The 576,716-nt window shown below is 37.2% G+C and overlaps 4 protein-coding genes across 4 annotated transcripts; 2 read left to right on the top strand and 2 right to left on the bottom strand.

The window, feature by feature from the left end:
* Positions 1-103,379: 103,379 nt before the first annotated feature.
* On the bottom strand, positions 103,380-106,385 carry SOCS6 (suppressor of cytokine signaling 6). Its single transcript, XM_050892802.1, has 2 exons — positions 106,336-106,385; positions 103,380-105,336 (listed from the first exon to the last, which is right to left on the bottom strand). The coding sequence occupies exon 2, from the start codon at positions 105,209-105,211 to the stop codon at positions 103,607-103,609; it is 1,605 nt and encodes a 534-aa protein (XP_050748759.1). The 5' UTR covers positions 105,212-105,336; positions 106,336-106,385; the 3' UTR covers positions 103,380-103,606.
* A 58,671-nt stretch (positions 106,386-165,056) lies between these two features.
* Positions 165,057-255,992, top strand: RTTN (rotatin). Its single transcript, XM_050892355.1, is given in 50 exon segments — positions 165,057-165,113; positions 165,913-166,100; positions 166,765-166,963; positions 168,769-168,858; positions 170,004-170,082; positions 171,446-171,560; positions 172,079-172,229; positions 173,180-173,345; positions 175,858-176,039; positions 179,612-179,727; positions 182,769-182,939; positions 184,302-184,514; positions 185,754-185,866; positions 187,033-187,070; positions 187,073-187,158; positions 189,125-189,250; positions 191,349-191,465; positions 193,287-193,426; positions 193,667-193,838; positions 194,933-195,032; positions 196,756-196,844; positions 199,563-199,680; positions 199,955-200,051; positions 200,859-200,927; positions 201,292-201,480; positions 202,572-202,811; positions 205,842-205,986; positions 208,322-208,476; positions 209,688-209,907; positions 211,729-211,857; positions 214,190-214,297; positions 214,941-215,099; positions 216,317-216,388; positions 219,850-220,042; positions 222,296-222,378; positions 228,914-229,025; positions 229,759-229,957; positions 231,035-231,125; positions 232,157-232,310; positions 232,465-232,602; positions 233,551-233,762; positions 238,823-238,928; positions 242,484-242,578; positions 246,260-246,337; positions 247,802-247,928; positions 249,712-249,911; positions 250,744-251,011; positions 252,295-252,398; positions 252,758-252,827; positions 255,537-255,992. Coding segments are annotated over 50 exon segments (6,696 nt in total). The 5' UTR covers positions 165,057-165,082; the 3' UTR covers positions 255,620-255,992.
* A 20,473-nt stretch (positions 255,993-276,465) lies between these two features.
* Positions 276,466-315,914, top strand: CD226 (CD226 molecule). Its single transcript, XM_050890871.1, has 8 exons — positions 276,466-276,511; positions 276,802-277,134; positions 285,479-285,481; positions 293,127-293,459; positions 301,496-301,607; positions 302,456-302,516; positions 303,762-303,911; positions 315,750-315,914. The coding sequence occupies exons 1-8, from the start codon at positions 276,466-276,468 to the stop codon at positions 315,912-315,914; spliced, it is 1,203 nt and encodes a 400-aa protein (XP_050746828.1).
* A 189-nt stretch (positions 315,915-316,103) lies between these two features.
* DOK6 (docking protein 6) lies at positions 316,104-575,212 on the bottom strand. The gene is made up of 8 exons (XM_050891718.1): positions 575,147-575,212; positions 475,417-475,524; positions 448,872-448,986; positions 422,946-423,065; positions 413,052-413,241; positions 382,373-382,511; positions 359,718-359,835; positions 316,104-316,437 (listed from the first exon to the last, which is right to left on the bottom strand). Exons 1-8 carry the CDS (start codon positions 575,210-575,212, stop codon positions 316,298-316,300), a joined length of 996 nt encoding a protein of 331 aa, XP_050747675.1. The 3' UTR covers positions 316,104-316,297.
* Positions 575,213-576,716: the final 1,504 nt, after the last annotated feature.

Genomic DNA, 576,716 nt, shown 5'->3' with positions numbered 1-576,716 from the left:
AGGTATGTATGTTTTACATCCATTAAGACATACTAAAACACAGAGAAGAGTGAGGAACTTGGGCCAAAAGTAGCATAGTAATGCTGGATTTCTGGAGATTCCTGGTTTCAGGTAACTGTATTCATGTCTTCCTTCCTGCTCCAAACTAAACAAGCCCAATTTATTTGATCTCTCTTTGTACATCACATTTCTTAGAGCTCTGACCATTCTCACTGGCTGAACAGGACAAAGCACTACAGCTCAGGCATTGCCAGTGTTTCCTGGAGCAGAGGATTATGCATTCCAGGGAGGTGTTTTCCCTTCTCTGCAACAGTATCATATTGACTCAGGCTCTAGATTGCCATCCAGTATAGCCTCCCTACCCTTTTCTGAAGAACAGATTCCTAACGTGCTGCTGCCTTTCCTCATAACATTCGGGGATGGCATAACTCTTCAGTAGCTGTCTAGGGAACCGGAGGCAGGAGACACTGATGCTACAGCGGTACCTTGACTTCTCAGCATAAAAATTCAGGTTATTAATCTTACCTGATTAGGTCCATTCCTATTAGGAAAATTCTTCATTTTCCACTACCAGAGCATGACAACTATCACAGAATCATAGAATGACAGAATCATAGAATGGTTTGGGTTGGAAGGGACCTTAAAGATCATCTAGTTCCAACCCCTCTGCCATGGGCAAGACCTTCCACTAGATCAGGTTGCTCAAAGCCCCATCCAACCTGGCCTTGAACACTTCCAGGGAGGGGGCATCCACAACTTCTCTGGGCAACCTGTTCCAGTGCCTCACCACCTTCACAGTGAAGAACTTCTTCCTTACATCTAATCTAAATCTACCCTCTTTCAGTTTAAAACCATTACCCCTTGTCCTATCACTACACTCCATGTTAAAAAGTCCCTCCCCATCTTTCCTGTAGGCCCCCTGTAAGTACTGGAAGGCTGCTATAAGGTTTCCCTGCAGCCTTCTCTTCTCCAGGCTAAACAACCTCAAATCTTTCAGCCTGTCTTCATAGGAGAGGTGCTCCAGCCCCCGATCATCTTTGTAGCCGTCCTCTGGACCCGCTCCAACAGGTCCATGTCCTTCTTATGTTGGGGGCCCCAGAGCTGGACACTGTACTCCAGGTGGAGTCTCATGAGAGCGGAGTAGAAGGGGAGAATCACCTCCCTCAACCTGCTGGTCATGCCAGGATAAGGCTGGCTTTCTGGGCTGTGAGCGTACATTGCTGGCTCATGTTGAGCTTCTTGTCAACCAACACCCCCAAGTCCTTCTCCACAAGGCTGCTCTCAATCTGTTGTCTGCCCAGCCTGTATTTGTGCTTGGGATTGCCCCAACCCATGTGCAGGACCTTACACCTGGCCTTGTTGAACTTCATGAGGTTCACATGGGCCCACCTCTCAAGCCTGTCAAGGTCCCTCTGGATGGCATCCCTTCCCTCCAGCGTGTCGATTGCACCACACAGCTTGGTGTTGTCGGCAAACTTGCTGAGGGTGCACTCAATCTCACTGTACATGTCACCGACAAAGATGTTAAACAGAGCTGGTGCCAGTACCATCCCCTGAGGAACGCCACTTGTCACTGGTCTCCACTCGGACATTGAGCCTTTGACCCCAACTCTTTGAGTGCAACAGTCCAGCCAATTCTTTACCCACCGAGTGGTCCATCTGTCAAATCCACGTCTCCCCAGTTTAGAGACAAGGATGTTGTGTGGGACAGTGTCAAATGCTTTGCACAAGTCCAGGTAGACGATGTCCATTGCTCTTCCCTTACCCACCAATGCTGTAACCCCATCATAGAAGGCCACCAAAGTTGTCAGGCACAATTTGCCCTTAGTGAAGCCATGTTGGCTGTCACTAATCACCTCCTTATTTTCCATGTGCCTTAGCATAGTTTCCAGGAGGATTCACTCCATGATCTTGGCGGGCACAGAGGCGAGACTGAGTGGCCTGTAGTTCCCCAGGTCTTCCTTTTTTCCCTTTTTAAAAATGGGGGTTATGTTTCCCCTTTTTTGAGTCAGTGGGAACTTCCCCGGACTGCCACAACTTCTCAAATATGATGGGTAGTGGCTTAGCCACTTCATCTGCCAGTTCCCTCAGGACCCACGGATGCATCTCATCAGGTCCCATGGACTTGTGCACCTTCAGGTTCATTAGATGGCCTTGAACCTGATCTTCTCCTACAGTGGGTGGTTCTTCATTCTCCCAGTCCCTGCCTTTACCTATCCATTATGGTTGAAGTATAGACAGTATTCATGTTTGTTTATTTATTTTCAGTTCAACATGTAAAGCTATCTTACTCAAAGCAAGTGTCAATGACAAATAGAATAAAATTCCTAGATCTTGCCTACGCCATCAATAGCACCTGCAATCACTATGAATTTTCAAGACCATTGTGACTGCAATAAGATCCTTAGATCATATTCACTGTTATTTTCATAGACAGAAATAGAACTGAAATAAGAAATAACTGGAAATATTAAAAGGGATTTTGGAAAAACATGAAGAAATAATGAAAACTGAATAGCTTTGGTGATGAGAAACTGGTTTATAAATTTAGGGAACAAAGTTCTCTACATACTTTTGCTACGGACTTCTTAAATATTAAGTATCTTTACTCAAAATACATTGCTCTCAGTCATCCCTGTGTAAATTCCAGTATGATATAATATGATTTATACTAATTATAAGCATAAAAACACAGCTTCAGTGAAGAGAATCAGAATCATTTTTGCAATATACAGAATGACACTGCAAACAGCAATATTTCAGTAAATTTTAAATAGAGACAAAAATAATTTCGGATGTAAAGATAAAGACATAAAGCAGAAGTCTGGAATGTAAGAATTTTTTTTTTTTTGACAAATTGGTGTAATCACATCACTCATCATTAGAAAGTTGTCAGTTGCAGGTCTTTCAATTTCAAAATTAATTTTTCATTCATTGCTGCAAGTGAATGCAAAGTGAATATATCTGACCATATGCTGCAGGTTCATAATCACTGGCAAAAGCAAGTGTCTGTCAAGCTCTATTACCAGAAAACCTACCTTTTCACTAAGCAAGTAATTGCCTGCAAACATTGTATTTTAATCACTCTAAGGCAAATTTCTCAGGAATTCCTTCTCTTAGCCTCAGGAAATCCTGGTGACAGCTCACATATTCAGTTGTCACGATCTGTAAGTGGCCCTCAGTTGTAGCTATTTCTCTCAATCAGCTCTGCAAATGGAAAACGCCTGGTACACGAGGTCATTCCAATCCTGTATCTGGACACTAATCAGTCTGGCCCATGAACTCCGAAGATGGCTGAGACATCATAAAAATAAACCAATGTTTATGATGCCTATTCGGTCGGGGCGGGGGGGGGAGGGGCAGGAAGCAAGAATTTAGGACAGGAGTTTTACAGAAAAAGAAAAAATATGCCATAAGAGTATTGAAAATCTGGACTCACTGTCTGTGTTTAGCCTTTGAAGGCAGGACATAGCCTTTATTTCAGGACCATGAAAGTCTTTTAAGTTGCCGGTGGGAAGATTTCCTGCTAAGTGAGGCTTAGAAGCAACACAGTAACAATACTGTTACACAAACCACAGGTAAAATCACTATTCATTCACTGTCCACATACAGAAAATAGGAAGGGTTCACTTGTTCAATCGATATATACCCTGGTTATTTTCAAACTCTAAAAGCATTGTTTTAGCTCAAAGTAATGACATTGCGTAGAAATGCACACAATGGATTAGCTAATGAATAAACCAGGACTAAGATAAAACACATAAAATGACAGACAAAATGGCATTTCTAACTCCATGCTGTACCCAGGAATTAAAAATTCAAATTACTATAAATTTTTAAAGTGCAGACTTTTCAAAAGGAAAACAATAAACATAAAATGGGGCAAGGTGATATTCTGAAGAAAAAACATCTATGTAAAAATATATAATTTTAGTTTCTCTATATTAACAAATTTTTCACATTAATAAATCTCTGAAATTTAAATAGGAATTTTTGATGCTTATTTGTGAACATGTAGTTATTTAAGTATGTATATCATTATGACAAATGGGCAGAAAGACTGGAGACCATCAGCAATATCCACAGCTGTCCAGACACAAAAGAAACAGCATGTTCCCTTTGTAGCAGTGCCAGGTAGCTGGAACAGACCCTGAATACATAATTTCAGCAGAGGAATTAGAACCGCTCTGTGTAAAGCTACTGTTCATCATTTAGAGATGTCAAAATAACCTTTTCACATATAAAAATTGAAAGAAATGAATGCCTTATTTCCATATAAGAAACAAAGATGACATAAAATTAAACTATTTTCACGACAGTAAAAAAATTACATAAATATGAATCAAGATTAAATTGACTATAAGTACAAAAATGTGATAGTACAAATAGTCAATAACCGTTACATTTTGAAGTTGCAATGCGATTGCGTCTTCATTACTGTCTTTTACAATATATTAAAATTTATGTTAAAACATCAGTACTTTTTATTGTTTTTACTCTTATCTCATCTGAACCTCTCTATACTTGGACTGTAGATGTTGCAAAAACTCTGTCTAAGAACAACTCCAGATTGCTGTACTTTAGTTTCACTTCAGTGCATTTTGATTTGATAGATACTTCTGGTATAGCTATTATATCTGAGAACAAAAAATATTTTACATTATTTACTCTTCCTTATATATAATTATAGCAATCCAAATACATTACTGAATAACATGACTGGTTATTTTAGTTTGATTGAAATGCTATGGACAAATCCTGTCTTTAGATATGCAGCCAGAGATTTTCACATCACCAGAAGACACATATTCATACCCAAGGCAGAATCTTGCTGTTCTTCTTACAATAATGTCAAATTTTTTCACCAAGTCTTCCAAAAAATTATTTTACATGAATACAGTCACGTTTTAAATATTAAAGTAAACTAAAATTCCTATAAAGATCTTTCTTTTTCATATGTAAGAATTAAAATGTAAAATGACTCTCACCTGTGGAACTTTAAGTAACAGATTGTGTTGTCATGCAATTTCCAGAGTACAGCTCATGTATTTGTCCTATACTCTTAAAAAAACTAGAATTTAGGTGTGTTAGGCTGGAACAGAATGGTTAACAAATTTTTAATACAATTCCACAAGGAAAAGCAGAAAGGTTAGAATTGCATTTTTCACTTTTTTTTTTTTTTTTTTTTTTTTTTTTTTAATAATAGTAACAGCAAAGCTGAAAACAGGCCTGTATTCTCTAAGGAGATATCTCTGTAAGTATAAAAGTAATGGTTGACTGCTTTTTTAACTTTTCTTTTTTCTTTGGGGGCAGGGAGGGTTTCAGTTTATATTTCCAGAATCCTTAGTGTTTGACTCTGTCCTTTCTGAAATACAAATGGATTGTATAGCTTACACCAGTGAAAATTTGCTAGAATATTTTTTAAATTTATTTTGGATTCCTACTCTCTTCTTGAAATCTCTAGTGTTTGAGTTAATCTTATTTAACTCTTTCCTACTCATTTTTACTTCAAAAATATCAGGAATGTCATGTTAGCTTTTAACTAGCTTATACAAAGGTCTTTAGCTAAGAGTCAGCAAAATGGATCATCTAGTCTCCTACTTTCTTTAAAAGAGAAAGAAATAAGAACTTCAAAATCAAAATCTTTCTCTAAGAGTTAACTCAGTAAGTGCTATCAGAAAATAAGTAAAACTTTTCCCAGAAATTTAAATTTCAGATGTCCTTTTCCAAAGGATGAATTGGAAGAAAGAATTATCTCATTTCACAATTGATTTTAACAGTACAGGCTCAACCTTGGTGCTCTTTTCTGTGCCTTTTTAAGATCTGGTATATGTTTTTTAAGAAAAGGGAAACAAATAGCATACAATTTTCAAGATGAAGCCCCGCTGAGTACCTACACTCAGACAGGCTTTCTGCTTTGTTTCCTATTGCTTTCTGAACCACTCTAACTTGTTTTTACTTTTATAACCATTCTTGAGCCAGTGCTTATATGAAACTGTACATAATAACACCAGGATCTCTTTGCAGAGGAAAAATAGCAAGATCACCATTGCATGCATAAAGGTAGAATTGGAGGTGGGGGGAGGTTTCCCCTATCTGTATTATTTTACCTTTATATATGTTGACTTTTATATTCCATACTACCACCCAGTCATTTAGTTGTAGAATACTTCTGTAATCCTTCATAGTCAGCTTTACTGAATACGAATATGAATGCCATACTGAATAGCTTAGTATCATCAATAAATTGTGTCACATACCTGTTTAGATTTTTTTTCACTTTATTTATGAATACGTACATATTCTTTTGTAAATATAGGTTGATGGGGTGTAGCTCAGGAAATGGCTACAAAATTTGTGAAACTATGTCACACAGATCCAGAAAAAAAAAGGGGGTTAATCTATTCTATTTGTCCAGTCTGAGGTGACTCTTAACTTTATACTATAAGTTTTTATAGTATGTGTGATCATAGACATTTTTGAAAAATCCTCAGTCTATGAAGAAAGAATATATATCATTTGGATTGCTTAAAATATTTTTGGCCTTAATAGTGTCTGACATTCTGCAGACTACTTATAAAATAAATGCCTTGACTTGTAAAGAAATAATAAAAAATATAAAGTTTTATGTTTTAAACAATGCTTTAGAACATAAAAGTCAGCAGAAAAGGAATGAAAAAAAGTCTAGGCTCATTAGATTTCTAGGTGACATTATGAAATGAGACAGAAGGAAATCTCCCTTTTTCTGCCTTTCCCTGCTTTATGTATGTCTACAGAAACCTGATTAAAAACTATGACTTCTGGCTGCTGGGTTTTATTTTTTTTAATCTCATCAACTTCCTTTTATTTTCTTTTTTTTTTTTTTAAATAATGAGCATCACAGAGCAGTTGAACATAGGAAAGTGAATAAAACACCCAAGTCTTCTCTTTTTGCAGGCTGAACATCTCGAGTAAAGAACACCAATATTTCAAGTCTTCAACAGCCAACATGAACTAGTTACTGTTTGTTTCTCCCATTTTCCTGCTTATAAAGAAAAGTAAATTGTAGCCTGTGGAATAAAGGAATGATCTATAAACATGACCTTTTCCTGGTTGCCAGGAGGACTTTTCAAAAAATGAGTGACAGTAATAGTAAGTATTTAGATCTCTGGATGGGTAAGCAATGGACCATATCTGTGCAGGTGTGACTGATGGAGTTAGCAAGTCCTGTAACTTTACACCACTTTATTGTTTTACTAAGCACTGCATTCAACTCCTGGCATAAATGAACGTGTCTCTCAGGGAAAGTGATTGAAGCTAATTTTTGCTGACCGCAGTATTCAATCTGGTTTGAAGGTCTGAAAGCTCAACTGTTTACTTAATAGCTCATTAGCCACTTAGTCAAAATAAGCCAGTTGGACAAAGACATATTGTTTAAGCTGATCAGCCAGCTCATTGTGGCTGAAATGGATTAGAGAACAACTCAGCTGGTAGTCTAGACTGCATGGATATCTCCAGTGAGAAGATCATTAAGATAAGTGCCTTGTAACTTCTTCAGCTTTGAAAACCCCTCCACCCATGAAGAGGGCTTGTGAACACATCCTTACAGACTGTGTAGACTGTGATAGGTCAGCATATAGAAATACTCCATCACAAAATCTACACGCATATCTTTTTCCTGTGAAGTTTGTGAGAAACTTTTCACTATTTCTTTGCTATTTTTTGAATATTACTCACTAGAATCTCAGTTGAAATAGGTTAAGGCATTTTCTGTAGAAAAATCAGCAGGACTTACTGGAATTACTGCTCCAGTTTAATTTTGGCCAAAGAAAACAAACAGCTGGCCTAGTGATGTCCTTCATTGTTAGAGGCAGTAAAAATGATTTACTGTAAAAGTTTTTCCATCAGAAAAAAAAAATTTTTTTTAGGTTCATTTTCATGTTGAAAACAGATTTTCAATACTACCATGATTTTTCAAAATGATGTTTTGAAACAGATGTGTAAGTGAAAAGATCACTTTCCTAGCTCCCGAAATGTTGCTCATGTCAGCACAGGAAGGGTTGTTGATGCTTACAAGCATGCTACTGTATACTGATAAGTGTCATTATTGACACATGTCAACATTTGGAAAAATTTTAAATTTTTGAATTTAAAAATATTGGAATTTATTGAATTAGTCAACAGATATTTCCTAAGTCTAGTTTTTGTTCATAGGATTGCTCTCTCCAGCTGTGTAAGGGAGTAAGATTTACCATCTTTTAAACCGCTCAGAAGTATGTAGCACCACTTTCTGAAGTGCCTGTCCTATAGAAGAATCCTGGCTGTGGCACAAGGGAACAACAGGATGCTGTGGATGGGGAACAATGGGTGACCATTACAAGGGAGCTCCCCCACCAGCCTCCCAGTGCTGCCTCCTTTATTGCCTAGCTGTGACAGTACTACCTCTGTGGGGCCTGACGTCTATCCAGCCATAAAAGCCAACTTTGCAGAGTCCCAACGGTTCCTGGAAGACGAGACAAGATCCAGTGTGTAGAAAGTGCAGGGGGCCTGAAGCACTCATGCAGGCCAAATTCAACTTGCAGCTTCTGAGAGCAACAGCTTGCTGGACAGAGTTCTTTGCCAATGGATTTACCAGATATAAATACTTCTTGAAACTGAAGAGGCTGGCCATCTTTCCTCACATCATTTGTATTGTTAACCTTGAGAAAGTGTCAAGAAGATTGTGGATCTGGGGAGACTTTTGTTTGAAAGCTTCATAGGTGCAAGGGAATTATGTTGGTAAAGCTCTGAGACGGTACCAGGAATATCTGCCTGAGAAGATGAACTATGATTTTCTTACATTCTTATACTGTTATTATTTGCAAAGCCATGCCAATGATTAATTTTGTTGAACTGTATATTCTTACTGAAACAGAATTTTTATTTCCCAAGTGCTGAAAGATGACTTAAAACAAAAGAAAAACCCTTGTCTTAAGAGACATCTTTACAGCCCAGTATTTTATTTGGAAGCTCCCATCCTAAAAATAACCATAAATTGAGTATTCTGACTTCTCAACTCTCATGAGCAAAAAGGTTCACCAAGTCTGATGGGCTTTAGACATTATTAGTGACATGCACAGACTGAAGAGAAGGGTCTCCTTTCAACGAAGCCATTAACGCCCTATTTTGTGTACATGAATCTTCTGTGGTGTTTTAGTTTCTCCCTCCTCTTGTGGGCAACTGCAGGAAACAAACTGCTAGGATTCATCATACAATCAATATTCACTACATTAAAACCTCAGCATATCTCAATATAGATGCTGAACATTTAATCTCTGTCACTAGCCCAGTGTGCTTCTTGAGTACACAGAAGAGATTTCAATAAATATTTTATGGATCTCTTCAAAGGCTTATCTCTCACTTTTGCCATCTTGTGTTTTATGACCCCCCTCCTTTTATCAAAGGGTACAATAGTCATATGGACAATGACTACCATATTTTTGAGGATATTTTTTGAGGTTCTGTAGCTTGACACTAACCCCTTAACAAGGTTCCTTTTATTTTAATTTTCTTTTTCCTGAAAAAAAAGCATTCAGAAGTTTTCAATTGAAAGCTCTCTGGTTTTAGGCTTTATTTTTGCTTGCTCTTAACTACCATTAACACCTCTCTGAACTATCCCTCTAATAGTTTTATTATTCAAGACTTGCCTTTTCACATCTTTTTTAAAGCTGCAGTAGTGATTGTAGTGGGAATTAACATACCACTTTAAGAATGATTCTGTTAAATTCCTCATTAAATTCTTGTTTTATTTGAACAACTCCAGGAGAGACTCAATAAACTGAATTTGTCTAGAGGTTCTACTAGGGTTTTCCCTTTATTTTTCACAACAATTACCTTCCCACACTTTGCTCTGAGACAGATGAAACAAATGAATAAATAAATTAACTCTTCCCCCACCAGCACCTTCATGAACTTAGAAATCATGTGCCTCACAAAAAACAAACTTCCCTGAGTACTAATGAGCATATGATTAAGAGTTTATTGCTGCATTGCACAGATTTTACCTTTTTATTTTAAACAACTTACACTACAGTTAGTAAACTTGCATCTGAAGAACACATGGGCAAGCCTAGTGAAGTGGGGGTTTAGTGCTGTTTTGAAAATGTATCATTCATTATTGTTCCTATCATTCATTTCTTGGTTGTCAATAAAAAGTGTCTGTTCCACTATGTTGCAAGTGTTACACTTTTTAAAGAAGGCAAAGCAAAAGAAACACATGCAAACACAACCACTTATGCACCAAACATCCAGTTAGAGACCTGAATAGGATATTACTGCAATGATTGAGTAAATTTTTGCAGTGATTTCTTTTTCCTGCTCCTACGTTACTTCTCCTCAGCTTTATTTGCAGAATACTCAGAAATTCTGCCCTGTCCACTTCAGCCGAGCTCTCTTGATTCAATAGTTTATCTATTAGGTCCTGGATTCTGATTAAGTTTCTGTATATTTCCCCTATCATTTGTACCTCATTCTCTTTTTCTTTTTTTTTCCCCCCAAGGTTAGTTTGTTTGTACCTACAGGTCTCTAATATCCCAGAGTAAAATAAAAGTCACAACGAACAGCTCCATCCAGTGGTTCTCTTTGTGACTGTATTTCCATTATTTTATTTTTTTTTCCTACAACACCAATTTTCCCTTCATAATTAGGAGAAGCAATTGCAAACTACTTGAAGCCCAAACAGGGTATTTTATTTTAAGCTGCATGGTGTGGCAAATACTGTACACAGCCATAGAAAAGGCACTTCACGATATAGATTTTCTTCTTTTAACTTGGAAAGTTAGCAGCAAAGGTACTTTAACTTTACTTTGTTTTTGAGTCTAAAGGATTTTTTTTTAATCTAAAGGAAAGCAATATCTACTTCGTTAGAAAAAAGTAGGCAATATTTTTATTGCCATAGCCAATTATGTGTGCCTGTGTAACCTTTTTCAGCTATTATATTCTTCATATCTTTCTGCAGTAACGTTACCAATGCAATTCAGAAAAAGCTTCAAAGCGTCTTGGAAGTGTTAGAAAGGGAGACAGCTGGCATTGCTTAGAGACTAATCTGAAATGACCAGATTTCTAATTTATAAAACTAGGACAGCACATGTCAGGGAAACGTCAGCAGAGGCTTTGGGAAGATATGAAGATATGAATCTAGCCACCTCTAGCCACGTCCTTTTGTCAGGTGCATTGTTGTTTACTGAGAAATTCAAAGGCTTGAGGAGAGGACTTGTAGAACAACTAATTTAAAATGAAGGCATAATACAGGCTTTTTGAAAACTTTTGCATATCAATCCATTTGAAAGCTTTTACATATCAAATCTGTCGTTCTAGATATTTTCTTTTGTGAATGATACGTAACTGCGAGGAATTAAATGTATGCAAACAGACATGCACATTGCTCTGAGGTTGAGGCTGCTTACTTATTGCTAGGCCCTTTTCTTTTCAGGTTAAATATGTTTAAACATTCTTTTCTGTAAGTTTGACATCAGAAATATGGACAAAATTACGGAGGTCTTAGTTTGCAACAATTACTTTGTGAAATTATCTGCCCAGTAATGTTTTAGTTGTTGAAGAACTGGATTTTGACTGCTGAAATATTGCCTAAGGCTGTGAACTTATGCATCTTCACAAACTCTTAAATTGCTCTCAAGTTGCTGTGTATACCATTTCTCTTTGTCCTCAAGTTTTATACCTACTGCTATAGATTCATATGCATTTATTTCTTCTCTTTAACAAAAAGCACTTGAATATCAAACTGTTCTGATAATCACTCTTGGATTGCCACAGAATAAATGGCATTCCTTCAATGATAAACCAGGCATAGCTATTCATTATGCTTAGGGTTAAATATGATCTTAATAAAAATAAACCTGATTATTCTAAACTATTTTTGATCAATTTTTTTTCTGCAGGATAGCAAGCAAAATTAGAGAAGCAAGTACAAAACTGTATATTTACAAATTTCTTCCTCTGAGTAACAAGTGAAATTCCATTATTAAAAAGAAATACTGTGCTGTTTCATCTTATTTCCATATTTTTAATATTCTGTTAATATTGAAAGTAATATTCATTCACTCAGTATAAGATACCAAAGTCTGTTGGATAGAAATAGAACTTAAAGCGTTAGATTACTGTACCATCAGAACTGATAATGACATAATACATTGTTATTCCAACACAAACACTGGGCTGAAATAAAACAAAAACGGAAAGACCTGTAGGTAGTCCAGCTATGGGTGATAAATTCTCCAAAGAACAGTGCACCACACCATTGAAGATGGATGAGGTAGACTGGGATCTGATATTTAATATTTATTTTTGTTGTAATCATTTGCCAGTTTGAGAAGTTCCCTTGCCACAATTTATTTCCTTTTCTGCACCACATTGTACACAGTACCAAAACAGCTGTTGTGCAACGAGTCATGAAGTGAATGGGGAAAAATATAACTCAACTTAAAATGAGAAGGCAGTAGTATTTTCCAACAGAAGAGCAATGCAAATCCATGACAAAGCAATAAGTCTAAAGACAGCAGCTGGTAGACCTAATTACATCTTACACAAGTAAGGGAGTTTCCCTTGTTCTAGATCAGAATTTTCATCATTTAGGAGTAACAATATGTGATAAAGCCATATATACCTGTACAGAGTTAGTCAACAAACGACGCTAAGTATTTTGTCATCAAAAGAGCAAAATCTACAAAGTATTCATAACGTATATAATCAAACACATGTTAATAGACTTAACAACATTTCATGGCTTTATTTAAACATGAAAAAAATCCCACAGACTTCTGATTTTGTACTTATATATGCAGTACCTAAGAAATTTTTATGTCTGGACCTGTTCACATCTAAAAGGAGTGCGGGTTTATGTTTTAGAAAGCAGACAATATTGCTGTAGTCAGTTATGTGAGCCTATGTAATTTTTTCACCTTACTGGGCTAGAATCAGTAGGCCAAATAGGGATTCTGAGTTCTACATGAATGCAAAGCAGACTAGCAGTGTCAAAACAATGCTTGAGAGATATATGCCTGGACATGACTACATGCTGTCATAGTCACACCCATCACAGCAGCCAGGTTGATATGCCCCTTAGGAGGATTTAAGAAGCCAAACTTTCACCACAGTGCTATTTAGAAAATGAGTGGGATTGTTATGATAGCATACTGTAAAGAAATAAAATTTCTGGCCAGACAGTTTTTTGACCAGGGATTTGACTTTTGCTTCAGAATATTCATATCACCTGAATTACTCTAAGAAGTACAACTTATAGCTACTTAAAATCAAGGTCTATATTGAATTATATATACATATGTGAATTACATAATTTCCTCACATTTTATTTGAGTGAAATTCCTATTTAAAAATAATAACTGATTTTAGCTTTGAGTCTTTGAACCATGAAAAGAAACTGAAAATAAGGAATCCCATTGCCTGGTCATAGATTTTTAGCAAGAAGAATTACATCTGCTGACCAAAAAATAGACCAACTATCATTATACTGAGGGTGTATTATTTTCCATGCTGACTGCCAGCCTGGGAATTATCAGCTGAATCATAACATATAATTTCCCAGAGCTGGTGCTTCAGGAAAAAGCCACACTTCAGTATAGTTACTTACTATAGAAAAAATGCCAATAACAAACAGCAGGAAATGAATACATTATATACACAACTTTCACTTGCAGATTTGGGAAAGGTGCAGGGAGAAAGGAGAACTATGAAGGAGCTCCCCTAGGTTTTGATGCATGTTAAAGTACATTGAAACAGGAGGAAATGTTCTTACTGCTCTATTAAGAAGAAAAGCTGTACCTGGTAAGACGAGTTTTAAAGAGTGGAGAAGCATTCCTTTTGACTTCTTCAGCTCCTACTTCTTTCAGACATAGACTCTGTAAGTGATGTGATGAAGATATTTACCCCAAAACCAAAACATCTCTGTCTCTGCCAACTACAATCTGGTGTACTACAGAGAATACTCTTCCTGATTCACTTCCAGGGAGTATTAATGTGGACTGACCACATTATAAGCATGTTACCGAGACCTGCTAACGAATTAACAGAGCTTCTCTTTTGCTTTCACAGCCACGGACTATTGATTTCTGCAGCAGTGAAATATATGAAGAAGTTAGTTTGTGCTATAAACAGATTTGGCTTGCTGGATTAAATTTTGTTCAATTGGTGTCAATTTTACAAATGAAGGATGTAAATTCTGTATAAATCCCCTATTCCTATATTTTCTTTGCTTTATAACTTGTTGCAATAAATCAGAGATGGAAATTATCAGAGAATTTTGCACAGCTTTTAAAAAAATAAAATATGGGTCAGTTCTAGGAATTCTTTAAACTTAACTTTAAAAGCCTAGTTTTTAGTGTTTCAGAGCACAAGCCAAACACTGGTAAAGAGTTTCTTTATTCAGAGACTTGGTAAAGAGTTTTGTTACTCAGAGAAACTGGGGTTTCTACATATTTCTACAGATTTGGCAATGCTTGTGTGGAAAACATTTTATAGTGTCTCTGGTTACCCTAAAATCCAGACAACTTTCCCTAAAAGTCTACTATATTCACAATTTTGCAGTTGTCTCCTTAAACTCTCTTTGCCTTGCAGCTAGTTGACCAGTTTGTCCTCTCTGGGAACTGGTCTCAAAGACTGCAAGTACAACAAATGGTAAATAAAATGATCAGGATTTCATAATGTTTCTGAGAGGTGAAGGGAATGGGATACAATTTATGATGCACAACGTATCTTCTAAATCAATATTAGAAAACCATTGTGCTTCAGCTTAAGACTGCAATGCCCTTTGCTTTCAAGCCTGCCTTTGCAATTGCCAGGCAGTCTGTTAGGTACTCACAGCCAAACCACAGAGATTTCATCTTGGGTCATTTCAGGTATTTTTGCAATAGCTCAGCTACCAGTGGTTCGAGTAAAAATCTTAAATTTATGGAGCAAATATTTCAATGATGCAAATAGATAGGGAGAAGCATGCCTCTCCATTAGACGTGTGATGTGGATGGACTTCCTACTTGTCCTTGTGTAGGTTTTTATCTAGTGCCTCTCCAATGCTTTTATGCTTTTAGTAAAATGAGTCACTGCTCCATTTCCCAGATAAAGGAGACTACCAAATTTGTTAATGGTATTGATAGAGCTGAGCAAACAATCTAAAAAATATGACACACAGAAACACTTTGATAAGACATAAAGTCATTTCACTGAGATTCAAAAGACAGCCATTCTGTCCATCTCAAATACTCTAAAACTTCTAAATACTTACGTAGCTGGAAACTTTTAGACCTAAAAAGTCTGTTCAAAAATATTTCTTTTACATGATGCTATTTCTCTTGATTATATATCAATCCTTATAGTTCTAACAGTAGTTCATATTTCTCTTCATTAAACTTTTTAATGATTCACTTCAGGGAACAAAAACATTTTCATATGCCTTAGGTGACCAACTGTACAGTAAAACGCTTGTTTGGGAAATTATTTTTCCACGTTTTTTGTGAATGCATGCCAGTTGGGTATAATATTGCCCTGTGGAAAATTTTTGTGTAATGGAAGTGATGAAGCAGATATGTTGGTGATGAAGTAAAACAGGATTTTGCAGAATATAAGAGAATATAATAACCTTTTGCATTGTTTATATATAAAACCTACACGCTATATAACAGAAACAGAAGAGAAACAGAGTACCTCAAATGCACATGATGTTACCATTTAAAGACCTTTTCCATAAAGGAAAGCAGGACTGATTCACAAAGCAGAGAAAATCCATATCCAGTATTACTCACTGGAAATAATTTGACCAGTTCTGTCTCATGGCTTCCCCAGGTACTCCATAAGCTGAATAGGTGTCAAAGTAATAAACTATTCAAATCTAATACTTCATACCCCGAGGCGACATAAACACAGTTGAGACGAAGCTGCAGAGACTTGGACAACCATTACCCATATAGCACTGGACTCCATTCACCTGCATTATCAATACAGTATCTCCTCCTTAGCACTACATACAAAAAGAAGAATTGCCTTTCTCCCTCCAGTTCATGATTTGGAATAGTAATAATAATGTTTTTAACATAGAAATATAATTTTTCTCTTAGTCTTTTCTTATTCCATGTTACTTGATGGTTTTATAACATGGAGGTTTATTAACAATAGTAGCTTATTTTGGAAAAATAAAAGTGACTTATGCCCTTCTAGCTATTGTGATAGTTTCACCGAGAAGCTTATTCAAAATTGAGTCCCCAGTTTTATACATAAAATAAAGAAACTGATCAAATACATGGCCATTGACTTCACAAACAGCACTTCCTCTTTGAAATTATAATCATAAATGGAATAAACTGATAAATCTCTAGAAAAAAATCCTTTTGAAAATAATTGAAACAAAAATGTCTCAGATACATAATGACTAAGAAATACAAATAATCTAGAAAAGTATGAGAAAAAGCGCACATTTTGTAATGAGGTAGTACATGAATATTGTTCCTCACATGCAATTCATGAAGTTAGGCACTTCAGGCAGAGGCATTAATCCATAGAAAGCAGTCTGCAGCCAGTAATTAACTCATTGAGGTATCAAATAGTAATGTTAATATTCAAAGAAGAGGAGAGAGAAGTAATATAATACCTCACCAAATCATGTGATGCCCTAGCATCAAATCATAACAAATTTGGGTCTTCTTATAAACAGAAAGAGAAAGGAAAGAAGAGGTTAATCCGTCTTGAGAGGATACAAGTCCCCTAGGCATCTGCATTGCGTGACTCTGGACAGCTGGAGGTGAAAAGATGTACTCTTCTCTAAGGGTTTCTACCAATGACGCAGGGTGTGAAGGCTCAATACTGTACCTTACAAGCTAAGAGCTTAGTGTGGGTAAGGAAAATCCTCATACTTAGTATAACTGTAATAACTTATACTGGCTTTTTAATCTATTTTTGTACCTTTGCTCCATTATTGCAAAACATGTGCTTTCATATAAACTTATTTTTTAGCACTAGTGGTAGAACTAACTCTGTAAATGGAACCAGAAGTATTTTGTTCACAATGTACAACAAGACTTAAAACCAGGACGTTGATAAGCAGCACCGATCACCCTATTTACCAAAATGTACCAGAGCCTCTCTGACCAACCATGTGAATTGATTTAGAAACTGGAAATGTGAGTCTGTGCAGAATGAGTGAGCTCCAGCGGCCAGCGTTTACACAGAAAACTGTCCAACATTCAGTAAATAGTGGGATAAGCATTCAACCTGGCAATTAGTAAATACCAATAATTAACAATTAACAATTATTAGTATTAACCTGTTAAAATTTTAATGTTGAAAAATAATGTCTCTTTACATCATGGTCTTTTATAAGGATCTGCCACCATAAATACAAGTTTGCCTACAAGTCATTTGCAATGTCTTGATTGAAACAGAGTATTGTTTCAACTTTTGTATTATATTTCAGTAAAGATTCAATGTTTCTAAATAGAGCTTCAGGAAGTAGTTTTGTTCCGTAAAAGAGTTTTTTGATCGTCCTTTCAGCTCATTCACAATAAAATTTAATTCTAAAAATGCATAATTTCTGTTCTGTGGGAAATTCTCTACTGTCTGTTCAACATTTGACTTGCTTGCTCTACAATTTCTGGGGGCTAAACCCTATGTTCAAGCTGACTTCTTGATGTCAGTTGCTCCACAGTCACTCCAAAATATCTTAATAAAGAGATTTTGCAATATTGTGATACAAATATTTGCATCTCTTTTACTTTAAAATTAGGAATCTGAGCTGGCTGCTACAAAAGAAAGTCTACTGAGGTTTGGACACAAGTAATTTGTTTAAAAAGAGCAGTATTTAAAATTAACTTCTCAGATTTAGGAATAAAATCATAAAGACCTTTAAACTGAAGTAGTCAAGTAGGAGGCAAAACCATGCCATGGTAATCTGGTGTCTGAAACTGCAGCCTACCCTTAAGTTAGATCTTGACTATCAACGCCCTAGTTCATCCTTCTTCTCACACTCCTTTTGAAAGTTTTTTCCATTGTCTCTTTTAGTCTCCAGCTAAGTGAAAAAAATATTTCTGTGTTCATGTCAGTGTGGCAATGAGCTCTATGCAATCTTTCTGTTTTAAGTATTAAAAATTTCAAATGGTGTCTAAGCAAGCAAGAAGGCATATTGTGCTGCTCTTTTTATTACACAAAAAATATGGACAAATCATTCAATTGTAAAGTTAAAAAACCCTGCAGCCTCCAGATTCTGAAATAGCACTTCATTCTTCAGACACTAAAACTGTTTCTCTCTGAAAAGCCTTTTGTGACACAAACACGCAGAAAGCCTTCTGGGTTTTTTATTATCTCATAGGGCCATGTGTGCTTTTGCAGAGGCCCCACGCCTGCTGCAGCAGCACCACCATAAATAAACAACACGCTGCCGTGCTGGAAAGGATGAGTCCTTTCAACAGACCTCCACAGAGAAATGCGTCTCGGGGCTGCCCGCTGCTTGCAAAAGTAGAGCATGATGAGCAGCAGGAGCGGGGCAGGCATGGACAGTCCCTCAGGTGAATGCTGGCTGGGAAATGTTTTTAATTTATCCAGTTCCCCAAGAGATCGTCCTGAGGATATTAGACTTCTGCGGGCCGATGGCCTTGGGCACTTTCCCTCTTCTCTGCCCCCTCCCCTCAGATGCACACGTACGATGCTGTTGACGGGTATATCTCTAGAAAGTGTTTGAAAATTAGGTGGAGCCAAACCTGTGTTACAGGCAGTCTACAGAAAATCACGAGTGAAGGCTATCATCGGAGGTAGGGGGGTGACCTTTTAGCTGCATCAGACCTTACGGAAGGCTCACAAAGGTATAACGTACACTGTTTGTGTAAGGATTTCTGGTATCTTTTCATCGCTAAACACTGAGCATCTTCTGCTTGCTTGAACAACAAATGGATTTTTGTCTTGTCAGGTGGCAAGACTCATGCTTGTTTAGACCAGAAGAGCCCTGACGTGCTGTCATACACAGCGGCTGTATCTCCACACTATCGATGAGAAGGGGCCTTATGAAGTACCTGCATCCGCAGAGGTGACATTTGCAGTCTTCAGTGTGCCGTAAGAGCAGCTAATGGAGGGCATCTGGCTGCTCTGCTGCTTAGTCAATAGCAAACAGGATTCAGACACGCCGATGCTTCACTCAAACTGTGCCAACTCAGGCTCTGAAAGGTACCATGTCAGCTAACACAGGAAATCCTGGGCTTCTGCGATACTGAATAAATTCTGGTCATCTTCAGCAGTGAGTCAGTCTGTAAAAGATTTTCACTAGCCCCACAGATATAGCTATTTGTGAGCACATTACAGGGCCCCTGAGTAGCCTGGTGACATGAGTTCTGTCCATGTAGGGCACAGCTGGTGTCCCTGAAGCTACACATAGCAGTTCCTGCAGCCTCTCTCTCATATGAAAGTGTCTCTGTGGTCTGATGTGGTGAATCCCAAAGTCGTGTCAAATACCTTTTACTAAAATCATTTAGCAATTTTCTGTGCATAAACAAAATATTTGGTTGATATTCTGTATAAATGTCTAAGAATCTTCCCTTTCTAGAGAGTTGATATGCTTTGCAGACCTCAGGTATTCAAGAAACTAGTATTTGATACAATCTTTCTGAGAGGGCTGTCTGTCTTACCTCTAGGATACCAGTCCTACCTTCAGCCCCATTTCTCTGAGACAAAGAGTATGGTTGCAATGCTACTGTATATGGTGAGAGCTGTATAAGAGATTGATTAAAAAAGTCAGAAATAGATCCATCCCAGCAAGTAAGCTATCACTGAGTAGAACTAAAAAGGGATAAGCCTCCTAGGCAATTAATCAACGAATGGCATTTGCAGCATTGCTGGACATCTTTCCAGAACTCACCAGCAATTGTTATTCAGCTAGAAACTTTCAAGAGCTATAATTTACTATAGAAAAACAAACCTTGTATTTTGTTTCTCTATATTCCAGATTTTTCATCTCCATTCAGTGGCCGACTTTCAAAATCTTGTCTGGCATATCAGACCTCTATTTTAAGTTAGTTGTACATGTCTTTCTATCTGGTAGTTCTTCTTTCAGCTATCAACTGGAAACAGTTGATGTCTGGTTATTGATAGTCAACTGCCTCTGCTACTGTCATTCTGACAGTGCTGTTCAGGTCTGACCATTCCTGATGAGAACAATGTAGGAATTCATTCAAATAAGCATGCCCACACAACAAGTAAGAAGTGCTATTTTCCACAGTATAAATTTCCTTCTTTAAACCTCATTGATAATAACAGAAGTTATGAGCAAAAAAAAAATAAAGCACCCCCTTTTTTCTTTCAAAACAGTAAAAAGATTTGTACATTCAAAACACAACAGTCCTCCTAATTTCCTTGAAACAAATACACGTTCAGATATCCTACCAAAAAATGAAGACAGTAGAAACACTATATTGAGTGATAAGTAATAGACCAATTACAGAGGCTGAAAGGAAATTTGAAGAACAAATAGCCAAAACACTATTTCATTGAGCAACTTAAAATTGGAAGAGAACTAAGGGAACCATTAAGAAGTCAGCATACCTTACATATAAACTAAATAGTATCTTACCAACAATTTCAGTTTAGTCAGTTAACTCAATAGTTCAGTAATAAGTATATATCAAAAAGGTGGTGCTGAAGAGTAAACTAAAAGGTAACAAGAAGGCTGTTTGACAATTCTAAAATATGTTTATGCTTGCTAGATCTACATGCTCACATTTTATCTTGTAACTAATGAGGAGAAGGTACTCTGAGGGAAAGCAGAAAAAGATAACCAAAACCAAAATACAATATAATAAAGGAGAAAAAGATAATGAGCAGCATACTTTTTTTTTCTTAGCAATTTGATCAAATTCTAGGACTCACAGATCTGTAAAAAGAGGCATGGAGCTAGCTGGATGGACCCTCTGACAGAACTGAGTCTAAAATACCTAGATCACTTTGAAAATCTTTGTTTTATGGTACCTTCAAAATTGGTCTGCTATCTGTTGTTGTCCCCTCAGAGGTGCAAAATATGACAAGTTCCTCTTAAAATATTATTCTTTTATTACATTTAAGATATGTGTAAAGTTTTAGTGAATTCCCTTGCCTGTTAAACATCTTTCCATTACACTGTGATTTGTTCTTAAAGATCTGACTAAAGAAAAATGTTTCTTCAACCTCCTCCAGGTTTTGCCAAGAACAAAATTGAGCTGGGTTTCTAAGGTCCTCTTTGAACTTGATTTCACTGCTGAAGAAAGGCTACAGTTAAATTAGGAACTTCAACAAGTTTCTAAAACTTATATAAAACCCTGTCTTATGGAATTCTTTCTCCGTGAAGTTTTAGTTTTTAAATGACATAGTATGTGCTATTTAAAGCTATTCTTCCTTTCTCTTGCAAAGTTTGTTATGCCAGCAAATTTGTCAATTTTTCATACCCTTTATTCCAGAAAAATCTCCAAATACTAGAGTGCTTTGGTGCTCTATGAATGAATTTTTGTGAATGCTTCATTTATTGTTCCAGATAAAATGGGTACTATTTAGTTAAGAACAGCACAAAAGATGCTTTGGTCATTTGAAATCAGAAATTGTGGAACATCTAACTTCTCCAGTGAAGAAATTCTTCCTCTTCCCCTGTGCCTTAGAATAATCAGTAATTGATGATGTCTACACAATTAATGACTCCATGAACATCACAAACTCTGTTTTTAGGCACAGCTGACATTTGTGGAATGCCACCAAGTGGAATGAACCCAAACAAAGACAAGAAGGTACAATTTTGAAATAGGTGGGATCTATCTTCTACTCTGGAAACGTGACTGTCTGAGCTTCAGTTGATTCTCTGACTTTCTGTGTAGCAGAAGTTATTTTGAGTTATTATCTCATAATTTTCACTAGCTTTCAAATCATTGTTATCAAGGGAATCCTTTCCAAAACACGTCAGCAGTGGTTCATATGTAAGTACTTCCTATTCATCAGGAAGCAGTCTGCAAGTGAAAAATCTAACTTCTTTGTTGTCTGTATCCTCTGTGGCAGGATCCAAAAGACTTGAATATTGAGCAGTACCTATGTTCTGAAAAGTTGATTCCAAGAGAGGAAACCTATGTTATATTTGACATATGATACTTGGGACTTGATCCCAAGCTTCCAACAACTCCACCAGCTACTGCTGTTTTCAGATGAGTATCTTGCAGCTGGGTATCTATTTAAATAATGAGATTTTCCTTTTTAATTTTCAGAAGCTTCTAAAATTTCTGAAAAAATTCTAAAAAAACTCTAAGATATTTTTCCAAGCTTTTTCTCACCTTCAATTCTGGACAAGACAGTGATAAATATACAGGCTTAGAGTTTTGTTTCTCAAAATTTTGTTCAGCTTCCAGTTTAAATCAGTCAATGATATTGTCCTATTGAATAAAGCTTGTGGCCAATGTCACTACCCATGTTGGTAAAGGACACTCTGGAGTAGATTACAGGTGAGGCGTGATGTATAGCAGCGCCTGGTGTAAATTGTTTGTGGGTTTTATTTAATCTCTAGGTGTTTTTGCTTTGGGATGAAAATAAGCAAGAAGGAAGCAGCAGAACTCCAAGAAGGAGGGAGGGATACAAGTTGAGATTGGAGAAGAGATCAAGGAACAGCATCCAGTGGGAGGAGGCGGGGAGAAGATGTGGCAGAATCAAGCTTCATTCCAAAAAGGTTCAGAAACACTGGCTCAGAGATACATCACAAATCCTGACATAATAAGGTATTTGGACAAAGACCTCAAATATCTGTTCAGAAGTTTGTACATGGGACTATTACAAAATAAATACTGATAAAATAATCCCTACTTTGCAGGAAAAATTAGAATTACAGATTGCTTTATGGCCTGGAGCATGAGTTTGTATGACTTCTACCCAGGTTTTTATATTGCTCCTCTTCTATGACTGTAACTGTCTATAGTAAAGTCCAATTGCAATGTAAGAGATTTGTTTGCCTTTAGCATCTGTTCTACACACTCTACTGGGAATCCTGAAGTGAAAAATTAATTAATATTTTCTCCTTTTCCATTGGCTATGTCCTCTATGAATAAATAATGCTGGCCATTTATTAAATATTTGTTGTCTCATGATTTCTTGTACCTCACATAATTAAAAAATGTCTAACTATAGTACTAATGTTATGTGAAATCTTAACATCAGTCTTCACCTTTGCTTCTCTGTTCCATTGCCTAGTCTCAACAGTCCTCTTCTTATCTGATGTTTAACACTTTTCTAAGCTTCATTTTGACCACAGATTATTTATGTTTTTCCCTTGATGCATTAATATTTGTCTTTTTAAATCTTCTCTCTTTATTTTCGAGTACCATTTTCAATCTCTCAACCACATGCTTACTTAGCATTGTGGCCATTTTCTTTTTTGTGTGTGTTGTTTTTCCTCTTACCACTGCCTCCAGCTCCTCTTGTGTAGGTTAACAGTTCTTCTTTTGATATTTACTATCTTTGTTTTCCCTTCTGTGTGACTATCCCCAACTTTAACGTCATATTTAAGCAGATTAGGGTCTCCCATACCTACGTCAAATTATTATTTCCTGTTTCAGCATTACTAAGGCTGATTTTGTGTTAATATTAAACTAAGAACTGCTCATTTCTGTAGCTTGGATTATTTCTGGTAAAATTGTTTGTACTTTATTATATTCATTACATTCACAGGATAATTTTGAGTCAGTCTTTACACATAAGGGATCACAGTTTATGCCTAACAGTTTTATCTCGTTACAACAATCTTGCTACAATAGAAAGCTATAGCTTTGTAGGTAATTTTATGGCATCATAATCTCAGGTTAACTTTTCTACATGTGTCATGAACTCGTCCTTCTTCAAATCCAAGCTACAAACTAATAAGGCAGGACAGGGGAGAAGTGATGATGGTCTTTTCTGCAGCCACCTAAAGTGCGAGGACAGTGTCAAGGATCAGCCTGCTTTCTTCAGCTGCACTGTGTCACACACCGAGGCTGAAGTAACAGCCAGAGTGAGAGTCTGCCCGCCTGGAAGACCCTTCTCCTTTGGGTGCAGGATGGCCCTCACAGAATGCCACAGCATTGTCCCCCAGTTCCATTAGCTAGTCCTGAGAGAGCTTGAGACAGCTCTGACGTACAAAGTACAGTTTGATTAGCCATAAAGTACCTTGCACATAACAGCTACCCACAACACCCAAAAACAGCTCTGTAATTTTGCACAACCTGCATTGGCACCATCCCTCATGAATAAACATTTAGTCATCTCTTCTCACTCCAGATGAGCTGAAATTCCAGGTTAGATTATAACAACATTTTTATAAGATGTAATCTTATAAGATGTAATCATTTTTATAAGATGTAATCTGTGTAATCTTTTTGATTGTGAAGCCGCTGCAGTGACAAGAAATTTGATAGACCATCAACAAAGATGCATGCACTAATTGAGCTGAAATCCATGGAAGGCATAACTAGCTGACCCCTTTGCAAAGTCAAGGCACATACAAAGCTTGTGAGGGCTTTGTAGGACTTATCAGAAGGTTTTGTTATATTTATTCCCTGAGGTGGCTTTGGGGAGAGGGGGGAGGAGGGCTCTTTTGCTTCACAGGAAAAAACTCTCTTCTATCACCGAAAGGGAGAATGAAGTATTCAGGGAACAAAGAGCCTTCCAAATATTTTCAAATGGATGTGATTTTCTGGGTTTCATCGTTATATTATTAAGGGGTAACAAATTGACCCTACAGATTCCATTCTCCCACACATTTTTCTGTTCCAGAGGTTACCTGTGCTCATGTTTATAGTTTCCACTTTTAAACTCTAATCCTTCTTTCACATTCCTGTTAGTTCTTCCAAGGTTTCATGCCACTGTTTACAATTTCTTGTTTAACATATTTGAGGTTTAAGCCATAGCAGTCTCCAGGCAAGGGCAGTGCTGAGCAGGCAGCATAACAATGAGGTTTAACTGCTCTTGAATAAAAATAAATCATCACAATTAGGAGGAAGATCTATGTGGCAAAGCATCATGCAGTTCAATAGCAAGGGTCTGCCAGGTACTGTAGCTCTTCTGCTGCAAAACTCCTAATTAGTTTGTTTTCTCCTATAGAATATTTGTTTGGGCTGTATCCACCCTGATCAGAATACAAAATTTTCCCTTTCAACACACTTCTCAAGGGAGTTGTTAGGTCATCTCACTATGTATCTTCTGAGTTACTGGGGGAAGGAGGCTGGATTTAAGCTTTTTGATTTTTTACAAAAACTTTGGTGGGATTCTAGCCGCTGCTTGCTGAAATGGTATTTGTAAATCTCTGTTACAAGCCCAGATGGAGCATTCAAGGTTATGCTAATTTCAGTCCATGGCTCTGTTCGTGTGACAAGCCAGGCTGTAAAATTCAAGTATTGGCTAAGGTCTAAAATGCAAATATTTATGTCAAGTTTTTCAATTGCCAAGCAATAGGTACTGTACAGTTACAAGTCTTCTAAAGGTGGTTATGTGATTGAGAAAATAACTTTCAGGAAGTATCATCTCTACATATGTATTCAGACTCCTAATTAACCTATGTGAGAATGGAGAGGTCTGAGCAACGCATTTATGACTTCTCAAGTATGTATACCAGTAAAGAGCCACAAATCCTCATTGCTATGATGCTGAAAACATTCCAATAAAATCATGGATGTATTTGGTCTCAGTGTGTTAAGACTTGCTGTTGCTATGATTAGTAAAAATCCTATACACCAAAAAAGCAAGGAGGGGCAAGAAAGAATAATGTGTATTCTTTTGGGCATCAGGCAACTGATTCCATACAAGCAATAAAGACAGATTTTTTTTTCATATTTCTACATACATAAACACACACACATATGTAAGCAATGAAGACATCTGGGGAGACTATTTCTCCCCACATGGCTTTTTCCCCTCAGTTATGCACATATTTGAAATGCCACTAAAGTTGACAGAAGGGCTCCTACCATCTTCAGCGAATACTGAGTCAAGCCCAGAATTACCTGCACAAACATCATTAGCTTAAACAGCTCACAGAATGGCAGCACTGAAATCCCAAGCCCCAGGCTGCTCTAACTCATTTGCTCAATCAGTATCTACTCCTCTTTGACTTTATCAGGTGAACATTTAACAGATATTTCTTTGGGAACTGTGTGCTAAATGTGAAATGTGAAACATACCTGGAGGCTCACAAAAACTCAGTCTAACAACCTGGGGGTTTTATTATTTCACTTTTTTTTTTTTCCCCCAAGGCAGAACAGTGCAAATCATTGAGCATTCCACCTTTGCAGAACAGCATCGTGACCCATCACTTAAAAGAGAAATCTGAAAGTTTCATTGCAGTCTTTGTACTGGTACATAAACTTTATTAAATGGGAAGAGGCCAAGTAAAACAAAACCAACAAAATCTGACTACCATTTCACACTCCAGTGCAATTGTAAATGATGGTTATATGTGCGGTGCAGAAGTATATACAGTCTCTAACCTTTGCCATTAGGGCCATAAACCTTTTCTAGTTATAATGACAAATGCCTCAGAGACTGTTCCATTTGAGACAAACACTAGCTACAAGGTGATTTGAGCCATCTCTTATTTATGCCTTTTATAGATTTTCTTCAGATTGGAATGGCATGATTAGAAAGCTCTCCTACTAGTAATAGGCAAGCAAACAGGTTGACAAAAATAAAAGCGGCTTAAGAATAGCCACTTAACTTGCAGCTATGAGCTGATCAAATACTGCAAAGACCAGTGTCATTTCAATATTTGCAGGGAAAGAGAAAGAGAGAGAGGGAGGGAGAGAAAAAGCATTTCAATTCATCCTATCTGTTTAAAACAACAACATTATATCGTCAGCTTTGCAGAAAGCAATTTTTTTGCTGTTCCATAGTCTGCATTAAAATCTATTGGACCAACTCTCAGTAAAGCAAGCATCAAGTGAAGCCAATGGAGTGTCACCTTGCAGGAGTAGATATAGATCCATATTTCAAAGTTTATCTTTGTAACTCTTGCAGCAACACAATCAGTTTCCCTCTGAAATTCACCCATTCTCTTTTTAAGCACAAAGGCATGCTTGCCAGGTGTCCCTGCAGAACAGAAGACCACTTTAGCCGAGATAACTCACTGAGCTCTAAAACTGCGTGTCCTTTTCTCACAGTAACCCATGTTTTTTACTCATCCTAACAAAATTGGACTTGACTGGACCAGTTATTCTTGTTATAGTATTATCTCTATTACAACAACAACGCAAATTAAAAAAAAAAATAATAAAAGGGAAGTCATCTACTCACTTTTATCACACTGTTGTAGCTGAGGTTGTGTTATACTTATTTTTAGTTACCCAAAAGACATGTATTGGCTGCCTAACAGTGCTAACAAAATGACTTACATTATGCTTCGTAAGGATTCACCGTATTCCCTCATAAAGCCCACTATATTTCATCAGCAGATGGAAGTAGACTAGAATGTCTTTTCAGTTTTAATTTCTTTCAAGTGCTTAAGCTTTCACAATGAATAAATCACAAAAAAGTCCAAAATTTAGCTTTTTATGTAAATTATATATGAATTCCCATCTCATATCTGTATAGCATGCAATATACTGATTTACTACAGGAAAGCATAGGAAAGGTTTATACTTGTACAGCTCTTTTGAAAGAATCTGAGGCCGATGTAAAATAATGGTTAATTAAGTTGGCTATTAATTTCAAGAACACACTTTCTATTCCCAGAACTTCAACTATAGTTCTGGCCAAAAGCCTGTATTCTCAATTTGCTATTAATCAATCCCCAATTGGTCTCACTGTAATGACCCTCCTGAGAGGTCTGGACAGGGAACCCCTGGTAACAAATTGCAGATTTCTACCTCCAGAGCTAAATTAGTAACTTGGTTAGATGTAGCAGCCGAAGTCTGTTATCCCTTCTGGAACTATGAGCTCCCCCGTGGTTTCTAGAGAGGGATGTGACAGCTGAGAGTTTTATTACTTTAATGGATTTTTTATTTGAATTTTGATCATTCAGAAAGATTCCTCCTCTTAATCACCCAGGCTGTTTTACATTTTTTTCATTTTCTTCTCCTGTTGCACACTTTTTATTAGGGCTGTTTTTCCCACAAAAAGATAAGAGGAAGGGAGTTCCTGCATCAGTCTTTTTTAAGGTGACCCCATGCCCTAGCATCTTCACAAAATATAAATTAGCAAACTAAGCCAGGCTGTGACTTATCAAAGTTCAGAGATAATTCAGCTCATGTTGGATAAGGAATTGGCTGGATGATCACACTCAAAGAGTTGCAATCAACAGCTTGATATCCAAGTGGAGACCAGTGATGAGTGGTTTTCCTCAGGGGTCGGTATTGGGACTGGTGCTGTTTAACATCTTTGTTGGTGACATGTACAGTGGGATTGAGTGCACCCTCAGCAAGTTTGCCGACAACACCAAGCTGTGTGGTGCGGTCAGCACGCTGGAGAGAAGGGATACCATCCAGGGGGACCTTGACAGTCTTGAGAGGTGGGCCCATGCAAACCTCATGAAGTTCAACAAGGCCAAGTGCAAGGTCATGCACACGGGTCAGGGCAACCCTCAGGATCAATACAGGCTGGGGGATGGAGGGATTGACAGCAGCCCTGCCGAGAAGGACTTGGGGGTACTGGTGGATGAAAAACTGGACATGACCCAGCAATGTGCGCTCGCAGCCCAGAAAGCCAATCACATCCTGGGCTGCATCAAAAGAAGTGTGACCACCAGGTCGAGGGAGGTGATTCTCCCCCTTTACTCCGCTCTTGTGAGACTCCACCTGGAGTACTGTGTCCAGCTCTAGGGCCCCAAGTGTAAGAAAGATGTGGACCTGCTCAAGCAGGTCCAGAGGAGGGCCACAAAGATGATCAGAGGGCTGGAGCACCTCTCCTATGAGAATAGGCTGAAAGAGTTGAGGTGGTTTAGCCTGGAGAAGAGAAGGCTGCAGGGAGACCTTACAGCAGCCTTCCAGTACTTAAAGGGGGCCTACAGGAAAGATGGGGAGGGGCCCTTTATCACAGAGTGTAGTGATAGGACAAAGGGTAACGGTTTTAAACTGAAAGAGGGTAGATTTAGATTGGATGTAAGGAAGAAATTCTTTACTGTGAGGGTGGTGAGGCACTGCAACAGGTTGCCCAGAGAAGTTGTGGATGCCCCCTCCCTGGAAGTGTTCAAGGCCAGGTTGGATGGGGCTTTGAGCAACGTGGCCTAGTGGAAGGTATCCCTGCCCGTGGCAGAGGGGTTGGAACTAGATGATCTTTAAGGTCCCTTCCAACCCAAACCATTCTATGATTCTATCATTCTAATTCAGGCAGTGAAATCACAGCGATAGAGTGTCAAATGTTTTCTTCTGCACTATAAAGGAAAACATTCTCTTTGAACTCAGCAAGGACTTTGTAGGACGGGAGGATTATTTGAACCAATTTTCAGCACACTCTTCTCAAACTGTTCTGCGTGTTGGAGGAACACTGCAGATCCCTTGGATGTAAATTGCAAATTGTTTCCCCCAGTCAGATAAAGGACACACACAAGGTTCTCCTTGTATTTATGTGTCTAGTGGTACCTGAGTCCATGGCAAACACTTAGTCAATAAGAGCAAACATCAATAGCAATAAAAAAGGCTTGTCTTTCCTTTTCCTGCAAAGTCAATGGAATCTGTCTCATGTGATTTACTTGCCCATTTTTGCAGGTAAAATGGTCCCAGGACTGGAACAATTCTGTTTGATAGGCACATTTTACAACTATTTAAATGGCTGCCAATATCATCATCCATCTTCTGCCATCAAAAGTGTTGTCTTGCTAATGTTTTCTTGTTTATCACATTCGAATTATCTACATGTAATGCACAGAGGGGCTTTGTTGCTATCACCTTAATTTCTGTACTTCAGAAATTGCATGGCAATTTAGATGCCATTAAAACCAGCCCAGTATTGCTACATATTTCTAATATCAACCAGTAAGGATAAACAATCTTCAAGATCCACTTTATCTGCAACACCCTTTTATGTTTGCCATTTATTCGTTACAGAACTGGTTTCTATAACTTAGCTTTATTCACTTTAAGAAAGGATGACTGTCTGGTAACACTATATAATTAACCAAATATCAGATGCCATTTCCCAGCTTCAAATTTCAGTTTGACTCTTGAAGGAGAGAAACAGAAGAGAATGAAGGACAATTAGAGCTATTCAGTTTCTGTTTGATTTGTCAAAAAAGACCAAGGGTGTTATTCTGTGTCATCTTAGCCTGGCCCTTGTCCCTGATGACCACTATACCTTAACATGTTTGAATATCTCAAAAATAATTCACAAAAGGGAATTTGTTAAGTACAACCTTGCAGAACTAAATGGACTTTAGTAGTATTTGTGTGTCATATCCTAAGCATTTAGCAAACATTTCATCAGGCTTCTGAGTAGTTCCCTGTGTTAAATTAAAAGCTGTGTGATATATTTTGAAAAGAAAGCATTAGAAAGGCCCGAAACAACGCACCAAAAATGGAAAAGAAAGACAGGAAGGCCAGTGAAAACAATAAAGCATTAAAAGAGACGTTGATATAGGAAGAACAGAAGGGGAGAAATGAGATATGTAGAAGAACTCAAAAATAACTGTGTAATAGAAAAGACTCAATGCAAGTATAAAAATGATGACTCACAAACTAACAATGTGATTGCTACATTTATTATATTAATTGTATTGAATTTTGGATGCATGTGGAAACACAGACAAATTTTGTAGGTGCACATGGCAATAACACCACAGCAAAATTTTGTTCCAAAATACTTTTTAAAAAATCTGTTATATTACATTAAATGTTATGCCTTTTTAAGTAAGGAGATGAAGGTAAAGTTCTCAAAGTCTATGTTAATCTACCTTTCCTGTTTCATAACAAACAGATCGCATGTCACACGCAGTCTGACATCAATGAAAATTTTTCACTTCCATCATCCTTGCTAATACAATTGTTCAAGGCTTTTCAAAGGACTGCCTTCACCTTCTGGAATGAGTGTCATCATGATTTTCTTAAGATATCCCACGACCTTCATTATACACAGGAACCCGATCAAGTCAGGAATTTTCTTCGACCTGTGCAGCTGTAATGCTTAATTTCCTGCAACAGATCTCAAATAGTTGTATCTGGTTTATCCATAGAACTGGAAATAAATTCTGATATATTTTACAGACATGAGATCAAAGCCAATGGTATGGCTCATGATTTCTTAACCTGTCCCAACTACAAAGTAAAATGACTTCACTTAAGCTACTGTGAAAATGATTGTCCAGTATTCTATCCAGGACATAGACAGGATTTTACGCTCACTTTACAGTGGGAGAAATAAAGACAGTAAAATTACTGATATAAGATACAGAGAGAATATCAAGTCATGAATAGACTGCAGTAAAGCTTAAAATCATTCAAAAATTAGTCTGCCAGTAAACAAAAATACTTTTGTGAGCTTATTGCCAGATACTGCAAACTCCTTGTAACTGTGAATTTAACTGATGCTCCTTTCCAATGTCAATAGATGCTATGAATGTTTGACAGTGTCCCAAAAAGAGCTCTGAAGAGTCTCAGAGAGCATGACTAAGTCTTGAACTTCAGAGGATGACACATTAAAGCAAGAAGCTCAACCCTAGTAAGCGGTCTTACAATATTTTACTGGTTAAAGATTTTTTTTCATGAAGAAAAGGATTAGAACTTCTTGTTTAAAACAAAAGCTGACATTGTGCTTTATAGTTATATATCCCCAAGGACAGGGGAACAACTGTACTAGCCAACTGCACAGCCCAAATAAGCTGAGTGTGTTGATGTGGACTGCACCTGCACTCGTATATTGTGAAAAAATAGGACTCTAGTTCCTGTCTACAGAGGAAAAAAACATTTCTTCACCAAGGTCCTGGCTTATTAATGTGTTTAGTTAAGTCTATGCCTGTTCACTTAAAGCTGTATAAGTACACCAAAACCAGTAGCAATAATGGACCCACACTTCAATACCCTACGAAATTTGGGCGTATCTATCATGTAACCAGACAATTTTTACAGGTTTTAATTATAAAAGAATTTTATTTTTCTAATTGTTAGTATTGTTCATTAGCCTCATCCTTGATCTAATTCAATATATCGGTAATTAGTAACAATAAAAATTACATGCTTGCTTCTCAAAAATAGAATGCAGAATGTATAGTCTATAGTATATATATGTGTATATACTCTTGTCCAGCAAAAAAATTATTAGAAGCAATATGATATTTAGTATCAATGATAATCTTAAAAAGTAATTCTTCTTTGGAAAATTGTATATCTTTGTACAGTCTTCTCCGTCTCGGTTTTATGCGCTGCAGAAAAGTGTGTCCAGATAACACAATACCAGCAATATAACAATTTTGCTTGAAACAGTAGTGCTTTAACTTTAAAACATGTCTGGATACACAGTAGGTCTCAAAAATATACTGTGCAATTACAATTACAATTGCAATTATAGTTTTACTGACAGTAAGCTGCAACCTTTAATGTGATACTATCTGTTGATGTGTCTGTGTGTCCTGGTTTCAGCTGGGACAGAGTTAAATTTCTTCCTAGTAACTGGTATAGTGTTATGTTTTGGATTTAGTATGAGAATAATGTTGATAACACACTGATGTTTTCAGTTCTTGCTAAGTAGTGTTTATACTAAGTCAAGGATTTTTCAGCTTCTCACGGCCAGCCAGCAAGAAGGCTGGAGAGGCACAAGAAGTTGGGAGGGGACACCACCAGGACAGCTGACCCAAACTGGCCAAAGGAACATTCCATACCATATGACGTCATGCCTGGTATATGAACTGAGGGGCGTTGGCCAAGAGGGGCAGATCACTGCTCAGGAACTGACTGGGCATCGGTCAGTGAGTGGTGAGCAATTGCATTGTGCACCACTTGTTTTGTATATTCTAACTCTTTTAGTATTATTATTGTCATTTTTTTATTATTATTATTATCATTATCATTATTTTTCTTCCTTTCTGTCCTATTAAACTGTCTATCTCAACCCACGAGTTGGGTTTTTTTTTCCAATTCTCTCCCCCATCCCACTGGGTGGAGGGAGTGAGCAAGCAGCTGTGTGGTGCTTAGTTGCCGGCTGGGGTTAAATCACGACACTGTGACAGATTTAATGTGTTGGTAGATACAACTTTCACCACCTTCATGCCAGCTTTGCATGTCAAATCTGGAAAGCAGTCAGTTGCAGTTCTTAGTTTATTGTTGCATGTGAGCTGTTCTTTAGACTTTACTCACTGTATACTAAAAATGCACAGGCTGGCAGACATTTTCAAAACATGTACACAAAGGATTTGATTGGAAACTGCATTCTGACACAGTTCAGTGTGTTTTCTTCTCCTTTTTCTCTGAACTAGTTCATAGTCTAAAATAAATTGAAATGTCAATACCTTGTATGACATTTACCTTGGTCTAGCAGGGGATCAAGAATAAAATAATAAATGGATTTTCTCCCAGTTCAGCCAGACTCTACTCAATCAAGCTCTTTTTTTTTTTCCCCAAGAAATTTTAGAAAAATTCAGATTTTACTTATTGTTTGTAAGTGCTCTTTGTAGTTTTTCCCTCTGTTCCCTGGATCAAGAAGCAGTAGCTGCAGACACATTGGTGTTGCAGTATTTCTGGAAGCATCTGTACCAAATCATCTCTCCTATAAGGAAGGGCTGAAAGACCTAAGACTGTTCACCCTGGATAACAGAAGGCTCAGGGGGGATCTTACCAATGCGTAGAAATACCTGAAGGGACGGTGCAAAGAAGACGGAGCCAGGCTCTTCTCAGTGGTGCCCAGCGACAGGACTGAAAAAAAGGAGGTTCCCCCTGAACATCAGGAAACACTTTTTCACTGTGAAGGTGACTGAGAACTGGCACAGCTTGGCCAGGGAGGTTGTGAAGTGGCCATCCTTGGAGATATTCAAAAGCCGTCTGGACATGGTCCTGGGCAACTGGCTCTAGGCAGCCCTGCTTGAGCAGGGGGGTTGGACCAGGTGACCTCCAGAGGTCCCTTCCAACCTCAATGATCATGTGATTCTGTGATTCTGTGAAATCTGTCAAGATGGGCTCTTTTTCATGAGACGTCCAAGCCAACACAACAAACGTTTTATAGAATATGTGCCTATAGACCTAAATGAGCTTGTTTGTGTGTGTGCAAGACAGAGAAGAGGGAAAAAATAAACTCACTGGTTTTAAGTCACAATGGAAAAATATCAATCAATCAGTAACTCCAGTAATTAGAATAATATCTTTTTATAAATATTATTAAAATATTTTTCAGCATTCAGAATTTTTTTTTTCCTGGCTATTAGTAATAAAGAGGCATCAGCTGATACTAGGAATGACATTTTGTGACTTTCAAGGACAAAATAAAGTTGCACTTATAGAAGAATGAATAGCAATAGAAAAAAAGTGCAAGCACTAAGATTGCCTACTGTTCAGTTATTCAAGCTCTAGAAATGTTCTAGACATCCTTGATGAAACTGCATTTAAAACTTCACACATCTGAAAAACATTTTTTTTTAATTACCAGGATGCTAATTCATTATTATAGCATCCTACTAATGGTAGAGTATATGTCCTCCATTTATCGAAACCCTTTGTTAATAATTCCTATGAAGTGCTACATTTCAAGAATGCTGATGACCAGTGAGATAATGTGTTTATTTAAAATTATTTAATTTATTTACTTAAATTGAAACTATGTAAGTCCCCAGAAAGGCAACCCTGTCTAACCAAAAGCTTGTAGCTGCAAGGCGACACTGGGCACACCATCCAGTTACATTGAACATCTCTTCCTCCTCAGTACACATTTGGAGAACTTATTCTACAGGTTAGGGCAAACTAAGCACGTAAGGATGGTTTCAGAGGGTGTCCCGTGGGCCAAAGTTGATAAATAGTGAATTACTTTACCTGGTAATATTTCATTCCTGATCTGTACTGTCTGTAATCCTCTCCTGGTAAATGTGGAGCTTTTACACTCCCTAGGCAATCTGTCTGCTGCTAAGCCCTCTGAACTTACATTTTTCTTGACAAAAGGCAAGCAAATCTGTGTGAGTAAAAGCACATATTCCCACCTCTGTCAGGTAAGACTACAAAACACTTTAGCAGGTCCACAGAAGTTTCCAGGAGATTTCATTTTTAAAACCAATTAAGAGGTTTGGACTCGGGGGGGTGGGGAAAGCAGTGGAGCAAGCAAGAAGCAAATAATAGCTTTTAGATGTGTATCAGCATTACAAAAGTATACGGCTGCAAGGTTATGGTATGTATTAGGCTATCCTAGGAATAAAAATGATATGCCTTAAAGATATATTTGCAATAGCGCATTCTACTAAATAATTTTTAATTTTGTTAATATCTGTAGTCACTACTATAATAGAGTGTATTTTTCTTGTTACTCAGTGGTTGGCTTTTTTTACTCTTCCTCCTATTCTAATCCAATATATCTTGCTATAGATAGGGTAAATAGAGCTAATAGTCTCCAGTCTGAAATCAGAGGAGGTTTTCAAATGAGCTGTATGCTCACACAGCCTTGAAAATTGGAAAACGAAGTTACTGTCAGTATGCAGTGCCCTCTAGTGATCAGCTCAGTGAAACTGTAGAAATAATACACTTTTTCATACTGAACATTTCTTGATATTTAGCAAAAAAAAAAGAGAGAGACAGAGAGAAAAGAAAAAATGGTGGTGGTAATGATGATTTACAGGAGTCAGCAATTCTGCTTTTAGCCACCACATCATTCCATGCAGAGCTGCTGAAACTTTTTTTCCCAAGCATTTGAAAAATATAGCAGACAAACCCAGAGAAATTAGAGAGCTCAGACCATGTACCAGAAAACAGTAATGACAAAACACCTCTGGTAACATCAGCCACTAGCCTATAACATCAAACCTGTGTTTCTCCTGTCCTTAAAGAAGCATTAATACAAGAAGGAAGCACTGAAAACATAAAACGTAATGCTTATTAGTACCAATTTTGTATATTTTTTTATATATTAGTACAAAATACAAATTGTCTATAGTTATCCAAAACCTGCCAAAATATTGCTTTGTTATGTCCTAATAATCATTATTCTTGATAAATCTGTTTAACAGCCACAATAGGTGACAGAAACATTCTCAATTCTCATGTTTATTATAACAAGAAAAGGATTTTTACTAAGAAATAATACATGGGATATGCTATTATAGGGGAAAGTTAGCAGGAAAAAGCTTTGTACAGTGATCTGAATCAGCAGGGCAAGGCTATTTTCAGGGAGGGATAGGAGAGGCAAGGGCAAAGTGCTTGGTGGCTGCTGCCAGGCAGCTGGTCACGGCATTGCTTGGGTTTTGTGGTTCCTCACAAGCTCTTCTTTGGCCTTACTTTGCTGTGCATCAGAGAAAACAGATTCAGTCACAGCTCTGGATCATCTGGACAGCCCCGCAACTTAAAAATGCATAAATGCACAAAAGGGCCATTTATTTCAAACTAATATATCCATTTAAATCAAATCCTGGTAAGACTCTACTTACAGGGCAGCTGCAGATTCCCTGAGTGGGATGGAGAGGGTGTACTCAGGACACATCACATCCTCAGCTGTGGAAGGACCTCTTGAAATCAGTCGCAATTAGGGACTTCTTTAAACAAGATCAAGCAAAAAAGACAAGACCACTCCAGTTTTCAAGAATCTGACACTAACCATGCTCTTCCTTTTACTCTGGTGAGAGGAGCTTATTTCTGGTCCAGCTATATTTAGATCTACTTTGCTCGGTAACATCAGTGATGAACTCTGAAGGGATTCAGCTCCAATAACCACACTGTCTGCCTGCCTTGATGCTGACGTGAGCAAAACAGCAAACAAATGGAAAATATACTCAGGTTTTCAAAGGGAGTAGGATCTCTCTGCCACAGGAAGAAAAAAAAAAAAGAAAAACAAAACCTGAAGTAATTCATCCTCCACTGGCTGCACAGAATTAAAAAAAAATAAAAACAAACTGAACAGCCTGCCTGAAAAGCTCCACTAAGTCCCTGTTCTGCATGTTTTGCTGGTCCACACTGTTTCCTCTGCTATCTCTGCTTTTACTACACACACTTTGCCCTTAATTACTAGCTCAAAGAAGTAAAGAAATATAAATTAGGCACTCATTTTAGGAGAGAGAAAGGAAACAGAGCTATATAGGATATCCCAGAGCTATGCGAAGCCTCTTTTGAAAAGCCCTGCTGTCAGTTACCACAGGCAGTATTTGTCACCCTAGTGCAATGGTGATCCAGTAGTCCTAGCAGAATTCAGGCACCTGCTCATCTCCATTAAGACAAGCAGTTTTGGTATGTAAGTGAGGCAAAACCCGTGAGTTTTGCCCATTGCTACACCCACAGAGGTCACCAGCACTTTTTTAATTGCATTGATCTGAAGACTGCTGCTTCATGCAGAGTATAAGGTAGGCTAACCACAATCTTCCTAGAGGCTGTGTGGAGTGAAATACCAGTAGCACCAAAATCAGACACAATTCATAGTTGTTTTCAATAGTAAAGTTTTATAGAACAGATAAAATGCCTGTTTGAAAAAGTAAATTTCTCCATCATTCCTCACTTTGTTGTCACATTTATTACACATATAAACCAGCACAGTATCCTCAAAAAACACAAATTCTACATGGTATCATGTTGTATCAACTGTTGAATAATTTAGAGTAAGAGTATATATGAAGGCTTATAATAAGGACAAGTTTATGAAACTTAGTATTTACGCTGCTGTTACAGGACAAAGAGGAAATGTCACAGTTACAACTGCTTAACTGTAATAGAAAATGCGTCCAAGCAATCCATCTGGATAATATGTTTATCCTTTTAAAATATACATACCAGATTCTACTAATATTTTACAATATTTTCTTTAGTATGACATATTTTTAAAGATAAAAGTAATACATTATGTGAATTAACAAACTTGTGAAGTCCCGTATATCATAATTCCCAAAACTGAAGACACATTCTGAAATCACTCCATTTACTTTGCTTTCTCGAATATATTTTTAGTTTTATTTAAATTTAAAGATGAGAAGTCTAGCTCTTCAAATATGACTCATAATTTTGGTACACTTTGCACCATTCTTGCTCATTCATGCATCTTTTCAGTCATCTTAAAATTTTCATACTTAAGCTGAGTGTAAATGCAAGTCCAGTCCCGTTACATTTATTATGAGTAAGTACTTGTAATCTTTGTTGTGTGATTTTTCCTTATACTACTGCTTTCTCTAGGAAGATGCTTAATGAGGAAGTTCCTCTTGCAGTTTCCTCTGGAGACTTTTGGAGCTGAGTATGGTGAATTTATTCACTGAGTGACAAAAAAAAGTAATACATTGCACAGCATGAAAGAGATACTAAACTCTTAAAAGACTATTCAGCTTATAACTAAAGCTATAAAGCTTTAGTTTATAAGTGTTAGTGTTGATTGCCACAACTACTCATGAGGTACAGATGTCCACTTCCCTTGCATGGCCTTGAAGGTGTCAGCCGTAATAGTGAATACTCTTTATCTCCTGAGATGGATTTCATCAGCTACACAGATTTGCTAACTATGGTTTGCTTAAGAACTGAGCATTCTCCAAAAACGATTGACAGCAACCCAGGAAGTCATCAAGAGATCAGATGCAAACCCCATAGGTCGCAAGAAGCTGATGGGAAGCCGGAAAAACTATCAAAGGCATCTCCGTATTCCCCTAACCACTAGAAATGTTGTCTGTGCAATCTGTATTATACATATATGTTCACAATGAATGTAAAGAAACATGTTCCTTTTCATTGACCTTTTCAAAACTGGTATTCGCCCCAGTGATATATGCTCTAGCAAAGAAAGAACACTGTAAAAGGACATTTCTTCACCCTTAACAGGTCCTGCTAATGAAGATGATCAAGCATGGGCCTTATAGATAATTTCTATCTGAAGAAAGTTACATACTTGGTGATATTTCCTGACAAAACTGTCTGCTTCTCTCTGTTAGTCAACGAACTGCCAGAAAAGGAGATGCTTATATTAATTACAGCTTTCAATCTGCACTGAAAACATATGTACGTGACTGAGCTCTGAGACTGTGTGGAAGATCTTGAAAGATTCTTGATAAGGCGATTTACGGAGTTTCAGTCCCCACTTCTTGCCACTGCTCCACCACAAGAACTCACATCCTCTGCTGTGGAGTCAGCTGAAGCAAGTGTGTTCTTGCATGCTCTGACATGGGGCCAATTTGTGTTTAAACTTATCAGTGCTATGAGGATGATTTTTGCTTGTTTCTGCCTTATGTTATAGCAAAACAGAGTAGAACACTTTGGAATTTTTTTTTTAATCCAATGCCAAACAAGTTCAAAATCTGACAAGCAATTATTTTTAGGGGAAAGAAGTAAACAAAGAAACAAGAATGTGTCATGCTTTGTTATACATCTTTAAAGACATTAATTTGCAATATAATATGTGATTTAAAATCTTGCTCTGACGAAACCATTTTTTATTCCCACTACTGGCTTAACTCCTGCATAACTGGCTACTTTGCACAGGCTACCTCTCATGTCTGAACAAAAATTCAATCTCAGATCTGAAAAGTCCTCTGGAAGAAATGTTTAATAACTCAGTAATATTTCAAGGGGAAAAAAAAATTATTTTAAAAATTCAGCATATTTGAAGAGAAAATATCATCAAAGTTTCCAAATCAGAACTGATTATTTTCTGTATCAGCGCAGCTGCACAGGCATACAGTGGATTCCAGGGGTCTAGTGCATGAGGTGGAATCTTGACCCTGTTCAAAGTACTGTCCTTTCCAAGCAGATAGACCATATATTGTATTTCACCCATCACAGAAAAGAGTTAAGATACATAAAAATGGAGATTTTTTTTTCCACATCTGTGTATTAGAAGACTGTACAGAATAAATATGTTATTTAATGTGACTGTCATTTCTCTGGGCTGAAGTATACAACGGTATGCTCTGTGTGATATTGTCAATAAAACCAGATATTTCTATCATTAGTAAAACAAAGACTCTTTAAACACAGAAGTGTGAACAGACTGGCTGAGGGTACCCTAGAAATGAGAGAGAATGATCATTCTAATAGTGTTGAGCATGGTGAGCATGCTTGGAGTAGTCAAATTTTCACAGAAACCTCTGCCATGCCACTAGGCAGTCAGAAGCAAAATGTGTCATCTACCGCTTCTGGTTTTTCTCACTGTTTCCAAAAACTAACAGAAACCTAGCCAAAATGATGAATTGTCTAAACTGAAAAGAGTTTAAATGTAACAAAACAATTGCAGCCTGAGGCTGCACAGTGTGTGAAGGGGAAGGAACATATGATATATATACATAATCAGGCTTGGGCGGCTTCCCATCAATAAGCCAAATCTATTGTCACTTTGCCATGGATATGTCAAGAGTACGGCATCTTCAGACATCTTTAGCCCATGCAAACAGAAGAGATAATGTACAATAAACCTAACAGATTATGCCTTGTTAGTTACAGTTACACCTGAATCCCAGGGATGATCCCAGCAGGACTGCACTCCTGCATGCAGTCTGGTGTAACAGTTACCGTACAGCAAGGGCTCAAGTTCTTTCTTCTCCCTCTCTCCACACTTGGAATGCCACTTTAGAAAGCTTTGTTCAGAGGGATTTTTTTTTTTTTTCTGCTAGGAAAAAAAAGACAACAACAGATAAGAGAGAATTATAGTATGAGAGAGAAAAAGAATTATGGTCAATTCAAAATCACTCATCTTAAGGCAGCTGGTTATTTTCTTTTAAAATGCTCTTTTTCCTACTACAGAAAAAATTCTGACCAGGCTAATTCTGTAAAAGAGTTATAATTCTGGTCTATTGCACTGGGTACTTGGTGTCAGTATAGTTGTACTGGATAAATTATCAGAGATCTGTGACTTTCCAAACAGAAATACAGCAAATAATACCATTTGCTTTCTGCTTCCTTTTTCCTCAGCTGTGAAAATTACATTTTCGTGGGACATTACTGGTCAAATTCTGAAGTCAACATTATTTCTAAGGTACTGATAAGTATAATTCAGTCCGGTGGGTTTCCACATAGGAGATGGGTGGTGTGCTATATTTTTAGACATAAAATATGTGTGGGAGAAAAGATAAAATTAAATAGACTAGATCATTTGACACAAAATTAGTTCTACGTAGCAATGATTTATGAGACCACCTGCTGTTCCATTTCAAAGATGTGTCAATCAGAAGTTGCAGAAATGTTATTGCTGATAGAGAATCACCTGTACTTTTGGCACATCACAGCATACTTCTCTACTGACTGGATCACAGCCCATGTACACATTCATATGAAGAAAGACCTCTTAGTTCTGACAACTGTTTTGATAAGCCTTTTCTCATGATAATGGGGAAAAAATGTTTCCATCATTCCCGTTAAGAGAAGTATCTTGGTTTAGATGCTGGATCAGGTAGTAGTTTGATTCATTCAAATGTCTTTTTATCTCCAAATCAATTTCAAGTCAATACAGTGATTAAAAGCTTTCGCTACATACTCTCTTTTTCCAGGAAAGAAATTTTATTCCTTCCTGTTAGAAAAGTAGCTCCTTTCAGAATCTTCAGAAGCAACCTGGGGAGAAAATAATACAACACATTTTTTCTTTCACAGCTTGCTTAGGTATTTTAGATGTGATACTCAAGTGTTGCTTACGACTGTGACTTCTTTCAATGCGTAGTGTTCCATACCACCATTGCTATTTAAATTATATCTCATTTGCTGCTGATTCGGACACTTGCACTGATGATTCAGACATTCATCTGAACATCCTTCAGGAGGCAGAAAATCACAAGTGAGCACAGTCATACAGAATAGGGTTACAAATACATCAATCAGAGAAGCACACAAAGGTGGGTCACTGCCTGTCACACTCGTAGCAGCATATAATGGCACAGAGGCAATGGTGCTTAAAATCATTTTAAGCACTACAGCTAATGGGATTTGTCATAATATGTTTCGTCAGAAATCTCAGAACATGATGCTGCTGTGTTGACTGCATTTTAACCACTAAAGCCAAATGTCAGCCCTTCGTCTGCAACTAAAGCAATGACTACAACACCACTGGTGAGCCAGTTTCAACCAGCTGATCATAGGGAGCAAATTTTAGTGTTCATTGAACATAATCTCACTAGTTATTTTTAGCCATTCCTTCAACACTCACTATGCTACTAATTCTGATGTGTGTGTTTGTTATTTTCAACAGCCTGATGATATATGTAAAAGTCGAGTATTCACTGAGGTACTTAGTACTTAGTTGGCTCTGATATTTGAAACAGCATTTATATTAATAAACTCAATCTTCCAAATGCTAATTCATTATGGTTTTTTTAATCACAGGTTTTCTTCATGACTAACCCATTTTATTTCCTGCTAATTTTGATTATTCATTTTGTATTATGTTATTTTTACTTCACTGAAAGAATACCAGAGACTTTGTACAGATTTCTTGTCTTCTCAGGCATTGTAGCACCTGTCTCTGTGAGGAAAAACTGTGATGAGGCAAATAAAAATACTCACACTTAGCACTGAGTCTGAAGTTTTAAACTTCTCACAGAGGATTTAAATCATTATCAGTCTACAGTGAGAAGCATTTACAATGAAGTGAGAGAAGAAGAAAATGCAGTCTGAAGTGCTGAAAAATAGGTCACCTTCATTAGACAACATAAAGGACCTATGATGGAAAATAGTTTTCTGAGAGCTCAGACGACTGTTGTAAAAGAGATGACACCAGAAGGAAAGAGAGAACGCCTGAAACCCAGCAACATGCAATCCGTCCTGCAGAACAGGTGGAAGGGACATTGCTTTTTCCCTTCCATGTGTTCCATCTTATACGTGGTCCGAGGCTGGTACCACTATTTAAGCACGGCCAAAACATAACTCTAAACTGCACAGTAGTTTCATTACAAAGTTATATCTTTCAGGCTGTATTATTAAAGGAAATATGAATATTTGTATCATTTTCAGGTGGAGGAAAAATAGATACTTCTCAATCTTATATCCATTTTTTCCTTCTTAAAAGCAGTAATTATTTTCCAAGTAATTTGGAAGGATTTCTGCTTCATTTTCAGATTGTGTTAACTGAGTGCCTTTTCCTTTGCTTTATAAGCAAAACATTGAAGGCCAAATGCCAATTTCCATCTTGCTTCCACCACATGCATTAACACAGGCAAAATTCAATTCCTTTATAGCCTAGAATATCTGGATCACTCAGGAATATGTGAAATGTCTACCTCACCAAACTATTTAATTGAAAGTTAACAATCTAATAAGCAAAGGTTTTTCCACTAATAACTTTTACTGTACTGACTGGATAACGTTTTGGAGAAATGTATGCAATAAAGTTAGCAATGCTTATTCTAAACAACTGAAATTGTTATGTGCTTGATGTCTGAGACATATCTAATCTTTTTTACTACACAATGCATAGTTACCTCTACTTTGTTCAGTTACAATGTCTCCTTTAATCTACTTATTTTGGCACTAGGATATGCTAAGTGTCTGTTCTTTAATTGCTTTGCCATAAATAATTCAATTAATTTAACAAATCTATGATTTCCATATGACTATCTAAAGTTCTTATAGGAAATATTGTAAGTTGGCACCATAAAAAGTAGGCATTCCTAAGATTAAGCAAGTATTACAACAAATACAAAGCTGGACCACAGCCAGTCTTTAGAACGGTACTGTAACCTGATGCATATTGTGATAAGTTCTGCCTAAGCCCACCTACCAATAAATAACTTTTTTATTTTCTAATAACAGTTAATTTTAGACCTCTACTGATACATTTTGCCTACTTCAGGGAAGGCTGCAGAAGTCGGGAGTCTCCCTGGGTTCAGAGCAGTTGTTCCCAGGTGGGCTGAGGGAACACTGGCGTGAACGTAAAGGCTCACAGCAGCACTCAAAACTCAGCTGCTCCCCCATCGCATCTCTGCAGGTTTCTGTGCTGTGGCTAACAGAATAGGGCTGCAAGATTTGCAAGCATGTAATTGTGCAATAATAGTTACAAAACAAAGTTTAGCTAAGGAGGAAGAAAGAGGCCAATAAAGCTAGTCAGGGCTTTGAAAATTCATTTTCTATGAATATTTCCTCACTGAGATTTTATGCCATTTTGAAGTCTTACTGACCCTGAAAAAGGCCTACCCTTTGAGAAAATGCTTTGGATCCGTCTACTGATTATCAAGTACAAAGCTACTTGTATGTGCTTTATCATTTAGTTAGCAAAGATTTTTTACACTACCACTATAACTGCAAAGAAAGGTTTCTGTTGGTGATTTTTAGCTAAAGGACAGTTGTATATCCTGACATCTTAAAAATATGGATCAAATTTGTTGTCTTGAAACCTTGAATCTTTTGAACTCTGTATTCAATATGTATTCCCAAGAGCTTGGCTTGACATGTACCACCAGTCAAATCACTGATAAAGTTCTTGATGCTATTTAATAAGGAAACTAGACTTTATGAAATGCTTAATGTTTTATGGAATCTTTTCAACAGGATCCTTTCACTAAACTGATATTAAGCATTATCCATCTGGGGTCAGCTCTGTAAAATGTGCTTATTATTGGAATGGAAGAAAGGAGCAAACCTAAACAACATTTTGCATATCATCATCCGTAATTAACATTTTAAAATTCCTGCAAAGGTATTGATGCAAAGGCAACCTAAACTGTATGAACACAGGAAGAAGCAAAAATAAGGATAAGAAGAGAGAAACTAGTAAGGTAGAAAAGATAATTTAGCTGAAGGAATACAGGATAGATGTTCAACAGTACCCCCAGTTTTTTAATTATGCAATGAGATAGATGAGGGTATATTCAAGGTCAGGTTGGACAGGGCTCTGAGCAACCTGATCTAGTTGAAGATGTCCTTGCTTATTGCAGGGGGGTTGGAATTAGACGACCTTTAAAGGTCCCTTCCAACCCAAACCATACTACGATTCTATGATTCTATATAAAGTTGTATGATGGATAGACAACAATGTGGACCAACCCCATTACGAATCTGATAAAGAAGGAGGGTATTATCTTACCCAGATATGAAATGAAAGTCAAAAATTTCTCTTCTTTGATACTTTCTGCTGTGTTGTATTTGGGGATTTTTTTTTTATAATTGATAATTTTAACAGATCAGAGACCAGTCAATTAAAATTATTAAAATAGGTCTTGTGGGTCAGGTTCCCTGTAAATGTTTAATTAAGGTCTCTTTTCCCACACCTCTTTTTTCCTGTAATGCTGAAGGCCATTCCTGGGTCCCTCATTAGTGCACTTCCTGAGTGATAATCATTAGGTATTCTTTTCCATTTTGAGATTTTATTGATATCTTGAAATAAGAATAGAGACTTTTTGTATAAATTAGTTATCAAGGTGTGTGTTGGTTTCAGGGGAAAGGAGCTAATGCAAAAATGCTGAGGTCCACTGCAAGATTTTTTGTAAAAACTAAAAAACTGCAGGGGTGCGAAGGCCGGGGCGGGGGGGTCATCTGTACCACTGAGACATAACAGACTGACATTACACACATATTTGGTACTCCAGGCCTGATGAGCTTCTCAGCTTACCCCTGCTGTGTTCAAAAGGGGACACAAATGGGTCTCAGCTGGGCTATGTGACAATCACTGAACAGTCTCAACTCTCAGTTATTAAAGTGTCCCAAATAAAACGGGTGTCGTCTCACTGTTGCGTATAACCAGCCTTTTTCGGCATTAAGCCAACCAGATTACTTTAATTTATAGATAATACAACCAACCTGGAAAGGCAGTTGGCCCATGTAAATAACTTTATAATGTTATTCAGGTCCACACTGAGAGGTACAGAGAGGAACTCACCCCTTCCTTTCTCTTTGATTGCACCAATAGGAAAATTTCAGTAGTACCAAGAAACCAATCCTAGATTTCAGATAAAGAAAAGCTGATAGTAGTGGAAGTATAGCCTCCTGCTGTTAGCAGTATGGGGAAATCAAGGATTTGCTGGAGGAGAGGAAGCTTGCTTTAAAAATACACAGCTGAGACCGTGATGATTTAACGGTTCAGGAGACTGAAGTTAACATTTTTGTTCCTTGTGAAACTACAGAAAAACTGAAGTTGTAAGAGATCAGGTTCAACAAAAACACCCTAGAAAGCTGAAGAGGCCACCTTCTGGAAGTGCCATTTCTTTTCCCATGTCTACACAGCACAAGAACCGTGCAGAGATACTGAGCTGTGTGAGAAACACGATATTTTAGCATTATCATAGCATAGCTCCTTGAAAACAGCGGCTTTTCTCCTTGGACCCAAATAGTTCTGCACAAGTTACTGAAGTTAAGTCTGCACACCATTAGGTATTTGTTAACCCTCATTGCTGCTGCTGGCACTATTAATGCCACAATTCCGTTAGTGACTGGTGCGTTTCCTTCCATAAGCTTATATTCACAATTAAATGGGAAACATCCATTAATTTTTCACAAGGAACTAAAAAGGATAATTGGATTTTATTAAAGTAAATCACTGACAGCTTTTAATGCAAATGCATGGGTAACATCAAAGACACTGAAGAACTGCTGAAAGAAATAACAATAAAACAGTAGATCAGTCTCACAAGTTTTAACTGGCAACTTTTCCCCAGCCAGAGGGCCTGTTCTATTAAAACATGGCAAGTACTTAGCAGCAGAAAAAGAATAAAGAGAATTTTCAAGAGGTGATTGCCAGATCAACACGACAAGAAGTTACTGAGTTTGATAAAGAAATGAGACATCAAGGGTGGAGCAATTACAAAGTTCCCTGTTCTCCATAATTATCAAAGAGGACAAAATGTGCTACAGAGGGATACAAACCAGGGTAGCTTGCAGGCAGAGGAGTGCTGTGGCTGCAGTTTAGAGCTCAGATCCTCACATTACGCCCAGAGTAAGATATCGTAATATCCCATACGATGAACAAAAAGTCTACAAAAAAATGAAAGGAAGGATAAAGGAGGTAAAACATCAGAAAGCTGCAGGTGAAGAGCAAGCCACCAGAGAGATATTAAACATTTGTGATGACGAGCTCATCATATGAGATTCACAAATATAAGTCAATGCCAGCTGACATTTATTGGTATTTACATGCTTTACTGAGCTTTCTGATCTCAGACTCCAAAAGCTGATTCTTTCACACACTTTACGTCTTTCATCTTTTCTTATTTTTTTCTTGTCTCCATTTCTCCTCTCTAATGATTCCCATTCTACCCAGTAGCCAATCCATTCTATAAAGCTGCATTTAAAAAATAAGTATAGATAAGTACTTAAAAAAGAAAAAAAAGACATGTACAGGGAAACTATTAATGATCAGAAGAACTTTACAAAAAATATAACTAGAAATAGGAAGACATTAACTAAAATTACTAGGAAAAATTTTTAAATACTGGAAATATATACACCATTAAATGAACATTTATGGCTATTGTATTCACTCTTGCCTTTCTTCAAACTAGGCAAAGGGTTTGTGCTGACACAGAGCTTCATAAAGATACTGACTCTGTTTACTACATCTGTATTTTAACTCTCTTAAACTAAAAGAGTGGAGAGAATTATTTTGTCACTGGTATGTTAATGCATTAAACTCCTACTATTCTACAGAATTAGATACCAGAAAATTTTCCAAGACTTCAGAGGATAGACTTCACATCTGGTTTTCTATTTCTTGAAGATGATACAATCCTGACAGACTCACCGTCGAAGTCATAGTAGTTTAACACCCTGTAAAACAACAGAAGATGTGCTTTGACATTATACAGATATACATATATGACATTCTCTAGAAACATTCACAGTTTAGGATTGAAAACAGTAATTGAAAGATGGAAAAGACTAAAGAAACTTGTTTATGTATGTGGTCTGTATTTTTACCAAACTTTTTTGCCTTTCCTTCACAACTACCATGAGTATTGCAGTTGAATAAGAGCTGAAGGAGGGTTGGCAGTGAGCACACGGTTCATGTAAAGACAGAAAGGATGTCAAAGACAGTAGTACAGCGATTTGTAAACGGAATGAGTAAGGAGGAACCAGCTTGTCCAAAGCAACTTGGGCCTAGATGCCACTGGAAAAAAAATCCTGATATAAACTCTCCCTTCAGAAATGTGACATTATCGTGATGAATAAAATCAGCAAAACAGGGTTTAAGCAGGGTCAATTCCAGCATTGGCAAGTAAGCAAGAAAGGGCCTATAAGGCATCACTATGGGGAAAAAAAACAGACCCCTTTCTGGGAAATCAGCATGCTGGGGTGCCTCTCTGACATGCCTGTACGCAAATGCACAAAACACGGGGAATAAACATGATGAGTTAAAGATCTGCATGCAGTTGCACAGTTGCAGCCTTACTGGGGAGGAGGCCATAATGCAAGATCACAGCGCTGGATTTCAGGAGAGCAGATTTTGGCCTCTTCAAAGACCTGCTGGGTAGAGTCTGATGGGATAAGGCCCTGGAGGGAAGAGAGGCCCAAGAAAGCTGGTTAATATCCAATGATCACTGCCTCCAAGCTCAAAAGCAGTCCATCCCATTGAGCAGGAAGTCAGGTAAAAATGCCAGGAGGCCTGCATGGATGAACAAGGAGGTCCTGGCAAAACTCAAACACAGAAAGGAAGCCTACAGAGGGTGGAAATAGGAACAAGTAACTTGGGAGGAATATAGAGACACTGCCCAAGCATGCAGAGACACAGTTAAGAAAGCCAAAATCCAACCTGGAATTGAATCTGGTGAGGGATGTCAAAGGCAACGGGGGCTTCTATAAGTATATAGGTGACAAAAGGAAGACTAGGAAAAATGTGGGCTTGCTGATGAATGGGGCAGGGGTCCCAGTGACACAGGACATGGAAAAGGCTGAGGTCCTGAGTAGCTTCTTCACTTCAGTCTTTACTAGCAAGACTGGCCTTCAGGAATCCCAGGTCCCAGAGACCAGGGAGAAAGTCTGGAGCAAGGAAGACATACCTTTGGTGGAAGAGGATCAGGTCAGGGAATACATAAACAAACTGGACATACATAAGTCTATGGGCCCTGATGGGATGCACCCACAAGTGCATCCTGGCTGATGTCATTGCAAGGCCACTAGATGATCTTTGAACAATCATGGTGATTGAGAAAGGTGCCTGAGGACTGGAAGAAAGCAAATGGCACTGCTATCTTCAAGAAAGACAAGAAGGTAGACCCAGAGAACCTTGAACCTCACCTTGATCCCTTGGAAGGTGATGGAGCAAGTAATCCTGGAAATCATTTCCAGGCACATGAACAACAAGAAGGTCAACAGGAGTAGTCAGTATGGATCCATCAATGGGAAGTCGTGCTTGACCAACCCACTGATCACTTTCTATGATGAAATGACTGGCTTGGTAGATAGGGGAGAGCAGTGGATATCGTGTACTTTAACTTCAGAAAGACTTTTGACACTGTCTCCCATAAGATTCTCATAGAGGAGTTGACAAGGTGTGCACTGGATGGGTCTCCCGTAAGTTTCTCATAGAGAAGTTGATGAGATGTGCACTGGATGGGCAGACAGTGAGACGGATGGAAAACCAGCTAAATGGTCAGGCCCAGAGTGAGGGTGGTTGGTGATCAGTGGCACAAAGTCTAGTTGGAGGGCAGCACCTACCAGTGTGCCCCATGGGTCAATATCGGGTCCAATCCTGTTCAATTAATGATCTAAAGGATGGGGCAGAGTGTACCCTCAGCAACAAACACGAAGGTTTGCATTAGGACTAGCAAGCCTTACAGGAAGTACAGATTAGATAGTAGACAAAGAGGGGGACTGAAAACTGGCTGAGCTGTTGGGCTCAAAGGGTTGGGATCTGAAGCACAAAATCCACCTGGCAGCCAGTTACTAGTGGTGTACCCCAGGGGTTGATACTGGGCCAATACTGTTTAACTGCTTCACTAATGACCTGGATGATGGGGCAGAATGTACCCGCAGCAACTGCACAGACGATAAAAAACTGGGAGGAGTGGCTGATAAACCAGAGAGTCATGTAGTCATTCAGAGGGACCTCAGCAGGGTGGCAAAATGGGATGACAGGAAACTCATGAAGTTCAACAAAGGGAAACACCAAGTCCTGCACCTGGGTAGGAATAACCTCATGCACCAGGACAGGTTGGGGGCTGACCAGCTGCAAAGCAGCTTTGCAGAGAAGTAGCAGTGGGTCCTTCCTGACCGTGAGCTGACCATGAGCACCTTTCAGCAAAGAAGGCCAGAAATGTCCTTAGCTCCATTAGGAAAAGCTTTGCCAGCCAGTCAAGGGAGGTAATCTTTCCTCTCTACTCAGCACTGATGAGACCACATCGGGAGTGCCAGGTCCAGTTCTGGGCCCCCCAGTCCAAGAGAGACATGGACACACTGAAGAGAGTCCAGCAAAGGGCCGCAAAGATGATTAAGAGAAGGCTCCAGCGTTCTTATCCATGTGTGTGTATATCTATATCTGATGGGAGGGAATGAAGAAGAGGAAGTCAGACTCTTCTTGGTGGTGCCCAGTGACAGGGCAAATGTCAATGGACACAAATTGAAATACAGGAAATTCCATTTAAATGTAAGAAAAAGCTTTTTCACCATGAGGGTTTTGGAACACTGGCACAGGTTGGTCAGAGAGGTTGTGGAGTCTCCATCCTTGGAGATACTCAAAACCCAACCAGACACAGCCCTTAGCAACTAGCTCTAGTTAATCCTGCTTTGAGCAGGAACATTGGACTAGACCATACCCAAAAATCCGTTCCAAACTCAGTGATTCTGTGATTCAAAGTATAAATACCGTGTATTAGTTTTGAGAACTAGAAAATTTTCTAGTGACTTAAGAGGAAGCACCAAGAGATGAAGGTGACTTCTACATTGCTGTTACTTACATAATACTCATATAACACTTGCTTTGATAAATTATTTTAAATCTTGGGATTACTTATTTATATTGTGTTGCAACTACTTTCATTTTAGCCCACCAATACTGATTTCCAGTTCTCATTTTGTTTTGAACTTCAAAAGCAGAGAACTTTCTGCTTATTTCAGACCTGCTCAGATAAGTATATACCAACATTACCAGGGAACTTGACGAAAATAAAGAAATAGTCCTGTGGCTAAAAAAACATTGTGTGTTTTTTCCAACAAAACCCCTTATAAGCTTGCCCTGCAGTTAAACTGCTATAGCAAACAGTAATAGTCCATTCACATCTATTATAAGAGGAGTATCACCTGCAGTTTTATTGACTGTCAGAAAACAGGTCCCATTTTGTGAAACAATAAAAATCAAATGTAGTGTAAAATCTCCCAAGGTTGTAGCCTGTAACCTTATAACATCAGAAATTACAGCAGTAAGCCTTTTTTTTTTTCACTTCACACTCCAAACCAGAGATAATATTCCAGAGCAGGGAGTGCTGCACCCATTGACGTATTACCATGCAGACACACAGCAAAGGTATCAGAAAATACCTCCAATTTTTTTCTTTTCTTAGAGCTGTACACCTCTATCCAACACAGAAAGGCACAGCCTGTTAGTCTAACACAGGTAAATTCTAAGGACTAAATGAAATATAAAGCATTAACAACACAATATAATTTTGGCATGTAATCATGCGTTTCCTAGTCTTTAATGTTTCACTACTCAGGTTCACCTGAAAAATTATGTAAACAAAGTGAAAGAACATATGGGAAGTGTAACCAATTCCTTCAACTATAAGTTCATTGTATTGGATTTGCATGGCAAGGTTTTGGTAGCAGGGGTGGCTTCTGTGAAAAGCTGCTAGAATTTTCCTCTGTAACCCATAGAGCCAATGCCAGCCGGCTCCAAGATGAACCCGCTGCTGGCCAAGGCTGAGCCCATCAGTGATGGTGGCAGTGCCTGTGTGATAGCATATTTAAGAAGGGGAAAAAGTTGCTGCACCATGGCAACAGCAGCCAGAGAGAGGAGTGAGAATATGTGAGAGAAACAACTCTGCAGACACCAAGGTCAGTGAAGAAGGAGGGGGAGGAGGTGCTCCAGGCGCCGGAGCAGAGATTCCCCTGCAGCCTGCGGTGAAGACCATGGTGAGGCAGGCTGTCCCCCTGCAGCCCATGGAGGTCCACGGTGGAGCAGATATCCGCTTGCAGCCCGTGGAGGACCCCACACTGGAGCAGGTGGATGCCCGAAGGAGGCTGTGACCCCGTGGGAAGCCCGCGCTGGAGCAGGCTCCTGGCAGGACCTGTGGACCTGTGGAGAGAGAGGAGCCCATGCTGGAGGAGGTTTGCTGGCAGGACTTGTGACCCTGCAGGGGACCCACGCTGGAGCAGTCTGTTCCTGAAGGACTGCATCCCGTGGAAGGGACCCATGCTGGAGCAGTTCATGAAGAACTGCAGCCCATGGGAAGGACTCACATTGGAGAAGTTCATAGAGGGCTGTCTCCCTTGGGAGGGACCCCACGCTGGAGCAGGGGAAGAGTGTAAAGAGTCCTCCCCCTGAGGAGGAAGGAGCGGCAGAGACAACGTGTGATGAACTGACCCAAAACCCCTATTCCCTGTCCCCCTGTGCTGCTCTGGGGGGAGGAGGTAGAGAAAATCAGGAGTGAAGTTAAGCCCAGGAAGAAGGGAGGGGTGGGGGCAAGGTGTTTTAAGATTTGGTTTTATTTCTATTACCCTACTCTGATTTTGATTGGTAATAAATTAAATTAATTTTCTCCAAGACGAGTCTGTTTTGCCCATGACGGTAATTGGTGAGTGATCTTTCCCTGTCCTTAGCTTGACCCATGAGCCTTTCATTATATTTTCTCTCCCCTGTCCAGCTGAGGAGGGGGAGTGATAGAGCGGCTTTGGTGGGCACCTGGCATCCAGCCAGGGTCAACCCACCACATTCATACAAGGCCATATGTGATTTTCACATACAGAATGTATGAAGGGGTCCTGGGGAAGAGTGAAGGTAAAGTATCCTTGCTACTTTGCCCTCCTTCAGCATCACTGATAAGGTTCAGATTGGGCAATGGGACGCAGCTCCATTATCCTGGATCTTGATCATTCTTCTGTGGATAAGAAGTCATGAGCCAGTTTTCAGAGGCAAAATATTTGATAGGAGGGCAGTGACTTTGAGCTGTGCCTCAAAGCATGTCCACTGCAGGAAATACAAGAATAAAAGCTATGGTCTTAGAAAAGAGATAGCTTGTTCCAGACCCATGTGGACCAGGTCCTTTCCCTCAGCACCTGAAAAAGGGGTTGGCCATGGGTTATGCAGGGTACTCCGTACGCTGGGTACCCTATATCCAGTTTCAGTGGCTGCATCATTCTTCACTTATTTGTCAGAGGCCAAACTCAAATATTTGAATTGTGACCATGCTTCCATCTTCAGGAGTGTTTTCCTGCAGTGTCTGCATTAGGACAACTTTAAAAATGCCCCATCCACCTTTGCCTTCAAACACTGAAGGGAAATCCACGTGGGTAGGCTGGATGGAGCCAGGCACTCCTGTCAGTCTTTGTAGGTAGCCTGACTCAGTTGCCTAATGGGAATATTTGAAAGTACATTTCAGTGTTTAAAGATAAGAAACTGTAGAATAAATCTTAGGCTGTACCAATACACAAGCATGTCAAGCAAAATACATTTGCCAGCATTTTCTGTTGAAGACATTTTCACCTGAAAAACAAAGGATTCTGAAAGATTTTCAAAAATAGCCTGTACTCAGACACCTAAGTGGGCTAATATTTCATCCAAAGTACTCAGTAGCTCCATTCATTTCAACTCTCAATTTCACATGCATGCTCAGTTAAAGTTAAGTTAGATAAAAGTTCACTAAAATTTGAAAGAGATAAAACATGCAGTAATGCACATTGTTAGATTTTTTTGTGGTATCACACATAGCCATGCTTTAAGGAACTTTACAAAATAGGAAATTGCATGTACCATGTAAGAAGGAAAGTTACATTTAAAAACAATGGACTGTATTTACATTGCTGATCTATTGCTTTGTGTTTTAAAAGAGACTGAGCGCCTTATCTGTAAAGGAAGGATTATTTTAAAAAGGAATGCCAACTCAGAATCAAATATTTAACAAATAGTGGAATGTCAGTGTCAGTCTAACTTCAGGTACACGTATAAATTTGGAACAGGCTTCACAGACTTCACACTGCTGATTGCAAGATTGAAATTTGTACCTGAAAACATACACACAAAAAATTCCTAGGCTTCTGTAAGCAAGCTTTCGGTTTCCATCAGTCCTGACACACACAGGGGAAGAAACTACAGAGGAACAAAAATTCAGACTACCCACCTGCTCCCCACCTGCCTGTCTTCAGTGTCTGTTCTGGAACAACAATAAGCCTACATTTCCCTCACTTATACTCAATACAGTGTTGGACTCTTAATCAGAAAACTTTAGGATGCAGTAAAAGTTTGGATCTGAATGAACAATTTAAATATGGATCAACCATTTAAACATGTAGCTAGGATCACTTAGATAGTCCAAAGATGCCCATCAGAAGCCCTTGTACTTTTCAGAGCAGGCACGTTCCACTGCGGCTCTCTTGTTAAGCCCCAGTAAGAGTTGCAAGGGACCTCAACCAGGCAACCAAATAAAAATAACTTGACATTGAAGATACAGTCACTTGATTCAAGCTGTGGGTAAAGCAGGCCATCCAATTTCAGGTCTGTCCAATTACCAGTTTGGGTTTTCTTTTCTAGCCCAGCATGAGTTCAGATTTGAGTCTTAGTCGAGTAAATAGCTGCCTCAAACAGCAGCTGAACAAGGTATCTTCATTAAAACTTAGCTACAGATAGTTTGAATTCTTGGGCAAGAAAAAAAAGGAAGAGGGGAAAGTAAATGAGGAGCTCAGACTAAGAGCTTCCTTTCATCTAGGCAATGTAATGCAAATCTTTTCTATTGTGCATTTTAAGATGTAAATTGGATTCAAGCTGATGTCCACCTGTCTTGAACCAGCAGGGATCTCTTCATGCCTTTATCAAAGCATCTCTCTGCCAATTACTGGCTGCTGTGACAGTTGGAGATTTTTCGTGTGTATGCAGACTATTACAAATACAAACTCATTAAAATTAGCTCTTTCACCTTCTGATTCCAAGAAAAACTGTCACTGTGAGAAATATCAGGGATCAAGTGATCTGTATCATCTAATTACATCCTAAAAGATCTAGACACTTATGTTTAAGAGAAAGAAGTCTTATTTTCTTGGTATTTTCCATTTTCAAAAATTTACTATTTTTAAGAGGAGAAACCATTATGTTAATACAGAAAGATACTTATATTGTTTGCTCACTGCAGACAGACAGATAGCTCTCTATTCATTAAAGTAAATTTTATTTAATAGCAGCAAGCTGAGATTTCCTGATTCATTTAAGTAAATTCTCTGCCACTCCATAGAAAAATAGACATTCGTTAGAATAAGTTTACAGAGCTCATATACCGGAATCACTGAATCATTAAAAAGAGACAAGTTCAGATCAAGTTGTTACAATCCCCCAGTTGTTTAAAAAACCAAACTTTCATTTCAATGATCACAAAACAGATATGACTAATTTTTTTAACGGTGAGAAGGAAAAAAGAAAACAGATTTTTTTTGTGGGCTTAAGGAATTTTGCAGTGGTTTGGCTTTAGAAGTTGTACTTTATTTTTCATTTCTTCACAGGTTAAATTATTCCATTGCAAAATTTTGGTATGAGGATCATTTGTGACCATTCTTTTGCTAATGTTCTGTATTTGAAATGGATACTGTAGATATGTTCAACTACTAAGGACAGGCACATATATCACAACTGTGGCTACCAAGCCATAGCATAGCTATATTTATGATAAATATCAGCTGTGACCTTAGGTTTTTTGCTCACTAGCGATGAACCCATTGCCTGATATATTGATTTGCTATGGATTATATGTACATTTTTGAAGTGCCTAACACAACTGCAAAAATACCAGAAAGACCACAGGTCACAGCCACCCTTGTGTACTCTTTCAGGGGAAAATATGTGCCTGAAAACTGTTGACAGTGTTAAGGGAAGCCAAGGGAGTTGTTGGTACTTGGAAGCACAGGAGGTGGAGAGGGAGACCTTTCAAGGCCTAGAATGCCTCACTCTGGGTCTACACCATGATGTAGACATACATGTTTATTTAAGGAGAGAACTGATCTAGAAAACCTCCTCAGAAAACACAGGACTTCCCCTACATTTCATTTGGCCTTGCAATTCAAGCAGTGCAATATAATACCACCAAAATATTTGGAAACAGCAGGCAACACACAAAACATACTTGTCAGAAAAGCATGCCACAGAATGTGGAGTGGTCTTTTTTCCCTCTTTATACATGGGTTGCTCACATCTGTGGCCTCTTCTTTTTGGTTTGGGGTTTAGGATTTGGGGTTTTGGTTTCAGGATGTGTTTTTCTTTTTTGGGGGGAGGGGGCACACTTTTCTCTCTCAAACATACAAAATGGCTATCAGATCACTAGGAATCACTTATCAATATTGTAGATAAATTTTTTGTTAAGATGACGAGAAAAATGTCCCAAGATGACACTGCCAAGAATATCTGGCACATTTCAGGTTCCAGCCACAGCTTGGCCCCCACCATATGTTCCCTTGTCATAGCGTCTGTACCTCACTCCTCAGAGCATTTCCATAGTTTCTCTCTCACCATGGACTTCCACTGGATCATGAAATAAAGGGTTCACTGCAAAACGTTAAGCCTGATGGGAGGAAGCCTCGGTGGCTCAGGAAGAGCCACTGGTAGATGTGCCTCTCCATAGAGGAGCAGTACCACCCGCAGGGCTGGCATGGCTGGAGCTGGGAACCAGGCTCAGGAGAGTCAAAGGGAGTGACAGACCACAGCGAGGGAGCGAGCAAACAGGAAAGGAAACAGACGTGAACCAGGAACCACCACTTGTCCATCTCTAAGGAGATGGACAGCCTAGTTTCTTGGACCGTAATCTGAGCAACTACCGCATCAACTGCAGCGTGCTCATCTGGAGGCCATACCCAGGTCAGGATTGTACTGTAAATGAACTCATCCACTGCGTGACAGGGACTTACTGGAAGCCATCATAACATGGACAGATACACAGTGTCTTATACAGTAGAAGTTAGATAATCTGAAAGTTGTTAAGATGCAAAACAGGCATTTTTCCTCATGTACCACATTTGTTCTCAGATTCATGACCTCTCCTTGAAAAATATTAGCTAAAGATAAGGAAATGAAATCTAACTGAACTAAGCCTTTCCTTCTACACTAACAAAATAGTTACACAGCTCATTTGCAGTTATATACTGTACTATCTGCATTAGACATTCCCCAATGTCCATATATTATTTTTAGTTACATAAACTGTAGTAGTTATGTCTTCTTTCACTGTGTCACTCAGACAAAATGGAAAAGTAAACACTAATCCTCTATAAAAGGGAGATCAAATTAAAAAGTTTAATTTGAAGACAGGAGAGAGATACGAAAAATTAAAGAACACTCACAAACACCTTCAGTATAAGGAAGTCATTTGAAACCAGCTTCCAGAAAGGCTGAGTGGGAAGCTCTAGGGCAGAATATTGGAGATCAAAGAAAGTTCTCCTGAGTACCATCACACAGTGCTCCAGATCCAGCAAAGGACTGAGATATATATTAGATACAGTAGAGGAACTGTAAATTTTAACCAAAGACCAAGCTTACATAAAGCAGAGAGAAATCATTAAAAACCTCGTTTGAAAGGCAGGCATCAGCACAGGAAAATCAAATTCTTTTTCTCATCTGAAACATCCTTATGTTCTCGCAGAGCAGATTAAAATTCTATCCACCTCTCCTGACTTTGTATTTCAGAGTTCACTTTCTCTAAGCTTTGCAATGTGGTAACATACCGTTATTTTCAAAGCAGAGAAATATTATGGAAGAATTTTCCAAAACAAGCTAGATCTCTACAGTAGAATAAAAAAATCCAGACAAAAAAAAAAACCAAACCTCTAAAGCCTTTAAATATATATCTGTATATGTGTGTCTGCAGTGTACATGTATGAATATATATATAAATATACCTACATACATACAAATACATACATATGTATATATATACAGATATACGCAGGTATCATTATATAGATATAGATACAGATACGGCCATAAATATAGATATGTGTGTGCATACACATATTATAAAACAAAGAGAAGAATTAAATATTTCATCAGTATATTCTGCACCTTGCAGAAACTGAAACTGCAAAACATCTTCATGTAGGAACTGAAGTCACACACTGATAAGGCACAGCTTGAGAGAGGGGGCTCAGCTAGGACAAGAGCCGACACACATAAGTGCTCCTCACAGCAACTGGTTGCATTCATGCTGCTGCCACCAGAGCAAGCTGATCAGCTGTATGTAACAGATACTAGAAAGATTTTTTTAAAATTGAATTCTACAAAAGAATGAAAAATGGCAGCTGCAGAATCTTTTCTAGTAACTCAGCTGAGATGCTCTGCCTCGTCTTGTGCCTTTTCTGCTAGTGTGCAGAAAATACAGGTCAAAATTTTCTCACTTTGAGAGATCTTTTTACTCTTTTGAGAGTTAGAAATTGCCAGGCCATTTTAAAACACCAGTCTGTTTATTCTGGTTTCTTTTAATTTTCATTTCTTCTTCTTTCACGGCAGCTAGTCCTAAGGGATTTGGAGGAATATGCACATCCTTCTAAAGGGTAATTATGCTGCCATGAGGTGACTATGTGACTGTTTTACATCCTGCAGTATAGACAGTCTTATTCTATGTACATTTTTAGCTTAGTTTTCACAACAAGGATGTTAGATTTGCTATTTACTGCTACAAACTATGGAGATTTTGGACCCAATGGTAGTTTGGAGCACTTAAAGCACTTGCCAAGAACAAAGGGAGGATCACAGAGGGAGCAAGAATTACGGTCCATAAATGCTGTAAATGTTCTGAGCGAAGTTTACTGATGGTTAGACAGGATTTCCCCCTTGTAAGTAGCACTATGGCTACCGAGCAACCTAATTGCCACCAGGAACAAAACAACATTCCTCATCACTACCCACTGCTCTTGCGAGCACAAAGTAAACTTGAAATGAAGGTCAAATCATCAATAGTCTTGCCAAGTCAAATTTGTGCAATGGCTGCAAAGCAGCTTGAGCCAAGGCATTTTAGGAATGTCTGAAGATCACTATTGGAGCAAGCAGAATATTCATTTTTCACTCTTCTTTTATAATCCCAAGGATCGCAGCAGAAGTCCTCAGAAAGCCCTTCATTAGTTGTACTCCTGACAGGCAGAATAAGCTTGGACTTTAAGAGCCTAAAAAATCCTGCACAGAAGAATCAAAGTTCTTTATTTTAATCTTTTCTGACATTTTGCCTGATAAAAGGTTGTTAAAGAAACGAATTATTTTAAGGTCAGTCACTGTTGCTTCTTACCTTTCTTCTAAAGCTTTCAATAATATACTAGCGTTTTTTTATTTATCCCACTTACTCAAGCACACTACCAAATTTATCCATTCAAGAGGGGGTTTTTTTTCTATATGTTTTGAGAAGCATATATTGCTGGACTAATGCTGACACTTAACTATAAAACCTGTATACAGAAAGCCATGCAGTAGTAGGATGGAGTGGAAAAGGGGTGTAGTGTCCAAATGGTTAAGGCACTGGGTTTTTAACGTGACAGCTGAAAAATACACAGAAAACTGCGGTTTACTTTTCTCAAAAGAGTGAAGGTCTGAGTCAGCCATGAAAGAATCTGAGGATCTGGCATTAGGGAGCCTCATGTTTTTGAAATCATAGGATTAGACCACTGTGGTACACCTCTGAGCAGAAAAGGGATAAAATACTGAAGTGACCCTTCCAACCACCAGCATAACATCTTTGCCTAGAAAAGGAAAACATATCAACCCATTGAATAAAATTTCTCTGAACAAAAATGAAAAATAATTTTAAAAGAAAAAAAGGCAATCATAGATTCTTACATAATTTGGGGTAGAAGGGTCCTCCTGAGGTTTCCTGGTCCCTCCCTCAGCTGAAACAGGGCCAAACTCAGAGTTAAACTGAGATGCTCAGGGTCTTGGTAATAAACTGCCTTTCTCAATTGCAACAAATTGCAGTAGGTGCAGACAAGATTATTGTGAATGATCATATGCTCCTATGATCAGATTCCTGAACGAATCTCTCACGCTGAAAGCATTTTTGATTGGGATCGATTTGGCAGTACATTGGCTACATAGCAGAACTACAGAAAACAGGCAACAGGATTTCTATATTTCATATTGCTGTAGCACCTATTGATCTTTTTCAGGGGACATCCCAAGCACAAACATAGTATAAAAACTTAATTCCTGTCCCACAGAGCCTAGCATCTGCATATAAGACAAGACACAGCAGATCAATGTGGACAGATTAGGAAACAACAGTGAGACATTATTGGCCAGCATGACAGGCAAGAATCACAGCACACTGGGAGCTTGACCTGTTGTCAATTTTTTTGTAGACATCAATGCATCTTAAGCTTGTTACAAGAGATTTGAGGGAGGACAATGCTCTGTGCAGGTTTACGAAGTGTCCCTCTGACAGGTATCCCAGCAAGGTTTTTCTTTCAAGGACTCCATAAATCTTTGAAGAATATAATCTCTTTCTCTCTCAACATAATTTCCAGTTATTAAAAAAAAAAAATTAATAATAATCAAGACCAGTAGTGATGTAGAGCTTACTCCAGAATCTGGCTTCTTTACCTAAGAGTATACTCAGAGCCTCTTACATTTTCTCTACTGTCCAAAACACCTTATGAAAATTACCTCTTTGATAGATCTTTCTTATTTCAGTGCATATTTGTCCAAACTGTAACAAAAAGGGCCTCCCTCTATCAGCTGGTTTGTAGTCAGGACTGGCTCAGGAGGAGAGTAGGTAAGTGTTGATGGGGTCATCACAAATTCAGAAGTTTTGAGACAGTTTGTCTTTTTATAATTCATAAGTCACATGTGAATAGCTCAGTTTCATGAGAATCAAATTAGCACTAACTGGAAAGGAGGAAAATTAACAGTTCTTAATTTTGTTCTAGCAATGACTGGTAGTCATACCTTTGAGATTTTAGAGGAGTTTTCAGTAGGAGTTATGCTCAGTAACACTGCAGTTTTTGAAAGGACCCCTCTAGAAGACCTGTGGTTAATGATTCATGTTTGACTCATCTTGTATCTTGATTTTCAGAGTACTGAGACAGTGAAATCAGAAGGATCTGTGGGCAGTGTGCTCTTCTGAAAATTAAACTACCTGGCTGAGAGTCCTATAAGAACAAGGAATTTGTTGCAGAACCTACATCACCGCAGCTGAGGGACTTTCTCAGCATTCCCGGTTGCTGTATTTTGCCTGGCTCAAATGTAGCATAAAAGCTACATATACAAACCAGATGAGAGATGTAGCAACCTACAGCAGAGGTCATATCTAGAAAAACAAGGGGATAAGACCCCAGAGTAACAAGTGATTTTCTCAAGTAGTAAATCTAAATATAACCCATAGCATGCTCTTGGGGGGGAAAAAAAGTTAAACCTTTATAAGACACAGGAAGTAAAATTTATGCTCTATTCATAAACAACAAAACCTCTCCCGAGGTATTGTGTTCAGTTTAAGTACAATACTACAATAAAAATATAAACCAATTGAAAGGAGTCTAACAGCAATGTCTAGAAAGCATTTGTTATAAGAAAAAAAAAGAATAAATTGAAATCGTTCACATTTGTAGAAGGAAACACAAAGCAAGTTTACGGCAACAGTCTTCAATTCTTAATGAAGTAACTGCAAAGAAAGCGGATGAACTACTCTCCATATCTGGGATGGACAGAACAAGAACAAGTACATTTCCGTTGCAAGTAAGGAAAGAAAAGAATGGCATAGCTTTTTAAAGTTAAGAATAATAATATTCTTAGTATAATATACTTAGAAAGTAGTTAGCGATGGCAAACTGGATTTTCTGCCACTGAAGTTCAAGAACAGTTTAGACATGTCAGAAATCGGTTAGCTGTAGTTGATCCTGCCTAAGAGTAGTCAGATGGATTAGAAGACTCTTTAAGGTCACCTCAAGCCTTAGAATCCTGTGATTTTGATCATTATTTTGAGTTAGTTTCAGGCATAAATTTTTGGTTACCAAAAGTTACTGTCCTACATCTGACCTACCTTCCAATTAAAATTGATCTTTGAGTAGTACAAAGATATTTTCCACTTTCAATCATACATCTCAGCATGACCACAATTTTACCTTTAAGAAACATCATATCATGCTGAATTCTACATTTAGTTCCTGTCCTACTTTCAAAGTTGGTACAATGCTTGTTCTTTACAGTTTTCTATTTCTGCAGGTTAAGGTTACATTGATTTAAATTCAAAATTTGAGGTTGGAGCTCTTTCATTACAGAACTAAAACCCATTGGTTTACCAGCTTGATTTCCTATGTTTCCTGGTTGAGAGTTCTTAATTTGTATTTTCCTGCAGTAACAGTATTATTTTAAAATATTCAACAAGGATTTTAACAAACTGCAATCATTACTTACTAAAAGGCACTTTGTACATGACTCTGTCCATCCCATTACTAGAGGAGCCCTTCTGTTGAAAGAAATACTACTACTGATACAAACATTGCTCTTGATTATTTTTCTACTTTATGCTTGTTGTGGTTTAACCCCAGCTGGCAACTAAAGTACCACGCAGCCGCTCTCTCACTCCCCCCGCATCAGGATGGGGGAGAGAAATGGAAGAGTAAAAGTGAGAAAACTTGTGGGTTGAGATAAAGACAGTTTGATAAGTAAAGCAAAAGCCATGCAAGTAAAGCAAAGCAAAACAAGGAATTCATTCACCACTTCCCATCGGCAGGCAGGTGTTCAGCCATCTCCAGGAAAGCAGGGCTCCATCACACGTAATGGTTACTTGGGAAGACAAACGCCATCTCTCCAAATGTCCTTCTCTTCCTTCTTCTTCCCCCAGCTTTAGATGCTGACCATGACATCCTATGGTATGGAGTATCCCTTTGGTCAGTTGGGGTCAGCTGTCCCAGCTGTGTCCCCTCCCAACTTCCTGTGCACCCCCAGCCTCCTTGCTGGTGGGGTGGTGTGAGAAGCAGAAAAGGCCTTGACTCTGTGTAAGCACTGCTCAGCAGTAACTAAAACATCCCTGAATTATCATCAACACTGTTTCCAGCACAAATCCAAAACATAGCCCCATACTAGCTACTATGAAGAAAATTAACTCTGTCCCAGCCAAAACCAGCACAATGCTAAAAATGATTTTAGAATGTTTTATGGAGTTGAGAACTTGAAGAAACTGAGAGTTTGCTTAGACTAAAAGTGACTGCATAGTTCCATTGCAATATCAGGGAACCATATGGCCGCTCCACAGGCCCTATTTATCGCAAGTCACAACATCCCTGGTACCTTCTGATAAAATGAGGGCCTTTGAAATTACATCACATTACAGGAAGAGAGAAGAGAATTGAGTCTTTAAAGTTCCCTGTAGTAGCAAGTCACAACTACAAGTTCAAGTCCTACAGTTTTTGTCACTAAGTCAACTAATGTGAAATTTCTGGAGCAAACCAGTTAGTTCTTGTGCAGAGACACAGTTTGTGCTGGTGTCACCCAGATGATGGTTGTTTTAAAAGTTCTTTGTGCCTGGAGCCATGACTTCAACATGTGTTTTATTTGGGGTCAAGGAAAGAAACTAAACTTGTTGACAAAAGAAGCTGTGGTTATTTCAGTTATTTGGCAATTCAACAAATAGTTTCAGTTGAATACATTTTTTAGGGTTCCATTTAAGCTTGGTGAAACTCATCTTTCTGGCTGAAAGATACAGCCTCTGAATCACTCTTTACACAGGGGAACCCCCAGCTGAAATCTCATCTCTACTAGAGCGAGTTAAACTACATGAGAGGGAAATGCAGAGATGTTCATGTTATGAAGCACTCTGAAATAAAACGTTCTCAGTTCCTGTTGTTGACTTTCTTTCACTGTTTTCACACAAATGGGATTTTTAACTTTGCAGGAAATTAGACCCTTGAGAGGTCCACTTAATTAGAAGGCATAAAAGTGATTGAATTATGCTATGATTTCTTTGTTAGGAGAAAGCTTTAGTTAATTGAGAAATGGGGAAGAAATATAATAACATCTTTAACATCAATGTATAGACCTAGAACTGGTTTAAAATCAGGTATTTTTAATAAGCCACCTGGTTCAGTTGCAATACAAGGGTAACTGATTACTGTTAATGTAGAACTGGCATAATTTTAAATAATTTATAAGGCAAACAAACTTGATATGCTAATATAGTAAACTTTTTAGAATTAATTTGAGAAATTCTGGGGATATTAATATGTAAGTAAAATAAGAGACAAAGGTAGGTATTGGTGCTTCTTTGGAACCTTTTTCCAGGGACAAGCTTTAAACATTTCTCTGCCATTTGCCAGCCATGTAAGCAAGAGTTTTAATGATCTGTACTCTTACAGCTCTGTATGGTATCTGAGATTATGCCTAGGACAAAACATAAAACAATGCCTAGGACATGAGGGCAGCAAAATGAAATTCTTAGATTTGTATGGAATACTTTGCATGAAATAAATAAAAGGGTCATTTCAGCAAGATAAAGTAATTGTAAATCCAATTCAAAGCAATCTAAACTAAACCAATGTTTGGGCTTTGTTTTTCTTTATTTCCTGTTTGGCAACCAGATGGAGAAACGTGTTATTTGCACAGGCCAATCTGGTGACAGTAACTCTCTGTAGTCACACCACAGCAAAATTCAAATTAAAATTCCAGTTCTGTTCTAGCATGTCCACAATTCTTCTTTGCACCACAGTGCATGAAGTAGTCCAGCTAAACAGTACAGCATGGGAAAATGAAGGTATTCCTGATAAGGAATAATGCAGATCTTTTTTTTCTTTTACACAGCTGCCTGTGAATGATCAGCTAAAGTCTAGCTGCCACTTGGCTATGGCAAACTGAAACACCAGATAATGCTTAGAAGTGGGATGTACTCCTTCACCATACCACTAGCTGAGTTTCTAATCACTTCCATTTTCCTCCTAAATTCAGATGTTTTGGAAAAATAATCCAGAAATAACTTTTTTTTCCACTTTAGGCTCACATTTTATCTCTTCTGCCCTACCTTTGATAGCTTTTTATTCTTCTTCTGTCTGAGTGTCTCATGCTTAATTCTGATATAAACAGCATTCAGCTATTTTCAATTTAGTTCTTAGTTTTTTTTTAATCTACACTGCTAGACAAAATTTAGAGTCTTGTAGATAATTTCAATTCAAAAGAGAAATTAGTGTTAGATATTGAATGCAACAGCATTTGGATTCCTCCCCCCACCCCGCACCTCAGAAACTTACAATAGCCTGCCTTCTTAAACATAGCAGACATCAGTCTAGAAGAGATTGTTTTCTTGCTCACAGCTATGAGCTTCTTTTAGCCACTATCAATCAAAAGTAATCAAGAGTGATAACTGACATATTTTGGGATGCCCTTCTGTCTTAGTGTTTTCATGTGCTGCTTTTCCCAACTTGGCCCACTTTCCTAGCAACACCTGTCAAAGCCACATTGTCAAGAGTTCTCTATTCCTCAGCAACTTATTTCCCTTTCATTTTCGGGAATGTGAGAAGGAAGTACTCGATGGACTATTATAGTTATATTAAATGAAGATCAGTACTTAAACCCCCAAGCTCAGCACCATTAAAAAGTAAACTAGCTGTGGGAAACTGACTCTCTGTGATAACAGTTCCCATGTTTATCGCACAGTTTGGGTGCATCAGCCCAGCACATCTGATCCCCTCTCCCAAAAGAGAGAGATCCTTACCACCGACGGAGGAGTCCAAGCAGCACCTGAAATACCAGGGCCAGTTCAACTGCTTATGTTGGTGCCCTGATTGCCAATACCACCCTGGGCATCCAGTGAAGGGTGCCACCCAGCCATTGCACCACCACCCCTACACGGAGCAAGTGGACTGCACTGATTGCCCAGTGAATTCTTCTGGGAAGCAAAGTACACCCAGCACTGGTAGAATAAACTATTAATTGTTTCGAAGAAGAAGAACTATGAACCAAACCCCTGGCCAAAATACAGTCACCAAAGCACCACCCTACGATGGACTCTCATATAATGACCAAAAGTATACCCTCTTCGCTGACGGTTCCTGCAGACTCCAAAGAGGACAGAGGCTGTGGAAAGCAGCATTGCAGAGTCCCCTCACTTGCTGCATAGCTAAATTGAGTCTAAGAGAAGTGCCCAGTCAGTTTGCAGAAGCCAGAGCTATGTCTACAGCACATGTCTATACCTATTCCTGAATGGTAACCACAAGGCTGTGTGGGAATGGATAAAACTATATCCATTTGATATGAAAATAGCATTAGGATAAACACATCAGGACAGTTGAGGTATGGCAACAGGTAGCTCATCAGATACAATGAAGACCCATGCAAGTTCATCATGTGAATGCACGCATCCCAAACAACAGAGCTGCAGGAGAACAGCAGAACACAGGGCTGGTTGGTGTGCCAAGGGGAACAGTGCAGTCCTGGCTGCAACTGGACACTTAGACTGGGAGCATAACAGAGAACTCGGTTTAGTTCATCTATATATGATGTGTGGTGCCAACATGTGCTGACCACCTGCAAATTGCCAGAAAATGACTGTGGGAAGAATTTGCATTGTGGTGGAGGTATAATGATACATGTATAACAACCTATGGGCAAGCACTAAATGGCTAGCAGTGTCTTCTGCTGAAGCCCAAATGTTGACCCTAGTATGCTGTACTTGACCCTAGCACATCCAGCACTGAAACTGGTACGGGTGTTACAGGTAAATGGCAATGCAAAGAACTGATCTGTATGAACAGCTATAGGACTGTGTATGGATGAAGGGATGGGTTGTTTGGCAGCTGGCATGGCTGTGTCTGGCTGGCAGCAGTGCGAGGATGTGAATCCCAGTTAGCCCTGCTGTACAGGGGTGCAGCCCCATTACTGGAACTGCAAAGCACCTCACATGTAATCAGCCACCCCCGTGCCCCAAGCAGCCATGGCCATGGCCACAGGCAGATGCGGGACGTAGAGGGGATTTGAACAGGCAATCCCAGTTGGGTATTGCCAGTAACCGATGGGGTCAGGGTTGCTTATGGTACATGAGGGGTATGTGGGGAGAGATCCCAGTGTTAGGTGAGGCAAGAGTCTATTTGGGTATGTGGGGAGGATCCTGAGAGGGAATCAGAGAGACACCCAGGGCCTCCTCCTGGACTGTGCATCGTGTGGCTGCAACTGCTGCACTGACCTGCCTGACTCTTCTTCTGCTCTGCACCATCTCTCCCAAAACTAAGGCAAGTCATAATATTGCATTTATCTGTGATTAAGACATTTTGGTATCCAAATCAATTTAACCTATTTACTGTCATTTGTTCTTAAACAGTGACAAGCATGTAAATAAAGTCTCTGGTGAAAGACAGCATGGATTTTGTGCAGGGAAGCCCTGACTAGTTGGCTTTCTGGAGTTCTTTGAGTGTATCAATAGCCATGTGGATACAAGAAATCCAGCAGACATACTTCATACGGATTTTTATAAAACTTTTTATTATTAAAGAAAATAGTTGCCACAGGACTGGAGGGGAAAAAAATTTCTTTCACGCTTAAACAATATGAATCAAAACACAAGGCTTAATGAACACTTTTCAGGATCAAGAAGAGTCAGCAGCCGTGTCCCCCAGGGACTGATGCTGGTTACAGCTTCATTCAGCTTCTTTATCTATGATCGAAGAAACGACCATACTGTGAAATCTGGGAGCCTGCAGCCAATTCCACTCTTCCAGGTGGTCAAAAGTCAAGTCATTGGCCAGAAATGCCAAAAAGTCTTGACAAACTTTGTAAGTGGGTAAAAAGGTGGCAGATGAGCTAGCACAGAAGGCTACGGTTAGGGGAAACTACCCTAAAGCTTGCGTATGCAGTGCTGAACTCATAAAAGTGCAGTTATAATTAAGAAGGATTTTAGAGTCTTCGCTTGCCGTTCTCTGAGATCATTGTGCAGCAGTAGCCCAAAAAAGCCAATAAAATGTTGGACATCAAAAGAAAGGTGTTGAGAGCAGGACAGAAGTCATCACTGTGCCATTTTAAGAAACTTTGGCATGCCTGCATTGGGAGTGCCATGCCCAATTTGGTCTCTGCATGTGAGGAAGGAGACAGAGCTAGAGGAGGTGCAGAGAAGGGCAACTAGATGATCGAGGGGCTAGAGAGATGCCTTATGAGGAGAGATGAGAAAGGTTGGGATTCTTCAGTATGGGGCTGAAGAGGCCTTAGAATCATGAAGGCCATGGAAAAGCTGAGCGTAGAACTGTTGTTCACTAAATCCTGCAATTAGAGAACTAGGTAGCGCTTGTTGAAACACTAGTAGGAAACTGACTGAAAACAAACAAAACACTTCTTCAGCCAGTGGGTATTAAACTTATGGAAGACAGGAGACAGAGGAAGGAGATAGTATCATCACACACAAAAACGGGTAGACAGATTCATGGACCACAAGACCATACTAAAAAGAGAGGTCAGGGATGTATCTTCTAACATTCCTAATACAATGATTGGGGGTGCTGGGACAGTAAAAGGGGAGGAACGCTAAAAGTGACAAACAAACTGAATGTCCCTTGTGCTATGCAAAGTAAAAGAAATATGAAATATAGCCAGTCTTTTAGGGTCTTAAAGGTAGATCGCAAAGTATTAATCAACCAACAGATAAGACACTTGTCAAAAGTTGTAATACAAATTCCTTCTTCTCATCCCATCCCTTTTCTTCATCAACTTTCTAGTGGCATCTGTCTCCATTTTGACACTGGTTATATGTACCCTGAAATGCCTTCTTGACTGCTTTAGGGCTGGTAGTTTTTGATCTACTACTAATAAAAAGGGAAATAAAAGCTCTTTAGAAGATATTCAAATAAATGACAACAGCACACAATAAGGTTATCAATCCATCTTAACTCAGAAGAGTAAAATAGATGTCAGTAGAATGAGTTGGCATTTGCTCAACTCCAACTTGTCAGGAAGTGTTTAAGTAAGTGCACCACATCATACTGAAGCTGACAAAACCTGAAGATTTTGTCCCCAGAGGAGATATCAGCAAAGAAGTAACGGGAGCTATTCAGAGTCCCATACACAGAGTCAGAAACACAGCCTTTGCAAATTCAGTCTCTTCTACACTAGTCTAGAAACTCTTATATACACCAGCTTCATTTCAACTGTGCCCATCACCTTAGTAATGTTTAAAATAGTTTGCTTAGAGTAGAGGAGGAAAGCACATGGAATGAGGTGAGAAACGCAGAACTTTGAGACTATAAAGAGACCCCGGGGTACACCCTTGTTGACACTGGCCTGCTGTTTCGAGCTTTACCATATGGTAGGCACAGAGACTTCACAGGACACCCGACTGGGTAGTCCTTCCCGTACAGGCCTCTAGCTCTCTGTGGGAAGTCTACAAAACAGTCACATACATGAAAATCGGATGTGTCGGGGAACACACGAGGCCCACCGCTACTCTGGTACCCATCAAAGCTGGTACACATAACCACAGGTCTTTTGGTGGAGAGGAGAAGAGAGATGGTTGGTTGCAGAGACCCTGCCAAACTGTAACATGGCATACACAGTAGCAATAGAGACCGAGTATTGTAACTTCATTTTCATTTCCCCCAATTAATAGAATCATTTTCTTTTTTCTGACATCTTCCTTTGGTCATATGAAAGAAACAGAGATTCATACTAACTGTTTTTGATTTTGGACTGTCTAAATTAAGTTGCAGGTTTAAGCATTTACTGTCTGTTTTCAACACTCAAATCCACTTTGATTAAAAATTAACTAGGTTTAGCAGAGAAGCCTGAATATCAGTGAAAAATGGTGGAATTCAGCCTCCTGAGTCATTCAAGTCTTTTTTTAAATGCTTTTATGTGTTGTCTAACAAATTAAGATTAAATTATCAATTGTTTTAGACATCACTGTCTAAAATGTTTAATTATGCTAAAATTTAAATGAAGTAAAATGTAAATGTGCAGCAGCACAAACTCAACATACCTTTGAAAAAGTTCATGTTTGACACAGATTTTCAGTTTAACTTATTTTTGTATTTAACTTTCTGCTGCAATGTCATGAAAACAAATAATAATGGTAAGGGGTTCATGTCTGAGAACCAAAAACAAGGCTGTTTTAAAATTCCCATCTTTATATTTTAATTTCCCTACCAACATTCATTAAGCAAACCAGATACATGATTCAAGAAATGGGGCTTTTGTCCGTTTCCTCATTTTTTTCACCTCTAAAATAATTTTGAAAATTTAACAGACAAGACCTGTAAAGATTTTTTTTTTTCCACAGACTGTATCTTTTTTAAGGCATCACCAGTTTCTTGATCTTCTAATCCATGTAAGCAAATCTAACAAATTACTTCTTCTGTATGTCTGATAAGAAAATAATAATAAATATCTCCGCTAGGGGATGCTGATAGTAAACCAACAGAACTTTTTTACCTGATGCCAGTGTCTTCATCTTACTATTTTCTGTGTAAAAACTTCAGTTTCAGATTAGAACTTTATCCCAAAAGACAACAGGCCAGAGCTATTTGGTCAAATTTGGTCAGTGAAGTCCTGAAGAAAAATTATTAAAATATTCTATACATTTACATTTAGGAGAACAAGGATGGTATGTAAGTAACAGCCCAGAAGTTTCTTAAGTGCTGGTATAATATAATGCATTTAGCACTGTTTCTTATAAATTCAGATTTACATTTACACAGTTATCTGAAAAAAAAAGGTCTTCTATTAGTTCTAGGATCTTGGTGAGTGGGATGTACAGAGGAGGAAGAAAAATGCAGAAATGGTTTGGGGGGAAAATGAAAAATTGAGTTTTATTTCTCCTGGCAATTTTAGTTTTGGAAACTCTTTAATACTAAAATTAGGTCAAAACCTAAATAATCGATGTAACTGAGGGAGATAAAGTTAAGATATTGTTTTACTGTTAACATGAAAACTCATCCACAAGAATCAAGATGTAAAATGAATATTAAAAATCTAAATAATTTCTGTTTAATCACCAGTGTGGTTTTACAGCCTGTACATTTGTGTTGAGCTCAGGAAAGGACAAATATTTCAAAAGGCTATTCCTTGATGAAAGGGACTGAGAGGTTTTTTCCAGTTTTACCATTAAGATATTTTTCTTGGCGTTCAAAAAAAAAAAAAAATCACCTATATCCCATTTATCTTAAAGCATTAGAGTCATTTATCTCTGCTGCTACAATGTTGTTTTCACTTGGAATTTATAGCATTTGGAGCCAGGTCCTGAGAAGTGCTGACTTGATACTGGAACCAGCAAGTCCTCACGATTTGTCCAATTTACATGTTTCCATGGCCTCTTAAAAAGAGGAGAGAAAACAATTTTAAACTTCTAATTGTAAATTAATGCTTTCACCTAGCAAACATGAAAACTGTCCATTGAAATTGAATGAGCATCGTATGGTACAGTGAAAGCAGAGCTCACAGCTGACCTGTGGATTAGCTCTCCTGCCTAGTACCAGTGTGCAGAAGGAAGCAACAGTGTGGTGAGACATAGCCAAAAATAAGATTATTAACAAACAAAAGCGCTTCAAAATTATGCAAGACACAGCAGCTAGCCAAAGTTCAAATTATATACAAGCCCTTCCAGAGACAGTAAAGACAGCACTGTAGTGGTTTAGGATTTACAGCTTTGTACCACACTGGGCATGTCATCTACTCTGTTTCACTTGATACACCGTCTGCTGAAATGGGAGTAATACTTTCTTGGGGAAAGCAGAGAGAGGCAGGTAGGATTTATTAATAACTGGCATGAGGGTTATATGAATACATATGATCTGAATTATTTGGGTGTGTGGAAACAGACTAGTTTGGCTGCTCTGGTCATTTTTATTATGATTTGATAGCAGTAGACGGAAATCACTAAGAATTATTATTAAAATATTAAAGTTATTTCTCTTCCCTGCTGCAATACAGTTTGGATGTGACGTTTATATTCTATAGGTCAGATCCTGGGGGGTACAGTCACACACTTGCAAATATCTCATATCTGGCCACTTTACTGTATGTAGAAAGAGTCCAGTTCCGTAAGTCTTGTGAAGCTAAAGTCCCTGTTGGGAGTTCCTTGGCAGTTGCTTTTAAGGATGAAAGGCATGCAAGTTAGATTGGGCTAGTCTTTCTCTCTTGTACGTTTGTAACTTCCTATGGAAAGAGAACTTAAGGCTCTAGAGCTGTATCTAAAATACTGCACGTTTCTAAAGCTACCATTCCATCCTGATGTTTGTATCATATTCTTATATATGTGTCATACTCATATAGATTTGCATCAGACTGGTTCTCTTGACTAAAATCAATTTAACTGATGGAATTAACAGCCCAGAGAAATCAGCAGTGGTTGAGAAGTTGCTGTTCATAAACTTAGTCATCATTTCAGGCTGCTCAAAACAAAGCTACAAAATTTTGATGTCAGCTAGCAGGATGGGAAATAGTAATGAATCTGATATTCTTATATGCAGAAGGATACAGAATATACATATACACATACTCATACTCTTATTTATATGTGTGCATCGAAACTAAACATATAGCCTGTAAATAAGATGTTGTATTGATGAGCATCAACACCTGAATTTCTCATAATACTGATAACAGAACAGTATAATGATACCTTATGTACCTTTTCACAGCTGAAGTGTGTGGAAAAAAAGGTCTTTCACTTTCCTTCCTCTCCTCTTCCAACCTGCCCTTTCCATTCTGCCCCCATTAGGGAGGTATTACAAGGGCTACAAACTGTCTCCATTACCGCTTTAGGTTTTGGGACCTCTTACACCGGCACAGTCCCTTCCATTGCCCAGTTCCATACTGGGATTTGCAGGCTCCCAGTAGCCCCACACGTGCTGTAGTTCTGCTCCACCCTGCTCCAGGGTTTTCTCAGGAAGGCATAAGAGTGCGTTGGCAAAAGAGGAGGCAAAGGGGGATACAGCCCCACAACTCCCTCCTCCGCACTGCTGCTCCAGCAGCAATCAGGGGTGAGGAAGAGGGAAGAAGGGGATGCTGGACAGAAGCAAAAGCATACAGGGTTTTGCAATGCTGTGTGGAGTAGTACTGATAAAGTCAACATTAATAATGCTGGCATCTCTTTAGTATAATCTGCATTGGGAACAGTGAAACTACATACTGAGCACCAATAGAATAAAATAGTTGTATACATCCACACATGAGGAAATCCAGAAATTCAAATCACCCTTTTTTCTCATTCCAATACATTTCCAGGTATAAAATTTATGCTCTGTGCACTTCTGTACCACTCTTGGGAAGGTATAGGGGACAACTGCAAAATGAAACAAGAAAGTATACTCTCCATATGTAGTAGGCCTGATCATAACCATCTTTTCTTTTGCTTCATCCCATAAACAAATGAGATTCCAAACAGATCCTTTTAGCATAATTCTGTTTGTTAATACGTACATAAGCCTCCTAAGGGAGGATGTAACTCACCATCTCTTCAGGCTGCTTCCCTTAGCCTATCAGTTTTTCCCACTTACATCTCAGTTCAATCTCAGACAGGCAAGTCTCAATTTATTCAATATTCTGTTAGTTCTTTGATCTTTTTTAATTTGTAGGATGAGATAGAAGCATAAGTGATATTATTTCTGTAATTTATTCAAAAGTAAAATAAAACAGAACCCTTATTCTAGATACATACCAATTTATTGTACAGTTGTATTAAATTAAATAGTAAGTAACATCATTTAGTTTCCAGGACGCATATCTATATGAATGTATCCGATTCTTTCTTCTAGGGCTGGATATATCCGTAACAGTGATACGGGAGTGACATGGCAACATGTATAATTCTCCTTACCTGGTGAGTAACACATACAGTTCAGGCCATGCTAAGTAAAAAAATCATATTGACTTCAGCCTGTTTGTTAGAACCTTCCATCGCCAAAGCAGGGTGAATACAATTTTCAGGAGAAAGACTTATTCCCTCCTTCTTTGTAAACTAAAATACGGCCAGAAATGAGCTGCTTGATCTCCACCAATAAACTCTATCACAGGTGCAGCCAGATCACTGAAAATACTTCCAAACCACAACATCATCCTGTTCCAGCCCACCTGAATTATCCATTACTGCCTTAGAGGGACATAGCAGAAAGGCCTCTTGAGAAAAGTAAGTCAGTAAACCTGAAAGAGAAACATCTATTTAAAAAAAAAAAAAAACACAAAAATACCAAACAAAAAAACCAAACAAAAAACAACCAACCAACCAACCAAACCCAAAACCACCAAAACCAGCCCAAAAGAGAATCTCGACTGGGACCTCAGCTGTGAGCAATGTGGTATAGGTGGCCACGTTCAGGTTCATACACATAGGCCGTTTCCCCAGTCATGCCTGCACACCACAGACCCCTCCAGATTCTGAAACTGAATTCCTTCTCATGAAAACAAGCAGTCAAGATGTCTGTGTAGCCCCAGTCTCAGAAGGACTTTTAGATCCTTCTGATTAGGACCAGCTCTTGTAGTTAGTCTTAATGAGTGGGGAGCAGAATCCTTGACTGTCTGCCAGAACAAGAAAATTAAGATATATCATGAGAAGTTTTCACTTGAAATTATTAATGTGAGCTTAATTAAACAATTAAGGAAAATTTTAGGGACAAAGTTTCAAAATAAAGAGTAGAAAAGAACTAAAGATGGGAAGGTCACATGTGTGAAACCCAAAGATCCTAACAGAAATGAAGGAAAAATGAAACAGTGGGAAAATTTGTACCGGTAATAGCTGCCAGACCTTGCAAACACATGGAATTTCACAACAAAATCACTACATCTGACCTAGAAGGTAGCCTCTTTTGCTTGAACTACTATTCATACATGATGGTCTAGTAAGAAGAGCTCTTTGATTTTTGAATCAAAGAACTCTTACCTTGACTGTCTGACAGCTTCAGGATACTACACCTAAATTATACCTATTCCAATGCAACTTTCATCCTTCTCCAATTTGCTAAATTTACCCCAAATTCAGGTATCTTATTAAACCATCACATCTGGAGATTTAAGTGAATAAAAACCACTTGCAGTATGTGAATAGTTTTATTCCTCGTGGCTTTACCTTGCCAGAGGCAGCGAGGCACAGTTCTATAAAGAGTGTTCTCAAGTGTGAAATAATGTCCTCAGCCACCAGTTCAGGCTGCATCTAAGCAGCAGAGATGCAGCTTAGTTTTAGTACCCCAGTTTAGTACCCCAGTACTTAGTTTAGTATCCCAGAGTTTTAGTACCATGGCTAAACTGCTGAAAACAGACTAGATGCTCATCCACACAGAAACTTTTTGAAACTGAAAATTAAGAAAAAATGCAACTAAGAATAAAAAAGGCATAAATTGCTTTCTGATTAAATGCTTTTGAAGTTAATGGAGAATTTTTCCCAACAGCCAGGAACTGGAAATATCATCCCAAGTCTTTTCTTGGCCCTTATTCTTGCTAGCTCTTTATAGAGAGTGACAAGAAAATATAGAAGTATTTCCAATAATGAATTTAACTTCCTTTTGTTAATATAGTTTCTGTAAGCAGTTAATATCCTTGAACATATTCATTTAATTAAATGTATTTATTACTTTAATTTACTCAACAGAAGCTGGCAAGAATTATTTCATTTAATCTCTAGGCTGCACACCCACACACACTTTGCTGCAAGAATTTTACATTTAATGTCTGAAACCTGAGATCTTTTTAATTGCAGAGGGTCATGAATATTGTTTCTCCCCTTTAACTGGCTCCCGTCATCAAAGAAGTGTTGAGGGAAGCAGCTGGGACTGGGAATCTCTCAGGAAAAGAAAAGCAGTACTAGAGAATTGTAGTAAATTTACATCTCTGAGTGGTTTGGGGGTAATAAAGACCTTCCTAGGAAGCTGAATCCACTTTAAGTTTGCATGCATACAGAGCTGCATCCAGAATTAGATTTTTGAAATGGATTTTTAGATGTCACAGTCATGAAAAGTTTTGACTTCTACTGTTTAAAGGCTCTGGCACGGGAACTGTTTCACTATTCTGATCATTTCTTGCACAGATACTGTAAAGTCTGTCATTCACTGAAACATGAATTTTCTTTGTGTTCCTAAATATCATCTTTAGTCACTTAGAAAGTGAATCAATGTTGTTTCACTTTGCAGTTTGCATATATATTTTGAGATTTTTTTGCCATTGTTTATTAAAACTTTCTATAATGTGAGTGTTTATGTTCATTAATTAATTAGACTCTGCCCATACCATGGCATTTTAACAGCCTGTTTTGCAAAGCTGTGATGTTGCATTATTGCCTGATATTTCTAGCAGTTGTAGAAAACTCACATGAATCCTCACATAATTTTTAAATATACTTGCTAAAATCCTTAATTTATTTGTAATTTAGAGGACTGGCTTGCGGCTGACAATAAGACAGGGCACGTACCTGCAAATGCCTAATAAATATCCTTATGGCTCCCAGAGGAAGATCCTTTATCAATGAACCTTAAGAAAGAACATTCAAAGGGCACTGACGGTGACCTAGGGTGGACCTCACCAGGCTGCACTCTGGTCACTGCGTGAGCAGAGCTGCTCCTGGGAGGCTGTGGAGTAACCTTGACAGAGAAGTGAAAATATAAGCAGCAGTTTTTCTTCTCCCATGGGAAGTCACAATGGCAAATCAGACCAAAGTGCCTAAAAAGAGTCCATAGGACTGCTGCTTCTTATGTGAGAAACTTAGGCAATGAAGGGGTTACCATGTCATATTTTTTCCCAATTGCTATAAACGTGGCTGGCTAAGGATTCAGGAAATATTTGCTATAGTTCTATGCCAGCACCTGATTGTGAAAGTCTGATTAGATTGAATTGCTGAATGTATTGTCTGGTTTGCATAATAGAACAAAGAAAGGACACACCCTTCTCCTAATCCTATACACGGTTCTGAGGCAGTGATGCATTTCCACACTGAACAGATTTTCATTTTTTCTACTTTCATTTTCTACCCTTATTGGGTGTAAATATAGGTTGTACTTAAAAAGTGTGTCACCACATTAAGTATGACTCTTGCTTTAGCGCTATTTTCTTCTAGCCAGTCCTAGGGTTATCTACCCCCAAGCTAGCATGTTTTTACACATCAATGCGCAATTTTCCACAACGTGGTATTTGTTAACTTGTATTAACAAACAGTGTAAAACATTATTCTCCCAGCCTGGACAAGCCCACAGCAATAGTCCAAGAACACCTAACTAAACCTCAGCCTGGTTTTATTTTACTGTGACAATACTAAATATAGCTCAATAAGAGATTTGAATTTTGCCAAGTATGGGGAAGTCAGAAATAAACTGTGAAACATTCAAAAGACTTTACTTTCCCACTGGTTGCTTTCAGCCTCTCATTCTCTCTTGCATGAGCACAGTTGGAACATGTTTTCACAGATGGGTTTTCTATTTGGATTCAGATACCTGTGAATATACTGCACCAGTATTACAGACACACCTCTCATGCCCTGGGGAGTTGGGCTACAGATTAAAAATGGTGCTCTTTGGGACACAAACCTATCAGCTATTTGATGAATATACTGAGCCGGTTAGTCCATCTTGTTGTAGTTCTGCTGCTAAGTGCAATGCTACCTCAGTGGAGCTGCTACTTTTGTCCCTCTCATTTGTTTAATGTTTCTTGCTTCCTGTCTCGTAAAGGCAGAGCTGTGTCTACTGTGATAACACAGATCAAACATTTTTGAAACAATGAAGAAACCTAAATGTGTAATGATTTATTTTCAATACACGTGATTCATAATCAGAACATTAGGAAGTGGCAGGTACAAGTGTTAAACTGTAAGATTTGAAGTGTACTCTTTATGTATGTTGAACACAAATGACAAATGAAGCTGGGAAGCTGCAGCATCCTGGAGTAAGTACCACAGAGCCAGTCATTTATAGAAGACAGCAGCAAAAAGCATGAATGGGTGGAGACAGGAAAAAAATCCACTGATGTGAACAGAAGAATGATGTGCTTTGGGGCACTGAGGTCATTTTATCAGTTCAACAGCACAGAATCAAACCAGCGTGAGAAACCTTTCAGGAAAGTTGTCATAACTGTAAAAATAGAGGCTCCTGTAATGAAGACTGATATAGTCCAAATTACATCAGGAAGGAGGAAAGCAAATATCATCTGCCATCAGTCAGCTCTACAATAGAATCAATAATTATTTTTTTCAAATTTTTTTTTTTTTTATGGACTGCAATTTAAAACAACCACAGAGGGGATGAGATCCTTAAGGATAATGTAGCTGTACTCTATGGTCATAATTGCTCAGTTACCATATAATACTCATTTTTAAGGTCCAAACCAATAACTTTTAGGATAAGCAGCTTCTAACATCCTGTTGCAAAGCTTGTAAGGGTACATTAGTGTTCATGAGATCAGATTACACAAACCTGGGAGGAATCACAGAATCATTTAGGTTGGAAGGGACCTCTGAAAGTCATCTAGTTCAACTCCCTGCTCAAAATAGATCCACTTAAAGCAGGTTGCTCATGTTCTTGTCTAGCTGAGTTTTCAATCTAAAAAAATGGAGATTCCACAGACACTTTGGGCAACTTGTTCCAGTGTTTGACCACCTCATGATTAAAAATAAATAAATAAATTTCTTACAACTAGAAGACATTTCTTATGTACGAACTTGTGCCTCTCATCTTATAACCATGCATCTCCAAGAGGAGTCTCACTCCATCTTCTCTACAGTCTCCCACTAGGTAGCTCTGGACAGCAATAAGAGCTCCCGCTCAGCATTTTCTTCTCAAAGCTTTCAGCTCAAAGCTGGATTTGTTCAAGCCCAGTCCTCTCAGCTTTTCCTCATACATCTTGTGTTCCAGCCCCTTGAGCATCTCACTGGTGAGCCCAAAATGGGATGCAGTTCTACAGAACTGATTTCACAAGTGCCCGACACTGGGAAAGAGCCACATAATTTGATTTGCTGGCTACAGTCATGCTAATACAGCCCAGGATGCAGCTGGCCTTCAGTTTGAAGACATGCTGCTGGCTGATGGTTGATTTGTTGTTCATCACGATTCCCAGGGCCTTTTCTCCAAAGCTGTATTCCAGCTAGTCAGCCCCAAACTGCATCTGTGCATGGGGTTATTCCATCCCACATGTAGGACTCCGCACCTGACTATGTTTGACTTCATGTAGTACCTGCAAGCCCATTTCTCCAGCCTAGCAAGATCCTTCTGAACAGCAGCCCTGCCCACTATTATCTGCTGAGAGCACAGCAAATGTCCTATCTCTGTCTCATCATTCAGTTCATTAAGACCATATTACACAGAATCAGCCTTAGAACTGACCCCCAAAGGACATGGCTAGCAAGCAGCTGCCAGATGGACTTTGTCCCATCGATCCTTCTGAGACCAGAATGACATGCTTAAATGAAAAAATGGACAATTATGGCTCTTTCACTGCCTGTGACTTGTGAGAGTATATGATCGCATTGATGGTTTGTAACACTGACAGCAGCAGGCTGTCCCAGGGCAGGAGCTGCTGGACAGCCCAAGTCCCCCGCTGTGGGAGGGAATGAATCAGCCAAGAATGACAAGACGCACACTAGTCATTCATATGATGCCACACTATTAATTCAACAAAACTAGCCACAGTTGAAGCAATGAAGCTTTCTGCAAGCCATTATCATCTCCCAGCTGAGACTCACTTCTGAGATATATTGCATAACGCAGCCCTGGTAGTAGAAAGGGTGGTCGCCTCAGACCGTGCTAGCAGCACTGTCATTTCAGTGGGATTCTGTGGGAGCACTGGTGCAGCAACACTGACCGCAGGAAAAGGGTTACATCAGTAACTGAGATAGATAGATACAATGCTATGAATACCCACATCATAAGGGAATACACAGTGAAAACAACCATGTTTTATACCAAATGGTCTTACAAGACCCTGGACAGAGGCCACCCAAGGAGGAGCTAGACGATGCCTAGGTGTAACAGTTCCTTATTTATGGTAAAGTCTTGCACTTTACTTCAGAGCCATGCTTGTACATTGTAATACACTTACTCTGTCTCAATAACGAAACACTGGATGGGCTGTAGGACCAAATCATTCATTGTATGAAGGAGGGAGGATTGTTTTGTTACAACAGACCCACAAAACAGGAAATCTGGATTCTGTTCCCAGTTTTACAGCAGACTTCCTATGTAACATTAACCAAGCCTCTTTTGAGCCATATACTCTGTTAAAACCTATCTAAAAATGCTATCGTAACTTTACTGAGAATTTCAGAAAGTGAATTAATAATAGAAAATAGGATTACTTCTTTCACTGCATGTTCCGCATTTATTAAATACTATTTATTCTTATTAATGAACACTTAAAAGTCTAATGGTATTTGCAAGGGTTTTGAGATATTGGGCGAAAAGTGCAAAGTGTCACCATTGTTTCTTAGTCGAGTACTGTGTCACTTCTTTCATAGGGTATTTAGATCCAGGCATTGACAAATCTCCAAACCAACTTCCTCCACACCCTAGCTCTTCCCCTAACGATGCAGGGCTTACAGTGCTCCCATCAACTAGGCGGATCCTCTCACCAATAGTACGAGTGAAGCCATCCAACGTTTCACTTTGAAAAAGGAAATGCATTTTCCTGAATATGTGCCAGATTCCACTCCACCCCTAACTCTCTGCACTGCTTAGTTACACATAGTTTAATGGCATGAAAGCTGCAGAATTAGTGATCCGTTACTACTCTATCACTGCATTTTCAGTGACTATGACTCACTTTATTGCATTATAAATGAAAGTATGACTGAGAAAGGGTGCAGTAGTGAACCATGTACATAAATGAGCCCATGAATCCTAGGAGATTCTAAAACTTTCTTTTGCACCTTAAAAATAGAGAACCAATATCTGAAATGTGCTCTAAATATCAAGTATTTAAAATAATGTGTCAAAGAAACGTAGAAAACATATTCTATATATCTGTATATTAAAAGAGAGATAGGTTATCTATGATAACAGCTTTGTAAGCTCTACAACACTAAATTAGCAGGTACAGCAAATAAGATGAAGACCATTATATCCAAGGTAGTCCCTGTAAATGGCATACAGCAATGAAGTACTTACAAGAGATCCATGATAACATATAGTAAATATGAGAGATCTAGCTACATCAGTTATAATTCCTCTATGTTAGTAGCCTTCAAAACAAAACTCACAAGAATAAATCTGGAGGAGTCATCCAAAGAAATTGGAAGAATATGTGGTAAAGGAAGTTACCACCATTTCTGAATTGTGTTCTTGATAACCTAACATCTTAGCTAGAAGCTTTCTGAAAATATCAGTTACTTGTACAACGAGAGTAACCATCAATGATGAATATTATTGATGACTACATTTCATTTCACATCAATCCAAAATGCCTATTCATCCTCATTATTTCAGAATGATTGAAAATAGAATACTTCTCTAAACATTTCATTGAAGGTGTTACCCTATTTTCAAAATAGTACTAAACTAAATTTCAAAATGAGATGGTGAAAAATTTCATTTGCAGAAGTGACAAAAAATATTTTTCTATTCTGAATTTCTTCCCCTCTGCCACAGTGTTTTTCAGATAAAACTACATGCTTGATTCAGAATTCCTGAAAATACAGCCAGAACTCTTGTACCATCTGGTTTTTGCCCTTCTGCTGAGGTATCATCCTTTATGCAAATTTGTCAGCAAAGATGGTGTTAAGACAAATGCTGAAAAATACAAGAGCTAACTTTTCAGAGACAATAATCCTTAAAAGATTTAGTAATAAGTGTAAAATTTAAGTAAAAACAGGTAGGTTGGATTTGAGCTCTCCATATAAATATAAAAGCGCTAGTATGGCAATACTCATCAGGTGCACTATTGTGAGGTTCCACTGACTCAATATTAGGCATATTATGTTGTGAGCTGTGTATTTCCTCATATAAGTAAGGTTTCTAAAGAATAATTGCAGGGTAAGAAAATAACAGAGTGATAGAATAACATTTTTAGTAAAATAACCTTTGACTAAGTTCACACCAAAAGGTTAACTGTGTTTGTATCTTAGATATATTTTAAATTACAAAAATAAATTCCAGGTTTTCCTACCAATCGCTCATGATTTCAGGAAATTTGCTATTGACTGGAAACTATTATCTCTAGGGTTTATCACCAGATACATAAGTATCTCTTAATGCTACATGATTTCAGCAGGAACTGTGTAACATGCTTCACAGAAGCAATTAATAAGTGATTAATTTTGTAATTTGAGACTTAAGCTCAGTAATCCATAACACAATAGGATCTAAAAGAAGGCACCTGAAAATGAATTCTTTGCTTAGAGGGCACCTGAAATTATTGCATTGTTCAGCATCATTTTTTGTCGAAGAAAGACTAGGAGGTTCCATTTGAATTTTGCTGAGCACTTAGTTGTTAATTTTCATGCACAGAAGTTTTGCTCATAACTTTAAGACTCTAAAAGTGTCCTAAAACTTGGAGTTTTCAAGTGGTTTAACTTTCTTTAAGCTCCTGGACAAGATCCTGCTTTCAGTTATGTGGGCATGGATACAACGAAACTTCATTGATTCTCTCTCATTCAGAAGATACCAGGCTACTAGTACCTGTTTGGGTTTCCTCAGATGTGACCTCTTCTTCTGTCCCTATGGAATTTGAGGACCCTGGACATTCTTCCAGGATTTTTTTTGGCATCCAGTAATGCCATCATGTCACATGTTCAAAAAATCATAGAATGTCTCTTAGATCCACCCTGCTACAGTGAAAATCTGACCATGTTTATACCTTTGGAAGCAGACATTCTCAGTGACCCAGGTTAAAGTTAACACAAATCTGCTCAAGACTGAAAGTAGTAAAATTTTATCTACATGGCAGTGGGCTGCGTGGACTTTGCACAGACCCCATATTTTCTAAACTTCATTTACATAGGTTTGTATCATCTGTGCTTTTCTCTTGGGCACCAAAATCCTCCATTACCCAGAAAACTGAGAGTTAATTACAATTGGTTCTCAAAGGAAATTTGGTTTTCAAGCTCACAGGCACACCAGTGGCAGAGCACTGCCTTCATCTCCCAGAGCCTTCATCTCCTCTGACCCTTGCATCCCAGGGATCCTAACTAAGCATCAACTTTTTCATCCCAAAGTGATCTATAAATTTAACCTCAATGCTGCAAATTTTTGCACTTTTAGACCATTTCACAACTCTTATTATATTTAAGGAAATTCACAGCTGTGGTACCACGTGTCCCTCATAGCACAAACAAGTCCTGAGTGATCCCAAGATCCAGCTACCACAGGTATGGAGGCAACTCTGAAAGTAACTGAAAGCAGTAAAAGTCACTTTGCAGAGTACTGAATATCACAGCAGTTACTAATACAAAGATAAATCATGTGGTTTGCTATAACTGCAGGACTTCTGCCACATAAAAACATTTGCTGTTCTTCTCATGTCACCAATAACAGGAGACATGTACATGACAGCACTTACCGCTCTGGTTGAGGGGACAGGTAAGCAGAGGGAAAGGGAAGAAAGAGGAGACATATCTCCCAAAAAATGTAGCTATGGAAGCAATGCTTGAAAGAGCTAGAACTACAACACTCTTCTTTCTGAGAATTTATTATCTTTGCTTAGAAAAAAAATAGTAGCAGCAAACAAAACTAAAATAACTCACAGCCAACTACTTTCCTTCTAGTTTTGCAGTTCTCTTACCCTTCCATATTCCCTGTGAATAAAAGCTATATAAAACCCCCAAGAAACACTAATCACAGTCTTTGATGGATGCAGTAATGAATTATAAAGAATAATTATGAAGCAGTCTAGATTTGAATGTTTTATGCACACAATCACAGCAGAATACCAACAAGGTCATTATTAAGGTCCTATTTCATCTGATGTTTTCATTAAGGACTTCAGAGGGAGAGAGCAACCCATACACACTTAGGGTTAGCTAAAGGCCCACTTAGGAAAAATTCTGGGAAAAGTGATCCAAACAGTAAAAACAACATTTCTTTCAAAGAAGGAGTAAGAATCGATTCTGCTAAGCAAATATAAGAGTTACCAAAACCTTCTGTGCCCCTTTCCTGATTTGAACGTCATCAAGGCAAACAGCTGCTGCCCTACCTTCATACCCCTCCTTAAAAGACTGTCCCAAAGGCTGCCTGTGCAACTCCTGCAGTTCTCAAACAGCTGTCATTATTTTGTATGGTAAGTACATAACTTTCTCAGATATCTTCTTTTCTTTGCATGGGACATACCCGCTCTTGGAAACACTGTCAGGATTCAACAAACATTAAGAATCTCAGCAAAACTTGTCTTTTCTGAAATGTAAGCACTGACAAATCATATTGTTTCAGCAAAACTAAATTGTTAAACCCAGAGATGCCTTGTTGTAAAAGGACTTTACACCTTCTAAAGGTATTATTTAATTTCAGTAATAGTTTAGATACCAGAGATACCAATTTCTCTAGGGTTTAGTGATTGGATAGTGGCCTAATATATGAGACAGGTATCCACATCGCAGTGATTAAAAATGATCAAAAATGAAAAATCTCTCTACAAAACAGTGACAGATCAAATCAGTATCCTAGATATCAGGAGAGAAAAAACACTTGCATGTCATCTTAAAGGCATTCAATAGATTTTAAGTGTGTTTGACTGACATGGGAGCAAACACTTCAGAACCCCCCCAATTATCACAAAACTACATTTTCACTTGTTGGTTCTTTAACTGAGATGTAACATAAAGTGGATTTTTTTTATGGCTGCATCATACAAGACATAACTGGAAAATTAAGGCATTTGTCTTCAATAATGACAAAACAGCTCTTATTTGTCTACACAGGTAAATAAGTATATACAATTCACTTGAGTTTCACCGCCAGTCACCAGTAAATGGCCCAGCCACAGTAAATGGCCAGTAGGTACTGCAATGTTGCTTTCATTGTGGACCTAGCTCAGTCTACTATAGACAGTCTTTATACTTGTCTACATTATAATCCACTTCATAATCTTCTTCATCTTATTGCCACGAATCTTATTGCTATTGAAATTTCAGTATATTCAGAATATATATTCAGTATCTATAATTTCAGTATATACAGAAAAAGTATATCTTTGTATACTTCATTAAGCTATAATAATATTCTTTTCTTATAAAGAATAGGGTCAACTTACTTACCTTCTTTCTGTTTGTTTCTCCCAGACTTTTGGTATTTGTATACAGTCACATTAGGAACACATGTCACGTTTTCCTCTAAAATTTATAAGGACAATCTAAGAATAAACAGAAGTTTACATTGCATCTTTGCCAAATCTTTTCCATATGATGCCAATAAATAGTCAGAATATCAGTCCCATACTTTGTTGTGCCAGCATCCAGAGAAGTTAATTATTAAGGGAGGAAGGATAAAGGAGGCAGGGTTAATCTTCTCTTTGATATAAAGGAAGTTTTATTCTGATTTTTCATTGTACTTAGCAAGCAAGGCATTGTCTTGTTCAGCCACTTAATGCCAGGACTGGTCCCAATTACCCTTCACAAAGCTTTAGGTGTGTCCCCTAAGCCTGTTATTCTACTTCTATGCACAGTGTATGAAGAACTTACATATTTCATTAAAAAATTAACAAATACCTCTTAGCTGTCACTTCAGCTGACTTCCTGTCTTATGATACTCCTCTGCCTTTCACAGCCCATGCCAGTGGAGTACCTCAAATGTTTTTTCTAAGATATGTTTGTGAACTTTCAAAAAAAAAAAAAAATTCTTTTTCCCCAGAGAGCACTGGTTGTGTTATTGGTCTGTCAGCAGCTACTTGCTTGCTTCCCATGATCATCAGGGCAGGAGCAGTAGCCACAGGCAGAGTAGCTCCAAAAATCAACAAACAGTCAAGCCGATGGTTAGGATCTGGTTTGGCTGGTTTTAAACTGAGAGCGAAGAACTGAGTTGAGATTTAAATCAGAATTAGTAATAAAAAATGTGGAAGATCAAAGGGGGATGGGAATAGACTCAAATATCTGGGGACCGCTATCATAGCTTTCATTCTAGTGTGTATTGAAAAGTATCAGGTCAGCTGATAACAAGAAAATATATTCTAATCTTATTATTGTTGCTGAATATTGAAGTGGGAATAAACTACGTAAGCTGGTCTCAACCTTCCCATTTTGTGTCATCTTAATATGTCAAAGACAGAAGAATTAAAGGCTTGTCCCTGAATAAATTACCTCTTCTACACATACAGAAATGCTGTATAGGTTACTGTCTCTCATTTTCTCTTCCAACCATTCTTCACCACAATTACAAATCTATGGCCAATTGTCAAATGGCATCCTCCATGAGTAATTAAGTTTAACTATCAGGGAAGCTAACATTCCCAGAAATAAAATGTTTGATGAGGTGTTTCCCTCTATTTCACATTCAAATAGCCTGTTATAAATTGATGATACCACAGCTGACTTTTCCTTCAAATGCCAAAGCCTTTCCTATGTAATAGCATGTGAATTCTAAGTAGAAAGACATTATCCTTTATGAACTGTTTCACTGCAACACCATAAATCACTCTTCTAAACGATTTCTCTGTGTTACATGAGCAAAATGCTGAACTTATCAATCCCTCTTGCTTTATGAGTCTCGGGACAGCACAAAGGCGTGAAAGCTGAAACAGTATATGTTAATCCTTCTGAAAACTCAAGACTCAGCTAATGTAAAGAAGCAAGTATGCCTGACATTGCTCATTTGAAAGCCACAAAGTGAGTAAGTCAAACAGGGAAGGTATTGCTGTCACATTCTCACAAGGAAACATAACAAATGGCAATCTACTGGGTGTATATCAGCAAAATCTGATAATGCTAGTAAATACATCTGTCCTGGAGCCCTCAGCACAGCAAAGACATGGACCTGTTGGAGCGGGTCCAGAGGAGGGCCACAAAAATGATCAGAGGGATGGAACACCTCTCCTATGAGGAAAGGCTGAGAGAGTTGGGGTTGTTCAGCCTGGAGAAGAGAAGACTCCAAGGAGACCTGATTGCGGCCTTTCAATACTTAATGGGTGCCTAAAAGAAAGATGGGGACAGACTTTTTAGCAGTGCCTGTTGCGATAGGACAAGGCGTAATGGTTTTAAACTAAAAGAGGGTAGATTCACACTAGATATAAGGAAGAAATTTTTTACAATGAGGATGGTGAAACACTGGAACAGGTTGCCCAGAGAGGTGGTAGGTGCCCCAACCCTGGAAACATTGAAGGTCAGGTTGGACGAGGCTCTGAGCAACCTGATCTAGTTGAAGATGTCCCTGCTCATTGCAGGGGGGTTGGACTAGATGACCTTTAGAGGTTCCTTCCAACCCAAACTATTCTATGATTCTGTGATCTTCTTTAATATATTTAAATGGATAGTCTCATTTTGCTCTTTCTACTAACTGGTAATTGTACACTACTGTCAGGCTCTACAGTATTTGCAAAAGATTATTAAATCAAGATTTTTTTAATGTTAAAATTATAGCAGTATTACTAAAATTGAAGTGAATAGCCCATAAATTCCTTACTATAGTAAAATTATGATGATACAAATATTCATTCAGCTGACAATAACCTTTTATAGTGACTAACCTCAAGGCTTTGGGTCAAAATATGGTTTCAGAGGTGAAAGAAGGAGATGGATACCCCACAACAGCACCTTTGCCTCACTGGAGAATCTTGTCTGAACCTCTTGCTGGGGTTTCACGGACACCCCTGGGATATTAGCTACACCAAAACCAAGTGTCAGTAGCAGAAACCAGACTTAGCCAGCAACTGTTAATGGCTAGCATACTTTTAAAATTGATTTTAAATATGTCCCTACCTTCCTCCACAGAGCACCCAAGTTTGGGTGAAAGGTTTTGCTTTTAAAAGATAGTATCTTTAAAGACCTAAGGTGTGGAATCAGCATTTGGCTGACTGCCAATCAGCTTCACAAAGCAGTCCCACTGGCATGTACATCAGTGCTAGATGAATATGACATTTTCACACTTCTAATTTCTAAGATTGAAAGAAACATGATCCCAGCACCACTTGCCTCAAAGAAATAGAAGACAGAGTTGACTTTTAGTCTGATTGTGTTTCGTTAAGTTTAATATAATAAATAAATAGATAAATAAATAAAGCAATGCCATGTTGTTGAACAGAGATTTCTCTTGGTACACTACAAAGGCTGAATATAGCACTCCACAGCCACATAAATGACTGGCATCCTTGGGAGGGCAGTAGTTTTGTATGAATAGTTTAATTCCAAATTGGAAGAGTGATTCCATGTATCTACCGATCAATAGTGATCTGATAATCTGTTAAAGTACCTGCTCATATGATACTGCCTCCTTTGCCGCCAGAGCTATTCCAGCTGCTAAATTACAGAATAAAATAGACTGTATTGTGAAATTTGAAAAAATATTCAATGATATTCTAATGCCTCCAAAGGCAACATGCTTTTGATTTCAATGCAAGTAGAAGGTGAATTCTTTCCATATTGCTTTCCAAGAACACACAAAATTTACAACGTGGTGAAGTAATCAATTCAGCTACAAAGCAATCTGTTTATCAGACAATTTCTAAACCATAGTCTCATTTACTGTCTGTACCATGACAAACTTTGAAACCTCTAGTAAGGTTTCAGTAAGACAAGACTGTCTCAGACTTTCTTGGTTTTAGGCTACTTCTTATTTTTTCTCTTCAACAACCAGGAAAAGTTAAAATGATAGACATAATTTTCATACTTTAAAATACACAAATTAGTGCATTGTTCATTGCTTTTATTTTCACCTCCAGATCACCACTAAAATAATTATCAAGCTATTTAGAGAAATCAGAGTTGACAGAACCTAAGAGACAAGTAAGCCTAGCAATATGAAGGAAAGGGTAATTTGATATTTAAAGTTCTTAGTAAATCCAAGTTCCCTAAAACAAGTCAATATCTACTAGCCCAGGAACATTATTTAAAAAAAAAAACCCTCACAACACAGACATAAGTAGTTTCTTATACCTTTTGACAAATTAGCACTTCTGTTTGGTTGGCAAAACCATTTGGCTTGATTAATTTCCTAGAAATATCTCCATTACAGTTTGATGTTCATGGCTGAACAAATTTCTCCCTTGAGTAGAATATACAGAAGAACTACTATCAACATCCACAGAAGCGTAATTGCTCCCAAAATCTTGACTAACAACAGTCTCTGAACTCTGCAGTGCCTCATCAATGTTTGGCAGCTTATATTGGCTTGCTAAAGTAATGTAGTTTTTAGTAAGAACATTCGTCATGATATGAATTGCTCCGGATTTTCTAGCCAGAAAGGTCAAGTGGAACTGCTTGTCTATATTTATGGTTCAAATTCATTTTAATGGTATTTATATAATGCAAGAGAATAAGAGTATGCTTTGGTCACAGATCATGAATTCATTAATACTTTTTTTTTTCTTAAAGTTAAAACATGAAACACAGGCCCAGAAGATACTATTGGCTAATTTAGTTTACAAGGAAAACCAGAAAAAGTTCCACTCATTTACAGAGTTCCGGGAATCATCTTTTAAGCAATGTGCATTTCATATCATTTAGCCAAAACATCGACTCTGGTAGTAAGATACGAGGCTTCCATCTCCAAATGCAGTTTCTTGCCCTGAGTCTACTTAACACAAGAGAGATCCTTTGGAGCTCAGAACAAAACAAAAATGAAACAAGTCCTTTCATTTAATTCCAAGTAACTCTCCATTAACACATGCAATGCAGAAATGCACTCTATTTTACTGTTCCATATTGTGCTTTCAAGCTATTTATTAATATACATATGTGATTACAGAAATTTCCATGCAAATTAAACATTTGTCTACATGTTACCATGGTGCTTGTGATGTCGTGAGAGTAATTCACAAGTGCGTTCACAAAGCCTTAAATGCTCCTTTGAACTGTCTGAACTTCAGTGTCCTCTCTCACTCAGTCATACGTATCTGCACAACCATACATGCACAGAAATGGACAGATGGATTATATGTTCAGATAAATAACTCCGTGGGATTATTCCTTTGAGTAGGTTAACTATCCTGAGTAGGTTAGGTGATCTCTTTGGAGTCTGCATCCAGTCTATTGCTTGCTTCACCCCCTCCCCTCAAATTACTCACCTCAAAGTTTAGTGCTTTGTGTAAAATTTATTTTCCTTTCCCATTTGTTTTATCCAGTGATCTTCCATTCTTGTCCAGTTGTTCTGCCAAGTTTACTGAGGCTCAGAGAAATTAAATAACCGGTGCAAGATCACATACGTCTCAGCCAAAATTAGCATCAAGAATTAAAAACAGATATATAAGTGCATACAAAATAGGGAGAAAAAGGTGAAGCCTCATCACTTTGAGGGTTGTTGGGGTTTTTTTGCCACAGATAAGCTTAGGTAAATTTTGGTCCTATCAAGAAGAGGTTCTCTTCTCTCCTTCCGCCTAGTTGTATGGCACAATCAAGGATCTGCTATCTTTTCACACGAAAGAGCAAGGCTCATCACAGTTTTTCTCCTCTTGTACCACCTCTGAGGGACAGGAGGTAGAAACGGGCAATGCTGTATCCGATTTTTAAAAAGGGAAGGGTATAAGTAGCTGCTGGTAGCTACATTAAACCCTCAGCTATACAACAGAGACCCACTATTTGTCGTTATCTTTCTTGGAAGCTGAGAGAAAAACAGGACGCTAGTCCTTTAAAGTGAAGAAAATTAACTCCTTCTGTCCTGATTTTTAAACTTTCATGCTTTATGCCTGCAGATAATTGCATTTAAGAGAATTGTATGACATATAATAATAAGACAAAGGATTTTATGAGGTAATAAAATATTGTCTGTATTAATATTACTGTGTGCCTAAGAAGAGAACTAATAGATTTGAAAAAATGCAAGTAGGATCAGTGTGTGAGGCATGGAAAAGCTTCAAAAGGTGTTAAGATATAGTTCCAAAATAAACTATGCATTACTGTTAAGAATATATGAGGATATAATAATATACTATCTTACCACTAATGATAGATGAGATTTTAATAATACATAACCTCTATATATTATATGAAGGTTTTTAGTTCTTGTCATATTCCCAAGCTGCGTGCCAATTGCATCATGATTGTTTAAAGCATGTATGGTTTTAAGTCTAAGATTTGGAACTTGTAAAAGGTCTGCAGAGAAAAATTTTGTGTTCATCCTTTTTTTCTCTATTTCCCTAGCCTCCCAAAATAATTTGTTTTAAATGAAACGCTGACTATCACCTCCTATCAAAAGAATAAGCATCTGTTCCCAAGAGATCCCTAGAGAAGGCAAGAATTTCAGTTGATTGCCACATTTTCCCAGTATCTGCCCTCTCAAATTAGAATTTGAGATTTAAAAAAAAAAAAAAAAAAATCTTTCTTTTACTGTATAAAAGATACCTGATTTTTCTTCCTGTAATACTGTCAATAGGCTCAGTTCCAAATATGGAACATGTTCAATTTCAGCCTTGAAAGGGAACAGGTGATGGACAAGCATTTATGGTTCTACATGCATGAGGCCCCAAATTTTCTTATACCTCCCAGTGCTGCAGATCCTTCTAACACCCTTTTAGAGTTAGGAAATCAATCATTATGCACTTATGTCTTTTAATTACTTTCCACCATTTAAAAAAAATCTTTGGTCAAAATCCTTGGTGGTTTTCAGTTTCTCTCCTAGAGAAAAAAAACTTACAGTATTTGACGTGCCCTTCAGCATTAGAACTTTTGGAATAAAATACATCTTCCCTTTGTTCGTTATCAAAATCTATTTATATATTTCCACTGGGAAATATCTGAGACTCATCAAGCAATGAGAAAAAGCACTAATCCATTCATTAGCTGAGTATTTGATCTTTACCAAGACTATCCAGGACAGAAAAATTAGACTTCACTATTTTTCTCCTACAGCAGTGTAATTTTTAAGAGAAAAGTAAGCACCAAAAAAAAAAAAAAAAAGCTGTTTTCTGATAGGTCTTTGAAAACATAATCTCTGAAAAATCTCCAGAAGCAAGCTACAAAATGCCTCAAAGAAAAAATAGATATACAGGTGTCAAATTATGAAGCTTAGACATTATTTACATGGGTAGTACGATCAAACTAACTCATGCACACACACACACACACACACAAAAGGCAAAACCCCTGTAATGTAGTGTTGATAGTCATCTTTACCCAAGATGTTTCCAATCCCTCTAGTGTTTGTTCTCTTTTTCACTTGCATATAAAACCAGGATGAATTATTTTTTCCTCATTTCCCCCATTTTTTTCTTCATTTCCCCCTAGCTATTTCATCACCTCTACAACTTAAAACAAACCAACCAACCTACAATATAACAATTACAATATGACATGAAATAAATATGTCAGTAGGTTTCCAATCAGTTATAAGGATAAGCAGGTCAGATTTTCTTCTGATACAAACTGAGATTTCTATCATTTTCTGTGCAGCTAAATATGCTTATGGAAGCACTACTTTAGCAAGCAAAGGAGAAAGAACATAATTTCAGATTTGCTCTTGTTCTTCTTATGTGCTGAAATATTTATACTACACAGATTTTATGCTGGTTCAAATACAAAGCTCTCTCTTGGATATGATGTTTTTCAAAGCTTTCAGTGCTAGAATGAATCTGAAGCAGATCTTGAATTAATTTTAACACTGGCTTTGCACTAAAAAAAGTACAGAAGAGCTTCATGAAAAATCTGTTAGATGCTCCAGCTGGGAGCAATCCTTTGCTTTGCAAATGCCAAATTATTTACTGTTCTGTTTAATGTTTCCTTAAAAAAAAAGTAACACTTTCCACAACGATCAAGAATGTACTCATCCTTAAAATTCCTACTGACCCCAAAATATAGAAACAAGAATTGTTAGACAAGATTTCAAGATTTACAATTTCTCACCCAATGTAAAAATGTAAGCACAGATATAGAGTCAGACCAAAGACCCTCACAGCTCAGTATCATGTTTGTCCAGTTAGAACCCAATTCTGGAAAAGATGACCAGAACAGGAAAAGCATAAACAATCTGCCCTTCAGATGCCCTCCTTGCCATCCTGTGCCATCTTTGCATTTAGCAGAACTACAAGTATTTCTAACACATGAACTTACCATGTTCTTGCCCACACACATTCTTAGCACCTAAAACATCCTGTGAAAAGGAGCTTCACACCTCAGGATCGGCTGTATGAAGCACCTCCTCCTCTTCTTTCTTTTGAAACCGCTCCTCGTACTTTCACTTTTTCTCCCTAGATCTTGTTTTGGGAAAGACAATGAATCATTGATCCCAGTTCATGCTCAGTACATCAGCTACCTGAAATAATTTCATTGCCCCTGGCCAGCAACCTGCATGTTACTTCAACAGTGGGCTGGTTGTGGTGACTCTGAGTAGTTGCAGGTCATACTCGGGGCAGGTAAAACATGATTAGCAGCATCGGCTATAAATGGAAGTTCATTTCTCTGCCATATTATTCTTATTCTTGTTATGACAACTCCTGAGAACGTCTGTCTTAAATCATGAAATGCCTCAAGCACTAATACATACATGGAAGATTTCTACAGAGACGTCTAGAAACAAATACTTTATCATCTGCTCTCTCTAACTTTAGGATAACTTCCTTCAAGCTGTCAAGCAACAACCATTATCACATTGCTGAAACGAGACAAAGATTTAACCCAGAGGCCTTGCACGGAGCCCCTTCACAGAGCTGTATGAATCCTGAGGCAGCTGGCGGCACGTACGACACCAGCCACTGAACGATGTTCGTGTTGTTATTTCCTCCCTCTCTCCAATACGAAGAGATTATCTTTAAGTTTTATCTTTAAGAGTTTATCTTTAAGTCACATTGCAGGTTTTAATATGAATATCCCATACAGCAAGCATGTCAGCAATGCTGCAAGGGCAGCTGGGGAAAATGACACCAAAACGAGTGATTAAAGCTTCAGGAGAGATCGAGCTGTAAATGATCAGGCTGGGTAAAGCATGTGGGGGGGACAAGCATCAGAACTAAGAGTTACAGTGCTGAAGAGAACTACACACTCATACGTCCTGAGGTAGGTATGCATGTGAAGAAGTGTCAGCATTGTAAGGCATAATTATTGGTTTTTTGAAAGAAAATCATGATTTTTAAAACATTGTTACTATTCAGGTAGATTTCCTTACATTTAAAAACTATATTTTATGACAGAAAACAAAAATACATAACAATACAATCGCTTTTTTAAAAGCAAATTATAAACCCATTTTTTCAAGTTTTTTTTCTAGGAGCTCACAGCTATTATTTTTGTAACTATTTTGTTCCCTTGCATTGAATTGTACATCACACATTCTATACTACAAAATATTGACAGTTTTACAAGCACAATATCATTCCAATGACTGAACACACTACCTAAAATTTTAGAAAAGCAAATCTCTACAAAACTAAACATCAGTTTCCTAACTCAGCCTGTGCAAAATGTAACTTTCACATTTCTGGAGCAGCAGGGGTGACAACATTGGAAAAAACTCAGCCCCTACCTCCACAAAAAAACCCTCTTAGACCCCACCACAAGTTTAATTCTGGTATAATTAAATTTATATAAAGTAACCAAATAGCTTGGATATTAAGCAGGAGCCATAACTTATCTAAAAATCAGTCTCTGTTGAATAAAATTGTAACTGGTTCTTGGAAGGATAACTAATTCACTGCAAAGTTACTTGAAACAAGTGTTTATGTATGTTGCATGTCTTTCTCAAATTCATTAAAGATTATTTTTATATTTTCATATCACTTTTATATGATGGCGTCATTTGTTTCTGTATTAAACAACTACACCTAGAACAATTTTTTATCTTGAGCACTGATTTATTCGTACTTAATATATGCCACTGAACTAGATTAGCTATACATGAACAAATCTTCAGTGCTGATTATTTTGTTGCAGTTCTTTCACAAACCTTTTACATTCACAGTTGTGCATGGCAATCGTATAAAAGGAAGGATTTGGGATTTTGGTGTGGTTGGAGACAGGGATTAATAAATTTTCTTAAGACAGACATTTTTTGTCATTGAACTATGACATTAGCGATGATATTAGGAAGTTTCTACCTTGTGTCTCAGCAGTTCAGTAGGACAACATCAGTGAAAGTAATATTTAGTTCTTGTATCACATTACAGTTGGAAAGCCTTTTTATTATATTAGAATAAAGCAATATAATAAATTCATGTATTCTTGGATTTTTAGAGACAGAAAGTAATCTTTAATGATTATGGCAGCAAATACTGTTTCTGAAACAAAAGTCTTTCAGTCTAGCATTCTGCTTCTTGACTATCCATAGGAAACTGTCTGTTCTAGGATTCCATTTAAAATTAATTACACTTGAAAATTTATTGAGGTCAGTGTTCATTTGAAGATTTGACAGTGCCAATTTTTTTTTCTTTTTACATGTAAGGAAACGCTTTGCAAAATTAACAGGTTGAAGAAAAATAGAATTTACATAATTTTTTTCCCAAATACCACTGGTAATTGGAGAAAAGGTAATGATCTAATTATGAGAGGCTATGACTTTCATTCTAAGTATTAAATTATCTTCATAAGAAACTTGGATATACAGTAAATTAAGTACCAAAACATGATGGTGAGGTTATCTTCACTTTCAGCACTGCATTAACCCACACGAGTAAATGATTCTTTGATGAACACATCCTAACATCTAACTGGTGTGAAGATGTTAACGATGTCAATATCAAACTTCATGTAACAGCCTGTAATCAGACAAAAAAATTTCCCACTGAAAATGCACCGATAGAAACAATTTCCATCCTTCTATAATTTCTTTGATTTGGATTCATCCACTGAAACTGAAAAGATACGTGAAGAGAAAGAAAACATAAGGGGAAGTTAGAAAAGTTGAATTTGGTCATTGATTGTCACAGACGAGTGACAAAAAGGAGCAAGTCTGCTATGGACCTGCACTTTGGTACCTTTTACCTTCAAAACAGCCTAGAAAGACAGGAGTTTCTCAGAACATTGCCAACCAGCAGCATACTATCATTAGTGGCAAGATCTGAAAAAGATGTCAAAAGCTAAAAAGGAACTCCCATATGAGAGGCCGTATTGCCCATGGACTCTCTCAGCGCAGGCAGAAAACACACCAGGAGTGATACCTGCCGTGCCACCAACGCTGCACACCAACCCCTCTTTCACTTTCGGGAACAACATGAGTTACATTCTTCTGTCTGGGATTTGGGAATTTCCCTCACACCTTCTTCATTCAGCAGAGCTAAGCAGAAGTTTTCATCGTGACAAGGTACGACACCTCAACAGGAATGGTCTTCATTTTGCTGGTGTCCCCACCCTTTGGTGGTCCCATCCAGAAGTTAAAAAAATATAAAAAGATAACAGGATGAATTTCACAGACTTTTGATTTTTCCAATCTAAACATTTTCCAAACTTCACTCTACACTCATGAGAACTATAGAGTATCTTAGAAGTTGTTGCACAACAAAGGCTTGAAGCTGAGACTTTTAGAGGTTTCAGTATCATAAGACTGACTGAAAACACTACTCGTACAAAACAGTTCAGGTAACTTTTCCATTAGCTTGAAATGGGACTGTTTAAACCAGAAACAGTTTCGCTTCAGACAAGATCAGGTTTGAGGAAGGTTAGAACATTCACAAGTTTGTTTTATTTTCTTCTCGGAGTGATACACGGCAGACAACCAGGGAAGAAAGGTGCTCTGAAAGAAAATATAAAGTATGCTTTTCAGTGGAAACCTGAGTTTGTAGCAGTGGACACAGAAAACCTTTTGACAACTCAAACAAACTCCAACCAGAAACTGAACAAGCCAGCTGCTGTCTCCTGATGGAAGCAGAGGGCTGGGGCAGAGGAAAAGGGGGGGTGTTTTGTGGGAAAGCAACACTGCCAAATACCTCTTCAGCCCAGATACCCCCTTGGTTGATGTGATGTGGTCAAACAGAAGCACCCAGTGACAGTCTGAGAAATTCAAGCAGTGTTTCCCTTTCTTAGTTGAAAGGTGTATAACTGAAAAGACAACATATGTCATTAAGAAATAATGTTGATCACATGATGATAGATACCCTAGCTATTTCATGAAGAATTCTGGAAAATACATTTGAATTACTTCCTCCATCTATTTAAGCAATATTTCCTATTTAAATAGCTGGAACCAACAGGGGCTGCTTTTAAAAAACTGCCCTTCTTACTGGAGCAGGCTCAGCTGAGAAGAACGTGATGCCCCATCACAGAGCCATGAAAACTGGAACTGCAGCTAAAGTTTTCCGAATTAAAGTTAAGAAAATTAGACAGAAATTTTTAAGAACAGATGAAGACACAACACACATTTAACATCAGACACAGTTGCTCCTAAGTTTTACAAAACTTGCGTTACCTTTGCTACAGCTGCTCTTCCTTTCACTGTATGTTTACTCTTCCCTCAACACACAATTGCCCAAATGGCACTTAAGCCGTCAGTGTCAGGAGTGGGCCAGACTCCATCACACATCCTTCCTCCGTGTGCATCCAAACTTACTCATTCTCACCCATCAAGTGTGAAACAGGTCTCGTTTCGTTCCTTCCTCACTCTATGCAAGGAAACATTCCTCTCTTTTTTAAGCCTGTTTCGCGAGGGCTGGTGCCCTGCCTACCCCAGCCTGCAGCAGTACCAGCTTCAAAGTTCGCACTTGAAGAGATTCAGTAGTGTACTGACAGCACGTGGCAAGTTGGCCTAAGAGTTGCAGGCTTCTGTCTCAGGAGGCAGAACACCTCCGATTTCAGAGTCATTCCTCAAAAACAAATAAATAACCATTGTCTCCACCCCCTACAATATCCTATTCCTACTTTACATGGCTTTGACAGGAAAGAGTAGGTATTGCCAGAAAAGCCACATGTGCATACCAATGTCGCAAGGGATGCTAAAATGCTCGGCTGAACCTTAGCCTTTGAAAAGGGGAAAAAAAATGAAAAGCAGACTGCAAGCAAATTTTATGTGCTGGAAGGAAGTGACCGAGCATTGTTTCCATTTCTACTAGATCTTACAGCTTTGTAATCTTTGAGGTCTTGTCTTAACTGCAGAGGATGACTTAATTCACCCCACCACCACCAAGCCCTGCCTTGGTACAAGGGTTACGTTATCAGACATACAGCAAGCTTTCCGCATCTGGCACCATCTTAGCATTTCTCTTCCACCTCACAGCTATGAAGCTGATTGAATACGAGGTAGAAATAATTAGGATTACAGGCATCTTGACTATAAACATTTCAGCCCTGCCTGGATCATGCTAATTTTACAGGCGGCTGTAAAATTAACTCTTACTCACCTTTCACCACTTACCAAGGAAACATTTGAGGGTAAGTTTATTTTTCGCCAAATTTTCTGGAGTGAATAGAACAAACGTAGAGAAGAGCATCATGCAGACTTAGTAACAAAACCCCAGCAAGATCCCCCACGTACTGGGGGAACAACCACACACCATACTGAGCGTGCAATACTAGCCCCAGCAGTAGGATATAGGGGAAGGTAGTTTTCTCTTAAATGGCAAAAACTATGAATTATTTCTGGTTACTGTTTTACGACTTAAGTTACAGAATACATAGAAAAGTACGTATCAGCTGTGGACAATATGAACAATAATTACTTGCTACCAAGGCTGGGGTTTTTGTTTGTTTTTAAAAAAAAACAAAACCAGTTATAACCAAGACCTAAGGAGCTAGAGATACTTTCTTGAATTTGAATAGAGAGTCTGTAAGTCCCAACTACATGAAAACATGTGAACAATTGTGCATATCTTTTGTAACATAGAAATTGTTTATCCTTGATCTTCTGGTTTATTTGTGTGATTTCCCAGGGTTTAAAGTGCCACTCCCTTTTTAAAGTGAATCTAGGACAGCATCAAGTGAATATACGAAGATCAACACCATATGTAATTTTTTTGGAACTAAATAAGAACTATTTGCTTGCTTGGAAGCCAGGAGATGGTATATTACCTTTGACGTACATCTGGATGAAATGGAGACTTTTATGAATTCTGTAATTTTTTTAAGGAAAAAAAAATTTTTTTCAAAAACTTAGTTTACGGTATGTATAGAGACCTTTTAAAAATCATATTCTAGTTATGTTCTGGCAATTTTATTTCTTGCTTTGAAAAGCAGGAATTAATATAATCGGTATACATAAATATTTTGAAAAGTCAGCCAGCAAGGGTTAAAAAGAATATAGAACAGTTTAAATTGTAATCATTAAAATTTAAAGTCAGATGCCCAAATTTTATGATGTCTTTCAGTTTTTTGTTTTAGAACGTCATTAAAGTATAGAACACTCCACAAATCTTTTTGTGAATGAAATTTTTATTTACACACTGTATCCAGAAGCAGATACATAAATCCTTATACAATTATTTTTCAAAAATGTGCAAGAAATTACTATAATTTTGTTTACAAACCAAAACACATTAAAATCAATGGACTTTGGATAATTCACTCTGTGGCGTGCTTAGTAGAAATAGCGCACACCAGGTCTGAAACAGAGAAAAGTGTAAACTACAGCAATCTGGATTGCAAGTATTAACTTCATGGCACTCCATCATCACTATAAAAATTCTTTAACCCAACAGGTATTCATACAAAATTCTTTAAGAATTTTTCATTATCTGTGTAGAATTTAGAACACTTTCCAGATACAACAATGCCGTATTTCCCATATTATGAACTACCATCTAGCCCATTTTTTATTTATAAAGAATGCTTGTAATTTTTATTCTTTGCAGTCATAAAAAGATTTTAAGAAATTAAATTGGCAATCATTAATTTATCTATAGCTTAGCTCAGAATTTGAAAGTTCAGTAACAGAGAAACACTTCTCATCAGAATCATAGCCCATATATTGCTGGTATGCTGTTTTAAATTTATAATTCCAGTATTCACATAGATGAAATGCATCAAAACAAAAACTGCACAGATTTCACTTAGCCCAGCAGTCAATATTCACAGAAAGAAATTGGCTTTAACAAAATGCAAAGTCAGCTCATCTGAGAACAAAGAGTTTAATTAATAATTGCATTTCTGATCCTTCTGACAGAAAAACTTTTTGATAAAAAGATGGCATTCACTATGTCAACAGCAGGATAAGTGCTATATCCTTCAAATAGATCAAAGAATACAAATCACTTTCAGTTGTTTATAACACTGGCTTACAAAAAAAAAAAAAACAAAAACAAAAACAAAAAACCACCACAGAGGAAATTGTGCAAATTTATTTTTCTATTTCCAAATACAAGGTGTTGTTTTATTCTTCTAACTGGTAAAACAGACAATGTTATCAATAACATCAATCATTTCAGATGCTCAAAAAAGGAGTTTTATTTCAAAGTTTCATTTTCAAAAACATTTTTCCACAATTCAATTGCATAAAAAGCATACCTTTTGAACCCTTACACTGTTGTGCTGAATAAATAGCCATAATTCTACTCTATAAGGATCATAGTCAGTTAGCTTTTATTCCTAGTGTATCTACTTCCAAAGGTCCCCAAAATATCCTCAATCATTTTCCTTTTATTTGTCAAGGACACTTTGTTCCTCTAATTTTCATGAAGCAGAAGTCAACACAATTTTTGTGGTTACTCCGAGTACTTCTAAATTGTCTCATAACTAAATGTTACTGTGTTTCTTTTATATTAATCTTTATTATAAGAAATTGTAAGTATCTTTAATGTTTTCAGAGTAATTTTTCTGGGTTCCTTCTCCTGGCTGGCCAGTTACCTCAGTATGAAAAAATACTGCGAGGTTCTGATTAATGAAACCTGTAAAAATAAGTATTTGTGTCTACTTACTACTGATTTAAAGTATTTTGAGCTTAGTAGAAATATCACCACCATTTTTTATTTAGAAACAAAGTGCTATATGGTTCTCACATCCTAGGCCTCAACCACTTTACAGTGTTCCTTTTGTGGAAGCTTTGGGGGGGGGGGGGGGGAAATGACAAAAGTTAACTTGACCTGATTAAGTTCGCAGATGAAGAACCCAGCAAGGAAGGCAATTCAAAAAACTGGATAGCTGAACCAAAGTTTACAAAAAAAAAAAAAAAGCATCAACATGTATGAGTGAACAAACTGAAATTTATAAAGGCATGGGCAAGAAATCTAGCATGTGTGTTCCTGCACGTTTTTCAATTCAGCAGTAAGACCAGGATATTATAGCTTCAAATATTTAAGTTTCAATGCAATGACTGCTAAATTAATGCATGTGGCATAGTATAAACATAGGTTTAATGCATCCCATAGTGGTATTAAATGGCAAAGAAAATATTTAATATACTATAATCTTTCAAAGATTCTGTAGAATGCATAGGCCCTCTAGCTTGTATGGGGAAAGAATTTTTAAAGTGAAGAAAATGCCAGAGGTTTTCTTCCAAAAGTATGTGTCTGAAATCCATAAAAATTATTTTCTTTTTCCTCCCCACAGACAGAACCAGAACACTGTACCATACAATAGGTTATTGTGCCTTTTTGAATAAAGTTAGTGATCCTGATTCGGGGGGAGCTGGGCAGGGGGGAAGTCAATAGAGGAAAAAAAAGAAAACAGAATTCACACTTTCATACATATATCTCAATGGCAGAGCCAACAAATTACGCATATAGACTGCTCTAGATTTTTTTTTAAGTTTAAAACTTTATCAGACTAAAGAAGAAATCCTTATTCTCCCTCCCTTAAAAGCAAAGGCAGCCTTTATCTACCTTTGATCTTCTTTTTTTTATTTTTTAGTTAAACATTATGGTCAAAAAATAAATTAAAAAAATATAAGTTTTGTCTATCAATTCAGGCAACCCAAGATGTAGTGCTACTGCACCACCTTGCAGCAATACTGTATTCATTACTAAAGACTCATTTCAGGGGACAAAAAGGCTAGATTAAACAAGGAGAAGAAAATTACCTAAACAAGAAAGCTGTATCAAAGATGAACAGCCTTTTCTAAGCTGATGTTTACTGACTAGCAACTGCTACCAGAGATGGGGAAGATGACATTCTAAAATACAAAACAGGAGGGCAGAGGCAGGCAAAGCAAGCCTCCCTCCCAAGCTAGCTATGACCCCTTTAACAAATAACTCATAAAAGTGATAGAATCATGGGGGAAAAAAAAACTGAAACAAAACAGGAAAATGCCATGGATTAACCTTGCATGATGAAAATATTAGTGTAGAACCTGTACTCCCCACTGAAAGTCTTTTTTTTCCCTACAGAAGGTTAGAATAACTGTAAGCTTTTCAAATGCCAGAATCTTTGACAGATATCATAAACATTTACTTAATTGATTCAATATTTCATACGTCAAAACATATTTCATGACAGTAAACTGAAACATTTTCTGTGGTCAGTGTATATCCAAACCTCTTTTCCCCATAATTTGAAAGGCTATGAGAATAGAGCTTTAGAGATGCATTTTAAGCATCTTCCATCCAAAATGTTATCAGTCCTGTTCCTTCCTCCCCAAGGATATCCAAAAAAAGGGGAAAACGATCCAAAGGACATTAGTGTATTACTGCATTTCTGAAGTGAAAAAAATGCAGAAAATGGAAAATAAGATTTCAAGTAGCTTGAATATATATTGTAGAAATCATCCTATTAGAAGTTTTACCCCATCACTAAAATGGCTTATCAATTTATGTTCCCATAATAACAATTCCTACAGTCTTCCTACAAATCCAGGAAATTCCCCACCCCGCCCCCCAAGAGGAGGCTGGAGGGAAAAGGACAGAAAGAGGGGACCTGGTAGGTGTTCATTTATTTAACTGATGGCATGATTTTTAAAAGGTAATATTTGACAAGACCCCAATACAGCAATTTCCTTATAGGTACTACACATTGACTTTCATAGACTTTTTTTTAAAAGGCCATTTTTAGAAGGACAAAATACTGAGACAAGAAGACGGCTGAACCAACCTTCTCAAACACAAAAGAGTGTACAGACAATACAAGGCTTAGGAGAAAAGTGGGTTTTTTTCCGAAGATATGCTGCATAACCATGTTCTTATCACACAGCTTTGTCTATAAGTTCTACATTAGGGCATATCTCTATAGAAATTTATAATTAGGATACTAGGAAATAATTTTTAACATAGATGTAAATTCTGTAATTTAGAATACCAATATGTTTTTTTATCCACGATCTTTTTTTCAAACGGGTTATTTTAAAGGAAAAAAAATTCCATTCAACAAGTTTCATTTTACTTTTACTTATGGTTGAATACACATGAAATGTGCTTTCAATGCATAAAAATCACAGTGGATAGCAGCAAAGGACTTGGGGGAAATTAAGGAGAATTTGATCATTCACATTGTGATTAATCTGCACATTGATGAAAGATAGCTATTTCACACTTCTAAAAATAAGATCATTCTTTCAAAAAAAAAAAAAGCCCCCCAAAATACACAAAACCCCCAAAATAAACATAAATCCAAATGCATTACTTTTCTTTTACACACAAAAATGAAATATTTTTATGGCAGCAAAAGATTTTGATAATAATGAAAGTCTGTAAACTGTAATTCAATCTCTTTTTGTTGTTGTCGTTCCCAAAGTGCAAGATGCAAGATTCCCATAAGCTTTCAGTAGTGCTTTTCCTGTAAATAATCCTTCATTTTGTTTGGCAAAGGCAGTTTCTGAATCAGGTCTATTCTGGTGTACTGACGTATTACAAAACGACACAGGTATTGTAAAGAACGCACCTGCATAAACCGAGATACTGGATTTGTCAGTCTCACTGGGTAAGTTGCAGATCCAGGCAGTCGGGATCTTGAATAGCAGAAAGCTCCATTTTCAGAGTCCCTGATTGAATGTTCAATTAAGTCAACTATAGATGTATGTCCCTCCACATCTGGTTGTTCATAAAAGCTAAACCTACCATTTGAGTGTTCAATTCTAGTGTGAAGAGTTTTTCCATGGGAACGAAAACTCAAACTTAAAAGATAACGGTCATCAGAACTATCTCGAACGAGAAACGAGCCATCAGGCACATTAGCTAATTTTCCCTCTGCCTCCCAACGTGTAATGGGGCCCCAGTACCATCCTTGTTTTGCAAGTTTTTTCAGTTCTTCTGTGAGACTTGTCACAACCATAGGACCACTGTTCTGTACAGAATCATAAACTCTTCCAACTCCAGGGGCAGTGTTAGGATCAAAATTCAAATGGCAGCGCATACTTTCAGCCACATGGGCATCTGTGCCATTCAATCCATTGAAGTTCCTTTGGATTTGATTATTCTGCATTGGAGGTAGCAAAGGTGAGAGTGGAGGGACATCACTGTGATTAACTCTTGGGCTTTGCAACATGACTCCTGTGGTACCAATCAACAAACCATTCACCGTCTGGTCCACAAAGATATCCGGTGCAACGACTACATCCTGATCCACCTGGCTCTCTTCTTCATGGAAAGCATTTCCCCCACCTTGAGAAGAAACAGTTGAAACTTCCATGGGTGAGGAACTATCCAGACAGTAACTACGTGATCCTTCCAAAGGATACATTCCCTCATCTAAAGGCACAGTATACTGAATGTAGTCCTGAGGCATTAATCCAATAACTACAGGCACATGTTCATCAATATGAAGATGCAAGTCCCCGTTCTGAGATTCCGTATTTTTTAATGCATTGTTTTGTTCCTGGAACACGCTGTCTGACTGCAAGTCATGGAAGTCCTTTCGAACACCATTCAGTGCTGGGCTTGGATTAGAGGAATGGACCAAGGCCTTGACTTTCACTTCCATTTTGATGCAAGTCTCTTCTGAATTTGTAGGTCGAAGGGGCCACGGAGTTGGACTGTAATGGTGATTACGGAGGGACGTGGATCTCAGAGGTCTTTGAGCTCGCACATCTTTGAAGGTTATTGGAGCAGATGAGGAAGAAAAGGTGTCATCATCTGCAGAGCTTACAGATGGTGTGCTGCCTTTGCCTTTCTGTTTTTGTTTTGCTGAAAGCCTCCTTTTTAACGTACCCATTAAGCTTTCACTTTTTGATCTATTTTTGCCTCCTTTTTCATCTTCACTATTGACTTCACAGCTAGCCAAATCTTTACCATAGCAGCTGCCAAACAAGGAGTCATCTTTCCCAAATTCACTTAACGATGGCTGCTGAACCACTACAAAGTCGCTTTCATCTTTACTTTTATTTAAGTTAAAGGACTTGCGAATTGTTTTGAGACTAATTTTCTTCATTATGACAAGTTACCAAGTCTGGCTGATCAGCAGTGCTTGCGGTGATATAGCCCTAACACATGCAGAGCAGCTTCTGCTTCATTTATGTGTTTTATCCAGCCTCATTTAACTTCAAGAGCCATTTCCTGGAAACAAATAAAAAACAATTAACTTCACAAAAGAAATGTTTTAAAAATTATCCATAAAGGTTTCCCCCTCTCCAAACAAAACAGAAGTTGCAGTACTTAAGTAACGGGCATCAAATAAAAGTAAATACAGAGAGCTGACTTGGAAACCAATCAGGCTCAAAAAATGAATCTGCTACATGCGCCTTGGAGATTTCCGCAACTTTTTTCTGCTTTCAGCATGCTATTTTTTAAATATACACGCACATTACATCACACTCATAGGCACATGTATTTAATGCATGTATATAAAATTTTCAAGCACAGGAACACCCCTCTCTTTCAGAAGGCTCCTAAAAAAATCCCCACAAAAATAGCTATAGAAGATAAAACTATAGAACATACTCTATCTAACAGGACTCCTACATACAGGTTAAACTGTGATTAGTCCTAAAAACATAGTCTTACAAGGTCATACTTTCTTTACACAGGAAAGCTGAGCAATATTCAAATAGTTAGATAATTATAGGAAACCTAACTCTAGTGAAAAAATAGAAAGACATTAACAGCTAAGTAACATCTGTTTAGAGCAAGTCATAGAAGTCCCCTCCTGAACTTCTATGAAAGAAAAGTTGATTTCCAAACTCTGTTTTAGGCATAAAGGAGGTCAAATCACAGGCTTTCCTTGCCTAGTACTATTAGAGCTTTTCTTCCTCCAGTACTTCTGCCAAGACTAAGTGGACACATCTGCTCAAGTCCCAGTCAACTGCTCCCACCTGGCATCTTCCAGAGTCATGTACCCACGCCCTCCACAAATTTGACTTTTCAGCTTGTTTTGTTTGTTTGAGGGGTTTTTTTTGTTGTTTTTGTTTTGTTTGTTTGTTTTTAATGTTAGTTAGACCTTCCAAAGCAAGCAGCTCTGCAGAGAGGGGAAGAACAAGAAGGGAAAGAGAAGAGGGGGAAGTTGCTGCTGCCACAGAAGTAGGTACTACCGTTAGTAGTAACCATTATTCCACATACCTCCAAATACATGCGATGTTAGCAGCACAAATTGCAGCAGCAAGCCTGGCTCCAGGCTAAGCATGGCAAGCTGGAGGAGTCTAAGAATCTTTCAAGAAATCTTCCAAGCTTGGGGGACTGAGAGGAAAGTAAAACAGCCCTTATGTAAGCACTTCCCACTTTCTCCCATGGTATCACAATACAAGCAACTGAGAAAAATACTGCAATGAACTGAAATAAGTTTTATCAACTAAACAATACGATTTTCTTAAATAACCATTCAAAAATTGCATAAAAGCATGTAAGGAGAATGATTACTATAATCAAACAGCAGTCCATTGACTATTACTCTTGTCCAGCCCAACTTTTGTGGTCCTCAAGTACACAAAGGCTAAAGGATCATATCCAAAGCAAACTAAAAGACAATGCAAGGCATCTAAGGATTCTGAACTTCAAAATACCTTGAAAAATTTTTAAGTAAAGCCCTGCTGCTGGGGGGGTTGAACACTGTTCTCATAAACAGCAGAAGCACTAAAGCTTGATTTACTTGGATTTGTAATCTAGTCCTATCTTCAGATTCCCTACACTATCTGCACCACCCTACCTCAAAGACATGTTCTGTCCTTGCCATAACTGTCAACATTTCCCAGGTTCACCTTTAGAGTATCTTCAGCGCTTCCTGTTTCCTTATCTTAATCACCAAACTAAACAGCATTTTCCTTTCCTTTCTCTCAATGAGGAGAAACTAAAAGGTTTCTCTTCTGCCTGTAAACTGATTTACTTGCCATCAGCAAAGAACAAACAGGCCCAAAAAAATTGTTTCCTAAACAAACAAACAAAAGACTAAGAACCAAGTCTTGCTATAAACGAATATTAAAACCTTAAAAAACAGGACCAGTACTTTATTAGAAGTTCACTGCTTATTTTCCACTTTTAACATCACTCCTGTGGTACCAGGAGTCCTGACACCTTAAAAAACGTGTTCCACTTACACAATTTGAAGATGATACTGAGATATGCGTATGTATTTTCAACGGTTAAGACACTACTTTTATTTTCCTTTTTTTATGACAGATACATGCAGAACTGTAAAATTTCTTGTTTTAAAACACTGATGTTTAATATGAGCTCCATATGTTTGGAATAATTGGGAAATATGGAAGTACTGAAAAACAAACATGAGTAGAATACATTTAGTGGGTTTTATATGCCTGAAATTTGTCATATCAGAATAACTGACGAAGTACACTTTAAGAAAAACTACAGATAAAGGGAGAGTTACATGTCAATTAAAAGTAGATTCGAAATGCCTTGTTGACCTTCCATTCCAAAACCATTTGGATTTTGCCATCTTACCAATTTATAGTACTCTTTTCATCATATGTAACTAAATGAACCTACAAAATGAGTGAAAAATATAACTTCAGGATTCTATGCTGCTCCTAAACTGACAAAGTCAGAGTGTTTGTTCATTTGATAAATTTAACTGTGCCTTTGTGTACTGTAGTACCAGAAGCCTGGGAACCCTCACATTAGCCCCACTTGTGAAATCCACAATGTTCTCCAACTGCTTCTGACATCCACAAGCTGATACCATTTCCACTTCACCAGATACATTCCCCTGTCTTTGTAGGAAGTACATCATACTGTTTGCAATCCCTAACCTTAAAAAAGCAAGCATGAAACAAAGTAAAATCTGCCTTCTAAGCTAGGGAGAAAATAAAAGAATATTATCACATTGCGGATTGGGGAGAGAAGATGTATAGAGCTCCAAACTGTCCAATTCACCAACTTTTCTTTATTGGTGTGTTTCAGAAGAATGTTACCTAAAATTTGGCTGAAGGAACAACATTTCTTCAGCTTCTCCATAACTAGAAGACTAAACAAGTCACTTGAAAGAACAGGGTTTTATCACATACTAGTCTTTCTGTATCAAAATGTGTTTTTTTACAAATGAAAATCCAATCTCTAAAAATAATCTCAACAGATAAATCTCTATGGCAGCATACAGAGAAGTCACTTTTTTTTACTTTGAAAGCGACTACTGAGCCTGCTTGAGCAAAAAAGTGTTTTACATCTGTCAGCCTACCTTAGTAATCTGTATCTTTCTCAAGCAAAATGCATGATTGTCCAAATGCATGACTCATTACTTGTATCATTGTAACATTTCATATAAAGAAATAATAAAGGTTTGAAGTTCAAATATAAACCACATAAACAACATGCATATATCCAGAAGTCCAGCTCATTCATCCAGGAAAAGACGATAACAATCTAGTGAATGACAGTCCGGGTCAAAGCTCTCTGAAGTAAACTGAACACACCTACAGATGAGAGTAAGCCTCTAAACAAGTCTTCCATATGAGAACCACTCTAGTTTATGACATCTCTTACACATATTTTATCCAAGACAGGAGAAAGTAAACATACCCTGAAGTCAAATACCCTAATTGATCCAGATACTCTTCTTTCTTTACACATACTTAAAGAATATCAGTAATTCTGCATTGCATATTAATGTGTTTAAAAGCGCTGTATAAACAGCCGTTAATATATGATACACTCATACACTTACAAGTGTAGAATTTTCCACTGTCTACATCTAGAAGAGCTGAAGCAGAAGAGCCCCGCATGCACCCCTTCCTGGAGTACTTTAAAATGAGCTACACAGCTTCTTCACAACCCTCAGCACCGCAACAGCTTCACTAGTATTTTGTACAAATTATGGCATCACTGAAGTCTCCCACTGATGTGCTCTTCCAGTGCCATCTGCTGTACAGTGAATTTAGACAGCCTAACTAGAGACACCTCTAGAAATTCTTCTGGCAGGTATTTGCGACTATAAACAGAATCTGAACTATGCCAACGTACTCTGAAAGCCTGGTGGCCATGTACGCAGTACCTGGAACACACAGATTGAAAATGGGAGATTAATCAGACCCAGAAAGAGAATGAGATGTTAACACACAGAATAACAAGGTAGAATGAAATCCTGGCTTATGAACTTTCATCACAAATTCTGTATCTGGGAATCTTTAAAATTATGCAAGTTGACAAAACAGAGTCCTCTGGACAAAAACTACCAGATTACCAGACTACCAGATTACTACCCAGCAAACACCATGGTCCCATTTGTGTTTATAAAAATAATCAAAACTAAATTTGCGCACCTCATTTTGAAGAAGAACAACATGTATTAATCATATATACATGTGAATTTATTAGTGAAGAGAATTAAAGCTAAAACTTTACAGGCTGCTTCTCAGAAACTTGAAGGGCAGGTCACGTGATCATATATCAGTTGTTATTATGGTGGCCGGCACCGATTTATGAAAAATCATGAAAGTTTAAAAAAAAAAAAGTCAGTTTGTGCAAATCTAGTTTGAATATTCAACACTTCAGAGTAGTTTCAGTTTGATGCTACAGAATGGTTTCAATGGACTGCAGTCACATAGCTATCTCAATGCAGTGTTCGCAAAAGTACACCAACAAAAAGTTTGATTATATTTATATGGCCTTTATTAATTTCTTATCTTTTTCACACTTTTAGGTTAGGTGCACTCATTTCCCAAGACAAATACTATAAACAATGTTGCCAGAATACACTACTACACAAATAAAACAGTATTAACTTTTAAGAGTCGGGACAGAAAACATCATACTGGAAACATACAGCAAAATACAACTCGTGGTTGAACACAGAACTGTCTTTAAAAAGTTTAATAAAAATACCATCACAAAAATGGCTTGGAACTATTAATCAATGCTGCTCCAGATAACAGACTTTCCTAAAATAAATGTTAATCTGCTCATTTATTTCCATAAAGTGAAACCGTGGAGCATTGAACTTGATTTTTTTGAACCCACAGCTGCATTATTTCTGAAACGTCTGGCTATCCATTAGAAATATATAATCTTTATTTTTATACTGAATCATAGTAAGACTTACATCATTTATGACTTTAATTTATTGTATTTTTAACATAATAATTTATATTAAGAAAATAACTAAAAATACCTTGAAAGTGAAAAAAGTTTCTGCATTCCTAGGGCATGACAAGCACCAGGTTTTCATTACAGTCAGATAATGAAACCTAGTCTAATTATCTGCAGAAGTATGAGGTGTCGTTCCCCTGCTGCCCCCAAACTCTCGCTGAAATATATTCACGCATTACTTGGAAGGGTGTTTGAAAAACAGCATCTTAAGGTAACACAGATTTCAAGTGCTATATTTTGGAAATTCCTAAGTGTCTCAATTTATTCCAGAGTTCCTAAATCTATTTATGTAAATTACTAAGAAGTTGTTCTCCATACCTGTTCCCATTGATTTTACTTCAGTAATGAAGTCTGTATCACTGGAAGTTATTTCTTCAAACCAGTAACAGAAAATACTGACTCAAGATATTTCCTGCCATATACTTGTAGCTTCAGTCTGTATGAGTACAGAAACTACACATAAAATACTCAGAAAGTAAAGAGAGATTAAGTATCTATTTCAAACACCATCAGTTTCTGATAGAACATATACACTACATCGCAGCTTTCAGCTTTCTCACTATACATGCCATTAGCATACTGAAGATGGTGAGGTTTTTCCCTTCCCTGAGCTTCCAGTAAATTCCTACATTGTATTACTCTTTAGTATGAAGAGTCTTTAAATGAAGTAATCTAAATTCCATTGCATACTCTTATACCTTGAAAACAACAAAAAAAGGTAGACGGTTTTAGTAGTGGCTTACTTGCTAATGGATGAACAGTGTTTTAATATAAGACTGCAAATTTTATCAAAGCCCATCCTCTCCTGCATACCTGCTTTTCTAGTGAGTGTGGAGAAGCTCAAATGCACATTTTCATATAAAATTGGAACAAGGTAAAAACAGATGAGAAGCTCATCTGACAGTACTTTATACTCATAACAATTCAAGAGTACTTAAAGCCTCCTATTTTTAAGCTAACTAATCAAAGACCTGAACACTGAGTAGACGTTATTCACCACAAATTTAAACTTCCACCTTTTAAGATTTGAACAGCTAAGGAAAGTACTGTCAGCTTTTCTAGAGGCCAATATAATTTAATAGGTATTACACAGATTACAATTTAACACAAACAAAAAAAACCCCAACAGTAAGTCATGTCATTTGTCCGTTTGTTTTTTTTTTTTTCCTCCTTTTACAAAGCTTAAAGGGAAAACTGTCCATGAGCACTAATGTTCTAACAACATACAGAGTAACCCTAATCACTATTAGCAACCTTTATTTGAGAGAGAGAATAAGCAGAGGTACGCCTTTGGTAATAAGTAGAAATGTGGGGTAAAATAATAATGAAAACTTGACACAAAGGGATTTTTCTTCACCACCATTAGTGGAATTAACTGTATACAAAACCAGGAACAGAACCATTGAAGACATCTGAATACCTTGACTGCTTGCCTCTGGCCTGCTGTTGAAAAAGGATGTCCCTTAACATCTGGATTTTCCTGACTACTTTTTTTTTTTTTTTTCTTTAAACACTACTTAGTCCATGGCTGCTTGCAGTAAGTCCTGTTCTTCTTTCCCATATTTGGTTGCAGGACAGAATATTTCTATCTGATTGGTAGTTTTCCTCTGGGGAGTAACTGAAGAGTGTTAAATGGCATCTCTGTATTACAGTTCAACTGTGTATATACAGTCTTGTAACTACAATAATCTCATCACTACAATAGCCAAAACCAGTTACTAACACTGAGAGTCCTCACCCAAGGTTCCATCTCCCTTACACAAGGATGGCTGATTGGGATGCATGTCTGCTCCCGAGCTACCAGAGACACTAACCTGGTATATTAAACTGAAATCAGCACCAGCTGATAGTGGCTGGTATCAGCTCAAGAACACGCACAGCATCCTAATACCAGTGTTGCTGTTGGAGTAGGAAGCTCTGGGGGAGCTGAGTGAATGACAGCCAGAACAGTAACCATTTCAGCCACTCCTGCTACATCTCTAACCAAGCGGGAATCAACACCCAAACAGGGAACAAAGCAGACTGTACTTTTTATACATTTACTAAAAGACTGGCACAAGTACCACCTTTCACCACTTTCTTTTAAGCAGACATCTGATAACAAAGTATACTGCTAACAAAATGTTTCAAGCATGCTGAAAAACTACAGGGAAAAAGAAAGCCACAACTTGGCTCTAAGACCCTGATGAACTAACAGTGAGGGGAAAACTAGCAAACAAAAAAACCCCAGCAGATCAACATATGCCAAGTCACTAAAAAAGAAAAAAGTGAAACATTTTTTCTGAATCAAATGAGAGAAGTCACTAAAGAAACCTGATGTGTGTAGTCTGTGTGCATGTGTTTCATTACAGGACATCACATCCATCGAGCGCAAATAAACCTTTTTTTTTTTTTTTTCCTTTTTCACACAGCTGTGCAGAAGCAGATGAAGAATGAGAATAATGCTCAGGCAGGCTCAGTTTTCATTTCTTGCTATTTTACAAGACTGCAGCAGCCAGCCTTGCAGCAGGCTGTCTGTCAGCAAAAATTAAGTTTTAGCTTCATGAGCAAAGGTTAGATTTCCTGGGAGATGAGGTATGAGAATTCCTTTCCGAGTAAGGGTCCGTCCCACTTCTCCATCCTGACAGAAGGTAGACACACCAAAATGTTTCTCCTCAGTTGTAAGGCATGCTGGTACCCTCAGCATGATAACAAGGAGGACTTTATGCTTATCTAAGATATTTATGCAATCCTCTTAAACCTTAACACAGTTATGTTAGGAGTCTGAAAAGTTGTAAGACTACAATGCTCTACAAACCAGCTTCTCATTTAGCAATAACCCCAACATCACGTTCTGTAAAAAGGAATAATTTTTAAAACAATTTTGCTCTAAGGTTTTTGTAAAGTTACCTGTAGAAACCAGTATACAATTTACAATAATAAACTGCCTTTGGCAAGGAACAGATTGTGTGCCTACTTATTTGAGAACAACAAAAGTGTTTGAAATGAATATAGTGAAAATGAAAGGAAGAACGGGAAAGACATTCAGTAAAAACAAAAAATTTGCATCTGTGCTTCTTTTTATGAAGAAGTGTGCACAAATGCCTAAATCCTAGAACATGTGTTGAAAAGAACATAACCTATTTAATTGTATGGATGCAGGCCCTAAAACCCAATTCTAAATGCAGCTTATTTCTGAATCCCGATGCATTTCAAAATGTAATTTTAGAAATGCTGTCCATCCATTTAAAGCATACACCAGAAAGATAGAAATAATAAGCCAGACCATTCTCTCAAAGTGATTATTGTGGTCAGCAATAATCTGACTGTTCTTTTAATATTAGTGACTAAATAACATAATTGTGAGAAACAGTTTTCCAGCCCTTCCCAAAAAAAGGAAAGAAAACACTTAGCAGACATGCAACAGCTGAATATTACCACTTCATATTGACTTGTACTGATGTTGGTTTCGCTTTCAAAGTTTATGTTGGGCTACTTCAGGCTAGTAATTCTACAGCAAGCAGAGGAACACTGTCACTGTGTGCAACTTCCAAAACATGAACGAAGCCAGCTGAAAAGGGCCTGCTGCCGACATATTTTGATGAGGAGACATAAAACAGGTACCATGAATGATCTTTCCTACAGTGCTATCAGAACAGACATTCAGCTTCTCAGGCCAAACCTCCACCACCGATCAACCCTGCAGTACAAAGGACATGTACTGAACAGGCAATACAGAAATACACCACTCAGTTAACACATGTACGTGCTCGTCTGCATCCAGGAAAATAATGTTAGAAAAGATAGGAAGACACTGTGAGGGGAAGGAGGAAAAATACAGGAAAGGTAACAGAAAGAGAAGCCTCGTACCGTATTTCTGCTGAAAGTTATAAAGGTTTACACAGGATCACCACATACTTCACTATACTACTTGCTGATATAAACTTTTTTTTTTAATGTTGCCATTCTCCCTAACTTACGAGCTGTTAATTTGTTATAATCATCATGTTTGCTTCTGTCTGTCCAATTCACCTGATGTGAAAATGAAAAGAGAGGAAGTAGCATTTACACACTGTAGTACCAAGCAAGTATGACTGATAATGATATTTATGCTTTCCTTAAGGTGCAACATGGGATACTCTCTTCTTGAGGAGCAGAAATGAAAAACCTAAGCAACACATCAGGAGAGCTATAAAGTCACATTCACAGGAAAAAAAAAAAAAAGTCAAAGTTAAACGTAACTTTTATTTTAAACACCTCACTAGCCACACTATCTAGCTAACAGGTGGCTTCATAGCACATATTTGTAAAACTGGTATCTTGACCACCAAGTTGGAAACTGCTCACCTTCCCACTTCCATTCATGCTTATCTGACAGACAACCAGAAACATACATAATTGACCTTTGTTCCTACAAATAATGTTCACCTGGCATCAAAGACATGCAAAAACAGAAAAAAAATAAATTCTGCACAAATTATTTCAAGGTTGTACAATTACTTTCAAAATATCCAGAGGAAAAAAAAAACCTTTGTAAAAATACCCCATAAACTTATTAAATTAAGAACATGCTTTTCTTCAAGCAATAATCCAAATTTACTTATCTAATCTATTCCACTAGTAACAAAAGAAATATTGTTAAACTCTAAAAGACAAATTTATTCAACACAGATTTGTCTAACACGTACACGAGCTGAAACAAAAGCAGCTGAAACAAGTTCTTAAAATAAATACTGGTTTGAAAATCCACTCTACAGAAAAAGAGGATTCCGCTTTTCCACCATATCAAGCACAGTCACGTTCTACAACTGGAGGGCCTGTGCTTGAAGTAAGATTCATTTTCCTATTTTTCAGCTTCTCTTGAAGGCTTGAAGGAATGGCAATACACTGCCGTCTTAGGCTGCTCTTGCACCTACCATTCTGCCTTGGATCTCACAACTGATGATGGCTGTACCTGTGGCTTCAAATTAACCTCAGCTGGGTTATTTTCTGACTGGGGCTGAATTACCCTTTAAATTCATAGGACCAGGTAGGATCTCTGAGTTCTTTGCAGCTATCACCCCCACCACTTCTACCATGTCATTTTCAATAACAATAAAAGCTTTCTTTCATTAGAAGATAACACTCTATCCTCTCAATTTAAGCTAAGATGCAGCAATCCTTTATAATGCAGTTAACCCTCTACATAAATGGAAGGATTAAGTGGACCCATTTATGGTCTGAGGGGAAAGAGAGCACAGTGCCTTGATTAAAGAGAAATAAAAGCGGAAAGATCTTTCCCACAGCATCTATACAGCATTCGCACATGGAGAGAAATCTCCAGGCATGCTGAGGAGGAAGACACAGTTAATAAGGACATTCCTCAGAATCACGGAGAGGAAGGGACTGACCTCTGGTTTGGGACTTTCTTCACTAAATTATCAGAGAGAGAAATACAATGTATTTGCTACACAGGTGCCACAAAGATCCCAACCATTCTCCTCCAGACCATACAAAAAGGTTTAATATCAATACTGCGTAATACTTGCCTTGTATCAAGGCATTCGGTTGCCATACAACTCAAAGATTTAATAAGTTTCAAACCCGCAGAGACTCCTACTTCCATGGCTTTGCTTTTTTATGCACATTAAATCAGTTGGTACCTTTAATTTCTAATAGTGGAAAATTCTGACAGAATACAAACACCGACAACTGATATTATCCTCATTCCCCAGGTGTGCAATGTGAAAGAAATCTCTTTTTTGTGAAATTCACATAGATTTCGTTAATTCCTTTTTTATTAGACAGTGACATTTTTCCAAATTTATAACCAATTGTTTTACTACAAATGCACACCATTAACACAAACATAACATATGTATAATATATAAGTATATGCACCCATTCAGTATAACACATTGAAAGAGAAACAGACATTCAGTGAAATATGAAGTACCTCGGATGAAAAGGCATTGGTTACATTTAAATAATAATTACTTTTAGTCACTCAAGGACATTCCAATCCTTGAAATAACAACTAGATAAAATACTGTAATATAGTGTCTCTCATAAAGTACAGGCTACTACTCAAGAACCCGAGTTCCCTAGTCTCTTCTCAAAAGTTCAGGGTTAAACTCACATTCAAAGACTATACTTTGTTTTAACATTACTTCCTATAGAAACAAAGCCCAACCAGGCAAGGCTTTCTGTCTGTATGCCCTGCAGCCCCTTCAGAGCTGCCCAATGAAGTTCTATCAAATAAGCAGACAGGCAGTGTCTCAACTGAGGGAGCAGCCATAGCAAAAATTCATTATATATAAAAAAATCCAAGGTATGGACATTTCTAAATACAGGGAAAGCTTTCTCTGGAGCTCAAAAGTATCTCCAAAACCAAGGAGGAAATTGGCATGAAAACAACTCCATTCCTCAAAGACACAGGTTTCACAAAACTGTTTCCTTGTAACAGAAAAAATGTTTACCTCCAACTGTCAAGATATCACCTATGTTCATTAGAAGCAAAAGTGGTTTGTTACTGTGATTTGGTTTTAATTTCTGATTAGCAGTTAAAAAGAGAAAGGCTTAGGCAATACTTTTTATATCACTGTGGTAAGAAATCACTAGCAAAAAATACTAAAAATTAAAAACATTTTCCATGTATCATATTAATTCAAAATTTGAGAGTCTTTATTCCTGAAGTGATCAGTAAGTTCCACTAGCAATTTTACTTTCTTGAAAATTTAAAATATAATCACTAAAATAATCATAGACAACTTCTATCATTGAGTAAAATATCCTTTGGGTTTTCCCTCCTGAACAACAGCACACTGAGAAAAATCCTTTTATATCCTTTATCTGAACTATTTATATAGCAAACATAGTAGACAATTTCATTAAGGTTCTAAGTTCAAGAACTCAAAAGTTGAGAAAAGCCAGAAGAGTTGCCTGAGCGATTTTCTTCTCTTTCTTGCCTCACATACGGGACAAAAATGTTTACATTAATTCTACTCTCCATCATCCTTTAAAATGTATGGTCCTATTATTTACTTACAGTATGCTAATTAAACTCCAAATTCCAGCGCTCACAGACAGAATTACTGGCTTCATTAAGGAAATTTTTGCTGTCTCTATATCTGATGCTTAAATGTTAATGCACAGGCACTTAATGCTCTATTCAACACTTCATGAACCAGAACACCGAGAGCTCAATTTCCACTTTTTAGATGGATTAATAAGCTGAATAATATGCAACGTCAGGCCAAATTAAGGTCATTTAATTCTGAAACCCGAATTCTGAATTTTCATCATGTGGAGTGATGGGGGGAGGGAGGTGACCTGTTGAGGTTTTGAGTAAATACTTACCTATTTAAATCTAAAATCTCCCCCATCTCTTCACACAAGTATAAGATGGCAACAGAACCAAACGAGTGTGACTCCAGTAGTTGACTGCAACAGCAAATTGTCACCCACTGAAGCAGATCAGTTACAGCCTGTGGTCCCTTTCAGGGGTTCGCTAACAATGGAGGAATAAGCCCCACACAAGACCTTGGGTTTCATCATCCTGTGGAGACATACATACCCAACCTTTCAGGATACCTTCTATCACTGTCCTCTATTTAGTCATGATTCAACTTCCTGATTTTCTTTAAAACTTTACAATTCAGCAGATATTTTACAAAGTCTTTTCAGCCCAATTGTTTTGTTTATCAAAACAGTAAGCAAATGAATCACCTATCTTATAGTACAAAGAAGTATCAGGTAGCCGGATGGCGAGCAGAAGATCCGTCAGTGGTATATATCTAAAGGAGTTAACCCCCAATTCCGCTCCCTCCCCCCCCCCCCCCCAAAAAAAAAAAAACAAACACCCTTCAAGGTTAGTTCTAAATCATTAATGAAAGTGCAACCTGCAAAGAAAGTAAATTCAGACTAACAAATAGGCCAACAATATTTCTGCCCAGAGTTTAAGCTTTATATGACACAAACTCTGAGTCTGCTAAACTGGTGTCTCCAGTGAGGCACGGAGTATTCTCACAACCCCTACCACATTCTGCTTGCGACACAACAGATCTGAGACTGACGGCCTCCTTTCCAAAAATACAATTCAAAGCAAAGTACATTTTGACAAACTGCAAAGGTCAGAACTACAACCAGTCTTACCTAAAATAGAGACAAAACATCTGATTTTTGTTCAAGTTAAGATTTTTTTTCCAGTACCTAAGCATAAGCAACTCCTCTAAAAATCAACAGGAGTTGCAAGTACTTAGGGCGTACTAGAAGAGTCAGGTTCCTTAAGACTCCACAAACATGATTACCTTACACTCAAAATGTTGTTCATCAAAACTCTTCTCCTCTTCACAAACAGAGCTACTTAACCTAGGAAGTACCAAAATTTCAGAGGGTTTTTTTTTTTTTAATTAAAAACTCCTCAGTAGCCCTTAGCCTTATTTTTTGCATATAAAAGCAGAAGTACTTAAGTGTTAGCAGAACAGTATCTATGCCTACCTCATGGCTACGCCTTCACCTACCTCTTTAGGCGTGTTCTAAAACTGTCCATCATCACCTCACGGAATCATGCTGCATAAAATACGGTGGCAACCACTTTTTTAAGCACATCATAGAAGTGGAAGAATGATCATAGTATCCCTCTGGATCACATAAGGAGCTTGCACCAATGGAAATCAACTACAAATTCTAGCAACTTGGATAGTGGTCCTAGCCATCGTGGAAGGGAAATTCTCACTTATTCTCGATTAAGATACCCTACTGTGCAGCAACAGTTTCAGATGCAGGATGAATTGTGCCAGAAAGTCAGTCCCAGGTTTTCCCTCTCCAAGGCAGTTGCTTACTCCACTGGGATGAGAAAACATACCATCTCTAGCCCTTTCTTTTTCAGCTCTGCTAATCTTCTGTAGAACAGCTTTAAAAGAAGGAATAGAAAACTTTTTTGCGCTACAGAGCAGCCAAAAGGCTGGTGTTCAGGGTAGTCCTCATACAGAAAGGATAGAAGAGGAGAATTAACTTGGCTATCTTACATTCTGAATGAGGGCTCTAGCTACTGAGCTGTTACATTCTGTATTTTACATCACTGAAAAATGCAGCCTGTACTGCTTGCAGTTTGTGAAACCTGTACGTGCAAATGACAAGGGAATTTTTAGGTATATATTTTTATATTTAATTTCATATTTCATTGCAGATAAATTTTGTCCACCACATGGATGCTAGGCCAAATGTCCACCTGTTACATGGTCCCCAGTAAGTAACAGTGACAACAATATACTTCACTCACACACACTTGGGAATCCATTTTAAAGGCAAAAGAGCATTTAATACACCAAGTGTAAGGAACTTCACTCTTACATAGTTATATTTGTATCTCATTTCTATTCTGGAACACACCTATGCTATTTAACAAGATGCAATTCAAGTGAGATAATATTGCTTTGGTCTAGGCTCTCATAGTACTTAATGGAAGGGGAAACTTAATCTAAGGCAAAAAGTTTGCATAAATAATGTTATTGGAAAAATATTATTAATAACTTTTTTCCAAGTGAATATACTTCTCTCTCTTTGTCACTGTTAGTAGAAAGGCTTTATCCATACATAGCAGTTACCAAATAGATTCATAACTCCATCTTCATCATGCCTTTAAGCACCTGTAGTTTAAGCCTCAAAGAACCACCTCACCCAGAAAAATAAACGTGTTCCACACTGCTTAAGTACCTTACACAATCTTGTTGGATATATGCAAATCATAACATTAGCAGTAAGTATTCTAAAAAGAGGTTTGAATAACGTTTTTTGTCTTTTTTAAACCAAAGTCTAATTTTTTTTCCTGAAATAAAAATTAAAACGTCAAGTGACTTAGTACCTCATACTGATGAGGACAGCATGCCATTTCCCATTACTACTACATAAAACAATTTCATTTTTAAAGAGACAAAGTAACAAACACTGAAAGAGTCTTTTAAACAGTGGCAGTCAAAAGTTAGTACAACACAGAAGCAACTTAATCTGCAAAGTTAAAAAAATCATTTTAATCCAATTTTCTGAAAAACTAATAGTACATAGAAAGTAATTCATTAGGCTGGATTTATTCGGTATATTCTGAAGTGAGAAAAAAAAAGCACTTCTGAGGGATACAAGACAGAATTTAAACTGCCTTTCAACAATTAATCTGAAAATAAATCCAAGTATTCCTTTTGCTTGAAAAGTCTATTCCCCCACTATTTGTACTTAAATAAGTGCTTACCATAAAACTACCAGCTTTGATAATATTTGATAAGTACACAAGCTCCCTATTGCCTGCATCTTCATTTGTAAGTACTCCAATCATTATTTTAAGCTCCTCTAAATACAATCAAATTGGGGGGGGCTGGGGAGGGGGAGGCATGCGTGGCTAGAAGTCTCACTTACTCTTCCAAAACTCTAGGCACTGAAAGACAGATTATTTTAACAGAGCTACTCACATGTTCACCTTGATGAACCGATACCTAAGTAAAACAATAATACAATATTTAAAGCGTCACTACTGATTCTGAAATCAGTTTCAGAATCTTCAGAATCAGAAAATGTGTTTCATACAAGACAGCTACAGAAGGGTCATGTACTATCAGGTTTCTTAGGAGCACAGCATGCAAAAACAAGATTGAAGAAGGCTCATAATTCTGTTCTCTTTTCCACTATTACAACTCCAAAATATTTTTATTGTAATCCTTATTTCAATATATTCTATTTCCAGTATCTCCAGCATTTTATTTCCTCCCTTGGACTCTAAGTGATTCATAAGCTAGACTGTCAACTGCTAAACAAAGTTAAGACAGTTTTAAAGCTTTCTAAGGGGATAAATCCTTAAGAACGAGACATTTGGAAACGATCCTTCTAAACTGCCATTATTGTTTTAAGTGAATATTCCTCACTTAAAGTCGGTATCTGTACCAAACCACATACAGGAAGATTAGGTTAGGATCACTGTCAGCCTCAAATGCAACCAATTTTATACATGGAATGTCAAACAGCATTGGCTACTGAAGACCAGTCTTTCATTGTCAGTAAAACAGATCCAATCAGTGAAACAGAAATCAGGGTTTATTTTACAGACAAGCCAGCACAACACAACAAACCAGAAGGGGAAAAAAAACAAAAAAAAATTAAAAGAAAAAAAAAAAGGGTGGGGTGGGGGTGGGGTGGGGAAGAGGACTTCCTAAGGACTTCCTTCTTTCTGTTTAAAGATTGGGGGATCTTCAGTTAGGTAGGTGCCCAAGGGGAAATCTTCTTCCTCATAGAGTACCTCTTGTAATTAAGTGGCCGCCCCTGGAACATGCTCCAGTAGCAGAACCTGGATCAGTTGAGCAGAAGTCGCACCCGGCACGTGCCTGCTGGCCCCCCATGCGTTCGGCCTGGCTGCTCCTCCAAGGTCTTACATAGCTCTCTGCAGAGAGTAATCCAAGCTCTGCATTTGGGCAAGTGAGAATGTAAAACACAGCTTATTTAAACTATTTCCCTTCCCATTTTCACTGGCAGGAGGCCCAATAAGAACAAAGAGTAAATTAATTATCTTCTTTATGGTTTAGAGCCTATCCATATATGGGAAACAGGAGACATGGCTGTGCTCAAAGTACTGTCGAATACACAGGGTAAACACACCTGTACAGAGAGTATTGTCTCCATCTAATCTCACAGAATTACTTTAACATTTTGCTTCCCTTAAAACAGAAGGTGAAACACTAAATAGGTTTTCTAAATTGACAGTCCTTTTAAGTCCAAGGGGTGCTTTTAAGAAGGCACATACATTAACACTGCACAACTAACACACTGACCAGAATGGGGACAGAATTTTGACTGCATAGGCAAAGCTGGTTAGCCATCTTTCTTATGAAGTCCTGATTTGTCAGAATAAAACCTTTTTACAGGACTATACCAGTTCTGACAAAGCTTATTCTACATGCAAATTTTCTAATTTTGGGTCAAAACTAGAGAGACTCTTAATTATTAATGATTAAGATCAGGAAGTTATTTTTTTCCTCCTACACCTACACTCTAATCACCTGCAGACAGAAACACCTCACTACCCCAACCAGTAAATCTCATGGAGAATATTTTAGTTAAAGTTTTTAGACAGACACTGTTTTGTCCTGATATACACTTTTGGGTTTGTTTGGTTTTTTTTAGTGGTGGTGGGTTATTTTAAATAATGTTCCACAGAAGCAGAAAATAATTTTTCACGCAGCCCTAAACAATCTGATTTTGCTAATATTCAGTCCCAACATAGCAAAGATTAATTAACTGTGAGCAGACATTTAAATCAATGGGACTGCTCATTGTACATTATGTTTAGCTTGCACATGAAGAATTGGGGCCTTACACTGAGCAACTTCACATTGGTGTATAAATTCTTGCATGCAGGATCAAAGATAAAATTTTCACTGTCTATATGAAGTAACACGCTCTATGAGATTTACACAAACTCAAAGCCCTTAAGATAGCTATCTCCAGAGCAAGGTCATATTTCTGCAGAGCCAGGAGTATAGAAGCCTGGCTGCAAAAGCTAGCTAAGCTTGAAAGTTCAAGCATGAAAAAAATAGAGTCATGTACATGCACACAGACTGTTTTTTCTCCTGTTCTCTCTGACATACATTTAAAATTACACACACTATAAATAAAATGAAAAAATGTATTAGCCCAATTTAAAAAAAATTATAATAGATACATAATTTTCAACGCTGATACACAGAATGTCTGTTCCTGTTTTCCACATCAAACAACATTTAAAACACTGCAGATTCCAAAAAGTACTTCTTTTTGTAATATATAGGACATCTGAGTCAGTACTGATGAAACAACTTCCCTTCACCGTCGTCTTTTGACCATCACTGGATTAGACTGCAAGTAAGACTAGTGCATTGGTCAGTATAGACTCTCTTTTACCCCTTTAGTAAGGGACTGCAGAATATTTACATTTTTCACAAAATCATGCCAAAGGCCTATGGCTAATCCTTTATTACTTCTCAACATCACTTACTACTAACCAACAGCTCTCTTCCTTTCAAAAGCCAAGCAGAGGAGAAAAGTCAATGTTTCAGAGAGCATTGGATCAGCATCGGTTTCGCTTCTGTTTTCCACTGAAGAGAGGACATAGAGGGGAAGGAAAAAAACAAGCCACCAGGTACCGACCTTACACAGACCCAGACTTAAGATCTTACACACAACCTAGCGACTCGTACCTCTGACTGCACAAACCAACTATTCTGGAGTCAGTCTCCTCGCACTGACCAAAATTCCAGCCTGGAAAACTTCCCCAGCGCAGGTTTCACCCAAACCAGTATGCCTGCACAAACAGCTTCTGTTCAGCAAATCTGGCGAGAATTCCTCACTCACCCCGTTCCCACCAGCTCCTGAACAAAGAGAGTCAACCTGGAAAGCTGTCTACCCTGTTTTTGGAGTACAGCTTCCACAAATCTCATCCTAGAAGGCACACCTTCTGTAATCAAAAACCTTTGCCCTGATGCCACTTGTTTGTATTTCTCTATTTTAGTAAACCTCCTCATCCGATACCTGATTACCAACCAAAAGGGATTCCAAGGGTATTAAAACCCATTACTGATGTGAAAACCACAGTCAACATTATAGCTTGTAACTGCCCAGTCTTGTAGCACTTACTGAGGCAAAGTCAGAGGAGATAGGATTCCCTAAATCAGAAGGAAAAAAAAGAAAGCAAGCTTGACCACTGTATCAGAGAAATCTTGGGATCAAACAAACATGCTTCGGAAACGTTTGGAGTAGCCTACTAATTGGTTCTCAACCTATTTGAGGAATGCAGACTGCTTTAGAGAAGGAAAAACAATCACCTACTCAAGACTCCTACAAACTGCTGTTTTAGCACATTTACCAGAGAACGTCAAGATTAATTAAGAATAAAACTACTCAAGAAAAACAGAAATCACACGCTGTAAAACCAAGCCGGACTGGAACCTGATTTCCAACAATTTTGTCATCAAGAGTAGCACTGTATGTATTGTTTTAAGTAATACGGAATATGCTTGAGGAACAACACCAAAGGTATTAAGTCTGCAATCTCAAATCCTAATATTAATCAATTTATCTGCTAGCTGCATTCACCATATTAACTCGAGACCATCAAAACCTTCCACAAGTCCTCTTACAGATCAGTATCATATACCATCCAAGTTAAATAATACAAATACAGTTGCTGATTATACACTGCACTGGGAATAAAGAAAAATACCACACATCTGTATGATTTACCTAACAATACGCATAGGTTCATTTTCATTGTTTAAATTTTTTACCTAGAGACCACTTAAACTCTGAAAAAAACCACTAACATCTACTATTTATACCTTCACTGCCAGAGAAAATGGCTCTCATCCAAAACCATTTTACAGCAGTTTACAGCAAAATTATTTGGTGTTTATAACAAAAGACCCGCATACTTGACAAACCTGAGATTTTTTAAAACTGCCAACCTATTGCACTTGGCAGACTGCAAAAGAAAAGAATGTTTCACAGAAGACAGGAAGCCTCTCATGCTCTATGTGCCCTATATATACACAATAGGAAGCAATGTTTGGAGAGTAGCACCTGGACAGAAATGCCTATATATGGCATCCTTAGGTTGGGGTTACCTGCAAGAAAGGAGATCTTTTTCATATTCCTTCAATGGAGTTTTAAAGTCAGAAGCAGAACAAGTCATCCAATGTATCTGCATCCATGTGAAACAAATAAAGACTTATATTTAACTTGCATAGTTTTCTTGGTGATGTAGCAACCAAGGAACAATTTTTTAGGTAACATGTGGCTTACATCCTTGTCATAAATGAAGCCAACTGAGTTCCTCAGAGTCCAAAGTATTATGTGAATGGTTAAGGACACAGAAAAGGGCCAATAATTTCCAGAGTATTTTATCTTAATATTTTCCAGAAGAAAATTTCATGACAAATAATAGTTTAATTAATTTTTTTAAAAAAATAAAAATATCTAAAGATAGGTCCTTAAATCCACATCACAAACTCTAATGAATAGCAGTCAGATTTGCAAAGCCATACACCTCAAAACTTGCTGAAATTATCTGGAGTTGCAGATGCTTATTGTTTGCATGCCTGTACATGAGAAAAAGCAGGAGTCAGAAGACCATGAAAACTGGTAAAAGAAAAAATTTGGAGCAACTTTTATTTAAGTGAGCTTCAGAAATCAGAGAGCTAAATTTCTAACACTTTGATCTGAAAGTTTTAATTCTCACAATAAGCAGACTAAGCCAGATTCTGCATGATGTTGCCTTTTCAAATTTAGTCTGTGTAGACCCTAGCAAAGTTTGTGTAACCTTCTTTATATATTTGACGTATTAGACAACGCTTTACATACAGTCAGCTTTCCATTTTCATCCAGGGCAATAATTCAAGGCCAGCTTGTTTTGGTTTTAACCACCAGGAGAGGCTGAAGTAGGTGACATGTTTTTGTTTCAATAGCTTAAGATCATTCAGCTACGTTGGGGAAAAAACCTACTGCAACAAAAACCCCAAAGCTAGAGTTCTTAAATGTTTGTTTCAAAACTAATGTAACTATTTTTAACACAAATTTATCCAACATACATAGCACAGAGTTTTAATTCAGAAATAATTATTTCTAGAGGAAAAAGCAAAAATAACAATAAAAGAAGGAATCTACTGTATCATGAATCTTTATCCTCTGCTGTATCAGAAGCATATTTAAGTGGTATGAAGCTGCTTTTTAAACATGGACAATAAATATTCCATTACAAGCACAATCTTCTTGTTTTCTAAAAAAACCTACTGCTGTATGTAACTTGCCATCTGAAATTGTCAAGGAAAATTTTCAGGATAGTTTTTTTTAAAAGGATACTTCCCTGTCTACTACTACTGAAAATTTATTGGGAGGTACTGGGACAGAGGCTGTAAGAACTTGGGAGCTTTGCATCAAGTATATCTATTGTCTTCTGAAGACTGATACATATTTCCAGAAAAATAAGCGTACACTAAAATGGAATGAAATTAGATTCTGGCATAAACATAAGGATAAGGAACATTACCAGATATTGTTATTTCTCTTCAAAAAAAAAAAAAAGAAAAAAAAAAGAGGAAACTCAAAGTTCTGTATTTCTTTTCAGTTTAATACTTTACACTACAAAATATACAGTAAATTCCATAGGAAAACTCTATTCTGCTTTTCAAGCCCAATCCTATCCAATTTATACTCAATACATTTTAGCATTTTCATTCCTAAATTAGATTACACTTACTTTTATACTACTTGTATCTCATTTTCCTCCTTGGAGCATCACAACCGCTTGAGCTACCCCCTCTAATTTGTTGCTAACACACATTAAAGCACTATCAACAAAACTCTGACACACACACCAGCAGAGAACAGTCTCCTTTCTATCTATTTTATGTTATCACTCAGCTCCCTACAACACATTGTACTACCCAAACGCTACCAAAATAGTGCTGTGTAGGCCCAGGAGGGCAGTAAAGCAATAGAAAATAAGGCACTTGAGTAAGGGATTACCCTGGACTGTGGCCTCAGTTTTGCCAGCAACAGTGTAGCAACTACGTAGTGAACTCAAGGCAATGCTATTAGATGAAGTCTTTCAAATGTTTATGTTCAAGTTACTGTATGACTACAGAAGATTTCGTAAGAAAGAGCAGAAAGAATTAAGTTGCTTCCTAAGAAGAACTCTTAAGAAAGAGTTCACTCTCTCACTCCACCACTTCACCGCGTTAAGGAGAGTTAGGAGGTGTAACCTACTTGCAGAACAATGCAGACCAGTCATCATTTCTTCAAACCGTCCCTCTCTAAGAGTAACCCAAGGTGTTTGACTGACCGACTTCACAATCTAGGATCAAAAGAAGTTAACAGCACAGTATAAATTAATATACATCTTTTTTTAGATTTCAGTGTGTCAAGTTCTTGGGAAGTTTAGGATTATCCATCATGTCTCCTGAATCCAAGCGAACACTCTGATGCTGCACATATGCAGTGCGATGAAATGACACTCACAAAAGCTCTGGAAACAACACAGTGCTTCTTCCTTACTACTCCATAGCCTTGCAGCTTCCCAGGGAGTTAGCAAATGCAGGTATCTCTATATAACACTACACTGTGACCACTCATACTTTTAAGTATTAAGACTTAATTTCATTGAATTTTAACTTTAAAAAAAGATCTACTTAAATCTCAGAACTCAGGATATAGGGAATACATACCTGATTAAGCATACAACAGGTGAACCTGCTTTAAGCAAAAGCTCAGTTCCAAATACAGTGCAATGCCACAAAACCAAGAAATATATAATAGAAAGACTCCATTCAAGTACTGCTTAACACTTCATGAAAATAAGCATTTTGAAAAAGCTGAAATTTGCCTTTCATAAGTTATACATAAAACTGTGAGCTACAATTACTGCCTTACTGCAGAAGACTCCAAAAATACCTACACATTCTCCAGTGGTTTAAAGTCTTCCAGCCAAGCTAAGTAATTTATTTCATAACCATACTGAAGCTTCCATATTTTCTACAATCCAAGGATGTGTTTATTAACATGAAACAAAAATAGTGCTTTTTTTTCCACCCAGAGCAGAAATGCAGATGCATTATTCCTCAAGCACTTGTGCAGACAGCAGCTCTCTAAGACAGGAGGCCTGCAGCAGGTATTTTTTAACTACAGGTGTATTAAGAAGCTGGACATGGCGTAAACATTCCTGGCAGGTAAGAAAGAGGGGTTGGGATCTAGCAGTAAAAGGGCACAAGAATTTAGTAAGTGGAAGAGCTTTCCCTGACTGAAGTGCATTCTGCAACCAACCTCTTCAACAGAGTAACCTACTCCACAAAAAAAAAAATCGTGTTCCAAACTAAGATGATTTTGAAAACATAGGAAGACAAAAAGAATAAAGGAGACAGAAAGACACAGCCAAAGCACCTCACATCACAGAAGCATCATCCTCTGCACCTCTTAAAACCTCAGTGTTTTGCAAAGGCTTTTTTTCTTAAGCAAACGGGTAGGCATGGGCCAGGACCAGTTGTTCTGGGAGAAGTGGCACCATTAGGGAAAGGGAATGTAAGCAGCAGCTTGAAGAACAATGAAAGCCAGTAAAGTTTGGGTTTTGGTGTTGTGTTTTTGTCAAAGTCAAGTTTTTAAGTGTCACAGAAAGCAGCCTTTCTCTCGCTCGCCCCTTCGGGAGCCCTTGGCGCACCCTCACCTCACAACAACGCGACACCCCGTGCCCCGGGGCTCCCCCACCACACAAGCCCCCGCAGCGGCAGCCCAAACCGCCACCTCCAGACACCCGCCCAGACGAAGACGGGGACCCCCCCCAAGGCCAAAACTGAAGGCGGGTTTCAGGGCGGGGTGGGGGGGAATCAGCCTAATTCAACCGCCCCCGATAATGGCACCGGTAGGAGCGGGGTGCATTTGGGCAGCCACCCAGGGGAGGAGGCCGGCGGGCCCCACCGCCGCCGCTGGTGGGGGCGAGAGGCTGGCCCTGGCCCCCTCCTGTCACGGCGGGGGCTGGGCAGCGCCTCGGCGGCCCGGGCCCGGCGCTGCTCCCCGCCTGCACGCCCGCCTTGCAGGCCGCACCGCGGCCCCGGTGCCTCCACAGGGCCTGGCGCCGCCGCAGGCTCGGGGAGCCGAGCAAACAAAGGGAGAAGAGGCCGGGGCCGCGGCTCGGAGGAGGGCGGCGGGCGAGCCGCGAACCGCGCCGTCCCCATCCCCCGGCTCTCCCTCCGCCCCACCAGCCCTCCGCGGCCACCGGGGGGAGGGGGAGACGGGCCGCGGCGCGCCCGTTGCCCCGGGGACGCTCACCCAGCGGAGGCCGCGGTGTCCCGCTCCCAGCGCGGGCCTCTCCCCCGGCTCCTCGGCGCCGCGGCCCGTCCTGCGCCGGCATCCGGGCTCGGCGGCGAGCAGCCTCCCGGGGCGGCGGAGCGGGACTCACCAAAGAGGAGGAGGAGCTGGCGCTGCTCTTGCTCTTGCGGGGCCCGGCCCGGCTTCGGCTCCGGCTCCCTCCCTCGCCGTGCCGCCGCCTCCCTGTTCCTGGCGCCGCCGCCGCTTCCTCCGCCTCCTCTGCCCCCACCCCTCCGTCCTCGGCGGGGCGCACGGGGGCGGCGAGCCCGCGATGGCCGCCGGCTGCCGCACGCACGGCTACGGCTGCGGCTGCGGCGCCCGCGCACAGCCCGGTGGGGGCAGCAGGACCCGGGACACCCCCGCTCCCTCCCTCCGCCTTCCTGGTTGCCCCGGCCGCCGCAGGCGGCCGCCACCAGCCGTCCGCGGCCCGCCTGTTCCGCAGCGCCCCGCCGGGGTGGCCGGGCCCCTGCTCTTCCCCGGGTCCGGGCGCCTTCCCCCGGGCTCGCCCCCACTCGGCGGCAGCGGGAGACCCGCGGGGGGCGGCCAGGAGCCGCGCTGGGAGGGAGGCGGTCGGGCTTTGTTAGCCCCGGCCCCTTCCTCCCTCCCCAACCCCGCTTCGGTTTTTGACCGCTCCCCTTCGCTACAGAAGCTCATAAATAAAGTTCACAGGGAGCTACTGCCCCCCCCAATTTGTTTTGGCGAGGGGCATCGCCTCGCTGGTAGCGCACCGACGGTGGGGTTCCTCTGAGCCCCCCCCAGCCGCTCCCCGCCCCGAGCAGGGGTGGCGGGCCAGGCCTGCTGCTGCCACGGCGGGAGGCGCCGGCGATGGGCGCTCCCCTGCAGGCCCGCGCCGTGCTGGGGAGGGAGGTCGTCTCCCCTCCACTCTCCTCCGCTTCATCTTCCCTTACACCTTCCTTGGCCTAAACCCGATGCGCGAGAAAAGGCATTATATTTGCGTTTAACTTTGCTTCGCAGATCGCCACGAGAAAAGTGCCACTCAACTTCAGCCGCATCAGCCGTGCTACAGCACCTTCAGCCAAGCAGGCTGTTTGCGTGCTTGTTTGCCGGTCCCTTTTTTAAAAATAAAATGCTAAATCAAGAGCAACAAACCAATTCTTAATCTAGGATGTGTGAGACTGACGGAAGCGACTAGCAGGGGGCAAAGAATTAAAATCTGTAGACAATATGGGTCTTAAAAGTCGTCGCAAGTGATATTTGCTGACTGATGTGGAGCTAGTAAAATACTACCTTCGTTTCCTGCTTGTGGTATATAACTGATGCAAATCAAGAACCTGATTTGCAAAGATACGCATAATTTGCTTACCTATGTAATCGCATGAGAGTCAGTGAGATTATTTGTATGACTCGTTATGCAACTACTTTGCTGATTTCAAGGTTAACAAGAAATCACTGAAACTCACAAGATTGTGAGAATATTCATGCACATTCTGCCTGAATTATTCTACTGATATCAAAAGTATTTGTGGGTTGAGGTCAGTGAATTGTTTAATTGCCAAAGTTATTTGAGGTCAGAATGTGTCCTGATTGCATTTACATTTTTATATCTCAGGCATTTATTGATAGTTAAAGGCTTTTCTTGAGTCTTATCCAGGGGTGGTATGCTTCTTTATGTGTCTGATTGACCTCAGTTGCTGGCAGACCAGGACCATTTCAGGAGATGATGACTCTAATAAGAGTTGCAAAAAGAAATTATTTTTTTCAAATACAAAGTTCAGCTTTTTCAGATATATCTAGAATGATTTATGGTTTTTTAAGTGTTTTATATTAAAACTGTTTGTTTTACAATTATGATTACATGTTATCCATGGTATAACAAACAAAGCTAAGAATAGCTCAAAGTGGATCATTTCGGAAACCTTATGGATTTTAACTCTTGCTTGTAAACCCAATACTGTTGGTATGAAAAATATGAGTGACTTTCTAGGTTGGCAGTGGTGTTCAAAGAAAGAAAGAAAATTAAATAAATAACAAAAGACTAACTTTTTTTTCCAACATAGTAGGTTCCTCCTTTCCTAGATAAACTGTTGGGAGTTTAGCAACCTAATCCAAAAGGGGAATAAGAGAGAGCCACGTAAGCAAGGAAGGCCCTGACTGGAGAAGTTTTGGTTTAATTCTTGCACAGTTCTGTCAGTTCCTCAAACAAGGGGGGTTTTTTTTGTATGTTCTTACGTTTTTCTCAAGCCTCCTTTTCCTTTGGATACAAGCATTTGAACACGTAATTATTTTCAGGATCCAGCTAGTATTCTTGCTTAACGCATGTATGTAGTATTAACTTAAGCATTGTCTTCAGCAGCAGCTGTGGGACAATAGCAGCTGTATGTGAAGAAGCTAACTGGGCTAAAAATGTTTTTCTGCCTTCAGCCAGCTTTTACCACAGGCAACTTTTGCAGTAGACTCCATTGCATGTGAGACAAAATTAAAAAATTCATCTTAGGAATCTTGTTCTACAGCGTCCCACGCTATTAAAAAAAGTTGGTTCTGGATGATGAAGTTTTCCAGCCCATGTGTTGACCAAAGGTTTTCATGTGTCTGAAACTGCCCCCTTGTCACTCTTATGAATCGAAAGGTTTAGCTTTTTGCAGAAATGGCACTGATAGACAACCTTACAGAGTTGAAAGAAAGTAATCAAAAATACTTGGTAGCTTTTTCCCCAGTTTGTCTTCCATACGTTAACTTTCTTCTCACTAGGGATGATGCTAAATATGGCTTGAATTAATATTGCTACTCAAAGTAGTGACCTTCCTCATTTTCTCTCTGTGTCTCCTTCCCTCCTCCTGCCCATACACACCTTTCATTTTCTTCATAGTGGCTCCAGTCCTCATTGGATCTCTCTAAGCCAGCTCAGGTAGCTAAATCTCTTGAGGTTCATTTACCTAACAATAAATCATGACATAAAATAGCATAGGTGCCTTATTTTTCACTCCCATCATTTAGAAACTGTGTTACTGTAAGAGTTGACAAGAAGAGCATTTTCAGATTGTTAGCATTAAGCAGTTTATGGAAAGTCAGGGTCTTTCAAGGCAGACACACAAACAGAATAAGCAAAACCAAACAATACTTTTCCAGCTGGATTAGTAGCTGATGTAGTTCAACCTGTTATCAGGTGAGTATCGCACCCTACACAAATAAAAGAGGTAGTTTGCGCATTGGGAGTGGTGGTGGAGAGAAAGGGGGAGGAGGATTGGGGATTGCAATCTTCTCTATAGGCTACCGGTGTGCTGTTGGCTCGTCTCAGCCTTGACATACAGCTTCGTGTTCAGGATAGACTTTTTCCCATCCAAATGTGTCAGCAAACAGCCTTATCCCAGTAAGAGCAACAGTTTATCACCAAGGGTGAACTCACCTAAGCGTGCTATTGGCATTGCAACTTGGGTGGCAGACAAGGAGGATGATAGCAAGATCGCTCTGATGAATTTGTTCTTGGCTTAAAAACATGTATTGAATTAAACTGGGCAGGTCATACATTCAGACATCTTGTTTTAATGCTCTATTCATATATCATCTATTAGACTTGCCTCATAGTTGCTAGCTTTTGTTCAAAATTATGAGGACTAGAAATTTGGTTTTAGTAATACAAAATTCAAATCTTTCATATCCAGTGTCGCTATACGTGAGCTTCTAAAATCAGGAGCTCCAGATCCAGTTCTAACTACTTTGACTGAGGTCTGCATGTTGATGACTTCCCTATTTTGATATGCTTATGTCTTTTTTTCTCCTTTTTTATACTCAAAAGTGTGATTACAAATTATTTCATAACTTTTGAGTCCAATCTGTATATATACAAATCTGTAGTTCAGAGAGACAGGTCAGAAACCTAAATTATGAGTGTTCAATGACAACAAAGCCAATGTTATATCCACCATATCTACTTTTTATCTTATTGCTGCCTACCTGCCTGGCATAGATTACCATCATCTTGTAACAACTACTCTCCTCCTAGCTCTTTGGCCTGAATTGCGGTGGGAGGTTAATGCCTTTGTCTTCTTATTGCTCTTCGCAGGCATGTAACTGTATGTGATTGTATTTTAAGGACACAAATGCCTTCTTCTCCACTTCTGTTAAGTATAATTCAGAAAGGGCATTTGTCATCATTTCATTAAGATTTTCAAATTATTCTAACGCTTTACAGAAACTTGATCTTTTAGATGGTAAATGTTCAAATGGCCTTGGAAAATCATAGACTTTTAAGGAAAGCAATATATACAAAATCACTGTAGATTGCTGGTCATTTTTGGTAACTGTGGCCTAATTTTCTGATTTTTTAATTCCTGTAGTCCTTTTTTATTATATGTATTTTATTCCTGTATTTTTATTTTTAGATAATACTGTATATTTATATTCCTAGATTATAATCTGTATTAGAAATCTTTATATATCACATCATCACGTATAGGTTTTGGACACTGTAGGTTGATTGTTCCACTTTGCTTTCTCATAGATTCTTGCACATTTTCTGTTAGTAAATTCCATTTCCATTATAGCAGTTAATTTATGTAAATATTTTCAAAGTTGGGGTTTTTTTTTTCCTTTTTTTTTGGAGGGAGTTCCCTCCACCCACTTTAATAGTAGTGTTAAAAAAACCACCACCGAACAAATGTGAAATATGCAGGAAGTTCTTTCACACCCCCTTTGTCTCAGACTGGAGTTAAATTTGCATTGTTTACTGGCACTGCTGAAATCAGTTTAAGGTATAAATGGCGTTAAGACCTCATTATAGCCACTAAGGATAAACTATCCATAACATACACATAAATCATGTGTCACATTTTAATCAGAGTAGTGCTATTGTTTCTACTTCATACTGTGATTATGTTGTGATATTCTGTATCTTTATCTGTTATGCTTATGTCTAAAAAACCCAGTGCTTATTTACTTAAATTTTTTTAGAGAAATTAAAATTTAAATAGGTGTAAAATTTAATAGGTGTAAATTAGTTCACACCTATTTTTGAGTGCCACTCTCACCTGTTTCATTTCATTTCAACAGGAAACGTACTTAAAAATGATTGATGAGCACTTCTGAAATTAAGATTTTTAAATCTATCACAAAGTTTGCTGTTGACAATAGGGGTGTTCATTTTTTAGCAAGAGCACAGCTCAATATTTTCTTAGATCAAAGTTCTCTAACAATTACATTATGGTAGACAACAGAGTATAGCAAAATGACATTTCTAATAGCAGCACAAGAAGACTAACTTCTAATCTGCTGAGTAATGGAGAAAGGGAGGAGTCACTTTAATTGTTTATAGACGTAAAGCTGAATAAAGTCAGGGTAAATTGGGCCTCACAAATGGTTTTCTGTTAAAGTCAGGGGAATAATTTATCACTTTTCTCATCGTCGAACACACACAATACCTCATGACAATAGTTGCTGTGAGTAGCTCTATACAGTTAGGTTAGCCTATGCATCTTATTCATTGATTGTCCATATTGCCTATACATTCGCTTGTAAACTAGCTCAGGTCTGCAGTGAGTCATGTAGATTTGGAGATGCAGAAAGATAGGCAAGGTGGAGAACCCGTCCCAGCTCAGATCTCATCGGTACAAGCACTGTTGACACAACCAGTCTGAATGTCTTGGCATAGTGGATTTTAACCTGGAGTAGGACATAGCTAACAAAGACAATATATATGAAGTCTGTACTCTCACAGCCAATGCACTGGAGTACATATAGGCTCATTTCATCTGTTTCCTCATACCAGTTCATCAAAATAATATCTATAGAAGGCTATGGTCATGTATTTTTCTGTAACAGAAGAGCAAAAACTTCACAGAGCCTTCCTTCTTCAACTTGTAAAGTTTCTTCTGTTAAAAGGTAGAAGTATATGTCCAGGAAGAATTTTTATGGGTACTGGTGTCAGACCCTTTTTTAAAAAATATACATATACTTTTATTTGGAACATTATATTCTCCCCTGTAGCCAAATTAATTCTATTTAAAATCTTAATCATTCTTTACAACGCAGCTCATGGGCTTGGCTTTGTAGCCCTTACTTCAGTATTCACAACTGGCCCAAGGAGTATAGAGCTCACAAAAAGGCAATCATTTTGGAGAGCAAGTGCCAAAGACACACCAAAACAACTCCAGGTGTCACTTTACAATACTTAAACATTCTGAACTTTTGGTTATGGGTTTGTCATAGGTCTGGAGGGTCAAATGAGATTTGTGTGATTTGACTGAGATTGTGGCAAGGGCATGTGTTGCTCAGTGTCTCTGTTTCCTGGTTTCCCTGTCTGGGGGGTGAAACTGGTCCAGAAAATGTTGCACTTGGAACTCTTTTTTCAGGGTAGAGTTCATGACAAAAGTGTGCCCCAAACTTTTCAACTATAAAACTGATCATTTAAAAATAAACAATTCTATTTGTCAGAAGTTCATTGTTCTTAAGCAGGACTGCTTAAAAGGAAAAGAAGCAGTAATTTATTTTGTCATCTTTAAGGGGGAATAGAGGATGGAATAAAAAAGTGAAAAGGAGTTAGAAGATGACTTACTCTTTACTTTTCACAGGGAAAAATATTTTGGAAAACTCAAGAGGTAATATTATTTTTGCATTTTTTCTTCAGCCAGCTCCTGTTAGAGTTATATGAGGACTTAGCACACAGCTGTAGCTAGAATTTTATTTAAAAAACTAAAAATAAAAGTTGGTTAGACATCAAGAATCATACCTAGTTCATTAGACCACATAAAAGAGAGCAAAGTAAAGTGTAGATATCAGGTCAGGAAGTTCACTACAAAGGATTATATTAAATTTAAGAATGTCTAAAAACAGTAGTAGCAGGTGTGCCTAGAAATTAATGTTCTACTTTCTGTGTAACGACTAACTGCTCCTCTTGGCTTTAAGTGTTGCAGCCATTTCCTTAGTTATGAAAAAGAAGGTCAAACAGGTTCTTTTCAGTCTTCTTCTTAAGAATATGCTTTTTAAAATATGCATAAAAGCATAAAAATACTCAGTTCATAGGCAGAAGCATATTAAAAACAAAAAAAACCCTGCCCCCTAAAATGGAGGTATGGTTGCAGGAAGTCAGCAGATTTCACAATGCCAACTGAGCAGTTCTTGTCCGGCCTTGGTCGTCCTTTCCTTCCAGTTCACAGGAAAGATCCACATTTACTTCAGCACTGTAAGGCTGTGCCAGTAATGCCACGAGCAATTTCTCTTGATTTCTGAATTCCCACTGACTTCAGCTAGATCCAGGACTGCTCCAGTATTCTTATTTCTCAGGGGCTTATCGTTACGCAATGTACTTTCAGCTAGGTCAATAGTTGCCCCAATACTGTTGTTTCTCAAGAGCTTATGATTAGAGGGTGTACCTGCAGCTGCTAGTTTTAATTCAACATAGTTTGTAAATAATTTTAACCCATATTTATTATACTTATAAAGCTCAAATTAAAAAAAAAATCAACAAAACCAGGCTATATCAGTCAAGCAATACAGTTCACAGCCTTCTGGAATAAAATTTCCTATTGTTGAAGAAACAGCATTTAAATCTAGATGGCTCACAGAGGTACATATGGAACTTTTCACATTTAGGTCACAAGTTCAAACATGGTCTTCATTACCTGCAAATTAAAACGATCTGTAACTGACATCTGTTACATAGCCAATATAAAATGAGCTGTTTTCTGAAGTGGATAGCACAGAAGACATAATCAGTGAACTCGCATGTACTCTAAACATGCACATTTAAATATGTTTCTTCTCAGAAATGCAAAGTCTTGTCTCTCAAAAAGAAGTCAACAGTACCAACTTCTACAATTTTGCAAAACACTGTTTTATTAGTGTTGTCCCAACAAGTAATAAAATATTGACATTAAAAGTTCTGTTGTACCTGAAATCTACTTTCTCATTGAAGTCGGAGCTTTCAGCTACAGTTCTTTACATACATGCTGATCTCTCAGTAGAGGTGAAGCTGACTGGCAAGGCAGGGTGGAAAAGCCCCTGTTGCCCACACTATGCATTTTCGATAGACCTCGGTCGCAAGTCAGATCACTGTAAGATCCTGAAACGGCATTGCATTCATTAGGAAATAGCCTACTGTGCCTCTGCATATCATTTTCAAAAACATCCTGAGAACGTTTATGAAAACTTCTATGCAAGTGTAGAGCCACACTGAAATATAGTCTACATTTAAATGTGAGGAGGCTTTACGATCAGTTCATTAAATTTGGATTGTTCTTCAGAAATAAGTTTGTCAAATTCATCACAAAAAGTACCTTGAACACTTAAAACATATAAGAGGACAAGATGATGTTTCACAGCTTCAGAAGCAAAAAAGGTGAAAAATCTTCAGATTATGATTGGTTTTGTAGGTTGTTTTCAGTATGCAAAACAGCCAGGAAATATTCTGTCAGCTTCTCTGTCTGCTACTTGATGACCAAAGACAGAGTTGTAGTAGTAAGTGAATGATCTTTTGTATAAGCCTTCTTCTTCCACAAAAGCTTTGCAGATCTCTTAAACACTTCTCTGCTTTTTATTTATGAAGCAGTAAATTTTGTCACTGTGATTATAGCATAGCAAAACCCCTTTTAATCATTCTACTCTGCTCTGGATAGAAGTGACTGAAGGCATCTTTTGGAAGAAAAATAAAAGAAAGACTCAATGACTACAACCTGGACACGCTGAAGATCATATCATGGCTGTCATTCATTTCATCCAGGAACTTTATCAAAGAAAAGAGCAGTGCTGAATATGTAATGTGTTGTTCCAAAGCTGGAAATTATTACTAATGTAAAACAACATTGCAGCATCTTCTTCCCACTGCAAATGCAGTGGATTTGAATGTGCTCCTCAATACACCACTAAAATCTACTTCAGTAAAGACAACACTAAGAATGATATAATCTTAAACCCCAGGACTGAGGGCTTTCAGCTGAAACTGATAAATAAGGCTATTCTTTTAGAAAAAGGAGGTTGATACATTTGCAAAACATGCTCACATATTGAATACACAACCACAATCTCTTTTGTGGGTAAAAATCAGTCTAAAGCCTGGTGGATCAGTCTAAAGCTGGACATAAAATTCTGCTCCAGAAAAGAAAATGCTTCCTTTGATGGAAGCAATGTCATTCTACTAAGTAGCATGTATTCAGGGCAGATTTTCAAAGACATGAAGGGCACTTAGATACATCAGTTAGGTGCCTCGTGGATCTTCATGACTTTGAAAAAATATCCTCCCTTGCTCTGTTAGGATTTTCTTAATGCAGAATTTCTTTTCTTTTATGACTCATCTCTATCATGTCTTTGCTGGAAATAAAACATTCTCTTGGTTTTATAAATATGTTGATAGGCATGGAAAACATTAATCACTGTAAAGCTGAAGGATATTTAGCAAAAATGAAGAGCATGAATTGAGGAATGTTGATTTAAATATTATTCAACAGCTACAAAAAATGCTATGCAATCTCACTATGATCACACCAGAAGGGCTATTTTATCATACATGAAAAATAATCTCTATTTGTCTAATCTGAAACAAAAAGATAGTGAAACAAAGTTATTCAAAAACGTATTATGTAACACTAATATTAAGTAGTTACAGAACACATTGACAAATATAGAATACTACTTTTTTCATAATGATAGCCGTGTTTGATAAAAAGAAGAAAATGCTTAAAAAGCTTGTAATATGTAAGTATATACTTAGTGGTAGCAATTTTTATATGTGGATAACTAAAGGTAGATGCTTAAGTATCAATCAGCATTTAATTTTGTATAATGGGAAGTTTGAGACAAGGTCTTTATTCCGTTTAAATCCTTAGCAAAATTGCCATTCACTTCAGGAGGACTGTGGTTTCCTCACTCTTGCTTAAATACTAACTAGAATGGCGGTATTATGTATACTACTGAATAGTAAACGCTTCCTGTAATAATCTAAAGGCAAAATTAATGGGACTTCATTTTAAAATCTTCCTGCTTCAGATTCAGAGGAAGTCAAACTACCTTTTTTTATTAAAAACATCAGAATTAGCTAAATGGAACATCAAAAGCAAATTAATGTAAACAGAAGTGGCTATTTTTTGTTGTGTTAGAAGAGGCAATTGCTCTTGTAAAAATGCTCTATGTAACTAATGGTTTAAAGTTTTTTGAGAAATTTCTTACTATTATTGATCATTACATCAAATTATTGCTGGCTGTTGTTCATTCTTAGTTGAAAATCAGAAATACTGATTGTTGTACAGTTCAGCTGCTTTGTCCAGAGCATTCAGGTTCAGCATTGTAAGTGAAAAACTGTCCTTTCAACGAGATTTAATCTACTCATTATCACAACATTTTCTTTTTGGTGTATTAAATCTTAATCAAAGACTTATTTGGTAGTAAGATAAGTGCCAGCCTATTACATTAATACTATTTCACTTAGCAGACAAACTTTAGTCTCACAAAAAGTTTAGTTAGTTTGATGAGACCCATCTCTCATAAACTTATGATGTTTGGCAATTAATTATGTTTCTCTCTTTTAAGTCTTCGTTATCAAAAACGAGGCTAGTAATTTCCTAGACTTTTTTTCAGTCTTACTGAACACCAAGAGAAACTTTGTGGCTGATTGTACTTAACATGTATGTGGGAGGGGTGTGTGTGTGGTGGGAGGAAACTTCTTGGACTTCAGTTAGTGATGAAGACAGCACTTTAGGATTATCTGTTTAAGTAAAACCAAACATAATTTTTTAAATTTGGCAAAGATACTACGGTAATTGTGCCTATATGGTCTCTGTGACGCAGAGTCTGCAGCTCCTCCTTGAGCCTGCGCATGTCAGGCTGGGAGGAGGGCACCCTTCAGGAGATGTGGTTAATTTAACTTCCTGCCCAATCTGTACTCTGTGTAATGCAAAACCAACACCCATAAGCAGGACTGTGATTTTGAAACCAGTTACAATGCTGTGTGTGATTTGATGTGTCATATTACATTTAAACTGGTCTAATCTGCAAACATCTCTTCATTTTCCACTCTCAGCAAAGTGTCCCTGATGCTTCCCTTGAACTGAGCCTGGAGATTGTGCTGCTGCAGGGGAGAATCGACTCAATCCCTTAACCATACACAGGGTCTGCCAGGGAAGGAGGTGGATTAGTTTTCTGACAGATCAACAAGCTGATCCAACTCACAATGATGTGTGATTGCTAGATCTGATACAAGGTCGGGCAGGAAAGGGGAAGAGCAGGATCACCCTGTTATCAGCAGCCCACAGTCACACCAGACGAGGTGTGAGCTGAAGCTGCATCCTTAGGCTGAGGTTTCTCAGTTGGCAACTCTGCTGCTGCCCTGCTGAGCAGCCCCACACCTTCTCCTGGGGCTGCTCCCTCCCAGCCCTGCACAACCTCGTGGCTCTTCTAGGGCAATGGTTTATGCAGCTGCACAGGGAACAGGTTGAGGAAATAATCTAGGTGAAAAAATAAAAATAAAATTGAGAAATGCTTTATTTTTTGCAGAAGTCCTGTTGCCTGCAGATCACTTTGTCAGCCTGGTTCCCAGTGCAGCTGTACTGCTCATGGTGTAGGAGGTGACACGGGGCGCACATGAGAGAAGAGGCAGCTGCTCCTTAAAACACAGTCTTTTGTGTATTGTAGGTAGTCCCACATCTACAACAGTAAGAACTGGGCTTTTAGGACTTCCCAGCCTGCTAGCCGCTTCCTCTTACCACCTTCACTCTCACTTTGCAGCAATGGAAAGACCAGTTTCCCATTACTTTGCCCTTCTTCATCTTTGACATGGGCTGCAGCTTATCCCAATTCTGTGGGTAAATGTCTGTCTTTTCTGCCTGTCCTCTCCTGGTCCATTATTGGACTCGTCCTTCTCTGCCTGTGCCAGAAGGCCATATTCCAGTGGCAGGAGGAGGCAGAGCAGGACAGAGATGGGCTAAGTCAAGACAGAATAGACAGAGACTATTGCTGCTGTTACAGATGCTGCTGGGGAGAAGAGGGAGAGGTAACAGCACCTGCTGCATGGGACAATGAAATTCAGGTTATGAGCTGCAAACTGCACCATATCTCTTAGGAACACCATCATGGGATTTTTTTGCTAGCAAAGCCAGAGCTGGTCAAACATCTTAAAATGGGTTTTCAATAGTAAAGATGTTTTTTAAAGAATTCTTTAATTTTAAACATTTGTTACAAAAGAATAAATAAATGTTGGCACTTTTTAATCACTTTGTAAATAACTGAATAAATCACTTAATAAAGTATCACTTTATACAGTGGGAAAAAAACCTGCATTTGTTCTGCACGTCTATGAAATGGGATTTCCTCTGCAAAAAGCATGCCCACAAACATAAATGGGAAAATATACTTTTAATGAAGCATACTGATGGAAACTGAACAATTTAATTTTCTCTATATTTTCCACAAAGCAGAATGACATTTTTGACCAACCTAGAAATTATTCTAGAAATTTCTGGAGAATTACATTGTTATGGTATGGGCAGAATAAATGAGTTACAGGGTTTCACGCCTGTGTGGGGGACTCGAACTAGTGACTCCATCAGTTCTGAGCATTTCTGTCCTCGTACCTGTGCTCTGTCATTCCTGGCATGGAGTTGACTCCCAGAAGCTCTAACTGACATTAAGATCTCACTCTCTTGGGCCTTGAGTGCATGAAATCCCTGATTTACAGATATTACAATGTGAATAGGCAAGACAACCAAAGGATGAGTGGAAAGCATTGTGCTTTGACCAAGGTTCAGCAACACTTCAGCAGCAGCAGACAGCTTTTCAGAGTATTTTTTCAGCTGACTACTGCTGTTGTGGTTCCTGAATTTATCTTCCCTACCAAGTAAGAGCTCTAAAGCATTTATAAGAAAAATCCTATAAAGGATTCTAGAAGGAACCTCATTCATAAACATAAAAATAATTTTAACTACTCACTTTATGCCAGGGGAGGACTCTTCTGGGAATGCCTAGTGATTTCAGATTTTCCAGTCTGCTTGTGGAGGTATGCTAAGTGGCTGATCTTTGATGAAAATCGATTCATTTCAGTGAAATTACACTAATTGATACTAGTGGAGAGTCTGTTTCTAGCCAATCATTTACTAATCTGTCACTGGTGCAATAGAAAGTGAATGTAAGCCTTGCCGTGAAAACTTTCAGATTACTGGCACAGAACATAATCACTATGATGACTTTATTTCTCTGTAGTAATTTATACTGCTTTACCTATCACTACCCTGTAAGTGGCTAGATTCCTCCATACCATATTGTGGCTGTTTATATGGAGGTAGTTCTCACCAGCTCCCTAAGGACCCCCTTCATATCAAAGTTTAATTTGTATATGAAAATTTACTGTTATGTTTCTTAGCAAGATTGCCCTAAGCAAATATGCAATGCATCTGAAAAGGGCCATTTTTCTCTAAGAATGAAATTTAATAGAGCATTACTTACACTTTAGCATTCATCTAATAATCAAAACATATTTCATTCTTGTTATTTTTAGATATCATTAATTCACAGGGGAAACTTAAATGTTTTTCCAGTCTGTGACTCTCTTATGCAGATTCAAAAGACAAAAGCTGTATTCTCTGCTTCTGAGGAAAAACTGCTGGAGGCACTTCTTTTGTTTTTCTAATGAGCACCGTATGAAAACAGGCATAGAACAACTATTTACTTACATGCAGTGGTCTACTAGGGTCTCATACACGGGCTGCTTCCTTCACCATGACACTGAACATATTACATTGGTCAGTCTATTTACAAGACTTTTCTTCTTTCCTTTCTTCTTTGGAATGCAATAATTTCTATATTACTTTGACCTGAATTTTTAATTATGATGCTCAATGTAAGGGTGAATGATACTGTTATGTATAGTTTACCAGACTTAAAAACATGAAAGAGCAATAATATTTAACAGTTTTAAATGTTACAAAGTCAGTCTTGCTCATTTCCTTATTTCAAAGTTCAGATTTACTGTTCAATAATACCACAATTTTTATTGTTCCTGGTGCTAGAAGTTTCTCATTTGCCTGGTTAAGGATGATTTGGAGAGCATGTTGGAAGAGGAATGGATGTTTTTATAGACTTTCCTGTATTAAACATCTATGATTGGATGTGGTTTTGGTGATCGGGTACAATGATTTATGGATTTGCTTTCCAGTCTAGCATTTTCCTCTGCATCGGATCCATACCAGGCAGTATATATTTTCCTGAGTCCACTGGCATAACAGCACTAGCCACGTTGTGAAATGTGTCAGACCTTGGCCTCCACCACTCTGCTGCAAAACGGAGGGAAATAGTAGCTGTATGGTAGGATACTGTTAAATGTTTTTTTAATCCCTTTACATATCTATGCAGGTGCATACAATTAGGTGAATACAGCGCTCTAAAGAACAGCATTTTTTGCAAACAGAATACAGGTACAGACATATATATATATTTCCACATATATTAATTTCTCTGTATGAGTTATTTTCTTCTTTTTGCATCACTAATTTTCTTATAGAAGAAAATTTGATCTACTTGTTTTAGTTTTGTTTTATAATGAAGAGTAACTTCTAGAAAACTTTCAGCAGGTAAAATAGTTCCCCATACTAAAACTTATTTGAGAAATAAGAATACACAGTCCACGGGAGACAGGCTGAACAAAAGCAAAAGTATAGAAAATGACTTGCAATTTTCCAGTTTCTCTCTGGAAGTTTCAGAACAACTAACCACCATCAGCTTGACATGACCAAGCTTGCTACTAAAGATGTATAGCTTTCATTCAGTGAAGAATGACCTGTAGAAAACTTGCATCAAAAGCCAATGAAGTGAGGCAATGATTTATTTATGTGCATCCCAGTATGAGAAAGTGACTTTCAAAGGCAAGAGAGGTGTTCTGAAAAAATACTGCCTCTGCTTGAAAAAAACCCTATGCTTTCTATTGAACACAATATATTAAAGTGAAATGGATAACAAATATATCTGAAAGTGATTGCACAAATGTTCAGTTCAAAGAAATCATAGGTCATTGGTAGGATCTGGTGTGGTCAAGGGCTTTTTTCCTACTAAAAGCTTGATAATTAAAAACACAGTTTGTACAGGATAAATAGCTACAGTTTCTCCCACTTAACTATAAATTGAGTTAAATACTTAATTTCTGTTAAATAAAAATATGGAGATCCACCTAACACTGTGAAATAAGAAATAGTGCTTACATGGTTAGAAGACCATTGGCAGGAAAAACATTACATGAAGAGTTATTTTAAGTCTTGCTTCTCCCTGCTTACATCTATTCCAAGATTGTAACTAATGGTGTGACATCTGGCAACCATACTACCTCAGGCTCTGACCTTGTCAGTTCTTGTAAAACTGTGGGAAAAGTTTAACAGCATAAGCATCAGGTTTGGATTTTTTTTAACTGTCTAGAAGCACAGAATCAAATATAGATACAGGCTACTCAGCTCTTTTGTCTCTAAATAGCTAAATCTGCTTTCCTCATGACAGATTCTTTCAAGAGTTGCAGTTAGGTTTTATGCAGGCAAAGAAACCAAGTGGTTGGGGGCTTTTGGTGGGGAGCAGTTCTTAAAGCTTACAGAAAGTCTGCTTTATGTTCCCAATTAATTTGTATCATCCATCTTGAAGAAATGTATAGCAAAAGAAAGCTGATTCTGCAAAATTGTGAAGTATATTATTGCAAAATTTTGTAGCCAGGAAACTTTTTGCAAAATTGTACATTTTTGCTATCCATTTGAAAAGGATGCTGATTTTGTTGCTAAAGTGTTAATATTAAGAATGAAGTGTATTGTTATCTGACGAGGTTCAAGATCATATTTGTAGTTCTAATCATAAATATCCTCTCTTCCACTTGCTGTCAAGATAGTAGTAAAAAGAAGAGAAACCAAAGTCCTCAGCCTGCTTTCTGGCAGAGGTCACTTTCTGTTAGATGACACTGTGTTATAGAGTGAGTTGCTTTGTTCAGCCTCTGAGGAGGTTGTCACAGTATTTTCTCATTGCATGGCAATGATCACCACAGAGCAGAGTTCTTCATTTCAGAGATGATCATTTTGCATTAAGCACTGTGAGGAGTGGCATCTGGAGAAAGCACATCAGTGTAAAAAGGAAAGTCAGGAGGAACATTAGCAATAGCATTAGGCATGAGTATGAAATCGGCGGCATCACAGAATGGGAAAGAAGTCTTGGCTGAGTTGGTAATCCCCAGTTACCCAGAGACCATCTGCATTCTCTTCTCATCAGCAGGCCATTTCATAGCTTTTTTTCCTTAACAAAACTTCTCATGGCTTCTTCAAATTGCCAGAGAAAATTGTTCTTCTACTGAAGAGACATATTGTCTGGCCATCCAGTACTAAAGAACTTACTAAATTTCCTTGGATATCTAAAAGCTTTTGCTAGATTTAAGAAATGGCAGAAAAGTTTGCTGTTCTTCCATATTTTCAAAAAAAAAAAGCATGAACTGTAGAATTCTTCTGGTTGCCATATCACCTAATGTAATATAGGATAGGTGATGCTGAGCTTGCAAAATGAAACTACATGTCATCACTAGGATAAATTCCAGTTGTAAGTCAACAGCTATCACATCTTCTGCTACCCTTATCTTGTAAAAGCATAGTGTTTGGGACGGTATTTAACAATTATCTGCTATAGTCTGATGTTTGGTCACCAGGTCAGGCTGAGTGCTACCAGAAAGCAGAAGTTTCAGACATTCTTAGGTATCTACTCTTCTCCTCTGTCATTACAAAATACTTGAAAAAGTATTTTTCAGTATCAGGATATTACCTTTCAAAAGCTTTCTTAATTTCTTGTTTGCGACACTGATGAAGTGCCTAAGACATGAACTGAGGATAGAGCTTTGGAAGAATCCCAAGAGAGGAAGCCATCAGCCAAACAGGAGCAATCCTGTACCTCTGAACAGTTTCCTTCAGTATTGGGGATACAACACTGTGCTTTTTTCATCTGAAAATTGGTATAAGTTATGATGTTATTTATCTATGTTTGTCCTTTATCAAAGATACTATGTAAATGTTTAATGCTTCTACTCGTATCATCACGCATTTTATTGAAAATTACTGCCACAAGCTGATACTTTCAGTGCCCTTCAGCTGTGCTTTTCTTTATATAAATTGGGTGAGAATAAAAACTGAAACAAATATAGCAATTCTCTTCTTTGTTTCTTAGGATCACATATACATAGAAGATAGGTCTTTAACAGAATTTGCAATTCCCCCCATTCAGAAAGCCCACAGTTACATCCAAGTATTCTTTTGATAATGACATTGATGTTTGGAAGCTAGTAAAAACTTTTCTGCATTTTTTAGTATCTAAAATTCCATTGAAGCTTGCATGCTACTTTAGCTGGCATCTTAGGACTGGGTTAAGAAGCTCTAAACATTATGAAAGATGTAAGTTACTGAAATAATGTTCATATTTTGGAAACATACACCATTTTCATGTAATGTTGAAAAAAGTCAGAAATATGTCCATCTAGAAATTGCAGATTTCGTTGGAAGACATGTATCTTAGCACAGAAGTTACCTAATCTCGAGAAATCCCAAGCCATTCCTGGATCTATGGGAGCTGATTGTACAAGATCTGCAGGAGAACTCTAGCACTGTGGCACTCCCAAAAGAAACCTACAATTGCGAAGTAATATCCAGCACTCCTGCAAGAAATAGTTCTTAAATGGAAGTTAAACAAATGAGTTACCATGGACACAATCTCCTTTGACTGCCTGTGGTGGGTTGACCTTGGCTGGCTGCTAGATGCCCACCCAGCTGCTTTCTCACTCCCTCTCCTGAACAGGACAGGAGGAGGAAATAAGATGGAAAAGTTTGTGGGCTGAGATAAAGACAGGGAGATTGCTCACCAATTACTGTCATGGGCAAAACAGACTCGACTTGGGCATGATTAATTTAATTTATTGCCTGTTAAGAATAGAGTAGGATGGTGAGAAACAAAGACAAAACTAAAAACATCTTCCCCTACCCCCTCCCCCTTCTTCCCAGGCTCAACTTCACTCCTTCACTCCTGACTCCTCTATATCCTCCCCTGTTGCCAGAGGGGAGGTCAGTCCATAACAGCTCCTCTGCCGCTCCTTCTTTCTCACACTCTTTCCCTGCTCCAGCATGGGGTCCCTCCCATGGGATACAGTCCTTCATGAACTGCTCCAGCATGGGTCCTCTCCATGGAGTACAATCCTTCAGGAACAGACTGCTCCAGCGTGGGTCCCCCAGGGGCTGCAGTTCCTGCCAAGAGCCTGCTCCTGTGTGGGCTCTCCACGGGCTGCAGCTTCCTTCAGGACATGTCCACCTTCTGCAGCGTGGGGTCCTCCACGGACTGCAAGGGGACAACCTGCGTCACCATGGTCTTCTTGAATTGCAGGGTATCTCTGCTCCAGTGCCTGGAGCACCTCCTCCCCTTCCTTCTTCTCTGGCCTGGGTATCTGCAGCGCTGTTTCTCTCCCATTTTCTCTCTCCTCTCTCTCACAGCTGCTGTGCAGCATTTTTATCCTTTTCTTAAATATGCTTTCTCAGAGGTGCCACTGTCGTGGCTGCTGGGCTCAGCTGTGCCCTGCGGTGGGTCCGCTGGAACCAGCTGGAACCGGCTGTGTCCAACACGGGGCAGCCCCTGGTCTGTTCTCACAGAGGCCGCCTCTGCAGCCCTCCTGCTGCCAAAACTTTGCCATCTAAACCCAACACACTGCCTCACAGGTCCGTTGGCTGAAACCGAGGGTAAGCTGGGGCCCAATGCACAAAGGAATCAGTGGTGTGTGCTGAAAGGCGCACGGGTGGACAGTTCAATGGTACGACTAAATCCTGAGCACCACAGCCATTCCTGGTGTCAGCTCTACAGATCTCAAACAAGTAACGAAACTACAGTACTTGATAAGTGACTCCTCATTTTGGGTATGACCATCTTTGGATTTAAGTACTCGCGGCTAGATCTTGAGACACCCCTGAGCATCTCCAACCTCAGGTGAAGACAACGGGAAGGATGTGCAGGTAGGTGTTCAACACCTGAAATTCAGACCCAGGGAAAGCAAGGATAATCACTCGAATGTGTGCCTCTCATTTGAAGGTACTCATAAAAATGTTGCCTTGGATGAGGTACAAAAGAGCAACAGAAAAGAGGCTCTAGCCATAACATCTCCACCTGCCATGGTGCCTGCACACCTGTTTCATGTGGCAGAGAAGCAGCCCGGAGGCCCATTCAGTCTGAGCCAGAGCCTGAGCCGGCCTTTGCCTTTAACCAGTTTGTTTTCCATTCTGCATACACAGAATAACTCACATCCCTCACCTGCCTCTCAGCACTGTTGTGCAACTTAATTAGAAATGGCAGCAAATTCATCCCGTGTGTCATGCCCCTCATGATTACGCAAGTACTCGAGCATCTGCTGGGAACCTTCACCAAGAGAATCAGTGCCTGTGGTCCAGGTATCATTTCCATTATTAAACACTGATTTATTTAATGTCAGTATCAAATAGGCTGCTAATAGTAAAAATTTGTCCAGTCATATTTAGCACATTACACTGAGGTAGGACTTCCCTATTGTTATCCTCCATAAATTCAAAGTAAAGCTTCTTGGAAAAAGCAACTTGCATATCAAGGGATCCAAATGCTGGACAGACTTGACAAGTTTTCTCTCTATCTCTGCTTGTCCAATCTATATTCTTTGTAGAAAATAGACTAAGGAAAGGAACATCCACATACCCTAACATACATATATGCAAAGCTAAGTCAAAGACCATGGGAAAATCTCTGTACTAGTAATGTACAAAATAAAGTCCAGTATATCCATATGAAACAGAGACATCTGAATTTATTATATTAAATCCAAAATCTAATCTGTGTAATAATACAGATGATAAGCTAAATGGTACTCTATTTCACTTATACAGAAAAAAATAAGGACTAAATCAATCATGTTAAAATTTAAATATGCAATTTTACAAGCCTTGATATTCAAACTCCATTTTTTTATAACCAGTGATACCTACCTAACAATCAGAATAATAGCCTGTATAATGTTTAGCAGTCTGCAATTGTAATAATTTAAAAAAATTATCAAAAAAAAATTCACCTATTTCAAGATACATTAAAGGCAATGTAACAAAATGAAGCAACTTCTTACGTCACAAAATCAAGAACTATAACTTCAGTGTACTTTGCTAACAAGTTCACAAATATTTGGAAATCTAAATCTTTATTAGATTTGTCCTGAATTTTAAGTGACTCTCAGTCATCTTTGGTGTTAACTAGCTTAAAGTTAGCTTTGTAAAACTTTTTAAATTTGTCTTTTCCTCAGTATTGATACAGTTTGATAATTATAGTTATTTCACTGACCATAATGTCCTCTGATGTCCAAATCCACAATTCTATAAACTGCAACTAGTTGGCTATGATTTGATTTTCAGGGTTCCAGTTTATATCAATTCAAACTAAAAAATATTTTCACAAAGCCTCTCTGTAGAAACTGGACAATGCTATGCAGCTGTACTGTTAATGCGTTTGTTACTTCTTTCAAAGGGCAATCTTACCTTTACTCCAATAATGAAATTATACCAATAAAAGTATACTCATCCAGTGAAACAGTACTTAATAATATTCCTTGAAGAAAAAAACAAAACGTTAATACCTTTTGTAATGCTTTAATTTTAATTTTATCTTGGTTAAATGACATTTCGAATTCTTGACTAATTTTAGCTTCTGAAAAAATAATTGGAATTTCCTACAACAATTTGGTCTTTTTTTCTTTTTATCTCAGCTGAGACAGAGCTTCCAAGTTAGAGCAGATCTTGGTTGCAATTTGCACCAATGTAACCAAGTTTTGAGAAAATGGCTTACAGAATAAACAAAGAAATAAAGAATCAAGTGTTCTCCATGTAACAGCGGTTTAACAAGAGTTTCACTTTATGTGTAGAGCTTTTGTTTCTGGATCTGGGAACAGCATATGGGCAATTCCTCTTACCCTCAAAGGTCAGATTCCATTATATCTGACCTCCACATTACAAATTAGCAAACAAAGCCATTTGTGAGCCTTCACTGCTTGTCATTGTTATTCATGCAAATCTGCTGCAATGTGCCATTTAGGACAGTCATTGTGGTAACCCAACTACATGACAATGTATGCAAATAACCAATAGACTGAGATACAAAGAAAGAAACAAGAAGTTAGCATCGATTTTCCCCAGTTGTCCACATCTGTTGGCATTAATAGCAGGAATATCTAAAAATAAATGAGCCAGTCCTCGGTGGAGGAATGAGGGTCTTGCACCCAAGAAACAATGGAGAGAAGCCTGCAGAGAAAAAGGAAGAAAAGGTGTGAATCCAGTTTATCAGAGGGTTCAGGGCTGTTAAAACCCTGGGGGAAGAAAGTTTACATTGAGAAGCAGGTTTATTTCAATCCGTAAGTGTTCTTGGATGTTTGTTCATATTTTATTTTCTCACAAGGCATATTTAAAGGGCATTAAATATGACTAAATTAACAGCATTGACTTCAGTGTAGCATATCCTGTAGAGTATTTTTGGTGCAGCCAGTTGCTGTCAAATGTCAGGATCCTCAGAAAGGGTATGTGTTATCCCCTGAAGATGACCCTTTAAGCTATATTAAATGGGGGGAAGCAGGGAGGAGGACACTAGTCACTTTGGAGTTGACCTAAAATAGCAAAATATTTAGGCATGACCGTTAGATCCACTTAAATGCAAAATCTGTAGTAGGGGGAATTCAGACTACATTAACTGCTCTTTTTGATGATAACGAAGTGGACTATACTGGAGAGTGTAAAGAACAATCCCGTAACAGCGAAGAGATGGGCTATTTGATCTTATAAATTTGTTCCGTATATAATTTACATAATTTTTTTGACTCAGCAGTTGTTTATAAAATAGGTTTGCATTATATAAAACTTAATGAACTCTAAGCCAAACATCTTTGTAGCATTTGTCCCCTGGAGTTTGACTTTCAATTATGGACATCTCCATGTAAAAGAAAAATTAATCTATTTTATGTTGTTAATCATAAAGGAAAAAATTCCAAAATTTCACGGTACATTGATGTGTGTATTTGGGACAGGCAGCACTTTGGCATAACAAACGAGTTACACAATCTGTAAGGTAACGAATGAAGATAACTTTCTCTGTATTCCTGGCTCTTCCTGTTCCCATGTTTTATTGTCTTCTCACTACATGTGTATGGGAATTATTACGTGTAATACATGTTGAGGACAGGTAATAAGTCTCTACTGAAAGGCATATAACCAGTTTCCTTACTACCACTGTTTCTATGTCCCCTTTTCTTTGGCTTGAAATGTTTAATTTGAAAATCACCGGGAACATTTTCCTGTGTCAGTTATATAAATGTAGTTAAATATAGTCATTAGGATTTTCTATTTAGGACCTTCCCATATGTTTAGGATTTCCAACAGAGATTTTACAAGCCATGAAATCACATGGAATGCCATAGAGTAGAGTATTAATTTCTATTTAAAAAAATAGAAAAAGGAAGCACAAATACTGGGTTGTTAGATTTTTTGTAATAATATACAACCAATAATATAAGGAAGTGTCTAATTCTGAGTATGACTGACCATATATTTATCTCATTTGCCTGTTTCTTAGGTTTAATGGCCAGGCCAGGCCAGCCCTTCCAGTGTTTTGAGTCATAGTCCCATTGATTTCAGTGATGCATGGGCATAAACCCCTCCACACAGTTATAAACCTACCTCAGTGCTTTGGTAAAATATAAATCTATAAAAGTGCTGTATTTTTTGCCTTCATTGAAGGTCTCTACCCCAGCCAAGAGTCAGACCTTCTTTAAAAATTTGACCTGCTCCTCTGTATGCAAATAAAGTAGCAATTTAAGCATAGACATTTTCTTTCTGTTTTAGTTATGATTAGATACCTCTATTAGCTCTAGTATTTTATTTTTGCTTTCATTGTCATAATGTTCTCGCCAAACTAAAAGTTATAGTCCATAAAGATCATATATCTGGCAATCCAGAGTACCTTATTGTATCCTTCCACATTTTGCAAGAATTGTTTCCATGCCATTTGCCAGGAATAAGCACTGAAGTGCACTTCAGTATCCTAAAATTCTGCACCGATCATTGCAGCTGTTCTGATACACTGCTGAGCTGAACTGTCTCTAATATCAATACTTTTTCTTTCCAAAACTAGTCATATCCGGGCACATAAGAGTGTTTACTTCAACTGGGCCAGTATCTCTTTTTGAAGTTATGAACAATTTTCTTAAACAAGGAAGTTCTATTAATATAAGTTTACAGGCAAGAAGCCCATGTCTACGTTCTTCTCTGACTCATCTGTTATCAAAAGAATGAGTGTCGTCTTTAGAAAACTGTATTTTACAACTGTAGCCTGAAACTTCAAAACTGTTTAGAATCTTTCAAAGTCAAAAATTTGCAATGTTAACATCTCAGATTAAACAAAGACTAACAGAGAGAGAAAAACACTAGCTTTATTTGTGTCATGGAAAGATACAAAGACAGGATTTATCATACCTGATCAACATCTGAGCTAACATCCTATCTAAACCTGGTAATCTATTTCAAGCTTTGCCCAGTGTGGGATGCTTCATCTAAAGAGGAAGTCTCACTACTCCCTCAAATACCAAGATAATTGTGTAACGCTGTTGAGAGCTTAGGAATTGCAACTACTTCCTAAATTGTCCAAATATTAAGCTGAGCCCTGAGGCTTCCTTAACGCACAGGACTCTGCCAGAAACCATAGCCAGCATGTGGTGACTGGCTCCCTGTCATCCCCTCCTGTACTTCATCCCTGTCAAGTACATGTCTCAGTCGACAGCTGTATTTGACTCTTCTCAACCAACTTAAAGCAATGGGAACTATGAAAATAATTCCTTAAAAAAGTGAAAACTAGAGACAGGCAGTTTAATGAAAAGCCAGACTTAAGACTGGAGGATAAGCGGAGGGTTGCTACTAAAAAGTGCCTGTGACTGTATGTGTGTGTGCGCCCTCACGCCTGCATGTTTTACTGAAATATCCTTCAGACATGAGGACAGGGTCTCTTCTAGAAAAGGACATTTTAATGCTGCTGGATGAGATAGCTTGCTGTGCTAACTATGAAAACTGTCACATCAATAACAAATAACTTGTGATGAAATATTTAAGTAACAGGATCTCTTTGGATTTCTAGCGGCATTCTTTCACAGAACACTCATGCCTTCACAGCTTATGAAGTCAGTGGAATTCCTTTAGTAGTGAATTACTGCTCATTTTCTCAAAAAGTATTGTAAATGTAACTATATTTTATTGTAATATATCACTTTACCTTAGAAGCAGCAGAATAGCTGGGGTTATCTCAGTGTCACCCCATTAAGCTCTGCTTTTTGAAGCTGGTAATTGTCAAACCATTTCAGCGTGAACATTTATCATATAAGGCCTCAGATCTGGAAAACATTTTAAAAATTAGTTGTAAAATATTGCTTAAATCATCTCTGACTTGATCTGAATAAAATATAAAACATAAATATTTTGGGACTGAGTAGTGTTGAGGCTTGTTAAGGGACATTTTTCTCCCTCTGTTCTGAGTCCTAGTATTTTGATACTAGGATTTGACAGCTCTTTTTTTCTGAATGGCCAGCAAAACGTTTAAAAGGAAACCTAAGTTCTTAAGAGTAAAGAACTAGGTTCTTTTTGAAAAATAACCAATATATATACACCTTAGGCTGGTCATTTGTCAATAATTTAAAATAACCCTTTGACCTGACTACATTCTAAGTCAGTAAAAATCACCCATGACTTAACCGCACCAACGTTTCAAATTTTGTGTGCAATTTGTAATGGTGTCAGTGGGCTTGCATTTTTATGTACTACAGTTTGTAAATCACATTGATTAATCCTGAATTTCTTTGGAGAAGGAAAAGCTTGTAGAAACTGATGTATTAAGAAAATGAATAAAAATGAATATGTATAGAAATTGCATGAGGAAAGAAGGTTTGAGACAAACAACGTGCTACCCATTGACAAATATATAAAGGGTGTTAGAATCAGAGGGGTATAAATAGTCTGTTGTCTGTCAGGAATGAAAACATAAGCATGCAAAATGGAATGCAGAAAAACAAGATTAGTCAAAAATATATAAAGTAAAAAAAAAGAGTTCAGAATAATTACACAAGTCAAAAGTAAGACATTGTTAGAAACAGTCAGAATAGGCTAAATAAAGCCTTCATAAATACTAGACAGGACATTCTTCCCTTCAATGCAAAAATGAGCTGGAAGACTTTCTAGACTTTCTTTCATTTGTAATTTCTAGATGTGGATGTTGCAAAACTGCCTAGCAACACTGAGTGCCCAGTTTCCTTACTGTTAATAGGAATGGGATATCCAGCTCTCTTAGCGGCTTATGAAAACTCTGATCCCTAATCCATCATTTTGTGGTTAAAAAGATATTTTGTAAAAAATCTACAGCCTTTGAGGAGGTAAAGGATGGTTCTGTCCTCTCTTTTGTTAGTGTTACAGGTCATGCATTGCTTTCTTTAGTACTTTGTCTTAAGACAGTTACTATACCAGTGAAGTCATTTACTTCATTAAATTTTCCCTTAATATTTCTCAAGGGGACATGCAGGAAATCAGTTTTCCTTCTGACTGCCCACAGACTGTGAGTAAATTCGACTCTGCTCTTTACCAGGTGTCCCAGGCTTTGCTACTTGCATCAGTGATGGCTGGGTATAGAAAGAAAAGCAGGAATCCAGCAAGCTCCAGAGTATTCATCAGGTATTTTGAAATACTATTTTGCAGGGTTGTAGGATGGATTAATGATAATTGCTGGCTTAATGTATGAGATCTGAAAAACGTCTTTAAAGGATAATTACCAGCTTTTTTTTGTTGTTTTTCTTCCTCCCCACTGAAGACACTCAGTTGTGATAATATACCTAGTGGCCAAATAGAAGTTGATGAAGATTCCTCTGCTTCTGAGTATCTTCTGGTGTCACTGCTAAATCATGCTTCTATCTATAGCATATCTCAGAGAGTTTCCCATTTTCCCAGGTTGTGCTTCTGCTGCACTTCACCCCTCAGGGCAAAGAAAAGCAGTCTTGTCTGTATGGTGGCTCAGGTTGCCCAGAGGGGTGCCCTACATCTCTCCATTTTTAGAACATTTCCTTTAAAAATTGAACCGACAGAAAAATTAAAAAGGTTTAATTAAACCTTTTTCATTAGTTGTCATGCACTGTAAACAGCGTGTCCAGCAGTAGGTGTCTATAAACACACAGCAGTGAGGCTGCAGCTGGTCTTCAGACAGAAATATGCTGCAGCTGAAGCAGAGCAGGATCATGTCATTTTAGAGTGTACAACCTATCAGTTAGTAATTTGGGGCTAGATTGCAGTTTTGACCTCACGCTAGCAGTGAGGAAGATGAGCTGTACACTAATAACAGTTCCCAGCGATGCTCCCTGTTGTGCTGGGAGTGCACACACAGCAGCTGCTGCTGCCCTTACGGAGAGCTGTGCACACCCTCTCCTACACCAGTCCAGCTCTGCTGACATCTGCGTACAAACAGCATCATCGCTTGAACAGTGTCAAGGCTACCGCCTACCACTAATCAGGTTTCTGTTACCACTTTTGACAGGTCTGGATGAAATATATGAAGTTCCGAATAAAGCAAAATAAGGAAACAGAAGAATATGCTATTCTTTATCTTCATTCCTATGCATACACTTATGGAGAAATGCTAGCCAACAGCTTGTCATTTCACTGAGAGATGTCTACGTAGCGATACAGCTTTCAGACAGTTAAATGGGTGGCTTGGAGCTAAAAGAGAAATCTGAGGAGGCACAATCTGGGACCAAACCTCTCATTTTGAAGCATCACCAGCTAAATGCTGTTTAATCCATACATAGTGAGGTGATACGAACCCGCAGTCATCTTTCTACTGAAGTGTGAGCCAGTAATAGACCCCTGACTTGAGAGAATGACAAATGTAGAGAGACTGAGATGTAACAAAGTGATTTGTGGCTTATATTGGACAAAAGATTATCTAGCACTAGTAACAGAGAATCTACATGCTGCTTTCTGAAAGGGTTGCACAGCTCAAAGAGATTCTTAATGAAATTAGTTATTTTCTAATTGTAGAGCTAATTAAATTGTAAAGAGAGACCTGCTGGCAGTGGAAAAAGTATCCACACTCTTCAGCTACAGCCTTCTTATTAAAAGAGCTGTTGAAGTACTTCAGGCTGGCTGGACCTCTGCTGTAGCTGTCTAATTGAGGTTTCTTTCAGTATCTGTGGAGAATATTTGCTTAGTGCAAACTGAGAGAAAATTTCAAGGAATGTTTTTATAATAAATGTCTTTCTTAGAGTTAAGTATACATCTCCTTCCTTCAGGCAGTGAACAAAGCAATAGATAGATACTGGGTAACTCCTTCCTCTGCCCCTGACATTAGCAATTGGAAGGTATATATGGCTAGGTGGCCCTTTTGCTATGGCCTACATTCAATATATAGAATTTAAATCACTAAAAAAAAAAAAATTGTAAAAAAACGCTTCAAAAATATCATTATGTCCGGTAAACTGAAGAATAGAAACGCTGTCCAACAAAACAGTGGCAGGTCTCCTAATGGCCACCATTATATTATTCATTAAAAAAACAGTGTATTTTTCTTCACTAAATATAGCGTTTTGGAACGTTTAGATACTGCCTGTAAACAGAATGACTCTTCTATGAAAAAATGAAAATTAAAACTTCTTATAATTTTATCACTATTACATCCAAATATGCGTATTTTTTATGAAATTTGCTACTAGTTAGATTAAGACAAATGTGCAAACCAAGATGGTAGAGAATTCAGTACTGAATAAAAATATTTTTAGCCTAGCATGTGTCATATATCTCATATCTTTAGGATGCTATTAATAAAGTTTTCCTATATGAAACCAGAAAAAGGCATTGCCAGGGATTGCAAAAATATAAATTTTTGTCATTTGTGCTTTGAAAACCAATTAAAACTGACTCATTGATAATAGCAGAAAGCTTTCCATATTTTCATGCTTATGAATACTTCAGATTATTAACATCCCTTAAAAGTGCCTGCACTTGAAAATAAATCCTCAGATAATGCATGCCATCAGATAATTCACTCCTTTAGGCAGCCCTGGCAAAATCAGAGGTAAAAGAAGGTAGAAATCAGAGACAGGTGAAGAGAGACTTAGTGGAAATCTTCTTCTTGTGTTACTTACGCATACATGTATACATATATATAAATATATATATATAAAAAAACCCATAGTGCTGGTGAAACATAGGTGTTGGGTTTGTTTTGCCTTTTTAAGTAGCACTGACATTTAAGCTTCAGTGTTTTAACATATGACCTCTTCTTCACTGAGTGCGACTGAAGCTTCTGTGTTTTATATTTAGCATGTTAAGCAAATGAAATTACGATCAGAAAAAATTGTGAAAATGGCAAGTTGGCAGCTCTGCTGGGTGTCTCTCTGTCGATGTCTCATTTATTCTCTTAGGCTACACATGCCAGTACAGGAACAGAGTCCGTTCAGCTCCCTGCAAACGAACCATGTCCACTCTCCTCTATCATTCATTGCTTACCGCCACCGAAGACTGGAGAGACTCAATCTTGCTAATAATCAGCCCTGTGGTTAATTCTGGAGGCAGAATATGGTCCATCCAGCTCGCTGCTTGGCAGCTACCCTGACTTAGCAGGGTGACATTATCTAAAACTTATTTTTGTCAGTTCACTAAGAAAATATGACTAGGTGAAGGCATACATATGGTTACATTTTCAAACTGACTTCTGAAAAATGTTCTCAGGATATTTGGAAAAACGCCTGTTTTTAAAGACAGAACTGAAGTTTTGTACAGAAAGTAGGTTTCCTGCATGCGCTGTATCTCTTACAAGTGCTGCAGGTGAATTTTAGTATCATGCTTTCGAAAAAGTGCTTATGGGATAAAAAAAAATATGTAAGAGTTGCCATTCAAAGCATGCCAGCTGACAGTCGTCAATTTTTAGCAATTCAGAGGGAGATATGAGGCTGAGTAGGAAAACACAGTAAGGAATACAACTGAATGGCAATTATATAAAATAGCTTAGATCAATTTACAGATCAAATTATCAGAAACAAATACCTTATCTTTAAGATCTGTAGTCATAAAAATACACATATTATTCCAAGACTGTTTAATTGTCTTAACAAGCTCTGAAAGCTTTCCAAAAAATTGAGAGTCTCACATTGTTCACATTACTGTCCAAGAACATTCAGGCAATTACAGCTCTTGCAGATGTCATGATGTCAGATTTGTGGGCAACGGCAAGCCATGTGACTTTCTGCTGCCTTCACAAACAGCAACTGAGAAATATGCAGTATTAGGGTCTCTAAAAGTTACTGTGCCTGTATAAAAGCATGCAGTCACAAATGAAACAGCAATAGCAATATTTAGAGAACAAGGAATGGTATTGCAAGATACCTGGAGTCCAAGATTCAGTTTCAAAGTCTAGGAAAGACACGTGAGAAATCAAGAAATCAGATCTGTGCTAGGGACAATCTATATGAAAAATTAAGTCTAAATCTTGCTTTCCCTATTAAACTGTCTTTATCTCAACCCATGAGTTTTCTCACTTTTATTCTTCCATTTCTCTCCCCCATCCTGACGCGGGGGGAGTGAGCGAGTGGCTGCGTGGTGCTTTTAGCTGCCGGCTGGGGTTAAACCACGACAAAAGTATTAAATGGGAGGCAGTCAACACTGGCTTCTCTTTTCTTCTGTCAGAGACTCTGAAGTAAGTGCAATGGTTAATTAACGGCCAGACTTGTGAATATGACTATGTGGCTGCGATACGTAGCGGTAATGACATCAGTTTGGAAAACTCACTTTCTGAGGCAAATAAAGAGTATTACATAGCTTGCAGATACTATTATTACTAATTAACAGTAATAATATTCAAAATTATATTGACCTCTATTAATGTCACCCGAAGTTTTTACAATTAATATGATACAAAATGATTACTCCATCAGTATTTTAGAAGAATTATTTCCTGTTTTGACCAAGACTTGGTAATTTAATTACAGTTACATCAGAATAAAAACAAAAATGTCATAATGTTGACTAAAATGGGAATATCTTCCAAATCCAAGAACTGATTACTTAAATGTTTTTATCGTTTGCAATGATGAACAGCATTAGTATTAGCAGAAAAGAGTAACCCCATGACAATTTAACAGTTCCCAAGAATATATTGTTTTCTAGAATTGTAGACCATCTTGAGTTGTTTAATATTATCCAAGCAATAAAGTACAGAGGAAGCTCCCTTTAGAATAAACTGTCTTTATGAAGTAAGTGCACTAAACAATGTGCTAAATTATCTAAAAGCAGTAAAGAATTGCCTTGATACAAACAAAAATGCTAGATGTTTTAATAACATCAAGGGTTTTATCAGAGTGGTTTATTAATTTTAAATGATATAACTAGAATTTGTTAATAAAAAGGAAAATATATGTGGTAATTACGCACCCTGAGCCAGAAATCATGTGTAATGCACTGTGCCCTCAAATAAAGAAAACTAGTTACGTACGTTAGGCATTGCCTTGCCAGCTCTTTCTGTGAAGTGGATGCAGATACAATTCATGGCAGTTTAATCCAGCCTTTTCATTTTGGCAAAAAAACCCCCACCATGCCAACATTCAGCTTAATTTGGCTTTATATTTCTGAGGGAAGAAGATGCTTACTACCTGTGAAAAGGTCATTAAAACTCTGTGGGCTCTATCTCTCTTTTGAAGGGTTTGGAATCTGACAAATGCTAAAAGCAGGGGGGTCTTTTCAGAGTTGTAAAGGCTAATAATCCTGTTCGTCTGCATTCCCAAAGTCGTATTCCCTTTCTGGTCCTAGTATGTTTCCTTTGATGGGATCTAAATTCACTCATCAGATGAGAGTAAGAAATGTCTTACCAAGGGAGAGTGATCCAGCTGTCCCCAGGTGACGACCAGAGACACTGCTGGGGGAGAGCTGCTTTCCCTGCTCCGGCTGCCCCGTCCTGCCCAGAGACGGCAACCGCTGCCTTGGGAGGTCAGCAGGCACATCCCTGCCTGTGCCTCAAGTGTCTATGGGCCTGTTCTCTGTTAATTTGCCTCATCTTTTTTTGTGGTTTACTGGTACTACCTGCATTGACAAACTCCTCTGCCAACAAATTCCATGAGGTCATTACCCGTGGTGTAAAAATGTGCTTTTATATGTTTTAAACAAACATCATGGAAGAAAGATTTTCTCACTTCGGTTTTTTAAACTCCTTTTGTTTTGCAGTTTCATGGTAGACATTTATATTGATATTGACTGACTCACCAAATACAATAATCTGTATGAAATTAAATTGTCTAGCAATTATTTAGATGCAAGTGTTTTTTCTGTACCACTCTATAAGTCAATTGCGTATCTGCATATGCAATTTAGCATAGAAGATAGATCCAGTTAAATGGAATATAAAAAAGGAAAACAGATAAATTAGAAAGTCTCACTAGGGAAGAAAATAAAAACAATAAATTAATAATATCATAAATGAGCTTCCAAATTTGCATCTGCACTCCTGCAAACACAAACATTTGTAACATACTTACGTTGGCTATTATGTACCTGATTTGGAAGCAGTAAAATTCAGGAATTTACATTAAAGCAGCTGTTGAGATCTTGTCACAAGCTTTAAGACAATGCAATAATAAAATGCTGTTCCTGGCTGCAGAAAGCACAAAGGAAAGGGTTTTTATACATGCAACTCCACTGATGTTTACAGAAAACCTTTACAAGTCTGCTATCATCCTACTGATTTTGAATACTAATTTCAGGAATCTAGTAGTCAGTTAAAGCAATAAACACACAGCTGCTGCATATGCCCAGGTTGTCTTTACCATGCATGTGCAGTAGGTCCAGTATGGACTGCATATAGAGGTAACCAACAGTTTTTTTTTTTTATTTTAGATACCAGTGTAGTTTTTTACCAATAGCAGCTAGTGAACAGAGAAGGATGAGAAAGCTGGGGGTGACAGCAAGCAAGGAAGGCCTTCAGGGCAGGAAAGGATACTTTTAAGTGGACTCTGAAATGGATCGAGAGGCAGATTGAGAAGATGGTTAATATACAGAGATAATTTTCTCAGCTGGGGAATTCCTCATCTAAACTTTCTTGTCCATTTCTGCCTCCTTCCATTCCCTATGTTCTCATTCTCTTTGCTTTCTCTCCTTCCTTTTTGCAATTTTCTTTCAGCTGGCAAGTCGTAAGGTTCATTTTAACTATAGCAGTCAGTGAGGTTTGGGCATCGCAGTCCCTATTTGGCGTTCCCTTCAGAGAGGCACCTGGAATTCATGTTTTCTGCATCTGACGTGCCCTGATGTTTCTTCGTAAGGTTGCTGCTCTTTGACGTATGTAGAGCCAGACAGCAGGAAATTCATGGAGAATTAGAAGTTGCAACAGTTAAGCTCAGAAGTACAGTAAGGATATTATCAAAAATGGTATCAAGACCCTGTCAGATAGAGTCTTTGATAGGTTGATCTTCAGAGAACTTTAGGAACATAAAAGGACAGAACTCAAAAGTGGTAAGGAAAGGGAAAAAAATGTTGTAAACAGACAGCTTTGAAAAAAGAATGCAGAGATAATGAGAGTTCATCCTGCAATGAATGAATCACAGAAATAATAAATAAAAATAAAAGGAGACAGAAAACTCTTTAAAAAAAGACTCAGAAAAAGTTTTTTCAAGTTCATCTGTCTCTCTCTGACATTTGACTGAAGGGAAATTTAAAAGTTACAGAGCATCCCATATTAAAAGTGCTAAGAGACGGCTTTTGTCAAAAAATCTTCATAAAACCGTGAAGATTACAAAGCCATCTTCATTTGTGCACCTGCAGTTACATGCAAAAACTTCATAAGCATAGACACACAATAATGTCCACTACTTGTCCACCTATCATCAATTTATTGGGATAGAACCCAACTGATGCAGAAGAGATTAAAAAAACTTATTGGAATTATAGAAACCAAGCTTGTGAGGAGACACGAGTAGGCAGCTCTTTAAAGTTCATATTATGTAGAGTGCAGTAAGGAAGCAACAAGGGACAATGTAAATGAGATTCAGTGACTAATTTCCCCAGTGGTGAAACTCCTACACATTTTGACTGCGGATCAGTAAAAATACACATGGTAGAAGAGACATCCATGTTAAATAATGCCAATGGAGAGTAAATAGTCAAACTGGCTTCAGAAGCAGTTATGGCAATCTGCAAGCTAATGGGAACAAGCAGGTAAGAGGGAAAGCGAAGGCACTAGTGGGAGTCCAAAACAGGAGACGCAGACACAGAGGGAATCAGCACTCCCACTAATGAGAACTAATCTTCTCCTATTTAGGTTGTCCCACAATGCCAACAATAATTATTGAACCCATACACCTTTTTTTTTTTTCATTTTTAATGTCCAGTAAAAGGTTTTGGATTTTTTTTGCTTCATTTTTCTTGAGATATACACTTTGCCCTTAACATATCACTCCTCTATTTGTAACAATGAAAATTTGATTACTGGTGATCATCTTGAATACCAGTCTTGAGCCCTGACAGCATAAAATATATTGTACCAGCTGATACAGCGTGCTCCTGGATCACTGTTTGCGGTACACAACCACCCCTTTTCTGGTCTAAAACAAGAGCAGCAAAATTGAAGCTGCTTTTCAAGGTTAGGAATATTTTTTAAAGTTGAATTTAATTAGGCCTTCTGAATTAAATGCCCATGCTTACACTGCAGGAGTGTATTAGCAATGGAGAGTGCACGTTCACCTGTGCGTTAGCAACAACTCTATGCATCGTTTGCGTAGCTACTAATTCAGACACCGAAGAGAGTGTAAGAAAACATTTGTTTTTCTGATTGTGCTGGTTTGGCTGGGATAGAGTTAATACAGATATTATTAATTAATATAGATTAATAATATCTATAATAGATCTATATATTATCTACATAGATATATATTAATTTAGTTAATATAGCTATTATTATTGCTCTATCTATAGATAGAGCAATATTGATTGACCATATTTAAAGAGGTGAGAAGGACCTGGATCAAACACTCCTATAGATGTGAATGATGCATCTCTTCCTCCTGAAGAAATGTTTTTATTTATTCTGTTTTGGGAAATGACTGCTTCAGCAATTCCTTCTCCTTGCTGGACAAATGAAATACAAATCCATTCTATTATTATCATGGAGTCTCACATGGGGTCTCATAAAGTTCCCACCAGTCCTATTTGGGGAAATGTGAGCAGCCCTGTGCGCATCTGATTAGAGCTCCTCATATTTCATTACATGAGCATATTGTGCACAGCTAAAAGGACTTTTTACTCAGTCAGTGATGCTTCTTTTGTAATTGCTCCTGAAAAGCACTGATAGATCCATGTGAGTTCAGCCTCTTATGGAAAAAAAAACCTCATTGCAGCAATCATAGTACATTTATAACTAGCTTAATAAAGTCCCTTTGTTTTATTGCGCCACAGATAGAAATACTGTCTGGCAAAACAACGGACAGTTCTGAGTTGCAATTAAGAATTTAGTACAACCTTGATACAGCAGATGGAGGACATTAATGTAAGTTTACTGTGAAAGAATAGCACAGTTATGGAGACCAGGGTGGAAAAACAATTAGACATAAACTGAGAGGGCAGTGACATGCATCCTTTTGGAAATCATAAGCATATACCGTACCACACTTTTCACATTTTTGTTGGGTGCTGATAAAAATGTACTTTCTCATGCAATACATGATATAAAAAAGAAACCATGACTATTACAAGGCCATCTTCTTTTGTGCACCTGCAGTTACATGCAAAAACTTCATGAGCACAGACACACAACAATGTTCATCACTTGTCCACCTATCATCAATTTATTTTTTCCAATTATGATGGCAAGCACAATCTTTCAAAAATAAGATCAGCCCCCTGGGCAGATAACCGATGATGTACTATGCGTCTTTACTACACATGTAAGAAACTCTGCTTTGTGAAATTGCCTTGTATTATAAACAAAGCAATGTAATTCTGGAGTCTAGGTTACATAAAAAAGAAAACCCCAAACCCCTCATGATGCACCTCCTACTTCACCCCCTCATCCATTTGCTTGACGCGAGTCAGCAAGAGCTATTTCCAGAGTGCTGTCGGACACATCAAAGAAACATTAGCAAATACTCAGTTATTACTATAAACACAAATAATTCTCCGGCTTCCATATCGGGGCCATGTGGGTACTAAAGGATGAAGAAACACACCCTTTCCCTTCTAATTTCATGTCTGGACTCGGACAACAAAAAAAATCCGATCTTCGCAGAAGTCGATGTTGCAAACATGCATAGAAGAATGATGGCAGAACTGAAGATACGACAAGCCACCGTCCTGCAGGTACGTGCAGAGCTCATATTCAAGCTCCAAGCAGAACACCAAGGTGACAGCGCCTGTCTGGGCGGAGGACAGCAACTGCTAGTGACAGGCTTGCTATTCTGAACGCTGCTCGACGGGCAGCCCGGTTGGTTTTGGCAGACTAATCCTCCGGACCGCCACTGCGTTACCCGGGTACGGCATTCTCAGCCGCCAGCCTGGGACTACGCAGATTTTTTCACCTGCGTGCTCGGCTCATCGCTGCCACGGCGGGCCGGGGGTCGCGCCCAGCCGAGCTCCCTCCGCACCCGCCCAGCCCCGGCGGCCGCCGCCGCCGCCGCGCACCGCAAAGCCGCCCCGCCCCGGCGGCTCCCGTAGCGGGGCGAGAGGGCTCGGCGCGGGGCTGCATGGGAGTTGTAGTTGCTTGTGCTCCCGCCGGCGCGCCGCGGGGTTCCGCGGGGGCATAAAAGCTCCCAGCGTGCTTCGCGCGCAGCAAAGGGCGGTCGGGGAAGCAGCGGGCCACAGGGGGAAGGGAAGCGGACTACGTTTCCCAAGGTGCACCGCGGCCGCCGTTGGCCAGGCGGGGCGGGATGGCGGCGGAACCGGCGCGGCGGTTGAATGCCGGCGGGGAGAGGGGCGCGATGGAGTTGTCATCGCTCGTCAGGAAGCTGGGTAACGGCTCCCTTCTCCCTCCCGGGGCACCGGGCCTGGCTGCCGACGGGCGCTGCGGCCGTCCCGACCCCTCCGCGGGGCTGTGAGCGAGGGGGAGGCGAGGGGCCTACCCCCCGCCCGCGTACAGCGCTGTGGGGGTTCCACCTGCGAAACGGGCCTGTCGCTTGCGTGTGGGAGCCCGGCTGCTGGCCTGGGAGGGAGGGAGGGAGCGGCGGGCGGCTTGCTGCCTCGGCACTCGCGGAGCGCCGCAGTCCCTGCCCGACCTCCCGCTTCCCTACGGCCGCCCCCGCTCCGGCCCCCTCGCCAGCGTTCCGCCCTGTGCTTTTCCACTCTTCTCCCGCTGCAGACGTGGAGGGGACAGTGACACACGGTGGTGCTTCCCTAGGAAATGCCGAAGGCTTTCCCCTTCAGATGTAGTGGCTTTCGATTCAGTAGGCTTGGGTAGATTTTTGTCCGATTTGTGAGTCTGAGGCAGCTTTCGGTATCCACAGTGTGTTGTGGTAGAGATTTTCAGAATTGTGTGCTTCAAGAAAAAGGCCAGCCTCATGTTTTACATTTGGCACCAGATTATATTAGCGTATTTTTTAATATTTAATATTTCACACTTTTACACCGTGCAGACATACTTGATTAGCTTACTGGTGCTGAGTGCAATCATATTTGTCTTCCTGGTAAGCATAATACTGAGAGCATAAAAGCCAGCTTTTTCACAGATCTTTGACAGTATTCTGTTTGTCCAAATAAGAAATAAGTTGTGTCAGATGATTTTTATGGGTTTTTTAATCCTTTTTTTGGGCAGGTCACGAACTGGCAGAGATAAGAGAACGATCTCTGAAGACTATTCTGTTTAAATTAGATCATAACTTGATTTCATATGCCGATCTGGTCCATGAAAAGGTGCTTTTCCTTAATCTTTTGGAGTGGTTCAATTTTCCAGTCGTACCAATGAAAGAGGAAGCACTAAATTTTGTGAACAGTTTGATCAAGGTATGACATACTAACATTTATTTATATTTAAACTATATGTCTTTAGCATGCTAAAGCTAAATAAAACTGGATATTATATGGTTTTGTAGCTCCATGTAATGAGATTTTAGAGTGTTTTATAAAAAGACGTGAATAATAAAGCCACATGTGTGTCAATAGCAATGAGAACAAATTGAGTGACTTGCAATGGATCAGAGAGAGCTGAAAAAAATCATTCTTTTCTGGGTTTCTGCTTTAAGTTCCTCTGCTTCTTCAGTTTCTCATTTAGTGTTTAATTTCTTCTTTGGGACATGATTTCAGCTAAACACTTGCACTGTTCCTGGGAAGCGAAGATTTGAACAATGGTGCAACTTATCTTAAAAAAGTTGAGAAAACGTTGCAGAAATTTCAGAGATCTCAGATTCTTACATTCTTGTGTTTTAATCACTAAACAGCAGCTATGCAGAGGAAAAAAATAATCCCATCCTTGATAATGATGGATGGTCTAAGCAAATAAAGGTGAAATCTAACTTAAGTTTTGATTACAGTTCTTTCCTTTCCTCCCACTGCTGGCCCCCCCTGCCCCCCCCCCCCCCCCCCCCCCCCCCCCCCCCCCCCCCCCAAAAAAACCCCAAGACCTTGAGACTCTTCAGGCTAACTTTGTCAGTTATTTGTCCTAATGTAGCATCCACCTGCTGCCCAGAGAATGATTGGAATTGGTGCAGTGGAATTCTTCTCTCAGCTTCGCCCAAATGTGGATCCAAACTTGCAGGCTATAGTTGATGGGATTGTGGATGGGCTGTTCTTCCTTCCTTCTGGACTTCCTTCTAGTTCTTTATCAGTATGTTATCAAACTTGGTCTCAGCCTTCAGTAGATCAACCAGGTAAATTACATATTTTGAAGTATGATTTATTTAAAATGAAAATAAAGTAAATGAAAAGCTTCTAGGCTATGAAAAGTTGAGGTTTTCAGGCATAGTAGGCAAATTATTCCTGAGAGATCAGTGAAATGTATGGTAAGCAGATTCTGCCACAGAAAGTGTGATCTTAGCTAAATCAGATAGTGCCACTCCTGTCATGGCATTCTCTGCATGAGAACAATCCTGTTGTTTGTAATCAGACCTTCTCTGCCCATTTCTTCAGTGTGTAGTATCTGTTTGCTATAATGTAAAAAGGGCATGGCACAGCAGTAACTTCCAAAAACAGCTTTATGGCAGCAAGTGTAGCAACTTTCAACAAATCTGTAATTAAGCCAGTGTTCTTTGCTGCTTTTCTTTGCATAGTAGACTTTAACTTTGAGAACAATTCAAATCTTAAAAAAAAAAAAAGGGGGGGGGGAAGCAGGAAGTGATCCCAGTATAATGTAGTTTTAAAAATCATTCGTTGTATGCACTATCTGCTTAGTTTTGGGTAAGTATTTGTCATAGAAAAATATGTAAGCTTTGTTTAAAATTTCATATTATGTGTGAAGTGCTATTACTTGCTTCTGTTATCTAGCTTATTATCTGTCTGTTACAATGATTTACAGTGCCTCTTAGATGTAGTCAAGAAGTAAACCCATGTGGTTCTCCTGCCTTAAAAATTTTAGCACAAAGTACAGAGGAGAAAATTACATGCTGTGGAGGTCCTTACTTCATCCTTCTGTTTCTTGTGGGAAAGACACTGCTGTTACACTGTATGGTGTAGTAATTGCCATACCTCTGTCACTCATACTGTGCAATCTCAGAGATAAAAGTAATTTTCCTGTGGTTTCTGCAGCCTGTCTAATGCTTGTAGTTTCAGTTTGCTAGAACTATGTGGTGGTTGGTGATTGATTTTTTTTTTTTTTCTTTTTTTTTCTTTTTTACTCCCTGTGCCCACATAGGGGCAGATTTTTACCTAAGATTGCCACTGTATGGGGAATAATATAATAATCTTTTACATATGCATCTTAAGCTATATCTTTTTGAAACTGCCCAATTGAGGTATTGTACATAATTTCTGCTTATGCTGTAAATTGTATACATGTGTGGATTAAATAATCTGAATGCTTAGTAACAGGAGTGTTGTATTTTTCTTTCCATTTCAACTTCAGTTACTGGGAAAAATTGTAAACTAATAATCTGGGCATTACCTAGTTCGATCCTTTGAATCAAATATTATGTTCTGGAGAGATTGCTTTTAATGTTACGTACCTTGTGTATATTTTGTTATGCAGCTTGTGTATTAATTACATGTATTTAATAATATGCACGTTATATACAGGGGGACAACTTTTCAGCTGACCTGAAAAGACAGCAGTTTTGGTAGAAAAAGGTTTTAAATAACGAATTTAAAAAGTTAATTTTATTACTACACAGGTAGATTCGAGGAAAACAGTTTTTTGGCTGCCAGTTCTCCATCAAGCAATAAATTTTGTGTAATTGTTTTTGCTATTGTTTGTATGGTAGGTGAGGCAGTGTAAGAAAATGGAAAAAAAACTTTACAGTTGCAGAATATGATTGTGAAAAATAAACATCAACACACTTTTTTTTCTCTACTTTCCTGATCATCTGAGACTATTTTAAATTGGTTTCCTTAATAGGTTAAAACTCAAGGGCAAAAGGGAGGCAGTTCAGGAAAAGCATGAAGATAAATTGAGTTTTGCTTTTGGCTGGTGTTTTTTTTTTTTAAGTGTACGTTTTTTAAACTTACCCTTTATTTGTTTTAGTTCTGCCTCAAGAGGAATTATTCACTGGATATTTTTGTCAAGGTAGAAGTCATCAGCCGCAGTTAGAAATACCTCCCAAAAGAACAGTTGGTATGTGTAGTTATAAAATAAGAATATGTTAATTACGGAAAGTGCTTAAAGTTGTAATTTAGATTGAATTCCATTACAAATATTATTACTGGTTATTCTTTTTCCTGTTGTTATTCTGTGAAATCTAGTATCACAGAAACTACAATTATCATGCTTATAAAAATGACATTCATCTTAATAGATCTTTTTCTGGTAAATAGTATAACTCTTTGGAATACATAAAGTATGTTAAAATGTGCTGTAATTTTAAAAATTATTTAAATTGCTAGTGCTTTTCAGAAGGTCTGTATTCCATAATCAAAAGTGGCCGTTTAAGTACCTTTTTATTTCAACAAAATTTACTCTGAAATATCTTTCTACTTTTCAGAAAACTAGATTAGGTGCTTTAGAAATCTTTACATTGTATCTAAATGAGAACCAGTGTTATGCTTTTGTTTTTTGTCAGTGAAATGATATGTATTGTTTCACTGACAAACAGACCAATATTATTTTGGCAAGTCTTTGCCTGTACCAATATACTAGTAACAGTTCACAAGAGTGTGTCATATTTAACATACAATATGGTGCTGAGAACTAGATTTTAAAATATGACTTTGGAGTTACTGTATGTAAATCACCAGATGACTTTTTTAGCAGTGTATCAGCTATCTTTAGAATTACACAATAATTATTACAAACTTTAAGTTAAAAATAGCTTTAAAGTTATGTTAGTTAAAAAGTTATTATGTGTCATAATTTAGTAACAACTATAATTTCTGCTGCTTTAAGAGTGAAAGCATGAGGTCAATTTTCCATTTTTAGAGATCATGCTAATAAATATTCTTTAGTAGCAGAATAAAATTGTAATTCGATTGAAAGCATGATGTGTGGGATCGAGTACTTTTCCACTAATGCTGTGTTTTCTATTTGCTAAAACTTTCTTCGATAAATGTATTTCATTTTGATTTGAGATGACCTTGATATTTTTTTGGTATTGCTGAAAACTCTCATTAGAAGCACTTGAGTTTGTGCGAGTCTATATTTAGTAAAAGGTATTTCTATTTCAGATAGTATATATTTCATAAGTTTTTGACTTTGCCATGGAAATATACAGTGTAATACTTCTATAAAATATACTCCAAAATATCCACTCTCTTTTTTTGCAGTGAAATGCTTGAAATTTTCCACATTTCCTTGGCTAACTCTGACTTCAACAGATAGACATGTTCTTTCATCAAATGAAAGGTACAGTAATAGAAACATTACAGTTTGCTTGTAGCTTTTATTTTTCTTGGGTAAGAGTGGTTCTACATTTCTGTCCTTCTGCATCATTAGACTGTTCCTGTAAATAACCTAATGAGTTAATTTTTGATAAATGATCGTAAAAGCTGCACTGAAGTTGGGCAGAGCAGATAAACAGTGAGTTGTAATAGGACAGCTTTTCTGTTAATGTCGCTCTCCGTTCTTTGTGTTTAATTCAGAGTACATTTTTTTTTTTTTTTTTGTTCGTGACACTTCAGTCTGTCTTCTAAATTTCTCAAGTGGATCAAAGATTTCATTCAGTTAATTTTAGAACAAGCTGGAATAAAATCATTATTTACTTTACCCCCACGGCCACTTGGCAGAGAAATCCATACTTTCAGTAGTAGCTTAACTAGGTTTAGGCCAGTAAGTTTAGGTACAGTGCCTTATACAGGCATTGAGTCATTCAGATCGTCTTTCTGCAGTGTTTTTTTTTATTTTTAACTTTCATTTAGAAAAAACAGTGTTTGAAGTGGCCCAAGGATAAGTTCTGTAGTTGGGATTCCTTATGAGTTGACACAGAGCTGTCATAGATTTCTAGCATAGCCAGCAATGCAGTATCATGGACTGGACTATTTAACAAGTCTACTCTAACTGTAAGCTTTCTTGTAATAGGTTTTTGGTTTTTTTTTTTTTTCCTTTCGAAAGATCTCTGAAGTTGGAAAACCTCTTTAATATTTCATTTCCTTTATGCCTGAGTCTAGAAAAAGAACACAGATCCTTAAAACTGGACATGTTTGGGTTTTTTTAACAGTGGTTTCTGAAACAATAAAAATAGAAAAAAGTGAAGCAGAATATACCCAAAAAGGTTCTTATTATTTACTAATATACATGTTAGAGAATAGCTAATAAATTTCTTCCTTTATATAACTTCCCATGTATGTAATTCAAGTGCTTTTAAGTTATACATGAACCTTAGTCGTGGAAGAAACTTTCTTATTCATAAGGGTTAGATTACTTGCTGTATACCACTGAGATAATCACTAGCTTCACAGGGAATTTCCAGTCTTTCTTATCTTAATTTCAAATTCAGAATCAATAAAGTTATTTCTCTTCTTGGAACTTAATTTTACATGTGGCTTGATAACAGCTGGAATTGAGTTTGTTCTTTATTGTATACAGAATTAGCATAGCTAAGGAATAATTCAAGTTTAAAAATGGTATGACAGTAGAATTACAGCATTTTTTTCTTTAGATTCTTCCGTGTTGTGATTATAACTTTCTTGTAAAGACTTGTTCAAGGTAATGATTACTGGTTGGGTTTTTTTTGTTTTAATACATATTTAAATAGGAACTGCATTTTTAGGTCTTTGAGAAGTAACAACCAAAGTTTAATTTGGAGTACGTGTGAGCTTCTTCAGGATGTGATTATGCAAGATTTTCCTGCTGAGATCTTCCTTCAAAGGCCAAAGATTGTACAGGCAAGAATTCACATAAAGTTTAAGTTTTTTATTGTGCTATCGTGTACGTTGTGCCAGGTAAGAATTGATGTAAATGATACAATTTGTTTCTAAACAAAATAGCTAAACAAAAGTTCCTTCATGTAAACTCTAGGCGCATAGAAAAGGGGGCACAAGCTATATATTGTGTTTAGAAAGTTAAGTGGTTGTAATAACATATATTGCTAATCAGTAATGAAGGGTGTTGTGAAGTAATACTTTGTTTCTTCTGGATAAGATAAAATTGTGTCACTTTCATATGCACACCCTCTAATGGGCTCCCATAATGAAAGTAGTGAGTTTGTTGGAAATATAATGTGGAAGTCAGCTTTTTCCTTAGGACTGATAGTCTTGCATTCAGTAAGAAAACAGTAATTAAGCCTATTTATTCTTTACTGTGATTTTTAAACACTTAGAAACATCTGTGAACTTAGAACTTCATCTGTTCATGAAGGTGCATTAATGTTCAGCTACCAGTGTTGATGGTTTTGTGTTTGCAGAGCCTTTTGTCTCTGCTAAACCTGGCTTTTGGAGGAGATGGAAGACATCGGTTAGCTTTGCAGGCTGTGTCGTGCCTGCAACAGTTGTGCATCTTCTTGAGAAGCAGACTTAACTTTCACAGAGATCCAAGTTTTTCTTCCACAGAGCAAGGTAGGTATTTTTAAATATTTGAAATACTGTTGTGTTTTTACTACAGGTAAGATTGTCCAAAATGATTTAAAAAAAAAAAGGGGGGGGGGGGGAAGCCAACCCACAACTTCATAGAAAATGGAATCTTGTAAAACTGTTTTGCTAACTGATGGTGTTCAGTACTATTCGTGTCAGTAAATATTTTTGGAGTACTGGCATTATTTTAAAATACTTATTCATTTTTACAGTTTCCTGTGATTCTCCATTCATCAACTTTTCCCAGTATCCAACTGTTTGTATGTCAGCAGGAGAGGGATTTTTAACTGAAACTAAATGAAATCTGTGAAATAAAAGTGGGCAGAGTTTCAGAAAAGTTTTCAAGCTATTAGTACTTAACAATTTAGTTACTAATTTCATGAGCTATGTTAATTTTCTTTTTTTATTCTGATGGCTGAAAATAGTTTAATCATTGTTCTGGATTTTACAGTCATTAGGGCTATTTCACAGTGTTCTTAATGCTTAAATTTTGTAGATTTAGTAGTGTACATTAGTTTATAATGATCTTCCTGTTCCATTTTGTCAGCTGAATTTAATCAACTTTGTTTCTGTAAATTGGTAGTCTGGTTCTTTTCAGAAGATTGCCACTATATTTGGTGTCTTAATAAATGATATTGGCTGTTTCTCTGCTAATTCAGTTATAACATCAACAAATCCAATAGCCTTAGTCAGACACTATGTTTGTATTTTTAAAACTCAAGATTTATGATTCAACTGTAATTTTCAGTGGTTTGCCTTGGAATTGAGTTTCCAAACTCTGCTACTTGCCAGTGATAGGTTGTCCTAGCTCGCCAATATTTACTCAGTGTTTTCCATATCCTACCTTAGTTACTTTTACCATTACTTCACTATGTAGTATCTTTCAGAATAATGGATTCCACTAATGGAAAATATATGATTTGTGTTACATAAAGGCACAGCTTCCCAGAATTCATCTATATCTTACTGTCAAGAAGCAAGAGGTCCTCCTCGTTCTCAGAATCCATCACCTGGAAGTAGTAGCCCTCGGCCATCTGTGATTGGACGGACAGTTCAGCGTCCTAGAGGAGATGGTCAAGATTGGGATGCAGCATCTTCCAGGTGAATAAAATAGGAAATAAATTCCCTTCAATTAAACAGTTATTAATATAGGATTCTATCATCAGCTCCTTGTCAGTGCGTGGGATGATGTGAGAATTTTGTTAACCTGTGAAAATTCAAACCATGTTTATGAATTAAACAGTTAATTCTTTAAGTGGTGTTCAGAATACATAAGATCAGTTTTACCTGCCACATTCTGTACCCAACCAACATTTTAAATGACATCTCTTAGTATCGTTATTGCTTGTGCACATATTTGTAAGATGCAGAAAAGCATTTATTCAGGCTATTGCTGTAAAGTCAGGGTTTTTTCTTTTTCTTCAGTGGATGACCCCATAAGTTCTTTTAAGTTGAATGGCCATCCCCTAGGTAACAGTGTACAGTATTGTCAAAAATGCTATGCTTTATAAAGATTTCCATTAAAGTCTTTAAACTTTGTTATTAAATCTGACAACAAATTTCAGTTGCATAGCATCAAAAAAGTTGACTCCCATATGAAATTATGAATTGTCTGCGTACCCTCAAAATGATGAGGTTTTTGTTTGTGTGTGGTTTTGTTACTCATCTTGACACAACAGTCTTAAAGCTGCTGTTCAAGAACCATTGTCTTTTAGTGTGTGGGGAATTTCAAAGTTCTTGTGAATCCTTAGTGTGTGCTTGTTGGTAGTCCTTTTGAGTCTCTATGGTATATTGGCTTAGTGACTGAGTAACCCTGGGTATTCAAATAGACTGTGATATTACAGATGAGACTAGCTCATGTAGGTAATTGTAAATGCATCTTGAGAGTCATTATATTAAAAGATTGTTTTTACTCATCTTAAGTCTAATAGTCATTTTTTATTACGTAACTAATATGGCACTGTAAATGAACTCCAGGCTTTATGCATTCTAGGACCTGACGATTTTCCCAAGTTGAACAGTTAACAGTTTAATAGTAGCTGGTGTATATTGTGCAAAAGATAGGGATGGCCTGGCTATCACTGTAGTAAGGAAATGTACATAAGAGTAAGCATCAGTTAAGGCAGTGATGAGACATCTACAAACCAGGGAGTGGTAATTTATGAAAAGTATAAGGCCATATTATGAGCTGTTCATGACTGTACACTTTTATCTTGTTGCATCCTGTGTGTTGCAGTAGAGCTGCTCACTGCCCATGAATCCCATTTCTTACAGAGATATAATTTAGCCCAAGGACAACATAAAGAAAAACATGATATTGAATAGAAAATATGATAGAAGGAAATGACTATAGTGTTGCTCTGACATTGCTGATTTTGATACGGAAGAGCTGCTTTAAGTGAATCTTGTCTTTTTCAACATAACTGTAATTATTTGTTTATTGCCATTCTATATGTAACTCTTCTTTTTTTCTGTGTTCTTAAATCTTGAGACTCTCAATCTATCTGTTTGTCTGTTTCAAATTCTGCCTGGAAACTTAACCTCTCCTCTTCTGAATTGTTTTTATGATTGATACCTCTCCTTCCTTACCCTCTGGTAAGTGCAATCAGAACCACTATGTATTGGTGAACTCTTCTATTTTGCTAATAGTCTTCTATTGACCTCTTAAAATCAGTTGTCTAAAGAATAGCAATTAAGAATTTAAAAGCTGTCTTTTAGTTAGACAATATAATGTAACACAGTCATGCCACAGTTCAGTTTTTTAAGCTTGGTTAATAATGATAAAAAAAACAACCAAGCAAAAACGACTTTAAAAGTCATACAGGTTTTTAAAGCATTCAAGATTGCTAAATGTTGTTTAGGATAAGAAAAAACATTAAAAAACATTTGTTCTGAGTTGTATTATAATGCTGCCAATAGAATTAGATTCTTTCTGAAAGCAGTTGGAAAATAATAAAATTATGAACTATATATAGAGCTCATAATTTTAAGTACTTATATAATAACTATATGTATATTTTGTAATATATACTTGGTTGCACTTAAGGCTTTCTTGGGCAAGGGGATATTTTCTGTTTTACAGTGGACAAAGAAGTCCTACAGGCTTAAACATAGGGCATGCTTACTTAATTTTCCTTCTAAGAATTCTTGTGGCTAGCCACATAGAATGGTTTTAATGTAGAAGGTATAGTTCAGGCTGAAACTTGATTTAATAAGTGGCCTTGCTTCAAGCAACTGATAGGCTTTGTTCATCAAAAATAACGTTTCACATCAACTGATTTTTCTCTTGCAATATCATATTCATTGCATGTGTATTTCTTCCAGTACACATTTCTAAGCACATTTGAAGGTGACTGCCAAAACAGTAGGCATTCACTTGTGATGCTACCAGTTCTGACATCTAAAAATACAACCAAACAAAATCCCCCTCTTCCTGCAACACTGGTGGATAGCAGAGAAAGATTGGGATGGAAGGAAGGATATGCATTAAGGAAGGAGGACATTAAAATACTTGATGCTATTTTTAATATCTATACGTATATGGGTTTTCTCTTTGCAAGAGTTAACTATGTCTCTTTTTGTTTATTTTATTTTGTTTGTTTGTTGTTTTAAGTGGAAACAGTACTCAAGCAAATGCAAACTCCAGAATATCTCTGCATTCCCCACTTGATGTAGGACATATTGACCTACCAGATATTGAAAATGAGGACACTTTGGAATTACAGATGAAGCAGCTTAGCCTTCCTCAGTTCTGTGTTTCCATCTTGGAAAATGCAATACCTCTTCTAAGAACAGGTGAGAAAGTTTTGAATTAAGTATTTCACTTATGTATCCTTCCCATCTTTAGTACAAACCTCTTAAGAAGTTGGTATTATGAGGTGAGTACCTCGGATAAATATGGTACAGCTGGTTACTGATACACTGTAGCTAGTTATAACAGTTCTTTTCTAGGGACTTTGTTCAGGTCATAAAGCTTGAATCTTCTGGTTGATCTCCAGAATTGCTGCAGAAGTTTCAAGTGCTTTTTACTGCTGGTGGGAAGTAGTGGTAGGAGGAAGTGGGGGTGTGGTGGAAAAATGGTGTGGCTGGATAAAGTGGCTGGAAGCGTCATTCAAGAAGATGAAAAAATAACCACACTTAACAAAATGTGTTCCGATCTCTTTGAGCATAGAGTTTTCCTCCTGTTCAGGAAATAATAAACAAAAATTCTGGGAAAAGGTTTGTTTTTATTCTTACAAATGCAGTAACAAATTATAATTCTGTTTTAAGAAACACAAGTAATAGTCTAATTGCAACTAATGACTTTTATTTTAGCTTACAAAGGTTCTAAACTGTGAAGCCTTTTTGAAGGACAGTCTTTTTGCTCTTAGTTTGTCTAAAGTAGTATTTAGTTGTAAAACAATGTCGTTCAAAACAGGTATTGGTAAAAGTGGTAAGGTTTTCAAGTATAGGAGCTGGAAATGTGTATCCGTCTATGACTAGAATACTAAAAGTTGTTTTTTTAATATACCTGTCAACATTTCCTGAGCTCGGTAGAGGCTTTAACTTATAAAAATTGTATGAAAAACGTATGAAACTTCCATTTACTGTTGTTTTCATGATTGTTTATAACTTTTTATGACTTTCTGTTCTGTCACAAAATACTCATTTACTTGTGTATTTCATAGTAACATCAGCATTAATCTGTGTCCACAGGAAAATTATTCAATCCTCATTTTTTTGGTAATATACCAAACTAAAATGAATAAAAGTTTTGTTTTCCCCTTTTAGAATAGTGATATTTAAATAGTAATTCTTCACAAGCACGTTCATGACTTCTGGCATCTTCTCTTTTATTTATAATGTAAAACTACAGAAGATGTATTTTCTATCTTTTCCATTTCTGGCGCATGTCACTTCAAACCTGCAGAGTTAAAATATAGTGAGTTTTTCCATCTTTCAAAATTCTTTCTTTGCATCTCATCATGAAACTAAAATAGTTTCATTTTCAGATGAAGTTGATCTGTCTTTGTTTCTCTTGCCCTCAGTTTTTTTTACACTTTTTAAACGCTACTAGATGATATTTCTTCTTTCTTCCACTGTGCTGTAATGAGACATAGATTGTAAGCAAACTAATTTTTTCTCCTGTTCCCATTGATCTGAAATCCTGTGATCTGAAGGCACACTGTGATACTGTGAGACAGTGACACACAGTAACACACTGTTTCTTGTGTGCTTATATTTTCTGAATTGTTTTCTTCAGTAAAATCAACAGGCACTCTTACTAACATTATTATCACCTCTAGATGGTATAGTGTAGATTTTCTTCTAGCTGTTTAAATTACTGGGTAAAGGAAAAACAGTAAGCTTACTGTAAAACTCGCTTGCTTGTATTTTACAATATAACGTGTATTTCAGTTAAGCTCAAATTCTGTTCCTTGTGGAGATGTTCATTGGAACACTTCCTTTGTACTGACCTGTCTTGTAAGTGAAGTAACTTCAGAAATCAATCGTGGTGGGGGTTGTGGGTTTTTTGGTTTTGTTTTTTTGGTGTGGGTTTGGTGGTGTTTTTTTTTTTTTTTTGTGATCAGTTTTAAGCTACCATACTTGTCTGAAGTTCAGTGTTGATACTGCACGTCTTAAAGACAATTATTTAAATCTGAACAGCAAAAGATTTGTTTTACAGTCATTGATTATATGTCTTACTGTGCATTTAGTAGTAATGAACTCTTAGCACATACTAATTGCCACAGGTGTTGGGGAAATGAGTATTTTGCTGATATATTCACGTAAGAGTATGGTGGAATGAACTTGCATGTCTGTAGATCATAACAGCTACAGCAAAGCATTGTTGCAGATGTTATGTTTAGTTATCAACTTAAAAATATTTCTGAAACTATAACTCAAACCCACCATTATTTCATACTTGCATTATAATGGAGAAATTTATTAAGTCACCTTTCAAATGTTTCAAGCACAGAAATTTGATTAAGAATGTGCAAAATAATTGTGAAGAGAGAAAAAGTGCTTTTTGGAGTCTTCGGGCATATACCCTTCAAATTGGAAACGTTTTGCCTAAAATAAATGGAAAACACCACTTCTGTGAGTAGGAAAAAGCAAGCTTTCAAAAAGGCCCCGTACCATTCTCTGCCATATGCTCACTCAGAGCAGATCACTTAGGCTGCAAATTGTATGAGCTGTGGTCATTGTCACTGCATAGTCTCACATACACACATTTTTTTTTTTTCCCTCAAGTATATCAACAAAGCTTGTACAGTGTGTAAAATCTACAAAAGATAGAAAAAGTGACAAAGAAATTAATGTTCAATCATAACAAGCAGTAGAGCTTGCTTTTTTTAAACAGATTTTGAAGGATGCAAAATTTTTATGGTAGTTAAAAAATAAATTGGAAACTCAATGGTGTTGTGTGAAATCCATCCATAGTTTTAAATAGAAACATACCGTCAACAAGTAACTAAGCCAACTGTTGCACTGAATCGAGTATTTGGGGGGAAATTGTCACCCTATGGTTCCCTAGGATGCTAGACAGTTGTGGCATCCTCTGTTGTATGAGGTTGAAAATATTTGGTCTGGCTCCAGATATTCTGAAACCATCTAGCCTTTAAGTGCTTCTCCTCTATTGTCTCATTATCTGTGGACGTTAAGGGGATGGTTTATATTTGTAGTAAATGTAGACTGTAAATGTTTAAGCTCAGGCCAGATTTCTTTGTGGCCTGGTGTTCAAGCATAAAACTGTACAAAGTATAAAGTCACTAACAGACAGACCAGATTAGCCTTGTTATTAAGAGATACTGAGTCAGAAGGAGCAATGAAAGTGAATAAATACTAGCCTAAAAACGAGGGGGGAAAATTGTTATGGAGAAAATGACAAGTAGGTAAAATGGGTATTCATCTCCTTGCCTTTCAAAAAGATGATCTCAAACAAAATAATCTGGGAAGAAAGCCGCTCCTGCTATACCAAAAATGCAGATTAACAGGAATAGGGAATATATATGGAAGATCTGTAACCTAGCTGTCTGGGTGGGGGAAATAAGTGACTTTATTCTGCACTTCAAAGAAGTCCAGTAATCGGATTTACAGCTGTAATAATGTTTATGTAGTACTATAGGATTTAAGGAAATGCAGGTTTTTTTCAAGTACATGATTGCTTTAATCTCCTCTGTTGTGATTTTGGCTAGTTGTTGTCTTCCATGATTCAGAGCTGTTGGTGGTTGAGGACAGTTAGCATTAGTTTAGTAGAAGTGTATAGGAAAATTAAAATATCAGAATTTCAGATTTGGAATAATCCCTTGTTCAAAATGTGTTTTCTGAATATCATAATATAATATTTTGTCTGTATTTGAATTTATCCTCTCGTGTATTCCTAGGCAGTAGGAAAGTGACGATGGAAGTTCTTGAATTGCTTGTTGAAGACATGTTCCTTATTGGTGATGCTATTTCTGAAAATGTTTGGGAAGATGATAGCCTTTTTGCATTGGAATTGGTAAGATTCTTTAGGCTTTGATCAGCTGTAGTTAACAGTCTGCTTTTATAAATCTCTGACATTTTCTGCAGTGATTCATATACATATCTAATCTTCTGCTGAGCTACCCTTTTGAAAATCTTAAATAGTTTAGTACTAGTTCTATCACTGGCACGTTATTTTTTTTTAATGTAAGTTCTTTTACCAGATGATACTTGAAGTTTCACCTCAAGAACATAAGTAATGAATTTTGCCTTGTAGTGAAAGGCTATTAAGCAGCCATTGAGAGAAACACGTGTAGGGAAGGGGATCTGAGGGAAAAGTACTGACTACAAATGTTGGAGACCAATTTGCTGTAAATGACAACTTTCAATTTCTTTACTCCTTATAAACTATCTGTTTAAAATTAGGGAGATAACTCTTTAGATCCAAGACTAGAATTGTAAGATACATGGTATCCATTTCCTACACAGGACCTATAGATCCCTGCACAGATTTCAGCTATCCTTAACTATGTTGCTTAGCTGGGAAAGAAAGGAGAAGGCTTTTTGGCCCAGGAGAGATTCAAAGTGTTAAGGTGCTGTTGACCAAACAATTTGAATTGCTGGAAATACATACCTGAGCACAGCTGAGAGTTGTTATATACATGAAATATCAAATTAGTGAATAACAGATGAAATAACAATGGCCAACTTACTTTTTTGAAGACAACTGAAAGCTGAAGCATAAGCCAGCGTGGCTTATGTACATAACAAACATACCAGAGTTGCAGACTGAAACTTGTCTAAAAACTTGAGTTAAGTGTAGTCTTAAATGCACATGACTTAAGTTAGAATTCATGAAAATACCACTGAATATGAAACAATGGTATTGCAGTAATTATTAATTAAAATATTACTGTAGGCTTTCCTATTCTCTATTTTACAAATGATAATATTTATATTATTTATAGGACCTAGTAGTGAATGAGAACTTTTTTCTTTGAATTTAGTGTACTGATCTGCAAAATCTATTATAATTGATCAACATCAAGTCAGTACTGAAGATTTCTTGCAGAACATTTAATCTAAGAAGGTTAATATAATCTTTTATCATATGTTGTGTGACCTGAATCAGTATATTCCATTGCATACAAATCTGTCAAACTACAGTAGAAACTGTGAGCATCATCACATGGTAGTCATACTGATTGTTGTTAGTAGGATGTTTGTTTCCAGGCTACTAACAAGCAAAACTCTGCAAATAAGCTGGGTAATTGTATACAAGTATATTGATTTTTAAAAAAGGGAAAAAAAAAAAAGCTTTGCTGATATAACTTTATTCCACTGGTAGAACTTTGAGACTTACTGGTAAAATACTTTTCAGATATGAAATTCACCTCCCATTAACAGTTATGAATCTGCATGAATTTGTGTTGCAGAGCTGGACTGTGCAGTGCAATTCAATAAAGCTAATTTTGATAAAGCAATTACAAGGCAGGAGATAAACAGCTCTTCATCTTTCTTAGTGTTTGAGTAAATAAAAATAACTGAATGGACAATTTTAGGAAACAACAGTTAAACTTACCTTTATTATTTAGTACTATATCAAATAAAATGTCTTTTATCAGAAGTAGACTGTGGTTTTTAGAGTTGTTAGGCTTCAGTGCTTGGAGAACATGCCTCTTCTTTGTGTTTTGTCGTAGCTCCAAGACAAGGAGGTTGTGTGTCTCCTTTCTAGGAAACTTGAAAGCATTTCTTGCATAACTTCATTGCTTTATGTTTCTTTGTTTATCCAATTTTAAAACTCTGCACTGCAATATCTTTGTGAAAAATAGGTATTTTGGAAATCCCATTCAAAAATACTTAAGTTTGTAACTGTATGTGTTTTACCCAAGTTTTTATGCTTCTTTCCTCCGAAGTAAAGCTTTTACTGTTTTCCAGTTTTGTCATGTGTACTTAAGTGCAGTTTGATTCTGCTGTGTCAAAAAGTTAGATGCTGCAGGCTGCCATAGCCCCTCAGCTTTTTTGGGATGCACTAGCTTTGAGACAGTCATCCCTGTCTCAGGGAGGAATAAACTTTATGAATCTACTGTTGATTTGAGACTCCGTGGTCTTGAAGCAGAAGCTCTTCCTGCCTCTGCAAACTGTAGCAGGGGAGAAAGAAGCTTACTTTTTTGAACTCCTGAAGATGAAAATGAATCCTTTTCATCTTACTGTAATAATGTGTGTTGATAATTACTTTAAAAGATTGATTTGATGTAGTCAATTGCTTCTTGTCATTTTCTTCAACTTCAACTATGCTGAGTCAGATAAATAGTCCTTAATTGCTTAACAGTGATTATCAATTTCTGGATTAATAAACTAAATCTCACATGTGCTATTGCCTTCTTAATTATTATTTGGCATTCCAAAACTGGCAACTGAAATTAATTCTACCTTTGTTCTAGTGTCCTTAAGTACGAACCTGGCTTTTTCAGGTGACCAAAATTCTAGAAACTAATTTTTTTTTCTCCAGTGTCAATGAGCTGGATTTATCCAATGATAGTGATTCTCGAGTAGGATTTTACATAATCTGGGAAATGTGTTGCTGTTTCCTTTGAGAATGAATAGGCATAAAAACCATTTGATATTCTCAAAGTTTGGATTGTGGATTGGTTTTTTAATTATTTTTTATTTTTTTTAATTTTAAGGTAAAGCTTTATTAGCAGGTTCAAACCAGCTTCTAATATTTCCATATTAAAAGTGAGCTTCAAAATAGTTAAAATTCCAGAATTTCAAAAGTGTAGTGAGCAGGAATTAAGGTGGGGAAAAAAAAGGGGGGGAGGGAGTCAGAGTAACCAGTAATAGGTAATTGCTGACTAAAGTATTCAGAACTGCAAGTGAAGGTAGAGTGAGTCTAGAACTAATGCACAGTTCTGTTCAGATGATAAAAAAAAGAGCTGTGTATTTTGTACCATTTCTGCATTTTTAAATTATTTGATGTAATTGTGTTAATGATGCTGTGGGTGCTGTATAAACACTGTAAAGATACAGTAATGTTTCAGTTATTTCTAATGATTGTATTTCTGATTTTATTTTCAGAAAGACAAATTGCTTTTAGTCTTGGGTTTGCTTGGAGAAACTATATTATATCACAAAACCAATGTAAGTGCAGAGCAGCCCGAGCTGATGTTGGTGCATCACAGAATGGCATTTATTAGCATTTCACTCTTCACTGTTAGACTGCTGCAAATACTTCTCCCTGTAGAAAAGGTATGCCATCACTAATGATAAGTGATTGTCTTTGGGTTTTGCATTTTAAGAGGGCAAAAAGTGATACTTTCCTCAGTGATTAATACTGGGAAAATAGCCACTGGACAGAGAAATTAATCTGATTTACACTGGCTGATGTATGATCCCAGAAGGCAACTTCGTCCATTCTTCAGTTATTGGTGTATTCTGCAGAATCTTCTGCAGATTTCAAGTCTTCAAAAAACATTTTTAATACAGTTTTTTAATGAGTTTTTGAAAGTCAATGTTTGTTTTCCTCCTGTAGTGTTTTTTCTGGTATGATGCATGGTTTGCAAAGCTGTGCTGCCCCCTGCTCGTTTATAGTATGCGTGCAAGTAAGACTAAGCAAGGCTAGAACTACATAGTGTTTAAAATCGTCACTCTTAATCTGATGGAACATAGTAAGCAATTATGTTTCATACATCATAGTGATTTTAATTATTCGTTGCTTCCAATGCTCTTCAAAAGAAGTTCTGTTGTAGCTTCTGAGTTGGGGTTTGGGTTTTGTTTGTTTGTTTGTTTTTTTCCTGTTTATTTCAGATGGGGGGGTCTGATGTTTGGAAATTTTTGTGGGATGGAAAGTGTTAGAAGATGTTTAAACCTGTATGGGTTTACCTTTTTTGGATCAGTTTTTATTGCAGTGTAGCTCTTTTTCAGACATTCTTTTAGTCTGAGTAGTAGATTGATTTTCAGTTACAGGCTTTTTGTCACAAATATTAAGTCTTTTACTATTAATTTCAGTAGTCTCTTGTACCTGCAAATAAGTGTAGACATACTAATCTAATTACTTTTTATAATTTTTGTCTTTATGTTCTTATGTACACAATACAAAATTTCAATTCTGTGTATGACAGAAGTTGGAAAAAAGTTACTGTATTTGAGGTCAAAATTTTAGTTGAAGGAATACTGAACACTTGCAGTATAAAAACCAAACCAACAACAACAGAAATCCCAGTTCTAGTATGTGATATTGCCATGTGGCATTGTAGACAGCTTTTTATTAAATACAGAAATAATTGTGGTCTGTGTATTCTCTGCCATCTAGTGGTTAGACAGTAAATTGACCCTGGCCAGTGGTGTGTGTGGTTGTTAGTGCTGCAGCTGGATCATACACAACTTTTGTGACTGGTTGCAGGTCTGACATTAGGACTGACATCTAATGAACTCTCACTTTTTAATTAAAAAAATAATAATTCTTCATATAGAACTCATTTGAAATGTTTCTTTCTCTAATTTTTAAGTAGCAGCAATAGTGATTGTACTTGTTGAATAACCGCAAATGCTGTTGTTGGTTTTACTGTATTTTCAGGCTGTTTATTCTGACAGTTGTTTTCTTTTTCAAAGGCGAGTCAAGTTTTACAAAAGAGTTTGCTGAACGCTTTATTTCTTCTCTCTCTGGACATGTCCTTCTCCTTGGAATACCCAAGCATTCATGAATCCATTGCAGCCTATCTGGAGCAGATGAGTACTGAGAACTACAGTATTTATAAACAAGCTTCAGAAGCTGCATATTCAATCGAATGCACTTGTAGCTTTATGGTTGAAGTTCATAAGAAGGTGTGGAATTTTATTATATAAAATATTTCCTGTGGGCAAATTTCTTTCCTCCACTTTCCTTTCTCTGTGGTTAAAACTATAGTCTAGCATAACTGAAGAAAATCCGTAAGTATAAGTATTCTGTACCATGCAAGATATAGTTAATTTATATTTGTTTTCACCAATACTACTCATGATGTTTGTAAAAATTTTATTGTAAGTAAAAACAAAGAAATAATCACTTGGAGATTGGAAGTGGGCACAAGACCTTTTATGGGCAAAGAAGTAAGAAGCAAATACATACACACACTATATATTTAAATATGAGTATGTTGTCCAGTGTTTATACAGTTCAGAAAATTTTAATTCCCAACTACTTGGCAATTGTAGTTCTAATAAACAACCACTTCTAGACTGTGTGAGATTTATGTGTTTCACTTTATGAAGACACTAATATACTTTGATTTATTAGTTAAGAGATTCTAGCACGGTACCGAAATATTCTTCTCCATTATCCAAATGGACAAGTAATTGTGCCAAATACCTGTTCCATTGATACTAAAACAAATGAATAAAATACAGCAATATAAATATAGTGCTATCTTGAATCTGAGTGAATCTATTCTTTATGTAGGCAGGTTCTGAACTTAATAGAAGCAATACTTTGCTCATAAAATACTGTTTACAATGAAGTTAACTCCATCAAATTTAAATGGCTCATGTTTAATGCATTTAGTAACCAAAAGTATGAAGACATATGTACTTAAATTTAAAAAAAACCAAACTTGCTCTTTAATATTAATAGTGAATTGTCAAAAGTTTAATAGTTAAATCTTTCATTATACTCTTCTCACATAAAATGCATATTGATTTAAAAAAATAATGATTTGATTAAAAGCTTAAAGTATTCAAGGATGAGTCTATTCTTGGCATTTTAGAAAGTGTTTTGAATAGAGTTATAGTGTTCATGCTGTGAAATGTTAGACATACATTATTCCCATTTGAGTTTAATAGAAGTTTATTTGGATTCAGCAGCTGAAGGGTTTTCAGCTCCCAGGAGTAGGTTCTAAAATTTATTTGTTTGAAATCTACTGAATTTGTTAAACAGGTTACTTATAAACTTCTCTGTGAAAGGCTGAACCAAACCCTACTTAGTAGATGTATTAAATGATGATAAATTCTGAAAGATTATGCAATAACATTCTATACTTTTAATATTGCTAGTTCTGATAGTTTCTTTCTCTTCCTTTTACTTCACAGGGGGACAAGAATCTTTCTGAATTAGTAGAATTGGCAGATCAGGCCCTGTGTAGCCTACCCTACCATCAACACTTTCCCTTGCTTCAGCAATGCATTCACATATGCTCAAATATGTGAGTACTTTACTATTTAAAACTCTTACTTGAGAAAATATCATCTTTTTTATGGATAAATTTCTCAAGTAGAAGCTCAACTTGTTTATTCCCTGTATTTGAACAATTGTTTTCTTTTAGTTATTGAAAGGTCTTTTCTAAATAATTTGTGTCATTCTGTAGCGTATTTCTTGAAAATTGAATTTCAGGTGCTAACAACCTAATGTTTTATTCTTTTCTATGTGTAAGCTTTTATGATTTTGTATATAAAGTTACTACGTGATTTACAAAGAAACAGTGTTAAAACACTTTGACCTATCTTTCAGACTTTTCTTAATTCCTTTGTTCCAAGTGTATTTGTGTAACTTTTTATTTTACTTTCAGAAATCCTAAAGGACTTATTTTATTGTAGATGCTGTATATTACAATATGGTATCTCATTTATTAAACAGCATGTTTTTATTGCTTTTTGGATTTTCCATGTCTCTAGTTAGAGAATTTAAGTTACCCTATGGTGCCTGGAAAAGTTCTGTGTTGAACACTTAATTAGAAATACAAAATCTTAATTTTATACTGATTCAGAATTTTACTTTAGGGATTTTTTTCAAAGGAAACTACATTTAAGAGCTCTCTAGTAAGTGTTTTTAAATTATGAAACATCAAAACACTTTTCAGTGTTCTAATGCTTTTAGAATTAATTACTGTTTGATTACTGTTTCAGGCAACAGGAAATTCACTTCAATTTTTTAACTAACATCAATTCACTTTGTGGTAGTGAGATGGACTTCTACCTCTACAAGTAAAAAATTCTGAAAGCACAGGATTTTTTTTATAATCATATACCATGATCTAAGGAGCCTATTGAAGCTCAATAGAATTTTATGTTTTCAGATGAACATAAATGTTTGTCAGGCTCCTAATTTTGATGAGAGAATTTTGAAAAACTATGGTGTTTGATTACCTGCATATATAAAAAATAAATGTACGAACATGAAGATTGATACTATGATTTTGGCAAATATATTGAGATCTCTGAACTTTTGTCTGTCAAGTCATTTTTCAGGATGTATACCTTCTCAGGAATTATTTTTCAGAGATTATCCTGAAATTTAACAGCAGGATTTTTGAAGACAACTTTGGGTACTATAAAATAAATAATAGTTAAATTAATTATTTTTCATTTTTAGTTGGAAGTCTGCCGAGGCTAACTCATTGCTCCAGGCTGAGGGCAGAAGGTGCTTCTCCGTCTATTGTCTCATCCTTTGCTGAATATAAAAGCTGAAGCCTACCACTGCTGTTTGGAAGTGGTTAAGGTTAGAACTAATGCTTACTTAATGCTCTTGGTTGTGCTAAATAATGCGTATTATATGATTTCTTCGTTAAAAGCATTTTTAATGCAAATTCTGTTTACCGTGTTATATGCTGTGAAATCTGTATAGCCCTGGGCTTGCAGTTTGCTGTTGTATTTTTGGTATTAAATCTACTTGGTTAGGTTATACTTCAGGTACTGCACTTCAGAATGACAAGATCTCTAGAAGGGGAAAAACAGTGACTGACAGTTTTAATTTTTAAAAGGATTCTTAATAATGCTGGTCACTTTGGTTTTTTGCTGCTGTTATACATAAATTTTTCTATTTAATTTTGCTTTTGAAAAGAATTCAAGTGTTTGGTTTTGCTTCTGTGCTGAAATGAGGTTCGTAGAATCACAGACTCGTTTGGGTTGGGACCTTTACAGGTCATCTAGTCCAGCCCCCCCTTTCACTAGATGAGGTTGCTCAGAGCCCTGTCCAACCTGACCTTGAATGTTTCCAGGGATGGGGCATCTACCACCTCTCTGGGCAACCTGTTCCAGTGTTTCACCACCCTCATTGTAAAAAATTTCTTCCTTCTACCTAGTCTGAATCTACACTCTTTTAGTTTAAAACCATTACCCCTTGTCCTATTGCTACAGGCCCTGCTATAAAGTTTGTCGCCATCTTTCTTATAAGCCCCCTTTAGGTACTGAAAGGCCACAATCAGGTCTCCTTGGAGCCTTCTCCAGGCTGAACAACCCCAACTCTCTCAGCCTTTCCTCATAGGAGAGGTGTTCCATCCCTCTGATCGTTTTTGTGGCCCTCCTCTGGACCCGCTCCAACGGTCCATGTCTGTCTTATGTTGGGGCCCTAGAGCTGGACACAGTACTCCATGTGGGGTCTCACGAGAGTGGAGTAGAGGGGGAGAATCACCTCCCTCGTCCTGGTGGTCACACTTCTTTTGATGCAGCCCAGGATGTGATTGGTTTTGTGGGCTGCGAGCGCACATTGCTGGGTCATGTCCAGTTTTTCATCCACCAGTACCCCCAAGTCCTTCTCTGCAGGGCTGCTCTCAATCCCTCCATCCCCCAGCCTGTATTGATCCTGAGGGTTGCCCTGACCCATGTGCAGGACCTTGCATTTGGCCTTGTTGAACCTCATGAGGTTCACAAAAATGTGAAAGAAAAATATCTCTTTTTTCCTATGTATAAAAGCTTGGGTTGTGTTTAAGAACATGGAAGTCCTTTTATGTACTCATTGTTTTAAAACCTTAATTTGTTGTTGTTGTTTTGGAGAGGGTTGTTTTGTTTTTGATTTTGTTTTATATGTCACTGCCTTAGTTTTTTATAAAGACAGCCCCAGGGACAAAGAGTGTGAACTTCCGAAAAGTATGGCTGTACTCTATATTAAGAATGGCAATGTCGTATTCATCAGGTCATTTTAGATATTCAGTAATATTGGCTCACAAAATAAAAATCATTCTTCTATTTTGGTACAATACTTTGTTGTAATTCTTATTTTCTATAATGGACATCAGCTAATCTTATTGTGCTTATAGTACAATTCACTAATGTACAAGGATGCTGGGGCTAGTCTTTTGCAAAAAAAAAAAAAAAAACCCTGTCTCCACTGAATGACACTTGTATCTTTTTGTGAGATTTTTACTTGCCTGTTTTGTTTTTGTTTATTTTAATGTAATACCAAACAACATATAAAGTTTGTCTAATTTATTTTCACTATTATTTAAAACAAAAACAAAATTATTTTTATTTCTTAGTCCTGTGTAGCAACAGGAATTTTCAGTCAGTAATCTATAAAGACAGTGTTTCTTCCAGGGCTGTAATGTTTAGCTTTCAGAACTGTAGTCTTCCAAACTGCGTGGAGAAAGCCTTTCACTGGATGACGACTTCAGGCAGTCTATAAAACAAGATGTAGCAGTGGAGAATGTCCTGAATTTTAAAACTAACCAACTTTATTTTTACTGAAGGACTGTTTAGGTATTCATAATGTTGCTAAGCCTGTGTCTTCAATCTGCCACGGAGTACATTTTCTTCTTCATCCAAAAGTTTTATATGAAATCTGTACGTTTGGCCTTCAGGAAGATAAGAATGAGGTACTGTGTTTACTAGCTATATTTATAAGTTGATGTGCATGCAAAGTAGGTGTTGATATTCTCCATGATGGCCTGAGGCTTACCTGAAGTTTTGACTACATATGGTTTCTTGTATATAGAAAAGCTATGCAAACAGCGAAGTTGTAGTAAATGGAAAGATTTTTTTAATGATTAATTTGGAGACAAAATAATGTTCTATGCATAAGATGCTATTAAATGTAATAAAGACCAATGAAAAATAAAATAAGCTATGTTTTTTAATCTTTTCCTGTAATATATTCAGCCTTAATAAAATGTGCATATAATGAAATAGTATGTATGATGCTTTACATTTATGGAAAACATGAAATCTCAAGTCTTTGAAAAGGTGAGATGACCTCTGAAATGTGTGCAGTGGTTGAAGAGCAAAAAGACATTTTAAATCTGCAATGTCTTTGCTATAAAAATGTATTTCATCGCTACAGACACATCTGTGTTTAAATTTAATTACCTGAGTATTATAAAGTGTTTTATAGTGTTATAGAATATGACCAAATTTCCATTGGTTTCATTTATATGCATGAATGCTTTACATCTATCCACTATTTCCTAGCTTACGTATAAAGCTAAGTAGGGAGTTCTGAGAGGGCGAAAAAATGACTTAGGTTATTTGTAACTACTTTATAGTTGATCTATAAGGTCCCTACAGTCAGAGGGGAAAGAACATTGACTAACTTTTTTTTTTTTTTCAGCTTGTCTCCTGAAATGAGATTGATTTATTTTTTTTTTTTAACACAGTGCTGTGCACAATTCCATTTAGAAGTGATTTTTTAGATGTTAGCATTTTAAAAGAAGTAAAATATCTTTCATAACGTACTATGTATTTGTATTTCTACTTCGTATGTAACTTATCTTTTCCAAGGAAAGCATTTATTTTGTTTGACTACTCCTTTGGATGCCTTCTAAAAAAAACCTGCTAGTTTTCTCTTTTAGTGATTGGTCAAGCATAACAAATAGACTTCAGTTGATATTGAATTTAAAAAGATCGTTGAGACAGAGAATGCATGTTTACAAAATTATGTCTTTTGTTCTCTTTGCCTTATAATGCATTCTTATTATTATTCTAACAAAATATATAATGAAGATCATATCCAAGCATATTTTTTTTTTTTACTACTTGGATGGGTATCTGCTACTTAAGTTTTCATAAAGCATCAGTTTAATCATTCAGGCATGTGACAATGAGAAGAAATTGAGAAGAACCTTGTATTCCAAGGTTGGGCTTAAGATTTGCCATGTGATTTTACAAATCTAGTCCCTTAAAGATAGACTAGAGTGGTATTATTAAAGGCTGTTCTTGTTGCCTGGAGTGAGAGAATTTTTAGCTCAGGTTTTTAGCTGCTAAAGGTAGGTGTTTTTATGCTGTCTAAGGAGGAGTGAATTCTGAGAAGCTGGGTTTTTTCCCTCTGTTCCTGTTGTAGTAATAGTATTAGCTTGTAAATACTTTAAGATTGTGTATAGTATACATTACATACTGTATACAGGATACATTGATACAGTGCTGTATCATATACCTTTTTTCCTTTTTGATGAAGAGCTTCAGATGAATTAACGTACAATTTGAAATATTTGGTAACCTTCTTAGTTTGACTGTTTGCCTCAAGAAAGTGAAATGGCCATGTAACAGGCTTTCAGTCTCTTTTCTTCATGTATCTTCAGAAGCATATCATAAAGACTGGGAATGAAATGCCCCAGAAATGTAGGGTCAGGAAAGAAAAGAAACAGAATTTGTTTTACCTGCAGGACAGAGGGACCAATAGGTATATAAGTTGAAGTAATAATTTATTTTATTTCAGAAAAGACAAACCAGAGTTCTAAGGGGAAGATGATTGGATGCTATTCAGGCAGAACTATTTGTGTGCTTTCTCTGAGAGGCTTTTCTAACAACTTAATGTTTAGTGTGACTGACAATTTAAAAGTAGCATTCTGCAGTGACTATTTTGTCTGTAGATCCTTTCTCTTTGAGATGTTTTTGTATAGCATTTCCAATTACAGCAATGACAAATTGACCTAGACGCATTGGCAGTTGCATTAGTTTCTTTTTTTTGTTATTGAGCAGGTGAACTCTACAGCCAAGGCCATTCTGATGCATCTATTGCAGGGACGATTAGTAATGGCAGTATTGACTTGGAACAAGTTTATTGAGGCCCTCTATCCCGTCATTCCTGTTTTACAGGTACTTCTGAGTTCTTTAATCTGAATTTGATGTATGAAATCATGTAAACAGCAACACTATCATGTTAAACAACAGACAGAATATTTACCTAAGTGGCAGATGGAAAATAGAGTAACAGTAATTACAGACTTGTTTTGTCAAATGGAGAAATGTTTTATAGGGGTCCTAATGCCAGTCAAAGTTCCTACTTTGAATTTGTAGACAAATTTTAGCCTGGTATTACTAGAATGTGAAACTTTGAAATGTTGTAGTAGAAATCAGCAAGTACTGACTGGGACTTAAATGTTTTGAAGATACGAGTGGATAATCCAAATATAGATTAAAACATTGCATGCTTTTTAAAATCAGTTAATAATTATTAGAATGTCCCCCATATCTTAAATTTGAAAATTGTAACTCCTCTGTGATGATTATACAGTTTTCTGATCAAGTATGCACTCAACAGCAATAGGTGTAAGCTGTATTTTCTGTATATTTTGATATTTGTTTTTTGGTTTCTTTGTTTCCAATATTATAGAAGTATCAACAATCAGTATTATCCTTAGACCTCAGTCTTCATATCTGTAACAATGTGCAAATTTTCTTTTCATTATCTTTACTCTTGGTTTGATCTAATGGGAACTTCTGCCTTTCTCAGTTTGATTTTTCAGCCTAATTGCTCCATCCAAATTCTTTACTGTTTTTTCTCTAGTGCTAGAAATTTCCCTTTTATAATCTGCCTATAGTGTTCCAGATTAGATATTTTGCTGCACCTCTCTGATGTCTGTTTTTCCTTATGTCTGTGTTTTTGCCTTATTTCTGTCTTAACTTAGCTAATACATCCAAGTATACTTTTTGTCTTTGTTTTCTCCAAAAATATCACTCTTGACAATTATACTTACTTGTATCACTGCTATATATTCATTTGTTGCCTGCATCTCAGTATTACCGTAAGTTGAAAAAGCGACTTCTATAACTTAAGCCCTTACATAAACTGCACAAAAATCAAGGCAGAAATGGGGACAAATTGCAAATAAGATGGGACATGAAATAGAAGGCTCAGACAGAAAAATATGCAGAGGAAATACACTGAGAACTTGAAAGTGGTGGGAGAAAGGTTAGTTCAGAGCTTTCTTGCCCAGTAATGTCAGCTTTTCTGTGTTACCCACATACAGATCTTCCATTGATACTCAGGATTAAATAGGTCGGGGTTTAATATAAGCTGTAGGCTAAACATGTGAGAAGGAACTTATCCCTGCTCTCATTTTTGTGAGTAGAACTTTACTCTATTCTATAGCCTGTAGTGGCTATGAGGAGAATACCGGAGGACTATATTTACCTGATGCATATAAAATGCATTGTATTTTACTCTACTGTTTAAATGTTTGCTGTAACATTACTTGATATAACTGATTCTGGTTTGTCTTGTTTGTGTGTGAAAATGCTTTGACAAAATATCTGAAAATAGATAGGATTTAATGTTTTGAAGTAATTTTCTTGTAGGGACTGAATTTTACTTATTGAGATGTAAACTGACCTTACAGAGCAGCATCATGTTAACAGATTGAAGGGTAAATCTTCAGATCAAAGTACCTCCAAGCCATGTAAAAATCTTTATTTTGATTTGTATACAGGATCACTTATTAATTTTGAAAATTGTTTTATGGAGGAATATTAATATGCAGAAATTGAATGTTTTCTTAAGTTATTGCTTTTTTTTGGTGTGTTCCTCCTTCCCCACTCTCCCATAGCCCCTAAAAGGGGAATTACCTTGTCTAATTTGCTAAGTTAGTACGCGGATTTTTTTAATTTTGGAAATTTTTGTTTGTTTGCTTGTTTTAGGGTTATGCTGACACAAAAGATATGCTAGGTAACTGTATCCTCACTTTGAGTGAAACAACCTCTGACAAAGGAGAGGGTATTCTCCCTAGAACTACTAGACTACGGGCCGCTCTGCGTCTTCTCTTCTCAAAAAAGCAGTTGTAAGTAATGCCCTGTAGCATTTCAGCACGTCTTCTAAAGTTCATGACAAAAATGTCTTCTCTAAAAAAACCAATCGATTATTATGCAGTGGGTTGATTTGAAACGTAGATTAGTCAATATTGAGTTAAGTACTTTCCCCCCCCCCGTTAATTTTATAAACTAATTAATTTTTAAATATATAGCTAAAGTTTTCCAGTATGAGGACTTTATATATTTATTTTAATTGTTTACCCCTTTAGGGTTCGTTCTATAGCACTTAAACATTTAACATTCCATCTTTTGAATGAAGAAGAGGTAAACCTGAAACGCCCGCATCTGCATGGTAGTGTGCTTTCCAGCATTTCAAACTTATTTATTACAGAAAGAGCTATTGAGCTAAAATTGGATGATAAAGTGGGGTCGATATTTAAGGTGAGTAAACTCTGTCTAAGTATTGTGTCATTGATCAGATCTTCTACCTGCCTAGCCACTGAAGTTACCACTTCCTGAAAGCTGCAATATTTCATACAAATTAGCTTGCTTCATAAAAAGAAATCTGTTGATATATTCTTTCCATGTGAACTTAAACAGTAGTTTTTATGCTACCATATGCAACAGTAAGAAAAGAATTCCTTCCTCCTTTTTTTTTTGCAGATAAGTTTTGCTAACTTCTGTAGATAAGTTAGCAGCAAGACCTAACTTCAGTACAGAGAGCACAAGCCTGCTCTGTTTACAGCAATTTCATTGTGCATGGATAAAGTCTGATTTTTTTTTTTTCTCACACAGAGCTTTTTTCCCCACAAAATCAATTTTTACTGAAACAGACACAAATAATTTTTAATACAAAATACTCTAAAACAGATTGCAAATTTATGTCTATGTTTTCTTAACACTGCTGCTTTTGCAAAGTGAAAAACAAATCACAAGTATTTGACCTATGGGAAAACTTACCTCTCTTTTTTGGTTTTCTTTTTTTACCATATCCCCTCTATTCTCTTTCCTTCTTTACCCTCAACGCTTTCAGATTAACAACAATATGTTAAACAAACGCTAAGATGCTTGCCCTCTGAAAAAAATCATTCTGACCGCTCATTGTACACTTGCTTTATGCTCTTCCCCTACATCCTTCAAAAAGTTAGGACCTGAAATTTGTATGGATATGTAGGATTATTTACATTTCTCTAATCCTATTGCCATTAAAAAGTCTGCTTCACAGAAGCATATTCTAGCATTTCTGTGTAGTCTTGAGCTTTCTGTAGTCCTACATAAATTAAGCATTATTTGTTAGAAATCTACATCTGTTGTGCACTAGAAACTATTGTCTTGTTATATTCCACAGGTATTAGAGATTTGTCGCAAAAAGATTATATAACCTAATCCTTTCTTATTACATGCATGTGGAATCTAATCAAATACATTCTAATAAGGAATTTAGATCTTTTATTTTCTACTTTCTGTTAGGAAATTTGGCTACTTTGTTTCATAGTAGCATACTGGATGTAAATCTAATGCAGTTTTACTTTTAGGCAGAAACTGTTGAAAAGCTGTATGACATCTTGACTTCTGATGCTGTTGACCTAGTTTTACGAAAGTCTGCAGCCGAGCAGCTAGCTGTCATTTTAGAAGGTAAAATTCTTCAGAAAATTTGTATTCATGTGCTGATCATTGTGTGAGCTTGCAGTTTTGCTAGGTTTTCTGTATGTTTGTGCAAAGAGTACTCTTTGTAATTTTTATATATATTGTTGGACCAGAATTTTAACACTATTGTAGCTGATCTACCAATTCAAATACAAGAACAAATAACTAATTTTTTTTACTTTCAAGAATAAGAAATAGTGGTCTTACTATTTAAAAAAGCCAACTCCCTTGGGTAATAGAGGAGTAAGCTGAATTCTGTAAGCTCTGCAAGAGCTTTTTTCTGCTTTTCCTTTTTAATGTTCGTCAGTTTGTTGATCTGTCTCCGAACTAATGGTGCTTCAAATTTTTTGCTATTGCAAACTCAGATACTCAGTCTTGAGTGAGGGTGGCGATGGTCAATATAAAATATATACATATGTTTTTGGTAGTGGTGTATTTTAATTAGGAAAGTTAATTCTTAGATTACACAGGCTAGCTAAAGGGATTTTATACTTAGTGAAGAATTTCTTCAATCATTCTGAATTTCTTCCTGCATTTTGAGTTAGCCTAAGTAGTAACTATAGTTAAAATGGATTGAAATGTCATTTGTGTGAATTGAGGGTTCAGTAAACTCAAGCTAAGCTTCCATGGTTATACTCTCAGTATCAAGAGGCAGACTCCCTGTAGCATTTCATCTAATATGTTTGCAAGGAAAGTGTTCCTCATGTTATCTTTATGATTTAAGTGACTAATCATAAATTTGCATCACAGGTGGTTTTTTTTTTATAATTGTGTTACATGGGGAAAAATTATGAATTCTGGTAAAGAAGATCTGATTGAATTAAGATGCAAGTAAGCAACCTTGCATAGAGCGTTATTTGACTTGGTGCAGGGTCATAACTGTAGAGTTTCAAACTTGGATGTTTGTGCTCTACCTACTCAAACTCTAATTCAGGTATATTTTCTTCAAGGAACTCAAAGCCTAGTAATAGAACATAAGTTTTTCACCATGGGAAGGTGAAGTCTTAGATAATATTAAAATTAACATTTTTCTTGTCAGAAAAATGATTACAAAAATGATGAAATGTCTACTTTGTCTCGTAAAATACATTTAGTTATGGCTGCCGAAGTTTTCAGATGTCAAAAGATAATATGAAACACAGCATAGGATGAAACTGTAAAGGAAAAAATACAGCTTTATCAGGACAAATTTCATATGAAGGATCACTTTAAAATTAAAAAAAAAACAAACAGAAAACAAAATCAACAAACCCAACCAACCCAAATGACATAGCTTTTTTTGTTGTTGTTGAATATTCTTAAACCAGATGCTCTGAAGGATGAGATCAGTGGAAAATATTCTCAAGGTGATTGAGTAAATACCATTTTTAGTTCTATATTAAACTGTTGAAGACTTCTTAAATATATCAAGTGAAATCCTCATTTGACTGAAATTGAGTTGCACTGGGGATCATTGTAATTGTGGAACATAAAGTTCTCATGGGAAGTTATACAAGAGATTTGAGAGTCTAGTGTTCAAGAGGCTACTATAGTCAGATAACAAGACTTTGAGGAGGCTTGCCTTTGTAGAGCTAGAGCTGTACTTGTTCTGTTGATGGGCAATTTTGGACACTTGTTCTCAACAGCAAGAGTTTGTGATCTTGCAGAAAGAAGTTTAATATTAAATCGGTGCAGAACTAGTGATTCTTACTATCTTTTGTTTTTACTACAGATACCAAAATGCATGGCATTGTGAAAAAGTTGGGTGTGATAGAAAAGGTTTTGGCTTACCTTAATGAGTGTATACATGTGGATGGCAAGGTAAAACTATCGTTACAAGTTTTTCTGCAAGCATTGCATAGCATGACAGTAGTAGAATTTTGCCTTTTTCTGCACTTATAACACTAATCTTTGTGCATTAATACTCCACAGAATACAACTATTTAGTAACAATTGTACTTGCAGTATGTATTTTGTTTATTATATTTTTGATAATGCTAAGATTCTCTTAATGAAAGATTGGTTTTTGCCTACCTATGAGAATAGTTAGCCAGAGAACTAACTGTGTTTGGTATGGTTCTGAAATATACCAGAATTTCCCTGAAGCTTTCTCAGTAGAGACCAAAAAAATTAATTTTTAATGACCTTAAAAAAAAAAAAGTGTTATATTTTGTATCATAGTCTCTAAACTTAAGTCCTGAAGCAAACTGTAATTAAAAATGAGATGTTATTGTAAATGGGAATCTACGTGTCAGATGGAGTTTCAGGTATAAGTAATTTTCTGGCCAATAGAAGATCACCTCACCACGGAGGGTCTCGGGAGATAAGATCACATTTAGAGTTGAGTATATATTTGTTGTTGATGACCAAGCTTTCCATTTTTGTAACATGTCTCATCTGATGCTTGAATTTTTCTGAAATTCATTATTTGAAATCATTTTATGCAAGCTTATTTAGGCTATAACTTGCTTAGCATCACTTCAGTGGATAAACTTTTTGCATGTTTCTTAGTTTGCTTGCATAGTATTGTTATAGCAGTCCAACAGTCCAAACTTTGAGTTATTTTAAGAAACCATGAGAATTTTTATATAGTAATGACTTCTTTCCCAAAAATGTACAAGAGAAAAGAACTGCTTGATACTTAGTAGAATTCCTCTTATTTGTCAAATTAATGAAAATGATATTCTTCTTCAGTAATGGTAACTTTTTTCCAGGTTATCAGTATCTCAGATTATTTTATCCCTGTAGCATTAAGGAATGTCTGGTCCAGTTTATGATAGCTTGAATATGAGTACTTTTGTAAACCATTGAAACCCAGTTGGAGAAATTGAAATATTGAGTTCTTCAGGTTTTTTACTGTGTGGGTTTTTTTTATGTCAGGTTTTTTATTATCTTACCTTTTTATTGATACAGAGTAATGCAACTGTTGTTTTGCTTTGGATAGTGAGTAGATATTAGCATAATTACTTAATACAGAAATACAAGTATGGGAAATATATTGCATTAAGCAGATCCTTCATAGCCAGGTAAGAGTCTAGGATAAACTTTAAAATGGTGTTGTTAGCCCTTTTTAAACTTTAATTTTATCCAGGAAGGGCACAGGCGACAACTCTCTAGGGGCTGTGACACCTTTCTTTTGCATATATGGCTTGTGGAACATAGGATCTTTATACTAAACAAGATGTTCAAACTTTACATGATGAAAGTTGCAGAGTATTTTAGAGGAGAAATCTAAAATTGCACATTTTGAACAATGAATGGTTTAGATCAAGTCAGCAGGAGAGTGTAAGCCGACAGCTGTATATGAAATTCCACTTCTTCAAGTACTAGCATTCAGAAATTTGTTTGTCAGCTCTGTGTTGATGGAAGTTTTGGATCCCCAATGCTCTGCTCTGTAAAATAACTGTAAAATGTTTCCTCTGCAAAATAACTTAAGCAGTCTTACTCCTGTCTCTTGAGCACAACCAGTAGAGGTCCCATCCTTAGCTCCCTCAAGCTCTGACAGTTCAAACTACTTCCCAAGAAAATGAGCTGTCTCTCAGAATAGAAAATAAATGAAGTAGGAGCACTGTTTACCTCTTGTTTGATATAGCTTAGTCTAAACACAAAGTAGGGCTAGTCTCATTAGGTCAAAGAAAGAACATGTAGATTTGATTAAATAAGTCATTAGGACACTATCCTGAAGGAGTCTAGCCCAGATTCTGGTTCTCCCCTCAAATGATTTTTTTATTTCATCCTAAAATCAATATAACAGAAAAAAAACAAACAAACAAAAAACCCCAAACCTTGCATGTTCTTAGAAAAGTGGCTACCAAGAAAAGGATAAAGGAAGTAGTAGATGGAAAAAGCACCATTTAAATGAGGCTTTATATATAGCCATGCAAAAGACTCTTTCCATACTAAATAAGCAGGGCTTTTGTTTATTCAATATTAAACTAAACTGTATTTGGTGATGCAGTTTACAAAACAAAATTTAAAGGCAGAACCTCAGACAAGCAAAGTAATGGTTCTGTGAAAGACATACTGTCTTCTAATTCTTAGGAGCAGTGACTTTGGTCATATTTTTGGCCATTCACTGATACTTTTAACTTTTAGCAAACTGCTTTCTCTTCTTAGGTTTCCTAATTTGAAAGATTGGGACCCAGAAAATGAGAGTCATACAATATTCATTTTTTTTTAAAATGCAAATAGCTTAAACTTATATGGTTGTAAATATTTGGGGGTTTTTTGGAAATCCTTCAGCTCACGTATATGCTTCTTAAAATACATATTTTGAAAGCAAACGTTACAATTGTGTTATGACGCCAGAGACCAATAAAATGACCATCAGTTACTAATAAAATAAAACCAGAAGTGAATAACTATTTTCTAATGAATATGCAGTTATCTAGATGAAATGTGCTTGTCTAAGAAGTTCTAGGTTTCTCTACTATAAATGATTGAATGTACTGCTTCATAGCATGACAGTTTGTATTAAGCATCTCATAGTAGATTTTCCTAATTGTTATCTGTATTTAATTTTTTTCTCTGTTCCTGCAGCTTATGGAATCTATAGTGTTACCATGTCTAACACTCTTACGCAAACTTGTGTATGCTGATCCAGTTGTTCGTCTGTCCCTAGCACAGCAATCATCTTTACTGCTTTTGCTATTCAGAGGTAAATGTTCTATTTTGAGTGTAATACATGCGTGGAAAGAGAATGTCTGAAATATGGTTAGATGCTTAACCAAAAGCCTTCTTAAGAAGCTTGGATCACTTCAGAGTCTCTAATATTTAATCATTGTGTGCTAGTGTTACCCATGTTGTGGCATGTGTTGAAGATGTTGGCAAAATGACTGTGGAAGTCAGTTGTTTTTAGCTAGTGTCCTTCTATGTATTATTAAATGTCAATGTTTTCCTAACACATTTTTAAATATCTTTATTTTATTCAGTTTCCCTGATATTCCAAAATGATCGTGCTGTTTTAACTGAAACTACAGTATTGCTTTGTCTTCTGTTGTTTGATGAAGTAGCAAGAACAGAGACATGGTATGAAAAAAGTTATTTAATGATTTAATGGCATATTCTCTTGTCAAAATTTAAGGTTTTAATGAAAATAAGTTTTTTATATATATCCAAACAAATTATGCCCCAAACTTTTATATATCCAAAATTGCGTATTTGTAGACTAAACAAATTGTTTCAATACTTTAGTTGCATGCTGCATAGGTCTACATGGCATGTTTCTGCAGTATAAATACTTTGTACCTCAGTGTTAATTTTAAGTTTACTTTAATTTTCAAAAAACCCTGATTGGTCTGTAATCCATCTTTCCCATAAATGGAAACTACACAAATCAAATAGCTAGCTGTAGGTGTGGTTTTTTTAACTTAATTAGAATTCTCCTATTTACTTAGGCTTTTAAGTTTAGCAGTTTTCCTTAAACCAACAGACCTCAGCTTATGATATTTTATTGTTTGAAATTTGCATATACTTCAGAAAAAATATGCTTTTAGAATTCACACACATGAAATGTACTAAAAATAATTATAATGCATGTCCTTAATAGAAAAAAGGAAACAAGCATGTACTTTCTATTATCTTTAATTTCATTTTTATGTGCAGTATGTCTGCAGCAAGTATTCTGTATGTGTGTGATCTAGAACTATCTTAATATTGCATAATCATGAAGAAACATTGTTTATTAATACAGATTATTCATCAATGGGTTACTAAAGAGCTAGCTGGAGGAAAAAATACAGCTATATCTGAATAATAAAGAAATAGTAAGTATAGCATTAGTAGAAAATTGAAGCTTAAAACAGAGAATAATAACTATAACTTAATCTCTTGCAGGGCTGATGGCATAACCAGTAATGATACTGGCCTGCCTGCCTTCAGTTTACCTGTTGCTGTTGTTAGAAGGTACGTGTGGGTGGCTTTTTGGTTTTGGTGGGGTTTTGGTGTGGTTTTTTTGTTGTTGTTTTTTTGTGGGTTTCTTTTTTGGTTGGTTGGTTTTTTTACAGTTAACTTTGCTGCTTTCCATTTGCTGTCCTTCCTGAAGTATGGTGGTGGGAGAATGGAGCGAAACCTTTGGTGTTAAATCCAAAGTTGTCTGCATTTTTAAACATGGAGTTTCTTCTCCAAGTCTTTGTCCTCTGAAAAAGAGTTTGAAAAACTTTATTTGCAAATTTAAAAGCTTGCTCTAACAGAGCATTTAATTAAAAAAAACAAAGCACCAGCTACTTTTTTAAATGACTTTTTTTTAAATTTTTTTTTTTTTTTTTAGGTATCATCTCCCAGTCAGGATCACTGCTCATCATGTAGTTAGCCCTAATACTGTTGTGGTGCCATTGTCTTCTGAGTGCTTGACTGTGAAACCTGTGTCAGATATGCTTAAGATGGCTTGGAATCTGTCATGGTACCATGGGATTGAAAACCTATTGCAACTGATAAATTATGAGAAGGAAGCAGAAACGTGAGCCATTTTATCTTGATTTTAAATCCCAATATATTTCAATTAAATTTGTGTTCCACCAAGTTTAAATAGATTTTCAACTTTAAACAGCAGTTCAAGTTGTTACTGGTTTGAGAATGCTGTCCTTTTAAACAGAAAGGATCACATCCCGAGAGGCTATAGATATGTTGTCACAGCGAACGTTTTACCTAAATTGCATTTATACATGAAGTCTAGAGCTTGATCCAACTTTTATTGATAGTCAGACTCATTTCAAACAATTTTAAATGGGCTCTGTGGCTGTTTCTCTTTGTAGTCTTTGTGGTTTTTTAAGGAGCTGCCTTTTTTCCCCTTTATAATTGCATGACTTCTTCTCTTTCTTTCCTTGGGGATTTAAATTTCAAATAATTATTCTTTTTAATGGTAATACTAAGAATTATGGTAGATAATGAAGAAAATTCCCTTTACATTCTTTGGTTAGCTCTTGATTAAGCATCATGTCTCTCTTTGAGACTATTTTGTATACAGAATGCAACATCTTAGAAGATTCTTGATTTAATAGGACTGAAATACTTGTATCTATATCTCTGTCCATCTAGACAATTTTTTAGTTTTTGCTTGTGTCCTTTAAGGGGTCCTACAAGTTTTATTAGTAAATAGTGTGGTTCTGAGCCATTGGAAACTGCAGTTATTGATTTGATAAATCATTTTCATTTTAAGTTCCCTCAGGCAAAAACAAAGCAATCCCTTAAAAATAAAATAGGAAAATAGTATAGTCCAAGTGACCAACATTTACAATAGTATGGAGGAAGAGTTCATTGCAAACAATGTGAATAATACCTTTCAAGTAACTTTTTGAGAGGTGCCATTTTTCCAGAGAACCTGAACAGCTCAGGTTTTAAATGTGGTGGTAGTGTTTGTTATTTTTGTTGGGTTTTGGTTTTTTGGAGCTGGGGAGGGGAAGGAGGAGAAAGGATTGGTTAACAAAAATAATTTTTTAAGGCAATTTGTTTTGTCTTCTAATTTGAACTGGGAAGTGAAGGAGTCAACACTCACTGAAATAGTTTGTAAAGGTACTGGCTGTTAATAATTTTTCTCTTATGCCTTTTCAGATTTTTAGACTCGCTAAAACTATCCTCAGAAGACGTTCTTATACTGAAAATAACTCACACAAACTATGGACTGCAGGATTGTCTTAATTCAATCATTCAGGCAGTATCCCACAGGGATGTTAGGGCTGCTCTCACTAGGCTTAGTTTTTATGTTCTGAATGACAGACTTGCATTAAAACGCAGTTCTGGGTCTTGTGGAACCACTTTGAAAAGCTTTGTTTGGCAAAAAGCGATTAACAGGTAAGCATATTGACTACAGAAATCCATTAAAGATTATGATGCTTAAATTGTAAATTTCCTAGTTTTCATATTTTAAATTTATGGAATTGATTGTCCATGCACCTCTGATTCTGATATGTATATGTTGTTCCCTGTATCTGCTGGAGGGACAACACAGCAGGGCATAAGCAATCCAGGAGGTTCCTGGAGAGCATCAGTGACAACTTCCTGATCCAGGTGACAGAGGAGCCAAGAAGCAGAGGTGCTCTGCTGGACCTCATGCTCAGAAACAAGCAAAGGCTTGTTAGGGATGTGAAGGTCTAAAGCAGCTTTGGCTGTAGTGACCATGAGGTCGTAGAGTTCAGGATCCTGAGAGGAGGGAGGAGGGCAAAAAGGAAGATCACAGCACTGGATTTCAGGAGAGCAAACTTTCGCCTCTTCCAGGATCTCATTGTTAGTGTCTGATGGGATAAGGCCCTGGAGGGAAGAGAGGCCCAAGAAAGCTGGTTAATATTCAATGATCGCCGCCTCCAAGCTCAAGAGCAGTCCATCCCATTGAGCAGGAAGTCAGGCAAAAATGCCAGGAGGCCTGCATGGATGAACAAGGAGGTCCTGGCAAAACTCGAACACAAAAAGGAAGCCTACAGAGGGTGGAAATAGGAACAAGTAACTTGGGAGGAATATAGAGACATTGCCTGACCATGCAGAGGCGCAGTTAGGAAAGCCAAAAACCCATCGGGAATTGAATCTGGTGAGGGATGTCAAAGGAAACAACAAGGGCTTCTCTAAGTACATAGGTGACAAAAGGAAGGCTAGGGAAAAAGTGAGCTTGCTGATGAATGGGGCAGGGGTCCCAGTGACACAGGACATGGAAAAGGCTGAGGTCCTGAATGCCTCCTTCACTTCAGTCTTTACTAGCAAGACTGGCCTTCAGGAATCCCAGGTCCCGGAGACCAGGGGGAAAGTCTGGAGCAAGAAAGACATACCCTTGGTGGAAGAGGATCAGGTCAGGGAATACGTAAGCAAACTGGACATGTATAAATCCATGGGCCCTGATGGGATGCACCCATGAGTGTATCCTGACTGATGTAATTTCATGTCCACTTTGATCAGTCAAGGTGATTGGGAGAGGTGCCTGAGAATGGGAGGAAAGCAAATGTCGCTCCTACCTTCAAGAAGGGCAGGAAGGAGGACCCAGGGAACTACAGGCCAGTCAGCCTCGCCTCGATCCCCGGGAAGGTGACAGAGCAGCCAATCCTGGAAACCATTTCTGTGCACATAAATGACAAGAAGGTCATCAGGAGTAGTCTGTATGGAGTCACCAAGGGGAAGTCGTGCTTGACCAGCCTGCTGATACCCCTCTATAATGAAGTGACTGGCTTGGTAGATGAGGGTAGAGCCCTGGATATTGCGTACTTTGACTTCAGGAAGGCTTTTTGACACTCTCTCCCTTAAGATCCTTGTAGAGAAGCTGATGAGGTATGGGCTGGATGAGTAGACAGTGAGATAGATGATAAACTGGCTGAACAGCTGGGCCCAGAGGGTGGTGATCGGTGTTATGAAGTCCAGTTGGAAGGCAGTAACTGGCAGTGTGCCTCAGGGATCAATATTGCATCCAACCCTGTTCAACATCTTCATTAATAATTGCGATGATGGGGCAGAATGCACCCTCAGCAATTTTGCTTGTGTTACAAAACTGGGAGGAGTAGCTGATATGCCAGGGTTGTGCTGCCATCCAGAGGGACCTCAGCAGGCTGAAGAAGTGGGCTGACAGAAACCTCATGAAGTTCAACAAGGGGACGTGCAAAGTCCTGCACCTGGGTAGGAACAATGCCATGCACCAGTATATGCTGGGGTTCACCAAGCTGAAGAGCAGCTTTCCAGAAAAGGACCTGGGGGTCCTGGCGGACACCAAGCTGAACATGAGCCAGCAATGTGCCTTTGCAGCAAAGAAGGCTAATGGTATCCTGGGCTGCATTAGGAGGAGTGTTGCCAGCAGGTTGAGGCAGGTGATCTTTCCCCTCCACTCAGTACTGGTGAGGCCACACCTGGAGTGCTGTGTCCAATTCTGGGCTCCCCAGTACAAGAGAGACATGGACATAGTGGAGAGAGTCCAACGAAGCACCGCTACGATGATAAAAGACTGGAGCATCTTTCCTATGAGGAAAGGCTGAGAGAGCTGGGACTGGTTAGTCTGGAGAAGAGAAGGCTCAGAGGAGGGATCTTACTAATGTGTACAAGTACCTGAAGGGTGGGTATAAAGAAGATGGAGCCAGGCTCTTTCCAGTGGTGCCCAGTGACAGGACCAGAGGCAATGGGCATAAACTGAAACACAGGAGGTTACCTCTGAACATCAGGAAACACTTTTTTACTGTGAGGGTGACTGAGCACTGGCACAGGTTGCCCAGAGAGTTTGCGGCAGAGATATTCAAAAGCTTCCTGGACATGGTCTTGAGCAACCGGCTTCAAGTGTCCATGCATGAGCAGGGTGGTTGGACCAGGTGACCTCCAGAGGTCCCTTCCAACCTCAATGATTATGCAATTCTGTAACTTACATACACAAAACCAGCAAAAAATAAGAATGCTGTATGTAAAGTAAGGATTATTTAAAATGCATAGGTAGACTTTGCTATTATTATTAATTGCTAGGATTTAATAGCTAATTACCTTTTTTCTCTCCTGTCTGTGATCCTGTTCAGATTTTTCTACCTTTTACTACATGCAATTCCATGTTTACTATATGTAAATACACTTTTTAATATACATAACAATTTTATATTATAATAATACACAATAAATGTATAATAGTATATAAGTATAAAAATCTAATACAGTCAATATTTTATGTAGAAGTATTTAAATATATTTAGTTTAATATATATGTATAATTAATATAATTCCATATTTGCTATATGTAAATATATGTAATATACATATTTACTCTCTATAATTTCACATTTGCAGGTGACTTCAGTCCTATTAGGCCGAGATCTTAAACTCTCTTTTAATGTGCTACAAGTATGAAAGTAAATATTTTTGTTTGCATTGCAGGTTTCTGCAAGTGCTTCCAGCTTCTGTGGAGGATGAGAAGCTTTTAGTAGATGTCTTAAGATTTTTAAACAAATTGCTTAGAGAGCAGAGATCAAGTTTGGAGGCAGACCATCTAAAGTGGATCTTGAAATCACTGCTTAAAAATGTAAGAATATACCTAAGAAGTTAGCTGTAGACTGTAAGAAATTATATAACTGAACTGGTTGGCTGGTTTGTTTCTGGTGAGTTCCTCAAGGAAAATGACTTCTATCAACAAAAGCAAGAAGTAGCAGATCTTGTGGTATTTGTCTGCTACTTTGTGGTCAGTGCTACAGTTTTAGTGTTTGGGGAAGTTAACTTTGAACAAGAGTAAATTTCCTTCTCTTGTTTACTTGATATATTAATTTTTTCTGTAAACTTAAATATTATATTTGCCAGAAGCAAACAGTGTCTACCTGTGTGTCTTGCTCTTGTGTAGTTAACTGTGGTAATATGGTTGTATAGAGCCATATAATAATAGTTAGCTATGTATAGTTCTGTATGTACGTATAACTATATATGCAGAGCTCTGTATGTACATATAACTATATATACTTATGTGATATGGTTAACTATGTAACTATACATACATATGTGTGTGCATACATATGCAGCTGTATAAGGTATGCTTACCTACATAACTACATATGTATTACATATGTAACTTTAAGGGTGAGGTTCCATACAGGTGTGTTGGAACCTTCTGTTTGGCAAAGAGATATAAATGAACGTTGTCTGTCTGGTATTAAGAACAAGAATTGAAAGTTAGGACAGAAGTTTTTGCTTTCAGTGTGTCTGTCCCTTAAGTTTTGATTTTAAATGGTTATAATATGTCTAAGTAAAATATTTTTATAAGCATGAGGAAGGTATTATATGAGCGTACAGTTCACGTGCTGTAGTTAAAATGCATTTATAATATTGACAAAATGTAATTTTTTTCTCTTCAGTTTTTCTAGACTCCTGTGCTTTCTATTTGAGAGATACATTCTATCCAATACTGTTTATTTAAGATGTGTAAAATTGGAAAGTATAAAAACAAATAGGAAATGAACATCATAAAGCAGTATAAAACAACTTTTATTGTATTTGTAAAAATATTATAATTCAATCTTGCTGTATAAAAACAATAGTTAAATGGCAAGGTGTAGTGGGTTGACCCTGACCGGATGCCAGGTGCCCACCAAAGCTGCTCTATCACTCCCCCTCCACAACTGGACAGGGGGAGAAAATAAAACAAAAGGCTCGTAGGTCGAGATAAGGGCAGTTTAATAAAGCAGAAGCGAAGGTCGCGTGTGAAAGCAAAGGAAAACAAAAGATTTTATTCTCTACTTCCCATCAGCAGGCGATGTTTGGCCACTTCCCGGGAAGCAGGGTTTCAGTACACGTAGTGGTTGCTCCGGAAGACAAATGTAAACAAACAAATGCCCCCCACTTCCTCCTCCTCCCCCTAGCTTTTATGCTGAGCAGACATCATATGGTATGGAATATCCCTTTGGTCAGTTTGGGTCAGCTGTCCTGGCTATGTCCCCTCCCAAGATCTTGCCCACCCCCAGCCTACTGGTGGGGGGGCAATGTTGGAGAGACAGCTTTGATGCTGTGTGAGCACTGCTCAGCAGTAGCCAAAACACTGGTGTGTTATCAACACTGTTCTAGCTACCGATACAGAGCACAGCACTACGAGGGCTGCTGTGGGGAAAATTAACTCCATCTCAGCTAGACCCAATACACAAGGATAAAAGTGATGGCTGCAGTTTCAGAAGTTTGCAAAGTACTGTTTTTCACAAAGCAAGGGCATACTGCCCACATGCAGGATAATTCATAGTCTTACAAAGGATATCATGTTAAGTACAGTCTGCATGCACTTGCATTTTCCCATTTTTAAAATACAATCTAAACGTTTAGGAAAAAAAATGCTAGTAGACTTCATTTCAATTACTTATAGAATTCAGGTACTTCAATTTATATGGCTAACTGGGAATCCTATAAAATTTTGTAAGTATGGCCCATTCAATATGTTAATATAAAATCTTTATATCAAATTATTTTAAGTCTTTCAAGCAACTGAGACATACAAGATACAACTTGAACTAATACTTCTACTATGTTTTTTCTGATTTTTGTGATCTATTTTTTTTTATTGCAGGCTATTGCTGTGTATAACTGACTTTTCTTTCATGCTTCAAAATACACTGTGTCATGGCTTAATGCCAGGAAATTTTAAAGGCCTTAACAGTAGATTCTTTTATGGTGTTTAGTAGATTCAAGAGTCAAGTAATTAGTAATGATAGGAATTTTTTACTGTGCTTTTTACAGAAATACTTCTTAGTAAAATGATCATGGAACTTGTGATTTATAGTGTGTGTGATTTGCAAGCTCTCAACAGAAAAATGGCTTTAGTGTGGGTATTAAAATAGGATTTAAACAATGCATTATGTGACTGTGTTTTTATTCTTTTCTTTTAGAAGCCAAAATCCCTTTTGGGCCTCCTAGTGCGACCAGAATCCCAAGTGCAGGATGAAATAGATGAAATACAGACTGCTGTCAGGCAGCAACTGGATAAAGAACTCATTCGTCTTTTTAACACATTGTTATTTTGTTCCATGTCAGTGAGTGACAGGTACAGTGTAAATGGACCTGCCCATGTAGTTCTGATGGGGATCATAATATCTACTGCTGCTGTATCTTGATCAGAATTTGAATAGAACTACATCATGACTTCATCATTTTAAACTGTAAAAATGGAATATGCTCCTCTTGAAGTGAAGATCAACATTAGATAGGCCTCTTCACAGTAAAATTAGGAAATTAACTGGGAAACTTGGAAGAGCATGTACTAGTGGTCAGTTTTTCAGCAAATGATAATTAAAGTGATTGCAGGGAGAAGACAGGCTATTTCTTTTTCACTGCTGGAAATTTGCACAAGCAAATGATAAGTTGATTGATTTTATAGAACTTATTTATAGCAAAGTAAAATATTGAAATATTTGAAATATCAACAAATGTTTATTTTCATTGAACTCCTTTTTGGCCTAATACACCATATCAGTGCACGTTAGTGATTTAGGACAGCTACTTCCAGCATGAAGTTCCAACTCTTTCTGTCAATCAAGCAAACACAGAAATGAATTTCTATTAGTTTTTTTCTCTGAGTTTCTAATATAACATCTTCCCACACTAAATCTCTCTGTCCAAGTGTGTTCTAAGAGATACTAAAATTGCAGCTTAAGATAATATTTGTTTACTTGAGTGCCACAACATAACTGTTTGTAAAGATACTTTCAAAATGTTACCTTCTTCATTCTTCCCACACAGTTATTCATTTTTCTAAACATTTTGACAGCTGGAAAAGGGAGGATTATAGAAATCCCTGCTAGTTATATCTCACACTCCTTTATTTTCTATCTACATGAATTCTAGATTGATAGTATTTTGCAGGAAATATTTTTAAACTTGTCTCTTGAACCAGAACAAACATAAGTGTACCTACTAAGCTTTGCAACTCTTCTTGTTATATTATCCATCGTCTGCAATCTCTTGCTCTTTATTTAATGTGCTCCTTAATAATTAGAGTTATATCTGATTTGTCCTATTTTGGTTAAGCAGCCCTGTTATAATCGGACGCAATATTATGCTTTCAGAACTTGGGTGAAGCTAGAAATGTCATATTTAATTCCATGTTATTCGGTGCATAAGTCAATAGTAACTAATTGAGATGCTGAGACTCATAGACTAACAGTAAGAAGAATGAGGCATTGGCCTCTTGTAAAATGATTCATTATAATAGCTTCATGTTGACAGTTGATTTCTTGTGTTTTACAATTAAACCAGAGAGAGCTTGGAACTTACTGGCTCTTTCAGAACTGAGCTGGCTCTGAAGCTGCTACAATGCTTAAGGCTAACAGATGCACCGCATTTTTATGGACTTCCTTCGCTGGAGAGAACATTACAAGGAATGGTTCATGTTACTGCACTTCCAGACTGGACTACCTACTCTGCTGCAGTTGAACCTGTCACAATTTGTAAGAAATATCTAACAGGTCTTCTTGAGGTAAGTAGCTTATGTTATAACTTAGCTTTTGGTTTGAGTGCTTGTAAAGAACCATGTAACTAATGACACTATAATTTTTAGGATGTACTTTTAGTGAATATCATTACTAGGAATAGGTGTGGGAAAGACGCTTTTTTCTGCTAAGTAAATAGCAAAAATGTGGAGACTAGATTGAGTGATGTGTATCTGTACTTATGATGATAGGTTGTATTGTGAGTGCCTTCATCGCCTATTTAAGAGGTAATGTAAAGTGACTATAGTTTAAGCAAGATGAAAAGTAGATGTGGGTTTGGCTTTGGGTTTTTTTTATAACTGAAACTCTAAGAGGAAAAATCCAAGATCTTCTCCCCCAGGTAAAATCCATGTGTGAAAGGGGACCTGGGGGAACAGTAACTCATTAGGCAGGTTATTAACACCGAGAAAGCAGAAAAGAGGTAATTCAAGATGCTGCAGTTGTTGGGAAGCCAAAATTTTGTTCTTGTTTTCAGTGTTCGTATTTGTTTGCTAAGTCCAGGGGTGTGATAGGCAATTAGGTTTTGCTCCTAAAATTACATCTTTTGAAAACTTCGGTCTTCTTAAAACTGTAGGAAAAGCATAGATCTGGCTTTCTGATCGTTTTATGAGTATTCAGTAAGGTAGGTACATTTAGAAGTTTTCTTTTTAGTTTCAAATACTAAAATCTATTTGTTGCATTGGTAGAGGCTTGAAAAAGTCTTAAAGTAGTTTTAAGTCATTTGTGATTCTGAATGATATGAATAGCAACCAGGTAAGTGTCAGAAAAATTTGTATAGAGATGATAATCATATTTGTGATGGAAAAAAAGATATAGTCTTTTAGGGGGAAGTCTTAACTTGCCAAGATTTCTTGAGTAGAAATAAATATTTTAGAGTTATTTGATTAGATGAGTTCTGCAGTTTGAAATCTAGACTAAAAATGGCACAAAAGTTATAGATGTTGTCATGTGAAAGAAAGATTATTACTGGACAAAATCATAATAAGTATTACAGAATTAAATCAACTGGTAATACATAAGCTCTATGTGCAGAAGAATGATGCGGTTTTACTTGGTCTAAATATGAAAGTAAATGTAGGTTTATTTTTGGAGGGAGGGGAGAAAGTGAGTTTGAAAAGAATTCCTGCGGAGCGGACACTGAAAGAAGGAACAGCAGCAAAAATGGAGAGGTTTAAATTGCCATGCTTTGGGGAGAAAAATACATCTAGAAGTGTAAGTCTTTAAGATTATAATTTTTTAAAAAATATTTTTGGGCATGTTCTGTTGAAAGCAGCATGCTTTTTATTTTAACATATATGGTTAGATATTTAGTCAGGGACAGTTTATTTTACGTTATGATCCAATGACTTTTATTTCTGTTCATTAGCATTTGATACAGAAAGCTGATATACTTATTCCAATTCAAATAACAATAAAAGATATAAAAGACCCTTTTTGTTGAACACAGAATTTTGAAAAGAAATTATATTTTTAATTCCAAGCATAGCATAAAAAACTGAGTGCAATAAATGGACTGTTTCCATCAAAAACAAACTTTCAGGTTTCTATTCAATATTGTGCTTATTATTAAGCTCCACTGCATTCTTCATTTGAAGAAGCAAATAAAAACCATTGAACTTCAGAGGTTTAACCATATAGGAAACCATCACACGACTGACTCATAAATAAATAAATTCTTAAAATTCAACTAAAAATCTGTCATCTTTTCTTGAGTTTAAGTTATGATTTAGTAGTATGTAGGACAGTTTGTACTCTACCTGTATACTGCTTACAGTAAAGCTACCATGAACTTGTACTCCCACTCTTAGGTCATCTCATCATTTTATGTTGAATGGGGAGGAAACGCTATGTCCTTCATGGGAAAAGGTGTTACGAAAAGCACAGTTCTTTGCTTGCTTCACTTATCTCATGAAATGATGGCTCAAGCCAAGGATACGGTGAGTGCATCACAGTTGTCCTTATCTTGTCATTTATGAGGGCTATGCACAGATATATTTTAACTGCTAAATTTAGATGGTGGATTTTCATATGCGGTGGTGGAAGATGTCTTATATTGCAACAGATAGTAAAAACGAAAAAAAAAATCAGATAATCTCACTTGGTATGTAACATTAGATAAATGAATAGAATAGAGTATACAAGAAAGCTGAAGATTCAGTTCTAACCTTACGGAAATGATTCTGCAACTACTTCTGTGGATTTAGAAAGGCCTTCTACCAGAATAAGGTGTAATTTTCTTTTTACAAAAAATGAGAAATCAGGATTTTATATAGGATGAATAAATTTAAGGATTTACAACAGCATTACTTCTTCAGTCTTGTATAGATAACAGGCTTTCTAACATATGTTTACGCATACATGTGTCTATTCTTTCATATGTGTGTGTATATGTATACATGAAAGAATATATACATACATGAAAGAATTATTGTTTCACTTATAGAAGGAGCTATCATTATTTATTAGCAAAATTTATATCTGTGTTTTGTGTCCATGTGCGTATTTTGAGAGCTAAATTTTTGAGAATTTAGAAAAAATGGCTTTCGTCCAGAAGCAGTTAAAGCAAATTCAACAGTTTAGTGTAATCATTTTGGAGAATTAATATCCACTCTTGTTAATATCTGTGATGGCCACAAGTGAAAACCTTTCAATATGACCAAGTACCTACGTAACTAGAAATAGCAGTATACCTGCTTCTCCAAATTCCAGATGTCTGTTTCTTCAGTTCTGTGCACCTTCTTCAAGATACTAAGTGCTTACAAAGTTTATTAGAATTGCAGGCGGACAGAGTATTAAGTACGCTGCAGGAAGACTGCAGCCTCCAAAGAATTAGATCATAAATGCATGGATGAAGGAGTGGAATTTTTTTTTATATCAGTCTCGTAGAATAATATGTATAGTAGCATAATGATCGGTGGCATTTCTTTGTGGCTATAAATAATCATCTGTGTGTACAACAGTGTTACTGTCTAGACTGTACTAATAACTTATAATCTCAAAGAAATTTTAAATCCTGGCTGGTTTTTACTATCATGTGATTTAGTGTCAAATCTTATGGAAAGAGAAATACAAAATTAGCTGCCTTCTTCTGTGCAAGCAGTGTTATACAAGAGGTACACTGGATAACTATGATTTAAAAAAAAATAAATACTAACTTAAAATGCACAGTCTAATGACTTGACATTAAAACTAGTTAAAGCAAGGTTGTGGGGTTTTTTTGCTCATTAGCAATATTATGAACCAGCATCGTTCTTCATTATTAGAAGAACCACCTTGTTAAGTCAGACATAAAATCCTTTAGCTCATACTGATGGACAGAAGTTACTTACAGATGTTTGTAGGAGTACATGAGAAATAGAGCATATACTTAGGGTGTACTAGAATTGCTGCAATGTTTTGTTTGTTTGCTATGTTATCATTTCATTGGTCTTGCTTTGCTGACCTATGTTTTGTATTTCATTTTGTATGTTAATGCCCTCCCTCCCCAAATTCAAAGATTGTAAAATACTATGCTTTTTGTGATTAATATTGTGTGTATTGAGAAGATCCATGCAAAACATGCTGCTCCAAATGAAACATCAATCATCTATTGTGTAAAAATAGACAGGACTGAAATGGTCAGAAGACACACACATAAAACTGTAGGTATCATGACTCATTATGAACTTAATGCATTGTTTGTGCAGTGCAGTGGTTAAACAGAGCACTTTGCAGGTATGGGGTTTTTTAACCTGAACTAAAAAATTAATTTGCAAAGTCAAGTATGATTTCATGGAATGTGCAGCTAAGTAGTATGTGGTAGTCTGCGTGACTTTATTTAATCACATGGCAGGTGCATGAAGAAAAAGAATGAATTACAGTCGAAGAAGTAATTGCATGTTCTTATTTGGTAGTTTTCTGCACATGTATAATATAAGAGAGAAAGACAGATAATGTTAATAATAAGCAAAAATAAAAAATGTAAGGAGTAAATTTAGAATGGAAATAATTATCCCAGTATTTCAAGTAAAATATTTAATCTCTCTTTAGCACTGCTGTCCTAATTCTATGAAGAAGACGACACAAATTTAATTTTATTCAGTAGGTGAAGTCAGCAGGTTACATACGTGTTTATAGAGACAGAATCAAAATCTTTTTCCTGAAATATCAGTGTTGTGTGCATTTAAAGTGTTCTAATATGTAATTGGTAGCTCAGGCTGTTGGTAGACTGGCATGGCATTGAAAGACATGTAAAATAATTTATTAATTTATTTTCTGTTTTCTAATCAGGACTGGATATCTCTTTGGTCTTTGCCTTATGATAACAGTGAAGAACAAGTTGCTTCTCAGCTAGGTCTGGCGTGGCTGGTTCCTTTATGGGTAGATAGAGACCCTGAGGTTAGTTAATGTAATATTAAGTTGATATCTTATTTTGGCCCTTAAGTATTTGCAAAATCTTTGTTTCATTAATTTATTTAATATTGAAACTACTCTTTTGCATTATTTAAAAAGTTACTGACTGTATGCTATATAACAGTAACAATAAAGTTAGGGAGAATGTTTCAATATAAACATCTTCTGAGAAATCCTTCCCTACATTTTCTGTCTTCCATGCTTTCATTAGTCACTCATGATCATGATTCATAGGTGGTTTTCATTGACATTGCTGTTACTTGCTGTTTCTGCAAAGCAGAAATATTGACATGAACTACAAATTTAGAGCAAATATATTTGATGCAAATCTGTTAAATTATATGAGTTTGCTAAATGGAACTATTTTTAAGTGGTGAAATGTGAAGAATATTGAAGACTATCTTAGTATTTTTAAGTATTCAAAAATCTATTTTATTAATTCTGTCATTTTTACGTACACATAGTTGTGATTATGAGTATAGGGCCAGAGAAGTATAGGAAAAGAGGTTGTTACTTTTTAAATGATTCCCTTAGGCTCCAGATTCAGTTGATACAACTTAATAGTTTAAAAAATGTGTTGCTAATCACTGTAAGGAGTATCACTTTGTGTTGTGCTTGTATGTACTAGGTCAGATTTACAGCACTTGGAATAGGATCAGCTCTTACATCTCTTGAAATAGGATGTATTGCTTTAGCAGAAAGTTGCCAGAACATTTCAGGAGGGCTGTGGGGAACAGTGATAAACATCCTTCTGGACCAATCTGAATGTAGCATGGTACGCAGGGAGGTATGTTTCTTGTTTCCTTCTGCTGTCTTAAATTGTCAAGTTTTTTTCATTAAGGAGAAAAGATTTTTTTTATTTTTTATTCTATATATCTATTCTGTGATGCTGCACAACACCTACTGCTTTGTAAGTTAAATACTACCTAATTAAAATAAATGTTTAGCTGCTTCTTTAGAATTACTCAAGAAGCAACAAATACAGATGACTAGTGTAAAAGCAGAAATGATCTAAACAATACAAGTGAATGCATAAAACCTCCTAAGGCTTACTCAGGCAGACAAATAGGTTGCTAAAGCATAACAAATTAGCCCAGATTTTAATGGCTGTTTTGTTCCATTTATGAACACTTTGGTACAAACTCATCACCTGATCTGTAGTAAATATCTCTTCATTGCAGACATGAAGTAATCTAATTTGCCTGGGCACTAAGGTTTATTTGTGAGAACTGAAAGTTTGTACTCTGGTAGAACAGCACATAGAACTATATAATACTGTATTTAAATTGTGTACATGTTTTTTGCAACTTTCTATCAGCTCTAGTTGTAAGGTTTTTCTTGTTTTCCAATGACTAAGAAAGAACAACTGTGACAAATACTGGGTTAGTTTCTTCCCAGCTCTGTGGCTCAACTAATTATGTATTCCAAAGTAATATTTTGAATTTATTTGTGCAAAATGCTTTTGAGAATGTGTGCTTCATTGTTTTATTTAACTTCCCAATCATTTTAGTAGTCTCATAAGAGTCAAATTATTGACAAAAGATTGACAAAATATGAAAAAAGCAGTTTCAATCCACCCACATATACATGTGATATGTGTGTAATATAAAGTAGAAAAGCACACATGCCATGTATTTAGAAAAGAAAATATTTGGAATGTATATGTCTGTCCCACTGTGTCCCCCACATTGTCCCAATTATTTTATAATAATTAAAAAACAATACAGGAGGACAATAGAATGAAGGGTCATAAACAGTTATCCAGGTATCTTACCAGCCTCTTCTTGTGCCCTGCCCTAATGACATCTATCGTAGGTGCAGTTTGAGGGGTTTTAGGTTATATCCTTCTAGTTATTCTTTTTTTCCAACATGAACATGAAAATTCTTTGTGTTTCAACATATGTCTAAAGCAATGGAATAATATGTAGACTGCTGTTCAATCTGATGTGGTTTTTTTGAACTGTCATGGCTAGATGGCAATATTGATGCTTTCATTTCTTTCAGGCTGCTTTTATTCTGCAAAATCTCCTTGTGATTCCAATTCCTACGGAAGACATGAAAGATTGTCTTTGGCAAGTGAGTGACTATTGTATTTGATGAGAAAGGTCATAGTGTCACAGAGAGATGTTATTTGATATAAAAACTTATGTCAGTATACCTATAAAATATAAACTTAAAAAATTACATGTCTAAGGTAACATTTTTGGAAAGAGGAGTATGTGACTAGACAAACTTCTTTCAAACTTCCAGCAAGCTCAAGGAAAGAACCGAAGTTAGTTTGTATATATGTTAATTTCATGAATATATTATCTTTGGGGTCCTAGGAAACTTGCTTACTTACGTAGCATCATTAATGTTTTAGGATATAAATTGGTCATTTATTTTACCCACACTTGGATGCAACATGATTTGAGGGGTATGAGGAAGAAGAAATTCTGCATATGTGATGTTTATAAAATGTTTTGAAAGAAACACGTAAGTGATGAGAAAAAGAAAGATGAAGCAGCTTGTTGCTTAAGTTAATTTAAATACTTCTTAAAAAGATAACCCCTTGCGCAAAGCAGGGTGAACTAGAGCAGGTTGCTCGGAGCTCTGTCCAGTTGGGTTTTGAGTATCTCCAAGGGTGGAGACTCCACAACCTCTCTGGGCAACCTGTTCTAATGTTTGACTACCCTCATAGGGAAAAAGTTTTTTCTTACGTTTAAATGGAATTTCCTGTATTTCAATTTTTGCTTGTTGCCTTTTATCCTGTCAGTGGATACCAATGAGAAGAGTCTGTCTCCCTTTACTTTCTCTCATCAGATATTTATACAAACTGATGAGATCCCCTGGAGACTTTTTCAGTTCTGATCTTGAGTTATCTGATCTCATGTTACCTTCAGCAAGCCTGGTTCATTTTACATAAGGATCTTTGGATCTTAGTTCCCCATTTTTCAAATTTTTGTGGCCTTGATACCTGTTCTTTCTGTCCATCTTGCTCCTTCTAGTATGTGAGATTGTACCTATATGAGAACAGCGTATGTTCTTTTTTGAAGAAATTTGCAGATACAACCATATCCTGTTTTATCTGTTCCTTTCTGCAAAAGATCAAGTTAGTGCTGAAAGGCATTCCTCCCATTGTGCTAGGATACGTTATCTATGATTCAGCTGCACATAAAATCAATTATGCTATCTCTTGCAGAGCTGCATTTTGCAGTATGTCTTATCTTTTCTTTACATCTGATCGTAAAGGAAAATGTTCAAGTAATCTTACGAATCTGGTTCTTGTTTCAGTCTTATTGCTTATTGCTTATATTTTATCAATATAAATAGTAATTCCTTAAATTCATAATAGCAGGGGATTTACAAGGGGCAGCCATTGTAACTTGTCAGTATAAACTCTATTAAAAGTTACTTAGTCTTTTTTTAAACATTTTAACGACTATGATGAGGTGACAAAAATTGAATCCAGTTGTAGAATTCTGGATGAATTCCAGTGCAATTGATAGAAGCTTTGAGTCAATGTGATTCTTCTTAAGAAGTGCAATTTAATGGAAATTGCTCATCACTTAAGTGTTCATGCTGAAAGATATTATCAAACAACACTTTAGGGTAACTGGTAAATTAAAACTGTTGAAAATACAAACAATTAAAATTGTAAGATACCACCAGGATCAAATTCTATATTTGAGTTACTTTTTTCCCCTTGCACTGAATAAGGTGGTTTATCTGTTGACATTAATGCAAGCAAGTTCAAAGGAGAGCTATTAAGTTCATCTCCGTGAACAGCAGGAATAATGTACCATAGCCAAAGTAGAACATTATCATTTTATCTCTTAGGCAAATAGGGCTGGAAAAGGAAAGGCTGTTAATAGAGTTTGTAGGCCAGTATCTTCACAAGAATGTATATAGTGTTGCTGTTATCTAATTGATCTGCTTTATAATAGTTCATTTTGCTGTGTTACTTTGAAGAGTGGCACAGGAAATTTTTTGTCATGAGTAGAGTCAACCTGTGTAAAGTATTCTAAGACTGCAACATACTGTGTTGTATGAAGATTGCTAAAGTCAGAGCACTTTATGAATGTAATTGAGTAACTCTTTCAGGGCCCCTGTTGTACAATAAAGTATCTGGCATAGCTTTTTAAACAGGCAAAGACAGTTCTGAATAGTAAAATTTTGACTAAATTTAACAAAATTTCCAAAGTATGCATTTGTCATAGTTGATACAGTCTAAGTATATTGCTGACAATGTATGAGTACAGTTTTATAATTCATCGTAAACAGTTTACATGAAATACTGCATTATTCTTCAAACTGTTTGTCATATCTCATTTTCCATTAATTGACATAAAAGGCAAATAGTGAAAATAGTCTGTTTATATATTACAGAAACCAAAAAGAATGAGCAGTAGCCATCCAAAACTCTGGTTATAACTTACCCTGTAACACAAAATAGTTTTACTGCTTCTACTTGATCTGGTTTTTTGTCTTGTTTTGTTTTCTTGGAAAGTAAGCTTGTATTCAGTGTCAGTGGAGGCACTGGGGGAGATCTAGAGCCTCCTGGGGACAAATAGTGTTTTTCAAATTACTTATTTGCAGTTGATCTACCTCTGCGCTCTCCTGACTGCCAAAGAAAGTTTCTAATTAGCACTGACGAATTTTCTTTCCATAATTTTAACTAGTTTCTTTTTGAAGTACTGCAAGATGCCTCCTAAAACTGCCTTGCAAAATGTAATGGGTTTGAATGTTTCTCAGTCTGGGTTCTTTTGCCAATTAACACTTCTGATTTTTTTTTATGGTCGCTCTAAAACAGGTTATGTTGTAGCTTAATAAAACTTCTTGTTTTCTTCTGTTACCATAGAAAACACTGGAGAAATACTGTAACAAAGGCAGTCAAATCCAACTGTTTATTTGAAATAAGACTGTGAAGTCTTTCTTTTCAGGTGTAAATCCACTGCTCTAGAAAGTTTTCCCTGAAGTCAGTTTTTTAAAAGAAATGACTGAAAACCATCCTTCAAAGACAACTTCTTTCTTTTTGTCTTGTTTTCTAAATAAATCTTTTGTCATAGTAGATTGACATGGATAGATGTAGTATAACGGCAGTATACTTCAGAACAGGATGACCTTTTCAGGATATTTACTCTTGTCTTAGTATGATTGTGCTTTTTTTCTATAGAAAACTTTTGCATTAGTTGATATTTGTAAGTAGAATTAAATGAGAAATTAAAATTGGAAAATCTCCTGATATATATAGTGTCTTAAAACCACCCCATTACAGCTTTCTGTGTCTTTCTACTTAGCTGTTAACAAATTTGTCAGGAGCTAAATAGCTACTTCCATTTTGCTAAATCATTACAGTTTTTGTAAAATATTATGATTTAGCTCAGCCTTAATAAAATCTACATTTGATTTTTGGAATCTTTTAGTTACAGCCTGTAAACCAGCTATGTATACACACACATACAGAGTTATTAGGCTTAATTCAGGTTTTCTTGACAGTTTATTTTATGTAAAAGATTCCTTTAAAGAAATTATGTTTGTGAATTTCATGTCTTTAGGGTCCCTGTGTACATGATGAAGAATCTGGCCTCTCTCAGACAGGAAAACCTGCATTGAAGGCCCTTTTGTATCACTACCAATTCTATGAACATGTGAATCAGATGGTGAAACACTGTTACCTAGGATGTTATATGTTTGATTTGAATTCTTCCAAGGAAGACAACCTCATCATAGAAAAAGGTGGTATAACTGGTAAGTGATGTTAATGTAATCTTGTAGTATTTTAAACCTACTTAAATAACTTCTACTTTTGAGTAACTTACCTCAAACAATTCTTACTAAAAATGGAACTGAAAATGAATATGTAAACCATGAACTTAAATATGTTGTTGAGTCAAAATATTGCTCTGAGGATTTAAGAAGTAGATAAGTCACTGGTTTAACACATCTCGGAAAAAGCTCTGAGCTGTTATTTACATCTTTAAAAAGTTACAGATGGAAAAGTGTAATTGGTTCTGCAATACATTTTCTTGCAAAATATTGGGAGTAAAATACTTCTTACAGTTGTGACTTTATGACAGACCAGTACAATGAAAGTTTAGGAAAAAGAAATATATGGACTGTTTCTAAGACTTCTGTTTCTTGATGTGTTCAGTTTCAAAGATACATGAGTAGGAGTGGACTCTAATATGCTGAAGTTAGCTGCATTCTGTGACATTCAGGCATAATTTAATTCATGATCAAATTTAATACTTAGATTGGATTGATTTTTTTAAAATTTTTTTAACCTGTATACCCTTGGAGTATTTCAGATCTAACTTTTATATTGACTAATCATTTTCTGAACAATATTTCTAAGTCTTACTATGATGCATTATGGGAACCCACATTCCTGTCCAACTGTCTGTTATGATCTTTAGCAAGCTAGGAAATTCTTCAGAGAGCTCAATTAGTAAAAACTGTTCAAGGGAGGGAAAATTAATAAGTTCGTCCTTTTTGGTTTCTTTCTTTTTTGTGTGCCTAAGTTTCTGTATTTCCATCTGCTAAGGCTACAGATTTAAACAGTTCTTGTAGGTCTGCTTCTGTTAAACTTACGTTACAGAAGCATGAACAGAAGAGGAATGTTATTTCCCCTACCAAGTTATGACTTTATGACAGACCCAAGGAAAAGAAATATTCTTGGTTAACTCCCTGAGTTATCACGGAAGTACCTCAGCAGTATACAAAATTCCAGCCCTAAAAATCCTCAATTTCTTCTGTGGCTGCTTTATTTATCTGTAAGTGTAATTTTTTTCAATCCAACACATTTCACTCCTCTCATGGTCCTCTTACTTGTGCCTCTTGGTAGTTCTGTTAGCTGATGCAGTATCATATCTAAGAGCAACTCGAACTCCAGGATTGTAGAACTTTTCAGTGAGCAGCTGAGATACGTTTTATCAGGTCATTGAAAAGCAAGGCCAAAGAAATGTTTTTCCTTATTTCCTTGAATAAGGAGGAGGAATCATCTATGATATTTCAGGAACAAGAAACAAAATTTTTATTTATTTAAAAAAAGGAGGACAGGACAATTTTTGCTCCATCTCTAAAACTATAGTGCTTGAAAGGCTTATAAAGCTTTCATTCTTATGTTCAGAATTGTGTTGTTTATCTATAATGACCTGTTTCTGCTTTTTAATAGGTCCCTTGTCATCTCTTAATAGAAGATCTTGCTTTGGTTTATCTTCCTAAAACCATTTTTGTTGTTTTTTTTCCCAATGTATTTTCCTCACATTTTTCAGGAATATAAAAAAACTCGTCTGCAAAGTTACGTTAAAATTAGTTAGCTCAGTTTAGTAATTAGCTGAGGTATGTATAGGACTTCTATTTTTGTGGGTTTTGCACTCAATCTGTGTAATCTAGTGCTTTATTCTTTGTTTTTTTTCTTTTCTAAGTATTTGAAAGCCTCAAAACCTACTATTGACAGGTTTGCGCTATAGAATTTTTGGCACTTTTATTCTGAAACAGATTTACAAAGTAATTCTGCCTTTGTTATATTTATGAATATGGGTTCTCTTGAAACTGCTTCTCTTAAAATGCGAATTTGAAGTTTTTTGAAGATGAGGACATCTGTTCATTGTGTTTGTGCTGTGAGACCCCAGTATCTTCAATACTTTTGTACTACTATATTTTAAGTAAAACTAAATCTGAACTATTTCAAGTGACTAAAGGCTATGCAACTGCAGTTTGAACTAAGTGTAGCTTTTTCCAGACTATTTTATGTTGCGCTGAAAACTGTATTTTATTTAATTTCTATTTATTCAAGGGATTTGCTGGATAAGAATTTATATACGATGTGTGAACACTTACATTCTGAGATCTTCAGAAGGATAACTGTGGTTAGCTACTTTTCTGTTTCACTGAAACAATCCTTTGAAAAGCTTGTTATGCTCTCTGCTGATCTTGTAGTAATGAAAAAAAAAAAACTTTTTTCGTTTGATTTTGGTTTTTATTCTTTTTTTCCTACAGATTTTGATGATTCTCTTAATCTTTGGAAGGCTCCATCCAGTCAAAGCCGATCTTCACATTCTCAGTTAACATCTGAAACTATGGTAACTTGCAGAGTTATCTATTTATTTTAAATATAAAGTTGTTCATGAAATGCTTTGAAGAAATTTAGCACTCTTACAAATGCTAAAAAAAACCCCAACAAAACACAAAACTGAAATTAAACTGAAAATTAAAAAGCTGAAACTAAATTGAAATTTACTCTGAAGTAGCTTTAATATGCTAAAGAAAACTTTTATGGTTATTTACCTGAGCAAAAATAAATAAAATAGCTTACCTTGACTAGCTAAATGCATAAGGCAGTGCTGAATTCTGTAGCTTCTCACAGCAGGACATATTCTCTAGCGATTACTTTGTAATTGGTTTTATTGACAAAATGCAGTCATCTCCATCTATAGTTGTCACTTCTGCTGCTCTTATCCAAACTGTTCTTTCAGAGTGAACCTATATTTACACTACACAGCTACAGAACTGGATCAATCAAAACCACATAAGTACATTGGGTTAAAATTATATTCTGTGTCATAATAAACTCTGGATTCTGAAAATGCTTTTATAAAATATAAAAGTGTCACAAGTGTTTGCAAGACCCAAAATAGACAGGAAAAATATGAGAAGGCAGGTGGCTGCTTCAAAAATTTGTTTCTGGCTAGGATGATTACTGCAATGAAAGGCTGTAAACATATGCTGTCTTTCAAGGTGGCAAATGCAAAGGAAGAGAAATTGAAATACGTTCTTCCAGTTCCAGAGTAGATTTGCAATATCAGATCAGGCTGTGGAGGAAGCTTTTATAACATTCATTAGTTACCTGATAAAAATCATATGTTTTCAAAGATTGCAGCATAACTCCAAGAAAACTCTGACATGTTGCACTGAAATTCATTTTTATAGTATTATATTTTCTTCAAAATTTTTTTCTTTATGAATAACAATCTAATGTAATATGGAAGCCATAATATCATAGCTCAGAAGTTTCTTTTCTGTTCAACAGATGTGCTGATACGACAAAAACTGATAAAGCACAACAAGATACTGTCTTATTTTGTTGACTAAAATTGTTATGCTCAGTTTTGCTGTGGATCATGATGATGATAAAAACATAGAAAAGCCAGTATTGAAATTTTGTCTCAAAATATTTCACAATTACAATTTTTCCTTACTGTTTTGACTCTCTATTATAAATGTATTGCTGTCTAGTACTGTTACTGTTATCTGGCATATTTTTTAATAATTGAGGAAAAAGTATACTCTAGTTTTAAGATAAAATTACTCTTTTTCAGAAATTTTGTTAATGAACTGGATTTTCATTTATCGAAAACAAAACACCTCCCCCCCCAACTCTTTAGTATTATTTTAAATACAAATATTCAAATTTGAATATTTGAAACTAAAATAAATCAAAGTGCATGTAAATCAGGAAGTAGGTGCTAACATGAATACTGCTTAAAAAAACATTTACATAAGAATCTCAGGTTGTTTAAAAGCAGTTGTTTCCAAATTGCTTTTTACTGAATAAATTGAGTGCCATTTTCTTATAGGAATAAAAGTTGAACAAATTTAATCTTGTTTTGTTCATGTTACTTGAGGGAAAAGTTAAATTTCAGCAATTCTTACCAGGTTTGAGTGTCTCCTCCTTAAAATTGTGCTTGAGTTCTCATGAAGAGTTGAAGAGTTCATTACATGAAATTGCTTCAGCTTCAGTAGCTTAAAAAAAGAAAAAAGGAAAAAAAAATTTGGAATCTACTAGATCAAATTAATGTATTTTTATTTATATGTGTAAAGTAGCATCATAGTTTAACATAAAGGCATAGCTCTACAATTCCATTTAACAAATGGACAACTAATTAAAGTGGAAAGCACAGTTTAATACTAGGATACACTCATTTGTATCAGTCTTCCAGATGTTGTAAACTTCATATTTGCTAAGATTATGCTTTTACAGCTAATGTAAGAGAGTTTTATTCGAGTTGGGTTTTTGTTTTGTTTTGTTTTTCCTTCTTCCCCTGATACATATGAAGATTGCACACAAAAAATTTGATTGTCGTTTATAGAAGTTAATTTAATTTCTGTTTGTCCTTCATGGACCTTTTTAGCAGCTGTATACTCTTGTTTTTATTAACTAAGTTTCTTACCTTTAAAAAAATACCAATGCTGACATGACAGACAGTAAGTTTCCAAACTGGAAGGCAAGATGCAGACGTCTGATGTTCCAATGCCAGTATTAACTAGGAGAAGAAAGGTAGAGGTAGGGAACTGAGGCTAAATACAAACTGTATTTCAGAGGGCAGTTAACAACTATTAAGTGTCTATCTAGTAAAGTTTGGAAATACTTTTAAAAACTCAAACTTGTCCTGAAATTAGGCATTTGCAATTTATTCCTATGTAACTTCAAATCTTACGTGCCTACAGTTTGGCCCAAAGCTTTCCATTTTGATGTACGAGAAGAAGAAATACATTTATGAAGTCATTACCAAAAGTTTGTAGAAGTTTGTCTCTAAATTTTATATATTGATGGTACCAGGAGGATGTAGTTATTCCAACCCCACTAGATGGCATGCTTTCCCCATCACAGATGAAAGGGAGTCTGCAGGTCTCATTGAAGGGAAAAATGGGGGTTGTTGTGTGTGGTATAGATTTGATGACAACAGCCACAAATAACTGAGAGTTACCAGCTATCAAACCAAGTAGAGTTGTTTCTATCGGAAGCTCTTCTCTGGTATTTTAATAACATTTAAAAAAAAAAAAAAAAAAGTTGTTCTAAATATGTTCATATCCATTCATTTCATGAATATCAGTCTAAGAAGCTGAAACGGCTTTTTTTCTTCAGTAAGCCACATTCTGAAGATCTTTGCAGAAGCAAAAGTGATGTCATTTTACTGAATTGTGTGAATTTCTTTTCTGTGAAGAGAAAAGGTCTGTTGGATTTTTTAATTTATTTATTTTATATTTGAAAACAGTTCTGACAAAAAGAAAAAGACATTATGAGTTTTCTCTGTTTTCAGATTTCATGTAATCAATACTTTAATTGAACTATCTGCTATCAAAGGCTGATTTCACACAGGGTTCATATAACCTTAAGTGAAAATAGTATCTAAATTACTTTTTGGCTTCATCTTTTTTCCCCGTCCCCAAATTTTTCCCCAAATTTGCAGAAAGTAAAATTGAGAAAATTAAAAAGCAAGTACATTAATAAAAGAAACCTTTCTTTTTTTACTTTAGTCTGTAAAACAGTCTGTCAGAGGTCTTGCAGGGGCCATAAGTACATTTTTGCCCATTTTATAGAGTAAAGAGTAGTGATGTGGGGATGAAATCAATGATTCAAGGTCATGTAAAAGACAGCAGCAGAGCTGGATTGTCTGTATTCTGTTAAGTCATATGCACTGTATTTAGTGTCTTTAAGATCTCAGTGGATTACAGATTTTTGTGAAATTTATTTTTCTGTAAACTGGAATGTGGATACTGCAAAAAGTCCAATTCTGAGAAGATTAAAAATGTTTGTCTTTCATAGAATTCATAGTTTAAACATTAACTCAGGTTATCATTACAGAGAACAAATCCTTGTTTTAACCAACATGTTGTTTTGCGTTTAGTATGTATGATTGAGAACACCAGTCAGCATGGAGATACTTGATTTACACTGCATAAATACACTAAGGCTGTTCTGTGCCCAGGACTGCTTAGCAAAATGGGCAGTTATTTAAAAACTTGAGCTAAAAATGGTGCAGGTTAAAGATCTACAGACATTTCCCAGATAGCTTTAAGTCATGGCCATTCTTTCCTATGAAATCTTCTTGCTGTTAAAATAGCACACAAATGTGTGCTTTATTTTCTGGAACCATGGTTACCAGAGTGCTATACAGTTAAGTGATTTAAACCTTTGAAAAGAGAACTCAATAGAATTAATCACTGCAAGCCTATTAAAGCAATGCCAGAGGGATTTTTATACTAGAGGTTAAGAAAAGACCTTTTATTCATTTCTAGTAGATAAACGGTAAAACGTTCATATTTCTCCTGTATTTCCACTCAGACAATTTTTGTATTCTTTTGTATTAGTTCTAATCTGCAGTCGTCATCTCCCCCCACAGACAACCCTTTCTTTTCCCCAATTAAACCCCCTTCCAGTTGTTTCACTGTTAAGCAACAGAATGCTTCATTGCTCCCAGAAAGAATATGGTGGCAGTAGTAAATATCCTTTACTAGATACAATGTCTCAGACCCCCAGTTCGTCCTTATCAAAGGTGATTTATAAAAGCAGTAATATCTCTTCTTTCCTGGAAGGCAGAGCATTGTGGAAACAACTTCATTGTGTTACTGTATGTTTTCTGTTAAGATAGCAGAAAATTTCTGGTTTTAACCCATGTCCTACTGTGAAGCAATTACCAATAAATGTTCTATCAGTGCAGGAAGCTGATATTTTTCTAACCAGATAAAGCTTTTATTGATTTTTTTTTTTTAAACATATCTAAGACCTTATATTTATTTCTTTGCCCAAAGTGTTTACACCGTTTTAGAAGATGGAGAAAGAATTGTTGTGCGGTGTAGAACATATTATTTACTAATATGTGAAAGCTTGTATAAATTCATAATAATACTTTTAAGATGACTCTTAGCATAGTAATAATTCCTTTTAGGGCTTTACTTTTTGCAGAAGAACCATATGGACTGTTAGAAGTTGCATTTTGCATTTGTACTTTTTAAGAGAGTTATATTTTTTGTCATTTACTAGAATGCTTGGAATTGAGGTATAGTGCTGAATAAATGCAGAATTTACCATGTGTCAAGATGGATTGATTTACTCTAATATAAATAATGGATTTTAATAATTATTTAAATCAGCAAGCATGAAACTTAAATAATTTATTTCAGCTGGCAAATATGGGTTTTATTTGTATAATCTGAACAGAATTTGAATTTCAATTGGTCAGTACAATTTAGTACTGCATTTTGCTAACAAGAAAATTATTTAGCCAAGCATGTCCTAGTGTTTATGTGACCCAAGCTATATGTGAATCCTGGGTTTCAGACACGCACCTCAAATCTTACTGTAGCTTGTCTTCTGTGTTACAATAAACTTCTGGCTTTTTTGAGGAACAACTGAGCATGCTTGAGGAGAAAGATTCAAGACTGTAGGATGGACAGTAGAGGGAGACCAGAGGAAAATAAGAGAGAGAAGGGAGTTACAGCATGGAGGTGGCAACCTTTCGCTCATGCAGGAACTCTGGTCTCAAGTAAAGATGTGCTGATAGAAACCTAACAGTATTTGGAAGTGGTAGGAGGTGGGGTTAAACCTTCTAGGCGATGAGAAAAGACTAAGTAGAGAGTTTCTGTAGCTCAAAATGCTGCTGAGTAAATCAAAGCCAAACCTGGAAAGCAGTGACCGAACTGCAAGGATACAATAACTAGGAAGGGAGTAACCTGTGATTTCCTTCCCTCCACCCTTTTTGTCAATTAAGTCACTTTTGACTTTTCCTTAGGTAAAAAAAATATTCCAACTGATACTCTAATAAAACTTCAAAAAGAAAACCTTTGAAATATTTCAGTCATCCTTAGAAAGCTCACTGTGAGGAAAAGTCTAATAACATCCTTCTTCAAGCAGTGACTGTCTTGGGATTTCATTGGATTCCCCAGCGTTCTGTAGTCTTCACACTATATAGTGAGTCTTGAACAAAATTTATCTGATGTGAATTGTCCAGCTAGAAAACAAAAAACAGAAGTGAAAAAGTGACCTGACATGGGAGATGCTTATCCCATACTCTGAAACAGGTCACAGGTCTTGTCGTGTCGCAAAAGTGTATTATTAAGCTGCAGACTCTAGGTCTTCTGATCTCAAGCTTGTGGTTTTAAACACAGTAGCAAGAGCATTAAGAACTTTTAAAAGCATGGAAAATTAATAATATGATAGAATGTAGAATTGGTAGAAGGAGCATAGTAGTATGACAGTAAAATTATCTACTGTCATGTAAATATCTTGTATCTTTGCCATGAAATGCATACATGTAAGGATCACAGGACTAAGATTAAGAGAATTAACCAAAGTTGGAAAGACTCTGGACTTCAAATTTGGCTGATGACTAATGTGCTTGTGATATTTTTATCTGAGCATGTCCTGGTACAAATGAACAAGTGCTGATGTTCTCAGTAGAGCAAATAGTCCATGAAAAATTTGAGTTTAAATGCTTCAGTAATGCTTTTCTATCTTAGTCCAAACGTATATTGAGTCAATTATATGGATGAAAAAGAAGGATGAAGAGGAGGAATTTCCAGTAACATGGGCATTGATCAGTTTTTAACTGAAATGTTCAGGCTGTTCATATTGCACATCTTTCAATAGTTTCAATTATTGAAAGTTTAGAAATTATATACATATAGTGAGCAAAATTTAATCAAATTGGTTTTGAACAGTAGTTTTTACATCATTTTTGGTTTTGTGGGTTTGTTGCTTTTGGTGGGTTAGTGGGTTTGTTGTTGGTGGTGTCTGTGTCCGTCCCATTCCTGCCCCCCCCGCCCTGAGGAAAATATAAATAGAAGTCTGCTCTATAAAAGCTGGAATCAACTAGTTTCCTTTTTATGTCTTTCTAGATTCGATCTGCTTCACCATCATTGGGGAGTGTTACTGAGCTTCAGGCAATAGTCCCAACAAATTCAACTAGTTTTATTCCTGAAACTGTAGTTGATCGGCTTATGGCACAAGGTAAGTCAAACTTTTGAGTTTGCGTACATAATGATGAATACGATGCCTGCCCATATTCCAGTATTTGTATGTGCATATAAAGCTTGTGTATTGCTGGAACAATCACTGTTGATGCTTCTAGTGGTTGTTTTGGAAGACAAACATGAAACACTTCCTTTAAAATGAAATAGGGTGAAATACATTTGACAGAAATAAGTGAAAATGGTTAGTACTCCTTGAAATGTAACTCAAGACTTAGGTTCTATTCCTGTCATCCAGTTACCCTTTCAAAACATTCAATTTTGGTAAAGCTGTCATATACATACATGCACATGCACATGCACATACACATGCACACACACACACAGATGTATATATAGCTCTCTTTGTATGTAGAAAGAGAAATATGTATATAATGTAAAAAAAAAAAAATTATGTATGTAGAGAGAGATATCTACAAATATAAAATATTTTTCTGTTAAGGAAAGAAGTGTAAACTTGTATCTTTCCAAATTTACCGTTTAATGATTATTAGTGCCTTGTAGAAGGAACATTTTATTTCAAAACTATTTTAAATAACGCTTTTCCTGTATCTGATTTCTTGGGTTTTTTTTTTCCCCCTCGTTCCAGAATATACTGTTTTGAATGTAGAGAGAACTTGGATATTTTATGAAAAAGAAAAAGCAATTTGTTTTATGTAACTGCTGTAATTACTCTTTTGTGGTTTTACTTTTTTTTATTAAACGCATTCTAGGTCAAAGCGATACAACCACAACAGAATCTCCAAGTCAACATGATTCTCCCATGTCCGCTGTTATGTCTAAACAGCACGCTGTAGTCACACCTGCCCTTTTGTCAGCTGTTTGCAGCCTTCTGCACAATCTGCTGGTTGTCACACCAAAAGATACTGGAATTGCTCTTCAACAAGCACATTTGCTAACAGCTCTCAGCAGGTATGAAATCAATAACTGCTGAACTACAAACAAGGTGTAGCAATAGAGGTGAATAGTTTGAAATGAGATCCACGAGTGTTTTTTACTAAAACTGTTAAATATATTGATCACTTCTTGCTTCTGAAGTGTTCAAAAATGCCTTTTTAAAAAATACAGTCAACAAAAGAAAAGAATTTGGATTATTTCTTTTTTTTTTTTTTTTTTTTTCTCATAGAAAAGGTAGTCATATTGGCGATTCCATTTGTGGTATCTGTCTTCTATAGAACTACTGTGTTCCCCTGGTAATGTTTTAGGTTTTTGTCTAGATGGCTATTTAGTCATCCTTTTTGGAGGGGTAATTTTTAAGTTTTTTTTTTCTTTAGTAGAACATTACATGATGTAGTCAGGTATTCAGAATTGCAGATCATTTCAGTTCATTTTATGATTTTCTTCTTTGAATTGTATGCAATATTTTGAGGATGAGCCAAGGGCTGTCACACTAAAAGAGAGTAAATAATGCTTGCCAGATTTGGGAAAGTATTGGATGATAGGCCCTAGTGTTTTGTTGTTTTTTAAAGAAGGAACCACTTCAAAATAGTCTTCAAATTATATTTCATGTTTCCACTTGCATTGTAACAAATTCTTTCATCTGTAGAAAGCGTTTGGAAGTCCTGAAGTGAAGCATGAAAATTAGTTCAGTTTTTTTTAAGGTTTTTGAGAGCTTCTGTAGTTGCTCTTCATACTGCAATTAATGGGGAAAAAAAAACAACAACCCTTGTTTGAATACAGTTTATATTATTACAGAGCTGTTTATTCTTCTACAGGAAAGAAAATAAGCAATCAAATATAAACAAACAATTTTTACGAGTGCAGTAACAGCCATTGGAATTTATGTTAGTCTAACTATTTTGAAACAACTTACTGCTACTATAGTTGCCATTGCACTAGACTTACTCCTAAACCCCACTATTTTAAGAAAGTGCTTCATAATTTATTTTTACTCTGTTTATTTTAAATGTTCTCTTGTATGGAATGTTAAGTTAGTAGAATATTTAATTATTTAAGTATATATATCTAACCAACTTTATTTTGTTTTAGTCTTGTAAGTGCTAATCTGGTTGAGAGATGTATCTTGGAACTGAAAGCTCCATTGAGTCATCCATGTCATATAGAACACGTAAAAGCTCAGGTTTGAGAAGCATTTGTTACTTTCTAATTTTTTTAAATTACGAAATTAATTATGTTTGCATAATCTATATAGTCCAGACACACTGCTATAGGCTACATTCATGTGAATCTCTGTGCTTTTGACAAGTTTTAAGAGAAAATAAACCGTGTTATGTTCCACACAGAACAATTAATTTCTGTTTTAGAACTATACCTAGAACCATCACACTGAAAACCAGTTGTGTTTTAAAAATACAAATTGAGTTTAGCAGTTACAGAAATCATGTAATAGAATTTCTTTGTATGGTATTGAATTATGAGCTAGATACAGTTGCTGACACATTTCATACTTATTTTCTGCAACAAACCTGGCTGCTTTGCTTTGTCTCCAATCCTGTAGACACTTACATAGTTCTCAAGTAACTCTGATTGTATGCAAAGCATATAGGGTTTATGCCAACGGAACTACTTTCGTATCAAATTTAACTCTTTATATATAACATATAGAACATGCTATGTTCATGGCACAGCACCATTTTAAAGCTTCTGCTGCTCTGCATTCAGATTTACTTTGAAGAAAGATATCCAGGTTATTAAGAAAATGTGTTTCTGCAGAAATCTTGTGAGAATAAATAAATAAATATGTCAGGAATAATTTTTTCCTAAAGCTTCAAATTGAGCTTCTGTTTTCAGGAAGCACACATATAGTCATCAATAATAATGACCTCTTTTGTTTTTCTTTGTGAGCTTCCAGAGAATATGATGCTGTACATACAGTGAGAGTCATGACTTTCTCACAAGGAACTTTATTCTTTGTCGCTAGAAAATTGATTTCACATGTGTTTTGAGACTAGGAAGTCTGTTTCATCTTCTGCAGTAAAAGTTAGGAGAGCTATTTTTAATTTATGTCCCATTATTTCTTTTAAATGGTGTGTATTAATTCAAAATGTTATAAATCAATTGAGGTAATGTGAGTATTTAAATTAAAAAAAAATAATGTGAAAGGTGCAAATATATGGCTTTATTTCATATCTTTTTAAAAATATTTAACAGGTGTTATTACTACTTCAATACTTGTCATCTGTGTCCAGGCTTCTGAAATCATGTTTATTGGTGGACTCTCAGCTTGTAATCCAGGATGAACTGTTGAAACCTCTCTTGGGAAATACCTTCACGATTCTCACCATTAGCTCCAAAGATGGGTTAGGTAATGAAGTACTTTGTTTCCAGTATAGTCAGACAGAGGCAGGTCTTCATTTACATACCACCTTCATTTAAATTGACAGTTGTTGTCAGGCTTAGCTATCCAGGTTTGTGCACTTGTTTAAATGGTTTGATTTTTTCCTGTATTATCTTTGCAGATGCCGAGTTAACGTCTGTACTTCATGAAACATGGGTAGACTTTTTCAACCTTCTAGCTACATTATTGTGGAAGAGTGGCCAAATATCTTTACCATCTGTGACAGCAGCCCTTGCAAATCATTGTACAGCAATAATTGGTAATAACTATTCCTGGATGGATTTTAACCTAGCAACTAATAAAAATAATAAACAAATAGAAAAGAGGGGCATTCCTGTTTAGATGCTATTAAGTAATTACCAATGGCATACTCAGAATGAAAACCAAATGTGTCCAGAGCTTGACTGGCTTTTTCCCTTAGTTGGGTTTTTATAACTCTTTCTTATCATCAGACTAACTTTTGAATTTTTTGCCAGATAAATTCACAAGTTTTGTTTGCATATATGGGTTAGTGATTCTAGTTGTAAACCTTAACCAAATATGGCATCTGTGAGTAGAGCCATTAGCACTTCATTTTTTTCCTTTTTTTTTTTAATATATATCTTACATAAAAGGAAAGCAAAGTTTTGAGGGGAGATAAGAGTTACAGGAATTCAATATTATTATACAGGGTTTTGTTTGTTTGTTTTTTAGTTATTCCTTTGTTAGTTACTTGCCTAGTCAGGGCTCTAGGTCACCAAGATTCTCTGACATGTTTCAGTACTAAAGTATGAGCATAGTCCATTCAAGCTTGTGATTTCAGCCAGGTGCATGTTAAGTTTTCTGGTGAATCCAAATCCAATTGCACATAAAGCAGCTGATAGGTACTGTTGGTATTATAATTTAAGCTGTTGAATAAAGTGAGGAGAGTTCAAAAAATTGTCGAACAACTGAGTGATTTAGTAAATGGAAATTGCTTTTTTTGGTTTATATTCAAATTAATGCAGAGCAATTAATTCATTCAAACCTATAAAACCAAACTTTTCTTTCTTAGATTTTTAAAGACTTATCAAATGCATAGGATTTGTAGAATTCCTTGTGCAGTGCACAGGTATAGCTGCTGCTTGGCTCACACACTTTCTGTGATAAGTCTTTCTGAGTTCTGAAGCGCTTAAGCTTTATTCAGAATGAAATACAAAAATTTTTATTTTTCTGTTTAACCTTTCAGATACTATTTGTGATTGTATTCATCTGTCAACCACATATCCTGCTTTATATATGGCTAGTTTACAGTTCCTCTCTGTCCTTTTGAATGAGGAAGGAAGAAGACAGCTCCAAGATAAACAGAGTATATGTCAGAATCCAACTATTAGCTTTCTTCTGGATCACGTTGAAGGATGCCAGGCATCAGTAATTCACCTTACTGCATTAATTATTCAGGTATTTAAAATTTGACAATGTGATTGCGGGATATATTTTTGCATCTTTGTATTTTGTTAAAAAAAAAGTAGTTACCTAATGAAAAATCAATTGTTTCCAGTTATGAACCAAGAAATCTTTAATTTGAGACATCTATTACATGAATTTCAAAACCTAATGTAATAAGCTGAAACAATTGCAAGGAAGCAACTTCTAGGAAGTGCCTTGCAAGGCAATTATGCTGTAACAGCATGGTATGAAATCTTATGTAGAGAAGATGATATGCAGATAGAATATGTTTGGCCACATACTGATACACTTTTTTTCCTGCTTTTCCAAACATGTAATGAGATTTTTAAGGTTCGAGACATAGTTATCCCCATTGTAAATGACAGCATTGTTGTTCTTAACAGCTGCCTTTGTAAAAATTGTGAATCAAAATGAATCATTAAGCCTTCTAGTTCATTCCCTGATACTGTAAGATCAGTGTTGTTGCACTTAAGGAGCATATATTGTATTTTTCAAGCTAGTTTTAAATTGGTCAGGTAGCGTATTTTCACTAATTCTTTTAGGAACTTGTAGCCTGACATAACATATATTGGTGACAAGATGTTTTTTCTAGATACTTATTCTGAATGTTCTGTCTTGCTTAATGTAATCTCATTATTCTTATATACTGTCCTAAATCATTCTTTTACCTCCTTTATATTTACATCCTTCACTTATTTACAGACTGTTAAAATATCTTCCATTACTTAGTAATAGGAAGTTATACATGAAATTTGTGTCTAACTTATTTTCCCTCACAAATTGGTTTATCTATATGCTCATTGTCTTTCTTTAAATTATGTGCAGTTTGTCACTGTAACAATAATAGCGATCCATGATTAGAAGTGTAGTGTTTGTCTGAAAGAAGCACATTTCATATAACATAATGTAACTTATGATTTTTGATGTTCTGGAGTCAATGTCTTGTAATGAGTTTTTAATAAGAATCATTTTTAGTACTATTTTGCTATGTAAAACATTATTTTTTTCGACAAGTATTAGTGCATATTGGATGGTGTGACCAAAATAATTCTGTCTTAGTATCACTTCATTTCCTCTCTTCCTGTGGTTGCTGAATTCTTGTAGAATAACCTCACTCCTACCAAGACTTGTCCTGATCTAGCTAACATCTGTCACATAACCTGTGTTCCTTTGCTGCTGTATTACACCACTGTGGCTCTATAGCATTTATTGGGGCATAGTACTCTGTCCACTGAGAACCTGGTGTCTTGTAGGGAGGAGAAACTTCCTAAGAGGATCTTTTTTGGCGTCGCTGTGTAGGCCACTAAAACTAGAATTCCCTATCTCTTTGGCAACTAATTTCATGTCATTTCAGTGCATAGAGATTTCCTGTGAGGACGTGATTTTCAGAGACTCTGACAGCAAAACAGGGGCACTTCACTGAAATCCCATAACTTGCTAAATATCCTGTTAGGTTTTTGTATTTAATGCTTATGTATGAGCCTAGAACTGAACTCCTTGACTCTGGCACAAAAAAATGCAATTGCATGAAAGTATGTCAGACAAAGACGTGCTGTGTTGTAAGTCACATTCCTCTATTTTCATATAAGTATACATACCTGATTACCAATCTTTGCCAGCAAAAAGTGATGGTTCTTATGGTGACAGCAGAAAAAGTCCATACAATGAAGAATTACCTGCAGCCAGGCCGATGAAAGTACATCAGACACTGTGACATAGTTTGAGTATTGTAAAGGATTCCAGCTTTTAACTTGCTCTTTAACTGTTCAGAGCTGTAGATGGACATTGCATTTTGTTCATAAAAGAGCTCAAAAGATAACCTATGCTGTCTGGGGCTTTATAATACAAGAAAGGGATATAGCTGCTATGATACCCAAAAAAGGATAACAGAATTAGGAAAGAAACAGCTTCAATTTTGTTAGAGCAAAATACACGTATTTATTTACTCCCCTCCCACCTTCGCCTATGGTGGTCATTGAGAGGCAGTTGAAAGAGGAGCCCATAGGATGTAAAGTAAGCTATTAAACAAACAAACAAACAAAAACAACCCAAAAGATTTAATTATGATCTTTCTTCAAGAGGAGCACTCAAGCAAATAATTGACTAACATAGAAAAGGCTGTGAGAGAGAATTTTAAAAAAATCAGTCATCTGTATTAATCATCCTAATTACATAAAATCTATAAAATAGGTTATACGCAGTGGCAAATGCTAATGTAGGACCCAGTCTGCAGGTATGAATGTTAGCAGACCAAGTCGTAAATTAGTATGCATTATTGCATACAACCAATTTAGTAAACACACATGCTGACTTTGAAAGGTTTTGGTGCTTTTGTGTACATAAACTTTAACCCTTGTATACATGTTTTCAAGATCAGAAGTAAAAGTACCTTTTTTTCTAGATATAAAATTTACAATGTTTTAGAAAGGCTGTGATCTCCCCTTCAGCTAACTTAGAGTAGGTGCAGACTAACATAGCTAGATCTGCTGTGGATTTGTGGGTGTGCTGGTTTTGGCTGGGACAGAGTTAATTTTCTTCATAGTAGCTAGTATGGGGCTATGTTTTGGATTTGTGCTGGAAACAGTGTTGGTAATACAGGGATGTTTTAGTTACTGCTGAGCAGTGCTTACACAGAGTCAAGGCCTTTTCTACTGCTCACACCGCCCCACCAGTGAGTAGGCTGGGGGTGCACAAGAAGTTGGGAGGGGACACAGCTGGGACAGCTGACCCCAACTGACCAAAGGGATATTCCATACCATGACGTCATGGTCAGCATATAAAGCTGGGGGAAGAAGAAGGAAGGGGGCACATTCAGAGTGATGGCATTTGTCTTCCCAAGTAACGGTTACGTGTGAAGGAGCCCTGCTTTCCTGGAGATGGCTGAACACCTGCCTGCCGATGGGAAGTGGTGAACGAATTCCTCGTTTTGCTTTGCGTTGCTTGCACGGCTTTTGCTTTACTTATTAAACTGTCTTTATCTCAGCCCATGAGTTTTCTCACTTTTACCCTTCTGATTCTCTCCCCCATCGTGATGCGGGGGGAGTGAGCGAGCGGCTGTGTGGTGCTTAGTTGCCAGCTGGGGTTAAACCATGACAATGGGACATCTTAAATTTGTTATACATCATAATTTCAAAAAAGAATTTAAAGTGTCCATTCTCATTTTAATACTTTAATACTAGTAGTTTAAAACTATAGAATCTGCTGGCAGAAGGCATTATGAATTTACACAGAGTTATTTTTTTCCATTCAACTAGTAGTTAACCATCAATTAATTATTTAAGTGTTCCCTATGATTGACATAAATTTTCTTTTTTATTATAAACTGCAATTCTTGATTGCAAAGTAAGGAAAAAATGCATAGAGGAGCATACTTCAAGAAAGAATGGAATTTTGCTAGTTTTTCAGTTAAAATTTAGAAAATAGTAAGATGAAATTAAAACTTTTAAAAAAGATACAAATATAGGACAACTCACCTTAATTATTTAATCAGTTCTAATCAGCCACATAATACTTAAAGGAAAATACCCAAGAGATTGACAGGGAAATATGTTTTTTATTACTAAAATGTTCCTAAGTACTAAGAAAAAATAAAAACAGCTAGCAACTTAATAGAGCCTTTGAGAGGATAAATCACAAAATCTACATTTTAGGTTATGCAGGATTGAAGGAACTCAACATTTTGTTTTTTCCCGACTTGTGTAAATTAGCATCAAGTTTAAACTGTAAGCTTGTTATATTTTTAACTACTCAAGCATCTAAATTCTTTAATTTGAAAAGAAACCACCACCTGTCAGTACAGAAATATAGTTAATTTACTTAGAACATTCTTGTGTTGCTGATAGCTTTGAGATTTCACTTGGCATCTAATAAAACCAGTTGTAGTCTAAATGTGAATTTTTTTTTTTTGTTAGCTATAAATGCAGAACCCAGTCCATGCTTTGGTGCTTTAATTTGGTGTTGGTTGTTCTTATCAATGAGGTTTGGTTTTCAAGTTATTAACTCACTAGTCTTCATCCCTTGACCTTTTCAGTCCTGGTTACACTGAACACTTCAATAAATGATAACCCTAGAGCATACATGGATATTTTATTGCATATTAGAATTTGAAAAATTTGTTAGGCAATTACTAGCTAGAGGACTAAAGCCAATAAAAGGTGATATAGGTGATGAATGTAGAGGTATAAAATCTATGAGGTCCTATGGCTAGGTACTCATGAGATTTCTGTCTGAAGTATTAAGTTTTTCTTAAGATGATGTATTTTTGGCTAACTTTAAAATATGTTTCTCTTTCTACTATGATCCAGCAACAGTTCTTACTTTACTACATTCTTCTGATTACAATGCGTACCATTTTCACTTATATTGGATGTCAGTATTGGAATGATATTTTAGGGAAAATTGCTAGATGGACAAAGTTCTCTAGTGGATAATATATAAAGCACAGACAACTATCTTGTTATATGACTAAATACATATTCCTGTGAAAGCACAGAGATTATATTTATGTTACTAGAAATACATTGATGCTCACAAAGGCCTCACAAAAGTAAGACAAACTACCATTTTTCTCTGGTTGGAAGAGTATCTAAAAAAAATTATCTGTGTGTCAATGATATTTTTATTCTAAAGAATTTCACTGATATTTAGGGTCTCTTCATCATTGGGTTAAAGGAAAGTGAGATTGCACTAAAGGCATGTCAGGGAATTGTCTGTGATAGCAAGCCTGAATATTAGGAAAGATCTGGAATGCCAATGCTGGGAATCTACGCTTTAGGAAGGTAGAATCTTAAGAAAAGAGTAAGAGGAGTGGGCTTAGGAGAAAAAAAAAAAAATTTTTTTTTCTTTTTAACATTTTAATTAGAAAAAATAATGAAACACTGCAATGCAGACAGACTATAAACATGAATATAGGGAGGGAGAACTCTAGATAGGAATATAGTGATGAATCATCCAAATGAAAATATAGACTATGACAACATATTTATAGATATGCATACTAAGTTTAATATGGTCACTTTTTCATTTTGGTAATGAAATTGCATTATTTGTAGGTCTGCGAAAGAAAATCTTCAAAGGACGTGCTGAAAGAAGTTGCTACAAATGCACTGCTGTCTCTGTTAGCTGTCAGTAAAAATGCCCAGAAGTGTGCTTTGGAAGGTGAGCATTTCAAAATGTATCTTAAGTGATTTATGAATCAAATGCTTGCAGGTGTTTTACTTTTTTTTAAATCATAATGATTTTTGTAAAAACAAAAGACCTAGTTTTCAGTGGCATTTTTTTGCAGATTTTTACAGAGGAAGCTTATTAATAATTAAAGTTTTCAGCTACAGATAAAATACTATGTTGTAGGCAGTCTAAAACTTTGTTGTGAAATTACAGCTCTTTGTTAGAGTGAGAAGAGACCTATGACCTTTTACTGCTGGTGGCACATTCGTCCGTTCAAAACTGGGGATTTTGCACTGGCAGTATCTTCCATGTCTTTTTTCACGCTATGCCAATACAGGTTTGTAGGTGAAAGTATGCTCTGTGTTCTCAGTTCTGGCTGTATCTAGACAAGAGAGACTTCTTTTTCTCAGCTTTGTTCTTCCCTGCCTCTTTTTTTCCTTCTTCCCATTTTACAGTTTAAGCTGGACCTTCTCCCCTTGCAATGCAACATCTTTCATGCCTAAGGTTTTTACTTTACAGTAGTAAAACAACAGTAAAAAACCTCTAATCAAAGGCTTTTTGTGCCCACTAGAACACAGGGGAGACTGGTTAATTTGCATTTCTCATGTATCATGCATTTAATACCTGGTGATCAGCCCAAGTGCACTTTGTCTTGGGTGCTTTCTCATTATTTGGATCTCTCTGTTGGTTTGTTCGGTCCTTTAAACCTACACTACACTGAAATAATAGCCTAGACATATCTGACTAATGTCTCATCCCAATAGCAGCAGAAAACTCTGAACTTCAAATCCTATGCTATATACCTACTTTCTGCTATTTCCCAGTGTATTGGTGGTCTACTCAGCCCTTGCTTCAATCAGAGTTCTTCTGTTGATGACCCACTAGATCATCTAAGACCTGACTTCCTGTGAAGGCACTACCAGTGCATGAAGTGCATCATGTTCTGTGCTAGAGCAGCCTTCAAGTCATCTTTGCTGTGATGCAACACAAATCTTAGAGAAGAGGAAGAGGAGTTCTGGGGTTCAAACCAATGTCCTGAAGATATCTGTAGCTCTAACATCACCTGTTCAGCTCTTAAGGACTACTTTTTAAGATACAAATGCAAAGTCCTGCAACGGAAAAGGAACAACCCCTTACAGCAGTACAGGCTGACTGGGGAGCTGAAAAGGACCTTGAGGTCTTGATAGGTAGCAAGCTGAATGTGAGAAGACTAACAGCATCATGGGCTGTATTAACAGGAACACAGCCAGTAGATCAAGGGGAAAGGATTATCTTTCCTCTACTTAGTACTTGTTAGACCAAATGTAGAATCATGCATCCAGTTTTGGCCCACTGCAAGAAAGACATCAACAAACTGGAGCGGGTTCAGCAGAGGCCACCAAGGTGGTTGTGTCCACCTGTCCTTAGAGGAGAAGCTGAGGGAACTGGCTGTGTTCAACCTGGAGAAAGGAAGGTTTCGGGAAGATCTAATAGCAGACTTCTCATACCTATGAGATTTTGAAGAAGACAGAGCCAGGTTTTTCACAGCAGTGAATGGTGTAGGAGGATGAGAGAGAATGGGCATAAATTGAAACGTGAGAGTCAGACTGGCTGCAAAGAAACATTTCCCCTTTGAAGGCAGTCAAGCAGTGGCTAGACATACTGTACAGTCTTTGTCTTTGGACATTTTCAAGACCCAACTGGATAAGGCCGCAGGTAAACCTTGCCTGATCTTATAGCTGACTCTGCTTTGAGCAGAAGGTTGGACTATATGACCTCTGGAGGCCATCTCTTCCAACTTGAATTATCTCTTGAGCCTATGATCATAGAATCATAGAATGGTTTGGGTTGGAAGGGACCGTTAGAGGTCATCTAGGCCAACCCACCCTGCAATGAGCAGGGACTAGATCAGGTTGCTCAGAGCCCTGTCCAACCTGACCTTGAATTTTTCCAGGGGTGGGGCATCTGCAGGGCAACCTGTTCCAGTGTTTCACCACCCTCATTGTAAAAAATTTCTTCCTTATATCTAGTCTGAATCTACCCTCTTTTAGTTTAAAACCATTACCCCTTGTCCTATCGCAACAGGCACTGCTAAAAAGTCTGCCCCCACCTTTCTTATAAGCCCCCATTAAGTATTGAAAGGCCGCAATCAGGTCTCCCCAGAGCCTCTCTTCTCCAGGCTGAACAACCCCAACTCTCTCAGCCTGTCTTCATAGGAGAAGTGTTCCATCCCTCTGATCATTTTTGTGGCCCTCCTCTGGACCCACTCCAACAGGTCCATGTCTTTCCTGTGCTTAGGGCTCCAGAGCTGGACGCAGTATTCCAGATGGGGTCTCACCAGAGCGGAGTAGAGGGGGAGAATCACCTCCCTCGACCTGCTGGCCATGCTTCTTTTGATGCAGCCCAGGATATGGTTGGCCTTCTGGACTGCGAGCGCATGTTGCTGGGTCATGTCCAGCCTTTCATCCACCAGTACCCCCAAGTCCTTCTCAGCAGGGCTGCTCTCAATCCCTTCATCCCCCAGCCTGTATTGATACTGGGGATTGCCCAGACCCATGTGCAGGACCTTGCACTTGGCCATGTTGAACCTCATGAGGTTCACATGAGCCCACTTCTTGAGCTTGTCCAGGTCCCTCTGGATGGCATTCTGTCCATCAGGCGTGTCAACGGCACCACTCAGCTTGGTGTCATCTGCAAACTTGCTGAGGGTGCACTTGATCCCACTGTCTATGTCATTAATGAAGATATTAAGCCGTACTGGTCCCAATACGGACCCCTGAGGGACACCACTTGTCACTGATCTCCATCTGGACATTGAGCTGTTGACCACTACCCTCTGGATGCGACCATCCAAGCAATTCCTCATCCACCAACAGTCCATCCATCAAATCCATATCTGTCCAATTTAGAGAGAAGGATGTTGTGGGGGACCATGTCAAAGGCCTTACAGAAGTCCAGATAGATGACATCAGTAGCTCTTCCCTTGTCCGCTGATGTAGTCATTCCATGATCTTATAATAAATTAAAGACTAGATCCCAAGAAAAGAGCCTAACTCAACGCTTTGCACTTTGAGTCGCCTGAACATTCGCTTTCCTTTGTCTCATCTCAGATGCAGCAAATCTGCTGCTGTTAGGGAAGAGTTGGGTAAGATGAATGCATGCCCTAACCTCTTGGAGCTTCAGTCTTCTAGGCAGCGTCATTGAAGATATCCTGAAGAGTTTGAGTTGCTATCCTCTTCCTCCCAAATCATCTTCCCCTTTCCATCTTATCAGTCCTTCCTTTGGACATTCCTGTCACAGGACTCTGTTGCAAGAGGACTCAAATGTATTCTTGCTTCTTGAGATCATTCAACTAGATGCGCTCCATCTCAGAGACTGTTAGTTACTTCCTGATATCAAGAAGATAACAATATAATGAACTCACAGAATTTGGACATCTGAATCCTTAAATCTCAGTTCAGGAGCATAACAGTAATCAATATCATTGCAAGAAAGATATTTTATGTTTCATAAAATATTTTTGTTTGTGAGTGAACTTCTAAATGTTAATATTTTTTTGTCTTCCAGTTGACCTGATAGACAGCTGTATAGAAAACATGAAACATATTCATGCACAGCTGAATTTGGATTCCCTAAAGCCTGGGAAAGCACAGAAAAAAAAGGTAACTATAAAAACCAAAAGACTGATTTGATAAAGCACTTCCAGCTCTTTTTTTGTTTGTTGTTTTTGTTTTTTTTTTTTTTTGCGGCAGATACTGTTGATATCTGTCACGGGTGAGACAGAGTAAATGACAACTTGTAGTGCATCTGGATACTGGGGCTTTTTTAAGATTCAATGATTTTAGATCTTTTACCAACTTGATTATCTCACACACTCACTCTCTCACCCAGAGTTACGTTCACTAGGTCTCAACTTCCCTTTCCAACATGGAGATGACTGCTGGTTCAGGAAAGTCAGGCAGAAAATCACATCAGTTTGTGCTTTGCAGCTGCTTAGTTACCAGTCTTGGGTATTACTGGCCAAAGCCCCTGGGCATGTGCTGGTGTTTGTCTCCATGCATCTCTCTGGTCTCCAGGATCATCTCCCACTTGCAGGATTGTTCCTCCAGCCAGGATCTTCACATTCTTCTTTGTGGGCCCACTTCTTTCTTTCAGAGACCGTTTCTTTTCAGGACTTCTTTTCACCACCAGCTTTTCTTTCCAGAACTCTGTTCCTGTTTACCTAATCTAAATAATCTATGTGCGAAGTACAACACATGATCAGCCTCTGAATTACTGGTTCTATCTCATGTCTTTTCATTAATTGGAGGATTCAGGACTTCCCACTTTTAGTTCAGGTTATCAGAATTAGCAACTAGCCCATTCTGGTTGAAGCCAGCAACTAGTAGGCTTCTGATTGAGAGTTCAAAAGTTCAGTTTCAGACATTCACACACATACACGTTCATCCATTAGTCACCTGTCAGTGCTCGCAAGTTATGGTATTTATTTAGCCTACAACATATCTAAGAGTACTGTATTATTTTCAAACATAGTTGGACTTTCAGCATTGACTTCATGGTCCTATCCAATCCAGCTGATTTTTCCCATCTTGTTTCCACAATAATGATTTTTCTGTTTCTCAGGTTTTCTATCAGTGTCTTTCAACTAGTGCTAGCCGTTTTTTGTCTCTTCCTGTACCAGTCAATCTCCCTCCCACCCCAAAACCAGTTCCAGTCTGCTTGCGCATGTAAGTCATAGTTTATTATTCTCTACCTTCTCATATTATCTGGCTGCCAATTCTAATTCTTTTTCTGTCCTCCTGCATACTTGGTCTGGATGTCTTGGTCTCTTGCCATCAGACACAATTGTCCCTGGCTTTAACTTCTTGTCAGAGGTCTTTCTTTTTTTTACCTCATACTTGCAGTCTTTCCACTGCCTGTACTCCCAGTTTCTTCTCTCCATTCACAATTTCTCTGTTTAGCCTTTTTTTAACCTCCCTTCCATTTGTTCAAGACTCTCACATCACCCAGCTCTTCTTTACCACATCTAGACATAGATTATTTCTTACCATCATACAACAGTTTCATAAGATTTTTGTTGCAATCTACTTGTTTTCTACCACTTTCATCTAAGAGAATTATTAAAATACAGACAATAACCTCTGCTGTCAAGTTTGATATCTTGTCCACTCCCACATAAAGCAGAAATTGCAGAAAACATCTTCCTGCAGGATATTTCTGCATTGTTTGAGCTCAATAGTATTTTTCTCTAAGGCGTTGGCATAAGCAGACATTAGCCTTGATTTGTGAGAGTGTGGAACTGTATTTTATAACAATGAGCTCTTAAAAGATTTTGAGTTTGACCTTGACATTTGAAGGCTACAATTTTTTTTTTTCTTGATCTCCTAAGCACACTTATCCCTTCTTCAAGGGGTGGAGGCTGAAAGGTGTCCTGCCCTGGATATGTCCAGTAAGGTTGAAGTCAGCTGGTTCTTTATATTTCTTGGGTTGAGAAGGGGGAAGCTGGGGACACTTGCTCCTCTGCTAAATGTAGAAGGAATTTAAAACTTGAAAGAAATTGAAGGAAAGGAGCCTCTGAGAAGGGTCAGAAAGATAGTTTATGTTGTTTAAGAATTCTTTGAAAGAGATTTGCAAAAGACTGTGACAGATTTCCCGGCTGAGCTGGGACTGTAAGTTGCTGCATCATATGTAAGTGTGCTGTTCATCATATGTGGTGTATAACAACAAGCAGTCTAGTTTACGTGAGGGAAACTGAGACATTGGTTTCATAGTCAGATTTAACTGATCATTCACAAAACTGCCCCTCAGCCCACTTCAAGGCACAGCTCTCAAAGTGAAGTTATCAGAGCTTCTTTTCTTTTGCTTAGGGACATGGTTTAGTGGTGGACTTGGCAGTGCTAGGGTTAACAGTTGGACTCGATGATCTTAAAGGTCTTTTCCAACCTAAATGATTCTATGATTCTTTCTTTTCTTTTAACTGTTGGGAAAAATGTATTTGACCTAGCTTCATACTCAGGGCAACTGAAGTATTTTACCTGATATTCCTTTTCTTTCACAATAATTACTGTGATACTAACCAAGGGCATGAAAAGTATTTACAAATAGCCAAGGTTTCAAAAAAATCCTTCAAAATAGGATCTGAGTAACAAAGAAGATATCCTAAAATAAATAAATACAAACAGTGCCATCAACATAATCTATAACTTTTTCAACCTCCTAGAGGTTTACACATTAAGTAGAAATTGTAACTTGTGGCATTTTATAGGATTTAGTGCTATTTGTATTTATGAACTAAATTAATACATATGGAAGTTCTTGAAGAATCTTAGAATTAGCATTTTATTTAGCTAAAAATGAGACAACAGTCATAAAACGCATTTGTAATGATGCTTTGTATGTTTCTTTTTAATCTACTACATCTGACTTTCATTAACTTGAGATAGACTTCTACTTCGTCTCTAAATGTCAGCAACTGTACATGATATGATTTATAAGCGAGCATTGTTGCTTCACCTTGTCTGAGATTAAGCATGAATCCTATTCTACATTTTTGTTCATTTATGCTTGATAAAACAGAAACAGTCTCCTGTGGTGAACAAGCTTACTGGAATTTGATCATCTTTCAGAAGTGGTTTAGTATGTCAACTTTATAGAAGTTACGTCAGCCATCATTAACCTTTTAGTGTCACAGCACTATCACGAAGACCGATTTTTTTTTTTTTAACTTGTATACTTGAATCTCAGTATAGTACCTCACTGTCCAAAGGTTTGTATTTATCTTTATAATATTCTTACCAGGTTGGAAACTATTTCCGTTATTAAGGGTAGGGAACTAAGACATTGGGAATACAAGGATGGATTGGTCTGACCAAATGTAGAGATCTGCGAGATAGAGCTACTTTATCCTTCTTTTTATCCAAGGAAGAAAAATAGGTGCTTCTAGGGAGTGATTCATTTGACTTGTTTTAGATGTCTGCTTTAGGATGGAACAAATACCCAGAAAGTGTTCCCACTCATTCTTCATTAGTTGTAAGAGAAATGGAGCTCTACATTACAGATCTCTGCATTTGGCCATATCAGTGCCCCTAGAAATAGTATCTGTGGGTTATGAAGAGAGATGAGGATGACTCCAAGTAACTTGTTATAAATGTCTGTAGTATACATGTTTAAAGCTAGCTGAGATGAATCCTACCTGAGATCAGAAGGAAACTCTGCTGAAGCTATGTGACCCAAATGTTGATGCCTTAGATTTACCCCTCTCCTTTGAAATCTCTTTCCTCCTTGTACAAAATTCATTCTGGTCTTACGTTGATGATCTTCAAATATTTTTTTTCTCTGGATAGGAGGATAACCTTATCAAGCAGTTAAGGTATTCTATGCAGCTCCTCAGAAACTGCCTCTTTCAAAATGAAGAATGCAAAGTAAGTATTCTTATACTGAAATAACATGAGCACATTCAGTTAGTGAATGAAGATCATAATTTTTTTTTTCTACTTTGAAATTATTTTCAAGCTGGCTAAATTTAAGCTTGATACTAGTGGCAAGAAATAATTCAAATTTCATTATTATTCCCATCTCCTAAGAATATTTCATACATGCATTAGGAACTCAATGTTCATATTGAAACATCATCTGCCAAAGGTTTCAGATGGCTATCATCCTTTGTACCCACTTCTGCTTTGCTTAAATCAATAATTCCAATTTTCAAAGCATATAATATGAAAAATGGATGTGGAGAAAAGTGTGGGGCCACAAGAAAGGTGCATAAGAGGTACACTTCACATTTTGGAAAGTGGTTTCCTCTCCTTATTCCTCTCTCCTTTTTTCCTTTCTCTTTCTGAAAGACAAAAAAAAAACCCCAGAGAACAAACCCTAAATAATAATTTGCCATTTCCTTTATTTTGTCTGAGTTAAATTACACTAATCCTACAAGGCACAATTTTATTTTCATCTTAATTTTCTTCTTTTCATCATTTTCCTTGCTGAGAATCTTGTTTTGAATTCCTTCTTTTCATTCACATTCTTTGTCTTTTTCTCTGTGCTTTTCAATTTCTTTTCTACTTCAGTTCTTCTGCCTGCCTGTTTTTTCCATGGGGAAAATACTACATTACTTTTTTTCATTCTTTCCTGTATTCTTTCTTTCTGATCACTACTCTTCCTCTTTCTTGTTGCTGATACCTTTCACGCATTTATTTCCATTTTGTCTTTCACAGTTTAATTTGTCTTGGCATTGTGATACAACTTGTGCTACTTTTAGCAAATGCATTGGTGGAACCACAAGATTTCCAGACCTTCCAGAAGTACTGCTATTAAGGGCGTGTGTTGGCATCCCTTTTGTATACAGAACACCATGTAAATTATGGGCCTGAATGAGCCATCTGGTTATCCCTAAGGTCCCCATAACTTAGTTGTGCCATAATATCAGATAAGATTATTGTGGAATATTTTTCTTGTTTTGATCAGGGGTCTGCAGAGACAGTTGCTTGGAGGAGAGGAGAAGGTTGCCATTGATAACTGAAGTTTTCTATCATTTGCTCTGTAGAACTGCACTCTTCTATTTCCATGCTTTTTGCGTTCCAATAATTAGTTTAGTTGGAGTAGAATAAAACTTTAGAATAGAGAGCTCTTGAACAGTCACAGTTGGAATGAATAAATCTTTACTTTTGTTTGCATGTCTCTCAGTAATTGAAATGTGTGCTGGTTTTGACTGGGATAGAGTTAATTTCATTCCTGTTGAAATGAGGGTGTTGGTTCTCTGTACAATCTTTTAAAGCAAACTAATGAGACCCAATAAGATAAAAATGTGCTTTTCTCACTCTATTTATACTTCATTTTCAAAGTATTTAGTCGTATAGTAGTTTAAATTCTTCCTCATATTCTTTTAGATGGCAGCACTCAAAGCTCATCTTGTTCCTGTTCTGCATTCACTATGGCCGTGGTTTTTAATAGACGACGACTCAATGCAAATAGCTCTTCATTTGCTTTGTGTCTACACTGCAAACTATCCTGCAGGTATGAGAGTCACTCTATGATGTAATACATCAAAATATTTAACCAGAATAATTAAGACAGAAACGCATAATAAAGGGAAAAGAATGTTTATTACTACCATAAGAGGAAAGTATAAAAGCACTGGTCCATCAAAATCTATCAAGAGTTTTGATTTTAATACATTCAAGACTTTTGTTCAGATCCTGTTTCAGTCTGTTGGGTTTAGCAAGTGCAATTGTATTAAAGGATTAAATAGCATTTAATTCAAACCATTATGTTTGAAGGTTACACTGAAAGTCCTGCCAAACTGAATAGTATACTGTAGAAATGCTACTCTAGGAATTCTCGCACAGAGAACCGTGTATCAGTACTTGATACAGATTGTACTTCAGCCCTTATTGAGAACATTCTGGTCTTGAAATATTCATTAATCTAATTTAATTCTATATTACATTTCTTCCATTTATTTTTGCATGGGGCTCAGTAGCTTGTATTTGTATATTTTTCATAAAGATTCTCTTCATTTGAGGAAACCTTTTGTTTCCGTTGATGAGTAATTATCCCCTCTACTAGAAGCCTGTTCTTTTTTCTAGTATGAGTTTGTCTCATTCCATGTCCTGGTTATTGACTGAGATAATGATTTGCTAGTGGCTTGAAGAGACATATAAGTATCTGTTGATTTCTCCCTGTCAAGATACCATAAAAGACTTAGCATGGCTAAAATATAGTAACTGAACAGCCTCTGAGCTTTTTTACCCTCTTTTTAAGTTAATATCTCCAGATCTTAAATGAGCTTGCGATGCTTGTTTTTTCATAAAGACATTTTTTTAATATGGACTGAAGAAAGGTCAAATATGTATTAGTCAACCACAGGATTTAAAATTAAAATGTAATGTCCTGTGATGTACTGGAAATGAAGCTGAAGTTCTGATGGTCGGTCTTGTTTCTTAATTCTGAGTGACTCTAGGCTGCATTTTTATTTTCCTTGCTAATAAGGGCAAGTGGTTTTAGATTAATCATGTTTTTCCTTTCTGTTCAGAATAGTTGGCTTATGAGGTGACCCAAACTTACCTACTCTGAACTGGTTAACCACTTCCCCTTAGTGTAGTGAGACAAAGAAATGCATGTAGATGTTTGCAACAGTTAAAAACTGTCTCATTTTTATTTACTTTTGCCATGTAAGAAGTTAACAGTTGTTGCAGATGGCGAATGCCACTAAATAAAAAGGTATATATGCATATTTGTGCACAAACATCATCTTAGTAACTTAGTTGTTCCCTGCCGCTGTATTAATTTGAGCTTGTAGCTCTGTAGCAGAGGATCTTGCACGCTACTGTGGTACAAGATGATGACAGATGCAGACAGTGCTTTTATTTCTCAGAAAAATATTTTAAGAAACTTAATTGAACCTTTCAGATGTAGAGACCTCTTTTCCTGAACCAGTTTCAGAGAGTCCCTTCAGATTCTGATGCCAAATAATTGTATAATGCCTTAGATACAATGTTCTGGTTCTTAGGGAGACTTTCTGAGACGGAGCAATCGCTTCTCTTCAACAGCAGAATCGCCTCTTAGATTCTAGAACAATAGAACAGTAGACGCCTGTTCCAGTAAACTGCCACATTCAGGCACGTTTCTATTCAAAGCATGTCCCATTGACTTCACTGTGGTTCAAAGAAAAAAAAAACCCAATCCTTTCAAAAGTCCCATGTCAATCTTTGAGCTGTTAGACTGCTCTTTCTATAGATTTTTTCTTTTTTAATGTATATGTGCGTTTCTCATATGATAAACGTTTCATTTCTTTAAGGTTGTGCTTCACTTTGTTGGGCCAGTGGTGGACAATCATCACTTCCATCTGCACGAAGTGCAGCTGGAAATTCATTAATGCATAACATCTTGAAATTGGCTTCCCAAGTGTCAAATGATAACAGCCCAATTCAGCAGGTGGTCTTTTGTCTTCTTTCTAACCTTGCTCTGTCTCATGACTGTAAAGGCATTATTCAGAAGGTAAGTAAATAATATTCTTGATTTTAGCAATGTGATGGATGCATTTTCCTTTTTCCTTTTTCATAAACCCTCATATTTCAGTATGGAGTGTCCTGTGATCACATAGAGATGCTTCTGCGGGAATCAAAACCATTGTGTCTTCTCAGTTGTGTTACTGTTCCCTAAGTGCAGCATGTAATTCGGTCATATTCATAGTCTGGACAGAAACAACATATGGAACTACACAATTTTTTCTAGAGATTTTTTTTAACCTCTCAGTTTCAGTGGCATGTAAAATTTTTTAATACCCATATATATTGATAGCAATCACTAGTGGATTGTGAAAGTGAGCATACAGTAGAACAAACTGCATGTGAGTAAACAAGAAATTAAACATTGTATAAATCATCAGGTATACTGTGTGAAACATAATCTTTATAAAAATTTATAGTTTTAAAGAAGATATCCTACATGTCAGTAATTGGCTGTTAGGTAGAAATCTATTCTTATTGTATAAATGTAAGTACTGTCTTTTCCCTTTTTAATTTGTATATTGAATGATCCTTAGTCTATTTAAAGAAATATATTGTGTTGGGTCAACTTTTATGTATGTACACTGCATAAATTATTACAGAAGAAAATGTATTTTACCATATTAACTTTTTAACCATGATGTGGATTCTTTCTTTTGTAATTCTTTCAAAAATCCTTGACTAATAATGGGTTCCCTGAAATACATAAATGAAACATTAGTACTAGTTTTTGGTCAAGTATGCAGATTGGAAGCTCAAACAGCAGTGAACAAACCATGGAATACTATAAATTCTAATATCCTTTTTGTTCCTTCTGACAGAGTAACTTCCTGCAGAACTTTTTGTCTCTTTCATTACCAAAAGGAAGTCATAAAAATCCTGGTAATGTGTCTACTCTTTGGCTAAAGCTGCTACTGAACATATCTTTTGGAGAAGATGGACAGCAGATGATCATGAAGATAAATGGCTTTTTAGACCAGATCGTGGAACTGTGTAAATACAAACACAAGAGCAGCCAACATCTAGCACTTCGTATTCTACATAACCTATGTTTTAGTCCAACTAATAAACCAAAGATATTAGCTAATGGTAAGTATCTAAAGGGTATACAAGCTATTTTACTGTAAGAATATTGTGTCTTCCAGAATACCATATTTTCATTGTAATTTGGGTTACTGACCAAGAACTCAATATTGTTATTTAGAAAAGCATTTTTATAAAAATTCTTTTCATAGAAGTAATAGAACATATATTTTGGCAGAAAAGCAATTAAAATAATACATAGCAAAAGGAAAAGCAAATAAATAGTTTAAAAAAAATCAAGAGGGTGTTTTTGTGAAAAAAAAAATTATTGTGAGACTGATCATTTGAATATAGTAACACATTATGAATGAAAGGATTTTTGCAGTTTTCTCAAACAGCTAGTTTTTCAGGGGTGGGTGGGGATGGGGTGGGGTGGTTGAAGGATTGTTTGTGTCAGTCAGTTTGAAATAACTGAAGTTCCTATCTTTCAGTTGGACAAAACCTTATTGGCTCCTGCAAGTCATGAATGTTGAGACAAACTATTTCGTGTTCTGTCATGTGCAGAAAACATTTATGATAATGATAAAGTTATGATCATGGCATATATATTTAATGTAACAACATGCACAGCACTCTTTTCTCGGTTGTTTGTAAAAGGCATGTTTCTTCCCCCATTTAATTGCAGAGAGAATGCTCCTGTCTTCGTTATAAGTTCTCAGCAGGTTTTCCATAGTGTCTATGCTTTTCATTTTTTCCGAAGATGCTGATTTGCTGCCTTAATTAAGCATACATTATTCAGTTACATAATCTGTGAATTTTTATTATGAAGTGAACAAGCAAACTTCAAGAGTCTGGCTTCAGAGAAAGCCTAGGAAATTAAGGCACCTACAGTGGGGTGGCAAATATTCCTGATTGGTTACAAATCATCTACATAATAAGTACTAAGGAAAATAGAAACATCTTAATTTCCATCCTGATGTGGCTCTAATTGTGGCTACTGGGAGTTATAAAACAGTTTCATGGCTTACTCAGTCCCTATGCATAGCTGATGGCTGTACATAACGTGCATGTACTATTGCTGATGGCTTAATTTTTTAGCATTGCTTGTTTTTGTTTTGCTGTATTCTTTTTAACACTTCTTTCAATGTAGTCTGCCGATTTTGTGAGCATAGTTAAATTTAATTAATCTGATAATAAAGTTTCTGTAGTTCCTCTGCCATATCAATACTTGTCATAGAAATAAGTGTACTCGAAGCATCAAAATACTGAGACGTGTAAATATAAATATATTTGTGTGCTTTTGATGATATTTTCTAGATGCAGAGGGTTTTTTTTATTTTTCTCGTTAGATAAAGCAATTGCAGTACTGTCTGCCTGTTTGGAAAGTGACAGTTGTGCTGTTCAGAGAATAGGAGCAGCTTCTCTTTGGGCTCTGCTTCACAACTATCAGAAGGTTAGTATTTGAGAAAGACTTGAAAAAATTGTAATGTTACTTTTATTATGCTGTAAACAATACAGTAACCTTTAAGTAAATACAGTTTACATTAGCAGTTCCATTTTATTATTTTAATCACATAGCTGCTCAGGCTAGGAGGTTAAACAACACAGTAAGGAAGCAGCTTGTCCTCTGTGATTTGTGACCACTTATATAAATGCAATCTGTATGATGATACAGTCATATGCTAATTCTAAAATTCCTGCATCTCGCATTCTGCTGAATTATTGTCATTTTCTAAACTTTGCTGTTAAAAGTGTGCGAATGTGGGGAAGAAAGTCAAGTCATTGTATTTTGTGTGTTTGTGTGTGCTACAGGCAAAAGTGACTTTGAAGAATCCATCAATAAGGAGAAGAATAGATGAGGCTTATTCTTTAGTGAAAAAAAGTAAGTCTTGCTTCCAGTGCAAGTGGATGCCAGTTCTGTATTTTTCCATCAAGTAAATCATTAACACATTTCAATTTATACCATCACAATAAGTTTTTGTTGTGCTGCAAGTTTTTGAAAGGATACTTTTGTCTCTGAAGTCATGAGTAGTAGTATGGTTTATGGTTAGGCATCTTATAAATACAGATATAGAAAAATGCCTCTTGGTTAACAAATTATTAAGACTTCAGGTAATTGCTAAGATTAGTTTGTAAGAATAGGTCTGATCGTGCTTGCAGCAAAATGCTCTCTTTGCACAGTACACTTCTGTGTTAATTCTTAAACTTAGTGATAAGAAAAATTGCTCATTTAGCATTGACTTTGCTTAACAGGACTCAACCTCACTGTGTTCAGCCACATAGAGGAGAGATCAGAACAGATCATTGTGCCAGTCTTAAAATACTGGACCGTGAGTTAGCTGACTTTCTGAAAGCTTGAGTTTTTAACTCAAGTAACTGAACATAACTATCATTTGAATAGCTTTTATACGATGGTTGCTATCTTCAGCTCAAGAGTATTCATTCATGGAAGATGTTCAAACACTGGTCTGTAGCTGGAGCTTCAGTAGCTAATAATGGGTTTATTGGTTGTTAGTCACATCAAGACTCTGATCTTTGCAAAAACATGCAAATGTCTCATTTTAAGCCAATGAGTTTTCCTACTGATTTTAATTGCTCTATGGATGTACTCAAATAGGTTTATCAGCTGGGGAGTTGTCGTGGTTTAAGTGGTTTAAGCCCAGCCGGCAACAAAGCACCACGCAGCCGCTTGCTCACTCCTCCCCTCGGTGGGATGGGGAGGAGAAAATACAACAAAAAGCTCATGGGTCGAGACAAGGACAGGGAGGGATCACTCACAGGCAAAACAGACTCTATTTTGGGGAAAAATAAACCAGTTTAATTTGTTAACAACCAAATCAGAGTAGGATAATGAGAAATAGAACCATATCTTAAAAACACACCTGCCCCCCACCCCTCCCTTCTTCCCGGGCTCAGCTTTGCTCCTGATTCCTCTGCCTCCTCCCCCACAGTGGCGCAGGGGGATGGGGAATGGGGGTTGTGGTCAGTTCGTCACAGATTGTTTCTGCTGCTCCTTCCTCCTCAGGGGGAGGACTCCTCACACTCTTCCCCTGCTGCAGCGTGGGGTCCCTCCCATGGGGGTCAGCCCCCATGAATTCTCCAACTCAAGTCCTTCCCACAGGCTGCAGTCCTCCACGAACTGCTCCAGCGTGGGCTTTCCCACGGAGTCACGGCCTTCTCCGGGCCCAGCCACCTGCTCTGGCGTGGGGTCCTCCACGGGCTGCAGGGGAATCTCTGCTCCACCGTTACCCTCCATGGGCTGCAGGGGGACAGCCTGCCCTCTCGCCACGGGCTGCAGGGGAATCTCTGCTCTGGCGCGCCTCCTCCCTCTCCTTCGTCACTGACCTCGGTGTCTGCATGGCTGTTTCTCTCTCATCCCACGCCTCTCTCCGCTGCAGCTCTTTTTTCTTTAGTGGTCTTTTTCCCCTTCTTAATTATGCTATCCCAGAGGCACAACCACTGTTGCTGACAGGCTCAGCCTTGGCCAGAGTTTGGAGCCAGGGAAGCTTCTAGGAGCTTCTCACAGGAGCCACCCCTGTAGCCCCTCTCCCGCTACACAAACCCAACACAGGAGCTTATAGTACCGGGTTCCCATAGTACTTTGCACAACGGAATTACCACAAAATTTCTGCCTACATTGAACATTGTTTGTCAGTATTCTAATAAGGAGGAGATGTTTTTTTGCTAGAACATCACATGATAATTCTTCCTGTACTGTCCCAAATCCATTGATTTTATCAATGTACTGTTGTTTCAAACTTATCCTTTAGTAAGTCAGTCACTAAACATAACATAATGCAACATTTCACATACTGATAGAGTGTTAATAAATAGATAAGATTTTATTGTTCTTTATAGGGTAACTACCACTGATCAGAGACTTTTCAAAATATTATGTTGAATCAACGAGGTAGAAATATGCAGCTTTTACAGACTAGCACCTTGTAACATTAATCCCCATTTACTTATGTATTGCTTTAGAACATAAAGTCCTAGACTGAAATATTGATTTTTAGTTCAATAAGCATTTAAATATCAAAATATTGAGTATGAAAGATTTTATGCAACTGTAATTGTTACAGTTTACAGTCATGTGAAGTTGTCATCTATATTTTCCTGCATTAAGGTTCTCAACTAGCCTACGCTAGTAAAGCTTTGATCACTCTACAGTCATAACTGGGCTAAAATGGTAGATTGTTCTTCTGAGTGCAAGTGGGGGAATTTTTCAACATGGCTATTGTTATTTTACATTTCCCACTTTTTCCTATCCACGGAGAAGTTTGGGAAGAACAAGGCGTGACCTCATTGTAACATAGCATAACGGAACAGCAGTTTTCACTTTTTTTTTTTTTTTGTCACAACTAGGTGGGGACTTGGAAAGCTGCGAAATTCTAGCCTTTTAAAAAAAACAAAACAAAAAACCAGACTTTTCAACATAAAGTATTAGTACTTGATTTGCTACTCATAATGTAGGGGTTAAGATCATAAAATAGCGTGAATCTAGCAAGGCATTTGTTGCAATCTTTGAAAAAGTAATTTTGTATTAAGAATCAGCTAGAAATTCAAATCTTGTTTTTTTTCCTCCTTTTAGCTACTCTACAGCCAGAAGAAAATGAGCTACATGCCTACCATTTAAAATGCTTAGAGAATATAGTGCAGCTTCTTGATTGTTAATGATCATCAGATGACTTCTCATGTTGAAATTGGACAGCTTATTCAATGGGAGCCTGAAATTTAGAGAAAACACTTCTGATTAATAGATCCGTGGCAGCAGCATATATGCTATGGAAGAAATTTATGAAGCCTTTGAAGGAGTTCATCACTTTGAACCAAAGAAATTGCACTAAATGTGGTTCAAACTATTTGTACTGTAATCCCAATGGGAAATTATAATGATGCTACTGTGTAAAGTAAGTACACAGAAGAAGGAATGTACAGAGGAAAAGAATGCGAAAAATCAGTAATTTTCTTAAATTATGCATTGAAATTGTTACTGTAAAGTATTAGAATTGCTGTTTTGGATTGCTCTTAATAAAGAGGTTTTTAATTGAGATCAGCATTTGTTGTCAGTGGGTTGTAATTTGTAATGTTCTAGATGTGCACAGTGCGTACTTAGATTCAAGAACTGAAAATGTTGGCAGTCGTGTGTTGTACCTATTAGGTATAGAACAGCAACGTGTGTGTGTTAGTTTTGAAGGAGTTTTTAGTTCAAACTGCTGCATTTTTTTAAGATGCTAACAGTTGAAGAAGAGCTCTCAGTTGCTGATATTACAGGTGACAGTTATGTTAACATAGCAGTTTATTCAGGACATGAGGTATGTGCACCAGTTTTAGTTACATTACATCGTAGAAAATATTTGAGACACAATCTGTTGGTTTCCAGTTTACAAACACTTCAAATCTTTTCCTTGAGGAAAAAAACAGTCTGTTATCCAGGCCTGTGTTTTCTTTGAACTACTACTATGTAACTATTGTCCTAAGTTTTTCAGTTTTCTGTGCTAAATGAGTTTGAGAGAAAAATACATTGATGCCTGAGCACACGATGGTTTTGCTGAACATGCTTCTGAAATATCTAGCAGGGTGTTTAGATTTCCCTCAACACATGAAGTTTTTGGCTTATGTCAGGGACAGATAAAAGTGAGCAAATAGGCAGCAAAACTTGGGTAACATCTCTAAAAGAGTTGTAGCAAGGCCTTGTCTACCTGTAATTAGTCTTTTCTTCCTAACTAGGTGATGAAAGTATTTTCCACTGACAGAGGGGATTTTGTTTGTTTGTTTTGCGATGCTTATAAATCATGTGTGACTTGATATTATTCAGCTGACATAAGCATGATGGTTATAGTGGCTGGATTAAATCATTACTAGAAATGTAATTGTTGGCTAACCTCCCGCTCCTCTACCAAACGAAAAGCAACGATAGACCACCAGAGCCTGATTCTTTTCCACTTGACACATTGCATAATTAGTGTAACTTGCAAAATGGTTGTTAAATGCTGTCATGCTCATCCCATAGTATTGCAGAACTGTAAGCTGCAGGGCAGGAGAACACTCGACAGCAGACAGCTCTGCAAGTCAGCGTTTGCTGTCTGGGCTTGGTGAGGGGGGGCTCTTCCCCTCAGACTAGTGAGTGCTGATTCTCTTCGGAGACTTATGTTTCAGCATACTCGACCCCAATGATTTCCTCTCATAAATCAGGTTGTAAGTCAAAATGCAGATTGTTTGCCAGTTTGTTTTCTTTTTCAGAGACACAAAAAATGAGAGCACTCAATGCCAAATTAATTCCAATGGAAGTAACCACTCGGCAAGGATGGCGAGAGCTCTTTCAAAGTGTAGAAATAGACATGTATCTAGGGAGGTAAAATAGGGCTGCATAGTTGAATGACTTCATTAGATGCAAGTACAATATAATAAGAACATAGAAGAACTGGATGCTTGTTTGCTATTAAACATTTCCATTTAACTGAGCTGTACAAATTCATGAAGAAATTATTCATGTTGAAAAATCTGGATAAATTGCTAATACACTTGTTGTTACAGTAAGCCTTAGTGCAAGTGCTGTGTTTATCCCAAAATGAGCATAGATCTAACTGCTATTTTCTCAGTATTTTGCAACACTTTACAGTTGTGGGAAGCAACTGTAGTGATGGCATAAGTAAATACTTGTGTTTGGTGTTGCTCCTCAGGAAAATCAAAACAATTTTTAGCCTCTAAGGGCATGTACGTCAAATATATTCACTTTGTCTACAAAGTCTTCACAGAATACTTAAAACTTTCCTCCTTCAAGATTAAGGAAAGAGGAATATATTTATTTATTTAAAGGACAGCACTCTCTTCATCGCCTTTTCCCTCAAAAATTGAGGACGTACAGTGGCTGCATCCTGTCTCCCTGCATATTAATAAAGAGGTGGGTTATAAAACATAAATGACCCTGTAATTTCTGTTCACTGGCACTTAGACTGGCACAATTAGCCTCACAATAACCTTTAGTCTTAATAGCTTTCATGAAAGAAAATGAAAATATTGAGACCTCATTCACAGTTAAACTTAATTTCAGAATTTTGGAGATGCATCTATTTTCAAGGATGTGGTATTTATCATGTTTGGGTTTTCAAAGAAAATTAAATCCTAAAATACCTTCAAATTTTAAGAGCTGTTAAAATCATTTTTTATCCTACAGAGGAAAGTGCAATTAAAGAGATGGATTCCCTGAATAGACTACAGAATTTAAAAGGTAATATTCAGCATCTAGTTTCTCTAATAAAAGGCACGGCCATGCAAGCTAGGAGTCTCTTGAAAATCCTTATCCAGGAGAACACAATTACCATTTGCACCAATTGCAGATGTATTATGCTCTTACTTGGTTGCTTTATCTTTTATGATAAGTTTTTAATCAAGAAAGAAGTTATTTTAAATTCAAAGAGGTATGTACATAAAATCCACTACAAATGAGGCTTTCAGATTTTTCAAGACTGTCATCTATTGCATGTTCAAAACTTTCAAAGAAATAATTTTCGCTTGAGTGGTAAAAAAATTGTGGATTAAACTTAAATCATCTAGTTTTGATTGTGTGTCTGTTCATGCAAATAGAGACATTAAGTCATGATTTGCTGATGAAGTTTTCAAACCTTTGAGTAATAGATTCTCAAGCCTACTTGAAAATTCTCAGAAAAAGAGCTCATTTATGAGAGAGGCATTATTTTTTGCTTTTCCAGCAATTTGGAACTATGGATTCTCCTCATTCAGTCATAGCAACTACACAGCCCCTGGTGGAGTTTTGTTGTTGGTTCCTCTCCATATCAAACTTGCAAATTACAGCAATTACAGGCTTCTGGTTTCAGTGGAATGATGGAGCCGTACTGGCCAGCCTGGGGAGGGGTATTCTCTCTACTGAGACTTTGGCCCAGCTTTATATAAGGATTTCCCTTCACGGTAAAGTAGAAGCTACTGTGACAGCTTCTCAAATCTGATTGTCCTTCAGAGAGGTGTTTTACTGTCTTCTGGGGGGAAAAAAATTGGTTAGCAGACACCTGAAGATTGCTGTCCTCTAGGGAGCCTAGGGACACTGCAGTTCACTTGAGGTTTGTCCTGGTTTCGGCTGGGACAGAGTTAATTTTCTTCCTAGTAGCTGGTACAGTGCTGGGTTTTGGATTTAGTGTGAGAATAATATTGATAACACTCTGATGTTTCAGTTGTTGCTAAGCAGTGCTTATCTTAAGCCAAGGACTTTTCAGTTTCCCATGCTCTGCCAGCAAGCAGGTGTGCAAGAAGCTGGGAGGGAGCATAGCAGGGCAGCTGACCTGAACTAGCCAAAGGGGTATTCCATACCATGGAACGTCATGCCCAGTATATAGACAGGGGGAGTTGGCCAGGAGGGGCGGATCGCTGCTCAGGCATCAGTCAGCGGGTGGTGAGCAATTGCATTGTGCATCACTTGTCTTGTCTTGGGTGTTATTTCTTTTTTTTTTGTTATATTCCTTTTCATTACTATTATTATTATTAGTTAGCAGTGTATTTTATTTTACTTTAATTATTAAACTGTTCTTATCTCAACCCATGAGTCTTAGTTTTTTTCCTCCTCCCCATCCCACTGGGAGGGGGGAGGGGGAAGCAGCTGCGTGGTGCTTAGTTGCTGGCTGGGGTTAAACCATGACAGGTTTCTTCTGGTCATAAAAAAAGTGTGATCCCTTCAAATGTTGCCCCCAGATGGCCTCCTAGAGTAATCATTTACAGCTACACTGCTGTGCTAGCAGTCATACTACTGTTACTTTAGAAGAGAGAGAGAGTTGTGCTAAATATAATTTCACAACACCTCAATCCTTTTTAGCTCATCTTTTGGCTCCTGGGCCACACTGTAGAAGATGTGCATTGTTCATTTATCACCACCTCCTCATTTTTTGGTGATTACCTGACCTCATTCAGCAATTCTGTGTGGCCTCTGGGCATTCCCAAGAGCTGGTTAGTCTCCCTGTTGTGTAACTCAGAAGGGTTTGGCCCCATGGATGAGGGTCTGTGCCCTCTGGCCCCAGTGCCAGCTACTCTCGGGCACGTCTTATAACTGATGTTGTAGGTGCTGAAGATTAACGGTAGGGATTTTACAATGCAGTTTGATATTCAGCTGCATGTTCTTCCCACCAACCCTATCTCAGCAACCACAACCTTTTCAAGAAAAAAAAAAGGTAGGGTACGAAGAAAGTTGGTCCCATTTTCACTGGAAGAGGAGATTCTCACAGCACCTGCTTTCCTGCATCCAAAATGGAGAGTGTCAGTCTGTATTGGATTTACAGCAAACAAACGTGCTCAGGTTCACAAAGGTACTCATTCTTCATAAACACATGGACCGATTCTGAATGACCAATCCAGACGTTACGTCATCGTTCCAGCTTCTTGATTGTTTGCCGACAGGACTATGGAGTTTTACATTTTTAGATCCTGGTCCTTAGTGTTTAGTATATGTGCGCAAGTCTTTGCTGAGCAGAAATGTAATTTTAATAGAAATCAATACTGTGTATGATTTTTGCATATGATTCTATAATTTTATTCAACAGTCTCCCAACATTTCCATTTTGGAGTTAGATGGGGTTTTAATAAATACATGACGGAGCTGCTTGGAAACAAGTTCATTTTTTGTTCCACAAGATTTTTAAATTTCCGTTCCACTTCAACTGAAAATACAAATAATCTACTTTATAAAGAAATATCAGGAGACTCATAAATACATTTTTGATTAATATTACATTTTTTATGTGTTTTTAAAATATATTTTTAAGATGTTTATATTTTTTCAGAGAATTCTGGTAAATTTTGAGTAACTTCAATGCTAGTGTTTTTCTGCTTTTATTCTGTCTCTTTTCCTTTGTTGTGGATTACTGACACACCATTATCTACCTTTTAGATCCAATAATGCATTATTTAGATCCTAAAAATGCAAATTCTTCTCACCAGTGATTCTATCGAATACATGAATCTTGAATTTGATTTGGCATTTCTAATTCTTCTCAATATGAAAAATTATGCCATTTAAATTATCAGCCATTGTTATCAAACTAGTCTGAAATAACATGTTGATTTTTTTAAATTAAACCAGAACCAAACACATTTCAATATTCCTTGTTTTATTGAAAAGTACATGCGTTATTACAATTTTTTTATTGCTCTTGATTTTTTTCTAAGCAGCATCTGTTGTTTCTTCTACTTTTCCCAACCTGAGACCAACGTTCCTGTGATTTTATTGAAATCTCAGAGGTTAACAGTAATTCCTGCTACCAAATACAACTCATGATTTTCAAGAAGCTAGCAGGTATCTGTTGGTCTGTGGTTTTACAAAGCATGGGTGACGCATACAAGCCCCTTTTGGTATTTCTAACCTGTCAGAGATATGCCCTGCAACTTGGAGAATGTGCTTTTCTCTGCAAGAAGCTGAAAACTTTGCTAACCTTGCTTCCTTCTCTTGCAAATCCAGTGCAATAAATTATCAAAATAAATAGTTGTGACAGTTACTTATCATCACAAGTGAAAATATTTAATTAATGCCAAACTATGCATATTAACAATGGTGCAATGTTCTAAGTACTTTACCCAAACATATCACTGCATGCAGTGCTTTAAACCTGCAAGCAAGATTTCTTTGTTTGTATTGGAATACTTGTTTAATAAGCATTTTGTAGCAAACAAAACATTTCCAAATGTGGAATCTGATGTAGCTGATTAGAAATAGTCTTCTATTATCTCATGTGTGGTATTTTGTTTACTTGAATGTTGTGAGACTTTACGGGATATGGTGGAAAAAAACCCAAACAAACCTCTTTCAGAACTGAAATAAGCAATATCCTCAAAACTCAATAGCTATTTCACAGTAAAGTTATGCTTGGAGAGAACCAGCCCAAGTCTTGTACGGCTGAGATCACCAGCCATGGGGACATAGAGTTGAACCTAACTTCAAGTGACAGGACAGACTGCATTCACCCACATCTCTTAAAAGGACACACTGGTCAAAGACTACTGATTCACTTTATTTAGAGCAGGAAAGCTCTGGTTGAATGCAGTTTCTAGCTTTATTGATAAGAAGGAAAAACTGCAACCATGTTCCAGTTTGTTTGTTGCTTGTCTCTGAAAATGAGGGAAAAGCTGGTTTAGGTGTGCCTTAAATATTCTTGGTCCATTGCTGACAAGGGTAGATAGAAGCTGATTGTTTTTCTCTTTGATTTGTGAACGATTTTAGTGCAATACAGGTTCAGCTGGACAGAATTTTTGGAAAAGAAGAAAGAGGGTCAAGAAAATCTGCTGTACTTCCTTTCACAATGCTGGCCAAGTCGTGTCTGCTTTCAAAACAATCACTCTATAAGGGGATTTCTGACTGTTAGTATCAAAGTTGAACTCTGTCTTGAGAAGCCTGAGGTTAACAACCCCAGTCATGCATAATATATGACTGCTTTCTGTAAAATAATTTCTAGCTAACTTACTGTTTAAAAATAGAAATTTAGCATTGTCTTTGACCTAATGTTTGCCAAGAACAACAGAAAAAGAAGTAAGGACAAAAAAAAAAATTCTAAAAGGGAAAAGACTCATAGGAAACTTGGGGAAAAAAATATCTTTTATGTGTGTGTGAAATAAATTGCTCATCAGCCAGGCAGGATTGATTAAGTCGCAGCAGATTCTTATGGCCAATAAAGAGCAGATCTGAAGCCACAAGCAATACTTATCCATACGTACTTTCTGTAAGAGCTTTTGCTTCTTACTGACAGGTAAAACTTATGTTTTATTTTCCTTCTTTTTCCATAGGAAAAGTGCTTCTAAAAACAACATGAATTTTTGGGTAGCATGACACAAGAAACACTGCTAGTGAGCTGAATGTTTGAAGCATTTGAAGCCATCAGAATACAGGCTGGCAATTCCTAGTGCTTCATGTAGATGATAAAACATTTTGTTCACTATATAATATATGTAAATAGAATAAATAATATACATGACTTGCAATTTTTCACTGGTGTTGCATATCTTTCTTTAAAAAGGCCGTTTTAGAAATGCTTCCTAATTGAGAATATTTTCAGAAGACTGACCTAGAGTTGAAATACATATGAGGTCATTAGCAGCAAGGAATGCCTTTTAAAACCAAATATTTTCTATTCTCCCTCCTTCAATAACGTTAAGTAGCAGTGCAGAGCTTCAGGGAGACAGAGCAGAACAGGAGAGAGAGGGATGTCCTCACTGCCTGTGGCCCAGTATCTTACACATACTGGGAGTTAAAGGATCACCTGTGTCCTTGTTCTAGATCCAGGAGTAATAAATGTGTGTTATTAAAAACTTGCTAGCCAGTTTAGATGAGGTCTGCCAACTGAGTTTAACAAGAAGATAATGTCTCCCCAGTTTAATTTCCTGTGTTAGGTCTGCATCACAGGCTGCTACTGACTTCAGAGACCAGTTAGTGTGGCTTAGTGCCAATGATTAAACCAATGATAAACCGAAACCTGAACAATACTGGGGGGGGGGGGAGGAAAACCAACAAAAAACCTCTTCAAAAGCTCTTTTCTTGAGAATACAGTTGTCAACATCTAGGTGAGTTCAGAAAGATGCACTCTCAACTGAGGCAACGGCAACCAACATGCTAGCATCAGAATAGCAGTACTTATCACATAAATCCAAATTTAGAGTGTTGCAGAAAAGCTCAAAGTGCTTCTGCTTCAAAAGTGGATTTCGCCAAATCAGGAAGGGTTCATTGTCTTTCCTCTGGGTTTTCATTCTAGGACTCTCTATAATTGAGGATTTGCAGAGGGCCGATTCCCATCGCCATGGCAGCTGGAGCGTGACTCGCTCCTCAGTCCGAGTTTTGCCCATCAGGAGATTTTTCCAGAAAGGCGTCTTCCAGAGTTGAATAACAGCACCTGAATAAAAACTTTGAGTTGCTTCCAATTAAAGCTACTTTATCTGAATTTGAGAGCTTTCCTGAACCTGGAATTTGGTGAATCCTGAGACAATGCACAAGCTTTAGTGCCTTTAAGATTAGATTCTCTGCAGTTTGAAAGTTTTTCATAAATAGCAGATAACCCTGAAGTTTCAAGGGCTACCACAAACTTCTCCTACAGGTAGAAGCAGTGTCACTGGAATTCACAATTTTTCTGAAACTTTTGGTGTGATTTTTAATCTGTTTGCATAAATTAAGACATCAGCTGCTGATTATTCCACAGGTCAAGAAACTTACTTAGACCCTTTGGTGTGGTTGCTTCATGCCTGCAAGATGTACAGTTTCCAGCACTAAAAATAAGTTTAAAAAAAGAATATTAAATTCACCAGCATGCTGGCTTCTGACCTAATAAAAATGCTACACTTGAGTGAAAAATCTTGCGTTGTCCAAAATTACTCTGCAATAATTAAAGGTTTGCAAAGCATCCCTATGAAAATGTGTATTAATACACGAGAAGGAGTGGAGCCATTCAGCAGGAGGTCACCAGAAGCTGGAGTAGCCAGTGGGAGGGCTCTGAGGTTTTGGGGCGCGTGCAAGCCTGCGGCTGCCTCTGCAGCTCAGGGCTCACCCTCCCTCCCCCTCTGCGCTCTGTGCTGGGGGGGGGGGCAAAGTCAGCAACCAAACAGCAGCCAAAATAACAAGAATTACTTGAAAGTGAGTGGTGATGTTTAGCATAAAACTAATGAGGGTTTCTGAAAATCTTTCCTTACTATTTTTTGCATTTAACATTTATAGGAGAAAAACTATCTCTGCTCACTTCGGGTATTTGTTGACAGTAATTTGCCATTGCATTGTTTCCATTTATTGCATTTGTCATAGATCAACAGGGCAACCCCCCTTGATTTGAATAAAGCAATTATTTTTATACAGTTTTAAATGGCAATATGACTGAGACTGGAGTCACAAAAAAGCCTTTGAATATTGTTTTTAAAGCTGACTTTCTTAGTGACAGGAAGTTTGCATCCTGTAAGAATAAAAATGAGAAAAAATAGTGGCACAGCAATGGATTGCAAGGATTTGTATTTTTCCATCAGTATTATTCGGAGTCTCTATGTGGTTAAACACGCAGTTTAACGTTGTGGGTTTTATCCAGTATGCTTTTAAAAAAAACTTTATGACAGAACAATGATCATGGAAAAAAAAATGTTATGGATGTAACAACAACTGATTTTAAGTAAGCCAAAGACCATAAAAATCAATAGAAAAATCTAACTTTAGGTGATGTTGGACTAGGTACCAGCAGGGAAAACATTATTGTATGGACAAATTCACTAGGGAATATAGCAGGAATTGAGGTCAAAATGTAATCACCCAGAATGTAGCTCTTCAGGGTGGATTATTTTATTGTCTTTCTGAACTGAAACATCTCTAAATGGTAATAAATCTCCTTATCTTGTGCTGGGAGTGTATTTGCAATAATGTATCAGAAGAAAGATACTTAACAGCCTACGCACTTTTTCATATGAGTCTTTAAAATATTCTGTGCTTTCTCCACAACACACTGGCATAATTTTATTTTCAGTTAGAGATAAAATGGCCAACTGCAAACAGTGGTAGGTGGCACATGCTAAACGAAGGGTTGAAATCTAACTAAAACTGAATATTAAAAAAAAAAAAACAGAAAAGGAGAGAAAGAGAGAAATAGAAATAGCATAACAGGTAAAATAGCCTGATATTGTAGTAAATAAGTTCAAAAGACCACAGCTATAAACACTTGTGAAAACAGCAGCTATCTGTGCCATCATAGTTTGTTTGAATTTCATTTGTTTGATCTTTATTTTTCTTTTTTTTCTCTTTTTTTTTCTTTGTGCTTAGCGATGACCTATTTAAGGTGTTTTCCATTGCTGCAGTTCTAGAAACTTTTGTTGAACCTTACTCTATGAATTGCAATCGCAACACTTAACAATCAGTCAACAGATTGTGTGCCGACCACTTTAATGTTGGATCTTTTTATATCAACATAGTTACAGTACTTTAAGGTGTGGGTTTTTTTATACCGGTGTAACAATATTATTAGTGACTCTCTGACAAATGCACTACATAAAGTTGACTTCCATGTGTGTATTCACCTTCTCATATGTGAATGAAATGGTAAGTGATGAATAAACAGAATTTTGTGTTGGTACAAATGCATCTGTCCAAGGATGATGTCATTATTCTAACCATGGCAGTGTAAAGGTACAAGTTGCATGCACAACAAAGCCCTTGATCTTTTCCATGGAAAATAAAGAGAACATACGATGATCTACTTTGCCAGTTCTGTATTTCTTCTGCTTAAAACGTCCCCGTTCTGCCATTCTCCTACACTCTGATAGTAGTTCTTTTTGGTTTTAGTTAGGATTTTTCTATCTTTTCTTCTGATTTCACTGGGACTAGCACAGTCTATTTTACAATTACAGATACTGCGATGCTGACCAGCAGAGAGTGAAATGGTGCGCAAGCCCACCGCCAGCTTCTCTCCCGGACAAACTGCGAGCAGCTCGCCCATCTGTGAAGCCAGGCTGGCTGCCTCATGGGGCGGCGAGCCGAGTTCTGTGCTTCTGCTCTCTCTTGCAGTCAGTGCATGTTATTGCTACATTCAAAAGGAGTTAATTTCTTCATACAGAAGTCCCCCCACAGAAGAAGTAAAGTCTATGTTTTGGTGAAGTCACTGGAAATGCCTTACTTGGTAGCTAACAATGCTAACGATAAGTTTTATTTTGGTTCGTTTCGTTTCATTTCATTTCCCAGGGTTTTCACTGGATATATCAGTACACCAAACATGACAGCCTTTTTCAAACGTGGCAGAAGGTCATATAAGTGTCAGAAATTTCTGTTAGCAGAAGTAATTAACACTGTCAAAATCTTTTCAGAAAAGCAAACTGAGAACTATTTAAGATGCTTTTGATGCTACCCATCCTATGCAAAGAATGGCTAATATCAGAATGACAGGAAATCTGTATCTTTGTTCTCAGAAGAATTTATTCACCATTTGATGAATTAAGTCAGCTGCCACATTCTGTATATTATTATATATATGTTTTTTGAAGCAATAGAATTTCTACTTAAATGAAAGGGAGACACATATGTATTCATCTCAGGCTTAGTAGAAAATACAGTTGATTCAGTTATGAAAAAAAAAAAGCCTATTGAGACGGAAACATAATATCCAGGAAATATCATTTACCATCATCGACAGCAGAAACAACAAAAACCAGCACACAAAGCTCTCAATCCCAGGAATCCAGGGACAAAACACAGCTATAACAACACAGTGTATCTTTCATTTTATGCTTTGAAAAATAATCAAACAAAAAATACTAATGCTATATATCCAGGTTTCCCATTGCAAAATAAATATAGTTTGCAATGGATACAAACGCTACTGCAAGGAAGCTGATAAATGCAATTTTGACCTTGGAGCTCTTGATCCAGGCTATTTGCTTGAATAACCCAAACGCTGAAGTTGTATGTGTGACAATCATGTGTGCATGAGGAGCCCTCTCCCATTTTATCTTTAAGAATGAACTGCCTGCAAAAACAAGGTCTCTGGTTATTTCTGATCAACCTAAATTCAGTTAACTAACTCTTTAATATTATCCTAGCAAGGTTTATGTCAGATTATCTGTTTAAATTCCTGCCTGTCTAATGCATCAGATTATTCTGGTAAGCCTTTGAACACTCACACATCATAAAATCAGATCACTACCTTTTAAAAAAATCTCTTTCACGTTAACAAAAACAAACAAAAATTCCATTAAAAATAGAAAGACATAATTGTAAGAAAAGAAATATCTGCATTTTTTAACTTTGGATGGTTAAAAATGGGTTATATTTCAAACTGGCAGGGACTTCACACATGATTTCAACTAAGGGGAATTGAACCCAACCATAAAAATAAAAGCATAATATTTTTAATTGATAGCAGCATTAATATGTTAGGATAGTTATGTTAGGATAGTTGATAAGCCTTTTTGGAGCAGATATGATACTTTACAGGCATTTTATGATTCCTATAGATCACACACATAATTTAAAAAAAATCTGTCAGAGATCAGTGCCTCTTGTTATGAACACATTAATGAAACAAAAGATCTACGCAGTCACAATAATTCAATTTAAAAAATAAATCTTCATAAAATAACTTGTGATGATTCTGTAATGGGTGCTCTGAAGCCCTATAGATGTAATTAAACTTTCAGGTTCTTAGAAATCAGTGAACATGGTTACAGGCTAAATTTTGGAAAATAAAGAAAAATCCCTGATATTCCTTCTCATACTGAAGAGACTAATTGAGAATATGACTCACTGCTGCTTTATGTCAGTGTAAATATCATTGATTTCTTTGGAACTACATTAGCATAAAAGAGATGTAATATGCTGTAGTGTATCAGGCAGGAGTTTATGGTACAATTATGCTATTTCTACTAAAACAAATGGTTGCAGCAGATATTCCTCGGTTCCATTAATTTGCAGTTGACTGTGATACCTTTCTTGAAAAATCTCTACTGTTTTATTGGGCTTTGCCTAAGCAAATGAACTTCTGCAAAGCAATGGCATGCTCAAGAAACATCTGTTCTAGATTTTAGTAGGAAAGGGATTTTTACTTTGAGGAACTGCTATGTATCAGTATATGGGAGTGTAAAGGTAAAAAAACCAGACTGACTCCAAACCCAACAGATTATCTTAATTCATTATAATAGAACAGAATTTTAAATTTTTCTTTAGATTTTGTTGATTCTTCCCTTTCTTTACATATGTGAGGATTTGGTAGGAGGTAGTTGTTCTTGCATAGTTTCTGTGTCCTTCTTAATCCCCCCTCCCAGGTCATTTTTCCCCCTAGAGTGGGGAAAGTTTAGTTCATTATTTGTTCAAAAGTTTGCTAGCAAATGTTTTTTTGTTTTCTATTTTGAATATCTTTAAGCAGTGTACTTGCAGGGGAAGAAGTTGCTTGTTTGTTCTGAAGTATGCTTCTTTCGAGGGGCAGTTTGAGTGGTTGGGTTGGTACCTCTTACAACATTTAAAACCAGTCAAAGATCAAAAAGAGGGAAAGAAAAGAAGTGGCCATGCATTTGTGCCAAGGTAGTTATCTGGAAATCTGAATACAACCCTTTCTGTGTAAAGGACCACTAAGTCAGCAAGACCTTGGAGTAGGAACTACTCGTGCTTTCCCTGAAGCCACGGTACCAAGGTACGACCTAGGTGTACTTGGCTGCGTTTCTTCAGAACACAAGTAACGACCCAGAACAAGCCAACTCTTTAAAAAGTCAGATCTCAAACTTGATAGATGTGACAGACTAAATAAAAGAGTTTGAAAATAAATTTTCCCCCAAACCCTGCATCCTCACGGGAGCAGGTTTCTCCCCCGGTTCTGCTGCGAAGCCTCTCCACTCCACCTGGGTGAGCAGCCCCCCGCAGCCACGACCGAGCCTGTAAGGCAGCCTGACACTGAGCCTGCGGGTCTCGTCTGCTTTGGGATCCCACCTCATCTGCTCCCGACTCCTCCAGCCAGCACCTGCGTGGTGAGCACAAGGCTTCCTCCCCCATCTCCCTCTTGACACCTGGCTGTACCCAGCTCATCTCAGCAGCGGGGCAGGGGAGAGCCTGGCCTCAGCTAGGGCAGCCAGCCCAGCACCACCAGCAGCTTCCATCTCTGTTGCTCAATGGCACACCACCACCCACCCCCCCTTCTTTTTTTAAACAGAAAAAGCAATATGCAGAACTCATCAAGGTAGAAATAGCTAACAAAGCAAACAGTTACCTGATTTTCTGCTTTTATGCATCATCACTACTAAATCAAGGATATTTGGGTTTGGCGTTTGGGGTGTTTTCCTTTGGTTTTGGTTTTCTCTGGGTTTTTTGTGTGTAGGAGAGAGATTTTAGATAGCATTGGCTGCTTGAGTTGATCTTGTAGGAAAGAGGTGTGCATTATCAGAAAATGATTAACTGTCACTTTGCTGTTTACCAAGCTTTTTCCCAATAAAGGGGCACAAAAAGGGCTTAAGAAAAAGAAGATGCATGAGATAACTTTCTTCACTAGAAAGGTAGGCTGTGTCAGGTCCTGGATGCATCAACAAAAAAGGTTAAAGATGCCATATATGAAAGATGCATTGTTTGCTCTCTAGCTTTCTCCCTGGATTTTGAAGGCCATTTTGAAAGTCATAAGCTTCTTTGCCATATAAAAGTTACAGATCTTTCTTGGATACTTCTCTGAGTCGACAACACCCTATAATTAAGGATAGCCTCAACCTTAAATGAACCACCTCTGCAGGAAGTTTTCACATCCAGGCTGTATTTGAGGGTATTGTTTAGGAAACAGCTCTGTAAGCCTCTGCCAGCAAAAGAAAAAATCCAGCAACATTCATTTCCTTAAACTGACTTTTAACAGGGTTTTTTTAGCAACATGATGGACATAAAAAGTAGAGTTGAACCAGGAAAAGGATAATTCAGGAAAAATAATAGGTGTATGAGAATGGCTGTGCTCTGAAACGGAAAGGTCCATTTCCCCTCCCAATAATGGATTTGTGTGAGAACCTTGAAGCCTTTCTGCTTTCATTTTCCTTTCATTAAAATGAAACTTTCAGGTTTCTGCAAATAATATCACTTTTTGGGAACTAATAAAATCAGAGACTTCAACAGGAAGACAAGAACTAAACTGAAAGAAATAAGCATAGTCAACTACACAGTATTAGTACATTAGAATCTTAGAGACTCAAATGTAATTTACTACTTTCCTTTGTGAATTAGTTTCTTTCATGTCTTTCAAACACTATCTTCCATGTTATCACTGGATGAAAATGCATAGACTAATTATCAACAAAATGTGAATAGAAATCCAGTACTATCTTCCTATTATAAGAGTAGAATTTATAAAATATTTTTAAGGACATTTTTGATACTTTATTGACCTAATCAGTGGCAGACATTTACAGTCAAGATCACTGAACAGAAAAGGTTTAGATAGAAGAAAGAGGCATGGTGATAGCTTTTATCATTAAGCAATCATGTAAATAAAAATATAAACAAAATAAATTAACTGGATATTTTCTTGGGATTATTTGTTGAGGTTTTCTCTCGCTTTTTTAAGTAGATCGACTTGGCTTTTTCATTGTCTTCATAATTATCTTCAGTTCACTTTTTTGTCATATTTTCCACTTTTGTTCTATTCAAATGGACAGAGGAGTACTTCAAATGGCTGCTTTAAGGATTTCCCCCTCACGGGCAGACTCGCAAACTTCACTAACGTTCAGAAAGTCGTCACAGGCGGACTCTCCTGCTATGAACATGTCAAAGGAATGTTACTTACATAATGAACTTAAAAAATACCACAAACCTTCTTACCTCCTACCAACACACCTTTCGCTTGAGAGTTGGCAGCAGCAGTGCTTTATGGTGTTCAAAATTTGTTCAGCAGTGGTGCTTCTTCCACTGCCTAAATCAGACCTTTATACCATTAGTACATCTCACCATTAGCTTACTCTGTCACTAAACATAGCTTTTCTATGTTCAGATGGCACCCATTACTCATGAATAATCTCCCTGAAAAAAGCTGTGAAAATATCCTTCCTGAATCTCAACATTTAGTGTTATCTAGCCTTCATATTACAGCTGTGTTTTTTATCACAGGGAGGTAAGGTATTTAGCTTCCTGAACCGTTTAGGTCTTCAGTGTTATGTTAGGATGAATATCCAGTTAGTGGTCCAGTTCCAAAAATGTAAATAATTTTCCAGTTCCAGAAATGTAGACACATAGTCCTTTATCTAAAGATTCCTGAATACATATCCTCTTGCAAAGACTGAATTTTTTGGGTCGAAGCATTTCATCATAGAACTGTAATTTATATAAGGTAGCCTCTTGGAGGCCAGTATGTTTAACAACAAAAAAAATATCGAGAACTTCAGTATGTAGATTATATTTTCTTTACTTTTCTACATTTGGGAAAGCCTTTTAGATTCAGGGTTTTTTTTCCTCTCTGAATCGTCTTTACCAATATATCCCCAAAATGTGATTGTATTTAATTCACAACTTTTTTCTTTCTTGTTGAAGGAATATCTGGCATTAACTTAACTTCTTCTCTGAGCTTAATGAATACATACTGAAGAATCTTATCCATTATGTTACTGAATCAGGCATGCCTATAGATTAATCCAATTTGAGGGGCTTTATTGGTTTAATTAGATTAGATGCAGAATAGGAAAAAGCAAATTGAATTATTGTGCCTTTATCTGGCTGCACCACTCAGCCATCCTGCTTAAAGAAACATGGAATGGTGAATGGAAAAAGAGGTATTTTCCTTGATGGTAGCGCACTGGCAACAGAGGGACCCTCATCCAGAGAGAAACAGGGAGTTATATCCCTTGATACTGAACTATTGTTCTGGGTTGGTTAACCTGGCTTCTGCAGGGTTAGAGCTAATCTACAGGGATGCTCACACCAAGCGCGAAATAGCTAAAAGCTCCCTCCTTGCAGCCCATCTACTTCATTATCTTCACTGAAAATTCACTGAAACTAAAGAATCTTTTTGCCCTGATCGTTTTCCAGTTGGTCATGTTCGTAGGTAAAGAAGTGGTACCCGGAGTGGTCTCATTTTTAGCTATCATCTCCTGCTTCGCTACACTGCCACAGTCAAGGCCTTTTCTTCTGGTGGTAGCAGCAGTCTGCAAGTATATTTACCACTCTTTCTGCACTATTGCTACAGGCCTATCTGTTAAATCTTAAATACTAATGAATCATTAAAAAGGGTATTAACATATTGTGCTGGCCCTATATGTATCTCTTATTCTTCACAGTTTTATAGCGATTTCCATTAAAAAACCTCATTACAGAGATTATTGTGACATGCTTTGAAACAGCAGCATTCATTACATATAATCTATGTATTGGACTTTGGGAAATTAATGCGCCAGGAAATGAAATGACTCACCGAGGGTCACCGAAGATGTATGTTCAAGTCACGATTAAAATCCAAGCTGTGGATCTCCATTGTGTTTGCTGCACAATCTTTTCTGCTCTTTCTCTTCCTTTCTAGCTTTTTTTCTTTTAAACCACATCCTACAGTTGTACATTCAGCTGGAAAATTCTAACATGCTGCTTTAGTTGTCAAACTGTAATTGGCGTTTAACCAACAGTTAGTTAAATACGGCTTGTTTGTCTTTGTGAGCCTTCCCTTCCTTTGCTTTGAGGTTCAAAGAATGGAGAGAAAGTGGGATTACTGGGAAAGAAGAGCCAGGCTGTGAGGAATAGTGGGCAGAGAACCAGAGACGCTCAAGTGATGGAGTGACCGTGAGATGTGCTGCAGCTGCTGCTGTTGTGAGTCTCTTATCCACAGATGATCAGAGATACGTGGATTTTCCAGCCTTTCAGTGCTGGAGGGGTAGGGAGAAAGAGAGGCTAGAGGGAAGGGAGGTACGAGGAGAGGCTGGAAGGGAGGGGGCTGCACGATGGACCTTCGCTTACACTACCTGCTCTGATACATCCACTGCCCAGGAGGGCAAGGTGGAGATGGTGTGTATTTTTCTTTTTTTAAATTACATCTTCTGTAAAAATATGATGCTTTAAGTGTATGCCTGCTCCCAAATTACACCAGTAGAGTCAACCTTCACAGTGCCTACAGCTTTCTGATTTGTGACTTGCCGGCATGTTGCCCATGTGTCTAGAGGGGACTTGTGCTGGTGTCTAGAGGGAATTTGTATTGCAGCCTTTAGAGGGAGACCCAGTAATGGTCTGGTTACAGGCTGCTTTTTTTAGCAGGTATGACAAGGGAACCTGTTCTTGGGACTAGCTGACCAAGAATCCCTGACATTTGTACTAACTGTGTCTGTTGTACAGCAAATAATTGTCTTTAGATACTAACATATTATATCATCGATACTTAGTCATCATGTGGAGTTGGACATTAATTTCTTAACTTCTGTTTTTCTTTCAATGCCAGATGGAGAGAAACGAGCATGAAATTCAGAGCAATAAAATTGTAATTTATATATACAAACAGAATGAGTGAAGAATAATTTTCATTTAAGGGAATTTGTCTTCATTTTGGAGACTTCCTGAGTACTTTATCTTAGCTTTAATTAAAGAAAACAGATGTGTAAAAAGTTTCATTTATAATAATAATAGTAAAAAAATTAACATGTTTATCTTTTCCATTCCACTGTAGAATTTGTGGAACATCACTCATCTGTAAACTACTGTATAAATATGTAGTATGACATAAAGGATAATATTTCAAGCTAGAGAGATACTTTGTCTTTTTGCCTCTTTTGCAACTGCAATTTGAGAACAGCTAGCCACTGAGGTTAAAGATTTAAATGTGGGTACCATATAGATCCTGTGTAGCGGGTTTAAAGGCTGTGATGCCACACAGCATCCAGGAACCCGACCCCTTTGATTCACAAGATCCTTTCTTTTCCAATACAAAATCTGCAGTTTAGTTTCTGAAGCTTCCCATTTCCTGCTTTTCTTATCAGTAATACTTCTGTTTCCTGAGACAAGCTGAATGTAAGTTAATCTTTTGATCTGTTTGAAAAGATAACTTTGTAATGCAAATAAAACAAGACTCGGTCTCCAACTTAATTCTATTCTATTTAGATTTTTAAACTCAGCATCAGATGGACTACTGACTATCTAGGTGTACTTTGTGAATCGAGATTTTGGTTTGGCCAGGACAATTTCAATTGCTCAATTAAAATGTAAGTCCTACTCTTAGCAAATGTGAAATTGCTTAAAAGCTGGTCGTGTTGTAAGACTTTACTAGTCCTCAAAGCTTGTGCTGCTGTGAAATTCCAGTATTTGAGGAAATTTTCAGAATATTGAAGTAATTGAAATAAAAACAATACATAAATGAAGAGACAAGGTCATTAGAAATTTTTATGAGGAGTCATTTTTGTTAAATATCATTTGGAAGGCTAAGCTCAGGTTTCTAGGAAAAGATTTTCCATATAATATTTTTTTATTTTTTAAGGAAGTTTTCATCTGTGAGTAACTTATCTGGTGAATTCAGAGAATACAACTTCCTCATAAAACAAAAAAATTCCTGTTGAGGGGGAATACATTACCTACAACAAATGCACTTACCTACAGCTGAGAACATGATTTCTCAGACAGGAAAAAACAGGAAGTCACTTGTAAAAATGAAAAATCATGAGGGAAGGAAAAAAAAAGCTTTATTGCCTTTTCACACTGAATCTCAGATCTCCTCCCTTCCAAGGAGGGGCCCTCCAGAAGAAGAAAATTAATAAAATACTTGACTCTTCAGTGAAAATTGTTCTAGATAACAGGAACACAAGAATCATGTCAGCTTAGGAGGTTGTGGAAAGTAACCTTTATAATTTTATTTTTTCTAAATTTTAACACAGACACTTAGATTATTATTATTAATATATTTATATATTACCTTTTATTGTTTCCTAAGAGTGAATACAGGCTGTCATTCAGGTAGTACATCCTCTTGAGTTAAAAAGTGGTACAGAGTACAATTTTTTAATCACTTCATCATTTGGTGGATTCTGTGTTTATTGGCAAGGTAGAGTAGAAATAAGTGCAACCACAACAATGAAGAATTACAGATCTAGCTAGGAAGTGGCAAATGGAGTCATTGCAAACATAAAAAATGTTGTATTATCCTAAAACATGCCTAGCTTAATACAGACAAATATATACAGATTTTGGTTTCCAGACAGGTTGTTGCATTATGGAAGGTTTTTTAAACAGATCTAATGCTAAGTTCTGCTCAAGCTTGTTCAGGCTGTTACTCACCTGAAATATTAATTTCTGTTGTCAGCTTTAGTTCACATTACATTTGTTTATTCATTTGAGAATTTTAACCAGTTGATTCAAGCTTAGTTTTGACTTCAAATCAATCATATTATTGCTCCAATTTTAAGCAGCTCCATAAAACTATGGTCTGCTGAAGTGCACAAAATGCTTACAGTTGTCCTGAGAAAAATCCATAAAAAATGTAAGCGTGTGGCTTGTTTTGACAAATTTCAACATGAGTCACGAATACTCAGAATTCTTACACCTTTGAACAAGAATTTTTGAGCTGCATAATTTTGATCCCAAAATACTATCTCATGACATGTTATCACAAATAAATTCTCAGACCTTAAGACATTACTTTTTATAACTACTCACAGAATTAGGACCTCTAATATATAGGAACTGTCTTATCTTCTCTTTAGGATTTATAGTCCCTGAATAATAGATAAATGTTGAACTGCAGTGTCAGAAAAATGGAGAGATTCTCTTGATTTTGGATACACAGCACAGAAGAATTCTATTTACTTCTGCTGATGAAACCTAAAGATCCCTGCTTCATTAGTTATAATAGTATTCATGCATATTGCTAGAGATTCATTAGTAATGAAAACTTTACTCTGAGATGGAGTTTGAAAGGAATTTAGACTCTCTCTGATGCAACTGTACCGAGACCTCAAACTTGGTGTTTCTTAGAATGTGAAAGTAAAAAGCACATGATGTTTTTCATATTTCAAAAGCAAAAGCATCCTGTGAGAAGGGCGCATGGTGCACAGAGATTGAATAAAACCATGTCGCACTGTAGTCACTGATTCCAGTGTTCTTTGAGATGGACCATGCAGCTCTCCTTATTGTTGTTCTCCAGCTTTGTGGAAGTAAGGTTGCTTTCTTATTCCTAACTAACATCTTTCCTTTTTTTGTCACATCATGACAGATATTATCACAATTCACAAGTGTTTTACTGTGTGGTTCAGATAAATTTTAACTGTTCAATAATATTCACAAGTTAGAAGTAATAATAATTTCTAGGGTTTGGGGGGTTTTTTTAGTGAACTTTTTCTTCACTGTTTTGCTTGTAGTGCTGCCAAAGTTGTTTCTGAGTTTTTCTATAATTTCAATTTTCAATTATGTTAATTCTGAAACTGAATTTCTGTGTGTGCTTTAGCCAATGTGGAAGGAAAGTTTGTGGATTCAACTGTAAAACTTACTGAGAAGGTGAAACTGGAATGCATATATCCAAAAAAAGCCACGATAATCCAGACATCCTGGACGAAACTTAATGTAACTCATAAAGAAAATATAGCTGTCTTGCATCCAATCTATGGCGTACATATTGAAGACAAATACAATGGAAGAATTTATTTTGAAAATACTTCCAGGGAAGACCAGTCCTTATCCTTCATCAAGAGCACTTTGGAGGATGTTGGTCGTTACTTTTGCTCCATTGTAACTTACCCAGATGGAATTTGGGAAAAGGTAATAGAAATTATTCAGCCAGGTAAGTAAATCTCTCATTGTTTTTTAACAAAAAAAAAAAGTTTTTTTATTCTGCACCAGGGAAAGAGCGTTGAGAAAGCTGGGTGTTAGTCTCATAATTTCACTGTACATGGATCTTGTTCTATAGGATTAATATACACAAATAGTTGAGGTGCTGGAATATGAAGTGTTTTTTAAGGAATCTGATATTCACTGGAATAAAGAAATCTGGCCAACATACTAGAAAGATCATTTTATAGGTAATTAAAACTTTTTTCCAATTACACTGTTTTCTTTGGCTAGGATTTATAATTTATTGACTTCCAATAAACATTACTTTTCTAAAAGTGTTAATTTCCCTACAGTACCCCAGACAAATAAACAACTCACTGCAAAATCCATTTCCTCTGTTTATAACAGTTAGTCAACAAACATTTAATAGACTAATTTTTTTTTTTTTTAGGGAATTGCATGATGTCTAATGCTTTGCAATTTGTGGTTTTAGTTTTAAAGATTGATTGGCTAAGCTAAAGTTGTATCTGCCTTTAAATGGGTGCAACTTTGTGGACATAATATTCAACATGAAACTTAAGCTTGCTCTGGTAAATTGGCACAGATGAAGTTAAGTTGATATTATTAAGGTTTTTGTGTCAGTCAAAACTGAAGCTTGGTTTATAATTTAATTTGCGCTACGAGGGCATTGAAAATGGTCAGGATTTATCTATGCTGACCTGTTACTGTAGGACCCAGAGACATTCCTGTACCAACTTAAGCACGTAAGTATGCCACTGAGGAATCTGCAGTGCATACCTCAATGAAAGCTGGCAACAGAATATAGACATAGAATATATGATTGCCTTTCAGAATTTCCATTGAAAGGAAATAGCAGAAATAAATGGAAATAATGCCATATGGCATTATACTCATGATGGAGATTCTTAACTAGATTAAAGTATAAGGTGAAACGTTCTTCACATGGCAATTATATCTGCCGGCAGTTACATAAATTTGGATAAAGTATCTTGGATTAACTTTTGCTGCCTTGCAAAACAATTAATTAATGTTTCTGCACTCAAACTGTTGAAAGTTGCTCTAGTGCTTCATTCCTGGTAATCAACGGAGGTCATGAGTCTGATTCTGCTTTCCCATGTGCTTTGTATAATTTTTTAAAACTAGGAATACAAAGTGAGTAAAATTGGTATGATTCTGATTCGACAACATTTTTCATTTGCATAGTTTGAAGCCTCAAGTGCTGATGCTTAATGAGTAAATATTTCAAGTAGTGTCTAATGGTTACAATAGTGTCACTAGATCCAGCAACTCAAGTGTTAACAAGACCCTGACACTACAGGATCAAGCAGTTAAAAAAGTTAGGGGATCATGAGTTCCTTTTTTAAACAAAAAAACAGAAAGAGAAGAACGAAGTCAAGTATTTGAAAAGCATTAAGCATGTTTCTTTTTATTAGTATTTTGACAACATCCCTATTTCTTTCCCTTTAGAGTAAAGGTGTCTTTATAAATAAAAAATGCACTGTGGTTACACTCTTTCACATGTGATTAAAGATGCTATTGAGTGAATAAAAGATCACAACAGATTTGCAGTGTATGAGGTGGCAAAATAATACTGGAGAAACTCTATTTAGGACTCCGCTCCTGGATTAGTCTCTTGACATGGAACAGCAGTTCACCCCACCATGGTCTGGGTGAGGTGAACGGGATTCTTTTTCAATCATCAGGGACAAAAGCAAAAAAAAAAAAAGAAAAAGAAAAAAGATTAATCTTGGACAAGCAATGGCTGAGCTGTCATAAGGACCTGAGATCCCAAGAGACAGAGGAGGTTATAGCTCTCATTACAGAGGTCTTTTCTTGGTGTACTATCCTCCTTACATCACTGGCAGATGGAATACTCTAGAAGTGGTGATAAATCACCACTTATATCAAATTTTTGATGTAATTATTGTAGTAATTGATTTTTTTTACTAGATGTGGTCTCAGCTTAGTCCTGGGGCTGTATCAGAATATATAATAAAAATGTTAGGACATCTTTTGTTCTTTTTGCCTTAAATTTTGGCTGAAGATTTCCTATGACATCTGTGAAATAGGTGAGAAAGAACTCTTGCAGACTGCACAACGTTATCCATGCTTTCTTTATTGGCAGTTCCTGAAACATACTGACAGAAAAGCAATAATACTCGGGATATTATATTGGAAACGTCACATGTTATGTAGCTACAGGATATTCTTACACGTGGATGCAGTGCTGAAATTCTGTACCATAGTTGCGAAGAACTTGAGAGTATGTTCTGCCACTGTTACCTATGAATATATTGGCAAAGAATAATCTAATTATCCCACAGGAAGATACTTGCCAGCTGGGTGAATCTGTTGCTTCTTTTCTCCTGTAGTGTGAGCATATATCCAACAGTTTTCAGAACTGAATTCAAGGGATTTTTTTCCCTTAATGTTCCCACATTTTATGAGTCACAAATACTCTTGCACTAAGCAAACAAAACTCATACTTTCAGAGAAAACTCTTTGTACATTTTTTTATAACATGTAAAGATTATGTAGGAACAGTCAGTAGTTTTATTTCACCTTTCTTAAAGAACAGTTTAAGGATGATCTGTAGTTTCTTATATACAGTGCTTACAGATGTATGTCTGAAGACTGATTTTGAGCACAGTATAAAATGTGAGGAGCAGAGAGTGAAGTCACTACTAATAGAAGCATTAGAGTTGGAGATGTCACGCAGGAATTGTTGATCATCAAACAGATGTTATTTCATACACTTGCTGCCCAGAAGAGAAAGCATTTGAAGCGGCAGGTGTTGTAATTTTACTTTCAAATGAAAGAGCATTGAGAGAGCAGTGTACTCGGTCAGTGCATTGGGCAGGTGTGTACAGAGTTGCACGTTCAACTGTCATCCCAGGTGGCCACTCAAAACACAGTACTCGGCTATGTCGTTTTGCCAGTTGCCAGCCATGTACCTAACAATAGTAAAGCAGCAGCAGGAATTCTGCAGTCTTTCTTTCTTCTTTTTTTAAGTGATAAACTTTTGCAAAGAAACGTATACAGGGAAAGGATACGTCTCCAGTGTCTAGCACTTTGGAATGGATACTTGGGCGACTTTAATTTACAAAAGAATTGGAAGAGGTATTGGCAAAATTCCTTTTTTATTCATACTATATCCTTTGTCTTTTTCTGGTTTGTCCAGATCTTTGCTTACCTATAGCCACTTGAGACATGGATCCATTTGTTTACTTGATCCTTTTCCAGACCTGTCTTTAGTCCTTTGGTTCTTCTCTCTTAAGTTAAATCCATCAGTACAACAGTTACTCATCTTTCAAGGGATTTTTTTGAAGTTTGAATAAAGTATCAATTCACAGAAAAAGAGTTTAAGGAATTATTCTGGCCTCTTCCTCATTTATTCAACAGAAATTAAGGTCTGGTCCTGTTATCCTGTCATGCATATCTGCCTTTAAGTTCTTAGTTTTGTCTGTTCTTTTTCAGCCATTCTTCACTCCATGGAGCATTATAATGAGGATATATCAACAAGAAAGGTTAAGACAAGATCAGTCGATAAATATTTGGTTCAAAACATTATTTCCATTAATATCTGTACATCAAGATCTTAAGACTTCTACAAATCTGAAGTGTATTTCTGTCTTGTTCCCAACCTGGCAAAATAAATTAGTGATAATTTACATTTAAAATGTCTTCCAGGTCCAATACTTTGTTGAACTTAATGGATTTAATTTAGGCTTCCTATATAGACACTATGTAAAACATTTTTTCCTATTGCACTGTCATATCTGTGATGATAAAAGACATACTATTACTACTTGGTTATAGCTTTGCATTGTCATTGCCCATAATGATAATCTTGCCCTTTTCTGTCTTGCCCTTATGAAAGTATGAGACATTTATTTGTCAGTTGTAGTTCAGTGCAATACTTTTCACATTACCAGACCACTGTATTGATGCCTCCTACGCAACTACAAACTATCCTCTGATTCATTCTGCTTTGAGAAGTACTGATAAGTACATCTGGCTTCATGTGCTTCACACATCCTCCCAAACCACTTGGCCTTATTAATAGTTAGCTCTCTGCGTTGCATTGCATCAAAATGTAGCAATCCCTGAATTAGGAGTTTATAAGTTTCCACTGAAATGTATAATTAGAATATTGATTATTTTAAATTTAACAAAATCAGAGATGATTGAGTGTAGGCAAAAACTGTCTTAGAAGCAAAGTAAATCAGTTTGTGAAGAGCTTTCTGATGCAGAACTCAATCAATTAAAATTGGATCAGCAATCTTAGAAGATGACGGACAAATTTACAATGCAAATTTAACTTAAAATATAGCCTATAACAAACATCATTAGAGAGATCACAAACTGATATTGTTCTACTCCTATACACTACACCTTTGCTACATATCTAGATAGAAAGTCAAAAGTCTTCAGCAGAGAAGAATTATGTGATATATAAACTATTTAAATGAAAACTGGCCTTTATGGCAGAGCAGTGTTGTATGTTTATTTACCTAAAGAACATATGTAGTTAAAATTGCCTGGAATATTTTTGTCCTGTGTTTGTTTATTTGCCTTTCAAAACTGTTGAATTCTAACATGAATTTCTGTATATTTTGAAACTTATGTTTATTTTCTCAGGAGTTTTATTTCAGTATTTATTTCACTAAAATAGTCTAGTTTGACTTAAAAATTCCCATGCTATGCTCTCAATAGAATGGGAAATATTCTTTTGATGTTCATAGTGACTTTTACATCCATGATGTGAATTATGCAGAGTTTTATGATTGGTTGCTTTGTTTTTTGGGGTTTTTTTTGCTGTTATATGATTGGAAATTGTTATTTTTAATTATTTTTTTTTAAAATTCATGAGTGAATTTGTGTTTCTGTCAATCAGTGACAATGGACCATTTGCTCAGGGGATATGTTTTCCTAGCAACTCTGAATAAGAATGGAAGTTCATTAATAGAGTATTTAAATGCCAGATGTACCATGAAGTACTCCCATATTGTAAATAGAGTGATCAACCTCTTCTGTGATAGCAGAGACAGAGCTTTTCTATTCTTAGCTAGTGTGATGATATCCATGCCATTCAGCACTTACTTCTATATTAATGTTCTTCTGGCTGCCAAAAGCAGCACGTTGCATACATTTTTTCAAGTCCCTATTCACCTGAAATAGCTTGCTTTCTATTTATCTCTGTCTCAATTTAGAATGTGATTCATAGGTCTCCAATGAAAAATTATCAGCCCTTTAAAGCACATGGAAGTAAGAACTAATCCTGAGGGATCCTCATTCTTCAGCTCTTAGACTCTGAGCTCCCCAGAGCAAGAACTATCTCTGTATCTTACACAGTGTCAACCACATTGTCAGCACCTAATTAGAAAGCAAGAGGATGGAGGCAAGTAAAGCTGCCTTTTTCACACCTCTGCTGTGAGTATTGACCTGTTAAATGCCACTTTTCTTACTTTTTATCTTCTGCGATGAACTAGGGAATGGATGCCCCTTCAGTATAAAAGGCTATGGGGAGGGGGGGGGAACAAACCAGCCCTGTGGGGAGTAGAGCAGATATCTCCTCTTCCTTTCTGAAGGGAAAGCTTAGATCAAAAAAAAATTATAGAACTGTGGAAAACTCAGGCTGGAAGAGACATTCCAAATTCATCTCATTCACCTCTGTGTTCTGAGGCAGGATAAGCATGTCTGTATCATCCCTGACTGATTCCCATGTTGGAAATCCATGCATAATACTCTTGTGTAGTCATTCTAGTGCTTAACCAGCCTTACAAGGAGATTTTTTTTTTCATTATATCTAACCTAGATATAGAATCATAAATGGTTTGGGTTGGAAGGGACCTTAAAGATCGTCTAGTTCCAACCCCCCTGCCATGGGCAGGGATACCTTCCACTAGGCCACGTTGCTCAAAGCCCCATCCAACCTGGCCTTGAACACTTCCAGGGAGGGGACATCCACAACTTCTCTGGGCAACCTGTTCCAGTGCCTCACCACCCTCACAGTAAAGAATTTCTTCCTTACATCTAATCTAAATCTACCCTCTTTCAGTTTAAAACTGTTACCCCTCGTTCTATCACTACAGTCCCTGATAAAGAGTCCCTCCCCATCTTTCCTGTAGGCCCCCTTTAAGTACTGGAAGGCTGCTATAAGGTCTCCCCAGAGCCTTCTCTTCTCCAGGCTAAACAACCTCAACTCTCTCAGCCTGTCTTCATAGGAGAGGTGCTCCAGCCCCCTGATCTTCTTTGTGGCCCTCCTCTGGACCCGCTCCAACAGGTCCATGTCTTTGTTACGCTGGGGCCCAAGAACTGGACACAATACTCCAGGTGGGGTCTCACAAGAGCAGAGTAGAGGGGGAGAATCACCTCCCTCGACCTGCTGGTCACACTTCTTTTGATGCAGCCGAGAATGCGATTGGCTTTCTGGGCTGCGAGCGCACATTGCTGGGTCATGTTCAGTTTTTCATCCTCTAATACCCCCAAGTCCTTCTCTGCAGGGCTGCTCTCAATCCACTCATCGCCCAGCCTGTGTTTGTGCTTGGGATTGCCCCGACGCATGTGCAGGACCTTGCACTTGGCCTTGTTGAACTTCATGAGGTTCACACAGGCCCACCTCTCAAGCCTGTCAAGGTCCCGCTGGATGGATACATTGTTTAATACTGAGTTTATCCACTGTAGTCCTTCCTCTGAAAAAAGAGGAAGACTCTCACGTTGCCAGCCTTCAGTCATCCCTCTGTACCAAACAAACACCCTTCTTTTAGCTTTTCTTCTTAGTTCATGATTCTGAATTTCATCATTCTTGTTCTCATCAGAATTTTCTCCAGTTTGTATATAACCTTATTAAAATAAGATACATAGAATGCAACACCATGTTCCATCTAAGGTCTTACCATTGCTAAATGAAGCTGAATAATGCCTCTTTCTCTTCTGTATGACTCTGTTGACATACCTGAGAAAATTTGTCTTTTGGAAACAGACGATGTGATAACATTTTTGATTCTATTTGGCTAGCAATCAGAGCATCCAGATCCTTTTATTCAGCAGTGGGGATTTTTTGACTTTTTTTTTCCTCTTTTCTCCTTTTTACTCCTTGCCATTTTGAATGTTCAGTTAGTTACTAAGAATAATGATGCTGTTATGTACTCTTGGTTACTTTGCATCACAATATGCTATGTTAAGGAAAAAATTGTAACATTCAGTACCCATGAGGACTGCTGTGTTTTTACCAAAGTAAGATAAAATTAGAAGGGTTGTTTTATATGTTCCCTATGAGCATTGTTTTGATGAACATGCATTGCATGTCAGCTGGATACTATAGCTATTAACTGACTTGCTGTCGTGTGATAATTTGGGGACAACTCTCACTTCTCATCTGTTCATCTGCTGACCCAACCTGATGTCTGGGGAGATTTGCTGCTTTGCCAGGGTAGACTCTAGGATGCTGCAGAGAGACTGCCAAGGCTTGCTCAGTCCTCAGACTCCTAAATCCTGCTGCTTTTCCACACATACACGAAAGACGAGTCCAGAAGAGACCTGGAGCACATCAGGCATGACTACATGGTGCTGGAGGTGGTGGTCAACGACATGGGTGGCTTAGGTGGTGTCTCCTTGATCCTGCTGAAGAAGGGAAAAGCTGTGGGAAGAGGGGGCGGATTCTGTGGGTCAAGACCCAGTTGCATGGCTGGTGTCAACAACAAGGTGTTACCTTTTATCTCCATAGACCCTTTTTGATGATAAAGGACTGCTAGGAAGAGACAGAATCCACTTGAGCATGTGGGGAGAAAGCGTCCTTGCCAACAGGCTGGTGAGGGGAGCTTTAACAGGAAAGTGAGATGACAACCCACAAGTGAGCGAGGAAGTGGACTGGGTTGACAAGCAAATGGTGTGGGATTATATGCACAGAAAACACCTTGAAAACAACAAATCAGGGCACAAGGGTGACCATTCCAAGTATGTCCACACAAATAAGGACATGCTGAGGGGACACATTGTGGGGAAGCTCTCATACCTTTTCTGGGAAATCAGCATGACTGGGTGACCATATGAAGTGTCTGTACACCAGTGAACACAGCATGGGCAACTAACAAGGAATTAGAGCTCTGTGTGCAGTTGCAGGGCTATGATCTCACTGGGATCACAGAGGCATGGTGGGATGGCTCACATGACTGGAGTGCTGCAATGGCTGCATACAGGCTCTTTAGGAAGGACAGGCTGGGATGGTAGGGAAGGAGAGTTGCCCTTTATGTGAGAGAGCAGTGGGAATGCGAGAAGTTCTGCCTAGCGATGGATGACGAGCCAGCTGAGAGCTCATGGGTCAGGATTAGCAGGTAGACTAACATAGGTGATGTGGTGGGTGTCTGCTACTGACTGCCTCATCAGGATGATGAGACCTGATATAGATGAGGTCTCCACCAGACAACTGGAAGAAGCTTGACATTCTGTGGTCCTCATGGGAGAGTTCAACCACCTGCTATCTGTAGAGAAGCAACACAGCAGGGCACAATCAATCTGGTAGGTTTCTGGAGTGCATTGATGATAACGTCCTCACTCAGGTGATATTAAGCAGCTGAAGAGGGGAGGCACTCTGCTCAACCTCATACTTACAGAGAAGGAAGAACTTGTTGGGGTTGTGAAGATCAGGGGCAAACTTGGCTTGCATAGTAGAGTTCATGATCCCAAGAGAAAGGGATAAAAGTGAAAAAGTAGGATCACAACCCTGGGCTTCAGAAGAGCAGATTTTGGCCTGTTCAGAGATCTTCTTGGAAGAATCCCAAGGGTGATGGAAAAAGGATTTTCAAGGAAAACATCCTCCAATGGTCCATGCAGACAAACAGGAAATCAAGCAAAAATGCCAGAAGGTCTGCATGGATGTACAAGCTCCTGGCTAAACTGAAACATAAAAAGGAGGCATAGATGCGATGGAAGCAGGGGCAGTTGACCTGAAAGGAACCTTGAAACACTGTCCAAGCATGAATGGATGCAGTTAGGAAAGCCAAAACTGACCTGGAGTTGAATCTAGTGGGTTAAAAATTTTTTTTTGTGGGCAAGTATTCCCCTACCTCTATAAGCCAAAAATACTTCATCTTTGCAGCTACTATTCCCTAATTCTATGCCACTGTAGCCACCACTGGGAAATTCAACTTAACTGAAGTATGGTATTATCTCTAGTATCAACCATAACTGCCGTGACACCCAGTAGTTAAATCCAGATCCAAGAGTTTTATAACTTTGGTTTTTGTTTCTCAAAGTGTAAATGTGTTGGATGAAATTTTGAGATAACGGAATTCAGAAATCATTACAGGGGAAAATGGAAAGTGCACAGTGACAGCTTTAAAATATTCAAAATTAAGGAGATGATAGTATTAATTTATCTAGGACAGACTGAATAATATTTTATTTGGGGAAATACATGTGAAGTTATGGAATGAACAGAGGTAGGTGAAAAGCAGAGGGTAAAAGGAATTACAGATTCAGATAGTTAAACTTCTAAATACTCTAAAGGAAATCACTAAGAGGTGATTAATATTTTAAGTTCTGAAATTTTCCCATCTGCAGAACCTCTTTCTGCTGCTTATATTTCTAATGATGGACCTTTCTTTCAGCTGGCCTGTCAGATGGGAATATAATTTATAACTTAATAAGGACAAAAAGAAATGGAAAAGAAACATTCGGTAAAAAATACTGATGATATATTGATTTCTTCCATTTTCTTACCTGGTACCAAGCTGCATAACAAACTTATTCTGAAATAAACTGTATCTTTCCTTCTTCTCCAATATAGTTTAAGTCCATAAAGCAATCCATTAAAAGTAATAACTAGGCTCTGAGATGCAGGGCAGCAATTCCCCACAGTGCATCCTCATGCTGCACTCCTGGGTGTTATAACGCTTCTGGGGCTGTGCAGTTTGGGTGTGTACCCTGTCCATTGCCTTGGCACCCTTGGCTTCCCCTCCTGAGAAACACTGGTTCAAATAGTTGTCCTTAGGAGCCAGTTTGATTTTTCACAGCCTTTCCCTTCCCCTCTCCCCTGCCTTTTTTCTTCTGTGTGGCTTAAAACTTGATATCCTCTGCTCTGCCTGAAGTCCGACCCTCAGGAGCCTGGTGGAAGATATGAGCAGGTAGGCACAAATGCACACACACGCATACGCAGACATGCTGTGACATGCAGTTTCTCAGTATAGCATTTCTCTTCATCCACTGTGAGTCAATATGGGTCATTAACAATAAGTGAAGGCTGAGCACAGTATCCTGTGTCACTCCTTCTGTCTGCTCATTGAACTCCTATTGCTGGTAAATTCCCTTCATCCTGAACTGATGAAATTCCTGGAGAGGATGAAAATTTGAAATTCTGACCTCTCATATCAAGATTCTTCTGCAGGTGAATCCTGGCATAGTGCATTATATGCTTTTATCAGATGGCTTCCTCCCCAACAACCAAATTTGATGGAAGTTCATGAATGTTTATACCTGAAGAGAGGATGATTTTCTCACTCTTATTAGCACTGTACTCTTTCTGTCTCCCTCTTTGGCTTCTCCCTTTCCTTGCACTCTAGGTAACTAAAGTTCAGCTTAAAAGAGTAAAATAACCACAAAGAGTAATGGAATATATGTAGACAAACTGGAATTGGCAGGTGAATTACAATTGCATGCTAAGCGTTTACAATGTCATGCAGAATTAATAATTGGTACAGAAAGATTCACCAAATTGTCACAATACAATTTAATATATATTTAAAGGGATGTTTTAAGGGTATAGGAGTATAAATACTTTCATTTTAACTTTTATGATCCAAATAGTTGCTATTAGAAAAATGAATTCTTTTCAAACACCGCACTACTGCTGGTTTCTGAGTCTGATTGTAGAACTGGTGTCAGTAGCTCATTAGCAATTAAGATCTTTACTGTTCTGACTTATTTAATAGCTATGCATCCATGTTTCCCTATCTCATACAAAAAAGGGCAAAACCATTTTTTTAGAAACTCAAAAAAATTGTGTATTATGTGCTAATACAGTTGGAAGACATTAGTTTAGGAGCTAAATATAATTCCATATTTAACCTATTCAGGAAGGGTGAAGGGGTCACTCCTGAAGTATTTTCTCATCTGAAAGTTGATTTTCTTGGTGAAAAGAAGAGCCCTGGAGAAAGTTCATCTTCATAGAATTTTAAGCCTCCTTTTCACCTGCAATTTATTTTGTCACTTCTTATTATAAGCAGAGGAAGAAGGTTGTGTTTGTATGCAGAGCTTCAGCAAACCAAGTGGGACCTGGGAACCTGTCTCTGCTGTAGAGCTAAGTTAGCTTTGCAGTTTTGAAAAATCTGCTAAGGTCATTAGTTATGTCTGATGGAGAGCATTACTTCCTAAGGGTAGCTACTTTGAAGGTAGCTGTGTTAGCATCTGAGCAGTATGAGCTTGTCCTGACCTTGTGGTACCTGGAGCACATGGAAAATGTCTGTGTGCTGGGATGGCTGAGGGTAGAGTGTGACTCCCCGTGTTTGTTGCTCGGCAGCGTGTGCGCTTGCCTGCAGCAGCTGGCGTAACTCTCTTTGTATAAAACCAGCTCTGGTAGTACTTAACCTCTGCTAAGCTTTAAGCCTCAACAGAGATGCAGAAACATGCTAAGCCAGAAGAGTATTTCAACGCATTTTATTTTACTGTGCTGAATTTTGCCTTTCTGAAGTTGCAGAACTGATGTTGAAGTATGAATATTGTTTTCTTTGTATATGGTTTTAAACCAGGAGGAATGCATGAGATTTATGTGTAGACCAGAGTGAAACTCTGGAACCTTGTGTAAAATTATAAATCTGGGACTGGTGAAACTTGCAGTGAACAGTAATTAAAATGTCGTAGACACTGACTTTAAAAATTAATAAACTAGCTGCAAACAAGTACAGTTATCTAAGCAGCTTTCCTCTGAAGAAACAAAACTAGCTAATCCTATTGGAGACCAAAAGAACAAAAAAAAAAAAAATTGAAATGGATAGGACAGGAACCCAAAAGTAGAAAGTCTGAAAATCTCTACCCAAAAGAATGGGGGCCAAACTTCTACATAACATTTATTTTGACTTTTAATTTCTTGTAGCAAGGCCAGGAGGGGGAAAGGAAAAAAAAGATTACACCATTATTTTATTTTCCCTCCAAAAAGAATTTCCTAACTTCAGCAATTTCCCTGCTGCAGAATTTGAGTTTAGTTGCTTGATCCTTTAAATCCTGGGAAGCTGGTTTACACTCTTTTATAGTTCTATATTTCTGAGATTTGCTTTCCAAGAAAAATATTGAAAGATTACGTTTTTAAAAATTATGAAAGCTTACATTTTTCCTCCCTTAAATGTCTAATAGACCTAAAGCAGATAGATAGAAATATGTATAACTGCAAAATATGATGAGATAACATCCTGCCAAAAGAGATGCAGAGAGGATATCAAACACAGAGCACTTCTTTACTAACCACAGGCAAATGCACCTACCGTGAGTGCTGTCACCTCCTCCTACTTTCTGTTCAGGAGGCAAGATGACGTGGCCATGGCAGGGATAGTGGCAGCAGTGGCAGTGGCTGGAATGAGCAGCGGACAGGGGAAGTCTATTTTTATCAGATGCAATGATAATTTTCTTTTATCATTTCTGAAATGTTCACACATGGTGTGTCACCTTGAGTTGTGCGTGTGCGGGGGTGAAGGTGTGTGGGCGTGCTTTTTTCCAGTAGAAGTATTTCTCAGAGCGGGAGGTTCTCATCCCACACGTACCAGGCTGAAAGCAAAGAAACTGTGTTCAGAAAGGTGCTAAATAAAGAAAGTGGTTGAACAGAGAAGGAGGATGAAAGAACTATGCTGATGCTGGTGTCAAAATAAAATGGGACAATTGCTTAAAACAAAAGCCTGGAACACTTTAGTGTACTTGGAAGATTTAATTAGAACTACGTAGGCCTGAGTCTCCACTGCTTGTGCCTTACATAATCATTTAAGTTGTGCAAAGTATCATATTGTAAGAAAGGGATAGATTTACATCTTTCATCAAGAGTGAAAATACCTGAATGTTGCTGCATACTGTGAAGTAAAATCCACATGCAAAGCAAAAAAAATAAAATGTGTCATGAAGTCTGTCTTTGAAAATGGTTATGATAGAATGTACAGTGGCCAAGAATCTCAAAACTGTTTCTATTATTTTAATTTGGCTGTTTGTACATAGTTCTCACTATTAACATATTATTTATTATTTGTGTACCAGCAAATTATACAAATATTTCAAGGTTTGTACCTGGAAATTCTTCACTGAAGTTGCAAGGCAACCTTAGCTTTGTAATGTACCTATTACAGTATACTACACTATGTTGTAGTATTATATATTATCGGGAAACTGGCATATATTGTTTGGCAAATATAACACATGAAGTTAACTAATAAATTATAAGACAGAAGGGATTTTCATGATTTTGGTGGAAAATGTTTTACCTGTTTGTTCACAGTTCACCATAGGTGTAATATACATTTTTCTAGCAAGTGTACAGCAGAGCGGCAGGGAAGAAGGCTGGTTGTTACACAGTCCTGGTTGGCTGCCCTTTGGGTCAGCTGGGAATCCTCTGGAAGGTGGGAGGTAGCATCATCATACACATAATTTCCCTAGTAAGCATGTTTAGATAGGAGAAACACCTGGAGTTCAGGGTGGCATTGGCATGAAATGAAGAGGACAGCAAGCATGGACCCAGGAGCAGATGGGGAGACTTCAAGGCTCCTAAGGAGAACGTGGGTAGCAGTAGGGCTTGCTCATAGCAGAAGAAGACAGCAAAGACTGCACAATGAAGAAGACAAGACTTCTCAGGGAAGAATATGCGGTTTATTGTAAAGCAGGCAGTTGCTGGAAGTAAGTCGTCTGAAAAGTGGGACAGGAGGAAAGGATCTGACCTCTAAGAATACGATGTGCAAAGAGAGAGAATTGATTTCAATAACCTTTTCATTTACCCCTCTTCTCTAACAGATCTGAATCTGAATCTGCAGATCTGAATTTGCTAGGTGTAAAAAAAATTACCTGTTCTAATGTAGTGACTTTTGAGGGACTGCACTTCAAGGAACATACTTTGCAAGTGTAGAGTCCTGTCATAGCAGTCATTTAGTCTAATTTGAATAATACTCAGACTTCCATGAGAAAATTCTTGCTGGAACTAGCACAATATCTTAAATGATTATCCAGCATTGACAGTCATCTTCAGCACTAGAAATTTAGCTGTCTTTGGCAAGCTGTCCAAGAAGTTAATTAGCTTCACTGTGTTGTACCTTCTGTTTAGTTTAGTGAATTTATCTCTCTTCTGTCCTTGTCTGTCATTAACTTTCTGTCTCCTTGATTGCAGTCTACATGGATCTTCAAATTCTTCATTTTTTTTTTTTAGGTAAACTCATTAGACACAGTTCCTTTTGTCTTTCAACATTTCAATGTTTTAATCATACTTCTGGTCTCCAAAGGCAGAGGGAATGTAATTTTTCTGTGCGGTGTTCCGTTGATAAAAAATTGCAGGCTAGACTTTTTCATTCACCGTTTCACAGAGACTGCACAAGTCTCAGAAGTCATGGACTTCCACAATGAAGTCACCATCCTGTCAACATGAATGGAATCACTTGTTCCTATATTTAGGGTAGTATACTTGCCCACATGAAATCCTACTACTCTTTGCACCTAGCTTAGGAGGTGAGCTAGGCCACCCTGTATTGATGATTTCTCCAGTACCTATGATTTTGACAACTCTGGCACTACCAGCATACAAAGCAATACAGTTTACCAGCATTTTGTGCCCTAGATTTTTGATTAAAATGTTATATCGAGGAGGATCTAAATCTAGCTCAGTCCTACAGTGTACTCAGTTCCACCCAGAGTGCTACTGCAACCATCCCATCCCATGAATCTGGCTACAGTTTCATTTTAAAACTTTTTTTATGAACAGATTTTGATGCATTTAATGACTGTCATTTTTCCTATACAATTTTAATTTTCCGTCTCTGCTTCCAGTTGTTGCCATAGAGGCAAACACATTAAAAATATATAGTAGTGACATTTATTTACTTAAAGACATCTAACAAAAAAGAAACTCACTGAAGAGCTTGAAAGATCAGTCCTTTTACAGTGTAGGAAAAGCAGCCTCATCATTAATCTTTTTCAACATTCAAGGCTTCAAAAAGATGACAGTGCTAGTCCTAACTTATGAGATACAGGCATTACAAAGCTGACTTCAGAAACCAAGTGGCTATTGAATGCTCTGAATATCAGAAATATTGACAATCTTTCTACTGAAGATTTTAATTTTTTTTTCTTAATTTGTAAACAGTGAATTCTCTTATTAAAAACAATAACTCAGAGCAGGGGGATTTCAGTCAAAATTATTTAAGATATAATATATTTACGGTTTATATGTGGTGGAAGTCTTGAACTTGTCTGGAAGTCTCCTTTCATACCACAGCCTGACTATCACACAGGTTTTTCCCAAGTAGAGTATATGAATGGATAAGAATTTTTTTATTTAAGTGGTGAGGTTTGTGAATGGGAGAATTGTAGTTCATAGGTTGGAATGTCTTTTACATAATTTACTAATGCATGTCCTGAGGGTCACATCAAACCACTTTCTCATTATAATTACTGTGAAAGCAGAACAAGACAATCCCAAATTTAATTAGACTGGCCCCATAATTTATGCTGTTGAATATTTGCTGAAACTGTTAATAGAACATTCATGTACTCAAAATGTATAGAAATAGCCTTGCAATGTTGTTCCAGCCTCACAGTTCCATAAAGACTGTTTTGTCTAAATGTGCACAAAAATATAGTCATAGATAGGTATAAATGATATTTGTCAATATTTCAAAATGATTTTAATATCTTTCTGCTGTAAATCAACTTCATTAATATTTGCCATACAGGAATTGTTGATACTGAACTTCCCTTGAATGAATTATAAGCAGTTTTTTGTTGGTTTTTTGTGTTTTTCAACAGATGCTTTTGAAGTATCTGAGAAACAAAATAACCTCGTGTTTACCAAGCCAGGAGGAAATGTTGCTTTTACTTGCCCTTATAAAATTGGAGATTCAGTGCAGCAAGTGATGTGGGAAAGGATTAAAGGCGATCGGGTAGATACCATTGTTCTGTGCAACTCGTCAGGAAAGCAAAGCTTTGGTTCAGATTTCAAGGAGCGTACACTGGTGGATTGCTCTGATCCGGCAAACTCCATGATGGTCATTCAAAACATTACAGCCTCTGACTTTGCAACGTACCGCTGTGTAGCTACTGGAAGAAAGAAAACCTATGTGATGAGTTTTACTGTGGCTGGTAAGTAAAGGAGGAAGTGGTAAATGTTTTCACAATAGGACCTTTCAAGACATTAACACTTTTACCCATATAAAATAACTCTTCAGCAACAAGTGAGGATTTATTTAAATACCACATTCCAATTAGCAGCATGTAAAAGATAGCAAAGTTAACAATTAATCTCGTTTCCACAGCAAGAAGCTGGTTTTAAGCTTGTCTGATCTCATTATAGGACTTTAGACCTGTTTGTGAGAAACTGGTTTGATGTTAGGAAGGAGACGCTTTGGAAGAGGAAAGATTGCCTGAGTTTGCAGGGACAGGTGGGCATTCTCCCAAAGAAGGCATGAGGGGAATTCCCCATTAGCACAGTGCACCGCAGGGTCCTGGGGGCAAGACCGATCCTCCAACGAAGGCAAAGAGCACACTCTCAGTTGAAAATGTAAAAAATTGTAAACTGGCCTCCGCCTTATTCATGTAAGGAGTTTCTTTAGGGGGAGCTGAGAAGCTCTCTAGGTTTTGCTGTGACTATTTTCACAGTTTGATTATAACGGGAGCTTAGGTCCCCACACGCAGACACTTAAAATTTCTCAGACTGTGAGCTGAATCCCATCTTTAATTCTATTTTCTCTTATCACTGAAAAAAAAAAGACTCAGTTTTGGTTCTTCTCTATAGAATGCATTTTGAAGATATGTTTCTTGTACCACCCCAGTCCTCCTTCTGTCGCAGCATTCAGTCCAGCTTTTGTTGTACTGCCTTTGTTCCTGGTAATACATGAGTGTTAGTAGACATCTCTTTGGCAGTACTAAGAGCTGTAGCATGGGGTATACAACTTCAGAATATGCTTTATCTGTGATTTGATTAATTGAGAAGTGGAGAATTTGCTCTAGAAAAAAATGCTGACCTGCTTTACTCTGAATACTTGACCACAAAAGTCCATGAAATTGAGCAGAATGTGATAAGAAAAGAGGTACCAGGACAAAAATTCCTCTCACCTCTGACAATATTAAACATTCAAATTTGAAAATGTTGACTATATTCATATAATCAAGCATATCCAAATTGTAGAGCAATAGAAATATTTTCTGTTAACTCTAAGTGCAGTGCTTCTCATACCAAAATGAAAGCATATGAGTTGCAAAAAATACAATAACTTTAAGAATTAGCAGTCCTACCTACACAAACTATTTCTTCTCCAAACAAAGAGTTTCGTTTCCATACTTCTTTTGCTCTTGAAACAAATCCTATTTATCATTTTTAGTTCTAACAATTCCAGCATATTTATGCCTGTTTATTGGAGAAAAAAAGGTATGAAACCACTGAAGAAGCTGAAGTACTGTATGATTCAGAAAACACCATTGTCTCCCCTTTAAGCCTCACTCCATATTATGAAGTGCATTTTGTTGAATTTTCATTAATTCCAAAGGAAGTGAAGTGTCAAGGATTTCCAATTATTTCTCTTTAACGTTTGGAACTGTTTCATAGCACACAATTAATATTTCCAGTGGGATATGGAGAAACACTAAGGGGAAAGGAGCGACAGGCCAGGCGTCAGCTCCCACTGCACCCTGTGGCATAGCCGGTGAAGTCTCTCACAAACTCATGAGTGACTGACTGACTCTGCTTGATGCAATGGCTGTGGCTTGAGTAAACCAAGTGGTGACAGACACTTGCTGCGCTATTTTTTTATGTACGTTCTATCAGTTCAGTCACATCATTTTCTTTGGCTTAGCATTACAGCTAAGCCACACTCTAGCTTGGATTTACTACCAAACTCTTACAATGTTTTTAGTCTGTTGGTGTGATTCTGCATGGGTACTGCAAATCTTCTCGCCTTGCCCAGTTCCAGAGATGTTTTGAAATACTGAGTCTAGGAGCTGGGAGGATAGCTGCACTGTAAACAGTAGAAGGGAAAACTCTGTTTAGGTTGAGAGAGAGTAAGAGGAAAGATAAGAACATTTTTTGTTTCTTTTTTTTTTTTTTTTTAAGAAGCTGTCATTGAGAAGACCCCAAGAATTTTTGAAGAGGAGGAATCTTGGGTGAAAGGTGGTAGAAATAAGAACACAGAATTATTTGCAGAACTGGTAATAGTCCCAAACCTGCTGATTCTGAGAGGTGGTACAGTAGAAAGAAGCAGCTTGCTTCTTGTCTAAAGGTGAATGTATTTTTGCAAGGAAAACCAGCATGGAATTCCTATGAAGAAAAAAGGGAGAGAGAAGGGAATAGGTATTCAAGTGTCAGGAAAGCCTGTGCTATTCTTGCAGTTGTATCAGTAGAAGTCAGCATGCTGCACTTAACGTTTTTGAACATCAGTGAAAATAAAACCATGAGATCCATTCATTATCATTGTTTGTCCATTCTATCCCACCAAATATTGTGATCGTTGTTTTTCAGTAACAGGAATTTCGAGCTGAAATGGGACTTTTGCAAATCTTTTTTGACCTCAAAACCTGGAACACATAAAGCAACATGTGTATGTAAAGTAGTGTAGCTTTTGTTTGACAACACTTACAGAAACAGAAGGCTGAATATTACATAATTATACAATGTGTTCAAGAGACTTCGGATTAATTTCTGATGTGTTCTTCACCATATTTCTCCTTCTAAAAATTCTATTAATATCGAAATTGGTCATGTCACCAGATTCCACATCTGAACCCATTTCTGATTTTTACTTACCATGCTTTTTCCTTTGACTAGATTCCTTTTTTTGAGCATGTTTTTGAAGGAAGGAAACAGACTTACAATCCATGTATTGTTTTGGCAGATGACTGGGAAAGAAGGGGAGATGTCATATGAAAGAACTGAAAAATTAGCAGGGTTAAAAAAGGAATGCTTATTCCATCCTGAAGACCTAGCCTTTTCTAGAAAGATTTAATAATTTTTTTTCTTGCTTTAGCAGAAAGTGGGATAGCAAGCTCTCTTAGACAAAGTACAATAGAAACATTTTGTGTTGCTGTGTGTTCCCACTAGATCTGAAAAACTGGTTGGTGGTTGTATTTAAATGTGTGTTTAGGGGTCAGAATTACATTATGGTTTGTACTAGCCCTCTCAACAGCTTTGTTGCCCTCCTCTGGACACATTCAAGTACCTTAATATTCTTCTTAAATTGTGGGGCCCAGAACCGCACACAGTATTCAAGGTGAGGCCGCATCAACGCTGAATACAGCGGGACAATCACCTCTTTTGACCAGCTGATCATACTGTGTTTGATGCACCCCAGGATGCGGTTTGCCCTCTTGGCTGCCAGGACACACTGCTGACTCATATTGAGCCTGCTGTCGACCAGCACCCCCAGATCCCTTTCTGCAGGGCTGCTCTCCAGCCATTCCTCTCCCAATTTATACTTGTGCCTGGCGTTACTCCGTCCTAGGTGCAGAATCCGGCATTTGTTCCCTTCATCCACTAGGCAGGTGACCTTATCATAGAAGGATATCAATAAGTTAGACAGGACTTTCCCTTTGTGAACCCATGTTGACCGTGCCTTTAAATGTCTTTCAATAGCACCCAGCGTGATCTTCATAGCACCCAGATGAAAAGCAGGGGACTACTTGTCTAGTCATTGAGGGTTATCATACAGTCCTTCTGAGCTGGGAGGAGACAGCAGTACTTCTGTGCCGTAGAAAACAGACAGAAGATAAGGCTGCAGTACGGGGTGAGGGGAACCAGGGTGGGAGTGAAATCAGCTTCCTTCTTCCTTCATGAATTCATCCAGTATGAACACAAGCTATCAGACCATGTCTGTGGTCAACAAACCACCTTTCTCTGGGCATGAATGCATTCATGCTGGATTTCTGCCTTTCAGTTGTGGGCAAAACTACTTCAGTGATGTCTAGTTAGCATACCATATGTGCCAGTCCAGCAAGGCATGTGACAAGCTACATGAAGATCTTTACAGTGCAGTTCAAGTCTCTTGTTAAAACAAATAACTGTCTGGCTCATCAGTGCTTCCTCCTCAAAACTAAAGTCAGTCCACTGAAGGTCGAAAACCTTCCCACAAAAAACCCTCACAATCTTGCAGAAAAAATGCCAAGGCTACGAAGATGGGGGAGAGAGGAACACGTTGTCTAATACTTAACAGAAAATGTACTGATGCTGAAAATACACTTAATAGCCTCCCGTCAGCATATCACCTTTGATGAGAACACAAGAACTAAAGAGACACATGACAAGCCTCTGAAATGTTTCTGTAAAATCTTGAATGTTATGTTAAAGTCAGTAATTACAAAAGGTTTTGTATAGTTAAAGAAAACAAATGCCTCAGGCAGGCTTTCCTCACTTCAAATGAGAAAAGGCAAAAGGGCTTTGAGTTGTTGTCGGTTCTAAAAAAAAATCAAATTATTTTTCTCATCCAAATTTAACTGACAGTTGATAATCTCAGCTCTCAAACTCATTAACTCAGAGATTATTATCTTGACCTGATAAAATTGAAGGTGAAACTTCAGAAAAAGAAAAATGAAGTCTGGAGTGCTTAGACTGAAGAGTGGGGATGCTGCTGAAGTCTGGAATTCTATCCAGATTCACCCATCCTTGATGATAATTAAATACAAGATTTTTCAAATTTTTCTTTGTTGCTTACAGGATGTTTTCTCCTTATTTCCATAAGTACTCACTGGCACAGATAATGATTTTCTGTGGCGGGTAGCTAAACACTTGGAAAAAAGGACATTATAGCTTTTCCTGAATTTGAACATAGCTATATGCACCACCCTGTCATTTTAAGTACACAGCAGTTGAAAACATACTGGGAGTGATTTCATATGCGGTTATAATACAAGAGGCATCAGTTTTTGTTACCAGGCAGCCTTCTCTGTTGTGTCACATACCTTCAGCAGTGTAAACTTCTGAGAGAATTTCCTTTCTTTTTTCTTTCCAGTAAAATAACATTGGAATTCAAGGATAAGACTCTTCTGTAATCAGTATTTTTTGTTATGCTTTCCAATGAGCACATTAATACTAAAGAGGTGTACCTAGGCAAGTCCCAATTGGTATTCAGGATAGCCAGATAAGAAGCTGTGAACCTTTTTGATCCAGGAGAGAAAAGCCATCTGGTGATGGCTCAGCAGCTGGTTAGCTGGGATTGCTGTCATTAGTGATACTGATTGTTTTCCTTTGCCTATGAACTGAGCATGTAACTTTCTTGTCTACCCAGAATGAAAGCTTTCTGGGGCAGCTGTGATCTCATCTTCGGATGCTATCTTCCGTACAGTAAGCAGAACATTAAAGAGGGACTAAACTAAAGACAGTTTTTTAGTCCCTGTTCACCAATGAATTGCTAGTGTTTATCTGAAACACAAGAAACAAGTTTGTGGCCATAAGATATGACCACCATCTCTTGTAGTAAGTAATACAAGAGGCATTACTCCTTTTCCATCCCAAGGCATCCTCACTTTTTTGTACTTCTTGTTTTGTTTTACTCCTACACGTTGCGAAACTGAAGAACATGCAGGAAATATTTCTTCAGTAGGTAACTGGGCAGGGTCACACCCGATGCTTGCCTCATCAAGACATTGCTGAAACATAGGGTCATTTGAGACTGCTAGAAGTTGATAAGATCATCTGGCTAAGATGTTTCCTGTAGTAGCTGATACTGCTAGCTACAAATACACTATGTTCAGAAATGTTTCTTACATACTATTTGTGTTTGTTTGCTTTTTGTGCTATTAGTCTCAAGTCTGCAGAGTGCTAGTGCAAAGATGCAACAGAGAAGCAGGAAGCAGGGCACTGTGGTGGGCTGCAAAAAGCTGACTTGAAGTTCTGTGGTTTAACACACTTTTTTTTAAAATGCTACCACTAACCAAGTTCAGAATTGTGACAAGAAAAATTCCTAAGTGTTTTAAATGCATGATTATTGTACTGAGGACTTGTGTTGTGGGCTTCTTGTGTGACTTTGAGTATATTAGCTCTGTTCTTACCTCCAGCTTTTTTCACCTCAAAAATGAGAATAATATCACATTATCTCTCCGCAAACTTGAGCACCATAAGAATATATTGACTTATACCTTCAATCCATTGTCTTGCCTATCTCTACCCTTTAGTTATTACATGTTGCTCCTTAGCTTCATTTGAAGATGTGACTCCACACTGAAGAAGTCAATGCATTTTAAGCAAAGTTACTATGAATGTAACTTTGCCTGCCTTGGTTGTAATTCTCAAAGAAAGTATTTTTGCTTAGACTAGAACAAATAGGGTGGGTTTCCTGACGTGAATCATCAAAGCATGTACAGTATTAGGTTATTGGAAAAAAGCGATCACAGTGGGAGAAATTTTTGTGGAAAAATTTTTGTTAAAAAGTGAACAGGTTTCTTTTTGAATTAGAGCAGAAAATAACTGATACAACTGTGTGCAGTACTGAATAGAAAACCTCTTGAGGACTGAGGTGATCTTCCTGGTACTCTGAAAAATATCTTGTTGCCCATGGAAGTATTGCATGATTGTTCGGTATCTCTTCTGGGGCAACCTTTACAATGCCAAGAACATTCACTTAAGTAGTCTGAGTGCTCTTATTATCCATAGATCGAGTCACTTATGTATGGACTGCTTTCTCACCAGGGGAGGGAAGGAGACAGGAAAGGATTATACAAGGCATCACTGTTTTTTTCATACCACTGTGCTGTTGTGCTGGTTTCAGCTGGGATAGAGTCCCTGTAGTGCACACAAAAAATATGCTGGGGAAGACAGTCTGGCTTATTCCTGCCTCAGGCAAAGGCAAACCCATTTGTGGGATTGCTTTTGCTCAAGGACCTGGGTGCACTTGGTGTGTAATGCAGAAGGATGGGGAAGTTTGATGTGTACCTCAAGGGGATTTGATTCTGGGTGAGAATAGCCAGTGATTTGAATTGCCATAATTGTATGACGTTAATTGACATAATACTGTATGTCATCACTACTATGGTTGCTATATGCCATATCAACGGTATTACAGTAAAAATTACCCAGATTAATGAAGAATGAATTTTGATGAAACTGGGCAAAGTGCAGCGATGATAGAACTGGACAAGTGCAGCAGTGATGGAACCAGAGCTGGCTTCAGCATGCAACAATCCAACACCACATACCACCTCTCCTCCCCTGAAGGAGTACTATGACAGATGGAGCCCAAAGTCATGGACTAAATGAACTCAATGGACATTTTAGAGTGATGGCCCATAGGCTAAGAGAATAACATCTGTGTGTATATATCAAAGACAGGAAAGGATGTATTTGAAAATGTGGGACCTGGGCATGACGTAAATGGTATAGAATAAGGGGTGGATATTGTCCTGATTTTGGCTAGGATAGAGTTAATTTTCTTCCTAGTAGCTGGTATAGTGCTGTGTTTTGGATTTAGGATGAGAATAATATTGATAACACACTGATGTTTTAGTTGTTGCTAAGTAGTGTTTACACTAAGTCAAGGACTTTTCAGCTTCTCACACTACCCCACCAGCAAGTAGGCTGGGGGGCACAAGAAGCTGAGAGGAGACACAGCCAGGACAGCTGACCCAACCTGGCCAAAGGGATATTCCATACCATATGATGTCATGCTCAGTATATAAATTAGGGGGGAAAGCTGGCTGGAGGATGCTGCTTAGGAGCTGGCTGGGCATTGATCGGCAGATGGTGAGCAATTGCATTGTGCATCACTTTTTTTGTATATTATAATTCTTTTATCATCATATTATTATTATTTTCCCTTCCTTTTCTGTCTATTAAACTGTCTTTATCTCAACACATGAATTTTACTTTTTTTTCCCCTATTCTCTCCCCCATCCCACTGAAGGCGGGGGGGGGGGGAGTGAGCGAGCAGCTGCATGGTGCTTAGTTGCTGGCTGGGGTTAAACCATGACAGCTGTGTTCACTCACCTTTGGTCATCCCAGTCACAACTTTCGTAAGATCTAGTTAAGCATAACAAAGGCATTTTAGAAATGAGGAAATGGTTGTGAGGTCTGAATATTGAGTGTGAGGTGTCATGGAATAATGTCTCTACATAATTGTTGATTTTCAACTTAGTTTGTCATAAAAAGTTCATGCTGGTTTATACAAAATACTGATCATATTTATTACAATTGTATTTAGGAACTTGGGATCACAAAAGGTTTATTATCTATATAGCTGGAGGAATTTCTGCTGCTGTCTTACTGTTAGTTTTCCTACTGATCTTCTGCATCACCACTGCTTATCACAAAAAGTGAGTAACAAACCAATTTGCTTAATATACTGAAGCAGGTAAGTATGAAGGTGTTAACAGATCATCCTGCTATCCTCTTCAAAACCAATTAAAAAACCCATAGATGCGAAAATCGATTTTTCTTGCCAAAATTTTGAACTTGAAAAAAACTAATCAGTTCTACAGCCTATGAAAAAAGTGAAATTTTCTTTTTTTTCCCCCTTTTTTTCACATTAGGAAAACAAATGGCTTACTTAAGTTCCTTAGTCAGCTAAATTTTTACAGTAGTATTAGCTGAAACTTCGTGCCAAGGGTGATTTGTCAGGAATAACATAAACCTAGGCATAGGCTGTTCCTATTTTTTGCATAGAGAAGGACAGGTGACATCTTGAGGTTTTCTACATCTTCTAGCATTTTTTGTTCCGGATTTACTCACAGCTGGATCCAAACTAATAGTCTAAACCATTATCTAAGTTTGCTGTATTCCTTGCCAAATATATGCTAGTGGCTGATCCAGAATCTCTGCTTCCAATGAAAAGAAATAGTGAGCAGAAAAAATATTTCTTCCCCTACCACAATATATGAGGCTGCTGGAACTTGTTGGCAATGTATTATTGTATTTGCCCCTGAATCAAAGGGCCTTTTTATCTGTGTCCAGGCTTTTATGAAACACTGCTAATCTCATGCATGTTACAGTTTGCAAGTCAGAGGAAAAACTACTTGGATTTTTATTGTATTTATTGGTTTCAGTGGGAAAGTAAGCAATACCAGCATTATCTCTTGTATACTGGAATTAGATATTTTGGACTATACTATCATGTATGATGCAGTTCCCTCCACTCTGTTTCTGACTGAACGTGTGTCATCAGAAAGAAGAGGAAGAGGATCACAGAGGCCTTATCAAAAGCTTTGTACTGGGCTCAGACCCAGGTAAGATCAGCTGGAGAGCTGGAGTTTACTCATATTTTGTATTGTATATTTCTTAACATCTTTCTCTTCTGTATCTGCTCTTTATATCCCTTGAATCTTATAGTCTGATCTTAAACTATACAGACAGGAAAAATTGAATATTTTAAAGTAAGATTATCACTATTCACTATTTTTTTGATGAATTAATGTTTTACAGCTACATTTAGAGACTCAACTCTGTTCCATGTTATTAACAAATCAGCTCTTTTGGTTTTCTAGTTTTCATATTATTTGTGCATTGTTAATACCTTTTTTCCTAGAGTCACTACTTTTAAAACTGAGGCAAAAAATTGTATCCCTTGATACCCTTTGTCTTTATCTATTTCTTCTAGTTCAGCTTCACTATAATTCATTGGGACAGCTGTTTTAGTGCTTCTCCTTTCTTTTTGTATTGTAACAATCAACATTTTGGAGCTTTGAGTCTTTTTCCCCCCCTTTAATAATCCCATTCAAGGCCTGAAGTTTAGAAGTGGAAAGATAGGAGCCAACTTCACTGCTTCTGCCTTGTCTCTTCATACCCCTCAGTTGGGGTGTTTAGGGAAATGACCCCATTCTCACAGTGGATGTGAGACTCTGGCTTTCCACCTATCTTCTCTCAGATGGCACTTCTGTACGATCCAACGGTGAGCTCCGCTGTCGATACGTCTTTATAAAGCCCTTTGACCTCCTGCCATTTTCATTTCTCTCATTCTGACTGTTGGGTCACTGTTCGCACCAGAATGAAGCTCTCACTAGGGTGACCATAGGCTAGGGACTAACAATTTGCTTCAGAAACCACCTTTCCTCCCATGCCAGTTAACCAAGGCACCGTCACAATAAGTTGTCTTAATGACATGACTAATTCTTAGCACGGTCAATAACTTTAGAGTAATTCATGTTTTAAGACTGACGTAGGAGAGACTACTTCAGTATCTGAAGTGTGTATGTGAGGGGAAGGGGGCATTTCACTGGTGCTTTACCAGGCACCTGATGTGGGAGAGCTGGGAAAGATATTTTAAGTACACCTTCTTTTTTCATATGACTCGAACCTGAAATGTATTTGTAGAAAACAAGAAGACAAAAAATATTTTGATTGATGGTTGAGTATTTTCCAATAATAAATCAGCATATGAGGAAAATTTGCCATTTTTCTCCTTTTTCAAAGTTGTAGCTTTTTTAAGAAAAGTCCTTCAAATTTTTCTTTTTTTTTTTTAAATGTTTTTCTAGCCTGCTAACAGTTATGGAACATCCAGTTTTCATGGCACATGGAACACAGAGAGAAGAGGAGAAGAATCATCACTCGGGAAGACAGAGGAGATTTATGTCAACTGCAAAAATGTCTCACACAAACCTAAGACAAGACCATTAGATTCCTTCGTAAGAATGAAGTAAACAAAGCGTAGGCCTTATATTTGCAGCTTAGACTTTCTTTTCTTTGCACCAGTGAGACGTGGAAGGTCAAACTGGCTGCTTTGGCTGGACAACCAGCCTGGGCCAGGTTACACGAGGTGTGTCCATATTGTATTGCAGCCTGCAGCATTAACATATCCTTTGATTCATATGTAGAATTAAAGATTACTTGTACTTCTGCAATTTAAACATTTTTACCCAGTAGATGTACTCTTAAGTAAGAATTTTAGAACAGCTCTGATATGCAGAATCAAGCTGCATATGTTTACATAAAGTTAATTCGGTCTGAGAAATCTATGTGTCTGAGAAGCCTATGTGACAGGGTGAGAAAGAAAATGTACTCGATGTTGTCTATGTCCATGATTTTTGCATCTCAAATTGAGAGCTCTATAGAATAATAAATATCCATGATTTTCCACACAGGAGGTGCTATTTTGCTGCTGGGCAAAGAGTACTATTCAGCTGACAAAAGCAAATATATCAGGGATCCTTGAACCTAGATTTGAAAGTATGAACAGAAGCTTGCTATCTGACAGCTGTGTGGTTTCACAGGCTTCTTGCCGCTCACCACAGTTATTTCAGTGCTTTCTATTTGGGGATGGAATAGAAGTGTAGCCCCTGCTCTCCTCCCTCCCTCCTTCCCCCCACCTCTCCCCCCATGCCCAGGAGAAAAAAAAACATGAAGACTCTGTCACTGTCAGGTTATATTTAATAATAATTTATTATAAGGTTTAGTTGCGCAAAAAATAAATGAGAACATGGAAGATACATGAATAAATGATGCAAAGCAGAAAAAAGCATGACTGAGAACATTTACAAAACAGTACACATACATATGTAGTTGTATGTGTGCATATGTATATATTCTGCTGAAACCTACAGAAGAAACCACACAGAAATTGAACAAACAGACAAAAAAAATTCCTTAAACAGGACTAGAAGGCAGACCTGAGAATTAGGATCTACGCATCTTTTGGCCTTTTACAAATCTGCTGTATTTGAGGACAAAATCCCAGTAGATGAAGGTGTTACCAAGACGGCTGACAATCATATATGTCTGCATACTACAAACTGTGTGCCTGGCCCACCTATGCTTGATTCTCCTTTTCTCTTGAAGCGTTAATAAAAGTGTTGCTGAATATGGGGTTTTATTTTTTGGAAAGGGGTTGGGGGGGAGGCATCATGAGTCTGCCTACAGATCAGTTACCGGTTCCACTTGGCTGGCTAGGAAGGAGCATCAACAGCCTGACAGTGAAAAGCACATTTTGCGTAGCCTTCTCCAATGGAAAGCTTTCTTCACGTGCACAGGAAAATAGGAGTCTAGGTACTTCTGAGAATAATGTGGACACAAGGCTTCTCTGAACTATTTGAGCAATAATAGTGTCATGTGGTATCCTACGCTTCAGCTAAAAATCTAAAATCCTAACCCAAAGTGTCCTTCAACTTATTTCTGAAGACTTCAATTGTTTACAATGTCATATATTATTAGAAAACATCTTATTTTGGTTTTGTTTACTCCTGAACAAAGACACATACACATTGCAAGGGCTATTTTTTTTTTTTTCACTTACTGAAAGTTTTCAGATATATAAATTCTTGTGTGTGAAGTTGATGAGGATACACAGAACTGTACTGTTAATAAGTTGGTTTATTTCCTGAGTTATCAAATGTCATAGCAGATAATTCTAAGTTGTGCACAGCATTACAAATAAAACCTTGTAGCAACGGGTCGTTTCTTTGATGATCCCATTTATATTAAAATGCCAAAATGATAATATAATGAATTTGATTACACTGGAGTTCTCAGTTGGAACCCTGATACAGAAATATCCATAAGCTGAGAAGTTGGTATTGTTTCACTGCTTGCAGAGATAGTTAAAATACATCCCTACTTTACTGAGGGTAAAAAAGGGGGAGAGGTTGAGGTTAAGTACCTGGAATACCAGATTGTTTTGATTATTTCTGGTAATGCCCTTATTTCCTGCCTGCCTTGGTACTTTTAGCTTGTCTTTTCAAAATAATTGCTTATTTTTGAGATTTGAGGAAGAAAAAAAAATCTGTAGTGCACATCTTTGCAGGTATTTAATCTGTTTTAATTCAAATTCCATAGACATATTACTTCTACCAGGATAGTCCACAGGGAAAATCACATCACACATAGCATAATAAGAACAATATATTATTTTTGTCAAAAAACAAACTCAAAACAACAGCTTCATTTTGAAGTTCAACCATGGTAATATCAGTGAACAGCAGCTGAACAGGAGACTGATACAAATGAAAACCAAAAAGAAAACAACCCAAAACTTATCAATATTCTTATTAGCTTAAAAACTAGTAAGCTACACACAAGAGAAACTTCCAAAAGTGTAATTTGAAATGTAATATTAAAACTCTTTAAATATTTTATGAGTCTGGCAAAATGGGACCCAGTAAGAGCCTGTTTGCTGTGACAGAGTTTAAATTATGTAAATAGACTTTCCGGTGTAAAATAGTACAAACTATTGTTTATTGCTGTTTATTTTCAATATTTTCCATAGATTTGCCTTTTTCTTTTGGAAACTTTTAGTTCCTTTTAAGTAAACTTCATCAACTGTAATTTGGAAATTTTATGTTGAACAATTACTGTGCTATTTCATGCTGTACCGCTTGCCCAAACGGTTATGAGGGAGGAAAAAAAAATCAAGGAAGTAAGAGGACACAACTATGGATAGCAACCAGCTCAGCATACTGTCTAAACTGTAAGATAATTCTGTCTTTTTTTGTTGCTTTAAGGCATTAGAAACTTTGCTGAAAGGAAATAAACATAATAAAGCATGTTATCATTAAAAAATTGAGTATTGAATCACTGGGTAACTACCTTCTGTGTAACTGGAAAATGAATCTATGAGATTTTAAGGAAAGTAAAAACAGATTTCTCTTCCATAATAATAAAATTAATCTTTTATGCTGGGTGAAAAAGGTAGATGTTTAAGTCCCACGTTCAAAGGAAAATTCCATGATTAATAGTACTACTAAGTCTTTAAAGGGTGTAAATTCACATCTCTCTTAAAAAAGAAATCGGGAAAAAAAAAATTTGTAATCAGTCTTTGCCAGGACTTCTGAATGTAGGAGAGACAGTCACCAGAGTTTGGATCAACAGGGTGAATATGAAACTCACAGTCTATGAAAGAAGGTGAAAGTTAGAACAGTGACACACATATCTCCTGTTATTTTCTTTAATCATCTCAAATATGTTCCTTTACCTTAAAGAGCTTCTCTGACTCTATAATACGTTCATGATACTGCTCATTCTGCTTGTCTTCTGCTTTCCCTTGGCTGTGCATCTTAGGGTAAAACAATGTTTCTGTGAGGAAATAGCCTGCTTTAAGGGCTGGATCCACCAAGGAACACAAGAAGCTGGACTCCTCCAAACCCCTGTGTTAAGCAGGGTAGTCCAGCACTTAACCCTCTTTCTCACCTCCACCTGCCCCAAATTCCCAGGCACCTTTTCTGTTAGGCACCTAAATTTTTTCAAGAACACTCAGAAACAGCTTGTTCTAACTGTGCTGTGCAACTTAACCACCTACTTCCTATCCAGGTCTTATCCCAGGACAAGGGGACAGGAGGAGAGGACCAATGCAGCAAAGCAGGCAGAATAGTTACAGTACAGGTGCTACCAGCATTTGTTAGTTTGATGACAGGTAGATGCTAGCTTACTCCTGAGAGATCCAAATAACAAACCTTACTTCAGAAAAAGAAAAGATTTCAGAGGACTGATCTCTTTATCAGATTCATTTCTAGGTTTGTGGGGGTTTTTTTGGAGGGGTGGTGGTGATTTTTTTGTAATCTTAAAGACATCTGGGAACCAGGGCTTTGATTTTTTTAAATTTATTTTTTAATCTTATCTGCCTTATGCTCCTCTAAACCTTCTATGTTATTGAGCTATGTGAAAGTTCAAATCAATGGTATTTATTTACAGTAGCCGAAACTCTGCCTCAGTGAGTACTCCCCAGCGCAACTGAAAGACTTATTTCATTTAAAGCCTAGATGCTTGATAAGAGTTAATCTCCTAAACAGCTTTGTAAGTCTGACACTAAGGGCTAGTTTCAAAAACAGCCCTGTCCGTCTACAAGATAGGTGCTAAAATGCTCTTTTAGGCCGTGGACCCCAGGAGTAGAAACTATATGTCAAGTTCTCAGTCTGTATTGTTTAAGGTGTAAGTAAGGCAACTCAAAAGACATTTCCAATACTCACACATTCCTGGGGAACTGTTTTGGGCTAGAGCACAAGATGTGCCTCCATTGCAATGTCTTGCTGGGATGTGGTGTCAGGGTATGTGTGGGCTCAGGGTGGCCACTGTCCCTTTGACATCCAGTGTGAAAGATTCCACCCTGCGGCTAGAGACCCACAGTGGTCTTCAAAACACTGAGCTGGACTAGGCTTTTCACTGTCACATGAAATACTGGCTGTTTCTGCTACCACAGCCAGTTCATCTAGCATCCTACCTGCCAAATCAGCCAGGAAATGGAAGACCCTGGCCCAGTGGTCCCCCAGCCTGCATCAGACACACACCTCTTCTCCCCTGCCTTCTCCGTCCTTCCCCTGAAGCTGGGCTCCTCTACAGAAACAACTCGTGTTTTAAGGACTAAGAAGAGCCTGCAGGGCTCGGTAGGGCACTCCTCCAGCAAGAGTGTCCTTGTTTCTGCTTTTGCCCATAACTCTTTTTTTGTTGTTCTTTTCTAAGAGTAAAATGCATTAAGAGTTATGAGAAGAGGATGAGCATCTGGATAACCATGGGACAAACACGTGATGAGTTTGCCAACGCTTGCTTTAAAATAAGAGAGCCTCAGGATCATTGATCTAGCCTCACCTGTGGGAGCTCAGAGACTACTGGAGCAGGCTGCCACCATGCCACGGGACTGTGCCACTGCTCTGACTAGTTTCTTGACCCTGATTAGGCTTGATTTATAAAGCTGTAGATTTACCTTACTATCCATGTTATAACCTTGCAGTTATATATCCCTATATATAACTTAGGACATAATGTTGAAGCTAGAAATACCAAAGGAAATGTACAAAGTTATCTAAGGCAAGTTTCAAAAGAATAATATGTTTATTACTTCTACACTCTTGACATTGTTAACCGGTATAATTAGATAAAATAACTAATATGAATTACTAGCAGTGGCTGACATATTTCTTCTAACCTTATGCTTACTTAAAAAGAGAATTTTGTAGTTTTAGAAAACAAGTGTCTCAGTGATTCTAAAGGATATTTAATACCTTTCTTAAAAGCTTATTTAATTAGATTGTTACACTAAATAATTCATTTGTAGTATTAACTAGTAAGTTTTACAACATGATTTAAGTGATCAATAGCTTATCATACTAAGATATAGCCAAACAAATACACAGTATCTTTCCTTTTTTTCTTTTTTTTCAATACCTTTCTCTATTTGTGCTGATGTCTATATGTGTATTTGAAGAGAGAGATGTATGTTAGGAATATTTATATGTATTAAAATTACTCTCTGTTAATACCATTTTTTTCTCTGAAATAAAACTGTCTGAAGCAGACATTTATTATTTTCTTTTAAATTTCCATAACTTTTACCCAACAATGGTAGTATGGGAGGAACTTTCCCACAGAACTCTGTCAGATCATTTTGTAATTGGAAGCATAAAGGCTGAGCACCTATGTATGTATTTTTATGCATCACAAATGCAGATGTTGCTTTTATTACCCAGAATTTGATCAGCTCTGAAATATTCTAAATCATATTTTTAGCAATATCTGGCTGCAGTAAGTTCTCCAAAGTTGTGTGATAACAATTGTGATGCATTGTGCAAAAGACTATTTTTTAAAGCATCTATATTGCATAATGCATATTAGCCGGACTGGTACTTGGTTCTTCCAGCCAGTTTAGGGAAAATGAGCCCAGCACTCCTGAGTCCATTGTTATAGAGCACCTTAGAGCTGTGAGTTGGATTAAACACAAAATATTGTTCCCAGCTCCTGATAAAGTCAGAAGAAGTTGAATGCTCCAGGAAACTGTTTTGCACTCAACATGACCCATTGCTATGTGCTTAAATGTCTGCTAAATTCTCCTAATCTTTTTAAAAATTACAGAATCTTTTTTTATTGTTGTTGATTTCTTACCCTAGTTTTCAATTCCTTTTTATTAGGTTTCAAAAACTTCTCTCTCTTTCTATAACGATGTTTTTCAAGGAAGGAAAAAGAAATAAGAGGTGAGCATGTGTCATACTTTGGTAGGAAGTCAAAATACTTTTTTCCTGAATTGTCTGTTTTCCCTTGTAACCATCTTAAATCAGTACAACTTACAAAAAGCAGTTCTGGATATCTCCTATCACAGCCTGTCATCTAGGGAAACTCAGGAAATGCAACAATTAACATCAACAAGGATACCTTTATTTTACATCATTTATTCTGTTTTAGCTATAGGAACAGCAATAAGAATAAATGTTTAACTACAACATTTATTTTTGTTACTGGTATGGAATTGCCAAGCCAGCTGATTATTTTTGTGCTATTTTCTATGTCCATTGCAGTCTTGCTATCATACAATTTAAAAAAAGATTGAAAACAATGTGTAGGCTATATTAAAAATGAGGGTTAGCTTCATTCATGTCAAATATTGTCACAGGAAAAAATCTACATTTTACAAATGTATCCATTCACTTGACAATCCCAGGATTGTAAGAGAACGTGGTAAATCTATTTAACCTCATGAGGATTTCTGTACTGAAGGAAAAAAACCTCAATGAAATCCATTCTTCGGGACTTTCAGTGTCAGATTTAAAAAGATTAACTTCTTCATCTTAGGGAGTGTATTAGAGTCTGAGCTTGCATTTAGTTTAAAAGGAAATCTTTTCTCCATTACAACTTGCAATATTCATAACAACATGGACATGTTAAAATGCTTTAATTATATTTAATCATACTTAAACCTCAGTTACTTTCATGTCTGTTTTAACCATATCCACAAAAATGTCAAGCTGCATATGCATGCAAAGATGTGAAAAGCATCTTTGCAAAGTGAAACTTCCATTTTCTTCAATAGAACCACTTCACCTGTGGATTCTAATATTTAGGTTTCTAAGCATAATGCCATTTAAATAATTGCTGAATACACAGCACCTTCACCTATCACCATTTACTGTCTTGTAAGGGTCTGAACAGAGAGACAAACTTCTTGTTACAACAGGTTAGTCAATATTCTTTGACATTTCTTTCATTCTACCATATGCCTGTACTTGTTTCCAATATAACACACCTTTTTATCTAAAATCAAATGTGAAGAGCATTTATTTATAAGATCAAGAACAAACACAGCACCCTTTATGGAGTGCAAGACTTTATATCTACAGAATTAATATATCCAACTTTATATTCTTTGATTTTAAAGTTATGCCACTACAATGGTGTTGCACAGTCATTATCTTCTACTTAGAAAACACAGGCAGGCACCCCGACCAGTTGTCTGTGGTGAAAAATACAAGATTCTAATATATACAGGTTGTGTAACAAGTTGGTTTGGAAAGAGTGACAAGTATTTGGATGATGTATGGATAAATGAAACTTTCCAGTGCTCTTGGATCTGTTCTTGTAATCAAACAGCGGCTTTTCACACTTTCTCCGCAGTCCACTCTGTTCTGTGTGTGGATAAAAGCCACATTCATTCCTTTGCAGCAGGTGTAAAAAGGAGCTAAAATACACTGATATTAAACACTAAAAAAGTGATTAATTTGAACACCTTCCTCCTTCCTTTTTAGGAAGAAATTGTAAATAATTCTGTATTTCATGCTAAAAAGCACAGCCATTCAAGAGACTTATACTTTCTCATGGAAAACCACCCTGCAGTTTCTAGGTTACCAGATGAAAACTAGTAAATGTGGCTGGTGAGCTAAGTCTGAGTGGAGGTTTATATGCTACAGGCTGATGGTCTTTGTCAGTTCCTAGAGATCAAATATCTCAAAAATCACTACTGCTTATAGTATTGCCTATTAGACCGGAAAGCTGAACAAGCATGAAGTTCATTCCTTTTCTGTTAAATGCAGTACAGAGATCTGATTAATGCTCTTTTTTTCTCTTTGCCATGAACAGGTAAGAGTCTTCACAGACTGCCTGCACTTAGCAACTCCTAAATAAATGGGTGCCTGAAGGCTGCATGTTGTACTTAAATTATTGCTATAGAGAGCACTTCAAAAGACTTTTGACCTCAGATATTCAATTTCAACCCATCCTCCAGCAAAGTCTTATTAGCTTAGAACAAGACTTGATTAGAAATGTGTTTGCTGCTTCCCAACAGGATTTCTATTCACATGTTGTGAAATGAAGTATTTTCCCAAAATGTCATGGTAGACTTTTGTCAAAACAAAAGAGAGCAGGTATTGTTGCTGTCTAACAAACTTCTTTGGTTTGTCAATACATTTCCAAGCTTTACTTGCTAGCTTTGGGGGGAAAAAAAAACCAACAAAAACACTCAAGAACAGAATTTTGCATGGACCTGATATACGTGAAGAGTTGGAATCAGAGCCTACGACAGAAAGTAAAGCCTAAACGTTTACTCAGTAAAACAGCAAACTCCATGTTACAAAATATTTTTTTTTCCTTTACATAGGCAGGCAAAATTATTACAAAGGAGTATACTCACAGATGATTTAAACTATCAATAATAACATATAACTGTTTAAAGAATGGGGCTACTCAAGTACCTTAGCACCATTTGATGATTTATTACCAGTCTCCTTCAATTTCTCCTTTTCTGCAACAAATGACTTCAAAATCAAAAGTACCTGCATGCATCAATCTATAATATTCACAGTTAAGATATATTAGTAACTATATTTAGTAATGCTGTGTATTATTTGTTCATAGGGGTGAATATATTGTTATCAAGGGTTGTTTTTAAAAAATTTAAATCATGGTTACAGTGATATATTCATAACACATCCTCAGAACCAAAATGAAAGTGATAGCCTTATATTATTTCTTCTATTTTATAATGTACTAATGCTAAATTCCATTTGTACCAGTTGCACCTGGTTACCACTGAAGACATTTTGTTGCCCTCCATCTCTTCACAGCTCATTAGCTGAAAACAGAGAGCGCCTCTTGGGTCAGGAGTAGATGTATTATCTGTGTGCCTTGCACATGAAGAAAGCCGAGACATGAACAGGGTCCCAGGGGGTCCCTGGGCCTATTTAAAGGCCCTTGTAGTCTCTAGGCAGGCAGCTCTACCACGTGTGCCGAAAGAGAGTTTTCTTTCTGGCAGAAGCACTAGGAGCTGTACAAAGTAGTCTCAGTGGGGAATCACTTAGATTATCAATGCGCGTATGCCAGGAATTAAAGCAATTCCATGAAAACAGAATTTTCTGGCAAACTGTTGGTGCAGTGCCTGCCTGGTTCTCATGGAGCTTTTCTGAGGAACATTTCTGGAAGCTATGCAAATACACAAATGTTACAGTGCTGTTCTGAAGTGGCACTAATGGCAACATCCACTGGCTGCTGAATGCCTTTGTGCTTCAGGTGCCCAGTTTTCTTAGATTGTGTTACAGTACACTGTGACGTTGCATCCTTATTTTCAACTTCCAGTGTGTTTGTGTTTACTCCCTACAAGAAACAGGTTCCCAATAGGTCAGGTTTGCTTTTTGTTGGTTGCGTTCTCCAGCTTTGTCCTGGAGTTCAGTTTTCTGCCTATTGCTACAAGATGGGACTTCACAGATGTTTATAAATGTATGAGTTGAGAGGATAGTTGCATTATGTAATGAAAGCAAAATATTTAGTAAAACTCCTATACATGGCCAATCCCCCGTCCCCCCCTTTTTTTTGTGTTTTCTTTGGAAATAGCATCTACATTTTCATTAACTAGACAATATTCATGCACTGCATACAAGACAAAACCATCTGTGACAGACAGCGACCGTTCCCCAGGAAATGGAAAGAGCACACTATATGGATTTTATGCTTTTTATCTAAACACAGCTAAAGCACTAGCTTTAGGATTTAGACAGCTTCTTAAAGTATATGGGCATTGGAACTATAAAGCAGTTCTGATACTCTCCTGTATTGCCTTTTCCCCACTTTTGGACTATGTAGAATATGTAAGTATTAAATGACTAGTATTCAAGTCACAGAGGAAAACAGTTACATGGACACAGCATAGAAATCTGCAGGACATATTGGAAACTTAATCTAAAGAATTTTAAAGAAAATACATAATTTTAGGGCAAGTGAAAGAATCACAGTTGCATAGGAATAAAAATAACTGGCCAGTTCCTCAAAAGGCGTGTATTTGGCAAAGCTGCATTGAATAACGGAATTACACCAGCAGAGTATCTATCCTTTTGTATCACATTTTGCATGTAACATTTGCAAACTGGAAATTTTCCCAAAGTAAAATGTCAACCAAATTTTTTTCTTAAATGAAAGTGTGAATGAAGCTTCCTTGATGGGTACAGCTCAGAGAGCACCACAGGTACAGCTCCCTGACAGCATGGGAGAGCTGTTTTTCATTTTAGCTCATCAAAATACTCTCTGCAGGGAGCTGTTCTATTCCTGAGTATGGCAGCACTGTGAGAAGGAAAAGAGGTAGTGAATGAGACAGGGAAAAAGAGGAAAAATAAATAAAGCTGATTGTGGTGGGGTAGAAGTGTTTCATTCAAGCGGATCAAAAAGCTTTTTTATTCAGCAGCTGTTCACTGAGGTGTAGAAAGCTGTAAGTCTGCAAGGTCTCTTAGCCTGGAAAATGGTTGGAGAAAAGCTGGACATAGTGTATCAGTAAATGTTTAACCAAAAGCAGAAGTTTCTTCCGTACTTTTTAATACATATATATATGTGCATATATAAAACAACCCAACAGCACTTTTTCAGTTAAATTATGGTACATAAAACTGATTGTTTCATTGGAAAAGAGTCTATGTGTCTCCTCCTTGATACGCTGCCTCAACCTGTCCTGAGAAACAACTAATGAGACGAATCCCTCTGGTAATCATGGCAATTGTTTCACACTGGGAACAGAACACAAGGCTGCTCAGATCATAGCAAGAGGGCAAATTTTTCTCCTCACAATTTCAAACATTTCAGGGCATTGCGAGAAGTACATAAATATTAGATACCACTTACAAAAATCTAAATGTTCAGGATAGATAAAACTTGTTCCCCACCTACAGGTATGCCTTCCAACTTATTCCCTTGTTACTGATTACAAACACACCTACTACAGTTCATTTTTTAAAGATGTCTTCCAAAGACAGAAAATTTCCATCGAGAGGTACTCATCCTCCTTTTCAAAGTAAACCGATGCTTGATACATGATCGTACAAGATACAATGTGCATCTAAAACAGAAATCTGAGAAGAAAACGGAGAAAATCAAAGTAACGCTGACCAGAAAGACAAGACCAGAGCTCAGCTCTACCGTATCTGGCCCAGCCGTGGCACAGGAGGTTGCCAGCTGGGGATGCAGCTCGCTTTTATTTGTCTGAAGAACAGTTCTCCCACTTTTTAAAGTTAGGCTTGCAGGCATGGTTACCTAAATAATTTGCAAAGAAGAAGACTTTGCGGCAGTTCTGAGGATGAGACTGTGTTGCTGATATGGACGTTCACAGCTCTCAGGGGCGTCGTGAGAATTGCGTGCGTATTAGTAAGACATGAACTTGTGCCCCGGGAATTTAAGATTAGAGCCGTACTAGGCAATAACCTTACCTTAACGTATCAAACTCTATTCCCAACAAACCGTATTAGCCTGCTACTCCAGTATCTGTTGGCGTCTGGCTCAAAAAACACCCAACCACCCTCTAGGGTAATGAGCGAACTTGCTTGGATCTGAAGGTGATCCCCGCAGTGCTGATGCTGCATCTTGAGTCGGAGACATTTCAGCGACTCCAGTGGGAATCCGTGGGCTGCGGCAAGGACCTAAAAACATTACGGGTGAAGACAGGCCGGCCTGCTGGTGGAGGCGGGTAGGAAGGCCCCGACGTCAAATGTGCCATCGATACGGAGCCCCAGAACGGGCCTTCTCCGGTCATGCAGAAACCTTCACACCAACACAGTTTTGTTTGTTTCCACCACTTTCTCACAACACGAACGCGTCCCCCTCCCCCCCCGCCCCCCGCCCCCCTCCTTTCTGAACGTATCAACAAAAGGAACGGCAAAATAAATAAATAAAGACTTAGCCTCTGCTTCGGGGAAGCCGCCTCTCCAGGTTTACGCATTGGCGGTGACCTGGCTGGAGCTGGTAGGCATCAGTTTTCACGGCAAATGGTGGGTGTGGAGGGGGCCAGCGGCTCCCCGGCCCTGGCGGCAGGCTCCAGGCTCAACTGTCTCTCTCAGCTGGCCGCCCCCGGCTGTCATTGCACCAGGCCCGAGCCGTAGCTGAAGGCGTAGCTGCTGGCCAGCGAGAGGGACTGCTGGTGCTCCTCGCTCTGCTCCGAGGGGTAGCTGGGAAACGTCTGCGCCCGGGACACCTTCGCCGAGCCGAGGCTGTGACCTGTGGGGGGAACGGACATGGACACAAAAGATGTAACTGGGCTTTAATTTAATTTACTTGAAGCCTTTCGCCATGGACATGGGCTCCGATGGGCTGACGTCATACTGCCCCATGGTGCCAGGGTGCTCGGAGAGCAGACGAGCCACATCAGGCCCTTCAGGGGCTGCAGAGAAGGGCTCTGCCCGTGCCTGAGGGCACAGGCAACATGCCTGGGCGACGAATGCCCAGCGAAGGCAGAAGGTCCCAGACCCAACTCAGGCATAATTTAGGATCAGATCTTTTTTTTTTTTTTTTAAATTGTAGAATATCGTATCTGTATATTTGCTACTCTATAAATCTCAGTTATATTTTTTAGTTAGAGCTGATAAAGAACCAATGCACCTTTTTTTTATCTGAAGCACTGCTTAAGTGGTGGAAGTAATGCCAGCGGTTTCAAAGGGATTTGTCACACGAACGCTGCTTCATGTATGTACTGTCTTTTGAATAGGATGCCAGTTTGTCAGGTAAACACAGCATCATCATCATTTCAAAATGAACTGGAGGTGAGATATGGTCCATGAGGCAGAATACTGGTTGGGAAGAGGATGTGCGAGATTCTGTAACCTGATCATTTTCCTATCTCAAAATTCCCTTTTGAAATTGAGATTTAATTAGTAACAAAACGTTAATTTCCAAAGTGCATATCTTCATGCAACATATATTCTCCATTGTTTGGAAATGTATATTGAAACCTGGATTTAAAATGGGTTTGGATAATGCTTTAAAAAATGTCTTTAATAAATGTATTATATATAGGAATGCAAAATCATATTTTTCCTTCAACCATAGAGATATTAAAGAATAGCTGTAACAGAGTATAGACTCAAAGCTGAAGAACTCAGCTTACGTTGAAGCATTTCAAAACAGCTAGCAGCCTTCTAGACTGCTCCAGTAGTGCCGGAACCAAGAATGATGTTCACCAACATCATCAAAAAACCAACTAAATGAAAAATAGAACAAAAGGTACATCTCAGTGACACTGGAGACAATAAAACTAGAGACTGAATTCCCAGTGGCATGTTAATGGTCATAAAAATCCCTTTCATAGCATGACAAAGCAGGATGAATTTTGTATGTGTATTTTTACTATTCATTCACTGGGTTAAATTGACATTGGCTATCAAAACCGGACTGAGATGCCAGGTTTAAATGTTTTCTGCTTCAAGAAGCTTTTGCATCAAACTGAATTAAAATGTATGTGAGGTCTGAACTGCAAAGCAAAAGCACTGATAATACATTGTTTGAGAATAGTCTTAAATGTTTTACTGCTTTGACCAACTTTTAACCATGATATTAAGTGAGGCCTTCATACATTTTTACTTTTATTTGGGATTGGTATCACAATTACTGTTAGATTTTTTTTTATTTAATGCAGACCTAAACATAGAAAGTTGCATGATTGTAGTTTTGAATTTTATGTTCCAAATCTGGCATTTTTCCTTCTAAGGATGTAAGGTCTTGTTTTCGTTTTACCCAGAAGCTAGAATCATATATATTTTAAGGGCCATAGGGAACTGCTAATCCAGCCATGTGATTTGCTATGTAAAATTTTTCTCTTTCTTACCAATAAAGATAAATAAAATATGTCAAGGTACCATTTTCCTTCATTCTCTTTATGTATTTTATCCAAAAAATGTAAAACACACAAACAGTCCCTGTGACAATGAGCAGTAATAAAGACACTTGCCAACCAAGGGAGTTCCCTAAACTCAGGCCTATTTGTATCATGTGCTGTATATCTCATAAAATTAATTTCGAATCCACTTCTGTACAATAGTGCAGCTTTAACACAGTGATGAAGAGTGCCCCTACTAAACTAATTTCTAGCTAAGGTATTAAGGCAGTCCTTAGAATATAGAAGATGAATTTGAACCTATTAAAGTTAAAAAGGAAATTAAAATCAGGTCTTCCATTTCCTGGATGTATGCCTCAGGTGCTAGCACATCCCTTACTGCTCTTTAAAAGAAAACTTGTAGCTGCTAAATCTCACAACAGGGCTGATTTTAGCCATTCTGCAACCAAAGGGGTTAATGAGGATAAGTGACTTCTTCTTCCCTGACTGCTAGGATATGTAGTCAAAGAGAGAGTCAGATCCAAAAGATTAAAAGATACACTCAACAGAGCCAAAAGATCTAAGACACCTGGTTGAGGCTCAAGCCAAACAGTATGATATCAATCTATGGAAATAATAACAAAAAGAATAGAGGATATCGGTTCAAATGAAATGAGAAAGCTATGGGTAATAGAGAATTTATGAGTTTAGGAAAGAATGACTCTATGCAATATGTTTACTTTCAACTTTTTTTTTTAAAACAGTGAACTATATTAATATAATTAAATAAAAGGAATCAAAAAATAATGGTGGTAAAATAATGAAATAGTCCAATGGTTGCAAGTTGGCTTAAGACGTCTAAGTAGTAAATTTCCAAAATTTAGGTTTTTGTTCAGCTTTTTTTTAAATTTAGTATATCCCATACTGGAAATTCTAAATAATAATCGATTCTTTTATTTGCATTCCTACTAAATATTATTTTAATACTCATACAGCGGATCGGCCTTATGGAGCCTTAGGTACTGCAGCGTGTCCACAGTTATGCTTTATGTCAGCAGTAAGGATTTTGAAACTAAAGATACAGGAAACTTTTTTGCAGTAAAGAGTTTAAGTTCCACAGCTTTCTAAGCTTCCTGCTTCAATAGTATTTTCTGTGTCATATTTGGGTCTTAAAAGGTTAAGAGAGAAGAAGAAGAATGCTGTGTGTGGATTTTGCAGCTCTTTGGTACCACAGCTGTTTTCAAGAATACAAAACTAACTCTTCTCTACAGTTCTTCTTAAGTCAGCATAAGATGAATTTGATTAACACACACTTCATGACCTGAAGACACCAGTAGAACTAGGGGAGGTTTTTTTCCTGTGGCTTACATAGGAAACGTATTATTTTTTTTCTGATCTAGGACAGGACCTTGGAAAGGTAAGTATTATTCAGCCTACTTCATCCTTTATTTAAATTTACTCTCAGGATCATAGAATGCAATGAAGCTGTAGTCCAAAGCAATTAGGTATGAATGATTCATCAAGATAATTTAATGTAACCTGGCAAATTACACCAAAATTAGATTTTTCCTGATCTTAATTATGTTGGAAGCAGAGGTAGTGTACACAAGGCTCTTATTTCATGGCATGGTGCTCATTTATAACAATTCTTTAGAGGAAAAACCCAATGGTTTCCTAGTAACAGCAGTGATTGATGTACATATAAGTAGATCAATCACAACTTCTAAAAGAGAAAACTTGCAGTACTCAGCTAAATGAAAAGAAAAAAAAAAAAAGAAGAGATCCAGGGATAAGCTTTAAAAGCTCCCTTACTGCTGCTTATGGGGAGATGTTTCTCTCTGTTTCGGATTCAGAATTCAAATTCTTAACCAGAAGGCAGGTGCCAAACCTTTTTATTTTGTAAATGAAAAAAAGATCATGCTTTTCTTTTCCAGCGTGGGAATTCAAGGGACTCTCTCATCTGATGTTCTTTGGTTCGAGCACTCATCTATGATGTACAAGTCCTGTGTTAAAATTCCCCTCTGCCTGTGGGTAAGGTTCGACATTACACTTTCTGTAATGGAAAAATCATCTGAAAATGTTCCCTTTCTCCTCTCTGCTGACACTGCTGTTCACTGTCCCTCAGTTGTGCCATTGCGACTGAAAGGCTGCTTCGTAGACTGAAGCACTTTGGTCATCTGGTTTGCAAGAGCCCTACAAATCGTTGTACTGGCACAGCCGAGGAGCAGGAACAAGCAGCCAAGGGTAAGAGATGGCAGGGTTTTTCCCAGACTGGCTTTGGTGCCAGATAGTTTGGGGAATGGTGACCTGTGAGCAGTATGTAACAAAATGCAGGTGAATGCTATCGCCATCAGACTACTTACTTCTCTGATGCAGGACCACTTTTGAAACCCTGTGACTAAGCTTTTCTAATACAAGATCTAATAGAAGTGTATATTTTTGCAGTACAATTATTAAAAATTAATGGAGCCAGAGACTCCCGTGTTTCAGCTTCTGTTGCAGGCCTTTTAAGTACCTCGTATTAGATAGTCACTAGGTAAAATAAAGAAACAGACTTTTGCAGCTGCACAGCAAGCTTTCATCTGGGATTTCTTAACCTCTGAACAGATGACTTTATAAACAAAATGATGTTCTTCTAATGCAGTTTTACTTTTCTAGGTAATAATAATAAACTTTATTTTTAAAAATAAAATTCGGCATTTCCATTCCCAAGATTATGAGCACAAGATTGAAGTCATTAAATTAAAGCCAATTGGATATCTTTATTAGTGTTATGTTTTGTACTTGGGAGTACTGTGAGACTTCATAAGGACAAGAGCTCTGTGATTGCTATAGATGTTTCTATAAATGTTATAGAAAAACACGGTTGTTCAAAAGAAATTTCTGTGAATCAGTGCAAGCTAAGACCAAATAAAGTGAATCACTTGTTCCATCGTAAAGCAATCTTTTCTTTTTAGAAATATTCATTGGAAAATTCTGTTGTTCACAATAAACAGAACAGTCTGGAAACCAGTGAAACAGAGATGATGAGGTTTTATCTACAAAGGATGGTGCAAGGAGGTGGAAAAAACCCAATTAGCTGACAGATGTTTCACGAATGAAACGTTAGTAAGAAGGAGTTAGTTATATGTTGTTTCCTCACACAGTTCTCACCGGACAATAAATGCAGCCCTTCAGCCAGAAAAGTTCACAAAACTAGTACCGGCTTTTAATCTAGATTTATGTTCTCTAAGGACTTTCCCAACAGCAGTGAAAGCTCCTATTTATACCAGAGGAGGCCTGCAGATTGCACTGAGGATATGGTTTCGATAGGGAAGTGTGTTTTGAGGTGCTTCAACCTCTAATATTCTTTGCAGCATTTTTGTTAAGACACAGGACAAAATGGGAAAGGCACTGTAGCTACGCACTGAAAGCCCACTAGGGAAAATGAAACACTTACTGCAAGAAACTAAATTATTATGACTGCTTATTTCAGCTGGAAGCTTTTATCCTCTAAGAGCTTTTGTTGCAAAGAAAGAGACTCCACATTTTATTCTGGATAAAGAAAATGTTTCTCAAAAAAACCCCTACTACAATCTCAAATCAGTTAAGTGGCTATTATTGCATCAAAAAGGATACTTTCATTTAAGGCAGAAAATAAATGATTGCTGTTATCCTATTTATAAATTGATACTGGTTAAAATTCTGCCAGCTCTCCATATTGAATATACAGTGTCTTCTATTGAGCTGTTGATGACAAAGCAGCTTTTCCTTTTCTGCTGTTAGATGATTGGAATAACTAAAGCAAAGTTTCATAGCAGGACAAACTGCTACAAAGCAAAACATTTATTTTGCAGTAATGATGCAGTTGGATTGGAAGGGCATTAATTGGTACAGCAATTATTATGCTGTCACTCACAAAAAGATGCAATAGAAGGGAGCAGATGGAAACTGAAAAATAGCATAAACTACATTACAGTATATTGATTTCCATGTACTTATTGAAAGTGAAACTGTGGGCCTATTTCAGTTCCAAATAAAGAAATACAAATCTTCCCTTGAATTTAACTACAGTTGGAATTAAAACTCCAGGGAGCACAGCTGGGCTCCAACTTTTATATTTTCTAAAACAATTTTGGATTTCATTGCATCAAATATTTATCTTTCTGAAGGGAAAATGAATATCAGGAAACATAATTTTTGAGATGGATTTTTAAGAAAATGGTTTAGTTTATTTATTAGAAATAATTTTGAATAAAAATAATTTAAATTGATGATAAAATATATAGGAAATATATTGAGAGTGAATGTAAAAAAACCCCTCCTAACATTTTACAATACTTACTTTTTATTCTCAATTGAAAAGCATTTTAATTTTCTTTAGAATTTGAAATGAAATTAATAATTTTTTTTTTTTTTTGGCCAGCATCAAGATTAGTAAGTATCTGAGTAGAATATACTTGTTACAGAACCCTACCACTTTCCAGAATTGGAAGACTATTATTTAACTTAAAGGTTTTTGGCATTGTCATCAAGTCTTCCTCTAGAAAAGAAGAAATTTTGCATGTGCATGCAGAAAAGATTGCAGGATTGGCAGTTTAAAACCAGTAAATTTACAATATGTCAAATTTTTGAGTCTTAAGGAAAAAGTTTTCAACATTCCAATTTTGGCACAAGAATGCTGCAGTTTTATGAAGAGTACATTTACATGTCAATATTTTGAAATAAAGAAAATGCATGTCCTTAGGCCTTCGCAATAGTGATGATTGTTTCAATACCTAATTGAATACCTTCACAATAAGGTGAATTGATTGGAAACATTATGTACAGAAAAAATGAGCGTTATTTCATCTGTACCCCTACCTAAAATACCAAGTATTTAAAAGCAGTATCTTGAATCACATAACTAAAACTAATGTATTGACTAAAGGTCAGGCTGGTTTAATTGCGGTTGTGTGTTTCCAGATAGTGTTTTTAAATACTTACTCTCCTTTGCATTTAAACTGTATATTACCAACTTAGGCTATCACAAGCTGATGTAGCTCTGTGGTAGAAATATCAGAACATCAACCACATCTTCCTCAAAGAGGAATAGGTTTACTTTGCCCTCTACTTTTAATTGATTGTCTTTTTCCATTGGGGATTTTTTCTAGTAATGCATCTTTTTATTCATAGTACCAGCTTTCTATGCCTCTGTGTGTTTATAAAGGGAGGAGACATACATAAACACCTGCTACCTATCATCTCCACCTAGGAGATGGAAAAGAAAGTTACTTGCACGCATCTCATGTTACCCAATAGTCTTTCCCCTTTCTGCCCACATTCCTGCAGTCAAAATACGACACATATTTGGGAAAAGTAATCTATTTTACGTATTACAACTCTTCGACTTGTGCTCTTCTATTTGTAATACATAATTGTATGCCTGCATGCCTGAAATACAGGGAGATTAAATAAAAGAAAGTATCTGACTGGAGTAGCAATTTTTTTAGTTCTGTACTCTGAGCCAACATGCAGATAAAGACAGTAAGCTTGTACTTAGCTTTCTTATGTTGTCTTCCATATACAGACTGCAGTGGTCCTACAGAGATTAACTGATTTCATCTTTACAGCTTTTTACATTTGTGCTAATGTTGCAGCATGAAACCAGCCTCCTCCCTCCCTCTGTTCTGAGTCCAGCTCCTTAACTATGCCAACACAGTTGAAGGAGGCGTAATCATGTTTTCACTTAACACAAAATTAGGCTAAGGTCCAACTTTGCTTCAAAACAAACAGAATTTTCCAGATGAAAACTCTCAGAAAGAAAGGTTTCTGAGTTTGGTTTCACAGATTCTACAGAAGTCAAATTTTCTGCAGTGATACTTTCAATTTTTAGTTTATCAATTTTAAAGTATTTATCAGGGAACCCTGATCTACGCTAGCCCTGCACTGATCAAGCAGTTGGGATGAATCAATTCCAGACCCATCTTCCAACCTGAACTATTCTGTGATATGATGCAATACTTTATTTTCAGCCATTTTGCTTTGTGAGAGAAAACAAACTACTTGTTTTAAATCAGTTAAAGAAAACATTCAGCTGTTCTTCCTGACTGGCACACTATATTAGGAGAGTTGTAGTTTTCTCTGAATCATTAAACAGGTGATACAATTTGTGCCTGTTAGAGAACTGACTGTGGTCAAGGATTTTGTTTTATAATGAAAGATACAGGCATCATGACCTTGAAGAAAAGCTTTTGAGAGGAAATATGTGCAGTTTAATACTGAAACGTGTCAAAATATCAACAAGTTACTTAAGACTCTAAATAAAATCTTGAATGAGTGCCCTAACAAAGCTACCTGAAAAGTCTGAGTATTTTGTACAAGGTCGCTAGCATCCCTGGTCTAATTTATCCTTTCAACCACAGACTCAGTCAACCAGAAACTAATATAAAACATTTCCACGTAAGTTGTAAAATTGAGGTTTATTATGAGATTAATAACTCTGTTCCTGAACTTTATGCCTGTCCAAAGTAAAGTAAAATAATTTCATTTACCACAGATATAAACAGAGACTAAGCATTTTTATACAAAATGCAGGTAGTTTCATTTTCCTATTGAAGCTCAAAACTTAACGAGCTTTTTGAACAGAAACTTCACGAAACGGAGACATTCCATGTTGGTAACACTAAGGAAAGAAAAAGAAAATGGTAGAGGATAAATTCCTGCAAGCGACAATTTCTTTCACTTCAAGAACATTTGAATTGGATAAGAATGCTGACAAATATAAGATGATGGCAAAATGCCAGAAATAAGAAGAAAAGAATGCTCTGATCCTAAGTGCATATGGGAAAGGCTAAAGTGAGGTGAAAACAGCTAAGGAAAACTCCAGTAAGAAAATTATTTTAGTCTTTACAGTACTTTGCATCATGGAGACATAACAAACCAACAAAAGGAAACACTCGAAAAATTACCCTGCTCCTGGAATAACTGAAAAGTAGGAAGAATATAAAGCTAGTGAAAAAAGAAACAAATGTGAAAGACAGATAAAATTGTGTGGATTCAGTTACTTTGTATCAAGTAGTGATTTTCTGCTGTATTTAAGTAGAGCTACACACTTTGCTGTCTTCTTTTGCTTTTGACTCCTGTGTAGAGCAGCAAGTCATTATGAGAGTCAACTGATTGTTGATCTCTGTGCATAAATAGATTTTGAGCATAATTTTCTTTAACATCCTTGAAAATTACATCTACTAGAGTAACTTAAAGTAGGTAGCTATGTTCACAGTGTTATCATCTTGGTTTACCAATTTGTTAGCTCACTGTTCACTTTCCCTTTTCTCAAAATGTTTTTGTTGCATTTTTATTACAGCCAAGCTAAATGCCCAGTCAAAACACAGATCTTATCAGATACTTTGCTAAAAAAAATCAACCCCTAAATCTGTTACTGATTTAGCATGAAGCAGCTTACTAAAAAATGCAATGCAAAAATGCAAATTTCTACATTGCGTATCACTTTGATGATATGGAATATCTCAGTGTTAAATATTTATTGCATTTCAAATCATGTTGACATTCCCTTGGATACATTATTCCACAAAACACTATACAGGCCTCATGCAATTCTACTGATACTACAGAGGTGAAGTGAAATAGTGAATTTCTAATTTCATATTAGATTATCATCTAAAGCGAAATGAAGGAAAAAATTACTTACATTGACAAAAAGTATATAATGTGGAGATAGTATACTGCCTTTGAAAATGGGATGCTACTGGAGGCTGATTGATCAGTACTGTTCAACCTGGCTGCTGTTATAATTCTGCTGATCTTTAGTGTGGCCAATATTTCCTGGCCTGGTAGTATTTTCATTATAAACACTCCATTCACAAAGATTTATAACTAGCCTATAAAAAAATTGCCATAAAATGAAACTCAGCACATGAGGTCTGAAGCCAGAGAGCAAATTTGGTCTGACAGGATGGAGGGAATATGTTTTTCACCACATTTTTATGTAAGTAAAATACAGCTTTGATTGGAAAAAAAATAAAAAGAAAAAAATTGGCAGGCAGTATAGTTTACATTGCTTGACATAGGAAAAGATGGGAACAAAGGATTTATGCCACTCCAAATGGATACCTATTCTACAATACTAATTTTAAAAGACAATTTTATCATGTGAATATAATGTGAGAACTAAACACATATAAAATATAAAGTCTAAGACATCCAGGTTGATTGTGGTGATACAGCTGAGCCCTTCCTTTGGCACTCCCAGGCAGTTTCTTTGCACACCTCAAGAGCCAGGGAAATAGGGAGATAAATGGTAACAAAACTAAGCCTTATCAAAAACAAACAAACAAACAAACAAGCAAACCAAAATCCAAAACAAGTTTTATGCCTCTTTGGCTTTCACTGTGGAGTCAGATGTGCTCCACTTCTGGGCTGTTCAAAGAAAAGCCAGGAATGCCTGGCTGTTGAAAATGGTTATGAGGTGTAACTGGACCACTCGTTTTAGCATCAGCTGTGTCTTAGATTATCTTACGCAAATTGTTGCACTGCAGTCTCAGTCCTGTGTGAGCTCTGCTAGTGCTCCTCACTGCACAAAAGCAGCAAAATTCATCATCTGTTTTGATCATATTCTTCTACCTCTGTTACAGAACTCAGAGTCATCCCATTACTGCACTTCCCTATAGGTATTTAAGGACAAAATGCTGTTCAAACTGTAGGCAATGTCCTACAAAGACAGGAAAAAGTCTTGGACTCTGGTAAAACCTCTTTCATTCAAGGAATACACCATTTGTATTTATGGTGCAATGTGGGGAATTAGTCTTGCTTATGTGTATTTTGCTGGGAAGGGGAGGAGGAGGGTGGTTTGTGGGAGGTAAAAATATAGTTCCCAGTTTAATAAAATGAGCTATTTAAGCTGACTAAAGATTTTCCATGATTTTTTTTTTCTGTCACCAAAGAACAAATTTCAGAAAAGATAATAGATCTCACATTAATATATGCAGGGATGAAACACAGCTTTTAGAACTTCTACCTTTCAAAAGCTATTCTATTTTTTACCCATGCATTGAAAGCATTTATTAAACCATATGTTATACAGATTTAAGCTTTCTATGAAATAGCTTTCCATGAAATTGTCCTTAGAAATATTCTTTAGAGGGCCTTAATGTTATTTCAAGCTACAACCAGATAGTAATAGTAGATGCCATATAAAAATGAAAATATTGCATTAGCTGATAATTAACTCTCTGGCAATGATTAAGAAGCTTCCTCAAACACTTGAAGACAGGAAGACACACCTCTCCAGCAGTTCTAAAGAAGAATGGACAATGTTTTTAAAAAAAAAAAAAAAATTGAAATTATAGGCTTGTCTTAAACTTAATTAATAAGACTTGAGACCACAGGCATTTTATCTAAAATGTAAGGTTGCTTGACTTTCTTTAAAATAGGACTTTACCTTCACTATACCTGCCTAGAACAACTTAAAAGGATAGACTGAATTACTGAAAAACTGTAAATACAAATTTAGGAATGCTTTGACACTTTCCCACTAAAATAACAAAGACAATCTGCTGAATGACATGCAGTCATTAAATATGTTTGTAACTTAAAGATGTTTCTTAGACTAAATGCATCACTGGTGCTAACCCAATGAAAGCACGACGATAGCTAATTGTAAAGTTAGAAAAGTATCATAGAGATATACTTTTCTCTCATGGGGGAATTATAGAAAAAGTGTGTTAAAAACTCTCCCTCTTCCTGCTATCATCTTTGCAGTGAAAACTCATCTTATACACTGCCGGAAGTAGAAAACCAGCAGAGAGTTGTGGAAAGGCGTAGTAAACCAAATAAGCTTATACACACAAGAGAGAATCTTTCGGTTTAAATGATAGTATCATTATGTGTTTAATGTCTGTTTGTAAGACGAAGTTGTAAAGCTCTACCAGAAAAAGTAACTGATGTTTTTCTAGTAAGGAATTTTGCAGGCTACCAATATGCTATTGTAATTTAGGATTTTGAGTGTATTTTATATGTTAGAGAGGAAACTTAAACTGAGATTGAAAAGACTGACTAGAAGAAGCTAGTATTTTTTATATTTCTAAAATTTTTATTTAAGTTTTGGATATTTCTCAATCATTATTATTTCATCTGCCTCATGCACACCTCTTGAATAGTTCTGAAGAATAACAACTTAATGCTTCCTTTATTTTTACAGGATTTAGTTCAGATTTCTCACATTTAGCAGTTTATTCAGGATAACCCAGGCATGATTCACCAAAACAGAAATAAAAACCCTTGCCTATTTAAAATATCTCAGGGCTCAAACACAAGGACAAGTTACATCATAGTATAAAAATTCATTGTTAATAGGAGAATTTGGGTTCCATGTGGTAAAACCGATGTAACTTGACCAAGCTTGGAATAAGTATCTTAGCGGATCCCATCCTGAGCTAGCTCAACAAACGTGATGCTAAGTGCTGACATGGAACAGTGACCATTTCCAATCAGTGGTATTTTACTGAAGATCTTCCCATCTCCATGCTCTGTTCAGTGTCCAGACTGAGAATTATTTTTTTTTCCATGAATAAAGGTTGTATTTTTTAAAGTCGGTTTAGTCATGACCATTAAACACTCCACCCATCTTTAGTTAGCCAAGTATTCTCTTGAGATAAATCGACATGCATTGATCTGAATTGGAAATGAAATTCACAATTTTCAGATGAGAAACGTACAGCTGTACACAAAAAATACAGAAATGGATTTTATGACAGATATTTTGAGTTTGAAAAATTCTGTAACAAATAGGAAACTGAATAAACCTAATTTTGGGGACAGATATGTCAGATCTCCTGCACGTTTCCATGCCTTCTTCTGAGGCATTTGGTAGTAGCCATTGCAAGTGATTCAACAGTTTATTAGATGGATGTAGCTCTAATTCAGCAGAAAAGTTCCTAAGTTCCTTCCCAAACCTTGGCTTCTGTGCAGCCACTGAAGGTGCTGGGAACACAGGAAAGGTTTCTGTCTGTATTGAGCATAATATCACTTTGAGTTCTTTTGTTCCTTGCTGAGATTACATATATAAAATATGTGGAAATAAGGCAGTTCACAGAGGCTAAACAAATTATTTTCCTCTATAATTTATTCTCTAAAATAAAGAAGTTCATTGATTTTAGATTATATAAGTTTAATTGGAATAAAGTAGATGCCTAAAACATCAGTGAAGCACTCAGGAAAGTTAATCCATTTTTCATGACTCTATAAATAATTTCTTCTAGCTGTAAAAGCCTTCAATTACCCACCAGGAAATCAAAAACAATGGCTATAATTCACTGAGGGATGCAAGTGATGTTCTTTTGCTTTTTTTGCCTGAAAGGGAATTCACTGTGATTCAGTGTGAACAAGCTGTGTCATTTTCATCAGACTTGTGTAAAGCTAGAGGAAATGAGTGGAGGTAAATCTTGTAAAGGTGTGTCAAACTGCTTGATCTGCTTGTGTCTGGAGATGGGAGGAGTCCCTTTTTCTTTACTCTCTCGGATGACAGAAGAAACAGCTTAAGCCAAAGCACTTATTTCCTCCCCTAAATAAGCAAATAAATAAATAAATAGAATATCAAACCCAACGGTAATAGTAAGACACACTGAAATTACCACCTACGTGTCTTCTCTCTGGAAATTTGTTATTAAACCTGTAAATATCCTGTCCTGCGTTTCGCCTTTTCTGTTCCTCAGCTCACTGAGGCTGTTTTTTTGCCGGTATTCCTTTTGTGGCCTCTCAAATCACAGAAGCTGTAAGAGCAGCGCAGCAGCAGTCCCTGCAACGGCTGTCCTTAGTCCCAGCTGCTGGGAAGAGAGTCCTGACAAACCCCAGTGCATTCTGGCAAATCAATTGACCGATCTGCTGAAGCAGGAAGGGGTAGAGAACTATCATCTCTTAAGTGACATTCATTCTGCCTTCTCTCATTGCCTATTAGTTATGTGTTACTAAAGCAAGCTAGGAAATGAAAAAAAAGTGCCCATAGCACAAGGCAATAACCAGCAATCATATTCAGAACATGACATGTACAAAGTAATTATACTTCGTACAGACGTTTGGAGAAAAGTGTCTTACATTAAAGCAATGCATTTTCCTGATGGCAATTTTGCTGTTGGCTTTGACTGGAAAGAGCCGTAATGCAGAAGTTAAATTAATTATGAGTGTCTGTAGACGTAGTATACAGATAACAGATGACGAGGTGAACAAAGATGAAGCTCACAGGATGGTTGAATGTTAAAGCTATTGGTGTTGGGTAGCAGTTTAGCTAAGAGCAAGGCAGATGGCATGGAGCCATCAGCAGTAGAAGGGAAAGAAAAGTAACATAAAGGACCCACTTCATAATTTCTGAACGAAATCTGGGGAATTTCTTGCGTATGGCTAGACCATCCAGTGCTCCAGTAATTTTCAGCTATTGGCAGCCACACAGCAGCAGGTGAAATTCAGAGCAGCCTTTTGCGTACTGCTGCTCAGAATACACTAGGACACAGAAGAGACTAAAACCAGCTTTGCCTTCCGCCACCATGGCTTGCTGCCTTTTGTGCTATTTCTGCTCTCAGTGCCTATTATATCAGAGCAGCGTATACTGTAGAAGCATACAATATGAGATGGTATTCTTGAGTTATGGTACTACTTCATCATGAACACTGCAAAAATTATTAACTCGCACGTAAATTTTTAGGTTTATTAGTACAGCTCTAAAAGGACAGAAATAAATAATAGAACCCAAGCAGCTTTCCAGCAGGACAAAAATGGGAATTTAGAGAGTTGGAAATCAACTGTGATTTAAAACGAAGTTCAAGTATAGCTTTAGCAGAAATTACTCTGAAGGTACCATATCTGATGAAACATGATGACTTACTTTTACATTAACGCAAAATGGCAGCTTGCAAAACTGTGCTGTATAAGGTACTGGCTCCAGGTTGCAAGAGTAAAGCCAAACTAAAATTAAACATATATATCCTCTATTTTAAGAGTGTACTGAGGACAATTTTAAGGGGAAAAAATAACAAAAAATACCTAACAAAGCAATTTCATAAAAAAAAGAAGAAAGCAAATGGCTTTTCCCAGTTATTTCCAATTTATCTCTTTATAGCCTCCTCCTCCCTGGAGAAATAATAATTAAAAACCAGCAATTGTGAGGACTTTTACTCACCGCTTGTTAAACAGAAAAAAGCAGTACTGAGGAGTCCTTAGCTGAGTCCTCAAGCTGAGGTGTGAGATAACTCTCATAGAACAGGTATGCTATTAACAACAAAATATAAATGATTTATGCCACAAGAAGAACAAGAACTAAAGTCTTTTATGTTATAGCTCACACCAGTGATGACTGCACCATCCTGATTACTCAGGACACTGATTCTGCATCATAAAATCACCATATTTACATCCCATAGCTAGAACTTGCAGTTAAAATAATTTTCTTTATATAGTCTTGCAGCTGCAGACATGAGCACTATTAAGGCACAGAGGAGGGAGTATTATATCTTTCTTGGAGAGCTTTGTCTCTCACAAGATGAGATCTTTGCATTCTTTTAAGATTTTATATTTTTCTTCATAAGGGGGAGAATGGGATCCAGGTAACAGTTAGTTACTTCCACTTTTGTTGCTTTACAATGGATATGTAATGAAATACAGGAATGGGTATAGAAGCCTCTAAAATAGCTCAGAAACTGATGTACTGGCTCAAAACGTCAGGCAGTCAATACTCAGTACAACAATCCCTGGCTTCATAAATTCACTTTGAAAGGCAAAACAAAATTAAACAAACATTTCTGCCTTTTTAAAGAGCTTCATGAGAACAATCATATGCTAAAAAAGGAACTTTTCTGGGACATGGAATCTGTCTGTCCATTTACTTTAGAGGATAATCAGGAACTGAATTTAAAAGACAACTGGGGAGCTATCTGAATTTTAGAAGACATTCAGACCTGCTGCTGAAGGCTTATGAGACCATATGCTTTGCTCCTATAAATGCATTTTTCAGAAGATACCCCGGGATTTCAGTAGAGGCAATGAGCAAGGGGAGATCCAATTTTTACATCTTTGGTAGAATGGCTAAGTAGCAATGATTCAGGCAACTGGACTGCCATGATGCATTACCAAATCATCCTATCACTACTAAACTGTTACTTTAAGAGCAAAAATAAGGAAGCAGTAGCAGCAAGGAGCACACTGAAAAATGTAGTGTTCCTGTTTCTACCAGCTAGCTATTATTCTTCCTCATTTTAAAAATTAATTGCCTTGAAAAAGCAGCAGAGATGTGTCACAATATCTTGAATTTCCTTTCCCCAGAAGCAAAGAGATCTAATTTGAAAAGAAAAGAAAAAGAAAAAGAAAAGAAAAGAAAAGAAAAGAAAAGAAAAGAAAAGAAAAGAAAAGAAAAGAAAAGAAAAGAAAAGAAAGAAAAAAAAGAAAGAGAAGAGAAGAGAAGAGAAGAGAAGAGAAGAGAAGAGAAGAGAAGAGAAGAGAAGAGAAGAGAAGAGGAGAAGAAAAACCTGTACAGAACATGCTTTCTTTTTCATTTTTTTGAACTTGCGCCATGCAAAAGAAAAAAAATGTGATGTAGTATCTATTGTGCTTGGACGACAGCGTCTTTGCAAGAACTGGGGTGGAGGAAAAGGAAGTATTATCTTAGTATTTTAACTTTGAACCAAATAAAGGAGGCAAATAGCATTCTTTGCTAAGTTTAAGAACAGAGGCACCATCTGACAGAAAGCATTTCCTCCCCTCCTCGAAGCAGGATGTGATTTTTGCTTCACTGAGTATCACCCTTTGATCAGAGACTTTACATCTACTGTAGCCGCTTCTGTGATTCCACACAAAATCCATCCTTTTCAGTTCTTTTAATGTCCTATTTTTGCCTAACAAGAACCTAATATATATATATTTAACTTACCAATTAGAAGTTATGAAACCAGTGAGAATAATTTCAAATTATGAGCAATAGCAAACCACTAAGAGGATCTGTCCCTTGCTCAGCCCACCCGTGATGTAGTAGGAATAGGGCTGGGAGGTTTCCAGCTTTCTAATCTTTCTGCCTAGAATGGCACACAGAGGCTAAAACAATCTTTTCGTTATTCTGTAGTAACAGCAATCACTCTGCTACCTGCTTTACTCCTTGATGCTCAAAGGTAAGGCACAGGGATGGAGTACAGTCCTTTTTAGTGAGACGGAGAGCACCTCTTCAAACAGAGCCTTTTCTTATTTTCCTCCCATTAGTATCATCTTGTACTGCATCTAGCTCCTGCCTCACTAGAAATGACTAGAAAGCAGAGCTATTGCAGTAGGACTTGTCTCTAAATTAAATGACAGTAAATGGGCATATGCAAAAGACAGGGGGACTTGGTGATGATTTTTTCAAATACTGCTGGCTGATGTAAAGCATTTATTTGAAGTTTGTTCCCTGTTACTCTCTCAAGTCTGCTGTTCAACTTATTTCTCCCACTATATACAACATTTACTATTATTTATTAAGTTAGGAAGTTGGTTTTTTTTTAAAAAAAAAACAAAACAAAAAACCAAAAAAATATTTTCAGATGCTAGTCTTTTTACAAATAATTTGAATTTGCATTACTGTTCATTTCAGATGACAAAATATTTATCTATTCAGCAGTTCCATGAAATGGAGTAACTTTACCTCTTTTGGCATGCATACATATTTCTTTGCTTATTTTTGAGGAATCTTTTAAATTCTTAGACTTCAATGGAATTCAAACATATACTTTTGCTCTGATAAATGATAGTCAACTGGCACTATGCCACTTGCCTTTTGTTCACCTTAATTGAATAAGAATTGAAAAATTGGTCAATGATAAATGACAAAAAAAGAGACATATTTGACTTTTTAAAATTTGGAGAAATAATAATTTTAATATTAAACTAAAAATATTATTTTTAATTTTTCCCCCCATACATTCCCAAATCATTCAAATATTGTCAAGCAATAGATGATGGAAGACTATTTCTGATGAGATGATCAGATATAACTAAATTTTCCTAAGGATTCATACAATCCCTGTTTCTGTATTTCCACATCTTATTTTTTAACTTCATCAGCAATTTCACGCATAAACATTTTCCATTAAGCATTAATGAGTGGTCTGTGGAAAATGTATAATTTAATATCAAGAATCTTAAAAAATATTCTTGTAGATTTTGAATATTTTTAATTTTTACTATTTCACTTCTTTTTGTCATAGGATTTATTTCTGTGTGGGATTTATTTCATACACCTAGATCATGTTTCAGGTAAAAAACCTTCTTTATTATGTGCTCCTCAAGTGCCCATACATTTAAAAGGGGACTTGATAAAAAAGGATGCTTTATAAGCATATACTAAATATTATTGAGGGAAATGAAGAGAAATATATGGAAGTATAGTAAGCTGTGACACACTGTTAACCATTTTATCACCTGTAATGTGCCTTGCTGGACTCCTTTGGCTGTTTACCTGTCTTAGAAACTCTAAATAAATCCATTTTTTTAAACTGGTGCTTTATCAGCTGGAACACCATTGCTGCTTAAAAGATTTTAATATCTTAGCTCCATTCATCACAGCTGCTGTCATGTCACAGCACTTAGCAGAATGTCCCACTGTCATAGGAGAAGTCAGCACACCTGCTGAAAACTGTGAATATTAATTAACTCTGTTACAACGCAAATTTTTTTCATGCACCAGAAAAGTGTATCATTTGGATATAAAGCATCTGGATGAGAATGACCTGGTCCCACCTGAAAAGTGGAAACTTCTTTTCCCCAAAAGATTTAATTTCCTGATAAAACAATAGCGTATTATATTTCACATTCTGTTGTACTTTTTGGCTGACTGAGTTTTCCTGAGAAAAAACTAGCCAAAATCCCTGTTCTGATTTAAACTTTCTTGATGAGCTGTATTATTTTTTCTTCTACCAACAACACAACACTGAAGCAGAGCACAGCTTTTTGTGCACCCAGGCATCACTCCAATCTCCATCACTGTTCCAGATATCAGCCGTAGCCGTGCAATTCCACCTCCTTCAGGAGGATTGCTCCCAAACACCATAGAAATGACTTCTGGGTTTTGAAAACAAAGGTCTATTTAGGCCCTAGCCCCCTCCATCCATCCCCCCTGAAGGCTCACAACCTCATCTTGCCGCAGTCACACCTGATTACCCCACGCACGCTGGGGTCTGTCGCATGCAGCGTGACAGTGAAGTGCAGGGCCAACAGCATAAAAAAAACCCTCAGCCTAATTCAGTAACTGGGGCTCCGGCTGCAGCTTCACAAAGCAGCCAGTTTTCCTTACACTGTCCACTGCTCGGATAATCGGTGTGACATTTCATTTCTCCCTTCGTTGGGAGAAGACACTCGGGCAGAAAGATCTCTCTTCTAGCACGTGCTTCTGGCCCCGAGTAAACGGGCAGTTATGCTTTGTGGTTCAGGAGCTGACATCTTTTCCAAGGTGGTCAAGACCAACCTTCCCCTGCTCTATCACTCTGCTGAAAATGAGACATGATGGAAAAAGAGAGCAAACGTGCTTCCTGCAAATCTATGCTGTCAGGTAGTTATATGCAGATAAAACCTGCCAGTCACATAATTAGGTCTGATGCCTGTGCCATTTCTTCCCCCCGCAAAATCTGATGCCTAACCAGAATTGCTTGCCAGTATGTGGCACATAGGTTTAACTATTTCAGATAAACCAGAGGTGTCCATGGATTATCATTGACCTCCTATGTTAGAAATTGTAGCTCTATTTGCCGTTTCTCCCTATGTCACTTCTGCTCTTTGTTAGTCCTTCAGGAATGGGACAGCTTATGCCACTGTGGTTCAGTTTCATATATTGGTTTATATCTTGAATTTCTGAGAGTTGCCATCTCTATTTCACTTTAGAAGAAATCTCTGTCTTCAAATACCACTGCAAGGGACTACAGAAATTCTGTAAACAGAGTTAAAATATTGACCACAGCATTAGCAAAGATATTGTAATCTTATAAATTAGATTTCAGTCATGAGAAGATTTGTTGGATATGAAACTGTAATAGTACTCTTTTTGCAGCACTCATTGGCTGCAACAGACAAAAGACTACAACTCTGACAGAACAACAGATTCAACCCCAGTAAGAAACTTACCTTTTTTTAATCAGTTTTAACATTATATAGACTGCATCAATTAAGGAGTGTGATCTAAATACACAAGTTTAGGAATATTGTTCCAACTGAGAATTTTTACAGTCAAGATATCGTAAGAGCAATGTGATGCAATTAAATAAATAAGCAACACTTAAAGATTATCAGCTTTGTGGCAGAGCTGCTGCAGTATTGTCTTTGAACAAATCACACACAACTTCTCTCAAATAAACAAACAAGCCACTAAGGGAATGGTTTCACCCTGTAAGCTATTACAAAATGTACAATCAAAGACAAGCTACACGCACCAGAGGGCAACCCAGCACTTCCCAGCATGAAAAAGGTTCTGTTTTATAAATATTCATATATAGGTAAGGCAGCTATAGTCAGATTCTCCAAAGCTCATAAAGAGAACAGCAACAAACATGGCAGCTAAGTTATTTCCAAGTGAAACAAATTGAGCTTCTCAGAATAAAAGGAGAGACCAATAGGAAATGCCTTTAAGGTTTAAAACAGCATAGCAGCATTTAAAGCCTTTATTTTCTTTATTGTTGCAGATATCTGTAAGAACAGATGGTTTCAAAAAGATGTTTTTCCATTTAGGCTTCTGCTGTACTGTATTTATGAGAGTGTATAGTCACAAGACATATGCCACCTGGCTTTGAGCTGTGATTCATTCAACTGCAGAACTGTATTAGGTGAAAATCTTTTGCAACATTTAAGAAGTTGCTGGAATTTTGTAGGAATAAAACTCCCGCAGGTTGAAGCACTCTACCGTGTTTCAGTAAGAATAACTATACCTGATATTCTGTCCAGAAGAATGAGTAAGGAAGAAGAAAAAGTGGTTCTTGTAGATCCAGGAGGTAGCCTGTTATTTGATTGTCATTGATAAAGACCGATTGTCATTGACAAAGACCAAGGAACAAATCTCACAATCCATATGAGTAATGAGAAGAAATGAGTTCATGAAATCTAGTCCTGAAGTCTCATTTCCAGCTGCAGATCTAATGCATGATCCATAAAAGTTACTTATTCCCTTCTGCAAAAATATATGTGGCTGGGTACATGCACAGTTGTTTCTTTATGTATACAGAAGAGCCACAAGTGCATTTTAAAGACATGCTGCGTTTTCTCCTTTCAGCTGTTGTTTTTGAACGATGCTTTGTGGAACCTATTAGTTCTGTTAGAGTCCTTCTGGAAAAGAGTGGAAGGTAATAGAGAATTAATCAAAGACTTCTCCTGGCATTAATCCACTCAGGGGCTGAATACACATTTTCTAAGGGCCAAAGCACAGATACCTACATGTGGTAGCTACAAGATTTGTTCTGGATGGATATAACCATAGTACTGACAGAAAGAAGCAAGGAGAGAGGGAAGTGACCTGTCATTTGAGTTTCAACGCAAGCTGCCAACAAGACTCTTCTCTCTCCTACTCAACGTTCCTCACTGTGAATCCTGTGATCGCAGCCAAACTACAGTTTTGGAAATATGTAAAGTAGGAAAGAAAAAATTTTAGATTTCCACACACTAATGAACCCACTTGAGAACAGTTTAAATTTGGTGACACATTTAGGCTGACATGGGAGTTCACCTCTGTCTATCCCATGTATCTAGTACTGTGGGCTCCAGAGTCAAAGCAAGCAAACTATTGGGGAAAACAAAGCAAGCCAGAAAGTTTAATGCAATAAAAAAAATCCTTTACTTATCAAAAAGTGAAAAGACATTGTCATCCTTCCATGTGAAACAGCTAGAACTTTAAAGAACTTTTTCTTTTATCCCTGGCTGATTTATTCTGGTCGATTTCCTCAGTCTTGCAAAAGATTTCTGCCTAATATGACTCTGAAGCTCGATGAATCACAGCTTGAAAAGAGGAAGATGTACAAATGTTTCTGATCATTGTGAAATGTACTTCACCAAATTCTGAAGTGAAGAAAGTTTTCACTTTGGAAATACTTGAAAATGTACTTCTTTAAAAGCTTAGTTTGCAAGAAAAGAGTCAGCACTGTTTTGAGACTCAGCAAAGATATTTATAGCCATTCAAAAAAAAAAAAGGCAAAAAGCAAAAAAAAAAAAAGCTTGTTTCTATTTTAATACTAGATAAGCATACAGACAACCCACATGGAGTTTCATAGATAAGCTACTGACAAGGTGATTTGCTTTGATTGATCAGCCTTGTCATGGTTATTCAATGCAGGAGGTACAGACCAGACTCTGAACTCATCTCATATGCAGTAAACAGAACAATAATTGCAGCTATATTACATACACAACTGTAGATGTATATGTATTATAGTGTAACATGCTACTGATATTGTAGCCGGAGCATAAGATAAGATTTAGGGTCAGAACTTTGCACTCCTTTCCAGATATATCATACAAGTCATGTGTATGCAAGGAATTAAATAATACATTCCAAAGAGAAGTATAGATAGTACCAAACAGGTGTGTGCTCATATAGGAATTCTTTAATTTTTCCCCAGTTTTCTCCCTATGAGCTGGGAAAAGCTCAAAGAAATGTTAATAAAGAATACAGAATAAATCTACTATTAAAGAGCATCTCTCTTTAAATGCAGGAAGACTTTTAAAAATAATATTTCAGTCCCTGAACTGAAATTTCAAACTCTTTTCAAACTTTTCATTTATTTGCTCAGGCTTTCAGCACATACAACAACTATTGCAGATATATATCAGACTGATGTCTTTTATGGGAATCTTCACTTTAAAAATTGAGGAGAAAAACTAGCCATGTTTCACACAGCCCACTGAATGGAAGGGAACACCTTTTATTCACTCAGATACTACACGCTGAGACTACTAATGTAGATGCAGAAGCTTGCTTTTATAACAACAGCATCAGCTGGACTCAACACTACCCTCCTATGAGGAATGGGCTAGGGAGAATGACATATCTGGGATAATTCTGGGAATTTGGTGGGGGAAAAAAGTACAGTGTGAAAAAAGTTATACATGTCTGTGCTAAATCTATGCTGTTGCTGTACATTGTTGCAGCTGGTGGCTGCCCAGGGATCTGATTTAGAGATTCCCTTGATACAGAAATGTAACAAACATGGAATCTCTTACTCTTTCCCTGCAATCTCTGCTAGTTCAGGGAAGAGACAACGTACTGTTTTCAGTGTGCTACAATCCAAGCTGCTATTTTCCTAACAAGGTAAATAGTGAAGACATTCAAAGACTTGTGACCATACAAAAAGAATATTTGCCATTACTCACTTAGTAATTTCCAAGATGCTGGTCACTGCCTCATCATAGCATGGCACTACAAAAGACAAAGGGCTTAGGCATCCTGTACGTCTGTGTTCCCCCCATCCCAAATCACCACTTTTGGTGGCGTTAAATTTACCAAACCTAATTCACACAAACTGAAATTGCATTGGAGTATGGTTTCTTGTTGCAGGATTATTTTTAAGGACAGCAGATTCCGTGCCCCAACTCCTGCTTATGTCAAGGGCACTTTCAGATTCTCCAGTTGTGCATTGTACTGAACATTGGATCTTAATTCCCTGGCTCTGAAGCCACACCTTGTTTAGTTAGGCCCATAAAAAAATAAATGGCCCTAGACAATATTCTTTTTTGTCACATGGCACAGTATTCCAATTTGAAATGTGTTTCTAGGTTGTATTCTCTCACCCAGATGTATGCAGATTCATCCATCATGTATACTTCCAGAAAGAAGTTAAGAAGTCTGAGAATGTATTTAATAAGGACATTTAAAGCCACCATTTTCTAATATTAATAATGGGTGACAGTTTGGCTGTATGATATCAGATATTGTATAAAAGTACAGACTGACAGCATCATAATATCTATTTTTTACTGTATCATTACACAAGCAAGAAGAACAATTAGAATGAGTTGTGTAATGGAAAGTAATGAATGGTAGCATAGATGTTTTCCCGCCTGCATACTTTGCCTGAGAATAACACTGAACCAGGAGCACTGTATGGCCACACATACAAACAAAATGCTAAAACTTAGCAGTGTGGGAATGAAACAAAGCACCTGTTTAACAACTCATGTGACAACTTCACAACAATTAAAAGAAGGAATATCACGCTAAGAAAGGAAAATTATCATTCTTATGCTCTGCTTTTCTGAATTTAAACCAAAACATTCACTGGCATTTGGATTTACGCTCACAACCTGTAGAAGAAGGAATATTTTAAACTTCTAAAACTTTCACCAGAAAATTAGTGTATCCATCCTGCTGCTGTGCTAAAATTATGGAAAAGGGACCCAGCACTGTAGGTTTAATATTGCTAAGGAAATAGCAGTTCTCCCACTGCCAGGACTACATGCAGAACTATGATAAGCCTGCTCTGAGAAATGCCTACTTTCATGTAAAAATGCATAGTAAATCGTTTCTCCAGGAAAAAGGAATTTGTGCTGCGCTTGAGATCATCATAGTGTCAAAGAGAAGAAGAAAAGTATAAAGATACACATTGGAAAGTTCTTCCAAATAGTAAAAATACATACAGACATGAAATACAGCCCTTCTCAATAGATACTCTTGTTTCAGTTAGCTGAACAGTCTGGATGGAATTTTTTTAACGCAGTAAAGCTAACAACCCTGCTCCTCTGTCACAACATTTTAGTGAGTACAACTCAACTTCTCTTATCAAATATGTTACCCTTGTGCTAAAGCGTTCCTTTGAAGTTGTCGCTTTTGATTGGGAAGGGGTTCAGCACTCAGGCAGACAGAAAACTGATTTGTATGCAGTCATTCGCACATTTTTTTTTTTTCAGCATCCTAGATAGACCAATCCAATCAAGTTTATGAATGAGTCCGATTAATAACGATTAATATTGAATCAACGTAAAAGTTGCAGAAGTTGCTGCACTATAGTATTTCTACTGCTCTGTAATAGATTTAATTTGTGCTTTGTAAATAGTTGTGTTTGTGTACAGTTACACAAAAAAAAATCTGAAAACCCCCCTGGTTTAGCCTATCCCTTTTTCCTTTTAAAGACCTAAGGTCTAGTGGTATGAAGCTCTGTCTGGAGGAGTATTTATGTCACTTACCTTTTTCTTTAACTGTGACATAGATGCACTTAAGTAGTCTTGCAACTGCTGTCCCTTCTGATCACAAAATGCCATTTGGTCTATAAGCCAATTAGTTTTGCCAAGTTTGCAAATTACCAGAGGGACCACATTTGTAGTCTTTAGAAACTGACTGTTTCATACATTGTTTTGATGGCTTAGATGTTAGACATTATTTAGACTTTAGAACCCTCCCTTACTTATTAGCAGTTAATGGACTGGGAGCAAAGGAAACAGCTAACTTTTATTTCATAAAGTCATCTTTAATGAGAAGCTCTAGTAGTGGACTGAGATCAGCTAAGTAAGTGAGAAGGAAAAGAAACTCTCTGAGAAAAATATAACTTTTTAAAATATGAGAATAAATAATCTACCCCTTGGCTAGCAAAAGTAACATGATAAATTACAGACTAAGAAGTTATGGTGATCCTGCATTTTCAAATGCTCCTCTCATTTCATTTCTGTCCTCCATTGATTTATTCTAACATCTGAAATTTGTAGAAAAGTCCACTTGCATACAAAAACCTCTGGTAGAGGTCACTCCTCCTTATTCGCACCAAAACCCATGGAATTTCCACCCAAAGTAAGGATATTTCAGGTCTGACCTAATATTGGTCTTTTTCCATTTACAGAAAATCTGAAGTCTCCTTAGGGCAAGAAACACATTTTCTTGCAGTGACATGTACTGTTTTGGCATTCAGTGGCAATAATGACAACAAATACAGCTCCTAGAGCCCTGTAATTGTAGTCCATAGCTACATACTGTGCATGTGACAGTGAAACCTAGCATGCCTCTTGACCTATGGGAAAGTGTTCAGCTAATTTGTTCCTTTTTATAGAAATAACTCATGTCTTTTGGTCTCACAGTGAGTGGAGAATCATAGAATCATAGAATGGTTTGGGTTGGAAGGGACCTTAAAGATCACCTAGTTCCAACCCCCCTGCCATGGGCAGGGACACCTTCCACTAGACCACGTTGCTCAATGCCCCATCCAACCTGGCCTTGAACACTTCCAGGGAGGGGGCATCCACAACCTCTCTGGGCAACCTGTTCCAGTGCCTCACCACCCTCACAGTGAAGAACTTCTTCCTAATATCCAATCTAAATCTACCCTCCTTCAATTTAAAGCCATTACCCCTTGTCCTATCACTACATGCCCTTGCAAAAAGTCACTCTCCGGCTTTCTTGTGGGCCCCCTTTAGGTACTGGAAGGCTGCTATAAGGTCTTCCTGGAGCCTTCTCTTCTCCAGGCTGAACAACCCCAACTCTCTCAGCCTGTCTTCACAGGAGAGGTGCTCCAGCCCTCCCCTAAGAATGTGCCTCTCCTTTGGGTAAAATCTAGGTGCCTCCATTCCAAGCAGTTGTTTCAGCCGTTTCAGCAATATAATAAGACTGTATCATAAAACCCACTGTTCTCATCATATTGACTCTATATTTTTGTCCAAAACCACATAGATGTTGAAGATTGATAGGTTATGATTTTATGACATTTACAGGTATATTATACCATCTCACTGTAAGCTTATATTTAGAATGACAGAAATGCAAATAAAATAAAATAACTGTTTCTTGTATGGATATTCAATGTGAACAACAAAAAAGTATACTTAATATGAAGAAAAGGCTAACCATTAAGATAAAATTTGCACACGAGTATGACTATTCCCATATTCATTCACCCTTTCATCTGAGTCTTTCATTACAGTATTTTCTATTTCTCTTGTAAAGAGCTGAATGTGCTGTGACAGTTTTTTTTTTTTTCTAGTGTCTTTGCCTGAATTTTATTGCACACAGTGATGGCCTTTGCTAACACGGTGAACAGAATTAGAATTCTGTCATCTATTATATTTATACTACCAGGATATTACAGAATAGATCAGTGGATCACATGTCTCAAATGATAGTGAGGACATATGTTAGAAGGCAGTATGACTTTTTCTCCTTTTTGCTAGGAAATTTCAACTGGAAATTAAAATAATTAAAACATTTAAGACAAAGCTGATTAATGATCCAGATGTTCACTGAAATCTATGCGTGTGAGCTAATCCTTTAAGAATGATTACTGATAAGGTAATTTGTTCACAGACACAGTTAGTTCCTCTTGTCTGATAATAGTGCTTAATCTCCTTGGCATGTTAAATGCAATCCTGAAAATAACAAAGCAGTTATCACCAGAAAATATACTAACAAAAGATTAAATATATCCATCTGTACAGAGGTCCAAAATTGGTTTTGATTGTTGTTGCTAGAAGAAATGCAAGATAAAGAATATGGATGTAATCGAAGTGTGAAAATATCAAGTAAAAGGACACTCCTAAGTGATCTGTCTTATTTCAACAAATAAGAAATTAAGTGATACAAACATAAGTCTAGCCAAATACAGCTGTATAATTGAGTTAGTTTATGAATGCACTGTGAGAAAATATGAGCATATCTATATTACACAAGACAAGCAGTTTTCAAAGTTAAAAAGCAGCTTTGAGTAAACTTTCTTATAATTTATTAAATTAAATTTAGTTGTAAAATGAATAAATGTAAATTTGAGTCAACTAATTGAATGATATTGATAGAATACACTCTTTGTCTAGTTTTTTTCTCTAAAATAAAACATTTTAGAAATGGATTTTAATTTCTAACTGTTGATAGTGTGTTAAATTATTGGATTATACTGATTGTACTTCTCAAAATATTTGAAAATGTGGTATTATTTGTGGCCACTGTCATAACATAAAGTCAAAAAAGAAAGGTCTCCCACACAATTTGGAAGATTTGTATTTAACGTTTAATTTACTGGAAGAAATCCAGTAATAGTTTTTAATATGCAAAACCTTCTGTCAAAATTGAGCTATTTAATAGTGTCTTTAAAAAGCTAATTTCTTCTTTGGGCACCATCTATATTATATACACACATAAAAACCTAATTAATATTTAGATAATGGATATAAAATGAACATCGCTGATGTTCTTTTTTCCTAGAAACTACACATACAATTCAGAACATGTTTTCTGTTTTCATCATGACTTTGGTTTGTAGAATTGTTAATTTAAGTTTCACATATTTCAGTACACAGATACTATGTTTCTAGAAGCATTACCTATACAGATAGATTTGACAGATAAAATGCCTAACCATTGTTCTCGCCAGAAGGCAGAACATACGTTTCTGTTCCTTCCATCCTGGAAAAGGCTATATATTATTGTCACTACAGTGCTTTTGTTAATATTCCAGGGCAGAGAACAAAATGTTTCATTTTTTTTGAGTTACTATAAAATATAACCTCACCTTCTTCTTCCCTCTCTATTTTCAATAGGATTACAAAAGTCTAGGATATTAAACACACTCCTTCCTCTAGGTCAAATAAATGATAGACTATATAGCCCTGCTACAGTTTGATTAAAACGTAAAGGTGCTCATTGTTAGTAGCTGTAAGAGAAGCTGTAGATACAATGTACTCTTTCTAAGTGATTAGTAATCAAAAGAAGAAAGAGTTTAAAGCATTTCGTCTTTCTTCTAAGATGCTCAAGCTCAAATTCAAACTGAAACTCTCCAGCCATGAAAATACAGCAGTTATTAAAAATAAGCTTAAATCCTGGCACACAGCTTCTTTGGTGGGAGGGACCCAATATAATATTGATTATTCACTTTTTGAAAAGTTATCTTTCCAGAAAAAAATTCTCAGAAAATATCCTCCCACTCCCATCTCCCCTCCCCTCCCTTCCTGAGGTATCTCAGCTATTTTCTGTCTACTTCTGGCTTCTTGAATTGAGTCAGATTTTCAAATAAAACGATGAAGCTGAAATTTCACATTAGTGAAATAAGTGTTAGTAGTAAAAATGTAACAGTGAAACACAACTAAACGTTTCTTGAGGAATCATGATAAGAAATTAAAGCATTATTTGTTTGATTTCAGAATCAGACATTAGTAACGTTTAATGACTAACACCCTTTATCTCAATCATGTACATAAAACGACAATGGTGGTTATGTACAATATTTCTACAAATCATCCTGTTTCTCAGTGGAAAAAAACCCTAATTTCAGAGGTAAACAAGCTATTCTCAATAATTTCCATGGGACAGATCTACCACTCTTTTCCTGAAGGAAGAAACTGTTGTATTACCTGTGCCAGTTCAATGATCCCACTTCACAGCATAAGCTATGAGAACTGAGAAAATGATTTATTAATTGAAGAAAGAAAAAGGTTATCACAGAAATCCTTTATAAAAAAAAACCCCACAAAATTTTCAAAATGTTCAGATTTTCATGGACATAGTCTGTAAAAAAACCACAGACATAGGTATCTGGAACTACTCACATTATTTTAGGAAGCCTTTGCTGTGACACATGGTCTTGAGAAGGACTGAGAGCTTTTTTGCAATATTTAAAGTACTTCCCATACCAACACTATACTCATAGCTAGCAAGAATTCAGAGCACTTATCTGCTTTCCCAGGAGTCACACCTTCAGCCTGCATGAACTGCTATAATCGTATCAATATCAGTACTGACTTCTATTTAAGGACTCATACCTTCCAGAGGCCTAAGGAAACATATACCCCCTGCAATACTGAGGAAGCAGTAATCTACATCTGAAAGGCAGACCGACTGATGTAGGGCAATGTAAACGTTAGACCGGTTCAGAGCCAGGAGCCAATTACATTTTGTCCCAAAATGTGTGTGTCATCTCTTGCATCCCTGCTGGAGATCTAGTCCTTGAACACTGACCTGAGCCCCACAACTGCAGCAGCGAGGAGAAAAATTCAAAATGGAGATTTGGGTCATGGCGCCTAGTATCATTGAGGCACAGATGCATCATTGGATCACACAGACTGAATCTAGATCAGGCCTCAGAACATGAGCTTGTTTATGCTGAATAAGTAAGAACATACAGTAGAGTGTTTACACTAGCCATATGCCTTTAAATTGGCGTTATGCCAGCAACTGGAGAACAGACAATACCTGATTTGATATAAAGTTCAAGTGATATCTAATTTGGCATAAAGTTTGCCTTCACAAAGCTACCTATCAAAATATTTTGAACAAATTTAAACTGTTTTAATGAGTTTGTGTCAGTTCAGCATTCTGAATCACATAGCCATGGCATTTCTTATCAAGCAGTAGGCACTTTCAAACTAGATTTATTGTTTTGTCAAATCACTGTCCTATTCCATGCATCAAGAGGATCATAAGGAAACAAGGCAACATTTTAATCAAGACACTGCTACCTCTTATAATAATTTATATCTCTAAGTTGTGCATCAAATTCCATGCAGGGATTCTTCTCCTATTAAAAATGAGCAAGCAAAAAAACCAACCACTAACATCTTTCATTACATTAGCACTTGAAGATATGAAGTCTTTCAACTTAACAATGCTCATTAATATTACTGAACATGGACTGCTAGGTAGACTTGCTCATTAATATTACTGAACTTGGACTGCTAGGTAGACTTTTTTCTTGCTCCTTCACTTCATTTTTCAGTGTACTGATGGTCATAGTGAATATGAAAGACCTGAATTCCTTTATCACCTTATAGAAAACTCTTGTCAAAGGTATCTGCATTTCGGTCTAAAGGTGCAATATTGTGATAACCGTAATTCTTTCATTGTGACCATCCAGATCAGAAAATGTTTCTTTTTGTCTTTGTGCCTGAAGTGCCTGTCCTTAGAAAGAGGCTTCCAGCTACCATGTGGCAATCAATGTGTCTATTACACTTTCCACAGACACTAGATTTAGCGGACAGCAAATACTTACCAGCAATATCGTTTTGCACATAGCCATAATGCCAACATAAAAAAATTAAGTCATAGTTTGGCATACAAAACAAAACATAAATCCATCTGCTAAGCAAAAGAAACTTTAGGATGACAAGAATGAGTTTCAAACGAAAAATATTTTTAGCACTTTAAAATGGTAACTATTAAACATTGCATTTATGAGCAGATAGTACAAGTACAGAATAATAACATATAAAGGACACCTAACTGTGGTGGAATAAACTTTTCTGATATATTATGTAGGCTAAGAATAGAAATACGAATCTCTTTAGCTAACACACTTGGCCATCTCTTTAGCGGAGCTATGCTGATCTACAACAGATTGGGATCTGGCACTCATTTTGTTCTGTCACATAATCAGGAATACTGGACCTAATTGTTACCAACTATTTGCATATTATAGACATTTGAATAATAGGGAATAAATCCACTTATGATCTATGAGAAATGAAAACAATGTTACATGGAAAAGAAGTGAGAAAAGATTTTAACAGGAACATAATGTACATTGGGCAACCCATAAAAGACAAATGGCTGACACAGAAGGTGTAAAGAGATTTGCAATATGCTGTACCTGGCCACATATTTTATGTCTGTGAAGTCTGGTAAACATATGTAAAAAATACGATAGATAATATGGCTTTCTGTTTAACTTCAGTTTTCACTAAATGATATTTTTGATCTAACACACACTTCTGTGAGAAAAAAACTCCTGGATGTGAGTTGGATTCAAGTTTGCAGCTATTTAGAACTGAATATATAATTTACAAGACATATAATGTACGTATTCAGGATCTTGCACATCTTGATATATTTTAGCTATACAGTTTAGAAGAGATTTCACATTGAAATAACATCTGTGTTACAACAATGCATCCAAAAGTAATGTATGTTAATATATGAAACTTTCCATGCTGAAATGATCATTTTATAACATGGTTTGTCTTAGCATGCACATCTTATCTACAATCATATATTTAATTTTGATCTGCATAATACTTTTTTGTTTGCTTATTCACTGTGTAGGTTTAAAAATTCTGTTAACAATTTTGTATGAGATATGTGGGGAATGACTGATATACTCATATCCATGAGTTTTGTATTAAGTTTCTGTTAGTAAAACTCCAGACAAAAAAACCCACTTGTAACTATGTGGAAAAACTTCACTCTTATAAGTACATTTGTGTAAGTGAAATATATATAAATATTTCCATTTCAAATAAAATGCTATGAATTAATTCTGAATAATTTTCTCCTAGGAAAAATTCTCTTCATGGGTTAATGGCTTCAGTGGCCACTTCTAGAAACAACAAATTTCAAACAGTATGTACTAAAATTGTACATACATTCTAGCATTATGGTCAAAGAACAGTGCTTGGCTGTCAGATGAGAGATGCCAGAATAATTGTTAGGTTTCAATAATTCTTCCTCAGGCAGGTGAAAACTGCAAATGCCGTGCAGTCAGATGGTGACTCATACCTCCTCTAAGAGTAAGGTAATTTACTCCTCTGAGGTCAGCAAAAACAGGGTTCAAAGCTAAATCTGTCTATCACTTCTGGATAAAAAATACTTTCAAGCAGCAACTCACAGAGTTTGGCTTTAGAGCTCCTACTGACTAAGGGCTGTTTTCAGGGAGATAAGGGCATCATCACTCCCCTACTGTTGAGGCTGAATATTGCTTTACTGACAATGTAATGGTATGGACCCATTCTCTAGGTATTAACTTATACTGCGACAGTATATGTGTTGGGACAATTTCATGCTATGTGATGGTACCGAGAAGGCTTTATTAAACCATTTCCACAGTTGCAATGATATTCTCAGTTTATTTTTTTTTGTCTAATCACATCAATGTAAAAAAATAAGAAAAAGAAATCTCTTTCATATAGATGACTTTTAAGTCCAAAGCAAATGTGCAGATATTTTATCATATAAAATGCATCTACATTACCATGTAAAAATCCAACAGAGATCCATGACTATCAGAATAAAGATTAACTTCAGTCAAAAAGGCTCTACATAATTATACGGGCCACTGAAGAAATGCTCAAAAGTAGGGGTCCTGTTTATGCTACAGTGATCTGTGGACATGAGTTATAGCGAAAGGTTTTCATCTTGTCTAGGTCAGCAGAATTTGTTTTTTTTCATGAGCAAGGATGACTTGCAACAGCTGAGGACCAATGCCTTGACAACAAATTAACTTCTCCTTCTTGTCTAGTTTTGAAGGTTTTCTTTTGCGTCTTGCATGGTTTTGAACATTTAAATAAGCAAAATAGGTAAGTATCCTATATTCATAACAATGATACTATTCAAATTTTCTGTACATTTTCCCTTTTCATAGTAGTTATGCACTAGCATAATGTCATTCACGTCCCTGGCAACATTCCTGATTTTCTGCAGTGTAAGCAAAAAACCAGTCACACCTTGAAGACAACAGCTTAAACTGTCCCCCTCTTTGGTATTTTATTACACAATAAACACCACTGAAAAATTTATGGCTCATTCCTACAGTTCAATACAAGGTTTGAAGTACAACTAAGGTAATAAGAGTACATGAAGAGGCATCTTGAGCCTTTCTTTATATTTCTTCAGCCCTAAGACACCTTGGTGCTGGTCCAATCCATGAGTGTAAGATGGAGTAGTTCTTTGCTTTGAAATGCTGGCCAGCAAATCAGGAAATAGTACAAAATGATAAAGAAGCTCAAGAAAAATCCCGTTTCCTCATTCTTACAGTAGATGAACAGAAGATCTATGGTCTAGAAGTTACAAGAATTTTGCAGCCACAGGCATTGAGAAGAGACCTTCTCATACGTATCCTAGAGAGTCAAAAGGCATTACCAGTGCATACAAACCAGTATATATTAGGACTGAAAAATCATACACTGGTACAGATAATGTTCAGTATTTGCTGCCCTGGCCCTGTTGTTCCTGTCCCCCCCTTCCACCCCCCATTTATTTGTTAAAAATGGGTTGTCTTAGTTAATATATGGTGACAGTTAGGAGAAAAACAAGACTTCACAAACAGATTGACACTTAAACCAAAATGCACATACTTGATCAGAGGAAAGTGTTTCTATAAGTGGCATGAAAGAGATGAAAAACTGCTGAGCTATTTCCCAGAATTAAATACCTGCTCTGATGAATGGGGAATAATGAGACAGTTGACAAGACTGAATGAAATACATTTCTAGTTCCTAACCCAGAACAGGTTATCTTTTCCATCACAAAATGCTTGTGACATCAAATGTTTGGTGATGATAGGACTGTCATCTCACAAACAGAAGCGCTGAAAACCTGCTGAGACATCCTGGAACAGTATAACAGCAATAATGGATAAAAACAAGTGGCCAAAGTCTGTCAAAAATCAATCATTTAAATTGATGCTGCATTTATAACAATTACAACGAGAATAGGCTTTTTCAAATTAAAATTTAAGCTTCAACACTTATGTAAACAAGCTCTGAACTGTACTTTCAGCAACAACATTGCTTGTGAATATTCCCAAAACTTGGGATGTCCACACACGAAGAGAGGAGATAGAAAGCACATTTGGGTACCTGCCTTCCTGGTTTGATGCCATCAGTCCATGACCAAGAAACTAGGAAATCTGACAACTTCCCATTAGACACCCTAACACAGTATGCAGAAACCTTATCAAAAAGCAAGACTTGTTCCTATTTTAGCAAAAAAGCAGGCAAGTGTATGGACACAGAGATGCTACTCTGGAATGTGTGTAATAGGTATTTAGGAAGAAAACATTCCGTTATTGTTATCTATTTATACAGATGTGTGGAAAAGTAGCAAAATGAGGTAAAAATGAAAACTTGCTTCATGCAGTTTTCACTAACTTCCATGAAAAAGCACCATACCCAGTAATGACAATTTTAAAGAAGTACAGTGTGGAAAAGAATAAAACTGATAGCATTTAAATGCTAGTTAGTCAAATGCAAGAACAATGAGCAATGTTATAAGCCAGGGAAGAGTATTTTTCTTGGAAGCTGAAACCAAATGACTGATCAAAATCCTCTTTTAATTATATTTCATTCAGAAAAAATAAAAACAGTGGTATAGATATAAATAACTAGCCATGTGTCTTCTGTAAGTTGAAAACACATCTGTGCGCAATTAGCTAATTCTCAACTAAGTATTCAATTAATAAAGTAGATGCTTTACTTTGAGTGCGTGATAATAGTGACTATAAGTAAGCTGCACCTAGTTCAGCTCATATCAAACAGCTTTGGGAACAGTTTGCGGTGGCTATATAGGGCTCAACAGAGTTTGGAGAGAAAAAAGGGGGCTCATTACTGGCAGTGGCAGCCCTCACCAAGGATTATTCCCAGGGACAGAGGTGGGTTGGAGAAGACCCTGCTTTCTACCCTGAGTGAGGATGAAAGTCCAAGGTGGTGGACAAGAGGCAGAGAGAAGATGCATCCTTAGTTCCTCAGTCCACAGACCCTGGGCAGAACAGCCCCAGCGGCACAGGGGGACAAGCTGTGCCTCCCCCTGCAAGCTGCTGGATTTCCTTCACTTCCTTGGGCTGGGCAGAGGGATGGCATTACTGCACACAGGAGGAGGCAGGACGCTGCTGGGAACACAACCACCCATGCCACATTATGTCACACGCACTACCAGGTCAGAGAAAATAACTATGGCACAGTCCTGCTGCATGTAAACTTGGCCTAGCAGCAATAACATAAATATTTAAGTTGTTAAAGAGAGTAGGAAGGATCTTTTAATTTCATCCTCACTCTCCAGTTAAGGTGTTTGCTGCTGAACAGTGAAAAGCCTCATTCCACTTAGGACCTCACCTGTACCGTCTGCAGTCAGGATAGGTATGGCTTTACGGTATACTGCTCTGCCACTCTGCACTGAATCCTCGTGTGGACATTTTTCGTTAGAGGTAGGGAAGGACAGAGCTTTTGATATTTATAATGTAAATTCCAGAGCCTGCAGTGAATACACTACTGAGCCGCTAACTCCAGCCTTCCTCTGGTTTCTACCAAGTCCTTTCTCTCTTATCTCTCTCCCAGTCTGGTATTGCATTTTCCTGACTTCCATATAGCTTTATAACAGAATATCTTATTTTTTCTTAAACTCAGGGCAATGAGCCTTTGATTAAAATCCTTTCCCAAATAGCATCTTCAAAGAATTTTGAAAGATAAACAAGTATCCAGCAGCTAAACAGCAAACTCACTTCTAGTACTCAAACATGGAACTGCAAGGAGTTGGCAGACTTCAGTTTTGGAAAAGATGAAAAACTTTCGCTTTGGTGAAATCTTGCTAACTCTGCATTGGGAGGAAATTCCCATTGTTATTCACAGTTCTTGCTTCTGTGAAATTTATGTTAGTTTCTTACAATGTATCATTTTGATCAAATAAAAAGTTGGCAGGATATAAGAATTCACCAAGATGAAAAGGCTTTTTTGAACAAATAGAGAATGAAAGATGTTCTAAGATTTTCTGAACTTTTTTTTCTCTCTACTGAATAATACTATGATTTTTTAATCAGTTCTGCACAGCTGAAATTCACTATGGAGTTATAAAGTATATGTTCTTACAGCTCGATTAAACTGAACATACTGAGTAGGGTGTCCATTGTGCTTAAATTGGCCTTACCATGAAAATAAATAGGTCTGTACTAACAACAGACTGTATGTTGTTTGCCACAAATTTTGTCACCATAATATTGGTGCATATTAGTGAAGTGAGATACACATAGAAGACAATCTTACAGAAACTTAAGATTAATGTATTTGAGATCTTACGATACTCTTTCTGTAACAAATATATTTTAAACTTCATAATAACTAACAGGCAGCTAGGTCAATGTTACGTCACTTCAGACAAGCAGTTAAATATATATTTATATGATCCCATTTTATGTCATAAACATTAGAATGTGAAGGAGGGGGTTGGATCTTTTTTCCACTTGAAGTAGAACACAATCAATTGCACTTGAAATCCTTGGGCTTGGCTTCTTTCCTCATTACTGCCGGCAAAGCTGATATTATTAACATCCCCCCACTCTTCCCATTACACAGCCTATTTTCAAAACTTACGTTGTTTCTAGATTATACAAAATTTTGTGAACACGTTCTATAGAAGTGTCAATTTCAATAATTTTTACCTTATTTAAAAATAATTATTGAAACACAAAGAAGTATAAACAGTTCATGCAAATAGATACTAAAGAAAAGACATCTTTTTGCCCAGGTAGGTTTTTTTTTTCACAAATATGCAGGCTTCCCCCTTCCCCGAATTGTTTTAAATGGGGTTTAATGCATCCAGGATTTTGAGTAATAATTTGACTAGAAAATCTGGTTTGTCAGCATAGAAATATTTCAGTTGTTTGACACTACAAAAATGAACTGACAAACTTCTTGATTCTCACTGTGATAACATACTTAACACAAGATAGTCATAGCTTGAGCACTCTGGATTTATTGGTGAAATGATTTAATAGAAAAGAGCAGTTTTCACAAAATTGACCTTTGACAAATATTTCGATTTTCTCTTTGATGTAACATAGCAAACCCTTCTTGTTCAGACAATCCAATACCAGCCGACAGTTAACATCAGTGGAGCTGGCTATGCCTGTTCTCCCACTACACATATTCTTTCACTGAACTACAGCTCTCATGATACAATGCAGATCCGTGAATTTTATGATACAGCAGAGAGATCAAATGACTGTAGCATAACTGTAGTTAAGTCTTAAGCTAACTCAGAGTGAAGATTCCTGGTTTCGGTTAAGTTAAGCTAGGGGCAAAGCTTGATTTGCTTCTCACACTAACAGTGAGTGAGGAGCTAGTGTCTCACATATTCATGAGGTCATTAAGCTAAGACATCAAAAGAGATTTATAACTAAGAATTTGTGTAGTTTGCACTGAAGAACTTATATTTGTTGGTTTTTGCAGAGGAGAGGAGGCAATCAGCCAATATTTAACTGCTCTTCTTACACTGTTTGGGCTTTCAGTTGTAACTTGAGACCACAGTGACTTCTACGCTTTCTAGTCTAGCACAGAATAACTGCATTGACAAGTGATCTCACTGGAGGACCATCTTCTGAGAGAAAGGGCATCACAATATAGTGCTTAAATGAAATCAGAACTTCTGAATTTGACAACAGAATATGCTTTATTAATCTTTTTTGACTTTTGCCCCCTATTTTTCATGGCTCATAACTGTAAGAACCTCTTACCTCAGCAACCATTTATCAGAATGAAAGGGAATATGTCAAGATACTCTTTAGAGCTTGTCAGTAATGCTCTTAATTAGCTATAGCAATCACTGCTGAACAAAATGAGGTTCTTCTTTACTAGTTTCTGAGTAAGACACTTCCCATTTTCAATATGCCATTTTAAAATCAGTCTAGTGATGTACTATTTTGCACAGAATTTCAAAGCTCAAGAGGAAAGGATCAAATCTACTGCGTAAGTCTTGAGAAGCCACATAATACAGTCATTTTAAATAATGTAGCTCTTACGTAATTTCTACTCATAAGTATCTTGTTTCAGGTGTCCTTTATTCATACTTCAAATTTTATAGGCTTCATTTACTAATGTGAAAGTCCTGATGAGATTCAGCAAAGGAAATGGGAAGGTGGTAGGCTATAAAGCATTTCAGCTTTAGCTGTTGGTAGACACTTAGTGAAACATTACTGAGTGATCAGGTTTATATAACAGATATATTCTAACATGTTATGTAATTCACATTATTCTGGCATCAAGATTAGATGGGGAAATGGATTCTGTGCTCTGTTGCTGGGCATATGAACAAACAATGGAAATGCCAAAATGACGAATGTCCTCCAATTCATTTTACGTACTTCAATTTGCAGAAAACTGCAGAAGCCCACATCAGAAATTCCTGCAGAATTAGCCTAAGGAGGGTTGAACAGGATGATTTAAACCCTTCTAAATATTTAGCAACTTGAATATTCTCTGATTATTTTTAATGACATATCAGAGCTTCTACTTTGAAAAGGCTGGAAACTTATGTAGCTGGGAGAAATCATTTGTGTATGACTTTGTCTCCCTTTTACGTACAAAACCTTTTAGCTGAATGGGTTAACACTACATGTTATTCTACTTAAAATATATTCAAAAGTAAGAGAAGGGTGAGCTCTCACTTAACAAGGCTAAAAGACAAGGGGCAATGCAGGCTTGCTTACCGAGGCCAAAGAAGAGCCAGAGTTTCCCTCTGTTTTGATTTGCAAAAGCAGATTTATTTTTCTTGCATCTTTAGCGTGCAATACAAAAGACAATTGTATCAATGGCAAAATTCCTACAGACTTCATCGAGGCCAGTTTTTACTTCTGTGTGTTTTTGACTTTGACATGTACTTACAAGCTTAAGTGATGCTTCCAGCTTAAGTCCTGTCTCATTGAAGACTATAGTTTTATTTCTCGAAGTTCCTCACTAAGTTTGAAAATGTGAGACTCTAGCTCTTTGCAGGCATCTTAGTATTTTTGAGTGTAATCTATTTACTTTGTTATGGGTTTACAACAAAATGTGGTAAGCATTTGTGATAAGCAAATTGTGATAAGCAATTTGCTGTGGAAAAAAGCATTACTGTTCTCTTTAAGAGGAAAACATGTAAGATGTTCCTGGTGTAATTCTTAAACAAATATACATTCCTTCACATGAGTACTCTCATAGAAGTGAATAGGATTGCTTATGTGGGTAGGTGCTCATCACTTTGAGTATGGATGGCAAAACCAAAGTCCAAATAAGGAATACAAACCAGACTCAAATACAACAGGAGTGATTGAAAACGATTCTTAATTTTGAATGTCTTGGAGAAAGGCCAGACTGTAATTAGATTTTCTGAACATAATTTCCTCAGGGATTTCAATAACTGCAATACAAAAAGCTAATACAGGTTTCCATACCAAAATTTTATTTGGTCTTATTTGTTTAATAATATTCAAACTGACTGTGTTTAAAATTTGTACTATCCAAATTCTCTAGAGCAAGAAACATAACACTAAGTTTCTGCTAGCTGAAAATTCAGTCTGCAATCCTTTTTTCATCCTAAGCAAATTTAAACCCCAAAATGCAAAATTTAAAAACATATCATGCATTAATGCCATCTATTATCTTGGCTGTATAAAAAGACATGTGCTTTGTTTCTCGATTTTTAATATCTTGTGAAACAGTGCTAAATCATATGCCAGGTAATAACAGTAAACAGTGATTTATGAGGATACATACAGAGGCTTTTTCATGCTTACATGGCTTTTATACTTGTATTTTTCTCCTTTTTAACCATGATTTCAGTTCACAGCAGTGCTCTTGGCTTGTAATTTTTGTGCTTTTGTCAACCTGGATGTATAGGAGGGCATAATATATCAATGAAAGTTATCTTCTTTTGGGCTCTAATTCTTCAGAGAGCTGTCTATTATTCATGAAAACATACAATTCATTTAAGTCTTACTCATGTGTGCACAAAAAATCATGTATAAGTAATTTTCTTTTTTCTCTGTTACTTAAACTATTTTATGATAAAAGTCTGTAAGGACACTTTCATTTCTGAATTGTAATTAAAGGCAAGATCTGGATTATTAATATGTACACCTTAGAAAGAGGCATTGTGATTTGTAAAGCCATGGGTATCAGTTGGGATTTTAAGTGAAATCACTCCAACACAGAAGTTTAGATCAGAATTTAACCTGATGGCTGTAAAAACTTTGTGCTGTTTTCCGGCGTGGCAGCAATTCCCCTTTTGTTTATATTGTGCAGCGGTGGGGCTTGCCACATGCCCGATGTCACGTCAGACGGAGAGGAGAGGCAACGCACAGCGCTGAAAGGGCACTGCTGTGTCAGCTAACGAGGCCCCACGCCACAACCTCTACAGCGGCTGCAGATCACGGGTGGAAACTGTCAAACCTTCAGCACTATACCGTAAAATTTGAAGTGAATACTGGTAGTGATGTGCTGCCACTGGTAAAAGCCAACCACCACGCTGTTCCTACTGACAAGATTAATTAGACAAGTAAATTACTACTTTTGTCTTAGCAGTGCAATCAAGAACTGAGAGTGCAAGAAAGATACAAATGGAAGAAATGCTGTATAAAGAGAGAAACCAGCCCACTTCATTTTAGGATATTTTGTGCAACCTGTGTTCCTTTAGCACTATTATTCTGTATTTTAATCTTTTCAGGTCTTTACATGTAAGTGTTCTCATGGGCAGATGGAGGATGACAAACCCCATACCCATTTATTGAATTGCCTTTTCTCATCTGAAATGTAGTCTTTAAAAAAAAAAAAAACCACCACATAATACCCCACCTTCTTACTTTACAGCATATTCATTATCAGATCAACTCACACTACCAATTAAGTTAAATTTGACTGCTAAATAACTCCCGAAGAGTCAATTTATCTAAGGTGGTATGAGCACATATTCATTTCTCCTTATACATCACCAGCTGTTATTAATTAAATTCTAGTCACTTCAGACTGCAAGTTTGAAATAATTGCCACTATGGAAACACTTTTACACTGTACTTAACAGTGAGTTCAGCTATTACTTTATTGATATTGATAGTAATCTGAACATAGGTAGACACCACTAGTTATTTCATTTTAGAGTTTGCGAGATATTCAGAGGAATGTGTGGAATTTTCAAATTCGTTTCTTGAATGTAAAAAGCTTTGTCATAAATACACATGAAGTGCAGAACTGAGTTTGATGGATTATTCTCTAAAGAAAACGTCTCCTCTCTGAAGGTGTAATATACCTTTTCAAGTTCAGAGGAGATCACAGTGGCAGCAAGTGATTTTTTCCCTCTGCAACAGCTCCTTTCAGCTGGCTCCTGTACTAAGGTGAGGGTTGAAGTGATGTTCGCAATCTGATTCCTTGCTACCCACCGTCCACCTACATCTATGAAGCATCTGTGGGCTGATGCTTTGACAACTGGTAGGTCTCTGCTGTGCAAAGACTACAAGTATGAACAGGTATTAGGACGAAAAGGTGTACTTTGCGCTCCCTTAAGCTACTGTACAAATACATTGCATTTAATTAGTCCTTGCAGCAGAAGGTTCAAAGAGATCTTCATTACAGATAATGAATAATATTCTTGCATGTAAAAGCTTTGCAACCAGAGGGAGACAAAATTGTCCTCCTGGATGCACTTCTTAGCCCACTGGTAAAACTGAACTAGTCTCTCCTGAAATCAACCACGTTTTCTCAAGTTTCAGTCATCATAGTACATATAAGAGAAATGAAAATCTTCAGTTCTGAAATATTTATTAGTCCCATGTTTCAGCGGAAGCGCGAACAAAATCTGCATGCTTCCAAAAAGTAAAATTCTTGCATTTTTTAATAATACACTTCCAATATGTTGCGTCCTGCAAAGCTAGTTGGTATAGATATTAAACTATTACTTGATATATCACATTTTGCTTTCCTTTATTGCAAAGGCCATGTATAAGAAACAAAAGATTGCAGAGAATGAACAATGTTCCATACATTCACCTCACTTCATGTATATCATAACATGTTTACTATCTTTTTGCCAAAGGCAAGACCCATCAAGAACATAAGAAGAGGAACTCGAACATCTCTACAAATAATTTTTTTTTCATTCTTATTGTGTTCATGAAAAAATATCAGCAATATGATAAATATTTTTAAGGTGATCTACAAGCACAACTTTTTTCACAACTTCTGGAAGGTTATATTCTTTTTTCCATTACTGTTATTTAACTGTAAGACTATAACCATGATTAGAAATTCACTGCGTCTTTGTTGTATGGGGGATGATAGGAAACAAATGCTGTACCCTTTAATGAATTCACAGCTCACCTGCTGATTTTAATTTATGTGATAATTTACAAAACAAAACACTTCACGTCTTTCATCTATATACTGCATTTCACTTATTTTCATGAAAACATGTACTATGTGTTCTTGCATTGGGTACTTTTGTTTGTGAGCAGTTTCTAACCTCCTATCTAAATGTAAATTGCTTATGCAAACAATTATTAAGAGAGAAGCGAAACGAAATCCTTAAGCCCTTTCCAAGTAATACAAAGGAATATGTTTATGACAAGCTGTTATTTTTTAAAAGTGAAAACAATACCATTAACTAAGGTCTACATTTTAAATGTAACAATAATTTCAGTTTCCTAAAAGATACAAATCAATTTCAGCTTAAGAGCAGTGAATCATCATCATCGTCATCAAGTTATGTTAATTATAGCATTTAAAGTCTTAAGCAAATAGCTTGGAATCTAAACATATGAAAAAGAACTGGAGACAGAAAAAGATGATATGTATATACAGAAGGCCTGTAAGTTAGTCAAATCGACAGTTCATATATATGATTCGCCAAGCAAATTCACAAAGAATAGCTCTTATTCCTAGAATTATTTTGTTTTAATCTTGCAACTTATATAGCCACTTTATGGAGATTTAATCGGGCACCCTGAGGTTGCCCAAATACATACACAATCTTATTGGAAGAAAATACTAAAACAACCTGACATTCATTAGCTACTGAGAAGCTACATTGAGCCAAATTGTCTATCCAGCTTTATGTGGTGATTCTGGGAATAATTTTCACCATTAGTTTACAAAATGACTAAAAGAAACCTGTTTTATGTAAATTTGGGAATCCTGCTGAGGTTCCTGACAATTGATAAAATGAAATGGAGAGAAAACAACCAGTGCAAATAAAAAGCAATTTGCATGAATTCTGGTCAAATGGAAAGAAGCTAATGGACATGGCATTTACTTATAAGGAACTTGCCTTGTAAACTGTAGATTTCTCCAACGCTGTTCTGCCGGGTGATATGATGCCAATATGCACTACGAGGAAGTGAGATCGACTTGGATAATGTCATTGGTTCAGACAGACTGGTCTGGAGCTAAAAACCAAAGGAAACATAAATGGAAGATTGCACATAACCAAACTTGATAGATAATCTCAAAACTGTAAATCGAACCAATGTTGTTATGAAGATATTATTTCCTGAATTACCACCGGTTTTATACTATCATTTAAACTGTGTTATAAGCATCAGCACTGTGAATGCTCAGGAAAAAGCTGCAAAAGTATATTTGGGTATATAGGTTCATTAGCACAGGTTAATATTAGCACATAGGAATATGTCCCTATTTATCTACAGCTATTCTTGTTGCTGACAGGATTTTGTTATTTACTTCTTTAACTTTACGATAATGATGGATTAGCATATGCCTGAAATCTTAAACCCCTCTACAATCACATTTCTTTTTGGTCATTTAACCTGCATAGTGGATTGAATACCCGGAAAGATGCTAAGGGAGAATCTGAGACAACCAGCAGAGAATTAGCAATGAAGAGACATTAATCCCCTGATCCTCCATTTAAGTGGAGGCATCTCATCACCAGTAGCAGACTACAGCCTCAAGAGCAGATTTTCCCAGTCTGGGGACTCTGTGTAACCGAAACTGTGAATTGCATGATAAGTGTCCATGTGTACAAGAGCTATGGCACAGAAACCTGACAGGGGGAATGTAAACTTTATTAAAGAGAGCTCTGTCTCCAATGTAGATGTTAGTGAAAGACAAGACTAGGCTATAGAAAAAAAAGAATGATGGAGGATTGTGCATCCTGACAACTTCTTTGGATATACCTTTATAACTTATGCTTTCTCTGTCTACAAGAAAAGAGAATGCATCTGCAAAATTTTTGTATCTCTGGCTTTACAGAATATAAAATGCGATCAGTAATTTGTGGGATCTAACAAATCACGATGATGCCGTGGGGCATGTAATTTCTTCAGGGGATGCCTGGAAGGATCAACACTGAAGGATCAACTATGTGTGAAGATTTAGAGTGGAAAACCTCTTAATTTCAGGAGTGGCACCAGGATGGTGACGGTGGTACTCTGAAAGGGTGTGCCTAGAAACCCACATTTTCAGAGAGTCCAGCTACAGAGCAGAAGGGATTCAAGGTCTGGATCATTTACTGCAGACTAATGATTAATTCCTAGGATTCCTCATTCAGAATCATAATGCCAAATTAAAAAAGCCATTTTCATCTGTACAAACTCATGTTATTCTGTCATAAAAAGAAAAATCCTTTTAGAGATAGTATCCACAATTTATAATCTATATTTAAATAATCTACAATTATTTCATTTTTGAGTATTAACACACACTGATATGTGGCAGATATTTTGCTTCACATCAATCTACTGTAACTACTTTCGTTGTTGTTTTCTTGAGAATTGTCATCAAAATGACTCCCTGTCCACAGATAATGTCTTTTCTGCTCATTTATAGCCAAATATTACATTTCATTTGTCAGTGGTGCAGATCATCGCTGGAAGCTATTCAACATGAAGTAAAGCGCTTGCAGAAACATTTCTTCCATTAAAAAAAGTTCAAAATCCTTATCACAGGAGTCCTATTTTTAGGGAGACTTGAGAATTTAAAGTTTATTGATACAGAGAATTTCCTTTACTGTGGAGATCAGGGCAATAACAAACCTTCTAAGTTATTTTACCATGTTAGTATAGCAAGAGTAACAAGGGTAACTTTGTTGAGTAAGAAAAATAAATAAAATCATGTAACTTCAATACAGAGATGATTTATTCATAATTTACTCACCCAAAAGGGAAATTATAGTCTTGAGGCAATAGGCAAAACTTTTTATTAGTATGCATTCTGAAAAAAATAATTCCAGTAAAGGTAACCCCTTTGACTATGGTTCATTATCTCAAAGCTAAATCCATGGACTGAATTGAAGTGGTTAAAGTTATATCATTATTCGTGATCTGAGGTAATTAGTTCCTGCCTGATCTGACCAACACTGATGCAGAAGAACTTTATATGCACACATTAAAGCTTTGAAAGAACAGCAAAAAAAATCCATTCTCAATTAAGGTAAGAACTGCTCTAGTGCAGAAGATAGCATTGCAAGCATTCACAGTACTTTGTTTCCTCAGATTCTCTAATTAAAGAACAGCTTCTGATACCACCTTTTGGACAAGAAGTATCACCATATGCTAACTGCAATAGAACCAGATGAACTACATTTCTTTGGGGACTCCACAGAGAGAAAATGCAATTTCTATTTTATTAAAATATCATCCTCAGAAAAAAACCCCAAACATTTTAAAATACATTGTGAATTTTGTTTTTGATTTGAGACTTTAAAATGTAAACATAAACACATGGGTTTGAAGACCTTATCACCTTGTATATTATATGAAGGATGATAATATAATAGCACATTAATTTGTCCATAAAGTTATTCTTACTAATTGTTAGATCACTCTTAGCTACAATTTTGCTTTTTATCTTGTTTATCAATATAAAAAAAAACATTATTGGTCAAATGTAATTGACAATGACATAATGCTTACTCCTACAAACTGCTGTTTGTAAAAATATTTCTGTGTTCAAAGAAAATTTGATAATCTACTGACAGAAACTTACTTTCTCTAGAGACTGTGGGTGTTTCAGATAAAAAACTTGAAACCAAGGTGAAGAAAACAGGCATATACACATCCATATAATCAATTGTTCATATACTATTAAATAGCTTTTTGCTATATAAATTATTACAGGTTAAATTAGAATTTAATGTACAGAGATCTACTGTTTCATAATCCCTTTTCCCCAACTGTAAATGAACTTCTGGTAGTTAACCATGTTAAAAAAGAAAAACAAAACAAACAAACAATTTGTGAATCAGGGAAGATGAACCAGAACTGTTTACTTGTTAAATAATTAGTCACTCAGGTTTCAGACTTCTGGTGTTCCAGACCAGTGGAAGAGATCACTCCAGATAAGTTCAGAGACTTTATCCTGGATACTCTTCCCTTTTGTCTTTTTGCTATACCTCAGAAAAAAAAAACCAACCCTGACTTCTCTACCCTTTTCTGAATCAGCTAACTCAAACAGAGAACATTTCACTATGGAAAATCAAGTAAATAACCTTTTAATTTTCTTCTTTTCTTGAAACATGTAGACCATCAGTTTCCTGCACAGATTTATTTCTGTCCTTAATTTAACGTAACTACAACAATTCAAAAAATATCTTTAAAAATTATTTCACCTATCTCCTTAAGCTTATTTACCACTTACTTACAAAATTAAATCAACATCTCTGAGTATGGATCCCTTCTTATGTAAGAGGCCAATGTTCAGCTGTTGCTTCCAACACTGGCACATTGTCCTCAGGAGCTGGCAAAACAGGCTCAGATGCATTAGCATCAACCATACAGAAAGATCCCATAATGGCAGAGGTAGCACAGACACATAGAAGAAATAAACACTTTGATCTGGGAATGAATTTGAGGTAATTCTGCCCCACTACTCTGCCCTGGTGGGACCCCACCTAGAGTACTGCATCCAGCTCTGGAGTCCTCAGTACAAGGAAGACATGGACCTGTTGGAGTGGATCCAGAGGAGGGCCGCAAAAATGATCAGAGGGATGGAACACCTCTCCTGTGAAGAAAGGCTGAGAGAGTTGCGGTCGTTTAGCCTGGAGAAGAGAAGGCTCCAGGAAGACCCTATGGTGGCCTTTCAATACTTAAAGGGGGCTTATAAGAAAGATGGGGACAGACTTTTTAATAGAGCCTGTTGTGATAGGATAAGGGGTAATGCTTTAAACTAAAAGAGGGTAGATTCAGACTAGATACAAGGAAGAAATTTTTTACAATGAGGGTGGTGAAACACTGGAACAGGTTGCCCAGAGAGGTTGCAGATGCCCCATCCTTGGAAACATTCAAGGTCAGGTTGGACGGGGCTCTGAGCAACCCGATCTAGTTGAAGATGTCGCTGTTCATTGCAGGGGGGTTGGACTAGATGACCTTTAAAGGTCCCTTCCAACCCAAACCATTGTATGATTTCACTGAGGCTTTTTTTTGCAGTCTTACATCTATGAACTGACCTTATCTTTGGTATCTAGGTATAGAAATATAGAGGAAAGTAAAAACAGTATACCAAATTAAACATATATAATATATTAATGCAGCATGAAATAAAACATGTATCTAGAATGATTTTGCTACAAATATTTCTCAAATCTGATGAGACTTCAGGAAATTAAAAACATAATCCAGACTTTTTTGCCCAATTTAAGAGGGAGAAAATGATGACGTAATTAGAACTTGGGCAAAAAGAAAAGTAGAAATGCATACATCAAAACCACACCAACTCAGAGATTTTTGTGGTGGGAATATAAAAAAGATCCATCACTGAAGCCTTTTTGTTATCTGACATGAGATATCTAGTAGTTAGCTTTCCTACAGTTTCCCCCAGAATCTTTCTTTGATCAGACACCTTTCATGCAGTGAACATTACATTTCTTTCCTGTATCCAAATCCAATATCCAAATCCATATTATCCAAAATATTAAGTCATATGAAGCCTTTGCATTGCCAGTGACAACTTTATAATTCTTAAAGGACTATTTGATTAAAATAGAAATAAAAAAAATTAAATTATTAATGTGTCACTGTAAGTAGTTCCCCATATTTTTCATTATTGTTCTTTCATGAGACAAGGCTTAAGGGCTAAATTTTCTTTTAATTCCCATAGGCCATCTCCATTGACTTAAATAGATTTGTTACTCTGATATCAATAATGAATACAATTCCAAGAATGGAGCCTGTTAAAGGTATTAGGGTTGTGAGCTTTGATCTGTTTAGCATATTATTCTCTAATTTTTTTTGCATTAAAAAAGTCAAAACACTGAAGGTGACAGAAAATACATTTCACTTGGGGAGAAGAACTGAACAATATACAGTACATGCTGTTTTTTGGCTGCAATAAAGACAGTTTGTTTTTTACAGATATGCTCTGGAAATGGGATAGTTTATTATGGATAAAAAACCCCAGCTCATTTCACATTCTCATTTGAGTCTTTAAACAAATAGCAAGAGAACTAGGTCACAGAAGACTAATGAGAATTGTAGTCTGAAAATATGAATTAAATATCGCTATTTAGATTTTTTTTTTTCTTTATAACTCTAAAGAAGGTTGCTTTGTGTGTTATGCCCTGAAGAGGAAGAGGGGTCAAGAAATACATTTCACTTCTCAAGTGTCCATTAGCTGACAGTGGAATAACACAGACTCATTTCACTGGTACCCACAGTGAAATACTAGAGTTTAAGAATCACACAATCTAGAATGTAGCATCAGCTGCGGTACCAGCTCAGCTATCAGCTGAGTTAAAGAACAAGCAGGAGGGAAGAAGTATTTTTTTTAAATGAGTATTCAGTAATGATCAAGAAAAAGGTGTCATGTTTGCCTTTTTTGCAAAAGCAGATACTGTTGTCCCATGTTCAACTTGTTGAACAAAAGACCTGTTCTACAAAAAGCAGCTCCCATCCAGTACTGTGAAACAGATTATTCCTTCTCAAGCACAGAGTTTTACCTATGTTTCTGTTGAATTTTATTCTGCTGTTTCAAACAATATTTCCAGCTTGTCATTTTGAATTCTATCTCTTCATTGACCCACTTCCACATTGTCTTCTAACTGTAAGATCTGGAAGTCTAATAATTAGATTGTGCCTTGATCCAGAACTTCTATGAAAATACTTAAAACTGGATGCAGGATATATTCCTACGAAACTCCAATGAGAATATTCTTCCCTTTGGTGATGTGTTACTAATAATTACTCTCTGGTTATAATTTCCCCATAACCCTTTGTTCATGATTGCTTAGCTTGCTTAGAAAACAGTCATGTGTTATTTGGACTGTGTTCATTACTTAAAGGTGCCTACTATTAATATGAACAGTTATAGGTATCAGCATACTATTTATTTGCTATGCACTGCTTTATGTTTATTTTTACATTTTTATCCAGCTTGCTGTTCCTCACAGAATACAGAATATTGGCAAAAACCCCACCGATATATGACCTCATAAGTCTTCTAAAAAGACTTATAGAAAAGATAGCTGTGAAAGTAATTTCAATGATTTCAGCCTTTATAATATATTTCTAGCATTTGGGTTTTCAGTAGCTATTCTAACCTTGTTATGACCTTTTAGAGAGTTTCTTAATCAATTATGGAGGAAAAAATCTCAAAATAATAACACCGCTTTACAGTGCCAAGGTGGATGATGATTATTCTTTGGCGGTGGAATAACATTATGTATGAATAATAAAGCAATGGTGAAAGAAAAGCATTCTGAAGAGAGAGTCAATGGGACTGATATTTTTTTTTCTAATCTCCTTGGCCACACTATAGAGAGAATTGGGATATTTTGCTCTTTTTCTGGCAGAAATATGTTGGGTTTGTTTTCGTTTTTTTCTTTCCTCTAAAAGCAGCTCATAACAGATCACTGTTGTCTGACAGAATGGATTAATGTTGGAGAAAAGTAGCTGGATTTTACAGAACATTGGGATTATATTTGTTGAATGTCAGTAAGGTGTGTGTCTTCACCTATATTCTGTCACAAAATTGTGTTTTTGTTTCTTTCATGAAAGAAGTTTCCTGTCTACGGAAACTATACTAATTACTGTGAAGGTAGAAGGTCAGGTTCTTACACCTTTACAAGGTTTGAGCCATTGTATTAAACATAGGCAATATATGAAATACTTTATCCATTTTTCATTGCATAAGACCATTCCCTAATAACATGGGAGATGATGCTGACATGAACAGAGCTGAGACTACTTCAAGCCTAACTATACAGTATGTCTTAGTGGAAACAAACACAACTAAATGGTAGGAGTCTCTAACACATAGGAGAAATTGCTAGTAGGTTGAGCTAATTTCTTCAATAAATACATATATATATTTATGATAGAGAACCCAGTATTGCACAGACACTATTTGCAGATATTGATTGTCCTTTCTGTTACCATGAAATGGAAGCTTTTATGAAAGAGAGATGCTGGACAACACAAAAGAAAAGATCTTGCAGGTGGACATTTGCTGACCTGAAAATACACAGCATTTGGGAATAAGAGTGTGTGGAACTATAAAATAATTTCACTAAGCAGTATCACCCAGGGCAAAGTCTTCAGGTTTTAAAAGTAAAAATCTAGGATTTTTGAAGGTGCTCAGTACTGATACACTTGTTTAAAGGTATGGCTATTTCCAGATGGGAAATGGGGATGATCAGAGCAAAAAACACCTAAAACTGAAAAGCAAAATCCAAAATAACACCACATTCCTACATGTTTTATTCAAGTCAAAAATGGAAATGAATCACAGTCCTAGAACAGTTCATCACATTGACTCACGAATGCTTAAAGTGAAGGTGGGTGGCATAGAATGCCCTGATACAGATCAGCTTAAACTCTAGGGTATTAGCTTAACCTTCAAAGATACGTTCTAGGGGTCATTCATCTCAAGCAGTTCATCACTGAAATGTTCATTTACAGCTTTGTCTCATCTAAAAAACAAGCAGTGAATTATGTGCATCATTATGAGTGTTTGTTAGTAGATGATATAAAATACAAGTCAATGATGGAAGGACTAGGAGGAGTTGTGGTCTTCACTGAATTAAGGAGTTAATAGTAGCCAGCAGAGTACAGGAGATGTTATTTGGTTTGCCAAAACATCATTGCGACTGGGAGAGGCGCCTGAGGACATGAGGAAAGCCAATGACACTGCTATCTTCAGGAAGGGCAAGAAGGAGGACCCAGGGAACTACAGGCTGGTCAGCCTCACCTCGGTCCCTGGGAAGATGATAGTGCAGCTAACCCTGGGAATCATTTCCAGGCACATGAAGAATAAGAAGGTAATCAGGATTAGTCAGCATGGATTCACCAAAAGGAAGACATGCTTGATCAATCCGATACTCTTCTATGATGAAATGGCTGGCTTGGTAGATGAAGGGAGAGCAGTGGATATTGTCAACTTTGACTTCAGGAAGACCTTTGACACCGTTTCCCATAGGATTCTCATGGAGAAGCTGGTGAAGTATGGGTTGGATGAGCAGCCCATTTCAATGAGGTGGACTGAAAACTGGATGAATGGATGGGCTTAAGAGGGTGGTGATCAGTGGCATGAAATCCAGTTGGAGGTCAGTAACTAAGAGTGTACCCCAGGGGTCAATACTGGGTCCAGTCCTGTTCAACGTCTTCATTAATAGTCGGGATGATGGGGCAGAGTGCACCCTCAGCAGATATACTTATGTTACAAAACTGGGAGGAGTGGCTGATACGCCAGGGTGTCATGCTGCCATCCAGAAGGACCTCGACAGGCTGGAGAAACGGGCTGACAGGAACTTCATGTAGTTCATCAAGAAGTGCAAAGTCCTGCACCTGGGCAGGAACAACTCCAGGCACCAGTACATGCTAGGGACCACCAAGCTGGAAAGCAGCTTTTCAGAAAAGGACCTGGGGGTCCTGGTGGACATCAAGCTGGACATGAACCAGCAAGATGCCCTTGTGGCAAACGTGGCCACCAGTATCCTGGGTTGCATCAGGAGGACTGTTGCCAGCATGTCAAGAGAGGTAATCCTTCCCCTCTACTCAGCACTGGTGAGGCCACACCTGGAGTGCTGTGTCCAGTTCTGGGCTCCCCAATGCAAGGGAGATATGGACATGCTGGAAAGTGTCTAGCAAAGCACCACTAAGATGAGAAAAGGACTGGAGCATTTCTCCTATGAGGAAAGGCTGAGAGAGCTGGAACTGTTCAGCCTGGAGAAGAGAAGGCTTCAGGGGGATCTTACTAATGTTTGTAAACACCTGAAGGGAGAGTGAAAAGAAGACAAAGCCAGGCTTTTTCCAGTGGTGCCAGTGACAGGACCAGAGGCAATGGCCACAAGCTGAAATACAGAAGGTTCCCTCTGAGCATCAGGAAACACTTTTTTACTGTGAGGGTGACTGAGGGCTGGCACAGGTTGCCCAGGGAGGTTGTGGAGTCTCCCACCTTGGCGATATTCAAAAGCTATCTGGACATGGTCCTGGGTGGCCCTGCTTGAGCCAGGGGGGTTGGACCAGAAGACCTCCAGAGGTCCCTTCCATCCTCAACCAGTCTGTGATTCTGTGATGAGTATCTCCAAAATTATAGAGCAGGTTTTACTGAAAAGGGAGTGTCAGATCTATCTTCTGAACAATGTAGGGATAAGTAAGTTGGGGTGGGAAAGAACAAACTGAAATGCATCAGTTAGAGAGGTCAAAGAAAGAGACTGTCCACAAAGGCTGGTATGCTTCACCAGGAGCGTTTTCTGGGGAATTCAACCTGAGATTTATGGTCTTCCAGAAGGTTCTCTCTCATGAGGTGTGTCAAGCCAAAGTTAAAAATAATGAGGCTTGCCATTGGTGCCGACTTACAAAGTCTTGTCCTTCTTCCTCTGTCTGCTTTTTTACTCTCCTTGCTCTGCTGGGTGTTCCTCTCTCTGACAAAGCTGCTCGTGTCTGACCTCAACCTGGTATGCTTTGGAGAAGATTTCAAACTATGCGAGTTTTTTCTTGGTATTGCTTGCCAAAAGATATGACATATCTTAAAGAGATATTTGGGACACCTGAAGTCCTCAATATTTTACTTGAGACTACTGGAAGGACAGCCTTTCTGACTTCATAGAAGTTGTTTTGGCCAATTTTGGAGCTGGTATGGTAAAAGTCATGGCATGAAAAAATGTCCCTCAGTGGAGAACAGACTTCAAAAACTCTCTCTAGCGTGTGGCAAGAGAGGTGAAATAAGGATGAACTCAAAATGTCCCCAGTTGGGAGAACCTTACCTGAGTAAGTCTAGGGCTGAAAAATTGGAATTCTAAGGCTTACATATGTATTTCGGCAAAAAAATGCTAGAATCTGTATTAAGAGTGTTCACTGTACAGTTATCTGAGTTTCATTCTTTCTGATAAAGCAAATGCCTTAGATCTCACAAGCTTTCTTATGAAGTTTTTCTTCTATTGTCTAAAACAGATCAGTAGTTTCCAATTACACATATTTGTGGAAATCACATTTCTTTTAGCTACTTCATTTCAGTATATAGAAATCGCTGGTACCAATGAACTTTAATAAAATGACAGTAAGACAATTTTCTGAATACTTGCTGAAACAATAATCATCAATAACCTTTCATGAATATTCCTTATTAAGCTTATCAGTGCGTGACTCCAGTACTCAGTAATACACATAGTCTTGCTGACCTCTACTTTCTGACATTTTCAGAAGTTAGTTTTATATGTCATACAAAGACATTTCAATTAAGAAGAAAATAGCAAACCCAGAATACATAAAAATTACTATTATGTAGTAAAGCCCTCTTAGATGACTCTTCAATACCTTCCAAAAGAACACTTTTCCTTCCTTCTAACTAGTTACTTTTAAACATTACAAATGCATCTTGAATCATACATACTGGGGCTAGTTATACATGTGCAATGCACATGAATGTACATGAATGTAAATTATTAGGTTTTAGCTTTGAAATATACTATGTTTTTGTAGGCAGGGGGGGCTAAAAAAATATGCCTGTGCATATGAACATACAAATAAACATATTAGTTTAATTTAAAGTAATTTATTAATTTAATATTTACTTCAGTAGCTCCATTGCCTTTAGTGGGCTTTTATAGATTTCAAATCAACTGAGAAGCTGGAATACAAAAATAAAAGGCTATTCTTTTTCACTGTGTGTGCCCACACACATGGGGATCACATCATGATCATGTATATAGACAGATACAGCCAGAGAATTCTTGACATTGCTTAGTTTTAAAATTGCAATAAGCAATCATTCAAAAGCAATGCACACACTTCTAAATAAATATACATGATGTATATCATCTTTGGAAATATTTTTTTGGGGTCCAGAAAGAAATTAAAATGAGAGACAAGAATCTCCAAATCACAGTCCAAATTTCTGCACATAAAGGAAGCTAGCGAAATTTTTGCTTCCTTACTGATGCTCATTTACTAATGTAGCAAAAATAGCTGCAAGTCAGGAACCCAGTTTGGAAAGGGGGAAACAGAGAAGTGTTTGTAAATTGCTGTATCTTTCAACATACTTGCATCAACTTAACAAATCCTACAACTGACAATTTTTCTCCATTTAATTTCATTTTCTGACAATAACTCAGGTGTTTTTTTTCCCCTGGCAAAAGTTGCTTGATGTAGTAGAGGTTGTAGTTGCATGGCCACATGCCCTGTAAGTTAAGCCTTTTGAAATCCATGGTTGCCATTTTAAGAGAGCAATCCTTTGCTTCCGTCCTGGTAAGTTCCAGCTTCACAAAACAAAGGAAATATAGAATTATACCTGTTGCCATGGAAATCTGCAACTCCATCACTTTTTTCTTCACATAATACAAAATGTATGTAAAGGTGATCACTGAACAATATGTGGGAAACATTACAGAAATGCTATCATTTTACAAATGATTTTACAAAACCTCTCAGCTAGTAGCAATTGCAACTTTTACCACTGTGTCCTACAAGGAAAAGATTAAGAATAATGAAGAGACCACAAGTTCTTTCATTTTATAAACAAGAACCTATGCTGATTTGTCAATGGATTTTGAATCACAGACACTGTAGAGATATGCATTCAACAGCCAGCCATATGAATCCATAAGAATCTTGCCTGGCAGCTACCTTTATGGAAATGGATTCTGACAGACTGAATATGTGATAAGACTAGCAGCTTTTACCCTGAGACAGTCATAAGCAACAGAGTGATGTATGCTTCTACTATAGCATGGAAAATCTTCATTAAGCCCTTGCTGCTGAATACTGCAGAATTGAAACATTTGTTAAAAACCTACGCCTGCAGTTTAGATGGGTCAGAACTCCAATACTTTTTAACATCTTCATCATCAACGTGGGCAGTGGGACAGAATCCACCCTTACCAAATTTGGGGATGACATCAAACTAGGGGGAACAGTCAAACACCCAGACGGGAGGGCTTTCATTCAGAGGGACCTCAGCAAAGAAGAGGAAAGGGCAGACAGAAATCTCATGAAGTTCAGCAATGACAGATTTTAATGCTGCAACTGGGCCAGGGCAACTCAGTGCATGAGTACAGCCTGGGGACTGAGTTACTAGGCAAAAGCTCTGCCAAAAGCACCTAGTGGTCCTGGTGGTAACATGAATGATCAGCGTACATGTGCAGTGATGGAGGTTAACCACATACTGGACCACATTAGCAAAAGCACGGCCAGTAGGTCAGGGGAAGTCACATTCCCCCACTATTTGGCACCTATGAAACCACATTTGGAGGTTCAGCTGTATTCACAGAGCCTTCAGGTTTAGGCCCTGGCACAGGAGAAATGTCAAACTGAAGAGAGTCCGGCAGAGAAACTCTAAGAAGCAGAATATGATCAGTGACACTGGATTAAGTGTTTAATGTTTATTCAGCATGAGAAGGAAAAGGCTAAGAGAAACGTAGCTCCAGTTTCTCTCTCTCTTCTTAAAGGCATGTTGTAGAGAAGACTGTTAGCAGAGATACACAGTGAAAGGACAAGAGGCAACAGTCACAGGCTATGGCAAGGGAAATTCGGGACAGACTTAAGGAAAAATTCTTCACAATGAGAGCAGCCAAGTGCTGGAATGGGTACCCATAATCTACATCCTTGGGGGTATTCAAAACTTGACTGGATAAGACCCAGGGTAACTTGGTCTAGGTTTGATGCTATCCCTGCTTTGAACAGAAGATTAGGTGAGCTGACCACCAGCAGTCCCTTACAATGCCCATTTTTCTGATCCTATATTCAATGGGTTTGAAAATCTGAGAGCTAATGAGATGTGCTGTGCCAGTGTGTTAACCTGACATTATTTTGCTTACTGTAGTAGCTGCATATCTTTATATAATACAGCTACTGTAGTAGGTGAAATAATGTCAAATCAACAGTTCAGGGACTGTACTGTCTGTACTACTGTCTTACATTTCTGATTCCTGCACAGTGCAGAGCAACTGATAAATAAAAATTGTTAGCATGGCTGGAATCATATATGGGATATCAGTAATGTAAGAACAACAACACAAGGCTGAGCAAAAAAGGAACATAAACAACCCCTATCTGGACAGGCTTTGATTAATACATATCAAAAGACAGCTTGTACTTGGAGAAGTGCCCATATTTCACATATGTTTTTTTTAGACACTAAATATCTGTTGTCTTCAGTCTAAACATAATCAGAGAGATTATTATAAATAATTTTCATGTTAAAAAATCTGTCATCTTTATAAAAAAGGAATGGAAGCAGAGGAAAAAAGCAAAATGAAGACAAAGGGTGAACTTCACCTAATTTTTGTCCTACCAACAGGTACCTGATGAGCCAAAGCACAAAAAGCACAGGAGGGATTTACAGAGTAACTTTAGGACTATTATGAGAATTTTTGATCCCCTTTCAGATTATTACTTTTTATAAGTCCCCTATTCTCTGAATAGCACTGTGCCCCTCTGTAAATCATTGATAAAGAAGTTTCTTATTAATCAGAGACAAAGCCTCAACTATTCCCTCGGGTGACATAAAGAACTCCTGAAGAGAGTTCCTGAAAAAGAGGAAGGCTTTGCTTGACAGGAGACGCAGAATGATACCATAGTTCAAAAGACTGATGAAAACCATGTGAAAAATAACTTTTTCAGAAGTTAATTCTTCTGTGAATAAGTAATTGACTATGATTCAGGATTTGTTTTGTTGTTGTTGTTGTTGCTGTGCTATTCCCAGCGTACAGCTGATTACTCTATGACCTTGGGCAATTCATACACAGCTGAATTTGGCCTTAATCTTTCTGTGCCTTATTTCACTCATTAGTATAATTATTATAATAATACCTGTCTCCTGAGAGCATCAGGTGGCTTCATCAGCTATTATTTTTGCTAATAATAATAAGAGCTCTACAGGCTACTTTATTTTACAAGAAACAGTTTTCTCAAAATAGCAGGTACGAGATTAATAATAAATTAAGCCCATTGGAGAACGGGCTTGAGAATTATTTTTCGAGTAATCCTTAAGTCAATATAACCTGCTCCTCTGTTAAAAGAGTTTGATGACATAAACCTACCAGCACAGTTACACAAGCAAGTTGTTTTAAATGTACACAATGCCAAAGAAAACTTCCCTTCCATATTAAATGCTTCTCAGAGTTTAGTTAAGGGGAGGGCTAGGAATAGCCAAGTCAGGCATGCAACAACTACCGTATAATTACAGCGACCATTCCTAATTTATCACTCATAACACCCACGGCTTTTAGCAAATAAGACCGCTAATCAAATCATCAATTTTGTTCAGGGAAAGTTCTTTAGCTCTTCACTTTCTGCATTTTCCGGAAACAAACATGAATTTCAACTTGACAGTGCCTTTCCAACTACTTTGATAGCTCTGTAAACATGTAAACATTACAAATGAGCTTATGTCACTAACCTTCAAATCCAATTATATACAAATAAAACTTTGTAAAGTTGAAATAAATGATACCTGACTTCTAAGAAATTTGTACCTAGTTCTTGAAAAAATTCCTAGAAATGTAGATAGCTACATGGATTTTTAAAGCACCTACGTGCTAAATTCTCAGGAGGGTTTGCATCTTCAGATACCTTACTATGCAAATATCTTTGCCTTGTTGCATTTAAACAAACTAACAGACCCTAGCTGCTTAAATCGAAATGTTCACAATACAGCATACCTGCATGCAAACAGCTAAATGAGGTGAACAGAACAAGGAAAACAGTGTTCATAGGATTCACGTATGCAGCTTTAAGATTGATTCATAGGATGGAGCAGGCTCCTGGCAGACAAGAAACTCTGCTGTCTCCGTTATGAGACACCTCTGTGAAGCTTTTATTACAAGTTTTGGTTCAGCTCCTACTTTATATTAGGAGGAAGACAGATTTCAATCTGAGTTTTAGGTAGCACAATAGACAGAAAGCTAGAAGAACATTATAAAATTATACAAAATATTCCAGAAATTTTTAAGAAGGCAAGAATGAGAGCAATTTCTAGGTTAGGATATGCATCCATGTGGTGAGGTATGTGGGTTTTAGTCCCTAGGACAGGGACTTTTTGCATTCAAGATCATCCAGCCCAATGCCTAGGGATAAGAGAGATTTCAAAACTGTGTCAGGCAAGGGAGGAATTGAATTTTTCCCACCATCCTCTGAATGAGAGCCCTCATGACTACTACTACTTCAAAAACATTCAAAACTCCAGTGCAAGCTCTAGTGAACAGTTTTCAAATGGCAAAACGGCATTTAAATTACATCACCGACTACCAAAATATCTGATACACTCTTATGCAAGGACTTGCCAGCTCCGCTCTCGCACCTACCCACGGCACTTACCTACACACTGCACAAACCTTTATGTTGTCTGCAGTGTTTCTGACATGACAAATAGCTCTGTTCCCCCACTGCGTACGAGCAGCTGCACTAACCCTTTGTTACCATAGTAAAGACTTGCCCTGTACTGCGGTTTCATTCAAACACACAGCAAACATCCAGCAACAACCACCACCTGCAGCGTCCCCTGGAGAAGCAGGGCTTTACAGCTCCTCGTCTCACTGCCTGCAAGGTACCCGATAGGAGACAGTAGACTCCTGCACCTGATGGAAGAAGAGGCCAGCAAAAAAGGTGTTGACTTGGTAAGAAAGGAATAGGCAGTGGCCGTGGAAGTTCAGATTTCATGGCAAGATGAAGTATTTTCTTTCAGGAAGTGAATGGCACCTGCTGCACAGTATTCGAATGCTGCTGCACTGTTTGAATGTCTATTATTGGATATGAGTAATAGTCCCTGAAAAAATGCCAATGAAATACGTCTACATTCAAGGAAATATTTTCTTTCAAATAAGATCAAGAAATAAAACAGCTCCAGTTGGAGGAATCATTAACTGCCGCTGAAACCAAGCCTGAATTTTCACAACCCCCCTACTTTCTTCTGAAGTGGTGAATGTCGGGAATAGACTTGCGACCCAACCCTAGGATTTACTTCATCTAAGTACACACAGTTTTCTGAGCCTGAAGACTAACAAAGAGCCTGGCAAAATTCTTAAAAAATTCTCACAGAAAAATCAGTCTCAGGAAAAATGTCATTATGTGCTTAATGAACCAAGAACCCTATGGGAAATTACTGATACTTATGGGAACTGGGTTTACAAAACTCAGACCTAAAAGTACACAGATTCTGACTTAGGGGGAAAAAAAAAAAAAGAAGTCAGCATTCTTGTTTTTGTTGTTAATCTTGGCAAGATTTACAGCTGGTCATGGCTTGCCAGTGGACAGACAGATCCTGCAGTGGAACACTCCCAATTTTCTATTACCGGTTTCCACCACAAAGAAGGGTGAGCTTTACTTCTCTAGAAGTCCTCTCCTGCCAAAAGCGCTGCAAGGCTATTTCAGCTTTAACCTGTAACTTTCAAAGACCTCTAGAACAAGTAATCAAAATAAGCTTCACAACACCTGTGCGAACCAAGTAAACAATTCACCAACTATGTATTGCAATAAAGCAGCCAGCTTTTTACAGGGTTATAAAGTTTCTAAACAAACATTATACAGCAACACGATACAGTAGTTTCAGATGGGAAATACAGAACAATATTGAGCTAAGTATTTGCATGAACAACTGACCTGAGGCTATACTTTAGCTTATATAAAGTGCATGAGTTCATGAATGATCATATGTATTCAGAACCTCAGTACTTGAGTTTATACATAACTTGGAAACAGAAGAAAACGTACTAAGAGACCAATGTGTCATGACATAGGATCATCTATGGATGAACTCTGGAATTTACTTCTCCATTTTCTCCTCCAGGTATTGACTTGACCCAAATGCACTTAGGCAGAATTACAACATAAAAGAACTTTGTCATATTAAGTAAATTGCAGTGCTGAAATGGAGCCCAAAAGACATATATTTTAACTAAATATTTCATATAATCATGGGTGGGCAGCCTCCACTAGTGTCTCTCTGAATTTCCGATACTTCACAAGTTGAAAATAATAGTTACACCATTGCACAAAGACATAAATAACAACCATAAACCAGACAAAGCCCTGAAGATGCATTGGCAAAGGTAGGATACTTCAAATTTAAACCATCATTTTAAAATGAAAATTTAGAATGTTTGATGCATTTGTTGATGACGTTCAATCCTGTAGTGTTTCAATGAGTATGTTTAGGTTGTGATCAGGTTAAAAATACATGAAGAAATACATAGTACAAACTTGTTTAACAGAGCAAAGATAAATTAAAAGTTCACTATGAAGCTAATGCTGTTATTTTCTCCAGCCTCGGAGTTTTTTTTCTTTTCTGATTCTAAGACAATTTACATTGATATTCTTCATTCTATTTACATTCTGATTAATACCATGCCTGACAACCCTGTCATTTATATTTATCCTCAGACCAGTCCTATGAAATACTGTTACCCTTGGCATTCTGTTCCAGATAAGAAAGAGAAAGATTAAATGACTCACAGGCTTATTTCTCAGCCACCTTCTTCTTCAACCTCTCCTCAAGCCCAGTTCCATTGCCTGATATTCGTCTTCTTTGGCATATTCATTATTTCCCTCCTAATAACTTTTTTTAAAAATAATATATAAACTCATTGATACTATCTTTTTTAAATGACAGAAACCTATCAGGATGACTCATTCACTTATATTAAGTTGAATATTAGAGACAAGACTTGTAAATAATGAGAATGGAAGAAAAATATACAGATGCAGTGTTTCATAAAGGTGTTTATCTTCTGGTAAATGTAAAAAGGATCACAATCTAAAATGACATTATTTTTACAGCTCTGCTGTCTAAAGCAAAACAAGTGTCATAGAATATTTCCTCTGATAATGTTATGAAATTTGCACCATTATAATTTCTTCATGCATTTATACTTCAGTCTTACTGATCTTTGACTAACTTCAGCTGGTTAACATGAACTTTAGTGCTATCTTATTTAGAATTATTGTTTTACACATTGTAAATTTTTATTCTTTTGAGATTACATAATAGGTTTTTACTGGCAGCTCTTGAAATACGTGATTTATAAGGTTACAAAAGTATGACTATTTCCTTAGCGTGCCTACTTCATATGTGTAGTCATAATATGAGAAATCTACAGTTCTTAACCCCCCATTTTATATACTTGAACAACAGTGGGTGCAGAAGTTACATCAGGAGTGTTTTCAGTGGAGGCTGAGTGGCAGAACATCAAAGCTGGCATTACGGAGGAAAATCAGGTCTTGAATTCCAATGCCATGTGACAGTAAGCACGTTGTCATCCTGGTGTAGAGGTTAGATAGACAAGTGCTGCTGAGAACAACTGTGTTCAGATGCTAGTGTGTGAAAATTATCTTCACTGAGATTCTTTAAAAAAAGATCACCAAAACCACCATCATTGCAAGAAGGAGAATACTCAGCATTTACAGAAGGTGAATTATTTTTTTTTCCTTCTTTCCTCAGGATGGGATAACCAGGAAGATCTGATTGTTCATAGGTGCCTCTGTAAACCAATTCAGTTCAGTAACCCTGCAGAATCCTCTTCCTTTTAGCTATTTTTTTTTGCCAAATTAGCAAACTGAATTGACTCCCCAAGTCAGATAAGCACCTGAGCTAACAGAAGGGAAGTAGAAGGAGCTTGCAGCCCAGCTTGGGGACAGAGGAGGGATGGAAGAGCTGGCTGTTAGACACTCAGATGTGCATCTTCCATGCTCAACATTAGACTACAGTTAGTGGGGATACACGCTATTCTTGAGGCTATCACTTTTTTTTTTTGTAATTCCAGGACTGCCAGTCCAACCAGATTTCTAAATGTTACATTTAAAAACAAAAGGGGAGGTGGTGTGTATGTGTGTGCAAAAGAAGAGGTATGTAAGAATGCAGACTATTCAGGTGATAAAACCAGAGTTGATGACACTCTCATATAAATAATACCACAGCACTAAATAAAATCTTGTAAATAGAAAGCCAGTCATTGTTCATTTTAATTAATTTATTGTGTTGATACTGAAAAACTACTAGCAAAACACCCCCATATCGCCCCCTCCCCTCAAAGAACCACCCACAAGCAAAAATTATAATCTGTATTACGCTGATCCATTAAAAAAGCGAAGACTGAAAAAAGTGAATATACAGATAACAATTTCCCTGAAAAGAATTTCAATTTAATTACTTGCATTGGCCCAAATTTGCTATTGTCTCAAACAAAGTGAGCATAAAACACTACCACGTTGCCAATTTAATGTCTCAAACTCAATCAAAAAGACCACCTGAGCTAAATTAGATCATTGTCCTCTTTGCCATAGCATTTGAATAAAATCCAGTCTGCTTTGGTCACAGTAAAACCAATAAACGACTCGAAACCACACCTATGCCAGGGACTACTGATCCCGCATTTCAGGTCCTTCTTCCAGTGTTATAGTTTGAAAGGGAAATGTGCAGAAGACAAAAGTGTGCATGTGACTGCCTACTTAAACTGTCTGGGCTTCTCCTGCTTGTGATGACAATGAGGCAGACTTGGTACAGCATTAGCTGCCACAGAACAATTTTGCTTCCAGTCCATGCCCTTTCGAAGGTAATGGGAAGAATTAGTTTCCTTCTCATGTCTCTCTCTTATTAACATAGTTATCTAGCATGATACTTGGCTTGAGTAATAGATTTCTTAGCATAAAAATGAATTTATTGCTTAGTATTCCGAAGCAGCATTTTTGTGTGCAGAGACCTCCATAAATGGAGTAAATGTGGCCTGTGGCTGCCCACAGTACCTTTATCTGAGAAGTCTCTGGCAGCAGTAACTAAGTTTACCTTTTTTCTTCTGCCAGAATTTTTTTCTGTTTTTTTTGTGTGTTTTGTGTCTTTTTGCTTTTTTTATCAGTAAGGTGACACACTTTGTGTATTCATTATGAGAGCTAATCATAATCTATATATTTCATCAAGGTTCCTTTAGTAAAAAATGCACTTTGACTTCCTTTATAAACTGTGTTCACTTTTTATAATATTGGATTACAACCTATTATAATCTGGAAAAATTTAAATGAAACTTCAGTGTATTAATTACTTAAAATATGTTAACATGTAGGACAGAACACACAAATATTCAAGAGTCTTTTCTAATATATAACTTCTAATGATTGGAAGGAAGAAGTAAAGATGGAATTACCATTACGTTTCTTCCCTTTTTCTGATTTGTATAATAATGGATATGCCGTTAAGCTTCCTTTACTTTTAAAAATTTCTTTCATTTTCACCTTTATTAAAAAAAAGAAGATTTAATTCTATAATATTAAACATGAGCTGTTCATTACAGAAAGGGTCAGGAAAGAGCAAAAAACCCCAAGTATAGAGCTATAGATACAAAGGATCAAAGGTCAAGCTTTGGGAAGACCTAAAAGACATTTATGGCCTGTAGATCCCTGATTTAAAAATACACTCTTGCTTGTATTTCAATTTCAGATCTTATGGAAAAAACATACTTAGGCATTTGGTGAAACTGTTGGATTTAGATATCAGAGAAGTAATTATACTTAGTAAAAGGAAAATAACACATACTTAGTCTATTTAATATCTTCAGATTTTGTTTCTAATATGAATACAACTCAAATGCTGCAGATGACACAGATGACCCCTTGAATGTTCAGCACCCCATCAGTCAGGAGCAGCTGAGCTTCCAAAATCAAACCAACATTAGCTTACTAGTTGAAGTATAAAATCAACAGATTTTTCAGCCTCTTTTACACAGCCCACAGCTTCTACGCAGCCTACGGCAGCCTACAGCAAGCCTCTACCGATCTCCCTCTGCAGATCACAGCGCAGCCTCATCCAGGAGCCAAGTACATTATACACTGCGTGGCTGATGAGTCATTTCTATTTCTGAGCCTGCTCTCAGAGTTTGATATTACATACCATATGGCCACAGGCTTCATAAATGAGGTTTCAAGGAAGTCATCTGATGGCAGAATGGAAACGGCTTTGCTAAGCAGCAAAGCTGCTAATCGATAGGTGAAAGACCTGAAAGTGGTGGTTCCATGAAAGGAAAATCCTGTATGATCCTGGTCTAAGCACTTACTACGGCAGTAGGAAAATGCTCTGATTTCTCTTACTAGTGTAGACACTTTAAAAGCAGACTTATTTATAATGATGCTTTTTCCTGGTTTTGGACTATTATTCAATTACTTTCTGCCCAGCAGAATGCAGTTGTTTTTTGCCAGCACTTCTGCCACTTCAGATGCTCTTCCATTTACTCTACCATCTTCTCCTGGACTTTCTAGCAATTGCTCCTGTGTCTCTAATCTTATTTTAATCTTGATTGTGAACTCTCCTCTTCCTGCTTTTTCTGTCCGAAGTCCGAATCTTAAATATTGTGCAAATGCTCCTACTTTGTCTACTTTTATTGAAAAACTCATCCACCTTTCTTCATAAACCACCAAAAAAGTCACTTTTTATGGCTTCCCATCTCGGATCTTACTTAGAGACATGCAGAGTATGAGGGGAGCATTCAACATAACAGACTTTTGACATGGAAATCTAAGTCTTTTTCAAGTTTCTTTTTCAGTAAATAGAGGAAGATAGACTTATCTGAGGAGTAATTAGAAGAAGGAGTTGAACATTGGGGTCTTAAGTTGCCCTTTGAAAGAGCCTTTCTCTCAGAAGTGTGAGCAAGATATTTTGACAGTGATGGAGTGTGCAGGGAGAGGATCATGTAAGTCATGTTTGCATGACTGTGGGCACGTACATGGTGGGCAACGGAAGGAAGGAAGGAAGAGAGAGTCACTGGAAATGGTGCAATTACCCTCAAATCTCTTTCTAGGGACAAAGATACGTGGAGAATGGTGGTCATCTGAGAAGAAAAGCATGCAGACCAGGTTCCCTGGCCTCCCCATATCTTTCCTCTCTGGTGGATATAAAGGCAGCTTCAAACCACAGTTGAAAATTATCTTTCCAGAATGATCATTTAAGACCATCTCTACTTCTAAGCATACAGGGAACACTTCTTTTCTTTTTGTCTTAAAAAACTCCAAACTTTTCAGTAGTCACTTAAAGATGACTTGTGCAAACTGGAAATTCTGAACTTAAAATAAAAAAATAGCTCTTTTTGAACACACATTGCACTGCTACTTATTATAGTGTAGTGAAAGTAATTTCTTTCGGGGGTTAAGAAAAACAGAAAATGTCTGCTGTCACCTAGGAGTGTTTATACTGGACTTTTTTTTTTTCACCTGTGAGGCCATGAGGAGCAATTAACACTCATTCATCGATAGTCAACTCACAGCTGGCTTCAGCTTAAAGGCTTAATCTTTGAGTAACGGAGCCACAATTTTCAAGAAGGTAACCATGGATCTCGCGTTTAATGCTATCCACCGTTCCAAAAAGACACCAACAGATCATTGTATAGCACACGCTGAAAAACCCTGACCATGAAAATACATAAATCCAAAAGTCTGTTTTGTCTTAGCCATACAGCTAATACCATCATTACAGCTGAATCCACGGACTGGCATTACTCCATACTTTTGTTCATTACCAATTTTTACAAGTTTAAAGATTTTGGTGAAGGGACCTTACCCTTGCCTTCTGCTCCATCTCCATCATTAATCTTTCATGTTGCTCTGCTATTGCCAGTGTTGCAGAATGGACTTTCTGATATATCATTTCTCCTTCTCGTGTCTGAAAGGTGAACAGCCCTTCTCCTGTGTCACACATCCTGCAGTGAGATTTAAGCAGAATGGAAGGAAAAAAAATGAGTACTGTGTAATTTTTATCTAACTATTATAAAAAGTGCACACCTTGCAGTAGAAAATGCTGACTTCTGTAGTTAAACTCTGGAATTCGGTATATCTGCAGTTATTTTTACCATTGAAGAGAGACATATTCCAAGATATGTGCAGAACTTCATGAACATAACCTTTAAATTCAGTTTTAATCATCATCTGGATAGTGAAAAAGAAGTTTTATCACAGAATAAAAACTTGAGGTAACACAGTCAGCTATTTCCGGCATTGTTTCAAATGTCTGCACTGGTACATGGGAGCTAAATTTAATTCTCTTAACCAATTGATGCCAGAAGTACATAGCACATCATTACTTTGAAAAGTTGACATTTTAAGAGAACATTGACCAATCAAGAATGCTATTATGGTTACTCACTACAAAGAAGCTGTATTGAAAGACAGCATTAAGAGGGTTAAATTATAACTGTCTCTGTTAGTACATTTATGTGAGGCAGTGTCTAAAGCTATCTTGATAATTACAAAAGCCATTCAGTCTGTTTGACAATAGGAACAGTATTTCTGTAGTATAAGAAGATTAAATAGTGAAAAAAAACCCCAGAAATAAAATTTACGTTCTTCTTTTGAGAGAGCAACTGCTGTTATCCTTATCTGTGATATTGCTGTGGCATTATTCTGAGGAAGAAGAGTGGTGCATGGTAAATGCAATGACAAAGAGGGCTGGGAAACATAGAAAATGGGAGTAGACAACAGTGTTAGACTATTGAGTGACCGTTACTTAGAGGATATATATGGTGTTAAACAGTGGTGCAATTCGACATATTTATATTAGTAGTTCCATTATATTATCAGTGTCTGATTTCTGTATTTTTATAGACTTCTTGCAATTTTAGAAATGGAATTAAAAAATCCTTTTTATTTGGTCTGATATTTCCTGTAAAGATTTTCAGTTATCTGTGATAGAAAATTGTTGACTTGAGTCACTGATGCATAACATCCTTCAACAATAAAAGATTTTTATTTGTCTTAAAATAGCAGATTCCTTTAATGTTTTGGTTGTTTAAATTATTTTTAAGGACATCTAATTATTTCAATATCCCAGCACCTTCAGCATGGCTCCAGAAAGCCCAAGGCATACAGAATTACAAAGCATTTTAGAAAAATGTGTCCTGAATAGTCTAACATTCTAAAAGGTTTTTAAATATCAATATCTTTAGAGTTTGCATCCCAGATCCTGTATGATTATTCATACATTAAATTTTACAAAATATTTTCCCATCAAATGAACACATAGATCTATATTGTTTTAATTAAATAATCATTTAAATATATCTCCTGCTATATTACATGCACGCACACACACACACACACACACACACTATTATATTACAGATTTTTGAAAATGGAATAATTATTTTCATGACACTTATCTTTTTGTCAAATTAGAATACAGCTTCCTACACAATTTTATTTCAAAACTCATCTGAACAGGACTATTCTGCTGTATAAGAGACTACTGAGAGTTCAGCAGTTGCTTTTGATTTCAAGACTGACCAGTGAAAATAAAACCTTATTAACACTTACAAAATCTTTGCCTGTTCACTGGAGGAGAAATACTTTCATGAGCCTACTATAAAGAACTTATGCATGGCTGTGTTTGGGAAGAACAGAAAGTATTGGAGGCAGAAACAGATAAATCACCTGAGGTGATTCTAGAAAATACCTGGTGCAAATACTTAGTGATGATCAACTGAGATGTTGAAAAAAAGGTCATAGTCTTAAGAATAGATGATTCATGATGTTACCCATATGGATATTATCCATAATTCTGGAATAAAAATAGCCTTCTCCATCCCAAGATGTTGTTCTGGTTTTGGCTGAGATAGAGTTAATTTTCTTCTTAGTAGCTGGTATAGTGCAGCGTTTTGGAATTAGTAGGAAAATAATGTTGATAACACACTGAGGTTTTTAGTAGTTGCTAAGTAGTGTTTATACTAAGTCAAGGATTTTTCAGCTTCTCATGCCCAGCCAGCAAGAAGGCTGGAGGGGCACAAGAAGCTGGGAGGGGACACAGCCAGGACAGCTGACCCAAACTGGCCAAAAGAATATTCCATACCATGTGACATCATGCCCAGTATATAAACTGAGGGGAGTTGGCCGGGAGGGGCGGATCGCTGCTTGGGAACTGACTGGGCATTGGTCGGCGAGTGGTGAGCAATTGCATTATGCATCACTTGTTGCGTATATTCTAATTCTTTTAGTATAATTATTGCCATTTTATTATTATCATTATTATTATTTTCTTCCTCTCTGTCCTATTAAACTGTCTTTATCTGAACCCACATTTTTTTTTTTTTTCCCTATTCCCTCCCCCATCCCACTGGGTGGGGGAGTGAGCGAGCGGCTGCGTGGTGCTTAGTTGCCAGCTGGGGTTAAACCACAACAGTTCTTTTTGGTGCCCAATGTCAGGCTCGACGGGTTGAGATAACGACAAATCTGACTGGAATGAGTTAGAACAAATTTGTTATAAGCATTCATTATATTACTTCAATAGTCGCTGGTCACAATGTTGATTTATTTGCTTTCAAAGTTGGTGCACTTGTTCTTAAAGGTGTGTTATGTAATACCTTACTTGCAGTATATGCTCCCTGTTGCACTGTTTATCACCTGTGGGAAGTGGGCTAGAGTTATTATGTTGTTGTACTTTGTAATACTGGCTTATGATACGATAAAATTGCTGGTCGTGAAACTAATCTGGTATTTGTACTCAGCATTGCTGTCATCTCCGTACTTCGGGAGCCATCTATCAGAAGCTATTAATAATTACACCTTTCACCTTTTCTCATTGGAGAGCCAACCCATGGGGGAGACACATTCCTTCACCTTCCCTTTCTCCTTCAGGCAAATTACAATAGCTCTTGAGAATTTTGAATATCCTTGGGATGTTCAAACCAGCATGTTCCTATTGCTATGTCTCTGAATGTGTTCCAGGTCTTGTTTAAGGTTAAACAACTGTTTAAGAATATCACTCAGAGATCTGCCCCGAGGCTGGATAATCATGGGAGGCATGGCATGTGGGAGAATATGGGCAGGTATCTAGAGAACTTCTCACCTCCAGTGGTTTGGAACTTTACTTCTGAACAACTACAGGACCCTGATAAAGCGATAGAATATTTGAAAGGATAAAATGCTGTGGCTATTCCAAAGAGGCACAACATACCGCACTCTGCTGGGCCCTGGCCAGTATCTACCAAACACCGCTCGATACTATGCAGCACCCTCACGGGGAAGGGAGGGAACACAGTCTGACAGGCACTGTGGCTACTCCAACCCCGGTGACAGGCACTGCGGCTACTCCAACCCCTGCAACAGACACTGCGGCTAGTCCAACCCCAGTGACAGACATCGCGGCTACTCCAACCCCGGTGACAGGCACTGCAGCTGAATCAGAGAACCAACCTGTGCCGGTATCAGTTGCCCCTATACAGAAGAAGAAATACACAAAAAAATCAGTTTGTTTAGTAAGGGATGAAGATGAACCAGTGTCATCACGAGAACAGGAGGAAGAGGCAGAACCAGAGATAATCACCCAATCCCTATCCCTGAGTGAGCTGCAAGATAAGCGAAAAGACTTCAGCCGTCGTCCAGGCGAGCACATTATCACCTGGCTGCTCCGACGCTGGGATAACAGAGCCAGTAGTTTGGAATTAGAGGGTAGGGAAGCCAAGCAGCTGGGATCCCTTTCTAGGGAAGGGGGCATTGATAAGGCGATTGGAAAAGGGACACAAGCCCTCAGCCTCTGGAGGCGACTCCTGTCTAGCATGAAGGAAAGGTATCCCTTCAAGGAAGATGTTACATGTCAACCAGGCAAGTGGACCGACATGGAAAGAAGAATCCAGTACCTGAGGGAATTAGCCGTGTTAGAGATGATCATGACCTGGACAATGCACAATTACCCAGAGATCCAGACGAAGTCCAATGCGCATGACCCATGTGGTGGAAGTTTGTACGGAGCGCACCACCGTTGTATGCCAAGCCATTGGCAGTACTGACCTCAAAAGACGAAGAAGCACTGACGGTGGATGAAATTGCTCACCAACTCTGGCAATATGAAGAAAATCTCTCTTCCTCCCTATGAGCTGCATCTCAGCTGTGGAAAAACTGTCCGAAATGTCCAAAAAACTGATCAAAGGGATTGAAAAGTCCTACTCCCCACCTGTATGAACCAGTATCTCAGCTATTAGGAGTGAGCATTCCTCTGATCAAGAGAGAGAATATAGAAGGTACACACCACGGGGTACCCTTGGTTTTACCTGCGTGACCACGGAGAGGACATGAGGAAGTGGGATGGAAAACCTACCTCGACCCTAGATGCATGGGTACATGAGTTGCGAGGAAAAACAGTCACAAAAGGGGATTCTTCCAGGAAAAATGCCGCTCCAGTTTCCAGCGGACAATTCCCTAGACAAAGTAGAAGGGCTGATCTTACTTCTGATCCTCTTGAAGGGACTTCTAAGTCATTTTTACAAGAAGCAAGTAATGAATACTCTGACTAGATTAGAGGGGCCCTGTCTCAAGCCAGGTGGAGGAAAGGGACAACTGGGTTTGTTGGACTGTGTGGATCTGATGGCCTGGCACATCAGACTCATAGGAGTATAAGGCTCTAGTAGACACCGGTGCACAGTGTATTCTAATGCCACCAAGTTATAAAGGGGCAGAACTCATCTGTATTTCTGGTGTGACAGGAGGATCCCAACAGCTGACTATATTGGAGGCTGAAGTGAGCCTAACTGGGAATGAGTGGCAGAAACACCCCATTGTGACTGGCCCAGAGGCCCCATGCATCCTTGGCACAGACTATCTCAGGAGAGGGTATTTTAAGGACCCAAAATGGTATCGGTGGGCTTTTGGTATAGTTGCCTTGGAGACGAAGGAAATTAAACAGCTGTCTACCTTGCCTGGTCTCTTGGAGGACCCTTCTGTTGTGGGGTTGCTGAGGGTTGAAGAACAAGTGCCAATCGCTACCACAACAGTGCACCGGCGGCAATATTGTACCAACTGAGACTCCCTGATTCCCATCCATAAGCTGATTCATCGACTGGAGAGCCAAGGAGTGATCATCAAAACTTGTGACCCTTATGGCCAGTGTGAAAGTCTAAAGGAGAGTGGAGACTAACAGTAGACTATCACGGCCTGAATGAAGTCACGCTGCCGCTGAGTGCTGCCATGCCAGACATGCTAGAACTTCAATACGAACTGGAGTTGAAGGCAGCCAAGTGGTACGCCACAACTGATATCGCTAATGCATTTTTCTCAATCCCTTTGGCAGCAGAGTGCCGGACACAGTTTGCTTTCACTTGGAGGGGCATCCAGTACCCCTGGAATCAACTCCCCCAGGGGTGGAAACACAGCCCCACCATTTGCCATGGACTAATCCAGACTGCACTGGAACAGGGTGAAGTTCCAGGACACCTGCAATGCATTGATGACATCATTGTATGGGGCAACACAGCAGAAGAAGTTTTTGAGAAAGGGAAGAAAATAGTCTGAATCCTTCTGAAAGCTGGTTTTGCCATAAAACAAAGTAGGGTGAAGGGATCTGCACAGGAGATCCAGATTTTAGAATGGTAAGATGGACATCGTCACATCCCAATGGATGTGATCAACAAAGTAGCAGCTATGTCTCCACCAACTAGTAAAAAGGAAACACAAGCTTTCTTAGGCATTGTGGATTTTTGGAGAATGCATATTCCAAATTACAGTCTGACTGTAAGCCTTTCTATCAAGTGACTCAGAAGAAGAATGATTTTAAATGGGGCCCTGAGCAACAACAAGCCTTTGAAAAAATTAAAAGGGACATTGTTCATGCAGTAGCCCTTGGGCCAGTCTGGGCAGGACAAGATATTAAAAATGTGCTCCGTACTGCAGCCGGGGAGAATGGCCCTACGTGGAGTCTCTGGCAGAAAGCACCTGGGGAGACCCGAGGCCCACCCCTAGGGTTTTGTAGTTGGGGATACAGAGGATCTGAGGCTCTCTATACTCTAACTGAAAAAGAGATACTGGCAGCATATGAAGGAGTTTGAGCTGCCTCGGAAGTGGTTGGTACTGAACCACAGCTCCTGTTGGCACCCCAAATGCCGGCGCTGGGCTGGATGTTCAAAGGCAAGGTTCCCTCTACACATCATGCAACTGATGCTACTTGGAGTAAGTGGGTTGCACTGATCACACAAGAGACTCGAATAGAAAACCCCAGTCGCCCAGGAATTTTAGAAGTGATCACGGACTGGCCAGAAGGCAAAGATTTTGGAATATCAGCAGAGGAGGAGGTGCTGAAGAGGCCCCACTGTATAATCAACTGCCAGAAAATGAGAGGCAATATGCCCTGTTCACTGATGGGTCCTGTCGCATTGTAGGAAAACATTGGAGGTGGAAGGCTGCAGTATGGAGTCCTATAGGACAAGTTGCACAAACTACTGAGGGAAAAGGTGAATCGAGTCAGTTTGCAGAGGTGAAAGCCATCCAGCTGGCTTTAGACATTGCTGAATGAGAAAAATGGCCAGTACTTTATCTCTATACTGACTCTTGGATGGTGGCAAATGCTCTGTGGGGGTGGCTACAGCAATGGAAGCAGAGTAACTGGCAGCGCACAGGTAAATCCATCCGGGCTGCTGAATTATGGCAAGATATTGCTTCCCAGCTAGAGAACTTGGTTGTAAAAGTATGTCATGTAGATGCTCATGTACCCATGAGTTGGGCCACTGAAGAACATCAAAAGAACCATCAGGTGGATCAGGCTGCTAAGATTGAAGTGGCTCAGGTGGATCTTACCTGGCAACATAAGGGTGAATTATTTATGGCTCAGCGGGCCCATGACACCTCAGGCCATCAAGGAAGAGAGGCAACGTATAATGGGCTCGTGATCGAGGGGTGGACTTGACCATGGATGCTATCAGACAGGTCATCCATGAATGTGAAACATGCACTGCAATCAAGCAAGCCAAGCGTTTAAAGCCTCTCTGGTATGGAGGACGATGGCTGAAATGGAAATATGGGGAGGCCTGGCAGATTGACTGTATCACACTCCCACAAACCCGCCAAGGCAAGTGCCATGTGCTTACAATGGTGGAAGCAACCACCGGCCGTCTGGAAACATATCCTGTGCCCCATGCCACCGCCCGGAACACTATCCTGGGCCTTGAAAAGCAAGTCTTATGGTGACATGGCACCCCAGAAAGAATTGAGTCAGACAACAGGACTCATTTCTGAAACACCCTCATAGACACCAGGGCCAAAGAGCACGGCATTGAGTGGGTATATCACATCCCCAATCATGCACCAGCCTCTGGGAAAATTGAACGATATAATGGACTGTGAAAGACCACATTGAGAGCAATGGAGAGTGGGACCTTCAAACATTGGGATACACATTTAGCAAAAGCCACCTGGTCAGTCAACACTAGAGGATCTGCCAATCGGGCTGGTCCTGCCCAGTGAAAACTTCTACATACTGTAGAAGGGGATAAAGTCCCTGTAGTGCACATAAAAAACATGCTAGGGAAGACAGTCTGGGTTACTCCTGCCTCAGGCAAAGGCAAACCCATTCATGGGATTACTTTTGCTCAAGGACCTGGGTGCACTTGGTGGGTGATGTAGAAGGATGGGGAAGTCCGATGTGTGCCTCAAGGGGATTTGATTTTAGATGAGAGTAGCCAATAGATTAAATTGTATGCTGTTGATTGCTATATAATCCCGCCACTGTATGTCATTATTATTGTCATTGTTATATGCTATATCAATGGCATGACAGTAAGAATCACTTAGATTAATGAAGAATGAACTTCGATAAAACTGAGCAAAGCGCAACAATCCAACACCACACACCATCCTCCTGCTGCGCCCAATGTCACCCGCCCGCCACACTGCATCGAAGCCCGATCCTGCTCTGCTAACTGAGTGGACCTTGCACCATCCCTCCTGCCCAGACAGACTGTTATGGCAGATGGAGCCCAAAGTCATGGACTAAATGAACTCAACAGACATTTTATAATGATGGCCCACAAACTAAGGGAATGATATCTGTGTGTTTATGTATATATCAAAGGACAGGAAAGGTGATGGTGATTAATTGGGATGTATTAGAAAGTGTGGGACCCGAGCACGACGTAAAGGGTATAGAATAAGGTGTGGATACTGTCCTGGTTTTGGCTGGGATAGAGCTAATTTTCTTCTTAGTAGCTGGTATAGTGCAGCGTTTTGGATTTAGTAGGAAAATAATGTTGATAACACACTGAGGTTTTTAGTAGTTGCTAAGTAGTGTTTATACTAAGTCAAGGATTTTTCAGCTTCTCATGGTCAGCCAGCAAGAAGGCTGGAGGGGCACAAGAAGCTGGGAGGGGACACAGCCAGGACAGCTGACCCAAACTGGCCAAAGGAATATTCCATTCTATATGACATCATGCCCAGTATGTAAACTGAGGGGAGTTGGCCGGGAGGGGTGGATCGCTGCTTGGGAACTGACTGGGCATCAGTCAGCGAGTGGTGAGCAACTGCATTGTGCATCACTTGTTTTGGAGATTGTAATTCTTTTATTACTATTATTGCCATTTATTATTATTATTATCATTATTAATATTTTCTTCCTCTCTGTCCTATTAAACTGTCTTTATCCGAACCCACGAGTTCTACTTTTTTTCGATTCTCTCTCCCATCCCACTGAAGCGGGGGAAGTGAGCGAGTGGCTGCGTGGTGCTTAGTTGCCGGCTGGGGTTAAACCACGACAGATGTAAAGAAAATACAATCAATTTTGTAGACAGGTATTATTTGATCAGTATTAATGTGATGTGCCAATTAATAGATTAAAAAAAAAAAGCTTTTGTATTAAATTCCAACAGAGATCAAGATCCCTGCTGTAAACATTGAAGATATTTTATATCCTTAGCCACAATCCTCCAAATTGCTTCTGGTAGAAATAAAATGTCTCCAGAGTTTTGCGACATTATGGCACCAGCCTTTCAGATCCCTCAGGGCATCATATAGCTGCTACTCTGCTTTTGTGTAAAGAGATCTTAATAAAATTCAAACAGCGTGAAATGGAAAGTCTGGAAAAAATGACGAGGTTTCAGAAACTGAAGCAAAATATGATCTTTCTGTTGGTTTCAGAGGATGAAAAATCCTACAGGGATAAAAACAAGGAAGCAGGCAACGGGGCGTGATTAAGATTCAGGAGTTAAGCTGCTTGTTTTGACCGAGCGAAACCTAACCACCACCACTGCTGATCAGACGAGGGTCTGCATCGCCTGCGCGAGCCTTGGATGGAGGCAGTGGTGTGGGCTGCGGCACTGCCCCGGCACCTCACCCACCGCCCAGGGCAGCGCTGCGGGGCCCTGCTTCCCAAACGCAACGGGTGACTGCGGCAGACGTCTCACGCCAACGTCGGAAAGCCATTGATGGCAGCCCCCCCCCCCCCCCGTGTCCGGATTGCGGGCTTCCCTGGCTAACGATGGATAATATGTGCACAGCTGCTCAAAAGTGGAGGTGGAGGAGAATTATAGGCACCGTTTTTTAAAGTGCTGAATTCCCCTAACTCGCTTTGAAGTTTAACAGCATTTAAAGGCCCCAAGAATGAAGCAATTGGTACCTGGCACGTCTGACCTCTGTAAAAGTAAAAATTGTTGGAATAAAACTTTCTTTCTTCCATATAAACTTGTTATTAGTAATCTGTCTCCCAAGGAGATGAATCCCTTTGCCATAGTGAAGTTTTCCTGTTCAGCTCCTCAGGATGTTATTGCTTTACTCAGATGAAAATCTGAGTTTAGACCTTCTATTCTAGTCTAGTCTAGCCTAGTCTAGTCTAGTATATTTTTTCTAGTTTTTTCTTTTTTCTTTTCTGTTCTATTCTATTCTAGTTATGACACCAAGATCAGCAGCATGTTTCAGTCTTTCTAGAAAAAGGAAACACAAATTAAAATAGAAGCACTCTTAAGCATGATGGAGATGGGGACAGGGAAAGGTGTAAGTGTGCTCTCCTAAGATTAAGAGTTTTGCCAAAAATACAGAGGAGCTTTACCTATCTGGCCAACAGGAATGGACAAGCCCATGAGTTGAAACACACTTCTTGACTTGTTCTATTTACAGTCAAAACACAGTCAGCAGAACAAAGAAACTATTTTCTCTACAGCCTCTTCTAGATGCCAGATAAGTGTCCATTTAAAGCTACAGTTTCAGGTTTAGCCTTGCTAATGTGTTGCTTTATTATGAGTGAAAATGAAATAACTGTGGGTAAATTCACATTTCTCTGTGTTCAAAGCACACATGTTGTTTAGTTGCCAATTTAATAACATATTCATAACTTTTATATGTCCTAGAATCACTTTAGAGAAAAGACAGGACAAAGGTGTGGGCCTCTTCTTTTCCTGATACTGCTACAGTTATGCACTGCAGCTCTACCAACTCAGTATGACCTTCACTGTCAAAAAATTTCACTGATTTTGTATACTTTAATTTTTTTATGAGAGACTTAACAATCTGCGGATGCTTGAAAAATGCTGATGTTAGCTTGTCTATTTCTGTGTTTTCCAACTTGAAAACAGGGATGTCATTAACCTATGCTTTAGACTGCTTTAGAATATTTAAGGATTCAATGCATTAAAATGTATGAAGTGCTTTGACTGAAATAGGAAAGTGCATTTTTTTCTGTATTATTACAGAATGATATAACTGGGTAGATAACGAAACCAGTAGATAAACAGTGTTGCAAATCATTGTAAATTTTTTACTTCTTAAAATACTGCCACAGCTTTTCACAACCATTATTGTTAGTAGATCTGGCTCAAGAGCCAGGGGAAGGAATAGGGAGAAGGTGAGAGCTAAACTTGTGGCCCAGGACAAACTGGATTCAGAGATCAACAGTGAAAGTTCTTGCTTTTACTCAAAGGTAGGGCTTCTGTGGAAGCCAAAGAGATGTTCCCACCAGTATTGCCAGATTTTTTTCAACATTTCCCAAATTCCCACAATGGTTTCCCACTGCCTCTGCTCACTACAGTAACATCAGTCTTTTAGAGCAGAATCAATACTATATATTAACCTTGTAGAATTCCCTTCAAAAAGGAAACTTTCTTGACTTGACTTGACCACCATTTACAAATGGTACTTTTTCCCAAATAGGGGTTCATGCTCTCATGTCATGGTTGAAATATTTTAAAAGTTTAACAGTGCAATATTCAGCAACTGCATGAGAGGAGAAGAATTTGGCATCTCTGCTTCATTTCACTATTTCGGTTAAGGGTAAAATGCATTTTCACAATAATGAAGGTTGTCTGAAAACTGAGATGCTCAGAAACATTATTTGCTATAAGTTCTTGTTTTAAAATAAAGGATAAATGACAATTGTAACTAGAAAATTTTAGTTCTTCATATATCTAAATCTAATTTTTAATGGATTTGAATGATTTATTTTTACCCACAAATAATTTAGCATTAAAGAAATAATGGCTGATTTATATACTCAGAAGTATATAAAACTACATACAAATAACTAAAAAAAAGGTAAACATCCTCAACTAGGCACTGAAAAAAATCATAAAAATGTTTACTGTTAGTAACTAATTATTATTAATAACTAGAGCTATTAATAACTACTACATAATAAATAACTACTATCCTAGTTTAGCATTTCTAGTTCTTTAAACAAAAATACATTTTAAATTTTTAAATGAGAACAGATCATGAATAGGTATTGTCCAGTAATCAGAGTGCTAATAGTTACCAGTACCAAACTGGATGTAATTGCTGTCACATAGTCTGCACCTGATGTGTGAAAAATTATTTCCTTTAAGCAGTGAAGCTGTTTACTCAGACACTTCAAGGACCACAAATAAAGTTAGCTAGTGCTTATTTCCTGTAGGCTGAAGAAGGTGGTCAGATGCCACATATAGGACCAGACCTGTTACTGTCACAAGATGAGTAGTATATAAAAGATAGCGTTTCTTTAAAGCCTTGAAGCTGTGGCTGTCAGTCAGAAAAAAACTAATTGGTACGCAATATTTAACTCTGAACTGAGACACTTATTTCTTGTGTTGCTATAGCTTTGATTTTCTAAAAAGTGGTGGAAACTAGCAATCTTGCCTCCAATTTAATTAGATTATCAGTGGAGACACACAAACACTATCTCTCTTGTGGATATCTAACTTTTGTTCTTTCCTTGTTTGTTGTTATCTCAACTTGAGCTAAGCCACTTTGACAGAAATCCTGTTCGCAAGGACGTTATACACAGCATACACTAAAGACAGGCTAGCTAACCAGCAGAGCTCACTATAAAATGAATGCAAAGCTCCCTTGAGGGTCCAAATTCTTTGCTCATTCCAGCCTTCAACACATGCTAGCCTGCTTCCTCCCAAAGTTGCTCTTTTCTGAGAAAATGAAAAAAAGCAAGGAAAACAAATAAACTCTTTGTGGCAGGGGCATATTTAGATAAAAAGCTCCCTTTATACCTAGGAATACTTACCAAAACAATTGAAAAATAAACTATGTATGTTTTTATAAAATTGTAAGTCAATTTCTATGTTGAAAGGATAGAAAAACAGAGGAAGAAATAAGAAAATGTTGATAAGAATCCTAACTTACAACCAAGCAGGCAAAAAAGGGATATATTTGGTGGGGGAATCAGTAAGAAAAAAGATAACTACATAAATAGGCTATGTATGGGACCTAGGAAAGGTCTATGGGTGAAGCAGAGAGAAGACAATTAATGGGAAATGTGCACAAAGTGTAATTAATTCAGGTATAGAACTTCGACAGCAGACATGGTTAGAAAGACCTAAAGTTGGGGCAAGGTCAGTGAAGCAGGGAAAATGTCCTGTGAAAAATCTGTGAAAGGGAAATGAAGATCACCAACATGAAGCACAGCAACGATATAACGGGCAACATCCAGAACAAGCAGACACAGACTCTGAGTGTAGCCTGTTACTCATTCCCTACGTGAATAATGAGTTAGATTGCCATGCTTTGACGTCAGCATTTCAGAGTTTCATCTGGAGTGTCAAATGGGTATCCTGGCAATTTTATGATCTGAGAAGCAAATGATGAAAATTATCTATGAGGCATCTGCCTGCCCCCCTTAATGATGGTTATTTACTGGCAAGAATATACAACACGAAAAAGTAATTATGCATGATATCTACTGATTGCTGGCTATAGACATTCCCCCATAACATTTATTGTTATGTTATTGCACTTCAGCTGAGGTGGGTAACTTTCCACTGTTCTTGCACAGGGTCATGAGATATAGACAGCAGTGTTTAATCTTAAATTAGTTTTCTTTCCTGTGGAATCTCCTTGAATTTGGCCTGAGTTGATACAGGGAACATGGAGTATTACCACACCTCTGATATGGCTCAGTAACTTGATCATGGAGCTTAGCCCTGAAGATTTGTTCAAGGTCAGATCTGGTATTTCTTGAGTCATCCTCAGCATTTGCAACTAAAAGAACTAAAGGATCCCTCATGCCATCAAAGTAGCTTTCCTACTAAGACCATTTATGGCAACATTCTGCAATTCTGAGAAGGAAAACGTTCAGAGATGGAGTGGAAATGAGTGATGATGATTTGCTCCCAGGTAGCTGGGATTCCATCACTCAGAGGAATCCAGCAGCCCTTCTCCAATATTTCCTAGAGGACCTTAACACTTTCGAAGTTGCACATCTTTTTAAGATATTATATGCAGTCACGGTAACAAAAATCTTATGTGCTAGTCTGATGAATACATTGCTAGTCTTTCCGAACAGAGATGCATCACCCTACAAATTTTCCCTCTAAAAGGGAGACTTTTTGTGTGAATAGTGTTCTTTCATAAGAAGATTATTTCTTTTTCTGCCTAAACCAAACCATAATTTAAGTGGCAGACTATAATATAAACAAAAATTTTCTCATGAAAACATGTTTTTATTTGTTTTGTCAGATGGGAGAGACTTCTGTACAGTACTAGTGGCAATTATGCCTCTTGGGATATTTTTTCTTCTCATTGCCTGTGCTGTCTCTACAATCGCTATCTCTGCGCTGCCCTCTGTGATAGCACATTTAGACTAGTGGGGCATATCAGGGACACTAACTCATTCCTGCATGTCAGATGCTTTCCACTTTTTGCTTAATGGAAGTGTAGAAAGCAGGCTGTGTCTTTCTCTGGACTATATCAATGATTGTCCACTAGCACTGTAATTCTCTAATTCATTTCCACAAGGTTTACCCCTGTCCATCATAAGACACAGTGGAAAAAATTGTATTTTAGTTTTTTTCCTGAGGTTCAGTTTTGATAAGAAGGAGGATTCTGTCTGGGACTTGTTTCAGACCACTTTTATTTGGTTGCTACCAAGCTTTCCCATTTATTCTCATTAAAATGTTCTTATTTATATTAATTACTTTGATATATCAGAATAAATGTAACTAGTGCTGAAGAGTTAAAGATAGTAAATCATTCTTAATGCTATTTACAGTATAAAAAGTAGAAAAGCTGACTTTATTGAAGTCATGCATAAAAGGTAGAATGTGGAGATTGACATGTAATTATGAAATATATCCATATGTAATGGTAAACATGCTGTGCAGAGGCTTTGTTTTCTATTTCCTAGACCCTAGAAACTAACCTATAGTCAATAAGAGAAGCGATATTCTGGAGTCTAAGAAGTTGAATCCCATATACTTTACTATGACTATAACTACATTTTTTGTCTCTTCCTGCTCATAGACTAGTTTCATAAAACATGACCTAGACATTTTGATGGGGAAGATTGAACTGTGCTGTTTGTGCTTTATCACCTCTAAGTAAGAAGGATTCTAGGTTGCACATGCAAATTACCCTCTTGTGTCAGTATTCAGTTCATATTATTTAAGAAATCAGTGTAGGTAATTAATGCATATATATATGCAAAACAACCCACTTCATGAAGACTTTTGACCCCTTAACATTTTCTTAAAAAAAAAAAAAAAATCACATTTATTAAAAACAAAAAGAGGATACCAAAACCAATTGTTGACATGTTCTTAAATACACACGACATTTGCATTTTTGACAGTTTAAGTAATAGAACAAACATGAAAATGTTGTTAGATAATTAATTCTGTTAGTTTCTAAAGCTCAGGTCTTGTTGATAAAGATGAAATACTATTTAACAGTGTCGTGGACGAGTATGTATTCTTACCAGCTCCGTGAAAGATAAACCATGAACTCATACATTACTATTATCATTTTAGCACAGAAGCAGCAGTCACGGTTGACTGTACAACAAACAGACCAATGAAAAACATTGGTCTAAGAAAAATAGAGATTGCAAAGACTACAAACAGCTAAATTTTTTTGATTAAACCTTTTCACTCATTATGGTTTGGTTATTATTTTTCATCTCACTTTTGAATGAGAGGGATATAAGTTCCAAGTCCTGGAAGCTGGGATCATATTCAAATACAGATATTTGCTACAGGACTGCTGCCATCCTGTTAAGAGCTATTATTCCCCAATGAAGACAAACACATCCATAACAATATTACTCAGTTCCTCTCAGTGTCTTTAGTAGCAGAACACAGGTGAAGCAGCATTAATCTACATGAATACCATTGACTTTGACAAATACAAAAATGTTAGATATAAAACCCAAATAAGGCCATTACTGGTTAAAATAAATGACAGTGTAATAATACAGGAGCCCTGTGGCAGCACATCACTACTTGCTACAACAGAAGCAATAAAACTTAGTGGTCCAGGATCTTTATTTTCTTCTTTTTTTTCCTTTTGGAGCCCTAAAGTCACTGTTATGTTCGAGACTACTCCTCGCCCAGCATGTTGCGGATGGAAATCCTCTCAGATGATGCTCTCTAGAGTCTGAATTAATTCCAAACACAATGTGACACAATTCTAAACTTACTTGATCCTCTCTCAGGAAGTAACAAGTTTTGTAAGAAGGAGGCATCTGCCAGTTAACAGATGTTAGCATAGTAACAGCCAAGGAATGAATTTGCATAGGTATATTTGTTCATTTTACTTCGTCTTTGAGCAACTTGGGGTGCTTAGAAGCTATGACACTGGACACTATTGTAGAGGTGCCAACAATATTTGGAGTAATTGATCATGCTCAACCTAAAAGTTAAACTAAAAAGAGGTAATAAAAACCAGTTTTGCATCTGCACATATCAACAAATATGATATTAAGAATTTAACATAGGACCACATTTGAAATGATCTACAAGAGTATTTGTCCAATAATGCCTCATTAACCTCTCATCTATGTATTGAATGCTATTGGAAACACATTGCACCTACCATGATGCAGACCGATACTGTGTTTGTGTCATTGCTTTCCTTTTTGACAGCAAGCACAGGAAACAGGTATTTCCTGCATTTTGATCAAAGTATATCCACTTAAGGAGAGGAGGGAAAATTTCTGGAGAGCTGAACAGGAATGAACTAATACAAGTAACATTTTTGATGGATAACTAATACCAAGACAATAGAAGTAAAAATTATTAAGGAACTAATATAAAGCCAGGTTTAGAACCATAGAACCAGGGAAAAAAAGTGAATTAGTCACTTAATTATAATTCAAAACATCAGTCTTCCCAGTTTATAGAAAATGAATGCTGCATTCTGTCATTTCAAAAGCGGGACACACAAAGTGCAAAGAAATGATGAAGGGAACACCCTAAGCACTCTATGTTGAGTTTTCTGACTACTTCAAAATAAGGCATTTCAAGTGTGCCCCCCCATCCCCTCCCCTTTTAAATGCACCATCAATAATGGTTTTGGTCACTTAAAGCATTTATGGTCAGCCACTCTCTGAAACTTTCACTACACTATGATTTTATTGTGATGGGGATTTAAGCACTGCTGTCTTCTTTCAATGTCACTCTCTCCATCTTCAAGGTATGAGAGCTACTGCTTTGACCATTGTGGCCACAGAGGAATTTTCAGAAAGTCATATGCAAATATTATGGGCACACAGGGTTGTCCAGAGACACTCACCATGCTATGTACATACACTAATGAGTAATTAACATATGCTAATGATATCCAAGGACTTATCAACACTAATCTCAAAACTGGCAGGTTGTCAACTCCAGTTCGGGAGCAGCCTGCTACAGCAGCAACCCTTGGGACAGGCAAAAGCACCAGGGATGAGACAAGGCAGAGATTTGTTTTAAAAAAAAAAAGATATATTTCTCAGCTGCTGAGAGTAAGGACTGAAGATCTTAGCTGAAGGCCATGTTTCTGGTCTAAACTTTAACTGGACATGTATACAGACACAAGTGGTCAAATAATGCCTTCGGTGGTAAACTGGATGTGCAATAATAACATCAAAAAATAATTACAGAAAATATACAGCCCCCACCACAAGTATAAAACATTCATTGAACTTCCACCTGTTTTCTACATGTGGTATTTAATTTAGAGAGGAAACATGACTTCCCTCCCGCTTGCTTTAACTTCCTCCCACTTGCTTTAACTTTTCCTCTTTGACATAAGCCGGGCAGAAGTGAAGTAGAAAGGTTTTCCCTGTTCTCTCAATTGCAAACAGCAGCAATTGTGTTATGGATCAAACAACTTGCACTGCATTCACCTGGCATCTCTGACTCCAACTTTGATTGTGTATATGATATCCTTGTGTTAGTGCTTCCAGCAGTGGGAAAACTCTGTAAGGATTTCTCATCAGCCTGATAGCTAAAATAAATTGTAGTTTGTTGTTCAGGTAAGTAGCAGCTTGATAAGGTCTTAAGAACCTTCTAAATATTTTTTGTAAAATTTTGTTACATAAAAGAAGACACTCCTTTCAATTATACAAGTAAGTGGGTAGGAAAAGGTACAAGTGGATAAAAGAAGTGTAAAAACAAAGAAACAAAAAGAGAGTCCTGCAAAAGAAAATCATCAGAAAGAATCACATATATCAAATCATGCAGAAAAAGGACAGGAAAAGCATACAAAAGGATGAAAAATAAGCAGAAAGCAGTATTTGCAGTTTATAGTTACATACTTGGGCTCCCCACATAGTTTCTTGTAATATCTCATATCTCGTATCTCATATAATATCTTCTTTCTAAAACTTCATGGGATGTAACCGCTAGCCATGTTCTGATGTTTTGATAAATGTGTATTTCCTCCTCTAATTAACAGCAATCAGTTATGCTGATTAGGTTCTCTTAGTTGAATATCTACTATGAGTCCTGTGTGAAACTACTGATACTGTACTGGATAAAGACACATTTTATGCTATCTTTAGCGAAGATTTTGCTTAAACCAAAAAGGTTTAAGTAAGAATGGCAAGAACTGTGGCCATTGTGTGTATGTGCCACCATCTATTCTGGGCAAATATTCCCTCAGACCAGTTTTCTGCATAGCACGAGATGCTACTAAGTGACAAGAAATGCACCTTGACAAGTCCACCAGAAGAGGGGAAACAAATTTGGGATAGTAGAATCTAAAAATATGAAATGCATCTTCTCTAACGCATAAAATTTTTACGCACAGCATGCCTGCTCTCTTCCCTTGGAACTTGGGGCATTGTTAGAAAGCAAAATGAAAAAAGCGATTGTCCTTTGCTGTCAAAAAACACTAACAAGCTACTTTTACACTGGAGCTTACTCATCTAGTTCAGTATTTCAGAGTTTAGCCTTCTACTGTTCTACACTGACTTAGTAATATTTTTATAAGAAATTTATAACAGCCATGGAACTGCTCTGAACACTGGAATGTGTCAATCCTTTCTGGCCATGATTCTGTATGGCAGGTTTAAAAAATCCATGAACTATAGATGCAATACCTACTGGCTACATCAAACATTTCTATATAGCTATCCAAAAAGGAAGCATTATAGGTGGCAGAAAAGAAAGGGTACAAATCCCTTACGTGCAGAATGATATATAATGGATATTCGTGGTTCTTATGCAGCAAAAGGTGACCATGCCTTCCCTGGACATTTAGACATAATAGCTTGGGTATGTTTGTGGTTATTTCATGCATGCCATTAAAACCATTTTGAGTATCCTAGGTAACATTTAAAAAGTCTTTTGAAGTATTTCCTCATTTTGTCACGCTGGAACATTCATATTATAGGTATCCTTCATATCTTAGACAGAACATTAGTCTCAAGATAAATGCTAATAAACATTTCTATTTCTGTGTATTACTATTTCTGCTCTAATTTCTCTGATGGTCCTTTTTATCAGCTATTTGACACTACTTCCACATGCACTGAACACTTTTTTCTTGGCTGCCCTCCATTTCATCTGTGCTTCTAAGGCTGAGAGCTAATCATACTGCTTTTTCTTTTTTTTTCTCTCTGAGAAATTGGTCCAATGGGGCTTAAAGAAGCCTCCCATAAAAAGGCAAAGTACCTGTGAAATGAAGTATTTGAGATGGTGTTGTCAACATCCGCCAATGACAAGCACTTACCCTGGCCAACCTCTTCTTGCTACTTTTTGCTCAGAACTTCCTCACTTTCTGATGTTGTTCCTAAAATGCTACACATATTCCAAAAGCTGCTACAGTGTTCCATCAGAAAACCAGCTACCTTTTGCTTTTACTCAGAAGTCCCTACCTTTCTATTTCTGTCTTACCAGCCCACGTATTTCATCATCACATTCCTATCTCCTCCTATTCCATGTGCATTCTGTACCCCCCAAAAAAAATCTTCCCTCTTATTTTCATCAGTCCCTTGAGTTTCTTCTAGTCCCAGCAAGCTGGTCCACTTGCTGTCCAATGTGTATGCAAAACAGCTTTAGCATGCTCATGCCCTGGTCCTCTCCAGACCAGTGTTGGTTTGCATTGCTGCTGTCATTCTTTATTCTCTGGTGGCAGTGACAGTACTCTTAGATAACTAAGTCACCAGAAATATAGATGATCCAACCTGTTCTTTCATTAAATAAAGGTTTGGCACCCTCAGTCATCATCTGAAAGAACTTCAGGCTTTTCTGCTGAATCATCACCTAGACTATAAAATTTTCTGCCCATTAATCCCATTCCTGACAGTAAATGATACTTATGGTCAGACAGTTTCTTTTTTTTTTTCAGTTTTTAAATACTGCATACTAATAAATGCAGTTTTGCAATAAGTGATGATAATTTTTATTTCCTTTTATAGTCAACTTGATGAAATTTCAGCCATAATAACACACATTTCAGGAAAATAAAATCTCTCCTGTCATTCATCCCAAAATGTTGTTTTCAAAAAGTGTATCAGGGATCATTTAAAGTATCATTTTAAAGGAGGGATATTTTCCAAGTTGGACAGAGAATTAAAAAAAAGTAGTAAAAAAATGTGAAAAACTGCTTTGTTGCACTGGTTCAAGCAAGCCATGCGAGTACAATGTTATATTTGACTTTTTGGCCACTGACAGGATAATCAAGTAGATGAAGCATCTTGGTGAATTATAGCACTGTACTGAATTTTCTTCCAAAAAGTCAGAAAGATCAAACGATGTTTGGAGCCGCTGAGATTGAGGGATTCCATTAGATGCTGCCTCTCCCTCCCCTCTTTCTAATAAGATGGAAGCTTTTTAGAAAATATGTGACAAATGACTACTCACAGCAGAAATAAATCACACACCACAGAGTACAGCATTATTAATAGTGCAATAATAGTAATAACTTACTGTGATAGCAAAGAAGTACTATTAGGAGGGACACAGTAGCTAATAGTATTTCCTCTAACAGGGGCTAAGGGACAAACCTTCCTTCGGTACCTTATAAATAAGCGGAAGATTAAAGGAGCCTGCGGGACCAGTCAAACACACCTCAAAAATAGCCTGACTTTTCCAGAATGCTACTGAGCCGGTACCGCCTGTAAAGTGCTCTCCATCTCCCCTCTGTGAAAATATTTTGATAGTTCTTTAGTTATTTAAATAAGAGAAGACACTTAGTTGCAATAAAAGACTTGAGGGGGGCCTAATGTATGATAATGCTAGGAGTGCTGTGACATGGTTTTCAATTATTAGGCTTTTTTTCTCCTCAGAAAAGTGCTTTGTGAAAACCAAAACTGAAATTTAGCACATAGATTTGTATTCAATCAGCATTTATCATCACTATCTAAAAAATTAAAGGAATTACGAATGGTCAATTTGATAGTTCTTTCAGGTCTTCCTATTTAGTTATATACCCATTTTGGGAAGAACACATTTTATATTATTTTATATGTGTCTATAAACATATTTGTGTGTGTGTGTGTGTATTTGTCATAGTAGCAAATGTTCACAAAAAGTAGCTTGGATTTCATTAAGAGTGCAGCTGTTGAGAAGTGGTCTTCACCACTATATTGGAGTTTTTTAGCATGTTTCAAAGGTTTGAACCAAAATATCCTAGGTATTCTCTGGTTTGTATGGACATAAAATTAAAAAAAAAATTAACACAAAAAGCAAATAAATGCAAACTCCCCATTAATTTACGTTCAATATTATTATCTTGGGTTTTTTTACCTATAGCTTTTTACAGAAGAGCAGAATTTGTTTTTCTAATTAATGACATAATTAATAATTAAGGGATGAAAATATTCATTACCTTCATGATTATTGATTGATTTTTGCAAACAAAATTTGTAAAAAACTACAGCAATAGAAAAAAAAAATTGAAAAGTCAATAACCTCTACAGTTACTCACACACTCCCACACAGTCATGGGTGCACTGAGATCACATATATAAGTATGTTTGAAAATGTGTATATACAATATACATATATATAAAGCTCTGTTGGTAATGGCATTCAGCTTACTAATGAAAAGCCAGAATACAGCTACTGAAAAAAAGAATCACCATGGAGATTTCCACACTAGAGTTTCTGCTCTCACACTATTACTATATCCAGAATATAGAAGTATTTCTGGAACTACTATACATCTGTGAATCACAGTAAAGGCCCAAACCACTCTATTGACCTCTTTTTGAAGCAAAGAAGTTACTGGGTACCCTCATCCTCCAGAAAAGCTACATCTTCGTAAAATTAAACAAAAAGATGCCAATAGGTATTTTATAAGTGAGTTTATTATTTGTGAGAACAATGAACTAACACTATCTGAAAGAACGGGGGAAGTAGGCAGATATTAGGCAGACCTTCCAAGACCAGCCTGCTAAAGCAGCTTTCTCAGCTGACGAGTAGTGACCGGCAGTCATGCTATACTCAACTTGATTCCACTATAATCAAGTGCCAAGACTGAGAGAAAAATAAAACTTTCATTGCAATTTTTCACGTGACATACAAGAGACAACTGTTCAGACACTAAAATGACCTTTAGAATAAACCTATGTGCCAGCTGAAGCAGAGGAACCACAGCTCCTGACAACAAATGAAGCCCACAAACATTTAAAATCATGCCCCTTTATACTTCTGCAATGCTCCATGTGTGTACGTGCAAGCGTGGGTTTGCACAGGTTCCTACATATTCATGAACAAGGCTCTTCTGTTGTGCAAATTCCAGCCTTTGCATTTTGATTACTTCCTTCTATGTTTGTACAGTACACAGCCGCAGCATAGAGGATATTTCAAACCTCCTCCTCAATCGATGATACTACATTCATAAGCTTTGGAGAAAAGGAGGATTTATTTGTGCTTAGCATTCTTGCTGGCTAGATGGTTCTCTGTGCAAAATGTGGCCTTCTGGATTGCCCTTTCTGAAGTGTTTAACACTATTCTACTGTCTGTATAGATAATTAGGCGCCCAGTTTCAGTTTTTTTGATTAGCTCATGCAAATAGGCTTGCTGGGGGAGAGATGCAACAGTATTTAAGTGCTAAAATAGACACTCTGGCTCTTATTGTAAATGGTATCTATACAAAAAATGAAGAACATGATGAAATTTATTAACATTTTGTATATATGAGTTTCTGAGTTTTGCTGTTGTTTTTTTTTAAATAGGGCTTTTTTATTGTTTTACTTTTCAAAATCTGAGATATTTCTGTCCTCCTGTATTTTGAGGTAGAAGGTTAGATGTTATTATGACTCTTGGAGAGAAAAGGACCTGTTGCTGGGGCACCTCAAGTTATTCAGAACTGCCATATGAGATTAATTATTGCTATTGCTCACTGTAGAATTCAAAGGTTAAAATATAGATTTGAAACAATAAGTGAGTCCTACTGTGATTAAGAATGTATGAATTATTTTGTCTGCTTCTTCTCCACTCATATATTACACAGCAATAATCTCGTTAGTCATATTCAGCATCAAGAATATTAAACTAACAATGCATGCTTACAGCAGAGCATATGTATTAAAAAGGGACAATTAGAATATGGTAAATAAATAACAAATCTTCTGGGCTCAAGCGTGGATGTAAAGCCATTTGAAAGCAAAACGGCAGCTGGTCTCAAAATATTTTAAAACAAGCCCTATTTTGATTATGACATACAACCGTGTTACGAAGGGAGAAGGCAAATTGTGCACTTCAACTGAAAGGTACAGTGCATGTTATCTCAGGATCATCAGAAAGAACATAACATGCTGTCTGTTAATACATTAGGCAAACACAATACAATTCTTACTGATTTCATTAAAAATCTTTGTAACATTTGATACTAATGATACTGGATATCTAGTGATCAGCTGAAAACTCATGCTGCGCCCTCTGGGTTGTAAAATATGCAAATACGAGCAACTTCTATAGATACCACAGAGATTATAGCTTTCCTTCTGTGTTGTATGTCATTTGTGTTAACTGGACGAACTTTAGGTGACTGTTTTTCTAACTGCATATGTTTCATTCAGTACAAATTCATAAGGAAATTTACTGGTTAGGCAATGGTGAATTAATGAATTAGTGAAGTGCTCATTCCTATCAATTTAGTATTTATAAATTTGTTCATTACTATGCTACATAACTTCATCTGTGGAGCTTGCTGCTCTGTCCTAGGAGTCACTGACTTCTCAATCTATTTGCAATAAAATTACAGCTTATTAAAGGTAACTTTATTCTTTCCATATATTGTGTTTTTTGAGATGCCATTGTTTTTCTCATCACAATTAGAGCTTTCACAGCAAAGTGGAATGGCTCAGGCATTCTTTGTCAGTTGGAGAAAATCTTTTGTAGGTGTGTATATCACGGCTGAAATTTCAAAACAGGGACTAAAAAAAAGCAGAACACTTTAGAAGGTACAATAGAAATTTAGGATAAAGAAGCTTGTATATAATCCCTTCTTCTCTCTGTTTGTCATATTCAGTTATACTGTGGAGAATTTCATTGTTATGTGAGTTTTGGTGGAACTTGCTCTGACTTACCAATGCTAGAGCAGTCTGGGAGGAGCCTTGGCAGAAAGAAAACATAATGAGCACTTTATAAATCACGTACAACGAGCTATATTAGTTTCCGCTAGTAAAAGAGTTCTTAGATCAGGTACCATGTTCAAAACCAGAGTGAGTCCTGTAGATGAGTTAAACACACAACTCCTTTTTAAGTAGGGTTTAAGTGAATCAGATGACTAACATCATAGAACTTATTCCAGGTCAAGAATTTGGCAGAAGGCAAATTGAGAGTCGGAATGAAGATGGAATGGAAAAAAAGCAGGAATGGAACTACAGTTACAACATATTACAGTATAGCCTTGGCACTGCTAAATACCAGGAACTAATTAAACCTTTTCAGTGGTAAAAATGCCACTTTTCCTAAAATTAGAGCTATGTCATTACTGAAAAAAATAAGGGGAGGATACATACAAGAGATTCCTGTTTCTTTTTTAAAGTTATTTTCAGGTTTTAGCAATACATACCACTTGGGGAAAGAATATGAGAAAGAAGTGAAGAGGCAGTGAGAAAACAGATAAAACAAAAACACAGAAAATTCACATTATGGGTAATTAGGCTTTTTGAAAATATTATAAAGGTGTAAAAGAAGAAAACGATCCTAAAAAACTTAACTATTAAGTGTGGGATACTGGGAGCTCTCAGCAAACGTTTATGTGAAATGATAAATCTATTTATTGCAGCTGCACATGAGTGCTCATACTGCTGCTCAACCCAAAGTGACTTACAAATTCTATGACAAGCTTATGATTTATAATGTTATTTAGAATGATTTATAATATATGATTTATAATTGTCTGATAAACCTATGATAAACTGAATCCACAATTTAAATAATCCACCAGCAATCAGGAATTGAAGGCTTCTCTTCAGGGAGGTAGAGACCTGAGTTGATACATACATGAGCGTATGAAGTCCCAGAACAACTGTCTCATGAGGCACATACATAAGGGGCCTCTCCCCACATAAGGGAAAAAGAGGATGTTTCCTGTAACTTAACTTTAAGGGTTGACTAATACATTTCACATTAACACCAAAAATTGCCACAGAGGACTGACAGACAAATGAAAGATTTCAGTCAGATGTAGTGCCTGAAGCAAACACTGAACTTTCTGCTTCAGATAACCCTAGCATCTGTGTATCATCTACCACTGAGAAAATGAGTATGTCAGTCTTGGGTCACATAAAGGGAAAAAAAATCCTGAGAAATTCTCATGTCACCACTCTGCAATGCTTGAGCTTATATTTTTCTCAACCAAAGAAACAGATTCCAGATCTTAGAAGTGACAGAGAATACCACATTTCATTAGATTTTCTCTGATGAAGAAAAAAACAAAATCAAAGGCAAAAAAGAAGGAATAGTTTAGTGTGGTTCAATGGGTCTCTGTCGTGGTTTAACCCCAGCCGGCAACTAAGCACCATGCAGCTGCTCGCTCACTGCCCCCCTCCGAATGGGATGGGGGGGAGAATCGAAAAAAAGTAAAACTCGTGAGTTGAGATAAAGACAGTTTAATAGGACAGAAAAGGAAGGGAAAATAATAATAATAATAATAGAATATACAAAACAAGTGATACACAACACAGTTGCTCACCACCTGCTGACCAGTGCCCAGCCAATACCCAAGCCACGGTGTTCCCCAGCCAGCTTCCCCAGTTTATATACTGGGCATGACATCATATGGTATGGAATACCCCTTTGGCTCGTTTGGGTCAGCTGTCCTGGCTGTGTCCCCTCCCAGCTTCTTGTGCACTCCCAGCCTCTGCTGGCAGGGCAGTATGAGAAGCTGAAAAGTCCTTGACTTAGCGTAAACACTGCTTAGCACCAACTAAAACATCAGTGTGTTATCAACTTTATTCTCGTCCTAAATCCAAAACACACTACTATACCAGCTACTAGAAAGAAAATTAACTCTATCCTAGCCGAAACCAGGACAGTCTCTCTGAATGCACAGCGTGAATAAACTTGGAAATACTTGAAATTGTTTAAATTTCAACATCCTGTCTAAAAAATAGAAGAAAATATATTTCAGAAAAAGGACCGTGTCATGGATTTGTAGCTCCTGTTCTCAAAACTCCAGGAACAAACCTATTGCCTCCACCTCTCTACTCAGCTGGAAACTTACAGTATTTGACAGTTTGGCTGGGGCTTCCACAGCCCATCCCCTTATTGTATTTTCTCACTGTGTTTAACTTGACTTCAGCTTGACTTTGGCTTTTTTTTTGGATACTTCTGGCCAGTACGTAAAATACTTGACCAGACAGCCTCCATACATAGAAAATAGCGTTTAATGTAAATGGCAGAATTGCAGTAAAGCAAAAGGAAGAACATTTCAAAAGGAACAAAGAGTCCATATGTGTTTATTTTTCTCAGTGCCTCAATTCTGAGTTCTTAGGAGTCTCCTCTTATGCTCCTAGAAAGGTGCCTCAACCAGCTTGTTTTGCTAAAAGGAAAGCTTGGACAACTGCCTTTTGCAGTTTCCAGGGAGTGAATTTTAAACATTGCTTATGGCCTTTGTTATGGATTGTTTGTTTTACATCATCAGCAAAACGAATCCTGTAACTTTGGCAGGAGTCTGAAAACAGTCTCTTCACACCTGATCTGGGCTATGAGATATTTCATCCGTACCTGTTTTACTACTTTTCTGGCATGTTTCTTGGATTGCATGTAATTAATGCAATCCAGTGCAAATTTACAGTACCTTCACCTGGACAGTTAGGTGGGCAGTTGCATGAGGAGCACACTTCTCATTTTGAGGGGCTTAAAATCAGAGACAGTCAGGAACTAACACCCATGTACATGCAGCAGCAGTTCCAAAAGTTGAAGAGAAATAAGTGCAGTTGTGCAGATCAACTGCATTCTTAGGCACAGTGTCTCCAACATATCCAATACCCAAAATAATGAGAATGAGGTGTCTGAACACATTATACATGTCCATAAATTAAGGAAATCCTGTTGACTCATTGATGATTCAACATTAAAACTCCCCGAGCCAATCCGAAGCTGGTCAGGTGGAAAGCCTAGCTCTTGGAAAAGTAAATGCTAGGCTCCTACCTCAGGTGCTCTGAATTACTGTGGGATCCATCCACTGTGTTAGATGCACAGTATTAATGAGTACAAAGCTATTGTAGTCCCTAATGGAGTTGTGAATTACTATTTTCTGATTGATAGATAGATTGCATGGGATTAGCTCTAATCAGGTACTTTAAATAATGAGAATCTCTCCATCTAGCATCGAACTAAGCCACACAAAACTGTGCTTCCCTCCAAATCTCAGCAGAGGTTTGATAGGGAGGAGCACAAATTAAGTAAATCACTGTGCAAGAAATATTTACTTTCATTGGTTCACTAAATAATGAAAAATAAGGATGGGTCTAACTTCAAAGGTAGTGCAGAGATACATATTTACAAATTCCAACTCAGTGCAAAACTAAACAGAAAAATCTGGCAGTTTAAAAGAATCTGTGTTCATTCATCCCATTTTTTAGACATCCTCCAAATTGTGTAGTTACATTTCATTAGAGTTTAGTTTTATACATCCGAGTTCATATTCTATTTAAACGCAAAGCAATATATTAAAAGATAAATTTAATTCTCTGAAAGCTTAATTTTGATCCATTTATTTATCATAGTATCTCTTTGTGAATATGTCCATTTATTTTAATGGGAGGGATTTATTTTCTCAAACAAAGTAATACCAAAATTGAGGATGGATAATAAATATATAAAACTGAGCTCTTAATGTTCATGCAGACCTCATACACATATACTGCATAGCTACTAAAACTCAGTAAAAAATAAGAACCTATTTAAAAATATTTCCTTTAAAGCAATTGTCTACATTTAATATTTAAGCCTTAGGGAAAAATTAAAGCAACAACACTTTTACTGCATAACATTCTCATAAAACATAGAGGAGCACTTCACTTCTGATAAGACAGCATGCATCAGGAATTTACTGTATTAAGGTACTAGCAGATCAAGGGACAAAGAAAATCATGTTCAGAAAGATGAGAAAGATGCTGATTAAAAAATAAAAATAAAAACCCAAGCAAATCAACAACAGATTTTAAAATGAGCATTAGTGTTGCACTATATAGTCTTCAGACGTTATTGAAGATACTTTTTCTAGTCCTATTTTTTACCTCTACATTTTTCTGCCAGTCTAAATCTAGTCCTTATGTATTTCCAAATCAGACAGATAAAGCACTCCCAAGCAAGCAAAAGGGAGGAATCAGATCAAAGACAATAAAGCATGACAGATAAAGGCAGAGCTAGCTCATAATAATAAAAGGCAGGAAAACAATCCACTTTTCATCAGATTGCATGGTCCATGGATTATAGGGGAAGATGATATTCAGATATTAGTATGGAATTAAAATACTGTAGGAGGCTTGAAAAAGCAGAGGGATAAAACTCCCATTTTAGTTGAATATATACAATCACTATATATAGTTTGTTAGTACTGATGCGCCATAGATAAAAACAGAGCAGTACAGAAAGCAACTATCTTGTAAAAAAAGGAATTTCACTATGATATAGAATGACTTTTTTATAATAAAAACACCGTAGAGAATGACACATCTATATTTTGAGACATGTATAAGAAATCAACTTCAAGGGATTAATCTGAATTAGTTTTAGCAGCTTAATTTTAGTTAATGACGATTCCCATTTCCAAAGATAGTTTCCTTCAGAATCAATTAAAAGTGGGTCTACTCACAGACAGATACACTACTCTGAATAAGCAAACATTAGTAAGTCTTCAATCATTACCTTTTTATGCAAAAATAACCCCTTCCCTTTCAATAAAATGAATACTTGCAAATACAAATTTAGCCAAAGAGTCAGATGAGTGGGATATTCACAAAGAAGGAGATAAAGCTAAATCCCAGGGTTTTTGTTTCTTTGCTTGCTTGCTTGCTTGTTGGGTTTTCCCCAGAATAATATGGTGGGTTTCAGGCATTGTTTTTGGCATTTTATTGCTTTCTGGTATTGTGTAAGTATGCTGCTTGAACTAGTTTCACATGAGGTAGTTTGAGGCCTAGGGGAAGGAATGATTTAGCAAATTATTCTTGCTAAAATTGTATACGTGAATGAGCCCCACAGCTTAATTATTGAAATTAAATTGAAACATGGGTCATCTGTTGCTAATTTTTAGTAAAACAATATTAACTAAAAAAAAGTAATGATGGCTTTATGATTTTTAATGGTGAAGTCATCACAGAAAAGTAGCAGAGCACTAAAATGCTCTGGTGACATCAGTCCGGATACACAAAGTTACAAGTTAAGTGGTAACTCCCATCTATAAGAAACTGCAGAGGAATTTTGGTCATTACCTCCTTAGGCTGTAGGGTCCATTTGATTCATGTATTTGTTTGTGATCACCAACTGTACTTTCGTGAATATTTGTTAATGATATTGAATAAGTACACATTGAAATGCATATAAAGATTTTTAACAAGGCAGTGTGGCTAACCCAAGAGTGTATAGACACCTGTAATTTCACAGATTGCTTCAGAAAATTCAGGCTCCGCATAAGGGAGTATGACAAACTTAGAAAAGTCTAGAACCATAAAATACAAGATTAAACATCACCACAGACAGAGATAAATGCAGAATTATTTTTGCGCAGAAACGCAGAAAAGGCAGCGCACAAGATACGAAATGCATTAAAAAGATATGAAAAAGAGGCAAAACAGAGCTCCATGGACATTTAAAACTGATCTGAGGATGGAAATGGCAATGAGGATTAATACGCAGGCAGAAAAAAGAGCTAGCCTTTTTATGGGTTCACAATGTTCTCTGTACTCCTGCTTGTAATTATACTCTAGAGTGGCAATCAGTCATCAGGAACATCCAAAAAGTGTAATATCTACTGTAAGGGAAGTTATTCCATTCATACTGTGTGATGAGTCTTTTCCATGATCCAGAATTAATTTCATCTACATCAAAAGTACTCAAATTATACCACACTAGTGTTTAAGCACAGTGAGACTCATAAACCTTAAGAATGACAATTCAACCGCAGTTAAATAAAAGTCAGAGGAAGCTTAAGCTCATTTTAAATATAAGATATATTAACGTTTATTTCGAACACTGGGTTGAATATATTTAAAAATAATATTCAACAAATGGAAGTCTATGGAGAGACTATGTACTCCGTCTTTCTTTATAATGAGAGGCTAATCTAACTTATCAGACTGTTTCTCAAAAATCACTGCTTATTTCTTCTTCTTGCTGCTTCTCCTTAGCTCTTACCTTCCAGACTCAAAAGTGAACCATGTTGAGTCACGTCCGTATCTCCTCAAAGAGCTCAGAGGCCACATGACCAGCTTGACCTTGGCATTGTGGATGTCCCAGAGATAGATGTTTTCATGTGTGATCTGCATTGTACATTCCCCATAGATATCTAAATTTGGTGTAGGCATAAGATATACATTGAATCGTTCTGGAAAAAAAAACACAGAATAAGGCATCGCCAGTTAAAGCAAGATTTTATATGGGGGGCGGGGGGGAAGTCTTTAGTTACTGATGGTTCAGAAATCAAGGACAAATTTCTAGCCTTGAACAGAGGTGAGGATCCACTGATGTCAAAGAAGCCTTGCTAGTGTACATGAGAGGAGTAAGAGGAGAATCGTCTTCATTTCATTTTCATTATAAATAATGCAACAGCCTGAAACACCTTTCACAGATGATCTGCATAGTCCTCTTTGACGTATGTCCCCAGCAACTTAACTGAAGTCCTTTATCCTCACATTAAGGTCCATGACTCTTTGCAAATCAAAATTCACAATGACTTGAACTCTGACAGACTCCTCTCTCTCCAACTATACGTATCTTGGCAAAACATGTATGTACAACCATTGTCCCTTAGAAAAACTGTCCTTGAAATCGCAAAGCCAGGTTTACTTACTGAAGCTTGTTAATTACATTCTTTGTGTTCAGTTTCTATTTATTTGCCGAAGTCATTATCATTTGTCCAATTAATAACATTTTTAAACATCTGTTGCTTTCTTGAAAAATCTGATTCAACATGATATATTATTATGGCCATGACATCTATTGCTATCAGCTGCACTTCTATTGCAAAGTGCACTCATTGCAGTAAGAGGTCAAGGGCATCAGCAATTTTCTGAAGTGACTGAATTGCATGTGATTTAACAAGCAATGCAAAAACTATCCTTATAAAAAAAGGAAAAAAGGAAAAAACCAAGATGACATAAAACACCATTAACTCATATGGAAGGAAGTAAACCACAGTAATAGCAAGAGAATTTTAAATAAAAATGCAATTTTCTTTGAAGAATAATTAATGTTTCTATGAGTTGCTTCTACAAAGAATGAAAAACTCAGTTAAATTTCAGGTTTTACAGTTGGAAGTGCTAGCCTATATTTTAACTCTAAAGGCACTGAAATCTTAGGGCTTAATAGCATAATATGGCAGAGTGCAGCTGATTCACAACTTCCTCTCACAATTTTCTTTCATTTTTCAAATAGGATAGAAATGCAAAATGTCAATGCTACCGCACTGAAGGGTGTTGACAAAAAAGGTAAGAATGATTTAAAGTATGAGCATGAGCAATGCTCATTCAATAAACAGTACTGGGAAAATGTACTTTAGAGGGACACCTGATAGGAAAATTGTCTCCATTTACTTGATAAATGAATGACAGTTTGGTGTGGAACATTTTTAATCCACCATTTGCACTGAATTTTCTCATGGTGTCCTCATAAGAATTAGGCAGGAATTTAAAGTAATCAGAAGAAGAATAAAGTGAGAGAAATTTATCATAACAGTCAAAATTAGATGCAGCTTCCCATTGTGTTTGACATTCAATATCACAGACGTTATGTCTCCATTTTTTAAACATTTGAGATATGTATACTTTTCTGACAAATCAGTGAAAATACTGCAAATAAGTGAGTTAATATAACATAGGTTAGAAGTGTGTGTGTAAGTATGTGTGTGCGTGTGTGTGTGAATAAAGTAGCAAAAGTTTGGCTGAGGAATTAATGGAAGCAGGGAACTGCTGGGTGAGCAGTAAGAATTGCCGTCCTGCATAGCTATAAGTAAACTTGTCATCCCCAATGTTATTCTGTTTCAGTCAATTTAATTTTGTCCTATTAATGACTCCCCAATTGATTCATTCAGTCTCATAGCCATTCAACCTCTTCTCCCAGGCTCTCGTTCTCATTAATCACACTAATGGGTGTTTGCCGTAAAAGTTTAATTTTATGACTAAAGTCCCAAGTGTGAAACTCCTAATGTTTTGCAAAAGTCTTCTGACACACAGCACAAATAGATTAGCAGGTGCTGCTGAGATCACTGCAAAGAATTTCCCTCAATCCTCAGAGGAGTGCACTGGATACAGGTCTAACCTAACGTCTACTAAAGTAAATGGAAGGACTCACACATGGGCGTATGGGTCAATAACCGCATTGGGAAGGGAATGGTAGAGAACAAGGTAACTTATACCTTGCAATGGAATTATATTTTTTTTATATATATATGCGCCCTTTTTCAGTATCCGTATGTCGTTGTGATGGTCATGCAAAAATGCCTAGGAGCTACGCAGGTGTGCTTTTATCATGTATCAGACTCCAGTTTTGCATTGTCATGCTGTTACCTATTGTCACTTACCTCCTCTATTTGAAAGAAAGATGCGGATGACTGACACATCAGCCAGTTCTCTTTTACATTACATGAAATCACACAATGTGTCTATGGGGGAAGGGGGCTACTATATGAGAATGGAAATCTTTCCCTTTCCCTGTCTTCACTGACAGAGTGCCTCAGACAGCAGAGAAAATGCAAAGGTACAATTATTTTCTGAAGTAAACATTAAACTGTTGTGTTGAAGGCACAGAATATTTCAACTTGGTTTAGAAGTTACCACGATACTCATGAAATGCTCAACTTGTCTGAAGTGTTTGAGGATGTTATTGCATGAAGGGTATTCAGGACATATGGTATCCTCAAACTGTCAGGAGACATTTGCTGACTTTGCAAGGGAGGTCAGTGTCTAAGGTGAGGTGTCATGGATTAAAGAAAGTATGTCTGATTAAACTGAACATCAGCTGCAGGGCAAAATGTAGCACCCTTGGAATTTACTCAAATTGGCAAGAAAAGCAAGTGTACAAACATACGTGCTGGAGAAGACTGAGTATGGATATATTTGCTTTTGAACAAAAACTAATACTTTTGAGTAGTGGAAGATTGAGGACATGGAAAGGTGTGGATACTATTAAATGATTTTACGAATTAAAATGCAGGGTCCAATTTTTCCATTTCAGAAAATATTTGAACAGGTATCTATGTAATGGTAATACAATCATTCAGTTTTTAGAGGTAAATTTTGTCCTTAAACTCATCCAGGCAAGAACAAACATTCACAGGCTAGATTTGGGAATCCCAGCTGAATTCTGTCACCAGATCTTCTGAGTCACATTGAATAGGATATTCAGCTTCTCTGTGGGTCAGGCACCATCTGCATATGAGTGGGATATGATAATAACAGTTCATTGAGTAGTAAGATTAAATATATAGAAGTTAATGGGGGAACCAGAAAATAGGGAGATGGAAGAAACCAAACAAGTAGATGCTATCCTGTTAGACAAGACAAGGCTGAGACCGAGCAGGTGCAATTCCTCAGCATTCAGCATCACTATCCTCCTCCCTCTAAAACTGGTGAGAGCAAAGTTCAGGGAGTGGAGGAGCCAGAATGAGAAAAAAATGCTGATATATTGCCACATTTATTGTTCCACTCTTTTCAATGTAACTGCTCTTTCCCATCTCCTTGAATAAGCAGAGCAATGCTTCATCATACACTTCGTGCATATAAAGGTGTTTAGCATTTGGGCTTTGGCAAGAATATGACCTTTAATAACGTTTTCCAGAGCACAGGAGCATAAGAGTCTTTGTTAAAATGAGCATATTGACTGAGACGGAGACTTGGCAGCAACTCTGAAATGCTCTCAGCCTTTCAGCTCAAAGTCCAGCTGTACTGGGGAAGCAAAATGACTGTGAGGCCCAATGATCCTGGTTCTGCCATTTTATCACTGGATTCCTTTGCCTAAATCATCCCAGGTGGAAAACTGACCAGATGACATTGCAATCTTATAATCCAGATGCTTTGTTTCATTTCAGCTTTAATGAGAGAGAAAAACTACTTATGGAAGGAGGCAGTCAGGTTGGTGGGGTCTATATAAGGAGAGGCTTTAAAAGCAAACATTCAATTTCTATCTGGAAAAAACTCCTTCTCCATCTATGAGACTTCCGCTGCTGACCATCTGTAGCTAATTTTCAGGTAGAAAAAGAGTTTTAAGTCTTGAAGTCACAGCATTTTGTGTTCATTCATATGTCAGGTACTATAGAACAACTCTCTCCTGCTTCACACAGTGAAGAATCAGGACCAGAATCAATTTTATTCTTTTGCTTATAATTATTCTGCTTTGCTTCCGTTAAAAAAGTATGGAGAAGTTTATTAACATCTCAATGAAAATATAAAGGCTACCATAAACAAATAATTTTAAATTGTTTCACTGATAAGTAGTAAGGTAGCAAAGAATCTGAAATCTCACTGGATTAACCAGCCATTAAAACTGTAAACACCTTCCTTTTCTGAATAAAGCTGCCTATGTTTGGTTTATTTTTTTAAAAAAAGAAAGTATAAAAATGGATTAAGGATAACAGAAGATGAATAAAAAACATGCAAAATGCTTTCATGTACTAAATCACAAACAGAGATTCTACAGACCCTACAAAATGCCCTAAAACAAGTCAGCTCTGTGAACGTAATTACAAAGTCTCTGTGCTTTGGCTGTAGTTTGTAATCTCAATATGTAGCATAAAGAAATAACTCATAATCCTCTTCTGAGGATTCAAGGACATTGTTCACTATGAAAAGCTACATTTTTACTAACAGAAATTAATGAGTTTCTTGCAATTAATACCCAGGAAGCAAGACTGCTGTACTGTGGAATGTTTTTAAATAAAAAAGGAAGGTAAAACAAATGTTATGAAAAAGAGGAAAAACTTTACAAAGGAAGTAATTTTATGAGATATTAATTTAAATATTAGGCAGGGAGTAAAAGTAAAAAATCAATTATCTTTCAAACTTTTCCAGACTTCTAAAATCAAAATTAGCTTCATAATGCATTAAAAAAAAAAGCCAACGCACCAGTAACACATAATAGAAAAGCATCATATTGACATCACAGGCATGACACCTAACAATAAATGAGTTACAGCAGCAAAAGATGGAGCAGGCCTTTTCTTCAGTTTAAAAATTTGCATTTTTACATTTGCCTATTTTCTTCACTCTTTACTTTAGGTTTACAAGTAAAGTTTAATAGAATATGATTTAGTACAAGTATTCAGCTGTTTTAGTGTTATTATTTAGTATTCACAATAGATAGGAATAGAGTCTTCACCAAAGGGAAGCACCTGATCTTAAAGAGTGAATTTAGTAGCACTGTCTACATATAATGCTTTTTTAAACTATATTGTCTTGGATATTCTGTTTTCTTTTTCATAGCAAATGTAGTCTGTCATTGTATAGTGTCCATTTGGATGACTTCTTTCTAATTACTTCCTTTTATAAAGAATGAAAATACAGTGACACATTGGAAACAGTGATATTTTGAAAAGAAATCATGAGCATAGACAAATTCTAGATATGACAACAGCCAGGCAGGTAAAAATATTTAAAAAAACATATTTGTTTTTGTTCTTATGTTTTGGGGTGTAATACAAATGCTTCCAAATGCATTGAGAGCTGGAAAGGAAGTTTCCAATTCTTCCAAATGAAGACAGCACTCTACATTCACAATTTCTTTCCCTAGCAGCAGCTTGAGAAACCTAAGGAATATGAAGTGTGTGTGTAAGTATCACAGGATATTGCTTAGAAGACTACTTGCCAACAGTGTTATCAGATCCAACTGAGTCCAGATTTTCCTTCCTGGAGTTATAACTGTGTATTATTATTTGTCTTATCATTGTATATACAGCTCACTGCCATTATACTAAATTCGTTATCTGAATAGGATCATGTAGCCTTTACTGCTTTTGATTTAATACTATATTTTCATTCTTTATCAAATAATTTAAATGGACATTCATAAACAGTAAGAGACTCTGTTTGGTGTGAAAAGAAATTTAAACAGAAACAGGGTTGCTGCTATAGAGCTGAGGAACACAAACAAATCACTTAGATTTGCAGGAAAGAGAAGGTAAAATGGTTGGAGAGTAACAGAAACTTCATTTCAAACCTCGCTTTTATTGGAATCTGCATATCATTGCAAACTAAGCAGCCATTAGTTGTGAGCCTTAAACGTAAAAAGAAAACCACCTAAGGGTCATTTTCTGCAGCGGAGTTTACACAGTAAGACTTGTGGTAATATGTCTTGAAAGTAATAACAGAGATGAAATCCAGTGAGGAGCTTTCTGTTACTGATGTGCTTTCACAAGAATTCCTTAGATATCTTCTCTATTCTTCCTACAAGACTTAATAGCCAAAGGTCTCTGCTATAAGCAGTGCAGATCTATAGATTGGCTTTTTTAGCTATATCACAACTGCAGAATTGCTTGGTGCTGGAGGGTCAAGCAACAGTGCAATTACAATAAAATAGATCTTACTAGCACTTACTGAACAACTCAGAACTATAAAAGAACATCTCTTTCAGATCACTGCACTACTGTAAATTTTTATCCTTATATGACAGAAATGCCTTATGAATGTATGGCTTTTTAGCCACGACATTTGCACACCAAACAGCAATTTTGCCAGCCTTTGGAACAAACTGTTTTGCAAACCATATTGTTGCATTCATGTCACAGAGAATCAGGTGTCTTCCCTTCTGAAATCGACAGCTCATCTCAGGAGAACCACAAGAGTGGGAGTGGGAGGATAAACAGGCTCAGATGTAACAAAAAGAGATATTAGACAAATCATAGAAAACACATGTATTTTCCTTGCCAAATATTTTCTGAAATGTGAGTCCTTGGGTATAAAAAATATAAGTAGCATGTAGCAATTTTTGTGGTCCCAGGGCATATACAATAACAATTAAGAAAATTATTACAAATGTTGCAAACTGAAGGTACTGGCTATGGTGGTCATATACAAGGACTAAAACACAAAACTACACAGCAGAAAACTTACTGTTTTTTCAAGAGATAGTCAATTTACCTGATCCCTTCAGTGAATACCCTTACAATTACATGACATACATCATGCAAATGTCTTTTAAGAACAGGAATGGGGAAGTATGAAGAACATAGTGTATTAAAAATATTATTGCCAAGAAAATGTAAAGGAACTCATGAAAAAAATCCCTTATTAGGCTAGTTCTTTTATGATCAAGGAAGTATCTTTATCAAATTTTAAACATTTCATAAATCTTTAGGGCAAAGTAACCATTTGAAAAAAGACAGTGGAATGAGATAGGATTAATGGTTAATACACATGTTCTTTTGGGATTAATGGTATTAGCATCCTGTCATATCATAGAGATATCAACAGTATAACACCATTATTCAATTGCTTTTAGCCCTTAAAATGTAAAAAAACCCTGAAAAACCACTGGCACTGTAGTCTTTATGACAATGCAATCTGTGGTCTTGCTCAGATACTAAGAGACATCTTTTGTTTAGTGACCTGAAAGAAAGCCCTCGTATGGCTCAGGCAACAGAACCTGCATGAAATTAGATGCTGAGGCTTTACGATTCTATTACAGGTTTTACAAACTGTATTCTCACATCTCTGTTTCAAGTAAATATTAATACATTGACAAACTCAAGAGGAATTTTATGAAGTTGACATACTTGCAATATGTTCTGAAATAATGACATTCAAAGGTACTATACCAGTGTACAGTTTTTATTTAATAAAAAAAAAATAAAACGACCCTGGGAGTGACAGAGCTGCCATTTTCACAATGCGCAAGATTTTAGACATTTCATACATATAGTCACTTTTCATGCATTTCAAATTGGAAAATTAACTTTGACCTTTCAGTTTCAGGCCAACAAAAGCTCAGTAGACTTTTGAAAGGTTTTTAGGTATCTTTTGAACTACAATTTTTGATAGCATGCCTTTAAAAGCTACAATATGGGGAAAATGTGCAAGAAAATAAATTTAAAATTTGAATTTTTTATCAGACCTCACCAAATGATTCCACCATTCCTCCAGTTAGTCACCTTTTCCATAAAACTGTCATGTGGGAATGACACTGCCAAGTTTGCAGAATGAGATAACTAGTATAACCTGAAGTCACGGTTCCACTCAACTGATTTTACTGAAGGAATCTGCTAAAGAAATTTGAGTGCAACTGCAGGTTCTTACAGCACAGCTAAATGAACAAAATGCTAGGTTTCATACCAATAGTAAGAATCTCTATACTCTTCCCTCCTTCCAAGGTGATTAAAAGACCCCCAGAACAGAATCTGCTTTGCTTCTGAACAAGACAACTTTGAATTTCAAACACGCTTATTAAAATGCAGAGTTGTGCATCAAGGGGATGAGGGAAGGAAGTGGATAGGTATCAGAATTACTTGTCTGAGATACTGTAACTAATGATTTAGGAGAGCATACTTGTCAAATATTAGATTATACTTATTCAGCCACTTGGTTTAAAAGAATATGGCTAATGATACCCTTCACACATTCTTATTCATGCAACTTGTACAACAAATACATGCTTTGCATCTTTGTTTCCTTTCTTTTATTTACTTAGAACGATAAAGATGCTAATAATGTTCATATATGCTGGTTGGTAGCACTGCAACTAATTTCTAGACTAAGGCAATTGAATCAAGACTGGATCTCTTTCAAGAACAAGATGAAATGTAATATTTGCCATCTATGTCCAAAAGCTGCTGGACACTACATGAATTCACTGCAGAAAGAGCTTGAGGAATTTCAAGCTATTTTTCTGCGCACATCACAGGCTTTTGACAAGATTTATTCCCTTTCACATTTGTGAAGGAGCTCCACCTGCTCACATAGTTCTCTCTTCAATAGCGTGCATATGAGTTTTATACCTATAGCCTATAGGCATACAGCAGATAAGACGCTTTCAGTGGTGTCTGATCATTATCACTTTTCTACAACATTAGTAGCTCTCCCTTTAAGTAGTTTGAGACTACAAATTAAATCTTGTGTCTCATAGCAGGCAAACAACTTCACAAACATTTGAACTTCTTTTAAATTGCACTTGAACATGTCTGATTTTTGAACAAAATTTCTTAAAGATTTCTGTATATTTTATGTTATTAGGTTCAGAGATGTCTGGACTCTTCTACGAAATTAATACAATATAATCAATATAGTGCTATTCATTCTATAATTTAATTACGTAATTTTGTTTATAATGATAGCTGGCTTGATATTTTATGACCATTGAGGCAGTTTGTTTTATTACTTTGTTAAAAGCTATTGGATCTTATAAAAGCATCAAGACAGTAATAATCATTGAGAGCTGTAATTTAGGGAGGACTAAATGAGCACATTTTGTGTTGCCCTCATGTTCATTAATAGGAATTAAATGACAGGATAATCACAGATTTTCTTTTGTTATTGCACATTCCATCCACTAGCATCCTTCCTGTGCACGTGTCTAATCTAAAGTTCTGTTCCAAATAGCCTTTAGATGAAGCCTTACAAGCTCAGGCTTAGTGCTGACTAGCATCTGTCATTGCCCTTTTCACCTGTATTTGACAACATTTGACCTTGAGTTCATTATTCAAGACAGGTATGAGTTTAAAGCAAATACGAGTTTTGCAGTCCAAAGTGGTGTTGATATGTTCATTGCTGTCTTTTAAAGGCTGTGGAACAACAGCTGCTGTTTTATTCCTCTGCACAGAGGCCATTGTTTCCAGAACCAGAAGGGTCATAGTCATCATTTTCTATGACAGGAAAATGTGAACGCAATGAAGACATGAAGTCACTCTATGTATGCTATTTGGCATGGAATTTAATCATCTTTATTTGTACGAAAAATAGGATTAAGCCTCAAAAATACATCCAAATGTTTAGTTATTAATGAGGTGCTTCTACCTAATAGTAAAAATCCTCACAACAAGGAACACAAGCAAAGATAACATGGACATCACCTAAGAACTGATCTAGGAGCAATTACAAAGTTACTTACCATTTTGTTCTCTCTGGACTCCAGCAGCAAGCAGATCTGGTTCCCCAAGACTTATGTCATTAAGCCTGGTTCCTAGACACTCCATGCAAAGATGTTTGCACCATTCCTCTGCCTCTAGTTCTGGAAAAACAGAAAAAAAAAATTGTTCATGTTAACATTTTACTCAAAAAAGTGTGATGTTAAATCAATACCTTCTTACTGACCAGCTTTATGACAATATGCTTGTGTTGAAACATGAGTTGTTAGCATAAAGTTCCACATGAATTTCTTTGCCTTGATTTATGAACTTCTAAAAGGGTTTACACTATTAGGACTGCAACCTCCATTTTCAAATTTGGGGATAGGAGGTAGAGTTAACAAAAAAGAGAAAGAAGTAGTGAGTTTTCAAGGCAGTGTATTTCTAGTAGGCCTTCTTGAAAGAAAAAATGACATTTAGAAAAACATTAGATATAATATCTGAAATATTCTTTACTGCTGTTCAGGTGAACCTGAACTATTAAAGCACTTTCTGTTTCTAAAGGTTCTAGAGTATTTTTCTAGGAGCAAAGGGAAAAAACAGTAACAAAAAGATCTTCAAATGCAAAACTTCCTTCTCTGCTGTACTGAATGGCTATGCCTGTCAAGTTAGTCTGAATAATTAATTTCTTCAGTTCTGTTCACCTTCTTTTGGTCTCAGAGCAATTTGGGTGTTAGTTGGAACATTTATATGAAAATTCAAAACTTCCTAGTCCTTTCTGAGTCGTCCATTGCATCCCATTGACGTACATCTGAGAGCTCCCTATCTGCCAGTCTACCAAGACAAAAACTCCCCAAGGCATAATCCCCCGAGACACCACAACAGCCTCCCCTCCACACCCAGCCTCATCCTATCCACTTCCCAAACTTAACATCATGAAATCTCTGGCATTGGTCAAACAAACAACATCTCAAGTTGGCATTCACACAGCGTGAAACCACAACTGATAAAAACCATGCAACTAGGCTGACTGTCTTTTATTACAGGATAGGCTTCACCTAAGGGAAACTTTCTGGAGAGCAGGCTTGGCACCAGGCACACGCTGAGCACCCATTGTCACAGTCAGTCTATATCTGATCATCTTTAGGAGTGGGTGACTCCAGTCATCTAGAAATGTCTCTATTAAACTGCCACAGTTTTTTCATTCCTATTTTTGGGGACATCTGGAAAATACTTTTGTGACAATGTCTCCAACGTAGTGCTGGAATTTGGAGAGAGAGAAAAATACTGCATGCAAGCCCTGAAGCATCTAGTGATGATGACTCATTGTAATTACTGAAAATTTGTATCAAAGAAAAATCTTTCCATGCCTAATTGGTACAGTCCTCAAATCCTCGCCTGGTTAGGCATAGATCTCAAGTGACAGAAACATTTGCTGGAAAAGAAAAGGAGACAGGCATGCAATTCCAGGTCTCCAAGAACCTTTGGATACCCTCCTTTGTTCAGGGCCCTGAATAACCCAGGAACAGACTGTTCCTGAGTTATTCTGGCTATCAGCTGACCAAGTTCCCAGACAGACAGCTCAAATGATAGAGCCTGTTTTGGGATTTTTGAGAGCCAAATGTGGTTGTTGTCACAGGGACACAAACAATTTTGGGGGCTTCTTCAGAGCACTGTAAGCAAAGAGGTTTCCCTTAACGTTTTGCAGTCTTTGTCTCAGGACACAGATCCCCAGAGTTGGTCTTCTCATAACATCCTCAGCTTCTGGCGGTAAGAGACAGAACATTGTGTCAGTAACATCCAGATGACATTTAACTTTGTATGTGAGAAGAAAATATTGAGGTAACAGCATACTGTTCCTTAACACTTCTACAGATACAGCCTCCTTGATGGAAGTAAGGAGAGAATAGGTATATCTCTGGACAGCAATAAAAACTTGGGGCTTTTAAAAGGAATAAGATGAACTTGTTTAAAAGCCTACCTCCAAAATTCATCTTCCGCTCACGCATGAAGAAATTTCCCTCCTGTTTTCCCTTCCTCTCCTTCAGCCTTTGCCATTTCCTTGGATATTCGTGAGTTCTGTTGAACCAGAGCCACGCCTTATAAATCATACCTTCCCACGGAGAGGGCTTCATGCCAGGGAGATGATAAAAGTGGACCACAAGACGTGCTGCCATATTCTGGCAGCACGCAGAGTGGCTGCGGGGGGCAGCACACACCAGCACATGGGTAAGTCAAGTTCCCCCAGGGAGGGTTTCCACTGGGTCGCCCAACATCTGCTTCCAGCTACAGATAAACTCGGGGACATCAGTGCAGAAAGGCTGGTAGCACAAAGGTGACAGTGCAAATCTAGTCCAGTGCTCCCATGTTTCCTTCCCTTCCCTCTCACAATTTCTTTTCTGCCTAAACGGTATCACAGAACAATATATATGCTGACAGAATGCATAGCTCTATATAAAGCCTGTAATTTTTCCTGGACTGTGGTCAGGATATAACATTTTACATATTTTACAAAATCTGCATTTTGTTACTTTCTTTCATTGTGCCTGCACCCAGACTGAAAGGGTACATTCTGGAAATGTAGAATAAGATGATGGTAAACAAACACTAAACTAACCTTTCTAATTTTACAAACGTCTAAGGAGAAAGGAAAACATATTGGCATTTCCATAAATCCAGCTTAACATCAATATATATTCAAAGCAGGACTCTTATGTAAAATCAACAAGTTCTATTTATATGTGTTCTCACACCACATTTCCAGTAGATTTTTTGGGAAACAAACAAACAAAAAACTCCATTGTTCTAGGAAGCTGTTTCTTGTAAGCGTCTTTGTTTTCTTCTTCTCAACCCACTTGCCTCTCTCTATTACAGGAACATCTAGATCTTTAAAGTTTGGATCCAGAAACTGCCTTTCAGAGTGTTTGACTCTGGCAGTTTAATTTAAGCTGCTGCTTCTTCACTGCCAGACATTGACGATTAGACCCAGATTAGACCACTCTCCAACTACCACACAGAAGAAACTTATCTTACTGTGAGCATTATAAGATCATGGGTATATTTTGCAAAGTGTAGGCTATAACATGCATTGTATTGCCGTATAACTCAAAATTTGTATCTTACAAAAACGATCGACTTAATACTACAGAAAATATAGTTTCAATGCAGAACTGACATATTTTCCCACAGAACTGTGAGGATTTGTCTGTTGTCAGAAGCATCAACATTATTTACAAATGTGTTTGGAAGGTCAAGGGTATGAGGGTACTGTGCAAATTAGTTTTACCTAATGCATCCTGATAGCTATTGCTTACTTGCAAGGGATTGCCTTCAACCTTCTCCTTCACAGACATGTGAAATCTTCTTTAGAAGCAGGTGAATTACCTTTCAAAGCCAAAGCCGTATTTCTCCTTTCATCCTGTGCATCTACAAAGCAGTTCACCATTCTTTTGTAAGAGGTCTATAGAATACTTTGTGTTTCTGGATAACAAATTAAATATTTTTTATGATTTTTAATATTTATTTATTCTAATGTATAGTACACAAATGCAATCTTTAAGAATGACACCTACCATGTCACAAAATAGAGATACCACTGTTACTTCTTCATTTTGATTATATGCATATATTGAAACAGATGAAATATTACAGTGGAATCAAGTCATAAAAAACTGTCAGCAAAATTCTTCTCTAATGCATGTAGATTAGATTTATTGGTGGTAAATGCTGAGTTTTTAGTCATAACTGGTACTTGTCATTGAAAAATTTAGTTTCCTTTTAAGATAACTGAATTCTTGGACTGAATGATAAATTGTAAAGCATGCTTTCACAGCTATAAATAAAATCCAAACACTTGCATTTTCATCTTTACTGTTATTCGATTATAAAATGTTGCTATACAAATGTCATGAGACAAGATAAAATGCAAAGAGATGGGAGACATTAATTAGGCACTGTTTATTGCATAAGAAATATTACTGGGAACAAGTCTGTAAACTTGTTATCTGAAAACACACACCTTGTTATTGGCAATATTTTCCTGCAGTTTAACTGAGCTTCTAGGTCATGCCTGAGGTTATATGTAATTTCTACTTCAGTTCCCAGGTGATTAAACTGGTGCTGCACCTACTCCAACCACTGAAGTTGTGTATTGCAAATAGGTAATACCACAGGATGATAAATGTGTTTGTTGATATAATAATGATGATGAAATAATATTGGCAAATAGTGCTAGAAATACAAATTCATAATAGTGAAAGAGATTTTCTGCTACTTACGGTTTAAAACAGTTCATGCTACATAACATATTCTACAGGGAGGAGGTGGTGGGGCTGCAACTCTGAAAGCAATCTGGTTATTAAAATTATTTTTTATTGATCAATTATATTTGAAGATATTTTATGAGATATGGGACTCATATACAGATTTTTTTCTTGTGTTTCAGCTAATGCTACCTCTAAGGAAACTTTTTGGTATTTTTCTTGAACTGTAATTTTTTAATCTTTCACCTGGTGTAGAGTGTCCTGTTATTACATAAATGTAAATCACTGAACCAAAAAGGCAAAGAAAAAGTCATGAAGGAAAACCACATATACTGTTAAATTTTATTAGTTTACTGAAAACGCTCTATATTCAGGCTGTGAAAAAATATTTTAAAGGAACTCTGACAATATTCTTTGGAAAAAAAGTTGGTGAGTCAAGTTCCTCAAAAATTTCTTGTCATTGCCACTTTCTTTTTTAATACCATAAGACCCTTGATTTTTAACTATTTACAGCTATCAAAAAGTATGCATATTTTTGAATATGCCACCAATTTAATGACATATCCACCTTTCTCTGTACAATTTGAGCATTACAATTTTTTTTGCTTAAGGAAATACTGAATAATGCAGCAATCAAGCTAAATGAATAATTACAGAATATGAACACATATTATTCTGTAACTTTAACTTGGAATATTTTGCTAATGCACTTTTTAACTGAAGGGAGATATAGTCTAAGTATTATACACAAAGAAACATTTATTTTCCCATCATTTGTTATTTTAAACTTGTGTTGGTATAAGGATAGCACAGTTAATTACAATAATTACCAGAAGACATTTATTAGCTATAATAAAATTAAAACTGATATTTCTGCCAAAAATCATCCACACTTATCTTGAGATGCTGCAAGGTACATCACAAACAGGGTTCTGATAATTTTAATTTGTGCATGTACCTGTGTTTGCAAATATCCAGCTGTGTATCCCTGTAGTTATCGAGGTACATGAAAACTGACATTTTCCTGACAATACCCCCTTCATTTCTGCAAGTCTGATCAAAAGTGTCAGCTTGAACAACCAGCACTCAGCTACTAAACCGTCTACTATCCTGTCTATAATATAAACACGTACAATGTCAAGTGAATGCTTTTGAAGGCAATAACAGTATTTAAAAGGATTTATCGTATTGATGTTACTGTCCATTAAACTATTTCCCTGAAACAGACTTTAGTGGCACATAATATCTACCCTCATTGCTCCTCCTTTCCAGCGTAAAATTGCAGTGAAAGAGCACCCTTCACTCAAACCCTAAAAGAAATGCCCCGCAACACTGACTAGCAGTCCCTAACCAAAGTTAAAGAAGTAGGCAATAACGTTTCCCATCTGAAGTGCTGCTTGAGAATGTAGTTTTCATACAGAAAGAGAACTTACTTGACTTGTTTAAAAAATGGAGAATGTATGGGAAAATGAAGAAAAAGAGTTAATCTACAAGAAAGTGATTTCCTTTGCTCAATACTAGTGCTAATGTAACTATAGGACATTTGTTTTCTTTTTTTTTCTTTAGGTAAATGGTAATTTCTGCTATTAAAAAAAGTGAATATCACTTTACTCAGTGATTAGTCCTACAGAAATGAATGATGCCATTCCGGGAAGAAGATGCTATTTAGTGGATAAACTAGTTCTTGAGGGTAAATTTATAGGTATCCTTACAGATCACGTATTCTGCTTCACACTGGGGACTAGTGACTCTCATCATACCATAAAGGTTTATCAAGCATTAGTATGTCCAACATACTGTGCTCAACAGTAAGCTGATAGAGCATCAATATATATCTCAAAAATATCCCTAGCAAACTTTCACTCTCAATTCAAACTGTCCTTCAAGCGCAAAGTATATAATTATGAAAACCTGCCTGAACATAGAAGAAACATTTACATTTTGTCTGAAACTAACAGGCCAGTTACAAGAATCTGGCATGGGAATTAGACAGTTCCCCAGGATTGTCAATCCATACCTGTTTCAACAGTTATTAACGTTAAATGACAACGGCATGAAAGTAAAATAACCTCAGGCAGCTTGTCTGTAGTGGGAATGACATAAACACCATCAGTCAAGTGTCCAAAAAGTGTGTCGCCAGTAACATAACACACAGAGGATGCTATCACATCAGCTTATGCAGCTACCCCATGACTGGCAGTCAGCAATAGCATTTTTCTGGCTTAAAACTTTGTAGTATTTCGGATGTAGTCTGCTCCCACAATACTTTTATTCCTCTTGGAAAAGTTATAGAGCCTTTTCTTAAATGCATGGGAAATTTAATACCTTCTGTGTAAATCTGAAGTATGCCTCTCTCCCATTGTCAAGTGTTTAAGTGATGGTCTAGTAAGAGGATCCATACCCAAATAAACTAGTACAAATTCTAAGGTTCATTTCACTTTTTTTTTTAATATGTTAAATATTCAGTTTTATCTTTGAACTGTTGACAAATCTCGCCACTTGAAGATCAGAAATACTGTTAGATAACGTAAATAATTCTAGAAGTATTATTTTCCTATACAAAATCAAGGTGATAAGGACTAGTTTCAATACATAGGAGAAAAAATATGCACCATTGCCACTATACTCTTCATTGCTCTTATACCTTTGACCACATGACTTTCACTCCAGACACCTGAATATCTTTTGCGTTAAATCAGTAGGAGCAGACAATGAAGAACAGACAATGACTGGCAGACTAGGAGGTCTTTGGAATCTCCCTTTCTTTTCTTTGGCTCCCCTTTGGCTAAACATGTCTGACTAAAGCAAGACTTCCAGCTTTGAATACTTAGATTTATTAAACATTGTCCCATTTTGGCTGAGCACGGAGGGCAGTGTTAGTGTTGCCCCCTTCCTATTTTGCAAAGACTATAGGAAACCTTTCCTGTACAGTGCTACACGCCACTTTCAAAATAACAACAAACCCCCTGCAACAATAGTTTTTTTCTTTCTGTGCTTCCATTGCCCAAGAAATACAGCATTTTTCCCCAAACCCTAAAACTAGTGTCGTAAAGATCTGAGTCCTTGCTACTATTAGAGTTAACAATCAGGACTTCATGTCATCAGAAGTGCAAAGAAACTGATTCAAAGCAATTGCAGACAACTTCTGACTGAATTAATCTGTAAGATCATAACACCATGGTATGTGTTCTACTTGATTTTCAGCTGCATAAAATTTTACTCTCAGACAGAACTAAGTATTAGCTAGAGATGACTCTGTGTGTCTTTTGCTTTATTCTTGGTGGATTTTAATGTGGTACTACTGCAAAAAGAAAAAAAAAAACCAACCCTTAGAAGCTGCATAATCTAGAGTTAGTATCTAAGGAAATATAATGAGAAATGTCTTTCTCAAAATTCATGTCTACAGAATTTAAACCCAAGGGGATTCTTTTTTATTATGGATTCTTCATATTTCTTACTCTCATTTTATACTTTTCTTGTATCTTTTATTCTCAGCATTAAATGGGTCCCTACATTTGATGCACTTAAATTTTATTTCAATTAAAAAACGTTTTATGAAAATAGACGCTTTCCAATCAGACAAAATCTCCTATGAATATTAGTCTTCTAAAATAAAATTGTATCTAAGTTATGCCATCTTAGATTCCTTGTTTTCAATATACACCAGTGATATCTCTACCAACATGATCTTAAGAGACACATACGGCTGCTTAAGAAGAGGCAGCCCGCTTAAAGCTGAAACTCAGAATCCCAACTTTCATTACGTTAATAGGATTTTTTTTCTTTTTTTTTATTTCAGTGGAACACTTCTAAGATTCAGCACAGCAAAACTACATCCTTTGCTGAACCAGGAAAACAGCAAATAGATCCAACTTCAATTACGTGTCATTTTCCTCCAAGAAAATCAGAATAAGCCTTGATGAATGCAATCTTACAAAACATACCAAGATTAAATCATTTGAAACTTCAAGAACTCTGCTGAATGATGGCTTAAGGCCATGTTAACTGGAGACTCACTGATGAAAGATTGTTTTATTTCAAGTCTTTCATCCTTATTTAAGGGTAAACAACTAATCATAAAAGTATAAAGAATGTTTAATATTTTGAACCACATAAAGCGAGAACTGCACAGAAAGGTTAGGATTTAGGTTTGTAAATCAAGGGTGCTGATTACAGTGAAAAACAGTATCTGAAGATGAAGCTGTAATTTATGCACACTGGTGATCAGTTGCCCACACACAGCTTACTTGTGAACTGATTTAGAAACACACACAGTGCTAGAGGGCAGGGGATAGACGTCCTTTCCTTTATGGAACAGCTAGATTCATACACTAGCAAAGACCGGTCTCCTCCTGTGTTCCTTACTTGGACTCCAGGCAAAGGTCCTCTTTGGGATCTCTCATGACCTACGCTAAATTCAAATCCAAGTTCTCCCTGGCTGATACCTTTTAATGGAGAGGACAACCTGGAAACCCAATTATAAACAGAAATGAGTTATTAACAGTAGGGATGAGAAAATTGAACACTGTCATTTAAAAAGGAGTTATCTAGCACCATCAGTGCACTCAACAAATGGGCAAAAGTACAATATATACGCTGCCATATGTTTTTACTTATTTTCTGCCTTAATGCTTTTACATGAGGAAATGGATGACTTGAATGTTACTCTTCCTTCTGGTTGGAAACTGTGGCCTACTCCTAAGCTCTGCTGCCTTAAAAAATGCGAAAAAACGCCCCTCTTGATTTTGTGATATGTGAGGGTAACTAGGGGTTTATTGACTTACACATGAACAAATGAGGTTGACATGAGGGTTTACAATGAGACCGTAATAACAGCCAGATCACAAAAAGCAACTAAATGCGTAATTCTCTCCTTTTTTTCTGAGTCAGATAAGGGCAGGCAGACACTTATTATTCTTCAAATTTTCATAATAAACCCTAACATATGCCTTTGTATAGAATCTTTATAACTTTTTAAATTAATGAAGCAGTTTCCATGCCCAAAACCAGTAGTGTAATATAGTAGACTGAAGCACGAATGAAAGAAACTTGTTATACAAACGATAGTGAAATTTTGGAGGAGTGGTGCTTTACTGAGCTAGAAAGAGAGCAAGTTTTTCTATTTATATGAGAAAAATTGGCATCTTCTTTTACTCCCTTGATTTGATCCCTCATGAAGCCCAAGGTTTATATTGACAAATACATGTATTATGCTTGTAAGTACAAAAGTCAAATTTGAATGAAGGTTTTTACACATACACTACTTAGAGTTATAAATTTGTAGGTTTTCTTCAAGACATCCATTAAAGACAATATTTATTTCTTCAGTATTCATAATAATCTTCATCAGTATACATACAAGTTTTTTTACATGCTGTCATCTATTTGATTCACAAAGGAGACTGAAATTATAGATGTGACAACCTTACAAAATCAAAATTATTCAAAACCTCATAATTCATGGGCTACCACTATTTTCTTAATTCAGCATGCATGCAGATACAAACTGCCTATAGTTTGACATAATCATATGCAGAAACATACAACTCTTCTTCTAGCTTCTTCCTACTCACATTTTCTAATACTATATGATCATAGATTTTAAAAACAATCCCTTAGAAATTAACATATTAAGCCTTTTCACTTAGATTGTTGTCTTACACTTAATTTTTATTATACTCATGTCTACATTTTAACTAAAATGGCAATTTTTGATAGGATATGAGTCCAAGGAAATCTCCATTTATCAAGAAATGCATAGCAGGGCATTGCATTCGAAGGACTAGTTAATGACACATAGGATTCTTTTAAAACCACGCTACTCTAAAACTACATTAAAGGAGCACTGATTGTGACTGATAAAGCTTTTTTTTTAATTAAGCTTCTTTGGACATCTGAAGCACAATTTGCTTCTTGGCCTTAGACTGAATTTCCTTATTTGAAATAAATAATAAAGAAAAGATTTAGTGTAAGATCTCCAGCGAATTTAAGGCTGAACATCCCAAACTGACAGAGGAACTACTCACACAGTAAAATTCTTTCAGGAAAACATTCTTATTTATTTACTAGGGAAAAGGCTGAGTCCTCTCTTTGAGAGATTTAATGCTGACTTGCTTGGAACTTCATCCCAGGATCATCAATTACTCTAAACAGGGGAATCTCAGTTGTCTGGGAATATACTATTTATAAACTGAAATCTCTGCTAATTGGTGTATTTGTGATTCGTTTGCATATCTACCTCAAATCTGGGAATCTTGACCATTATATGAAAGAAACTGTTGCATGTTTGTAACTGGAACCCTATTTTTGGAGATTAATGAACTACTCTAGTTAAATCTCAAAAAAACAGAGGCCAGTCTCAATAATGCTAGACTACCCTCACAAAATCTAGTCTTGATAAGACTACTGTTAAAACCAATGCATGACTACTGGGAAGGAGTTGGTATTTTAAAAGACAAACGTGGTACTGTATAAAATCCACAAAAGGACTGGATACTTCTCCAGGTAAGAGATTATTTTTTGTGCTGCTCTCAGAGATTATGAGGTCAGAATTACTTACTGGAAAGCTTCTTATACTTTTCTGAAGGGAGCACATTTTCTACTTTTATTTGGAGGACATAACAAATTATAGATGTAGTAGTCTTTTCAAATACACAGGAAAAGTGAACAATTTGAATTATTGAAATTCAGCGTTATTTCTACCAAAAATTTATTTACTTATGTTCTTAAAGTGAAGTCATAGTTCAATATGTTTTCCCATGAAATATTGCCAAAGAGATTAAAAAACCTGAATGGGCTGTGACAATGCATGAAGTAACTTTGTTCTGCAGGTATGGAAGCTGGGACAACTCTAGAAAATCTCACGAGAGCATGTGGTCAGAAGTCACATAAAACTTTGTCTTTGCCTATCACTATATACCTGTAGTAGTCCCACACATGGTTCAGTCTTAAGAATTGCTTTACTTCTCACCACTAGCCAGCAGTGAAATACAAATGTATAAGCTTTACCAATCGCCCTGACTGCAGTTGCCATTGTGATTGTTCAACAGCCCACTGGGCTGGATTAATGCTGATAGCAACATTTATATTGGCAGTGGACTTCTAGCAACCTCTCAAAATGTTATCAAGATAGATGGACAGTGAACACCAAATATTTATCTTTGTGGGTTTATTTTTTCCTAATGTGCACAAACTTGTCCAAAATTTTCATGCCTAGACTGTATGTGAAATAGAATATCCCATGCTGAATACGTGGTTAAGTATACATTAGTAGCACACAAAACTTTCTGTGCTCATTTACACATGCTATTCTTCTCAGCTTGTACTTCATTCAGTGACAAAAGTGTTTCAAAAGGCTTGAAACAGTTAACCTGCTAACAGTCCCATATACCTTACACACTGTAAGTAGCCAAATGTAATGCAAGCTGAATAGTGACAGAGAATGAAAAATAGATTGGGTGTTTCAGGTTTGGAGCAGTAAATTATCATGTTATTCGTTGAACTCTCCCTAGGCTCAGCCAGCCATTTATCATCTGTCAATACTCCAAATTCAATCTATAAATTAATGTCATGATTTTTGTGTTGTCACTAAATGTATGCTATTCTCAGGAGAGGTCAGGAACCACAGAAGTCATGTAATTTTGCAGGGTGATACATATTCACAAATCCCAGGAGATCTGACCTACATTCCATGTAGATGAGCACAAGCCTTTTTATCTCAGCTGATACCTGGATTCCACTCCAGTGTTAGCAAACTTGTAGAGAGCAGATGGGGTATTACACCAATCCCAAAGGGAAAGGAAGTAGAAATATGCCCAAACACAACAGGTATGAGTTAAGTAATTGTATCTTCTATTATTTTTACAGAAAGATTTTAAGTGGGAAAAAATAATGGAAGAAAGGAAACAATCTAGAAGTCCACCAGCTATGTACTTCTCTATAGGCCTATTAGTACCGAGTCAGTAACATCCCAGTACTTTCCAGAAGAGCAGACTGAAAGGATTAGGAGTTTGAGTGAGTGATAATCAAAATAAATAGATGATGTGCTTAAAAACCAAGAGCCTTAATACTACTAGTCCCAATAATAAAAACCAAAAAAATCATAGAAGAGACACAAAGTGATAAACAGTTACACAGGATTATCTTAAACTTGCTTATTTGCTAACAGTTCCTTGATGCATCAATATTTCTTTGTATATGTATTGGGTTTACATGGCAAGGTTTTGGCAGTGAGGGGTGTTGCAGAGGTGGTTTCTGTGTGAAAACACCAGAAGCTGCCCCAATGTTGAACAGAGCCAGTTCCAGCCAGCTCCAACACAGACCTGCTGCTGGCCCAAGCTGAGCCCATCAGCAATGTTGGTAGCGCTTCTGTGAAAACATATTTAAGATACAATAAAAATGCTGCACAGCAGTGTGTGATAGGAAGGAGTGAGGAAAAAATGGGAGAGAAACAGCCCTGCAGATACCAAGGTGAAAGAAGAAGGAGGGGGAGGAGGTGCTCCAGGCACCGGAGCAGACTCCTTTGCAGCCCTTGAAGAAGACCATGGTGAGGCAGGCTGCCCCCCTGCAGCCCATGGAGGACCACGGTGCAGCAGATATCCACCCTGCAGCCCGTGGAGGACCCCACTCCACAGCAGGTGGACATGCCCTGAAGGAAGCTGCAGCCTGTGGAGAGCCCATGTAGGAGCAGGCTCCTGGCAGGAGCTGCAGCCCGTGGAGAGGAGCCCATGCAGGAGCAGGTTTTCTGGCAGGACCTCTGACCCTGTGGGGGACTCACAGTGGAGTAGTCTGTTCCTGAAGGACTGCACCCCATGGAAAGGACCCATGCTGGAGCAGTTCTTGAAGAACTGCAGCCTGTGGGAAGGACCCACCTTGGAGAAGTTTGTGAAGGACTGTATACAGTGGGAGAGACCCCATGCTGGAGTAGGAAGAACATGAAGAGGAAGGAGCAGCAGAGATAAAATGTGATGAACTGACTGCAACTCCCATTCCCCATCCCAACTGGGAGTGAAGTTGAGCCTGGGAAGATGGAAGGGGTAGGGGGAAGGTGTTTTCAGTTTTGTTTTTGTTTCTCACTATCCTACTCTGTTACTAGTTATCCCAAGTCAAGTCTGTTTTGCCTGTTTCAGTAATTCATGAGCAATCACCCTGTCCCTATCTTGACCCATGAGCTTCTCATTGTATCTTCTCCCCCTGTCCTGCTGAGAAGGGGGAGTGAAAGAGCAGCTTGGTGGGCACCTGGCAGCCAGCCAAAGTCAACCCACTACAACATAACTACATGTTCTCTGTGTCCTAGATATGAATGTTGGAAATAGAGGTAGTGCAGATCTCTTTTATCTAACAATACAGCCTGAATATTGTCATTGAACATGCCCTACCTCCTCACAGGTCCAGCATCACGTTTACTGGTAAGAGCAGGTGATCCTGTTTCTTTTTTGGCTCTACTGCAAACCAGATGAGAAACATGGGAAACTTATAGAGACATGATGCCTTCCTAACATAAAGCTGCACTATTTACAGACTAGAGTTGGCTTGCAGCCAAGACTGGTTGTATCTAGGCATGAAGACATAACCAAAAAAAAATTCTTTATTGACTCTCCCCTTCATTAGGCAATGAAAATTACAGCCCTTTACAGATGACACGCCTTAACATGATGCTAACATTTCTGCACAGTTTTAAGCGATAAGTCTCAAGACAGTGATGATTCGCTCCAAAGTGTGTTATTCCTAGAGCCGGTTGAGACTTTTCTGACTAAATGCAGATTCATCAAGACCTAAATGCACTGTCAGAAATCTACCCATCTCTCTGCCTGTCTGCCTGGCAGGCTGCTGAAGAATCCACGACTTCAGCAACAAGGGCAGTTGTATCATGTTGATAGGGGTCAGAAGCCTAAAAGCCTGGGGAAGAATAGCTACACTACAATAATCAGGCTCTGGAGTCCTGCCTGAATTTCCAAGGAAAACATCTTGTTTGAATTTCCTTCTTACAAGAACATTTTTAAAATCTATTTTTAAATTGCAATCTTTAGAACATAGGAAGTAGTAAATTTGAAACCATACAAATGTACACTACTATGTTTTGTAGTGCTAGGTGCTAGAAAGCGTAACTCTAGGAAAGAAATTGAATCCATTTCTCCTGGGTTTACAAAAAACTTCTTAAAACAATAAGTCTCATTCACTTCTCTTCCAAAGTACATACCACAGCAGACGCCCCTATAACAAATTGTTCAATTAAAGACTACCACATGCGTTATGCAGCATGGGACAGATTAACTAAGATAGAAAAGACAGGCTTTTGTTCTAGTTTCAACTATATACTGCTATGCCATTCTCTTTTCAGCCTTAGTACTCCTGACATATTTTTGTTTCTTTTAATTATGTTCAAAAAACCCTAAACAGACAAGACATAATCTCCCACGAATGATATACACATATACAATAATACACATATACACCTATAAATAAGTATAGCTTATACTTCCTTAGGACAGAGAGGCTTCCCAAGATTACTTCCAGCCTTATTTTCTATCATAAATATAAATAGACAATGATTATTTTCTTCACTTTTTTCTTCATGCTAAGACTTTCTAGACATTGTTCTATACTTTTTGATAATGAAATTTGATTGGTTACAATTTGCTAAATGCCAACCAGATCATCATTTCAAATGCAGTGGTTATTAAGAATTCACTTCTACGATCTTCATAATAAAATCAAGGTAATATGCCTAAGAATCTGAACAGCATGTGGAAAAAACAACCTTAAGAATAACGACAATGTTACAAAGTCTTTAAAAAAATCCCAAAGCCTTTTATATTGTGGAAAGCAAGTAAGAAATTACTTTGCTTAGTGTACAATGACAAAGACTTATCATGAGCTGTTCTGCAAACACGAGAGTGCTTATTAACATGGATGTTTAAGAGGTACTTCTAAAACGAAAACATTAAATTTGCTTGCAAACTTCACCCTTTTGAAGCCCAACATGTTGTTTCATAACATGATTCCCGCATGTAAAAATGCATTAAAAAACAATCCCGGAGAGGTTTTAGTTTCTGCATTATATAAAATATGCAGCAATTTGAATGAGCAGTTTTTTTTCAGGAGGAAGAAGGCATGGATTTACTCCTGCTTCAGAACATAGTTCATCTATTCTCAGGTAGTGTGGAAAGCCAGCTGTGCAATTTCTCTGACAAATGCCAAGGTACAGCCACAGAACACAAGCATCTAGCTAGATCAGAAATAAGTGGGTGAAAAGGAATAGAGAGGAATTTTTCTCTATTTTGCATTTTTTTTTAATATTTCACGTTTCTCACCAGTAATAGCAATTGCAAATCCATACTACAACCTCACACATGGATATTTTAGTGAGAGCAGATTCTATATTCATACATATATCTATAGTAGATGTTTAATGTGGAAAGAAGTCCCCTGTCTGAGATTCTTTTCCAGGCTTTGTCACATTCATCTGCCATTCAGTCAATGAAGTTACATTTCCATTCCCTCTTCTGCAAACTCCCAATAACAGCTCAAAATATGAGGAAATTTTATGCATAAAACTCATCAAGATTCTCAGATAGTTTTCAGTAATACTTTCATTATTGTGTGTGAATGCCTTTTGGCAGTGTAGAACAGGCCAATATTTTTAAAAGCAAGGTATAGGACATTGCAGGATACATAGCATGAAGGCATGTTAAAATACATAGTGCCTTATTGCCTTACCTTCTTAATAAAATGTGTTTACATGATAAGAAGGAGATTTGGACTTTCACACTTATAGTACAATTAAAAACTATTCTAAATGTCATTGAAATTCATTTATGCCATGAATCATACAAAGGATAAACTAGTATCTCCATATCTTTGTTTCATAGGACTAGCAGTTATTTATGACACACGACATTTATCAAATCCACTAAGAATCTCAAAATGGGAAGAAATCTTGCTTTATATAGATGCACAAAGGATTAATAATTTTACATTTCAGTTTAAGGTAAACAGTCAGAAGCGAAGAAAAACTTATTTTTTTTCTTGTAAGCCAAATATTAGACCATGTGTTTAGACTGCATTTTTATGGTCTTGTGCCATCACACTAATACAGACTTTGTTCTGGTATAAAACATGGAGGCTGCAGATATGGCAAGGTTCATAAGATGTTTAGCAGCTTATGAAAAAAAACACAACCCAAAACAACAAGTAAGCAATTATGAAACTTTCTATTAAAGTCCAACAAACAATTCCATACCTCTGTATGCTACCATCCTGGACTTCAGCATCACTAACCCACCTCCGCTCTGTGCTTACTGGGAAAGGTAACTGTATGCTGAACTTCTAGGGCAGAGGTTTTGAGATTCATGTATTTCTCTTAGTCTCTCTAAAATCAAAATTCAGCTGACCTTGCACTATCCACCAGATGAAGCTGAAATCTGTTTGCCTTCTTCTATTTGTCTTCTGAAGTTGCTCAGCTTCTGCAGGCAGGAAGATTTTTTTCTACTCTTTTACTCTCGAGGAGTACTACACACACTCTAAAATAGATGCTTCACTATTATCTTAGCTATCTTCTTTGACTTTTGCTCCTATGGGAACAGTTTATATTTCATATAAATTTCAGTCCCTTTGAGTAGAACTGTGATAAGGAAAGCACTTAGAGTGTCTACACTTCAATATATTTCTCCAGGAAGAAAGAATAATACAGAACTTCTCTACTTATCTAGATCCACTATGATAAACATTAGTAAAGAGTGTCCAGACAAGTTTACAGTACGCGAACAGCAAGGGCAACTGAATGCTTATCATACCTGCAATATACACAACTATGTAATGAAACTTTAGGGAAAGAAAGAAAAATTTTCAGCCTCCAAACGTTTTGACCTTCAAAGCCTTAAATTTAGGGTTTCCCATATTGCAGTCCCAGAGCAAGTTTACCTTTTCCAGTTTCCACATTTAGAAAACCTACAGCTTTCCTACTCATTTCGTCACAGCCGTCGTGCATGCTCCTGCTAGGCTGGAAGTTAACCTTGTTTCCTTGCTGTCCTTCATTTGCCCTACAAACTGAGAACGCAGCAGTGTTCTCAGCTCATGGACCTGCCTGGGAGAAGTGCCGAAGGGATGATGACCAGTTTGTGTGTCTACTGTTTTCAAATTCAGCAGCTGGCAATTCTACTAAAAAAACATATGAGTTTGTCTTCCCAAAATATTTTCTTTTAAATGCTAATTAGCATTTTAGAACTAAGTTTGCATGCAATTAATAATCTAAAAGTGACTGAAAAGGATGGAAACTAATAGCGTAGTACCTGTTCCATCAACGGCTGTGTCCTGAAGATGCGGTAATATTTTCTGCATTCCTTCCATGTGCTAGTTATACATATTACTAAGGTGTGTCAGAAAATTGTAACAATATGTAGTTCAGACAGATAACCACAGAAAAATGAGGACCAACAGAAAGGCAACCAACTACAAGGAATGAGAGCAAAAATCCAATATTTCTAATTTATAAATGCTAAAGTCAGAATAAAGATGCATATTTTTAGGCAAACATGAAAAAATGAGGAAATAAAAGTCATTATTAATGAAAAGGGAACTATTTGTCCAGAAGAAAATAATATATATCCTAAATATTAATCTTAGAATATAACATTTATAACCATGACTCAGACTGAACTTTGCCCTGAAAGTGGATAGCGTTTCAAATATTATGAGCAAAAAGGAAGAATGTAAGAATCCAGAGCAACATATTTAACTTCATGCAATGCCTGTCTTTTCTCTCTTTTTTTGGATCTCAAAATATTGTGGCACGTGTGGAAGTGAGAACACACATCTGACCCCCAATGAACCATATGCTTTACAGAGAAGTAAGGCCCCTTCAGTATATAAAAAAAAGTAGGAAAGGCAGGGTCATAAATTTTCATATAACAATCCCTGCCACTTCAACAGAGAAATATACCATCTTTCAGAATATTTTCAACTATATAGGATTATTTTTCTGCATGCAAAAGTCGAACTTTGTACTCCTCTTTCCAGTACCAAAACTGTATTTGGGAAGCTGTTCTTCACTTCCACCACCTCCATAATCCTGGAGCTTCAAACTCACAAAACTGACAGTGAAAATGGGAACTTTAATCTGGTTGTTTTTAAAGCTTATGCAGCCATTTGTATTGTTAGTAATAACAGCAGATATGATCACTGGTGCTTCATCTCAAAGCCTCAATGTTTCACTGTAATTTTAATCCAAAACCTCCAGGCTTCTTAGCTGTCAAGGGATATAGTGATATGAATTACATCTAATATTCCACTGACATCTGTCAAACTCTTCAAGCACAGAATATTTTTGCTTTTGAAAACTATCAAGGAGAAAAAGCCCAGCTCATAATCAGTAGTAATTTGGCAATAGCCCAAAAGCTTTTCAGTATGAAAATGAACTGAATTCGTGCCTTTTTAAACGATAGCAGCGATGTAATTTTTTTTTAAAGAAAGCAACATCAACAAATGGTAAAAACAGGTTTAAAAGGAAAAATATGTACAGAACTAAAAAACCCACATTGCTGAACACATTGCCACTTGACACCAACAGTCTTTCATTTTCAATAAAGTAAAACTTTTTTTTGCAGACTTATAACAAGACTTATCATAGTTTGATTGCACTCAGAAAAAGTTGAAAGCATAAGAATATAGAAGAAAATAGACTGCTTATGTTATAGATGTATAAAAGAGTTTTGTCAAGGTAACCATCACAGCAGCAAGACGTTCGAGAAATTAAAATGGTTGATTGAGCCAAAAAAAATGCAAGAATATTAGCATCTGTTATACTATATCAATATAGTGTAATGATGGATAAACTCCCAAAACAGAAGTTTCAAATAGGGTAGCTGATTGACTTTTTGCAATACCCGAATTCTATTTTCCCCAGGACTTGAATAGTGGAAGTTTTAAGGGAATGCCAAAGTAGAACCTCTTAAAAATAATGAAGATGTTTCGTGATTGCAATGACTCTAGAACTGCAGTTCATGCATGCCTGGAAAGAAAGAAATCCCTTCAATTCATCTACTTCTATACAGAATGAGGCATTGTACTGAAGAGAAACCAGACAAACAGCAGTATCTTGAAGGATGTCTGCATTTGTTTCACAGTTGCAGTTTTAAGATTTCTCTGTGATTTTGCCCCTTTTCTTTTTCTCATGTTACAACTCATTCTATACTCAAATCACTGAAATCACATTTCAGCCCTAATTTATTTTGTCTCTCTTGTCCCTGAATCTATATTATTGGCAACCCCCCCAATTTGATTTTATCAATAGATTTACAAGTTCATCAATTTTCCTCACATTCTGTCATTTAGAAATCAAAATAAATTTTACACAAACCTATGCTGGTGGGTACACTGAGCCTAAAAGAGCCAGGGACTTGTATCACTTAATATTTTGCTGGCATCACTAAAGGAAAAATCATGCTCCCATACAGTCTGTCACTGACCTAGTGCAACCCAGAAACTTCAGTCCTTGAAAGCCAGCTATTATTCAGGCACAATCCTCATCCTGCTAGCAACTTCCATAATAGCATCATAAACTTCTACCTTTAATCTGTACTTGTGTCCGCCAATTTAATTTTCTTGCTGGTCCTGCATAGCCACCATTGCTTGCTGCATCGTATCTACAACTTTAAAGAGAGTTTACAGGGCATTTCAGAACGCCTGTCTCAGTGCAGACACTTGGGTTATTGCCACATTACGGACATCAGGCTTGCAGGAAGAAGAGCTTCTCAATAGATACATGTGTCTGAGCATAGCTATATCTACGCAAAAACTAACAGCACACTTATGTGGAAAAAAACCAACAACAACAACAAAACAAACAAACAAAACCCATCCCAACAACTTTTTTTTAAAAGGTATTAGGGAAAGACAGCACCTCAAACCCCGTAGCTAGCATCCAGAGTTAAAAGATTCTCTCCATTTGCTTGATAATACACTGTGGACTGCAGAAAAAAACCATGTGGGAATGGGGAAGGATTTCTGTGAGGCTGTGTGGAACCTCACTGCTTTAACTCCCAGAAATTTTCCTCTGAATTTTCAGTCTATGTTGCTCCTGCTATTTGAATGGTATATATTCTATATTTGTTCTTGTGATAAAGTCACTTTATATCTTAAAAACTCTCCTTTTTTTCTCCTTGATGTATTTAAAAGACAATAGTAATACCTTTTTAACCTTTATTATGCTGGAGTAAATACGCTCAATTCCCCAAAATTGCTTCATTTTTCTTCACAGTATGCTGTCCTTCCACTTAACCTGCTTATACATTTGTCAAAATTTAATTTTATCTCAAGTCTCAATGTGTTAGCAACCTGAGAGTTTTTCATTTCCCTGTTTTTAAAGCAACTCAGCATTTCATGATTCTTCATAAAAAAGTTGTTAAAATTCCCTTAATGGCAATAACTTTCACATGATTTTCAGGGAGGCTGAATCTGAGACCTTAGCATGTTCCTTGCTAAGGTGGCAGCAGTTTCCCATGGTCTGAAGAAGAATTGCCACTCTTTACAGTCTGTCTTAAGTTCACTGAGTTATAGACTACTTTTCATGTTATTTAATCAGCCATGACTGGTCATTAGTTTACTTCCACTGAAACAAATCTGATGGTAACTGAGACAACTTAAAAAAGTTGCTTGCTAATCACCAAAGTCACAAGTCTCTGCCCATTAGAACAGATGTCAGAAAGAGATATAGCGACAGCAAGCAGCTTCCTTCTCTCCCTGAAGAAGGATAATTCTTCTTTAAAGATTAGTTGTGCCATGCTTTTAATCAGGGAACTGCAATATCTGAGACTGGTTTGCTCTTCAAAATATTTCAACAGAACTTCAGAATTGAACAGATTTCTACAGCTGTTGTAGATGTTGGGAGCACTGGTGGTAGTGACAGGAACAGCTAGATGATAGCAAAAGCATACGGCGGATTTTTGTTTGTTTTTCTACAGAATGTTTTCATTAGCAAGTGAAGACTACCAAAAATTAGATGCTCCTCAGGTGGCTAATTTGCTGAAATCCTGATGGAAATATGGGGGCTACAGCCCATCCAGAGCTCAGATTTGCCAGTAGCTGCCTTGAAGACAATAAGCAAGCTGAGAGCCTAAAAGCCACAGGAGCTTAGGAAAAAACCATAGGCTCCCAGCCAGCACACCCAGTGGGCTGGTATCACAACTGTCAGGCTTTCTGGGGAGGACTGAAGTGTTCTATATCTTTAGAGACCTATTTTAAAACAGAATAGCATTTTACTGTGCTTAATTCCATAATTAAGAAAGCTAAGTGCCAGAAAAATGTGCTACTTTTCATCACATGGACTTTTAGACTGCACAGAGAAAAAGGTATCAGCTCATACTATCAAAACCAAAATGATACAGTTATTTTAAAACATTTCCTGGTACAACTCTGACAAAAACCCTACCTCACATTGTTCAGTCCCCATACAAAACCAACTCAGCTTTGAGCATTACTTCCTCCTCCTTTCCAAGAAATTATTGACTCTATGCTCAGCAGACCTTTTGCAATGGGTTCAGCGTTACTGTCCTTTCATCTGCCCCTGGAGGTCAAGATGATAGGAAACAAAGTATCTGCTTCTATATATTTAGAGACTCCATGGTGGAAAAACGTTCATATCATTAAACTTTGGGCTCCTAAATAATTCAAGAAGGTCAAGCAACTATGATTCTAGAAAATTTTTGACTGAATCAAAACCACTTGAGTGGTACTTTCCCACTGGAGCTATGGGAAAGAAGAGGTATTAGTAAAGGTATTGTGTTAACAAAGAAGTGGCCTGATTTGCCAAAATAATCCCCTTGTGTGTACACCACTATACACCATGAGACTGTTAAAAGTCTAGGCATTATCCCATAGAAACCACTGCCACTAAACATTTTTTAAGAGATCTGAGAAGAAGAAAACATTTTAAATAACAAGCAGCTCTCTCAATATTCCTTAAACTTTGATAAGTTTCATAAGGGAAAGCAAAGTACTTGGCACATTTCAGCAGCAGTAAAAATGGTAATAGTTCCTTGTGGGAAGACAGAACACAGTTGTGGAAATGAGCTGCGAAAGAAATTTTTTTTAGACTGTATCTTCCTAGTTCAGAACACACAAAAGATTTGGAGTTCAAGAGAGTCAGATTTTAATGAAACAAAGCAATGTATCTATCTCATCTGATGGAGATGATGCAGTTCATACTGTTTAGATAGACTCAAGGCATGGAGAAAGGCAAACTGATTGAAACTCCACTATACCCACAGCTAAGATTTGTAGTCTTTCAGAAACAGCAAGATATCTGACACTTTTATAGCTCCATCTTCTCTGTATTCTCAGATCAGGTAGTTGTAGGGAGCAATAAGATCCCCTGAAGTTGTTTCTTCTCCAGGCTGAACAGGCCCAGCTCTCGGTCTCTCTTCATACGTCATGTGCTCCTGACCCTGACCCTTGGTGGTTCTCCACTGGGTTCACTCCTGTATGTCAACATTCTCATGCTGAGAGCACAAAACTGGACACAGTACTCCAGATGGGGTCTTATAAGTGCTGAATAGAAGGGAAGGATCACTTCCCTGTACCTGCTGTCAACACTCTTACTAATGCAGTCCAGGATATATTCAGCTTGCTGTCCACTAGGACCCCAGGGCCTTTTCTGCAGAGCTGCTTCCCAGACCGTTGGCCCCCAGCCTGCCTTGTTGCCTGGGATTACTCCAACCCAGGGCAAGACTTTTCATTTGCTCTTCCTGAACTTCCTAAGGTTTCTGTCAGCTCATTTCTCCAGCCTGTCCAGGTCCCTCTGACAGCAGCCTTGCCTTCCCAATTTGGGTCACCCCAATCTGGTGTCACCTGTAAACTTGCTGAGAGTACTCTCCATCTCATCATCCAGGTTGTCATTGAAAACATTGAACAGTATTGGTCCCAGCACTGATCCCTGAGGGACCCACTACCTACTGGCCACAAGCTTGGCTTTGCACTGTTAAATCACAACTCTTTAAGCCCAGCCTATTTTCTATCCACTTTGTAGTTCCATTATCTTTCTCTTGTCCCACCAATTTGAGGGCTATGGAGGAGGCTATGGGAGGCTGTGGTCAAAGACCATTAAAATCAAGGTACATAACAGCCACTGTCTTTCCCTTGCCCACAGTGCCAGACACCTCATTATAGAAAGCATGATTTGCATATGGAAAATGTTTTAGCTACGCCCATTCACCTTGTTGTCCTTCATGTGTTTACACATGATTTGCTCCAACAACTTTCTCAGGGACTGAGGTGAGGCTGACTGGCCTATAGTTATCTGGATCCTCCTTCTTGTCATTCTTGACGATCTAGTTCCACGGACTTGTGTATGATATCAAAGTGATTTAAGTGATGCCTGACTTTGCCTTGCTCTACTGTGGGTACTACTTCACTCCCACTGACTGCTAAGAGGCTCAGGGACTTGGAAGGCCTGAGGAGAAGCCTTGCAAGTGAAAATCAAGGTGTAAAAAAGGCATCGAGTACCTCAGCCTTTCTCATGCCCCTTGTCACTAGGTCCACTGTCCCACCGAGCAATGGGCCCACACTCACTTAGCCTTCCTTTTGCTGTTGATGTACTTTAAGAAACCTTTTCTGTCCTTCACCTCCCTGGCTAGTTTTGGCTCCAGCTGAGCTGGAGCTTTCCTGGCTCCCTTCCTATATACGTGGACAATGCCTCCGTATCCCTTCCAGGTAGTTGTCCCTGCTTCTGTGTGCTTCCCTTTTTGTGTTTGAGCTGAGTCAGGAGCTCCATGTTCATCTATACTGGTCTTCTGCAATGCTTGTCTTCTGAAGAATGGGAAGGATGTCTTCTGAAGAATGGCAAGTACAGTTCTTGTGCTCAGAGGATGCTGTCCTTGAAGATTAGCTAGCTCTCCTGGGCCCCTTTGCCCTCCAAGGCAACTATCCACAGGATCCTGCCAAGCACGTCCCTGAACAGAGCATCTCTCCTCATCACATTATTGATCATCTATATCAGAAATTGTCTTCAGTCTGTTCCAGAAATCTGGATTGCTTGTGTCGAGCCATGTTGGCCTTCCAGTAGTTATTGGTGTGGTTAAAGTCACCCAAGAGTACCAATGCCTGGGACTATGAGGCTTTTTCCACTTGCCTTAAGAATGCTTCATCTGCCTTCTCCTGTTGATGAGAAGGTCTATAGCAGACACCTACTACTATATCACCTGCATTGGTCTGTCCTTTGATCTCTGCCCACAAGCTCTCCACTGGTTTGTCACTTCACCCAAGGCTCCATCCACTCAAAACACACTTTTGCGTAGAGCATAGCCTTAAGGTAGGGCATCTCATACTGGCATCTTTTTAGCACCTTAAGGTACTTGTGTCTTGTATACACAAGTTCAAGGGTAAGGAGTTGCATCATGTTTGTTACAGAAGAAAGGGATGAGTGGGCCAGACATGCTGAACTTTCTTAGGTTTGTCCATTCTTTGGTGAAAGAATCCTGAAGTTATGATTTGCTGTCACTCTTTTCAAATATACCTGCACCATAGTAATTCTAGGGAAGGAATAAGATCTTTTCATTAGAGAACAAGGGGAATGCATGTGTTTCAGCAAAGTTTCCGTAGAACTGATTTCAGTGCTGTCAAAATATAATTAAAATGTTTTTATTCCATTATTAATCATATTATAGAGTAATTATTAATTCTACACATTAGAAATTAAAGTCTTTAATGTGAACTACTTATCTAATAATCTGTTAAACTGATCCTAGAAAGCCACAGGTTTTCTATGTGTGTGTTTTTAAACTTAAATTAATAAACAAAGAAAACTGTCAATCCATCTTTCGTGATGGGATGTACATACTAGTGTTTGCAATAGTTGATCCAAAATCGACATAATTCATGACCTTAGACACTTTTAACCTACCTCATCCACGTTTCTAGAATTTTCTTTTGCTGTATTTAACTTAGATTGTACACCACTCAATGTTTATATGATAATATTAAGATAGAATTTTAAAATGCACAGTTTCAAATATGTCACTAAACAAATAGAAACTTAATCATTAAAAAATTTCTTATTCTTTTTAAAAACTTTATTTTCAGGTAAAATATACTCTAGGACACAGACATGTACAATTGCATTTTCAAACAAGAAAACAGTGCACTTTAATCATGCAGTGTTTTGTGTCTCACAAGTAACTATGTGTCATTATGTACCATGATGTCCAAGTCTGTTCTCAACTTAACTCATTCATTATACCATGTAGCTGTTCAAACCGCAGACTGCTTGACATCCAGCTTTACAATATCCTGAGGTTTTAGCTGGTATTTCCCTCTTATTTGCAATGGCATGATAATTATTAGTTTAGTAAGTGCCTATAGCAAACCTTGGTAAAAAAAAGAATGTTTCTCATCTTGACTTAATAACATCCCATAGGTATTTTTTACTCAGTTTTACAAGTTTAGCTGAAAATCTCCAGTCTTTAGACCATCTGCGTGCAGTCAAAGATAAGTAATGGAAGAAAGAGCTCTGTAACACCCCCAATATCTCCCGAAGTATATTAAAAAAAACCCTACCAAAACCCAAAAAACCTAGACCCCAAACTCCAAAGTTCTTGTTTACAACAAATTCCTTTAAGCTAAGGATTTCTACCTGGTGTTTTAAGTTAATTCATCTGAGCAAGACTTTGATGTGTAACTTGATTTCTTCAAGCTAAAGACGCAGTACCAATTGCTTACCTGACTCACACGCAAATGTCTTTGACGTCTCGTCATGAAAGATAATTGCCACTGCATGCTTCTTTGTCTCTCGAGGCAATCTAGTTATGTTTTTGATATTGTGCAGCTCAGTTACCTTAAAATGAAGAAAAGTATTTTAGGCCAGTGTATAAATAGTACAAATAAAAATATTAACCATAACTACTCAGTTTTTACTATAATCTATTTTTTTTCCCCTAAGGCTATTTACAATTTTTTTAATCAACAAAAACACATAAATAGGTAGAGTCTAAAGTTGCAAAACTTTCTATAAAATGTAATGTATGAAAAACTGAATGGTCTACTCTAATAAAGTTCTACTTGGAAACATAGTTATTACAATGACATCAAGACAGTCTTGTGATTATTTTATAATATATTTTTCAATTGCTATATTTGTACAACTGATCAGTTTCAGAATCTGCATCAAATACACAACCTAATGTAAGAACAGCAGTGTCTCATTAGTTAAGGGAAGTAACTCAATTATCATGCCAATTAGTATCACTACATTTGTAAGGATAGATCCTCATCTGTCTTTAGAGTGTAATTGTCATCCTCATAAGAACTCACAATTTTATTTTATTTTCCAAATATTAGAAAAGCTTATCAACAAAAAAATACTCTTGTAGCAAATTTACAGCACAAACAATTCAATCTATTTCCATTTTCCTTTGATGCAATTAGATACCTACAATTAACACAAATGGAAGAAAAATATATTATTACAACCAGAGCTGGTAGCACAGCCTATATTAAACTGCTTAACACTTCGCATTATAAAATCCTTTCTCAGTTTCTTGGAACTCTGGGCAAACTTTGTCTGTTTATAGTTAGCTTTTCCAGGCAGGACATCTGCCTCAGGCTGGATTAATTTCTTTAAAAATGTCATCCATATGAGTTTGGCCATCTATGAGTAGGGAAAAAATGGACTGAATGTGGGTGGGGTTTTTTGTTTTGTTTTGTAATTCTTATGCTCCCTGTGTACAGCTCTAGCATTCCTTTTCATATGCTGGAAAAAATCTTTTTTAAGAGACAGAGATTTTATATGGTGCAGTAAAAAAATGGAACATGTTGGGGCAAAGACATTGCAAAAAAGATTGAGAGCAGATGAGCAGTGAGAGCCATCAAGAAGCCAGAGACAAAGCATGAAGTGGAATGTGTAGGTGCTGATGACAAACCTGAGACTAGAACTGACGACTGCTATAGGGTCTATCTTGACAGCCTTCAGCAAAACTCACTCCAGTTTGGCAATATCTTTGCTGTAACACGTAGGCCAAAACTGGATGCAGTACTCTAGATATGGTCTAATGAGTGTTGAACAGAAGGGGATAATCACTCCCTGTATTGACTGGCGATGGTCCTGTTCATGCAGCCCATGGAGCTGTTGGCCATCTTTGCTGGCTGAGGCACCAAGCCCCAGGGCCATTCCCACAGGGCTGCTTCCAGCCTGTCCATCCCAAGCCTGTGCCATTGCAGGGGCTCCTCTGTCCCAGGGTCAGTGCCTGGCACTTGCCCATACTCCGTTTCACAAGGTCCCTGTCAGCCCATTCCTCCAGCCCGTTCAGGTCTCTGGAAGGTAGCCTGACTACTGAAAGCATATTGACTGATCCTTCCCAATTTGCTGTCTGCACAGTTGGTGAGTGCATGCTCCATTACCTCTTCCAGGTCCCTGATAACAGTACTAACCAAGAGAGGTCCCAGTACAGACCCCAGCAGTTCTACACTTGCTACCGACTTCCAGGTAGAGTATGACCCATTAACCATGACCTTCTGGGTCTGACGAGCCAACCAGCTTTTCATCATCTAGACATCCACCCACCTAGATGATAACGTCCCAACTTGGATATAAGAATATCGTGGGAGACAATGTCAAAAGCCTTGCTAAGAGTACCCAGTGATACACACTGCTTTCTCCTCATCCCAAATCATAGATGGCTATCAGATTGGTCAGGCATGTTTTACCCTTGGTAAATCTGTGCTGCCTCTTCCCAATTGCTATCTTCTCCTTCACATGCCCAGAAAGCTGTTTTAAGAGGACTCACTCCATGGTTCTTCCCATGGGCTGAAGCGAGCCTGCCAGACCTGTAGTTCCCCAGGTTGACCTTTTGGACTTTTTTTGGACACAGATGTAACATTTGCCTTGCCATTGGGTTCCTAAACCCTCACAATTTTATTTTTAGTCATGCATTTTCAGGGCTTTGCAAGAATCCATGTATTTCTCTATTTTTTGCTTGGGGGGAAAGAGAAGGGCAGAACACCACAGATACCACTGTCCCATTAAAGGAGTGACTAAAATCTGTGTTAATTTTCCTTGATCTACACATGGTAAATTATCTAGTATGTGAGAGGTGTCCTATGGCTTACCCAAAGCACTGATCTCAAGGAAATCCCATAAAAGGGAAAAGAAAGCATTAGTAGGCAAAGGAGATAGCAGACTCTAGAATTCAAAACCTGAGGGAACAATACCAATTCCAGAAGTCATTACTGAATTCTGAAGACCCAGAAGGGCCCAAAGTAGGAGACAGGGAAGATATGGATCTACTAGTCTTGTTAAATAAGAAGAGGATATAAGAGCAAAAGATTTAAAAATATTTGGGACACAAAAAAGTTCAGGTTATTCTTAACGAGAATTTATATTTTTAAAATAATTTAAAGATGCACATAACTTTCCTCTCAAAAGTTCAAAAAGATAACTGACAGTGCAATATGAAAGGGAAAACAATAATAGGGAGAAAAAACCACCAGTGATTCTAACACAAGCAAATGAAACAGAAAGTGATATTTTTATGTGTGTGTGCATGTGTGACTGTGCACACTATGCAGAAAAAAAAAAACTTAAAAAAGGGAAAATTTCTCTTTCTGGAATAGCAGGAAAGGAAATACAAGTGCTTTGAATAGTGACAACAGGGCATATTAAGCCTTCTTCCAGTCTCTCTCAGACAGTAGAGATCTATTTTTTCTTTAACATTTGAGTTTTATAGATTACTGAAAGATCCTGCGATGCTGATAAGTTTGATAACAGATAAAAAACCCCTCCATTCCTGGCATCAAAGCTACATAACTTTCACAGTAATTTTTGTTTGAAACATAACTACAGACCACTGGGGACGCATACATAGCCATCTATAAAGACGATTTTATGGGTTCTCTTGTTGATGAGTACATTAAGCCTGTTTTGTTTAATATATTGACAGAACATTTTTTCATGCAAGTTCATTCACACACTTAGGAATATTATCAGCACAAAATGAAAAAACAATAGAATTTTATTTTATTTGCTGGTGGGAATTTACTGTCTGAAAGAGACAATGAAAACACCACCAAATACTGATGTGCTGCTTTTCGGTACCTGTATGAGAGATTTGGTTGAAAAAAATGCAAGGCAAGTTAAGGAAAACAGTCTCCATGCAGGGGAAAAGTGGCTTTGTTTTAAACACATTGCAACTTCCCTTTGTCTCTGGAATCACATTGCCTCCCTAGACAGCACAGAACTTCTTATAACTCCAGTGTGACAGGCAGAGTTACATGAATTGCCTCTTCCACACTCCCTGACTTTTACTTTTTTTTTTAAAGCAAGATTTTCTGAGCCAGCCATAGTTTCACACAGAAGTCACATTCCTCTTGTGTACATCTTTCCACAAAAACGGACATATTTCAAATAACATGAGATATTGTGAGAGATCTCTTTTCTTGTCAAATGCTTCAATGGTTTAACTTGGATAGCCAAAATATTTCTGCCAGTTTAAAAAAAAAAAGGAAGATAATTAAAAAAAAAATCATATTTGTTTTACAAGAACTGAAGGTTTTCCTGGAAATAATACTGTTTTAGTCATAATATTCTGAGGATAAAGGGAATTTATACAGATGTTAGTTAGGAAAAATAACTAATTTTACTGGGCAAACTAACAGAAAAAAGAAAAGAGAAAAAAAGTAACAGCTTTAGCACTCAGTCCCATCATTTTATCTGAGAAAGCAGCAAATTTCACAGCATCACAGAATGGTTGAGGTTGAAATGGATCTCTGGAGGTCATTTGGTCCAACCCCCTCTGCTCCAGTAGGGTCACCTAGAACCAGTTGCCCAGGATCACGTCTAGATGGCTTTTGAGTATCTCCAAGGTGGGTGACTCCACGGTCTCCCTGGGCAACCTGTACCAGTGCTCAGTCACTTTCACAGTGAAAAAGTGTTTCCTGATGTTCAGAAGGACCCTCCTGTGTTTCAGTGTTTGCCCATTGCCTCTGGTCCTATCACTGGGCACCACTGAAAAAAGCCTGGCTCTGTCTTCTCTAAATCCTTCAGGTGTAGAGAATACTACATACTCACTGATGAGTATATAATGAATGAGCCTTCTCAACTCCAGGCTAAACAGTCCCAGCTCTCTCAGCCTTTCCTCATAGGAGAGATCCTCTAGTCCCCTGATCATCTTCATGACCCTTCACTGAACTTTCTTCAGTATGTCCATGTCTCTCCTGTACTGGGAGCCCAGAACTGGACACAGTACTCCAGGTGTGGCCACACCAGTGCTGAGTAGAGGTGAAGGATCACCTCCCTCCAGCTGCTGGCAATGTTCCTCCTAATGCAGCCCAGGATACTGTTAGCTTTCTTTGCGGCAAGAACACATTGCTGGCTCATGTACACCAAACCACATACAAGTCGAAGAAGTAGTTCTAGTTTTATCTGTTGGGCAAGTCAACAGGTTGACAGAAAAAAAACCCACCAGTTAACATCTCAGAAAACCAAGTTGATGCTAACAACAAGAGAGGCCATATTATCAAATAAGCCCCTCAGTATTTCTATTGGATATGTAATTTTTAATACCAAATAGAGATATGAATTATTGCTTCCATGTTCATCTATTGAAATTGTACTGTATGTTTCCCTCCACAATCAGAGCAGAAAGATAGAGGCAAGAGTAATAATACTGTGAAAGTCTATCCTCCCACTGCTAGAGAGAATTGAAGTTAATCAAATTCTGAATTCTAGGTTTAATGCCAATGAAGCATGAGTCATTTCTCTACTCACTGAACATTTGCAATTAAAAAATAAACACCCGAGAGTTTATATTATTTTGTATGAAGGAAAAACAAACTTTGCCTTGGCAACCAGACTGCTTTATCTCAGCGATTTTTAAAAGTGTGGTTTAAATATTTACCTATTCTTTTTAATAAATAAATAAATAAACCTTTTTAAAGGGGGAAAAAAGTATCAAAGCTACTGAAAAGGCAAAAAAAATCCTAAAAAAGTCATAACTTTTTTGAAATAATTTAAACCATCTCTTTGCAAACTTTAAGAAGGTTTTAAAAGACTAATCAAATTGAAAATTTACCAAAAAGTTCCTTTTTTATGAGTAATGCATTAGGCAAATCTACTTTTTTAAGGAAGGAATGTTATACCAAAATTTGCTCCCTGTGGTATCATAACAGACTTGTTGACAAAATACAGTCTAGTTCATTGAAAACATTGTTCTTCACAACAACAAAATAGTATTCTGGAACTACCTAGACCATTGGTAACCTTGTACCAGTAAGAAAAAAAGAATAAAGGGAAAATTTAATGTGCTATTACACATGTAAGAGTCTTACCTAGACTTTCCACAAAAAAGATGGAAATATTCCCATTGTGGAATTATACTTTGCCTAAAACTTTGGTAATATTAAAAAAAACCCAAACCGACAAAAACTTCGAAAATCAGTTTTCCTATTTCTCCCCACTTGTATCCCTCTAGAACAAAATGAGCTTCAACAACAAAGAAAAGCCCTAGTATTACCTCTTCAGTGAGTAATCTTGCAAATAGATTTCTTGCCTACCTTTATCCTTTATGTTTTCTTCCAGTAGGCTAAACAGATCCTTTTGTATTAAGCTATGATTACGTAGTTTACAACTTTTCACTAATGTTAGTATGTTAACTTAGACTTTCTTTTCTCTACTAGACATTGGTGCTATCATTTCGTGCAGTACTCCATATGGTGCTCAGTGTGGTACATGTTAGGGACTCTTAGCACCTGGCCCATTTCTCAGTTCTCCTACTTGTCATCAATAATTCCTGCCTCATATGTCCATCACTCAGCAGCCCACACATACATTTCCTTGCTTTTTTTTCTACTTGGTTTCTTGATCTTTTCCTGTATCAGTCTCTAAAACCATTTTTCTTGTTTCTAGAATGACAACGAACACTGGTTGAAAAAAAGATGTGGAATAGTTACTTAACTTATATGTAACAAACTTTTCTTTGCCAAGCTTTTTAAATTCCACCTTTTCTTCATATATAAAATTTTTTTTCTTTCCTGGGGGGAGGGGTTGACACAGCTGTATCAGAGACATCCAACTCCTTTACTTCTGGTTAATATTTGATGAAAGGACATAACCCTGAAGGGCTACAAGGTAGGAGAATTTCTAGGACTGGTAAAGGCAGCATCTCACTCCTGCAACATTAAGCTAGTATAGGCTTGCACCAGGGTCTCAAGGCTATCCATCAGTGTTGGTTTCTATAACTTGCTTCCTCTCACAGTCAGGTATTTGGATGACCTCAAAGATTCCACATCAGCACAGCTAATCACCAGTATAGCCTCAGGAAATGAAATGCACTTGATCTGCACACCATTTTTTGGGGGAGTCTCAGACTGTTCACCAAAACACAAAATTTCTTTACAAAGGAGCATCAAGCACTGAACATGAATGCAAAAGAGCCTATAGTTAATTTTCTGCCACCGTTGCTCATATATCTAGAGCACTTAAGGATCATCCAAAGATTGTTTCACTTCTCATCCTCATTGTTTTTCTTTATCTTGGTCTGCAGATGGGCCCAAAACTTACACGTGTTTTGTGTTGGTATAGCATCTCATCTAAAAAGGGCACCACTCTCAGAGCTTCTGCTTGCTCCCTTTAAGTAAATGTTATATACGAATAATAAAATCAATAATCATCAACACCTTGTAAATGCTGTCTAGTCACATCTGGGCGGATCAATCATTAAAAAAAAAAAAAAAAGGCCAAAAAAAAAGCTGTCTGCTGCTCTATATTAGGACTGTACTAAAAAAGTTTCTCTCTTTTTTTTCAAAAGAAGATAAATAAATAAATAAATAAAATATAGAACAAGGCATCGTCCTTAAGAGCAAGAGGAAAATTTGGAAAGGACTCCTCTGAAGGAACCAACAGTTAACAAATCTCAAGTTATATGGTCAGAAAGATAGGATCAAAGGAAGAAGAGAGCTTATGCCCTTACTTAGAAAAAAAAAAATTAAAAAATCTTCGTTTCCTTGAAGATTTTCCCTATCCTATGTCTTATGACAATAATTTGTACCCTGAGAGGTTCACAGGAACTTGAAGTCACCTTTCTACATGAAGATCCTAAATTTGATGCCAATACCAAATCGCTTCCATTCCCTACTCTCTGTCAGAATGCCCAAGCATTGCCTGATGCCAGGGGACTGAGCTACAAGAAAAGCTAAAGGATTGGCCTATATTAGTTTTCATGCATTTCTGTGCCAACAGACTTGGAAAAGAACTGAAAAACATCCTGATAGACTTCAGAAGTCTAACCCCACTTCTCCCTAGCTAAAATAACTGCCGTCTGAGTTCAGTAAAGTCATGCTGCAGATTCCTAGTAAACAATTCAAGTGCAGGAAAATTATTAATATAAAATAGTCTGCAGTGGCAGGTAGCAATAGCCTAAATCCAAGCACGATACACAGGCATAGGCTGATGATCAAGGAAATTATTCAGGATTGTTATATGGAAACTTTGAACAGTAGAACCATTCACTGAAGTAGACAGTTACCTCTGGCTAGCCAGAAGAGATCACATAATAGAGTGCTAGTAACAAACTTCTTGTCTCTCTAAAAGCGCTTTAGCCCTTACCCGTCTTGACATGACGTTTCAGAACTCTCCCACTCTCCCAGTCTGAGTGCTGGCTATAACAACTCATCCATGTCAAGAGCTTATTTTTACATGGGAAAAACACTCATGTTTTTTCTGTCTGGGAGTCTGTGACCCATATTACAGCAACCTATAGTCGTCTTTTTGAAAGTGCATTTGTTACTCGAGTAAATTACAGGAAATAATTACAAGAGCACATTTCCCTTATGTTAGCAAAATACTGGATATGACAAAACAGCCACTGTCAATGCAACTTAAATAGGATACCTACCCTTTAAAATGTTCGGGGGCTTTGTTGTTTTTTCTTTTCTTTTTGGCATCTTAATTATATTCTTAGATGTGAAAGGCTATTAAATTACAAAGTATGCTTAATTTAAATAAAAGCTCAGATTAACTGGGATTTGTTGCTTCTTAATGGTCAACATAATTTGACATTTTTCTGATTACTTTCTTTGGAACTACATTTAGTTCTCTCAAAGAGGAAGGATTTTAGGAACAATTCAATATATTTTCTCTTGAATCCATCATACTTCAACACTGACCTACACCGGACATTTATTTGTTTGCTTATTGTACTAAAAATCTGTTCTAGTCAGGGAGCTGAACATCTAGGATCTGCACTATCCACTTTTGTGTTACATGGACGTGTAAAGACTATATGTATATGACACATCTAGGGCTCTGGTGCTCAAATTGTACATTTAAATAGATTGAATACCTCTTTCATAATTACAGAAATATTGCTTCCAAATCACATATTACATCTACGTCACTACAAAAAATATAATTCCATAGTAAATGGGAAAGGAGGTCCAGAAAAGATGAAAACCACAAAAATCATGCATAAGATCTCAAATGCGTGCCTCCTGTATGAAATTGGGAGGGAAATGATTCTGCGATTCCATCTACTGAATGTTATTTCCACTGTGCAGAGTCCTCGGAATTGCTTGGGCAGAGGAAAAGGTCTGAATTTACATAAATGGATTTCTGTTTTGCACTGCACACTACCTTCCTGTCATTTAATTTCTATCTAGCAAAAATAGAAGCAGAAGAGAGCGCTACAAAATGTAATTGTTCATCCTCTTCTTTCTCAATAATGGCCCACATACTACCGCCTGTTGTGTAATACTACGCAAGCAGTAATGTAACAAACAGAGCAAAAGTCAACACAGTGGCAAGGAGCAGGGACTTCAGTGAGTGACGCCCAGACAGTAGTGAACTACCTCAAACCAGAAACAGCATGACAACTATAAGAGAGCGATATAAGAAGCAAGAGCTATGTTAACTATCATAGCAAGAAAAGGGCAAAGGAGGCACCAATATGCTAACGTTACTCTGAATGCTGCTGCCAGTCTGCAAAAGGAGAAAAGAAGATGCTGGCCCACTGCAGATGAAAGGACTACAGAGAGGAGTATCTCAAAGAAACAAAACATCTCCCTTCAGCTCAGTTTTCAGTCATCCTATCTGCAGTTAGCAGCGGCTTCTTTTACATGGTTAAATCCAATCGCCACAGAGTAGAAGTTTTGTTACAGCTTCAGACAGAGCTGGGTGTGATTTTGGCTCTTAAAAAAAGGCAGTGTGCTGCCTGAAAAGCATAAAGACCTTTGGGACTGGGGAAACGGCTGCATTAACAGAAGCACAGCCAGTTCATCAAGGGAAGTGACTTTTCTTCTTTACTCAGCACTTCATTAGATCACATCTACAATACTGTATCCAGTTTCGGGACCCCAGTGCAATTGATAAACCAGAGCGAGTTCAGCAGAGAGTCCCCAGGACAGCCAGAGCTGGACCACCTGCCCTGTGGGGAGAGCTTGAGGGACAGTGGCTGGACCAGCCTGCAGCAGGGACGGCTTCAGGGGCACCTAACAGCAGCCCCCCCAGTGCCTGCAGGGAGGTCATCAAGGAGACAGAGCCAGGCTCTTCACAGCTGTGCCTGGTGGGAAGAAGAGGGACAATGGGCATGAACTGAGACAAGAGGTGTTCAGGCTACATATGAGAAGCAATGTTTTCACCATGAAGACAGCCCAGCAGTGGGACAGGCTGCCCAGAGAGGCTCTGTGCTCTCCGTCGCTGGAGGTTTTCAAGACCCAACTGAACAAAGCCCTGAGCAACTATGACTGGCCTCAGAGCTGGCTCTACTGTGAGCAGGAGTCGAACAAGAGACCTCCTGAGGTCCATTCACATCTGAATTAACCTGTGAGTCTAAGAAAGGGATGCTAACAGATCTGTAAGGCTAGTTGGACCTTTATGGGTTTGGGCAAACCCATATGGGATTAGGCATTCAGAGTATTTAAGATGAAACACATTTTCCTGACTTCAGCATATTCTGCACAAGAACAGCACATGACAATCAACAATAGGACTAGGGGATGCAAGAGACTGAAAAACAGGACTTGAGGTAAAAAAGTACTAAGAGGCAGAAAAAAATGAAAAACCTATTTCATGAAAGACTAGCAAAACTTAAAACACAAGATTACAAGAGAAACATAAGAAGGGAGAAGAGAAATCCCAAGATGAGAAAAGTGAAAGAATGGATCATATAAAAGCAAAACCAATTCACAAAGAAAACAGAAGAATTTTCCCCATCTCTGCATGCAGACCTATCCTTGGAGGAAGATGAGTTGTTATGGTAACAACACTCTCCAGGAATTTTGCCAAGGAGTGGCATATCAACCTCCACATTATGACTCTGGGGCAGGTCTCCAGCTGCTATTTCAGCGGAATAAGGTTTTAAGAAACTGCTACCAAGTAAATGTTCATTCCTGTAAGCACTAAATGGAAACCACACCTATAACAGCAGTAAGAATCTTATCTGTTAACTGAAAAAGTAGATAATAAAAACAAACAAACAAACAAAAGGGACAGAATGAATATATATTTTAAAAATAAATCAGGCTAAGTATAAGCCAGCAATGTCAGGGCAGGAAAGTGAAGTTTGATGGGAAGAAATACATGTAGGTGTGATAGCAGAGGGATACTGAATAATTTCTTCTTGCACTCCAGATAAAATTGAGATGTAAAAAAAATGAAAAAGTTTAAATTTTTCAGCATTTTTGGAGAATGGGCTACCACGTGGGTACCCAGATTCATGCTGTATTCTAACTGCCCACTTACCATGTAAGCAGGTACAAACTCTTCACTTTGCCTCAACGAAATCTAAAAAAACTAAGGATGGAAACCAAACTTACTTGATTAGCTTTTGTTATGCCACTTTAAATGCTATATTGTTTCACAGTGTCTGTAAATCAAACCTACCAAGGCAGAAAAAGCATATTAAGTCATACCAGCTACCTTTAATAGGCAAAGAAGTAGGGGTTTTGCCAAGCCAAGTTACTTTACTTTCTCTCAAACTATGCTGCTTTAATACTGCCAGGATTGAACTGCTGCCTAATCCATAAAATCAACCAGCCTACTGGGATTATTCTGGTTTTGGCTGGTAGCCTGGTGTTTTAAAGCAATAGTTAAAATCTGATCAGTTCATGTGTATCTGGACCTCTTCCCTTAACAAACATTTTAATTAGGATTTTTAAATAAATACTGAAAAAGAGATGTCTTCACACTTCAAAGGGTATTTTTATAGACAGTCATTTGTAATATAAAAATCCCAGTTCTCCCCAATCCCATTTCCTCACCATCCTAAAGAATCTTTGAAATATGCTTTCCAATCTGACCTTTCATTTTGATGTGCAAACTGAATACTAGACTACCATGTTAGTATAGCATTAAAAAAAAAGGGGAAAAAACCAGCCTTCTGTAAAAGTGAGTGTTGACAAAATTTAAAATAACTAATGCCTTAATACTAAAAGAACACTCTAATTTGAAACCCAGGTTCACACTTGAAAAATAACACCACGCTAGAGAGATGGCAGAGTGGAAAGATGATTCACAACTGAAATAAAATAGGTTTCCCAATTATCTTTCCAAATTTCAGCTACAATTAAAAAAAAGATACTTCCAATATCAAACTTCCTGCTAGAGTTACTAGGTATGCAAACAGTAGCACTGCGCTTATGCCTGAGAAACAAAATGGGGCATTTCATTACCGTAGTTTAATTATCCAAGTACAGTAATAAGACAATACTTCACAATGAAAGTGTAAATTAATTAGATCATTATATGAGTTTTAATAGCCTTATGAGGCTACTAAAATATACTGGACAGTTAGAAACTGCTTCAATTTTTAAGAATTTTCACTTTTAACATTCTCAAAGTACATGATTATGCCCAGACCTTTTCCAGTTTCGGCCCAAAGGTATTGGTTAATTAAAAGGAATATGTTATTGGTCTTCGAGTAAAAAGAAAAGGAGAAATGTACTTTTCCAAAACTTCCTTTAAATTTTCCTCTTGCTTTATTTAAATTGGCTGACCTGTAATAATTCCCAAACTTATCTTGTTAGATAAGCTCAATTAAAAATAAGTGTTTATTAACAGACACTACATTTGAAAACAAATTACAAGCAAAGACATGCTTACAAAATGTAAGTTTGCTGAACGCAGTAAGTGATGGGTATATAATTCTTCCTGCTAAACTGCTGGGTATAAACCTAACTACGAAATATCTCACTGATGACAAACTGGGTCAGGAGTGTTAGAGGATACAAGTAACCGTAGCCTTTCAATGCACATAAATTATTTTGGTTGTATCTATGCTGTACATTATGCCAGCGGCTGAGCCCTAGGTTAAACCCCCCTTCTTACCCCTTTCAAACTGTGAAAGCCTTCCACTTAGGCTGTAGCTCCCTTGAGGCAGATCTTGAAACCATGGGGAAGCCTTGGGTCAAAATTAGGTGAGAAAGGCTGGCTTACTTCCACTGTACCACTCACAGGAGAAAAAAAATCATGGTTGAGAGGCACCTCATGATGCAGGTTTTAAGGACCTCTCAGATGCTGGGTATCCGCTGAACTATCGAGAGGTATATTCAGAAAAAGAGAAATGACACTAGCCAGGAAAGGAGAAGGGACATCATCATCTTTGCCCTCCCCGTTCTTGGCTCTTCTCACTTGATCCCAAAGGTGAGGAAGCCACACACAAGCACAGGACTCAGCTGGGGGCTCTGCCCCATAGCTGGCTGTGGACAACAGCAAGTGGTACAAGCCCATGAGTGCACATATACAAGCACAACCACAGAGATATCCACGAGCCTAAATTGTTTTGTTTTGTTTTGTTTTTAAAAAGGATTAAAACAATAAATACAAACCCACCACAAAAATAGTATTATTTAGAAAACTTTACCCCCATTGATTTTTAAAGGGTGTAAATATGCCTCAGTGTCTTTAAAAATAACCCCCATTCCAATTCAACAATACCAAAACTGGCATTTTGATGCTGTTCTTAAATATAAACATATATATTAAAGGCATTTCAGATATTGTGAAGGAAGTATTAATAGTACCATATTACCTACGAGATTCTTGATGCTCATCAGAAAAAATACATCAACTAGATGAAAAACCAGATATGGAAAGAAAATTTATGAGTTTAAATTAACCTAAATTCAGCACATGCCTGTACATGTGTGGGTACACATACACTCAAAGTTGTCCAGAATTCTTTAGGAGAAAAATGCGAAAGAGAGAAAAATGCAAGAGAGAGAAACTGAGGCCCCAAAAAAAAAAAAAAAAGGCAATAGAGTGTAGTTATTTGAAAAAGAAGAAAAGGAAAGATTCTGAACAGGAATGTAACCCTTCTTTTAGGATTTTTTAAAATAAGATAGTTTTAATTTTTTGACAAACTTTTTGAAATGGTTTCACTTTATTTACTTCTAAAATTAACTGAAATTTTTTAGCTGATAATTTGAAAATTCTTTTAGCTTAAATGTCATTGGGGATAAATTAATTTTGAATATCTATTATGACAATTACATACAGCTATATTTTCATCTCTAATGCATTTTTAATAACCTTCATCAGCCAGTGATTTGAATTTCAAATTTCCTTCTATGAAGAAGTAAAAATTAGATAGCTTTGTGCCAATTTTCATAATAAATTGCTCTTTATTTACGTTGCAAAGCCTCCCTTACTATAAGCAAATCAAAACCTTAAATGAAACTTAATACTCATAAGACTTATTATATTTCATCTCCCTTTATTAAGAGAAAGTAAATTACAGTGACAAACCTGTCTGCCCTCCCTGGTACACCATAACATGATGTTTGTACCTGTCTGCTTCCTTTTATAGCTATTGCACAAGGGACCACACCTCTTCCCACTTCCACATCAAAATGGTAAACATTCCTCCAACAACACAGATACAATTCAGACTAGCTTCAAGGGAAAATGTTGTCATTAAGGAAAAAAAAAAAAATCCTCACATAACATTTCTTTACTAGTGTTATAAACAGCAAGCTAGATAATTAGGTCTTTAACTTTCATCATGAACTTCTATTATTTATGTAGTATACTTACTTTCTACACTTGAATAGTGAGAATAGACGCACACAGTATTGGAAAAAATAGCAAATGCAGAGTCAAGTGCTGAAGGCTAGGAAAGGAAGACTGAAGTATTACTTTGACTACTAGTTCTATAGGTCTAGTCCACCATTTTCCTGTTGTTTGTATGGCAGTGGGCCCCACTGGGTCGGATCTCTGTATGTTAACACAAATAAACACCTTTATGTTTATTGGTACTCCTTCTATACATATTGTGATACACGTTGTCTTAATTATATGATCATATTTGATTTTTCAAAACTATTTTTCACCTCATTCAGAATAAATGATAAATACCATTCTGTTAAATAGAGGCTTTATAAAATACGTTTGATTCTCACAACTTCATACTGTTTTTCTGACTTAATGGTATACTGGTTACACCCTGGTTTCTCTCAGGGTTCTTCCATAATGGTCATCACACAAGTATATTTCACACAGATGGTTTCACAAATATTAATTTCCTTTCATACCTTCCTCACTTCTGGGAGGTGTGGATTATATTGACAGGGAAGGAACAAAGAAACTGTATGGTGAAAACAAATGAAAAGTCAAAAATATGTCCTTCAAACTTTCGATCTGAATTTGAGATATCCAGGATTCAGCTTTTCAACAACACCTACATTAAAAAGGGGAGCTTAGTTAGTGCAGATCTCCACAGTAGAACCTAGCTGTTTTATATCCTAGCTCAACCGTTTCTTCTTGATCTCCCGCCAAGGACCAGTGGAGACCTCCTTCAGAGACCTTATTTCCAGTCCCTCTTCTCAGAAGTACCTATCCCCCAGCTTCATCTGGGTACCTGGTACTGAAACCCTCGCTCCCAAACACAGGGTGTTCTTATTTCAGAACCTGCCACTCCTGGGAAATGTCTGAGAAGTGCACACCTCCCAGCTGCTGAAACATGAGGTAGGTAGTGTTATTAGAGAGCAATTTGCTCTGGTGCAAACACCTGAACAATCCCTCTTGCTTTCTCTTAACGTACATCCGTCCTGCTGCACTGATACTCTTTGCCCCAGATATAATTGGGCTGAAGAGACAAAGTATGTCCATACTCTTTGCTTCCTTGTCCACCTCCCTCTCATTGCCAGATTTTTATTTCTGTACCAGTCTCCTTTTTTTTGTGCAAAGTCAATTAAAATGGATTTCGCTCTACCCTTAATAATATGCACTTTCTTCACCATCTTCCCATCCCATTCTTCGCATTTCTCCTATCAACTTCTTGAACAGCCAGCCTTCCATCTGCCAGAAGCTCTTGGTGTTTCTCCCAGATATCTAATTGGCAAGGTGCTTTCATAGAGTTCCGGAGCATTTATTCCTTTATTTTCCTCCCACGCTCTAACATTTGGTCTATTTCTTCTCTAAGTTTTAATTCAACAATTTTCCTTTCCATGTTACCTAGGTACCAGAGGATATACATACAATGGCTCCATGATCTCATCTCAAACACCTGACCCCGTACTAGTCTTCAGAAATGACAAGTAGCTATTAGAGTGAATGTCAGGCTTTAGCCCTGAAAGAACTGGAGGGAACATATTCCATTACTCAAGAGAGAAAATTATCTGAATTTCCATCATATATGAAGCTTTAAAGATGACACGAGGCATCTTAGTTGTCAAATTCAGAAGTGTTTCTAACAAACATGCACAAAATGCAGGTTTGCAAAGGCTTTAAACTTTGCCAAAACATGGCTAGATTTTCATGGCAAAAACAGAATATACAATGCTGACACACAGACCATCATTTTCTCTACTGTTAAAGCAATAACACTCAAATAGTTCAAAGAAAAGCTCTCTTGACACTGTTTTAAGAGACACTAGGAAAATTAAGGATATTTTTTCCATCACTAGAAATAACTGAAACATACTCAGGAGAGGGCAGGACCAGTTTGACACAATACATGCAGCACAGGAATATATCAAGAGCTTGTAGCAACTTTAATGACACATACTTCATAGTTCACAGAAAAGTCTAGGTTGGAAGGGACCCTGGAGATCATCTGGTCCAACCTTGAAAGCAGGGCCTTAGATTAGGTTACACAGGGCCCTGCCAAGCTAGGTCTTCAAGATTTCCAGTGAGGAAATACTGACCTCTCTGGTCAGCCTGCTCTGATTTTTAGTTGTTCCCATGGCTAATTTTTTTTTTCTCTTTATATCCAGCTAATTTACCCTGAAGCAACATCTGTCCGTTGCCTTTTGTCCTTTCCCTGCACATCCTTGAGAAGAGAGCACCTCCGTTTCTCACCTCAGCCACCTCATCAAAACGAGAAGGCTATGATTAGATCCCCCCCGGGCCTTCTCTCTTCACTAGTGCAAACCCAGTTCCTCAACATTTCCTCATACGTCAGGTTCTCCAACCTCCAATTTCCTCACTGACCCGCTGCTGGACCCTCTCAGTTTTTTCAGTGTCTCTCTTGAATAGAGCAGCTAGGGGACCAGAACTGGACACAATACTCCAGGTATGGCTTAACAAGCACTCAGTAGGGAGGAGCCTTCCTAGTTGAGAGTCCTCAGTATGCTGCCCATGCTCCTGCTGAGGCAGCCCAGGACATGGTTTGCTTTCATTGCTGCCAGAGCACACAGCTGGCTCAGGCTCAGCTCACTGCCCAGCAGGACCCTCGGCGCCTTTTCAGCAGAGCTGACCTCCAGCCACTCAGTCCCCAGCCTCTTTTGCTGCTTTGGTTATTAGGTCTCAGGTGCAGGACTTCATGTTTAGCTTTGTAGAGGTCATGGAGCCTCCATCCTTGAAGATATTCAAAACCCAACTGGACATGGCCATGAGCAAAGTGATCTGATTGACGCTGGTTTGAGCAGGAGATTGAACTAGATGGACTCCAGAGGTCTGTTTCAACCTGAATTGTTCTATGGGTCAATGACATTTTCGAAGTTTTACATTATAAAATTATTTTTCTCCCCCCCCAATGTTTAAATGTTCCTTCTCTATCCAATAATACTTTTTACAGTAAAAAGTTCAGTCTTCCAGCTTGTTTTAACACTTAATATAACGGGAATACAGGCTCCTATTTAAACAGCTGATTTTTAAGAGTAGAGTGTCCCTTTTGCTGCAGAAGTGTGCACACACTCAAGTACTACTATGAACTTACTGTAACAATTGTACATGGATCTTCATATAAGAACCACCACTAACGTGTTGGAGTTGCTTTGTGTTACCAGTAGAGACTAAGAGATTATCTTTACTCTTCCCACCATTTATTCCCTCCTTGATACTTAGATTCAGCCACTGATGCCACTGCTGAGGAATTCAAAGCCACCCACTGACATTACTTCTTTACTTACTCTGTGAATTGACACTTCTAATTAACACTCTGTGCTTTCAAGGTTTAGAAGGATGAGTAGAGTCCTACACAGGAAGAGACTCATAGGGTCATTTAAGCATTTTAGGTCCATGCTTGTAGGAGCTCAAAGTCCTGTCAGCATGCTCAGCTTGTAGATTTCTTCACCGTATTGTTAAGGAAAGAAGATCTTATTGCCTTAATACAATCTTTGTTGAAAGAGATTTTGTTTTATTAGTTTGCATGCTGCCCTTTGATGTGCTCAGACTCTATTAACAGCTTTATTACCAGCACAGCTCCAATTATTCCTGCAATTTGCTTTTTGGTGCATAGAATGCTTGCTTTGAACAATTACGTTGTTCAGATACTTCTATATCTTAAGAAGGATCTGATAATTTCTGCAAATCTTATTGTTTGGTGTACAGAACTGAGTAATTTTACTAACAGTTATTCATTTAAATAGGGTTCATTTTAATCTCATCAGCCGAGTAATAGCTGCCCATGAAAGCAATGTCCTTTGTAACCTTCCCATACCAACCAGATGATTTTGATAGAAGACAAGATATTACTTGAAAGTGCTGTAAACAAATATTTGAAGAGAATTACATGTCAAAATGGGGAAAAATAAGGATATAGTTTTCAGGAAAATTTAGTTATCTCTGCTTTGGAAGACTCAGCAAAATAAAAACAACACAAAGTACATTTGGACACCTCTCTCAACCTAAAAGAGCAAAGACTGACAAAAAAACCCTGTTAAATTCCCAATTCTTTGCAGATAAAAATTGGCAAAATATTATTCAATACTAACACAGTCACACATGCACATACACATTCTCTGGGCTCTTAAGAAAATATTACATTGAGATCACTATTTTGAAATTTTTTGAAAGAAGTTCTGGGCAATAAAATATGACCACACTCTTGAAGAACAATGATAAGGGGACAAGAGGGAAAAGACAAAATGGTCTAAATTTGGGATTGTTATCAAAGTAAAAATCCCGTATCTGTGAATGTGACCAGATCATCATAAGGCATTCATATTTAGGTTTCATCTAATATGAATTTTTGAGTGAATTTAACCAGAAGAGAAAAGACAGACTTATTGAGGAAATTTAGATCAACTAACAAACAGTGGAAGCAGAATGGTCAACATAGCAAAACCAGACAGGTTTGAATTTGAGATTTTGAAAAACAGAAAGCATAAACATTATACCGAAAAAAAAAAAAGGTGAGGAAAGGGAATTCAAATAATACCCAAATTTGGATGCAAATTAAGTATTATAATATATCTTATCACAAAAAGCACAAGAACTCAAGCCTTACAATTACATTTTGATAGATGTTTATCCAACTTCCTTTTGAGAATGCCTTTGCATCTGAGAAGCAATGCAATATCATGAGTAATAATAGTAGCATCTCAGATTATAGAGGTCCATAAGGAGACTTGCATAACTTCTGATTTGTGGTGAACACGAGCAACACAAGAGGCTGAAATACTCCACAGAAAAGCAGGACTCTTGGACTAAACTAGAATAAACAGTAGGCTAGTTCACATTTCTTTAGCAATAAGAATCTTTATTTAGGCAACCTGGCAGTGGCCAGAGAACACTGAAGAAAAAACCCAAATAACCCAAAGGTAACTGAGTAAGTGGAAACAATCAGAGAGAAGTTCTTATAAGGATTATGATAATGCTACCATATGTAAATATTTTTATTTTTCATTTTAGAGTTGTAATTACATTTGAGAATAGTATGGGCTAGCAAATAGATGACTGTGGCAAAATTTAGTGTTTTTCAAAGTTATCAGGAATTCACTTATCCTGAAATATTTTGAAGTGAATAACCACCTCATCGTTTAAGGCCATCTCAATTAGAGACTAGCAACTGTGCTGCACAAGAATAAATATCTTATTGTTCCTGCATACTGAGTTTTTAAACACAAAAAACCCCTGTCCCCTCCTTCCTCTTAGAAAACAGGACTATGAACGCACCACAGAAACTCTGGGTGTGTGTTTGTGCGCACACGTGCCCAGGAGATCTTATTGCCAAGAACTGTTCAAGAAACCGCTGTAGCTGATGTAAGAACTTGCCATAAATCACTTGGATTGCATTACATAAATCACCATTTTCTGAAACTAGTATTTAGCATTCCACAAATTTCTTCAGGACAATCAAGCAGTGAAAGAAAAAGTGTAATGTAGCTCCCCTTGTGTGGCCCTGGCCACAAATTTAATCTAGTAGATTACAGTTAGAAGGCTACTGCTATTCTTTTTCTTGATTATTATTTATTTTTGTGGACACGTATTATATAACATGTGCTTAAGACCATCTGTTCCATATATATTTTTGACTATCAGAAATCATTGCTAAAATGTTATGCAATTTATTTTATTTTGCATTTGCAGATTTATATAAAGCACATCATAAGTGAACATAATAACAGAAAAAACAATTATATAACAAAAAAATCTAAAAATCTTATCCTACTTTAATCTTGCTAACTTAAAACTCAAAACCTTAGAGACAGCTGTTGTTGACACAATCTTAACAGAACAATCTCTCGTACTGGGGGGATTAAATCAGTGAGTCTTGAACTCTATGCCAGACATCACCTATTTATTTATTTGAAGAGTAAGCATGCCAGCATTGACAGATTCAAGCTTCTCTTGCTCCAAGACAGCTATATCCTGTCAGGGACAGACCCAACTCACAACACCTTCATTTCATGTGAAGGCTATTTACCTTATTAGTGAGAGAGAAGCATGCATTAATGGAACTGGAGATTTTACAAGCAATGGAAGAATCCACATCTGTTGGTTCCTATCTTGGAGTTTATGGACTACCATTAGTAATTCCGCTATGTCATCCTTAAGTTCCCTTTGGGCTCTTGAGTGAATATGTTCTCCGTACTTTGGTAGTGACCAATGTGTGTAGTTGGGGTTGAAGTATCTATGATCAAGTTTATGATACAGAGACATCTCTGCAGAATCCTCCCTTGCATACCCACACCAGAGCACACCAGTTTCCTCTACAGTAAACCCCAATGCAAATGTGCTCATTTCTACTCTCTTTCTTGCACATTTCCTTTATACTCTGTCATTTGGATGCACATGGTCCTTGGGAAGCCTTTTTCTCCTGATGGGTCAGAATGTGTATTTATAACCAGTCTTAACTCTTCTGGTTAGTTGGTCTTCAAGCTCTACTTTGCTCTTTCTAATTCTGCTTTAACAATCAATTGGCCAACTGTGTAATGCTTTATAGTTTATTTGGATACACTTCAGGTTTTGAAGTTTGATCTCTCATTTCTAGTAACATTCGTGTTGCTACTTAGCCATGCTGACTTCCTGTAATGCTCCTGCAAGCCTCTCCTAATGGGTAACAGGCACTGTCACTGTCTGATCAGTATGCCTCCCAAGCCTGAAAGAATTTCACTTTTTACATATCTTTTATCTTCTTTTACAAAAATAAGAAAGCTTGTTATTTATGCCCTCTTTTAAGTTGGTAAAGCTGTGGTGTCTATTTTTGGCCTTTTCTGATAGTGTAGGAACACTACCAAGAACATAGCCACCCCTGGGATGGGTGCAGCGCTATTGCCACTTTATGCCCTCTTTGGAGGGAGCAATGGGAGTAAACATAGCTGTTCTGCACAACCTCTACAATGAATGTTCAAGGGAAAACAGTACAGCTAAGCTATAACTTACCTGAGCAAGAGTATAATGATCTAAATTTACAGTAATGACAAGCTTTAATTTGATACCAGAAACTCGAATGAACAGATGAGGTCATGTTTCGACTAATGACTGTAATATTCACTGTTACTGTCAGGAGGCACTTGCCTATAAGGACTAATGCCATTACTGTTATTTATAATAAGAAAAATACGAGAAAAAAACACCAAAGCAATGCACAACAGCATTAGAGAATTTACAGAATAACAAATAAACCCACATATTTTCTGGATACTGGGGGGGCAGCTTATTCGCACATTAATAAATATTTATTTAGGATATGTAAACCAGAAAATCTCTATTTTTAATTCTCTTAATTTTGTGCTACCAGTCCTGTTTTTTCTTTTTTTTTAGCCCCTTCTATAATTCACATTGCCCAGTACATGGGTTTATTATGTAAGTATAGGAGATACATAGCCATCTAGGTAAAAAGTGCTTTAAACAGGAATTTGATTTGAGCTACAGTTCAAGCTCAAACATGGAAAAGTCGAGATCTTGATGAGTTACTTATATTGGGATACTGTTTGTGATCCTGGATACTGATTTGAATGCAGATAAATCAAAGGTATTAATTTTTGTTATGTTTCCACTTGAGAGGTAAAATTTTCTCCTGTAACCCTGCATAAGAAAGCTAGAAAACCTGCACAGTACAATCTAGTAAGACTGTGTGCTACTCCTAGGCCTTGTCCCAAGGTAACCTAGACCAATCTGAAGGTCTGAAGGACAGGAGTTCCTAGAGAATCCCAGTATGTTCTGAGTTCCCCTCTGCACCACCCCCTTTCTTCTACTAGTTATAAAGAGATTGTACAGAAATAAGGATCTCAGGGTTGATGTACATATTCTTATATGAACATTAGTATGCAATCAGAGCCTTTCACCCTCTCAAGCATGTTGGCCTTTCATAACAAGTTAGGCTTGCAACATATATTTTAATCTTCCTTAAAAAACACCAGGTCTCATTTCTTCAATATTTAATAAATTTTTTCATTGATTCTTAGAGTTCAGAGTTACTCTTCAACTTTGCACACCAGATGCCCTCTTTATATTTCGCAAATGAATAAGGAAACAGAGAATTTCAAAACAGGGCTAACAGTTTGCACTGGATAGCAATAAACATGCATTTTGGACTACTTCAAAATATAACAAAGCAATAAACAGCTCTAGAAAAGAAAGAAAGAGAATCAGGATGTTTTGATCCTATACCAGCAATCAAATAACTATATTTGCTCCCATAACAACCTGCACTGTTCCCTCAATAGTCACACTCGATGACTATTCACAACTCATGAACATCTACTTCATCACTATTTCATTTATTAGAATGGGCAATTGAGGGGAATAATAATTATGAAATAATAAAATATCCTTAAAAAGAACCCCTCAAGCCTGAGAATAAGATTCAGGGTTTCTATTTTCTGATAATATAACTTTAGAAATGATTTCATGACTTTATTTGAAAAATGGGTATAATCCAAGTGAATGGATACAATTCTTTTTTCTCTACAGCCAGAAACCCAATATCCTTTTAAATAGGAAAGAATATCCATTTCTTTCTCTTCCCGCTCCCTGCCCCCAAGGAGTGGAATAAGAGGAAAAAAAGGGGTGAAAAAGAACAATACCCTCCCTTCCATTTGCTTATGTTACATGCAAAGGGCCATGCTTCCATCAATACTACAACATGCAGCTGCATCTGTATTTATCTTATTTTTTTAGCTTCTCAAACGATTCTTACTTTTCACATGATTTTTCTACAAAGATGACAGTTGACAAGCAACGTATAAAGTGTTTCTGAGTCCTTTTACACATAAAGTACGCTATAGGCAATAACACACTCAAAAAACAATTTAAAAAAAAAAACCAAAAACACAAAAGCTCCCCCCAAAGCTCCACACTTTCATCCTTCTGCCCTGTTGCTAATCCACAAAAACTTCATAGATAAGGCATCTCCTCGGGATTTCAGCCATCACTATAGCTATTGTATTGGGTCTGACTGAGATGGAGTTAATTTCCCCCGCAGCAGCCCTCATAGTGCTGTGCCTTGTATTGGTAGCTAGAAAGGTGTTGATAATGCAGCAGTGTTTTGTCTACTGCTGAGCAGTGCTCGCACAGCATCAAGGCTGTCTCTCCAACATTCCCCCCTCACCAGTAAGCTGGGGGTGGGCAAGATCTTGGGAGGGGACATAGCCAGGACAGCTGACCCAAAATGACCAAAGGGATAATCCATACCATATGACTTCTGCTCAGCAATAAAAGCTAAGAGAAAGGAGGAGAAGGGGGCATTCGTTATTACGATGTTTGTCTTCCAGAGCAACCGCTACGCATACTGAAGCCCTACTTGTGGGAAGCGGTTGGTCATCGCCTGCTGATGGGAAGTAGAGAATAAATCTTTTGTTTTCCTTTGCTTCTGTGCGTGGCCTTTGCTTTTGCTTTATTAAACTGCCTTTATCTTGACCTACGAGTTTTTTCCATCTTATTTTCTTCCTCCCCAGTCCTGCTGAGGAGGGGAGTGATAGAGTGGCTTGATGGGCACCTGGTGTCCAGCCAAGGTCAACCCACCACAGTCCTTTTTGGTGCCTAATGTGGGCCATGAGGAAATCAAGATAAGGATGGTAATTGGGAGAGGTAACGGGCAAAACATGGACTGAACACAGCTAAAGAGAAAAGAGCAGAATGATTGTGGGGAATTTCAGTTGTTGTAATTGTGGTGAAGGGACGAGGGGTGAATTGTGTGTAAATTGTCCACTTTCGTTCGATGTTGTGATGATGTTATTTTGATTTTGGTGTGGGGAATTCTTTTTTTGTTGATGTGAGTGAAGTTTGTGAAGACTGTGTGATGAATGTGGATTTTAATGATAATTCTTAAATATGTGATTCACAGAGGTGAGGGGTGGAATGTATTCCATTTGTGTGGCAAAGTTTTGGTAGCAGGGGGGCTACAGGGGTGGCTTCTGTGAGAAGCTGCTAGAACCTTCTCATATGTCTGATAGAGCCAATGCCAGCCAGCTCCAAGACAGACCCGCCGCTGGCCAAGGCTGAGCCATCAGCAACAGTGGTAGCGCCTCTGTGATAACATATTTAAGAAAGGGAAAAGAAGTTACAGGGGAGTTGCAGTTGCAGCCAGAGAGAGAGGAGTGAGAAGATGTGAGAGAAACAACTCTGCAGACACCAAGGTCAGTGAAGAAGGAGGGGGAGGAGGTGCTCCAGGTGCCGGAGCAGAGATTCCCCTGCAGCCTGTGGTGAAGACCATGGTGAGGCAGGCTGTCCCCCTGCAGCCCATGGAGGTCCACGGTGGAGTAGATATCCACCTGCAGCCTGTGGAGGACCCCATGCTGGAGCAGGTGGATGTGTCCGAAGGAGGCTGTGACCCCGTGGGAAGCCCACGCTGGAGCAGGCTCCTGCCAGGACCTGTGGCCCATGGAGAGAGAGGAGCCCACACTGGAGCAGGTTTGCTGGCAGGACTTGTGACCCCACGGGGGACCCACGCTGGAGCAGTCTGTTCCTGAAGGACTGCACCCCACGGAAGGGACCCACGCTGGAGCAGTTCATGAAGAACTGCAGCCCGTGGGAAGGACTCATGTTGGAGAAGTTCATGGAGGACTGTCTCCCTTGGGAGGGACCCCACGCTGGAGCAGGGGAAGAATGTGAGGAGTCCTCCCCTGAGGAGGAAGGAGCAGCAGAAACAACGTGTGATGAACTGACTGCAACCCCCATTCCCCGTCCCCCTGCGCCACTGAGGGGGAGGAGGTGGAGAAATCGGGAGTAAAGTTAAGCCTGGAAGAAGGGAGGATAGGTGGGAACGTGTTTTTAAGATTTGGTTCTGTTTCTCATTATCCTACTCTGATTTGATTGGTAATAAATTAAATTAATTTTCTCCAAGTCAAGTCTGTTTTGCCCATGACAGTAATTGGTGAGTGATCTCCCTGTCTTTATCTCAACCCATGAGCCTTTCCTTATATTTTCTCTCCCCTGTCCAGCTGAGGAGGGGGAGTGATAGAGTGGCTTTGGTGGGCACCTGGCATCCAGCCAGGGTCAACCCACCACGGCTATCAGCCCAAACCATCCAATTAATCCTTTTAAAGATCTATCATTAAGTTACATTTTGAAAGCAAATGTTTTTTGAAATTTATGTTGAAGAGAAGAATCACTTTTGCTCGATGTGGACTTTCTACACATGGAAGCAAACATTGCCATTGTGGCACATCAGTGAAAGTGCCAATAGTCTAGTACACGCCAGTCCTAAACCTGGATGCCAATATAAGATCAGAAGTTGAAATTACTGGGACTCTTTTTCTTAGAAAATATTCACAGGATAATCACATGCTATTTATTATATATACATTTTTCATTTAAAGATACCATGAGGTTACTGGAACTTAAAGGCTAATTTGTAGTTTTATGATAAAAAGCATTAGACTTGCCTTCAAGAGATCTAGACTTGCATCCACACTCTTTCACTGCCTGCCGTGTGACCTTGGTTAAGTCATCTTTGTGTTCCAACTTGGCAGTTTTAACGTAATCTCTAACGTTGATATGACATAAAGCTAAGAGTGACTGGATAGAAGACCATAGCACAAGCACAGATCCCTGCCCTATCTTAGGATTAGCTAACTTGAAGTCTACTGACTGACTTGGGGAGCTGGTAACAGTAACTTACAAGATGGAAAGAAAAACCCATGCTTGAATATCTTGTTTTCCATCACAGAAGTGATAATGACAGAGAAAGCAGGGAGAATCTCATTCAGTGAATCCTGAATTTTTACCCTTAAAAATCCTTGCTGTTGAAAGAGCTTGTAAATCTTGAAGAGTTCTGGGAAAAATGTTACATATTCAACCAGTGTTGCCATTACAACCGAGGCATTTAGCAATTTCAGAATTTGTTCAGTACTTAGTTAATAACTAATGGTTAAACATTTGATTAAGCAGCCAATTTTACACGTTTCCAAAATACTAATGTTTAAAGAAAAAACATCAGCCTGTCACTTCACACACATTGGGGGTTTTGTGCTCATCTGGAAAAAACAGTGTGATATCTCACCTTTATCACTGAGATTTACAGACTTTTTACTGTGCTTTTAGCGTCAGGATTAGGTTTTCAACCCAATTCTCACCATATTGTTTGCAAACTAGACATATCAAGAACACACTCTTCCCAATGAAGAGTGGTATACAGGCAATGCTTCAGTTCACGAGAAAGGCATGACTTACCTTGTGAAAGTTCCTGAAATATGCTGCCTTCTCATCTGGAAATTTTTCTAGCCTCCTGGGTCCTTTACTGGAAGCCTTCTTGAAAACCAACCAACAACGCCTGAAAATCTGCAAACAAAATCAATGGATTATATTAGCTTTTCTTTAAAGGTGGACGCTATCACAAACGCATTCAGTTATATAATTGACTTAGGAAGAAATTTTAAAATGACAATATTTTATTTTAAAAGTCTGGAAAATTCTGAGAACATCAATTATTTCTACACAAGTGATCCCAATTCATCAATTTATACATATTAATTGTCAGTCTTTGCAGACTTTTTTGCTTCAATTTCTTTCACGCATGCCAAATTTGACAATTCCTGAGATGGAAGTAAATCCATGAACTTTGAATATGAAAAGAATTATAAAGCTGTCATTAGAGAAAGTACTTTCAGAAATCACTTCATGCATTTCTAGCTTTCACATTTATACTCTATTTCTGTGAAAGTATCGATACCATTGAGAAACATTCATTGCAGCTTTTAACACAACACAGTAATCAGTAGTTAGTATAAGCTCGTATGCACAGAAAAGAAAACACAAGGTTGAAATAAGCACCAATGTGACCATTACTGGACAACAACATCTAGCTATCTCACTTAGTTCAATGACAAACTTTCTAAGGAAAAACTAGGCAGATTATTAAAGTTTGGGAACATGTAGTGAAAAATAAAATCCTCCAGAAAGCACAAAACAAAACAGTATTTTCCTCTCATTTTAATGAGAAACACACTAGATTTTGCTTAAAATGCATTTTTAAGCAACGAGGGTACTTTATTAGACTATTTACCAAGCATTCTGATGGTACTGCCATAACTAGAAGTTTAAAATCAGGATTGAATTATCAAATAAGAATAGATTTGCAGTTCAAAGAGAAGCTGATTAAGGATAATCCTCTAGACTATATTATGCAAGTAAGGGATTAGATATTAATCTAGTTTTATAATCTTCGAAAATAGTTTACTTCATTCTCCTCTTCAGTACTTGCACAGCTCTATATACAATACCGTATGGAATTTTGTTTTATTATTTCAAGGATACATTGAAAAACAAAAAAAACCCAATACTAGCTAATGGTTCCACTGGCCAAATGTGAAGAGCCTTATTTCTTCAGAAATTCTACAAAATTTAATGACACAACACAAGAAGTACAGTACTATTTAATTTGGAGCAAACACATCTTCCATTACCAAAAAAAAAAAAAAAAACAAACAAGGAAATATGAGCAGGGGGAGCTAAAATAAGGAGTTTCCCCTCAGTGTGATGCTGTCTAAACTGAGTATAAGCAGCAAATATACTGTCATTAAAACAACTAAGCTTAATTAACCACATTCTGATATAATAATACTGACACTATCCTGTTCCATTATCTCAGATGAATGTTATCAGTCAAAATAAGTGTTTTCTTTTAAAAACTTACCATTGGACTACAGTATCAATATGTTTAATTATGAATACTTTTGGAAGAAAACATAGCATTTAATGAAATCCTCTGCAAGTATACTTCTTACAAAGCATACAAGTTTTAGGCTTTTTCTACTAAGGTTGTAAAGGGACAACTGTACAACTGTACTTCCTATCTCAGAAATTACTTCACCTAACCTGGGGGAGAGCAAAGACAATATCATATTTCCTGAAAAAAATGACATTACACTGTGGGACATCATAAACCATCTTTATTAGATAGTCCTTTCTTCAAATAACATCTTGGCAGTGTTGCAACTTACTTTACCAAAGCTACAGCACTGCTCCCACAGTTATCTCTTGATTAACCCATATTAACTTTTCACAACGTTACGGTGTGAAAAGCTCCACACACACAGGTAGAGGATATTCACACTATTCTGACCTCACTAAAAGCAATAGCACCAACTGTCCAAAGGGGACATGTTTATTCATTTAATGAAAGTGTCGCTTTTAATAATACTCCTGGCTCTTCTGGGATTTGGGTTTTTTTTAGTCTATGTGTATTTTCAGTTCATCTCTCTTCCTCTGAGGAAAGTCATTTCCTAAGAAGTACTTTATCAAGGTAAAAACCATTGCCTTCATTTCAAATCTTTTATTGATTTCCTTATTTTCATTATTTGCCCTTAATGGTTCACAGTCCTCAAAGACTTCTCTTTAGAAAAACAGATCAACCTACAGGCCCCATCGTCAGTGGCGGTAGGTTTTAGCACAGCCATGGAATCCACATTTTACAGATGACCTAAATTTTGGACAGCTGGTGATAAGGTAACAGAAGTTTTGTATTAATTGATTGGTAAGTTTTTTGAAGGTTGGGGGGTTTTTTTGGTCTTTTTTTCTCGTTTGGTTTTTTTTAATATATATGGCACAGTCATATTTCATTCTAATGCAAAGTATCAGTTAGATCCAGTACATCAGAAGTATCCCTAATAAATGGAAAACTAGACATGCAAAGTCAAGCAGTCAGATTTCTCCCTGTGAGGATGAGAACATTTTCCAGATAAAAGGTCATCTAATGCGTATTCCAAAGCAATTCCTTCAATGACAAATGAGCAGGGTCTCCTGAATGGCAACTTCAGCCTTTTTTCACTGGATATCAATCTGGGACACTGTGGAAGTGAGTTTGAGGGTTTGCAGCTAAACTGACAAAATTCAAGAGGGAGGCTTTGACCCCCTTATTAGTGGGCAGTTCAAAGTATCCATTGAAGAGGGCTAGATGCTAGTTATCTTTAAGGATGCTCCTTATTAGGCCTTTTCCCAAATTTCAGCATTGAGATGAATTCAAAGGCTTCAGCACATACACTGCGGGAATGAACAGCCCTTGCTTTTAAAGGAGAACACTGAATAGCAAGAGGAGGGAACCGTAAATTTTACCTTTAGACTGTTACTGCTTCAATTTATTGACATCTGTTTTTTCCAGACCTTTAGGGAGAGGAGAGATATGAAGAATGGAATGGCTTGAAGATGACTCCTGATATGGTATGTACATACACCAAGGTACATCCTTGCATTTGGATTTTATCTTTTTTTAACCTACTTTGAAAGCTGGTATAAACACATACAGTTCCACTGCATTTCAGCAGCATTTCACCTTATTACACCAACAGACAGTTTGTATCTCAGTGTTTGAAAAAGCATTAGCATATGAATTTACCTATAAATATGAATAATAGGTGCAGATGTGAGCATACAGCAAACAAATATTTGCCTTTCATAAGGCAACTCATTGTTATACAGAAGCCTGCTCAATTATTCATGAACCGTGAGATACTCTTTTATCCCTGGCCTACTTTAGGATGCCATTGGCTGTAATCAAAACTTCTGAAAGACTTCTAAAGTCCTCAGATAATTGGGGTAGCCATTGTGAAAGAAAACAGCATCAGCCCTTTAACAACAGAGAGAATGAGAACCACTCAGTGTTGTCTCCATAATATTTAGTATTTCCTGTGAGATTTAAGTGTCTGTTTTTCACACATGCGTAGCTGAAGAAATGCCAAATATTTGATCATTTAATCAGTTTTACAGCATTCTTGGATGAGCACTCACTGCTCGGCGAATATGATTTAAAAATTTTGTATCGAGGGCAAACAAAACAAAGTCTAACCCTATGCCATTGCTTTTTTCTGGAGAAATTCAGAAAGATAGCATTAAGTACATGCTATGTTTAGGTTCCTTTTATTAAAGTATCAATTAGAAGAACCAAAACTTATTCAGTACCTGAGAAGGAATCCATTGAAATTACCTGCTGAGTCCATGGCATAGCAGCACCTCTTTAAAAAACATCCTTCCTCTCTCAGTTTTACAAGATGGGCAAAGCACAAAAAATATATTCCTCTAGATCCCACTACCTGTGCGACTATATATCAATAAGCGATGGCAGTAACTCAGCATACTTGTGATCTGGTGAGAACTGATTCAGCTGCCCCTTGCAACATCATATGGGAATGATTTTCATTACAATGTACAAGCTTGCAGGAGAGAGCAGCCTCTGTTCCTAAGGATGGACTCTGAGTAGCCTCATCTCATTAGTGAGAGAAAAGGATTCCAGACCTGGAACAATATAACCTTATCACCCCCAAACGATTTCTGAAATCTTTCGAGTCAGAAATTCAACTTCAGTGCTACTCCATTTCTATAATCTTTAGAGATCCCTTTTTTATATTTTACCTGAAACACTGCAATAGATCGATTCATGATTAAAATCTCTGCATAATCTTCTTTTCTTACATTTTCTTCTGCTTAATTCACCTCTCAGCTCACCTTTCCAGCATGTTCATATTTTTTAATATTCTTGACTAATATATGCAAAAGTTTGGCCTCTGAACAGATCATTATTCTTCATGCTCATATCACACAGTTCTGTTTTACTGTTGCCATGGTTGTTCATAATAAATCCATTAAAAGACATATTACAGGAAATCCATTGGCTAAATTAGTTTTTTAGAAAGAAGAAAAACTTTCTCCGTTTCCTAAAATAATTTAAAATACTTGGTTTACAGTGGGAATCTTACGTATTATTTTCCATTTTCCAGAGATTTCTAAAGCTTTTTCCTAGTTTTGAGATTAACATTTCTTTTTATCCAGAGCTGTAGCTAATAAAGCTTTACCAGTCATCACTAATATTTAGAGAAGGGATTTTTATTGACAAATCTCTATACATTATTCCAGAAATTCCACCTCACATTCAAAAAAACCAGAAACAAAAACCCCCTCATCCATCTTTTTCTTTTTTTTTTAATAATGCCAAAAAAGAAAGTTACAACACTATAAGGTGGTTTTTTTTTCCCAAACCATTTAAGATGCTCTGAAATCTCCCTGCCCCTATCCAAAAGATAGTACAAATGACAATCACTTTCTTGGGTATATTGGAAAACCATCTTATTTTCTGCCACTAGCTGTAGAAACATTTGTCTCTTGAGAGAAGCAGCAGTGAGTCAGCTCCTAGTTACTAACAGAAACCATCACTGACTAGGACAGGCACCAAAGCATCACTCGTGGGGCTTTTTGCTAGCATAACCCATCAAATGGTTCTCCCAGGAAACCATCTACACAATAATATTCAGTCCTGCATTTACATCTCGTTATCTGCGGGAAAAGCTAGTTGATTTCTCCTCCCTGACTTTCTATGTGCAGTGCTCTCGTGTTAGACATGACAACATCTGCAGTGTATGCATTAAAAACACTAAAACAGGAGTATGTTCAAATTTACTTCACTAGTTATCTCCATTAAAAATGGATATTGGTTTTTATGGGGTATGTGAGAGAAATGTAGCATGTTGTGAGCTAAAAATTCTTGACTCACAAATTTAAAAATGTAGCATTCATAGTAAGAAAAATAAAAATAGTTGTCACAGTAAAGTCATATTTAACCATTGTTTTGTCACTCACCACTTTTTGATTTTTCTGTGCATATTTTGGCAAAGGGAGAAGAGACGAGGGGTGACACCTTACCACTTCAGTGGAACTACACTTGTCACACATTCAAGTAAAATTTAAGAGAAATTGAAAAGCAGTTGTTATCTGTAAAAAAGCCCAAGAGGAAAATGGGAAAACAAACCTATTCATGCCTCATCGAAAGAGCAAGTTACAGGATATAAGCTATTGCTGAGTAAAGTCAATAGAAAAAACCAAACCAAACCAAACCACCTCATTGTTGCAATCCACCTACTTGAGTTACCAACACTTTGCATTAAAAAGACAAAAGCAAGTACTGTTGTAACATGGCATGCCATCGCTCTGCACTTAGGTTTCTGGGCATCTTTGAAATTAAGGTGCCCTAGAAACAGTGTTTTCCCTGTCTTGAATGGCACTGATTTTGCTGTCTACTTTGTTGACTGCACTAAGTGGGTGCGTTTTGGGTGGCAAATTTGGATCCGTATGAAGAAGCAAGAGGGCTGGAACACTACCGCACAGCACTGAGCTCCCAAATTGGTGCAGAGGGTGCAGAGTAGCAGGGAATCGAGGCCAGCTCCTGCTCCTTTGCCACACCACTGGGAACTCATATATCTCCCAGCAGCAGAGCAGAGATCCTCCACAGTCATCTGACACCCACCTCCCAAACAGGAGAAGCAAAAATAACCCGTAGCCCTGCTCAGAAGCGTGAGGTTACTTGCTTCTGTCAGCAGCTCTGGGATGTGGGGCCAAGACTTTACCACAAGATACAATAAGCCTTGGGAGGTTTTCCTTTTTTTTTATTGATTCTAACGCTCCACCCACTCTTGCCTATTTCAACATATTTTCTTCAAACGTTATCAGAGTATCTACCACAAAGTAATTGCAATAAAAGCAAAGCTGTTTAAACTGTAAAGCCAGGATTAAAAAACCCACAAATATATCCCAAAAAGATGACTAGTAATGCCTTTAATAAAAAAATGCTGTCTAAAGGTGTGTTATGAAGGCTATCCAACAGGGAAACATTCCTCATATATGATAACCTTGCACGTACCCTTGAGCTTCATTTTATCATCCTAATTAGGAAGCAAGGTTAAACCTCTAGTTTATAAACCTTGTAGTATGACCTTCTACAACATTATAGAAGACAATTAGGCCTTAGATCATTTTAGTGTCATAGTTCAAATCCTAAAATTTCTGATAGCATTTTTTTATTATCATTATTTTCCAGATTGCAAATCTGCTGGCATTTAAAGTTAGGAATAGAAGAAATATAGAAACATCTGCTACAAGCTGTTTCATCTCAGATTAGATCAATCCTTGTGGGCTTGATGCAGTCAGTGAGAATTAGGGTGGTTAGAGAGAGATGATTAGGGACAATTCACCCAGTTACAGTATACATACATCATCTTTCTGCTGCCATAACATACCATTATAGATTCATATAGATGTTTATAATATACTATAATTTATGGTGTTATAGTCACAGGCTATACGTGTAATCCATAAAAAGATTTATTTTATTATTAGAGAGTTCTGTGAAATCAAAGCACACCATAGTAATTTTCCAGCTATTCCTATACTAACTAAACTACTGTATGTATAAACACTTTAGCTATGAAACCTGAAGCCTTTTTTTTCTGTGTTTAAAAAAGAGCAGGGGATACGTATCTGAAAAGATTTGCACGTTGTACTCCTGTGAAAAGTGTTATACAATTTTATCAATCCTTAAGCACCCACAGCTTAAAATCTCACCACTGTTACTTTGCTTTGAACTGTCAGCAGGGCAATTCAAGGACAGAAGGACAGCCTACACAAATAATACACTCAGTCTTCATAGCAGGCTGCAGATCAGCAGAATTTATCACTTATATCTGAATTAATCTTACGGTTATTTAAAAAAATCAGTTCCAGTAGCCATTTTTTGGCTTTCTGCATTTCTGACTCAAGTTTTGGCAAGACTAACTTCAGTGATTCTTTTGGAGCAAAACGCATACTGCTTGCTTCATGTCTGACCTCAGAGTAGATGCCAAAAATACCTCAAAACAAACCACAACAAAAATTTGGTTACAACAGGCAGGCATCCAGCAGGAAAATCCCAGAACTGAAAATATTTTTAAAGAAATTATGCCCAAGAAATCTCAAGCATTTCACTGAGCTTAAGTTGAATGTGTAGCAGCTACTTATGAACAATTACGTAGCCAGAATTTGTACCCAAGTTTGTATCTCCTCCCACAGGTACTTTTCTAAGTGTAATCAGAAAAAAATACCAACAGAAAAGTTATCGTTTCATTATACTTTAATATTAAATTTGAGTAACTTCTCAAACTGAACTGGAGTAACTAGCTTATTTAACTCATCTGAAGTTTTTTTGGTGGAAATACCAATTTTTTGTCCACTTTTTATAACGTTTTACTTCAATTAGTTACAAATAAACATAGTCCACTTGAATATGACAAACCACAACTAACAGTTTGATCTTCCACAATGGAAAGCAATATTTACAGAAGAAAAGTTATAACTCCTTTCATTAGTTTTTAATCACATAGCTATATATTGAAATAATGGAAATAGCACTGCAGTAAAGCTGCTTAATTTTTGACTCTTCCATAGATGAGCTTACTAAGCTGAAATGCAGTATCTTTTACATATTTACTACACAGTTATCACTTTGTTCTTGAAAAAATTAAAGGCATTTAGTGTACCTACAAAGGAACTTAATACTGAGAAACAGGCATGTTAGAGTTATTGAGATAGATAGATTTCTTATCTACATCTTTATAAAACAAAAGTCAGACCTTTACACACAATCTGAAATAACACACTTACATTGAAAGATGGTATCTATCTGCTCAGGTCCTTAATATTTTATGTTAGGAAGGTGGGGATCTGTGAAAATGAGTGTTACAAAATCAAAACCATGCAACAGAATACCTCACAACGAAGCAGAGCTTCCAAACAGACCAGTAATCACAAACATCTGTTCTATGCTACTGAGGGACAAAAACTCAAGTCATTTTTACAGCTCCAATTTAGAGGGTTACAAGCTCAAATTCAGCTTCAGAATCCAAAATTATTCCTTAGGTTTACATCAGCTAGTATTCTACCACATCTACCCTTACTTTTCTCTACATTATCACACAGAAATCTGTCTTAGCAGAGGTATCACAGTCCTCAAGATGCTGTTGTTTTGACTGATAAAATAAGTGCAAACAGTGTGCTTTGCATGGAATTTAATATAGCTGAGCATAGCACTAAGTCTAAAGCACTTTCCACAAAGAATAAAAATGTGAGCTGAATGTAAGTGCCACTGTATATTTATGTAGGTGTATAATTTCTAAAAGTAATTGATCCTCAGAGTAGAATAGAAAAGTTAGAGACTTTTATTCTTGGACGCATATTGTCAATTCAGCATATATCTAGAAAATCTTACAAATCCAGCCACACTGATATATATGGGTGAAAGCTAACTGTAATCCATAGGTGCCACTATTATATGCCTGGTCACAGTCCCTGGCACGCACACATGCATGAAGTGTATGCAACATGTTTAAATACAGTGAGACTAAACAATATATAAATGCCAACGTAGAAGAAAAGCCCTTCAAACATACTCTGACACATTGTACGACAGAACAGAGTACAGATTCTAAAAATGGCATTTATCCATGACATATCATTCAATAAACCTCTGAAGTATCAGGTTGTATGAATCAATCATGTTGGTTTCCCACAAATCCAATGTATCCTTTTTTATGAAGTTACATATTCTGCTTTGACTCTCCTTTAAGTATTATGATATGTCTGCTAGATTTTATGGAGAAATTCATTTTATATAGAAAAGAAGGTGTTCTGCAAAATGAAGCCTGCAGTAGGATTCAAGCAGGACCCTACAAATAGTAATGATCAAGAAGATGTCTAATATCAGTGCTGGTTTTTGACATTTGATCACCTGCATTATTGTAACCTATAAGTTAAATCTCCTCCTGCCAAAGAACCATAGTTTTAATAGATGCTAGTGTGCCCCCAAAGACCTTCATTACATCTTACTTTTAACCTAATTGAAGGGGAGGAAGATGAATTAACAGCTCATGGTAAGTGGAAATAGTTAAAAGCTCAGAGTTAGCAAGAATCCTCTGCAGCAGGAATAAAACAGATACTAAAATTGAGTACTGTGGTGAAATTTTCTGCAATATTCATATACAGAACTACCTGGAATTTTTAAAGTAAAAAAACAAAACAAAAATCAAACCAAACGCCCAAAAAAACAACTGTCATTTGCTCTGGGTCTTAAGAGTTTAAGAGGAACATGTATGCAGACAGAAAGATACATATTTCAAATACTTCATTCATTTGTATTAGTGATTTGCTTTCTGCCACTCTTGTGCTAATTATTTTACAATATTTCCCGAAAATCTCTGCTTAAAGATGTTACCGGTCTGCTATTACAATGCATCAATATTGCACTGAATAAACATGTAATCCAAAGCAAGAAAAGGATGAGAAAACAAACACTTTTACACACAACTAAGAGGATTTGGAAGAAAAAGCTATAGCCCTTAGCTCTTGTAACTACCACACCAGTTCTGTTCAGCTTTTGTTGCAACAGCAAATTTTTAACAGATAAAGACAGCTTTTACTCAGAGAAAACTAGCATGAAAAACCTTCCTTAAGAACTCAAATGCAGCTGGTGTGTTACATTCCCAGCCAGGATGTTCTGTGGGGAAATGTGCTACTACAGGGGATTAGAACTCATGTTGTTACAACCCCAGGGAAATAATGCAGAGGAAAAGTAGGTGGTTTCCAAACTCAGACTTCGTAAGTCCAAAAGACCACTCCGAATTCCCTGCTCTGTAACTGTGATAGGTCTCAAAAAAGTCTGCCCTGGAAGTGTTTTATAGATTCACCCAAAGTTTATCCAGGTAAAGCCACAGAAGCCATGCCAGTGCTTTAGTATGCTTTGGCTCAGACCCAAACTGGTAACACTCAAAGCATTATAGATCAAACACAAATTTCTTTGTTAAGGGAAAGATGGTCATCCCACCAAGTTAATAATATTATCTCAGAGGGAAAAAAAACCCAAAAACTCTCCCCCATCACTTCCACTGATTATCACCAGCTTTCCAGAGTTTGTAAGAAATAAAAGTGTCCTTTTACAACCATTTCCCATGGGCAGAAGAAAATTATTAGTCTGCCCAACTGATGCTATTTATTTTGATATTCCCATCAGCTGCACATAAATAGAAAACATTTTGATTTTCTATGCTCTGGGGACCACCTGAGGGCAGGAGTGGGTAGAAGAAGAGAAAAAAAATATATTGTGGCATTTCTGGTCAAATCAAACAGACAACCTATGATACCCTATACAGAGTACAAATATCTAGCATATTGGTTCAATATTAGCTAACACAAGTCCCTTTTCTCACTTGCAGTATTAAAAGTGCAGATAGGTCAACAGTAGAAAATTGCGTTGCTCACTTCCCATGACTGCTGAGATGGTCTCAGCTACAAGATCTGAAGTTGTAATACATTGTCTAACATAAAAAAAGGGGGGGGGGGGGCAGGAAATGTTGTGTGCTCCTTAGTATTAATTCTACCAGAAGCAAGATTTGGCATTGCAGTATTAACTGGTTAATCCTCATATTTTAGTTGTGAAGTTTGAGTGAGAGTTTAAGACTTAACAAGCACAAGACTTTGTTAGATACAGCTTTATTATACAGTGATAGCAATGAGAAACTCACAAAACCACAGCAAGTCAGCTTTCTTGTTAAGCAAACTTTCCATGCACAAAGTCAGTAGAAAACTATAGTTACAAAATAAAATATGCAGATTTTATGGAAAATACCCAGTAGGTTTAACAGAATGATTACTCTACCTTTATTAATAGCTACTCTGAATAAGAACATACTATGAATCATGAACTAAAAAATATTTGCCAAATTCTGTATGATAAATAGAGAGACTGTCATGGAATGGACTAACAAGTTTATTGTAATTTTTTGTATTAGAATAGTGAAAAAAGCAAAGTATTATGACCAATTCTTAGCTTCTTCAAGATAAGAATTTATGTATATGGTGCCAGTTGACTGGCTCACCACAGGTACTGTCTTACACATCAAGAGTACACAGAAAGTGTGTCTTCTTGACCTATTTGTTTTGTAATGAAGTCACAGGTAAAATTCCCAAATGATTTTCAATACCTCAGAATTAAAGTTTCTGTTTTGGGGGTGAGGTGGGGAGGAGAGACAAGGAAAGAAAAAAGTTTTCAGTGTAGAACTACATAAATGAACACTCGTAATCCCAGGCATCCTCACTGAATGATTTAGAGTTTGAGAGGTGTTTTTTATATTTACATTATCTATATATATTAGACAATACATACTGACAGCACTAGGTAAACTTCAGTCTGCATGTTAATCAATATATTTTCTGGTCATTCACCAATAGATGTATTGATGTATTTATATCATAAATAGGATTCTAAATTCACAGTTACATTTCCAGTATCTCAGAAATTAATCCAAGCAACTCTTTTTATGTGGCCATTAAACTCTTGCCAGTATACAGACAGGTCTAAGTCCAGCACTGCAGAGCAGCAATTGCTACACAAACTCCCTTTTTGTTTTAAAGCCTGCACTTAAAATGACCCAGCTTGCATATCAACCGAAATAGAGTTAGGTAAGAGTTGGGCATAGACGAATGAGAGGAAATGTGCAAGTCACTGAGCCCTGCCTCCTTCAGTTGCAGAAAGCCATGCAATAGGTGCCTGCTACTTTTTGATCTCCTTCTCTACTTGTCACACTATTTATATCCAAGGAGATATTTGAAGTCTGACAGTTTTTCTTGTTGTCCTCATGGCACTAGCTCACTAGGATAGAAATAATTTCCTTCCTGAGGAGTACCAGGGAGAAAAAATACCGGACATTTGACATTCATAATTCTTTTTTCATAGGTGCTCAGTGGCTAACACACAACCATTGTGCTTTGGAGAGCTAGCTTTTATTGTGATTTAATTTATGAGCCTTGTCCCAGCGGAAACTTTAATTCTTGCAGCTAACATCTGCATGAACGGATTTTTGCCTTTGACTCCAAATCACTTGTTTTAGTACATTCCTCTATTGGCTTTTGTATTTTTAACATATATTATAATGAATCTATCAGCAGGAAGAACCGTTCAAGCACAGACATGGTAGTTCAATGCAGCATTCACCAGTGAACTCACAGCATCAGGTCACAGCAAGACAGCCACTCTGACACTCAGCAGCTGAGGATGCTGTACCATCTTACCTTTTGATGGCAGAGCCTTTTGTTCTATTTCTCTTTAGAAGGATCCAACTCTATTCTTTTCAGACAGAGCACATATAGTGTGTAATTTCTCCTTCGGCTCCTCTACCTTTCAAATTAACAAGGCCCTGCTTCCTATTGTTTTTGCTCAGGTCTTCTTAAGTCTGCCCTGCCGGACTTTAAATATCTTTCAATAACCACCTTAAATGAGTTCAGTCTTGGTTTATGATGGATTAAGCTCTAAGACTTTATAAATGAATAAAATATTACACAAATGGAGCTGGCTTATAACAGCACATCAGCCATATTTACAGTGAAATTTTTTTACTTTTTCACAGAATTCTACATTTCTCTACTGTTACTTCTGTTATTGCTGCTATTTCTATTGTTGCATATGACAGGAATTCCTTTCTACTATGAACAGTCTCCATTCTTTTATTATTAGCAGCACAGCAACTCAAGAATATTATGAGGATTAGTAGTTGTCTCACAGGATATGTTCCAGGAGATATACTGTGCAACACCATAGAGGAATCTGTTTATTTCCATCCTACCTACATAGCTGAAGTCTCCTATTCTTAAACATTAGCAAACTTCATTCTACGATACTTGGTTTGGTGTGAAGTGTTTTAAAATATTTTGCAGATCTTTTTGATGCTTCTATACTTGTTTCTGAAGTCTGGAGAAACATCATTAAAATGCAGTTTTTAACGGTACAGGCATTGAAGACAGGAGGTTTATGGGGTTTTCATTTTTTCAAAACCTGGTCTTTGTACAAAGTAATAGCATAGTTGTTCACTACATGGTTTCCATGTCTTATTTGTATTAAACTTTTCCAGTCATCTTTTGCAGATGAAGGGCTTGCTATTTAGTTATCTGCATCTCAAAAGGGAGTGAGAGCAATATTCCCACTGACCACAAGCAGAAACAAGAAAAGAAGAGAGCAACAGTCTATTTCACAAAACTGAGCCGTTTGGCTTCAAAATACTGTCAGGAAGATGGGTGGTCAAAATTACTCTGAACAGGTCTACGTGAATATTTTCCCAGTTTCTTTTCAGAATTTTCTTTCTTGCTCATAGCTAGCAAAAATTCACAAAGCATAGTAAAAGATTAGGAAAATAATACTTTTACAAGATATACCTACACAGATCAATACTAGAGCTGATCTTTTGGACAAACTCTTTCTAGAAGCACAATAATATTAATCTTTTTTTATCCTGTATCTTCCTTGCACTAACCATTAGAACTGTCCTGACAGAATCTGCACAAAGTAGTCCACATATATTCATCTTGTCTTTCTGTGCTCTTCAGCATCCAGAAATTGTGAGAAGGCCACAATTTTTTTATCTTAACCTTTAGTTCTAGAAGTCTTCAAACAACCTCCGATTAAAATTGAAGCAATATAAAACCCTTGCACCCAAAGAATTTTGCCTAGGACTAACTAGAATATTTTCACTTCCTTCGGATAATCATTATCTTTTGTCCAGCACAAACTTTGGATTAGACCATGTTTTGGGCTTAGTCTTAGAGTCTTAGTGCTTATTTAAAATGGGATTATTTTAAAAAAGAAGTTAAAAGTTCTCTCCCCTTCACCCCATGTCTATAAATAGAAAAGAACAGTTTAATTTATTAAAGAAAATAATAACCTCTTGATGTTTTTTCAGGAAAAGCAAGGCAAACCATAAAAAAAAAAATATCCCTCAGGGCCCATAAGCTAATTCAGTAACACAATACAACACACACTTAATTCCTTTAAGGCTGTGCACGTTATGTCATTCTACTTGTCACTGTTCCTTTTAACAACACTACATCCCTTCCCCAGAGATGCAAGTCACTTATGTAAGCGGGTGTTTGTTCTAAAAATACACCCATGATTAAACGTCTGAGAGTGTGTGTGTATACCTTTACTCAGAAGCGTTACTGGGGGAAATGTATACCCTCAAAATGAAGGCACAGAAGATGTCAAAATTTAACTAATTTATAGGCACCCCAAGTGGAAAATTCATTAGCACAGAGGATTTAAACAAAGTATATATTATTAAAAAACGTAAGCACTTGCAAGCTTTGCTGACTGAAGTTCTTCATTTTTAGGGCAGCGCTCTTTCCGATGTTGCCACTGGTGATTAAAATTTCTTAGAACTGTCACAGAGATGGTGTGTGTCTTATATGAGAGTGCTTACATTAAGAAATCTATTTTAGTATCCCTTTCATTACTGCTGCAGAGGATTCCTGCAAACTGTGAACAGCAAAAGTTTGATATGATGGCTGAGATTATTTTAAAACCACATACTAGTAGTCAACAGTCCCACTCAGGGGTGTTGGACTAGATGACCTCCATGATCCTATGAATACATGAATTAATGACTAAATACAACCTTAAATGCTTACATTTTCCTTTAGAGCCAAGTTTAGTTATATTTTTCTCTGCAGAGAATTTCTGAGGAAAAACAACCTGGAGAGCTCTTTCTCTAAAGATACAGCCTTTTTATTCTTCTCAGTTTTGCCCTTTATCCTCTTTAAAATTGGACTTCAATGAGGTGGAGCAAAATTGGTCCACAGAGCCTACAAGAGGTTTTGCCACTTGTAGACCCTGGAAGCAGGACACTCAAGCAAAGGCAAATGGTTGAAAGGTATCAAAGCAGTCTTCTATCAAGGTCTACTTCTGAAACTGTAGAAAGCATTACTACAGTGTGCTTTTCCCAAGCCAACCTTAGTCTTCTCTTTCCATTCCCCCTCCTCCTTTCTTTTATTGCTACCTTCTTCTCAGCAACAAAACTTGCGTCACTTTTTGGGTGAGGTAACTGAGGATGGCAGCTCTTTCCCCTTTTAAGATTGCAAAAAGATCTGAAATTCAACTTTCTCCCTTCCAAATAAAGGACTTCCTAAAAAGCTTAGGTGTTGTTAACTTTAGTGAAAACAAAAAAAAGTCAATGAACTGAAGTAAGAGTCTTTTAACAATGGTTGTGGCCCACTATATAGCTGTAAAATATGATTACAATGTCTGTGGATTAAGGTTGAGTAATTTCTAAAGAAAAGTTTAGTGTTGCTTTGTCTAGAGTAAGGATATGTAATTCTTTTTTTTTAATCCATCATGCTTTATGCCTCCGAGTCGCATAATTCTCTGACCTCATCTCTTCAGTCTAAACATAGCACAGTTCAAAACATGCATGCAGATGTCAGGCTCTGAACAAAAGCTGAATAGAAATTAGATTTCAAGCACTGGAATGGTAGTTTCCATTCTTCTGAAAGTATGAAGGGAAAGAAAGAACTCCATGTCTGGGATCACAGTTGTATCCGCTATTACAAAAATGTGTGCTTTTACTTTCCACTATACAATGTACTCTTTGTTCACAAGTTTTTGCAGTTTTGATCATATCATCAAGATACATGCATCAAGACATCTCTGGGAAAGTTCTAAACGTGTATCTTTTACTCTCAGTCTAGGATAACCTGTATCCTGCACACATTAAATATGAACATTTTGTCAAATTTTAGAGAAGAAATAGTATATGGCCAACATATGGGGGTTTAAATTAAGATTTTTTTTCTGTAATGGCACTTTTCTCCCTTTTTCCATGTCATATTTTAAGAGGAGCACTGAACAAATCACGGAGTGTTTACAGCCCTGCCACTACTGTAGCAGTGGTTTTGATGACAACATCCATCATGAAGGTTACACCACAACCTAGGCTAGAGAGGCCACAGGCTCAAATCAACTGCTTTCTGTCGATTTCAGAAAGATACTTAACACCTTGCAAACTAGAAGTTAAATTTCATTGATCTTAAAATGTTCCTCCGTTGTATTTCTAACATTTTCATTACCAATCCAGGAGTCCTAGGTGTCTGCAACTGGTGTGACTCCACAGATGTAAATTATTGCTTGAACAGAAAAGAACTTGCTTCTAAACATTCCAGAAAACTAATTTCCTGAATGTCACCTGCAATTAATGGTAGCTGAATGAATAAGGCAAAAACTTTTATGTGAAGACACCCAGGATGAATAACTAGATTTTGATTCTTTCATTTTTCATCTAAACAAGCACTGCTGAAGGCAAGCATAGCAAGTTGCTTCAAGATATTGACAAGTAGTCAGATGCATCAGAAGTGATAAAAAAAGTTTAAAAAACATTTCCCATTTTGAATTCCCCATAGTAGACTCCTTTAAGAAAATATGACAGTAGTAAACATATAAATAAAGAGAGATTGGCTATCCTTCTTTTCATGTTACCTTACTTCTGTTTTCTTGCTCACATTTAAGTATTCCCCACACCCCAGGGAAGCAACTTTTCACAACTAAATACAAACTGGACAAACTAATTTTATTTCTGAGAATTAGAAGGAAATGAGAACTAAATTTTTATCTTGTCTCACTGAAGAACCATTTTTCAGAATGAAATAATTAACTCTCCAGAGAAGACTCCCAGACAGTCCAAGTCTGAGAACAGGAGAATTTTGCCAGTGGAAATGGCAGCTTATACCTCAGTGATTTGAAAGCTGGCACTTCAGTTGTCTTGTTTATGAGCAAGAATTTCACCTCTGGACCTCAAACTTTGCATCTATTCAAGCAGCAATGGCTAAAACATGGAAGAGAAAGAGAAGTTCAAGGCAGTACACTTGTGACCTTGTGAGATGGTGAGCTACCCACTCTACTCGGAGGCAGTTGCATCTGGCGTCATGGCTGAAGGCCAGGATGGTTGTTGACAAAAAAACAAACTACGCCAGGAATGACCAATAGATCATCATTGTCATTCAGGAAGACTCAGAGGAGGGTTATGACTCAGATGCACATTTTGTATTAGAAGTAGCTCTTGTGGCTACAGTGGACAACCCCTAAAAATCATCCATCTCACACATGAATGATCCTGTTCAGACCCACAGGACAGATATTTCCTGCATTGCAGCAAAACAAGCAGAGTGTAACAGTCTCAGAAATGACCACTTCCTTTCCCTCCTGTATACTGCCCTCCCCCCAACAATTTCTTTACTTAATCCTTCCAAACCAAGCAAAATAAATGTCTGACAGAACCCCTTCCCCTGCATACAAACACACAGATACGCAACCAGAAACTTCAAAGTACATGATTGCTGGTAGTTCCTTCCTCCATGACTTTGCTAATTTCTTGAATTTAGTGAGAATTTGCGCTTACAGCTTGCTGGAGAACAATCATCCTGTTTCATGGGAACAGAAAAGGTAGGACAACAGGGTATTTATGTAAGCTCTGCTGTAATTTGACATCCCTGTTGAGCGCCCTAATTCCTGGGCTGAAATAGTTTTGTCTCCGATCACTTTGAATCAGGCACAGAACCTGAACCTCTCAAAATTCAGACAAGGGCTTAACTGATCAGCTATAGGAAAAAAAAAAAATCTGAATGTCCTGACGTATTAAAAACATCTCAATTAACTCATCATTAATACCAAGGTTTGGTGTATTTTTATTTTTTCCTTGTATAGATACAGTAGCCTAGAGATTTCTCCCTCATTTATCTCTTTGCATTGGATCTGGCAATGAAGCATAAATGCTGAACTGGTGGCATCACAGCCATTTCCATAGCAACACACCAATTTCCCAAGCATCGTCATGGCTCTACTGTCACTGAAAGCTGAAAGAAAAGCAAGGCTGAGGGAATGTTTGTCAAGCATTCAGACACAGCACTAGTTTCAAGTACCCTCTTAAGAGTAGACCAAACTCTATACCTTCAGCTAGAATACTGGCACAAATACTTTTAAAAAACCCAAACAAACAAGTGTTTGGGTTTGGTGGTGGTTGTTTTTTTTAAAAATCAATCTTAACATAGAAGTTCTTTAGTTAGTTCCAGTAAGCCTCAGTGAATGGATGACTACTTCAAAATAGACACTTGATTTTCTTGTTCTTTCCCATTCCTTATATCACTTGTATCACAACATAGATTATCTATATAAGGGATGACATCTTCACATGCTTTACTGCAGTAGCACTTAATATAGCCCTTAGAGGATACAAGAATACAACATATACTAGGTTTTAAACATGAAGTTGATTTAAAATTTCTTTGCCTACTGCTGACATTCATTATTTACTAAACAACATTAATAGCAAATTGATATTCACAACAGCATATGTTTCATTATTAGTTAACAAACAAAAAAGCTCTGGAAGAAAGCTACCACATTAATAACAAGATCATAATTACTGAAGATACCACTAAAATTAAAACAAACAAAAAACCACTTAATACCACCTTTTGTAGCAAGAGATCTGAACTCTGATGAAATTTAGAAATTGCATGTTTTTCCAAGAATGCCCGACAGAGTATATTTCTCAGAAGAAATCTTAAAGCTAATAAAAAAATCATTTGACTACAAATTGTTATGCCTTCAATACAGCCAAGCCAATTAATCACTGTGCTCCTATCAGAGCATTTCAAATATATTATACATTGACAAGTTGCCTACACAATAGCAGCCTTGTAATAGAAATGAAAAAGCAAAAGGAGGAAAAATTAGTAACACATTGAACACATGCTCTGTCTTCCATAGAGTCTCCTCTGTCTTTTACAGAACTGCTCTGAATCAAACCTCCACACTTTCCTTCCCAACTCACATCTTTACAATTCTAGCCCACCCACATACCTACCCAAGAGCCAGCATGGGTTTTTTCTCAAATCCTGTAACTCTTTCAGGGATTCACAACAAAAAAGTCAAGTCTTGATAGACTTTTACAAGCATTTAGTATGCTTCCAGTGGCACCCAGTCATCTCCTCTTAAACAGCCAGCTATCCCACACCTAGAGGATTGAATACACTTCTGTGACTAAAGGAAAGCCTTGCATTAAAAGATGGGTCTATAACCAAATTAAGATATTTCTGTCAGTCAGGAGAGGGGTAAAGAACAACATGGATCATCTTCCAGTATTAGGTATCACACAAAATCCTGTTTTGATGCTTTGATTCACAGTGCCTGGTACCTTAAAAGAGAAATGGCTAGCTGCATGGAGAAAAAGAGAACTGGTACGATGGCTGAAAATGTTTTGTGATGCAGGAAAGTTATGATTTGCAACCCATGTTTCACCTGACAGTGAGAGAACCTCAACAAAAACTGTAAGTGAAGTTAAACTTTATTCTTAACGTAGCAGTAACATGTCTGGAAGAGATCTGAGCTGTGGTATGAATCTAATCCGTTTACTTCACCCTTCCTATTTGCTTATCTGCTGAGCCCAACCTCCTCCTACCCCATCCTCTCACCCTCCTATTTCCTCCAATTTCAGCTCAGCACTATGAACTCATTCAATCCCATTACTTTTTGTTCTCATTGCACTCAGTCCCATACTTCTGGCATGCATTTGAGGTCCAAACCTTACCAGCTCACCTCTACTCATTCCAGTGCATTTCCCACCTGCCCTGTCTAGGAAAGCAATGAGCAGCTTGCTCTACTTTCTTGCTTGAAATTCCTAGAGTTCAGAACCTCCCTCCTATCAGACTGCCAAACTCACCAAAGCACCCTTTATTCATGTGCACAGTGCAGTGAAACATCTAAAAAGTGCAAGTATTTACCTAAGAGAAAACAGCAATACTGTCAAAGGACTAATGTTTCCAACTATTTGGCTGTAAACCCATAATCTCTAAACTTTTCCTATTCTGTCTCACTTTCACAACACAGTACCACCTACGCTTTTTACTTGATTGCTTTATAAAAGTACCTTTCATAGGAGGGGACCTAGTGAGGATTGTTGATGCAGGGTAACTTAGGAGAATTAAAGAGGAGAATAATAGTTCATCTCCCTCTCAGTGAGGTCTCAGAGGACTGGTTCAGATAACCTCACTAATGTGAGATTTCTCTTTTGTTGCCTATCAACGATTTTAGTAATTTTTACACCAGCTGAGAGACTCAGGTTTGGAAAGTGTACCTACCTTCCTTAACATACTTTGAGAAAAACATTGCAAAAACTGCTCAGCCAAATAGCCCCTAGAAAAGAGTCTACATAGCAGCTGAGGAAAAAAGGGATGAAATTTTCCTGTGGTACTGATACAGAGTCCGCAGCTGCTGCCACTTCCCCTATTACCACAATGCACGCATGCAAACCGGTGGGTACACAAGGCTGAAGACCCACCTGCCATGCTCCATATCTACTGTTTTGTGATTGTCCACTTTTCTCATGAGACTGTAAACAAGCTCGTTGCAAAGGAGATGTGTCACGTAACTTCTCTTAGCCTCTTCTACCTTTACTCTAAGGAGTGGAATTGCATTTGCCCTACCTTCTATTTTATCTTCCATATCTGTTGAATACATAGGACAAGGCATGCTTGCCTTTACTGTTTCATAGATTCGTTGTTGCTATAGCACTAGATTTAATTTTCTATTTTAGACATGCAACACTGGGAACTATAAATATAAAAAACAGCAGTAAAATCTTCACGCATTTACCTCTGGTTTTGCCTCAAAACTATACGAAGACTCAAATACTGTAATTAATAAGAGATATTCCAGGTACTACAGATGTAATTGCAAATATTTATTCATCTTCTTCTTTTTTATTTTAGTCTAAGACATAGGCCCCTGATCTGACAGCTGTGGTGACCCAACAGCCTGAGAAGGAAGTCAGTATTATGTTATGAGAGCAAGATAATAACTTTATGCAAAATGATTCTCACTGTTCATTTTTCTAAAGAGCAAAATCATTAAAAGTATAGCATAATGCTCTGCAATTATAATCTAAGTCATTTCCCCTGTTAAAAATACATTCTAATTGCTTTAAGTGAAAACACATCATTATAACTTCCCTTGAAAGGGGAACTAATAAATAGATTAGTAAAATCCTACAGTCAGTACATTAAATCATGTTTATTCATTCAGCTGAGACTGGAACATGTGAAGTACATCTTCTTATGGAAAGACACAATTAGGGAGAATGGCTGGCTCATGGGATTAGCCAAGGGATTTTGAGTTTTCCACATCTAGCTTGGTGGTGTGAATCCTGCCCAGCTTGGTGTTGACGGAAGCTTATTACCATCTGCTGCCTGTTCAGTGTCCTACATAAAATGAATTGGTTGTCTTTGCCCAATTCCAGGCTCGCAGGTGTCCGGTATTACAGCAACTGACAGTAATTAGCACACCTTTAAGCAATGTCAGCAAAGATGCAGAAGATTTCAAAAGTATAACAAAGATGCTTTTGCAATTTGGTATGAGCAGTCTACCAAAGCCATGCTTTGGGAAGAGACAGGATGGTGGAATGGGTATTATCTCCGCTCTTTACTGTGCTTCTGTCAAATCACTGAATATAGATGATTACATTCTTGCATAAAACTTCAAATGTCTAATTTCACTAGATTTAAAAATCACAAGGAAGTAAAACGGCAATACCATTTTTTAACTCCGAAAGTTTACATTTTCTCATCTTAAAGGAGGATTTTAATAGTTAAAATATAGTTACTATAATTAGTGTGGCTGTACTCAAGAGTCTCAGAGAACCGTTTTGGTGTGTACAATGAATTATTAGTTTCTATGACCCCTAGAGCAGCTGTGCAGGCAACCACTGTAAGCAGGAAGAGAGTAACAAAGAGAGTTATGGATTAAATTATCCAGGTCCCTTATTATTAACCTTTAGGTGAACAGGCCTGCTTCCTTTGGTCATCTCAGTAATCTCAGATATAGCTTTGTTTTGTGAAATAAGCAATAACTCATACAAACAGCAACCTAACAATGTGACAGAATAATTACCTTGTAAAAGCACTGTGTTGATACTGTATCTGAATTATAGTAACATAAAGTATGAAATTAAAACAATAATGAGTATTTGCCATGTACTTCACTCTCTAGCAATGAGTCTCTAGTTAAGCTAGTTATTAGTAACCACAGTCAACATGCTAGGTGCTGTAAAAGCTTTTCAGGAAATCTGGCCTGGTGAAAACCCCTGTATTTCACTGTTTGTTTTAGTTTCAGAATAGATGAAAACTTGAGTTTTTTAAAGTTACATAACAAAAGTTTTGAAGTAAATAACTGGAAATCTCTCACTTTCCAAACATACAGATTTAGAACTAATTCCCAGTGGCAATGCGCTGCCTCTGCCTCACGTAAGTTGCATTTCAGGCTGCTACCATTTTCTCGACAGGCCAGAATCTTACATTGCCCATTATGTGACTCCCACAACAACATGTACCTATAGGTCAAACTAAACTTTGTATCATGGGGGATGAATTTTGGTAAGGAAGCCCAGGAAAGGAAAAAATATAAATTAAATATTTATTTTCATGTTTAACGAATGCAAAATAAAATATTTGTTTTAAATTTTTAAATTCAAATTGGAAATTAGAAATATCGATTTAAATTTTAAATTTTCAGCTATTCTCTAATTTCTTCTAAATAAATAATTCCTATAGGAATTGTATTTCTTTAAAAGCAGTATTAGGATAAACTTCCCAACTGGCCTCTAATTGTTGTATGTGTCAGCTCCATAAACATTTCTCATTGTAGTCACTTAATTCCAGTGGTCTTCCATAAAGCAAACAAGCAAACAAAACCAGCCAGATTTGAAACTTCAATTTTTTTTCCAATGCTAGATTTGAAGCTTTTCGTGAGTCTTCATATGGTTTTTTTAAACATTCAAACTGTTCAGTAATTTTCCTTTGGTCTCTTGCATAAGGGTGTCCTTTTTTGGTATGATCTGCATTTAAATCAATGCAAAAATTTCCATTTATTCCAGAACACCACAATCAAGACCTTACTGTTTGCAGGCAGAGATATACTGAAACCCTCTAAGAAAGGCTGACCCTCTAAGAGTTTTAGTCCACAGAGCTTGTGAGTTTCCTTTCTTTAAGAGCACAGACAGTCATTTGGCTGAAGCATTAAGGGGAATCATCTTGTTCTTCAGATCCATGTCCCTCTTTGGATGATAAATGATGACTATCAGGACTCTGCTTTCTCATGACACAAAACACAAACCACTTTACTGAAACCTGAAAAATGCAGATTTTGACAAGACAGAGCCACTGTGCCAAGTTCTGTGAGAGTCTAGTCCACAAACTGGCACCGGGTTTCATATGTATTTTGTACATATCATTAAAAAAAAATAATATGCACATAATAAAAAAAATGATGTACATATGTAGACAATAAAATACAGTAAAACAGCTGTTGATTTCCTGAATTTGAAATGAGTTATTCTGTCCCATGAAGCTTAGTTCCAGATGAAACAAAAATATTGAGTATCTATTCACAATAGACAAGCCTTATGGAAGAGTACATAGAATTTATAATTCACTGAGCATCTTCTTTAAAGCAACAAAACCCCAAAGATAACAGAAAGAAATGCAAAGGAAAAATGACTGTGTAAATTGTAGTGGCTTTTAGTTAGGCATCCAATTAGTCAAAATGAAAAGCAGAGATGGCAACCTGCTTACTTTAGCAATTTGATTTACTCTGATCTGGAGTAGCTTCTGCATATTTTGCATGTCACCTTTACGGCAGAAAGGTTATCTCACCAACAGCACTTTGCACAGACACTTTTTCCTGCTGTAACTGCATACAGGGCTTCCTCTGTGTATTTTTCTGCTTCCCTTTGACACATTATCAAGGTTAGTAATACATTAAAGATCAAGTTAATAACGGTGAACAGTTTCAATAGCTGAAAAAGTGTCTGTATTTCCTACTTCACTTCAGACAATGGAACTTCAGTAGCTATACAGAAGGTTCCTGTTGATATCATCACTCAGTCCATCTAGCTACCTCATCCTTCTCAGATACCTACATTTGCATACAGAATCTCTTGATAGACATAGGCAGGCTCCATTTAGCTTCAGTGAGATTGACTGCAAGAAGCAGGTATAGCTGTATAAATATCTGCTGATTCAAACTTTCACCTAAAATGCAACAAAATGTCATGACTGAAATAACTCATGCTTCAACTTGCTGTAATTGTAGGGCACAATCCAGCTCTGTGCAGAAAGCTGACACTTGGTTCATTCTGTTAAACAAGACTCTTCAGTCTCACTTTGACAAGCTATTTGAGATATAAGTCCTTGCACAGACTTTCGTTACAGTTCTTAATAGGATAGAATTCCACTCTTGGTCTGAAGAATGGTATATGTTTGTACAAAATTACTTATGCTTAACAGGCTTTGTAGTCTTTGTAGCCCAGTATTTACATCTTTCTTAAAAAAAAGTAAAACAGAACAAAACGTACAAAAGACTCATTCATACTACTAAAATTGTGCGTAACTCAACGAGAAAGGTTCTATTTGCTGAATATTATATTATAAATTGAATACCATCAGGGAAGGTTTAATTACATATTTTCTTAAAGTTTAATCATACTGTTAAGATGAAATTGCAGTGTTATAATTAAGATAGAACACTTTCATGATTAAGAAAAAACAAATTATTTAGTAGTTGGCAAATATTCAAATATTGCTATTAACATGGTATTTTTAAATGAAGATTGAAAAGAAAAAACTTAAGTCTATGATATGACAGCATTATGCAATGGATTTGACTAACTTCTTCGAACAGACTTCATTCTTAAAATGCAGATGATAATACACTTTGTGAGAAATTAAAAACCAAATCTTTTTAATATAGAATTTTAATTTGCATCCAATTCTAACATATTTTACCTGAATTTTGGCCTGTATTTTGGAAAAATACAGAATTCCAGAAAAATGACAAAGAATTCACAACAGCTGCACCAGGGATGCAGATTTTTGTTAATGCATTATGATAAAAAGAGAAAGCAAGAGAGAGAAATTATTAAGAACTTTCATAGTTAAAGCTAATTTGTTTTTTATAAATAAACTTAGTGATGTACATTAATATTTTGACAGCTCTGAATATCAACCAGGCATATCCATCCTAAATTGTAAGAAAAATGTGTGCAAGTCAACGTAAGTAGGTTGGAATAAGTGTCTCAGCTTTCTCTTAAAGCAATTGAGTTTGGCTTGTGCAAAACAGGTTTCAAATAGAAAAATTACATTCTACATTGTAAGAGGCCACTGGCTTGCCGTTTGCTTTGTGATTAAATGGCACAGGCACCACTATAATGAGGCAGTCTATCAACGTCTTCTACCTGGTTGTTTACACTCCATGAGACTGTATGAATGAAGGTTTTTAAAGTTTTCATTAAGTCCTTGGCTGCTGTGCATGCACAAACACAAAGCCACTTATTTTAAAGGTACACGGTTTTTTACTCTTTTTATCTTTCTTGAGAGCATTACTGCTGCTGCTTATGCTTCACTGAACAATACAAATGGGGACAAAATTCCTGTCTTTTGAGCAGTCTGTTACAATTATCCTATTTATACATAACATGTGTTCTAATAAGTAGGCATCAACACCTTAATTTGAATTTTCAATTGCAATAGTAAATTTGGGGGGGCAGGGAGGGTTTAATGAAATTACATTGATATTTTAAATATAAATAAATAGCTGGCTGAATATGTACGTTCCTGTATGTTATTTGCCTTCTCTAAATCATTTCAGTTTGGGGGGAAAAATCTTATCTTTTTTATTTGAAGAAAAGAGTACACAACAGACCAATATATAAACATCTATTCGGCTACCCTGCCATCCCCCTGGTGTCTTATTCTATTATTGTTTCCTCTATCTGCAGAATGGTTTTCTCACTTCTTTTTTCTATTCCAGACCCTGATCATGTAAACAGTTCCACAAAGACAAATTCATTTTTTGAGGACTTGATTTAAGAAAACTATTGCAACATTTGCTGAATGAATTTCTGAGCTGACAAGGAAGAAAAGTCCTGAATTCCAAGAGTGGCAAGCCAAGTGACTCATATCTCCATATTTTCTTCAGGTGAAGTTATCCATCCTGAATCTCAAGTCCTCTACGATGTACAATGTACTCCTATATTCAGTGGTGACATCTACGATTTTTTTTTTTACATTGTTTCAGCATTTAAGTGTTTAGTATAAAGTCACACTTTTTTCTCAAAAAAAAAAAAACTTACAACCTAAGAGTGTAATTTTTTTTTAACATAATCACAAATGCTTTTGTAGATATAAAACAGAATAAAATAGGTTCTGCATCATGTATTTCAGGGGATTTATCTTACATAAATATATTTACCTATAGCTATACTTTGCTATGGACCAAGCAGGCACTTCATTAGTAAATTTGGATGCTCCAAAAGCTGGGAGGTTAAATTCAAACACTCTGAGTTTTGGAAGAACAGCTTAATGAAAGTAAGTTAATATATCATCAGAAACTACACACATATATCATCATTGAAATTTGTAAAATAGTTTTGAGCAATATTGCTATTGTTCAACAGAAATAACCTCCCTCCCAATCACTAACATCTGTTACAGCTGAAAACTAATTCATTATATTCTCATTTAGAGAAAATAAGAATATCTATCTATCTAAGCCATAGATTTATTGTTTCTATCTTTACCTGAGACACTGAATTTGCATTAATTTCTCATGCAACAGATGAAGATCTTTCAGTTAGGAAGGCACAAAATTTATCCTGAACCCATATTTAATTCATTGTTCTTAGAGGATGAAAGTAGCAACCAATTTTCCTGAAAAAGAATAGAAAGATTTATCTGAAATGTAAAGTCTTCTGTAACTTTTTTGTTCAGTTTAAATCGAGAGAAGAAGTTTGAACTTTGATATAAGTATACAGGTCATGTCTTTAATGTCCCTCTGGTGAAAACACGTCACCAACCAACAAAGTTGTTTTTCAGAAGAAATGAGGTGCATGACTAAACAGCATATACTGGTACTACACGGTATAACATAGGGAGAAAATAACATACAAGCTAAAATACAAAGGCAATTTATCTAACTATAATTGTCTATATTAAACTAAATTTTGAACACATATTTGGATTTCCAAAAGACTTTTGATGTTGGCTATTAAGGAAACAAGGCAACCCTGACATAAGAACGAATATCATGGAATGGATAAATAGTTGAGTAAAAGATGGGAAACAGGGATGGGAGCACACATTCAGTCCTCGCAATGGAGGAGGCTCAGCAGCGAAGCTCTGCAAGAGCCTTCACTGGGTCCAGTGCTGCTCACCATATCCCCGAGGGCCTCGTAAGAGGGAAAGCAGTGAGGCAACTGGTGTGGGAGATAACCAGGATGAGGGTAGGCTGTGAGGACACACACCAGGCACTTCTGAGCAACCAGGCACTGAAACGACAATAATACTGACAATGCTGCAATGGCAATAGTATGCCAAAATTTAGCACGGAAACACATCAGTTAACACAAGCCAGGGAACCAGGCCCATCTATTTTAGGAAATGAGGGGTTTTAAGCCTCAGCATCAGTATAGAGAATTTCCTAAAAACATCAGCTCAGTGCTCAGTAGTTGTCAGAAGGGCAAATCAAGTGCTAGTAACAATTAGGAAAGCAACAGAGAAAAATGGAGAGCATTTTTACACCACTAAGACCATGGTTCACCCACATCTGAGCTCATCTCATCTTTCATTCCTCTCCAAGAGGGAGAATAGGAAATGTTAGAGGGGGCAATAGGAGCTATCCCAAAGGTATGAAACAGCTCCAGTCAGAGGAGCAAGGAGGCCTCTTCAGCCTGGAGAAGGGATGACATGGCCAGGAGAGCAGGTGGCTAAAGTACAGACCTCTGAGATCAAAAGCGACGTGGTGTGAGAGAGCTGGGGGTAAACTATTCACCAGCTCTTCCAGTAGAGGAACTGTGGCTAGGAGATGAAGCCAGCAAGATCCAGATTCAAACCAGTCACAGGAGGTGGTCTGTCTGGCAGTGGGTAGGAAGTCACAGAAGTATTTTTGGCAAAGACTATTGGGGACACAAAAAGTCAGCAGCAGATTCAGGAGGAGGCTGGACAGGCATTGGAGGAGGGATCTGTTAAGAATTACCAAGCAGAGAAACCGTGAAAGACTTAGGAAAGCTCATGAGTGAGAAACGACTGGAGGTTGAGACACCAGTTGCGAAAAATACCATATACACTTGTTTTGCTTTCACTGTTCACTGCATGTCAGCTTATGGGCACTGATAGAGAAAAACGACCGAGCTAGATGCACTTTTTATTCTTATGACCCATAACGTACCTTATGTTTATGAATTGGGTCAATACCCAAGCAGTCACATCTCTGCTCTTGGTGAAAGTCTTGAAGGGACATTAAAACAAAATGAGAACTTCAGGTTTTCTGTTTACTCAAGATTTGCAGCATAACTCCTGACAAAAACGGTGGCTGAGTTTTCTGTCAATGACAATTCAAAAGTAACAACATCCCATTTTCTGCAGTCATTTATCTTTCCTTCAAATGCCTTCTTGTGCTAAATCTTACTTTCTGCAAAATTTGACAAGGCTGCAGGCAACGACTTTGAAGAAATAGAATGCAAACATGCAGAAGTATATCTCTACACTGACTAGCCTGCCTTTTTAAAGCTGCTGAAGAGCACCATCGTGCATCCTGTGCATTCTCAATTGAAAGTCAGTGATAACCCTACAGCACTTTCCTGTAGGTAAGACATCAAAAATTAAAATATCTTTTCTGACACTGTCTCATCTTTACAAATCTTCTCACATATCTTTCAAAAACAAGCTGGAAGGCATAGCACATAAAAGATAACATCACACCATAACAAACAAAAAAAAACAACCCCCAAAAAAAACCCAAAAAGAGAAGAAACACATAGTCTTTTAAAAAAAAATATCATTAAAAGCAGATCCAAGTAAGTACTTGGTTGCCAAAAGAAAAACTTGGATGTAATGAATGCATAAATCCAGACTTATGACCTAAAAAATCCTGTAAGCCTCCCAGTCCTAAAAGAAACAAACTGATCTTAAAATACTAAAATACAGTGATTAAAAGACCGTTTCTAAACAAGTCAGAGAAACATCAGGGAATTCTTTGGAATACTTGATCCTACTCGGTTACTGGACATGGGCATGACGAACCCTCAAGGCCCATCCCAGTTTCCACAATGCAACAACTCTCGGCACAGAACTACACCTTTTTCTTGCTTATAATTAAGCACGAGTAAAATATAGGAACTATCCTTTCCTCTCCTTATACTTGATTGTGTAGATGATGGCACACCTATGATAGAGGAGATCCATGTCTGGATCTTCAAACAAATGTTTTCTTCAGGATATTACAACACAAAAGTTAGCTATTGACATTTTTTAAAAGAGAAAATGCTGATTTTTTTTTAAGGATTTTAAGTGCTTTCTCTAACTAGAGGTTATTAAGCTATGTTTCTGAATAACCATTCAATAGAGAGAGAAGGAATATCCTTATACTACAATTTTCCATGCTGAGCCCTCATGACTGCTCCTCAGTCAGCATATTTGGAACCTAGTCTGAGCTACCTAGGCCCCTCAAGGGAAAGACAATGAACCTAACTCTAAAATTTGGCATTTCACTTCAGAAGCCAGAGCTGAAACGTTACTTTTTAATTGTTTAGACTATTTCCTGACTTAGCCTTTAAAAACATGCTACAGCAATAGGGTTTACTTCAATTTACAAATTAAAATGTATACAAATATGTAGTGCTGGATTGCTATTATCTGATGCAAGGCACATTTGAAAATCTCCTCTTAAACCAAAAGAAAAATAATAGTGGTAAGTGCTTACTGGGAACATAAAAGAAACATCAGAGGAAAAAGGACAAAGTAAAAATGGATTGACAGGGTATTTTTAATAGGAAAACAAATCAAATAATCTGATTCTCACTTTTGCTGTTAATCTTCACTGTACTGTAGATGTTACCATGACACATTAAAAATCTTAAGCCTGCCTGTGTTGCAAACTCTGCTCTGGCAGACTATATCATTTAAATTCAACCCCCCCCAAAAGTTGGCATCTATGTTTTTGTCAGATGAAATATTAAATCTCTGCACCCTCAATTTTTATTTCAGCTGGAAATACTGTTTGTAAAACTTTGTTACACACCCTGTAACCATTGTGAATGTGTAGAAAGCCTTCCCTGAAACAAAAACCCGGACATGTTTGATTTGGTGAGGAGACAAGAAAAGGTGTGCAGCAGAAAGTGTACACTAGCATATTTTTTCTATAACCATTACTACAGATTTTTCTTTCTTTGTTACAGAACAGTGTTATTAAAAGTGTGTTTCTGAATGTAAGTTTCTATGGTGTTCTTGCATGCCAACTTCTGCGTGAAGGATATTGTACATTTCTCTTACTTCAGGTTTGTGGTTTGTTTGCTCTGGTTTTATTAACAGATGGCAAACAACTCATATGGGACAATTTTGTGCAAGAATTTCTATAAAATAATGTTCCAAGAAAGTTGGCACAATATTACTTCAATTGTGAAATTGAAAAAGTCAATTAGCTTAGGGCTTCACAAGCTTACCGTTGGCAGAATTTCATAACACCAGATCAGCAGCATCAGCAAAACTGTAATTTGTGAATTGATTGAGAAAGTTTTCATTACAAATAGCTAAAGTTAAGTACAAGCATGAGTGACCAGTCATGAATTTCCATTAACAATACCAACCTGGAAAATATCAGTAATAACACATAGAATAAAATAGATGTCAGCTGACAGCTCATTATGAAAACAGTACTTCATTACTGTTACTGTATTTAATGGAGAAAATTGGTATTCATCCATTAGTTATATATACAAAATACTTTAATCTGAAATAGAATCCTATAGATGGTTTAAACCTCTTTCCAGTGACATGACTGGTAGCCTTTCTGATAATTTTAATAGGATCAAAACCTATTATGCTACTATGTCCCTTCTCCAGCTTAGATAAGGAATAAGGAAGTGCCCTAGGAACTTGCTTTTAAATATATAAATAAAAATCTATTTCATTATATGCTTAATTTTTTTCAATATCTTGTAATTTAATAAAATTACACAATTTATACTAGTGCAAGATTTGCAGTGTTCTGATTTATGACCGTATGTTCTAAACCTTCAGGTTTTATCTGTAAAAATATCATTAATATAACTTTCTTTTCTCATTTTTTCTTCAGAAAAATATTAGCATTATCTTTATATAATTATTAACTAAAAGGTTTTTATGCATTGAGTGTAAATGTACAGCGTAAAAATCAACTGCAAACATATCTGCAACAGGAATTAAAATCCACCTGCCAAGCAGTTGCTTTTTAAGTTCCTAGCTGTCAATGCTGAAAACAAATATACTTAGGGAGAATGTTGTTCTTTAAGACAAATGCTAACCATGCTATAGTATATAAGTCTTGTTTATGTTAATTGTACAATGCTTACAAATGAATAGCTCTTCAGCCAGACCTCCCCAGTGAAATAAACATCATTCCTCCCAAATTCCAGATGTTCCTTATTATTTTTCTTTCAAAAAGTGAAATCAGCATACTTGTAAAACATTAACATAATTATAGTCCCACAACATGCAGATCACATGAGTTATCAGAAACAATCTGAGGGCTTGTGCCCAGGATTTATGTTTGGACAGGAATTAGGAGAACCTAGTCCTGTATGTAAACATATTCTGCTACAGTGTAGCCAATGTATGGTTGCTCAACAATTTCCTATAGGTAAGAAAAAAAAAATTCCCTGCTTTGACAATATGTATCACAGATTTTAGGATTTTAACTGAAAGAGTTAAAATGGAAAAAGTGACATTTTCTAAGGAAAGTAGACATGTCACAAAGAAATTAATGTAGTAAAGAGACATCAAAAAGAGTTTTGATGGAAAATTCAACTATTTGTAAACACAGTCCCTTACAGGCTATCTACAAATAATTATACTTCTTTTAGAAACTATTCTTTGTTTCTCTCTATTGCCACTCCTAGAAATTTTCCCACAGAAGGGAAATCCGGATCCTGTTCTAAACCTTTAGGCTATGTTCACATCAGTGAGTGAAGAGATACCATAGGGCCAGGTCTGTAGATGGTGCTTGAGGACCCATTGTCCACATAATACGCATTTCACTTGGGATCTGTGTCTTGTTCCATTGATGAAGTGCCCTTATAGATTGGAGTGCATTAGTTACACCCCCCAGAACATCTTTGGGAATATTTTCACTTAAAAGAAATGTAGTCAGAATCCTCCAAGATGGCTTTGTAATGCAAACCGAAGCCTAAGTAGGGACAAAAAAAAGCCTTTCTACTCCAAATGAAATGCTAAGGCAGATGGACTCTGAGAGATCTGTTTGTGATAAAAACAGATCAATGAAGGTGATCAAAAACAGATCAGAAAACAGTAAGACGAAAACAGTAAGATGAAAACAATAAGATAAAAAACTTTTTTCAAAAAAAAGGGATCACCTTACTAATTTTCATAGATATTTGTCTAACTTCACTTTTGAAGTGCAGAAATATATATATATTTTATATTAAAACTGGTGTAGATTATTTAAACAGTGTTAGTGCTGACACTTAAAAGTTGTGACTAGAAATGTGACTACCTTAAATTAAAGTTCTGGGGAAAATTATGAAAAAAATTTGTACAGTTTCTCCTTAAAATGCTAATTGCCAACAATTAAGTGTTAGAAAATATCTGCACTGAAAAAAAAACCCACCATACATCACACCTTCAAGCTTTTATAATGTGTTTTTAGTCATCTGGAAAGCAAAATATTGTGTTGATTCATACAAATTTGAAATTTCAAACTTGAGAAAGTTCTTTTTTATATGCAACATACACATTATGAGGGAATGCTCACACAGGGAAGCTGACATTTTGCTACTTGTTTCTTCTGGGTTGAGAATGTTACCACTGAGTTCATAAACAAAATAGTGACCGCCTAAAGCAAAAAATCCCACTCAATTACAAAGAAAATTCTTAAAGATTTTCAACTAATAACAAAGTGAATAGAAATGACAAAACTCTTTCTTGGAAAAAAAGAGGAAAAATTCCACAACTGTTCCAAAATATGAGACGCTATATATAGTTTCTCTCAACTAAGGAAGGCAAAATGTTACCTTTGGATGAGTTCACTGAAAGTAACCAGAAGGATCAATAAATAGGTATTTATATAACTCAATTCACTGCAATCAAGACTGTTTTTAGCAAACAAGCCTAGATACTGTACAGGTAACCTGTTACTGTCTACATAACAGGTTTTGTCTGTGTTAGCCAAATTTTGAGAGTTTTGGCTGTTTATGAGATACAGAAAGAAAGTACAGCAACAGTGGGGAAGACTACTTGGCTTGCCTTGGATAATTAATCTTACTAATTTTAACAGGATATAAAGGAGGAAGATGTAAAGCCAAAAATGTGTCAGAGCTTCCTTTGGCATTCTGTGAAACAATTCAGAAACTAAGCATGTATTTGTATGCTTATTTAGTACTAGATTACTTTATTAGAGTTTATATAAATTTATTGTTCAAAGATCCCTTGCTCTATCTGTGTCCACACCTGAAGAAAGGAATTCATGCCTGTGGAGTTATACCTTACTCCGTATTAGTCTCATATCTTCCTCAAAACTCCTGTTTGCCGTAGTTTTAGCTTAACGCTTTTGAAGTAACTGATTGGATGACATATAAAAAACAGAATAAAACCACAAACTAGGCTTCTCCCTTAGCTCTTGATGTGCACAGGTCAGGATATTTACATGTATTCAATTTGCATTTCCTTTCAGCAGGAATTTGTATTTCTTTTAAGCGCACATTAATGGTAATAGAAGTAAAATTAGAAACACAGCTGTGGGATCTAGGTCTCCAGTACAAAGCAAAAACAGATGGAAAAGGATAGTGAATCTGTCTGGATTTTATGGAACTTTAACTCCTTCTGTGAGCAAGAGTATCACAAATTATCTGAAAATGAGGTATTAGAGCAATAATTGTCAATGAGTTTTCAACGTCTCAGTGGAAAGGGAAGAAGATGCACATTTACCTATCACAGGCAACAATCTCTCTTTGTAAAAATAGTATCAACTTTTTTTTTCTTTTTTAAGGAAATGTACATTTTCAACATGACAGCTCTGAAGTGACAGGTATTAAGAAAAGATATATAGTATAGACAGCAGCCAGGTGTTTAAAAGTAATGAAAATTAAATAGGTAATTACAAATGAGGACACTGACATGTTAGGAAACTTGGAAATTGTGCTAAAAAGATAATTAGCAGAATACAGTCTGTTATAGAAATATAAGAATGACATAGGAGGTGATCCTATGGTGCTTTAAAGAAGAAACAAGATAATTAAGCTTAATAAATTAAAACATACACTCAGTAACATTCACTTCAAAGAGATGAACTACATATAAGTATTTAAGTTAGTAAACTTAAATTAAATGGAGCAGTTAAAAGGTTAAAGTCTTTTTAGGCAGGATTTAAATTATCTAAAACACTAAGGTAGAACATCAAATTGAATATATATGACACATCTGAAAAGGACCAAAAGACAGCTGGTTTTTTAACAATCAGAAACTGGCAAAAATAATTTTAAAAAATGCATTCTTTAAAAAATGAAAGCTGTGTCTAGCTGAAGAAAACAGAGATGAGCACAAATTTTAACAAGTTAAATGCAAAATTGTAAGTCAGGCCAAAGAATATTTTGAGGCATAAAAACCTTAAAAAGAGAATATCCAATGCCAGGGAGCCTGCAGGGCCAAAAGATTATCAGTGTGTAAAAGAAATGTTCAAAGAACATAAGGCTGTAAGAGAAAAAATAAAATAAGCAATTATTTTAATTCTTTGCATCAATCTACCAAGGAGCTTGAGTGACATCCAAACCACTGTTTTGATTTTGGTTGGGTTTTTCCTGGCATTACATAAGTAGCTGTCTCAGTAAAAGCATTATTAAAAGAGGCTTTGGAAAATAATCAATAAAATTAATAATAAAAGATTACTACAACCCAACAGCACTTATACAAGAGCTGAGCAACTCAAGTGCAAAAATTCCAAAAGATTAAGTGAATGAATTAGCCTTTAAACTGGCCCCATTACTAGTGTAATAAGTAGGAAATGTGACAAAAAATTTCCTTCCAAGAGATTGGGTATGAACTGCGGAAATACGGAGCAGTAAGCCTGGCTTCCACACCACTCAAACTAGTCAAAAACAAAACAAACAACAGAGTGTATAGGAAACGGGTAAGTATTGTAAAATTGTGAAATGTCAGTGTAGTTTTTGGAACCAGCGTTACTGCTTCTCAGAACAGACATGGTACAGTAGAAATGTATGGAGAAGGGAAATAATAGTTACTAAAAGTATATAACGGCTTCTGTAATGGGATAGACTAAAATGATGGAAATGCTTCGGTCTGCAAAAGGCATGCCTGAGGAGAGAGATTGTGTACACACATAAAATCATGACTGGCAAGGTGAAGACGGACAGGGAATAAGTGCTCACTGTTTCATAATGCAAAAAATTAGGGGCATCAGATGAAACTATTTTTTCAGTAAATAAAATAATAAAGAAAGTACTCTTCATATCGCTAAAAATAATCTTCTGGAACTTATTACTCTAGCTGTATCAAATGCCAATGTAGACAAATTCAGAGGGAAACACTCACCAGGGAGCAGCCCTCATGACACTATTGATGAATTCCTTAGGTCAGAAAACACTGAATACCAGAACCTGAGGAAAGAAGTATCACTCTGAATTTGCCCTGATGTTTTACTGCTACTAACATAGCTGTCTTCTACTAATTTCATTGGCTACTGAGTTGGACAGACAGTATGGCCATTACATAAAGCACATTTCAGAAAAAACAGTATCCATTTACTTTGCTGTTTCTGGTCTTTATTTCACCATTTCTAATACATTAATATATTACATTCTATTAATTTTAAATGTCTTCATTTACTATGGATTGTGAGTCTAGAATCTAACTGTGCTCTCATATGAAATTTTGAGCAGAAAATCTGAGTAAAAAGAAAGTGTAGAAGTTTTTTCTATTAATCTCATGTGCTCTAATGTCTACACTGAAATGACACAAACATTTTTGCATGAGCCACTGTTGGCTCATATGAATAAAAGAGGTCATAGTTGGCCTTCACTAGAGCCGTGCTGGAAACCAGAGATAATAATAAGTGCTCATGAATCCAGGAATATGGCCAGAAAGGATGAATTCTGAATGAGAACTCAGTCCCACAAGGTGGATGAGAAAATTCAGTTTCATTTCAAATACTGAGTGTGATTCACCCCCTGTCCCTTTCAGAAGATGAAAGACAGCAAGACAGAGCAGCATTTCTACAAAGCATAGCCTAGCATTCCATTATTCATGGAATATATGAAGAAAGAAGTCATGATTTGATTGCTTTAACTGGTCAATAACGCTCCTTTTATGTAGCCCGGGTATAAACATCTGTGGATTAAAATGGTATCTCTGAGGAAAATGTATTGAATCCTTAAAGCATCTACATTGGCTACCAATAAATCTTCCATAAGCAAACCATCTGCAAAAACCATAGTACTATGTATTTTTTTTAGAGAGAATCCTGTCAGATTTGATAATATTGTGAATACTGATAGACTATAACACCTAATAAAAGGTCTTACTCCACTTTCACAGCAGGTGCAAAAAATATGCAATACTTAATCTCACAAAAATTGGATGCTCCAACCTTTTTACAGAAAGGAATTTTACTTTCAAGCAGTTACGTTCACTTGCTCTTGCTTCACAGTTCTTATATGACCAGTGCCCACTCTGGAATGGGTGCAGACCACAAGTCTTAACAAAAGAAAAAGTTATTTGAGTCTTTAAAATTTTAAATAGTCAAAAGAAAAGCCCTAACAAACATTAAGACTGAGAACAAAAAACTTTGGGACTCAAGCCTCCAATGTGCAAGAATTGTGATGAAATTCTGTTTTCTCTCTCATTAGTGGCAAATGGAGACAAACATCGGGGATTTCGTACATTCTTCTATTTTTAAATTTACATTAACCAAACACAAGAGAAAACAGATCCAGCTCCCTGCAGAGAGCATAAATATTTTTGTTCCTAATATTATTTTAAGGCTGTGTTTTCATGTTAAGATGCCCTTGGCAACAAAACTAGTTTTAGGTGTTCCTGTCCCCAACCATTTATTTGTGCCCCCTATCTCAGTGCATGGCTGGTGCCAGAATACAAGAATAGTTTTTTGTGGAACCAGCATTAAAGCCTTATAATAAATTATTTTGGCTGACGGGGGGATGTGGAGGACTCCTGTACTTATCTTATTATTTATGTATTTCTAAAGCAGGATCACTTCCCTCATCCATATCTCAGGTGGCACAACTAAGTGGCTGCTCTGCTGCTTCCTGGAAAGGAAAACACAGGGAAGGCAGAAAATCAGGGAGACGTTCTGACCAAAGTCAGGAAGCCACTGACCAATTTCTATCATCAATCCACAGACACAGAATTCTGCACAGCCATTTAATTATGAACCTGCTCAGTTCCCTCCTAGTCATCTCCCTTCCTTTCGCATAGTAGTGTAGCCTATTTTATAGTGGCAGAGAATACAGAGGTCCCTCGTTAACAAATATGTCTGTTTTGCTGTATTAGAATTCAAAAAGATGTATGGTGATGACCACCTGAAACAAACAGTACTTATTATTGCTATAAGGAACTATAACTTTTTTTCTGAAGAAATGTATGAAAGTAGTTCACAGTGTATTTGCATAATACTAAGCCAGAAAATAAAAAGCTCAAAAGCAAGACACTACAAAGAAAAGGTTCTCATAGAAATCTGTAGAAAAAGCAGAAAGTACATGATTAAGATGTACAAACAGGAAATTTGTAAAGTTCAGAGATACCTGCTGAAATCTCTGCTCTTCCACTGTGATCAGTCTGGCCTCTGATTTCAGTTTATAATTGAGGAAAACAGGGATAGTGTCATGACATGTTGATTTTAATGACCATAGCAGTTGAAATAGGACAGCCAGAAACTGATTTTCTCTGGGATATTCCCTATTATATGTAATATTTATCTATTCTTTTGCAGTATTTTTTTCGTGTACTGTGTGCATGTGAAACCCTTACAGGGACACCGTGTGGGATGAGGAAAAGAAAAAAATAATTGCAGCACTTTTCATTTCTCCTCCCCCAAGGCCTTTAAAGTTAACTATTAAGAACTCAATGGCTATAATATCCCAGGCAGAACTCCTCAAGAACCATACTGCTGCTGACATAAAGAAGTCATGGTGCCACAGGGTTGGTGAGAAGGGGTTTCTCATATTTTACATTCTCCTTGCAGAAAATAGAGAGAACAACTAACCCCTCTCTGTAAAACCATAAATCACAGTTTCCTCTTGAGAGTTCTGCAGTGAGAACAAGGAACTCTCCTCTCACATCCAGGTTAGTAAACTTATGGTTAATTCTGCATTTTTAAGACGGCCAGATGTGGGAAAGTCATTCTTGAACTAAGTCAATTAATGCAGCCCAAAGACAGATCTCTAATTCTTCTTGACATCCAGAGTGTTTTGTATGAATTAAGACTTCAAGTAATTACCTAGCTAGTCACTGATCTAAGCATCACACACAAAAAAATGAAATGTTAGATCCTCTGTTTTCTCCTCAAGTTGCTTTCAACTACTATCTCAGATAACCCTTCTTTTGTCGTGCGTTGGCCATAAAAAATACTTGCTAAAAAATCTGATTTGGAGACATCAAAAATGGTGCAAAATGGAAAGCAGAACATTCAAAGTCAGTCTGGCCACGCTGACTAAATGGCAGTTTGACAAATCTCCCCATGTGGTTCCCCGAAACAATTCTGCAAAAAAGTATCCCATGACAGCAAAGCACAGAGACATGCAATTGGACTATTTTGTCTTGCTATTTTTGAGTGGGGATGGGTAGTATCAACCGAAGTTATGTTTATGATCAACTGAAAGCCAGTCAGCTATTTTGGAAGATTCTTCTAAAGCTGTTTCCAACCACTTAGGCTACAAGTAAAAAGCATCTATTCACAAACCAGCTTTCCCACACGACAGTAACAAGGTGGGATGGCAAGGTACACAGTAAAAAACACTCCCTGACAGTCTTCCGTTCTGATGAAGTTTCCTGCTATGACTCAGAGCAGCATGAGTAAGGCTATTACTCACATCCCACTCCTGTGAGGAGCTAACAGCCGAGATAAACCCCAGATGCACTTGCATATCTGTAAAGGTCTCAGCTAAGCTACGTTGTCCCACTATGCTCTGACAGTCCCACCATGCTCTGACAGTCCCACCTTTCCGTGAAGACACCAGAACAGAGCAGCAAGGCCATTCAGAAGAAAGCATTCCTTTAGACATCTGAGCAGAGCTGATCTGTTACTGAGGAATATCTTGCTGTAGGATGTGGATTCTTAGTTCAAACCAGGTACAGCTATCATCTTAAATCAGGTGACAGCAGAACCACTCCTATATGCCAGCTAAAGTATGTATGGAAAAAAAACCCAAAACACCAGCATAAGAACTACAGCAAATGACTGAGAGCGCTTCAGCACAGGCCTGCACTTACCCATGAACTCTGGGAATGTGAAATTCAGAGCAGGAGTTGCTATACATAATGAAAGGTGGAAACATTATAGTATTGCCTTACAACTTGAAATGCCTGTGTTTGAAGCTGGGTGTTCAAAATCCTAAACTCCAAGGAAGATGAGCTTGCAGCTTACCGTATGGCACTGAGGTTTACCCACAGCTAACCAGTTCCTTTTTTTTAAGCTCTGGATATGCGACTATGTCTACTTATAGCAGATACTTTCCTTGCATAAAAAAAAATTCAGGGAGATATTCAGAACTATACTGTGACCCACTGCTGCTCTAGACATAGGGACACCTGAAGAAAGCTATTCAGTGGGCACTGAAGAGAAAAACTAGTGGCTTTTTTATGAAGTGAGGGATACTTTAATGGGTGTTAGACCTGGTGAGCCATAATCCAGTTTTATTAACTTCAGAGGGGAATCCCCCCGCTCATCTTCAGGTCAATATAACATTATTTTTGACTCCACCCCTCAGTAAGTGAGGTATGTGCAGTAAGTACCGTACATTTTTTATTTCCTAAGCACTGTATGACTGAGAATCTGATTTAAGTGGAATTTTCTTGTGAGATATGAAGTTCTCTCTTTAACTTGTTACTATATTTTGGCAACATTTTGGCAACATTAAAATGTCCCTAATGACACTCAGGACACTTTGCAAATTGGGCTGTTGTTTATGTCATTCAGCAAATTTATTTTTCAGCTTATCTACTCCAGTGAGACAGTACTGTACACTAATAGAATTCGATTCCTTTTTCATTTAGGTCTACCCAGAGGTAAGTAATTTGTGGTTCTTGCCTTCAAAGAAAAGGGAGACAAATACTCTGGGTTTTCACATGTGATGTTCTTTTTTCTTTCACGGTCAAATTCAGAATAAAGAAAACGAAGCTTGTTACAGGCAAGACTGCTCTGCAGCTCGTGGTAAAATTGATAGAACCATTTTAAGTGTAGGTCAGGTATACATTCCAAAAGATGAGATGAAAGAAGGTAAGTTAGTAACCACAACAGCCATTCCATCTACAGAACGAGTTTTTCATCCAAACAACTAAACCATTGCACATTTTAAAACCAAATTAAACACTGGACAACAGGTCTGTTGGGAGTACGTTGGGACGAAAACCCACACATTTTAATGTACCAGACCAATGAGTTTCCTTTGCTTTTTATGGCCTTTATTTTGTCTCTGAATGTTACGAGATAACAAAGACTGACTAGCTGGGCTTCCATTAACTCCTTCAGAAGTGATGGGATTTATAATAGCAGCAAAGCTGCCAGTTTTCTCTTCTGTCTCTTGCGTAATTAGAGAATAACTGTCTTCCAGATGTGCTGGCAGTATGCACTATATCCAGTCTGTCTGTCTTAAATTCTCTTCCTCAATTCAGTAATTTTTATGCTAAAAAGGAAGCATTACATTGTTTAGAAATGATAAAAACACAATCCGAATTTGGACTGTTTACTGAAAAGTAATCTATGTACGCAGTTTTCTGATACAGAAAAGTTGGGATGTTGTTGTCTTTGTACTACTCATCAAATCTATGCAAATAAAACACTCTTGAAGCCAGAACAGTAGGCCAGACCAAAAGTGTTCTGGGACATTTCCAAGTTGGCTAGAGCACCTCAATATTCATCTAATACCCCAGAGCCACCCTATTTCAGCCCACTGGTTGCAATGTCTTCTGAGGTACAATTACATCACTGAAACGCAGAGAGAGGATGACAGGATCCACTTACTGACAAATCTCTTGCTCTCTTTATTTTTAAATGCTTTTCCAGCCCTTGTATATTGCCATACAAGGTATGAACATTTTTGCTGAGCGTACACATTCCTAGACTTAGGGGCAAACAACTAAAGGATCAATTAAACAAAGTCTCACCACTCTCTTCAGAAAAAGCTATCTGTTTGAAGACCTCTGCTGTCTCCCTGCACATGGGCAATTTCACAATATCACAAACTATTCTAATTCTAAGTAGCTATTTAGCTGTCACACATATCTACTTAAATAAGGTTCAATTAAATCTAGTAAAGATGCACAGTTCCTCAATACATACTTTCCAAATAACCTAAAGGTTTTCTGTGCTGTCCTACTCCAAACTGCTGGTCTCAGCTCTATGTTACAGTGACTTCAAATTTTTATCTGATTTTTAATTTTTATCCTATAAAATATGTGAAAAAAAACCTATTTTTTGATAAAATTTGTGGTTTACTCTCAAAACTGCTAAAATACTATCTGAGTTGACAGCAAAATTTACTACTGCTAAGTTTTTCAGTCTTCATTGTGGTTTACCAAGCCAGGTCAGTGAATAGGTTCCCATTCAGGTTCTTGCTAGAATATACATTTACACTATTTATATTGGACCTTTCACACTAGTTTAATAAGACTACCTTACAAACCTTTGTTAAGGGCTAGTAAATTGTATTTGTTTTTTTCAACTTTCAAAGCAAGTTTGCACACTTGATTTTTTTGTATACATGTCCCTATTATGGTTCTTCATATTTGTTTACACCACCTCTTCAATTTACCAAGATTATATCAAATTCTAATCATATATTTCAAGGTATTTGCAGAAACTCACACTGCATTGCAAGTCTAATGTGCATGTTTTCTACTTGTTCATTTAGGTCACCAGTGAAATTGTTTGAGAGTGTGGATCCACAACAACCCCAAGGAAATTTCATTTGATATATCCTTTCTTTTTAATAGTGATCTAGTGTTCCCTGAACACTTTTAGGAGTGTATTAATAGCTCCCTGAACTATTCACTATATTCAGCTGATTTTGCATCCATTCGCACCTCGAATACTGTGTTCAGTTTTGGGTCCCTCACTACAAGAAGACATTGAGGTGCTAGAGCGTGTCCAAAGAAGGGCAACGAAGCTGGCGAAGGGTCTAGAGAACAAGTCCTGTGAGGACCAGCTGAGGGAACTGGGGTCGTTTAGTCTGGAGAAAAGGAGGCTCAGGGGATACCTTACCGCTCTGTACAACTACCTGAAAAAGGAGGTTGTAGCGAGGTGGGTGTCGGTCTCTTCTCCCAAGTAACAAGTGATAGGACAAGAGGAAATGGCCTCACATTGCACCAGGGGAGGTTTAGATTGGATATTAGGAAAAATTTCTTCACCGAAAGGGTTGTCAAGCATTGGAACAGGCTGCCCAGGGAAGTGGTTGAGTCACTGTCCCTGGGGGTATTTAAAAGATGTGTAGATGTGGTGTTTAGGGATGTGGTTTAGTGGTGGACTTGGCAGTGTTAGGTTAACAGTTGGACTCGATGATCTTAAAGGTCTTTTCCAACCTAAACAATTCTAGGATTCTACGATTCTGTAAGTTTTCTTCACTTATGAGATGGCAGCAAAACCATTATGGAAGTCTAGACAAGATGTCAGCTACTTCTTGTATAATAGCAGTGCCTACCAGCACAAGAACTGTATCACTCCATCACTATAACAAAGCAATTTTGATAAAGGACTAGAGATAATGTGATAACTAATAGATATTAGTAACAAGTAGTTATGAAAGCATTGACTGTCTATCTGTTTATCAGAAATCTCTTAATGGACCTATTATATTTGTAGACTGAATGACCCTAGATTAACCCTAGAATAATAAGGTAGTATACATAATAGCATTGTACTAATAAATGTCATGTTATCAGGAAGCCACATCTCACAGGCTTCTGAAGAAAAAACCACAAACAATATCAAGAGGATACAAAAGTAGTAACACAAGCTCGGAGAAACCTCAGAAGCATAAAGATAATGCCTAATGGTATCAATGCAAATTATAAAAGATTAGTTACTGAGAAGTGCAATAAAAGGTTATTTAAGGTATAAATCAAGCATGTATAGAACTGTGTAGCAACCTACTGCAGCTGCTCATGATTGACAGCCTAGACCGAAATGTCTTTAGATTGCGTATAACTGCAAAAAAACCCCAGCTAGTTGGAAAGGCACCTTACTTAATAATCAGTTATAGATAACTGATCACTCTAATATCCTGTATTGATATACAGGTATAGGTAAGTTTTACCTACTATCATTACATATACCTGTATATATCTGCTTGTTGGGGTGTGGTACTCCAACCTTGGTTGTAACTTGGATGCAATACATTCAGATATTCCCAAATATATTTTATAAAAATCCACTCTAAAACAAGTAAGAAAATAATTCATAAATATTTATAATGGTGAAGGGAGAGAACACTACTTCTCAAAATATGCTAATGATTTGCAGTATCATGCAACTACAGCAGCAAATGTTGCTAAATTTCCCTCAAAAAGTATAACTTATTTATATAATACAATGAATTAACTGAGGATTTCTTCCATGTCAGCAGTTCTCTTGTTGCATTTTTGGCAATTCCAATTTCATTTTGAAACATATTTTATTTTACTCATACGTTATTAATCCTGACAGAGTAGCTAGTGAGAACAGTACACCAAATTAACCTAAAGCTTGATAGCTAGACTACCTTTGCTTCAAAAAGATAAAAGCAGAGCCAATAAAACAATGTTTGTCTCATAACCTCAGCCCTTCATAATCAAAGTGTAGTGTATTACAATGAAGAAGAAAAAAATATGTTCAGATGACAATTCACTATTACACATATTTTTCAACTATTATTCAGAGAAAGTTCTGGGCTGTGAGGTATCATTCAAATGTGACTCAGATTTGAAAGATGATTATAACAAGAGTTGTTACAAAAATAGAATTGTGTTCATGCAAGAGAGCTGGGGCACTCAAACACTCCAAATAAAACAGAGTTATCATATTTAATATACAATATTCAAAAGAGTATTCACACAGCAATGAAAGGATACTCAGCTCAAATTATGCCAAAGGACCCTAACCTTTACAGATTGCATGGTGGAAGGAATAAGTTTTATGGTTTTTTTTTTTCCCAAATGCCAGTTAAGATTGGTAGAGTATAGTGGTATATCTAATTTTATGGAGATTAGAATTCATGTATATAGTTGCAACTATTAAAACCTTAGAAAATAACCACATGTAGAAAATCTTGCTAATCTTCTAAAAATATTCAAATCATATTATACCTTTTTTTGCCATGATTTTCCTGAAGTCTGTCACATATTTCTAAACTGTTCTAGAATTTCTTTCTTATTTCATAAAATGCCGTATCCACAGGACTGTCACTAAGATAATGTTATCTGACAGACTGCTGTATGCCAAATAACAGAGTATTGCAATATTAGGTCTTCCATATGTTTTTAGATTCCTTCTTCTTTTAATACCTGTTTTCGTAGCAATAGTCATCTCAGTGAAAAAGGCTAGAGAGAATGTTTGTGCTACTATAAATCATCTTCCAACCTCAAAAAGAAAAGAATAGGGAAATAGAGAGGGAAGATCATTCAAATAAATACGACGCTATCTTTTCAGATACAAAATCTCAAAGAAACATCTCCTTGAAAATATAGAAGACAACTTATTCTTCTTCATATCCACACTTGCTTTATAAAATTCGGCAGAAAAGTGAATTTCACATGTAATTCTATCAGGAGTAAATGGCAATTTACTATTGTCATCAATGAAATTATTTTTAAAACAGCAGAAATCCGTGTCACGGATCCAAAATTTTTAATCAAGCTCACGGACAAAGTTGGCATCTGTATAACACCATGCAGTAGAACACAATTTTCTTTTTCCAGTTTGCTTTAAACTCCTATATTCGAGTATTCAAAAATGTCGTGGTTTAACCCCAGCCGGCAGCTAAGCACCACGCAGCCGCTCGCTCACTGCCCCCCCACCCCTGGGATGGGGGAGAGAATCAGGAAAAAAAAACTCGTGAGTTGAGATAAAGACAGTTTAATAGGACAGAAAGGAATGAAAAACAATGATAATGATAATAATAATAATATGACAATAGCAATACTAAAAGAATTAAACTATACAAAGCAAGTGGTGCACAATGCAATTGCTCACCACTCGTTGACCGATGCCCAGTTAGTTCCCGAGCCACGATCCCCCCTCCCAGCCAACTCCCCCCAGTTTATATACTGGGCATGATGTCATATGGTATGGAATAGCTCTTTGGCCAGTTTGGGTCAGCTGTCCTGATGGTGTCCCCTCCCAGCTTCTTGTGCCCCTCCAGCCTTCTTGCTGACTGGGCACGAGAAGCTGAAAAATCCTTGACTTAGTATAAACACTACTTAGCAACAACTAAAAACATCAGTGTGTTATCAACATTATTTTCCTACTAAATCCAAAACACAGCACTATACCAGCTACTAGGAAGAAAATTAACTCTGTCCTAGCCGAAACCAGGACAAAAAAAAAAAAAATTAGAAAATGACATAGAATTAAAACTGCATGCGCAATCTTACACTTTTATCCTTGTGCACACATATTATAATAAAGCTTTACATTGCTTTGTGTCCTGCTCAGAATTTTTACCCTCTGTTTTTTGTCTCACTACCATTCTTCTTGTCTATCTAACCTATTCCTAAAGCCTTCGAAGCACAAACCAAGGCTCGCTATCCAACAGTGTTAATCTCTCATTTGGAAGAGCATCCCAGTCTCTTCCTTTTTTCCCCAATTTCTTTCCTGTTTGATCAGTCAGTCCAGCTCCTTGTTTCAAGGTCTTCCTCAAATTTCAGGTTGCCTACTGTGCTGGGTTTGTGTAGTGATGGAGGGGCTGCAGGGGTGGCTCCTGTGAGAAGCTCCTAGAAGCTTCCCCGGCTCCAACCCAGACCCGCCTCTGGCCAAGGCCGAGCCTGTCAGCAACGGTGGTTGCACCTCTGTGATAGCATATTTAAGAAGGGGGGGTGGGGAAGACTCCAGTGGTGGGAGAGTAAGATGGAGGAGGATGAAGAAGAGGAAGAAGAGCTACAGTAAAAAAAGAGGAGGAGAGGAAGAAGATGGGAGAAGAAGAAGAGGAGCTCCAGCGAGGAGAGGAGCGGGCTGTGAGAGAAACAGCCACGCAGACACTGAGGTCAGTGAAGAAGGAGAGGGAGGAGGTGCGCCAGAGCAGAGATTCCCCTGCAGCCCATGGTGAGACGGCAGGCTGTCCCCCTGCAGCCCATGGAGGGTAACGGTGGAGCAGAGATTCCCCTGCAGCCCGTGGAGGACCCCACGCTGGAGCAGGTGGCTGGGCCCAGAGAAGGCCGTGACTCCGTGGGAAAGCCCACGCTGGAGCAGTTCGTGGAGGACTGCAGCCTGTGGGAAGGACTTGAGTTGGAGGAGTTCATGGAGGGCTGACCCCCGTGGGAGGGACCCCACGCTGGAGCAGGGGAAGAGTGTGAGGAGTCCTCCCCCTGAGGAGGAAGGAGCGGCAGAAACAACATGTGATGAACTGACCCAAACCCCCATTCCCGCCCCCCTGCGCCGCTTCAGGGGAGGAGGTAGAGGAATCGGGAGCAAAGCTGAGCCCGGGAAGAAGGGAGGGGTGGGGGGAAGGTGTGTTTTTAAGATATGGTTCTATTTCCTATTATCCTACTCTGATTTGATTGGTAACAAATTAAATTGGTTTATTTTTCCCCAAAAGCGAGTCTGTTTTGCCTGTGACCATAATTGGTCAGTGATCCCTTCCTGTCCTTGTCTCGACCCATGAGCTTTTTTTTGTTGTATTTTCTCCTCCCCATCCCACCGAGGGGGAGGAGTGAGCGAGTGGCTGCGTGGTGCTTTGTTGCCAGCTGGGCTTAAACCACGACACCTACCTATGACCTCCCCGCATTTCTGCCAGAAATGCTATCTCCTTCTGGTAGCAAATCTATACTTAAAAATATGAAGCTAAAAGAGCTTCTCAGATGATTATCCTCAGATACATCTCCTTAAACTCAGTAATCTATGACAGTTTCTTTGTTCTAATGTAGCTAAACAAGCTTTTTCTTCAACATTGCTTTTCAAATGGCTGAACTGAAACTGTTGAAAAAAGCATCCAATCTAAGGGCTAAATTCTAGACTGAACAATTTAGCACAAATATAAAAAATATGATAAGCTATAAATATTTAAAAATCAATTCTTATAATGAGAAATGTCAGGAAATCCAATGAGTACTAATAAGCTAGGCTAAAATTTACACAAAAGTGTGTCTACATAAGACAGTGTACTGATACTTCTTTACAGGTGCTAATTGCCCTAATTTATTGATTCCCACACTTTATTTACTTTCCAGTGTCCTCTCTCTAGCTAATTGGACCCAATTGAAGTGGTATATATTTCCTTTTCAAAGTATTCCACCCATCATTGACTGAAAGGAAAGCTTTGCTGGAGAAAAAACTGAGCAAGCACTTCGGGATTTGCCTCCAGTTTCTTCTTTTGCTAAAGAAGCTGGGTAAGTGATGTTGCTTCAATCAGCTAGAGCCAACGTAACAGCAGCTTTCCAGTTCATCATTCCATAATCATTGCTTGTTTGCATACTCGTATTTGTAGGGTTTTAAAAGGTTTATTTCTCTTTAAAGAAAATTCTTACTGCAGGCTCAGCTCACTTAAAAATAAAATGGAATTAATATTTATAGCTGCCCTTTAACAACACAGATTTAATTCCAATCACATGCAATCTCTTCTGAATTTCTTGATAAGTCTTTGCTTAAACTAAACAATTTATGCTTATATCCTAAGGCAAAAGCAAGCATTCAAGAAATTATAATAAACTGAAATAAGTATAAGTACATAAACTACATATTGGGCTAAATTACTTTCCTTCAGCAGTGGAGAAAACAGCTTTGTGATATACTTTTAACAGATGGACCCTATGGATTGTTTTGCTGGATTGTTTTGCTCTGTTTGGCCAATGTTTCTTATGGCCTCATGCTCAAGACAGGCTCAGCTATTTGCTGAAAACATATATTCACGCAGCAGATGGTAGGTGGTCAGGTATCAGTCTATACTCTCTTGACAAAATGGAGCAAATCCAGCTTAAGCCTGGAGCAAAAGCTTGGAAAAAATAATGGACCATGAAAATTTATGAAGTCAAATGTTATCTACTACAGACCAATATTTCTTACTTTTCTAAATGAAATGATATCTTGACATCCTGCCTCCCTGCATGGAACACATCCTTTCTTCTCCACTAACACAAACCCCAAATTTTATTCTGAATCCATATCAGTTTAACCATAATGCTGATGAAATAATGGAGTAATCAAAGCTCCTGATCTCTTAAACTGTAAACACAAGGAATTAGGCTATCTACCACAAATTTTTAAATCACTTTGAGTTTAAAGTTAAATTATTTTAACAAGGAGTTTTATTCTTTTCCAATGGATTCCATTTCCTTAGTATTTTTTTTTTTCATAATTTACTTTCACAGGAGTTAACAGGAAAAATCCACCTACATAAGGCTTTCCTTTTACAAGACCGCTTACCACCACACTTTTGAATTGTCTAACTCCTTTTCAAAAATACATCAGACAAAGAAACAATGACCAGCATGTGCAATTAATAAAGACATCTCTCTACTCAACAATATACTTGTTAGATTTCCTCCTTATAATACTAGTCCTAATTAACACTTGATTTTGATCCAAAATTCCATTACTTTGGTTTTCTTGTGACAAGGAATGAATCTGTTTGCTTTAATGAAATATCCATAGAAAGGAATTTCAGAAGGTGCTAAGCACTCAAGCCAGTGTTGGAAAAAAAAAAAAGTTACTCAAACAAAAAACCAATACAGAAACTTTAAAAAGTTTTCTAGTTTAAAAAAACCAACTTTCAAAAGTAAATATAGAGACATCATATATATGCCCTCATTTTCTGGATATCTGGTTTACAATATTCTAGACTTGCTCCCTTTAAACTGCTGGATTACTCTCTCAGGGAAAACACAGTTCAGTTTGTTGCTAAAGAACAGAGTTTCTAAAAACCGAGCTGTTCCTAAAGAGCAAGGTTTCTAAGCCAGAAGAGGCCTTCTGCATTTTGTAGCTACTCAACGCTTTAAAAACAAGGCTTGGGACATTAAATTACTATTCAGAAGTAACAGTGAGCATTATCCAGCAGACATATTCACAACAGCTCCTTTTTTACTGGAGAGAAATATTGTTTCATTTAGAACCACATGCATTCCTTTCAAGACAATGCTTTTGGAGATGTTAGCTATATCTTGCCACTTCTTGCAAAATACAAAATAGGAAAACCAACAGCAAAATAGTAAAAAGGATGTTACGTTTTAAAGCTGGGTAATTTTTTCCATACTGGAGAAGGGTTGTATTCAACTCATTTTGCCTTTTGTACAACTTGGCGACTCAAACATAACAGAAGTGCTGATTTCTGTGGTCTAAATCTGTGTATAAGTTATTTTGACTCACATATTCTCTTTACTTCTTGTAGTGCCTGCGTGGCACATCCAGTATCCATTCAATCAACAGAAGAACAATTTAATACCTTTATTATCAGAAATTCTATATGTAGTAAAAACTATCCTCTATAGTGGCTGTATATTTATAAACATGGTATTTGTCCACTAAGGCATCATAAGGAATTAGCTTACTCATGTTAGGGGAATCAAATGATTATATTTTCAACTTTGATATATCAAATAGCTTGGGCATAATATATATTGCCTTAATACCTTCTGAGATTTAGCATATGCAGATGTAATGAGTGATAGAGAAATGAATCCCCATTATTTCTCCACAATTAACTGCTTTCATTGGAATTTCATGTATTTTTCCCAGTCCACTCTCATCCTTCATTTCCGAAGTCAAAATTTTCATCCTCTTGAACTTTAAGATGTTCAAGGATCATATTTTGCAACAGTCCAAGAATATCATAGATGGTTTTACAAAGACTATGAAAAAGTTGGTTAAAGAGAAGGAAAAAAAAAAAGATCCAATGTAACACGTCACAAAATTAAGTATTTCCATGTCTCTTTTTCCTTCACTGTCATATTCCTCTTAAGGTGAATTTCAGGGAACACCAATAGTTCAACTCCTCTTAAAATCAGTCTAGAACAGAGATCAGTGGCAGAGATATTGGATGGACACAGATTCACTGACCCCTTTCTGTGACAGACAAAAGTGCATGGACAAATTTGTTCTCTCCAATGCAATAACATGGGAAAACTTCAGAGGGAAGTCAATGCAAATATCTCCTTGTAAGTCTATAGAAAGTGATTATTACATTGTTGTAATTTGAAATACTCGTAGTTGGACACCGGATGTCACCATGATTCCAAAGGTTCATTGCAGAAACAATCAGTATTTTGCGCAACTTTTGGAACAGTGAATTTTAAAAAAAGATGTTTAGAACTCATTCTACTTGCCTTCATACATTCATAGCATCTGAATTTGTTATGGCCTAGAAATTGTAAAATTTAATCCTGAGATGTTATTTAAAGCATTTTATAATGAAGGAAGATTTAACAGCCTTTATATCAGCATAGAGGTTAATATTGTCACCACCTTTTTATAAATGAAAAGCCATCTATCCTAGTCTAATTCAGTATACACAATTGAAATCAATGAGAGTTCTATATAAAGAGCAAGGGTAGAGAATGATGCAAAATGTCAAGAGCTTCTATTTATAGGTACTGAAATTGTAACAAAAAAGAAAAAAAAAGTCAGGTTTGAAAGGAACTGATTCTTTTGAAGTAAAAAATATTCTCCTACTGTATAAACATAACCATGCAAAAGCAGAAACTGTTCAACATCTTAGGCACTGTCCTTGAGACTCACTTTTTTGAATGTTTAGAATTCAAAAAGGAACTCATTTCATTTGACCTTTCATAGAGCATAAACTGTAGGAATTCCATAAATTGATACTATATTTTCCTTTTAGGAAGGAGCAGAGATTTGTTTTAAACTGAAGCTGAATAACACATACTGTTATTTGCGCTTCTGTAGCAATATCTGAGGTAAAACATTCTTCTAATACATTTCTTAATGATTACTTAAGTAGCTCTTAATTAGTAGATACGTTTCTTCTGGGTAGCAAAATATCCTGTCCATCCACATGAGACTACTTTTGTCTTTTCACTTGACTTTGGGATACTGACTTAGCTAAAATTACACCTTTCTAATTGAACTCCAGCCTAGTTTGCTCCAATGCCACTTCATTACTATTGGTTACGTGTTAATCAGTGCTACAATATAAAGACTTTAAAAGCAGAAAAGACCAGGCTGTTACTGAAAGTTGATTTTTGTATGACTGATAAACTAGAAAATTTACATCATAAATAATCATTGAGAAATTAAAGTTTAAAACTATTACAAGGCACAAGAATTGTAGAAACATGATAGTTTTACCTTTTCTGTTGAAGTCAGAAAAGATGAATAGCAGAACCAGCTTATTTTAATACACTTAGAACAGAGCAAACTGTATCCCCAAAAGGCCACTATGCTATTATATGCTATCTTTTCATTGCCTCTAAAAACCTGCTATATTTTTCTTAGATAGATAAAAATATATATTTTCAGATTTACTATTGAGATACTACTATTTCATATTTACTGCTGGGGATACACTGCAAATTCTTCATGGACTTTCAAATTCTTTACAAGTATTCACAGTCAGATTCTGTAAAACAAAAATAGATGAACTTCACCCAAAACATTAAACCATTTTGTCAACATTAATTATCTTTGATACACTTTGGCCAGCTGAGTCCTAGGAACCACAGATTAACTCTTTCTTTGCTAGGCCCTGTGAAGAATTAATACAGACACATGACCTAAAACAAACACATTATGTTGCACAAATTCCTCTTTCTCTTATCAGAAAATACGCCACTCTTGCTCCATGACTTAGGCACTATTATCTTCTTATAGAAGAAAGCAGAGGATACTATGATGGCAATTTAACTTATATGAGAAATACCATCTGAGTCTTCCTTCCTGGCTTGTAAGAGAAGATTACTGTTCTGAAGAAAACATCTATTGATATATTCAGGAACTAAACTTACTTTCTTTCTTTAAGGTCTTCAAAACACCCAGTAGATATGAAAAAACCTGCATTCTGGACAAGCCACCTCTGTCTAACTACTGACTAGAGTTAAGCTTTCCTTTTCTAGACAAAGTTTCAAAACCTAGCTAAAAGCCAATTTCAGGCCTGTTTACAAAAGCCAATGAACTTAGATGGGGCATAATGTGGATTCAGAGCAGTCTACAGAACTGGATGACTTTTAGTGGTCCTTTGCTGTCATTGGTTGGTGGGAATCCATTAATTTTAATTGTCCTATACTGCTTTGTGACACTCATATTCCAGCTGGTGACAGGGGCAGAACAATTTACTGAATGTATCTGAATGCTTTCTGAACAAAAAAGCCCAAAATGTGCTGCTGGGGATCATCACCTAGGCTAAAAAATCTTCATCTTCAGAGTCCTAAAACAACCATTCTTATCCTCATTCTATTCCACATTCAGAGGCAGGTGTGAAGTGAGCTGTAACGTCTGGAAAATCACACCTGCATAATGTGTCAGTAACGCACACCAATATAAAGTATAACTAACCACAATCTATAACAGTCCTCCCTCGCCCTAGCCAACCCCTTCACCCCAAACCCCTGGCTGTGTACCAAGGATGCAAGGCCCAGCTGTGATATGACACAGCTGCCTAATTTTGGCTCCAATTACAGACAGAAGTAGGATTATTCATCATTAGCAGCTCAAGGACTCAAGAAAGTAAATTCCAACATAGAAAGGCATAAAACTCTAAAGAAAACAAGGAAGAGAGAGGCTGGTTGGTCCGGGTGGGGACTGCTGGGTCACCAGTGTCATCCACATCAGCGCTGGTGGTGGAGGATAGACACATAGCAGCCATGAAGACACCTTCCAGGGAGTTGCAGATACCAATCACTCCTCTCCTAACTGCTGCCTGCCTGGCCAGCAAAGACTCTTTGCTGCCTCACAGAAGTGGTGAGCATGTTAATGCTTAGCCTAAGAACTCATTAGGTCTTACCTATCTGTTGTATATCAGGCAAGAAATTACTTACACTTTCAAGTTATGCATATCCTGTTTGCAGAACCTCTTTGCACCTTGCTAAAGCAGCCCAAACAAACTGACCCCTAACAACATCCACTACTGTTAAAAATTTTGGCTGGATGAATAACACGTGGCTGATATCAACTTGGGATAAGGTTCATATGCTTGAATTTGGCAAAGGAAAATATGTTGAGGAGTTTTATCTATAACATCATCTCCTTTGTTTAAAAATTGTGCCTGTAAACTGGTTGACATACATTACAATGTAGGACTGCTCCTGAATTTAGGATGTTGAAATATGATAGTTCATATTTTATGTAAAGAATGTGTTGTACTACCTATAGCTGGCTCAGACAGTGCACTTCATCCTAGTAGGTTATAGACTGACCGCATGTAATATATGCTTTCCTGCCTCCTGGCTGCAGCAACGCAATACACCTGAGCATGAAGCCACCAACCCTCAGGAATATACAACACTTACACAAGACAGCAAGGAGTGTACTCAGAAATACAAGAAACTGAAAATATACCAGATCCCTACAGTGACTGCCTACAGAACACAAAGTCTTTATTCTCATCTACAAGATCACAAATGCTTAGGTCTAGGACACCAAGGGAATATACAAAGCAGTGGGACAAAGGACCAAGGTCAAAAATTCCATTTCTCAGATATAATGGATACTCTACGTAGGTATATAAATTGCTTAAAGAAAAGGTTCATCAGAACAAGTCTGATACAAGTCTGGAATGAACTTTGGGATACAAGAAAGAATAGCCTTGTCACCAGTTTCTGTTCCAAACATTGTCTGCATTTTTTCACTCATGCTTCTACTGGAACCTAAAAACAACAGAAAAATATTAAAATACATTAGCAAGTCTAACACATTTTTCTTGGGTGGTTGTCAGATCATTTAATGAATTATGGAAGGATGCACAAGGCCTGAAGAAACAGTCATACGAACCTACACAGCATGCTTTGGTGCTCATGGTGAAAGGTCCTCCTAGCTCTTTCAGGTTTATGAGCTCACTTTATGACCTCACTGTTTATGAGCCAGACAGCAGAGCCCCTAACTGCACTATTCTTGTACATGGTTATCAACATAAGGACTGCTCCACTACAACTGAAAACTGTCACATTTTAAAGACTGGCCTGAAGAAATGAGAGTTTTAAAGAAGAGACTTTTTTTTTAGATGAAGACAATCTGCATCTTCTGTGAAACACTGAAATACCCCTTCTTATCTATACACAAGTTTGAGCTTGTCCATTTTAGTTACACTTTTTGTTAATACAATGGAGAGTAAACCACCAACCTAAACAAGGTAAACTGTCAGTAAGCTACAACATTTATTTTTTTAAATCCAATGTTATTGATAAAAATGAACTTAACAATCTCTTGTCAAGTTTGCTTTATGACAATGAGCTTCTGACACATGCTTTTTAACCTGTCATCTTTAGTTCTTCCATATGCAAACCCATACCACATGCTATAACACACTCATAAGGAAGAAAACCTGTTGTGGTCAATCAGAGGAAAACAAAACCATAAAATATGCAACAAAAATCAGCATGACACAAACATATTAGGTAATATGTTTGCACTTGTTGCTTTTCCTGGGAGCTTACACAGGTCTGTTTTTTATTTAATTATCACAAGAGGTAAAAAAGTTAGAGGTATGCCAATGGGGAACGGGTCATTACTGAGAGTTGTTAACTTCTTAATACAATCCACTGCTCTTTTAATCACTCAGCAACTAAATTAATTAGCTCTTAAAGGTTAGAACATTTTCCCCAAATCTAACCATAGTACATAATTTCTTTCTTATGTTCCACATTTTATATACATTATAAATATATTCATTGCAATTCATTTCAATATATAAAAAAATACTCATTTCAATTACTGTGTGAACACTTGATTGGAATGTAGCCTGAAAGGATGAAGTATCAGGTGCATGATAAACATCATTTTTTCCTTAAAGACACAAAATCTGTCACCTTGTCAGTATCTATGAATTCTCTCAAGTAACATTATACTTTATAACATGAAATTTTCATTACAAATATCCAAGTGCTTCCAAGCCATAACTGAAGAGTCTTATTTGTCTTGTATGAAAAGCAACCTATTCCAATGGCTACCAGCATCCTGGAGTTAATACGTAAGACAGTACTCAAGATTATTTTCTTTGAAAGAATATGATTATGTATATAAATTGCCTTAAAATACATAGGAATAAGCTGCCTCACATTTACAGCAGGATAAGAGCATACAGGTATTGATTCAGATATAGCTTGTAGATACAGCTATACCCAAAGTTACGTAAGTGTCAAGGATTAGTTGCACAAGATACATTTCTGCATTAGATTTCTCATTCTCCCATTGTCACTTTTTCCCACCTTACTGTCATGTTTAACACCTACTTCTCCTTCCTTCTCCTAAACTCCTACACACTCATACACAAATATGCTTTCATTGCTATCAACTATTTAGTCCATATGTTCAAGATATTTTCAAGAACAGATAGTAGTTTTGAACAAAACTGGTTACTTACAAAACTGCACTTTCTTTACCGTGCTACTCAAACAATCACATTTTTCAGTTTTTCTAATAATGAACTTTATATTATGTAGTATTACATTATAAAAACGCATAAAGTGAAATACAGTGTACATTTTAATACAGCAACAGTATAACTTGCTATACATGCATATATAACTGGGCAAAAATCTAATAACTGAAATAAAGCTAAGTTTCATTGTGAAGTTAGACTTTAGGTTCTGATTCAGAACCTATATATGTATGTTGTTATACATATTTAACTACATATACAACTTAGCAGTTGGGTTTAAGTCCACTTGATGTTCAAGTCTCACAAAGAGGTCAACATTTTTACTCATGTTTTACATTACAAGTTAGTAAGTCCCTGGTCTTTTGTCCACTGGTGAAACCACTAAAACAAGTAAAGTAAGTTTCACTGAGCTGCATCTCATCTATAGGACAAATGTATGAGGAAATACTAAGTTTCTCTTATTAACACACACATAAATGTAGACTATCATCTGAACAAACAACTTTTTACAGAAAAGTGCAGATAATTTTATGAAGTCTCAAGTGGACTTTTCTAACCTCATTAAATCAGTTTTAAATATAAATTCTGAGTTGAATCTGAGATTTGTTTAAAAACATGTCTACTGTTAGCTTTTTATAGAATTACTTTTAGAGAACAGATGGACATTTGAATATCTTCTTAAAAATGAGTATTTATGTAAAACTTTAGGTAGAAAAAAAAAGCTGCATTTAAAGAAAATATCCAACAGGAAAGTAAAAAAAAAATCCAAAAGGATGACTGGAATTTTTCAGGCTACCTTTTAAGGATTAACAAAATATCTGTAACTGAAAATACCACCAAGCAAATACTTCAGTGAAGCCCATCTTTGGAAACATGCTGGAAGATCCACATAGACCTGCAGTATGCCTTGCCAGTTCCTCAGGATTTAAGTTTACTTTACTCCCCATCCAATTTTCTAGTCATACTGAAAATGCGCAATGTATGTCCTAGTTATTAAATGTTCTCAGACATTAATATTCATTGGCAGTTCTCTTTTTTGTTGTGGTTAAGTTTGGAATTTAGGTGCTAGATCTCATTTTTTCATTTTTTGTATTCTTGAACTTTTGGGGAGGTGATTTATAAGAAAACCAATTTGTAACAACTTACAAAAATCATTATATCAAGAACAGAATGGGCTTTTGCAAATCTGAATTATGCTTATGTACAAAATTATTATGGATTAAATACTGTTCCAGCAGTGTGTTGGGCAAGAAGTAAAATTATTAGGACAATGCAGATTGGAATCAAATAAAATACAGAGCTCAAATCTTTACAATAAAATGAATTTCTTCCCCCTTTGTTGCCCAGTGCAATTATCTCATATTTGCTATGTGCTTTCTTTTTTCCTTTCCTTTATTTTTGTATTTTTATCTGCTTTTGTAAGCTAAAGAATGAACAGTTCTAATACAATGAAAATTGAAGCATTTTCAAAGAGATTAAGCATGAACTAGAAAAAAAGAACATGTAAAGCCAGTTACTTTCGGCCTTACTCAATGCAGTCTTAAAGCAAGACTCTGCTAACTAACACATTGCATTGCTGCAGGTCAGCAAGATCTAATGTCTGACTGTACTGAGAAACAAATGAAACCATTCATTGTAAGCTGCTGTGAACAAACGATAGCAAATACATCAAATGGAAATAATGGAAAACAGTGCAGAATGAGCAAAGATATCTTCAGAAGTAAAGTAGGGTTGCAACTTTTTCATATACCTCTAGCCACCATCACTTCTATGTAACGTACATCTCTGTTCATACCTAAGACATCATCTAAACGTATTACTCACTACCTACTCCTATAACTTCTCTTGATGTCAGATATGCTTCTAAAATTGGCGCATGACATTCCATATATTAGTTATGCTAACAAGGTGTACTTCATCCAGCTGGGATGAACTTAATTTTCTTCATTGCAGCCCACATGGTGCTGTGTTTTGGATTTGTGGCCGAACATGCTGATAACACAGCAATGTTTTGGCTATGGCTGAACAGTGCTTGCACAGCATCAAGGCTTTCTCTTTTTCCCACTTTGACTCTGCCCCCAGCATGGGATGGCAAGAAGTTGGGAGGGAAAACAGCTGGGACAGCTGACCCAAATTAGCCAAAGGGGTATTCCACACCATGTAACATAATGTTCAGCAACAAGAACTGGCGTAAAGGAAGAAGAAGGGGGGTGAGGGGTTGCCTCCCAACGTGGCTGATGCTTGGTGAATGACTGGGCATCAGTCTGCTTGTCGGAGGTGGTAAGCGATTTCTTTTGCATTGCTTGTTTGTTTTTTTTCCTTCTTTCCTTCATCTATTAAATTGTCTTTATCCCAACCAACGAATTTTCTCACTTTTGTTTTTCTTATTCTCTCCCCCATCCTGCTGGGTGGGGGGAGTGAGCGAGCATCTGCGTGGGTACTTGGCTGCTGGTTGGGGTCAACGCATCACACAAGGCTATGCAAATGTAGCTTTAAATTTAAATAGTATTTATATCTTTAGTATAAAATGTCAGAACTCTTAAAAGAGAACCTTATGCTACTCTAGAGTCCACAGTGATGTGCTCTACTATATTACATTGCTCTTATCATATTCTATTTGTGGAGCAGAGCTGAAAATCAAACAGTTGTGCAATACAAATTTCCATGTAAACAAAAGGATGGTGCTTTTCATATCTGAGAAAGAATATTAGTAACTTGACTGCAAAACCATTTCTTAAGAACTCTGTCACCCAAGAGCATATCAGCCCTCCTTCCCCTGAATGATATAACACATTCTATGGACAAGATAATACCCACATCTTTAAAACATCAGTGAATGACGTTAGTTGTTCAATAAGTGTCACAAAATTAAAGTTTACGGTAACCAGATGAGTATCAGCTGTTTTTTTGTGTTTGTTTGTTGTGTGGTTTTTTTTTCTAGCCTACCATTTCATCTGACATTGCAGTTATTCTTGTACGTAAATTCAGAGAACACAGACAAAATTTGAATGTCATAAAACACACAGGTTTCCTCCCCATATATTTGGAATGCCTGTGTTATCTGGAAACAGGCAAGGCATGGGAGGTCTGCAAGGATGAACCTAGTACACCAGATTACATTTTAGTCCAAGGAACAAAATGCTCCTGAAGAAAAATACAATAGAAGAAAATTACATACAATGAAAGAAACACATTAATAACAATAGAAATTGGCTAAGGAAAATTCAAAAGAAAGTGGAAAATGTATTCATAATTTCAAAGGAAAAAAAACCCAAAACAATCAGGCAAGATATAATTATAATAAATTAAAAAAAAAAAACCAAAGACAAAAGTCATTTTGAAGGGAAGGGGGGGGGGCTTGAGCTTGAACTACTTGTCTTGAAATTTAGTTCAGCTTAACTGATAGAGTATTGTAGACCACTGCTTTTATTTTATGAAAGTTTCACCAAGCAAATCTGCCAAACTATACCATTTCTTTTATGAATAAAATTATTTCTGAGGAAAAGCAACTGTTCCAGGAGTCCACCACTCTCCAAATGAAACTCCAGCTATAAAAGGATACACAGGGAGAATACCTTTAAAACTGCATTGTTGAAAAAATCAGTTTCCCTGTGATTACCCATATTCTTTCCCAAAGGACAGTAATAATTGTCACTCATTAAGTTTATTTAAAGCTGTAACTTAGATTATGCCTTTTTACCCTTATTTCTATAAAGAAATATAATGATATCAACTCCTTAAATGCTTTGACTATCAGTTTCATTATCCATTTTTTAGACATTTGATCCCACAACAAAATAACAGTCCTAACTAAACGACCTATTTCTCTACAAAATTATGGGGAAGGTTACGATCTGTATAAACATGTATTCTGTATGGGAGAAACCTAAAACAACTTATTATACAAGAAGCTACCCGATCATATTTACATAAAAAAGACACAGAAGAGCTGAATTTTTCTTTAAACCCACTCCCTCTACGTGTTAGGTAACTTTCAGGGGAGGTCGATTTGTGCTTATATCTGCACTGCACTAATTCATTTCCTGAAGTACCGCTTTGGGGCAGGATATATATAGTGCACTGGCTATGCTACAAAAAGAAACGGGCAACTCCTGCTTCAATCTAATAAAAGTGATCTGAGCATGTCTAATAAATCAAGCTTTTCCAGGGTAAAAATGGAAGCAATTTTAATTTGTGAAACCTTAGGACTAAAGTCCTACTGCACAACGGAGAGCAAGAGAATTCACACAAATAGCAGCTGTGAAAAGGGGTAGTGAGAACCACAGTTTTGGATGAGGAACCTAAGTTCTACACAAACTCTGCTTTGGATACCTGACGTAATTTGTTTATGTGGCCTCCAGACTAACGTAATTAACAGTGATCTTGTCTGATAACAAATGCTAGGTTATCTGACAAATGGCTGATGACCACAAACACAGAGCAGCAGTGATAGGTGTAGGAACCCCAGTAACCTAAGAAATTAAAATGGAGCACACTGAACTGGCTACTCCGAAGGCCATCAAAAGAGAACGATGAGATGGTTGCCCCTGGTGAAGACACCCACCGAGGCATGTAAACAAGGAAACTCTCACTGGGAAGCCATGCACATTAAATGGCGTCATCGGGGTATAGGACTTATTATGGGGGAAGAGAATTTGGGAATAAAGCAGAGAGAGTATTTGGTACTGTGTCAAACTTATTATGAGATGTTTAGGGCAAGGACCAAAGACCTGGAAAAAGAGGGGTCAAGATGGATCTGGGAGGGATAAAACAGGAAAATAGAAAAGGACAAAAGAGGCTAGTCGCATGTAAAAAGGTTGTTGGTCAGCACGCTTGCCTGACTGAGCCCTGCACTGCACCATGGCCCGTCCTATCTCCTCATTAAAGTCTATCTTCTGTGTGGGTATGCTTTCAGCTGTGAGTGTGCATGTTGTCGGAGCCAGTGAACTTTGAGCTGGACTAGCCTGCAAGCACAGTACGAGGTCCCAGCGCCAGCAACTGGAGTGGGACCATGAATGTCAGGGGCTCATAGGTCCAAGTGCTGCAAGTGGGGGAGATGGGGGGTCTAGGGGTCAGCTACTGCACAGGCTGAGAGTCTAAGACCAGGCACAGGAGGCACTTGTAATGTGCATGTGTGCATGTGTGCATGCTGCTGGAACAGGAGAAATGAAGCCCTCCGCAACTGGCTTCCCTAACAACTTAAATGAAAATAGGATTGGGACAGAAGATCACCTATGCAGAAAAATAACAAGGAAATGTTAACTGCAACCAAAACAGGGTGTTTGAATCATTTGTTGAGAAACACACCAGTATGTGTGTTCATGATGGTGAAATTATTCAGATGCTATACTGTGGTGCTATTCACTTAGGCTAGAGAGAAAAATTACATGCAATGGCAGTTATCTCAGTGTCTTGCTAAAAATTAAATTTGGATAAATATGTATCTAATTGCATTACTGGGTAATCAAATTCCTCCCTATATGAAAAATAGCCTGCTATATTCAATTACAGAAGTTAGTCGTCTTTGCTTACATCTCCAGTGCCTTCAGTAATCATTAATCATCCTACTGCAAACTGGCTGATGGTTCTGGTCTGGAACTTCCTCTTGCATCAATAACTTTGGTAGAAAATGTGTATTCTACAAGCGTTAGAACTTTCAAGGGAAAATTTCAGTTTTCATTAAAATTTGTAAGTTCCCAATTACATAGAAATATCCGTCCTGCAAGTCAAACTGTACTGAAGCCAAAGCTAACAGGTTTTCCAGCCCTTTCAGTCCAGAACTAGGCTGGTGAGGAGATACAGATCCCACAGCTTTCAAATTCAACCAAGTGAGCAATACTTTCAGACATTTCAAAACCTATTCAGGAACAACCTAGAAATCTTGGGAAGCCTAGATGTCAGGTCTACAATCTGACCAAGATGCTCTGTACACAGAATTTCTAGGACCTGGGATTTAAGAATGTTGAGGATTTTTCGCAACAGAGGGTCTCAAAAGCCTACTTAAAAGGTTGAAATAAAACATTTTTTTCTCTAAATAAAATTTTAGAATTCCTATTCTGCAGAAAATGCCAGCTGCTCCTTCCACTAGTTTTTTTTTTTCCCATTAGTTTTTGGTTTGAACTACTGAACAGCATTTTCCATTTCAAATCTGGGGAAATACATTTGTTTCTGGAAGAGATGATCCTTTCTGACATATCCCTAAATATAAAATCAGATTGCAGATCTCCTGAAAGATTTTCCACAGCTCCTTAAAAACTGCAGTTTAAAAATATATTAAGTATGTATATTGATACATACACACACACACACATGTATGTATATATACATACACATACTATATGTAAACAATTTTGTCCAACGTCTAGTGACTGGTCCACTTTAATGATGTCATTCCTCTGCTTTGGCTACCTACTAAAGTTTTCTTTCCCTCCTCCCCTCCTTCATCTGATGGAAATATGTCGTCTTGTTATGAAAAGCTTAATTTCTGGGCATCTATGTCTGGTTATGGTAACAGTTGCAAGATTTATTTTTTCCCAGTGGCTAAAGCAGAAGAGTACTGTGTACCTCCATCTGTCACTGACATGAGATGTGACCTTTTTAGATACAGTTTCTTCATCTGTAAAACGAAATTTGTATTAACCTACTGTACATCAGAACATTAACTTAATTAACATTTTGGGGAAAGAAAGCTTAGAAATAGTCAGATGAAAAGCACTTATAAGATAAAGTAATATTACTGTTACAAATCAAAAGACATTTGGGCTGAATATATTAAACCAGCTCTTTCTAACATCAGGATTCATGTAGAAAAGAGATACCAAATTCCTATCGATCATTCCAGTCCCTTGTTAAAACATTTGAAGAAGGTTACTTGCACTTTTGGTACTCACACTTTCACAATTATATCCTGAATAATCCTCAAGATTTGTAGTAGCTGTACAGTTAGATAAACTTATAAATAAGGAGAAGCAGAGACCAAAACCTCATTCAGAAGTAGGCCTTACATTTATGACTTTCTAATAATTTCCATAGCAACATGTTGCAGTATCATAAACACATACATCGTGAAATTGCAACATCTTAGCTTTGAACAAAAGCAGCAGTTAGGAAGTGGAAATGCTAATAAAAAGTAACAGAAACATGAATCAAACCTGCTAAAATAATGAAATCCCATTTAAAACATCTGTAACCATTTTTGGACAAGCTCTTAAAGATTACTTCCACTTGGAGAAATGCCACTCCATTCTTACCAATGCATGGTTTTCACATTCATTTAACCTATATTACATAAATGTTAAAGGATGATCCCTAAGTCTCTGACAGATATTATTTCCATTATTAGAGCCTATTACTATTGACATTTATTTCCCATGTGAATCAAAATCATTAATATTTATTTTAATGTTTAAGCTATACTAAAAACTAAAACTTGTGATAAAATATTGTGATAAAAAAGAGGAAAACTGCCTTGGATTTTGGCATACCTTTTCCAACTTTTTGTTTAATAAACTTTCAGCCTTTTAAACACGGAAGTAATATAAGTAAACCACAAGCAGAAAGTTAAGAAACAAATTCAGTATGCATTTCCCATTTCATGCATTTACTTCAAATAGTAAATGTAGTAATTGCAGTAATACAAATAAACAGCGACAATCTAAAAAACTGAAAATCTAGTAGCTACCATGTTGTGCTCCACTGACGTACTCAACAGAGTATGACACGGTTTGACTCAGACTTCCTGAGACATTTCCTTTCTCAGGTATGCAAAATCAAGCTGAGATGTCACTGCAAGGCTCTTCATAAGAAATGAAGTTGAATTAATTTAATGCAATGAATTAAAATAATAGAAATAGTGACAGATTAACGTAATTTTAATGCAAGTATTATTTGCGTCCCAAAGAAGAGCATCTTGAACCTATGTATTTTGATTCTTAAACTCTTGCTTCTCTCACTATAACCATCATCTTCCCTTTGTTACTGTCTCCTTTTATTTCCACTTCTTGGATTTCACCATAGGTTATATTTTGAATTTTAAAGGATAAGCTTTTCTCTCACTGCGTGTTTGCAGATACAAAGAACAACAGTGTCCTGGTCTTATGCTTCATAAAATATAACAAATAATAATTAAGTACCTTGTTCTATCCTTGCCTTGGAAAGTAGTTCAGATTTTTAATATACAAATAGCCACAAAGTTTTTCAGAACAAGCATGCCAAGTGTACGTGCTTGTACATTTGTACATACTGTTGGGTGACTACATATCTAATGATAGTAGAAGAAAAATTAGCAACCCAAGGTGAAGAAGGAGCATTAGTTCCTTAACAGAGCTCTGCGCTACCACAAATTATTGATACTGAATTAGTGTGTTTATTTCAGGATCTAGTGACTAAAACTATCAGTGGAAACCTGTCCACTGGATTCAGTCATTTGGACCGTGTCATGATGAATGAGGAGGTGACACTGATCTCTACAGAACAAATTTAAGACTTGGTTTCTAGAGATATTTAAACCAATGAATAACTTGAAAGTATTTGGATAACTGTGTATAGTGGACACACTCCCCTAAGAGTTCTGTCCATTTTGTACAGCTTTGTTTGCAAGTTTGAAATCTTCCCACAGGAAATGTTTCTATATAATTTGGACTTAACATTGGTATACACAACTTTCAATATATTAACATCATCACCGTATCAATGGAGTTTCAGCTCTACTGACTTTTCTTCTTAGAGATAAACAGAGAGATCACCAAAGACAAGCATACCCCAAAATTTAAAATTAGTATTTTCATAAAAAAATATAGGATTTGTCTTTTATTTTACAACTCAATTTCTCAGTTATTTCTCAATATTGTAATAACAATGTTTATAACTGAGTCATGTACATTCCCCAGTGCAATACTTTCAAATTATTTTCCTCTGCATTTAATTTGAATGACATCTACTATGTTAATTACTATCTGAATCCGAAGGGGGAAGCGGGGAGGGGAAGGGAGAGGGAAATGTAAAAATATGAGTCAGCAGCTTTTTGGAGAGTTCTAATAATCAGTTTAAAATTGACAATTCAAGAGGTAGAAGAGCTAATAAATAAAAAATGTTCTTGCACTACCACACAACATATTAATTAATGTGGGTATGCAATAACTAAATCAAATTTCTGGAGATGCCCTAAGGCAGGCAAAAAGTAGTATCTAATATCCTTTGATCCATTTTGTGAAAGTTTAACTATACTTTTTGAGCAGAATTTAAACTAGTGTTCTGATCCACAAGTAAAATCCAGAAGCCAAAATGCAGGACTTTTTGAATTCCTTAACTAACCTTCTCTAGTAAGGATCAAATGCTAATGCTGTCAGATATTTCCTGCTCTCTTCCTTCACTCCTCCCTTCCTCTCATCTCTTCCCCCAGGTAAGCATTAATTAAAAATTCTGAAGTAAAAAACAACCAGGCAATCAACACTGACATAACTTCACTTTCTCAGACAGTGCCACCCTGTTGAATTTGATAGCTACACGCAACTCTGAATGAGCAAGAATAAGAACAAGGTCTCAATTCACCATACAGTTTCACTGATAATGCCACATTTCTTTTCTGTAAGTCATCACTCCCCTGTTTTTAGATTTCTTAAACCATTGCTTCTTCAGGAACTGGAACCAATTGCTCTTCTCTGCCCAACCAGTGAAGTCTTTTCAATTCAACAATGGGGTGAACTGAAACCTCACTCTCCCAACTTTCTTTGGCATTGACTGGATATGGAAGTACTCAGCATAGCATGAAAAGTGTTCCTTCTCTCAGAGAGCCAACTTCCCTCAAAAAGGGATTATTTTGTTTGTTAGGTACATTCTTATGACAGTTGTACATTCAAATATACAAATGATAACCACATATTTTCAAAAAGTATCTAAAAAGGATAATGAGTGTAAACGACAATGAACTTCATACAGATTTATTGTAAAACTATGAACCACTGTTTAGCACAGGCATTTCTTCAGCTTATTACTTTGACCAACGCTGAGAATTTACATTTTATCAGAGTTATGCATCTGTTGACTGATCTCAATGTAAGTCTTATCATCACTCCTTCGCTAAAATATACATCCCCGTTTAGAAAAAAAACCCAAAGAACCTATTGGTCTTATATTCAGAAGCATCAAATTGCTACCATTATTTACTTGCAGTTGTGTACAAAACAACCAAGAGAGTGAAGTATGAATCACTATAATCATATAAAGAGGATAATACTTGCAGCAGTAATGAGACATATGATAAGGAACAATAGGAATTGTGATTTTACTTGGGAAAAAATCTAATAAAATAGTCTCTCAGAATTAAATTATAGTCTATTACATAGCACAGAGCTTTTCGGAATTGCAAAACTGCTGTCTTTATTTTATTTTTCACTCCGAACTAGCAGCTCTTATAAACTTTCCAAATTCAATTGCTCCTACCCCAGCCCAATTTTCCCATTCAATTTGTATTAATCCAATCACAGCACTGAATGGTTCCCTTGTGAGAATGCAGGCCCTTAAGAGAAAAGACTAGATGTAATTAAGGTACTTAACAAAGACATCATACTTTTCTTAAAGAAAGAGAATTAATAAACTAGAAAACTTTACCTTATATGGTCAAATTTTAATGACTATTTCTATATTCGAGTGTTTAAAGTTGGTAGACTTACTATTAATAGACTAGTAACAGTAAACAGAAAGTCAAATCAGTATTCTTTCTCAAAACTCCTATAGATTTCTAGTAACCCATGAGCCTAGACAGATCATAAATAGCAACACAAAACCACGTAAGCCACCGAGGGAGGAATATACATGAATGTACATGAGGATGGGAACTGCCCCAGCCAAAGAAAATTCATAAGGAGACTATTCAGACACACAGCAAGGGAGGCTGCAGTTTTCTGAGGCATGCTGCACCTCAACACCCCACAACAAAGAACTTCATCCTCAGGACTCTAAGTCTGACATATGTGGCCAAGAATGATTCAACCACCATTGTTGTTTTTTTCCCCCTTCATTCAGTAATCCAGTCCACTTGTAGAGCATGTGGGAGATGGCGCTAGAATTTGCACGAAGCACAACTGTCCCTTTTTGAAGCAGGTAGCAGTCAAACTCAGAAAAAAGTGTGATGTGGGAGCTAGTTTCACCAAAGGTTCCCTTTGAAACCCGAGGGTTTAGAGTACCTGTGAATGCAAAACAGCTGCATGTTCTGCTGGGCTCAGAGAGAGTTCTCCAGACTGCCCATGGGTCAGATCAGACTGTGGTTCAGGTAAAGAATGATGAATGAACCTCCAGGAATGGCTAATAACATGTCCAGCTTAATTTTTTTACCTTTTCATACTATGCCGCTGTCTTGAGAAGCACGAAGAACATGGAGAGTAGTAACTAAAATAAGAAAAAGCAAAAGACACTATAGACATCAGAAACTTGACACTATCTTGATTGCACCAGTAGTTTGGCTGGTATCCGATACAGGCTAAGAAGCTTTCACAGCTCAATTCCAAGAGAAAAACTAGAGGAAGAAGAGATACTAAATCTTCATAGATTAAGTTTCTTCTCATCCTGACTTTGCATTCTGAATTGGAATGGCCTTTCACTCAGCCATTGACAATGACCTTCATTATGAATTCAATTTAATTGAACTCAATTTAACAGTTTAAGAAAAATGAGTCTTATTATCTGCTGCCTTGTTTGTATGATACAAACGACTACACTCCTTCCTGGAACCAGTTAACACTTGTAATGAGAGCATCCCTCTGTTAGTACTGGACTTACTGCTTTAAATCCTCTTACATGCCTGTATTGTCATCCTCAGGAGCGTTCTAGTAGAGAATATGTTGTGTAAGCAAGGCAGCACCACTGGACTAAGTCAGTCCCTAAATTCTTTATACAATTACCACACAAAAAATGGAGCTAGGAAGAACCCAAAACCTCAACAGAAGTTTAGCTTTTTTAAAAGCGTATTGCAACTCCATTTAATAAATCTTGTGGAGTCTTGGAAAAAATGTAAGAACAGATCAACTGGGACAAGATAAAAGAATTCATGAAGTGATAATATGGAAAACAGTCAGTATACGTGTGCCAAAAAAATGTGCACAATGGCTTGAAAAAGAAGTTCCAATATGTTTTCTGTCTCCTAAGTGAGTAATTAATATTTCAGTATGACATTTCTGCTGCTTTCTGCTACTGAAGTAAATATAATTTGGTGATTAATAAGCAAACAGTGATATGCTTAGGGTCAGGCATCACTAACTGACTGGTGAAATGACAAAATTCTTTTATTATTACTATTTTTCTGATAAATTTTATTTTTAGTTTGAAATCCTGCAGACAGAAGGGCAGTTTCAATACTAATTTAAGTACAAAATTTCACAAGAAATACATATCTTAACCCACTATTGAATTTACCCTAAAAAGTCCTTTAGTCCTTTTATGCCAAAAATCCTTTTAGTCCCCTAAAAGCCTACATATAATGGTGCCTATGGACTAAATATAAGATGAACACTGACATCAGTGGGAAAAAAAGTCTCAAAAAGAGAATAAAAAAAAAAAAGGCTAATTATCCTTAAGTGATTCAAAGGATATTGTTCTTGGCAAATTTTCTCCTTGGTGCAACCATTAGAATTCCTGATGATGTAGGGAATGAACATTGTTTAATTATTACTATCATAAAAAACAAGCAGAAGAGAAGTAAGGAAACACTCATCCGAGTATCATATTCCTATCTGAGTTAGAGCAGCACAAACTTATAAGCAGCAGAAACTCTGAATAATCCTTTTTCTTTTTCTGTTGTGTTTACTTTCTGTCTCTCAGTCTTATTAACAATATTTCATCTAGGATTTCATGATCACCCAATATTATCTTCTGCACTCCTGACTTCTGCCTGGGACTTCCTATGCAGTACATGCAGAGGAGCATCTCAGAACTGTGACCCACATCTCTGTGCGATCTGGGATGAGCCGTACTTTAGAGGCACCTGTCTCTTCTTTTTGATTGCAGATTTCCAGATTAGCTCGAGTTCCTGACATAGGTGATTTACCTACTGCAACTAAATGCAGGGAGCTCAGTGAGAACAGAGGACTGAATATTCAGATCTGCTCAGCCTGCTTCTGGACAACCATACATCATTCTATGTCTCCAGGGACAATAAATAGAAATATCAATCTCACATTTTGCAAGAAAGACTGTTATGGTAACAAACAGCCAACAGAAAAGCAACTGCCTTAAAAAAAAATTCTTTAGTATGTTATTATGATCCCAAATATTTTCAGTGATCATATGTATGAATGATATAGCATCTAGGATAAAACACTGATTAATGATCAAACACTCCTTTTCCTTCCTTTGGAACCTTTCAATAGCAAGGACTCCCAGGCACTTATAATTTACACGGGAGCTGAAAACACGCGTGGTGTTAATTACTAGAACTTGATACTTTCATTGCCAACAGACTTAGGCTTGTATGTGGATGCCTGAAAGGCAGCAGCTTGCTATTCCAAGTCATCACTTAATTGCGGTCCAGGCCCACTGGTATTAAACACAATTCTTACTTTAAGCCATTTTGAAGATACTCCTTTAAGAAAGAAAAGAACAAAAACAACTCCCCCCCTTCCCCCTAATGGAGAGGGAAGAGAGGGAAAGAATAAATTTTCAACTTTATACTGAATTATACACACAGAATTATTAAAAAAAATATGAACCAGTCAGTATTTGGGTAACAAGAATCTGACTTGCCCAGAAGTCATATACGAAAATAGATAAATTAGTATTGGTTGACTCCGAAAAGCTACACACCTTTTTGAGGCCTTCCAAATCAGAATTAACATAGTTCAGAATTCATATCTCAAACCAGAAAATGCCCATCTCTGGATTAGGCCCAAAATATTTGTAAGATACTAGTATATATTTTTCATTTTTACAATTCACTTTTCAGCTGCCATGCTCCAAATAGTTGGTTAAGTTCATTAACTACATTATTAAACAAGTCTAACAGATTTTTTTAAAAAATATGAGAAGAGAAGGGTTGAAATCGAATGAAAGATAAAGTATTCTGTTGCTCATGAAGTTTAGGTATCTGTGCAAACGTCTGGGTGCCTGCCCATGCAAGTGATTGTATACCACTCCTGTGAATGAGTATGTTTGGTGTGGGAAGAGCTCTTCAAAATCAGCTTCTAAGAAGCTAGCTGGAAAGAAATAAATGATCAAGCAAATGAGAAACAGGCAATACTGTCAGTCAGCCCTCTGGGTTCAGAGAACTTAAAGCACATGATGATTCTTAATGGCTTGGTTTCCTTGGCAAAAAAATGAAATAATTGTTCAAGTCCCCAAGAGATCCATGATTCTCAGTGCTTAAAAGCTTTTTAATCTGGATTTGTTGAATTATACACAGATTTGAGGACTTCATAATCTTCAAGCAGGAGGATTAATCGGTTAATACCTAGCATAAAATGTTCCACGAATATATCGAAACATAGGCATGACAGTTCATGGAGTGTTTTAATAAAAAACAAGACTGAACAAAACTGTGAGGAGGAAAGGCTTTCCATCATTTAAGATAATTTACTGAATAAACACTTTTAAAAATCTCTTTGGCATAAGTAACCAGTAATAAAATGGGCACTAATTCAATCAAAATGTTCTTGAAAAGTAGGTACTCTAAAAGCTCAGTTAAGTATCCCTCACAACTACATATCCAAAGGCTTACACAAAATGTCAGTAGCCAAAAAATGCTATTTATGATAATACAGCATCCAAACCCAAACTACTGTATCACCTCTGTGTAAATTGTTTACATATGCCACCATGCCATTTGCTGTGCTGCTCAATGAAATAAGTGGTGCCGTTACGATGACGGTAACAGCCTCAACAAATAGCACCAGCAGCATACACCGAGATTTAGGGCCAGGCTGTGCCATTATGCAGTATCTCACGTAAGTGGTTTCACAGCTACCAACTACTTAGGAAGCAAGCAGCTGTAGGATCTATTCCACGTAGATATCAGAATAAGGCTTCTATAAAGCAAACTTATAAGTTATTTTATGATTTAAAGCAAGATATATTCCCTGTTTCAAATCTGCCTGTTGTATTATGTTAAAAGAGGAAGGAAGGGTTATACAGTTACCGAAAGTGCTTAAAAAAGATCAAATTTTTCAAGATGTAAAGTTATGACACAAGAAAACACCCATTAAGGCGGAAAAAAATTTAAAAAATCACTGACTTCTGGGGATTTAGGATCAATCTTTTTGTGTTTGAAATTGAGTGTGCAACCTTCACCCAAGGGGTAAGCAATCTCTTTAACCCCACCTAAGGGACAACAATTCCACCTTACTGCCAAATTAGAAAGAACCGGTTTTACCTGTCAACCTGCCGTCTTCCTAATGATGACAGCTTGCTTTTTCTCTGCCCAGTTTTACAGTCCTGAGTTAAGTGAAGATTAGAAATGAATGATCTTTGTACTTATCAGTGCAAAGGAAGGATAAGGAATGCTACGATTCATCTCTGACACAGTGATGCTAAAAGAGAAGCAATGCTGGTATCTTTCTCAAGAACATGATGATAGCTAAAGGTCACATAAAGATTAGTCCATCACATAGGAAATAGCATTTAAGTCCTCCACCAACTGAAAGAAGACATGACCCTTATAACTATGAATCATAATGAACGGGCAAGCTGTGCTTCAGAAAAACTTCAGTATCTCTTACTCTCACCCCGCTGATTCACAACAAGCCCATTCGTTTTGTGCTCCTCACAGTCTCTCTCCTCTCCTCCCCTCTCTCCTCTCTCATACACACTCTCACTAAGAATGGGAAATAATTATTAACACTGAGCTGGCACAGCATTTATAATTTCTTCTGCAAAGGAAATTTGGGTCTGAAATGAAGAAGAATCTTAAAATCTGATAGTAGTACATTGATAAACATTATTGACTACACCAGAGAGTTTAACTGGACTTCGTTTTTTTATGGTTCCATCCCTTTTCTGTTTTAACAGTTCATTTTGCCATTTGCAAAGACATGCTATTCCACTTATTTTTTTGAATAATTTTTTGATTTAAAATTAATGCTGTGAGGCCCTCAAGAAATATCATAAAAGGTTTCAAAGCCAGCAGAATCTGATATAATTTTTATATGCAGTGAACCTTGTAGCAGTATATTTCAACTCTCATGATGATATCTTAATATTTCATAAACGTTCTTCCTTACTTTGTGAATTTCAGGTAGTTATCTAAAAAGCAGTCTGAGTAAAAAGAGTATTTGTTGAATAACATGGTTCCCTGGCACATACAAGTGGGCTTACATAATCAAATCTTGCAGAATTATTCAAATGTTTGTCTGTATTGTTTATATTCTCCAATTCTGATGTATTTTCCTCTCAAGATCAATCCATTCATGTTTTTACTTTTATAGACATCTGTCTGATAAACAGGCAAATTAAGCATACACTTTAAAAAAAAAATTATCTAATTTTCATTCTAATTCAGAACAATGGGAATCTTCCTGTGCTAGGACTGTGTTTAATTACCATTTATATTCGAAACAAGAGTCTTGGTTTTCTGACAACAGTGTTTTATGTGGAAACATTAATACGAGGTAGAGTACTGTTATATCATCACAGTTGGTACCAGTGCTGAGTAAGTGTTAGGAGGCTTGCTAGAAATGTTTGTTAGTTGTTTTTTTTTTTTACTCTGTAATTAATCTTTTACAAGATTTTGTAGCTTTTTAAAGCATAAAGTATAAGATGGGTCCTTATAGTTAAAAGCGGAACAAAAAAATCTGACTGAAGCTCCTTCTACTAATACAAAGATGGCAAGTAAGGTAATTATATTTGTCATGTTATTCAAAATGATGGAGTTGTCTTAAGTGTGTGCCTAGACATGATACTTTCATTCCAAGCTTTAATTTTTACTTTCTCTGACCTGTTGCAATTAATTGTAAAGTGGAAAATCAACATTAGATATTCTGTAAAAATAATTTACTTTTTATCTTATTATGTCCTAGAAATCTTCTTTTTGTATTGTCTTTTTTTTCCCAAACCAGAGAGTTGCCATGTTTATGCTACCTTGAAAGACATATGGTACAATAAAAAAAATAGGACTCTGGTTAAATATCCCACAATGTGTTGCTACACTAACAGACAAATATAAGTGATGTTACAATCTGGCTGTAAAGAATTCAGCAGAAACTGAAGCACAGACTATAGATTCCCAATCACAATGTCAGAAAAACATTTTTCTGATTTTATAGATAACTTTTCATAACAAAATTAATACCAGCGTTCTCTGCCCTTAGGTAAATCATATTTTCCCTTTTTACCTTGAGTGTCTTGCAGTTTATTCACTCTAGCTCCTAAACACTAAGGAGAAAAATCCTTAACATAAGCATAATATTTCAACTGTGAACTTTGTGGCCTATTATGAACTCTCATTTGAAACTTTTCATCGATATTATTATTAAATTTTTTTTTTACTATCAGATATCATCTTCTTGTTTGCCTTCCCCAAACATATGATTTCTGCTATTGTTCCTCAGTTACACTCCAACTATGAAGCAAATGATATAGAAAAGATTGCTTTATTGAATAACATATCTACTGTCTAGAACAAGTACAAATTGCAAATGGTGAGCAATTACTGAACTCCAGGAGTTTAAAACTGGAATTCTGCTTTGGGCTTATATCTAAAATAATCAACAATATTAAACTATGCATTAATCAGAGTCATAATGCTGTAAATAAACACTTTTACCATTATATACGTAGCTGGATTTGTACATACTATAGAAAAGTCTAATTTAAGACCTAAGTTTTGTAAAGAACCTAGATTATATTTTCTAAAGGGAAGAACACATTTATAATGTGAAAATGTATAAATACTGAGTATTTAGTGCACCTGAAATTGTATTGTCTTAATCATGACTAGCATAAACCATTAAACAGGGCTAAAATACTTCGTCTAACTGTGACATAAGTGGCATAATCCCCAAAGAAGATTCTTCTCCCCAGGAGGATAAATTTTAATTGCATTTTTTGTCAGTATGAAGAGTTACGGAAAACGAATTGTAGTTACAAAAGCTCTATAGACTCGTAGGAGAAGATATACATTCCCAAATGTGACTGGTGGACCAGATGCTTTGGAAGTCATGAATGAAAGAATTTCATTTCACAATTAAAAAACATCTAACATATTATATTACTAATTGGCTTATACATCTGTTCATTAAAAGCAATTCAGATTGCCCTATTAATATGTTTATTGACTGAATTTTACATGCTTAAGGTTAGGCATGCAAATTTATACCTCTACTTAAAGATCTGGTGAGGGTTTAAGTGAGCCAAGCACTCAAAACTCCCGATTTTTGATAGGAGGGTTCATACTGTTACTACTGCTACTGACTAGTCCTAGTCTTGTTAAAGAGAAAAGGTATGTTCTGTCTTGCTTAGCTAACATCGTCTGTATTTTACTGATGAAAAATAAAATAGGAATATGAACTCTGGTGATTTTAGTCATCGTGAGCAAGGCATAAAATGCACAACATGGGCTTTAGGGTAATTTCTGGAGGAATTAATGAGGAAAATAGAGATGAAATAATACATACTTCTGGTGAAGAAAGTGGGAAATCAGTTAAAGAATCATTGAGAAGTCAGGATAAAAGGAAAAAAAAAACTGAGGAAGTAAGTCAGACTTTCCATGGAAGTTCTACACCACTCTCATAAAGAAGTTACCTTTAAAGTAACATATCATTATATTGGTATTAAGACAACTAATTTCATATTAAATAGTATTATATTAAATTGAATCTCTAGTGTAAAGTGCTAGTTTGATGCCTGTTCTTCTGTCAGCATCCTTACTCTTCTCAGGGCACCCTACCCATGCTAAAAAAAGGGTCAGTCTCATGTGAATGCATCACCAAATGAAAATTACTCCCATTTTTGTAAGAAAAATCACATGTTCAGCTATTAATACGGTTGCTATCAATGTTAGGCCTACCCTCCCACCTTCAAAGCACACCTTGATGACATTAATCCAGAATTATTTCATCTGCAGCTAGGGATAAGCTTAGCATAATGGAACCTTTCTAGAGTCAGGTTGATTAGAGCAGCCCTATGAATGCAAACCAAGCTAAAAATAGGTGCTAAATTATTTTAATCTTGTTATTGAATAGAAAAAAGAAATCACAAAATGAAACCAATTTATATTATACAAATTGGTTTCTCTACTCTAAAAGATCAAAAGAAATGGTAGGGCATTTTTTTTATGGGTGTGGGGGGAGGAAAAGAGTTGTAACACTTGAAGACTTGTGTCATACAGCTGTGCATTTTACAGAAAGACAGGTTTTAAAAGATTCTGTGAAAACACAGTCTATAGATTTTAAGATTTGGGTTAGATCCTCTTGAAAAACCTGAAGAACACCAGATTTAACCCAAAAGAACATTAAGTCTTAATAGCATTGCGTGCCTAGGCTCACTCACCCTTGTTGAAAGCAGTATAGAGGACTGCCGGTTATTCGAAACAGATGACATATTGTGCATGCTTAGAAATTATGCCTGGCAGGTAAACACATCTTTACATTCAGCATCCAGTGGCACCCTCAGCACCGAGCTCCCTGCCCAATTCACAGCATGGTGCCGTGAGGATAACAGGCATCACTCCTGTGCAGTCTCACAGGTATGTAGGAATACAAAAAGATGCACACAACAGCTTTACGCCAGTGACGGCACATTAACAAACACACAGACAAAACGCTTCCCAAGAACTGGTCTTTTCTCCCCTGGACTGCTGAAACACCACACAAAAGGATAGCAGCAGATATCCCATCTGACTGCCATTCTCCTTGGATGACCTGCTTAGTGCTCAGACAAAGCTTTTGACATATAGACACACATACAGGTTATTTACTGCATGACTTGTCACTGAGCCACACCAGTTACACATAACACACATAACCACTATGTAAACTATTTTCTAGCATAAGAGTTTGTTCAAGTGGTCTTTGAATGCCTCTACTGTAAGACCTTTAAATGTCTATCAGGACTTGAAAAGAAGGGATGGCCAACCACCCTCAAAACAGGGAGACTTTCAGTTATCCCATGCAAAATTCTTCTTTGTGCAGCCCTGTGGCCAACAAATCTGTTGTACAGGAGGAACAACCTCTATCCCTTCCTGTATGGTTTCTGCAGGACCACTAATAGTGGTCTGGAGTAATGCTACATGGAGAGTCAACCTCATATTAGATCATATGTAAATGAAAGATACATTTCTCCTCTCAGTGCTTTGCTACCCATGTGCTCAGATACATATACACTGAAGTCAGCCCAGCTCTCCTTTCATTTCAGTGTGTGTTAGACCGATATGTTGATATGAAAAGGTTAGTGAAATAGTATATGAAACTAGAACTCAACATAAAATTGTCCTGCATAATTCATAAGCTTCAAGGAAAATACCCACAAAAACTTGCATATAGTAGACACAGATTTCAGAAAGACTTTAAGTCTTCTGAGAATTAAAAGCATTGATAATGTAAGAGTGTGGCATGCTATTGCTGCAAAGATGTTGTTCAAAGGCCTTTCAGACATAAAATGGTGAAGCTGTTTTATCTAAAAGCCAGGAAATGCTTGAGGACTCAATAAACCTCAAGTAAAAGCAAGAAAACATTGAATCCAAGAGTACAAGTGCATCGCACAAATTAACATACTTTAGTCAGTCTTAAACCCACATAATTCGATTTCTCACAGTGTTACTTAATAAGTTCTTAGGTTCAGTTTTCTGTGAGGAGACAACCACACACGTTCCACACATTTCTGATAGGAAGATTAAGGACCGAATGGCACAAGGAAGGAAATCCTACACGACTAAAGCACTTCAGGCATCCAGCCCCCACTAAATGAACATGACTCTTGTACTGCAATGACCAGTCATTGTGGTCATTCTGAAATACTGCATCAGTCTAGATGTTACTTAACATAAGATAAAAATAGCCTAAATCCCTCAGACCAAAATCAGGATCTTCCTTTTTTTATTGGGATCTGACTCTAAGCCACCAATACGTTCTGTCATTCCAGAGGCAATTTCTCTACAGAAGTCTTGAAAAAAACTGCAGAAATATGCATGGAGGAAGCTTCTATCATAGTATATACTATAATAATTTCCAATCAGTATGACACCTTGTTACTGCAGTGACTGACAATTCAGAAATGCTTTAGATAGGTGAAGTCCTCACTATGTGGCCTATGCACAGCCTCCTAAGCAGAGTTGCAGAAACACATCTTGGAGAATTTTTCACATCAATTAAATTGCATTCGACAATTTGTCTAAATTAATTTTGGTGAAATGAAATATATTCCTTTACTCTATTCCTGCTCCTCTCTCATCTCTCTCATGATCTAGATGCACAGCTGTTACAGTAAATAACTTTACAGTTTAGGCAAAAATATTTTACCTGAAACATCAGGCATGACTCTTTCTAGTGAGACTCCATTATTCACACAGGTACTTTTTCTTTTGTTTACCTTTGCAACAAGAAATTATTATTTTTGTTTAACTCAATTACAACATTCAGTTGTCCTCCATGTCAACCACTGTCCTTTAATTCCTACAATTATTTAAACTTTAGTTAGAAAATAAATTATATCAAACAATTGAAAGAAGTATTCATTTAATAAATCAGCATTTCATTCAGGTATGAAAAGCCACAGACTTTATCATAAAAGGATAAAGGTGCTTTTACATTCACAAGTGTAAACGCACATTCAGTTAGGCAACCACCTTTCCAACAACTATTATCAGTAAAGAGAAATATTCAGCTAATTCACCTTAAATTAAGATCTCATGAGATCTGTCTAGCAAATTAATTTAAGAGGGAGGACTACAAAGATAAACAGACTTACACAGTGTTTGAACTTGTGTGCAAAATACTGTATGTTTTGAGTAAGTCTGCACTTATAAACCTTCTCAAAACTTATACAGGCTGGGCTTTCAATGTGTTCAATCGACCTCCTGCTTGCTTCCTCATCAGTGTAGCATCATTGCATAAACACACAGTAAAAAAAATTAATATATATGTGAAAAATAGTAAATTTTGCTGAGCAGCCACATTAGCTTGAAGAGAGGACACAGTGAGTTATTCAATGAACAGTCACTGATTCTGAATTCCATAAATAAGAATTTTACTCTTATCATGTGTTTCTGCACTTACAAATGAAGACCTTGGCATTCTTTTGCCTTCTCACTCTACACTTAGCACCAGTCCCCCTCCTTACTCAGTTTTAATCTAATACTGACGATTATTACTAAAAGGGCAGGCAGAAAAGTGGGAGTGAAGTAAGAACACAGAGCTTTAAAAAGATTACTCTAATCAGTGATGGAGACCAGAGTCACACAGCAGCAAAACAATGCGTTTGACTTCCTGGGTGCCTTCAAGGCCCTTATAGGTTTGAAGAGAAACTAGTTACCAGAAAACTGGCCAAAGAGAGGAAACACATTTGAACTCTAACACTGCTGAGAAAGCAGTGTGTCAAAGTTTCCCAAGGACTGATAAGCTCTGGAGACCAACTGTCCTGTTGAGACTGCAAGAGCTGATACACTCGCGACACCGACTGCCTGTCAGAAGGACAAGGCCATGGGCATGCACAAGCATCAACAACAGCTTGTACAACTCGGATCCCATCCAAGAAGGCAGTGGCTGGTACATGCAGACAAAGACTACAGCATCATTTGCAGACCTGACGAGAGAAAGGGCCCCCTGTAGTTCTTCCTCAACACCTACCTAGAAGCCCCTGGCATGCCAGCACAGCCCTCTGCTTCTGGGTAGGCAGCCACATTGGCTTCCCACCACTCCTCCTGCAAAGTAACCATAAGCAAGCACGTGAGTAAACTATGTGAGCAAATAAGTAAACGTGTTGTGTGAATTGTTATCTGCTATTAATAATAATGGTTTGATTTACTTAATAATAATAGCTTAATGAATAAAAGGTGTCCTAAGCAACATTGGTTGTGATTTGTGTATTCCCTCAACTTGTTCTACTAGGGAAAAGGGAGCTCACAACACTGACAAAGAGCTAGTATGATGGCTGTTTGTGGAGATGAAACCAAAAGAAGCATGATCTTAATCGGCTACAGTTTTCCAGGTCTCCAGTAGAGAAGATATTAGCCAAGAGCAAAGCTTGAACAGTGTGCTGGCATTCATTGAGCTCCAAGGAAAATGGTCTTGCTGCCAAATGTAATTTTCCCAGCTGCCAGTAAGGCTTGGTAAGCCCAGAGTCCTGTGACCTTGGACAGAAATTAAACCCTTGCAGACACAAGGGTCGATTTCCACCACAGAAAAGGGTGAAGAACAGAGGTAAAATAAAAGGATATTATGTTGACAGAAGCTGCTTTTGTGGGGCAAACAAAAGCAGAAAAGTAATTTTTCAGAGTTTTGAGCACTTGATTTGAAATAAGCTGCTGACTCAACAGCACTGGCAGCAGATGTGTAAGACAGAAAAAGGTTCAGAGAGTTTGAGAGCAGCTACAAAATGTAGCTGCTTATTTTCTATTATTCATCACAGATGGCTGTTGAATTGCCTTAGTGTAGGTAGTAAAGGGCCAACCAAAACCTGAAACTAAAACATGAACCTATCTTCCCTACTCTTTCCCTTTTATATCTATCCTCGCCACATGTGATTAGCATCGCTGAACTGGATGATCCCAGGCTTGCTTTATCTTCTTTGAAAACAAGAACTGACATCATGCATTTAGCTATGTTTTCAAATGAGACCGGTCAAGTGCCTGAAATTTCACAGTTCATTTTTTTCCAGTCACAGCAATAATACATTATTAACCACTGCAGCTGCAAGAAAGTAAATTTAAAAGGCAGATCTAGCCAAAGATTTAAAATTTAAACCACCGTATTGCAATAGATGAGCTGCACACATATGTTATCGCATTTGTACATGACATTATATTAATGTGCAATTACACAGCCTCACAGTAAGAAACCAGATAGGATCTTTTGTCCTGCAGTAATACCCCTGCTACACAAGCCTAGTGAGTACTGTGGGTTGAAACTCCTAATACAACAAGCGCAGCAATGCTAGAAACTATGAGCTGCAATTTTAGCTACAGAAGTTATATTCCTTTATTTCTCATTTAGAAAACGTTTGCCATATATTAAAAACTGTTTCTAAAGTCTCCTTCATTTGCTCATCCTAACTGTTTACTTCTGTTTCAGCACGTCTCTTTTCTGCTTGTCCAGCACTGTCTCAAATATCTCTCCAGAGCAGTGGCAATGTATTGTGAAAGAGAGTGAATCAAGTTAATAGCCAAGCTCGCTGCATTTATGATGCATCAAAGAGTTGTAAGAGGAAAATGCAACTATGGAGACAAATTGTTTCTTCATTTCAGCTCTCTTTTTTCTTTTATTTCCCTTTTTCTTTTTTTTTTTTTTTTTTTTTTAATTTTTGCTTCCTGGATTGCATGCCTTCATCCACAGAAAATTTGGAGGAATTCTCTTGGGGTAGTAGCAGTTCTATTTGCTTAACTCACATCAGATGTCTTCCCTAAAACTGTATATGATAGAAATGAATATAAGTTATCACTGATTCTGTTTGCCTTTAACAAATGTCAGCAACAAATAATGGAGAATATGCTGGACAAGCATTCAATGGAAAATTTTTAAAAGGAATTAAGGAATCAACTGGAATAGAGGCATGAAAATAATTTTTTCCCCCTAAATCTTATTTTTATTATATTCAGATTATACTGTTTAACTTATTGCTTTTTAAAGCAGGAAATTCTTCTTTTTGGTCCAAGATATTTTGCTGTGAACGTATTCAAAATAAGTGAGTATGAGCTGACCCAGGACATGACTTAGTCAATCACACATGAGTGCAACACTTAAGTGCAATTAGTACCTGAATATCTACATCGGATGCATTATCCATGCCCTTTCTTCCTAATTTATATGGAAAAAGAATAAAAAAAATAGTAAGCTATGAAGAGCCTCCTTCATCTGCAAACATCTTAACTACCTACTCAAATCACCCAAATGCCTTCAATCAAATGCAGCCACCATGACCAGAACATGTTAGTGGCTTGGTAGAGCCATCTACTGATTAAAGAGAAGAAAGGAATAATAGTAAATTACTTCTTTCATCATTGATTTCAGATTAGGCAAAAAGCAAATATAAAAGGAGCGTATCATTACTGAAAAAGGTAATTTTCAGTTTGAAATCTGTTAACTCCTGGTAGACCAAATAAAAGTTCTGGACAGCTGAAGCACAACAACGGACTGAATTTTAGACTAATACCTTGGTTCTTTTAAATCTCAGAGTCATTTATTTAGACAAAGTAGGTCTTGCAGCTAAAAGAATTTTTTACATGCTCTTAAGATTCACAAAGGTTACACTGTCACAAGGCTTCGGGTAAAACAGGAGATAAGTCTGGTCTAGTGCATTTAGTACTTTCTGATTGGTGCTTCAAGCTTTAACAAGAGTTTTCTGTCTCTTGTAAAATTAATGTTTTGATTTTGACACAGTATTGCTCTTTTAAAAAGACAAAATAATAGAATGAGCAATTAATAATGTGCATTATTCCACAATTTTTAATACGTGTTAAAATACAAATTGCATATTTCAGAAGTTTGACTTGCTAGTAACACAAAATATTGATTTTTTATGGACTATTACTGTAAGCTAATATACACTATGGGAAGATAAAAACAAATAATACTTTGTGCTTCTAAAACATTATTCTCCACATTTTAATTCTGTATCACTACTTAAAATATAAGGTGAAGAAGCTCTCAACGAAAAGAACTGGAATAGGAGATAAAACATAAACTTACATGACCATTAAAAGTAAAGCACTATACAGTAGAGTCATCATACATGTGATTTACTTCACATAGTTCATGCAAAAAAGATGTGATTTTAAATTACTAGTAGAATATTAAACATAGAACTATGAACGTAATATTGTGAACACACACATCCAGATTAAATGGTTAGGAAATACAAGAGTTAATATTTCTACAACAGTGTTACCTAGGTCAAGAACACAGTAGTTTGTTTTCCAGTTTGTCTTATTAAAGACTTATTGTTTCATATTTGTTTCACACTTCAGTGAAGTGAAAGGAAAAGGCAGAGGAAAGAGTTCATGATTTTGCTGTCACTACTATTTCACTGAAGACCCTTACCTATGTTAAAAGAGCAGATAGATAAATTTTGCTAACTATTTCTTGGCAACAGGAAGAAAAGTAAGTAACTTTTTTTTTTCTTTTTTTTAACCCCACAATGAAGCATGCAGATAGAGAGTTAAAGAGAGCATGGACCTGTGGCACTGCAAATTATTTCGCTTTTTCTGTAACTCTTCTTGGAAATATCTTGCTGTTCAAGTTGTAATAAAATCAACAGGATTTAGGTACATTTTGCCACATCTGTGGGTAACAGAACAATAGTAGATATAATAGATTCTGAATCACATTGCTTACAGAAAAAAATGCTACCCATTCCATGGATAACCACACAAGTTTGCCAAATAGTTTGGCAAGAAGAAGGTCATTCTTGTGAGCTGGACTTGCAAACCTCCGAGATTTTTAAAAGCAGAGAGAGATACAGCCATTCCTGACTTGGACTTGGAGTGCATCTCTCGTGTACGTAGATTAGTTTTGTTTAACGATGACCTTGCTGATGAAAGTCTTGTTTTGCTCTTTCTCAGCCTTTCAAGGCTAGAACTACCCAACATTATGGACTACTACAGAGGATGCAAAGCACGGAAGAAACTCAAAACTGACCACTTATATAACAGGACAGCTTTTTTAAATACAGATATCTAAAACACTACGTAATACAGCTTACAGTATTTTACACTGTCGTAGACCCATATCGAGTTACAACTTACTTAACTGAATACTGTTTCAACCAAAATTGGTCTAAGGGGTAGAGAAAATTTACATCAAAGCAGACTATTAATTGAAATAGAAATACTTATTATTTTTAATTAATGTATGTTTGACATAATTTCCATTTAAACTGCAGAGAAACTTAATATAATACTAATTATTATTAGTTTTCTTCATACACTTGATGAACACGCCCTATTTCTCATCTTTGGAGCATTAATAAATATTGGATTAAAACACTGTTCTGAGGTACTTCAACTATCTGCTCTTCTAGACACATTCAGTTATGTACATTAATATGCATTTTATGAACTGTGTGAGATGACATATATGGCTTACAGAATATACTCACGATACAGTATGCTCAGTAACAAAATGAAACTGATCTTAATCATCTGCAAGCACAAAAACTCTTTGAATAGAGGGTCACGTATTTTTCAAACATGAAGACAAAAACTCATTTGGAGTTCACAGTAGCATCTGCTTTTCACTCAGCTAATATCTTACATTTTCCTCTGCTCTAAGCTATGCATCCAGTCTATGAAAAACATGCTAAGACACAGAAAACTGGCACTTCGAGTGATATGTTAAGTACAAAACACATTTCCATTTATTTTTCCTTTTAGCTTTTGAGACATAAACAGCCATATAATAACATTACTTGGTATTTTTATTACTACTATACAAACTCAAATACAAATAATGATTTTAACTTATAGTTCAGAAATGAAACAGCAGGTTAGTAGCTTAAAAAGCTACTGTATTACGCTGTAATAATACTGCATTAAAAATAAACATGTAAGGATCTCTCAGTTCAAGAACTAAACTTTTTAAAATTTAAATGCAATGGTCCTCCATTCATTTGGGAGACAGCGAAGCTTTCGTCATATTCAGAAACCTGAATGAAATGACAGCTTGGTGAATAAATTTTGATATTAAACCTAAATTTTACTAGTAGGAAGATACTACTACTACATCTACTGATGATCTTCGGCTGGTGGGCAGAATTGGTGTTTCTTCTTTTATAAACTCAATTCAATCCCAGATCTCCTGACGCAATGCAAATCTAATAGTTACATCTGTCCTTCTCCAGGAGACAAAAACCTGATACTTAAGAGTCATGTAAATCAGTGAGGCGAACATCCAGCTATCACTTCGACTATAGGCTTATTTCAATACTAGCTGTGTAACGTGTAACTCAGAAATGTTTTTCCGGCTCTTCTGCTCGAAGAAAGGCACTTCGTTAGCCTGAAAAGGGAAATCTAACAATGCCACGTGTTGAAATACTTCTTCATCATTTGGTGCTACAGAAAAGCCTGCTGTTTGTCCTCACACTCTTCGCCCAAGTGTGACTGTTTCTCTCTAGTTAACAAATTTTAGCTTGCATTAAACCTTATCAGTAAACATGGCAGTACTGCAAAATCAGCAATTAAGGCCTCAATAGCTTCCACCAATTAGAGCTGTTGTGTGCCAAGAGCTACAGCAGAGACAGATTGTGCGCCGGGTTTATTAACTCATTCTTTTTGCAGTGGAACAGCTAAGTGCCTCTTTTCTGGCCATTTTAAAGTAGATATAGTTGTTTTACAGTGACATACGCCTCTGCCTTAAAAACCAAAACAAACCCCCTAGAAGGCTGTGAATTTTTCATTTGGGAGCTTTCACATCTATACCAAAGTGACTACTGTCTCTAAGTGAAGTGCAATCTACGCATTGCTAAACCTGTTGCTATATAGACAGCACTTCTTTTATTGGTTTCAGTTTTGAACCATCTAAACCAAATTGTTTTTCCACCTCTGTTTGTACCCTCATCCCCTATCAGTGCTTTCCCTGATCCCAACAAAGCTGTATAATACAACTGCTCTGATGGGGACTTTCTTCACATCAGCGACCGTTTCTTCATCAGTTTTGGGGGAGAAGGGAACTGTTACAATTAAGCTTTAGAAATCCATTTGCATAGACATGATAGGCAGAAACAGATGATAAATCTAGATGGAGAGAAATCTTTCAGTGAAAAAAATAACATGAGACTTTGAAGGATAGCTTTAACATTTCAGATATTAGAGTGTAAGCTCTTTCAGGCAGGGACCACGACGTTGTTAGGCATTTCTATTCTCCCCAGCACAGTTCGACAATGATTAATTTGCACTGCAGCACTAGAAATCATGAACAATTATAAGCTGTGGTCTTCCGAAGTGCTGCATATCTTCAGCACCTTTTTTACTTAAATGCAAATAAAGAGGCAGGCCTCAAGAAACTGTATTATGAAAGTCAGATTTCCTTCAGCAAGAGAATACACATTTAAGTCTAAATGTTAGAAAATGTCATTCACTGCATCTGTCAGGATAACTAGAATGCAATATTAACAGCAATTCACATAACAGAGTGCATTTAATATGATCATTAATATTTCAGACTGATTTTGAAACAGAAGAAAAAAGGAGAAAACAAGATGCATATGCAACAAAATTTATATTTCATGAACCTTAATTGCTGTAACTAGGGCACAGGGATTAAAGGCCTATGCCTAAGGCATCTGGTCCTGAGGACAGAATATTACACAAGCTTTTCAATTTTTGGTTTCAGAAGTTAAGTTTTTTAACCCTCTTGATTCTGAAGAAAAGCTGAAACATGAAATCTGTACAAATCCCATTTACATGGGATGCATTCCTAAAATTACTTATCTACCTAGAAAAAGAATTTTGAAAATGAGGAACTGCTCTATCCAGCTTAGTTTTTAATAGCATTTTCTGGGATTGATAGAACTTTATGGAATTGCTGCAACAAAGGACTGAATGAAACTTGATCAAAATATTCACTGCTATGGTGAGCCCTGTGGCTGGGGTGTAACACCTGCAAATACATATACTTTCAGAGATATTTGCACAATCAAGGGGCAGATTTGGCCCTCTTTAGCAGAGGTCTTTCCTCTGTATTTGTATATAAATTCACTGCAAGCATAACTTACTGAACAAACACTAGTGACAATTAAAAATTAAGAATCTCTTGGTAATTATGTATTGCTAGTTGAGCTTCTTCCATTTTCACTATTTCAGTCATGATATCCTAACAGCTATGCAGGCATCTATGCTTTGCTTTATAGCTCTCTAAAGTTGACTTCAAAGGGTAGCAAGTAGCATTCCCCATTTCAAATCCCCTGGTTTAACTCAGTTCATCTATTGTACGTCCGGCTCAGCCGTGAGCATCAGCGCAAGCGCAGCTGTGGCACTACTGTGGGTTAGCTCGGGTCAACAAAAATCAGTATCATTTACAACTTCTTACATCTTCCTAGACTGAAAAGCCTGACATATACTGAAGGAGGCTGTATATCTTCATATGCTTTTCTACTGACAAGTAGAAAATGGGCTCAGCCCTTTTTAATCAGTACAAGTAAATCAATTAAGTATAATAGGAAGTGTATCTGTTTGTTTAAATGAGAACAGGTATTTACTCTTTCTAGTAATTTCCAGATTACAGAAAGCACAAGTGTTAATTTTGCTATCAGAAGATCAACTATTTATCTACAGGCTGGTCTAGGAAATGTTTCAGGTAATAACAGAGGTAGTGGGGCGGGGGGGGAAGGATTCTAAAGAATCGAACAAGAGGCATCACCTCACTGCAGTTTTAAACTCAATTTTGTTCAGATTGCAGCAGAGGAGAGCTTCACTTTGAATATTTCTTTTTAGGAGAAATTACTGTAAGCCACAGAATAACATTATACAGAAACACAGCAGAAATGACCTATTTGTTTGGTCGGGGGCTGGGGGGGGAGATTACAGGCAAAGATTATTTTCTGACATCAGGAGTTCTGGAAAATACACCTCCAAAACATTTTGAAATGTATTTAACCTCTGGGTTCTCTTAGGACATAAACTGCATTATGGTATGATCGTGTCAAAATAATGTGTCAAAATCATGTCAAAAATATTTACAAATAACATTTACTTTTCTATTTTCTCCTTCAGTTCAAAAAATCCCAAAGCAATAAATCGAAACATTGTAGGTGTATTATTGTATAAAAGCTGCTAGAGTAACATTTATCCTCAAATAAGTACAGTATGAGGCCCACCAGTATAAATTTTCCTCTCATTGCCCATAAATCTCATCTAATTCTATTCCACAGCTTCTCCACAGATTCCTCCTTATGTCTCATTGTGTGGCTTCAGTTTTCGAAGCACCTCAGACACCTAACTCCGATGGTTTAACCAATGTTTCGCCACTGGCTGCTAAGCTGTTATCATTAGCTACAGCTTCCTTTCACGATTTGTAACCATTGTCTTCATCCCAAATGATTAGGAAGTGTTTGAAAACAATCATCTCTAATGATCCTCTACAGGCATTTCAGACCTAATTCTTCAAAATAACCTGAATCTTCTGAAATGGTAGCAACCCAGCAATATCCTGTTTGGCCTCTGGGTCTTGGTCAAGTCCTGTACTACGCAATGGCTTGTATTCTAGAAATAGAGTCTTTGCATTAATGTATCTACTCTACCTTTAAAAGACGGCAGTCTTCTGCTTTACGAAGAACTCTGGGACCATAAAAATAATTCCATTCCTGTTTTTCTGCAATGACATCAAAATAGAGCAGTTTGCTTCCTTTCTTTTGCTCCGTATTCCTTCTGCTATATTTTTAGTATTTATATATCTAATGCATCTCACGCCATTATTGGGAATAACCTCTGTCAGAGATTCTGTTCCGATAGGGGAAGTTAGATTTTGGAATTTTTTACTCTGCTTTTTGTAAATCTCACTTTCACTAATTCACACCAGCTAAAATTTACATGCAAATGTAGATTTACCACTGAGAAACTTTCTGCCTGTTGCACAGCTTTTCCTGCAAAAATGTTTGATCTTACAACTTGCCAGAAGCAATTAAAAATGTACCTACACAGAATAGTGAGATCTAATGAAAGGAACGATTATGTACACCAGAAACAGCTGATCTAGTTCATCTACATGTTCACATTTACAGCAAAAAGTAGAATATTTGTCTGTTTTTAACATTGCCCTTTTTCTTATTCTTCTTTAGGATGCATCTACATTAGAATTTTCATTATTAAAAAACCCTAAACCTGAGAATTATTCAATGACTGGAAAAATGTAACATGATGAAGGAACTGGATTTCATTAAACACATTACTATCTATGTGTGTTGACACTGCATAAGCTTAAGAGAATATTCAACCAATACGCGTCGTATTAGCAAAGGCTACCCAGTATCCTTTCAACCTTTTGCTCTGAGCTGTGACCTACTGAAGAGAATACAAATCTTTCAGTGATTTCAAAAGGCTGCAGAAAAAGATATTTTTTTTATTAAAGGCAAACCAGTACCCTGACAATACTGGCTGTTAACTATTTTTTTTTTAACTTCATGCATTTCTTTTCAATAAACACTTCTGTAGTGCTTTTTTATTGCACATATTGTGTAGGCAGATTTCCCCAAGAAACAATGCATTTTGTCATCTCTAGACTCTGCAAGTGGACTCAACTTATTCATCCTACAACCTGCACAAAGTCCCACAGACCTTCCTCTATGGGACCATGCAAATACATGCTTCCTGTGCTGCGCTCTGAGATATTAATGGGTAAAACGCACAAATTAAGGCAGACATTAGTATTACTTAAAGAAAGCTTCACATAAGCCTAGAGGGTAAGGGTTTTCCAAACTGTTTTGTGGAAGAATATGCCTTTTATAAAATCTGGAAATGAGAAAACTCTGATGTCTTCTGAAAATCTGACCAATGATATGCTGCACTAGGAAAGGAAAAAAGATGTTGTAGTAACATCACTAACCCTTCCCCCCCTTAAAATAAGGTTGTTGCATTGTGTGACATGCATTTGACAAATATGGCTAATTTCTGCATGTCTCGGGTCACAAATTTACATCCACAATTGCAGACCAGTAACCCTAGCAGTTATAAAATTGTCTTATGGACCATATTCAGCTTTCAGAATTGTTCTGACAGTTAAGATGTGAATAATTGTACCTTTAACATTTTCAATATCTACTTTTAAAAGTGAAACCATTCAAGACTTTAGATTTTGTGCTACAATTCTGTCTCAAATAAGGCAAGAGAGACATAAGGCCTATCAAAGTTATCAGCTTCAGACTTCTTGCATTCCTAATAGTGATACCTGTTTCTAAGATGAAAATTGATGAGCAATAAATTCTATTAGATCTGGGGGAAAAAATGCAAAAGATTTACTTTCCTTATATATAAAAAATTAAAATAACTGAGATACCTGAACAAATCCTGACTGTAAAAAGAGACATTTCATAGAAGAATTCAATGATACATATTTTCCCACCAAAAGTAATAGTCTTCATTACAACATTAAAATAGACAGCGACCCTGCCTGAGCAGGGGGGTTGGACCAGATGATCTCCAGAGGTCCCTTCCAACCTCAGTCATTCCGTGGTTCTGTGACTCAAACTATTAAAAATAAATTCTGAATTATTCCAATGTTTTCTATACAGTGGTAGCACCTAATAACAGTTTTGACCATGATCAATGCTAGCCAACCTACATATCTAAAATGAGAATTTATCAAGAGTTTATAGTTGAGGCAGACAAAATAAAGAAGTGGTGGATGAAAAGAGATTATACTCATTTTACAGACAGAAAAGTTAAGCTCAGAAAGCCTGTTTCCCATTTACACTAAGCATTCTTCACTATACTGGCAGTACAAGGGGCTTTAATGCAGCTTTAAATTTAATTTATGTAGCGTACAGTGGGCTTAGTATAATTGAGAATAAGGCTGGAATGAATCAAAGTGCTCAAGATTACAAATTACATCTCTGAAAAAGACTAAAATTTAACTCTTCTCATATATAGTCCAACATATAAGCACAAAGATTTCTGTCTTCTAGAAAGAGGTTATTTCATTAACAGTGCAAAAAGCTCCAAAAACCTTACTGTAGTGTAAGATACAAGGACCACAGGGGGGTGGGGGGGGGGGGGATCAATAAAATATCTTTTATTTTACTACCCTTCTTGTTACAACTATGGAAAATTAACCTTCTAGCTTTGTTGTTAGGATGCTGTTGTTCTTTTATATACATACATATATATATACACATACATGTTTTTCTCTTGAAAGACAAAAAGCAGCATTATATTTCTCCTCACTCATAAAAATTATTTCTTTCTGTATTTGTATCTCTATAAGTCTCAGTCTTTTTAGGTCTATCAGTAATAGTATACACTGATGGAGTTAAAAAAACTGTGACTTTGAGAATAATAATACCAAGCATCAAATTCAGTTCTACATATAGGGCTACAGCTTGATATATCCTCACTACCCCTTTGATACTCAGAAGTCAATAAATTTTTCTCAGATATGAAACTTAAGCCATCCCAGGTGATGAGTCTCAATCTCTCTCAGACAGTAGGGAAACACCGTGCAACTTATAAGCAAGAATCGCTAATGTAAGAGTATACAATATGACTAACGTAGCATGTGGCCTTGCATAATCGATGGAGAAAGTGACGTTCATTAAGAATGATATCATATGAGAAGCTGAGGATCTTCAGTGCCTGCTACAGAAGTCAGAGAGATCTCAACGTATTTAGCAACTGAAAGGACCATACACTGAGCAGTTATAGCTTGCTTTTGTTATGCCAAAAAAACCCTGTTCTTTTTCTGTTCTTGTATGGAAACTCTACATCCTGTTGAGGTATTCACAGAAACAGTTTAAAAGTACAGTTTCAAGAAGAAAAATAATTATCATTCAGAGAAAGTATTACTATTCTAACTGCATCAACAAAAACTACTTCCATCAGCAAAACCATTTCAAGTACCTTCTTATTATCATACTAATCTAGTGATTAATAATTTAGTATATCAACTTCAGTTAAAATGGAAGTTTTCTCCATTCTTAGTTAAGTCTCATATTTTTTTGCATTCTCTCATCATATTTGAACTAGATAACACAGTTACTGTATCAAGTAATTACTTTATCAAAGACTGCATTCTCTACAAGTAATATGATAAATAAGAACAAAAAATAAAAGCAATGATAATGAATTATATTTATCACAATAACGCCTAAAGGCCAACCACAAGCGGTCTCTTCTTTCTAGGCACTGTACAAAACCAATAATTATGACTACTCCTTCAGAAAACCCTTTTGTATTATTATTTTGTAAGACTTCATGTATTCTTTTCTCTTTGCAGGGGAAAAAAAAAAGTTTGTGTGAGAAAAGAGAATATACCAATTCACTCTGAGGGCAGGAGACCTTGGAGCAACAGTGTCTAAAAATATTCCAGGGACAAAAAACAGGGAGTATTAGAAGTATCATGAGCTTCCTGCTCAAAAATGGTCCTAATGTGGTTCTACAGTAGTGAAAAACTTTTGATATTAAACTTTGCTATTAATTCTTTTGGCAAGGATCAGGTAGGGGAAACACGCTGAAGAGCCCTTCCTCCGGTAGGTAGGTAGTGTGTAACTTTTTTCCCCAGATCTAGTCAATGCTGTGTGTTTCAAATTCCTTACTGACATGTTAATGAATACAACCTTTCCAAAGCTCAGTCCAGATAAGCTGCAGATGATGAGGGCCAGTTTAGCAACTGAACAACAGAGAGAAAGAAGATCAATCTTTTAAAAGATTTACACAATTTCATTAATTATCTTCCTAACTTATGTGCATCTGAAGTGAACAGTAATTTCTATTCTCCATTTGCACCGTCTTGTAACCTCTCAGTATGATGGCAATGACACATTTCACACATTACAATTGTTAAAAAGCTGCAAAATCTGGAAGACTTATTTTGTAGTGGAGTTCACTGAAGAGAAGTACATTTCAATACTACCTTACAGACTGCATTATTTTTTTCCTTAATTTCTAAGTAGACTTCAATATTAACATTCATCTTCAAAACTCTTCAGTTTTAGTCTCAGCTTTCCAAGAAAGACTCTGCCTATCCTAGTCAGTAAGAGCACTCCTGGAGTCATTAGATTCAATTCTCATACCAGCTGAAAATCTCACTATTTGGAAACCTCTTGACTTGTACCAGGTTTTCAGTTATAGTGGTTTACTAGCTACACTAAGCAATCACACAAATTTTTTTCTCAGACATGACGCGTGGGTATGTATTCTGAATAGTAAAAAAATATTAATAGAAAGAAAGCATTTATGTGACTCAAAAGTGTCAAGATACAGTTACTGCAAACCCTGCTCTCCCTCAACTCCTAAGTTTGCAATTTTGTCCTACTGTATACAAACTTTCTCCACAAGATTAAAAGGTTTCCTTCTTTATCTTGTTGACTTTATTAAAGAAATTTCATAGTATTTGTAGTTGAACTATGTATTTTATCTGGAAAAAAATTTTCAACAAAACGATGATTAATTACAATAATACACCAATATCTTTTTGAATCTTAGAGCTGCAAGTTGAAGAGATTAAAAACACAAAATGCAGCACAACATTACTATATATTATCTTAAACATAACAGATTTGAAAGGCTACAGTATACAGTAAAATACCCACATTTTGGTTCAATAACACATTATTAATTTAAAGAACAGTGAGGGATATAATTCAGCATCCATACATATTAAAGTATTTTTCACCTTCAACAAAGAGAATATTTTACATTGCTTGTTATGACTGCATACGAGTATATTAACTACATCATGACATTTCTGAAAAGCTGTTCAACTAGCAGATCTTTTACACAACCTAAAAGACAAACTTTACCAGGGTAATGTAGACCCCTAACCCTTTATTTGTATGTAAAAAAAATTAAGAGCATATCATAGCGTGCTTTTTTTGAAATTTCTCAGTAGTACCTATCTAAAATGTATTCTCTATACATAGTCATATATATAAATGCATAACTAACAACTGATTCACATATGCTGTTGCCTGAATATGTTGTTGCCAGGCAACCGCTATAAAGCACTTTGCACTGCTTGCAAAAATCTGAATGAATGAATGATTCGAAGAGAGATTATTTCTAAAAAACTAGGAAGAAAACTCACTACTGGAATGACATGAATAATTCCTTGTGTATTTCAAGGATTCATAGAGAATGTTCCTTCCATAATTACCACTTTGAGAAAGGACAACTCCTTTGAGTAGGATTTGAAGGGCATTTTACAAGGAAATTCATGTTCTATGCATGCAACTAATGTTCCCGCCTGGACTCTGAACCAAAGCCACCAAAGTTAATGGGTTCCTTTAAATTGACTTCAGGGTCTTCTCATCGGGTCTTTAACACCCATCGTAGGACAAAAATGACAGACTCCTAAATGAAAAACCGGAAGGCCACCACCTTACAGGAGATACAAATAAACTCTCAATAAAATTTTACCATCTCACAATATGCAAGTGAAAGAGATCAAGTCTACAAACACTTCTTTGTATAATCTTCACACACCTAAGGTGTAATCTCACTGAGGCTAATGATATTACACACAAGAGTAAAAATAGAAGCATCTATAATCCATTGATAACATGGATGTGATATGCTTTCTGCAAAAGAGAAACTATCTGTCCCTTTAAATAAGTGCCATCCATTACAAAATTAATATACCTTTGGTTATCAGACCTCTTAAGAATTAAGAGGTGGACAAGTACATCAAGAAAAGCAACCGGGAAACACAGCAACTCCAAAGTGCTTACCACAAACCTGACTCACAAGTTTCTTTAAACACAAACATTAGCGTAACAAAATTGTTGGACTTTGTCCTTGTTTACAATGGCTGCAACATATTTCTTTCCATTTCCTGCACAATATGCTTAATCAATAAGCTTAATCAATAAGCTCAAAGTGATTGTTCTTTCCATAATGACCAAATTGGAAATCCATACATTTTCCATTTAATTCTTCAAATCTATTCATGTAACTCTAGCAAGAAGTAGTACTGAAAGCAGTAATTATTGGTATTTTAAATGATACTTTCAGTATTAAGTAGTAAATGTGACTAGCTTCTTTAATGGATTACAGCGAAATCCTTTTAATTCCATATCTCAGGTTGTCTTGAACTAGCATGGAAAAGCAACTCCTTTACATGGAAGGAATCTGGCATCTAAATCCTGTCAGTCTGGAGCTTTATAAAAATTAAAATAAATTCATTATAAATAGGAATTAAGTTTTTATAGTTTCATTTGAATTATTTTCATGCTCTGAGATGTAATTCATAGTTTAGGTCATCCATCAGGATGCAGTTATAAATGGCAATCTCAGTGCTTTCAAACAGGCCGAGCCGATTTCCCATAGATAATAATATAAAATAATCTATGGAAAGGATGTCCATTCCAGGCTGCACTGCTTGGGCTTTTTCATTTGTTTGTTTCTTAGAACATGCTATGGGAACTCAAAGAAACAGAAGAACTTTTAATCTGCCCTCTGTATTCATCGTGACCCACTTGCAAAGCCACTGCCATCAATCAATGTAATCTCAAACTCAGGACATTTTGCAGATCCCTTTGTTTTCTTCACCCTATATATATACACAATATCAATTAAATGTTAGGATTTTGTAAGACACGTACTGCACTATTTCAAGAGGAACCAAGCTGCAATCAGAGGTTCGTATTCACAGCATTGTTAGTGCTGATTGATTGAAGACAGGGTTAACAGCAGAAGGAGAAACACTATGTTCATTTCCAGAAAAGGTACTTGTAATGATCTAAAAGTATGGTTAAAAATAGGGTTTTTTATATGGTAAAACTTTTCATTTGGTGACTAAGAGCAACCTGTTATTTATTACTCAATCAAGACTGACTGGCAGGTACAATTTTCTCTTCAGAGAGCAGTATTAGAGTATAAGCTGAACCACTCAGGAAATAATTCTACTCAGTATGTGGAAACACATAAAAATCAGTATTTATTCACCAACTGAGTGAAAATTTCCGTTAGATAGGATTCTTTTGTTCTGTGGCCAAGGCATGCCAAAAAAAAGACAAAAACAAACAAACAAAAAGATTATGACTTCGAAGGTTGATATGGGTCAAAACAAGACTATCGAAGTGACACAATGCTCGTTTTTAATTAGACTTCCTAATGTGACATCAAATTGTTTTTCTTCTGAGAAACAGCACTTCAACAAGGCATGAAATCCTCGCAGCTTAGTTTATTAGGAGGCAACAAAGGGATTCCAATCTGCTACAACAAAGTTTCAGCCTATGAGCACAGCCAGCGCAGTATAAAATTGTGTCATACGAATTTTAATGTGACACAAGTATGAAAGACTCCAAAAGAACAAAGGCAGCACAGTCCTGTTCCACGCTACACAAATGACCTATTCTGATCTGAACAGCACACCACATTACAATCAAATTTATTTCAAAGGAGGGTCGCACAGGTCAAATGTAATGGCTGCAAGAATGAGGTATTTCCTTTATGTAGTATTAGAGAAAAGCAAAATATCAAACAGCGCAGGAATGCCAGAGCACTGAAAAGAAAGGCATATTTAGGCTGCAGGGAAACAGATTTTTAAAAGATGTTTTAATTACAGTTATCCTCACTGACTACAGTTGCTAAGTTTCAAAGATATTTGTGATACCTCGATGAAGATGTCATGTATACATGTGAGATGGTCTACTACATAGGCTTTAATATATATTTAAAATTTCAAGGCACCATAGAAATGTTTTATATACAGCTCATGCTTAACAAAAGTAAGGAGACAGGCTTAGTGGTCTAACTGGCTGGATGTCTCTGCGTGGCCTGACACCTCCATGGCAGAAAGCATGATATTCTCAATGGAGGCAGATGTCAGATTCCAAGAACAGAGAGGCTGGTAAAGCTCCTCATTTTGGCAAGCTCAGTATCCAACCCTACATCGAAAGAAGCTACTTTAACAACATGAAGATATCAGAATAATGGGGTCTACTTGAAAATACTGGACTGTCAGAAAATATACTGAAGTCCATTAAGATGTAAATCCAATGGTAGACGAGCACTTGATGATTATGGTGAAAAGAAGGCAAAAAGTCTTGATTATCAGCTATCACTAAACAAAAAGTAAGGGCAAATTCTCGCAGTACTTCTTGGCATGTATTCCCATCAAGACTTAGGCCTCGTCTTTGACTTCAGATAACCTTTCTGACCAGAATCACTTACTGATGGCAAAATAGCTCCGAGTCCTGACCGCTTGTTTCAGAATGGACGTCTGTCCGTCCTCTGTGACTGGAGACAGCACTCACACATACTATGAATCCAATTTGCATATATATGGGGAGTAGGCAGCCACAGTAACAAGTACTTAAAGCAAGGTATAGCCATAGTAAGTCAAAGGTAAACATGTGAAACCTTGTAAAAAAAACATTCATAAAGAATTTGTGTTTTACAAAGTACAAAATCAATAAAAGGAGGTAATCAGAAGAATATTTATGACTTGGGTTTTTGAAAACTAAATTCTTGGAAAACAAAATTCTACCGGAAAGTTCACATCAAGTCAAAGGTTGTTGGTTGGGTTTTCTCTAATAAAATGAAATACGCTATCTGATTTTGCTCTATGGTACTATGTCACTCAGTTTTACCTGAAACTTCACCGGTTGCATTATATTGAAGTATCTTCCATTTGATTCCCAGCCAGGGCTCCCTCAGTCACAAAACAAGACAGAATAAAAGCTGCACTGGAAGAATTTCCGTAATGAGTTGGCTACCAGCCTAAAGGTTAGAATTAGTTTTATTGCCCAAGTCTAGCACTAAAATTGGTATTAGTCACCTCGGCTCTCCAAGTTCTAATCAATCTACTTTTCAGGAGACATTGAAATATTCAAAGAATGTAGACTATTATGACCAAAAAAATAAAATCAGTAACTTCCAGTGTATAAGAATGAAACATAACCAGCAAGAGATACAACTCTATTTACATATTTCAAAAAGATCTTAGCCTTAGTTTCCAGAACCCATAGCTCTCTTCCCTCCTTTCAATATTTTTTGGAGGTTAAAAATATTCATTTGTTAACAGACATTTATATCCCTGAAAACTGATGTATTCACCTACATTATGACAGCTCTAGTGTAATCCGTTAAGGTTTGGACTTGGAGATAGACATAAGGGAAAAGAATACAAACCTTTAATGTTTCACTTGGTGAATAAAAATTGCATTAATTTAGAAATTCAGTCACAAGAATCCAATTAGCTATGGATATATACACACATATTCATACCTTTCAACCATCACACTCATTTGAATTTTGATGCTATTTTCTATAAAACGTAATCCATTTTACATTGTACTTAATAGATTTATTCAGATGTGCATCCCCATATGTCATATTTAAGCTTATACTACCACCTGCCTGAGGCTGTGTAGTCTGAATTGTCAGCCCCATACACCTCTTCAGTAGGAGAAAATCCTCCAGACACTGTGTGAACTGTTTCACTTCTGCTTAGTGTAGAAGTATGATAATCATTCTGACCATGAATAATATCTACTCAAAAAAAATGCAGTTACATGTGTGTCCCCCCAATCAGATTAATGTCTTCAAAACAAAATATTCAAGATACTTAAGATATGCTGCAATGAAATATCAGTCTTCATAATTTCATTTTCACAAGTCTGCAAGTATCATCCAAGATTACTGTAATATGAACTCTATATTTGTTTTATATACGCTATACACATAGGTATATAAAAGTATTCACACATATAGAGATATGCATATACATAATTTCACACTTAAAGGACTCTGAGATACCTTCAAATACAGATTTGCAAATCAAATAGATTAACTCTGCTTCCAACTACCAACATCAACGTGATGTGATACCATCATCCCACTGCTTTGTGTTGGGCCCATCTAGTAACACTGCTGAGCTGGGGAAAAACTGATGAGCAAAGGTTAAGCAGAGGACTGCCAGAAAGAAACTAAGGCTTAGAAATTGCTTCTTCAGATAGACTAATGCTTGACTGATCCACGGAGTGACTCTGGGGTTGCAAAATCATTAATAAGAGCATCCATTCTCTTTGGATTTACACCATCTCTCAAACATTTGGAGCTGGTGCTATCAAGGATTCGGACCAAACTCTTCTGTGCTCTTTTGGAATTAACAGCCCTGCCAAGGCAGCAAAGTGCTCCAAAGGTTAATTTATGATTAGTCTCCCACCATCCTGCACACTGTGTCTGCAAGCAAAGCACAGCATCTGGGGGGAAGGGAGAAGGGGGGAGGAGATAAATATTAGCACTGTGATAAGCTCGCAGAGCACGACTCGGAGGAGGGCAGGTTTCACATGCCCTCTGCTCTGTTAGGTTTTGGGGGAAGCAGGGAGAGGCAGCCCACCTTCCTGGAGGGTAGATCAGGTAGGGACCCTGCACTTTTCTGCACACCTAGAGGGAAAAAAAAGGGTGAACCCAAAGAAGAACCCCAGCCCTCCTCCCAGCCCCAGCCAGGTTTAGTCTCAAGCCCACAGGGACCCTGGTCTTTTGGGATTATTGGCAACATCAGTAGCTGTGCAAGCCAGCAAAGGCCTCGGGGCTTCCAACTCCCCTGAGCCTTCTTGTTCTCACACACACAAAGGGTAGGAGAAAGCCCAAACCAATGAGTCCCAGGACCATCTGAAGTTTAGGAAATCCTGGCCCCTGCACGCACTCTGCTCCAACTTCACTGCCTTTTCAAGGCTTGCTGTACCTCGTCAGGGAAAGTGCCCATGGCCAATCTGATAACACGCTGTTATCTTCAGCCTCCCTGAGCATCCCGGTGGGTACTGAGGCCAGCCACCCTCAGCTAAGAGGCCGCCTGTAGTTTTCATCACTGTCAGCCACTGCATCTGCCTTTCGGTCCATGCGGCTGTTACCCCTCTCCCTCCCTGCCTGCCCCCAGCCCGCTGCAGGCTCCCCTTCCCCAGCCCCCCATGGCCTCGGGCACTAGCCCCCCACTTTTCTCTGTTATTACTTGGCTGCTCCGGTACCAGCCTCCAATATTTTCAGACCTTGCCCTGATTGAAGGCATCTCTTTCCCAAAGCGGGAGAGGGAGGGAGGGAGGGAGGATCTGTGCACAAAGTTTTTACAGACCCTGCCTGCGCCTTCCTCCCCCCACCCAAGCCCCAGCCGGAGGCAGCAAGGCGAGGGGCAGGCGCGGGGAGGGACGCCCAAGGCGGGTGTCTGTCCCGGCCTGGGCTGTGGGACTCGGGGAGGACGGAGGGACGGGGCGAAGCTTTCCGCGGGCAGTGACCCTGGAAGGCGCTCGCTGAGAAAGAAGGGAGGAGCGGCGCCTTCCCGCAGAGGGAGTGGGGAGAAGCCGGCTCTCTCCGAGGTGCAATGGCAGCGCATCCCCACCGACCCCTACGGAGAAGGGAGCAAAGTCCGAGCAGCGGCGGTGGCAGCAGCAGGTCGCCGCGCCCCGCGCTGGCGGTCCCGGCCCGGGGCACCGCCGCCCCCCAGCCCAGCGAGGCGGCCGCCAGCGCCTCGCCCCCACCCCGGGCAGGGCCGGCGAAGGGAGAGCTCACTCACCCCCAGCTTCCTGCTGCGGATTTTCACGTAGCCCTGCTTGACTATATCGTTAAAGTTGGAGGCCATGGCCAGCGCTGCCTGCTTCCTCCCCTCCGCGCCCGGAGTCCTCCTCCTCCTCCGCCACCGCCTCCTCCTCCTCCTCCTCCTCCCCCGGGCCCTCCCGGGTGCCGCCGGCCGCCGGGTCCCGAGGCGCCTCTGGCATCCAGGCAGCGGCAGGCGCCGCGCTCCGCTCCGCCCGCGCCGCGCTCCTCCCGCGGCCGCTCCGCTCCGCGCCGCCCCCGGGGGCGGGTGGCGGCCGCTCCGCTCCGCTCTTCCGCCGACCCCTCGCTTCCCCCGCGCCGCCGCCCTGGCCGCCGGCCTCGCTCCTCCGCTCCGCACCGCACCGCTCCACTCCGCCCGGCGGCGGCTCCGCGGCTGCCCGCGCCTACGGCCCGGGAGGCGGGCGGGGCGGCGGGCGGAGCGGAGCGGGGACACCGCCCCCGGCGCCGCGGCCGCGGAGCCCGCCTCCAGCGCCAGCCCTGACCGCCGCCGGGGGTTGGGGGCCGCCCGGGTTGGTGTCCCCGGGGCGGGGAGGGGGGGGGGGGATGAGGCGCGGGTCTCCTGAGGGCGGCGGGGGGTGAGCCCCCACGGCGCCCCCGGGCATGACGCAGAGCCGAGGCCGGATGCTCTCCTTCGGCCTTGGCGATTTTGCCCGGTTCTCTGCAGGCTGTCAGAGCGCTGTGGCCGCGGCCGCAGCACCCCCCGCTCGCGTGGCAGATCCCTTCGGAAGCACGGCCCGGGAGGGCATCTTTCTGCGCGGGTTTTCAGGAAGCCGCGTAGGCGCCCACCGGCAAACGCTGAAATATTGTGTCGATGCAACTAACTCAACGAAACAAACATCTAAACTACAAAAGTAAAAAAAAAAAAAAAAAGGAAGACACAAGTCCATCTGAACTTGAAAAACGAGGTGTCACGCGTAGGCATTCTGTGCCCTCCGCAGTGATGAGCATGTCTTTAATTACTTATACTGCTCATTGAGGTGGTTCTAGCAAAAAAACCCAGATGTTTTCTGAGAAAAAACAGATAATGTTTAGAAGATCAGGAAGAAAAAAAAAAAAAAGGAATTGCTTGTGTTTGCTTTAGTTATATGCAAAAAAGGGATAGACAAGAATGAACCTAAACTGCTTAAGAAAAACTACAAATGTATGGGATTGACAAGACTGCATTACTATTGTTCTATAAAATTGTACTTCATAAATGCTTTCAGTGAAAAAAAGTTCGATTTTTATGATAAGCTTAATAAAAGCTTCATAAGCTCTTTTCCTAGATATCTGCTTTCTGCTGCACCATTGCCCTGAAGTTTTATGAATCAGGAATTTGCAGCATACAGTGTGCTACAGACTGGGGCAATGAAACATATTTCTATAGTTGAAAGTTTGTCACATTTATTTCAGATTTTCAAAATCAATAGACAATATTCTTAGCAACTGGATTATGAAGTTTGTTATAACTTAGTTGTTTTTGTGTATCCAACCTTCTGCAAATTAGACTTTCTCGGTAAAACTTTTCTGAACTTACATCTAGAGATTAA

This window comes from Gymnogyps californianus, chromosome 2, assembly GCF_018139145.2.
Source record: "Gymnogyps californianus isolate 813 chromosome 2, ASM1813914v2, whole genome shotgun sequence".
NCBI classification, from domain to species: domain Eukaryota; kingdom Metazoa; phylum Chordata; class Aves; order Accipitriformes; family Cathartidae; genus Gymnogyps; species Gymnogyps californianus.
Note: the sequence above shows the minus strand (reverse complement) of the source record. Positions and strands in the feature narration are given on the sequence as shown.

Excerpts from the sequence above, each read along its gene's own strand:
- SOCS6 (XM_050892802.1), bottom strand. The coding sequence starts at position 105,211 with ATGAAGAAAATTAGTCTCAAAACAATTCGCAAGTCCTTTAACTTAAAT.
- DOK6 (XM_050891718.1), bottom strand. The coding sequence starts at position 575,212 with ATGGCCTCCAACTTTAACGATATAGTCAAGCAGGGCTACGTGAAAATC. Across the intron at positions 413,242-422,945 it reads AGTCCAGAGAGAACAAAATG|AACGATTCAATGTATATCTT; the intron begins GTAAGTAACTTT and ends TTTTTTTTCCAG. Across the intron at positions 359,836-382,372 it reads AGATGGAGCAGAAGGCAAGG|CTCCAGACCAGTCTGTCTGA; the intron begins GTAAGGTCCCTT and ends TTTGGTTTTTAG.
- CD226 (XM_050890871.1), top strand. The coding sequence starts at position 276,466 with ATGGACCATGCAGCTCTCCTTATTGTTGTTCTCCAGCTTTGTGGAA. Across the intron at positions 302,517-303,761 it reads TGTACTGGGCTCAGACCCAG|CCTGCTAACAGTTATGGAAC; the intron begins GTAAGATCAGCT and ends ATGTTTTTCTAG. Across the intron at positions 303,912-315,749 it reads CAAGACCATTAGATTCCTTC|GGTAATGAGCGAACTTGCTT; the intron begins GTAAGAATGAAG and ends ACCACCCTCTAG.